At 34.6% G+C, this 559,604-nt stretch overlaps 1 protein-coding gene across 5 annotated transcripts; it reads right to left on the minus strand.

Annotated features, from left to right (window-relative positions):
* Positions 1–156,346: 156,346 nt before the first annotated feature.
* Gulp1 (GULP PTB domain containing engulfment adaptor 1) lies at positions 156,347–430,297 on the minus strand. Of its 5 annotated transcripts, XM_034635935.2 has the most exons (13): positions 429,705–430,297; positions 338,177–338,279; positions 261,403–261,477; positions 255,611–255,672; positions 209,581–209,652; positions 203,777–203,875; positions 195,306–195,443; positions 182,228–182,344; positions 181,456–181,548; positions 172,356–172,580; positions 170,407–170,545; positions 163,932–164,026; positions 156,347–158,332 (listed from the first exon to the last, which is right to left on the minus strand). In XM_034635935.2, the coding sequence occupies exons 3-13, from the start codon at positions 261,428–261,430 to the stop codon at positions 158,261–158,263; spliced, it is 1,140 nt and encodes a 379-aa protein (XP_034491826.1). In that variant the 5' UTR covers positions 261,431–261,477; positions 338,177–338,279; positions 429,705–430,297; the 3' UTR covers positions 156,347–158,260. The 5 variants fall into 5 exon arrangements, with proteins under 5 accessions (XP_034491826.1, XP_071475100.1, XP_071475098.1 ...); XM_071618999.1 differs by lacking the exon at positions 172,356–172,580 and having other exon boundaries at positions 429,766–430,297; XM_071618997.1 differs by lacking the exon at positions 172,356–172,580.
* Between the last annotated feature and the right edge of the window lie 129,307 nt (positions 430,298–559,604).

Below are 559,604 nucleotides of genomic sequence, written 5' to 3' on the forward strand. Positions count from 1 at the left end.
TGTGATATTCCTAAATTCATTGCTTGTTTTTGGTGGAAGAGACTGAGGTTTCCAGATGGAAATGTTGCCTTAAAGAAGTATCTTCATCTTAATGGTTGTAAAAAATAATTTAAATTAGTCCCCCCGAAACTTCCTTTCCTTTAAGCAGCTTTCTTTGAAAAGTTTCCATCTTACTTTTGTAGCAGTAAGCTGTACATATTTTTTAAATAAACCCTTTTCTTTCTCTGTTGCTTTTATTAAGTGCACTCTGTGCCTATCCAGCTGTGCGGGCTGTGGGCCAATACTGTGAGTCACTGCCCCATGTTCTCCATACACGAACATGAACTAACACAAAGGAAAATAAAAGATACTGGTCTTGGATTTTGCTTACAGCCAAACATTAGGGAAGGGAGGAAATCTTGTGATTTTCAGTGAAGTCTCATTAGCCATAATTCCTTCAATTATGACATTGATCTTTTTTTTATTAGTTATAGGAGATCAAAAGATGGAACTGGGATAAAAGAGAAATGGTCCTCAGAGACATCCTTGATTATGTTTTAGCTAGGAAATCCCTCAACAATGTTAGCAAATATTTTTACAAAAAAAAAATGTCATGAAAGCAAAACATTGGTGATAAAGTGCAAACTGAATATGAGTTTCTCAAAGCCATAAAATTTTGCAATATCCAACCTTCATATCATATGGGTACAAACTTTCTGCTGTGAAGTCTTTTTCTGTGTTGATTAGAAGGACAGGACCTGAGATCTAGAGGAAATCTTATAAATTACATAGTGAAATATTTTGAAAATATTGCTCAAAAATTTCACAGATTAGAAAATCAAGTTCCAGCAATTTTAAGGGATTTACTTAGCTTTATTAAGGTAAATTTTGCCGGAATCAAAGCAAGAATTCAGTTTCATGCCCTTGTCTATTGTTATTTCTAGTGCATTCCCTGCATTAGTTCTTTTCCTTGGCTCTAACATCAACAACAACAAAATAAATTGTGGTGGTTGGTGTTTAGCTTATTCCTAAGGATACTTTAAATTGTCATTTGATCTACATCACCAACTTACACTTGGACTGGAGGTGGGTTCAACACCTGGTTTAAATAATGTTGGTGGGACCTAGAACTTTCTAAATTACAGAGCAGTTGTACTTCTCATTGCCAATTAGAAGAGAAGCAGATTCACAAACATTCTCATGTCTCATAGATGAGAAAGCTTTAATAAAGCCAGTTGGCTGAAACAGCACATCCCCCACCCCCGCCTCCCAGCTTCTCTCCCTAGGGAGGGGAAGGGTGAGTAAGAGTCCAGGGCAAAAGTGAATCTGAGGATGAAAATATGCCACGTAGCTTCTAGGGAAAAAAAAAAAAAAAAAGTCCAGATCTTTCAGAAGAGTAATCAGAACATAAATCTAATGTTCTAATATTTTCAGAAGTTTAGTTGCTCTGTATCTCCAAAATGACTTCTCAGAGTTATTCTTACTTTTATTATTTATCAATTTCTTTCTTAAAAGATATAATTCTGCTTTTCATAGTGTGGACAAGTCTGCCTAGATTCAAAGCTACTTCTGTGCAAAGTGTAGGGCATGAGATTACTTTGAGGGATTACTATGTGGTTATGTAATCAAATATTTGCATGTTGCATACTTTGTGTGTCAGTAAGTTTAAATCAATACAGGGTTCTTTGAGAACCTAATGCTCCTGCAAGTGGCAGGGACCAAATATCTTTGCTACATGTCACTTTTCCTGACCATGTTATGAACAGTGAAATGTTTGTCTTTTATCTTTATGACATTTAAATAATGTCAACCACGTGATTCCTGTTATTTTTGATTCTGACTTTTTGCGGGGTCCAAATGCTAACTCCATTTTACTGAATCCTCCTCCAGTAAAAGTTCTGGAAAGTTTCAAGTGCATATAATAAAACACAGTGATGAAGTACCTTAGGAATGCAGCTTTACAAAATGGCCATGTAACAGTAAACCTACTGGAGCTGGGGAAATACTGTAAAGTGTGGTAAAAACGTCCATCTGAGGGGAGGAAAAGACATTGGGCATTGCAGCTATCACCTCTGTCCTCTTGTACCCCAAATTTAAGAGTGATATCACAAAACTTAAAGATGGACCACAGCTACTGTGGGAGAAAAGGAAAAGAGGCAAGAAAAACAAATACAGGGATATGAGGAAGAAGGACAAAAATTGTGAGTCAAAACTAGCTTTGGAGATTGTAGCTATTAGACCTGGGATAGGAGGTATTGCCTTCTCACTGGAGGTACCCTTGGCTTTGGAACTCTGGAAGGTGGGGTTGGCACACACAGATGGAAGTGAGTCGATCACTGTGGAGGACTGATTTTCAACATTTGGCTCAAAGACAAAAGGTTGTTGCCTGTAGCTATGTTCACATAGTTGTTAACCTTGTTATGAAAGACAAATGCTCTAAGCTCTCAGTCCAATATAAAGTTTGAGTTCCCCTGGTGTCATATTTTAATTTGTTCTCTCAGCCAGAGCCATCTGCCTCTTCCAAATGACTCACTTCTGTATCACACAATGTGCTTGCTGCTTACTGTTCTTTCCCAGAGACCAGTATTCTCATTTTTTAGAAATGCTATTTGGAGGTATTGTATATTTCTTCTGGGTAGAACAACAAAGATTATCAAGCAAAGAAATGCAAAGTCATGTAAAAAAATAGAAGAAACCTTTATTTAAAAACTGGACAGCACTGTCTGTATCATTTCTTCTATCTATGCAGTAACAAAATTTACTTGGGGCGGGGGAAACTGGCTTCTTGTTTAGGAAAGTTCTTTAATAGACTTTTTAGCTCTAGAATGTAAAGTGTCTATAGGGAAAAGTTAGGAAAATACAGCAATTCTATTTCTAATGTAGTCAAGAGTGTTTACCTCAGGGAGAGAGTGTTTCATTATTGTTTATATATTTTATTATTTGTTTTAAACTATGTGGATTTACTCTATAAGTTGTTGGTTGGTGAGGTAAGAGGAGGGACCATAAGCTATGAGCATCTTTCAGTTCTAAAGTTCTAGGCCCTAGAGTCCTCAGAGGAGGCCTGTACCTAAAAAGGGCAGGAACAAATAAGCCCTCTTCTATGGGAATGACTGAAATAACCTACTTAAGGAACATGGTATCTATATTAAGTTTTAGAGGATTCCAGGTTTTATATTGCAATTCTCCTCTGTCAACTCCAAACTTCATGCAATCTGATATACACAATAGCTGTGAGGTAGTGGGGCCTTAGTGGGTACTTTCTGCCTACACTTGAGATCAAGTGGAACAGGGAGAAGACAGCATCCAGGATGAACAGTGGGCAGTGAGCTGGTAGTGATTAAGAAGAAGGTAGGAGTTCAGAATGAGACGTGAGTGACCAAGAGAAAAAAATACATGTTCCAGTAATCTTGGAATTATAGTGGAAGGTTCTGAACTTGGTACAATTACATTAGATGAAAGCATGAGGGTTTGGGAATACTTGGCATATCTAGGAAAATAAGATTATCCAATTACTTCAGAATGCTGAATATATAAAACTAGAATGTCTAAAAACCTATAAATAATGTTTCCAAAAAGTAATATACTTCCAATGGTTTAAAAGCAAGTACTTTCCATCTGAGACAACCCAGAGGATAGGAGAAGAGGAAAGATACCAAGGAGATTTGTTGGTCTCTATTACTCCTCCGAGGTTGACACAGTATAAAGGATTGTGTTGCTAGAGGGAAAATTCAGAGCTAGTTCATATCATCCTCTGTACGTAAGCACATCTTTGTTATTCAAGAGTGATGGAATTGTACTCTTCCCATGAGTACAACTAAAGGACCACACATATTTTAAATTAATTTCTGTATCTTTGAACTGTCCATGCATAAACATACTTGAAGACTGGTAAAATAATACAATGCGAACCTTTAATCTTTAATAAAAAAGAACAATCAGTAACAAATTTCAATGAAGCTTTATCTGTTACAAAGAACCCAATATTATTTTATCTCTCTAAGCTACTTAACTGATATTATTTATTTTAATAAGATTTTACATAATTGGTTTGAACAGACTGTGAGCTCCTCAAGGGTGGTTGCATATTCATTTTCTTGACACCCTTGAGGGCCCACTGTCTAATAGGCAATCAAGTAAGCTTATTAAGTAAAGTCTTTCAAGAGGAACTCAATATTTGAATTACTCTGGATTTATAAAACATAAAAGGTCTTTGGGCTACTGTAATTTGATGGATTAATATTAAAAACATAAACTCTTAGTATCCATTTGCATTATGTATCCTTTGACACATATACAACATTCCTGACACATATACAACATTACTCAACAGGACATGTTGAGTAACCCTGGGGGTTACTCAAGTAGGTCCAAAACATTTTTACATTTGATCTTTAACCTCTGATGATTATTATGCCAGCAACAGTAAAAGTCTCTGGAATCAGAGCTTGAGTCAGTGAGGCCCAATTCTCTTTTCTGTAATTTTTTTTTCTTTTTTGAACATACCATGTTTTCCAAACTAAAAATGCAGGTTTCATTTTTCCATAAGCCAGTGTGCACATATGAGCTGCTGTGTGCATCCCAAAATGCCTCACAAGTGAATGAAGTTTTTCTTTCCCCTTTTATTATTGTTTCTTCCCTCTTTTATTATTATTACCAGATATTATACTGCAATTTTGGCTGAGGCAGATATTACGTAATCAGGAAGAAAAAGTAAATTTTGCTCTCCATTAGACATTCCCTTAAAAAATGTCATGATTTAGTTCTATTTGCACCCATTAAAGACCTTTCTGATGCATTTAGCTGGAAATGTGGGACATGAAGTTAGAACAGACATGTGACTTTTGAACTGAGAATAAATAACATTGTTATATGGTACAAAGATCAGACATTAGATCAGGTTGAATTCCTTTATATTAGGTGTTGAATTTTATCCACAGTCACGTTCAAGCACACATACATATAGTACACATGTGACTGTAACTCAGATATATATCTGGTAGATTTTTTTCTATCCTTTATAATTCATACTGCTAAAAGTGATGCTTACTTCAGGTAAATATCACCTTTCCCATTCACTGACATGATCTGAAATACACACATGTATACACATATAAAGTTGATAAGAGCATACAGAATGCCAAAATAACAATTAAATAAAGTTTCTGAAACAAGGTATCATGCTGGGGAAAATGAAACAGAATTTTGTTAGATAATCTGCCACGGTATGATCTTGATATTTAGTTATATTTTGTTAACAAAAACTCTTTGATAAAAAATGAGATATTATTACTGGTGAGATTTACAATCTATTAAAAAGTAGAAAACAATAGTGACATTTTTGTTTTCTCATATTCTCACTTTAATTTGAGCTAGATTCTTCTCTCATTCTAAAGCAAATGAGAAAAAAATCTAGCTTAAATTAAAGTCAAAATAATTTGAGCATTAAAAAATAAACTTTTTAAGCAACAAAAAGTATACTAAGAGCAACATTCTAATATAAGTATGCCCTGGTAAAGAAAATTCATCATGGAGCTAAGGATGTAGTTTAAAGGAGAGAGAATGTAACCCCTGGAGTCGGGTTGTATGATCAGAACTATGACTGAGGCTTGCTGAATTACATAGATTTGCGATCCCCAAGGCATCTATTCCTTGCTTCAGTTAGAGTGGCAAGAGTGGCATCTGGAAGATTCATCTCCATCATGTCTAAAAGCTTATAAATGAGGAATTTACTCCCTTCTTAGTATTTCTAAAGTTGGCCTCAAACTCAAATTCCTGCAGTTCATCCTCTAGATAATAAGGAGAAGTAGAAAACCAAATATATTATAAATGCATCCATCAGATGATGTAACAGAGTCTGGCAATCATTTTACTTTTCAAAAAATACACCATTTTGGTATAATAATATAGTAAATTTAGGGGTTACTCTGGGACCTAGTTCTAATTCCCCAAATTTCATGCTTTATTACAAAGTGAAAAGGATTTAAATAAGAGGGTATATGTGGATTATTGGGGTAGGGATGGAGCCAAAGGGAAGAAAGAGATCAAGGAAAGCTTTATGTCGATGAAATCTAAAAGCAAAAATACTTTTTCTTCTTCTTCTTCCCTCTTGTTTTTCTTTAGTCAGTTGAAGTATGCTCAACTAACAAGTGGAGTTCTTTGCTATTTCTCACTAACCTGAGCCTCAGCTCTTGTTCCTCCCCTTGAATTCCAGGAATTCATCTCATTTTCATGATGTCCCCTCAATTTTCCTGCCTCCTTGGCTGTGGCATTGCTCTGTGCCCCAGTTGGCTCAGTTTCCTGTTCCATACTCCTCAGGTAAGATACTGTGGTGTCAGGGCTCTGCTGACACCAGAATGTAAGAGGCAGGGAAGTGAACATAGTAAAGCAAGTGGGAAAGCAAGAGCTCAGGAGTCAGAGCAAATTGTGAGTTCCTGTCACTCACCTGAATACCTCCCAAACTCTTTTATTTATTATTATTATTATTACTTTTTTTGATACCAGGGGATTGAACTCAGAGGAGCTTAACCACAGAGTCAATCCCCAGCCCTTTAAAAAATACATATTTTATTTAGAGACAGGATATCTCTGCATTGCTTAGTGGCTTGCTAAATTGCTGAGGCTGGCTTTGAACTTGCCATCCTCTCAAGCCATTGGGATTACAGGTGTGCGCCACCACACCTCATAACCCCCTACTCTTTTTTTAAACTGATAAATGGGATAAATTTTATAAACTACTTAGCACAGTGTGTCTGGTCCATAATTAGCACTCATTCATTGCTGTGGGAGGTGATATACGAATAAAGCCATTACCATTATTATGTTGTTTTTGTGACTGTTAAAATTTATTATTATTATTATTATTATTTTACTATATGGTTTAATCCCTTATCTAATAATTTTGAGCTAGATTCTTCTCTCATTCTAAAGCAATATATTCTACAACGTAACTACTTGATGATTATCCAATATTTTATTAAACACTTATGTTTAGTTAAAAATGTACTGCATAAGCTGTACTGCCCAACTTGTACACTTTGGTTCTATCTATTGTTGCTACATAGGATTAACTTATCCTTTCATTTATGTTGAAACAAACACACATGTATGTGCCACATGTGTGCTTGAGAATGAGCTAGATGGAAACAATATAAGAAATGAGGCAGATATCATATTATATTAGTCACCTTTGTATTACTACAATGAAATACCTGGGGCACCTAAAATATAAAGAGAAAAGGTTTACTTAGTTCACAGCTCAAAGTCCAAATTAAGTCAGCCCTATGTGTGGGTAGGGGGCCACACATCATGGTAGGAAGTAAGTAGTTATATGTCAAACAGGAGCAGAAAGAGGACAGGTGGAGCCTTTATAAACCATTCCTTCAGGTGTCACACAGTAACCTAAGTACCTCTCCAACAGGCCTACCTCACCAAGATTTTACCATCCCCCAACAGCACCATGCTAGGAACCAAGACTTTAGTAACTGAACTCTTGAGGCACAAAATCCATATCTACAGCCTATACCTACAATGGCTAGTCAGAAAAAAAATATATATGAGTGTTATAGATACAAGGATAAGACATATTGAAATAAAGGAGTGATCATTTCTCACAAAGAAGTTCTTAAAGCAGATTGTGATTAAGTTGCATTTTGAAAGAATAAAGGATGTTTCACCTTTGAGTCAAAGGTAGAAACAGAAAAAGAAGGATGAGGGAAAAATCCAGCAGAATGTGCTCTATGGTGAAGACATGAGGAACTTGGTCACCCCAGTATAAGAGGGCTTTCATGATGGGTGTCCAGGGCAGGAGGCACAAAGAGAATGGGTGCAGATGAGGCTGAGATTTCATCCCAGGAGATGTGTATGTCATGCTAAATTTGCCACATATTACATACTTTCGCCAAAACAATAGGAACTCATGGAATGATTTTAAACTGGAAGATTTCCTGTTCAAATTACAAAATATCACTCTGCTTGTGTAAAATGGATTGAAGGGACTCTAATAAAAGCAGAGAACCATTGAAACAGAAGTTAGTGATTCTGGCAACATCTCATTCCTTGAGATAATGACCTTTATTGTTGTTAAATTGACTACAAAAGCAACATGTGCTTTCATGATTTTGTAAGCATCTAAATCATACTGTTCATTAATGGCAAAGCATTTTCTAGCATTACATGCATAAATATTATCTCTTAATTTTGGCCTACTTTTCTAACTATCAAGATATAGTTTTCCTTTATTGATTCCAAATTTAAGAGTATTTGAAATTTTCAGTGACTAAATCTATCACTTAAAATCATTATCACTTAATCTCATTTGGCATTTATTAATCTTTTTTATAGAAAAGGAAACTGGGTGATGGATTCTAATATTACCTAAATTTGTGCAGCTAAAATGTGGGAAAATAAGTCTGAACTCCAGATCTTCTGAGACAATGTGTGTCTTCAACTTCATGATGCTTTTCATTCAGTGTGCATTCTTACACAGATAAATTATTTAAGAACAGCAACAACAGACTAATTTTCATGTTGTCAGACAAATAGAATTGGAATTTGAAAATGCATGAATGTGGACAATGGAAAATTAGCTCCTTTTAAAATAAAATAAAATCATATTTGTTTTTTTCTTGATTCATTAGAAAAATATTATGTTCATTAGTAAAATTAGAATAGTGTTTAATTTGTCTGGCAGAAAAGGAAAGTTAAAACAAAAACCAGTAAGGAAAGAGTATTAAAAATACACTACTAACCAAATTCTGGCCAAGAAAGCTTCTGTTACATTATCCATTCACATAAAATATGTATCCCTGACATATGTAGAAAAAAATGAATTTGGATTTGATTACTCAGTGGCCAAAGCTTTTCAAATTATATTATCCATGCTTTAAAAATATTAGAAAATAAAATTTTATTATTATGAGTGACATCTTTTATAAATTTCTAATGCTGTATGAACTATAAAGTGAGGTTGAATCAACTTAATATGTAACTAAGCAGATACAGTAACATCTAGTGAGTTTTCATTAAAACTACAGTAGTTATAGCAAAGGAAAGGTTAGAAGGTTTTAAGTTTTCTCATGCTACTCTAGTAACTACAGTGTGTCCATCCTCCAAAGTGAATAGTGTTATGCCTGATGCCAGAGACATTCAGATTATAAGAAAAGTATCTCCTACCATGGCAATGCATCTCATCCATGGAGAGGACCAGTGCATGCAGCAGCAATGCAAGGTACCAAACACGTTTTTGAAGTAATTCTTTTTTTCCATTGGCATTTAAAAATTTGTTTAAATAATTTTCAAGGCAAAAATCAGAACATTTTATAACTCTTTACAATTACTTTATAATTTAGGTTTATTTTCTTTTTTTGATTTTAAAATCAAAGCATAGAAACCATAATCTTTTCATTGCTTAAAGACTTCAAAAGTTCTTTCTGGCTCTGCTTCTTTTTTTATTTAATGCTATTTAAGTTATATTTAAAAATTACCAGGTTTGGTTGCCATTTGAAATCACAAAGGGCATATGAATTCTAAAATTATTTTCAGATTCTGGGAACTGAATAATCTGTTTTATGATTAATGACCACCCAAAAAGAAATGTGGTTTTAAACTTGTCATTGCTTTTACTCTTTAAATGATCCTGATTACTTTGGTTGTCACTTACTACAAGTGCTATTATGATTTGGATCTTTAATATCTCCCCCAAAAGCTTGTGTGTTAGGTAATGCATGACTGTCAGGGGTAAAATTATTATATTATGATAGCTGTAACCTCATCAGTGGATTAACCTATTCAGTGGATTAATAATTTGAATAAAATCCTGGGTGGTAATTATAGGCAGGTGGGGCACTGCTAGAGAAAGTAGCTGAGGGCATGGACTTGAGTATGAGATCTTGTCCCTGGTTCCTTGCCCTCTCTCTTCCTTCTTCTTTACTATCATGAAATAAGCAGCTTCTCTCTACTATATCCTTCCATTATAATTTTCTGCCCCACCTCAGGCCCAGAGCAGTGGAGTTGGCTGACTATGAATTGAACCTCTGAAACTATGCATCAATATAAACTTTTCTTCCTCTAATTCATTTTTCTCAGATATTTTGATCACAGTAACAAAAAACTATCAAACACATAAATTGGTACTGGGAATTGGGTTTATTGCTGTGACATATATGACTATGTTGTTCAAAAGCCTTTGGAACTGATTTGTGAGAAGAGTTTGTAAAAGTTTGGAGATGTAGACTTAAAAAGTCTTAGACATTGCAAGCACAGACTAGTGGGTGATTCTGGTGAGAGCTCAGAAGATAAGAATTTGGTTAGTAAAGACTGTGCTCATGAAGTTTCAGTGGAGAATGAAGGCTCTATTTGTAATTCAACCAGAGGCCATTCATGTTATATTCTAGCAGAGAATTTGTCTGTATTCTGTCCATATCTTGAGACTTTCTGTGAGAATGAATTTAAAGGTGATGGATCTTTATTAAACTGGTGGAGGAAATTTAAAGGCATCACAGAATCTAGGAAGTAGTGTCTTTTAGCCAGACTTACCACAAGAATCAGAAGCAAAAAAGCAAAGGAGAAATATTTTAAAAGCTTACAGTTTGGCCAGGAAAGCTTATGTAAAGTTGGAGATGGGTGTCAGAGAGGCTTCCACCAAGATTTTAAAGGCAGGTAAGGAGGACAGGCAAAGTGTAGCAGGTTCAGAATCCCTGTTGACAGCCCATGGGAAGGCAAGGCATGTAGCTGTAAAATAGTCAAACTTAGAATGGAGATCCCAGGTGTTAAGAGATGTCAGGAATGTGAATATCTGCTGAGCAAAGCTGCAGGAAGCAAAAAAAAAAAAAAAAAAAAGAAAAGAAAAAAACCTGGCCAATGGGAGGGCATATGGGCTGCAACCAGCAAGATAATAAGGGAAGGGCTGCCCCAAACCTTTGAAACTCACATCTTCTCATGACCATGTGGCATAGGTGCCAGGTATGAAGCTATACAGCCCAATGTTTGCCCGGCTGGTTTTTAGTCTTGCTTTGGTTCCATCCCATCTTTCTGTAGCCCTATTCTCCTTTTTGGAATGTGAATGTTTATTTTGTGCCATTGAATATTGGTTGTAAGTAACTTACTTTTTATTTTTATAAGAGCTAACAGCCAAGAGTTTCCCTTGAGTCTCAGATGAGACTATGGACTTAAACTTTTGAGCAATGCTGAAACTGATAATATGGAGACTCATGTAGATATTCTGAATGCATTTTGCATGGTGAAGAGGCATGAGCTTTAGAGGTGCAGGAGTACAATGTAATGGGCTAGATCCTTAACAACCCTGAAACTGAAAATGTTCATGTATTAAGCAATACAGTAGTGTTTAGAGGTAAATGACTACAAGAGTTATAACTTCACCAGGGGATCAATCCATTTGATGGATTAATAATTTGAATAGACTACTGAGTGGTAACATTAGGCATGGTTGGGGCATGTCTGGGGCATGTCTGGAGGAAGTAGAAAACTAGGGAGGAGGTGGCATGTCTTTGAGCATACCTTTGGCATATCTTCTCCCTGGCTTCTTGCTCTCTTGCTCTGCTACCTGGCTGCCAGGAGCTGAGCAGCTTTCCTCTGCCATGCCCTTCTTCCACAATGTTCTGCGACACCTTGGCCCACAGCAATAGTATCAACCAATCATGGACTGAAACCTCTGAAACTGTGAGCCCGAAAAAAACTTTTCTTCCTCTGAATTTTCTTTTTCAGGTATTTTTGTCACTGTGACAAAAAACTGATAACATAAGGAAAACTTCTCAACTTTTCCTGGAACTACAGCCTGCTGCATTCTATGGTTCCCTGCCCCCTTTCCTCATCTTCAAAGCCTGCAATGGTGTATCTAGTCCTTTTACATCACATGAGGCTCAGGTGGCTCCTCTTCTTCGGTATCCATCTTCCACTTTAAAGAACAACTCTTGTAATTATATTGTTCTTTTCTGATAATCCCATGTGTATTTTAAGGTAGTTGAACTTGCTTACTTCCTTTAGCAACTTTTAATTTCCTTTGCCATGAAAACTAATATGTTCACAAATGTCAAGGAAAAAAAGAAAAGAAAAAGAAAAAAATTTCAAGGATTGGGACAAGAACATCTGTCTTTGGGGGCAGAATAACAACCTCCCAAAAGATGAGTATTAAAAGCAAGATAATTGAAAAAAGTTAATCATGAAGGACCACATATTACATGTTTGGCAAACCCAAAATAGGCAATTATATAGAAAAGAAAGTAGGCTGGAGGATTAGATATGTGGTGGGAGTGACTGCTAATGGGCAAGGAGTTTCTTTTTGGAGTGATTCAAATGTTATAAATTGATTGTGGTAATGATTGCTCAACTCTGAATTTCCTAAAAACCATTACCTTGTACACTTTAAAAGGATGGGTTATATATGATATACATATCAAGACATATAAAATTTAAAATAAAATTATATCTATATGTAAAATATATATACATATGCTTTACCTTCCTTAGTTTAAAGAGGAAAAGTGAATAATTATAGCTATCTGGTCCCTCAGTAGTTCATAGATAGGTACAAAGTATCCACTCAGCAGCACTAGTGAGTACCTGCTTGTTTTAAAAATAAACTTTAAATAGTGGGACAATGTAGATTTATATGAAGTTATAGAAGGTAAATAATACAGAGGAATCCTTGTATATAGTTCATCACTATTGAAGCATAACTGCAAAACTATCACACGGCTGAGACCAGAGTACTGATAGTAACACAGAAGGACACAGTCAAGATTTGTCTATGGCATTCAGTATAGAATATGGTCTGTAGTGACATATCCTATTTCATATCTAATATTGGTAATTTATGTCTATTTTTTGGTACTGGGGCTACTCAAGGATGCTTAACCACTGAGCCACATCCTCAGCCATTTTTTTTTTTACGTTTTATTTTTTGTTTTTATTTTGAGACAGGGTCTCACTAAACTGCTGAAGGCCTTGCTATGTTTGAATTCATGACCCTCCTGCGTCAGCCTCCTAAGACACTAGGATTATAGGCGTGAAACATCATGCCCAGCTGGACCATATTTTTAATTTATTCTATCAGTCGTTTTTATTAATCTCATTAATAACCTTCATATTCAATATGATAATTAATAATTAGTGCTTCAATATGGTATTTAATTTTTAATTTTCTATTTTTTCTCTCTGAATTTTTTCCTTTTGTTGTATTTTTCCTGATTTCCTATGTGCTATTTGAACATTTTTTTTAGATTTCCATTCTTATTTATATTGAATTTGATTCTTATTACACATCTTTTTTGGGATTACTCTAGTTTTTACATTTTATGTGTAATACACACATACACGCACACACATAAACATCATATTATCCTATTGCTATTTTACCAGGTAATGTATAGAAACCTCATATTTATTTGTTTTTCTTTACCTTCTCCATTTGTAAAATATTTTCTTCACATTTAGATCCACATTAGAAGTGTTATCATTTTGGCTTTTGTTGTTAAATACAAGTTGGAAAACCCAAGAGAAGAAAGAAAATCTTCAAACATCAAGTAGTTCTCTGTGAAAAAGCATCATTTCCTCCTAGAATCCTAAGAGTTTGTTGTAACACTTCTGTTGGCTTCACAGAGAATACACTCAGCATACTTTATCTACCACAGGTATGTGTCATTGGATCTGCCTTACTATGACCTAAATGGCACGGCGAGATGTATGGCATCCTCAATTTGCTACACTTTCTTCTGTTGCTCTAGGTCCCAATTAAAATGGTAACTTTAGACGTAAACCAATAAATAGGAAAGAGAAATGTTTCTGAATGTAGTATATGCTGCCTTCAAAATCCACAAGAACTTCCTAAGTGGTATGCTTCTTCATCAGTGGCAAGATGTGAAAGTGGCAATAACTTGTCTTTTACTTCACAAAAGATCATTACAGCACATGCCTGCGCCCAAAAGATTGACCAATATAGCAAACCCCCAAATCCTCTATTGGCCATTGTCATGTCTTATTAGGATATCCATAATGCCTTGCTAACCATGTCTAGCTAGCATGATGTCATAACTACGGCAGAGATGATGACATTTCATAGACAACTAAAATGATCAGTTGACCCTACAGTGACCCTGCAAACCACATTGTGACACAATAGAGGAGTGTGAGTAAGGCAGTGAATGTGCACTATTATATTTGCCATAGAAAACTAAACTGCTTTTAATTCTCTTAATTGGTAAGTGGAAAGAGCAGGCACTTCTATTAGAAGTACAATGTGGTTAAATTTACAAAGATCATCTGTCACTGTCTGGTTTGTGTTCGGGCCAGGCAGATTAACTAGACCTATGATAGAGACTATATCCTACATCTTTAAGTCTTGGATGGTGCTAATCTCTGTAGTTATTCTCTGGATGTTGCGTTGTTTCAGAATTAATATCTTAGCCAGGTCAGGGTAGTTGTGTTGAGATTGGTCAAAATGGTGGTTGTGTAATTACAAGGGTTTCCATTTGGCCTTTCCTATCTTAATGGCTCTCACTCCATGGATCAGAGAACCAATGAGAGTGTTCTGCCAGATATTACTTAAATCCATCTTATTTAGGTATGCTGAGGCTGGGAATTCACCACTTATTGCCTTGCAGTCATAGATTTACATTATAGCCACGGGATGCCCGTTCTTCAGGCAACAGTTACTCTGGCAAATATCTGCAACCCCCTCTGAGGAGACATTGGGGGAATTTTTCATTTAGTCAATGGCCTCTTTGTCTAAAATCAAGCAAATTAATCCCTACCATAGCTACTTTGCAAGATGCTATTCCTTCTGCATGTGGTTTATCTCCTGTTACCCAGTTTTCTTCTGCTAATTACCTCCTAGTTTTACCTCATATTTCACCTCCCTAGAGAAGACTTTCTGGGCACCTTAGGCCAAGCTAAACTCACTAATTTATACTCACAACATTGTGCATCAAATTTTGTATAGTGCCTAATCATATACTAGCTTATTAATGTCTTTCCCACTAGACTGTAAGCATGTCAATCACTGTAAGCTCCATGAAGCAATGATGGTCTGATCACCATGCCTAGAATTTAATTAGCACCTAATAACTTTTCATTCAACAGACTGAATTCCAAAAGCATGCAACATTACAAATGTCATAATTAATAAGAAATCATCACCAGGGTTACACACCTCTTAAAATAACTTTTGCTCTTTCCTAGGTTATATTCCCAACATGGTTGTGGCAGCTAGCACAGTCAGCTCTTTTCCAGCCCTGCAGTCCCATTACTTCTCTTTCACCCATATCTCATTTTATCCAGAACACATTTTATCCAGCTTCAAACCTAATAGCAACAAGAGAACTCAGTTTATCTCTTATTAAATTTAAAACAGACAGTCTAAATTCTCATGATGGGACATGAATATTTAACAAACAAATAATACCCACCCCAACATTATCTTTAGATAACTAATATGAAAAGGGGAAGACTGAGCTGAAATTTATTATAAGAATCAGAATTCTATATCATGAAAACATAATAATTTTGTATTTCTATATAAATGTGATACTATTAATAGAAATAGCATGACCTAACTCTGGCTAAATTACTAGCAAAGCATAGATAGCTTTGTGAGTTTTTTTTCCAACGTATCTCCTGTGCTTTCCTCGACCATTTGTTTTCCTTCTTTCTTGTTTCTTTTTTTTTTCCATTAGGACTAGGCCTTGTGCCATTTCTGTGGATACTGTGCATGTACTAGGTGCATCTGAATAGTGAGCAAGTCTAGGAAACTAGAAAGGAGGCTATTGAGCAATGACGATGGGGAAGCATCATTTACAGATAATGTGGGGCTCTTCATTGTAAAGTGTCAGAAAACTTATTTTCAGAGCAGTTTCATTTTAATCTTTGGTTTCTAAGTAAATTCTTACTGTTTTCCCCAAATAGTTTAAAGGAACTAACATAAGTATATGAAATGGTAAACATGACCAAGTATTGCTAACATCCAAATTCACTGATAATTAACTGGTATAACTATAAACCTGATATTTTGTGTAATTTGTGTCTGCACTATGCATATTAAACACCAGTTGCTCACAGAGTGTTCTCTACTTCTTATATGTCAATACCCTAATACTTTCATTCTCCCTTATTATTCCCTGCACCTTTCATAAAATTATTTTAATCTTCCATTTATTATGCATAAAACCTCTGAGCTTACCATTGAGGGTTGAAATTTTCTCTCTGAGTCCTACTAGGTCTGCTTTATTTCTTAGGTTGTCAATTTTTAAAAAGTTATATCAGAGTTAATTGTGGCTGGACTAAAGCCAAAGTTTCTCTTTCTGCAGCTTCTTCCTGTCTGGCCTCCTTTTCTCTTCTTTCTTCCTATGGAAAGGACAAGTGTCTGAAGGCATATTAAGGGATTAACAGGACATAGGCCTTCCCCAGTGAAGTTAATCATTTGATCTAACCAGCAAACTAATAATTTTATGTCCCTCCAAACTGATATTGTTTAAAAATATAGCCAATATTTCATAATGGGGCATGTTCAAATGAATGTAAAAAGGGTTTTATTTAAAGTTATTTAAAGTCTTGTTTGGGAGAGGTCAAATCTATTTACATTTTAACAGTTATAGGGGAACACCTGAGATAAGTAGCAACCATCATAATTTGACCTTTTTGTGCCCTGTTTTAGCAAAGTTCAATTGAGAGATGGCCTGGGTGCCCTTCTCTGGGTCTCCTTTAATTTGGCTCTGAACACACAGAATTCACCAAGAACACCAATGCCATCTCTTTTTCCTTTCCTTTCATTTGTGTCTCCTTCCCCCTACTCTCTGTCCTACTTCATCATACTACCTTAGTTTCAGCCTCTCAAATCCTCTTGGTTGCCACATCTCCTTTTCTTTCTGTGGCATTTCTTTTTCTTCTGAGATGAAGAACAAAGAAGACAAATAACAATTAAAAGGTAATGTAATGCCTCCTCTTTCTCCTACTCCATTATTTCCTCCTATGGTTACCAAGCTATCTTTCCAACTTTCAACACATTCATTTAACTTCCCAGCTTGAAATCTTTCTATAACTCCCAATTTCTGTAAAATGCTTTCCAATATCTTTGGGATTCATATATAATATTAATATGCTCATGCATCTGCATTCCTAAACTGAGGCTCTTACAGGACAGAAAAAGTTCAATGCACATGTTGCAGGGCATGTAGGCTTTTGTGCTTATCTTCATTTATTTTGTGCAGAACTTACTAACTTCAGGCAGGGAAAAGACTTGTCATAAACAATTATTGACTAAAACAGCCAGTGGACAGTTTCATATTTTTTTCTGTAAGAGTATACTCTCTAGGCTGTAAAGATGGAAAGCTTAGTTTAATGACATGATGAAGATTAACAAAAAATATGATATCCCTCTCCTTGACCTCTGTCCCAAAATAAAAATCACAAAGTTCAATAGGAATGCTCTGAATAAAAAGATTTGTCTTTGTTATATGATTATAAGAAGTGATTTTAACAGTAAACTGTTCATAATAAAACAAGGAACAAAGCCAGCACTCTGGCAAAGCTGCGAGGGGATGTTTGGACCAGTGGGTGGTTTTAACTTCATATTAAATTAAGTATCACATATGTGTGTCTAATTAGGTGTGCTAAACTAGAAAGACCTTTCTAGGTAATAAAATATACACTGTTTTTTAAATCACTTAAATATCATTAAACATTATTAGATATGCTTATCTTAGAAGAGTTTTTTCACATAATACGTGGAAAACATTATTATTTATGTTTTAAGTTTTACAAACTACAGTAGAGAATTTTCCATTGTAATTTTGACATTTGGTGGTTTCATGTTTTTGTAGTATTTTGTTGTTTGTTTTATGAAAATAGTAGAACTTCTAAGGGGGAGAGAGTAAGAGATGGCCACTATGCCACATCTGATTTTCTAAGAATCCATATGTCATATGAGGCCACCAAGAAATTCTCTGTACATAGTGTTTACTCTCAATTGTTTAAAAAGATCTCCACAAAAGTGGAAGGTGGGATTTGATATAAAATTAGTTATACCAAAGGAAACTTTTTTTTAGCATACTGACATAGAACGGCACATGAAATATAAGGTCAATTGTAAGCTATTTTCTGTGGATTTTAGTGCATATGAGCAAAAATCTTGTGGACATATCTGTAAGCTCTCTCTACTGTCTTTCCTCTCTCCAGTTCACAGTTCAAAGTCTTTCTCTGCCAAACCCTGTAAACATAATAGAAAACAGTTTGTCTTAATTAAGTGAATGGATAATGGAACACTTTTTAGGACCCATTTTTACCAATGGATAATGAATTTAAGGATAACTATTAAATCTATATTTACCTTTCAAAACCACGTTAAATATAATTCAGGATATGTTTGTATCAGAGAGGCTTTTAAACTATTGGTGGGAATACAAAGAATACATGAAGAATAGAAATGTTCTTTTAAAAATATGGTATTGATTTATTCAAACAGATGAAAAGAGCTAAATCTTTTCAGTTAGGCCAACTGATGAGTAAGAGGGAAGAGGGCTAAAAGAATTTGAAGGGTGTGAACAAAAAACACAGACAGCAAGTGTTTAGCATTATGCAAATGCCCACTGGGTAAAACAGCAACATTCAGGATACACTCTGGTTCTAATAAAATATTTAGACAAAAAAAAAATTGTCATTGGATGAAAAATTCATGGCTTGAATTATTTAAACTGAACAAATAAGAAATGTTAAATGTTTTAGCAGCTACTAGGAAATGTAAAAAGGTCATGTATAAAAACTTACTGGATCATGCAAATCAAACCCCACATTTTTTCAGGTATCACTTTTCAGGATATAAATTAAATGCTAAGTCAAAGATGTGGAAGATTTCATTGTATCTGGTTGCATTTCATTGTGATCTAATGTTCAGAAAGTGGGCAATATGTGTTTCTGCTAAGAGTGTTGAATGATTTAGGCCAGGACTTCTCAATATCCTTGTCAGGTAATACAGGATCTTGAGAACTACCTAGAAGAATGCCATGGATATCTCAAACCCCACTGCTCCTCAAAGCCTCTCAGAACAGAGTATATCTAAATTAATTCAATCATTATTTTTTTAAGTCACAAGTATTCAGAAGACAGGACACTTAGGAAAGACAGGCACGATGAAATAAAAGCAAACTCCTAAGGACTTAAGAATCACTGCTTGGGGCAATAATTGTAACCATGAAATGAGTAACTTTTCTCATTGGTAAAAATCCTCCCTGTGATTTGGTTCATGGTTAGCTAGCACTCTTGATGGCAGAGTTTTATAGTCCTAACAATATAGGGATATGGTTTTGTTCTGTTTTGGTTTATATCCTTTCCAAGACCACTAATTATGGCGATTATTTATTTCTTTAAACTAAAATCAGATTCTAGCATTTGACAATCCCTCAGAGTATAATGGGAAGGAACACAGCATGGGACAATTCTATTTTGGTTTAATAACAGAGGAATGCAAATCATACCAACTTCAGAGCACTTAATATTCAGTTCTGAGTATGGCAGCTTAGAAAAAACACAAGAGGAAAATAAAGCTTATTCATGTTTCAGTTTGATTATTCAGTTGATATTTAATGAGTCTGCTATGAGGAAGGCACAGTGCTGAGCAGACAGACCAAAATAGCCCCTGCCCTAAAGGAGTAATCCAAAAAGAAGGGGACATTAAACATTCACAAAACTATGAAAAACTGTAAAAGTAATGAGTATCATAAATAAGAGCTATTGGTATTCACCAGAAGGATGAAAAATATTTTAGTATACAGAAATACAGAAGATAAGGCATTCCAGTTGGAGAGAATAGACCAAATATGCACAGGTCACAATGGTTTATATAGTTAATGGCTCCCTATGGCTGGAACAAAGCCAGTGCTAAGGTTAGATTGGAAGATGGGATTCAATATAAAATTAGTTATACCAAAGGAAACTTTTTTTTTTAGCATACTGACATAAAACAGCACATGAAATATAAGGTCAATTGTAAGCTATTTTCTGTGGATTTATATTGTGAAATATAAGGTCAATTTTAAGCTATTTTCTGTAGGAAAGCCAATGTGTTTCATAACAAACAGGTACAGTGATAGAATATTTGCTTTAGAATGATTAATATTTTTTTGAAATATGCAAGAATAGCTGAAGTGGGTAAAAGATGTAGACATGAAGAGCAATTTCTGATTTTTAAGCCACAGCATACTTAAAATGAGGGTAAGAAGAGTCTAATGTTTGGGACTGTAGTCAATAATGGAAAGGAAGGAAGACAAAGGATAGAAGGAGGCATTTTGAATTATAAATTGCCACATACTTCCAAAATTTAATGCTATCAAGATATTTTTGTAACTAAATTTCAGTACTTTTCACAAATTAAACTAGTTATAGTATTTAGAAATAACATGCATTCATGCATAATATCATAACATTAGCAACATAGTTTATTTTTGTTTTGTTGTTATTTTGGTTTATTGCTTTTTCAATATTGGGGATTGAACCCAGGGACACTCTACCACAAAGCTACATTTTTAGCCTTTTAAATTTTTTTTTTAAATTTTGAGACAGAGTCTAAGTTTCTGAGACTGGCCTTCAACTTGTGATTCTCCTGCCTCAGCATGTTGAGTAGCTGGGATTACAGCTGTGTCATCATGTCCAGAGGATCTATTTGATTTTTAACAGTTCATTAGATGTTAGTAATATTCTGCATTGTTCAAAATATTTGTAGAATTCCTAATTTTAAAAAATTCAATATTTGATTCAATTAAAATGTGAATGAATTAATTAAAGTTTACCTAAGTAGGCAGGTACAAATCTAATTGCATCAGTGTTAATGAATGAACAATAAAGCCAGCTAGTAATTGCTGAAGACTTATAAAGTCAGTCTTTGCATAAGTGTTTTATATAATACAACTGTGTGGGAGTAACTTTTGGCTTGCAGCTAGCATCTATGAGTAGCTCAGAGTGCTAGGACAACCTACACTCATACAGGCCTGACAGGCACACCTGCAGAATGGGGCACTCCGCTCTAGGGAGCTGCTTGAGCAAAACCACATCCTCAGTGATTGACGTCAGCATTGCCAGAAAACCCAGAGACAAGGGCCCCAGGGCATGATTCCCCCAACTCATAAGCCCCCCTTTTCATAGGGACAATGATCCTTCCAGACAGCCTTCCACTACATAGCAATATCTAGAGCTTCCTCATAGTGCAGTTACATTGATCATAAAATGATTGGTTTCTAAATGTTAGGTAACCTGCTTGCTTATGTATGATTGGAGGATGTGCCCTATATCATTTATAACCTCTTCTGCATTAAAGGAGCTTGCTGGAGGTCTGCCACCTGCTTCCGCTCAGCAGCACCCGGTGTCTATATCTTGACTCTGCATCTGTATCCACCGCGACTGAGTGTAGCCGAGGGACCCAGAAAACCACACCTGTGTAAATAATCTAGTTCTTTTAAATGATAGGAAATCCTAAGTTTACATAGCTAAATTGAAATTAATGACACTAGATGTAAAATTCTATTATATCACAAAGGGAAAGTTAAAACATCAACTCTACAGTGACCCTAAGAAATAAGTGATATTGGAGTGCTTAATGTTCTATAAAGCCTTTTAAAATTTAAACCTGTGATAGAGAACTATTTCCCAAATAAAGAATGTTTTACTGTTTTCTTAAGTCATTTCACAGGGCTGCACATATAAAACTGGAGATTCTCTGTGTGTAGTGTGGGTCAATGACTAAACAACCTAGTCATTGTTATAACCAATTGTTCGTTTCTCTTATATGCTTCATTCTGTGTCTTGTCCCATTCCCACACTTTCCTGTTTATGCCCTTAATTTGCATCATCATATGACAGTACTGACCAAATAAAATCCTCCTTTCCAACTTTTTGCACTGCCTGTAATTGGGGTTTTTGTTCCTCTCTGTGGTGTTTGTTGTTGCTGAATACTAGGGAATTACTTCTTTGACCACCAGAAGTTTTCTTCTTGGCATTTTTTCCTTCCTTTAAACTTGGGAAACATATTATTCAAAATAAGTCCATCCACCATTTGCCACACTGAAAATATTCATCAGAACTTAAAGGGAAGAGTCTTTGGAAATGCCAAAGATCCCATTGAGAGTCCTTTCTACAGAAAGAAAAATACTTATGTTCCATGAACTTCATTTATTCTTTAGTAAATTCAGAGTCAATTTCATTTCTTTATATTTTTACTACTTCTATTGTCTAAGCTGAAAAGCTTTCACCACTCATTCTTGGAAATTAAAAAATGATAGAACTGCCTTAGAAGTCAGATAACCTGATGTTAAATCTGGTTCTTTGTTAGGAGCCGATTTTCCTTTCTGAGTATAAAATGGGAGTTAATCGTTTATAATTGCTCCTCCAGTTTTTGATTTCTTGGAATTATAACTGAGTTCTGGAACCCAAACCTTGAAAATGATTAAGCAAAAAAGAGAAATAAGCAACAGAAAAAAAACAACAACATAGATTCTAAAGCGTGAATTACTTGGAAGTTATATAAACATTAAATTTTTATTAGTTCTTTAATAGTCTTTCCTCAAGTGTGTTTTCTGACTATAAATATCAAAATATAAATTATATAATTTATATAATAAATTTATAAAACATTTACTACTTTCAACTTAAATTCTGATGGGATTTAATGAAAATATCATTTCCCCATTTCTTTGAGTTTTAATCTAAATATACAGTCAATTATCATTGTGCTGCATTTGTTCAATAAAATAGTAGAGTCATTTATTTTCCTTTTTTCAAAAAACCATTGTGATCTTTTGATGCACTTATTATTGTACCGGAATAAAACTAAAGTTCTTTTGTATTACCTGCAAGAATCTACAAGAACCCAGCACCTTCCTAATTCCTCAAGCATCTGATGTTAGGTTCTTAATGTACTTGCCACACTCCTGAAGACTGAAGAAACTAATGAGATTAAAGAATTTTGGAAGTTACAAAGCATGAGAAATTATGAAATATAAAGCTCACTGAAAATACAATTATTTAGGGCAACTCCTGTGTGATGATAGGTTTTCCAGAACCCTGAGGCAGCATTGGAAACAATATCCTTCAAGAGGCAATAGTATAATTATGCAGATACACATTGTATTGATGGCCAAGATGATCACAAATCAACCTAGTAAATTGTATGCTCAACTATTTGGTAATTATAATAATCATAATCATTTGAATTGATTGGCTGTGGTCCTCAAAAGCATTCTCTTATCATCTACAGCAATCTTAATTAAGTGGTAAAAGCTTGGTTCCCAATACAGTGATAATGGTAAGTACAAGAGACTTTAAGGAGTGAATCATAGTGGGAAGGCTTTGGCTTCATGGAAAAGTTCTCTTGAAGTGAACCATAGGACCTTGGTTTCTTTCTCTGTCTTTCACTTCCTGACCATGAGGTGAATGACTTTGCTTTGCCACACACCTCTTGCCATGGTATGTTACATGACCATAGTCTTCCAAGCAATAGGGCCATGGGGTGTGGTGGAGCACATCTATGATCCCAGCAACATGGAAGGGGGAGGCTCAGTGGTTATGCGCCCCTGGGTTCAATTCCAACAGACTATGGACTACTCTCTCCAAAACTGAGCCAATCAATAAAAACCTTTTCTCTATAGAAGTTGACTACACAGGTATTTATTATAGTAACAGGAATCTGACTAACACACATCATTTGTAGATAAGGACATGGAGGCTCTGAAAAGACAGTATTCTAGTGAAAGTCACACAGTTCATGCACAGAACTAAGTGCCAATCAGAGTGCATACGCTTACTAAACATTGTCCTGGCTCACTTCATCTACAACCTCAAATAGAGCACATTTACAACCTCCACAGAGCACAGTCATGTTATTTTGCATAAATTGTTCAAATCTATCTTTTAGAGACTCTTGAATATTTCCTATCACAACTGGTTGCAGGAGATTTCACTCTAGTTTTATTTCAGGTATGAGTTTTAGAAGAAAGGCAAGGCTGTGTTTGTGTCTTTTCCTCTAATGCGTTTTAACATTTACAACACAGTTTGATCCCAGATTCATTTAAGAATGAAATATAATTGCTTTTTTGAGAGTAGTCATATATTTTCACTTTATTACTATTCTATGCTTCATATGCACTTCCACTTACCATTAAATCTCACAATTCCTACACTTAACATCTGGATAAATACATATAGATTCTATGCCAAAGAGCAATACATGGAAAAAAATCCTCTTGGCACTCACCAAAGATTTCCATTTCTTTAAAATTAGACTTTGCTTCTCTAGTAAGTAGAGATGAAAGCATATAATTAACTAATTTTTTTCAACTTAATGTTATTTTTCTATGTTAATTCTCCCCCAACACATCTGTGGCTTCTATTTTTGATGAAGCAGTGTCTCATCCTAATGGTAGTTAACTACTGAGTTTTTTCTCCTTTCCTGTGTACATAGGAGCATACATTCAATTTTGAAAACTTTCCATTTTTCTGTGTTCTTCTCCTGGTGATCTCAAGCCTATTAAAGCATATATTAATGTATTTTCAGAAAAAAAGATGCTTAATTTGCTCACACAGACTGCCAAAACAAACTGCCATTAAAACAGCATATCCATTTGTATTTTACTAAGTTAATGGGTGTCCCTGATATTTCTCAATTTGGCACTGCACCTAAAAATTAAAAAGGCAGTTGGAAATTTCAGACTCAGTGAGTTAAATGATACACATGACATCAGTATTAAGAGTGAAGAAATTTCACAAAATCCCTATACTTTCATTTCATTTTGCTTGCCAGTTATTATAAAGAAAGTCACTGTGATTTTTATACAAAATTTTTAATGGTATACAATATTGAATCATCTAATTAATTTCAACCATGCAAAACCAGCCACCCAGAAAAATGAAAGCTATACTTGCTAGTTATGAGACCAGGCCATCATTTCTGCCAATTTGTACTTCAAAGCTGAATCATTTTCCCTAAGAAACCTGAGCTTTTTTTTTCAGACCAGCACTTTTTATATCATATTCTTGGTTTAATTTTTCTCCCCAAATAGCAGATACTGTGTTTTCTCAAAGGGAATCTCATATGATCATTTGAACAGCTATGATTGAAAGGCCCATGTTTTTGCAGAGTATACTATTTTGTGAAGAGTTTTCATTTTGTTTCTTAGTTGAACACTTACTCCATGTCTGAAATGGTCAAGAAGAAATATAATTATTGCTTCACAGATATACTTGCTAATTCAACTCACCTGTAAAATAAACCAACTAAATGTTTGACAAGTTAGAAGTGTTCATGGAGATAGCTCTCTATTCATTCTACAATAACCTCGTATGTTGGAATTATGCACTGACCTCTAAATAACGCAGTTACTGAACTGTTAGTACAACTGGAAGGAAAAGGATTGTATTTGTCCTTAAATCTTTATAAACATTTTGCTGACATAGATTTAATGGCTTTCAACCTTCTTTCCCCCAGCATTTTTTTCCTTTAATTTTTGTATTGTAGATAGAGTGTATGCCTTTATCATATTTGTTTATTGTTACGTGGTGCTAAGGGTCAAACCCAGTGCCTCACAGATGTGAGGCTAGTGTTCTGCCACTGAGTTACAGCCCCAGGCTCCCCCAAACTTTTCATAAGCAGAAATTGGGGAGAGTAGTGAATAGATATTTTCACCTTTCTACTTAATATTTTTGAGAAAAAATAGGTCCCTGAATTTCATGACAAATATTGTCTTGAAAACACTAATTATTTTTGCATTACAACCAGTGAATATTCATTTAGTTGCTCATGGTGCGTCCCATGTTTTCACACATATATCTTACATCATTGACTTTTATAAAGTTATCTTAATTAAATCTCTGTTCAAATAAAGGTAAATTTTTTATTTCCCATTTCCCTCCCCACCTCCTCTTCCTGTTTGCTTTCCTGCACATTAGCAATCTTTCTTCTATTTATCTGTGGTTTTTATTTAATTAGTGCATTATGGATATATACAAAGGTGAAATTCACTGTGACATACTCATATATGTACATAGGAAAAGTTTGGTCAGATTCAGTTCACTGTTTCTTCCTTTTCCTTTCCCTTTTCCCCTCTCCTCTATCCCCTACAATGTTTGAGGTAAGTTTCTTTTATTCCTAGGTTCTCTAGGGTTTTAAACATGAATAGGTGTTGGACTCTATCAAATGCATTTTCTGTATCTATTGAGATATTGTGTGATTTTTGTTTTTAATTCCTCTTATGTGGTGAATTACATGCATTGATTTGTACATATTCAATCAAACACCAGGGATGTGTTTTGAGTGCAGTTTGCCAATACAATATAAAAAATTTCTGTGTCTGTGTTCATCAAGGATATTGGTCTGAAGTTTCCTTTCTTTTAGATGTGTCTTTGTCTAGTTTTGGTATACTGGCTTATTAAAATAAATTGGTAATGTTCCCTCCTTTTACATTTCATGGAATAATTTGAGAAGGATTGGAATTAGATTTTCTTTAAAGATCTGTGAGAACTCTGAGAATTCACTGGTACTGGGCTTTACCTTGTTGAAAGATTTTTAATAGCTGCTTCAAATTCATTACTTGATGTTGGTCTACTTATGTTTATATGTCCTCATAGTTCAATTTGGGTAGGTCATATGTTTCTAGAAGTCTGTTAATATTTTCTAGAATTTCTAGTTTGTTGGACTATAAATTTTCAAAATAGTTTTTAATTAATTATCTTCTGGATTTCAGAAGTGTCTATGGTGATAATTTCATTTTCACTTCTAATTTTGTTAATTTGGGTGTTCTTTCTCTTTTGGTTTGTTTGGTGTAGCATTTATCAATCTTGTTTATGATTCTCAAAGGACCAACTTTGTTTCACTGATCTTTTGTATTTTGTTTATTCTCAGTTTCATTGATATTATCTCTGATTTTAATTATTTTCTGTCTGGTACTGATTTTGGTCTTAGTTTGTCCTTTATTTTTTAGGGCTTGAGGTGTGATGTTAAATTATTTATTTGGTATCTTCTTATTTTTTAAGGTAGAAAATTGGTACTATAAACTTCCTCTTAGAACTGCCTTCACACTTCCCCCCAAATTTTGATATGTTATATCACTATATGTTCTTTCTGTTTGCTTCTGGGAATTTTTAAAATTCTTCTCTGATTTATTTTGCAAGCCATTCCTCATTTAAAGTGTATTATTTAATCTTCAGGTGTTAGAGTTATTTCTATTTGTTATCTTGTCATTGATTCCTAATTTAATTCCATTAAAATCTCATAGTATTATTTCTATTTTTTGGTATTTGCTAAGATTTTTCTCTATGCCCTAAATATGATTTATTTTAAAGAATATTTCATGTGCTGCTGCTAAAAATTTCTGTTACGTCTGTTTGATTGATAGTATTTTAAGTTCTGAAGAATCTTTTTAATTAATTTATTTATTCTAATTTGATACACATGACAGCAGAATGTATTTCAATTCATAGTACACATATAGAACATAATTTTTAATTTCTCTGATGGTACACTAAGTAGAGTTGCACCATTTGTGTCTTCATAGTTGTACTTACAGTAATGAGTCCATTTCATTCTACCATCTTTCCTACCTCTTTGCCCTCTCCCTTCTCCTCTCTCCCCTTTGCCCTATCCAAAGTTTCTCCATTCCTCCCATGCTCCCACCCCCAACCCCATTATGGATCACCATCCACATATCAGAGAAAACATTCGGCCTTTAGTTTTTGGAGATTGGCTTACTTCACTTAGCATGATATTCTCCAGTTCTATCCATTTACCTGCAAATGCCATGATTTCAATCTCTTTTAATGCTGAGTAACATTCCATTGTATGTATATGATTATGTATATATACACATACATATATATCATAGTTTTTTTTAATCCATTCATCTATTGAAGGGCATCTAGGTTGGTTCCACAATTTAGCTATTGTGAATTGTGCCGCTAGAAAAAACTGATGTGGCTGCATCACTGTAATATGCTGTTTTAAGAAGTATAAACTGAGGAGTGGGATAGCTGGGATAGGTGGTTCCATTCCAGGTTTTCCAAGGAATCTCCATATTGCTTTCCAGAATGCTTGCACCAATTTGCAGTCCCACCAGCATTGTATAAGTGTGTCTTTTCCCCCACATCCTCACCAGCACTTATTGTTGTTTGTGTACTTAATAGCTGCCATTCTGACTGGAATGAGATGCAATCTTAGAGTAGTTTTGATTTCCATTTCTGTAATTGCTAGAGATGTTGAACATTTTTTTCATATATTTGTTGATTGATTGTATATCATCTTCTGAGAAGTGTCTGTTCAGTTGCTTGGCCCAGTTATTGATTGGGTTATTTGGGGTTTTTTGGTGTTAAGTTTTGAAAGTTCTTTATATATAGTAGAGATTAGTGCTCTATCTGATGTGCATGTGGTAAAAATTTGATCCCATTCTGTAGGCTCTCTATTCACCTCACTGATTGTTTCTTTTGCTGAGAAGAAGCTTTTCAGTTTGAAAAGCTTTGTCTAGTTATCTCATACTAGACAAAGGTGCCAAAAGTATACATTGGAGAAAAGATAGCCTCTTCAACAAATGGTGAAGATTCTTGATTTTATTTCTTGTGATATAGGAGTCTTGTTAAGAAAGTTGTGGCCTAATCTGACATGATGAAGATTTGAGCCTACTTTTTCTTCTATTAGGAACAGGGTCTCTGGTCTAATTCCTAGGTCCTTGATCCACCTTGAGTTGAGTTTTGTGCATGGTGAGAGATAGGGACTTAATTTCATTTTTGTTGCAGATGGGTTTCCAGTTTTCCAAGCACCATTTGTTGAACAGGCTATCTTTTCTCCAATATATGTTTTTGGCGCCTTTGTCCAGTATGAGATAACTGTATTTATGTGGGTTTGTCTCTGTGTCCTTTATCCTGCACCATTGGTCTATAAGTCTATTTTGGTGCCAATGCCATATTGTTTTTGTTACTTTTGCTCTGCAGTATAGTTTAAGGTCTGGCATAGTGATGCCACCTGCTTCACTCTTCTTGCTAAGGATTGCCTTGCCTATTCTAGGTCTCTTATTTTGCCAGACGAATTTCATGATTGCCTTTTTCTCTTTCTATGAGGCATGTCATTGGGATTTTTATTGGAATTGTGTTGAATCTGTACAGTGCTTTTGGTAGTATAGTAATTTTGACAATATTAATTCTGACTATTCATGAAGAAGGGAGTTCTTTCCATCTTCTAAGGTCTTCTTTAGTTTCTTTCTTTAGTGTTCTGCAGTATTCATTGTACAGGTCTTACACCTCTTTCGTTAAGTTGATTTCCAAATATTTTATTTATTTATTTATTTTTGAGGTTATTGTAAATTGGGGTATTTTTCCTAGTTTCTTGTTCAGAGGATTTGACACTGGTGTACTAAAATGCTTTGATTTATGGGTGTTGATTTTATATCCTGCTACTTTGCTGAATTCACTTATTAGTTCTAGAAGTTTTCTGGAGGAATTTTTTGGATCTTCTAGGTATAGAATCACGTTGTCAACAAATGATAGTTTGAGTTCTTCTTTTTCTATCTGTATCCCTTTGATTTCTTTTATCTGTCTAATTGCTCTGGACAGTGTTTCAAGAACTATGTTAAGTAGAAGTGGTGAAAGAGGGCATCCCTGTCTTGCTCCAGTTTTTAGAGGAAATTCTTTCAATTTTTCTCCATTTAGAATGATTTGCCCTTGGGCTTAGCATAGATAGCTTTTATAATGTTGAGATATGTTCCTGTTATCCTTAGTTTTTCTAGTGTTTTGAACATGAACTGGTGCTATATTTTGTTGAATGCTTTTTCTGCATTTATTGAGATGATCATATGATTGTTATCTTTAAGTCTATTGATATGATGGATTACACTTATTGATTTCCACATGTTGAACCAACCTTGAATCCCTGAGATGTACCCCACTTTATCATGGTGCACTATCTTTTGAATGTTTTTGTATTCAATTTGCCTGAATTTTGTTGAGAATTTTTGCATCTATGTTCATTAGATATATTGGTCTGAAGTTTTCTTTCTTTGATATGTCTTTGTCTGGTTTTGGAATCAGGGTGAGATTTGCCTCATAGAATGAGTTTGGAAATTTTTCCTCTTTTTCTATTTCATGGAATAATTTGAGGAGTAATTAATTATATAATTATATTAATATAATTATATTAATTAATTATATTAATCCTTCTTTGAAGGTCTTGTAGAATTCAGTTGTGTATTCTTCTGGTCCTGGTGATGGCATCTTCTATTTCCTTGCTTGAAATTGATGAGTTTAACCTGTATGTTGTACTGATTCAGTTTGAGTAAATTATACAATTCTAGAAATTTGTCAATGTCTTTGATACTTTCTAATTTATTGGAGTACAGGTTTTTAAAAATAATTTCCAATTATCTTTTGTATTTTTCTTTTTCACCACAGATTTCAGTAATTTTAATTTTCTCTCTCCTTCTCTTTGTTAGCATGGCTAATGGTTTATCAATTTTATATATTTTTCAAAGAACCAACTTTTTGTTTTGTCAATTTTTTTCAGTTGTTTCTTTTGTTTCATAACTAGTTGAATTATATACTTCAAAAGAAAACAGAAAACTTTGTTATGCAAGAAGAGTTAGAAATTAAATGAAGAATGCAGAGAAAATTATCATGCAAATACAAACACAACAGAATTTGCAGGAATCTTGGGCAGAACATTTGACTCAACAAAAATGAATTACATGTATTGTCTTAGTGCCATAAAAATGTCAAAGGATAGAGTTTCCTTTGTTAAAAATTATTCAACAAATATTCAACAAACTACCTCTATTACTATTACCAGTTCTCAATCTAGGATACCATAAATTGTAAAATACATCAATTTTTTCTGCAAATGAATACATAAATATTATATCAATTATGCTTTTTAAATTAACCTACAAACAACAATTTAAAATTTTATAAACTATTCCACTAGTCATTATTAGGCTGGAAACTATTTTCCCTCAAGCTTTCTACATCCCAAGACAAAACCCGAGTCCCACTCAATTGATTGTGAAGATATAATTTCTAGGCTTAAATATAGTATCATAAATTTAAAAGTTTAAGGATGGTGTGAAGTACTACTTATCAATACAAACTTACCTTACCTTGAATTCCCTGAAGGTTCCTAAATAAAAATGGGAAAAGAATAATGATATAATGATGCAGAAAATATTGGGTCATTGAGCAAGTGTTTCAGCCCATTTCATATACAGGAATAACTGTTAGTTTCATCAACTCAGTGCAGGTTAGGGATGATTTTTACCTGATTTTTTTTTTTGAGGGGTGTAATATTTAAGCAAAGCATAAATATTTCTCAAATCCTAAATTATTTGAAAACATAATAAGGTATTAAGTGGCATTCAACACATTCTAGTAATTTGAAATAATCATTTAATAGCAAAAAAAAAACCTGCTTTAATTCAAGTGTCAGCACTCATTCTAAAAATCATGTATTCGATTCATGAATTATCATAAACTGTAAATTCTTTAGTCAGACACTAAAGCAATTTTAGCTGTTTTTTTTTTTTTTGGCTGAGATAAATAATTCAAATAAGTTGTATTTTAAAAACATGGATAATATTATTATTTGAAAAGTAATTTAATTTTCAGCATGAAAATATATCATTCTTACACTAATTGCTTCATGCTTTTTATCTTATATCAATTTAAAGTTTTGGAAAAATGGGAACTAAGACTTTATGGAAATGAATTCTCCTTTTAAAATGTTTATTATCTAATAGATATTGAGTAGAAGATAATTAGATTTTGCATACAAGATATCCATTAAGGGAAATTCATTATATATAAATAAAATATCTTCACACTTTAATTCAACAACTTTTTCAGCAAATGTGAAGGAGAGTAACAGTCCCCTGAAAACAAAAGTATAAATATAACCTTATAAAATTTATGAAATGAGTGGAGAAAACCTAATCAAAAAGCCAAAAGTCAGTCATCTATGACAGAAAATGAACCAATTTTTTATTTTACATTTAAAAGTTTCTAAAAACCAACAAAATAATCCAACAGTGCATGAGGCAGGGATGTAGTTCAGAGGCAGAGTGCCCAGCATGTGGGAGGCCCTGGGTTCCCAGCACCAATAACGCAATGACAATAACCCTAAATGAGTGCCATACATAAGAAGAAAAACAAATAACTTTAAACTTACCAAAAAAATACATAACCTAACTTGTAATAAAAGAAGTAAAAAAAATAGGCTGTAGTTGGTTTTCACCAAAGAAATTGTTAGATATATTTTTAATTGTAACATAATGTATTAATAGGGTAAGTAAACATAACCTCTCTGGCGATCAATTTACCAATATCCATCAAAGAGTAAAATACATATATACTTGAAACCATGTTCAAGAATTTGTTTTATTCTTCAAATGCCCAAATTATACAAATAAGAATATACACTAGAACATGTTTGTTTATAATAATAAAAATTGGAGAGATATATAGATAAAAGATATCCATTAAGGGAAATTCATTTTATATGTTTTATATATATAATACAATAAGAAATATATATTATATAATGTACCAAATGATGTTACATTTATACAGGAGAATACTATGCTATTTTTAAAACAAATATTGTTTTTATAATTATTGTCATGGTGTTTCTCTAAGAAATATTATTGGGCTGAGATTGTATCTCACTATCAGAGAGCTTGCTTAGCCCATGTGAGGCACTGGGTTTGATCCTTAGCACCACATAAAAAATAAACAAAAAAACCAAAGGCCTTCTGTTCATCTTCAACTACAAAAAATTTAAATAAAATTAAAGCTGTATTGTTAAATGAACCATGTAAATTGAAGAGCATTATAGAGATCTTATAATCTATGTGAACTATATAAATGTGTCAGTGTGCTTTCCTGTACATAAAGTAATTTATGTTTGTGTTTTCATATAGTTTGTGTAGAGATGGAACCTGGGGTCTTGGGGAAGTATGGAGAAAAATCATAGTTTACTTCATATACTCATTCTTTCTTATCATTATAATAACCATATAAGTTATACTATAAAATTATAACAGAAGGAATTTTTCAGTAACACAGGTAGGAGATGAGTGCCTTAGTTTGGGGACTAAAGTGAAGATGCAATTAATAAAATCAGATGGTATCATTTGCATAAGAATACTTAGAAAAAAACACGTATGTTGACATATTTCTGGCTTAGTATCTGCTGGACATCATGATCAGATTCTGTCAAATTCATCCTCTCTCATTTGTAAAAACCTTATTTTTACTTTCATCCATTATTAATTTCTAAAGTTTCATTGATATAAATTATATGCCTTTTTTGTATGTAGTAAAAAGTCATCTTATTTGAGTTGAATAAATAAAACTGAGAAAATTTGCTTGTCTACAACAGCATAATCTACTGGTCCATGGAGAAGTAGCTGAAATAGCAGCACCTGAAAGCCAGTTCATTAGCTGATAATCTAAACTGTGAAAGAGAGTGGGGCACCCAAAACACATATCTAGCTCTGCATGGGTTTTGTATCTATGCTTTTAAAATTTTCTTTGTTCATATGTTAATCAATTTTTAAAATATGCCTGCTTTTTTTTTTTTTTGGTACTGGGGATTGAACTCAGGGGCGCTCAACCACTGAGCCACATCCCCAGACCTGTTTTGTATTATATTTAAAGACAGGGTCTCACTGAGTTGCTTAGCACCTTGCTTTTGCTGAGGTTGGATTTGAACTCATGAGCCTCCTGCCTCAGCCTCCAGAGCCACTGGGATTATAAGTGTGTGCCACCTTGCCTGGTTATGCCTGCTTTTTAAAGGTATTAGAAAATATATTTGAACTGCTAATAAAATACAACCAACAAAATGTTATTTCCATTAGATGTTAGATTTTTATAGAAGTGAAAATATATTTCTACTTTAGCATATGTTGTAAATTATAGTCTATATCCACCCTGCCATGAATCCCACACACAAAGTGACAGAAGCACATGATAAATGTTTCTGTTCCTTACTGCTGAGGCATGTCTGAACTCACGTCTTCCAATTTGGCAAAGACTTTTTTTTTTTTGTTCCAACATTAACTATTTTTAATTCATTAGTTTGGCACACTATGATAATAAGCAATATGGAACATATTCTATACCTTAAAGACTTTCCATAAAAATCACAGACACAGAACACAGCTCTAAAACAGTCCTCCGGATGGATTTAATCCAAAAGTAGACCAACTGGTCAAGGAATACTCATAGAAAACTACACACTTTCTTTTCTTTTTTCTTTTTTTTTTTTTTTTTGTCTCTTTCCACTGTTTTTTTGAACTGAACAATGGTTCTTCCAGGTCATTATGTCACCTACCCTAACAGTGACCACATAATGTCATTTCATTTTTATAAAATTCTCATAATGTCACAACACGGCTAAGGATGCACTCAGGGGTTTTTTTGTTGTGAATTTCTCAGACTTCATGTGATAATCAAAATACTTTTTAAAGGTCACTAACAAAGCTCCAGTTTTTATTTTACCAGGAAGTACAGATCTGTCTTTAAGATAATCAGTTATGAGTAGTAAGTGACTTTATCCTTAAAATCATCAGGACTCTCATAGACGAAATATTTCACTCTGGCTTTACAACAGCCCTATAAGGATTTCAGGGCAGTGGGGAAAGTGTGGAGGAATTGTCTTTACAGCATACTGCTTCAGGTAACGCCTTTGGCTACCACCAAAGCAGTTCCTAAGCTGATATTGATTCAGTCTAAGAAGTTCCTTTGGCCAGACCACACACATAAGCCACTGTCCACTCTTCTGTATGCTTCTAGTGCAACAGAGACAACAACAAAAACCCGTCAGCAAATATTTTCCATTCTATCAGGCAGGATCTAGATGTACTCTCAGACCTAGAAGTAATAATGAGTCTGGCCCTGGATCAATCAGGGTGTCAGGATCCTTCCTCCTCCAATCTTTCTGTGGTGGAAGGTATGTTAGTGGTATCAAGTGCCAAGAAAAGAAGAAAAGGGTCACCTGTGGGCTGAGGGCATCTCAGTCGTGGAAAGCAGGGAGTGGGCTATAGAGCTGAAGCTGGTCTTTAGAGTGATGGAGCCTGGATTCTCATGATGAGCAGCCTTTGGGCTCTTTCCATGTTTTTTATTGGTGCACTATAGTTTTACATAATGGTGTGGTTTGTTGTTACATATTCCTAACATGCACACAATATGACAATATAATTTGGCCAATATCAGCTCTTCCCGTCTCCTACCTCCACCCCAGTCCCTTTCTTCTACTGATTTGTCTTTATTCTCTTACTTCTCAGCACCTGTCTTTCAATAGCTCATTTTACCAGCCAGTAGCATAAATAAAAGAATAAACAATCTCTCCAATCCAAATAGCATTTTTCTGAAAAGGTATTTGATAATCGGTATTTTATTAATGTATATCAATAATGAATGTTTTTCCACCACAATGGCAATCACATTTCAACATGAGTTTTGGAAGGACACATTCAGACTATACTAGCAAGAAATTTCCAGTAATTGTCATAAATTCCTATTAATAAGAAATATTTGAGTTTTGAAAGTCTTTTACTTCTTACCAGATATCAAGGTTCAGGAACTATTTTGTTGTTGTTGTTTTTTAATCAATATTATAGTTAAAGAAGGAACATATGATAAAAGACATTTTACTTGATCTTAGAAAAACACAATGACTATTTTTCTTTTAATCATATATATTTCAATCTGTTGTTGTCCGTGTTTACATAGAAAGCTTTAAAATAAAGATAACAGAAACACAAGATGGCATTTATTCACTTCTATATAATTTCTATATAATTCTTTTATAAATCCACATGATTAATGGATTTATTACTTCAGTAGTCATTGAGTAAAGATGTTTTATTGTTTGTGCCCTCTTGAAATTCTGGGCATGTAAAGCCCTAGAATAATATAAAACTATAGAGGAAGTGTAATTAATAGAATGAAGCTTAAGGTGTTTCACATAGGAGGTTACATTTGGATTGATTTTACAGGAAAACTGTTTCCTAAACAAAGGAAGAAAGAGGCAATGAATACCAGAATGACAGCTGGTATAAACACCCAGAGGTATTTATAAAGATGATATTATAAAGAAATAGTTAAAAAAAAAATCCCGCAAAATGTAAGCTGGAAGGGCCTGAGGTAAAAGCAGCACAGAGGTAGACAGCAGTGCTAAGTGGTTCTCATCTTACCCTATAGACCATGGGAGCCAGAGGTATAGCATCAGAAGAGTTACAAGAGGGTGTCTGTCTGTTATTACAAATTACAAATAATTTTATAAATGAGGCAATGAACAATGCAGACTTTGAGATCTTGGAATACTAAAGAGAAACTCCTTGGAAAGTTCAAAAGAAATCTAGCCTCCCCTTGGCCAGAAAAGTGCAATGATTTCACCTACAAAACATTGCGTATGTTACAGCGCACACCCAACATGAAGATAGAGTGGTTATAAAGTATGCTCTAAAATATTCTTTTTTAAAAAGGAAAGCATACATGAAAATTAAATTTTCCTTGAAATACATTAACTACTGTGAACATAGATGGCTACAAAATATTTGCTTTTTATGAAGCATATTTATTTAGTTTTTCAGTATTTTATTACTATGATTTTTGCTTAGTTTGTTTCATAAAAATGTTACAAAAATGGCAATTTTACCCATTAATTTAGTCATATTTTTATTAGTAAAAATATAGCTCAGTTGATAGAGGGCTTCCCTCGCATGTACAAGCCATGGGTTCAATCCCCAGCACCACTAAACAAACAAACAAACAAACAAGGGGAAAAACACTTTAATTTTGTAATCTTAATGTTTACATACCCAAGAATATAGTAGTAGGTTGCTATGCTTGCTATTGTTCTGTTTCATTATGGAAACTTCAAGGAACCCCTCAAGATTTGCTTGTTAGAAATATGAAATGTTTCTGAACATTTTGGGTGTAAAATAAATAAAAACATCCTTGTGTAAAAATTTTTAACATTAAAGCTTAGATTTCTCTTTCTTACATATAAGGAATCTTAACAATACCACAACATAGAATAAAATTTACTTGAGCTCTCTAAGAAAGTGAAAAATATGTATGATTCTAATCAAATAGCTATGTATTCGAGAGTACTGGATTCAGGAGACATGGTCACTTAATTCCTGGAAGGTGTCTACTCCTACCTTTGACTATGGCATCTAGCAAACTAAATTCACCCAGAGGGGGGAAAGGATTCAGTCTTTTGTTCTCTGGGTCTGTACTCTGCATGGGTAACTCCTGGAATTGCTATAGGCATCTTGCCACCATCATGGAAAATCACCTGTGGCTCAAGTAGAGAATCACAAAGAAATGATACCTGGAACGCTGATTAAACTATTGGTGATCACCTCCTCTTCCTAAGTTTCAAATTTCATATGAACTGGCATAGACCTTTCATTTTTTTAAAAAAAAAAAAAGTTTCAATTGTACTCTCTGATACTTGTAATTGAAAACAATATAATTAACATATATTGAAATAGTCTATAAATAAAAATAAATTTCTCTCAATTTGTATTTTTCATTGTATCATAAGAAAATCAAAAGAGAAAAGAGAGACAGGAGGCATGAGCTCTAATTTGATTTAGTGTGTACAATGTCCTGGACACTGAATACCCACTGAAAGTAAAGGTTCCATGAAAACATGTGTCTCACTTCAGAAAAATAAAATGACTAGGGCTGAAATTGGCACAATAAATAATTTTACTAAAACAGTACAGGTACTATGGTTAAGGTATTCTCTCAAGACAGAATTGCCACAACTTCTGAGGGTGTTTTAAAGAACCAGTGTTAGCAAGGTGAAGTAAGCAAGGTGATTTTAACACATGAGCAAAAGCATGTGTCATGAAACAGCTCATTGTCATCAGGGACTATTTGGCTAAAACATAACATATGACAAGTATTCTAGAGATAAATAAAATTGCAGAACTCATGAAAGGATGATGTGCATATTTCTGAGTTCTGGTCTTAAAAAGACAAGCCCTGATATTTACTGTGCTCAATAAAGCACATAAGGTACATTGGAATGACTGATAGCTGGAAAAATATATCATGCCTAGGTATGAAGAGAATAACAGTCCCAGACAATTATTTAAAATAGTAGTCCCTGAAATTTAAGGGATTATTTATTCAGACTAAGTGATCTAACAATAACAGTTCAAAGAATGTCATGTACCTGAATTTGAGATCTCTAATGGTCCATGGTGGGAGGATATCAGTTATATTTAGTCTGTGTCTCAAATATTCTTTGAAGTTTAGAAATCACACATTCCATTTTCACTGGTTGGAAACTGCCTCTGAAATATGTCAGTGTTGAGGTCATTGGATCTCACTCTTTTCATTTTGCCGCTTTACCAACTTCAATAAATTTTATATTCTTTTATAGACATGATCACATAACCACAAGGAGCTTTGTAAACACCAGCCCTATTAAAGTCCAGCAGGTATATTTTAGCACACACTTAAGTTTGGGTGAGGATGCTGGAAATAGTTTTTTTCCCCATGATGATACAATTCTGGGTTAGTACATGGACTCTGAGTAACACATTCCAGCTACAGAACAGTTCAGATTTAGTCCACTGCTCTCAGAGGTGGAATCAATGCCAGTGAACATCACTGACTAGTTCATACCACACCCTGAAACTACCAGAGGTTGATTCTCTTGTGCTTTGGAGGAATCGATTTATAATATTTTATGATAAAAATCATTGCATCAACTAACCACATCCCTTATGCATAGCATGAGGTCAGACTAACTGATTATTTTAAAACCTAGGGCCAATTATAAATGTCTGGAATTTCCTTTTGTCCAGAATAAATACCAAGAAGAGAAATGCAGTGTAAGTTTATGTGAAACTGAGAAAATTAATATCCATTCCATCTTCCTAAAAGACTTTGAAGTCTACAGTACTGTGAGCCTAAGAAAAAAAATTCTCTGGTTTCTATTTGTACTTGTTTTAAGATATATATATATATGTGTGTATATATATATATATATATATATTTTTTTTCTTTTTCTTTTTAAGCTAGTCAGGGTTAAGATGTAAGTTAAATAATGCTTCTGTGTATCAGCAAACCAAGCCAAGCCAGAGATTCTGAAATGATCAGTTGTCCACTTGATAACTGACTGAATAAGGGAAACAAAATAAATATAAGTAAATACAATAATTAGCAGTAAGAAAAATAAATAAAATAGGAGTAAATACACTAATAAATCTTTCTACACACACAACCACGCACATTCATAGCATGCAAAATCCTCAGAAAATACCCTCATGAAATCAAAACAATGTATTAGTGCTCTCTAGACAGTGATGTCAGGAAAATGTCAGCTGCTGATTCCTGTCTGACAATATCGGATGTGTAGTAACTTACATATGTTGAAATTGTTCTTAGCAACCAAATCTGGTTTATATTACAATTCCAGAATCAGTTCTTTTATCTGGGAGGCCAAATCTGTGACTGCATAATATATTTTAAATACGTTAGAAACAGGTGCAAATTGAATTCAGAAACTCTGTTAGCATGCTAGTATGAGTGTATAAATTGGCATGTGTTACTTATTACCCATGAAACTTCAACTTTAGTATTTGTTGAAAATTATATCATTAACACTAGTTAAGATTTTTGAGAAATAGAATAAAATAGCAAATGTTAAATTACTTGTAAATCGTTAAATAATATGTAATTATTTGATATTGTACACAAATTTCTACAGAAGTTCTTGCAGTCTAGTCCATGAATCATTAAAATTCTTTTCACTTTTATTTATCTGACAATAGCTTTAGTTTACTTACTTATGTAGATAATAGATTAATTAGATGTCAGAGTCTAGGTTGATAGTTTTTTCATTGATGATGTTATTTTGCTCAGTCTGTCCTTTTCCTCTCATTTTTTCCTGATGTTTCAATTCCCAAAGTATATAGCTGTGGATTTTTATTTCATTTTTTGTCATTTATTTCTCACTCTGTACTTTCAATTAGCACTTCCAGTCTGAGGTTATGTCTTCAATTCTGTAAAAAAAATACCTTACCCATTAAAAAAAAAAAAAAATCCCAGGCATTTTCTAAAAGAAGAAATAAAAATGGCCAACAAGTATATGAAAAAAAATGTTCAACATCCTTAACAATCAGGGAAATAAAAATCAAAACTACATGAGATTTCATCTCACTCCAGTAAGAATGGCGATCATCAAAAACAGGAAAAAAAATGCTGGTGAGGATGTAGGGAGGAAGGATATACTGTCCAAAGTACAACAACTTTGGAAAGAAGTATGGAGATTCCTTTTAAAGACTAGGGATGGAATCATTATGTGACTCAGCTATCTCACTCCTTGGTGTTTATGAAAAGAACTAAAATCTTCATGCTTTAGTGATATATGTATGACAATATTTATAGCAATGCAATTCACTATAGCCAATTTATAGAGCCAGTTTAGGTGCTGTGAACTTATGAATGAATAAAGAAAATATGATATATATATATACATACATACAATGTAGTTTTACTAAGCCCTAAAGAAGAATGAAATTATGTCCTGTGCTGGTAAATGAATGGGACTAGAGAACATCATGTTAAGTGAAATAAGCCAAACATAGAAAGGGTTGATTTTTTTTTCCTTAAATGTGGAAGGTATAAGAGGAGTTGGGGGACAAAAAATAAATGAAAAAAAAAGAGAGAGAGAGACTTCAGGAAAATAGAAGGTGGAGACCACTAGATAGAGGAAAGGGATTGAGATTAGGGAAGAAGGAAAGACATAGGGGCATATTAGGGGATTAAACTACCAAATTATGTGATGTCCATGTATATATACCACAATGAAGAGTGTGTGTGTATTTATATAATTTCAATGCACTTATAAAAATAATCATTACAATATTAGAAGGGAGATTGTAGAGTAGCCCAAGAGGATCTAGGGAAGGATGAAGGAAGGAAAAACAAGATACCAGGGAATGGGACTGATCCAATTGTTATGTGCATGTTCAGATATGACATAATGAATCTCACTATTATGCAAAATTATAAAGCACAAATGAAAAAAAAAAATCTCTTTTCTTCCACCTTTCATTATTGTCTTTTAGAATTCTTCTTAGAACCCTGATGACTCTTCTAAGATTACCTTCCATTTCTCAGACTATTTTTTCATGTTTTACTTTTTAATCTCTTTTTTTAATATTTATTTTTTAGGTATAGATGGACACAACACAATGCCTTTTATTTTTATATGGTGCTGAGGATCGAACCCGGGTCCTGCCTGTGCTAGGTGAGCACTCTACCACTGAGCCACAATCCCAGTCCCTTTTAAATCTCTTTACATTGTGTTTTTGGAGAATTCCTCAATACTGTCTCTGAGTTGGATAATTAGTATGTTTACTTTCAATAGTTCTAGTTTTTAATTTCCAAGATTCTTAATTAGTTCTTATGTCAATTCTGCCTATTTTCAATATTTTTATTCATTGAATAATTACTGTTCATCTCTTGAAGAAGCATAACTACATCTCTTATTCAATCAGTTGCAGATTGGTATACTACCTTTATTGAACTTACACATAAATATTAATTTTGTTTACTATGCAATTTAGAATTTTATTTGTGCATGTTTTGAATTCTTATTTATACACTAATACTTAATTGGAGGGATTTTTCACTCATTTTTTTTATCATTATTTCCTTGCATATTTCAAGAACCAAGTTCCATATCTGTAATTCAAATAGCCACATTATATTTAAAAGTAACAAAATTTTTATTAAAATCATTTATACAAAGGAGTTCTCTTAGATAGCAAACTTTATTTAGGAAAATACCTTGTTTTTCTTTGGGGAGCTTAGTATTGCAATTGTTTCTTCTTTTATATATGAAGTGACTTTAGAACCTCCCATTAAGTGACTTTAGAATCTCCCATTTTGTAGATACAAAATGTTTGTCTCCTTTATCCTTTATTGATTTTGATGTGTCTTGGGCTTATAAATTTCTTTAGCCAAATGAATATTAGCAAATATGACACAATGCAAGGCTTTGCATGTGCTTACATAATTTGCCTGAGCCACTTGAGTTTCAAGTATCAATAAGAAAAAAAAAAAAACACCCTTGGTAACTGCAGATAAGAATGCCAATCTGTAGCACAGGTAAACCTAGATAAGATGAACTGAACTATAACCAACCCAGAAAACCATGACTGGGAAAATTATATTTTATTGTTTTAATCGATTGAGACTTTGGGGTTCTTATGTAGCACTATAGTAAATTGACAACTACTCCAGAGGAGGAGGATATGAAGAAAGCACAGTTTGACAGAAGACAATAAAGAAATGCCTGAAGTCTCTCCCTAAGAAATAACATGAATTTCACTGAGCAGGGAGCAGAGAAGAGATGAGGGTTGTGGTAAGGTAGAAAAACAGATGCAGAGACAGATTTTGGTATCATAGCAGAAAAATGGAACTTGAATACAATGTATGTTAGTGAAAAAATTCCTGATATCAAGTTGGTCAAGACTTGACAGTTTAATCTATTATCTAAGTAAATTCAATTTTTTTATAATCCCTTCTGATTTCCTAAACTGGTTGTAAATTCAAATGCCTTATAGGTGTGAGTATATGTGCAAATGTGTGTTTTCAATGGAAAAATAAAGTAGTTGAATGATATACTTCAAAACAAAACAGAAAACTTAGTTATACAAGAAGTGTTAGAAATAAATCAAGAATGCAGAGAAAATTATCATGCAAATACAAACACAATGGAATTTGCATGAATATTGGGCAGAACATTTAACTCAACAAAAATGAGTTACATGTATACTGTTAGTGCCATAAAAATGTCAAAGGACAGAGTTTCCTTTGTTAAAAATTATTAAACATATATTCAACAAACTACCTCTATTATTATTACCAGCTTTTCAATCTAGGACACCATAAATTGTAAAATATATCATAAATGGAGTATCAAATTTTTCTGCAAATGAATACATAAATGTTATATTAATTATGCTTTTTAAATTAACCTACAAGCAACATTTTAAAAATTGTTTTAAGTTATATTTTAGTTTTGGATTCTATGAGAAGGAGACCCTCGGTTAAGATTAAATATGCAAACGTTTATTGGAAAATGCCTGAGGGGAAATGAGGTGGGGTGGGGCAGAAGAGGATGAGAGAGTCTTCAGATCATGGTACAGGTCCATCCCTGATGGAGGAGAGAAGAAAGGAAAGTTTGGATGAAATCTGCAGTGCAGTCCTATTAAAGTTTCAAGGGTCTTCAAGTAAATTTGAATTTACTTGAATATTATATAAATTTGTGAAGTCTTGACCAACCTGATACCAATGTTGTTTCCACATTACACAGTTCAGAACAGATTAGGAAATTAATGCAAGTCTTTAAACCAAGTAGTCTGTAAGAAAAGGATTTGGCTCTGAGTCTGTGATGCTAATCATTGGTTAGAGTGGCATCCGGGAAATGTGGCCTCTGTGCATGGGAAATGATGGATACCAAAACACCTGGCATAATTGGCATTGGTCAGTTATCATGCCTGTAGTGGATATTAGATATGAAAGGAGTATTTTCATGGCTGCCATAGTTATACAGTATCTTCTTTTGCAGATTGAGATGAAAGATCAATTTCTTTCTACAATTTATACCCACTGACATTATCTTTAACACAGATATCAGAATTTGAGATATTTAATGAATATTCATCCCAGTAAAGTCTCAACATTTTTAAATTAATATTTTTCTTTTAAAATTGTGTCTTATATAACACTCCGACATATAAAGCAGATAGGGCCAAGATTGTTTGGATCAAATTTGGAAAATGTTTCCTGGAGCGCACACTCAACCTCTTCAGTTCTTTCTCCTGTGGACAGTGTAACCCTTCACCAATATTTTGTCCATAGAACACAGGTCAGAAATAGATTGTGAAATTCATGTTATGTGAGTGGAAACACCTACTTTTGTTGTGATTGTAAACAGAAAGCACTCAATCCAACAGTGGGTATTGAATCTGCTGTGTGTTTTTTACTGATGTTCTCTGCTAGACTGAAGAAATGCTCTTCTGGGTTTTGGTTTGAAGAGTTCCTTGTCACAAATGTCTTTTGGTTTTAGTCAAATGCTTTTTCTGCTTTTGGTTTTTAGATGACCATTGCTCTGGTCTTGATTTTCTGTGAATGCAGTGAATCTCATAACTCATATTCAAATGGCTAATTTGAATTTCTTATTATCATAAAATACTGTATTTAAAAAATATTTCTGGATCCAATTTGCTACTATTTTATAGAGGATTTTTGCATCAATGTTCCTGAAGAGTATCATTGTTATTCTGCTATATTCTCCATATGTAATATCTTCATTAGGATTTCTATGGATATTATGACTACAAAATCAGTTGGAAAACATTCTCTTTTTTTTCATTTATTACATTGGGACATTTGCACTTTCTTATTGTTTCTTTTCTTTCTTTCTCTCTTTCTTTTTTTGGGTCAATTTAGTTAGAAGTTCATCTTTTTTGTTAAAGTTTTCAACAATTTGAATTTTGGCCTTATTTTCACTTATTGTTTGACATTTTTCTCGATTATTTCCTTTCTTAAGCCTACTTTAAATTTAATTTTCTGTTGTTTCTACTTTCTTAATGTGGAAATTTCAATCCTGAATCATAGACATTTCTTTTTTATGTATAATTTCAGCATTATTAGTTTCATATCACTGAATGATTCAATTGCTATTTCAATGTTTCTGATAATTCTGGGGGGGAAATTCTCAATAGGGAAATTAATTATATTTACTGAATTTAAAATTTCAAGAAAATTCTTTAGGAAAAAGTTTATCAAATGCATAATCCATCTTCTTCAATGATATGTTGTATTACTATTTCAGTAAATCATGGAAATCAGTAAAACATTAGTCAAAGTTGCATTATACCTGGATTATCAAGAACCATATCCAAATTAACAACTGTACCTCATTTATTATCATTCCTAAGTTCTAAAGTCTGCAGGATATATTCAAAAAGTCCCAAAGTAATTTTGATAAAAAAGGAGACTTTGGTTATCTAGATATTACTACTTTTTCTTCAAAATGCAATAAGAAAACCCAGAAGTGTGGTTAAGTATTCTAAAGGATTTATTATATTCCTTCATGGCTCTATTCATGTTTCCTTTCTCAACTTCACCTTCTCCAGTCCTAAAACTCCATTGTTTTTAAATCAAAGAACACACTATTAGCTGAGAAGAAAAGTATTTTTGCTTAAGGTAATGTAGAATTTTAGATACTTCAATAAATCCTCATATATTTCAAAAGACAAACATGAAAATAAAATTTTTCTGTGTTACAATTCAACTCATATCAAATTATAAAGTAATATATGATTTTAAAATATGAGAAGAAACATTGTTTTCTTTTCATGGCATCAGCTTTATACTGTTTTGTTGAAGGTACAGAAAAAATGATTGAACATATGCTTCCAAAGGCTGTTACTTAGTTAATTCTTCAGCAGTTCACCATTGTCAGACTATGAAAGTTTTAAATCAGACTTTGAGTAGTCACTGCTATTTGGGGTTATATTTGGCATTTTTAATTCAGTATGATTTCTTATCTTTTCATCTTCATCCTCACATAATGGGCGGCATGTTTTTAAACATAATGGCATTCTATTTTGTGTCACTGGCAAGAATCCCTATGTGACTTCAAACTTAGACTAATAGACAGAGCTCCTTTTTATCACTGACTATAAGAGAACTTGGAAAATATTTTATAAAATTAACAACCACACTGAAAAAAAAACAATAACTGCATTGACTGTATTCTCAGAAACAACAGAATATTTTGTAATTAGGAATATTAAGAATGTAAGTTTAAAAGTTCATCTTTTTATCATGTGCTATCCGGCTGCTTATGATGATTTCCATGAATTTATGTCAATCATAAGAACAAAGTACTTGTTAATAACATATTGTATATTGCAGGCAGCCATTTAAAAGATATTTCTCTCAAATTGTATATAAGACATAAACACTGTATCTTCAATTGGTTAGAGAATCTATGTCAACATTTCATATTCACAAAATTAGAATTAATGCTTGTTGAGTGTGCCATGTGTCAGATTCTAAACCTTTGCCTAAATATCATTTTTAATTTAATCCACTGCATACTCTCACAAGGGTATGAAGTTTTGAATAAATTAGGTAATCTGCCCTGTTTACCCATAGTAGTGGTGAATAGTCATTCTCCCCACACAAGTCTGACTGCAGAACCCAGACTGTTAAACTTGTCACCTCTTTGTGCTGACTCTCATTCTTGAATTTTACATTCAGAAAAATAAAAATTTGTAGGGAACTGAAGTAAATTTTACCAAGTACAAAACCTGGAATCCAAAGACATTCAGATCATTAGTTTTGATTATCTCTTTCCTTGTAATGTATCTTTTAATATCCTAGATAATTACGCATCTGTTCTCTAACACAATGTATATATCAATTATGAAGTATGTGAGCATTCTAAAGAATAATTTTCCACCTTTTTTATCTCTAGCATCTATTATAGTACCTGGAAATATAAAGGGTTTTTTTGAATAAAACTTTCAGAAATAAATTTCCAAAATATTCTTTGATATTCTCACAACTGTAAAGGTGGCATTGCATATAAGATAATTACAATTAATAAGAAAAATATTAAAAATTGGAAAAATTAACTAAATCCAACAAAATCTCAGGATGTATATATCCTGAATTATGGAATTCCAGAGACATGCAATTTATTGCACATGTATGCCATGCTTCAGAGTTTAAGTAGGGGCTACATACATCCCACAAATTGATTTCACATCTGAATACAGACTGGGAAGTTAATAAATATTCACTGAATGTCTAAAGTGGGATAAACATGTGTCTTCTTAGCATGTATAAAACAACTTAATGTTAGATTGCAATTTTCAATGAAAGATACCCAGCTTTCTATTGATCCAGGTAAAAAAATGATTCATCTGACTGGGGTACATAATTTCCAGAATAGGCAAGATTTCCATCAGAGTGGATTATATGGGATAGAATGAAAACAGTTAAAGACATAAAGTGATGAAGAACAATGTCACACTGGAGAGCAAAGTTTAAGACTGTGATGAAAATAAAAAACAGAAATTTTTATTTCATTATTGACTCATGTTGGGTACTAATATAAGTTATTTAGAACGATTACCTGATTTGTGCTCCAGCATGGACTTTGTGGTAAATATAATAATTATGAGCCCTATTTTGCTAAAGAAAAAAATCAAAGAAATTAAGTGACTTACCAAAATAATATAATTAGGAAACAAAAGTCAGGGTTTGACCTATACTATGTGTCTCTAAAAATTTACAATATTAACCTTAAAATATTAAGGATATCAACAACACATTATTTAAATTCAAATATTGAAATATGTTACATCTAAACAGGCAAATAAACATGGAAGACAATCCTAACATTCTGTAATTTAGGGGACTGGGAGATTATCTCTCGTCTCAACAAATTAGCTGTACTTTATATTTATTTTCATTTATCTTTCCTGTGCCTAGATTTGCCAATTTGAATATTGAAAAGGCCAGAGCTGATACATTAAGAAATAACTGCCTTCTTCTGAAACACTTCAAGTTTGCAAAAACCCATGCACATTACAGGTTATTTTTTTTTTTTCATCTGATTCGTTTCACCCTTAGTACACAGTGATATTTACATGATCAAGAATGGGATTAAGGGGCTGGGTCTGTAGCTTACTGGTAGAGCCTCAGATGTGTAAGGGACTGGATTTGAGCCTCAGCACCACATAAAAAATAAATTAATGAATAAAGATTAAAAATAAAAGACTTTATAACATAAAAGAGTGAGGTTAAATCATTCATAGTGCTAAATTGAACTTCTAACTATTGCTAACACCAATCAAGGTAATTTGATAATTTGAGACTGTGTTACAAAAACTAAAATATAAACAACATTAAACTGCATTTGGGATATGGGATTTCAGCTAACTAAAGGGTAGTGCTTAAGGGTGGTGATAAGATAGATATTTTTTTAAAAAAAATTGAAGCTGTAATCCTATAGAATAAAATTTCTAAACATATCAAACTACAAATTTTTAAATCATGTAGCAAATAAAGCTAAATTTCCTATACATAATATTAAAAACATTAAAAAAAATAAAATATTACATTTTAGCAAGTCATCAAAAATGTTATAAATGAGTCAGAAATATAATATGTCATTTTTGACTATGACTTATCATTTAATCCCTAGAGAAGGTATCCTAAATTTTGTTTTAAAGGTAAACAATATCCACATGAATGAACAGAAATCATTATAGTTTTATTTATAGAATATATCTTATTTACCTTATTCTCTGATCCCAATATACTAATCCCCATTTCAGAGATCTTAGCCAAATATGTTTTCATAAATTTTAGCATCAATCCTAGTAGACATCAATTATAACATTAGCTAATAGTGATAGCATTCTTATGTGCAACAGAGAAATCAAATAAGATGAATAAGCTTAATATATTCAACTGGTTCTGTTGTACAGAGAAACAGCCTGACCACCCAGTCTGATAAATGCCTGTAGCTTACATGCAATCTGCCAATATCACTGTCCCACCACAGGCCAAAGGATCAGGAAACCTGTTTCCTGTTAGCTACTACTTGGCAATGCCCAGCTCATGTGTACACAAATCCAGAATGTTCAGGATTGCTCTCTTCCTGCTCCATTGGAGCTGTCCATTTTATCAGGTACCCCCTTCTGAAGATCAAGAACAAAGGATCAACTTTCTATTAGGTCCTAATTGAAAAGTATGAGGGTAAAGCCCCGCTTTCCATTTAGGAAATGAACAAGATTGAACCAAGCCCACCTCACCCAACTGTTACACCGTCCTAGGTATCTTCTCCCTCTAAACGGCCATAATCTGTCTAATGTAATACCTCTAAATGTCTAATCTGTCACACCCAAATACTTCATCCAAAAAACATCCTTCTCTATTCTTATATACAATCAATAATGTATTATGTCTCTCATAACTGTTATGGGTGTTATTATTTTTTAAAGAGAATAGAAGTAAATATTATGCTGACTTTCATCTAAGGAATAATATAAAGTTTAATCCCTATACTAAGTTATTCACAAAAGAAAAGTGAATTTTTATTATATTAAAAACCTAAACATTTATTTTTTTAAATCTACACAATGTTGAATATAGAAATGAGAAATACAGTAACAATTTTTAAATATAAAATTGGAGGGAATATCAAGTAACATAATGTAAATTCTAAGAAATGAAACAGAGATACTAGCCTGCATTAAAAATAAAAATACCATAATATATACTATAAATCAAATTAAAAGTGGAAGGATTCAGTAAATATTCATGGTATATAAAATAAAGGATTCACACACACACACACACACACACATATATGTATATTTCAAAGATCTAAAACTTCACTTAAAGATAAAAACTCAATGGAAAGGAACGAAGATATGAATACACAGTTCACAGAAGATATAGTAAGAATTGCCAAAATTATTTAGAATATGTGTACTTTCACTAATAACTAGGAGAATACACTTTAAAACAATTATAAAGTTTCAGTCGTCATATAGACAAAATTTAAAGAAGTGGTAATTATTGTTAGCATAATTGTCAGAAAATGACAACTTTGAAATAATGTTGCAGAGATTAAAATTGAAAGATTTTTGGTAAGGAAATTTCACTACAAATATTTGTGTAGCATAGTTATTTAGAATGCAAATTGCCTGAATTAAGAGTCTGAGTCTTTCATTTACTTGCCACTATTATCTCTGTACCTGGAATTCTTTTACAAAACACACACACACATACACACACACACTTGGATGTTAATAAATAACTTACAGATTGAATTCTTTGCTCAAAAAAAAACTTCCTCTTTTCTAAAAATATGACATATTAACAGTTATATTTGTGATATTCTCCTTCCCAAGCAAAACAAAAACATTTGATATATACATAACAATTGGCTAACAAATTAATTCCAAATAACAAAGATCTACTTTAATACAACATGATTATTTTTTCTCTCTAGTCTCCTTCAATTTCTTTGTCTATATTCCTTTATTACTCCCACATTCATCCTAGCAAGCATTTATTATATAGTTATCTTTCATGCATTTTGTTCTGGATTATACAGAAAGAAAAAATAAATACAAGATGGTTTAACCTTTAGAAAACTAACTGAGGAAGTAGCATTTATACAACCAACAAAAAATACAAAGATGATGAACTTTATACAAGATAAAGTTCAGTGGAGGTACAGGTCAGAGACATTTTTTTTTGGCATTTGGGATTGAAATCAGGGGTAACTATACCACTGAACTACATCCTCAGCCCCTTTTTGTTTTGAAACAGGTTCTTGATAAGTTGCTGAGGCAGGCCTTGAACTTGAAATCCTCTTGCCTCAACATCTAGAATTGCTGGGTTAATAGGCATGCACCATTGTACCAAGTGCGAAAGACAAATTGTAACTCTGGTTTTAGAGAAAATTTCATTAAGGATTTGCTATTCCTGTGCATATTACATTTAATTGATACTGAAATATTGTCTGAAAATTATAGGATAAAGATAGCATCACAGTTTTTTTAACAATTATGTTTTTCAAAATGTTTCAAATGAACACAAATTTTGTGAATATTTAGAAGAGTTTAATAGAATTCTTTAGTGAACCCTGGCTGAGATGAATAATTGTTCTCTGGTGTTTCTTTTCTAGAAACTCAGGTTCCTTAATATGGGAGAGTGGAATGAATATGGGTTACATAGACCCATATTTCCTTCAGTTTGATTTGGAATGATGTTACAAAATATATGGATGAGAATTTTTAAAATTATTTTTTAAAAACTAAAGGAAACTCATAAGAAATTACTATGACATTAAGTTTTTTTTTTGCATATGCATTGTATCCATCATAGTAACTAGGAAAAAGAATAATTTATATAAAATGTGAATTACTTCTATTTTTAGTGCTCATTTTGTTTTTGTTATTTAAATTTGTCAGCAATATTTCCTATTACTGGCTGAATTTTCTGTATTCATAGGTCACTGCCACTTACAAAAGGCAAATAGTTCCCTTTGCCTCTTTGGTCCTTCAAAACATCCCAACCCCACTTCTGGATCTCTGTTCTGCTACTTGTACCTCTCTCTTGATTGCTAATCCTCCAAACATAGATTTCCCATTCCCATCTCTGCCACAGGTATCCATAAGACCATTGTCCCTTAGGAAAGCATGGAGTTGTTTTCCCTGATTTTTGCATTAACCCAGAAAATAAAACGTCTGGGTCGTGGGGCTATGAGTTGCCAGTTTGGGAGGGGACAAACATGATCACCTAGCTGAGGGATGAAGAGAAGCAACACAGCATAGGTGAAAACTTGCACAGAATAAGGAAGGAAGAAAGACTAAGGACAATGACTGGATAAATAGTTTTCTGGTCCCTGAAAGGGAAAAGTGGAGGACCTATACCTGTAGGATACCTGTCACTGACTTTTGGCTGTTTAGTTAACTATTTCTCAATGATTAAATCTTACTTTAATTGCTGCCGCTTTTTTTGAAGTCCTCCCTGTCTGTCTGTGTTAAGGCGTACCTTAACACAATTTCTTCCATTTAATTTTACATACATTTTTATGAAAAACCCGTATCTTACTGTTTTGTGTTACTACCATAAAGAAAATCTGATTTTCTTAGCAAGAAAACTCAGCCCCTGCCATAAAAGACAGAATACTTATCTGTAAAATGCTGGAGTTACTGCCTGCAAAGCTCCTATGTCAAAGAAATGTTTCTGAAGGAAGACTCCAGGAGCCAGGCCACTATTTTACTCTTGTGGAGTGAGGTAAGCAAGGTGAAGGTCAGCACAGAGTTACCTGATATTGTCCATGATAATAGAGAGGAGGAAAGGAGAAAGTGGGGAATTAAACAAAGAAAAGTAGATAGATAAAGGGCCTAGAAAACAAATGGAGTTTTCAGATTTTAAAGAAGTAATTCCAGATATAGGGGGAAATGCATTATACACTGAGGTGTCTCCAGAATTGCAATTGGCTTGGTAATAGTGGTGAAGATGGTAAAAGGGGTTGGTTGGTACATGGCAACATGGGAGGCCTGCTCTCTAAGTAGCTGTGAGTGCAATACCAATTTCCACAACTGTAATTGTTTAATTATAAACTGTCCTTCTTTTAAGTGTAATCTAATTAAGTACAAGGGCTTTTTTAAAATATTGATATCAATGGTAACCTGCATAATTCATATTCTATTTTTTCAATAAATAATGATGGAATGAATGGAAAAAGTGTTTGAGAACTTCAGAACACTGTTGCTTAATAAGATTTTAAAAGTTAAGTTCAAGTTGTAAATATGAAAAGTTTTAGAAATCTTTATTCTAAAATTACACTGGAAAAATAAACCATAAATATATACTCAGTATGTATATTTCAAAGCATCACTATGCATTTAGATAAAACTGAGGAAAATTTTTGTTTAAAATTATCAATACTTAGATGTTAAAGATGAAACAATCCTAATGAAAGTAATACTTTGATAACATTCATTATAATTATTGCTTCAAATGTTAGGCTCTGAGAAGTTAGTATTTCTTTTTCATTTCTTAAAAGTGTGTCAATTATTATCAGCCAATGAAAAAGAAGTAAAAGATTTATTAATGTTAATTTTAATGAAAGACAAAAATTTTCAATGTTTTACAATTATAGACAACACACAATAGGAATGAGAATGAATTTGAAATTAATGAGAATGAAATAGGACAATAGGAAATCAGAAGGAGTTTTCAATGTGTTTTAGTTAGCCAGTTAATTTACCTGTGTTTTTTTCATTCTATCCAGTGAGTTATTATATTTGTACTTGCATATTTAAAATACCAGAGGGATGCATTTAACTGGAGAATTCAGATCAAAGAAAAATATTGTTTACATAGAAGGAAGCGAGACTGTTCCTGTAAGTGGAGGGCCTTAAGATATCTTTCAACTATCCCAATGTTAACAGATTTGTTCAATTTTAATATTCTTGGCAAATGCATACATGTTCTGGTCCAGATTATTCAAGTTCAGCCATAGAATCCCTGAAAGTTATTCAGGATTATGATTACTCTAGACTTGCTATCTCCTAATCTTCTGTAATGCTTATATACTGACATTAGAGAAATTGCGTACTTATGAGCTTTTACAGGTCTATCAAATAATTTGAGAAGATTTATACTAGACAGTTAAAAAATTATTCCTGCAAAAAATGGAATTCTTAAATGACTACTTTTTCTTCCTATCCTCAAACCAGTCTATAACCAGTCACTAGAGGCAATAAATACATAAATAAATAAATATAATTTGTATCAATTTATAGCCAGAAAAATCTTTGCAATTGTTCAATTTTCTGACTTTTACAGATGAAGAAAGTCAGAAAGTTTGTGTTGCAGAGATGAATAAAAGTATATATTTATGAATTTTAATTATTGTGTTTATTTTTAAATTAAATTTGTTTTAGCTGGTACATATAATAATATTATGCATATTATTGGGGTAATGTGATGTTTTAGTACATGTATAGATTGCATAATTTTGAAATTGGGTTAAACATACTAGTCTCCTCAAAAATTAATTCTTTTTATAACACAAACTTTATATAGTATATGACACAGACTCATTATAAATATATACATGAATACACACACATATACAAAATCCTGGAGATTCAACCCTTTTGTACATATTTCTTCATATATATTTAAGCACCTGTGTATGCAGGGAGAGGGGACAGAACTGGAATCCATGCTTTTATCTTCCAGAACGTTCTTTCCTTTCCACTATAGTCTTGTTTATAATTTTAAAACGAATGGCTTTAATGGTGTGGATGTTCTCTTAATTTCCTCATTAACAAAGCTAATTTCCTACCCTTATTAAAATAGCTTTCAATACAGTGGAGATGCTTATCTAAGTACCCAAGAAGTTTTAACAACTTTAACAAGCTTTAACATCCCTCCAAGTTCTCTGGTAGACTGCACATAATAGAGGGCAAGTTTGATGGAAGTTACTGAGCAAACATTTAATCTTTTTCTGGGTGTTTTTGTAAATATTTTTATGCTTCTGTAGTGAAGGGAGGGAATCTTCTACTGTTATTCAGAGGGCTGGTGTCAGCACCAACCCTAATTTTGTCATTTCAATCAGGTATCAATTCATCTAGTGAGATGATTTTTCTCACAGCCAGAAAATATTCAAGACAGATATGTAAAATCTATAAGAAATGAGTGTATCAAAAGGAAATCTCTGTAATGGTTTTGGCTCTAGAGTTACTGAATCTTTAGCCTCTAAGAAAAGAATACTCATAATTAGGATATTAATTTTATAGCATAATTTATACGATTACATGCACACTGCTAAATGTAAAGACATAAAATAGTCTCATATATTTCTTATTTCATCACAGATTAAAATTCACTTTGTATCTTGAGCTCTTTATTATAATTTTACATTTTCATCTTTTCAATCTCCACATTAAACATTGGGCCCAACACATAGTAAGAACTGAAATCATGGCAAGTAAAAAGCCCTTTGCATTATTCTTTCAGTGATAGAAAGATGGGCTTCCCAAAGCATCAGTGCTATTATCTTGAAAGGTTACAGTTGAAATAATAATTTTAAGGAAAAGATATCAGGCCTTCAGAGTGGACCAAAATCCTCTTGTCAATCAAGTAGTACTTCCTTTAAAATTCTTTGTCTACAACATGACTGTATCCAAAGCCCAGGCTCATAGTGTGTATGAGCAACCAATTAAGATTCAACGTGGCCCATGAGATAAGGAAAAAGAACTTTTATAACTTGTAGGATAATTCATTCCCTTTAATGTCCATTAAAAACTACAACGATTTCCCTGTATCAACCAGAATAACATGTAAAATTTTATCTTGATAGAAATGTTGCAATACAAACATGATTTATATCTGATGAACATGATGCGATCTCTTGGCATGAGTAGTTTTACGTAAAGCCTGCTGAACAGAAAATGAGGAGCTAAGTAATCATATTCAATTGGTGTCCTGTAACCAAACAAATAATCTACAGAATTTCTCACCTTCCTCACATTATTAAAGGGGCTGAAAATACGAATAAGTATTTCATAAATTCCTGTGCATGAATAGTGAAAACGTTTTCATGTTTCTAGGTCACCCCAGCTTCTTCTATGATTTCATGTTACTGGAGAACAACACAGGGCAAACTGAAGATGAAGTAAGAAACTGAATGAGCCAAAGCTGTCTTTCTCTCTACCCTCAACTCCCATCAGTTTCTCTCTCCTCCCTTGCTTTAACTGATTTTCTTTTCTTTCTTTCTGTCACAGATGTTACTAATGATGCATCTATTGCTGAAACCAATGTGGAAAATATTTCACAAAAGAAAAACTATCCCTTTAGTTTTATTGCCAGGTATAAATTGATTCCATACTGTCTGGCTATCATTCGTGTTGGTTCTCTTTTTTTCAGCACAAAATGTATTCTCTTGCACTGACATGCAATGTTTTAGTTCTTTGCAATCCTTAATATGACACTGACTCTTTCATCTGAGGTAGAGGAGAGACAGATACAATAGAATTTCTCTAACTACTTAGAAAATGAAATATAAGAAATTCCGTTTAAAAGCCTCATTAACTTTGCTTTATTTTAAAACATTTATATTTTAACTCATTTCTCTTTGAAAATATAAACTATATCTTGATAATTAGCATTATTAAATGTTCAGACAGTATTTTTAAATGCATAGTTATAGACAATTTGCCAAAAACTAACATTTTACCTGAGGAGTAATCCCTAAATGTCTAGCTTTTAGATTGCAAATTATTTTGCAGCTGCCTTGATGCTTGAGCAAAAATCTAATGATGATGTGTTCTTCCCAAAAGCTTCCCAGAAAAGATTCCTTTCTCACAAGTCATAGATTTCAGATCCTACTTGAAATATAAATCATTCAAACTTTTAAAATGGCTAATTTGACATTTTTATGATGATTTGTGTTTTGAATAAGTTGAAACCAAGAAAGAAATATTAGAAGATAAATTATCTGGTATATATCTATTTTTTTCACTGTGAATAAGATGTGCAAAGCAAGTTCATGATGCCTCCCCCAGGTACATGAAATGCAGACTTGAATGATCTCACAGATACTTTTCTTCTTTATATTATTTAATCCATAAATGATGTACGTCATCCTTTAAAAGATAATGAGTATTTGGAATGTTATAATTTCCAAAGCACCCCTCCCACTCCCCAAAGCATATTTATTTCTCTTCACATTATTCCACATTGTTTATATAAAAAAAGAATTACAGAACATAGGAAAACATTTGCAGAAGTATCACATAGCCACTCTAATAGGACACCTTTTTAAATAGGTGTCATTTTACACTAATATGTTAAGGTCTGCTCATCATTCACTGTTCTCAAGAAGTCAGTGCAAAGAATAACTGAATGTGGATTAAGTTTTCCTATAATTACATAAAATTATTTTATCTTATTTCTTCATACCTTCTCTCCAACAGTAGAAGACTTAAAGACTAGACAATAGACTATTCCAGCAGCCCAGAGAATTAGTTCAGAACTTACATGTAAGTTAAAGTTGAAAAATTAGGTGATAAGGCAAATTTAAATTGAAAACAAGGATCCCAATTTAGCAAAAATAAAAGAGATAACAAGCACAATTTTATGTGTCAGAAACACCTAGTACATACAGATTTTGTGTTCAGACAAATCCAATACATTCCAATATAGTCGAAGGGAGAAGACACCTAGCATATAGAGATTATTGCCATACCATATTAAGATTGAATCTATTTAAAGTGCAACTTTAAGTGTATGTTAATGATAAACACTGTAACTGAAAGAAAATTTAGTGATCATTTTCTTTTTTGAAGTATAAAAAATAATATACTGAAGTATAATTGATATATAAAAACTACACATATTTAATGAATACAATTCAATGAGTTTGGATGCATGTGTACACCCATAAAGTCATCACCATAGTCAAGGAAACAGATAAGTCCACCATCTCCAGAAGTTTTCTTGTGTACATTTGTGTTTTGTTTGATGGTTTGTGGTAAGAACATGAGATACACACTCCTAACTAATTTTTAAGGGAATAGTATGGTATTACTCAATTATAGGAAGTATGTTATAGAGCATATCTCCAGAATGAATTCATATTGCATAACTGAAATGCTACACCAAATGAATGACAACTATCCATTTTTCAATATTTTTCCTCTCCCCAACCTTTAGTAACTACTGCTGTTTTCTCTGCTTCTGTAAGTTTGACTATTTTAGGTTATTCATATAAGTGGAGTCATGCAGTTCTTGTCCTCTGGTGACTAGCTTATTTCACTTAACTTGATGTCCTAAACTTATCCACAATATTATAAATGGCTATATCTACTTCATAGTAGGAATACATCATATTTTATTTGTCCAAACAACATTTGGGTTATTTCCATCACTTAGTTTTTGTTTGAATAGTGCTGCAGTGATTTGGGGGACTTAAAACATCACCTTGGGATCCTGAATTTAATTCTTTTGGACACACAATCAATAGTGGGATTTCTGGACTATATGGTGGTTCTGTTTTTAACTTCATACTGCTTTCCAAAGCTACTACACCATTTCACATTCCCACCAACAATATAGTACAGTTCTAGTTTTTCTACAACCTCACTAACACTTGTTAACTTTTAATTTTTGATAATTCACCTCCTAATAGGTTTGAAGTGATATCACATTTTAGTTTCAATTTTCATTTCCCTCGTGACTAGTTATGTTTATCATCCTTTCATATCTCATTGGATATTTGTTTGTTCTCTTTGAAGAAATCAGTTATAAAACATAATACAGTCCAGGGTTGGTGCAAACCTGTAAATCCCAGCAACTCAGGAGGCAGAGACAGTAGGATCACAAGTTCCAGGACAGCCTCAGGCAAATTAGTGAGACCCTGTCTCAAAATAAAAAATAAAAAAAGGCTGGAGATAAAACTCAGTGACAGAATACCAGTGGGTTCAATCCCCAGTACCACAAGGAAAAAAAAAAGACATAGTACAGTTAAATCCTGATGTTTGCCATAACTATTTCAAAGCAAAAGTAGTTTAAGTACCATGGACTCATCTGACTGGAAGACAAATAACTTAAGCCCCAAATAAAGTATTGTGTGCACAGATATTTATAGGGTAATTATCTTATTTCAAAGAATATTCACTGTCTTCAATATAAAATTTAATTTTGAAAGAGAAAAACGATATTAACTTTCTTACTTTTACTTTTGAAACAGAGGACAAGGTGGACACATCTGTCTGCTAGGGCTGTGGCTTAGGCAGGTCTGCTTCTCTTGGGTACAGGGTTGGTTCACCATGAGTAAGTGTCAGTGACAAAGCTGGAGTTATCCCTGGTTTCTGTCCTGAAGTTGAAGGTTACTGTGTGGCCAAGAGTTTCCTCCACAACTTCAACTAACGGCTGGCATCAATGAAAGTTTACTTCAAACCTGAAACCAGGGATAATATTATCTTTAAACTTTTTTTTACATTGAGTTCAGTAAAATGTATTATTAAGTAGTTGTATTCTTCTACACATATTATGGAATTTTCACATTGAGAAAACAAGCAGATGTAAATTCAGATTAGTCTTGCTGTGTGAAAAAAGTATAACTTTTGTGTTACAAGTAGATTTTTTCTGTTAACTCCCCTTTTATAATGGCATTCAAATTTCTTTGTATCATCTCCCTCTTTTCCCCCTAAAAAACTGAAATACTTCTCTGGCTTTAATTGGCATTTCCATTTTGTTGATTCCAAAATCTCTTAAAGGCCCTAACGTAGGCTAAAGCTCAGAAAAGCTCCTCTGTATTAGAGAAATAAATCCTACTGCACATCTCAGGTAGTTTCAGAGACAATTCAGACTCATTGCATACACAAGTGATCTCTAATCCATTCTCATAAAAACATAAAGAAAGCTTTCTCCTCTCTTCTCACTTTTTACAACCAGTCTCCTAATGTAAAATAAGAGAGTCACCCTGGAATCTTGTCTCTGTGAAGCACTATTATAATCTCTCCCCCTGCATCTGCTCTTCTTCCTAATATGCACACTCTCTGAGTAAAATTTCTAAATTAAAAAGCAGCAAACTTTGTCTCTGCTTTTTAAAAATATGCTCACTACTTCTCATTACACCAAGGTAAAAGTTCTTTGTATAATATTTAAGATCTCACAAACTGATTACTTTCTTTCACTCATCTCTATGATACTCATTTCCTACAGAAACACAATCTTTTATGGACATTACAAATATAAAAAAAAAAAATTATGTTACCAAAAGAACTTTTCCCTTTTGCAACCTCAGGTCTTTGCAAATGCTAATTTAGCTGCCTGGAACTTAGAACTCATTTAACTTCTTCTACCTTTGTTGGGCTGGTGGATGTCTATTTACCTTTTCACATTAACATTAAACATGACTTCTTATGTCCCTTCTTTCTCAAAGCTTTACTATGATTATGTGTTTACATTGTATAATGTCTGACTAGACTTTGAAAAATATGGGTTTAGAAGCATATTTTTGACTACATTTGCCTTTTTGTGTTCTTAGTCCTTCTTGGACACTTTTGCACAAATGATGACATGGGTATATATCCATTACATGTTAAAAGACTTCTAGAAAAAGGATGATATTCTCATTATAGATCAATTAATGTCAAAGTTTTCTTTCATATTAATAGCTCCTATGGATCTGGAAATCATCCACTTGCCAATTTCTCTATAATCTGAAGGACAATTCTATCAGCAGAGGAAGGAATTAATGAGATTTAAGAGCAGAAAGTTAAATTTTGATGGTCATTCAGTTAATTTAATAAAGTGCTGCATTAAAGAATCTGCTCAAAAACTATCACATTCACATTTAATTTTAGCTTCATGTAATCTTATGGGTATATGATATCACCCCCCACCCTCCACCCCCTTTCTTTTGATGAGGGCATTAACCTTTGGAGAAATTATGTGATTTTGCCAGACAGAAAATTAAAAAAACATAAAAAACAAAACTTAAACCCATAGCCTCTGGCTCTGATTTCCAACTTCTTCCCTTTCACCTGATCAAATGAGGTTCAGAAGCATGTTTTTGATAAAGTGTGAAGTCTATGATAATATCTGGTCAGATGTTGAAATGGAGTTTGGAATCCAAGAGATAATTATTAGGAGGTAAAACCTTGATCAGAGGAAACAGGATTGAGTATGGAGGAAAACAGAACATAATGTATATGTAAAAACAAACAAGCAAAAATAACTTGGCCAACCCAAAGGGGAGTTCTGGTGCAATGACTAACGACTGCTAGTCAGGTTAAGTCACACTGTGCAGAAATTTCTAGGCCCGACCATCCTGTCATCAGTCATTTTTGTGGGGCTGCATGAGAGGTACTGGGGCTTATTCAAGAGCTGAGGCAGATCCTCAAATCAGCTAGCTGGCCTCCTTGTGTCTGGATGTCAATGTTTCTCATGACGCTGCATTATATTCTATTGTGGGGGAAATAAAAATTTTGAAGTTGTTAGAATGGTGGAGCAAGGGACCAGCAGCTAATTTCCACAGATGCCCTCAAGGTGCATCTTCTCTTCAAGATGATCATAGAGAAGGAGTTGATTCTGAAGGGTATTGAGGTTATATGTGTTTTTAAAAGTCTCACTTCCAGAAAAATTGTGTTCCACCAAAAGTCCACGTGGCTGCAGCCCTTTATGGATTGTCCTCCTTCTCCAAGAAACCAAGCTGGCCTTGTTCAGTGATTATTTTTGAATAATCATCAGAACATGAGAAAATATTTCCTTATGAGTCACATAATTCTATTTTAGTGCCTTGTAAGCAAGTTTGTACATGAAACATGAAAATGAAAAACAGCTGGAGTCAACATTTTGTAAATTAGAAACTTTCTTTAGAAATCTGGAAGTTTACAGAATGTGCAAGATGGTTTGGAATTATTTTTTTGTAAATGGACAGACCCTTGAAAAGAAAGGAAAATTTTAACAGCAGGGCAACTTTAAGTACAAAAATATTTCATTCTACTGATCAGATTCCTAAACAAGAAAGATTTTTTAATTTGTATAGCTAAGTATTAGATAGATCAAATAATTGGCTTGTGGTTAGAGAAAAGAACTTTGCTAAAATCAGTTGAAATTACAGCACTACTTTTATTTGCTATTGGTAAGTAGTATCTATACTGTAAAAATGTTTCTAAGCATTCCACATGGGAGTCACAAATATTTTGAATTATAATTTTTGATAAAAAATGAAGACTATAGGTAATTACAGAAATTCATAACTAAATTTGTATTTTATGCTTGTATTCACTGAGCTAAAGAAAATATTAATACTGAATCTTGATGACAATGGCCCATTGGCAGCTAATTTTCTGGAAAAATAAAGTTATCATTTGGAAGAAGCAATACCTCACAATACACAATCTTATGTTCTTGCCTTTTAAAAATAAATAGGTCCTTCCAAAATCATCATTCTCAAATAGAAATTGACTCAATTAACTTAAGATGATTTTCAAATACTGTATTCAACTTCATGTGTCCTACGAGTTTTTAAATCTTTGCAATATTGTTTGCTTTTAAAATTCTATATTTTTTTCATCCAAACTTTTTAAAAAAACCAAATAACTGGAAATATTCTCAGTAACAGTCTATAGCTGTTCTTTAATTTTTATTCTGAGTATATTACAGGAATGCTTATGAATATGTCAGCTGGGATTAATGATGTTACATCTGTGGTTGTGTCCAGACTAGAGGCCAAATAAATGGAGGTCAGCAACAAACGTATTTTTCAAAATAGCTAAAAAACATTGACTTCTATTTTTATAGTGTTACAAGAGAACTAAAGAATATAATGTTCATGGAATATAATTTATAACATCCCCCTTTTAATCCTCTTTCTCCTTTATTATGTTTAATCAGCTCTTTTCCCAAACAAACATGCTTGTTAAAGTTTTTTTCTCACTTCCCTTTCTCTTAAGTTTGGAGATTGACAAAAGAAATGTTAGGAAATGTTAATAAAATAAGTCTTCCTTAAGATAGTTTAATTTCAGGGTGAAAAGAAGGAGAAATACAGGCTAGCAATAGTAACCTCCTCTTTTGGTGATATATAATGAATATAATCTAATTAATATAATTATTCCTAAGGTCATATTTGTAGGACCCATTCTAATTTAACAATTTTACAAAATGTTCAGACATTATGGGAAAAACATTTCAGGAGTATAGAGCAATTTAGTACTGTGACTAGAGAAGCCAGTACGTCACTCTAAATGTTTTCTCTGGAGGCTCAATAGCCTAGGCGTTAAAGAGCTTTTTAATGACAAAATCACAGTGGTTTGAAACTCACATAGGCTTTCCTTTTAACAGAATCCCATAGCTTCATCATTCTTGGAATTTCTACTCACTACACAAATCCATCTTGGATGTCACTAACTGCACAGTTTGCATCTGGCCTCTATTGCACTTTGCCCTCAGGTCACCTCCAGCTGGCTGGAGGTCAGGATTCCTAGGGCTTCTGCTGCTTGTGATAGGAGCACTTTTCTCTGGGCAGTAGCACCATACAATTTATGATTATGGTTAAAGGTGACAAAGATGTGATGTTTTGAAGGACTTCAATGAGTGGCTGAGGATAATACAAGAAAACAAAGAGGAAAAAAAAAATACCTCTAGCTTCAAATCAGATACTTTCCCAGGATTTTATGACACAAAATTAATAGAATGCCACATTATTCAAGTTCCACAATTACATAATAAAACTTTTAAATACAGAAAATTTTGTTTCCTGTGGAAACTTGAGGAACTGTAAAGAAGAGGTAAGTGTACTTGGGAGAAACTATGACAGGAAGTGCTATGCTTTTGAATCTTTTTATTTGTTTTATTTATTTATTTGTTCTGTTTTGTTTGGGTTTTCACTCTAGAAATCCTCAATCCCTCAGTTTATATTATTTAAATTTCAATTGAATTACTGTTCCTCTTATGTAGTCACTTCTTAGCCAACTCCCTGGGGAATCAAGGCCTTCATTGAGCTCGATAAGTTCAAAGAATCCAAAAGGTCTGGGCAAAATCAGGTAGACCCCAGGACTAGCTTGGACTCTGGCCCAGATTTTCTCTCACCTCCTGGAGCAGAGAAACAAAGAGAAAGTCAACAGGAGGTTGGGCTCTGGCTGCAGCAGTGCTTCCTCAGAAGGACTTTCTGGGAGTATGAGGGATAGGCAGGGAGAATGGGAGAATCCTTACCAATACTTCTGAAGGAGCAACTATTCCTATTTTAAGGGTTAAGATTGGAGACTGATAAAAGAAGAAATATTTGGTTCTTCCTACATACTCAACAATGGTACCTTATAAATTAGAACTAGAATTGACTGTAAATAATCTAAATATGCAGGTATTGATCATTCTCTCACATAACAAATATCCTGAGGTAGCTGGCACTTCTGACCTTCAGGCATCTTCTGACATTTTTTGGTCTGTCAGTTTATAGATAACCATAAAATTTGATCCAGAATGAGGACCAAACTTAAATTTTTATGCCACAAAAATATAGCACCAAATTATAGAAAGTAAAACACCTGAATTATAGTTATTTAATAGCATCATACTGTCCTACTAATTAAATTATCCAATAATGCAAGAAAATAGAATATAAATAATGTAATTAATGGAGTCCATACAAATACTTACAAACATATGCATACATATATCTGTATCTGTTATGGTTTAGATGTGAGGTGTCCCCCCAAAGCTCATGTGTGAGACAATGCAAGAAGATTTAGAGAAGAAATGATTGGGTTATGAGAACCTTAACTCAATCAATGAATTAATCCCCTGATGGGAGTAACTGAGTGGTGGCTGATGGTGGCTAGTGTGTGGCTGGAAGAGGTATGCCATTGGGGCATGTCTTTGGGTATTTATTTTGTTTCTGGTGAGTGAAATCTCTCTCCTTCTTCCTGATCATCATGTGAGCTGCTTCTCTCCACCATACTCTTCCACCATGTTGTTCAGCCTCACCTCAAGCCCTGAGGAATGGAGCTGGCTGGCTATGAACTGTGACCTCTGAAACCACGAGCCCTAAATAAACTTTTCCTACTACAGTTGTTCTGATGGGTCTTTTAATCTCAGCAGTGAAAAAACTGACTAATATACTATTTAAATTGTTTATATTATCTTTATGAAAAGATACACAAATATCTAATACATATTCATTAAATATTTTACCTTTTCAGTGCCCAATGTACATATTTTTATATCTAATATTTTTCTTCTTCTAACTCAATTCTTTGAAAATCTCTTTCTCCATATCAATGAATTTATTTTATTAACTCCCAATTTTGCTGCCTAACATACTTAAATTATGAGTTAATTTCACTGTTTTACATTGGTTAACAATGTTTTATGTAATTCTTCCCCATCAATCTCATCTCTCTTCTCATTCAAGGAGCTGAACTCCATATGTGCCCACAGACATAGTAAGACTGTAGCTGTTGGCTCTACCTCTTCATTGTGAAAAGATCAAATTTCCAACAAAGAACACAGTAGCAGAGAATGTTGAGGAAATTTTAGCTAACCCACTTTTTAAACAAGCATTCATTTATTATATCTATCCTGAGTTTCTTATCTCTCCCATCCCCAATGTTTGATACATAGATTTCAGTGAAAAATTGAAGTGAGATTTATTATGGAATTGGTCACTGAATGGCGCTTAATGCACTGCTTTATGTCTTTTAAAAACGTAAATTTTATATCATTATTTTTATCTGTAATAAATTATCAAAAATTTTAAACAATAAGAAAATTGTTATATTAAAGATCTTGGACTGAATTATAAACAAAATGCAATGAAGACCATTTATCCATATCTATTCAAAGCAAGGTGGTATAACCACCATTTCAGGTTATTACAAATATAATATATATTTTAGAATAAGATATGGCACTTGTTGATACAATGCATGGACTTAGCTAACATTTTCCTCATGTGAAAATTACGTTTTGTACATGAAATAAAATATCTCATTCTTTTATGATTTGTTATTTTGATATATTGTAATAGATATGTTCTCAACATAAAAGTAAGAACACTTCTCATTCTCAATTTAAATTGACAAATCGTATCATTTTATACCCGTTATAATAAGCAGAGAAGAAAATGTTGATTTTTTTTTTCTCTTAACTTTTGTTTATAGTTCTAGTCACAATTTCCAATTCTTTATTCTCATGTTGATTCTGTCTTCTCAGGTACAGAATTGGAAAGTCTCACTTTGTCTTTTTTTCTGGTACTGGGGATTGAATCCAGAGATACCATACCATTGAGCTCCAACCCCAGCCATTTTTGCTTGGAGACAGGCTGTCACGAAGTTACTCAGGCTGGCCTTGAACTTGCCATCCTTCTGCCTCAGCTTCCTGAGTCACTGGGGTTACAGGTGTGTACCACTGTGTCTGGTTGAAAGTCTTCTATCTCTGAATAATTTTTGTTTTGTTATTTTTAAAGTGTACTGATCTAATGTGGTAAAGAAGGTAGCAATCTTATGGAAAATAACAAGAATGTTATAATAAAACTAGAAAAAGAGAATCTTGCCTTAAAATCTTATCAATCTTTCAAACATAATCTGCTAATAAACTTTATATTTATTTTTAATTAAAAAAGAAAGAAGTGTATTATCTACTTGGAAATCTAATATTGCAGGATGTATTTGCCATCTGATTAAGGTATAAAATTTAAATATGATGAAATTAATATTCCTGAACCACTAACTTTCAGAAAAAAAATACATTTTGGCTTTTTAAATAGCTATCAACCATTTAATATGTGACTTTATTTGTTAAACTATTAGTACATGATTATTCAATACATGCTCAGCACAAAAAACTTAATACATGTATAGATTTATAAAATGCAACAAACGTGAAAAAATCATAAGTCACTAGATCTCTATAAACCTTTTGGTAAGTTTATATAGATATGGACTAGTTGAAGACTTACTTTGGATAACTTTTAAAATCTCCCTTAATAAATATCTTAATATTAAGTATAGAGGAACAATTTTCATGTCAAGAAAATCTTTTAATATTGGTTTCATAGTTATACCTGTAGATTATCATTTACTTAATCATCACAGTATTTTGAGATATTTAATTTAGGTTTAGTATTTGCTGTTATAAACATTGTAATTATGGGGTGTTTGAATATGACAACAAGAGTTAACACTAGCTAGTCCAGAATTGTTTATCACATTTTTACATAGGCTCATTTAATACTTATGACTACTCTGTGACCATAAGTACCTATATTTTACAGATGAATATCAAAGGCACAGAGAGGAGAGGGTTACCCCAAAATAAGATTATAATACATTTAGTCTTCCTCTGAAGACCATCTCTGCACCACCACTATGTCATACCTTGCCCCACCAACAACTTCAGTATCATTGTCAGAATATCTTTTTCCTTTAGAGAAATCCCTGTGAGTCATGTTTTGGATGACATTGAAAGAAAGAATAATTTTTAATGAACTTACTACATTGGAAAATAGTTTTCTTAGTATTATTCCAACATTCAAAATTGTAAGAAATCTGTAAGGATTCTGTTTAGCCTCACTCATAAAACTTTTTAATTTTTACTTTTAAAATATCCCTTCAAAATCAAAAGCTGTGTCTTTATTTTTATCTTTAGTTTTTAAAATATTAAATCATTTTTAAAAGTTTAATGATTATTTTTCTTTTTTACTTTTAATACTTTCTCTTCATATCCTAATATGTATTTTCTTAATAATATATAAAATATTTGTGTTAAGGAAACATATTTCATGTAATGTTTGTGATGGCTTCCTTGAAGTTTTGCTATATAAAGTTTGTAATGTTTATCATTTTAATTTTCTTTTTAAACAAATGATATTTTTGAAACTGAATTTTTGGCGAGTTTAAAGAAAAGTATATTCTAAAAAGTATATCCTATGAAGTATAGTATAGAGTATATTCTATAGTTGGATCTATAACAACCTTAATGAACTTTCCAAATCACATACATGTTTTTGAAAGTCTAAGAGATATAAGTTTTAGTTATGTTTCTTACAATTTCTCTATACACACACACACACACACACACACACACACACCATGATTTTTTTAAAAAAATAAACATGCTCTTCAGGAATGTGATAAGGGTGGTTTTTAAATCACCAATTCCTAGAACTATCAATAACATTTGATCAACATGATTCTAAAGAACTCTCTACTGAGAAAATAAAAACAGATTTAGGGGTTGGGGTTGTGGCTCAGTGGTAGAGGGCTCACCTAGTGTGGGTGAGGCACTGGGTTTGATCCTCAGACCACATAAAATAAATAAATAAAAATAAAGGCATTGTGTCCACCTACAACTAAAAAGAAAAGAAATACAGATTTAACTTTGGCTATGTCTTCCTAGTATTAATAAAACTCTTATATTTAATTTTAATTAAATGAAATCTCTAAATTGCCATAAAACTGGTAGAATTGTTAAAATTCAGGAGATTATTTCTTTACCAAAATAACACCTTCTGAAAATATCCTTCTAAAATTAATGTACAAATATTATGAAATTTGAAGTTATTGGTTTTTTATTCAGTTATAAATTATTTCTAAATGTTATTTCACACCATTGTAAAAATTTTGAAACTCACATATAATACATAAAGCAGTAAAATTATATACCCACATACACTAGATACTGATTATTAGAATTATTAACATCTCTGGAGACTCTTAAAATTATATTGCAATTACCACATTTCAATTTAATCCCTCTTATTAAGGATGATAAAATATACATCTATGTGTCTCATTCCTCTCACTCCCTTGATTTGTGCTAATAGAGTTGTGTGTAGTCTTCCATTCTACAATATGAAGTGCTACCTGATTTCAGCTTTATACCTGAGAGGATTCATAACCTCCCACAGGTTTCTTTTCCTCCACCTAAGGTAGTTTCCACAGTGCTGAGCTCTTTATACTCATCACCTCTAGGTTGTTTGTTTTGAAATAATTTTACTAATATTTGCTTTTGTGTCTGGTGCTGAACTTTCCAAAGCTCTTTGACACATGTTATCATCTAACTGTGGCTGTGATACTCAAAGAAAATTTACCTGGGTAAAACTCTGGGGTATATTTCTTTCTTCCAGTGTTTTGTAGACATAATTTACTAGATAGAATACACTGCTTTCCATCTTTGTCTGGACACCAATTATAGTTACATTAAAACCCCAAGACACATCTAGTACCTCTTCTTTGTACTCTGGTAAATAACATGCTTTATAACTTCACAGATTCCAGTCTTCATTTGTTTGTCGTTGTTGGTTTTTTTCATTGAACTTTTCTCCTATTATGTATTTGAATAGAGTTTGTATTCTATGCATTCTGTACTCTTCAAAACCACCTATCTGGTGTGGCCCAGATGTATTAATTATCACATTTTTAATGTTTTGTAGGACATTTTATTTAGCTGGTATTTTCCTTTTGTTAGGTGATTTGGCTCAAACCTATCCACACATTTCTGACATTTCTTTCAGTCATTTTACTCTTTTTGTTTCCATGGTAACTTTAATAGCTTTAATTAACTTCATTTCTTCCCCAGGCTCTGTTCTCAATTTATCATTTGTACTCCTCATAGTCTTTTGATTCCATAAAATTTACCTCTTATTTCTTTACTTCTTAAACAATGATGATGCTAACATATATTACTTTAGATCATAAAACATAATTTTCTTATGCCTTTCCATATTGTGGTGGGGTGATTTCGCTACAGATATTTCATGTTTATATTTTGATTATTCTTTTAAATTGGTAGTTTCACACACAAAAGATTTTTTTTTTCTTTTTTTCCCCCTCATTAAACTTATCTTTGAATGAGCACTGACTTCCTGTAAAATATAATCCAAATGGGGACATTTGGAAGTGAGAAACAGAGTGAACTAATTTTCTAGAACAGATATTTTCTGTTTTTACTTTCTTTTATTTTTTTGGTAATCCTACTACATTTCTTATCCTAAAGCCAGGACTTGCCTATACTTTTGCTCTTTGAGAGACTCTTGGTTCTTAGGGCACTTCTCCGTAGTTTTAGGGTCTCTATTTGGTGGTCTGGCTTCTCTCTCCTTTTTCACTCTACTTTTGTACAGTCTCTTTGAGGTAGGGAACCACATCCTGCATAAAATAAATTAACATCAGCTATATTTTTCTTTAGCTTTCCTACATAGTCATTCCAAACTGAATTTCTTTCTGGACATTTCACAGAAAACTGTGATCAATATGGAACTGGTAATAATCCTTCTATTCAAACCACAATTGTGTTCCCCTTCATTTAGGTGATACTAATTTTTGGACATTATGTACTTGGCTGAAGTTTCAAGGCAACCAGTGTTAGTGCTCAGAATGTTCCTCCTCTGAGTCTGGTCTTCAGTGTTGGCAAGCAGACTATATGGTTTGAGGTTAGGGCTGTCTTCCTCATGTCACCAATAAGATGTTTTCTCCTGATCTTGTATGCCTTTTTGTTGTTTTCAATGAGTCTGAGGGAGAAGAGAAATCTCTTCTTTTTCCTCTCATTTTATTTCCATATGTTTTACTTGTCTGTTGTAATGCACAAATAACTACATTTTATTCACAAACAAATTTTAATATTCTGTTGGTTATAAGATGCTGTATATTTTTTAAAAGCTAGATGAAAGAATTTTGAAGGTTTTTTTTTTAATTTTTTATTGTTGGTTGTTCAAAACATTACATATTTCTTGATATATCATATTTCACACTTTGATTCAAGTGGGTTATGAACTCCCATTTTTACCCCGTATACAGGTTGCAGAATCATATCAGTTACACATCCATTGATTTACATGTTGCCATACTAGTGTCTGTTGTATTCTGCTGCCTTTCCTATCCTCTACTATCCCCCCTCCCCTCCCCTCCCCTCCTCTCTCTCTAACCCCTCTACTGTCATTCATTTCTCCCCCTTGTATTATTTTTCCCTTTCCCCTCACTTCCTCTTGTATGTAATTTTGTATAACCCTGAGGGTCTCTTTCCATTTCCATGCAATTTCCCTTCTCTCTCCCTTTCCCTCCCACCTCTCATCCCTGTTTAATGTTAATCTTCTTCTCATGCTCTTCGTCCCTACTCTGTTCTTAGTTACTCTCCTTATATCAAAGAAGACATTTGGCATTTGTTTTTTAGGGATTGGCTAGCTTCACTTAGCATAATCTGCTCTAATGCTATCCATTTCCCTGCAAATTCTATGATTTTGTCATTTTTTAATGCAGAGTAATACTCCATTGTGTATAAATGCCACATTTTTTTTATCCATTCGTCTATTGAAGGGCATCTAGGTTGGTTCCACAGTCTTGCTATTGTGAATTGTGCTGCTATGAACATCGATGTAGCAGTGTCCCTGTAGCATGCTCTTTTTAGGTCTTTAGGGAATAGACCGAGAAGGGGAATAGCTGGGTCGAATGGTGGCTCCATTCCCAGCTTTTCAAGAAATTTCCATACTGCTTTCCAAATTGGCCACACCAATTTGCAGTCCCACCAGCAATGTACAAGTGTACCCTTTTCCCCACATCCTCTCCAGCATTTGTTGTTGTTTGACTTCAGAATGGCTGCCAATCTTATTGGAGTGAGATGGTATCTTAGGGTGGTTTTGATTTGCCTTTCTCTAACTGCTAGAGATGGTGAGCATTTTTTCATGTACTTGTTGATTGATTGTATGTCCTCCTCTGAGAAGTGTCTGTTCAGGTCCTTGGCCCATTTGTTGATTGGGTTATTTGTTATCTTATTGTCTAATTTTTTGAGTTCTTTGTATACTCTGGATATTAGGGCTCTATCTGAAGTGTGAGGAGTAAAGATTTGTTCCCAGGATATAGGCTCCCTATTTACCTCTCTTATTATTTCTTTTGCTGAGAAAAAACTTTTTAGTTTAAGTAAGTCCCATTTGTTGATTCTAGTTATTAACTTTTGTGCTATGGGTGTCCTATTGAGGAATTTGGTGCCCGACCCCACCGTATGTAGATCGTAGCCAACTTTTTCTTCTATCAGACGGCGTGTCTCTGATTTGATATCAAGCTCCTTGATCCATTTTGAATTAACTTTTGTGCATGGCGAGAGAAAGGGATTCAGTTTCATTTTTTTTTGCATATGGATTTCCAGTTTTCCCAGCACCATTTGTTGAAGATGCTATCCTTCCTCCATTGCATGCTTTTAGACCCTTTATCAAATATAAGATAGTTGTAGTTTTGTGGATTGGTTTCTGTGTCCTCTATTCTGTACCATTGGTCCACCTGCCTATTTTGGTACCAGTACCACGCTGTTTTTGTTACTATTGCTTTGTAGTACAGTTTGAAATCTGGTATCGCTATACCTCCTGAATCACACTTCCTGATTAGAATTGCTTTTGCTATTCTAGGTCTTTTATTCTTCCATATGAGTTTCATGATTGCTTTATCTATTTCTACAAGAAATGCCATTGGGATTTTGATTGGCATTGCATTGAACCTATAGAGAACTTTTGGTAATATCGCCATTTTGATGATGTTAGTTCTGCCTATCCATGAACAGGGTATATTTTTCCATCTTCTAAGATCTTCTTCTATTTCTCTCTTTAGGGTTCTGTAGTTTTCATTGTATAAGTCTTTCACCTCTTTTGTTAGGTTGATTCCCAAGTATTTTATTTTTTTGAGGATATTGTGAATGGAGTGGTTATCCTCATTTCCATTTCAGAGGATTTGTCGCTGATATACAGGAATGCCTTTGATTTTTGCGTGTTGATTTTATATCCTGCCACTTTGCTGAATTCATTTATTAGCTCTAATAGTTTCTTTGTAGACCCTTTTGGGTCTGCTAGGTATATAATCATGTCATGTGCAAATAGTGATAATTTAAGTTCTTCTTTTCCTATTTTTATGCCTTTAATTTCTTTTGTCTGTTTAATTGCTCTGGCCAGTGTTTCAAAAACTATGTTGAACAGAAGTGGTGAGAGAGGGCATCCCTGTCTTGTTCCAGATTTTAGAGGGAATGCCTTCAATTTTTCTCCATTCAGAATGATGCTAGCCTGAGGCTTAGCATAGATTGCTTTTACAATATTGAGGTATGTTCCTGTTATCCCTAGTTTTTCTAGAGTTTTGAACATAAAGGGATGCTGTACTTTGTCGAATGCTTTTTCTGCGTCTATCGAGATGATCATATGGTTCTTATTTTTAAGTCTATTGATGTGGTGAATAACATTTATTGATTTCTGTATATTGAACCAGCCTTGCATCCCAGGGATGAATCCTACTTGATCATGGTGCACAATTTTTTTGATATGTTTTTGTATCCGATTCGCCAGAATTTTATTGAGGATTTTTGCATCTAGGTTCATTAGAGATATTGGTCTGTAGTTTTCTTTCTTTGAAGTTTCTTTGTCTGGTTTAGGTATCAGGGTGATGTTGGCCTCGTAGAATGAATTTGGAAGTTCTCCCTCTTTTTCTATTTCCCGAAGTAGCTTGAAAAGTATTGGTATTAGTTCCTCTTTAAAGGTTTTGTAAAACTCTGCTGTATACCCATCCAGTCCTGGGCTTTTCTTAGTTGGTAGTCTTTTGATGGTTTCTTCTATTTCCTCAATTGAGATTGGTCTGTTTAGGTTGTCTATATCCTCCTGACCCAATCTGGGCAGATCATATGACTTAAGAAATTTATCGATGCCTTCACTATCTTCTATTTTATTGGAGTATAAGGATTCAAAATAATTTCTGATTATCTTCTGTATTTCTGAACTGTCTGTTGTGATATTGCCTTTTTCATCCCATATGCTAGTAATTTGAGTTCTCTCTCTTCTTCTCTTCGTTAGCATGGCTAAGGGTCTGTCGATTTTATTTATTTTTTCAAAGAACCCCAACTTTTAGTTTTGTCAATTTTTTCAATTGTTTCTTTTGTTTCGATTTCATTAATTTCAGCTCTGATTTTAATTATTTCTTGCCTTCTACTTCTTTTGCTGTTGTTTTGCTCTTCTTTTTCTAGGATTTTGAGATGAAGTATGAGATCATTTATTTGTTGTTTTTTTCTTTTTTTAAGGAATGAACTCCAAGCAATGAATTTTCCTCTTAGAACTGCTTTCAGTGTGTCCCATAGATTCTGATATGTTGTGTCTGTGTTTTCATTTATCTCTAAGAATTATTTAATTTCCTCCTTGATGTCTTCTATAACCCATTGATCATTCAGTAACCTATTGTTCATTCTCCAAGTGATGCATGATTTTTCCTTCCTTCTTTTATTGTTGATTTTCAGTTTCATTCCATTATGATCAGATAAGATGCATGGTATTATCTCTACTCCTTTATATTGTCTAAGAGTTGCCCTGTGACATAATATATGATCTATTTTTGAGAAGGATCCATGTGCTGCTGAGAAAAAAGTGTAACTGCTTGATGTTGGCTGGTATATTCTATATATGTCAATTAAGTCTAGGTTATTAATTGTGTTATTGAGTTCTATAGTTTTCTTATTCAACTTTTGTTTGGAAGATCTGTCCAGTGGCGAGAGAGGTGTGTTGAAGTCTCCCATGATTATTGTATGGTGGTCTATTAGACTCTTGAACTTGAGAAGAGTTTGTTTGATGAACATAGCTACACCATTGTTTGGGGCATATATATTTATGATTGTTATGTCTTGTTGGTGTATGGTTCCCTTGAGCAGTATGTAGTGTCCCTCTTTATCCCTTTTGATTAACTTTGGCTTGAAATCTATTTTATCTGATATGAGTATGGACACTCCTGCTTGTTTCTGAAGTCCATATGAGTGATATGATTTTTCCCAACCTTTCAACTTCAGCCTATGTATGTCTTTTCCTATCAAATGTGTCTCCTTTAGGCAGCATATTGTTGGGCCTTGTTTTGTGATCCATTCTACTAGCCTGTGTCTTTTAATTGGTGAGTTTAAGCCATTAACATTTAGGGTTATTATTGAGATATGTGTTGTTCTTCCAGCCATATTTGTTTATTTATGTTACTAAACATTGTTTGTTTTCCTCTTTGATTATTTCCCCCCTTTACTGTCCTACCTCCCACTGTTGATTTTCATTGTTATTTTCCATTTCCTCTTCCTGTAATGTTTTGCCGAGGATGTTTTGAAGAGATGGTTTTATAGCTGCAAATTCTTTTAACTTTTGTTTATCATTGAAGGTTTTAATTTCATCTTCCATCCTGAAGCTTAATTTCGCTGGATACACAATTCTTGGTTGGAACCCATTTTCTTTCAGTGTTTGAAATATGTTATTCCAGGCTCTTCTAGCTTTCAGAGTCTGTGTTGAAAGATCAGCTGTTATCCTGATTGGCTTACCCCTAAATGTAATCTGCTTCCTTTCTCTTGTAGCTTTTAAAATTCTCTCCTTATTCTGTATGTTGGGCATCTTCATTATAATGTGTCTAGGTGTGGATCTCTTATGATTTTGCACATTCGGCGTCCTGTAGGCTTCTAGGATTTGGGATTCTGTCTCATTCTTCAAGTCTGGGAAGTTTTCTCGTATTATTTCATTGAATAGATTGCTCATTCCTTTGGTTTGGAGCTCTATACCTTCCTGTATCCCAATGACTCTCAAGTTTGGTCTCTTTATGTTATTCCATATTTCTTGGATGTTCTGCTCATGGTTTCTGAACAGTCTTGCTGAGCTGTCTATGTTCTTTTCAAGTTGAAATACTTTGTCTTCATTGTCTGATGTTCTATCTTCTAAGTGTTCTACTCTGCTGGTAGTATTCTCAATTGAGTTAAGTTGGTTTATTGCTTCCTGCATTTCTAGGATTTCTGTTTGTTTGTTTTTTATAACCTCTATCTCCCTGTATAGTTGATCTTTTGCTGCCTGGATTTGTTTGTGTAATTCAGTGTCGAAGTGATCTTTCATTGTCTGATTTTGCTGTCTAATGTCTTCCTTGAGACTCTAGATCATCTGAAGCATGTATATCCTGAATTCTTTATCTGACATTCCATCTGCTGCAGCTGTTACCTCTTCTAAAGTTGAGTTGACCTGCATTGCTTGTGATCCTTTCTTTCCTTGTCTTTTCATATTGCTTGCGTTTCTTTCTGCTTGGTGAAACTGTTGTGTTTTTGAAAATTTTTTCCCCCTATATATTTATATTGCTCTTGTATAGTTGAAAAGTCTCCCTTGCAGGGTTGGGCGGCGGTCTGCCTACCTTGCAGGCGCGGGTGGCGGCTCTGCTCTGCCCCTCCTCCAATTGGTGTGACGTGTCTACCACCCCCGCAGACCCCTGGGCCTGTTCTGCCGGTCGGTCGCAGGTCTGCCTACCTTGCAGGCGTGGGCGGCTGCTCTGCTCTGCCCCTACTCCAATTGGGGTGACGTGACTACGGCACCGGCGGACCGCTGGGCCTGTCCCAGGCACGGGCGAAAGCTCTGCTCTGCCCCTACTCCAATTGGGGTGACGTGTGTACCACGCTGGCAGGCCACTGGGCCTGATCCGCCGGTCGGTTGCAGGTCTGCCTACCTTGCAGGCGCGAGCGGCGGCTCTGCTCTGCCCCTCCTCCAATTGGTGTGACTTGTCTACCACACCCGTGGACCGCTGGGCCTGTTCCAGGCGCGGGTGAAGGCTCTGCTCTGCTCCTACTCCAATTGGGGTGTCGTGCCTACCACCCCGGCCGGCCGCTGGGCCTGTTCCGGGCGTGGGCGGCGGCTCTGCTCTGCCCCTACTCCAAATGGGGTACATGTCTGTCGCGCCGGCAGGCCACTGGGCCTGTTCCGCTGGTCTGTCACAGGTCTGCCTACCTTTCGGGCGCGGGTGGCGGCTCTGCTCTGCCCCTACTCCAATTGGGGTGTCGTGACTACCACGCCGGCAGGTCGCTGGGCCTGTTCCGGGCGCGGGCGGCGGCTCTGCTCTGCCCCTACTCCAATTGGGGTGACGTGTGTACCACTCCGGCAGGCCGCTGGGCCTCATCCGCCGGTCTGTCGCAGGTCTGCCTACCTTGCGGGTGCGGATGGCGGCTCTGCTCTGCCCCCACTCCAATTGGGGTCACACCGGCGGGCCACTGGGCCTGATCCGGGCGCGGGCGAAGGCTCTGCTCTGCCCCTCTGGCTTGATGACAAAGTGAGAGAGACTCGGGTGTTTGTGACTCACTTTCTTTACCAGGAGACCAACTGTTTCTGTCGCCGCTGGTATCGATGAAGTTCTCTCCTCTGCCGCTTTCTGATGACATCAGATCTCTGCCATGTTGGTATCCCATGCGAATGTCAGCATTTCGTTCCCTTTGCCGGGTGACCAAAGCAACGGGTAAATCCTGACCGGCCCTCACAAGCCCTGTCTCAGTCCTGTTGCCACTGCCTATGAAGGCTCGGTTGGTATTTACCTCCACAGTATTCAGCAGGACCCGGACCGAGAAGCAGTTTCCGTGGATTCTTTAGCCCTGGGCCAGAGCAGTTCCGGGAGCCGGAATTCGGCCGCTCCGTGCTCGGTGTATGTTCTGATAGGAGCAGGCTCCAAGAAGCAGTTTCCGCGGGTTAATTAGCACTGAGCCTGAGTAATTTGTCTGCGAGCCGCAGGCGAATGGCAGCCTGAAATTACCTGTTCTATGGCTGAATGAGCTGCGATCAGTCGAAAACAGGGATGGTGACGTCAGCTCTCCAAGATGGTGGCCGCTGGCTTCCTCTGTGGTCTGACCGGTGTGGAGAACCGAATTGTACCGCTTCCTTCCCCCGTCTCAAACCCAGAATTCAGCACTTAGTACGGTGATTGCACAGCTAGCAGAAGCCCGCGGAAACTGCAGCGCTGTATCTTTGCGTTGCTATCTCCTCGTTTCCCAGCGCGCGCCGCAGACTCTAGCCACGGAGTGATTTGCTGAATAAGCAGTGTGACCCTCCATGCGGACAAATCTCTTGCATTTGAGCCCCCATAGCTGATCCTCGTGGGATGGAAATCCTTCCTCTAGGTTTTGGAGCACCACAATTTTGCTGGAAATTCCTAACAAGATAGCTTTTAGGCTTTCTAACTCGTCATTCTCCCACACAGTGATGCGGTACACAGGGGTAATGCACTCCCTTTGCCACCATCTTCCTTCCCTCCAATTTTGAAGGTTTAACAACAAAGAAATGATAAATGTTTTAAGGATACTGACACGCTTTCCTTGATTTGAACGTTACACAATTGTAAACATGTATCAAAATATCACATAGTACTCCATAAATATGTATAATTTTTATGCATCAGTTAAAATTCTAAAAATTTAAAAAGAAAAAAATTATGTTAGTGATCTTCTAGTGACGGACTTTTGCTTTGTCTTCTCTAGTGATGTATTAATACAGGATCTGCTATTTTCACAGATCATTCAACTCTGTTTTTATTAGTATTGCTTTAGTTTGGTTTAGATTTGATCATTCTCAGATTCCAATCCAATAGCATTTTGGATACCTTCTCCTCAATATTGGGAATTGAGAAGATATCCACTTCCTTTCTTCATTCCTTCCAATTCACAGTGAAAAAAACTGGTGAAGCTAATAAAGCTAGTTTAGTTAAATTGGTTTAATTTGACATTTTAGATATAGTTCATCACTGATACTTTAAAAGAGAAATATAGAAGTCTATGAAGTCTCAAACATTTGTGTCAATGCTTATAATATTTGCAATTACTTTTTCTTTACCTAGATTCATTGCTGTACTTCAGTTTTTTGTGTGAGTTTGTTGTTATGAGATTAATTTTATCATGATCTTCACTTTATGAATTATATATTCAAGTACTTACATATATTTTAATTGATTTTACTTACAAAAGAAAACCTGTCAAGCTAGTCCAGTCTCAAGGGGCAATTTTTCCTAAACATTGTTAAGTGGAATTCTATTCTGTTCTCTTAAGTTATGACACAGATTCTAAGATTGGCTCATTTAATCCCTTAATAAGTACTGTGTGTGTGTGTGTGTGTGTGTGTGTGAGAGAGAGAGAGAGAGAGAAGAGAGAGTATGAGTGTATTCATGTTTAAAGATCATTCTATTTGCCCTTGATCTTCGCCTTTGAATTTCAAAGACATTGCAAAGCCTCACCAGGCTTGATGGTGCACGCCTGGGATTACCAGCAGCTCAGGAGGCTGAGGCAAGAGGATCCCAAATTTGGAGGCCAGCCTTGGTACCTTAGCAAGAACCTTTGTCAAAACAAAAAATAAAAAGAGCTATAGGGCAGGGAGTGTAACTCACTGGTAAAGGGCTCCTGGATTCAATATGCAGTAACACAACAACAAAAAGAAACAAAAAAAGGATATTGCATAATTTTTTTCTAAGTCCAGTTTAGTTTTGCCATGATCTCTTTACTGAGGTTACATTTCTTTATGTCACTGATAATTTCCCAACTCTATATTTGTTTATTTCCCACTATCTCCTGTTTCTCAGATCTCTGATATTTGAGGGTGAACAAGTATAGCATATTCATGGACATGATTTACTCTCAAATTTTGTCCTGATTTTATTTCATCCTGTGCTTTACTGAGGCAAACTTGCATTCCAGAAAACACTGGAGTGTAACTAGTTTACTCCTAATGCTTTTCTAGATTTGGACACCATTTCCCCCAAAGAATTCTCAACATCTATGCATTTGTATAGGAATAAACTACATATTTATGTTCACTAACCTCCAACTGAAATTAGCATTTGCTTTAATGATAATGTGGGTTTAGAAACAGAACAGTAATAGTATAACTGTGACACCATTAATAGATCAGAGATATGTTTTGGTCACATTACAGATATTGCATCAAATTCAAAATAAAATTTATTCTAAATATTTGCAATTACTTTGATATTATAGCAGGCAACAGATTCACTGCTTGTGATTTTACTTGTAGCATTAATAAGAAAGAACATTATTCTGATAGCACAATTTTTCTTAATATTTTAAGGAACACATTTAAATTCAGTTGATTTCCTTTGAAATCTATAGCATTGTATTTTATTTTGTGAATTAAAAGATCATCCTTTTGAGACAGAATCTGTAGGCTTCCTTGGGTAAGGAATCTATGGGTAGGGCATCCATGGTATTCAAAACGGAAAAGGAAAGGGGAGTCACTGCAGACCACTATGCCACTCTTAACTAGCCATATGTGTGCTCTGGAACACTGGCCATGGGGAAACAGCTGTCTCCTGGCACTCCTACCATGCTCTGTCATTCTCTGTCCTGCACGGACTGTGTGGCTTCTAAGAAAAACATGACTTCACTTTGAGATATCAAGTAGATCATTAAAGTACCCATAACTGAAGACTATCAAGTAACTTTACTACTCATAAAATATTCCATCTTGAAGGAAGGTCTGCGTAGCACATCTTTTTGATTGTAACAGATGTACTATGGACAAAGCAAGGGGCAGTGAGGGACTCAAGAAACTCTATGCATTCATTCTACTTTCTTAGGCAGTGTCTAGAACAATTATGGAACAAAAGAAGTTGGTTATCATCAGTGTCAAAGACTTTTTTGATATTACAGATGAAGTTCTATTATTACACTTGAAAATCAACTAGTCTTATTGACCTGATTTATACCTGGTCTACACAACTTGAGTTTATAGTGTGTGATAGTAGCCAATATCCTTAGAACTTGAGAAAATTGCATTTTTTAAAAAAGTTTGAAGTATATCAATATGCCAGGAAATTTTTGATTCAAAGAAATACACATTTAATATTAAAACATGGGAAATAAATCAATAAAAGTAGGTATAGGATACAATATAGCATTAGTTAGGGTTTTACTATTCCTCCTACTTAATGATACAAAACACACACATATAATGTCTATAGGAAAAAGAGCTTAGCATGAGCTATATATTTATTGTGTATGTATTTGTGAGGGTGAGCTTTCAAAAAATTTTCTTTAACTTTTTGGCAGATATAAACATAATTCTACCTTTACAGTATTTTCCTTTCCTCTCATGATGCTTAGATAACATATTCCATTATATGAACAGGACTAGTGCTATGGCTTGGATATTAGATGTGTCCTAAAACCTCATCTCAGAAATATTAAGAGATGCAATTATTAGATTATGAGAGCTGTAATCTAGTCAGTGAACGAATTCATTTGACAGATTAATAATTCAAATGGATTACTGTGTGGTAACTATAAGCAGGTGGGAAAGGGCTGAGGAAGTAAGTCAGTGGGGGTGTGCTCTTGGGGAATTTATTTTGTCCCTAGTTCCTCCCTCACTGTCTTCATTTCCTGGCTGTCATGGAGCAAGTAACTTTCCTCTGCTGCACCCTTCTGCCATGATGTTCTGCACCACCCACCTCTGGTCTAGAGCAATGGACTCAGCAGACCATGGACTGAATCTCTGAAACCATAAGTCTAAATAAACTTTTCCTCCTCTAATTGTTCTTTCAGGTATTTTGGTCACACTGATCAAAATCTGACTAACACAAGTATAAATTAAATTGATTTTTCAATCACACAAAAGCTTTCTTATAGTGGAATGTTGTTTGTTAATAACATCACATGGTTAGTCTGTAGCTTATTATATAATAGTTAAATATCTTATAATATTCTAAATTGATATAATATTTCATTTATTTAAAAAACAAAGAACTTTGTGAAAATAGAAACAACATTCTCAAAATAGAACTCTCTCCTTTAGAGAGAAATTCCAGAGAATTCTCTGTAGTGACATCTTCTCTTAAGCTATTAGGAAACAGTCAAATCTTGACAACCCTACTCCCCAGCTGGGACATGCAACCCTCTCCTTTCCAAGAATTCATCCACTCACATGGACTTACAGTAAGTGAAAAGGCCCAGAAATTAGCTCTCATCATTATATTCTGCATTTTATCTTCCATTACTATGAGTAACAAACATAGCATACTGATTAAGAGTGTGGTCTCTGGAGTTGGACAGGAATGTGAGTAGGTGTCATGCCACTTAGGAACTGTATGACGTTGCCAAATTATTTGATCCTTTTTGTGCCTTTGTTTTCTCTTGTAAAACTGAATTAGCAACACTTAAACCATGGGTTTTCTGGAGAAATACCTGACTTCATAAATGCAAAATCCCTATGGTACTACTTGGAACATATTGTATTGTCAATTAATATTACTATTGTTTTTAAATTGTAGGCAATTTATTAAATATCAAAGTTTTCTCAATTGGCTTAATATTTGACTTTGGTTTGTAGTTTAACTCGATCATTACCACCTCATTCTCCTTGTCAATAACTGATTGAAACTTAATTATCACATTCTCCAGGATATCAAACCATAATCCCCTTCATTCTAACAAAACTCAAATGGAAGTTCACTGATGCTTTTAAGTGAAACAAAAACAACAACAATAAAAACTTCATTTGAAAGAAAAAAATGGAATGATTTTTCCTCTGGCTATCATATGTGTAAATGTGAAGTATGTAGTCAACTATCTCACTATTAGTCTTAAAATGCAGCCAACACCTACACACACAAGAGAGAGAGAGAGAGAGAGAGAGAGAGAGAGAGAGAGAGAGAGAGAGAGAGAGGGAGAGAGACCATAGAGAACCAGAGAAAGACTGAGAAAAACACATTGAATTGAGCCAGCCATAAGGCAGAGCATACCTCTTAACTTCCAAGTGCACAACGGATATTTTAACTGTAGTAAGCTACTCTTAGCTTTCTTCTTCTATTTGGTGAAATGGGTACTACCAGGGATCTTCTTCTGAAATATGAATGTACAAAATATATGTATGTGTATGTACAATGGTTGTGAGACTTTTAGTTGCAACAAACATAAAATAGACAGCAGGTTTGAAAAGTAAAAGGATTATTTTATATCATATAACTGAAAAATTCTTCCACTAAGACCACAATCTCTTGACATTAAGTAAGCGCCATCGCTCTAAATTTTCTTATTTTCCTGGCATTGTCTTTTTTCCTGTGCCAACATCCCTTTAGTCCAAATCAAGCCCCCTTCAAGAAAGGGCAGCTTCCTTTCATAGAGAACAGATGCCTACCTAAGCAAGAGTGAAGCATCTAAAAGAAAATGATGTTTCAATTGGAAAGGAGAAAAAGATAGGTAATCAACAATGTCAGCAAAGAGTGTTGCTTACCCTTCCTCTCATTAACACCATATTACATACCCTGAGGTAGTAGTGATAAGAGTGATGGTACCACTGCTTGGTAGGTGCCACTCACTCTTGTGAACAACACAGATTTATTCATTTAGTCCACATAATCACTATGTTGTGGTGGTGTTATTATCTCCGTTTCACAGAGGAATTAACCAGGACATGGAGAGGTTAGGTGACCTGCCAATTGTTCATCCTAAGAAGTTATTGAGATGGAGTTTGAACAAAGTGATCGGGTTCCAGAAGAAACTGTCTTTACCATTGTGTATTAAGCATCTTTTTATTGCTAGTTTATAAAATTCAATTCAAGCTTGTTTTGTTCTTTCTTCTCTGAAAGCCACTGATAATAGAGCACGTAGGTTGTTTGTCAAAACTTATGACTGTAATTGAATAAACTTCTGAAAAGTCTTATACCTATGGGACATGGAAACAGGAAAAGAAAATGAAGAAGGGAAATGATTAATTATATATTGAATTTTGAGTGAGTTTCCTCTTTTCACACTATGTTGGTTTTGAATTTTAATGGACTATGACTTAGACAAAAAAAAAGAAGAAAAAACATGCTGAAATATTTCCACCAGAAAAAAAGGGCATATCACTAATGGCAAATCATCTCCAAATCCTGAGATGACAATGACATGTGAATCTACCAAAATCTTGGCACCAAATTTCTAGGACAGTTTGACCACTATCTTTATAATTAAAATGGCATGAGAATAAGGTGTCACTATCAAAGACTTTGACCACTGATCCCGAAGTGGTTTTGATTATGAATCAGTTCTTCTTAACAATGCACATTTAGGGAAATGCTTATCACCAGGGCTACAACTAAATCCTTATTTGTGAATTTTTAATTCACTCAATGAAATGTATTAAATGCCTATTATGAGCCAGGAATATGGACATATAGCACTCTAGAAAACAGGTGAACTTTTCATTACATTATAGATTAGAATGGTTTGAACAAATACAGAAACATAACCTCTCAGTAGAGTGAAACCAATAGTTGGTGCAACATACTATTGTAGAGAAAAACGATGTGGTATATAATAGTAACCAAACATGTGATAATCTACTTTGAAAATGGGCTTTTGAGATGTACATGGTTCCAAATCAGATCTACAGAAGTTAACCAATGTACAACTGTAGTCATATCTCAAAAGGCATTTTTATATGCCTGCACATTTGCTTATCACTGCCCTGAGTGCTGTAAGGAATTGCACCCTCAACATTTTTACTCTTTCCACCCTTTCAACCAACCTACCACTGATGACTGTTTACTCACAAGGCCATTGATGTAAATACAGTAACATGATATTTAAATACCAAGCATAAAGAGAAAAAAATGCATAAATGATTCTTGGTCAACAAGAGTTAAGAAGGCATCATTTATTTACCACCGTACATCTAAATTACTGGGCTTAGACCCTGGTAGAGTTGTCTACCCCAACAATGAAAGAGTGACTCAGATTTTTCATCTGGCCCCAATAATTAGCATGTTGTTCTGGGAGAATGACTAAGGGTCTTTGCCTAGTCATTTAATTGTATATTATAAGTAAAGGACCCAGAGAGTTTTAACATTCTCTTCCAAATATTATTGGGTTGAGTTTTCCAAGATAAAATACACAGAACTTCATGTCTCATACTTTGTTTTTTTCTTCCATAAGAAGGTTCTTTTTTCTATTCTTTGGTGAATTCGAGTTTTGAAGAATCCACAAAAATTTGGAAAACGTCTTATATGAACATTTTGGGAGGAAAATATATATATATAAAAGTGGTCCCTTCCCAAAGTAAATTTCTTTTTATTGTAACAATAGGAAAAAACAACTGCATGCTTCATCATGTACTTAAATTATATCTTGCCCATCAATGTGCCCTACATGTTTGAAAAAATTTCATGGTTACTTTCAAATTCAGGGGGAAGGCTTGGCTTAGAGACAGATTGAAGAATAAAAAAAAGGATATTTGGGAATTAATAGCAATGTTTAAACTTGATCAAAAATAAAATGACACAGCACTATTGAAAACTAAATCTATGAAACTTTGAAGAAATATTCTAAAGCATACAGAAAAACAGCAATCAGAAAGTTAAAAATGAGAATTCTGTGGACAAAATGGAGTCAATGAGGAGAAAAGGAAAAAATCAGGGGATAACAGAAGATTACATTTTCTATTTTCATGAGTGTTTCTTCTTCTTCCTCACAACCATTATATATTTCAGCCTTGTTAAACAGAGGTGTTCCAGGTGATTCGCTTTAGCAATTAAATATTTCTGGATGTAATATGTGTCACTTCTGAGCAGACACTTCAAGTGCATTTTTCTTTTGTCCCTTTTCCATAACATCTGCTTATGTCCTAAATAAAGACCTTTTGTTTTTTGAGTCTAAGTTCTAAAGTGAAAATTATAGGGGATTGTTCTTTTACAAAATATTTTGTCACTGCATAGTACTCTAGATTCTAAAGTCAGATTTCTCAATATTCTTATCTGTCCCCTGTCCTAACTCTCAAAGAATACATACAGTATTAAAAAATAAATAGTTTTATGTGGTTGTTTTGAGGGATTAGTGAAGTTTTATAACTACAACATATTATATAACCTAACTGTCATGCAAATTGTATGTGACTGTATTGGAAAACCTCAAGCATGTGGCACTTACTTCATGGCCAGGCAGTAGGCTATGACAAAACTGCTAGGACATTGACATAATGCAGTTTAACATCTTTAAAACTGCACCAGGTCTCAGTTTGGAAACAGACCATTTACCTACTGAGTTTCTGCCTTTGCTCTATAGGATGGTAGTATTGGTTGCCTGTCATGTGCTATTGGCTGCATTAACAAATTTCTACAAGCCAGAGATAACTCAGAAGAGAATTGGCTGGATTGCAAATAAAATTTAAGGAGTATAGAAAGTCAAGAATATTGGCCTTTTGTAAAGTTGAGATATTAAATGCTCAAATTTTGAAAACTCGAAATTTCTTTCTCTCTCCCATATTCTCATTCTCTCTCTCTCTCTCTCCTCCCTCCCTCCCTCCCTCCCTCCCTCCCTTAGTAGAAACTACAAAGGAAATGATTGACAGCTTTGACTACCAAAGGAAATGATTTGATAGAGTTATGGTAATAAACTTGAAAACTAAGTTAAAAAAATCTGTGGTAGAAATATTTCTATCATATAAAAAAACCACAATATCACATTCATTTATATATAAATTGCTTCTACAAAAGCAGAGCCAAAAAAGACAAATAGGCAAATTCAGAAAAGAATAGGTAATACAGCAAAAAAAAAAAATAATCAGTCAATAATTATATAAAAATATACTCAATGTAAGCATTTAATAGCAAGGTAAATGAATTGGAACCACATATAAAATAACCCTAATGCCTGTGCTTCTTGAACTGTAGGGAAAGAAAAATTCACATTCACTTTTGAGAAGAGTAAGAGTTTGTGTAGTCTTTTAAAAGGGAATTTTGGCAATATATAACATTTTTAGTTATGGTTAATGTTATTTCTAAATATATACATCATACAATGCTTGTGAATGTAAACATACTTAATGGATTTTAGGGCATGAATATTTTAAAAAGAAAAGATCAATCGGGAAGAAAGTTGACTGTTACGACACATTTATATAAAATGACAAATGTGAACAGTTAAAAAATGGTCTGGCTCTAGAAAGATAACTTAATTTTTAGTTTTTATTTTTTTCTCTGACATATAGATTGTTTGGAAGAATGTTGTTTAATTTCCACATATTCCTGAATTTTCCAAGATTCCACCTATTATTGCTTTCCTGCTTTATCCCAATGCAATATGAAATGATATTAGAAATGATTGTAATCTTTTTAAATTTGTTAAAACTTATTTTGTGGCCTTTCCACAAATAATTATCAAAAACTTTGTGAATAAGATAATTTATTAAATTGCATTTGCTAATTTTCATATGGAATTCTTGCTTACCAGGTATTGATAATCTTCATAGTTAAAAATAAATTAATATAGAATTTCTTTCTGCTACCCTTGAATCTGAAATAGAATTTCTTATTTTTGGGAGTAACTTAAATAGTGACTTAGATTCACTTATAACACCTCAGATAAATACAGTATACTTATATATTTCCTTTTTTTTTTTTTTTCATTTACTCATTCTCAAAGCCTGAGGTCATATTTGTCATGCAGGTCAAATTTGACAATGAGCAGAAAATGCAGCCAGTCATCTAGATGTTACTGTCTGCACAACTTAGAAGCTTTTTGAAAATAAGATGATGACTAATTGAAAGCTTTCTATCTTTGAAATATTCAATAAATATCCTAGAACACTGGAGCCCTTCCCATTAGAAATAAAATGGAGTGGTGAACATCCAACTGCACTTTCAAAATTCCTTATGTATATTGCAGGTAGGACAAAGCTGAAAATAAACAAAACTTATAGATACTCTAATGACAAATGCATTCCTGAGGTTCCTAATGCATTTTACACACACACACAAATATGTGGACCTGTTTAACTGACATTGTGATTGTGATTTATCTGGAAAGCATTTATTTTTATTATGAGATTTTAAGTCATACACCTCAAGAATTAACCATAAATGTTTAATATTAAAAATTAATTAATTAAAAAATAATCTAACCTAATTAATCCTTTACATAAAAAGAATGTGAACCAATGGTGTGATACCCACTTGATATCCTCCAAAATTTTAACCCACTTATTCCAAAGAGGGCATTCCCAGTACTTAGACATCCAACAAATTAAATACTGGAAATGCTTCAAAGACATATTTTTTTTTCTTTCTATAAACACAGTTATCCAACTTTCCAATTTATTTCTAAACTGTCTTGAGAAATGAAAACATACATAGCAAACTCAAGGCTATCTGCCAAAACTATTTTGCAATTAAATGTGTAACTCCTACATGAAAACAATTTTAATTGGTAAAGTATATTTAAAAACACACCTTTACTTAACTATTCATAGAAATACCTTTTTAGTAATAGGTTTGACAGCAAATACTATTAATTAACAAATAATTGCCAAAATTGACTACATGAATAAGTGGCTTACAACAGACACTTGTTATAATATATGATTGCAATAACATTAAAAATAAAGTTTATTAATTAAGTAGTGGGAATAATGCTAAGGTATGATGTGCTTAAAGAAGGTACATACACAATTTAGTGCCTGATGAAACCTGAAGTTAGTACTCAATAAAACGACATGCTAAAAGTTTTGAATTGATTTTCAATGCAAAAAGAAACCATCAACATAGTCTGGTTTGAAAACTACTACAGATTTTGGAACACCCTATAGTGGTTATATATTAGATCAGAAAACAATTGACTTGGTAATTACAGTAGGAAAGAGATGCTAGGTGAGTTCAGATGATAGTTGACAGAGAAGCAATTTAATGGTTCGAAAGGAGAGTATAAAAAACCCCAAAATAATATATACATTATATATGCTTCAATGTTGTTCTTGGTGAATGTGAAATATCCAAATGTAGTACAAAAATTATGTACTTTTGTTTATGTTTAGACAATAATTTTCAAATGCTATTTTTCAATTTATTGATTGCTTAATCAGTGTACATCTTGTTTTTGAACATCCACCATGTTCCAGGTATTATTAAAAGTGTTGAATATATTTCACATGATTTCTGCTCTCACGAGGTTATATTAAAAACTCCAGATAGAAAACATTGCATATAAAATCAGATGTGAAGACAAATGTAGCAGAATAGAAGACACAGAGACATGCCCATATAGAGCTGCCTCATAATAGAAAAAAGTGCCATAAACATACATCAGAAAAAAGATAGGATCTTCAATAAATGATGCTGGGAGAATTGGAAAGCCATACGTAACAAAATGAAATTAAACCCCTATCTCTCGCCCTGCACAAAACTCAAATCAAAGTGGATCAACGATCTAGGAATTAGACCAGAGATCCTGCACCTACTAAAAGAAAAAGTAAGTACAACTCTCCTTCATGTTCCTGTAGAAACTGACTTGCTTAACAAAACTCCTAAAGTACAAGCAGTAAAATAAAGAATTAATAAATGGGATGGTATCAAACTAAAAAGCTTCTTCATAGCAAAAGAAAGAATCAAGAGTATGAAGACAGAGCCTACCAAATGGGAGAAAATCTTTGCCACCTGAACCTCAAATAGAGCATTAATATATATATACCTGAAAAAATTAACACCAAAAAAACAAATAAACAAACAAATGGGCAAAGGAACTGAACAGGCAGTTCACAGAAGAAATATGAATGGTCAATAAATATATACAAAACAGTTCAACATCTCTAGCAAGTAGAAAAATGCAAATTAAAACTACATTGAGATTCTATCTCACTGCAATTAGAATGGCAACTATCAAGAATACATGTAACAGTAAATGTTGGGAAGGATGTAGGGGAAAAGGTTCATTCATATTTGGCTGGTGGGAATGCAAATTGGCACAACCACTACGGAAAGTAGTATACAGATTCCTTCAAAAACCTGGAAAGGAATTCCCATTTGCTTCAGTTCTTCCACTTTTTGGTGTATACCCAAAGGACTTAAAATCAGCATACTACAGTGACACAGCCACGTCAGTGTTTATAGCAGGTCAATACACAATAGCCAAGCTATGGATTCAACCTAGATTCCCTTCAACAGATGAATGGATAAAGAAAATGTGGTATATATGTACAATAGAATATTACTCATCCATAAAAAGTAACAGAATTATGTCTTTTGCCGGTTAATAGATGGAACTGGAGAATATCATGGTAGGTGAAATAAACCAATTCCAAAATGCCAAAGCCTGAATTTTCTCTTTGATATGTGAATACTGATATACAATAAGTGAAGGGGAGGGAGGATTGGAAGTTCATTAGATTAGACAATGGGGAATGACAGGAATGGAGGGGGGATGGAATAGGAATGATAGTAGATGGACATGACTTTTCTATGTTCAAATATGTATACATCAACAGTGAAACTCCACATCATGTACAACGGGGGATCCTAATTAAAAGAAGTTATACTCCATATATGTATAATATGTCAAAATAAACTCTACTGTTATGTATAACTAAAAAGAACAAATAAAGAAATTTAAAAAACAGTTGCATAAACAAATAAATGGAAAATTGCAATTGATGAATTCTGTGATGGAGATTTAGTATGCTTTCAAAGTGAATAACAAAATGGGTGAAACAAAGTTTTTGGATAGGATTTTAGCAAAGGTCACTTTGAGAATTTGACATAATAAGATATAAATAATGAGAGACCAGATATGAGTGTGAATAATGTACCATGTACTTTAAAGAAAGTACCATGTACTTTACATAAGAAATTTGAGTGTTCAGCATATGTACAGAACAGAGAGATAGTTAATATGGCTAGGACTATTATAAATTAGTGGCAGTATATGAAATAGAAACTAAGGTAGAAGAAAAATTATGCTTTCTAAGCAATAGAACCTAGATTTAATTTTATTCTAAACTCAGTGAAAAAAAATCTGAACTCAGTTTCTTCATTCTAGGCTTTCACAAAGATTAAATTAGTTACAATAAACAAAATAGTACCCAGCAATAAGGAAGCACTCTATAATGATTATTGTATTATTATTATTTGTAATACTGAAATATTGAAAGCCTTGAAAATAATTTGATGGAGAATGTGGGGAGAAGGTACCCTTAAACATTGTTGGTGGAACTGCAAATTGGTGCAACCACTCTGGAAAGCAATATTGAGATTCCTCAAAAAACTAAAAATGGAACCACCATTCAACGCAGTCATCCCACTCTTCATTATATATTCAAAGGGTTTAAAATCAGCATACTACAGTGTACAGTTACTTGAATATTTACAAAATCACAATTCATCATAGCTAAGCTATGGAACCAACCTAGATGCCCTTCATTAGATGAATGGTAAAGAAAATATTATACGCACGCACACACACACACACACACACACACACACACACACACAATGGAGGATTATTCAGCCATTAAGAATAATGACTGTATGACATTTTCCAGTATATGGATCAATCTAGAGACTATCCTGCTAATGGAAATAAGCTAATACCAAAAACAAAAACAAAAAAAAAACCCCAAATATCAAATGTTTTCTCTAATATGTGAAAGCTAATCCATAGTAAGGAGGTAAAATCAAAGAATAGATGTTCATTGGATTAGTTGCACAAACATGAATAAACCACAGAGAATCTCATTACCATGTACATCAACAAGACTAGGGGCCAAATTAGAATAATTAGGATATCATAGTATATATTCCATGCTTCTATAATAATATCAAAATGAAATCTACTATCATGTATAACTGAAAGGAACTAATAAAAAATGAAAGTTAGATTTGGTACTATTATCAATGAATTAAGCAGATGACTAATCTTTCTTATTAGGTAGCAGAAACATATTTGATATGAATAGTAATATTTACTGAATCTAAATGATTACTATATGTAGGGTCCAGGCTTGTAAAATATACCAGAAACCAAAAAAAAAAAAAAAAACCAAAAAAAAAAAAAAACATGGCCTCTCCTCTCATAAAAGGTTAACATTTGACATGTTCAAAAACGATTAACTACTGTAAGAATTGATTTCTGTTTAGTCAGCTATTCTGTTGCTGTGACTAAAAGATCTGACCAGAACAATTTTAGGGGAAGAAAGTTTTATTTAAGGATTCACAGTTTCAGGGGTCTTAAAAGGCCAGCTCCATTCCTCAGGGCTCAACTTGAGGCTGAACATCAAGAAGGAAGAATGTGACAGAGGGAAGCAGCTCACATGGTTGTCAGGAAGCAGAGAGAGACTCCACTCTCCAGATACAAAATATATACCCCACAGCCATGTCCCCAATGAACCACTTCCTCCTGCCACACCTAATCTGCCTCCAGTCACCACTCAATTAATCCAAAAGGTATTAATTCACTGATTACTTTAAGGCTATAATCCAATCCTGTCTCCTCCTAACTATGCATTTTCTCACACATGAGCTTTTGGGGGATACCTCACATTCAAACCATAACAATGTACCTTTATACAAACATGAAGTACATCTTATTCTAATTAGGATCTCAATCTTGAGGGTGTACATGATGTGGCGATTCACTCTGGTGTATTTATATTTGTACATAGGAAATTTGTCAGATTCATTCCACTGTCTTTTTCTGTTCTTGTCCCCATTCCCTTTCCATCAGTCCCCTTTGCAAAATCTACTGAACTTCTATTCTTCACCTCTCCCCTTGTTGGGATCTAGTATATTCTTATTTTGTTTCTCATTGTATTCTGTTTGAAGGAATGATAATTAGATGATTTTTTTTAGATTTTGAAATAGGCAACATGTTGAATTCATTTAAATATTGGATTAAATTAAAATGTCAAACTTAAAACAATACTTTGTAATTAAAAATAGAAATGAATAAAATGTTATTGAAAGAAATTTGTAAAAAACTAAATGAGAAGTATAATAGGTTTATGGTTTGCCTGAAATTGATACATAGATTCAATATAACCCCATTTAATATACTTCTATGTTAGTTCTTATTGTCTAACTAGAAGTGTTACTAAAGTGCAAAGGACCAAGAAGATTCAAGACAATATTGAAAAACAAAGTTGGAGGACTTGTACTATCAGATGTCAAGATTTACTTTAATGTTAAGGTAATTAAGACAGTGTGATGTTGGTATAAGGATTTTTTTAAAAATATTTTTTAGATGCATGGACCTTTATTTTATTCATTTATTTATATGTGGTGCTGAGAATTGAACCCAGTGCCTCGTACATGCTAGGCAAGTACTCTATCACTGAGCCACAGTTTCAGCCCCGGTATAAGGATGTTTTGTCAGTTTTTTTTTGCTGCTGTGACTAAAAGATCTAACCAGAACAATTTTAGGAAAGGAAAAGTTTATTTAGGGGCTCACAGTTTCAGAGATCAGAGTGTGGCAGAGGGAAGCAGTTCACATGGTTATCGGGAAGCAGGAGAGACTGCATTTGCCAGATATAAAGTACACACCCAAAGCCCAGCCCTCCTATGCTCACCTCCTCCAGCCACACACTACCAGCCTATAGTTACCACTCAGTTAATCCATATAATGGGATTAATTCACTGATTGGGTTAAGACTCTCACAACCCAATCATTTCTCCTCTGAACCTTCTTGCATTGTCTCACTAGTGAGCTTTTGGGGGACACCTCAAATCCACACCATAATAGTTAACCAACTTAAAGAATACTTAGCAGTGTTTCAGCTGCAAGTAGACTGATTTATGACAAAGAGGACACTGATATTTTCAATAAATATGCATGGGTAAATTGGGTAATTATATGGAAAAGTATTAACCTTGATCTTAACCTCACATCCTAAACAAATATGAATTCTACTCGCATCACCAATTTGTGAAATATAAAGCAGTAAACCTGTGAGAAAAATTTAAAAAAAGAATTAATTAACCTTAATATAGAAAATAATATATTTTGGGCATGATCCAATCAAAGATCAATCATTTGTAGTGAGAAAAATCAACCCGCAGAAATTTTTTATAGATTGCTGAATGAACCTATAAATGAATAATTGTAGTCTTACACCACATTAGAGTTTTAGGAAATGGGTATCACTGGGCTTCCTCTTTTACTGGTTGCTTCTAAAAAGAGGACTAATGAGGTCTGCTCTTCTTTTTCCACTTTTGTTCTGTGGGGCAGGATTTTTTTTTCTTTATTTTTTCCCCTTTGAGTCTGCTGCATGTGGGAGCTGCAGGTTTGTGAGACCAGCGTTTTCCAAGCACCCTTGGCAGACCTCCAGTCCTTTGAAATTTAGTTCTGCTCTCTAGGCTGTAATGGTTTCCATTCTAAAGCTTAACCTCAATATCATTCATCTTACAAATGTTTGATTTGGGGTTCTTTAAGTGGACTTCAAAATTCTATAACTTATAAACAATAAGATGACTATGTACATAATAACAGCCTTAAATTTATTTTACCCATTTGTACTTTAAATTAAAAATTCAGAGAATCAAATGTCTCTTTGTCAACTGCTTACAAACTACAACGATCCTATTAAAATGTATGTGGTAGAATATGTCAAAATAATGTTTCTCCATTCACAACTTCACAGAGATTTTTACATATTTTTTAAACAGAACTGAGATCTGTTGCACATTTCCTAAACTTTAAAATCCCTGCCATTTCTAAGGTGAAGAAAATAAAGAGAAAGGCAAAGCATTTTGCCCATGGCCCTAAGAGTAGGTTCAATGTTACTGAAATTGTTTACATAAAAAAATATTAAATTGAATATCAAATATAAAGAAACACACATTCCTCGATATTTTGGGCAATCATTTCATGGCATGTACTGTTAAAGCTTATTTTAAAAAATTGAGAATAAAACCTTCTTAAACTGTAATTTTATGTGAATTATATTAAAACACTAAGGATAAATTTTATCCATTTTTTGTAAACTATACAAAGAGAGAAAATGTAATTTTTTAATGTAATAAATTAGCACTTTTATTCATGCAGGGTATTATTTTAAAAAGTTAACCTGTGTATTAGGTTAACATTATTTTTTCAGTTATCTTTTATGTGGAGTAATGCATTAAAATAACAACTAAATAATTATAATAGTTTCTCAAATCTCAAAAAAAATGTTGTGTCAGAAAACCAAGACTATAACTCAGACCATCAGTAACAGGTGCATTCTAGAAAGAAAGAAGCTGGAAACAAGTTATACTAACTCTCCTGTTGATGTGCAAATTGTTTGATTTTGAAAAATATTAATAAAAATACTCTCAACAAAGAACTAATGAAATATTTATGACTTCAAATATATTGATTTTGTTTTCTTCTCACTTTTTTTTGTTGTTGTTGTTGTTCCAGGAATTGAACTCAGAGGCACTTAACCACTGAGCTACATCCCCAGCCCTTTATATTTTTATTTTGGGGCAGTCTCACTAAGTTGCTTAGAGTTGCTGAAGTTGCCTTTGAACTTTCAATCCTCCTTTCTCAGCCTCCTGAGCAGCTGGGATTACAGCTGTGCAACACCATGCCCAGCTATCTTGCTTTTTGTATTCTAAAAAAATTATTATCCATTTTTTTATGTATCATAGATAAACTGGTCTATGATAAACTGAACTATCTTATTATAATAAAAAAAATAAAAATCTCAAAATTTAAAACCTAACTGCTTGTGTTATATATATTGTTTCATATTCTCAAGTTTTTAATTCAAGTTATTTTTGTTTTACATCAGTATATGATCTTGCTTTTAAAAGAAAATTTCTTAACCTAAGGTTCATCCATCGTGGTGTTATAGAATGAGCACAAGTAGAGAGCCTCATTATTCCTAGCAGGAAATTGACGGAGATCAACTGCCAACGCTGTGGAAGCATTGGCAATTTAGGGGTCAGTATAAGAAATGAGGGACCACAAACAGAGCAGTCAAAAAAACCTGAATAAAAATTGTCTTTTTCTTACCCAGCTCCTAAGGTGCAACTTCAGCAACTCCTAAACTGTAAATTCACAAGGTGCAACTGCTGGGAGTCTGAGAACTGAACTGTGATTTCAGAGGTTGGACAATGCTGAGAAGACTTGAAAACGGGTGTGGCAAAAGTGAAGAATTCAGGTGAACATTCTAGGCATGCAATTAAGGCCAAAACAGACCACACGTGTTCCCAGAACCACACACTAGGAGTAAACGCGATGGCAATAGGTCAGGGCAAAACCTAGAATACAACAACAACCAAAGACTAAACAGAGACCTGCAAAGGTCAAGATCTTGGCCAGGAGGTTAATTGCTTCCTAAAACAGAACCCAACAAATCTGTGGTGTTATATACACACATAATATATATGTAAGTTACACATATAAATGGTATGTATTTATAGTTTCATTGGATATGTGTATAATAGATAAATGATTTCAAAAGTTATAATATGTGATTGGGATTTTTATCTACATCACTTTCTTCATGCAACTGTGGCTGATTGAGTTCAATATTGTCCTCTCTCTTTTTTAGTTATATCACAAAGCTTTCATCTAAAATACCGATTCACATTTTAACATTTCTGAAATTGGGATATGCCTTATAATCAATATGTGTCATAATTTAATTAGCAGCATTTTAACTTTGCTATCAATATATAAAATAATATTGCATAATGCTATCGATGTAGTCTTTGGTCCAATGAACTCTGGTGAATATTTGAAAATGTAACTAATTATCTGTTATTATGGATAAAATACAAAGAGAAATTGTTTTAGACAGCCATAAATGTCACCAAACTAAGAAATGATGCATTAAAAGCAAAACATTGACCTGTCAATATAATGATCAGACTGAGCCATGGCTGTCATTTACTAGGCAGATCTTGGAAAATTTCTTATGATTGTTCAGCTTGGTCTCCTCATCTGTAGAACTACACCAATAATAATAATGCACAATCCTAAGAGTTGTGAAAATTGAATAAAATTTAATATGTACAATATATTCAGGCACTTGAAACTATGGCTAGAATAAACTGAATGCTGAATGAATAGTAACCATTTTTATTACTATGATGATGATGATGAAGATATTGAGTTCTTCAATTTCTGTCATACACTGTTTCAAATAAATGTATATACTTATCTTTCATTCCTGAAGAAAGATAAAGGAAGACACACACCAAAAAAAAGGGAGACAGGAATTAAAGTAAATAAAACATCAAAGGAAAAAAAGAAGTAAACAAAGAAGAAAAGATCAATGGAGGAAAGGAAGGACTTATGTAATACAATGATAGATATAAAGGCATCTTCTTATGTATAAGTAAATTTGACAAAAATTAAAAGTCATTTTGTCATTATACCCACTAGACTGTAAACTTTATGTAAGAAAAGATATGACTTTTTTTATTTTTCACTCAATAGTTTGCTTAAATGGTGGGAAATATATGATGAAAATAGGTTATAGGTTGTAGAATTCCAGTTTTCTAAAGGAGAAAATTACCAGGTTATGAAAAAGAAATTGGATAAAAACAGAAATGAAGAGGTTCTATTTAACAATATTCAACTTAGTGTTAAAACTACTCAGCACTGTTATGAAGCAAACATTAAGATAAATGATTATAATATCCAAATGACAGAGAAATATAAATATTTATAATGGATTTCAGATTTTAAATGATATCCATAATAATTCTTTCAAGATTCTCATTTGTCTTCTCTGCTGATTAGAAATAGCAAAATTACAAATAGAGTGTAACACAGATCTTAGACAAATAGCACAGAGAGAAAAACAGGAGCTTGTGGGAGAGACTCTGCCAGTGAAAGAGAAAGAAAAACTACAAAAAAAAAAAAAAAAAAAAAAAAAGTAAATGTAAGAAAGGTGCAGTCCTCAGAGGTCATTAAAGCAGGTCTGGAGTCCTCACACCCAATGTGACCTGGGTTCACATTCCAGTCCCCCAGTGATAGTACCTTAGGCAAGAACTGTCCCACCCCTTAAACGTATAAGATTTAAAGAACATAATCCGTGGAAATTACTTAGTTGAACATTTGCCATAAAGTAGGCCTCTGTCAATGACAGCTTTTATTATTATTACTATCTTGGTAAATATCTTAAAATTACAATTTATAAAACTAAATTTATTACATGCTGTATCATCTGTTTATAGAACAGGTAAGAATGCTTTTCAGAAAAACATGTAGCATCCAAGATGTTTAAAAAATGATGACAACCTTTTGTGTTTGACTGAGTATGTTTACTTTTGGAAATCTATCCATGTAGGGATCTCCTCTCCCAAGGACAGTAGGAAAACTAGAATAGACTATCTAGTATACATTTCATCCTCAGTTACAATCATTATAACTTAGAGTAAAAGGGTATTCTCTTTACAGATGCTGCTGTCCTTGAAAATAAATGTCTGAGCCTTAGCATTTTTGATAAACAATGTAGAAAACTCTGGAGATCGTTCAGCTTGCTAAGGGATTTGATTTCCTTTATCACTCCTATTCATTCTTTCATAACCTTGTGAAGGGTGCAGCTGTGATGGGGCAAATTAGCTCAAAACAGAGTGAAAACTGACCAAAGATTTGGAGACTTTTTTCTCCTGCTTTCAGAAGAAACACTGTCTTTAATGTTTTCCCCCTTCAGCCACTCTGTCACTTTGCAGCCACTCCCCTTGGCTCCTAACAACAAGAATATGTCATGATTCTCAAAGAGGCAGCTGCATGTGGTTACTGTGCTGTGGCCTGCACGCATATCAGGTGGACACCTAATTAAATACTGAGATCATTAAAAAATAGATGTTCAAGTTCTGTATGTTTGGAAGAAACCAATAGTAAAATGACTACGGCTCATTGTATAGGCATAAAAAGAAAATGTTAGTAGAAAGGGTGACCTTGAAAGTGAACATAGGCACATGTATAGTGAGAAAGTGTCTCAGCTCCTTCATCCTGCAAGTCTTTGACAGCTAAGAGCTGAATGATGTGCAACCTTATAAACATTTTCTCCAATTCTCTGTGACATATTTTGTGTATTCTGCTCAAGTTCCTTCTATCCTCAGATGTTTTAATTTTATATTATCCTTTATTCAGAAAGCAATTTAAGGCAAAATATTCTGATACATTAAAAATATACTAAAAAAGAATGCTCGCCAAGTCATTTATGTGCCAAACATTGATAAAAGAGCATATTTCTCAGTTATATTTTTCTATAAAATTGGATTAAGTAAAGATTGACATATTTAAGTAAATATATATTTAAATAAATTATATGTATCATATACTAAATTTATATGTCTGTGTTATCATTTTAGTACATTTGTATTTTTTCTTTTCAAATTTAATAAAGACATTTTCTTATTATTTGCCATTTATTCTGAATTTCTTATTTTTTGTGGAATTTATTATTTATCTCCTCACTTACTTTCATATTTTTTAAAAGTATTTAATTGTAGAATCAAAGAAAAGTCAAAACTCTCTCCTTTTAAGTTTCCCATCACTCTATGCATGGAATGCACAAATCAGGCAAACAAAATATTAGAAAGGATGAGTTTACGACTATTTCACGTTGTGCAACTTGGTCTCAGAGCATTTTTAGTGGTATCTTCTTCCCAGGCAGAGTGGAAATACAAAATTATCTTTATGGGGTCCAGATGTGTCTCAAATAAAAAGTTACTCTAGAACTATTTGATGTATTATTCACTTTTTTCCACATTTATCAGGCAGAGAAAAACTTGACCTTGCATTATATAAGATATCTTCTTTATGAAACTGTTAAAACCATCAGGATGGCTGCTCATTAATGGGCTGTCTTCATAGTTAAGATTTCATGGACAGGAAATACCCTGATAGTGAAGACCCACAGAATTTTTCCAAGTACATGGATACAGTCCTTTCAAAATTCCCAAGCTCCTTGGAACCTTGCTAGTTTCCCTGTGTGAAGCTTAAGCTACAGAGTTAAATGAAGTGAAGTGTACCTATCCTACAGCTTCAGTGCAGACAGGACTTGAATTTGAAGCATAAATTTGTTCAAAACCAAATTCAGTTAAAAGAGCCAGTCACAAGACTTTTTGTGTCAGTACTTCTTTCTGATATGGAAAAGAGCATGTTTATCCCCACTTAAGTAAGTTAAGTCTTAGATCTCTTCAAAAAAGAATGTAAACTATTTGTAAAGTTTTCCAAATATTACAACTCACTGCCAATACACAAAGGGTAGAGACAGGCATAGACTATTAAAAACATATATTTCTAATAATTTTGATAAAGACTGAAAAGGAGGAAAAGTAGTTGATATCAAAGTTTGTAAATTCAAATTTTATCTTAGACACTTTTAGTGATAAATTAGAGTTCTCATTAGCAAGGCACAGAAGAACATTTCAACAATGGCTAATCACCCATTATTATTTTAATAATGTGTAATCATCAGAGAATAATGCACTTAAATTTTAGGTATTGCTTTGTACTTGGTTCAAGTTACCACATTCTTCTTTAAAACCTTACATACTTTTGTTTTTAATTTTTTTCGTTGTATATGGACACAATACCTTTATTTATTTGTATGTGGTGCTAAGGATCAAATCCAGTGCCTCACACTTGCAAGGCAAGCACTACACCACTGAGCTACAACCTAAACCACATAAACTATTTTCTTCCAGTCTAATCTCTCATTTGCCTACTGTCTATTTTTATGTAAATAAAGAAGAATTGAAACTAGGTATTCCAACAAAAACTTATACATGAATGTTTTAGCAACACAATTAATAATAATCAAAAGGCAGGAACAACCCAAATGTCCATCAACTGATAAACACATAAATCAAATGTGTTACCATATTCATACAAAAGATCTCATCCTATCACATAAAGAACATAGAACTGAAATATGCTACAACATGAATAAACCTTGAACACATTATGATAAGTGAGTAAATCAAACACAAAAGGGCATATTATGATTTTCTTTATTTGAAATTCCCAAAATAAGTAAACACATAGAGTTGGAAAGCAGACTAATGTTTGTCAGGGGCTAGAGGTGAAAATGAAATAACTACTAAACAGATATGCACTTTCCTTTTAGGAAGATGAATGTTCTGGAACTAGGTAGCAGTGATGATTGCAAATATACTAAGTTCCCCTGAATTTTACACTTAAAATGTGTTTTATACCAAAAAAGTTGGTATAAAAGGTTGACATTTTTGACAGTCACTGACCATAATGGCCTATAATTACTTAAGAAATTATGTATTTTCATTGGATTTTATAATACTTTTTTACTGAAAAAATGAAAGCATGAATATCTCTGTTCCTTCTTGACAGAGGGATTAAGATTAAGTAAGATGATGGACAGCAAATAAATTCATTCATGGATATAAACCTATAATGAGACCAATGAGAATGAAATGATATCAGCAAGTATTAATTATCAATGATATTCAGGAAATGAAAATGATGAATGCTGCAGTCGAAAATGTTTGTGGTCCCCAGAATCTATTTTCCATACTTTATTTTAATAAAATTTAAAGGTGGGATGATGAAAATAAATTAGAAACCTATTAACAAAATATTTAATTTCCAAGTTCAATTTTGAATCATAGATTAAATTTCTCAAGGGATAATAGTAACCTTTGTTTAGAATCAGGTTTCATAGTCTGGATTTATTGATCACTATTCTTTGTTAAAGCCAATCACTAAAAGTAGAGACTACCAAAAAGTTTCAGTATATGTAAATGTTTCATGATTATTTGTAATTTCTGCCAAGATATCCACAATGAGAAATAGACCTCCAAGCTTTGCTTATGCAAATTATTCAGAAAATATTATTGATACATGAGAGGTCTTCAGTTTCTTGTTGTGCTCTTACTCTGTGTGTGAGCTATGGCAAAAATCCCAGAATCTGGTTTAAAGCAAGAAGAATGAATCTATGTCAACTTTAAAAGAACAACACTTTTGCTGAGAACATTAAAACAATAAGCAAGGGGTATTAGGAAGAGGAGCATAGGAATTCTGGAATGTAAACTGTTTTGTTATTTAAAATATGTGTGTGTTTGAATTCTTCAAAGAGCAGCCCTTCTGTTATCTCCAACATGCACAAATCTACTGTATTGTAATAGCCTGTAGAGCTCTGGGTTTTTAGAGTTTACATATGGCATGTTATCATTTTATGGAATTTAAAAAATATTTTTAAAATTGTATATTTCTTACTGCACTGGTGTTTGGGCATAAGGAAATGCAGTGAGATGGTGGACAAAAAATTAGAAATAAAGTATTAAGAAATCTGAAATTTGACAGGTTCAAGAAATCAAGAGGTGCTGAAGAGGAAGCCTAAGGGTATTTGGTAAGCTTGATGTTGGGACACTGGGTCCCAGAGGGGTTTAGACTCTTGATTGAACTAAAACAATCCTATCCTAATTAGCTCCCTCAGAAACACCAGGAAAATCCTGCAGGACAACTGCTTCAGTGGAAATCACCATACAAGGATCAAGAATGTCAAAATTTTCAACTCTCTTTCATCCTAACCTTGCTTTCTTCCACCTTTGACTGAGAATATACTCTTAGCTTCTTATCATATGCTCAAACTTTCCATTCCATTTAAAATTAAAACATCTTAAGGCTTTAGAAGATAGGAATTAACATTTTGGATTATAATTTTGAAATCAATCTCTTGAAATAATGTCTACCTTTAACTCATTGGTTTTCAATGTGTGAAAAAAAATCAAGTTTTGTGGGTCAAAATAAGCAAAATGAAATAGAAATATTCCAAAAGACATTCTGGTCTTGTTTTTAAACTATTAATTACTGTTCTTTGTTTAAATAAAAAGATTGATAATTAGGTAAAATATAAATATTTACATTGCAGTATTTTAATCCTTTTTAAAAAATTTTATTCTCACTTTATAAAACAAAAAACAAAAGCTAAAAATCATCTTCTTAAGAATCATTTGTCTGCGATTTTTATACTTTTGATGTCATTGTATCATTTTGGTTTCAGAATAATTCAGGTTCCTCTAAATATGTTGGCAAGTATTTAATCCTGTTGTATTTTTCTGTTAATAGAAAGTATGGAATTGGTTTTATTTTCTTCATAAATGTTTGATAGCCCATGAAACCAGTGAGGCCCCAAATTTTCTTTTGGGGGGAATGCTTTTATATATAAACAGCACATGTGAAATGTTCTGGTATAAAACTGATTAATTATTCAGATTATCTATTTGATAATTTATATCCTTAAGGAATAATAAATTAAACTGTTCTTTAAATTTATCTGCATAGAATTTTTGGTAGTACTATTATGTTTTTCAAAGTTCTGTTAATCAGCATTTAATTGCTGTGACAAAATACCTAAGAAAAAATAACTTAAATGAGGAAATATGTGTGAGGGCTCACAGTTTCTGAGGATTTGGCACACAATGGCTGGGCCACATTGTTATGCATCTGTAGTGAGGCAGAATATCATGGCAGGGAGAGTATAGCAGAACAAAGCTGCTCACCTCATTGTGGCCAGGAAGCACAGAGAGAAAGGGGAAATGGAGGTGAGGTCAATATATACCCTTCTAAAGTAAGTACCCAGTGACCTACATCCCCAAACTAGGCCCCATTTCCTACAGTTTTCACCTCCTCCCAATAGTCCCTTCCATTATTATGAACCCAACAAGGGATTAACCCATTTATGTGGTCAGAGCCCTCATGATTCAATTACTTCCTAAAAGCTCCACCTCTGAACATTGTTCTATCATGCTCCACGCCTTCAACATATGAGCCTTTGTGGGTCATTCCACATAGTGACTGTAACAGTGTTTATGAGGTCAGTAATGATGTTTCCTTTTTCATTTCTTACTTGGTACTTTTTGTTCTCTCTTTTTCCTTCATAAATCCATAAAGAACTTTTTTTTAAAATTGGTGATTGTGTAATACAATCATTTCTTGCTCTCTTTTGCTCCTCCTTGTATCCAACTCACTTTTAGCTGACTTTATAAACTTGATGCTGCCTACAACTTGAAAAATCCTAATGTGCCCTTATGTTGCATAATCTATAACCTAATAAAAACGTACAAACTATTTTGGAACAAGATCCCTGAATGAATGAAAACATAATTAAACTAACTTTTATAGGGAATAATAAAAAAAGATTTTGCATGCAGTGATGCTGCTTCCCCTTATTTCCAATTTGCTCTGCTCTAAGCAGTTTTTTAAACTTTAATTATTTTGGATATTTTTTCTCTAATAAACAAAATTAATAGATTTTGTTTGTTCACAGCATCCTGTGATGTTCAAAATACACACACATAAATCCTTTGCAATAGCATCATTTTGTTTTCCTAGGAAAAACATCCTTAAGATTCAAAATTCAAAAATATTCAAAATTATGATTTTACAGGGTTATCACTGTACCCAGGCATTCCTTATTGATTCTGTAATCTTTCCATATGATTCATTAATTCAAGTTTTTAGATCCTTAATTATTTAAGTTTTTTATAGGAGAATCTCTCTTGATTGAAGTCAGGTTAAAATATATCATATATGCTAAAGCAAATAAAATTAATTATGTTTGGGAAGTGCCAAACTTCTCAAGATATATCGAAGAAGTTCATCACATCACAAAAAGAGGGGATGGCAATGCTTTAATTGATAAGCATTTATCCATTTAGTTTGGGAAACAGCTGGTTTCATATTGACCACTTTCCATCCACACCAAAATAGCAAATGCAGTGATTTTTAGATTCTGCTTCTTCTAGTTTCTATGTCTTGCTGACAGACAAAAATATTTTAATAAAGGATTAATTTTTCTACCAATTGTACCATTTTTCTGCCAGGAAAATATAGTTTGGTGTGCCTGGTATATTCTTTGAAACATATTCAAAAGATTATTATTTTCATAAATTATATTACAATTAAACTTATTCCCCAATACACTTAGTTACAAAAATATGTAAATTTTTAAATCTTTGACTATCAACATGCACATTTTAAGATCAGCTTTATAAACTTCATAATCTTAAAAAATAAAAATGGAAAATGAAGTAACTTTCTTCATTCAAAACAAAACAAGTATAAGAAATACAAAGATATAAAGCTAGATTACAGAGATTGTTCAACTTTCCCTGAAATAATATGTGAATTGTACTCTTTCACTGACATTTCAAACAGCTATATGAAATGATTTTCCCAAAGCAATTAAGTATAACAGGCAACTATTCAGCTATTATCTGTTCTTTCCAGTAGAACTATTGAATCTCATCAAATCCAAATAATGAGTCTAGTAAGTCATAAAAAGTGCTCAATTTTCTTTTTGATGTGAACAGTTTAGTATTTGGCTCCCTATACTAAGTGGAGGGAGTGGAGCTGGTGTGTAGTGTGGTGGAGTTGGTGTGTAGTGTGGTGAATGAGGGAACAGAAAGGATATGAGGTGCCACAGACCCCATCACCCAGCTCCAACATTACAATCATTCAAACACTATAAGCCTTCTTCACCTCATATTACCTGTCTAAAAAATAAGGGCAGATATAATGTGTAAAATATATTTTAAAATGTGAAGGAAATGATAACCCTATTTAAAGCAGTGCTTAAAAACTTCCTGATGTTTGCTTTTGATTTCCATTTGAGGAAGTAACTTATCTAATGTGCTACTGTTATGATGAACATATTGGCATTTACTGGATCATTTATGCAATTGTTGTAATTTCCAAGTTGATAAGATTAAACCCATATTGATATTTCCATGAATGTATCCATTGTTCTGCCCAACACTTTTTGGTTGTTGTTTTAATATAGTGATGTTCTTATGAGAGCTTGCATCTCACATGATTTGGACTGTCAGTTTGAATTAAATTTGCTGTGGATATCGTTTCCTCCTATTAAGAGAGATAAAGTTTATAAGTTGAAACCCACAAAACTCTTGAAACCAAAATAACTACGGTTACTCTGGCATAAAAATTCATGATCTGGCTACTAATATCATCTGAAAATGTTGCCAGACCAAATGACACAAAACTAATTTAAATTGTTTTGAGGGTGTATTGTCTAAAAATTTGATGTCTTTTCAGGCCTTCATCATTGCCATTGATTTATGTTTGTGCAATTTATCTGTCATGATTTTAACATCCTTGGAAGGAGATGCACAACTAGAATGTTCTGATCACCAGGACTTCCTGTGCTGATCCCCAAGTTTCTTACATCAGGTGGTTTTGTTTTAGTTTATGAAAGGCTTTGGCCCTTCTTTTCACCAAAATGTTCTAGAACAGAAAGTACCTTCTACCCCTGAGTTTTTCAATATTGATGTTGAACATTTTAATGATGTCAGGAAGAACTCTGGCCATTTGTCTACCCTACTACATAACAAAATGTGGTCTCTCATCCTAATTTGAAGTTGGATGTGAGTGGAAAATTGCTTCTCATGCTACTATAGGAACCTTTTTCCTATTAACGGAATGAAGTATATTTCTTTGGGGCATGATGCATGATATATGCATATGATATACTTAAGATATTTTGTTTTGTTAAACCCTTTGCATATTCTAATTTAATTAATGATTTATATGCTATCTTACACCAAGATGAAATGAAACTGAATCCTTCTGCAAGATTAAACAGAGCAAGTTAGACACTTTATAGTCAAGTGATGCTTTGAATCTCAAAGCTCCAGTGTCTTTAGATCCTATGTAAATATTTCTAGAAATCCTATGGCTGCGTATATCTCCAAACCCAGACTTTCTTTCCAGGGTACACTAAAGAGCCAGATCCACATTGAAAGAAGGATTGGCTGTTATTTGGTCAATATTGTTTGGGTGAATGTGATCTACAGCAAGATACTGGACAGACTGTTTCAGAAATGAGTCTCTATATGTTTATCTCTTTATAATCCTCAACGACTTGAAAGCAGGATAACTTGGCATACTATTGCAATAAAATCCTTCAGAGATGCCTTTCAATTTCTGACTAATGTGTAAAGTCTGTTTTTCAATTAAGAAGTATAAAGACAACTTCTAGTTCAAAAAATAAAAAGCAGTGTGCAGGAAAATATAAAGGCAAAATAAAGATGATATTTTGTTTTCCTATGAAAATGGCTATTATTAAAAAGACAAGACATATTAAGTGTTGGTGAGGACAGGGAACTCTTGCATACTAATTAGCAGGGATGTAAGCCAGTAGAACTACTCCAGAACTCAGTATGAATTATCTCTCAGTATTTTTATCTCTCAAGAGATAAAAATAAAACTACTATGCAGCCCAGCAACCCCACTACTGAGTATATATTCAAAGGAATTGAAATCAGGATGTTTAAGAGAATTTGCACTCCCATGTTTATTACAGCACTATGTATAATAACCATGTGGAAATACCTAAGTGTCCATTAATCAATGGATAAAGAAAATGTGGTACATATGCACAATACTCTTTGACCACAAAAGAGGACAGGATGAGATTTTGTCATTTGTGGCACAATGGATAGAACTGGATCACATTATATAAAACAAAATAAGCCAAGCACAGGAAGACGAGTGCCACACGATCTCTCTCATCTAGGGAATCTAAAAATGTTGATCTCATAGAAGTTGAGAGTAGAATGTTGGTTACAGAGGCTGAGGAGAAGAGTGGAGAGGGATGGGGAAAAGTTGACCAATGGGTAATAAGTTATAGCTAAACAGAAAAAATTCTGATGTGTTACTTCAAAGAAGAATGGCTATAGATGACAAAGTCTATTGTATATTCCAAAAACCTAGAAGACAGCTAGTGGTGTTGCTCAGTGGAAGAATGCATGCCTGGCAGGTGGGAGGCTTGGTCCCACCCCCAGAACTGCAAAAACAAACAGGAATAAAAGAAATAAAGATTAAAAATTGATTTTGAATGTTTTTCCTGCAAAGAAATGATGTGAGATAGAGATGTTTACCTTGCTTTTAACATTACATCATGTATGTATCACATGATGTCCCAAAAATGTGTATGATTTTTTATGTTTTAATGCACCACTTTTAAAGTTTTTAAAATAGGAGGGAAAAGTGAGATGGATTTTTAAAGAGCATATAAAAAATTTTGTCACATATAGCATCCTAAGGCCAGAACATTAGAACTTTAGGACATTCACTTGTTTTGGAGAGAGAGAGAAAGAAGATAACATCCATTTCCAATATTACCTGATAGAGGAGGCAAAGTAAGGATAGAGCTCCACAGGGTCAAGGAAGACTCAAAGGCATGGTGAAACCTATAATTATGCTTGCATGTATTCTCTAAGTTAAATTTTACCTTAACTGTCCATTTATTCCACCATTCTTCTCACTTTTAAGACTAGACTTTGGTTTTTTTTTTTTTTTTTTTAACTCCAGTTAAGAGAAAGAAAATATAAAATCTTAATAGAATTAGAAACATGGGCAGCTACGTGATGTTTTCCTTTGCCTGCCTCAGAGAGCTTGAATTATTAGTTCTAATTCTTCACTTTTCTGTGATCATCATATTCATCTATCCCAGTGTCTAGAATTTGAGCTTGGACTTGTGACTTACTTTAGCCAATGCATTGTTAGTGACATACTGTGAACTAGACTTGAAACATGTTTGTGTAGATGTGTTTCTCCTCATTCCTGTCTGCTTTTCATTATAAGTATTTGCCTGAGGTAGTCACTGGCACAAAATGGAGCAAACCTAGATTCAATCCAAGCCAAACTTGGAGGTCAGCCCTGCTGAACGCAGGCACGATAAGCCAAACATCCACAAACCACGTGTCATGCACCTGTATTGTAGGACATCACACAGTTGGAGAAAGTGTGTTCTACAGCATTATTTGGCAACAACCAAGTGATCTATTCTTCACTTCAGTGAAGAGGTACTCAAGAGCCTCCAAACTGGAGAGGGGCACAGGAAATGTTGGAGAAAACATCCTAGTGAACAAAAATTTACGGGTTCATTATTAATAAGGTTTTCCTACCATATGATTACCCTACCTGGGCTAATTGCATGTAAAAACGTAGTAAATGACAGAATCCTCTTTTGAGTTTGGAGGTCCAACATTAAGGGCCATCTGTGGTAATGCTATTCTGCTAGCATCCAGGAAGTTTTTAAACCTCATTTGGAAATCTGCAAGAATACAGTATGAAAGCTATAGGGAAGAAGTGACAGCATATTATTTACAGGCATATTAAGGCCAGACAAGCACCCCGTCCTCATGTTGCTCGGAAGAGCGTTTAAAGTTTCTCATGCTCCACTCTCCCCTGCAGAAGGAAATGAAGGTGTGGGTGGTTTGGAAAAGCATACACCATGGAAGAAGATGCAGACTTGATATCTAACCAGGCATTTGACAGGATCCCAGAGAATGCCAGTAAGGGATAAAAATATGCTAGAAGCAATTATTTGTAGCTCAAACGATGCCAACATGAAACATTGACCTGTTCTCCTGTAGCTTATTATCATCCACAGGAAAAGGATCTGAACTCCAAACCTCCTGAATCACAGTGCATTAAATTGATTTTTGGACAGGAGATGTTACAAGCTGTAACATGAATCTTAGCTAATACTCCTCAAAACTGGAGTTCCTGCCTATCAACATATTGCTAAGATTTTAGTGGTCAAGGAAGAATTCTTCTCATTGTAGAGAAAAACAAAGATGTCTAGCCCATTTTATTTAGGCACTATTTTAAAAAACTAGGTCAGCATATTATATTTGGAAAAGAGCCAAAAAGTCTGATATTAATGCCATGAGGAAACCAGAAACTGAGGACTGTGTTGTGGTAAATATGATAGCTCCCCTTCCTGAAGAGGTCTTAAGAGATTCACAAACTACTTTATGCTTATGCCTAAGCACGGGATCACCCACGAAGCAAAGCTGGAAAAGATTAGATTATTTAAACACCCAGAGAATTCTTTTTAAAATACTTGCTCATCTTTCATATGAGGGGGAGAGGGAGAGAGGGGGAGAGAGAGAGAGAGAGAGAGAGAGAGAGAGAGAGAGAGAGAGAGAGAGAGAGATTACATATATTAACTTCTTAAATATAATACCATATTAATCCACATATTTAAAAATCTGTGAATCAGGTTGTTTTATTAACCAGACTACTAAGATTACTAAGATTTAGGCATCATCCAAGTAGGAGATACAGAATTGAACTTGAGCCTATAGGATAAATATACCACAAAACAAATACACACCCGCTTATTTATAACTTTGAAATTCCTCTTGTGTATCCTGGTGATATTTGTTTTAAATACTTGAATTTTGATTTCCTTAAAATTCTTACTATTCTAAGCTCTCTTGTCATTGAAACAAGATCTATTCATCTGTAGTGTGGCTTTTTTTTTTTTTTTTTTTTTGCCGTGAGTTTGCATGTGAATCCACAGAAAACAATTTTTTAAAAACAACTCAAATCATTTTGAAAGATTACTTAGCATTTAAATGTATGCTTCCAACCTTTAGTTCCCACCTTAAAACAATAGGTTGATGACTTTAAAATAGGTTATCTTGATAATCTGTACATATATATATATATATATACACAAATCTACATTTTATGTCAAAGAAAATCAAATATGCACTCCACATTTGATAATATTCTTCCAAACATTTAATGTTGAAAGAAGCACATACCAAAAAATAACCATTATGTATAGTTTCAATTTAAGAATAAAGGCAGATTGAAGATATATTTTGTGTGAAACTAATTGTTGTTCACTGAATTTAAGCAATGTCCTTTGCAATTTCTTAGATAAAAGCCCTAAGACCAACTTCAATTAAATGCTTAAAAACATAATTGCTTGATATCATTGAACCTTATTATAAGAAAGTAGCATAGTTGACACATATCTTATTATTGTTCAGATTAGCAAGAGAAAAATTAATCAGTACCTTTGTCATTCAAATCTCTCCTTTAACTGCCATTATTTTAATCATCTTTTTCACTGCTACAAACTAAAGAACCCAACCAGAACAACTTTAGAGAAGGAAAAGTTTATTCAGGAGCTCACAGTTTCAGAGGTCTCAATCCACAGACAGCAGGCTCCATTCCTCTGGGCTGGAGGTGAGGCAGGACATCATGGCGGAAGAGTGTAGTGGAGGGAAGCAGCTCATATGAGGATCAGTAAGTAGAAAGAAAGACTCTACTCACCAGATACAAATATATACCCCAAAGCCACACCCCAAGCCCCTCCTCCTCCATCCACATCCCACCTGCCTCCAGTTACCAGTCAGTTAATTCCATCATGGATTAATTCACTGGTTACTTTAAGGCTCTCACAACCTGATTGTTTCTCCTTTGAACCCTCTCGCATTGTCTCACACGTGAGCGTTTGGTGGACACCACATCTAAACCATGTACACGTATAACTATTTTATTTCCAATTACTTATACATGACTCACCAATTCCAAAGCAATATACTTAGTGAGTTACAAATATGATCTTTTGATATCTCGTAATAACCCTAGAAGTTATTATCATCTCCATTTCACAATAAAGGAAACTGAGACACTAAGAAGTTAGGAAATTTAGGTAGGTTCTGGAAGCCTAAAGCAGAGGATTGCAGTCTCAGCAATTTAGCAAGATATTTTCTCAAATAAAAAAAAAAAGAAGAAGAAGAAGAAGAAAGGCCTGAGGATGTAGCTCAGTGATCATCATCATCATCATCATCATCATCATCATCATCATCATCCTCATTGTCAATAACAAAAAAGAAAGAAGAAAATTTGTCATAACACAGCCACTGAGGAAAAGGCAGGACCCTGAACCAGGCAGTCTGCTTTTAGAGACTGTTCTCCAAATCATTACTCTACCACAGATTTCTTTTTGTATTTGTTTCATATGGGAAAAACGTATTTTCAATTTAAGTTATTTATAACTATATCATATGGATATTAAAATCATGGTATCATTAACCAATATGGTAAGCAATAAATAGCATGAACTACACAAACTTCATACTTATAATAAATAAGTTTTTCATGCTCCTTTTAAGTAATTGTTCAACTTATTTTTTTCTTTGCTATCATAATCAGAAAGCCATTTGAGGCATGGTCTTTCTTCGTTTAGATCAATTTTTTCATTTTTTAGTAATCATCCTGTATTGTTCCTTCTTCTGCACTACCCTCTCTCTTTCACTCTTTTATAAATAACCCTTGATATCCTACTGTGAGGAAGTCTTAATACCATGAAAGATTCTCTTTCCACTGAAGTACTTGAGATCTCTGAGCCAGCCATTGAAATATTTTTGAGAATTAGAGAACTATTCTTAAGATAACTCCTCTACAACAAATATAAAATTGATCTCTTTTGCAAATCTGAATTTATGTCTACTCTAGACATGTAATTTAGGCCTCGGAATGAAGACCATTTTTTAGACAAAGATGGTACAGAAGTGTTTCAAACATAAACAGTAGAATCATTAAAAGCAGAAAAGCCTGACTTGAGTTTAGGAAAAGGAGTAGAAACAGAATGACTGAGATAGACAGAATTCCATGTTCCTCTGCAACAGAAGATAAAACTACAGAGCAGTTATTTGTAGTAATAATGTAGAGAGGACTCTGCAACTTCAGACTCAGGAATTTGACCTTAATTTAGCAAAAGACAGGGTGTCTTCCAGAGATTCAGGGTGAGGAATGGCAGACCACAACATGGCAAACTACTATTTAAACAAGATTAATTTTGGTTGGTGGCCATCACTGATGGATCATCATATGCACTTGGAAGGTGAGATGGCTCATCTGCAAGGTGATGACTTGATTTAAGAGAACTAGAACCCTTTTTGACACAATAGTTTAACTGAATTTTGTAATGTAGATCAGTGTAAGAAATTTTTTTCAGGTAGTTTTCAAAATCTCCTTCATTAATCCTTAGCAATCAAATATGACTGTTATTACCAATTGTATTAAGTTTACTAAGTTCTTCTCCATGATGCCTTCACATCATCAAGAGCTCTTTTGAGCAATCTTCTAAATACTATCTTTCATGAATCATTTCATAACTACAAATGTTAGTAAGATTCCTTGCTCTCACTTAAACTTAACCTAATTTATGTTGTTTTCAATCTGATTTTCTAATTAATTCACTAAAATGTGTGTACTGATTTTCTTAAAAACACTTAACTGTACTATAAAACTGGATTTTGATTCTATTTTTAAGGATTTACCAGAAGGCCATTTTGTATTTTTCTTAAGAGATCTTGGTCGGTCGGTTGGTCAGTCTCTCTCTCTCTCTCTCTCTCTCTCTCTCTCTCTCTCTCTCTCTCCACCCCCTCTCTCTGGATATATTCTAGGAATATGGATGAATATATATTTTTGTATAAAAATTCTTCTTATTTTGCAAAAGGGTTTCTAAAACAGAATTTAAAAATTATCTACCACAGTATTATTCAGAATATGAATCTTTCAAAAAATTGTCTTTCTAACTTACTTCTTAAATCTACTTACCACTTAAATTTACTGGCTATGAATTTTCTTCCACTGTCTTACTTAATTCACATTGTGATAGTATTTTTTTAATAAATATTCGCTGTAAAAATAATCTTAACGTTGCAAACTCTTCAAGTTTTCTATAAGTTGGTTGCTCTTTCTAAAGATCCAATGATTGTTAACAAGTTCATCCATTATCTTCTTCTATAATCTATAATATGTTTGGTTAATTAATTTGGTTTTACAAATTAATTTTTATTAGTCTTATAATTTTTAGTAGTGTTTACAAATAATTTTAGTGGACCTTTCTCCATGTGTGTGGAGCAGAGAGTACTCTTAATGTAAAATTGACTTTTCTTGGAAAGGGCAGCTAATACTCACAGTATACATCCTTTAATTTCATACAAAATTATTTTTCTAAATCGATAACATAGTTTTGCATAATGTATGAAAATCAAGTACATCTGCCCTCTGAAATAAGATATTAATTTTTTATATCACTTTAAATCTTGTTTGCTCCTCCATTCTAGATATCTAATATCATTCATTATTTGAGAAAAGGATGGGGGTGGGTTGTTTCTAGAGTAACTGTTCCCTTGGAACTTGGGAAATTAGATAGGAAGCCACTCCTCAGGCCATTTTTGTCACTGTTGAGATTACTGTTGTTCAAACACAAAAGTACTTTTGAGAATCTAAATTTTCTTTCTCAGTGCCATCTGGACCTGTGGGGCTTTTCTACAAGTATTACCCAGAGGTACCTAGATTTGTTGTTTGTGTAAGCCACATACTGTCCTTCCTGCAGAGATGGAGGTTCTGATAGACCTAAAAAACTCCAAAATTCTAATCTCCTCTCAGTAACTGAATCCCTTCTTTTCACCATCATATGACTACATTATCCCTTTAGTGCCAAACAGCTGTGCATCCCCAGAGTCTGTAGTCAGTACCTGTACCAGCTGTGTTGTCTCAGCTATCTTTTAAGTCAGATGTGCACAAAGAACAATAAGGAAATGAGTGCTCAGTCGGTAACAGTGTGCTCCTGTCTAAAGATAATGCTAACAATCTGCTCTGGTTCAGCTGGCTTGGCAACTTTTCTGAACCCTAACCTTTAAACTCTCTTCAACTTTTGCTGAAACTGTCCAATCTAGTTATTTAAACTAAAGAGCTCCTGATGTTCTAACACCAGAGTTGAACTCTTTTCACTTTAACATGCATTCAGGTTGGTCAGATTTTTCTCTTGTAATATGTGACCTAATAAAAGTTTTGCATGATTATTGTAATCCATTTCTATCAGGCTTAGTGGAACTTAAAAACTTTAGTGACGATTTCCTGATGGCAATATTTTTTTCCAAGATTTATTCCAAAGCTATATCAATGAACACAGCTGCAAAATCAAAATATAATAATATGTTCCACAATTCCTAAGATCAAAAACTAGGAAATGATTTTTTTTCAGTCTTTGTGTATGTTTTTAAGCAAATAATTAAAACGTGTTTATGATCATTGGTCAGCCCCACTCACACACTATCAGACAAAAATAAATATATACCATGATAGGTTTCCAAACAAAATGATGCAGAAACAATATTGTACATTGGTAATCTTATCTTAATCTTTCTATAAAATTAACTCATTAAATTTTTTCTAAGTAATCAGATTCTTATGATGAAGACTCAAAGGATCAGAATCAAGGTTAAGTAACTTTTTTCTTGTTCTCCACAGCAAATAAGTGGAAGTAAAAGCAGAACTTGTCACTCAACAGTTCAATGTCTGTCTATTCTTTCTACTAAGAATTTTGTAAGAAAACTGAAGAGAGATACTGGGTCACAAAATAATTTTCAAGGCATTGGACAATGATATTGTATAACTCCTGCCTTAAAGTGTTAGTCAAGATGTAGTGGATATCTATTATTCTATACTTTAAAATTATGAATAGAACACTGACCTAAAGTTGCTCTGTGATGTGATCAAAGGAAGTCAAATTGCTGTGTACTTCCACACGTGAGGCTAACAGAATGAGTAGTCCAGGAAAAAACTTAAAAGACATGTACCAGGGATAAATGTTCAGACTGATGTTAGTGATAAAACATTCCACACCAAAATCTTTTAAAGAACAGAGTGTGGCCTTATAAGCATGGAGTATGCTTGATGTCTAGTTTCATTCTAAATGCATTAAATTGACAGGTAGATTTATCTGACTATGACAATACATATAATTCTATTCTATTACCTCCAACAACAACTTTTTTTTTGTCTACAAAATAGTGAAATACTTACAATGATATCTGTTGAAAAATGTTTCCCAAATATACCTCTTTCTCCTCTACTCTCCCCATGTAATATTTCTTATTCTGGGCCTGGCTTATATAACTTAATGTAAATAGTCTCCACATCCATCTATGTTTTCACAAATAATAGGATCTATCCTTTTTGATGGCTGAATAGTATTTCATTGTGTATATGTACAATATTTTCTTCATCTATTCATCAGTTGGTGGATACTGAGGTTGTTTCCATTTCTTCGCTATTGTGAGTAATATTGCAGAGCATGAAGAGTACAGAGGTCTCTTAGGCATATTGATCTCATTTTTTTTTAAAAAGAGAAATTGTTATCAAACAACATTTATTATCTTTTATCTTTTTGATAATAGCCATTCTAACTGAAGTGAGGTGATATCTCATATTGTGGGTGGTTTCCATTTTTGTGATAACTATTGATATTGAATACTTTTCATGTACCTTTTGAATCTCTATATGTCTTTCTTTGAAAAATGTCATTGGATAGCCCAATTTTTAGTTGGACTGTTTGTATTTTTGCGATTATGTTGTTTCAGTTCCTTATATATTCTGATTATTAACTCCTTTTCAGATGTATAGTTTCCAAATTTTTTTCTTATTCTGTAGATTGCCTCTTAAGTCTGTTGATGGTCTCCTTTGCTGTGCAGAATTTTAATTTGATGAAATCACATTAATTTTCTTTTTGCTTTTGTTTCCTGTCCTTTTGATTTCTTATCAAAAAACACCCTTGTCTGTTCCAATGTCCTGAAGCATTTCCCCTATTTTTCTCTGTAGTTTTGATATCATAAGAATGTCAGTCTTGTAGAATGAGTTTGAAAAAATTTCCTTTTCTTCAATTTTTTTGACACAATTTAAAAATAAGTGGTATTAATGTTCTTTGAATGTCTGGTAGAATCCAACAGAAGCCACTTAGTTCTTGGTTTTTCTTTAATGTGAGAATTTTTTTTTTATTACTTTGGAATTACTGATCTGTTTCTATTTCTTCATTATTGAATCTTGATAAAATGTATATATCTAGAAACTTGTCCATTTCTTCTAAATCAGTGAGTTGTTTGGCATATTCAGTGATTTAGAAGAAATGGACAAGTTGTTCACACCACTTGCTTTTTTTATTTTTCAATCGTAAGATTTCTTGCTTTGAAAAAAATTTTACTCTGTTTCATTCATTTTTATTGACTTTCCACGATTTCATTGAGCTCCCTAGTAGTTTTGCTCTTCTCATTTTCATTGATTTCTGCTCTTTATGATCATTTTCTTTCTGCTTGTTTTGGATTTATTTTGCTTTTTCTAGATTCTTGATGAAGACTTAGACTATTTATTTGAAACATTCCACTTTTCTTTTTTTTAATCTTAAATATTTAAAATGATGGTTTTGATTTTTCTTTTTTTATTTAATTGATTTTATTTTTTTAAATACATGCCAGCAGAATGCATTACAATTCTTATTACACATATAGAGCACAATTTTTCATATCTTTGTATATAAAGTATGTTCATGCCCATTCATGTCTTTATACATGTACTTTTTTCTTTTTGTATTACAATTCTTATTACACATATATACCACAATTTTTCATATCTCTGTTTGTATATAAAGTAGGTTGACACCCAATTCGTGTCTTCATACATGTACTTTGGATAATGATGTCCATCACTTTCCACCATCCTTGCTAATCCCCTGCCCACTCCCTTTCCCTCCCACCCCTCTTCCCTATCTAGAATTCATCTATTTCTCCCATGCTCCCCCCTCCCTACCTCACTAAGAGTCAGCCTCCTTATATCAGAGAAAACATTTGGCATTTGTTTTTTGGGATTGGCTAACAGCATTACCTTCTCCAACGCCATCCACTTACCTGCAAATGCCATGACTTTATTCTCTTTTATTGCTGAGTAATATTCCATTATGTATATATGCCACATTTTTTTTATCCATTCATCCATTGAAGGGCATCTAGATTGGCTCCACAGTTTAGCTATTGTGAATTGTGCTGCTATAAACATTGATGTGGCTGTGTCCCTGTAGTATGCTGTTTTTATATGGAAAGCAGTATGTAGGTTCCTTGGAAATCTGAGAATGGAACCACCATTTGACCCAGCTATCCCTCTCCTCGGAAATATTCCACTTTTCTAATGTATGCAGTTAATATTATCAATTCACTTCTTAAGACCATTTTAGTTACCTCAAAAATGTTGATGTTGTATTTTCATTTTCATTTAGTCAATGTATTTTGTTATTTCTGAGATGTGATCTTTAATGAAAGATTATTTAGGAATTTCTTGCTCCTTTTCCAAATGTTTGGAATTTTTCTCCACATTATTATCATTATTATTACTACCAGGGATTCAACGCAGGGGCACTTAACACATTCCCAGCCCTTTTTTATTTATTATTATTATTATTATTATTATTATTATTATTATTGTATTTTTATTTAGACACAGGGCCTCGGTAAATTGCTGAGCCTGGTTTTGAAATCTTCTACCTCGGCCTCCAGCACCACTGGGATTACAGGCCATGGCCTCCCAAGCCCCTGGGATTACAGGCTGCCTCACGATGCCTGGCAAGTTCACTGTTCTCAGGGAGAGCTAAACACTGTGGAGGATGAATGAGGTGGTAGGTTTTCTTTTCCTCTCATCTGGGGACTCTGAATAACAAAGCTTTCTGGATTCAGACAACTCACAGTGGCACATTTCTCCAATAACTTGTATTTAAAAAAGATCGATAATATATGTGAAAATTTTTGATAAAGGATGATATAAATTTATGGCAATATTGTTTTTCAACCAACTTCAGTTTTGCTTTTGAATAACTGAAATATTCAATACTAATGGTATTTATACTGATGAATAGTTTACTGGAGGAATTCAGTGATAATTTAATTGTCACTTTTTAACAAAAGAATATTGAGAGATTAGGGGGGAAAAACAGAAACATAGAAAGCCTGAGTGAAGTCTTGAGAACAATGGTGCATTAGGGAACCTGATTCTGAAAGCCTTACTTACACTTGAAAGGATGTAGGGGCCTCTAGCATCAACCCATGTCCATAATCATGCCTGTAAAACCTGCACTGGTTGCAATCTAATAAACAGCAAATATATTGAAATAATCCTATGCTCTGCTTCTATCTCACAGTCTTGGGGGAAGTAAAGTAGTAACTACTAGTGAACAGCCTACATTTCTACACAGCTATAAATCTGTGCAAAGTTCCCCGATGGGAACTCTGTCCAATCATCTTTGCAACTCAGAGCCAACCATGCACCAGAAACCTAGAGAAGTTTCAGCAAACTGATATCAGACAAATATTATTGATGGGTATCAAGAACTACCAAAAGTAATCTCTAAAGCCTTATTTTATCACTGAAGCTAAAATCTGTTATAAAGTCAAAAGTTCCTCTAGAGTGTGTGTGTGTGTGTGTGTGTGTGTGTGTGTGTGTGTGTATATATATATATATATACTCTTAAAAATTATGTATTTTTAGGGCTCACCTAGCACATGCTAGGCCATGGGTTCAATCCTCAGCACCACATAAAAATAAATAAATAAAATAAATGTATTGTGTTCAACTACAGCTAAAAAATAAGTATTAAAAATATGTATTTTGCATTTATCTTGCTATTAATTCAAAATTTATTAGAAAGCAAAAATTACGTATTATATTCCAACTTTATTCTGTTTTGGCCAAAGAACTCTATGACTAAGATCTGCATATTTATATTCTACTGTCTGTCACACAAAGGGATAAGCCAAATTTTAAAATTCAGCTCTTTTATAGGAATGATTTGAAATATAGATTTTTAAAAGCCAGGGAAGGGAATATCAGATCTTATATAAGCTCCTGTGTAAGTAGCTGGATAATTTTTAATTAGTGGCTAAAAGCACTGTGAAAGTCAAGGTAAAATAGAGTTAAATTCTACAGTTAAAATGAAATTTAAGACAACTGGGCCTGACCTCATTAAGAAGAAATTACCAATATTAATTCTGTCAGATGATATTTATAAGAACCATAACCACATAATTAATGAAATGAGTTAATGAAATCCAAAAATTAAAATTCTTTTATATATGCAGTAGTTTTAAATTTAAACAGTATTAGTGTTATAACAAATATTGCCTTATTTTTACTGTAACCTGTGTTGAATTCCAAACTGAATAATTTCCAAGCATATATATGAATTCATAAATATGAATATGAGAACTTTTCTTTTCTAGGTGGATCTGATATAGACATATGATCATGATATAATTATTTTGAAATAGCAGGCAGGTTTCATCATACCTTTCAAAATATGTACAGCGTTGAAGGCAAGAAATGTGTCTTATTAAACTTTTTATTCTTCCAAATACCCAACACTATATTCTGCACATAACGAGTTGCAAAATATGTAACATCAACATTGGTAGGAAAAATAAAATAAGAAAAATTAGACTCATAAAATTTATTAGAACTTATTATTTTGTCCTCTTTCACATTTGCATTTACCATTTATATGGTAATCTTCTGGAATAAAAAAAAAGCTTCTATAATAGGAAATGCATCAAAGCAACATGATCACTTCAGAGAAAACAAAAATAAAGCAAGATTCTTGATCCAAAATTGAGCCTTTAAAAGAAAAAACTGAAACTTTCTTTACTGAAGAAAAACATAAAAAGCATTCCAAGGATGTTTTGAATAAAGTTGATTAAGAACAAAACTATTACTTTTAAAGAATTATGAAATTAATTTGTGATACCAATTTAAAAAGTTGTAAATGCTCGGGAACCTCAACTTAATGTTAGAACAAACTTTTAAACTACATGCATATATGATAAAAGATAAATTTAATTAATTCTCATTAGATGAGAATTCACTACTAATTCACTACTAATTATTACTCATATTGCCAATTTATTATCTAAATAAATTATCTAAGTGCAAATGCATGCAATTTAATTGAACATTATCCTGGTGACTTGCACAAAATGTCTCTATAAACTCTCAGCTGTCTATAAGTTAAGTCAATATAGTGGGCTTAAGTAATTTTTTCTGTTCATGTATGAATTCCTTTTTAGTTATAACAACAGAGTATGAAACACAGAAACTTACATTATGAGGAAGAATTATTTTCTCACATGATCACTGTCTGATTCAGTTAATGTGAACCATTGCTCAAAGGTGTTGGTGTTCTGGGTTGTCACAATTTTGTTTTATTCATAGTTGCAAGATGACTGCAGAGGCTCCAACTATTACCTCATGACTTGCTGAGGCCTAAAGGAAATATCACTTTTTAAGAATCAATAAATATTTCCCAGATACTCTCTAGCAGATTTTCCTTGCCAGTTGTTGTTGTTGTTGTTATTATTATTATTATTATTATATCTTTGCTTTTTAAATCAACCATTGGCAAACACATAGAGTTTCCAGGATGTATTTATACTAATCATTATTCGTTCTTCGGGGGTACTGAAAGAGTTCACCTTCCATGAACACATGAAGGAGGAAAAAGAAAAACAAACAAAAAATGGGATTCTGGTGGCAAGAAATAAGGTACCCAAGAGATATCACCAAAACAAAAACAAAAACAAACACAAACAAACAAAAAATAACTCTCTTAATCTCTCTTAATTATATTTAAGTAAAACTGGTTTCACTGTATTATTCAACTTTCACAATTAGACTTTATTTAAAGACTTGATCTTAACAGAGGATTGTTTCATGTCTACCTTTCTAGTTTTTGATTCTGTAGCCATATCATATATCTGGGGATGTTGGACTCATCGTGATTTAACATGCTCTTGCAGAGGCTGGTGCCATGTTTATTTCTGCCCAGAATCCCATTTCTAACTTACTCATTCAAAGAATAACTTACAGCTGTGACAAGACTTGACAAGAACAATTGTAGAGGAGAAGTTTATTTAGGGACTCATGGTTTCAGAGGTCTGGTTTATAGATAGCCATCTCCATTCCCTGGAGTTCTAGGTGAGGCAGAATATCATGGCAGAAGAGTGTGTGAAGGGAAGTAACTCACATTATCATCAAAGAGCAGAAAGAATCAGATCGCTACTTGCCAGATACAAATACATATCCCAAAGGCAAGCCCTCAGTGCCTCATCTCTTCCAGCTATACCCTACTTGTGTCTAGTTACCACTCAGTTAATCCCATCAGGGGAATAATTAACTGATTGGGTTAAGGCTGTTATAACCCAATCATTTATCCTCCAACCCTTTTTGCATTGTTTCACACATGAGCTTTGTGGGGGTCAACTCACATCCAAACTATAACACTCAGTATTCTGAGTTTTAACATGGTAATATCTTTAATGGCAGCAGGTTATTGAGTTATATACAGATTTAGTATAGTTAATATTTTCTCTGAGGGATTTTAAAATTGCTTGAAATTCTTATTCTTGAATATCTTTCCACATGAAACATTATGAAGGTGTGCATGCAATTTCCTAAAATAAATTCCTAAAAGTAAAATTTCTGTATTAAAAGGTATACTGATAGAAGTTTTGAAATGTTTTCTCAACTCCTTGGCAAAATGGTTTCACTTCTACTTATGTTTAATCAGTATGTAATGCTGCTCACTTACTTGCATCTAAAAAGATAGATATTATCAATCTTTTTATAACATTATTTTAGTTGCTTTCAACTAGTGAAATATCTTTTAATTTCATTTTATAAATCATATAGCACTAAGTATTAGGACCTATCCTTAGGACTATGTCTTTCTTTTTAAAAAAATTTTGGTGCTTTTAGATACACATGAGAGTAGAGTATATTTTGACATAGTATACATAGATGGAATATAATTTATTATAATTAGGATCCCATTCTTGTGGTGGTACATAATGTAAAGTTATACTGGTCATGTATTTATAGATGGGCATAGAGATGTTGTGTCTATTTCATTCTACTGTCTTCCCAATTACTATCCTCCTTCTTTCCCAACATTCCCCTTGTATAATCCAACAAACTTCTATTCTTTCCCTCACCACCCTAATTTGTTGTGGGTTCACATCCACATATCAGAGAGAACTTTTGGGCTCTGTCTTTTAGGGACTGGCTTATTTCACATAGTTTATTTCACTTCAGTTCCATCCATTTACTGGCAAGAGCCATAATTTCATTCTTCTTTAAGACTGAGTAATATTTCAGTGTGTATATAAACCACATTCTTGTTATCCAGTCATCTATTAAAGGACACCTAAATTGGTTCCGTAGCATGGCTATTGTGAATTGAGCTGTTATAAACATTGATGTGACTGACTCACTGTAATATGCTGATTGTAAGTTCTTTAGGTATAGACCAAGGAGTGGGATAACTGGAACAAACAGTGGTTCCATTCCAAGTTTTCTGAGAAATCTCCATACTGCTTTCCAGAGTGGTTGTGCCAATTTTCATTCCCACCAGCAATGTATGATGGTACCTTTCTCCCCAATCTTTGCCAACATTTATTGTTACTTGTATTCTTGATAATTGCCATTCTGATTGCAGTGAGATAGAATCTCAGTGTAGTTTTAATTTGCATTTCTTTGATTGCTAGAGATGTCAAATATTTTTGCATACATTTTTGACCATTTATATTTCTTCTTCTGTGAACTGCTTGCTCTATTCCTTTGCTTGTTTATTGATGGGGTTATTTATTTATTTATTTATTTATTTATTTATTGGTGTTAATTTTTTTTTTTGAGTTCTTTGTGTATCATGGAGATTGAAGCTCTATTTGAGGTGTAGGTGCTAAAGGTTTTTTCCCACTCTATAGGCTCTCTCTTCACATTCTATAGGCTCTCTCAATAACATTCTTTATTAATTCCTTTGCTGTGATGAAGCATTTTAGTTTGATACCATCTCATTTATTGATTCTTGATTTTACTTCTTGCAGTTGAGGAGTCTTATTGAGGAAGTCACTTCCTAAGTTTATGTAATGGAGACTTGGGACTACTTTTCTTCTAGTAGGCACAAGGTCTCTGGTCTAATGAATAGGTCCTTGATCCACTTTGAATCAAATTTTGTGCAGGGTGAGAGAAAGAGTTCCATTTCATTTTAACATATGGATTTCCAGTTTTCTCAGCACCATTTATTGAAAAGGATATCTTTTCTGTAATATATATTTATGGCACCATTGCCTAGTATGAAATAACTGTATTTTTGTGGGTATGTCACCATGTCTTCTTGTCTGTTATATTGGTCTTTATGTCTGTTTTGGTGCTAATACCATGCTGTTTTTGTTACTTAGCTATATAGTATATATAATTAAAGGTCTTCTATTGTGATACCTCCTGCTTCACTTTTCTCACCAAGAATTGCTCTGGCTATTCTGGGCCTCTTAGCTTACCAAATGAATTTCATAACTGCTTTTTCTGATTCCATGAAAGACATCATTGGGATTTTAATGGGAACTGCATTAAATCTGTATAGTGCTATTAGTAGTATGACTATTTTGACAATATTAATTCTACCTATCTAAGAACATGAGAAATCTTTCCATTTTCTCAGGTCTTCTTCAGTTTATTTCTCTAGTGTTCTGTAGTCCTTCATCCCTTTTGTTAGATTGATTCCCAAGTTTTTATATTTTTTTTTGAGGCTTTTTTGAATTGGCTAGTTTTCCTGATTTCTCTTTCAGAGCTGATTGGTGTATAGGAATAAAATTGATTTTGCAGAGTTAATTTTGTAGCCTGCTACTTTGATGAATTCCTTTATGAGTAGTAAAAGTTTTCTGGTGGAGTTTTTTTGGTCTTCTAAATATAGAATCATGTCGTAGGCAAACAGGGATAGTTAGAGTTCTTCTTTTCCTATTTGTATCCCATTAATTTCTTTCTACTCTCTAATTGCTCTGGCTAAGGTTTCCAGGACTATGTGGAATAGAAGTGGTAAAAGAGGCATCCCTGTCGTTTTTTGAAGTTTTTAGAGGGAATGCTTTCAATATTTCTCCATTTAGGATGATGTTGGTCTTTGTTTTAGCATATATAGCTTTTATAATGTTGGGGTATGCTCCTACTATCCCTAGTTTTTCTAGTGTTTTGAGCGTTAATGTATGCTGAATTTGTCAAATGCTTTTTCTGCTTCTATTGAGATACTCATGTGATTCCTGTCTTTAAGTCTATTGATGTGATAAATTATGTTTATTGATTTCCATATGTTGAACCAATCTTGCATGGCTGGGATCAAACCCATTTGATCATGGTGCACTAACTTTTTAATGTTGTGTATGTGATTTGTGTCAGTATTTTATTAAGAATTTTTTCATCTATGTTCATCAGGGATATTGGTCTGAAGTTTTCTTTCCTGATGTGACTTTGTCTGGTTTTGGTATCAGGGTGACACTAGTTTTATAAAATGTGTTTGGAAGAATTGCCTCTTTTTATTTCATAGAATAATTTCAGAAGTATTGGTGTTAATTTTTCTTTGAAGGCTTTGTAGAACTTGGCTGAGAATCTGTCTGGTTCTTGACTTTTCTTTCTCAGTACGCTTTTGATGGTGTCTTTAATTTCATTGCTTGAAATTGATCTGTTTAAATTTTCTGTCTTCCTCATTCAATTTGGGTAGGTCATATGTGAGAAATTTGCTGATGTCTTCAAGATTTTCTACTTTATTAGAAAATAAATTTTTCAAGTAGTTTCTATATTTCAGTAGTGTCCATTGTATTATTACCTTGTATATTACAAATTTGAGGACTTTGAGTTTTCTCTCTCCTTTTCTTTGATACTTTGACTAAAGCTTTAAGAATTTTATTTATTTTTTCAAAGAATCAACTTTTTGTTTTGTCAATTTTTTAAAATTTGTTTGTTTCTATTATTTAATGTTGGCTCTAATTTTAATTATTTCCCTTCTTCTGCTGCTTTTGGTGTTGATTTGTCTGTCCTTCTTTTTCTATGGCCCTGAGAGGTAAAGTTAGTTTATTTATTTGGTGATTTTCTATTCTCTTAATAAATGAGTTCAATGTAATGAATTTTCCTCTTAGAATTGCTTTCATAGTGTCCCAGAGATTTTGATATGTTGTGTCACTAATCTCATTTTTCTCTAAGTAATTTTTATGTCATCCCTGATTTCTTCTATTACCCATCATCATTCAATAGCATATTATTTAGTTTCCAGCTATTAGAGTAGCTTCTATCTTTTATTTTATCATTGATATCTAATTTCACTCCATTATGGTCTGACAAAATGCAAGGTATTATATCTTTTTTTTTTTTGTTTTTGTATTTGCTAAGAGTTGCTTTGTGGCCTAAGATAGAGTCTATTTTAGAGAGGGATCCACATGGCTATTGAGAAGAAAGTGTACTCGGTTATTGATGGATGAAATAGTCTATAGATATCTGTTACGTATAAATTATTAATTGCATTTTTTAGTTCTATAGCTTCTTTTGTTTTTGTTTGAAAGATCTATTGAGAGATGAGATAGGCATGTTAAAATCACCCAGTAATATTATTTTGTGATCTATTTGATTCTTGAAATTGTGAAGGGTTTGTTTGAAGTATGTAGATGCTCCATTGTTTCAGGCATAAATATTCAAGTTTGTTGATATATATTTTCCTTAAGTGTATAAAATAGCCTTCTTTGTCCCTTTGAATAATTTTGACTTGAAGTCCACTTTTTCTGATATGAGAATCAAAATCCCTGCTTATTTATAAGATCCATGTGAATGATATATTCTTTCCCATTCTTTTACTTCAGTCTGAGGATGTCTTTGCCTATGAGGTGAGTCTCTTGGAAACAGCATATTGTAGGTCTTGTTTTTTTAACCCAATCTGCCAGTCTGTGTCTTTAGATTGGTGGGTTTAGAACATTTACATTCACTGTTATTATTGGGAAATGATTTTATTCCCTTTCATTTTGATTTATTTCTTGTTTTTAATATGAATTAGTTTCTCCTTCTTTGATTACTATTCTTATAGTGTAGTTTCCCCCTCTGCTATTTTTCAGCATTATTTTTCCTTTCTTCTTCATGAAATATATTATCTAGTATATTTTGTAGTGCTGGCTTTCTAGTTGTGAACTCTTTCAACTTTTGTTTATCATGGTTGATTTTTATTTCATCATCAATTTTGCTGTGTATAGTATTCTTGTTTGGCATCCATTTTCTCTCAGAGTTTTGTATATATTATTGCAAGACCTCCTAGCTTTCAGGGTATGGGTTGAGAAATCAGCTGAAACCCAGATTGTTTCCTTCTAAATGTGACTTATCATTTTTCCCACCTCTGAAACTCTTTAAATTCTATCCTTATTTTGTATATTAAGCATTTTCACAATAATGTGCCTTGATCTGGATCTGTTATAATTTTGTATATTTGGGGTTTTGTAAGCCTTCTATACTTGAGTTTCCATTTTATTCTTAAGTTTTGGAAATTTTTCAGATATTACTTTATTTTAAAAAAATGTGCATTCCTTTGGTTTGTATCTCCGAAACTTCATCTATCCTAATAAATCTTAAATTTGGTCTTTTCATGTTATCTTATATTTCTTGAAAGTTCTATTCCTGGTCTCTTAACATCTTTTCTCCATGGTCAACTTTATTTTCAAGATTATATATTTTGTCTTCATTGCCTGAAGCTGTATTCTATGTGGTCTAGACTGCTGGTGATACTTTCCAATGAATTTTTGATTTGGTTTATTGATTCCTTCATTTTGAGGATTTCTGCTTTTTTTAAAATCTGAATCTCTCTTTATTGAAGAGACCTTTCACTTTCTTTATTTTCTCCCTTACATTTCCCTTTACCTTTCAGATCAATTTAACTATGAGCATTCTATACTCCTTCTCTGATATTTCTCATACTATGATGTTGATGAATCATATTATTGGAGTATCTTGATTTTGTTTAAGGTCATTTGTTCCCTTGCTTGTTCATGTTGTTTGTGTGTCTATCTATTTAACAGTTGGTTTTGAGGCATTCGAGTTTCTACCTTGTGGACTTATAGTGTCCCTGAAGGTTTCTAGTACTCCACTGTTTAGGGGGAGTCAGATTAAAAACAGCAACTAATGCAAACAATTTACAGCATTAAAACGAATAGTTCTTGCTATGAAATATACAATGTTGATTTTCACAATAATCAGAAATGATATGATCAGTTTTTGTCCACAGTAAAAACTGTAAGTTTATAAAAGGGTTTAAAAGTTCAAGTGGTGGGGGCTATGTTTGTTGCTCAGCGGTAGAGTGCTCGCCTAGCACATGTGAGGCCCTGGATTTGATCCTCAGCACCACATAAAAATAAATACATAAATGAAAGGTATTGTGTCCAACTACAATTGAAAATATGGTTTTTAAAAAAAGTTCAAGTGGTGAACAGGGATAGCACAGAAGTGATGTAAGTAGGATGTGATGATTATGAAGGAGGAAGAGAGAAAATAGAAGTAAAAAATTAAAGGAAGTGTAAAAGAGAGGATAGAGATTAACTGCTAGCAGAGGAAAAAAGAGAGAGCTGAGGGAAACCAATAAGTGACAGAAAAAAAACTGTTTAAAATAAAATTTTTTTACAAAGAAAAGGTTACAAGAACAAAATCTATATATAGTAATCAAACATCTGAGTCCTCAAAATATTCATACATGAAAAATCACTAGCTTCAAAAAATGCTGGAAATGAGAAAAAATAAACAAACATAAATATGCATAAGTATCTAGGTAAAGACAGAGTTCATTGAGAGGAAAGAAGAAAAGATTAGGGGTAGAAAAAGGCTGTAGATTCAAGAGGTGAATACAGCAAATGCAGAGGCAATATAGGATGTGTTTTTTGAGGGGAAATAAAAAAAATGTAGAGGCAAAAGAATTAAAAGAAGAGTGAAAGAGAGGGAGAACAATAGAGTTTGGCTGTTAGCAAGGAAAAGGAGAGAAATAGAAACAAAGGGAAACAGTTGTGAAACAGATAATAGAAAATCAAAATATACTAACCAAAAACCCTAATCCTTAAAAAAAAACAGAACATGGAAAAATGCTACCTTCAAGAAATGCTAAAAATGAAAAAGCAGAAACAAATCTGCATGTGTACAAATGTATAAAGGTCATCAAGTATCAATCAGCATACATTCGAAAACAAAACAAAAAGAAAGAAAAAATAATAATAGAATAGTCAAGGAGAGTCTCTTCATGCTGTCTGAGCCAAAGTGTTTTTCCATTTCTCAGCTTCCCTTCTCAGCAGGTGTGAGGAGCCATGGAAGATGCTATGGGCTTCACTTGCTGGGTATAGTTTCCACTGGGTTTTGTGAGATAAGTTTCTGCAAGTGAAGCTCCCAGGGATGGGGCTATGGTCTGGTATTGCCCCAGGTGTTTTATTGCATGGAGAGTTTGGGGGCATTAATGAATCAAAGCACTTTTGGGAATGGATCCTACTACTCTCCTCAGTACACTCTTATGGGAAGGGGAGTCAGTCCTTCACCAATTCTTTTGTTCAGGGATACTGCTCTTTTTAGCCTTTCAAGAACTATTTCCAAGCCCCAAGCTCAGTCACTCTGTCCCATTCAGATTCTTCCTTGCCACAGGTCCTGTGTGCTGCCAGGTTCAAGGGACAGAGGCTTTTTCCAGCCTCTGTGATCTATATTACCCCCAGTCACAATGATCTCCATGCTAGAAATTTGCCATGCCAGAGACTCTCCTGATTTGCTAGACTCAGACTAGATCTCACAGTTGGTGTCTGCCATATTCATGTATTGGGTTCAGCCCCCAACTCACGGTTCTAAGTTGCCAGTCTGAGTTTAGTACCTCAGAGGTACTGAAATGGCTCCCATTTGCTCCCTGGGCACCGGCAGGCAAACTGTGATTTTTTGCACCAGCTTAATGAGCCAAAGAGCCTTTACATTGGCCCAGGGCAGGCTTTGCCCCTTCCATCCTGGGATTCTTCACGCCTAGACTTGCCCAGCACTTTCGGGTCTTCTCTGACCTTATGTATTAGAGTTCCCCGCTGCAGCCCAGAGCTCAGCTCCAGCTCTGTTCCCTATCCTTGACTGATGTACCCCAAATTTCCTAGTCTTCAAGGCTCTCTGTCTAATATTGAGTTTTTTGTTTTGTTTTGTTTTTTCACTCACCTCACAGAGAAGTAGTTTTCTTACTCTTGAGTCTTGAGTCATGGAGCTGTGAGAAAAGCCACTTCCCACAAATCTACTTTCTTGTCTCCCCTCAGAACTATGACTTTCAAAATTTACCTAGTTTATGAGTAGGTGCTAATATGATTACTAATTTAAAGAGAAGAATTAGGCAAAAAGAGATATCCTCCCAAAGCCATATGATTAGACACGGAAGCGCCAGTGTTCAAACCAGGTAGCTTGGATCCAAAGCTTAAAAGTGATTACAACTTATTCTTTTATACAGTTCATTTTTAACTTTAGTGTTAAATTTATTCATCTATCTAGAATATATTATGTGTATAATGTATGCATATAATTTTTATTCATTTTAAAATGAATAATTGTCCAAACAGCAGTGAAATACACATTTTATCATCAATTTTCTTTCCATACCTGGAATAGTTTCTGAAGAATTTGATTAGGAATATTGGATTAATAGACTTTGTGAAATTTCTTTCTCAGTAAATTTAAACACAATCTTTATAATGGACATATTCTTACATGTGCTCTTTGCTAACCCAAGTATTCATAGCTGTGCTAGCCTACATTATGTTAAATGTAATTTAATCTTATAGTATGTGCTAAGAGACTATAAGATTCCTTGTATACTTCCAGCCCCCATTTTTAAATAATTTTAGTTGTTTACAGATTTTCTTCCAGATGGATTCAAAATTAATTCTAAATATGAACTTTAAAGTTCTATTGACAAACAACTCTTAGAAATTTGATTTCTAAAGGAAACTGCCATTGTTTCAATGCTGTTGTCTTATCCTGACAAATGGAATAACCCTTCATTCTATTTTATATGTTCTTATTTTATTATTACCTGTATTATTTACTTCATAAATTCCAACATATTGTTCTTGTTCCACTTACTTCTTGTATTTTATGGACAGTTTTGTGGTAAATGCATATATTTCATTGACAATTTTCTTGTTTATCATCAAGTTTTTGTTCTTTTTATTTATTTATTTATTTGTTGGATGTTATTGTAGAAGATGCTCAGAGTTTTCACACTCAAAAAATTAATAATAATAATAATAATAATTTAAACTAATTTTGCTTTTCAAAATGTGAAGGTTCTTTTTGTTAGATATTTGTGACCTCAAAGCAGTACCTTTCTAGACCTAGGTGAAAGGAGTACCTGCCCCAGAGCATGCTCTTCTGAGAGCCCCATGTAGCAAAAATGCCACTCATGTTCCAAATATGCTTTTCTGCATGTCTTACCCAAAGTTCTCACATCAAAATGTATTTCTCTCTGGGCACCACGAAGATCTTTGTGCTGTGCGGCTTGCCATCCCTCTACATAAAAAGTTACTTCTGATAGTGAAGAGGATTTCAGTAGTAAACCACTTCACCAAGAGAAAGGGCAGGTTTGTTAATTTATTAAATTATTTCTCTCAGCTTCAATCAAGAATGTCCATGTTGTCAGGGTAGAAGAACAGATTTCACTGTCCTTAAGATTTTTGTCTACTTGAATTATAATTTCAAATATTTAAACCTATGATGTGTGGGCCTACATTTGTACCCCTGTCCTGGACCTTACAAATGTTATCAAGTGATACAATATAATGGAAGTAAAGTTAGACCATATTCTGCCAAACATACAATTATTTGAAGCAGGCACAAGTAGTCATATAAATACATCCTTGTAAGTTCAGTGAGTTCTGAAGTTTTAATATTCCAGGAAGTGCCCACATGGAGGTGAGTTTGAGTCATATTCAACATTATGTCAGTGTCAGGATTCTGTTAATTTTCTAATCAGATTCAAGTTAGAATCATTTGTATGTCACTCTGCACAAGACCAGTCAAAATTCTAATCTTAGGATATCATCCTACCAAATTCTTCCCTCCATTCACACAGACCCGAGCTGCCTAGGCTAATCTGCTAATGCTTAAAAATAAAAAAAAAAAGTAATTGACTCTGTTAGGTAGATTAAAATAGAATTTTAAATCTCCATTATGTTACCTCCCTCTGGTATGTGAATTCTTACTTAGTGTCTTTAATATGCTAATTCTTGAATCATATATTCTCAGGCTACTTGCCATAGTGTATAGATTAAAACAAATAGTATTCTAGGTACTGATACAGTAAAATGGATATTAAGTGTAATATAATGCATTGTTATAAAGGGCCTTCCTAAAATTCTCCAGTAGAACTAGGCTTCCAGAAGCCTACTGCAGGCACAAACCTTAATGCCTCCCTTCTGGAATACAGTTAATTTGCTTCAATTATGGACGTTATATGATTGAGTCTCCCCATTCTTACTGGGACTCAAACAGTGTTTCTGTTTTTGGCAAGTGATGCTGACCATTTTGTAATTGACTCTACAGGCCTAGAACAGTACTTAGGAATTCGAATAGGAATCTCGACCAAGATTTTTCTGTAAAACTATCAAAATTGACTGCTTTATGTCAACACGAGACTGCTAATGTAGGAGCTTTCAAGGTCTGTTTGTACTTGTTCTCAGCAGAATTTCAAAGATGCTCTAAGTTTCAGGAATGGAATGAATCCTGACTTCTAGCCGTCTTTATCTCCCCTAGTTGAAGCTGAGAAATAGTTTTTGTAATCTAAATGTTAGGCTGTATTCTTTACTTCTTCCTTTCTCTCTCCCTTTCTTTCAACAGATTCAGAAAAAAAAAACAAAAAAACAAAAAAAAAAAACAGAGCTTTCCGAGAACGTTTCTCTTCCTGGACCTCCAGGAGTTTGGCTGCCAGCCCTAATGTCCAGAGGGGGCAAAATAATGATGCATTTGGTTCTCTGCAGAGCCCATTACTTTATCCCTGCCCTTCCTCCAGGGGTTTTCTTGATCAGGAGTTAAACAAAGGCTTGTGAAATGAATATCAACCTACGAAGATTTTCTTAAACTCACCAGCCCTTTTCATTTAGAGCCAAACCACTTTGAGCAGAGCAAGGCCCTGTAGACCATAACCCATTGCCAGACTTCAAGAGGGCTGCACTTCGGAATAAAATGCAATCAATAAAGAAAAAGCAAATTTTATCTTGCAGTTCACTGGCTTGGTTTGATTTTCTCACTGTAGAACTGCAGTGTTCACAAACAAAGCATTTAAAATTACTCAAAAGAAAGACAGCACCCTACATTTTTTTCTAACTTTTGCCATCCACCACTGCTTTCCCAAACCCAGATGTCATATGCTCTGGAAGGAAGCATAAAAGGGATTTGTTCAAGGGCCCCATTTCCCAGGGGTCACTTCCCAGTTTAGTGCCCCATGCTTGTAAGAATTAAAGTAGCTGCTCCAGAAAATTCCCTCAACTGTGCCTGTTAGAGGCCCTCCCTTCCACGTCTCCTGCTGAGAGCACTCCAAGTCTGATTTGAGATGTTGGCCAGGAGTGATTTTTAATCACTCACAGGGTTCTCTCTTGCAGAACTGTTCACATCCCTGAGGCTAGTGATGGGATACTGATCTGTAAACAGAAGGGTAATAACTGCCAGATCCTGCAGTCCCAAAAGAAAGATTGCACTGTGAAACCTTGGGAGATGAGATTGTCTAAATTCTGAATTCCATACAGTCAGGGAATTCCCTAGCATGGGACTTTTGCTGGGAGCTATGCCTCTTGTTCCTGGTTTTCAATGATGTTAACCACAAAAGAAACATTGCATGCCTCTATAGTAGTCATCCTTTCTTCTCACCCTATCTCCTCAGGTTTTCCCAGGCTTCTGGTTGATTCTGCCCAGAGATTAGAGGCTAGGGATAAAATTCCAAAATCCAGAGTCCTTGAGATAAATGACCCCTCATCTTCCATTTCTTTTTTGTCTTATTCCTTAAAGGGCAATATAGATTAAATGACTTGAATGAGGTAAAACAGAATGGTTGTGTGTATATGTGTGTTTGTGTGCACACGTGTGACCAGAATTTGTAATGCAGTTAGTTTGCATCAATTAAGGAAGTCACATGTCTGAGCCTTCCCATGTCTCCTCTACATGGTGCTCAATGTTCACTGGTAGTGGGACTTTTGCGTTCTACCATGGAAGGACAAGACAAGGTAGATTTTTTATTTCAAAAACAACATTGCCCAGAGAGAGAGTTTTAGAACACATTTAAGAATGTGATAATAATAATAATTTAAAAAATGGGGCACAAGACTCACAGGTTTCTCTATGAAATTGGAGCTTTACTAAAAAAAATAAATGTACAGACAAGGAAGGCATTTCTAACTTGTCCAAAGAGAACTTGTCCAAAGACTGTATCTGGAAGATACATTCGTGATTATCTGACTATTCAAAATTAATTTTAATCTTATTTTGTCTAAGTGATAGTAAACCCTTGTCAATACTAAGGAAAGGGGGTTTATAAGATTATAAAATATGTCATAAACTATTCACATGGATCATCAGTTATTCTCCTCACTAACCTATGAAATCAGGTTCATTTTTAAAAAGAAAGAATCTTAATTTGCCATTTTTATTCTTAAACCTCCCTACAAGGAGCTCTGATAACTGAACAAAGGTTTTATTCTGTTTTCCAGCTAGGTAAATTCAAATAATAAAATTTCAAGATAGAAAAATTCAAGCTACAGGATTGTCATTTAAAACTCCATTACATTTTTTAAAAATATCTTAGTTATTTAGGATTGTGTTTGGTTGCATGCAACTGAAAATTGAATCTTGTATCTTGTTATTTTTTTTTAATTCCCAAACAAGACATTTGGAGATAGATTGCTCAGAATTGGAATAAGGGATGAACCATGTATTAAATAGGGTTTTGTGTATTCTTCTTTGCATCTTTATTATCTGGCTTTCTTTTTTACAGCCCCAGGCTATTGTGCATCTAGAAACCATGCCTGTGTTCCAAGAAAAAGAGGAGAATAAGAATTTCCAACTGACTTGTGCACTTTATATCAAAGACTATTATAAATTTGCCCATAAATATTATTTTATAACTGAAAAGGGGTATGAGTAGTTAAGTAATTTTAGTTAGCCATGAGCAAAATTAAAGTTCTTTTAGCAAGAAAGAATGGGAAATGAGTATTCAGTATACTACAAGTAATATCTTTTGTAGCATTTTTTAATATTTGAATTGCTTATAAATTTTATTCAATTTTAGCTTCTAATGTGAGCTCATGGGAAAATCAAACATGTTTTTTTAATCCAATCCTGTCATGTATCCATTTGTTCATCACTGAGACACAAGATTACAATATAGTACCTTACCCTACAGTATATCATCCTATATGTGTGTGTTTGTGTATTAGGCTAGGTGAGGACAAGAAAGGGGAAAATAGCAACACATTTCTATATAGACTATATATGAGTACTACTTCTCAAACATTAATTTGGTGGGGAAATGAGAAAACAAACCCTAGGTAGGGAAATCTTCTTAAATGAGATGACAGGTAAGATTTATCATGTCTCCAAGAATTTGAAATGATCTCTATAATTTCACAAAAATCTCACAGGGGCAGAAAAGAAGTGGAATTTAACAGCCACTCACATTGGTGTCTACTCTGAATCTGCTCTTTGGAAATAGTTTCAACCTATTTAACCTTAACATCTAGTAAGGACAATATGTCATTTGATGAATTGTAAACCTAGAGTGTTTTTGTTTACTTAATTTTTTGATTGATCATATTTAAAAACTGAATTATTAAACTATCTTAATTAGTGTCAGTGATGTTAACATGCAGAAAGAGACAAGGAAAAGTCCGGAAAGCTATGGGAATAAAGAATATTCTCTAGGAAAGAAAATGCTAACCGAGTTTGCAAGGGCTAAAAAATGTGTATTTCCTAATGAAAGTCTAGTTATGTGATAGGCCAGCCCTTTCATGTCAGGCCTCCGGAAAAGCAGAGACTGATCACAGCATGCAACTCACCAGGTCCAACCCAACCGAAATCTAACAGTTTTATAAGAAATAGACAGTTTGCAGATATTTTACAGCGACACTGTCTGAGTCTCATGGACCATGCACAGAGACTTAGATCAAAGCCACAAGACATGTTGAGGTTAAGCTCGTGCTTGAGTTTATCCAGAAACAACGGAAACATGATATCATACCACATCAGGGAATAACCAAAGTGGAAACAGCACAGTTTCACTGAAGGGTTCAGTCTGTGGTCAGGTCACGCAAGAAAAGTAGGAGGAAAAATAAATTGCCCTAAAAACTATATTTTTCTTTGTAAAAAAAAATCTTTAAATTATGATCTGTAAGTTCAGGAAGATTTTTACTAGAGTAAGAAAAACCAACCACTGAAGACATTTTGTGCAATGAATTGCTTGTAAGTCTTGCTTTTCTCTTTCCTTCCCAAGTCTCAGCATTCTACATCAGAGGCTCAGGTTTCACATCAGGCAAGCATGTTCTGGTAATAATTGCAAGTGTGAACTCTTGTGGAAGGAAAGCAAGGTGATCCCTAGTTCTTCCAGATAACTACATAAAACCTAAAGGACTGTTTTGATAATAAATGCATTCTGCCTTTCTCAACAGCAACATCAATAAAAATGCCAAATCATTTCTCTTCGACTTTCAAAGAATGATAATTATCTTATTTTGTACCTTAAAATTTTCATGCAGATTTTTAATTTAGTGTTCACTGAATATCAGGCCCACATTTATTAATAAAACATCATGTTTACATCCTCTTGATTACTTCATAACTAAAATGAATGAGGATAATATCTTGTACAATAATACCTTGCATTTGGTCATACTACTTTTTTTTCTGCTGTAAGATCCAGTTTTCTACTTATTACTCACATTCATCTTCTTCTCAATTAAATAAGCACAGATCTTTCTTATCTCTTAAAAATAAGGAAGGTAGGGGTTGAGGATGTGGCTCAAGCGATAGAGCGCTCGCCTGGCATGCATGCGGCCCGGATTCAATCCTCAGCACCACATACAAACAAAGATGTTGTGTCTGCCGAAAACTAAAAAATAAATATATATATAAAACTCACTCTCTCTCTCTCTCTCTCTCTCTCTCTCTCTTTAAAAAAATAAAAAAGAAAAAAAATAAGGAAGGCACGAGTCTGTGTATAGAGGTCAGTGTTGAAGCACTTTCCTAGCATGTGCAAGGCTCTGGATTTGATCCCCAGTATCACAAAAATGAAATGAAATTAAAATAAGGAATGAATAAAGGTAATTTTCTCTAAGACACACCAAAGTAATATTTCAGCAGGGATTAGAAGCCTATCTCTTTTTCTCAGATCCCATTTCATCATTTGAATTTGAAAACAACAGTAGAAAAATTTCAGAGACACACCTATTTACTTTCACAGGTAAATATGGATATTCTGGGACTGATTATTTTTCCACTCTGTTTAACTGGTTTTAGCTTCCTAGAATGTTTTTCTTTAAAGGTAAGGATGTTTTCAATCAAAATTGGAAATGTTTCTAAGTGTCATTGGGAACCTCTCTGTTCCTTCATAGCTGTTGTGTACAACATGAAATGAAAGAAACCTACTTCTGCTGATCTGGTTCCTGGTGTGTACAAGGACATTGATTTCTCCTTTTGGTCTCTTAGATAGACAGCACTTGACTGCTTTAAAGCTGTAAACCTTTAATTCAACAACTAAATAGATCAACTGCCTGACATTTCCAAAATTATAATAGACAAATGTATCAACAAGTCCCCTTTCTCTCTTCTTTGTATGTCATTTCTTTTTTCCTAATTTTTTTCTCCCTTTGGCCTCTTTTTATATTGTTTCTTTCCTTGGCAGAATGGTTAGATAAATCACCTCAAATTAAATGTTGAAATTGTGTTTTTACTTTTAGAAAAGAATCATTTTACTTTACAAAATGAATTCTGGTGACAGCCGGGAGTTGCCTAGGTGGCAAACCAAGAATCAGTGGTTTATCTGAAATTCAAATTTAATTTGATTTTAAAAATAGCCAAGAGTTTGGAAACTTGGAAAGGTAAAATCTAGAAGTAATTCTGAAGCACTACAAGGACAATTGTGAAGCACCTGTAAGCAATAAGAAAAAAAAAAAATGAACCTAGGTATAATCAGCATATATAAAGCTCTTCCTATATGCTCCCTGCCTTTTCAAGAAAAATAAATCAAACATTTAAAGGAAAAATCTTGTCTTTAACACTTGTATTTTATCCAATATATATAATTTGAATTTCAAAAGACAATCTTAGGGATACTTGTAAGTAACCAATAGCTAGCAAGTTAATGTATAAAAATATACTGGAAACCTCTTATTTCCTCACTCATGGAAGTGATAGAAAACTGTTCTGAGATAATGAAAATTTCTTTTTAACATGTTAGAAGCTTCAATTCCCTCTAAATCTGTCTCCAATTCAAAATTTAGATTTAGAATTGGAAGGATCTGATATCACATAACATTTAAACACAACAGTGTTTACAGGCCTGCATCAGCCTTTTCAAGCAACAGAGGTTGAAGAAACCCATATGGGTGGGGTGGGTGGAGCTGAATGCTGGGAGATCTTCACTGTGGATTAGTATGTGTTCCATATGCCACTCACTTTCTTCATGATCCCACTTTACTGCTGCAGCCCCCAAAGGCACTAACTGGGACTAAGTGCTCTGTCTCCAAAATGCTTATCAGTAACTGTAACTTGCTCTGTTCTTATCCTGTAAATGTCTGGCTCTGTTTCACTATTTACCTTAGTAGTTAAGTCTGTTTTATGTTGCTTGGATATTGGGAGCAGAGCTTTTTTTCTACTACTTGAAAATATGCCACAATAACTTCAACATATTCTTAGAAACATTCAGGTTTTTGTTGCGGTGGTGGTCTCAATTGAGAGTTTTTATTTTGTTGGTTAATTTTTGGTGATAAAACAAAAAATAATAACAATAATGAAAGGCAACTGAACTATAATAATGAAAGGCATACTGAACCATATTATCGCAAATATCCCAGTAGGGAGTAAGTTTCACCATGACTATATTACATCTAAAACTGAGGCATAGAAAGTTCAAGCAAATACCCTATGACATATAACTTGCCAAGAGCAGACATGGGATTCACTAAGAATCCACTGCTGAACTACAATATTATACCATCTGTCTTATAAATCAAGTCAACAATTAGTTATGAGTTATGCAAGAACAGATCTAGTCCCCCTACACAAGTTCTTAGTTGTTTATTTCTGATCATAAGCTCATTAGGCTGGTAGTTAGGAGATATTAGTTGTTGATTCTAATTTAGATTCAAGACATGGGTTCATAAGCTCTTTGTACTTTACTTTTATTGTCTGTGCAATGGAGTTGTTCGAATAAATAGTCTGTAAGGTCCCTTTTGTACCCTAAATCCATTTGCTTATAGGAACTCCATTCAGTAGGATATATATGTCCACCTTAATTGCCTCCCTGTCTTTAAAAAGTTCAGCTGGGAATGACAAGGATGTGGGGGTGGAGATTGAAAGTCCCTCTCTCTAAATTTTTGTTGCATCTTGTGAAGTAGGTATAAAAGGTAGACTTGGTTCGGCTTAGATACATATGACACCTAATTAATTAGAGACCATATGTTCCATAGGAGATAGAAGATAGAAAGAAAACGGATTAGAAGATGTGGATCTTGGGTCTTGAAGAATGCACAGGACTTAGATAAATGGAGTTTATGAGAAGAGGATTCCACATCAAGGAGACATTCTGGAAAAAAATACAGAGGCAGGAATGAAAACCATGTGTTTGCAGGGGTGGGGGAGTCAGAGAAGCTGGGAAAAGCTGAAATAATGTTTTCATTTTGGCTTATCTTTTTTTTTTTTTTTCATTTTGGCTTATCTTGAGAAATAGCAGAGGAAAGATAAGTTGAGGTCAAGTTATAGAATGTCTCAAATGTTGGTGATTAGGGATCAATTGCTGCATAACGAAGTACCACAAACCCAGTGGCTTAACACAACACCCATTTATTATATCAGTTTCTTTAGGTCAGAAGTCTGATCATGGCTTAGCTGAATTCTCTGCTCAGTGTCACACAGGCAGAGATCAAGCCCTTGGCAGGGACTGCTAGCTTATCTGAGAGATGGCCATTCAAGCTCTTTCAAGCTCACTCAAGTTATTGGCAGAATTTACCACCTGGTGATTGTTTGGTTGGAATCCCCACTTTCTTCCTAGCTGTGAGTGTGGAGGTTCTCCCAGCAACTGGAAGCTTTCATATACAGGCCTTCTGGAAGCTTGGGAGTTTATAGCTTCTTAGAGATCAGCAGGAGAGTGCTTCTCTGACACTTCATTTACTTTCACTTGAAAGTAGTTGATTATGTCAGGTCCAGCCAAGAGAATCTGCCTTTTGATTAACTCAAAGTCAAATGGTTAGTAAAATAACCAAGAAAGTAACATTGTATTATAGCCATGGGTCCTGGCCCCATGAAGGAAAGAGGATTATATAGGCCATAGAAACTAAAGGCTGGGAATCTTGGGGGTCCTTTAAAAATATTTCCTACCATAGTTGGACAGAAAAAAAATACTATATGATAATAGAAAATGATAAGTTTTTGTGTTTGAGAATTTTTTGTTGTATAAATCAAACGTAGAAAGGCATATTAGAATACAATGTTTAAAGATGATGCTGAATGTTATGTATCTGTGTTTCAGTAACTCATTTCCTCATATGTGAGTGGGGTTCCCCTGATGGAACATAGCTGGGTCCCTCCATGGGAATTGTCCTCTTCCAAAAAGAGCTGCCCCACCTAACACTGCACCTTAGCCTCAGGGGAGGCTACATACAATGACTGATCTAAGTAAGATGTACAAATCTTCCCTAATTCAGTACATTTCTATAAAAAAAAATTCCAACTACATTGATTCCAACAGGATCATTTGAAGTCTCTATTGCAAAGAAGGTACATGGCAACTTCCTCTGCCCAATACTATTTCCTCCATTTCTTTATAGGTGTTGTTCTGCAGATTTCCAGCATACAGTCTGTTTCCACATAGGAGAGGTCAGGATCACTTCTGGCAGACTGGCAAGGAGAATTAATCACTGCTAATAGAATACTGATAAACCCAGTAGCAATGCAATTGATAATAAATGACATAATGAAATAGTTTAGGTATTTAAGAATTTGGAGAAAGTAGTGATAAAGAATATGCAATTGAAAATTCTTATTTGGACATGTGAGTACATTCAGCAATAAATAAAAATAAAACAAATGGTGGCCTGCTAAGGATAGTCTTTCGGTTTAAGGCAAACTATGTGAGACAAGAGCTCCTTGTAAAAATGCAAAACCTGGGGGGAGGTGGGGGACGTTGAGAGTAATGCTCCGGACATAAAGGGAAGGCTGGCTCCAGGTAAGGTTTGATTCCTGGATCTGGAAACTAGTTAGGCCAAGAACAATGCTTTTACTGGGAAAAACAGGACTCTGAGACATGATATAAGACATGGTTCAATTAAATAAAACAATGAATACTTTTTCATTTTATATCTATCACGCCAACAGAAGAGGCCTAAACATTCTGTTAAAGTTTTGTACTCTTCATCTACTGTTAGAGGTTCAAGAAGTCTTAAACATGAAAGAGAACATGCATTATTTTGGGGATCAGCACCTACCCATCCACCGGACAAAGGAACCAATAACTAGAGTCAATTCACAATATAACCTAGCAAAGGTAGTAAAGAGCTTTCCTCCTGAGGGATGAAATAGACTATGCCCCAAAGATGTTGCAGCGCTATATACTGGCAGTAAGTGGAAAAACATTTTGGGGCCAAGAGAAAAGAATGATCAATTTGGATATTGGTATGTGGTCATACACCTGTGATACCTGTTTTTAAAATCTGGGAACACAATATGAATATGCCGATAAGAAGTTTTTTGGATTCTTTAAGAAAGTGATGGTATAATGTGGTGAAATAGACATACATAACTTTATTAGGGTAGATGGTGAAAGAAGATATAAAAAGATTGCGAAAGAAGATACAAAAAGTTCTATCAGAGTGGATAAAATGAACAAGGCCATAGAACTCACCAGTTATGTACCTGAAAATCATACAGAGGACATCTTACGTATCAAAAAGAGAGAATATGCTGTGTGAGGAGCACTAAAGTTGGTGAGAAAATCAGTGGTTGTTGTCCTCTTTAGGATGATGGTGGGTGGTATTGATACAGAAATGGGGTTCCATATAGCAAAGGGAATGACAGACTCATCATACATAGGTCAAGTGGAAGCATTTAACTGTCAGAAGAAAAGTTCTGCAATGATCATAATGAACAAACAAGAGTTGTCTCTCAGGCAAGGTTTTTGAAAACTATGGAGGTGGTCAAGTAAAAATGTAATTCCTAGGACCAATGTAGATGGTTAGCCAACAGAAGGATTGCTCATTCTATAGCTATAGATACAGTATGGATCAATCTTTATAAATAAAGCACAGATAATCATCTGCTCCCAGTAAAAAGCCATCACCTGTATTCAGAATTGAACAAGTTTTCAGAAGCAGAGCCCATTTGAAGGGAAGTCCTAAGGAAAGTCTTTAGGAATAAGGACTCTGCATAGCATATCAAGCTTATAGGCTAATTACACTCCTTGACTTTTTTCCATAGAATTTATGACCCATTACTTGAATAATTATACATTGAGGAAAAAAAAAATCAAGTATTTTGAGGACAGATGGACACAAAACATTATCAACCTGTGTGTGTGTGTGTGTGTGTGTGTGTGTGTGTGTGTGTGTGTGTGTGTGTGTGTGTGTGAGAGAGAGAGAGAGAGAGAGAGAGAGAGAGAGAGAGAGAGAGAACTTGGAGCCTTAAAATAAATGAATTCCTGGCCAAAATTCAACTTTCAGGGGATCTCTTGGGTTCTCAGTCATTTCCCTGTTAAGGAAACTTATACTTTGTTACTAGACAAAACCTCTCAGGTGGTCCTTGGCATTTGGGATTGGAGACATTACAGTAGAATAAATAAAATTTAATCAATTGGAATTATATACCCTTCAGCCAAGATAGTAAATTAAAAAAAAAATGGGTATTGAATTCTGGGGAAAAGAATGGTGAGAATGGCAGTAATTAGTTGCATTCCTAAAAACCCAAAGGATGCAGAATTGATGATCACAATAATCCCACTCAATTTAGCTGTCCAGTCTTTCAAGGTAGATTGTAATAGATGACAATGGCTCTTGTAAATGATATGTTTTTCTGATCTGGAAAACAGATACTTTTCCATTCTCCTTTCCAGAAAAATAGTCATGACAGGAAATCCTCCAAATGGCCAGAGCTTTGATGATGCACCTGATCATCCACTTTCTGAGGAAAGAAGACTGTTTCTAGGAATAATATTTCCAGATGAAAAAAAAAAAAACTGGTGAGTTTGTTCATTGTTCCCATAAAAAATATTGGAAAATTCATGCCATGGAGATCTGGCTTTAAGTCATGTGAATGGAACTTTGGGAGAGAGCATGGAATGTAAAGATTTTTGTATTACACACTAAAAATCACCATAGAGCATCCACATGGAAGTAGCCAGAAGCAACCAAGAAGATAGAATGACTTGGCCATTTGACAATTGCCACCTTCTGTGTTGAGCAAAATGGGCACAAGAACAAAGTGGCATAGTGACAAAGAGGAAAGATGTGCCTACGTCCAGAACCCTTGGCTTCTACTTTCTAAGGCTCTCTAGCTACTATCACTGTCAAATGTGCAATAGGCAAACAATAGAAAATATCCCAAATTTCTTGAATAGGTACCATTCTCTGAGATGAAAAATTAGTATTTGATGGCAAGTTGATTATATTGAACCACTTCTACCCTAGAAAGAATAATATGTCATCATTGAAATCAACATATATTCTGGTTATGATTTTAACTTTCCTGCTGATGCAATCTTAGGATATATATATATATATATATATATATATATATATATATATATATATATATTTGACAAGAAATTCCCAAATAACATCACATCGTATCAAAAGAACCTAGTTAGTAATATAGAAGGAATGGTGTGGGAATACACCCATGAGGCTCATAGGGGCAAATTACAATTACAAACTGTTCAATGCCAAAGCTGCACTTCTATTAGTATGAGGGCCTTTTGACACTGCAGCAAAGGTATCAATTTAGAGATTTCCTGTGATCATGAATGTCCATCCCCTAGGATGCAGTATATACCCTCAATCAATTACCAGTTTCATTGATATGTCACTCATAAGTAGAGTATGTTATGTCAAAGGGTAAGTGTAATCCTACTGTAATTCAGTAAGCCATCTGGAGAATTCACTTTTCCAGTTCCTGTAGTTATTGATTTCATGGTTTCAGAAGTTTTGGTTCTTAGCACTTTCACCAAGGAAAAAGCAAAAATCCCAGGTGAGATTTAAGCTATCAATACTATCACTTTCTTTACTCTCCAAGAGATCTTATACAAGTAAAGAAGCACTACCCTTGCTGAAAATAATTGCCCCGAACCTTAGGTAGAAGTAGGGTTGCCATTACATAATGGGTGTGGTCGATCCATTGAAGAATTGCCTGGTAATTTTCCTGCTTAATTTTTATGGTAAATAAGTGAATGTAGCAACTATAGCCTAAAGAGAACATGGAGCCCATACTCTCAGTGGCCTCATTGACAGGGGTCTTGCTCACCCTACTAGGATAAGCACCTAGAGTGGGATTGATACCATCTAAGATAAGAATTTAGAGTGGATAGTAGTAGAAAAAAAAATGGTAGGTATCTTTTACTTCCCAAATACTAGCTGCAGAGATGGAAGCTCTAAATTTCTCCCCTAATTTTTCTTCTGAGAATATCCTCAGGAAAAGAAGACCAACCAGAATCATAAAGGATTTTTTTATTCATCCATGAATGAGTACAGAGAATGTGCTTCTTCTTCTCAGTGTGGAAACCTTGGTGGGGGCAGGGGGCTTCCAGCAGCACAGCTCCCTTTGCTATTGCATGGCAGCCTAACATCATTCTCTGCACAGATCTTTTCTCTCACTCTTACATAAGGGTCATCACTAAGAGCAATCTCCAGTGAGTCACCTGCAGGTAAGTATCCATCACAGAGTCTGTTCCTTATGGAATCCCCCTATCACATTATTATGTCATGATGAATGTAGCGTTTATTTAAAACACTAATCAGAATTCACTGAGGCCAACCTGCCTCTCACCGCTCAATGCACTACTTTTCAAAGGCCTTCCCCTAGGTTCTGATTCTTGGAGTTACCCTAGGGCCTTGTGCCCATGTTTTCTTCTTCACACTGTGGAGGAGGGGAGTCATTTCCATCTGGGTTCACCCACATGTTATCAACCACTGCTCTGCTTATCTTTTTCCCCAGATGGGAATACTTATGAAATTCCTATTAATTTATGACTTAAATGCCCACAATTTAGCAGCCTTTCCTTGTTAATCTTCTTTTCTTTCTCTCTTGTGAAACCCCGTTGAGGGTTGCATATTTCATATCTTCCATTCTGGGTAATCTATACTTTAATAATTCTCAAGTATTACTTTTGTAGCCAACCTTCCAGATAAAAGTATCTCTGTTCAGTTCCTACTTTCTGCATGGAAAGCAGCTCAGTATTTTCAACCCTGGAAATACCTCACACATACATTTTCAGAAAATCATGTTAAGACAAGTAAGAATTTAAATTATGCTTTTATTAGTGAGGTCCCACACTGACTTTTAAAAATGCTTCAGTTCTCTCAATTAAAGTTGATCTAATACTTTTTTCTGGGCCAACCCTCAGACAATAAATTACTTTGGGAAAAATATAATTTTGGAGATAGGACTGCTGTACAACTAAAAAGAAATGTGAACACAAAGGTAGAGGTAGAACTGTGAATCAAGTAAGAGTTCATAAACAAATTGTGTGCTATTAATAACTCTATTTATAGCAACTCTGTACTGCATACTATTAGTGAAGCAAAAAGCATACTTTGTAGTGATCATTAGTAAGCAGTTTGCTAACTAGTTGGAAAGGCAGTAGGCATCACATAAAAAAAGAATAAATGTAAGATACCAATCATGCCCGAGTAGAAGTTAATAAGACTGAGAATGTGATAGAAGATATTTCTTATTTTTTAAAAATGGATTTAATACTTATAAAAAGGGAACACTGGAAGAGTTGAGAGTCACACAAGTCAAATGCTTTTAAGAGGATAAAAGGTAAGAAGAGTACATTTAAACAGAATGTAACTATTTTCTGTTCAGTGTCTATCTTGCTGAAAGAAGCAAAATTGGACAGTCAGTCAGCAGCCACATACAGTCCAATCCACATCTCAGCCTAAGCACTCATATTTTTGAAGAATTTTTGCCAAGTTTGGTTTTGGTTTAAATTCTTCCTTGAGATTAATTTCAAACCATAGAAAAAGCACAGCGTGTTTGTCTTACCAGTAAGTAACCTGGATTATAGTTTGTGGGAGTCTTGGTTCTCCAGCCTTGCTTAGCCCAAAGGCTTCTGGCAGATGTAAGACATTTCAAAAGGCATACTTCGGGCTGCCATGGTGAGGAAAGCCCTGTCCTAGACCAGCATCCTGATTCCAGTTATGCCAGTCTTGTTAGGATTTACTTAGTTTTGGACATACAATTCTAAAAACACTGAATCTCATTTTCATTAAAGATACTAACTATATAGAGCAAAGTTTTAGGCAAATAAATATTTTTTATTTTGTGGAACAGAGAACATAAAATTACTCTGAAGAATACATCAAATTTAATTGTTATTAGCTCATTCAATGCTGTATAAAACAAATACGAAATTCAGCCTTTTTATATTAATTTTCTTAATGCTTCAATATTATCGCCTAAAATTTAGTTGAGCTATTAAGAATTATTGCTGTAACAATACCCTACATTCTTCTGTTACATATAATAGTAGCTACCATTTAGTAAGTGGATCTAGCTTCAGATACTTTACATATTCATTTTCATTTTAGGATTAATTTCATGACTAAATACTGCTCATATTTTATAGGTAAGAAGGATTAAAAATAGTAGAGAATTTTCTATGGTTGTAATGGTAGTGAGGATCATTATAGGTATGATGGAATTTCACTGCTTGCCAAATTATTTGGCTCCCTGTTGAACTCAAGTGTCGCGTTCCTATCGAACTCCTGAGTATGCATGTCTTACTTGGTTAATGAAATCACATCTTGCTTTCTAACCAGAAGTGGCATGTGGTGCTACCAAGCAGAACTCTTCAGTCCAGTAACTGTCTTGATGTGACTCCTCTTTTACTACAAGATCAGTAACGCCCAGTTAAGATATGTTAACCTGGTGCACAGCTTCCTGTAAAGCAGAATATCAACAACCCCTAATAGACATGTGGTGTGAATGAGAAACGTTTTCATTAGCTCTTGGTACTTGGGGGTTGTCCATTGCGAGCAAATCATTGCCTAGAATGATTAGTTCAATAGAAACAATAGGTAGAATCACTATGATTTAAAAGGCTTTCCATTACCCTTATTTTAATTCCTCTTGAGTTATTCATATATAAAATTTTAATATCCTTAATCTGTTTATATTTATATATGTTAAGTTTATATTTTCATATTGCTGTCTACTCAACATATTTATGTGGCATCTTCTGTGAATGAATGATGTTGCATTCATTTACTTCCAGTACTTTTATTTTTTTCAATTTAAATTCATGACAACACGTATATAGTATATATGTCTTTCCCTTTATAAGAACTTAGGCATAATAAGTACAACTATTTTTTCCCATTCCACAAGGTTCTTATTTTCCTGAAAGACATTGAATAACTCTTGAATTGAAATAAACAGGACTTTGAGGATAGTATAGGAAATTATTTTGTAACATTTTTGCAACTTAAAAAAAATCTAATGTTTCTATTGATGTTCTGTATAATTAGTGGCTACGCAAGTCAGGCTTAATTATCATCACTTCTGTTTATAAGTCCATAGTTCTCTTACTTTTTTAGACTGCACTGACTTTTTTTTTCTAGGGAAAAATGAGCATTTTTACAATTAATTTTATTTTTATATCTATATTGGATGCTTGATATTTTTAAGGTTATGTTAATTTTAAAAAGTAAGTCAGTAAACAATTAGATTACTGTATCTCTCAAGTACCTGGTACTTGTTTATTGTGGAACAGTGTTTAAATTTACAGAAAAATATAGGTCAGCTTCGAAAACTTAAGGAGATACAGTCTCAGAATAAAAAAATAAAAAAGGGATGGAAATGTAGCTCAAAGGTAGAGCATCACTGGGTTCAAACCCATATACTGCAAGTAAATGAATAAATGATTGAACAAATAAATAAATCAAAGCAGAGTTCCCATATGCCTCACATATATTCCCCTATTTTAATATCTTACATTGTATAGTGCATTTGTTGTAATTGGTAAATATTAATACACTATTAATAATTGTTCATATTTCATTATTTTTTTTTTTTGCCTCATTTATTTTTTTTCTGTTCCAGGATCCCATGAAGGGGATTTAACAGTACATTTGGTAATCACTGTCTCCTTAGGCTTCTCTTTGCTGTGGAGGTTTTGCAGACTGCTCTAATTTTGATGACTTTGTCAATTTTCAGTAGAAGTGGTCAGCTCATTTGTAGCATATCCCTCTTGGGGGATCTGTTTGATTGTTTTGATTTTTATCATCAGACTAGGGTTATGGGTTTTGGGGTGGAAGTTCTCAAAGGTAAAGTCCATTTTCATTACACCCTATCAACATGATTGATAATGCTTACCAGGTTTCCCCACTGCAACTTTAATTATTGCTCTCCTCCTGTAGTGTACTTTCTCCACATCACACTGCTCTTCTTCACAAGCAGCCTGCACTTAAGAAATGGGGAGTCACACTTTACCTTTTTGGAGCTAAAGTTATCTACATAAATTATTTGGAATTCTTCATTATGGAAGATTTGCCTTTTCTCCCCCAATCTATTCCATCACTTTAAATCAAATCAATAGAAACTCATGAATATTTATTTTTAATTTATTATAGTCCAACAGTGTTTTATTTTCTTGCTCAGATTATTTGATCTTTGGACATTTTAGTCTCTTTTACTTGATGCTTGTATCCCTTTGGGACACCCCAATCATTATATTATTTATTTTACTTTATGTTTTTTTTTTTTTTGTTTCCTTTTTTAAAGAAATCTTTTTTTTTTTTTTCAAAAGCTACAAAATGTCCCCAGCTCATCTCATATATTTCCTTCCCCAAACCTTATTTTTCCAGGAGAATTCCTGGTTCCTATTGAAAAACAGTATTGGAAATCAAGATTTGGTAACTGATGTGTACATTTCTAGTGAAACATTATTGATTTTAGATCCTCTCAGTTGGGAGAGTAAGAAATGTATGCATGTACACTGAGAATTAGAGATATATTTCTATACATATTCTCCATATGACAAATAGTATCTGTATTAAACTAAATTGGAGTCCTACTCATGACTCCAAGTCAAATCCACTTCCATGTGCCTCACTCTAGCCTTCTCTCCTTGCATATCTGTAACCATCTGCTTCCACAGTAAGACACTAGCCACCATCATCTGCCATAGGATTTCTTAATTGTTTAATTTCAAGAGTATAAAGCTCATGTGTAATTCCTTTTGCTTTATACTTTAAGATTCCACACAAATCTAAGTATTCTTAGGTCATCCATTTATTAGCACCCCTTTTGGTGTGTTTATTTTTATTTGTAATATAGTGAAATTAGTAGCATTCTGCATTTCACCCTGGCATCCCCAATATCCTAATTATTTTTTTGCTTAACTTGTATCCATTAGTGTTCATTTTTGTGCTGTAAAGTTCTAAGGGTTTTAAAAATGTATATTATATAAATAATATATTTTACAGAATAGTTTCACTGTTATTCAAATACTCTTTCCCCTGAACACTAGGTAAACACTGATTTTTTTTTTATCTCAGCAATATTTCTGTCTTTTCCATAATGACATTATTAGAATCACACTTTATGTTTCTTTTTCAAACTAGCTACTTTAAGGTAGCAATATGTATTTAATGTTCATCTGTATCTTTTCTTGACTGGATAGCTGATTACTTTTTTCCATGAATAATATTGTAGGGGAATACATTCACAGATGTAGCATGGTTTGCTCATATATTTAAATGTTGGAAGACACCTTGTTTGCTGCCAATTTGAGACGATAATGAACAAAATTGCTGCAAACATTCAGGATAGTGTAGATATAGGTTTTTAACTCATTCGTATACATACCAAGGTCATGATTGGTGAATTAAATGGTAAGAACATATTTAGTTTTGTAAGAAACTGCCAAACTGTTTCCCAAATTTGCTGTACCACTTTATATTCTCACTTCAACAACTGAGACTTCATATTGCTCCATATCCTCACTGGCAATTGTCAGTATTTCAAATTTTATCCAAATAATATTATGTAACTTGGAAGTTCTAGTTGAGAATGATATCATCAAGAACAGTCACAGTCCTAACATTTTACGATATTTTTCTTCTGATAATCATTGGTCCCAGTAAGCTTCTTCAAAGTTCACTTCAGAATATTTTAACCTTAGCTACCATGGTAAACTCAGCACACCATTAACAACTATCACTGTACTTGCATATAATTTTATAAAAAGAAGCTAAAACCCAAATTACAACTAGAAATTAAAGGAATATATGTTAAAGTTCAGTAAAAAACATTAAAAATGTAATAGAACAAACCCACATTCTATCATATGCCTAACACAATTCGCGTTCTACTTAAAATTCCAATACAGAAAAAATTTTTTTGTGAATTAAATTAAATTTAATGATAGAAGTGCCATTTATTTTATAGTTACAGAACGCATATACTCATTAAGTCATCATTAATATTTATGACAATTTTGATCTTGATAACTTTTAAAAATCATGAATATTTTCCCCATTTTTTTGTCTACTTAAATGTTACCTTCTATTTTTAGTTCAGGCATTCTTAACATTATCTGATTTCTTAGTTTTCATCAAAGAAAATTATTTAAGATTATCTAAGAATGGAGTGAGCTGTAAAGGAAACATTTGAAATAATATGTTAATTATTTATTTCAATAAGAAAATATCTATGCCTCGTGGATTTTAAGGCATTCATATGAAAATCCACTAGTTTCTATTGTACTTTCACATCTATAGGCATAAAGTATTGATATAATAATCAAAAATTTCTGTTAAATAATGCACACAATTTTATATACACTGGGGAAAAACATGTTATAATTGTTGATAATAAATTATCTCTGTCACCTCTAATCCTGGATCTGCCTGGACTATCACTATAAATATTAAATAGAAATTTAAATATCACGCTTTTCTATATACATAATTGTCTTGGCTATAGTTCATATTAACACAACTATTATCAAAATAAAAGTCAATAATAACTTATGAACACATCTGGGCAAGTTTATAGATAAAATAAGAATAATATTCTGTATGGTTACTTGTTACTTATACATGTGGACATATATTCTATTCAAAAAAAGAGAAAAAAGACTTCCATATATTTTTTTGAGAAAAATTCACTTAGGCAGAATAGGAATAGGAATTCCTTGATGCATTCCCTGGCTTCACTGAATGAATACCTGGCGGTGATTGTAACTATCTTTGAGATCCTATATCTAAAAAAAAATAAAAAATAAAAATCATTATGAAGTGCTATTCAAGCTATCTCCTTTAAAACCACATTTCTGTAGTTTGATAATAGCCATTTCATATTCTGCTGATCTGCAATTTTTAAAGCCATGTTTTTAACCCAAGTAGTTGGCACAATTCTGAAGCAATGGCTTTATTCTGGGAAATCTTGCCGCCATGATTAGTGGTTTGACTGCAGTATTTCCAACTCACTGCAGTAAGTTCCCACTGATGTGCTTGTGGTTTCACGTATACCAAAGACTGTTCTTTGATGAGTGCTGAAGGAAAGGATTGTTCATCTCATAATGGTCTTTCTGGCCTCATAGATACCTCATAATCTCTAGCAGTAATCTTGAAATTTTGGCAGTCATAAACAAACATTATTCTTGCCAATATATATTCGTGTTTATAACATTTTCCTTTGATAATTTTGCCTTTAGGAATTGAAATTTTAAAAATATGTGTCTAAAATGTTTCCAAAGTGAATATCCCAAGCTATTTGGATATTTGGTTTAGACCAAATTCAGAATCACATTTCTAGACTCCTCAGGTCTGTACACACATCTCTCTCTCTCTCTCTCTCTCTCTCTCTCTTCCAGTGAGAGAAATAAGTGTGTATGAATGCGTATGTGTGGGAATGTAGCCATGGTGTAGATATTTTAATTGTCCCATCAGAATATGTACATTGAGGCACATATTGTTAGTAAAAGACAATAACTTGCTTTTTATTCCACTCTATACCCACTCAGGGGAACAGACTTCAGTTGGTACAAAAGGGCCTCATCAGAGAAGTCTTTTAACATAAAGCATCTGTCTCAAGTATTAAAATGAGACTTCAGTTTTCCTCATAAATACCATCACAGCTGACCTTTTGAAACAGAGCTAAAGTTTCTTTCTGCTTTAAATTGTTCATTCTCATGAAGAACAATAATGAATTAATGCATTTATTTTAATCATGTTTGGCCTTTCTTGAAAGCAAGCACATTCCAAAATAACTCCATTCCTTTAAACATCCACGAAATGAATTCACTATTGCAATTTTCCTGATAATTAAAGAAAAATATTCCTGGTATTAGATGCAAGTTAATATTAAATATTATTAGATATGTATGAAATGCTATTGAACAGACTTTAGAAACATAGAAACCAAGATGGCAAAATATCTTCCTTCTATTGTTCCACTTATTTTATTTTGTTTTTAGTTAGATGACTTTCATGCATTGCTCTTCTGACATTAGTCCAATTTTCCTTTGGCCTTCTAATTTTAGTTGTGGAACAGTGCGGGAAACAATCTGGTTTTGATGGAATCCCAAATTTTTGTGATTGTGTGTGTGTTCTAAATAAATTCAACTAGGTCATATGACTCATGTGCTTTCCATGGTCTCACTGGCTTTATTTTCTGGGTAGAAACTAATTAGTCTTATTTGACTAGATAGACATTCTTGGTTGCCTCTTAAAAAGATGAACTATTTGCTAACAGGGATGTATTTTAGGTTTCTTTCTTTTAAAAAATATTTTCTAAAGATTAGTGGAAATCTGATCAATTTGTGCAGCAGAGACAAATACTGGAGCCCCTTGTGGTTTACAGAGCCAGCTGTTTTCTCGAGCTTCAGCTCTGTGATTAAGCTTAAGGTGGGGATGCAGAGTGATGAGAAACGCACAGGGCAATGCTGCCTTTGGAAGATTTAACAAGCATCCTGGGGATTTTTATGTTCTCTGCATTTTCATTCCTTTATAGTAAAACAAACATAAAAAACGTTGCCAAAAAATCTATTCAAGGAAGTATAATTCAACATGTCAAAGGCAAATTATACTTGAATCCATTTAAAGAAAGTATTCTAACATTCACACTCGCACATATAAAACTTCATTGTAAAACCAAAGCACCTAAAGGCAAGTTTCTATAAAAATCCAGATATATGATAAATTCTCTGCAAGTCTGCATATCTCTATGCATGTGAGCATAGTTAAGAATACCTGTGTTTTGACATTTTGGCATAGTATCATCTTATACATTCTAGTATTTTCTTTGCTGGCACTTTCAAAGGTTAGCTTTCAGTTGGAAAGAGGGATGCCTTTGAATTTTTGTGTGGCACATGTCATTGATGGAGAAATTACTCTGAAAAAGTGCCATGCCATTGATACTTCTGTAGAGAAACAACAGTTCTATTCTGGTGTGAAGATTTTCTGAAGTCTGTCTGCAAATGTGTCCCTAGGAACATGAAAACTTGAGAAAGGAGAGGATCTGAATGATATTTTTGCTTTGTCCTGTTCTTTTTATGAAAGAGAATTCTATATAAGAAGCAATGGTAATAAAATGATGCAAAGATGGTGACAGTTTGGGGATCCCTCCTACCCTCTTTCACGGGACCATTATCACCTTTGAGTTCCTGCTAGTTCCTCTTTTTACCTGGAAGTCTTTGATTCATTATTTATTTACACTAGCATGTAAATAAAATGTAAAATGCATAGTTCCCTCTGACATTTTTTTTCTTAATCTAAGGTTTATCTGAGGGATTTTCTTCTTTTCTACATTAAAATAGCTAATATTTATGAACTTCAGGAGCCAGGATCCCATTATATGACTTTCCTAAACTCAAATAAAAGACTAAAGTGTTCAGCATAATCTCATCATGGCATAGAGATTAACATTTTAGTTCAATGATTCCTTAGAGATCAAGCTAAGCTATTGTAAAGCAAAGGTAATTAATGTAAGTAATCTTAAAAAAAAAAAAAAAAAAAAAACTACTTAAAAATTCAAGTAAGGTACGTTGTGAAAATTTTAAAAGTGGAGTAATTCCAAGTATCCAATATTTATTTTTCTAATTCCTGCTGGTGGCAGGAAGTCATGAAACCCTAGCCAGTTTATTTTCAGGTAATTTTCTTTTAAATTCCTTTTATCTAGAAAAGAAGAAAACTGTAGGCATTATCAGAGAACTAGAGGAAACAAAGAGGAATCACTGTAGAAAAAGCCTGTCATACAATTGCATCATTGTTATTACTCCCTGTCCCACAAATGTTCAAATTTATCTGGAAAATGAACAGGACAAATATCTGTGCACAGTCACTTTGTCAACGTAGGTAAGTTGATATCTCTGACGATTTATGACTTTTCCCTCATTACTTCTCCTCTCCCATCCCCTGGGCTGTCTACAGTCTCGCACAACTTAAGCTAATCTAATTTCTATTAGAGCAGCTACCAAAAACAAATAAGTGGAGTGTATAGGTGTGTGTGAGAGGGACAGAAACAGAGTGAGAGATCAGAATTTGCTGCATGTTTTAAAAAGTTTCCTATATGTACTGGTGATAATTATCTATTAAATTATATAAGGATACTGAGAGCAAATAACTGATTTTTAAAGCATATAAAAAATGTAATGGGGCTGGGACTGTAGCTCAGTGGTAGAGCACTTGCCTAGCATGTGTGAGGCGCTGGGCTCAATCCTCAGCACCACATAAAAATAAATAAATGAAACAAAGGTATTGTGTCCATCTACAACTAAAAAACATTTTAAAAAGTATAATGAAGACAAAGCATAAGAAAATAATACCCATTTTAAATGGGTCCTAGTATAATATTAATTTTTTTCAAGTATTGGTAGATGCAGCCATAAAATTTTTCTACTTTTTTTTCCTTTCAAAATGCAGCCAAGAAACAAATATCTCTCTTCGCTTTCTTTGCAAGAAAGAACCAGTCTGGATTATTTCCAGGCCATCCAGACAGCTATTTCTATTGGAAGGAGTGACCTCTGGAACAGACTAGAACATAGCAGGCTGACCAGACAGAGGGAGGAGTAGGCAACTGGGAAGGACCCCAGCATGTTCTTGTGAAATCTCATTTGAAGATGACAATGAAAAGTTAAGGAAAGATAAATGAACTTAAAGATATTTAAAGCCAATGAAAAATGTGTGCCCACATATGGAATTCAAGTGAAGTTACAGTGTGAATTTCTGACTCTCATTCTTTAATACACATGCTGAACAAATACAGCTCTCTACCCTTTTGAATGTAGGGAATGTTTCTTAATTATATAACATTCATCTCTGAAGCTCAATAATCATTCTTTTGTTTTCCTACTTCAATTGAGCCAGGCTTCCTTAGCCTGTGATTCTGTGGTTGTTGTTAGATGCTTTTAGATAATTATCAAGAGCTTTATTTAGCAAATTATTGCTGTGGAGTGTTAACACAACAGTAAAGATTTCATTTACTTATAGAGGAGAAAGTAGTTATCTTCTCCTAATATTTATCTAGAAGATATGTTATTCTTCTCTAAGACAGCACAAGAAACCTGAGTTCACATCATGAGCAGGAAGAATGATGAAGAATGATTTAACCTTTTCCTGAATGCTTATGGGTAAAAATTTGTGGTTGGTACCAAAGAGGATACAAGGATGTCAAAGTAATCCTTCACTTCAAGATGGTGGAACAGAAAATTTCTAAAGAATATTTTATTAAAAATAAAAAGTTGGGTGTTTCCAAGATTATATTTAATAATTTTTGAAAAAATATTAATAAGTTGATTAAGCCAAAGGTACCAAGAAAATGCTATGGGATTTCAGAATATTCTTTAGTAGGAACAGTGTAAACAGGAGAATCAGATGATAACTTTTACATAATCAAGTCCAGTCAACTTTAATGAAAATAGCAGCACTTAAAAGTCATAAAGAATGTTCTAAATTATCTATAGAGTTGTCTGCAAATTGGAAGAGTTTATTTCAATGAGTTTTGAACAGTCATCTCAACAAATGCCAAATTGTGGCTAAGGTAATTAAATAAGGTAGATTTTTGCAAATTTTGTTACAGTCATGCTGGTAGTATTCATTAACACAAAACAAAATTTAGTGATACAGAAACAAGGATTTCAGCTATCAAGCTATCATGTAATGTCAGAGAAATGAGGAAAAAGATTTTAAACTCAATGCCTTCTTAAGTATGCTATCTTTTGTGTATTCTTTCACTCTGGCTTAAGAAATAGTGTTGCTGAAAATCTGTGAAGACAAGTGGAAAATTAATCTAGAGAAAGGCAATGTATTTAAGTAATATCCTTATTTCATAAAAATTCATTAGAAAGCAAAGAAATACAAGATTTAATGATTTTAGGGATTGGTGTCTTTGCTGGAGTAAAGGGATCTCCACTATGGATGAATTCAAGAGAAAATTGATTTTGTGGAAGAAAATTTCATAAGCTTGTTACCTTGGACCTTATATAACAACATATGATCAGACCATGAGATGATTGTATAAGAATTAAGGTTTGGGTAAGGTTTTTGAGAGGGCATTGGAGAGATTAGTTCTTAAAAAATTTGTCTGAAGTTATAAGGAGAAGATACTTACTGTATGAAACACATGAGTCTGTGGAGAACACGAGTCATGCCCATATCAACAATTTGCTAGCTGCTTATGGGGATCCAGTTTAGGTGGAGTCTGAGATTTAGTTGTCAAAAGTGAGTCCAAGATTCGATAAGTTATTTAACAGAGGCTGAAACCCAAAATCCTGAGTAAATATTGAATTTGGAACTATAGTTGGAAACACTGAAATAAAAAAAAAATATTAACAGCCAGTTTTTGTTTTCACGGTTATAGTAACATCAAAAATAATAAAATATATCAGTGGTTAGAAATGCAACATCATAAAATCTATCAGAAATTCTATTTGAAAACGAATTCCCATCAAATCACTAAATTAAAAAACTTCAAATCCAAAACCCAAGAAACAAGAAGAAAGGAAGAAAATTATTGCCATTATCCTGTCTTGATAAACCTCACACTGGATATCTGACACTATAGACACTAACATAGGAAAAGTACCTGAATTTAAACACAGTGAAATACAAATGTTCCCAGGGAAGGTTTTGTTTCACTGGTTTTCATTTAGTAGCTCTATAATTTTCTTTTTCCTTTATGACTATAAAATTACTGAAGGCTGGGAGCCTGTCAATTTAACATATCTATTAGCATATTTACTGCCTGTTTTCCTACCCACATAATACATGTTATTCACATTTATTGAGTAATAAAGGAATTTTATTGTATGAATTTGGGACTTATTCACTGTACAAAGGCAATGTACGTGAGACTTGTGTGGTTCTAAGATGATTAACACTATGTTTTGGATAGATTCAAAACTTCATAATTGCACAATTAGCCATAACAAAAATTATATTATCAAGTCCACATTTTGAGACTGTGAGCTAAGACACTCTTTGTCTTACTAGTTTAAAAATTCCCCAACAATGGGAAGAAATTATTTACATAATATAGTTATTGCACCAGATGCTTCTAGTGAAAGGAACAAAATCGTGACCTCTCTCATCAGCAGGATCATGTCCATGTTTTCACAACTGAATGATATTTTCTCAAAAAAGCTAAAATGTGTGTGGGCTGTAGGAAATAAAGCTAAAAGTAAAGACTTTTTCTTTCTTTCCTGCCTTTTTTTCTTTCTTTCTCCCTCCCTTCCTGCTTCTCTTTCTTCAGCTTTAATAACCAAGGAAATTTATTGTACATAGCTGCAGATTATGTCTAGAGATTATTTAATGAGTAAATGATACAATTTAATTTATTTAAAAACTTTTATTCTCAGCAAAATCAAACATATCATTGAGTTTACATAGAAATACAATTTCCAATCATATATTCATAAAAATGCACTGGTGAAATCGATGTTCATAATTAATGACCAGTTATGCACTATTTAATCATGCCAGTAGCAGAATTGATTACCATTAAAAATTGGTAAAGTAACATCTTAAATGTGCAAATATCCTCTTAGTACTCTATTGTGTTACCACTGATAATAAATGGCCACTAATATATATATATATATATATATATATATATATATATATATATACCTATTACATAAAGCTTTTTAAAGTACAATAAAAATACAAATTCTATCTGTTAAAAAAAGCCATTTATGTGGCTTCTAATCATCCTCATTATATAAATTCCAAAATACTATATGACAAACAAAATTATAAAGACTCTTCATTATGAAACATATACTACCTCTAATTAACATATGACTTAGCAGATAATAACACAAACAAGAAGGTTCATATATACCATAAAATATAATGGAAATACATACAATTTTGCATAAGCATATTTGATTTGTTTTACTAGTGAAAATGTACCTTAACAATTGAAGAAATTTCCATGAGTAAAAGAACCGATTTATATATTCATTTATTTTTGAGAGCTACCCTCAAACTAAGCCTATATTTTCATTAATTTATTTTTCTTATAATGTGATAAAGATAAGCTACATTAAAATTTTTACCATCAATTTTTGCCACATTGATATTGTTATTCTGTTATATGATGGGCAAAGATATAGAAAACAAATATTTTCAAATGTCAGGGTTCATCAGCACATCACAAATAAGGTGCTAGAGAGAATTTTATATTGCTCATGTTCAAGAGGAAGCTGAATAGAAACTTAATTTTCATGAAAAAATGAGATTTTGATTCAACAAAACAAAGACAAATGGTATTGACTAAATATTTTGATAATTTATATAGATAGCTATCATAAATTTTAAAGTATCAAATGAATGGGGGATCAGAAAATAAACTTTGGTGAGGAAAAATATCTCTATCAAAGAAGAGAATATGACATGATGATAGTCCTTATTTAGTGACGAGAAATGCATTTGGCAAAGTAAGCATGGTTGCTAGGCATTGCACCTATGGTGAGCAAATATTCCAAATGTTTCACATGATGTTCAGCTGTCATAGCAATGTAACTTAACACATTAGAAATGAAATTTTAAGATTTCATAACTTTTCATTTTTTCCACATTTATGAAATAAATTTAACATTTTTAATATAACTAATAACAATAATTAATATTATTAGCTTGTATTTACTAATATTTGAAATACATTTGATTGAATTGTTATTGGAATTTCTATCCTTTTTTAACCAACTAAAAATTTGTGACCTGGTAGCATAGTAGGCAAAATTCAAATTTTCCCAACAACGTGAACATTTTATACATAGAATGACATCTGTCAAATGAATGGCAACATGCTTTTTCCTTTGAAAACAGGGCATGTTTAGTTTGGCATTGGTATATTTCTTCAGAATTTTAAGTAGTTTCATTAAGGTATGGCTTTTTGAACATCAATAATAAATTAACAGCCTGGAGAATGAACACAAATTTCAAGGTGCTAATTATTTAGAACTTAGACAAAGCAGATATTTGCATAATCTCTTTCAATTATAAATTCAACTACAACAGAAACAAATGAATTTTAAAGTATGCTATACATAATACTAAGTTGTTTTAAAATAAAATTACAGATCAACAGTGAGTGTGAAGAAATTTTATCGTGATGACTTTCAAAATATTAAGATATTAAAATATATTTTGGCACATGTATAATACCTTTCAAAGTAATAATGAACGATATATGTGTATACGAAAAAATTAACAGGGATGGACTCTTGTTCTTGACATCAGCACCTACTGTCTACTGGGTCGAGACAAAATACAGTGCCTTCAAGAGTTAGTCCCATTTTGAACCCCTCCTGTAAGACAGAATAAAATCATTAAAATAGAAAATGCCCAAGACAAAGTAAAATAAAATCAGTAAGTAGAAGAGAAGATGAACAAAAGTTGAAATCTTTGTACTTCAATCAACTAAAAAATAATCATATGCAAAATTCTGGCTTGTCGAATTTTTATACAGATGTACATCACTGGCAGTTCTTTTATACTTATTAAAATTTTAATGATTTAAATATATGTGAGGTTATCATGCATGAGAAACAGAAGAAAGTAACAATATAGGAAATTAAGTACTTTTAAGACTTAAATGCTTCTTTTTCAGTAGAACCTATTTAATATGTCAATTCTACTGTGACTTAATCTGTTGAATTTAAAGATAATTATTAATTTAAATATTATCAAGAGAGCTACACCTCATGGTGATGAGAAGTTCAAGATAGCCTGGTAATCTTCATCATTTTTTCCCTGGTTAACTCTGTCAGAGCCTGGGTAATATACATTTTGTAAATGTAGTGCTGTTTCTGGGTGCAGCAGAGCCCATTGTGCCTTAGAGAAACTTTCCCAAGTCCTGCTATTGTTCTGCCTCCTTGAACTCCTGTTTCCACCAGCATGTTTTAGAAGTTAAGTTGCTGCTGATTTATTGACCTTAAGTGCGTCACTGCCATGAAAATTTTGTGCTTTTTATTTCCCCTAACATTTTTTATTACAACTTTGTGGCAAAAAAAAGAAAAAAAAAATATGTGCTTCTCCACCACAAGCTCTTTTATTTTGCATAAGACAATTGAACTGTGGGCCACTGCTAGGTTTACCCTCTCCCTACATCTTTTTACTGGCCCCTAGTCTATGCACTATGAAAAGTGTAGACTCCCAACAATCAGTGGAACTAAAGGTCACATTGGAGGTTTCCTTGTGGAACCAATTAGACTACGTATTTAAAAGCATTTATCTTTCTAAATGCCAATGCAAGCATTTTCATATAGAGGAGACAGTATTTATAAACCTGCAAGACACCCTTTATTTGTAATTAATATTCTAACCATGCTCTTTACTATATGTATAGCATAAAGCAAGGCTATCACTGCATTTTCAAAACTTCTTTTCAGTATATGAAATACAAATTATATTAAATACAAATACAAATTAAATTCAGTAAAGGTCAGAGTACTGACCATGATTTTTTTTTTAAGATTTGTTAGTATTACAAAAAGAAATATTTTCCCATATTATGCATAGTTTATGCATAGTTTCTAGTGGCCACCAACTACTTTAAAAAGTGAATATTTTAAACTGAAAATATTGGAAATAAACTATACTTTCAAAACATTTTATGTGGATATCTGAAGGGCTACGTACTCTCATCTTCTAGTATATAATGTATGATATGGGATAGGTACATAGGTAGAAGTGATAACTAGACAGATAATTACCTTTGGAAAGGACTGATACCATATGGCGTTTTAATTTTATCAGTTCATTCTGAAATTAAACTAGTATCACTTCATTTATCCTGAAAATATTAACTATCAATATGTCATCAGTATTAAAGGCAAAACAGCAAAGTTAAGTAGGTATCAAACATTATTTCAATACTTGTTTGTAGAGCAGAACAATATCTCCATGGTGATTTTTAAAGGATCCTTTCAAAGTTCCCTTAGGAAATCTACTCATCCTAATTAGCACATACATCTTATAAAGCTCCTTGGTTTTATTTCCTCCTAAAATGAAATTTCCTGCACATTTTTGACCTTCCTTCAGAAGTTTCATTTTGAGAATCATAATTTAATTAATTCTGCATCCCTCCAACATTTCCATATTGTCTTGAATCTTAAACTTCTGAATGAAAAATGAGTCCTTTTTTTTTTAGGAATTGATGGGATTTATCATTAACTAGTATCACAAAAAGAATAATTTTACAGTTAACATTAATCATATAAATTATATAAAATATTTTGCTCAACTGCATTGCTTATTGAAATAGAGAAAAGCATATCAAGGAAAAACGTGTCATATGTAACAACTGTTTAAATGCTGACATAAGTATTGAGTCTATATTTTTCCTATGTATAGTTTTTTAATGACAGCATAAATAACTTTCTCATTTATGTAATATATTATATATATATATCAGCTATAATTTTCTATTTTCTCTACCAGAACCAACTTCCTGTATTGCAGTTCAAATAAAACTAATTTATCCTGACTATACAATATAATTTTAAATTTTACAATTACTTATTAACTTCCAGTATTTTACAATCATGAATATAGATAGTATCATATTTTTGTGCATAGAGATTTAACAAATTTCTAATTATTTTCTCCTCAGAAAATAATAGACTATTTCAAAGATTTTAATACCAGATACAAATTAAAATATTATTAACAAATTACCATCCAAAGGGAAGCTGTGAATGACTTAAAGTGATTGTTGCAAGCATTCTTTCACTTGTGCTAATTACTAGTAAGAAAATGAAGTAGTTAATTTGCTAGATCAAAATGGCATTGAAATTCTTTAAATTTGTATGTTTCCTTTTATTAGACAATACCTGTATGTATGTTAGCTGCATGTGGTCTTCTTTTTTGATCTTCTGTTTTTTATTTTTCTGTTGATTGTTTAGTTTCCTAATTTTTGTCTATTTATGTGTGTGTGTGTGTGTGTGTGTGTGTGTGTGTAGTATTTATATATCCCAGTGGAACAGATTATAAAGAACTTTATAAAACTACATGTGGGGCTGGGGTTGTGGCTCAGCGGTAGAGCACTCGCCTCGCATGTGTAAGACCCTGGGTTCGATCCTTAGCACCACATACAAAAATGAAAAAGTGAAATAAAGATGTTGTGTCCAACTACAACTAAAAAATAAATATAAAAAAACTACATGTGTATATTCTTCCTTATAAAAATCTATCTCCAGTTCAAAAGTCTGATGAATATTCACATATATTTCAAACATTTTTAACTGCCTAATGCTTTTGAAATTTACTTGGATATTATTGTAAGTTTTATTTACCTGGACATTAATATTCTCCTAAATTATTCACCATTGACTTGACACCATTTGTGCGTAATTCTTTCATCCTTCATGACTTACCCATCTTGTTTTTTAGCATATTAAATTATTATGGCTCACAAAGTATGTTTCTGGGCATCAATATTATCCCACTGATTAGTTTATAGGAGACATGTGCCACTCGGTTAAAATTATATCAGTTCAAATAACTATATTATAGATTTCAAATAAATATCTAATTTTCTAATTAGTTAAAATGAAATATAGCTTAGCATTTCTGCTTATAGTCTTAGATGCATGAGACATTCTGTGATTTGAAACAATTGAATTCTCTTAAGAATTACTAAGTCAAAATCCTCTGTAAATCAAAGAGGAAAACAATATTTCACTAGGCTTATTAACTCAATGCAGCATCCAGAAACTATTATACTATATTAGCCTTTTACATGATATGCATAGATAGAAATAGTAGTTAAATGTGCACAATAGTTAATTAGGAACAGCAAGGTTACTAACAAAATTCATCATAGACTTAAGTAAATAAAACATTATTTTACTTTAATGTGATTTTACAAGTAAATTCTGCACTAGAAGAAACAATCAAAAAGATGAAAAGCACAAGAGTGACTAAATCATGGAAAAAATAACCTTAAATTGTGAATAGTAAAACTTTAACCACAACTAATGATCTGATATATTCATATGAAATTGCTGTTTGAACATTTATTAAATAAAGCATGCAACATTAAGCTTTTAGCTTTAAAAAGGTTGTAAGTTGTTGAAAATAATATACCAACCATCGCTGGCGCTACCCACCATGAAAGCAGATGAGAATAAAAAAAGAGATTAAGAAAATATTAAAAACAGCAAAAACAAAAACAAAAGCACCACAGTTTAAAGTTCTTTGACCAACACATCATTCAATCATTCTGATAGTGTTTCTCAAACTTGATTGACACAAAAATCGTGAGATGGAGGCTCGTTTTTTAAAATCTATAGAATTTTTAAATTTTGTATAAAAAAAACCTTCCTAGCCAAGTAGTTTTTATGACCTGCATCACTCTAACAAGTACTGCCCTATCAGTGCCCATGTTTGTGTTGTTCCTACAAACTCATTAGTCCCTGGTTGTATAAACCTAATTGGTTAAATGATGAAAAGAAAAGGAGTTGATTTTATATGAAATACATCATCATCAATAATTAATCATGCAGGTTTTGAGTAAATTTTTCATAGTATTTGAAATACATAAAAAGGTAGGGAATTTGCATAATCAGAAAGGATGCTTATTGAAAAAAGCAGAAATTTAATACAGTCATTTTAATTTTAGCCATATAATATCACCCACTCTGTAACATTAAAGTTCTTAATTTGCATTTTGTTGGTGATTCAATGTCATTTTTATTTAATTATTTTTTGCATTCATAATTATGTAATAAATGTAAGGGTAAGTTGTTTATAACTTTTTTGTCAATATTTGGGAAATAAAAATTTAAGTAGGTTTTACAGATAGAAAAAAAATTTTCATAGAAAAAAGAACTACAAATCATCCAACTTGAAAAATATTGTTTTAACATCTACTTTGAAAACACAAGATAAATATGTTTTCAAAACTCAACTTTTAAAATGTACACAGGATTAAATCTACAAAAATAAGGAGTTCACATAATACTTGGAAAATAGGACAGTTCAAAATGAGTAGAAGGGTATTTGTATTATTTTTCCAGGAAGAGGAACATGTTTACTAATGTTAGATCAGAGTTCACCCACTAAGTTTTGGGGGGTGTATGTGTGGGAAGGAGTGAAGCATGGAGAATGATGGAGTAACTCAGGACTAATTAATGGAAACACCCACTTCATATTGCCTTAATGTCTTCACCATCTCTTCTCATGAACCTTCATTTTATTGGTGTCTATCTGGATTTTACCATATAGAAACTTTTTCATAAATAATAGGGCCTAATACCTTCATCAAAATGTAAGGGAAAATATAAAGAGAAGACTTTAGTCTTTTCAAGCCTGCTTATTAATCATGGAGCATTGTATAAAGCTTTTAAACCCAATTTGCTCAATGTTTCAGAACAGTTTAGAATTCAAAAGTGAAAAAGGAGACAGAAATGAAAACCCAACTCACTACATTCCTAAAGAAGCTGTCACTGGGTGTCTGCTTTTTCAATAATAGCCCAGAAGTTATGAACCACAGCTACAATGCTTCCTTTCAGACAGAATGACTTTACTCTTACAAAGATTTTCCCACATCTACCCATTTACAATTTTGAAATTGTTAAGACTGAGAAATCTTATAAATCTATTGCAATGGCCTTTTAATTTCTGGATTTCAAACAACAATCCATTAGAATCCATGCCATATTGTTAAAAAAAAAGGAACCATCGTATTTCCATGGTAAATTGAACCATAAAAATAAAAATCAACAACTTAATCCTTATTAGTCGTATTTTTAGAACTAGATGTAATTTTTAATGTAGTTACTTTTAAGTAATTTTTATATTGACAATAATTAAAGAAAAGAGTAGTTTTGATATATAACATTTTCTTTGTCCCAAATTTAAAAGAGATAAGCCATTTATAGTTCAATGTGTTAAGATGGTTACCTGCATCTCATCTAATTTTGATTGAATATCTGGAGGGAAATCCCCTGCTCCACAGTTAAATGGGTCAAAAGGTTCAGCTCCGAACAGATCCCGTTCTAAAAGGAAGAAAGTATTTTAGTAAAGGAAATGACTAGAAACAAATTGGGGCAAATCTGATTTCAAAGGCAGGATTATATAAATAAATACAATATTTATATGATCAAATAAGCCTCTATACACTTACATTTTATGTTGATCTTTCTGGAGTTTAGACTAAGGAAGTAAAAATCCATTTTAGGAGATTAAAAACTGATTGGGTTATTTGTTTTCTTATTGTTTAATTTTTTGAGTTCTTTGTATACTCTGGATATTAGGGCTCTATCTGAAGTGCAATCTGTATTTGGGGTAAAATTGGGAGTTCATAACCAACTTGAATCTAATGTATGAAATATGATATGTCAAGAGCTTTATAATGTTTTTAACAACCAATAAAAAAAAATTTAAAAAAAAAAAAAAAAAAAAAGAATAAAATGTTATTGAAATTAAAAAAAAAAAAAAAACTGTTTGATTATAAATAATTATAATCCAGAGATGTTTCTGTGTCTTTAATGTAGAAATATAAACCTCAATAAATATTTGATAATTAATATAACACTTGAATATTTGCAACATGTAAAATGTACTAAAATTGACATAATTTTCATCAAGACTTTCCTAGTTCCATTTATTGTTATGTCACAAAAAATTAGAAAGTGATAAGACCGAAGAGATTAGTAAGAAGTTTTACATACTTTTATAACACTTTTTACTCAGAAAAAAAATCAAGGCATTTTATCGTATGTACTATGAAATCATCATCTTCATAGATAGCCACAATGAGACAAATTTTGAACAAAAATCCTCCTATATCAGCAATAAATTTATATTTTACAAGACACTGCTCTAACCCCTGAGCTATGAAACTTTTATCCTTATATTTATTTTTAAGAAAACAGCAGGAAAGCAGTATTAAAAAAAGTTCTTTTTGTGTGTATTCTTAGGTATGTGCCACTTTGTGTCATTAAAGAAGTAACAAAGTTAAAATTATGTTTGTAACTTATAGAACACGTGTGACCTATTATATACTTTAAAAATTTGAAAAATATTAACATTTGATTCCTCTGAATCAATTCAAATGAAATCTGAATTGGAAAATATTAAATAATGTATAGGAAGAATATTGATACATATTCATACCATTGTTTTGCTGAAAACAAATTCCCAGCGGGGTTCAATGGTATATAAGAAGTAATATTTATGCTACTTCTTTTTATCATTTCCTCTAAAATCACTCAGGCACTCTCATCATGAAGGATCCTTGCTTTTCCCAGTTCCAAGTATTTTTCAGTTTCTTGAGTTATAAATAAGTTAATAATTGGTAAAATGTTTGGGAGTTTCTGGAACTGGTGAGTATTATATAAATAAGGGGAACATATAATTCATTATCCAAATAAGGCACTTCTAAAAGTGAAAGGAGCATTCTCAACAATTACATTGGGACAAAACTCTAAAAACAGAAGTATTCTCAACAATGGGAATGTATTGTTACTTTCTATGTAACTGATGAATATACTGTTACTGTTTTTACCTCCCTCCCTCAGTCTGACAGGGCTCAGACAATAAATAAAAATTAGAGAACAGAGGAAATTTTGTTTGGAAGCATGTTCTGGTAACCATGATACTACAAGTACATGACCCAGTGTTTTTCACATTGTAGGTGTTTGTTTAAAAGAACAGATTAACCTAAATGACAGACTGCTGATCAGAGAGAATAGAGATTTTCATAAAATAGACTTTTCTCAAATTGGAACTACAGAATCACTAGAGATTTCAGGTGGGTTTTGGGGAGTATGTGGTATGAGTGGACATGCTGTTTTTTTCTGTCAGGAGGTTTCCCAACTTATTCTCATGAGCCCATGATTCTCTTCCAAGTTAAAGAACAAACCACCTTGCACATTAAGAGACTAATTCCATGTAAATTAATAAACATTACAGAACTCTCTGGTGTTTTTTTTTTGTTGTTGTTCAGCTCACATGGGTATCAATTCAGAACAAAAATTATAAACAAAATTAAAATTAGTTGAGTCTGATGCAGGGGTAAACGAATAAAAACTAAGAGGTGGTGCTTCACTCAGTCATTCTTTGCTCTATTCAGAAAATTTATTGAACACATATATCATGCATTTTCCTAGATAATGGTTTAAAGTAGCAAAGAAAGGACATTGTTCATTCATTCACGGAGTTTATAGACAATTAGGGAACATAAGTGAATCTGTGAGGAGGTCTAAATGTGTGAAAGGCAAGGATAAAGAAAAAGATGCAGACACACTCATAAGATAAAAAACAAATTAAAAACACTCTATCATAACATCAGGGTGTTGGGGACATTTTCTAAAACACACTATGATATGTATGTCATGAATTATTTCCTCAATTTTGCATTGGCACAAAATATATCCAGAGCAATTAAACATATAAGTCAACTAATGTATTGCAATATATAGTTTAGTTTAAATTTATTTTAACTGATAATAAAAACATAAAACATTTTATTTATGGAATACTGTGTGTGTGTGTATATCATGCAATTTTTTTTATTAGATGAAGCATATCTGTTAGAGCATTATACATAGTAGTTGGGCTCATTTTAACATAATCATACATGCATGAAATTTTATGTACTCAATTTTAGTTCCTGTTCCCCAATCTTTCCCTCTCTTTCTCATTCTCCTTCCTCTACTGATCTTCCTTTCACTCTCTAATTTATTTACTTCTGACTGGTAATTTCTACATATACATAAAGGTGGAATTCACTGTAGTATATTTATGTTTGCACAGAGTGTGATTTTGTTAATTTCATTCCACATTTCCTCTTCTTTCCTGCCCCTCTTTCATCCCTCTTGATCTCCTTCTGCTCCACTGATTTTCCCTATATCTTTATGATACCTGATCCCTTCACCATTTTTTTAAATTGTGCTCTAGCTTCTACATATGAGCGAAAACATTCAATCCTTCATTTTTTTTAATCTGATTTATTTCACTTAGCATAATGTTCTCCACTTACATCCAATTTTTGGCAAATGCCATAATTTCATTCTTTATGGTTGAGTAAAACTCATATATATATATATATATATTGCATTTTCTTAATCCATCCATCTATTGATGGGTTGATTCTATAATTTGGCTATTGTAAATTGTGCTGCCATAAATATTGATGTGGCTGCATCATTGTAATAAACTAATTTTAGTTATATGGAATAAACTAAGGAATAAGAAAAGTTGGGTCATACAGTGATTCCATTCCTAGTAATTTGAAGAATCTCCACACTGCTTTCCAGAGTGATAGTACTAAATTGCATTCCCATCAACAATGTGTCAGAGTCCCCCAGCCCCAAATCCTCACCTGCATTTTTTATTTGTATTATTGATAATTACCATTCTGACTGGGGTAAGATAAAATCTTAGTGTAGTTTTGATTTCCATATCCCAAACTTAATTGCTAGAAATGTTGAAATTTTTTTTTCATATTGGTTGATCATTTGTATTTATTCTTTGAAATTTCTTCTTTTGCCCATTTATTGATTGTGTTATCTGTATTTATGTTGTAAGTTTTTTGAGTTCTTTAAGTATTTTGGACATTAATCCCATTCAGAGGAATAGCTGGCAAAGATTTTCTCCCATTCTATGGGCTGTGTCTTGATGCTCTTAATCATTTTCATTGTTGTGAAGAAGCTTTCAATTTGATGGTATCTTACCTATTGGTTCTTATTTTTATTTCTTGAACTTTAGGGGTCTTGTTAAGAAGTTGGTGCCTAGTTGGTGCCTGCAGTAATATGATGGGTTGTTGACCCTACGTTTTCTACTGCTTTCAACATTTCTGATCTAATTCCTAAGTCTTTGATCCACTTTGACTTTTGTTCAGGGTGATAGATAGGGATCTAATTTCATTCTTTTAGAAATGAATATCCAGTTTTCCCAGCATCATTTATTAAAAAGGCTATCTTTTCTCCAACAATTATTTTTGGGACCTTTGTCAAGTATCAGATGACTGCAATTATGAGATTCGCTTCTGTGTCTTCTATTCTATTCTGCTGATCTTCATGTCTATTTTGATGCTAATACCATGCTGTTTATATTAGTGCAGCTCTGCAATATAATTTGAGATCGGGTATTATTATGCCTCCTTCATAGCCCTTCTTGTTTAGAATTGCTTTGGTTGTTCTGGGCCTCTAATTTTTCTAAATGAATTTTAGGCCTGACATTTCTAGTTTTGTGAAGAATGTCACTTCTATATTAATGGAGATTGCACTGAATCTGAATATTGCTTTTGGTAGTACAACAATTTTGACAATATTAATTTTGCTTGTCCAAGAACATGGGAGGTCTTTCCACCATCTAAGATCTTCTGCAACTTCTTTTTTCAGTGTTCTGTAATTTTCATTGTAGAGATCTTTCACCTCCTTAGTTATATGAATTTCCAAATATAATATTCTTTTAGCTATTTAAAATATACAGCACATTTTCATTTTCTGAAGTCACTGTATTGTACAATAGCATACCTACTACTATTAAACTGTAACTGGGTCAATTGAGTAACCTCTCCCCATCCCTCACTTCTCCCTATTCTCCCCAACTTCTAGTAACTACAGCTCTAATGCCAACTACTACATGATCAACTTTTTAATATTCTACATATGAGTGTGATCACATGCTACTTCTTTTTTCTGTGCCTTGCTTATTTCACTTAATATAATAATGTTCAGTTCTATCCAATCCACCTTTCCCCAAACATCAGTGTTTCATTCATTTTTAAGCTTGAAAAATATTCCATTGAATATATGTACCACATTTTTTTTTAATCTATTCATCGTTAATGGACACTTAAGTTCTTTCCATTTATTGGCTACTGTGAACTGTGCTACAAAAAACATAGATGTCCAGATGTGTCTTTGACAAACTGCTTTCATTTCCTTTGGATATACAACAAGTAGTGGGATTGTTGGATCACGTTACTATTTTTAATTTTTTGAGTTACATCCCTACTGTTTTCCATATTTGATATACTAATTTACATAATGTGCAAGAGTTCCCTTTTATCCTTCTTCCAGTACTTGTTATCTTTTGTCTTTTTGATAACAGTCATTTTAACTGGAGTGAGATGATTTCTCTTATGGTTTTGGTATGAATTTTCATGATGATTAGAAAGGTTTAATGTTTTTTTCATAAACTATTGGTCATTTGTATGTTTTCCTGTGAGAAATGTCTATGTAGATCTTTTGTCCATTTTTACATTTTTCCTTTAGCTATTAATTGGTTGAGTTCCTAACATATTCTAGATATTAACTCTTTGCCAGATGTAATTTGCAAATATTTTCTGTAAGTTGTTTCTTTATTCTGTTGTTTCCAGTGCTATGCAGAAAATTTTGAGTTCAAAGTAGTTCCATTTGTCTATTTTTGCTTTTCTTTCCTATTCTTTTGGGGATTTTCCCCCCAGTTCTTGCCCATTTCAAAGTCTATTTTGAGTTGATGTTTGAAATATTTTCATAAGTTGATTTTAAATGTCCCTAATATTTTACTTAAGTCCTGTAAGTGAATTAAGTACACAACATGAGCAATGCATGATGTTGTGTTCCATAGGTGAAAAGAAATAAACTATAGATCCTGCCATATATTAAAGCCTTCAACTAAAACTTGAGAGTTATATTCAAAATGTATTAGTGTTAATGAGAAAGAATTCAATAAGCATAAGATCTCTTTTCTTCAGTTTCCCTTTGGGCTTAGTGACTGATTTATGGTCACTGGAAACTATTTTTTTATATTCTCTGACAGGGACAGATCAATATGCAGCTAAAATATCAAAAATGAACATTTGTTATATGCTTTTTAACTTAGCAAAAAGGTACTTTGATGTTTCTTCCAGATACATTGAAAATAAAACATAAAAGCAATGTTTTTTAAGCATTTTTGAAACCCTGAGAGTGGGGAACAAAACTTACATAGCATTAAGATATAAATTGATTCATAGAATTGATGTAATTTATACATTTTCCACCAAAAATACCTATATAGTCTATGATAACAGTAATATTTAAACTAGGATCTATTAATAAAGTTAAAAAATAGCTAAAATTATTACCTCCAGTTATTTTTTACAAAAAATTACTGATATAATCTCAAGTATAATAAACCTATAACTAAACAATTTTATTATGATGTAAGTAAACCTACACCAAAATATCATTGTTTGTTCAGTAGGTTCAAATTCCAAACAAGGATGTCTTTAGTAGTACTCTCTGAATTATAAAGTAAATTAGCTGCATTTGGCACATACAGAAAAACATAACACTTAGAGTTGTTAGTGAGCTTGTGAAGATATGCAATTCTCACAGTGTTAATTAAAATTCAAAATGTATCCAAATAGAGCAAGAAATATTTATTTATTTAGAAAGCTTACTAATCTCAGCAGATCTTGAAGGTACTGGGGGTGGCTGTGTGCCATTGTGAGTAGGTATGGAGGACTGGTGTGATACTGGAGAAAATGGAATCATATCAAAGATGTCAGTGGAGGGTGACTTCGGTGTTACACTGCCAGCCTGCAATGAAGATGATATGAATTAGGTTGGCATTTCATATAAGCACTTATCAAATAAGTATTTCAAATGTATAACAATACACACAAATAATACATATAAACAACAAATTTTGTTGAATCATATAACTTGACATTCTAAGATCATGCAATAAAATAAAACAAAATAAAATACACATTCTTCAATAAGCACCCCAATTAATTTGACAATAGGTCAGCAGTCAAGCAAAGATGGTATATTAAAATAGGCTAGTTCATCCTCTGATTATAAATAATTTTTAAAAATCAAAAAATTAACAATTTCATGTGGCTCAAACTGTGGTAAAATGCTCATTTGCAAGAAAGCAATGGAAAATGTCTGCAATATTCTCAAAGATGATGGCAAAAAGGGTGACAATGCTAGTTTATATGGATACCCAAGATGCTAGAATTTTGTATACCTAAAATTATTTCCACTTGTGTCAATTAGAAACATGTTAGAAACTATATGTATAACAAAGTGATTTCAGTAATATATTTTGTATAAGGTTATCAATTTTAAATAGAAATAATTGAATGTAAGTAACTCATCTTCCCAAGTACAAAGATTTATATGAAATGAACAATTTATACATTTTTATAAACTAAAGTATATTTTAATTTGTATTGATAAGTACAATGACAATAAATTGTTATTTATTGTAGTTTATCTCATTTCTGAAAAATTTCATCTTGTTTTCTATAATAAATAGGTGCCTTATAAAATAAATTAATAATCACCAAGATACCAATAATATTATTGAATTATCAGATAAATGTTTGTCAGGACTAAACAAATGCAGGGAAACAAAAATGAAAATATAGCCAAGAAGTAACATGAATATGAAACAATCATCAATTTACCAACCAGTGGAAAAATATATATGTGTGTAACCTCCTATGAAAACTATCTCATCTGATCAGGAATGAAAGAAAAAGAATTTCCCTTCTGAAGAGGGATACAGGAAAAATTTGCTTTTCCTCTACACCATGAACAGGGATTGTTTCAAGTGGTTCTTATTGAAGTTAGAGATTTAAGACTACACTCATTTTTCTGATTCACTGATGTTGCATGAGATTTAAGAAATACACATGAGGCTGATTGTGTACACACAGAGTGAAAGGTTTCCGATTCTGTTAAAATGATTTTAAGTGCATTTCTTCAAGCAGCAAAATTGTGTCACATTTTGTTAAATATTGAATTACTGTACCCCTTGCCCTTCCTTCTTATTCATGAATAATATGCTTCCCATACCTCCCTGGCTTCCATATCTTCTTCCTTTCTTCTAAGGATATAAAAATATTTAAATCTTGCCTGTCATTAAAAACAAAGCAAACTGACCAAAAATGCCTTTACTCTTTACTCCTCCTGCCTGTTGTCTTTCTTTCTCCTCCCTTCAAGACTAAGCTTCTTGAAAGAGAGTAGTTTTCCTTTTCCAACCACTTATTTAATTTCGATCTAAACTTTGTTCTTTTTGCACTGAAATCTACTGAAGCTGCTTGTACCTGTATCACCAAGGACCTCATTTCCCAATTGCCGTGACTGGTGGGTCCTTCAGATACTTTATGTACTTGTCCTATTTCATCTTTTAGATTTCTACATTATAACCACCCTCTATTTGAAACTCTGATATCAGGGAACCAAAAGAAATGAACATGGCACACACGGAGACTCCTATTCCATCACATTAATTCAAGACCTACCTGACTTTTTTATTAGTATAGAAATGGCACATTTCTAGAAGTATAAAAAATTAGGGGGATAATAAAAGAAATTTACTGCTTTGAAAATTTACATGTGGTCTTGAAATGCTGCGCTGACTGACTGGCCTGGGAAGGCCACTTTTAGAAGGCGGTGGTATTAACAGTCCCAGTGATAGTCTGGAATCAGGCGAGTTGACAGGAGGGACAGAAGTGGAAGACATGTTTAGACAGGGAGATGAAGCGTCACCACTACGCCAGAAAGTGGATGAGCATCTCTGAAACCTGTGTGGCTCATGACCAGACGTTCTGTGCAGCAGCTGCGAAAGAACGACAGAGAGAAAAACACTAAGGAGAATAAAGAAGGCAAGGAGGAATGGGAAGGATACATGAAAACGAATGTGTAAAAAAGGGTGTTTTGTGAAAATATGATTATTTCATAATAATGTTAAAAAATTAAAACATGTACTTCAAGTTGATTTCTCCTACTGTGAGGGTTCTCAAGATTCTCACTTGCTTAGCTTGATCGTTTTTCAGGGAAATATTTTGTGTTTAGATATTTAAAATAGAATATTGTTTTCATCAGGACCTGAGAGTAAGGGATTAGAGCAGGGAATGAGGAGAGGCCCAGTTTTATTTTGGAGAAGTCCTTGGGGTAATGAGATGGAAAGAGAAACTATTACAATAAGAGAAGATTAGTCACTGAAGGAGGAATAACTCTCTTAAAAATGGGTTATACTATGTGTTTTAGATTCAATCTTCAAATCAGTCTTTTCCAATGTTACTAATGGCAAGAGTAACATGTTTTTATTATAATAGGAATTAAGACCCATAGATCTGTGACTTATTCTTCTATGACTAAGAAACATAGCCAAAATTCAGAACAGTATCCAGTCACGATGACCTTCCTTACAAAGTGAGGAGTTTCTAATGGCAAGGCACAATGGAGATGGGGAGAGACTCTATAAGAATCTCAAATAAATCACAGAGATAATTTAAAAAAAAAATAAGCAAATAATACCCTGAACTGGGTCTGAATATCAGTCTTTGGAAGGCTCTGGGGGTTATTTCCCTAACCATATAGAAACCTGCTCTCAAGAGCTGAGCTGGAGAGAACACTGACCTGCCAGATGCTACAGAAGTCAATTAAAACAAGCCAAAATGAAAGTAACAATTAAGCCTTTACTCTGACTGTGATCCCATTAGTGCAAAGCCAGAAAGAAGGTTCCTGTTTCATCAATGCTCCATTTTCCCCATGAAATGGCTGTGGGCAAAGTTCAGAAGCATCGCTGCAGAAGTGGGACATTGCCTCATTGCTGAGGGAGCCTGAACAAGAAGTTCCTAAGGGTTTTGCGCTGTTGTTGGCCAATGGTCCTGAGAGAGCAAAAAGGGTAAAGCTAGGAGTAGAAAAGTACTAACAATTGACTCATAGAGGAGAACAAAAAGGCAGTTAGGGCAAAAGCACTCAAGGCAGTCTCAGCCAATGACCCTGTAAAGAGGCCTCTGAATAAATGATCAAAATGCAGAGATACATGAAAGCATGGCTGTCCAGTGGGGCGAGTGCTTGGCTAAACTCCTCTCCAGCTGTGCACTGATCCTGATGGAATGGGGAGAGCAGCTTCCTCAGAGGGCTTGCTTGGGACCTTTGACAATCCTAGGTGATCAAGGCTGAAAGGTCACACACTGGGTGTGGGTCTGGACTTGGATTCCCCAGCTGCCAGTCACACTTCAAAGATTTTTCAACACCAAATAAGACTTAGAGGCAGCCAATTTTGATAAGATTCATTGTGAAGAGTTACCAAACTAAAATTAGAATTAGAAGAGACCTTAGTGGATGACCTTAGCTGTTTCTCAATTAATGCTTCATCATCCCAACCCCATTCTCTAGTCTTCGTGTACATTCTTTGTGTTACCCCATGTCTTTTAATAAAGTCCTTTTCCTCTTAAAAAAAAAAAAAAAAGAAGGGACCAACAAGTTTGAGGGACATCCTCTACCTGGGAGTCACCTCTTTACACATTGTGGAAGCAGAGGGGGAAAGGAGACAGTGTAAAGTGAAATATTTACATTGAACGAAGGGTGCAGTGAGGAAGAAACATCTCTGATCATTTCAGTTATATATCACTCTATTAATATGTATATATAGCTCTAAAATTATTGACTTCCCTCTTGATCTCCATAGTGATATTTCTTCATCTGTTTAACTATATAAGGATAATTCAGGCTATAATTTAAAAAATTCATTTTGGGCATATATCTTTTAGTGAATGATTCTGTCATTAGTGGCCTCCATAATTTTCTGGTTACAATTAAAAGCTCCCTGTGCCAGCAATTTTGTTTTCCAAAATACTCTATAAAACATGTTGGAGTACTATATACATAAATGTATGTATTTTATGAATACATATTAAATTTCAATAAATATTTGCCTAAATTTACTATACTTTATGTAAAGCATAAGTTGTCCATATTTTTAGTAAAGTATAATAAAATAGTAAGTAGTAAATATCCTTAGTATCATCTGAATTAAAAATTAAATGGAAATATTCTATATTGGTTTATGACATATAATGGCCAAAAGATATTCACTAGATGCTTCAAAACAGACTGAAGACCAACATAACCTAATACAAAAGCACTCTAGTATTTTTATCATGGTGTTAATACTATGGATTCGCATAGTACTACTTTCTGTGGGAAGGTACATGTAAAAATGATGTTTGTATATAATATGAAAATAATCAAGTATTCAAATTCCCCAATTAAAGACAGTTTCACTTTTAAAATGGATACAGTTGGCATATCTGGTAATGTAATAATTTGGGTATTGTGAGTTTAAGATTAGCACTCTCTCACAGGTCTTCATTGTGTCATTGGTAATTTGGCTTTTTTTTTTTACTCCCTGTTTGGGTCATGTAGATCTTTTAAAATACTGAATTAGTTGTTTCCAGGTAAAATAAAGAGATTTCACATAAAATTCAGACTACTCCTTGAGATTTAGCAACATAAAGTCGGCCCACGGACTTGGACAAGAATCACTGACTGACATTGACTATCTACTGAGTCTCTGAAGTGGGCCTGTGCTCTCGAATTTATTGCTACCTCTAAATGCCCATATCACACTCTTCTGTCACAGTCTGGGCTTACTGACATTTGGGTTTGTGATCCCTAATCTAGGAATAATTCATGTCAAGAAATTAGATGTAATATCTCTTTCATTATAAGAAAGAAATCTAAGCCGGGCACATTGAAGTATGTGAGTATATGTCAGTAGCACCTAATTCTTCACCAGTGTTAAATAGGAATAAGTATATGGACATAGCAACTAAATGGTATACAGTAGCATTTTTGTCACTGGATTAAATGTTTTTTTTGTGGTTTGACTAAGTGTAAGATTTCTGGAATTATTATTAGTTTTTAGCAGTTATTTTTAGCTATTTGAGACTGTTCTCTTTTTTTAAAAGAATTAATTACATTGCTTAGATAAAAAACAGCTTGATCTTTTGGGGGTTTCTTCTGTCAGAATTTTGACAGATGGCTAGAAGCCAAATATTTTAGGCTGTCTCAGGATCACATGGCACCATTGCTTAACACACCCTTTATGCTTATAATTCCAAGTGTTATGATCTTCAGGAGTATGCACAGGATTTAAAATGTAATGCTAAGGGAAAATCTGTGCTTACCTATTACATGTTAATTCTGCAGAATTTCTTAGGTTATTAAGATATATTAATAATGAGTGTCAATATTTGATATTTGTTGTTGCTGAAGTTTTGTAGCTATTTTTTCTAAGTAAGTGTGGCTTTAGGTGTATTTAGGCCATAGCACAGCTTTGTAAATGTTTCAGTGTAGTAAAGTGCCACAACAGTGTTTGAATCCTATCAATCAATCCTGAGCACTTTTAAACTAAAGCAAAAACTGAATTAAAGTTTAAAAAGTTTTGTGATAATATCTATGGAAATATTGACACTGAAATTTTATTAGTGCTATTAAGTTGCATTGGCAATAGAAATCCCCAAATACATTTTAAATGTAAAACAAACAATTTCCAAGATAAAACAGCTATGAAAATAGTGAAGACTCAAAATTCTATTTAGGATTAAGTTTAAAAAGTGAATTCCTTCAAATTTATAATTTAAACAGAGATACTTTACTTTTTTTTCTAGTTAAAAGAATATGAAAAAAACTCTGATGATGGGACAATATAATGGTAGTGTACAATGTTCTAGCAGACCTTTCTAGATTGTCATGCAGATTCATACTTCCAAAATTCATTCTTATGCCATGTTGTCAACATCACTTCTTAAATAAGTTTCAAATGTAATGAATTTTCCAGTTTAAACTTAGAGCACTAGGAATATTTTTTGTTTATTTGTTTTTCAGTTTTCTAGGTCCATATCTGGCTTATATTCTTTCTTAGTTGTAAGACCTACTATCGAATAGTTCTCACAAGGACCTTGCAAATTAAGTGGAGATGATTATCCACAAAGAACAGAGAAACCTGAAAGAAGGAGTGACTATAAGACTTGACCAGGTACTTCTAGTCACAAATGAAATGAGAATGGATTTACTTCTCATTGAATGGAATTTGCTCGTTTTGAATCATTTTTTACACAACTAGCAATTATGAGAGTGAAGTTGTGGACTGGTAATTCACTTTTTGTGGGCACCAAATGTTCTTGTACCAATGTTCATGTTTAACATTTATGCCTTTGTTTAAAGATTTGCATTGGCTTGTTGTGTAATTGAGACTTTTCACAATCTGCTCTTGCCCATCCTGACTTCAAGAGTAGTTTAGAAAGCACTAGAAAAAATAAACAAGCAGGTTTGTTTACCCACAGTGAAATACACGTTTTAGGTCATAATTGTCTTATCAAGTCTAATCAGGGGCTGCATAGTTGATTACATAAAAGTAGAATTTTATCTAATATTGGGTTTAACTGAAAGAGAATGTTTATTTAACTCTGCAATAGAAAAGACAGTATTCCGTAGAACTACAATTTTATTCATTTAACTTCCTGGCAATAGTCTGATTTGGTTAAAAGTTTCTACAGCCAGCAAAGTTAAATGTAAGCACTCAGACGTAAGAGTCAAAAGGAACAATTTGATTTAACTTTCTATGCCCACATCTTATAATGGAACAATCTTCTGGAGGTGTTCATGAGGCTAGGAGGGCAGAATAAACCCTTTTTCTAATATAAATACAGGCAACACTGCCATGTGAATGTAATAAATGGAAATCAGATTGTTCCTAGATAATTAGAACCAAATGGTGGAAAACCCAACCTCTAATCTATTGCCAAACCACTAGAACACAGCAAAAAGCAAACAGCACAGTCAAGTAACGGAAATTTCTCAGTGTATCTAAATGATCGTTTAAAATAAGGACCCAATTTCTAAAACCAGTGAAAAGATTTCCACAATCTCAGTGTGCTGCAGAGGTATGTATTATGGGTATTATCAAAAGATATTTCATTTGCCAGAAAAGAAACCCATGACTAAACCAATTGGTGGTATTTAGGAGACATGTAAGCATTCTGGGTTAGGCTGGTCGGTGGTGAAGAAGCATCAGTCTTGGGAGCCCATGTCACATAACATACTGAAAGCTCATGGAGAATACTAGGACAAATTAATTGTATAAAATAAACCCATCTATATCATAATTTCAGTGCACATAATGGGATTCATTATTCATTTCAATTCTTCCCTAAAATATGGATTGCTGATTAATCCTTGAAACAAAGTATGTGAACTTGACTGTTTTGGAGAATTCTATCCGCTGAACTGAAAACAAACAAAACCTACAAGGTCTCCTTTCCAGAGTCATAAGCTCAATGAACAGTCACTCTGCCAGCTTGGGTGGCTTCTGTGAGGTGCTTTGTGTTCTGGCTCTAGATTCTGTAAAACTGATATTCAAATTTCATAAGAAAAAACTGATGTAAAACATTTTTAGTTCAAAAGAAATTTGATTGCTCCAACATGATGGCAAGAAATTAAACAAGAGATGCTCATATTTTAAGTTTATACTCTAATTATTTACAATTTTCATTGTCTTTTTCAAATTTAACTTCAATTGCTTGAATCATCAACAACTCCTCTAAATTGGCAACGTTTCATACTGAATAACTGTAGATAAATTTATTTTTTTAATTTTAATATCAGAAAGTTGGTAGCTCATTTTAACAGATATGAAATAAATATACTTGCACTCAGTGTTACATTAGTTTATTTCACAGCTACATAATTAAGCTAGTAAATGAAAGGCAAACGTGTTTCTTCACAATCTGTTTAAAAAATGGGAGCAAATCAACAAATGCCTGTAACAATATTTTCAAAACCATTTGATTTAATCAGTTATGTCAATAATTTACATTTTAAACATTGACACTTAATTGCACATTTAAATTTTAGCAGTTTAAAAATATTCTTGAGGTCATTTTATTTTGAGAATCAAATAATTTCTATTTTCCTTTGTTCACAGGCACATAATTTGTTTCTTTTGTTCACATACATATTTATTTGTGGTGAGAATATTTAAAACACCCTGGCAATTCTCAAGGATTATTGGTGGTGCCATGTTGTATAGTATTCTTCCTGTCAAACTGAAATTTTTGTTTCTTTTGACTCAAGTCTCACCTTGTTCAGCCTTCCCCACTACACCTCTGTAGGCTGTAACCATCATTCTGTTTTCTCCTTCTGTGTTAGACTTTTTTAGAGTCCACATATAAGTGACATGATGCAGTATTTGTCTTTCTGTGCCACGTCTATCTTATTTAACATGATTCTGTCTTAGAGAAGATGTGTATGTTCTAGTGTATGAGATTTAATCTTACATGATTAAATTTTTTTTTATTTTAATCATGTAAGATTAAGATTAAGGTAAAGAAAAAACACAGAGATATTACTGTGGCAAAAGAATATAAATATACTACAAAGTTAGAATTTGAGTTATTTTTACAATGATTATTTTCTACCCATGAGAATTAAGTGTAAAATGCAGAGAAAATGATTTCTTCTTTTGATTCATCCTATTAACTGTAGTCTTTGAAGCATGCATTCAGATAGATTCAATCTGAGATGAACACAACACCTAAAATAATTATTAAGTGGGCTTATATTTTAAGAGCCAATTCATTTTAATGACTAGCTATTTTAATAGGTTTTTATTTGTTTTGTATAACTGATTCTACAAATGAAAACTTCTGAATAAATGAATATGCTCACATTCTGTCTTTCATTTACATTAACTTTCTTGCTTACCACATATAATAGCTATTTCAGTCAAGTGGTCAAAAAAACGAATGCAATGATCATCGCGTCATTCCTTTTACCCCTTACCATTTCTGAAGGTGAGTTGGTAAACCCAAGAGATAATGAGGACCAAGCCTAACCCATCCTCTCATTAGTTACACCAGTTCTATTCCTGAACATTGACAATTTGGAGGACACAGGAAAAAAGGAGGGGGAAGCAGTTTTATTAACATGCCTCAAATCCCTCTAATCCTCCCAAATCTTGCCCCTCAACATGGTATCCTCAGGGTTCTTTCTTCAAATAAAGTGGAAACACAGTGGAAAAGCTCTGCTTCTGTATCCAAAATGATGACGCATCCATTTTATACCTCTGCCAATATAAAAGCATTTGTCATAGATTCTACAAACAACTGTCTTTAAGACTCCTTGAAAAAGTAACTTCCCCTTTATTTTTATACTTCATCTCATAGAATAGTTTATATAAAGTCTCAACAAAAAGGGTACACATTCCATTTGGGGACCAAAAGTTGAAGAAAGTATTGGAGCGAATTTTCTGTCACTTGGGAAGAAGGAGGCAAGAGAAAAATTGTAATCCTTGAGAGCAGTAAACAGTGAAGAGAAAAATTAGGAAGGCGTAATTATAATAAAGCCAGAACTCAAAGAGGATACCCCGCCACCACAATGTGCTTCTCATAGTTACACAGGTACCTTCCTGGGAACCTCTGTCTTTTCAGCCACATCAGCCCCACATTACAAAACCTATGACAAGCAATGGAAAGCCCAACTCTCTCAGTGTGAATGATGGAAAGTGTGAGTTTATAACTAAAAAAAAATTTTTGACCCATCTCCAGGGCATGCCACATTTGAAGCCATAAGTCCAATTTCTTTCTTTCTTTTTAAGAATTTAACCTTTATTTTTATTTATTTATTTTTATGTGGTGCTGAGGATTGAACCCAGTGCCTCACTTATGCTAGGCAAGCACTCTACCACTGAGCTACAACCCCAGCTCCATAAGTCCAGCTTTTTATAGAAGCATTTTTCATAATGATGAGCTGGTGAACTATTTGAGTTTTTAGATGTAAACAAAATTACATACCTACATATGAAAATTTTCAAAATTCTTTCAAAAATTTACATAGACCACAATTGTGTTTCAGTTAATAGTATCATTCAATAAGTTATATATTAATTTTAAATATTTAATAATAACAATAAAATATACACATTAACAGAGATTAATTACAGTGGTACAGAGGATTCAAAAGGAAAAAAAAAAGTCCTAAATACATTTTGCCTACAAAAAATATTGTTTTCAATTTCAATTACTTTCAAAATATATCCTTCTGCACAAATCAAATAATAATGATGTCATACATGGTATTGGGAAAAGGATTTCAAAACTGTGGCAAGTCAGAAATAAATAATTTAACTACAAGTACTTGAGTGTTGTCAGCAGAAGCAACCACTTATTTCAGTGTCTGAAATAAAATTGCCTCACTCCCAGTGGGAACGCTTGCCATGTAATATAAGAAACCGTGTTTAGTCTCGGTATCAGTCCATTTCCTATAACAAAGTTCCACACTCCAGGAGTAGACAGGCATGGGTCATTAAAACTGACCTCAGTAAATGCTAATCAATAAGAATGAAAGAAAGAATAAACCACAAACAGAAAGATAATCTTAAACCTTAGGACCACATGGGAGGTTGAATTATTTTAGAAAACATAAGGGAAAGAGCAACATGGAAAACAACTCTGGCCTGAACCCCAGAGGCAATTTTAATTTTTAATTATCCTGTTTTATCACACTTCATCGCTATCTGTGTTTAATTTTAAATTATGGAACACAAAGTATTATAATTTGTTGCAGAATTTACAACTCAGAGAATGTTTTATCACCATATAATCTTGTTTTAAGGAAAGCATACACATATTCAATACACTTACTGGAGATGTTGATACTTGAGTTATTCTCAACTGATTTTCCAAATCTTGTACTTTATTTTTAAGTTCCATATTTTCTGTTTCTAAGTCTTGGATCTAAAAAAGCAAATGAGTACTGAATAACTTCCAGAAGTATTTCTTGGTAAATATTGGCTATTACATTGACTACATTAACAAATAACATTTTATTTTATTTACATATGTATTTTTAATATACTCTTTTGTGCACAGGGGAGAAAATTATTTTACAAAATAGGAATTATAGAGGATTCTAGGTCACTGGAAAGATAAATTCAATTTAAAATACATTTTATGTGTGTGCAAATTTTATGTTCCTAATGTGTCATCTTTGTGTTTTCTTGTTGCACTGTGCAATCTATACCCATAATCTTGGAGTATAACCACAAGACAGTGAAACTTGCCTATGATGTTTTGAAGAGTGGAGAAAGGGTGTAATTTAATTACAAAGGAATCTGATCTGCATGGGAAACCACTTACCCAGCATCTGCTGCTTCTGCTGCTCTGATCCCCATGAGAAGCATCAGGAAGTGAAGCAAAGTCACATGAGAACACTAAGTTCTTGTGGGAATTCAATATAAAATAGTTAAAAACTGTGCAGGGGATCAGGAATGAAAAATTATAGGAACACAGTGAAAGCAGTTCCAATCAGTGTGGGGGAAATTTAATGGCAGGCTTTCTAAATTTGTTTGATGATATGCAAGCTTCCCTGTACTTACAGCATACAAATGTGAAACAACAAGCTTAGTTTACTCACTCTTTTCTGTAACCCTGCAATCTGTTTTCTTGTTTCAACATCTTTTCCTCCAGATTCTAGAAATTTCCTGTATGCCAGGTCAAATGCTTGGCCAATTGTTAAAGTTATCTCTTCAGCCTTTACAAAACAAACAAACAAACAAACAAAAAATATTTGCATTTTAATCATAATATGCCAAACTGTACTTTAAATTAATAGAACACATTCACATGAGGTACTCTAAGACATTCATAGGAGGTACTTCAAAGGAGCAATAGATAGGGACAGGGATGAGTAAATAAGTGAAGGAGGTCATGCTAACATTAATTCAATGGCTACAAAGACAATTAGGTGTCTGGGGGGGGGGAGGCCATTAATGAACCACGAATAAATAGCTATTGAGTTTAGAAGCAAGAATTCCTTCTTTATGTCTTTTTATTTCTTTTATTGTATTTTTTTTCCTAGTTGTTTTCTTCCCCTCCCCAAATATTCAGTGCCTATTAAATGAAAACCCAATGCTAAGTTCAATTTCTCTTGTTGCTCTGCTCTTTTTTTTTTTCCCTAGTGAGAAAATGTGGCTAAATGCTGAGCAGGTAACCTGAATGAGGCCACCTGGGTGGAGTCTGTGGAAAAATTGAGGAGCACATTCTTTAAATGAGGCAAGTTCTGTTCAGTTCCACTTAATCGTTGTCTGGTAGAAATGAATAATTCCAATCCAGAATGGTCAGGTCTTAAGAATGCAAGATGAGGTCAGAAACCCGAATTGTAATGGGAGATCTCCCAATTTTAAGTGAAAGCGAACCATTTGTATTTTTGTAAAGCAAGGTGGATTGAACAAAATATATTTGTCATCTGAATTCATCCTGGTAAATAATTTACCATCTATGATCCATCACCTAGAAACTGCCAAAAATATCCACCAGAAAGTCCACCAACTCATTCTCTCTCCATTCATATCTTCACTAATTTTCATGGAGTCTATCATGAAGTCCACATTAAAAAATATATTTATTTACTATGTTAACATTTAAAAAATTAGAATAAAAGTATGGCAAACATATTGAAGAAGACAAGTATAATGTTTTAATGACAGAAAAACCGATAGAAACAGTATTGAAAAGGCTATGCTTTAATTAATCTACTGAATTTCTAATACTTCGTGATACACTATGATTAACCTAATGTAAAAAACATAATTTATTATTAAGCTTAGACTATTTAATTGATAACATAATTTTTGGAGCTCAAAATTTGTTTAAGGAGAGCTTTAGCTATGAGAAAATATTTATGGTGCTTAACTGAGCTAACTAAAACATGCAAAATATGTACATAAAATTGTATAGAAGGCCCAGTTGTCTTACAAAAATGTAGGAAAAAGACAAGAAAATAAACTATGATAAGTTACATTAAAAATACCAATGAAATGAAAATGCCAGATACCAACTTATGTATGCTTAGTTATTCAAGCCAATGAAAAATATTTAAGGAAAGAAATTAGTTGTGGTACATACTTGGATCATATGTAATATTTAAAAGTAGTGAAAGTGATAATGATAGGTTGTGTGATTCTCAACATATTTTTTTGTTTCTAATGTAAAAAATTGGGGTAACATGTTTTTACTTTACAATAAAAATATTTATATTTCATTGTGATTTATTGTTTCTCCTTTTTAAATCATGGTTTCAATGTTTCCTTTTAATGAGTCATTGTGTTATCCTCAAATTCTCACTGTGTATACAATAATCCTTTAAATGATCATGTTGATGATACATCATTAACAATAGTCCACTTCATATTGTTTATGATAGTGACTTTTTTAACAATCATATTCTCTTTTTATAACAACAAATACTTATGAAGCATGAAACTATCTGGTAAGTATTCTGTATATATTACCTTTTTTGATTCACATAATGACTCTGACATGGGATTATTATCTCTACAATATGGATCGCAAAACTTCAATTCTCTGTGGTTGAATATCTTGCCTAATATCTCAGTGAGTGGAGAAACTTGAGTTCAAATCCAGAATGTCTGATTCTCCAACCTGTGTATACAATACACCACCTGTGTATACATATACATATACATTTTGGAGGGGGAGGTGTAGGAGGATAAAATTTATATACCATGAAATGTACACATCATAACTGTACGATCAGATTTTTTTGATAAATGTATATAAGTACCATATAAATTAAGACATGAAATATTGTCCCCTTAGAAAGTCTTCTGTGCCTACTGCTAGTCAAATCCCATCTATTATGGACAGCTACTGCTTTAATTTCCATGACCATGGTCAGTTTTGTCTATTCTAAATATCAATAAAAAATGAATCAAACAGTACTTGTTCTTTTGTGTCTGGCTTCTTTTAATAATGCAATGTGTTTGAGTTTCATACACATTGCATGTTTCAATAATACATCTGTTTTATTACTGATTTAGTTTTTTATGTTATGTATAGACTATAACTGGTTTATCCATTTTCCTATTGGAGGACCTTTAATGGTGTTCAAGTACTTAGTTATTATAAATAAAAAGTACAAACATTCGTGTAAAAATCTTTTTGTTGACATGTACTTCCATGTTTCTGGGTAGATACCTAGAAAGTAAAAATTGCTCTATCATAGGATGAGTCTGCCAAATGGTTTTTCAAAGTAATATAACATTTCACATTGCAACCAGGAGTAAGAGATTTCTAGCTGCTCCACATTCTAACCAACATTAGACATTAAGTCTTTTTATCTTGAGTCATTTTACTGGATTAGTGACACTCTATTAAGGTGTTAGTAATGTTTATAGATTAACATACAATTCTTATTTTTAATAAACTACATTGCATCTTTTTGACATGTTTAATGCTTTTGTGATCATTTCCGAGAAATCACTGTAATCCAAAAACTCACATGTATTCTTCAATATTATGAAAAATGCAAGTTCTATATAAGAATATAAAAACTTCCATTTTTAAGTTGACCCACCTTAAGTTATTTTTACACAGCATAAGTAGGGGTTAATTCTTTGTAACTTAAAAATATACTTAGCTAGTTGTTCTAGGACTATTTGTCAAAAAGACTACTTTCGGGCTGGGGATGTGGCTCAAGCTGTAGCGCGCTCGCCTGGCATGCGTGCGGCCCGGGTTCGATCCTCAGCACCACATACACACAAAGATGTTGTGTCCACCGAAAATTAAACAATAAAAATAAATAAAAATTATTAAAAAAAAGACTACTTTCTTAAATAAATTATCTGTTCATATTTGCATAAAAAAGAATATATGTTTGGATATTTTTGGACTCTACAATATTGCTATTATTTGTCTGCCATTACATTGGTACTACTCTGCTTGATAAAATTTTTTTAAAGTAAGTTTTGAAATCAGGAACTATATGTCCCCCCCCCCGACTTTGGTGTGTCTTTGAAGATTAATTTCTTATTTTCATGACCATTTGTTTTATCATATTAGAGGTAATTTCAAATTTCTTCTAAAAATACCATTGTGATATGATTGTGAATTTGTCTTTTTCTATTATATTTTTTAAAATGAAACAGAAAATCTAATAGAAAAAGACACGAACATATATTGGTCCTTTAATCATTATGACACCTTTAATAGGATTCTTTAATCATTACTAGCACCATTTTTTTCTTTTAATTCCCTGAGTACATTTGTAAAGCAGCATAGCATTGCAGATAAATTTTAAAAAGTTTTCTTTAACTCTAACCTTCACCTTTGCCCTTGCCACCTTTGTGGATGTAATGCCTAGATACAGGTCATAAGGACTGCATTTATTTATGTGTATATACATGTTCACATACGCTCTAAGAGTATAATGATACTAAATTTTGATTTATAGCAACTTTTTAGTATGGAACTCTGTATTAAATACCCTATTCCTTTATTTCAACTATATTAATTTCACCAATATCACATTAAATGTGAGTGATATTAACTTAAAACAATAATCTCATAATATAACGTATTGTGTTCACAACTATGTAAAACATAGTTTTTCCCCTATAATATTTTTTAAATGAAAGCTATTTTTAACTTAGAGATGAAGAGCCAAACATTTTAAGAAACATAAATCTGCCTTCAGAAATAACTTATGAATGATGGGACAGTATTTTGAGTTTCTGCCTCAATAATGTTAAAGTTCAGGTCTTTATTAGTATGTCACACTGTTTTTCTACATTAGAAAAAGTGTATTTTAGTCAATAAACTTTATATAATAAACCTCGGAATTCAACTAAAATCATATTCAAATATCTATGACAGAAATTACACACTCTGATGCTTTACTGGTTATTAGAATAAAATGTCTGGTTATATACAGTATCAGATCACAGAAAAAGATCTCAAATTAAAATAAATAACTTTAAAATGTTCTAACTATAATTTAATTTTAATAGTTCATAAAGCAAAGTATGCCAATTGAAATTTAAAAAATAAAAATGGCTTTATGCATAATATCTCATAATTCAAAAAAAGAGATTCTCTAAATAACTACAACAACTTATTATTTGGGAAATATGTCATAGTCCTACAAAACTGTATTTTTAAAATCAAAAAATGTTTCCTGACTCATAAATAAAGAACTTAATGATATGAATATATAATAAGAGAATTACACTTAGATAATTTCATGGTTCTTGATTTAAATTATTTTAAAAAGTAAAAAGAGAAACAATAAGTAACTTAAGTTTTTAAAATTTATTCATTTTTTATTCTAATTTGTTATATATGACAGCAGAGTGCATTACAATTCATATTACACATATAGAGCACAATTTTTCATATCTCTGGTTTTATATACAGTATATTCACACCATTTGTGTCTTCATACATGTACTCAGGATAATTTTATCCATCTCATTCTACCATCTTCTTTACCCCTATGCTCCCTCCTTATCTCTTTCACCCCTTGGCCCTATTAGATTTTTAACTCAATTAGCAATGTGGGAAGATCAATATAGGGCAGTAGTCCTATGTATTTCTAATAATTACACAAAATTTGAGTGCCTGGCTGAAAATATCAAATATGTCAGTATTATAGTAATCACATAGAAATGAATATCAGACAATTTAATTAACTTAAATTATTTTTCTGGTTTACAGTTGCTCACTCCTGCCTTTGTGTCAGAATAAGCCAAATTATTTGTTTCTTAAATAAATTTTGCTATTTCATAAACTGAAGAAATGAATATAGCAGTAAAGGGAAATATTTAATAACAATAAGCTTTCAGATCCTTATTATCAACTAGTTATATTAGGTTGGATTACTAAACTAGGAAAACAGTTTTTATTCCCTGATAATGTAATGAAATATAAAGAGCAAGAATATTTTTAGTTAAAAAAAAAGTTTGTGTCAGAAAATTTAAAAAGGAAAACAAAATGTAACTATAGAATAATACATAATAAACAACTTATCCCAAATAGACCTTATGAAAGGACTGCATATAGTGATTACTTCTAGTAATAATGTATGATTCTATGGACAATGAACAATTTTTCTACAAATATTAAGCAGGTAAAGGAGAAGTTTTACACCTTGCCATATTTTCATTGCACGTCACATTAAAAAAAAATTAAGCTGGAGGGGATGTGACAGTTTCATCCGCTTACTGGGAGAAGCAGTATCCAATAAAGAAAAAAAAAAAATATATATATATATATATATATTTAATGCATACATTGGAAAAATTGTGAAAACAAAGAATATCAAAATACGGCCAAAATGGTTACAGTGAAAATATTGGGCTTATAATAAAGAAGCCAAATCAACCATATCAAAATGAATTCTGTATTCTAATATTATTTTTAAGTCTATATGTTGTACTTTTAAAAAATTCTTTTCAGTTATACGCAATACCAGGATACACCCTGACATAATCACAACAGCATGAAACATGGAACCTAACTCACTTCAATTCAGTCCCCAACACTACCCATCCCCCAAACTCCCTCCACTCCACTCATCCCTCTTAAATGCATTTACAGTTTACTTGTTGTTTTTTTTTTTTTAATTTTAAGTGTCATATGGATACATCTTATGCTGAGCCCCACCGTGCTGCATCCATGCCTGCACATGCAAATATTCAGTCGGATTCATTCCACTCTTCTTTCATTTTCCTGTCTTTTTTTCATCCAAATCAATGCCCTAAGTTTTCCTCATTGATCTTTCCTGTATTTTGGTAAAATTTGCTTTCCCCTTTTTTCTTTCCCAGTCTCTTTTTGTTTGTTTTTCTTTTTTTATTCCCTCTCACCTTATTTTGGGTTAGCTTCCGCATATCAGAGAAAACATCTGACTTTGACTTTTGGGTACTGGCTTATTTTACTTAGCATAATATTCTCCAATCCCTTCCATTTACTAGCAAATGCCATAATTTCAGTCTTTTTATGGCTGATTAATATTTCATTGTATATATATGCCACATTTACTTTATCCATTTATCTGTTGAAAGGCACGTAGTTTGGTTCCATAGTTGGCTATCGTGAATTTTGCTGCTGTAAACATTGATGTGGCTGCATCACTGTGATATGTTGGTTTTAATATATACCAAAGAGTGGGACAGCTGTGACATATGGTATTTCTAGTCCTAGTTTTCTGAGGAATCCCCATACTGTTTTCCACAACAGTTGCATTAATTTTCATTCCCACCAACAATGTATTAGTGTACTTTTACTCCACATCCTTGCCAGCATTTATTATTATAAACATTCTTGATAATTGCCATTCTGATTACAGTGAGATGAAATTTCAGTGTAATTTTGATTTGCATTTCCTTAACTGCTAGAGATGTTGAACATTTTTTCATGTATTTGTTGACCACTGTATTTCCTCTTTTGAGAATTATCTCTTTAGTTCTTTTGCCCATGTATTGATTAGGTTATTGGTTTCTTTGGTGTGTTAAGTTTTTGAGTTCTATTTATATTCTAAATATTAATGCTCTACCTGAAGAGCAGGTGGCAAAGATCTTCCCCCATTTTATGGCTCTCTTTGTGCTGATATCCTTTGCTGTAAAGAAGCTTTTTAATTTGATGCTATCCTACTTATGAATTTTTTTTTTATTTCTTGAGCTTTAGAAATTTTGTTAAGGAAACTGGTTCCTGTGCTGACATGCTGGAGTGTTAGGCGGATATTTTCTTCTTGCAGTTTCAGGGTTTTTGGTCTAAATCCTAAATCTTTGATCTGCTTTGAGTTGACTTTGGTACAGGGTGAGCGATAGGGTCTAATTTCATTCTTCTATATATGGATTTCCAGTTTTCCCAGCATCATTTGTTGAATAGGCTATCTTTTCTCCAATACATGTTTTTAGTGCATTTGTCTAGTATGAGTTAACTCTATTTACATGAGTTTTTCTCTGTGTCTTTTATTCTATTCCATTGGCCTTCATGCCCATTCTTCTGCCAATACAATGGTGTTTTTGTTACTATAGCTCTGTAGTATAATTTAACGTCTGGTATTGTAATGCCTGCTGTGTCATTTTTCTCACTAAGAATTACTTTAGTCATCTGGGCCTCCTACTTTTCCAAATGAATTTCTTTTTTGGGTGTTGGGGGGGCTAACCAGGTATTGAACTCAAGGGCACTTGACCACTAAGCCACATTCCCAGCACTATTTTGTATTTTATTTAGGGATAGGGTCGCACTGAGTTGCTTAGCACTTCGCTTTTGCTGAGGCTGGCTTTGAACTTGTGATCCTCCTGCCTCTGTCTCCCGAGTTGCTGGGATTACAGGCATGTGCTGTTGCGCCCAGGTCCAGATGAATTTCATAACTGCCTTTTCTATTTCTAAAAGGAATATCATTGGAATTTTAATGGGAATTGCATTAAATCTGTATAGAGCTTTGGGTAGTGTAGCTATTTTGACATGATTAATTCTGCCTATCCAACGACATTGAACGTCATTCCATCTTCTATGGTCTTCTTCAATTTCTTTCTTTAGTGTTCTGTAGTTTTTAGTAGAGGTCCTTTACCTCTCACAAACCACATGCAACAACACATTAAAAGACACTTCACCATTACCAAGTGGGTTTCATTCCAGGGATGAAAGACTGGTTGAATACACAGAAATCAATAAATGCAATTTATCCCATAGAGTGAAGGCAAGAATCACATGATTATTTCAATAGTTGCAGAAAAATCATTTGACAAAGTGCTGCACCCATTCCTATTTGAAATACTAAAAAAATTAGGAAATAAAGGAACTTACCTCAACATTGTAAAGGCTATATATGACAAACCCAAGGCCAACATTATACTGACTGGAGAAAAACCAAAAGCATTTCCTCTAAAAACAGTAACAAGACAAGGATGCCAACTTTCACCATTCCTATTCAACATGGTCAATGAAACTCCAGCCAGAGCAATCAGGCAAGAGAATGAAATTAAAAGGACACAAATAGGAAAAGAGGAGCTCAAGTTATCTCTGCTCATGACATGATCCTATATCTAGAAGACCCTCCCCCCAAAAATACTCTACTAGAAGACTTCTAAAGCTCATAAATGAACTTATAGTAGCAAAATATAAGATCAACACTCATAAATCAATGATATTCCTACACTCCAATGATGAGTCTACTGAAAAAGAAATTAGGAAAACTATTCCATTCATAATATCCTCAAAAATACTTGGAAACAATGTAATATTATTTTTAAACTTAATGAGATAATGGGCTGAGGGTATAGCTCCATGGTAGAGCACTTGCCTAACATGAACTAGGATTGGATTCAATTCCCAGCACTACATAAAATAAAATAATAAAGTTGCATAAAATCATACTATAAATGAAATGTCTAAAGAAGTTGTATAAATATTAAAACTTAATAATACATGATCTTATCAGTAAAGGAAATTCCAGTTTTGTAGCATACTAACATTTAAACTTCAAGGAAACTGAAAATTTATGGGTCTGATTCTGTTACTATCTATCTAGCTTTGTGATTCTCAGAACTTCAGTGAATCTCTCTGCCTGTATTTATTTAAGATAAGATAAAAGGTTTGGTTCAAACAGACCATGACTTATTTTTCTAAGTAAAATTTTCATTCTGAGATCATTTTAGGCTTAGATTCATTTAAAAAAGAATACATACAGGTCCTGTGTGCACTATATCTGGGTTATCCCAATGGTAACATATTTCAAAAATCTACTACAAATCACAACCAGGATGTTGACAATAAATAGTCAAAATGTGAAAATTCCATCTTTCATCTTGCTGTTTTGTACGTATACCCTCTTATAGCTTGTTCTCAGACTTTCTTTAATCTTCTGGCAAACACTAATCTATTTTCCATTCCTATGATTTAGTAACCTTGAGAATGCTATAGAACAGGAATTATGGAACACATAAGCTCTGAGAACTGAATTTTCTCATTCCCTATTTTCTGGGGAGTCATCAGTGAGCTGTTATTGTATTCATAGTTCATTCCTTTTTATTGCTCAGTAGTGTTCCATGATTAGAATGTACCAGAGTATTTAACTATTCAGCCATTTTCTGTGGTGTTTGTAGATTTTTCCCATTATGAATAAGCTATTATAAATCTTTGTGTATAGGTTTTTGTGTGAGCATTTTAAGTTTTGATTTCTCTTAAATTTTTTTTCAAATAGTGTGTATGATAGTTGCATGTTTAGTTTCTATGAAATTGACAAACTGATTTTCTCCAAGTGTCTGTAGCATTTGGTACTTTTATTGCAGCTTTAATTGTGTAGTAAGTTAATTTTGTAGTAAGTTACTTCTCATTTTGATGTCAGTTTGCATTTCCCCAATACATAATTATTGTTAACATCTTTTCATGCACTTACTTGCCAATTTTCTATACTTTTCAATAAAATGTTCTTTCAGTCTTTTGCCAGTTTTCTAATTTGATTATTTTTATACTGTAGGTTGTCAAAAGTTCTGTATACTAGTCCTTTGTCTGATAAGCAGTTTGTCAATAGCTTTTGTGATTTTATTTCTGTGTTCTTTACTCTGTTCTATGGACCTATTTATCTATCCATCTACCAAAATTACAGTATTTTGGAGTAATACTTTTTGGATTTCACTGGATTTTTTAAAAGTATAGGTTTATGTTATTTGTTAAATTTGGGGAGTTTTCAACCATTTATTTCTTTGAGTGCTTTTAGAAGGCACAGCTGCCTTCTTTCTCCTCTCTTTCCAGGACTGGAAGGACATACAAATGTTGGACATTATGTTACAGTCCCACAGGTCTCTCAGGTTCTGTTTCATTTTTGTTTCTTTTTGGGCCCTTCTATGTGTGTGCATGCCGACAGGCACATTCATATGTGTGTGTGTGTGTGTGTGTGTGTGTGGTGTGTGTGTGTGTGTGTGGTGTGTGTGTGTGTGTGTATACTTATTATGTCTGAACTGTTTAGAATGGGTATTTTCTATTTGTCAGACTTACAAGTCACTAATTCTTCTGATTTCTATTTCTTTGTTTAGGTTTTTTATTTATTTAATAAGACTTTCTACTTCTTCAGCTGTGCTTGTAATTGTTTACTGTCTCACATTTTATGTGGGTAGTTTTAAAGTTTTTGTCTTATAATTCTATTATCTCTGCCATAATGGTTTGGGGAATCTATTGGTTCATTGTTTTTCATTTAGTTTAAGATGGTTTTGTTTCTTGGTGTGAAGAAAAGTTCTCAGTTGAATCTTGGATATTTTGGATACTACTAGGTTATGAATTCTAGAAATTATTTAAGTCTTCTGTTTTTGATGGTTTCCTATGACACACACCAGCAGGGAAGTGGGGGTGGAAAAGCCCTGCCTCATAGTTCCCTGGAGGGGACAGAGGTTCACTCCCTCTTCAGTGATGGTTCACCATGGAAGGAGGGAGACTCATGAACATGAATGGACAAATATGGTGATGGGAATCTAAACTCTTGGATTTTTGTCCAGATTCTGTTACTACTTAGCTTTGTAACTTGGGGAAACTAAATAAATGTCTCTGGCCATGATTTGTTAAAATAAGAGGAAAGAATTATGCCATTAAGTTATCATTTATTCTTTCATGTTAATACTCTATTTAAAATAAGAATTAGAAAGGATGGCCTATCAAACATTTTTTAAACCTATCAAATAACACTCATGATTTTAATTAGAGCCAATTAAATTTCATAGAGAATGATACAATGAAATTAAGGAAACATTTCTCTTTGAACTCATGAAGCTGATACCAACTTGTGATTTGAGAGATATTTTTTGCACACTTATTTTTTAAAACCCAGGCTTGCATCTACCTGCAGCACAACTGCTTGCTAACTGTAGATTTCCTGAAAAAATATATATATTTTGATATGAGACTTAAGAATATTTTAAAGTCACCTCTTACAATTCTTATATGCACAAACTGGTTGTGAATCACTGCTTTCACTTTAATAAATTGTCAAACTTCAAGAAAAATGAAATTTGATATGCTATTTCCAAAAAGAATAGTAGGTCAAAGGAACAGAAATTCTAGTAATCAATTATAGAAATTTATGATTGAGAAGAAATAAGGTCTATGCTATTTAAAAGATATGACTATACATTTTGGCAAACATTTTATGAGCAAGTAGAAGATTTGGATGAATATCATAGAAAGGTATAACAAGTGGTGTAAACATATAAAGAAGTATGATATTTATAATTAATTATGATTATAAACATTACAGGGGACCCCAAGGAAGTGTATTTCTATGGGTACGAAAGGAAAGACAAGTGAGTTAATTGTGTAGTGCACGTGGTAAAGGTTATTATGTTTTACACATAGAACATATTCAACAAATATCAACTTTAATCTTTCCAATCACATAGAGAAAAACATCTGCAAATAATCATGATTATGAAACACTTGAAATATGTAAATGTAATGCATTAATTCAAGAGGATAAATTTCAAAAGCAATTTGAGCTTCATACAAAATATATTTTTGTGTATATAATAGTGTCTTATATGGGTAATCATATTTTTCAGATGAGATATTCCATAATATCCACTGGTTCTTAAAATGTATTATTATACCAAGTAGGTTAGCACATTAGCTTGCCTTTTTAAAGCACTAATGTTTAAAAGATACAGGAAAAAAAAAAAAAACTTGAGCTACTTTTGGTAAATTTTCATCTTGAGTTTTTCCTTAAGGAAAATTTATGGAGCATCTGTGGTCCACCTGATGCAGAAATTACATATAAATAGAAAGGCATTTGTTCTCAAGAAGATCGCATTCTAACACTAGAGATAAATGACACAAAATGATAATAATATTAGTAATACTCTATTTTTGAGAGTGAAAATAGCAAATAATCAACTAAGTTTTATGTCCTTTTTAAACCAATAATATTGAGAATAAATATTCTTCCTTCATTGAAGAAAATGACTGCAATGTGTACTTGTAACACATATTTTAAGTTTCATAGAAGAACTCAGATTAGATTATGATTAGAATTAGTCTATGCTTTTAAAGCAAGACACAGGATTTTCTTTAAGATTCCAGATAATTGATGAATGGTTGCTTGATTTACCTCTTGGAATAGCCTAACTGGCCTTACTAAGAATTTTAGATTAAATTCAAAGCAAGCACACTCACATGTACACAAAATATTACTACCTTTCATTACATTAAATATCTGAATTACAGACATCAAGAACCAAATATTTAAGGTATTAGAGAATTTTTTAAAGGAGCCATGCAGATTTTATTTCATGGACCTTAGAATACTATTCTTCATGAAATCTATCACATTCCAGGAAGACTTAAAAAAAATAAAAAAAACAACAAAAAATAGTTTCTCACCATTACTCTTTGCATTATGTCCATATTGCTAAATATTTTTTGAGATTAAAATTACAAATGACTGATTACAAGAGATATAAATGCAGAGCACAAGTAGGACTGTTGTTCTAACAAAAGAAATTTGCATGCAAGCTTTTCCTCATGAACATAAGAATTTAGTTAAAGATGAAATCCTGAAGGATATTCTCATGACAGGATGAATCTATTAGTGTACTTAAGTATTTACAGACCTTATTCACTTCCAAATACTTTATTAATGTCGGAAACAAGGCAATTCCTGGCTTGTAAAATGAAACAAACCACCCTAAAACATCTGGCATACTTACACACTTTTCGCTGTCAAACACATAGCACAAATGTTTATTTGACTCAGAATCTTTGCATATGAAAGTGAATATCCTCTTGTCAGTTTTATCATCTGCACAAAATGATATTCTATGAAGCTGGCAATTGTGTTGGACTTCCTGTGAACACAGATGGAAATAAATACTGTTGATGGCAATTTTTTTTTCTATTTTCTGAAACACCAGCATGTGTTAATAACATATAACTTAAGACTTGAAAAGTGTAATAATCATCTGTTAAGCTTTAGTTTAACAATTACATATACCCCAAATTTAAACAAACATGCAATATAGATGAACCTTCTGACTCAGGATTAAACTAAGATATTCATTTCAATAGTACTCAAAAAAACACAAGAATATAAGAGAATCTGAGTCCCACAGACTTCCAGAGCTTCAAAGCATCTTAAGAGACCATATACTTTAAATCCTTCATGTTTATACAGGAGAACTTTGAGGCTCAAAGAGATTAAGATACTTCAAAAAAGAATTAGCCTAACCTTTTTTTTTTAATCCCAAATTCTTTTCATTTTATGTCATTGCTACTAACTAGCATTACAATTAGAACATAACCTCATCTGGAGAAAAATTTCACCCAGAACATACCACCATTTTCACTCCTAGTTTTTTTTAATTGAATTTTATTTTGCATATCTTCATAGTTATTCATACACTCCTGAACTGTTTATGTCTAGGTAGGTCAACCTTGCAAATTATGTAATGTTCTCAATGGGAGAGGCTTCAAATGACTGCATAAACCCTGCTAATTGGTAGAAAGACAAATAACTGCAACCAGACGTAGAGCTGCAGTACACTAAGTGCACACACATACAGACATATACACAAATAGTGAATTATAAAACTCATGCAAAACATCAGAATGTACTTAATTAAAGTAAAAAAATATATAATTAAATAATAATGTTTTACAATACTATTATTTAGTCAAAAATTGAGTATTCAATACTACTTATATACTTACATTCCAATAGATCAATATTATTTATTTATCTATCACAGTTTTCTGAAACATGTTGAAGGTGAAGAAAAAAAAACTTATCTATTTATTTAATTATGAATGATGTAAATAAGTAAAAAAACCTACTGTGGCTCTTAGTATCTTTTTCCTCCCAGAATGTGTTACAGTACTAGGAATAGGAATCAGAAAGTCAGGCTACCTGTATTATTTAGTGGGTATTGTACATGATTACAGATGGAAGCAACTATAGTTTCAGCCAAGAAAGACAAGTGAATGTCCCCTTAGAAAACCTCACTTTAGTAATGTTTCTCTAAAAGTGGTTTCAGTCTACCCTTAGGACAAATACCTGGGTTGCCCATTGCAAACACTTGCCTCATCTTCACCCAGATCAATCAGAATCTCAGAGATTTTGATCAAAATAAATATCACTAAGGTAATAAAAATTCTTATCCTCTCAAGCTCAGAGTTTGATATGTCAGCTTGTTAAGATTTGATCTATCATTCTGATTTGCATTACTGTTCATCAGACTAAAGATTAGCATACAAAATGAGAAAGATAAAGAAATGTTAAGAGAATTTGCCAACAACATTGCATTTTTCCTTAGATGTAAACCAAATAGTAAACCACCAATGAATTTCTTGGCAAGCCTGAAAATTGAAAGAGGAAGAATAGTGTTTGCTTGTAAAGTATTACTAGATAGCTCATATGTCTATGTCAACAGTCGAGAGGAACAGCTTTGAAGAGAAGGTTCAACTTATATAGGCTTTTTTATACAGAAAAATTAAAAGATTTGTTAATATAGCTGGGTATACCTGTAATCCCAGCAGCTCAGGAGGCTGGGGCAGGAGGATCCAGAGTTCAAAGCCAGCCTCATCAAAAGTGAGGTGCTAAGCAACTCATTGAGACCCTTGCTCTAAATAAAATACAAAATATGGCTGGGGATGTGGCTGTGGCTCAGTGGTGGAGTGCTCCTGAGTTCAATCACTGGTTCAAAAAAAATGTTAATGTAACAGCAATGCAAAAGATATAATGTGGATGAATTTAATTCTTTTTCAATTGATACATATTAATCACATAGGCTTTTCCTTGTAGTCTGTGCTTAGATTGACAATGATCACTAGGTCTACATCACTTTAATAACTACATAATAATGTTAATGGTACATGAAGAGGCAACATCACTGCCATGCCATATAGAAAAATTATTCTAAAGAGAAATGACAAGGAAAATGCAAAACACCATTCATATAGCAGGTGGTCAAGTCTAGGATGTGCTTTATTTATCCACCAACCAGTATGAACAGAAAGCCTTAGTTATAAACAGTGTGAAATCATCCTAATATTTGTGTTAGCAAAGGTATCTTCCAACAAAAGAAGATTAGGGAGCTGAAACTTGTAAGTTCCTTATTTTTGAGGTATTTGAGATTTTTGTTTTTTGTTTTGCTATTACTGTGATAGATCTTTATGGATATTTAATGTAGCATTACTTTTGGTAAAATGGGATTTAAAAAACCAGGAAAACAACAAGCCACAGTGCAGACACATATCCTTTAATACTATTTCAATGGAGTTGAAACAAAAAACAAATGAATAAACATCTTAGCCCCAGTCATCTACACCACATGCTTCCCACATCACATAACCTTCATCAGGAAAATGAGTAAGAAAAGAGAAAGGGAGAAAGACAAGGTACCAATAAAAAGGATATAGGAGTCAGGTGTTAGATTGCTTTTGGTTCCATTTTGCCCTCTCAATTGGGAAAGAAAAATATTATATTTTCTATAATGTTTTAAAATCCTGCTTCACACATTTAACTATAAACAAATTTATTTTAGAAGTTTCATATATGATTTTTTTTTCTTAAAAATATAAAACATAGACCTAAAATGAAATGAATGACAGGGTGTTTTTCTGGTCCGTTCATGTCTTCCTGGTGTGGTGTGGTTTCTAAGTACATGTGTGTGAACAGGCCGTACTGAAGTTCCCTGGAGCATGCTTGTTCCACCCTCTTCCGGTCTCCACTCACACACCTGTCCTTTTTCTGCAGATTTAAAATGCCCAAGCAGACTGCAGAAGTCACTCCACATTCTTTAGTGTGCCCTGGGGCACTAAGGGTCTGCAGAGTTTGTAAATCCCTTTTTCTATACCAGAGATCGAACCCAGGGCACTTAACCACTGAGTCACATCCACAGTCCATTTCATTTTTTACTTTGGAACAGGGTCTTGCTAAGATGTTCAGAAACTCTATAAATTGCTGAGGTTGGCTTTGAACTTGAGATCCTCCTGCCTTAATCTCCCAAGTTGCTGGGATTACAGATGTGCACCACTACACGGCTTACCTTCATTTCTTAATGGAATAAAAGAAAAAGAAAGAAAGAAATACTTTACATATATGAGTAAAGAGTAAGATACAATATACTCATATGCAATATCTGAGTAAAAGTCACTTATTATATATTCATAGGTAGTATAATTGAACATACATATCATCTCAAAGATCTTAAAACCCCGAGATTATTCTTCATATTTTTTGGGAATAGAACTTCAGATGCTTCTTTCCCATTCAAAGCTTAGAAAATTCAGTATTGGGGAGAAAAATACAATTGAAGCTCTTTAAAAATAGCTATTAAGTATAAGAAATGAAGAGTTTTGAATAGGAAATAAAATTGGCATTATTGATTTGAGTAAGGTCATATAGAATAATTATAAGTCTTGGTTTTATCCATTCATCTGTTGATGGGCACCTAAGCTGGTTCTATAACTTGGCTATTGTGAATTACACCTCTATAAACACTGGTATGCCTATATTAGTAGAGTATACTGATTTTAGTTCTTTGAAGTAGGACAGAAGAAGCTGGACACCCAAGAAATTTTCAGGAAGCAGGTTTATCCACTGCTGTTGGTCCAGAGGGGTTGTCACCTAAAATTCTCTGGACCAAGAGAATTTGGTCCATCAAGAGCTATGTAATGTTTTGAACAACTAATAATAATAATAATAATAATGAGAATTTGGTCCAAATTTGAGAGTAAAAACTTAAGAGAACAGAATGATGGTTGATAGGCTACACTTATTGGCAGAAATTTGGAAATGCTCTGAACTTTATATCCAGTGGGAGGAGGGGCTTAGAAGTTTACATAAAAATAATTTTTTTCTTTGAGTTCCCAGAAAGTGCTTTTTGAACCAGACAGAGATCTTATAAATCTTTACCAAGATAACAGAGAGAATATCTTTTTGCACAACAACCTTGACTGTAGATTCTAAATCTATCATACCTTTTGTGTGCAAACCTGGCATTTATAAGAAAGAGGAAGCTTCAAACCACAATTCCCTTTGCAGACATTCTGCTGATACTCTTTGTAAAAATCTGATGATAGGAGAAGCTTAATTATGGCCAGAGTCTTCTGGGTGGGGGGTCTCTGTTCCAATTTACGTTTGGATAAGTACCAAGGAGGGAGATAGCTGGGACATCGGCAGTTCCATTCTTGGCCTTTTGAGGAATCTCCACACTGCTTTCCAAAGTGATTAAACTAATGTGCAGGCTTATGAGCAATGGTAAGTGAACCTTACTTCACATCCTCTGTAGCAATTATTGCTATATGTATTCTTAAGGATTTCCACTCTAACTGGAGTGAGATGAAATCTCAGTGTAGTTTTGATTTGACTTACACTGATTATGAGGGTATTCTTACACAATGAAGTTTCACTCAGTCATAAAGAAGAATGAAATTATGTCATTTGCTGGTAGAGGGATGGAAATGAAGAATATCATGCTAAGTGAAATAAGCCAGACTCAGATGCTGGGGGCTGAATGTCTCCTTTCTTGCAGAAATTAGAAAGAAATAAGGGGAAGAACAAGAAGTGGAAGATATCATGACAAAAAGGAGAAGAGTAGAATAAAGGAAGGAGATTAAGGGGAAGGAAAGAGGGTTATGTAAGGCAAGCAATTGTGGAAAGAAATTCACAAACATGTGCATATAGGAATACCTCAAAATGAATTCCACTTTTATGTATACCTATAATGCACCAATTAAAAAAATAGATAAACAGAAGGAAAACCAGTACAATATAGGAAAGGGATCAGAGGGAAGGAAAGAAGGGATAGGAAAACTCTGGGGATTGGGATTGAGGATCTATGTTTTATACATATTTATTTTATGTCAAAATGAACCCCACTGTTATGAACAACTCCATTGACCTAATAACAACATTAAAAGATCAACTGATTAATGCTGTTGAGTTGAACCCCATGTAACTGATATTTTATAAATGGAATTTAGATGAGGGAGGCATGGAGATTTGAGAGTAAAAACTTAAGAGAACAGAATGATGATTGATAGGCTACCCTTATTAGAAGAAATTTGGAAATATGATTTTTCAACAATAAAAATGGTAGATGGCAATCACCCACTTTCTTATCATTTTTTTGCCTTTGTTTCTTTATCACCAGTAAAAAATTTTTAAATCCATGAGAATTTTTAAGACTATTTGCATTATTTTTTTCTTTGCTCTACAATATCACCCATATGATTTTTTTAAATGTAATTTCTAGTTTTACATTTACAAGTTTAGGAAAATTTTTTTTCTGCATTCCAGGAGAAACACAAAGATTAAGAGAGGAGCTAAAACAAATAGCTTGGCAAACCCTAAATTATTGGTTAATGAGCTTTACAACAATAGGTTTTCCCAAATGGTCAGGAAGCCAAGAAATAAAAAGCAAATCAATATGCTAGCAGAATGGGCTGATGATACTGGAGATTAAAATCAGTATTTTTAATTTTGACACTAAGTCTTGCTAAGTTGCTCAGACCAGCCTCAAACTTGTGATCCTCCTGCCTCAGCTTCCAGAGTAGCTGGGATTAGTCAAATGCCACTGCATCTTGTTTGAAGGTCTTAACTTTTCACACACCTTTCACTTGAATAAAATACTATTTTATAAAAGGTCATATGAAGTCATACAGGAAATAATAGGTTTAGTTAAAAAAGAAAAAGTTGCAATGCATATCCATATGCTCTTCACTTATCTGAGGGTAGCAATGTGCCACATTGCATTCACATGATCTATCTTTACATATAGACAGACTCCCACACATGTGGTATTAGTGGCAGTCATCTTATAGTTTTTAAATTTTTTATATTTTGTACTTGTCTGAGGACACACTGTTATTAAAGTGTCAATTCTAAAAACTAAATAAATCCATATTTGTATTTTCTAAATACCTATATTTTATATAAATTGAATATTTTGAATTTCCTGAAATTTTTAATAATAAGAGAACCATTTAGTAGATTATAGTGCATAGACTGCGTGTATGCATTTGGGAAAATTTTGTAGCCTACAATACATCATGTTAGTTCTGAATCAAAAAAAAAAAAAAAAAAAAAGAACATGTGAAAATGGCACGTAAAGTGCACATTATTGACACTACATATTTTATATTTCAAGATGTGCTTTGATAAGTTCCAAACAAGGACATAAAAATTTAATTAAAAAGTAATTAACATACACACACAAATATACACATACACTGAAACAGCTACACAATTTATAGGGTTTAGAAGAAAACTTTCAACACACACATGGGCTCCAAATGACCTACTCTGGATGGATGTGTGCCAGGATATACCCATTTAATTTTAAAAAGGAAATGCAGGAAGAGGATCATTTTTCTTTTTGATTACATGTAAAACTACACCTAGGTTACTATACTTCTGGCTTCACTACCCTCTGTAACTAATTGTTTCCTCATTATATTGACTTTTTTTATAACCACTATTTGCCCAAAGAATATTCTCAGCTCATTCACATATTCAAAAGATAAAGCATCACTGTCACTTGCCTTATTTCAGAGCTGACTACACATATTTCATTATGTGCTTCAATCATTCTTCCATTATCCTTTTACCAATTCCTTTTTTCGCGACTTCCACAGCAGTTACTTTGGCATAGCTATAACTTAAGTAAAATCTCTATGTCTTTGTTGCTATTTAATATTGAGGATGGGTAATAGAAGGATCCTAGATTAGATGGTCTATTTGTGAGATGTCTTAAATCCATGTCTTGAAAAAGTTTGGAGGAATGCCATTGCTCTTTTTTTTTTCACTAGCAATGTGAATCAGAAGATTTATTTCCAAGGCACTGCAGACACAGTGACTGAGGCCAATAAGCTATTCTGAATCCCCAAACAATATTTGAGTTTTGACTTTGAGTATATATTTAAAAAAAGAACTAATTTCTTTTTTTTTTCCCTTTTTTTAAATTTTTATTGTTGGTTGTTCAAAACATTACATAGTTCTTGATATATCATATTTCACACTTTGATTCAAGTGGGTTATGAACTCCCATTTTTACCCCGTATACCAATTGCAGAATCACATCAGTTACACATCCATTGCTCTTTAAGATGGAATTGAATAAGAGTAACCGTGGGTGTATCCAAGTTATAGTCCCGTTGTTCTTAAACATTACAAATGCAAAATTTTCACATTGAGCGATTATGGTTCCATAGGATCACATGGGACCTTACAATTAATTTTTGCAACTGCTTCAAGGCAATTTTCATGCAGGTATTCCATGGACTACAATTTGAAAATGAGGCCTACTGCACATAGTCACCAAACCACATGCACTATACTCCTCAAACCTCAAGCACACAGGAATTACCAGGTTTTTCCATAAACTGTGGATTACATATTCAGTGGGTCTGGATGATAGTGCTACTGGATCTTAGACTGTACTTTGAGTTCTTGGAAGCTAGTATTCACATAGGTGAAGGTACCAATGGCATCTGCTGGGCTGTGGTCTAAAAGTTTCAGACCCATGAAAAAAAATTTCACAGTCTGTTCATGGGCTGGGTTTCTTTTGCCTTCATAACTGAATTAATTTTTCAATAAGTATTCTACAGTGATAGAGAAAAACTGACAATTTGAATTTGTAAAATGATTGGAGTTGAATTTTAATGAACTTTTCCAATCATGGTCTACAAAATTATTAAATAATTCAGAGGCACTGGGAATAAGCTATTATATTAGCTTAATAAGGCTGCCATCACCAAATATCATGGTCCAGGTGCCATAAAAAACAGAAATTAATTTTTTCACACTTCTGAAGGTTAGAAGTCCAAGACTAGGTTGTCAGTAGGTTTGTTGGTTTTGAGGCCTCTCTTCTTCCATATCCAGTGAAGCACATTGGATGCATCTTTTTTCATATCACTCAAAGAAGAATTTCTAAATATAAGTGCAAGTGCTGTTGAATACATTCAGTATAAGTTATTGCATCTCAAACACTGGCTGAAGAACAGACTACTCAGAAAGAAAACTCCAGAAGTTTTCCCCTCTAAAGATCCTGTAGAGTTTTAAATCACCACTGAGAAATAATAGGCTCATCAGTAATGAATTTCAAATATTCATTAAAACAGATATAAATTACAATTAATTAAACATTAGAATGCTCTGATGTGCAAAAATAAGCCTTACCTTTGTTTTGGGTTCTAGAATTTTTACTCCATAAATTGATATTTGCAACTCAACTTTAGGGATTTTCTGGCCTTCAGATTTCTTGATGTGTCTTGCAAACTACAAATAAAAATTATTCATAAAAAACTTAATTCTGTTTTTGTGGAGAATGAACACAAATACACAAGTTTTCTTCAATGTCAGATTTTCATTAAATGAATTATTGCCCATTATAAAGCATTTTGTAAAAATAATCTCAAAGTATTTAGTAATCTCAGCACTTTACCATTATAATTCAGATTGGTTTTCAGTAACTTTATGAAAACATGATTTTCTAATGTACTTCTTTCATGATATTTGGAAAATTGAATTCATACCAAACAATTGAGAAAACTTCCTTGATAAATAGAGATAATTTTGCTTTCCTGTGGATCCTTTGCTTTTAATAGCTTGAGAGAACTTGCAGTCCATCAACTGTTGGATATGCCATCTTTGTTATTGCTAGATAGTTACCTAGTTTGGTGCACTACCCTACCCAATACCAAATTGTTGAACAAAAAGAGACACACTGTTATATCACAGTCAAAGCTAAGAACTGAGGTAAGTACCAGCTAAAACACTGAAATGTAGATCTAGATTCAGGTTAGAATTACAGGCATAGTGAACAGCTAGAAAACAATTTTCACAATTTTTTTTTTTTGTACCAGATATTGAACCCAGGGCCTTATATGTACAAGGCAAGTGCTCTACTAAGCTACATCCTCAGTCCAAGAAATATTTTAAGTGCTTTCAGAATAGTATTTATTATATATTTGTACTGAGTTAGTTAAATGTATATAAATGTATGTTAGGTTCTACTATAAAATCAAAAAGAAATATCAGAATACTCATTTACTTAGTAGATGCAGTTTCTAATATCTAATTTCTTCCAGCTTTACCAGATTTATTGGTGGAAAAAGTACAGGAACCCAGTTAAATGTGAATATTAAATAGTGCATATATTTTAGAACTTTATTTGAGAATACATACACACACTCATACACATATCCCAAAACACAAATAACAAGTATGCTATTAAGTATAAATATTTTTAGGCAATAATTTAGAACACACTGGCGTTTTTAAAAAGTTATTCATTGTTTATCTGAAATTAAAATTTATTGGGTGTTCTGATTCATCTGGCAACCTCACTGTCTCTTTCCTTTCCTTCTCACCTTGGTCCCTTCACCTTTCTTTCTAAGAAAGGAATGAGATTTTTTAAAATAGCTTCTCTCACCCCTCTTCTAGGACTTCCAAAAGTTATTTTCTAGTTTAACATTTTTTCAGCATCTGGATACTCTTCCTAATAGACTCAAAATAGATCATCTGTAAGGCCAGGCAGAGCTCCAGTCCTCTTTGTGTCATATTTATTTGCATTGCGCATTTCACCCTAATTTAGGGCAGATGTGAATACACATGGTATCTTTCAGTCCTGGAGCAGGGAGTGGTTAAAAGCCTTTTTCTCTGTGCACAGCTTTGCACTGCCATGGAGAGTAACATAATTAATGCATATATGAATGCCTTGAAGTGTCTGCCTTCATATCCCAGGGGGTACCATTTGTTTTTTCCCTTGTTAGGTGGTATAACTGTTCAGCTTACTGACTTTCCTGTTCTATGGATGTAGCCTGCTCTTTCTTTTTGCTTTTTCTGCGTCTGCAATGCTCACATTCTACACATGAATCAACTAACTTGTGCCAGATAATTTTCTTTTTTGTCTTTAAGAAATGTGTTTCTCTTTAATGAAGATCAAAAATTCTTCCAGTTCTATCCTAGAGAATCTGCATTAATTTTCTTTTCCCTTCACCATTTCCTACATAAATTGGCATCATCAAACAATTCAGGAGTTTTCACATATAAAAGCTTACAAAACAAATCAGCTGCTCTGCGTCTATGTGGAGGCATCTGTCTAAGCAAAGCAAGTCCCAACTGCTGGCTGTGGAACCATTTATTCTACTTGCTTCCTCCCTTCTGTCTTTTCCAAACACAGTAACAGTGGCTCCCCAGGCCTCTTCCACATCTGGACACAACCATCCCTCTGACCTCTGCTGAGAATTGTGCAACTTTTTATTTTGTAAAACGTCCACCACAAAACGAACAGTAATATTAAACTTAGTTGTCAGTAAGGCAAAAAAAGAAGAATGGAAGGAAGGAAGGAAGCAGGGCCTGATGGTACACAGACAGACAGACACACACACACACACACACACACACACACACACGAGGGGTGAGAAGGAAGAAAGGCAGGGAGGAAAGGGAAGGAGAGAGCATAAAACAGAAAACATCTGCCTCCAAGTTCCTGAATCTTTCTCTCTGCTTCACATCAAGATAAGTAATGGTACTCACAGCAGCTTCAGAGATCATCCAACCCAATCTTACCATTTCAAAAATGAGAAAAGTCCCTGAGAAGTTATGTAGCTTGGTCATAAAATGGGTTTGTAGCAACTAAGCCTAGAACATACCTTTCCAGATGGGCACCCAACTATCCTTCTTGTTAGTGCACGTTTTCTGCATTTAAAAAATAAAATTCACAGCTCTGTTTTCATGTATATCAAGGTTTATACTGGTTATTGGACTTGATTGATGAAAATATGCTGCAAAACCCTTATGCTTAAGAGTTTTTCAACTTCTATTCTAAACAATCTAATGTTCTCCTTCCTGTTTCCTTTTTCCTAAAACTTAAGCTTCCTGTGTTCTACACTGTGCATATTCCCCTCTGACTCTGCTCCTTTTTTCCTACTTGTAGACTTCTTAATTGTGCTCCCAAGTATTTCTAAGTTTGAAGTTTCAGAAGACATTGAAAGACATGCTGATAAACCCATCTTACATTAAATTCTTCCCCCCATTTACTGTAAGAGTGATTTTGCCATTTCTTTTCATTATTTCTTCAGTGGGTTTGGTTCTTGGTAGAGCTAGCTACCTAGAAGGATCTACCACTAAAACTTAATATGATAATCTAATATAAACAGTCAAAGGGGGTGAGGCTTACACATACTGAATAGTATCTGGACACAACAAAAACACAACAAAACCTTTTTCATCAAAAAACGATGAGAAATGATGAAGTTTTGCCTGAAATGTATGAAGTACTTAGTTAAATATATATTACTAAGTAGAACTGCTAAAGAAAATTTAAAGGGAGCCCTGAGCTTCAATGTCACCCTTACAGAATTTCTATTTCTCAAAGGACTTTTTAAAAAGTGAAATCTTGACCATATTACTAATGAAACATACACTTTGTGGCAAGAAATCTCAGTTTATACTTTGAGCCTATTATTCTGAGTTACTATTCACTTCTGTTGTTTGTTATATTTAAATTATTAAAGTATTCATAATAATTGAGTGGGGAAATCAGCTATGTTTGTATATAATATGATGAATCTCTAAACCTTTTATTAGTTAAATACTAGTTGCAAAGATAAAACAGTTATGCTGCACAGAAAGAGTGAGGTTGAATGGAAAAACTGCTGGGCTGAGATTAACAGGACTCCACAGTGAATCCCAAAGGCCATATTACCTTGAAGTAACTTCATATAATATCAGTGCAGCTCCACCAAAGTGAGGATTTTTTCTCTAAAATTGGGGCTCAGGAATGCCACCCCATGGTTATCTCCTAGGAAAACTGACAAGTTTTGAATCTGTATTTCAGTACTCATTCATAAGTAAACATTATACATTGTTTATGAAATATGAGACCTCTGATATTTATGCTAGTTGTGTTAACAAAACAACTAGATAAATCACTATTGAAAATGTAATTCAGTATAATAACAACAATAATTATATAAGTAAACACATAGAAACTGAAAGGGTTTTAAATTATTACATTTCAAAATATTTGGAATATTTTGAAATCTCAGGCTAAAAAACAATTAAGAAATAGAAATTACATGATTAAGAAATAGAAAGTATGTTGTATTCATAAATACAGCTTCCAAAAGTAAAGACTCCAATACTTAACAAAAATTATTACGTTTAAGAACAACTTACGAAGTCTAAATCTCCATTGACATAAAATTCTATATAAAAAATTGCTTAAAATTTTTCAAAAACTAAGCAGATGTTATGAAACAAAGAAACATGAAAAATAGATTATTGAAATCCTTAGTTTTGATCAGCTTGAATTAAATTTAGAATTCTTATTTAATGTTAGAAGGCAATATATTTAACATTGCAAACTTTTGAAAAATAAGTAAATATAAATAAAACGATACCTTATGTGTCAAATGCAGTCAAATCCTAAACTACAACAGATTTCAAAAATCAGTCAGAGTATATATGTTTGAGAAAAACAAGCAAGAAATTAAAATGGGGCTGTTTACACAAGCAGAATTTTTTGGTAGAGTCATAGCACCACCTGCTGGCATTTACATGTCAACAAAATTTAAAAGTCAACAGGATCAACTTTTTAAAAATAAGTGCAAATATCTTTGGTATAATTTGAATTGTAGCTCTGACCTCAAATATAGATAAATTAAAACTTACAATAAAATAGTTCAAATTTATTGTTTTATTCATTATCATTAATGCATGAATCTTTACCCTTTGGTACACTTTCCTGAGATACAAACTTTTTGAAATCAACCAAGTAAAGATTACGTATTAAACATATAATTGTTCTTGAAGACACTCAAGAGACAAAAGCTACTGTCAATTAGGTATACATTTTAAAACTACACTACATAATTTTTATCTTATTGTAAATCCTATTCATTCAAGAATGTGAAGAAAGAAGTAATACATAGGTATTTTTAACAAGATAAAGATGAGAAGTCTGTTGAAATAGTTTTTCTGATTTTAAAATCTCAGTGAGAACAGTATCCAGATGAGAAGCAATTAGATAAACATGTAGTGTGACATCTTACATAATATTGTTCTAAGGAAATATCAATTATGAATATGTGGAATTACTTCTGATTTTCTCGGGAAACTTGTTGATTATGAATGTACAGTTTTGCTTAGATCTTCTCAGGAATCTTGTTGTGTTGAGTCTATGGGGGCCTCTATTCAATGTCTTCCTCTACCCTCTGATTCTTACCAGTTCCTCTATAGCTGCTCATGGGCATGGCCTAATCTCTTATATTTGCACAATATACAGGGTCACTACAAAATTCTGCTTTGCAATCACCTCTAAGTGCATATTGCTGACTGGTGGATATGGATTGCAATATATATTTTTTTCTTTCTAGAATTTTTATTAATTTTTTGTTTATATATGACAATAGAATGCATTACAATTCTTATTACATATATAGAGCACAATTTTTCATATCTGTATACAGAGTATATTCACACCAATTCGTGTCTTTATACATGTACTTTGGATAATAATGTCCATCACATTCCACCATCATTAATAACTCCATACCTCCTTCCCTTCCCCTTTGCCCTATTCTCTATTCTTCCCACGCCACCTCTCCCTACCCCACTATGAATCAGCCTTGGATTGCTATATTATTGCCAGTTTTTGAGTGAGGGCATTGTCCAAGCAAAGTGAAGTCAAGCTACTATATGTCGACCCTTATGAAATACTGCCACTAAAGATTTTAGGGATTATGAGAAATTAACACTGTACAAAATACAATGTGCTGTATAAAGAAAAATAATTGTGTGTACATATTTATTATTTAAAAATGTCTCCTTGGTCTGGTAGTATTTATTCAATAGCTAATTTTTACCAGTGAGAAGCTATCCCTGCCACAAAACATTTTATGTTTTTATTTCCATCAATCTGTGATAATATGACAGGTTCCACACACACTAGGCATTAATTAAAGGAGTTTCCTTACCTTTAGTTTCCTTACAGCATCTCTCACAACTTCTGTTCCTTTCGGCTGCTCCACTTCTGTGCTGCCAAGAAACTGAAAATGGTCATTTGTGAGAACACGTGCTATTCTATATCATTTATCACCAGAACACTGTGAACTACAGCACTGCACAACTGAATGGTTTCACAGAATGCAAACTTAAGTTCTAATTAAGTAGAGGAACAATCAATTGATTTCTACTATTTTCAAAACATACGGAAACATAAATATATTACTTGAGCATTTGTAATTCCTATTATTCAGACTTTAATAAAAAAAGACTTTTCTTACATATTTCATTTTCAATTTTTTACTAGAAAGAAAGCAAACTGCTGATTGGGTCCAAAGGAATACAGTTGATCTCGACATTAAAAATTTAGTAAGTATTAACAATTAAAAATTTTCTAAAAATTCAAAGCACATAAATATTTTTATTTGTTACTACAGCTAAACTTTGATATATTTCAGATTATAATTTCACTATATTTTTCCTTGTTTTTCAACCATGAAACTCATACAGCATGTAGTGTTTAAAAGAAAAAAGTTTTTAAAGCCCAACATATATTATTCAGTAAGCTATATCTGGGTTTGACTTTTAAAAAGCACACAATTTATAATTTAACTGTTTCAAAATGACCCTGAAGGCAGTCACTGAGAGTGTTAGGTTAAATTTAATGAGTCTCCAAAAAGAAAAGTTTTCCTAATAATTATCATATTTTGAAAAAAAATCTCTATCCTGGAGAGAATTAGGTCCTCCTAAATGGAGTCCATCATCATAAGATGCCCAAGACCAATCAGATGAAATATGCAAGTTTTATTCTAGAAAATATTTCTATGAAATTGCACATATTTATTAAATTAATGAAGTATATAGTTTCCCAACGGCTGGTTTCCCTCTTGTCACATACCACCAACTAGAACACCATTGCCATCACAAATCTACCACTGCTCATATGTGTGCACCAGATTTCCATTAAGTGATTGAGGGGATGGATGTGTGTGCATTTCCAAAGTCGAAGGGAATGATATAGTAAAGTCACAGTATTTCTCATTCTTCCCTCCACTCTTGAAAAAATAGCAAATTCATTAAGAGTCTTAGTTTTTTGAAATGAGCTTTCTGTGTTACCCAGGAAGGAAGTTAAAAAGTAAAAATACAGATTTTTTTGGACAAATAATCCACAAATTTTAGGGTAGCACTAGGAACTTATTTATCTAAAAGCATTGTAATTGATGGCTTGGGCTGAAATCTGTTAGGCAAAATTTGAAATCAGCGAACAGATTATGAGGATAGTTGAAAGTAGATAAAAAGGGTAAGTTGAAAATACAGACATTTGGCATTTGTTTTTTAGGGATTGGCTAGTTTCACTTAGCATAATCTGCTCTAATGCCATCCATTTCCCTGCAAATTCTATGATTTTGTCATTTTTTAATGCAGAGTAATACTCCATTGTGTATAAATGCCACATTTTTTTTATCCATTCGTCTATTGAAGGGCATCTAGGTTGGTTTGAGAGTAACTAAGATCAGAGTAGGGACGAAGAGCAGGAGAAGAAGATTAACATTTAACAGGGATGAGAGGTGGGAGGGAAAGGGAGAGAGAAGGGAAATTGCATGGAAATGGAAGGAGACCCTCAGGGTTATACAGTGGAGGGGGTAGAGAGAGAGGAGGGGAGGGGAGGGGAGAGGTGGGGAGGGGGGAGGGGGGAGGATGGGAAAGGCAGCGGAGCACAACAGACACTAGTATGGCAATATGTAAATCAATGGATGTGTAACTGATGTGATTCTGCAATCTGTGTATGGGGGGAAGGTGGGAGTTCATAACCCACTTGAATCAAAGTGTGGAATATGACATGTCAAGAAATTTGTAATGTTTTGAACAACCAACAATAAAAAATTAAAAAAAAAAAAAAGAAAATACAGATGATTGCTGTTCCTGAGAACCTAAGCTGGGTTGCCCTGAGGCAAAGTGAAGTTCTGCTTCTTAGGTTCTATAAGGTACAAAGTTTCTTTTTCTAATAAGTTCAGATTCTACCAAACAAATGCTCCTGGGGCTTAGGTAAGATATGTCAGGCACTGTGACCCACTGTGACCTAAAGATGTTGGTGGACCAGGCATACATAAAATACCAAAATGAATGAAAAATACTCACCTTAAAAGGAATTGAAAACCTGTTCCCTCTCACCAGTGAGTCTGCTCATTTCCTGTGTTTTTTTTATAAGTGTTTTCAACTCTGGCTTCAAGACAGATTCACAGGAGGAGATTTAAACTATTATCAATGCCTACAAGTCTGATTCAACAGATAACATGTGTATGTTTTCCAGCTCCCAAGGTGATTTTAATGTGCTGACAGTTTGAAAAGCAAGGATAAAGGGTTCAAGTTACAGAGGAGGATGTAAGGCAAGAGGAGCTATTTAGCTGAGAGGAAATCCATGGGGTAGACTTCTTCTTCTCTACTTCTCTGAATTGATCAAAGCACTGAGAGACAAGTAGCTCCATCCTCAGCCCTTATTATTATTTATTTTGAGATAGGGTCTTGCTAAGTTGTTGAGACTGTCCTTGAATTTGCCATCCTCCTGTCTCAGCCTCTCAAGTAGGTGGAATTACAGGTGTGTGCCACACTGAGCAAAAGCATATTCTTTATGGATAAATTATACCTGTACTGAAGAAGAAAGGATCTGAAGTATTAGTGACAGTCTATAAGAGTAACTGGAAATATCTTTGGAAAAAGATTCATACTTTGGCAGAAATGTTGAGTCATTAAGTATTATATGCAAATAGGATCACATGGGAAAATTATGGAAGAACTCCAAGGATATTCTAAATGAATCTACCTCTAGCAGTGCTCTAGGAACCTTTTAATATATTTCTTTCACACTGGCTTTAATTAAACCAACTAAGAAATAAAACAGTGGTAGAAGCCTTGAATGATGGTAGAATTAAACTAAAAGACACTTTAATATGAACTTGCTACTTGACCCAGCTTTTTCTTATGTAATTAGTAAATAATTTTAAAATTAAAAAAATAGTCTACCCTTTATATTTCTTGCATATTTTTAAATTATAAAAGTCATAATTATTCTTTCTCAGTAAACAACTCATATTTACATGCATCTAATTTCTATATAAAATATTTATAAAACTTAAATATGATGTATCTGTGCTAGAATGAGCTCTAGGCTCAGAATCTGAAGACATTAGAAAATTACTTAATCTCTGTCTTATATGACTCTTTTGAAAAATACAGATAATAATACACTTCTCATAAAATCATTTCAACAAGCAACTGCAATAAGAAAAGGAAACACACTGTAAACGGAGACATGTTTTATAATTATGAGGAATTACCATTCCTTTATTTAATGATGGTCTGGGGAAGACACAAAGGTTTAATGGACACAGTTGTGCCTGCTCAGCTTTCCTGGGATCAGTGTCATCAGCTCACGGACCCCTCCTCCAGCTTGCCTGTGCTTTGCAAGTACTGACTCACGTGCAAGCCCTTCAGAGTGTTCTAGTTAGGCAATGAAGTCTGCTTGCCAGTACTGAGAGCTAGGAGCACCTGGGAGATTTTTGCACTGCTCCCATCCTCCTCCCATATCATCACATTCCTTAGCCAACCTCTTACTTAGTCAGGGGGTAGAAAAAACCTTCCTCCTTTGCCTGGAGGCATAAAGGTGTGATGCAGAGCTTCCTGGGGACTCAGGATGAGTAAGCTTCCCCCATGCATACTCTTCTGTGCTATCCTGCTTAGGTTCCTCTGCCTTTCCTGATTCTGTATTGATTTCACTGGGAGCACTCTCTTCACAAAGCACAGACACCTAAATCTTTAATTTGGGGTCAAATTCTGGGGCTTCCAGCCACTGGTTAAATGTTTTAAATGCTTACATTTCAGAAACATATCACCTTATACACAATGCCACAAACAACTAAAATTTACTGGCCTAAGTGCTACTGAAGGCTTGTACAAAGCACACAGGTGGGACGGAAGACTGTTTTTCATCATTTCTATTCTGCGTGGTGCCTGAATGGTGGAGGAAAAAAACTGAACTGAATCATGCCAGGGCCAATGAATTCAACCACCCTTTCTCCATAGAAGAGGTATCAACTAAACCAGGCCAGGGGAACTGCAGACTGCACCATGCTAGGCATGGCTGAGAGATGAAATGAGGTGCCTACCATGTTAGGCAGAAGTGCATATGCTGTGTGGATCACCTGACTCTCTTCCTTTGCCCGTGTTCTAGGATACCAAGTGTCAGTCTTATAAGTCTCCAGGGAGGAAAATTCTTCCTTAGTGGAAGTGGCCCAAGAAAAATAACACAACCTATGCTGACAGCTGAGGTTCCTACATGGAATAGATGGGTCACCTGATCAATCACCAGCTGACAATCCCTGCCCAAGCATATGTCACTCAAGTTGGCTTTTGAAGGTCTCAGTCTTAAATAGAAAGCACAGCAAGTATGTGTATATATTTTAGAAAACCCTCTCCCCTGAAGAACTGCTAAGAAAACAAACAAGAGCAAAAAAGAATGAGAAAGAAGGAAAAAGAGGGCAGAGAGGAAAACAAGATTGTTAAAACTCTAAAATCAATATAAATGTATTGAATTCATGATAAAAAGAAACAAGACACTCAGAAAAGCAGCATTTAGAGAACAAACGAGAGACCATAGAAATTAAAAATGTGACTTAGATGATTTTTAAAAGTAGTAAGAATACTGTAAGATAAAGTTGAAGAAATTCATCAAGAAATAATTACTGGATGCTTACTATTTTTTCAAGTAATATCCTGGGAGTTGAGACTATAGCAGAGAAGAAACCAGAGTAAATTCCCTGACTGTGAGACTTACATGTTAGTGGGGCAGAAGAACAACAAATGAGATCATATAAATAAGTAAATGGTATGGTGCTCTAGAAGTACTCTGGAAAGAGGGCAACACTAAGGGGCTGAACCTCAGAGCAAGTGGGTGTGTCTGTGGGTCTGGTGCCTGCTGTGCCATTTTAGAAGTTGGAGGAGACCTCCCTGACAGGGTCAAACAATCCAACTAGAAAGGGTGCAATCCAGCTAGAAATTTGAGTAAGGCAGAGACGGAAAAAGGAATAAAAGTATGAAAGTCAGATATTGATATAGAAGAGAAAATGAAACACAGATGCTACTGAATCAGAAACTCTGATTCTACTTGCATCTATGGAATTCAGAAACTGAATTCTACTCAATCAGAAACTCAGGAGCTGGGCCCCAGAAAACAGTTTCAATGTGCCCCAGGTGATCCTCATGTATGCTTAAATTTGAGAATCACTGTAGAAGGAAATCCAACATCAAATTATACAGAGTTCTAGAAAGAGAATTGGAAACCCTGAGGAAGAAAATTCCCGGCTTTCCAAGAACCAAATCTATGCATTCCAGATTAAAGAATGCTTACATCAGATTAAAGAATGGTTACACTTCTATGTAAAAATACATAGAAGCACAAACAGGTTCATCATCAATACACTGGGGATAAAGATCAGAAAATTCCAGAGAGAAACAACATGTATAAATGACGACAGACTTCTTTAGGACAGCAATAGTGGAAGAAAAATGACTGAATTCTGAAGAAGAAAAAAATGATTTGAGCCAAGTTTTGAGTCTATGAGAAAAAAAAAATTCATACTGATAGGTACATGGGCACAAAATTCTGCCCTCCTATGCCCCAGAACTCAGTAACAAAAAAAAAAAAAAAAAAAACAGTGTAAAATAAAACACAGAGAAAATGGAACCCAGGAAATGGGAGAGATGACAGGAGAGTGTTGATAGCCACTGCAAATATGATAGATCAAAGCACAGCAGTCAGCAGGTTATCCAGAAACAAAGAACCAAATGACATAAGTAAAAGGAAAGCAAAAAGCATCTGCTTCAGTGAGACTTGGGAAAGGACCTGGGAATTTTTTTTTAATATTGTTTTCTTTTTTGTTATAAATCTTAGAGAAATATTTGTTTAAAATGAACATAAGTTACATTGATGAAGCAAAAAATAAATTAAGTGCCCAAATGACATCGTGCTAATTTTGCACATATTCATCTATTCCTTAAGAATATGAGTATTTCCTGGTATGGTGGTGCATGCCTGTAATCCCAGCTCTTCCAGAAGCTAAGACAGGAGAATCACAAGTTCAAGGACAGCCTGCATAACTTATGAAGACCTATTTCAAAATGAAAAATCAAAAGACCTGGGAATCAATCTCCAGTAAAACCACACACACACACACACACACACACACACACACACACACACACACAGTATTTACTACCAGATAAGCATTTACTAAGTTCTAGGGGGAAAAATATTCCTATTTTCATGAAGTATACATACTAGTGAATATTTGTGTGTGTTTGTATGTCTATACTATGTCTCTGTTTATGTCTACATCATAGACAGATGCTTTACATCTTAGATGGCGGAAGTAAAATAATGCAAAAAATGATAGGCAGACTGAGCAAGTATGGATATTAAGACAGAGGGAAATAGGAAATTCCTCTGTAAAAATGTGTCATTTGGGGGCTGGGGTTGTGGCTCAGTGGCAGAGCACCTGCCTCGCACATATGAGGCACTGGGTTCAATCCTCAGCACCGCATAAAAATAATCAAAGAAAATAAAGATATTGTGTCCATCTATAAATAAATAAATAAATAAATGTGTCATTTTAATTGAGACCTAAAAGAAAGGAAAAAGTGAAACTCAATCTCAAGCATATTGATATTAAATGCTTCTGACATGTTAACTAAAGATATAGACTCAGGAACTATGCATACAATGCTGAAGTTTAGGGATGAGATCTGCATAGAAAGATGGGGGTTAAGGGAACCCACTGAGATCTCCCATGGGAGGCTGAGAGACTGAGAAGAGCACAAAAATTATGGATTCCCCAGGTAGTTTCCAGGCCCAGGCCAGAAAGGAGAGAATGTTGCTTTAAGGGGAATGAAAACAGTACTCAGGCAAATGGCCAGGGGGATTAGAAAGTGAAATCATTAATACTGCTAATTAGAGTTGTCAGACTCAGCAAATAAAATTATAATAGGTCACTGCTGGTGGGAATGCAAAATGGTACTTCCAATGTAACCATCCAATGATAGCATTAGATAAACTTATGAAAGCAAATAAAATGTCTTCTGTTACTAATATTATTTATTCATTTATTTATCTGGCATTATTATGCTTATATATGTCTAGCTATAGTATGTGTCTGTGTCTATACATATTGAATTTTAGCTACTAATTGAGTTATTAGAAAGGTTGAGATTAAAATACTAGACATGACCATCAAACAACATGGACAGATAGGAAAGACATAAAATATCAGAGACACATTTAGAATATTAGACTAAAAAACTAAGATGATAGCATTACTTCCCTAAAACTGTTGTTGTATTATTTATCTATATTGGAATTTATGACAACATGGCATATATTTTCCCCCAATTTTGCAGAATCTGAAATGCCTTTAAAAATATTCTATAAAGAGTTTGATAAATAAAAAATATCTGATGCTATAGACCTGATTTCATATTCTGTACAAGTACTGTAACCCATGCGTCTCTCTGCTCAGATGGAACACTATTGTCTAGGCAGGTGTACTCAAAATAGTTATTTTATAGGCTGTAGTCTGTCTGTTGAAATTGTAAGTATAAAAATGTCATCATTTTTCTCCCATTTACAAAGTATATACCATAAGGCCTCTTAAGTTAAAAATGCTATTAATATGATAAGTTTGATTAATATATACATTATGGGGGTATATTGGGCATTGAACTCAGGGGTACTCAACTGCTGAGCCACATCCCCAGCCCTATTTTGTATTTTTTTCTCAATTTAGAGGCAGGATCTCAATGAGTTGCTTAGCACCTCACTTTTGCCGAGGCTGGCTTTAATTAATATTTTTCCAAATTCTCACAACTATTTTTCAATTAACTGAAATACAGACTCTTCTTTTAAACTAATGACTGTAAGTGGTATCTATAATTAGTTCCTTCCATTTTTTTTCTGTATTGAATTATGACCACCACAGAATTTTCACAAAAGAATGTGAAAGTTTGAGAATCCTACTCTCATTTGAAAATATTATTAAAATGGACTTTTTTTTTCCAATTTAAAAGCTGAATGGTTTATGACTCACTTTTATGCCAGTAGAGAGCAGTGTTGGACATCATTTGGATTTAATAATGTCTGCTCTTTCTCAAATGCTTTAGAATCACTCTATCATTAATGTAGAATTGTTTAAAAATGAAAAAAACTAACAAATAACTAAAGAGTTACTGAGTCTAATGGTTAGGACACTATTTAACATAAGAAGGAGCTAATTTATAACAGAAATATAAGAAATACTCATTTATATTAAATTCAAAATATGCCATTTTTATATATTTGTATATAATGTTCCTTACACAGTTACTTTAAAATATAAAGAGAAAATAATTCCTACTTTTTAAAGCATCAAAGATTTAACTAATATCATTTCAAGATTTAAAAATGATAAATTATTGGTTGTTAACCAATTATGTACAAATTAGAAAAAAAGACATACTTGTGTGTGTGTGTATCTTTGTAAACATTACAGAACCTCAAATATAATGGAACAAATTTTTTGAGTCAATTTGATACTGTATATGTAAAAAAAATTAAGAAAAATTAAACTTGTAAGCTACTTAACTGTACCTAATAGAAAAGTCATTCAGGAGTAGGACAATTTAATTTTATAGTCTTTATTTGGTTGAATTGCCATGTCACAGCGCCAAGTCCCACAGGAAATGTCATTTTGAAAAGCACATCATAAAACTTGATTGCTAATGTTTGATCAGAATCAATAATATTTAAACCTATTACTTGATCACCAAAAATATATTCCTGAAAAAAATTAAAATAATTAAATTAGAGAAAAGGTTATATGCTTTAAATACTGTAAATGTTGCCCTTTAAAGGAGCACCAGGAAATTTTGATAGAGAATTTTTAAAGATTATGGTTAATATTAAAAATTTCACAACATTTATTTATGTTTTGATTTTATATTTCTCAACTTATTGAAACAATTTGCTATTAAATATACTATTTTTATATGGGTGTAGTGTGTATTATGTTAGTAGCCTCTTACATTTAAAATAAGATTACTAAAAAAAAAATAAGATTGCTAAATTTAAGCCCAAACAAACCTACTTGCTATAAATAAGAACCTGTGCTCATTGCACAAGGGACTCCCAAGCTGAATTTGTATTACATGTCAGTAAGAAGCAAGTTTTTGTCCTGTCTCTGGAGGCCCGTCCACAGTCCAACATCTTTCACATCCAAGAAGTGAAAAAGGTGGAGTGAAGAACAGGGAATTCTCCTGTATTTTTATAAATAGAAGCGTTATAAAAATAAGTAAGCACCAACTTGTATAGAAAACCAAAAGCATGAGCTTTGAAGCCACAGCCTATTTCCTCCTTAGAGAGCCACATGATTGTAACATGGACTTTGGAGCTCTTCTCAGTCACTTTCCATTATTTTTTAGGTGTAAAATGAGGATCATGGAAGTGAAGTGACTTTCCAAGGTCACAGAGCTTGTTAGTGGCAGGGCTAGAGCTACAACGTCAGCTCTCCTGATCTGGGGCACATACTTTTTATGTTTCTATCTGAAATACAACAAAATAGATTGAAAAGTATATTACATATGTGACCATTAGTCAGAATTATATAACTTTCTATGCCATGTCCATTGGGCTAAGGAAGATTTGTTATAAATTCTTCTTATTGTGAGATCTACTCAAAATCTGAGAGAGTCAAAATAATATTTGGTCTGCTCTTCAGTCAGATAACCTGAGTTTTCATTTACTAATTCCACTATTTATCTACCAACTTATCATTTCTTCAGTTTTCTCATTAGTGAAATGTGGAATACAGTGTGGTGAAATTAAATGAGAAAGTGCAAGTGACTAAAATAGGGTGAATATTTGATGAATTAATCTTTGTAAATTAAAACTAAATAATAAAATAGTTGTAACAGGTAAAGAAAAAGAGCCAAGCCCTCACAATGAACTGTGAAGTAAGCAAGAAAAAAAAAAGTGAAAAAGAAGAAAAGAAAAAGAAAAATGCTATTTTAAGCTCCTAGATTTGATTTTTGACTCTTGAGGAAGTTAGAATCATTATCAACATAAGTATATATTTTTCTAAAAACTATATTGGCTCCTTTTAAATGTTCATTCTTCTGCGTTCTCATTGCAATTTACTTGCAATTCACATTACAATTTAATCAAGTTTATATATAATGTGAGACAAGTGGATCTATACTTACTGATTCGTCTATTTGTGGATGTCTTTGTATAAGTGTTTATTCTGTTTCTTAGAGAGGCTGAGTACATTTCTTGTTAAATATATTCTTAGAAGTTGCATTATAGATTTTGGTAAATAGGATAGTTCTAAATCCTTTTTAAAACAAATTATTGCTACTCTAATAAATATTTACCCAGTTTCTACAGAGTTTACCTTTTTTGTTTGTTAAGCATACTGACATATAATTATCAATAAAAGGAAATGCATTTCCTTTTCTTTTCCAATATTGTTATCAATTATTTATTTTCTTATTATATTTGTTATAAAACAATGTTGAATAACAGTGATAATAAGGATTCATATCTCATTCTTAATTTCCACTGAACTTAAGTTTTTGATGCTATAATACATTGTTCAACTTTAAGTAAGCTTCCATAAAGTAATCTTCCCAAATCTGCTTGTGTTTATAAATTCCAAATATACTTATTTGGATGAAACCCTAAAATTTCAAGTAACTTCTCCACTCTCTTGAGCTGAATTTATGCCTATTTTTCCCCTTCTGAAGAAAATATTTTTTAAAAAATGCTGCAGTACACCTCCTATTGCTGGGGACATGATTCCTAGTACTTGCACTCCAAAACACTATTTTTTAAAAATTGATTTTTTAAAAAAAATAAATGACAGTGAAATGCATTACAATTCTTATTACACATATACAGTACAGCACAATTTTCCATTGTGCTGAATCTAAAAATCTCTGGTTGTATATAAAGTATGTTGATGCCAATTTGTGTCTTCATACATGTACTTTGGATAATGATGTCTATCACATTCCACCATCCTTGTTAATCCCCTATCCCCCTTCCTTTCCCTCCCACCACTCTGCCCTATCTAGAATTCATCTATTTCTCCCATGCTCGCCCTCCTTATCCTACTATGAGTCAGCCTCCTTATATCAGAGAAAACATTCGACATTTGTTTTGGGGGGATTGGCTAACTCTGGGAATGGAACCACCATTTGACCCCGCTATCCCTCTCCTCGGTCTACCCCAAAGACTTAAAAACAGCATACTACAAGGACACAACCACATTAATGTTTATAGCAGCACAATTCACAATAGCTAACTGTGGAGCCAATCTAAATACCTTTCAGTGGATGAATGGATAAAAAAAAAATGTGGCATATATACACAATGGAATTTTACTCAGCAATAAAAAAGAACAAAATCATGGCATTTTCAGGTAAATGGATGGCGTTGGAAAAGAATGCTAAGTAAAATACTATTTTATTATTATCATTATCACTATTATTCTCAATATGATTTCTGTATCCTAATCCAAATATATTTCTTGTGCATCATCGAGTGTCAGATACTGGTTTAAACACTAAGGGAACAGCAGTCAATGAAACAGACCCAAGTCCCTGACCTACTAATGCTGCTTTAGCTACACTCTCATCTTCAATGACAAGAGAGGTACCTGATTTTTCTCACAGATTTTATCTCTCCACTCTACCTAAAGCCATTTTATTTGAGAACAAATCAAATAGAAAATAGACTATAACAAAAAAGCTTCCAAGTACACATAGTTGTCAGAGCAGAGGTTTCTGGCTATGAGTGATAGTTGTTTGTTTTGAAATCTTAAGCCATTTTGAAGAACACCTTATCTTAAGCTACAAGTAGATTTTCTCTTTCATACTTGAATTTCATAGAAAATGAGTGATCCTATTATGAGACTTTAACTCAGACTGCTGTCCTCATTTCTTTAGAAAGGGAGGAAAATCTACTTTGCAGATCTTCATAGGCTGTGCATACTGCCTTTGAATAAAAAAAATGGATCTGGGATAATGAGACATCTGAAATACAGTTTTATTGATTTCCAATAGATTTTCGGTCAATAATGAGTCTGGCCTGATGGATTCTGCAAAGCATTGGTTTGGGTATAACTCCTATTAGTGTGGTATGGTGGTTAAAGCAATGAATTCTAGATCCTGCCTCCCCCAGGTTTGGAGATGCAGACCCAATCAAAGAAAGGCAAAACAAGCAAATAAAAACCCCTCTGAGCCAGAATAGATTGACATAGCTTAATTGTTATCGACTATGAATGTACCGTTCTACTCCCTTCTATCAGGTAGCCCCAGCCCCAGAGGCACTACAGAGAGCAGGCTCTGCACCAGAATAGGCCTTCTTTTATTCAGCAGTTGTTTATAGAAAACTTGCTATGTGCCAGGCACTTTCCCAGGTAGTTGGATATAGTTATAGATAGAAAATTCAAAGATTCCAGTTGATATGGCCTGGTAGAAAAATGTGAAAAGAGGCTTTAAGGTCATAATCACATGGACTCAAAGTTTGAATTTTGGTTCTGCCACTTGCTGGGCTAATGAAGGTAAAGATGCCTGAGTTGCAGTTTACTCTTTGGTAAAATGTAGGTAAGTACAATCAGATTTATAGGTGGGTTATGCATAAATTTGCACAGGCAAAGTTCCTGCTGACATATAGTAGGCATTCAATAACTATTTGCTTCCAAAAACAAATGCTTCCAACAAAGTGCCCAGATATGCATTATTTGGTTCTAGAACCTAGAGTGATGCTGGAATATCAGGGTTTATGGTTTCGTTTTTTTCAGCAAAGGTAAGTTTTTTTTCTTATTATTTTAGAGTCAACATAATTCTATGAATAGGGCTTAAAGGAATAAACAAATCTGCTAGGAAACTAACTCTGGTGCCTGAAATGACAGATGGGGAACAAAAGAGTGAAGCAGATATGTGGTGACCTAGCAATGTTTACAGTGGAGCAGAGGAGGAGTGGAACACTTTGGTTTTGCATAACTGATTAGATCCATCATCCTTCAATGAGTAGGCCTTGTATTCAGGTGCAAATATGAGGCAGTATGCTGTTCTATGACAGCAGCTAATAGCCTAATTCTTTCTTCCCCATTTGTAAAAGTGAGCAACTATACTACTTCCACTATCACAATTAATATTCTCTTTACAGTTAGGCCAATTTTGTATGCTTTTAAATTTAATTTGGTAATTTTACTTATGTTCTTAAGTCCACACTTTTTCTTTTTGAAGACAATTTTATTTAGTTTTTTCCCCCCAACACTCAAAGGCAATTATCACTAATTAGCACTACTTAGTCTTCACTGTAATGTTTAATCATTTTTGTTTGAACCCTACTACATGTAGATCTCATTTGATTTTCCTTGGCCTTTACAAAAATCAATGATAGCATTTTCCAGGGCAGCTCCTGAGAGTATTTTTCAGCTGCCCTTTGAAAGTTCTAATTCCAGTATTAACATAGACCTTTATGTTTTTATTGGAACACTTCTAAAAATTTAATAACCTGATTAGTGACTAAAATTCCAAATTACATAAGAACTTCCCTTTTTACATACAGAACTGTATTTCAGAATATTATTCTCAAAAAATTAGACCTTCCTATTTCCTATGATACATTTGATTGACTATCAAATATTCAAGCTTGCTGCTTGCAGACTACAGAACTGGATTTTGAGATGAGCCTTAACTCTGCATTTCCATTTATGAACCATGCACTTAATAGTTACATATGAATAATGATTAATGAAGTAGGCACTTCCATTTATTAATATGTCTGAAGTTTAGAGTAAGCCACTTATTCTAAACCTATTTTTAATTTAAGAATTTTGTGACATGCCATTTCAATTCCTTGCCCATCAGGCTTAAAACAAAATACAGGCGCTGGGGTTGTGGTTCAGGGGTAGAGCGCTTGCCTAGCATGTGTGGGGCACTGGGTTTGATCCTCAGCACCACATAAATATAAAATAAAGATATTGTGTACACCTATAACTAAAAAATAAATATTTTTAAAAATAAATTTAGTGACTCAATTCTGAGATTAATTGGATTGTTTTCATTTAAAAGTGATAAATTTCTGCCTGGGGCAGTAGATCAGTGGTAGACTGCTGGCCAAGCCTGAGTGAGGCCTGAGGCTTGATCCCCACTACCACATACAATCTCTCTCTCTCTCTCTCTCTCTCTCTCTCCCTCACACACACACACACACACACACACACACACACAGTAATAAAAACTATTAAAAGCACAAATAAATTAAGTGTGGTCAAGCATATGATAGCAATAGAATCATGACATATATTTGCATCTCATTTTAGGGCCAATCTAGTATAAATTTCCAAATTACATGTGATCAGAGGACGGAAGAGAAAGGGAAGGAACTAGTAAGAAGATTGAGTAAATTATATGTTACATTTTAAATTCAATTTGATAATTTTATTTATTTTTTAAGTCGATAGTTTTTCTTTTTGAAGACCATTTTATTTGGGTGTTTCCCAATACTAAAAGGCACTTATCACTAATTAGCACTATGTAGTCTTCACTGTAATGCTTAATAATTTTTGTTTTTACTCCATCATATGTAGATCTTATTTGATTTTTCTTGGCATTTACAAAAATCAATGATGTTGACAAAAAAACAATGATAGCATAATGAATCCCACTATTATGTATAATTATAAGGCATCAATAAAATAAAAATATATATGTGACTATAGATGTTACAGATTCTACTTGCTGTATATAAGAAAGAAACAAATGGTATTCTTTCTTTGCTCCACAAATGTACACTCTTTTATGAATATTCATGTTGAAACAGCTGCACAAATCCAAGATGCATGGCTATGAAAAGTCCAAATAAGCTCCAAGGCAGAATTTTAGAGAATCTGAGAGATACCACCATTTTATCATGACTTGTTATCTGAAAGTAGACTGCCTTTCATATAGCAGAAAGGTTGGGAAAAGGCCTAAGTCCTCCATGACATCACATTGGAGCCAGAAGGGCCCCAGTGTCCAGAACTCCATCTGTCAAGCTCTTCTCCATCTACAGAACTTATGCTTGCAGCCTGCAGGATGGAGTGTAAATCCCTGGATGGCTGGGCAGATGCTTAGGGCAAACACAGGGAGAGAGCAAGTATCTTTCTCTACTCTTAACCATCATGGCCTCTCCTCAAGAAGCAGGTTGGGTTTACTTCTGTAAAAAACACTTCCTGAAAGAGGAAGTTCAGGGTGAGGTTGGTTCTTCTTCACTTTGATTTAATCCTGAGATTTTTATTAGGATGGAGAATTTATCAATATATGACATAAACTATGTGTAATACATAAGGCCTGTGCAAACATAGAAGTCAAGGGGCTTTCCTTTTGTTAACTGTTTTTGACCTCAAGATTGACTATTTACTGAAAGACAAGGTCAAACTTCACTCTGCACAATGACTGAGAGTTTAGGGGAATCTATGGCATCACAGAGATTAAGATGGAATCTTCATTGTGTACATCGTGTATCTAATTACCATACTGTACCCTATAAATATGTACAAATATTATGCTCAATCATAAAAAATAATATATCCATAAATGGAAAGAGAAAAAATTCTGACTCTTGGTTTTGCTGTTACTAAGATGTTTTGGTGAATATAATTCGCATCTTTAAGTCTGTAACTTTATAAAAGGCAGCAGTGAGACTTCTGAGGAATGCTTGAGGCAATGAGACAATACAGCTTAGCATGTGCTTAATATTTAGTAAATTAATATTTAAAATATTTCTATCCCTGGTTCAAGTGGGAGAATGAAAACTATTTTATAGACATAAGCCAAAGAGTCTTCTTAACTAAGTTGTTTCATCCTACATAATCCAGGTAGATTGTAGAAAACAAATGCAATCAGCTTCTGGCTTTTAGCTACTGTTTTGAAATTAGATAAATGCAAGTGAGAAAGAAAGGCTATTTTTCATGCTAGTTTTTCAAATGATTTTCATGTTCCATTTTAATTCCAGGAATTTAATAAGTGAAAATCTGAAATTTAAAAAACACAATAAAATGTTTGCCTATATTACTAAATATACTCATGACACTGTAATTAAATTTAAAAAAAAGGAGGAGTGGATAAGTAGGGTACCATTTATCAAATGTCAAAAATTAAAAATCATAGGAAACATCTCATTCAAACTATTAGACAGTAATTATACTACATATAATCTTTTCCCAGAAATCTTTCTTCTAAATTTAATAAAGTAAATAATTTGCTAAGTTACTATAACCATATCTGTTAAACTAAGTAGTACAAGTGAACTGTGTAGGTGTGAGATGATCTCACTAATAAGATCACATGGTTGGCCCACCACATGGGAAAAAAAGTTAGTGTGAGGTATCCACAGGGGCACACTGGTTCAGTGACTACTAATTGGTGAAACTCTAAAATTTGTCCTGTTAAATTACCTTGTTTAGGAAGGTCCAGGTAAAGCATTCAAAAAACATGTATCAATCAAATTATTTCAGTGTCTCTAATTTATATATCCCTAGTTCAATAGAGAATTTATTTATTAATTTTGTGGCAAGGCATTTAACATCTTGGTTATAAATGAAATATTGCAATAATATAATTCCACTGCTAGTTTCAAATAGCTCATCTTTACCCTATGGTTGAACAAAAACATAGGCCATAGAGGATGGATGGGGCATTGCCTCACAAAACGATGTAATTCTGTATTATTAGGATATCACATATTTTATTATGCTTCTGTATATTATTATATGCACATTACACTCTATACATATAATGTTCTTCCTAGTATGGAATTATTTCAGGAAGAATGACAATGAACAGGGAGTTAAAATATAGAAAGAATAAATGAATTAGTGACTCCGTATTATAGATGACTTCAACAAGGACAGAAAAGGGGATGTATTTTGATGATAAGAGACTCAGCGTTGGCAGATTTGGGGAGGAGGACAGTCAATTCACCTGCCATAGCAGGTGATATATAGAGAGGTGTGGGCAGAAACACCCACCCTCACTTTAGAAAAGCAACAGGGAATTTAGTGTCCTTCAGAGAACACTGATTTTCATGTGGTGCAAAAAGCAGCAGCAAGGTTCAGAAGAAAGATTGAAGACAAGAGGATTTCATGGATGACTTATCTTGGGTTAACAGGGGTTCAGGAACAGTCCTTCAAAGAAAAAATTTCACTAATAAAAAAAAATCACCCTACTACATATCAAATGTATTTAAAGTGGCTTATAATGATTCAGAAAATAGAAGATTGAATAATTTGGGGACAATGAAGCAAGAAAAAAAAGCCAAAATATAGAGTAGAAATAGTTGATAGTCAAAAGCCATGTTATCCTGTAAATGTGCTAGAGGTTATTCATAAACTAGGCTTTGACATAATTCAGTAGCAGCATAAAGTAAGAAACAAAAACTGTATGATTCATTGTTGATGAAGCATTGTAAAAAGAAAAGCTGTTTCATATACATGATGGGGCTTTGATTTGCAGCTGGATTAATATGTGATTTCACTGGTAGAAGTGTTTGATAGTTCATTAAATTTCAAATAGCCTACTAGATATTTGCTTTATTTTTACAATAGCTATGAATATGAAAAACAGCTTCACAGTTATGATTGACTTTACTTCAACACCTCATCTTCTGTACTATTTTCAAGTACTCAGGAGAAATACCTATCAGAATCAATCCAAGAGAATGTATTAACCACTTTTGCCTTTAAATTCTGTTCTGCAGTTGCTTGTCTAATGTTCTTTATGATTAACAGATCAATATTTAGTTTATTCCATCATGAAATAATTCTTGGATGTTAAGTGCATATCTGCTACTTAGGTCTCCAAAGTATCATTGGTAGCATTGCTTTTGAGATATTCTGTAGCACTGAATTAGGGGAGGGTGATTACAAGGGGAAAGATTCATTGGGCAGATTAAGATAAACATTTTTAAAATAATTGTCTAGGCTTTATATATTTATATATTATATTTCAAAATAAAACTAAATATGGAGTTAGAATGTGGAATTAATTGCAATGTGACTGTATTAATAAAGCTTTATATTATACAGTATTATCAAAATACATGATAATTGAATTACTAAGGCAAGAATTCATGTGGCATTAGCAGTGTAATTGTGCTCTCACTCATTTGTAAGAAAGATTCAGCAAATAGTTTTACATGTAAAGTCCATGGCAGTCTTATTCAAGTCTAGTTTTATTTATTTATTTATTTATTTATTTATTTATTTATTTATTTATTTATTATTAGTTGCTCAAGACAATACAATGATCTTGACATATCATACATTTGATTCAAATAGGGTATGAATTCTCATTTTTCCACGTGTACAGATTCAGGATTATATTGGTTATACAGCCACATATATACATACAGCAATACTAGTGTCTGTTGTATTCTGCTCACATGGACCTCGGAAGCAAGCAGGGGTGGCCATAGTCATATCAAATAAAATTGGCTTCAAGCCTAAGTTAATCAATAGGGATAAAGAAGGACACTATCTACTGTTAAAGGGAACTATTCACCAACAAGACATAATAATCATCAATATATATGCCCCAAACAATGGCACTGCTATGTTCATAAAACAAACTCTCCTCAAGTTCAAGAGACAAATAGACTACAACACAATAATTATGGGTGACTTTAACACACCTCTAGTTATATTTATAAGAAAAGGAGATTTGTATGGTTAGAATACTGTGTTCCCTCCCTAATTTACGTTGAGACTTCATCCCCAAGGCAACAGTATCAAGAGATGGGGCCTAGAGGTGGTAATTAAGCCATGCAACTCTTCCTTCATGAAAGCATTAATGCCCTTCTTACAGGGATTAGGGCACTAGCTAGTCCTTTATTGTCCTGACACTCCTTCAGCTATTCGAAGACAAAGTTTATCCCTTCTAGAGGATACAATGTTCAAAGTGCCACCTTAGAAGCAGAGATCAGGCCCAGACACCAAATATGCCCATGACTTTATTATATATATATATATATATACATACACACACACACACACACACACTTTTCAGCCTCCAGGACTGCAAATAGATAGATAGATAGATAGATAGATAGATAGATAGATAGATACAAAGATTTCTTTTCTTTACAAAGTACCCAGTCTCAGATTTTTTTGTCATAGCTGCACTAATGGATTAAGACTGGGTTTTCCTAGAAAACTCTATGCAGTGTAATGTTTCAAAGCAGGGGTTTCTATCCTTATATCAGATAAAGCAGACTTCAAGCCAGAGTTCATCAGAAAGGACAAAGAAGGACATTCCAGGCTGCTTAAGAGAATGATATGTCAACAAGACATAGCAATTGTAAATATTTATGCCCCAAACAATGGAACATCTACATACATCAAACAAACCCTTCTCAAGTTCAAGAATCAAATAGACCACAACACAATAATACTGGATAGATCCTCCAAGAAAACACTAAATAAGGAAGCTATAGAAATAAAACATACATTTGATAATTTAGACTTAATAGACATATATAGAATATTTCATCCATCAATGACTGAATACACTTTCTTCTTGGTAGCACATAGATCCTTCTCTAATATGGACCATGTTATGTAAGCAATAAGCAATATGTTGGCAAACAATTGTAATATACCTTAATATGTTTTTAGCATCTATAGGGTTATTTTGATAGCTCCCTTTCCATTGATATTAATTTTTGTGTTCTTGCTTTTTTCTTGTTAGATTTTTGTCAACTTTTAGTTGTATTATTTATTTTCTATTTCATATATTTCTGCTTCTATTTATTCTTTCCTTCCTACTACCTAATTTGAAAAGTTCCTTTAAGAAGTAATGCCCTGGTAGTACTTTAAAATTCTCAGATTAAATTGAATTACTGCATATATTATAAATATTGTAGAAAGTATAAGGAAAGAGATGATTTTTAACATAAATTGATTTTCTCCTACTTGCCACACACTGTGAAAGTTGTTTTCAGATATAACATCCTATTGGAAGGAAATGGAAATCTCATAAAATGATCCATAAGTCTGTAGACTAAAGCAGACAATTTTCACTTTTAGTAAGATAACTAATATCTCTTTCTACATAAATTCAAATTGTAAACATTACCTCAGAGGAAAAAGTGAATAATTGACTCTACCGTATTCATATAGCACTAAAAAAAGCAGCATCTATATTAAAACTGAGTCCAGGATCAAAAAATGCACAATAAGTTTTCTAACATGTACATATAATCTTTCCTTAAGAATTCTCACCAATCATGATAAATGAAATGCATATGGAAACCTCTTTCCATGGCCCTCAGGTATAGCTTTCTCCCCTCTTCTCATTGGAACTGGCCTCGTTTTATCAGGTTCCCTTTCATTTTGCTAGCATCTCCAAGGAACCTGCACAAATCCTTCTTACCCTGCCATGGCTTTCCTATTTACTCTGAAGCTAACAGAATAAGTAGACCATCTTTCTGAAATCAGTACAGATGAGAAACAAATGTACTTTCTCAACAAAATAATGTTTTTAAGTCAAGAGATTTAAAATGTAGAAAATATGGCTCTGGAAATCCTGGTGTGCAGAAGAGAGAACACAAAGAAGGAAGACTGGGAGAGGTAGATTGGGAGGGGAGGGGGAGTGGCCTGCCTGACTGAAAACTTCTGGAGAGGCAGTGACAACAGGACACTTGTTCTTGTCTGTTAATGGAAATTTTCAGGAATAAATTGAAAGAAACTACTTATCAGAACAGTGGAGCTTATCAAGCAGTAAGATAGGACCATCCTTTCCTAATTGAACAGAATTGAGGGCTATCCAGTTATATGGGAAGAAAATTCAGGAAGACCAAGTGTCATCAATTTCTTTATTCCCCTTGAAATTTTTTCCACCTGTTTTAAGACTCGGGAGCATCTTTAACAGAAGACACTCTCATTCCACACAAAGAATTTAGAATTCTCATACCTAGTGGAATGCTCTAATGACTAGAAACTCATGCTGTAAATGCTATCTACCCTTGAGTACAATAATGATTACCAATGGTCTAACGCTGGGATAGTTAGGTTCTCCAAACTTCAATTTCCAATCGACATAGGTAAGTAAATATAGGGTTGTTCTAACTATAGTACTTACCTTATAGGAACACCATGAGAATAAGAAGAAAATATGTGCCTGACAAATTACAAGCAGCCAAAATGCTAGTAGAATTATTATTAGTGCTGAAGTATAAGTTTATGAATCAGCACAGACCAATGACCAGTCCTACCCTTACTCAACTTGGTAGAACATGGAACGTTTCAAGATATGAATTCAGGAAGCAGAAAATTGGAAAATACAAGGATTTTCACTGAGACAGTGTGGATGAACAAATGGAGAAAGGAGGAGACTAGAAGGAGAAACTACCTAATTTTGATTCCATCAGAACTTACTCAGGATGGACATTCAGAAAATCTTGATGGATGTGTCCATACTGTGCAAATGTATCCAAGAACAGTTTGCAAGAAGCATTTCCACAACATGGGAAAGTTATTCTTTATTTTAGAATAATCAACTTTATTTTGTCTTTTGTCCTCAAAGATATATTTGTCTAGCTGACACCAGTACAATGGATTATTCAATTCATGACTTTTTTTCTTAATCTCCTAAATCATCACCTTTGTACAACTTTGATGCTTATTAACACTGCCACAGCTGGAATGCAGAAGCCAAGACAATTAAAACTAACAGCCCTCATCTTTGCTGATTATTATTAGCTTCCTATGAAGATTGGTTGGGAACAGGCAGACACTATTGATTAATACAGGCTTTATCTGTGCATTTTATTTGTTTTGCTAGTTGCATGCTTCAACGCAAAGAAAATAACCTTATCTTTCTCAAAGCTTCTCAAGAATACTACAGTCAAAATACAGATTTCTAGGCGGCATTTCCATGGATTAAATGTTTAACATGCTCAAAAACAACTGTCTCTTTTTTAATGTAAAAATTTTTAAAATGTCAAATATAAAAATAAAATTTGTATACATAAAATTACATTATCTCCTAATGTGCTTAACTAATATAAAAGTAGTTAGAGTCTATATTACCGTACTCTTACATTCCTGAAGCTAGAAAATGTAGAACAAAAAGGAAACATTATATGTCAAACTGGTTAGAATCTAAAAACATGATATGCATGAAAGGCCAGGCTTCAAGTTTTACATGGTGTGATCTTGGACACATAATTTATGCTACGAAAGATTTTATTCTTATTTATAAGATCTAATCATATTATTCTGACTACCTCACTGTAATGTAAAAGCACAAAGAGAAACGATAGTAATATTTGGCTGAAACAGGGCAGTTTGCTAAGGGAGCAAGGCCAGTACTCTAAATGACATACACAATTTTGTAGCTCATGGGAAATCACTTTTTGCTGTTTATGATTACTTTTTAGACATTTTACCATGAGACAGTATGAAATACATGCACAATATAATATTGATGATCCTTGCTATTTGGTACTTGAAAGGGACTGGCTTATCATTCTGGGGCTGGAGGGCGGGGGTGCTCATTTTGCGTATTCTCAGGTTTTAAGAGGATTACTTATGTGAACAATTTTTTGCAAACACAAGACAGCTAGATTTAAAAGCTGGTTCTGGTTGTCCCTGGTCTGTAAGAAGTTCTAAAGGCATAGTGCTTGTACATATGTACATTTGTATGTATGCATACACGTGTGTAATGCTCATGTGTGTACAAATGCTACACATACACATAGATGGGCTTAATTACAATAGAATTTAACTTCAGACATTAATTCAAATCCTTGGTTGAAGAGCCAATTGGAACAGGAAGAAGTCTGATTGACTCCATGTGAGAGAAATGAGCCATAATGAAATCCTCATTTTAAGCCCCTTCTCCACAGGAAACTGAGACTCCACTAGCTCCTGTGCGAATCTTACTGGAGAAAACAACCTTTCTTTTGAGGATGTTGAAACTTGAAAAGAGTAATCTGTTCTAACATATGTGCAAAACCTCAAAGTCATTTTTTAAAAAATATATTCGTGTGTTTTCCTATTTATAACATGTTCTGGCAGGAACTGGTACAGCTCTTCAAATTAGTCTTTGAGTTGTTTACTATTTACTTAATGATCATAAATACTATGCTCTATATTTGAGGGTTTTAATGATTTTAGATAGTTTCAACTTACGTATTTCATAGGACCTGAAAAATGCAATGCCTAGAACTAAGAAATATCTTTGACCCAGTATCTCAGATTCCTGTCTCAATTTCAAGTCTCTGACTGTAGTTCTGTTATCCAGGAATGGAACTAAAGCAGTATCCTGTTAATTCTTAATATATTTTACTAATACACACACCAAATTCTAGCTACATGGAATCTTTAGACCTTCTTAAATGTTTTACGTCCTGATATGTCTCTGGAATACTGTGCATATTCTCTATAATGGGTCCCTCACCATGATCTCTAAAATAATTTCTCCTGCTTCTTTATCTCTCTTCAGGAATTTCTCTTTACTCTTCTCATGGACACTCCTCAGTATAACTCAAGATGTCAAAGTGTGTAATATATCAAGCTAACTATGCATACCACTGAGATACTAATCCTTGGCCAGTTATCGTACAGGGGCTTTTGATACCAAAAACCTTCCCACATATGTTGTTGGTTCATAATCTGGAAATAAGTTTTGTATGATTCACAAAGGAACTTAGAGATCTGTGTTTGTACGGTCCCCAGGCTCCTCATGTTTTGCATATGACCTTCCTTTTACCTTAACTTTTCTTACCTTTATTAGAGCTTTGTATGAAACACAAAGGGCTTATATGCCTTTTCAATCATCAAAGTAACAAACTTTGTGTAACCCTTACAGGAGGCATCTTCCATGAGTTTTGAGAGCATGCATTCTACATACCCTTCTACTTATGTGCACCCAGAACTTGCTAAAGAAAAGTAAATATCCATGTCTTCTTGATCAGCTATTCTGGAATAACAAACTTGCCTCTTTTAATTAGGTTAAAAGGTTGTTAGTATGTGCCCTAAAAAATTAAACAAACTCACTCCAAACAAAATAATAGATTTCATTTCACTATAAAGAGATTCATGGTGAAAAAGATAGCAAAAACAATTAGACATTTTAAAACTATATCCATTTTCTACTGTGGCCCTTGAAAGAGACATTGCACCCACTTCCTCAATTAACATTCTGTTGTTTGGATCATCTACTATAATGTTATGTGTGTTTGCATTCTTTCTGATTTTTTGCTGCACTAGGAAATCACAGAAGAACATTATTTTAAAAATCTATTAAATAACTTACAAAATAATATTGATTTGTTAATTCATTATAAAATTTCAAACTGAAGTCATACAAGTATTGTTGATACAATGCTCACAGGTCTGTGCTCTGTTTCACATTTCTACCAAAACTTTCTCTAGTTTATTAACTTTTCCAAAAAGTAGATAATATATTGTTAACATTTTTAATTTGCTCCTTTAGCTTGTTATTGCCACACTCACACACAAAAATATAAAATAACCTGTAGAATTCTAAGTTCATTGCTTAAGTTACTTAGGTTTTCCCTCTCTCTTTTTTTACACACTTTTTTAAGCAATTAAATTCATTGAGCTGTTTCTCCTGCAAAACTTAAGCATATTCAGTCTTGCTCTTTCCCCCAACAGTTCCTGAAGTAGATTTTTCAGTCTGAATATTTGCAAATGGAAATAGCTTCTTCACTACTAAGACTTGCTTTGTTTTTATTCCATCATCTCAGCAAATGTTTGTGTGAGCAAGACTGAAGTAATATCATTTGAATGAGCAATAAAAACAGACATGTAACCAAGAAGGTGATGTGGCAATCCTTGGAAATCAGCACAGGCTCTGAGGGAGCTAGAGATCAGCTTTTAATTATTGAGGATTATAACTAAGGATTAACTAACAGCAGACCAACCTCCTTCTTCACTTCTTTCCTGCCCAGGGTAACAATTCTCATCTGAATTTGCAGAGTCTGAGGTGGAGTAACTTATGCTTGCCTGAATTTAAATCTCCTAGGAAGTAATTAACCATTGCTGCAGTGCCTATGTCATTAGTGAGTAATTCTGTCACAGATAAAATCTGCCTGGAAGACAGGGCCAGGAGAGAAGGAGATTGTGCAAGTCTATTCAGCTTAGTTCTATGATTTCATAACAATGGGTCTTGGAATGGTCATGTTATTAGAGTATGCAAGAATTAGAGACTAAACTCCTAATGAATATGCCACATTCTAAAAAATCCCATCTGTAGTAGTGGTTAATTGAAACCGTGGAAACTTTTTCCGTTGTAACAATTTTTATTAAGTCTTTGTTAAACTCTAGGATAACTGAGAGAAAAGAGGCAAACTAAAATTTAGCATAAACCATGTGCTAAAGTATGCATAGGTATTATCATATTTAATTGCCCCAAAGACTTTATAAAGAAGATATTATTTTTCATTTTGTAGATGTGAAAACTGAGTTTTTACATCTAAAAAAACAGAGAATTTTAATACTTATTTTTTAGTTATCGGCGGACACAACATCTTTGTTTGTATGTGGTGCTGAGGATCGAACCCGGGCCGCACGCATGTCAGGTGAGTGTGCTACCGCTTGAGCCACATCCCCAGCCCTAATTTTCTGACTACTTTTCCTATGGGATTCTTCATAGTAGACCTGAGGATTTTACTTTCTTGTTTAAAGACATTAGAGAATTTTGCTGAGGACTTAAACTAGAATGGATCTAGTAGAGAGGGATAACGAGGTTGATGGCTGGGGGTGCTGAGAAGAGGATGTATGATGTTATAATGTAGGCACTGGGTGTAGTCCTGCAGGGCATGAACAGTTGGCTCTTGCTTGAGGTCCTTTGTATCTCTTCAAATGGATCCAGAAACTGAGTACATTACCACAGTAACCACTGAAAGTTATTACTGATAGTATTTGGGGCAGAGGTTTAATGGCAAAGATGTGGATTACTTCTGGGGATCCTATGGTGTAGTGAAAATGTACTTACTGGCAAATATACTGGCAACTTAGAGTACAGAGTTATAAGAGACCAGAGAGGATGCTCAAGTACAAGGAACCTCCTCCCCCAAATCCTTAAGTTGCAGATTTAGTTGGGGATGGGGATGAATGATATCAAATAAGTCTTCCAGGAGGGAAGAAAGAACTAAGTTATTTAACTCACAGACATGAGGATTTAGCAAGGAATTATGGTGGAGTCTATGTGCAAGGTAAATGCAAGGAGAGCAAGAGTGCAAAAGAGGTGGCAAGAGAGAACTAAACAGCCCACACTGGAAACAAACAACATTAAAAAGAGGAGGCTGAAGGATTAAGAGGACAAGTCCAAGGCCACCTTAAGAAGTGAGGAATAGATTATGAGGCATATGTAAGGTTAGTAAGGATTTTTAGGTAGGGAAGTAAAATCATTTGTTTTTCATTTTTAAATGATTATTTCTATCTTGAAGAAGGGTAAGAACTGGAAAAGAGAAGAGATACTCCTGAGATGCAGAATCTAGTGCAGTGGTCTGTGTGAGAGAGCTGAGGACGACCTGCAGCAGTTCAAGGCCGGGTAACTAGCAGATACAGGTCAGAGCAAGAACCATCATCATGCTGCATGTGAGATAAATACAGATCCCAAGGATTAGCATTTATACATTTTTATAGCATTTTGACAAAGAATCTGCATCTTTTAAATGTATTTAGGTAAGATTTCTGAAAACATCAGTCTCTGATAATTTGGGGGGGGAAGTTTACAATTTCTTCACAGACACTCTGAGAGGCACTGGCCTATATCATAGCAGCTATGTCAAAAAGTGGACATTTCTGAGATATTTTTCAGAGACACATGAAATCTTCACATTTGATTAGTAGTGCATGAGGGAGAGAAATGCTGCATAAAGCTGATACTGGGGTTAGCGAGTGTTGTTTCTGGCATGTGTATCTGAAACATCAGTCAGTCCATGGGCCATGCTACAAGGACAGAAGCAATGAATCCATCCTCCTTCTACAGAGATTGGCCTGGGAAGGGCACATGACCCTCTGCATCAAATTCAACAGGGCCAGCAAGATTCTTTTCAAGGAACTGTGCTGGAGCTTTTAGAGAAGTAGGTCTAAGAGTGGTAATAATGGAAATCTGACACTGCCAGGGGCCATCCCTGGTCTGAGAACAGAAGCAACTTAATGAAAACTGAAGTAAAGAGCTTATCCTGATGACTTCAAAGGAGCCCGGAATCAAGCTGCCCTAGAAACAGCCCTCCCTGTGAAGTGTCCTTTTATGTAAACCAGTCCATTCAGCTTCTTATTTAAGCCAGATTGAGTCAGTCCTGCTGCTCAAAACCAAGAGTTCTTAGTGGCAACTCTGATGGAGAACACTGAAGGAGGATATTAAAGAATATTACAAGACTGATTTGGGATATGTCCTTATGTTACATTAAGGTCATCCAGAAGCCATGTGGCGGCTGGGCACATGTTTTGCGTCTAGAGTTCAGGAACGAATTCAAGGCAGAAAAATCCTTGAGAGATGGATAGTGATTGAAGTCATGGGTGTAGGTGAAATTGCTCAGGGGCAGTAGAAGAAAAAAGGAAGAGGCCTAAGGACAGATCACAGACCAACAGCAATACTTAGAATAACTAGAGCAACCAGGCAAAGCAACTGAGAAGTGATCAAAATAAAAGTAGGATAAACACAAGAATGCAATGAGATCCCGTATAATGAAAAGGGAAATTACTTGCAGATATAAAAAGAGACCAGAAAACAAAATGACCTAGGGCAATCAACACCAAAACACATTCATTATGTTATTAAAATATAAGAATAATGTGTCAAGTGTCCATACAGAAAATGTAAGACACCTTCAAGACACCTGCAAAACGGAGGCATTTAGGTTTTTCTCTACAGTGGAATGAGGGAAGACTGTGTAACGGTGACTAATGTTCTCAGGGTAAGATAGATCCAAGCAAAAAGATTACAAGCAGACATTCTCAGAAGAGAAATATTCGGCCCAGCACAGTGGCGCATGCCTGTAAGCCCAGTGACTCCGGAAGCTGAAACAGGAGGATGGTGAGTTCAAAACCAGACTCAGCAAAAGCAAGGTGCTAAGCAACTCATTAAGAACCTGTGTCTAAATAAAATATAATATAGGGCTGGGGATGTGGCTCAGTGGTTGAGTGCTGCTGAGTTCAATCTCCAGGGCCCCCCACCCCAAAAAAGAAATATCCCTCAAAATGTTGGAGTCACTGGGTCTATTTTTTAAAAAAAAATATTTTAAAGAAGTAAAACCATCATTTAAATAGAACTTAGGAATGGACAAGAAATGGTAAGCAGTGAGATGGTGAGCTGAATCAATTTCAATATGTACTTATGGAATTATGATGTCAGAACAAAGTGTAATTGTTGCAAATCTTAAGAAGTAAAACCGAAAAATAAGTAACAAATACAGGGGAGTTGACATGCTGGCAGGAGGAATGTAAGTAGGCCATTTACCTCCTCATTCACACATTCACACTGCCAAAACCCCAAATGTGCCATTAAGGAAAAAACATGGGGATGTCAGACGCTTAATGACTTTCACAATCATCTCCCTTTAACCTTAGAGCAATCTTGTAGGAAATAATATTCCATTCTGACAAACAGATCCATAAATTTAGTAACTCTATTGATTCACACTGATTTCTTTTTCTTCTGTTGAATTTCAAGTAAAGTTCAATGCTTTTTATTCCAACATAGCATGAATATTATAATTTCTCTTTTATAAAGTTAATTCCACCCATCTATCTATTCATACCTATTCTGCTTAATGAGAGATATGAATAGTTCCAATCTTCTGGGGCTTTTGTGAGGATTAAGGGAGATGACAGATATAAATATTTAGGTTACTAGTATAGAGTTGTCTATATAATGTGGAAAGCTATTCTTTTTAATCTATAGGTTTTTAAACTCATAAATTCTTAAACTCATATTTAAAGAGATTCCAGAAAGACTGATAATCAAAACACTGGATCATTTGTGCCTGATAAGATTATTTTGAGCATTATGTTAATTTCAATACTTCTATCCTTTTCTTACTGCTTGAATTTTAATAATTAGTATATATCATATTTCTGATATAGTTATTATTCTCAGAAAGTATAATACATTGTAGACCTAATAATGGGAACAATTGATTTGTCTGTGATCTACCTTTTGCTCTCTATATTTTGAGATTCATCATTTCTCAGACTGTGGTTGTATAAATTATACCAGGTCTTTCACTCCGTGGGGATGTTTCTTTCCACGGCTTTGCTATTACAAATGTGCAAGAAAGGAGATGTTCTGATTCTATCTGATTGACATGCAGACTGATCCTGGAGTTTTCTTTGACTTTTTTGAATACGATTTTAAAAGTTCAAAAGAAAAAATCACTTAGTTCCAGCAGAAAGAAAAAACAGAAGACGATACACACTTGCCCGGAAACTGAAGAAACAGGCACACAACAGGAGATTATTCTTAAATGTAAAAATATGCAAAACTGCTCTGCAGATAAAGTTTCCCAAAGTTCCTAACATTAGAAAGACAAAAATAACTTTAGCTTGATTTAAAATAAATGTATTTATGTGTGTATTTCCTAAGGAATAAAAGACTGTTTCTTCTCAACTGTCTCTTAAAATGTAGGAGAATCGTGTACTGGGATCTTACTTTGTCTTTAGAAGTTATTTTGTGTCTCTGGAGTTAACTGGCCACCTGCCTTATCTCACACCATGTAAATAAAATAACAGAAAGAAACTAGAGGTAACTTGCCTCCACCTAACATCTTTCTCATCAATACAGCCCTACCTTGCCATCCCGAGTAGACTGCTTTCAGAATTCCCATGCATTCCAAACATATAGAAATACTCAAGTACCTGTATAAAATGGTGTAGTACTTGCATATAATCCAAGCCCACCCTCATGTATTTATAATTTATCTATAATTTACTTCTAATAACTAATACAATGTAAATGTTATAGAAATAGTTATTTTACCATATTGTTCAGAGACTAATTACAAGAAAAATGTCTGTACTTGTTCAACATGGACAGTTCCCCCCCACCCCAACTAATTTTGTTCTGCAGTTTGTCAAATGCACAGATGTGGAACTTACGAAAAAAAGAGGGCTGACTACATTTGAAATGCAACCATTGTAATCCATTAATGATGCTTATGCTGTGTGCAGACCTAAATCCTCTCCACAGCCCAGGTGTTTCCTGTAACATTTACCTTCTGTAATAACCCCTTCCCATTCTTGTCTCTCATTTCTCCTCTCTTTGCTAGTTTTCTTGTATTTAGCATATTCTGACTTCAGTCACTCATTACAGCCACTCATGAAAGGAGCTTGATAAAAGCATTAAACATCTTGGATTTTTTTTCAAACATGTTTTTTCTTCTTCTCTTATACAACACCCCACTTTTCCTTTGTCCTCAGTGTTTTGAATTTCACATTCCAGGCTTCAGAATGCTACTGCTTGACCCTTTTGAGATCAACTCAGATCTTTCCTTTTTCAAAAGCATTCTTTGGCTATAAACATGCTTTCTTGTTATTTCACATAACACCAGACATATCCATGTAGAAACATGAAATAAATGATAAATATACCCACATCAAGTATATTCTCCAATAATAAGTTGTCGTGCTTGAAGAAGTATTTAGAAACACAGGTAACACCTAGGCATTTTTTCTAGGGATTAGGTAAACAGAAATAACATTTATAAAAAAGCAGAATAAGGGAAATAAAATATATTATAGAAACTGAGACACTGTGGCCTCAGGGTTAGGAAGGCAAATATATAGAGTTTATTTAGTCTGCTTACCTCATGCACATCTCTGCCAAAGTCCTGGCTGGTTTTAAATGATGTCCAGAGCATCACTTAACAGACAAGGACTCCACAGATGAAAAAATTTGATACATGACAGATACAAAGGGCAGACTTGTACATATATTCTATTTTGTCTTTGTTTTATTTGTTCACAGCTAAATAGGTCAATTTCTTTAAAATTAGGAACCATATATTGCAATGGAAAGCAAAATAGATATTGAGACCTGATTCCTACACTTAATTTTACTACTATTTTCCTGTATAAATTTAAGACAATCACTTAACCTTTCTGGGCCTCAAATTGCTTTTTCAAGAAAATGACAGATTATAATAAATTCTGAAGTCCACTTAAATATTAAAAGTTTTTGAATATGTAACTCATACTAATATTTTTTAAACAAATTATTTAAAACAACACCATAGTCCACAGTCACATGCTATAATATGATGATTTTGGTTTCTATTCACTGATTTCTAGCAGCTGTATATACTCTTTTAGAACATTCTTATATGCAGAGTACTAGTTTACAATCAAGACCTTCAAAATTATGTTCAATAACTATTGCAATTATGTGAGAAAATTTGTTTGTGGGGGGAAATAGGCGTTCTCTTTGAAAGGGCTTTTCAGCACCAAACTGGTTTTATTAAATTCATTTCAAGAATTGAGAAGTCAAGTATAATTATGTGTTTATTCTCATTTCTTTCTTCATTTATCCTTGCCTTTTATAAGTTCACACCAAGTATAAAATCACCATTCAACAAACATTCAGCTACTACTATGCTCTTCTTACTTGTTTTTTTTTTTTTTTTTTTTTTTTGCATTTTTAGCATGAGAAATACCTTATCACTTCCCACTGTATAGAAGTCAAGGGAAGAATAACATTTTATAGATTTTTTTTACTGTCCTTTTAAATATGTAGCAGTATACTTTGGGCGCATAAAAGAACATTTCAAATGACTGCAGGTGCAGAAATATCAATGTATGTTTTAGAGTATATTAATTTTTAATTGGAGAAAGTGATAGTTAACATTTAATTACAGATGCTTATTCTTCAATTTTCAAGTATTTAGAATGAATATATGTGATATGTATATTAGCATTATTAAATACTAATTGACCAAATAATGTTGTTCTACTGTGTGCATGTATGAATATGTAACAATGAAGCACACTATTATATATAATTATCATGCACCAATTTAAAAAAGACCAATTCTAAAATCTAAGAAAACCTATAAGCTTCTGTTTAAAAATTTTTTTATTAAGTTCCTATGCTTTGAGATTGATTAAGTTAAGAATTCATTTTGTAATAAATCAAATGGATTATATGAAATGCAATTGAGCTCTTTATGTTCCTTCTGTATTTCCCCTTGTATCTACCACCAGCAAAATTGGCAAATACTTATGTTTACTGCCATCATACAACTGCTCTAGAGAATGTCATGAATTTAAAAATCTAACCCATCTTGGATGGCTTCAGTAAGACATCAAATCAATTACAGAGATATAGCTTTTGCTTGATTTGCAATGATTCCACAAAGTTCAATTTAAATATGTTGTCCTTCCTGGTTTCTTATTTTGACATTTTTTAAAAAATTTTGACAGAGATACCATTTATTTCTAACATGTAGATTTTTTTCAATTAACTCATAAACCAATATTAACATTTCATTGAATGGCAATTTTTCATGTATTCACCAAAAATGATTTAAGAAGCATTACCAAATTGATGTGATTATATTAAGATCTTTCTCTACCATGACTCATTAGGCTACATAATGTTGTAACTTTCCTTCTTCATTAACTTCTTACTTGTATGACTTCCTGACACAGTTTTTAAAGCTGTGCATGAGCTTCCTCATATTTCTGCATTTGATTTTAAGACTAGGACAATATTTGCATTAAACATTTCACTACCAAATGCCGTTGTTAAAAACTCAATAGGAAAGTATAACCACAATGGTAGTTTTCTTTAATGGTCAAAACACTCTCCTCTACAAAAGTCCAGCACACTAGCACTATTATCTCCTATTGTGACTGCAGGAAAGGTCATTCTTTCCCCGCTGAAACTCTCAGGGTGGCCACTGCAGATACCCTGACTGATGTCATTGTTTCTGATGCAAACAGAACAGATAAAATACATGACATGTATTCTGAGTGGTTTGGTCACTGTTTTTCAGATAATATAGCAAACCCTAAATTATTCTCAAGGACTATGACTAATGCCAACTATGGAGCTGATAAAATATTATAGCAAAAATATTAATAATAATTTTATGACACATTAGACAAAGATATATATTATATGTGACTATATGTAGTTATTTAAATCTCATGAGGCACAAGCAAATAATCTCATTTTATAAATGAGAAAACTCAAGGATAAAAATTCACATAATTCAGATAGGAGTTGAGAGTGGAAATTTGAACGCAGATGGTTTGAGAAGAGGCTTCTCCAGTCACTGTAACAGGATGAAGCAATTATGTGGCTCTACAATATGGGGAGCATCAGTGGAGTTGTTAGTGTGGAGTTTGCTCATGGGGGTGCATCTGAGCAAATACCACATATCTAGGCTTCCATGTCCCTATTATAATTACTATTGAACAGAATTACTTATAAATTTCAAATATAAGATGCCAAGATGTGATTTTCAATCAGCTACGAAGTATTAGCACACTCAAGTTCCAACATCTTACAGTCACATTTTATCTTATTTGTGTATTGTTTTTATTAATAAAATCATACAAACTAATATGGAACAATGTAATGTTTTGATACATGTATACATTGTCTCATATACAAATCAGTAAATATATCTGTTTCTTGAAATATTTATCATTTTCTTGTGATGAAAATAATAAATTCTTTTATTCCACTTTCCTGAAATATACAATACATTATCAATTTGTTTTTGTCTTTGCTCTTTTATTTTTTTTTATATTTTTTGAAACAAATAAGAACTTATGGGTCATAAACGTGGAGGAAGATTCATTATAAAGGTTGAGAAAGCCTAGATAGAAACTATATGACTTCCTAATTCAGCAAGGCTTCTCTCTCATAAAACAGGTTAGTGGCAAAGGAAGCACGTTTCATAAAGAAAATAATGCCTCTAGAAAGCATTGAAATATGATGTAATCTTCTTTTCTAAACTTCTCTTTATCACTTACACTTTGTTTTGATGGTTGTCATCTATGTTGTTGTCCAAAGTCCTTTGTCCAAAACTCTTTGCTCCACATGAGTCTTTTCTCCCTCCCAGGAAGACATAATTTTAACGTCAAGGTCCCTGTTCATATATGCCTTGGATTTGCTCATTTTTAGAGGTTGGAAGACAATAAAGAGATAATCAAGCATCATCCAACTCAGTTGTGCCACTCTGGTATCTAACCACAGGAACTAAAATCAATGTACTATAGTGATACAGGTATGTACATGTTTACTGCAGCACAATTCACAGTAGCCAAGTCATGGAACAAGCCCAGGTGCCTGTCAATAAATGAATGGATAAAGAAAATGTGGAATAGATGCACAACAGAGTTTTACATGGTCATAAAGAAGAATAAAAGCATAGTATTAAATGGTAAATGGATGGAACTGGAGATCAGAAACACGCCAGGCTCTAGAAATCAAGGTTGAAAGTTATCTCTCATGTGTGGAATCTGGAGAGACAAGGAGGGATGGAATGACGGTGTCATGTTGTGAAAATAGAAGGGAGTTCAGTGGAGTAAAGGAAGGGGTTGAGGGGAAGACGCACAGATAGGAAAAGAGAGGAACTGCAGAACTAAATTGACCATATATGAATATTTCACAGCATTTTCTACTTTTATGTGTATCTATAAAACATCAATTTAAGAAATAAGTAAAAACAAGGAAAAGCAATAGAGGAAGGGTAACAAGAAGAGGGAGGAGAATAGGAAGAAAAGAAGTCCTCGGGACTGAAATGGAGCAAATTATATTCCATGTATGAATGATTGTGTCAAAATAAATCCCACTATTGTATAGAATTATAATACACTAATAAAAAAAATTTTACAGATAATCTAGGGGAGAGTTTCAAGATGGCGGAATAGAGAAGGTTGCTTTCCTGGCTGCTCTGTGGCATAAAACCAAGAAAGTGGAGAGGCAGCTTCTCGGCAAAGTGGGTTAAAAAAAAAAAAAAAAAAAAAAAAAAAAATGGGAGGGGACTTTACTGGAATTTAAAACTGGACAAAGCAGATCGGGAACTCAGGAGGTTGCATATAATAAGGAAGAAATCTCTAGTGCCACAGCTGCTACCATGGCCAGAGGCACCAGCCACAGCCATCCCTTCACAAGCAAAGTGGAGGGATAAGGGAATTAAAGACACTGCATTTTTAGGAGGCTGAAAGTGTCTGGGTAGGAGAGTTTAGATACTGCCCGACTAGACTGAAAGACACTCTGCACAATATCCTTGTGCCAGAAAGAGGCCGAATTCCTATTGGCTGCATGTGGAGGAGAGGAAGGAAACATTTTGCATCCATGGTGCTAGAACCAGTAGCTAAAAGGCTGATTCCTGGCAAATCCAAGTTTGGCCCAAAATATAGGTGTGGCAAACACACTACACAACATAGAGTGTGCTTAAGTGACCAGGAGAAAATAAAATGTGGAGAGAGGTTTACACAGGGAAATATTGGTCATGGAAACCCACCCAGTTCTCCTCCAACCTCTCTAATCCAGCTGCTTGCAGGAAAGGCTGGGAGAGACATGCCTGAATGGGAATTTGAAAGGGCAGGGATAGGAGAGATTGGGTTTGGACACTGCATCCAACACTAGGAAACATGGGGTCTTCAGGTGACATAGCGGAATAATAACTGTCTTTTCCATCACAGTGGAACCCAGGAGAGTTCCCTGACTGCAGACTTCCAGTTAGGACCTGCAACTGCTGGGCCTGGGAGGTGCAATGATTTAAAACCTCCAAACCAACTTGTGTTCAGAGAAGAGCCTGATGCCTACCTAAATCTAAACCCTACCTCCAGGAGTTCCACCTACAGGATTACCTCTCTCACTGCAGCAATGTGGAGGGTGGAGTGTCACACTCCAGATGACCCCACCTAATACTGCTGAGAAGCTGAGAATCATTTAACCATCAATGGAAAAAATTCTTTAACTGTTCACTAAGATTTTTTTTCCTTTCCTGTTTTTTCCCTCCTTTTCTGTGTTGTGACCTTTATGATTCATGGATATGTATACATACACATACTTGGCTTCCCCCCCTCCTCATTTTTAGCATTTTTGAAGCCAGTTAGTTTATGTGGATCAGTTTTTTGAGGAACGAGATGTTGATTAATATACCTCAGTTCTGTGTTGTATTCTTTCTTTATTTTTAATATTGTAAATTTTACTCTATTTTTTCTTACTTGTTTCAATTGATTCTCTCTCTTCCAATAACAGTAAATCTCTATTATTCTCTCTTTTACTCTTCCTATAAGTTTTATTTCTATCTTCTCTCCTCTTCCTTCATAATCATCACATCCCATGTCACTTCTGTTTTCCCCATTCATCATTTGAAATTGTAAACCCTTTAGTTGCAAACTTACTCTTTTTACTGTAAGCAATAACTGACCATATCATTTCTGTTTATTGTAACATTGTAGATGCCATAGCAGAAACTATTTGGTTTAATGCTGTATATTGTTTGCATTGGTTGTTGTTTTTATTTGTCTCCCCCTAAAATGTGAGGTATGTTCAGGGACATTATAAGTCCACAGGGTAGAAACTCTACTGCCTCATATCCATACTGTTAGACGAGTAGACACCCAAAAACATGAAAAAAGCAAGGGAACAAATTGCCCCAAACAAACCAATATGCTTCAATAATAGAATCTATCAATACCACAGTGAAAGAATGTCAGAGAAGGAGTTTATAATATGCATAGTTAAACTAATCTCTGACATAAAGAACACTGTAAGTAGTGAAACCGGAGAGAAAATACAGGAAGTAAAAGATCACCTCAATAAGGAGATAGAAATTATGAAAAGAAACCGAGCAGTAATCCTCGAAATGAAGAACTCAAAAACAATGGAAAGCATCATAAACAGACTATGTCACTTGGAAGACAAGAGTTTCAGGAAATGAAGACAAAATATATAAAACTGAAAATGAAGTAGACCCTGGAGAAAAGATGTTAAGAGACCACAAACAGAATTTCCAAGAAATATAGGATAACATGAAAAGGCCAAATAGAAGATTTACTGTGATAGATGAAGGCTGGAGAAATAAATCAAAGGAATGCACAATCTTTTCAAAAAAACAACATCAGAAAACTTCCCAAACTTAAAGAATAAAATGGAAAATCAAATACACAGGAGGCTTATAGGACTCCAAATACACAAAAATGCAACAGACCCACACCAAGGGACATTATTATGAAAATGCCTAACACAGAGAATAAGGAAAGAATTTTAAAGGATGAGAGAGAAAAATGGTAATTTGCATGTAAAGGAAAACCAACCCAGATAGATCACAGCTGATTTCTCAACCTAGACTCTCAAAGCTAAGAGTTCTAAGAATAATGTATATGAAGCTCTGAAAGAAAATGAATGCCAACTGAGAATACTATACCCAGCAAATTAGGCTTCAGAATTGACAATAAAATAAAAACCTTCCATGATACACAAAAGTTAAAAAGAACTAACAACTAAAAATCCTCCACTACAAAACATACTCAATTCGATATTTCATGAGGAAGAAATTAAAAAATTAAAAACCAATAAAAGGAGAAACTACACTAGAAGAATAGCCAAAGGAGAAAATAACTCAAATTAAAAACCAGAAATAAATCAAAATGACATGGAATAAAAGTAATTTCTCAATAATAGCATTGAATATAAATAACCGAAACTCATACATCAAAAGCCAAAGACTGAGCTGGGCTCAGTGGTACACACCTGTAATCCCAGCAGCTCGGGAGGCTGAGGCAGGAGGACGGCAGGTTCAAAGCCAGCCTTAGCAAATATAAGATGCTAAGCAACTCAGTGAGACCCTGTCTCTAAATAAAATACAAAAGAGGGCTGGTGATGTGACTCGGTGGTCTAGTGCCTCTGAGTTCAATTGGCAGTATACCTGCAAAAAAAAAAAAAAGCCATAGACTGGCAGATTGGGTTTAAAAACAAGACCCAACAATATACTGTTCCCAGAGACTCACCTCATAGGCAAAGATATCCACAGACTGACTGTAAAATAATGGGTAAAAAGATATTATTCACATGGATCTCATAAACAAACAGGAGTTTCTATCTTCATATCAGATAAAGTGGACTTCAAGTCAAATTTAATCAGAAGGGACAAAGTTTCATACTGCTTAAGAGAATTATACATCAAGAATACATAACAATTGTAAATATTTGTGTTCCAATCAATGGATCATCTATATACACCAAACAAATCCTTCTCAATTTCAAGAATCTAATAGACCACAACACACTAATATGGGGTGATTTTAACACACCTCTCATCACTGGATAGATCCTCCAAACAAAAACTAAATTAGAAGGTATAGAGAAAAGAAGAGGTGAGAACGACACTCAGACCAACCAAAGCCCCACACCACTGCATCCCCTATGTCCAGCACCTGCCATCATGCCACCATCACCACCATGCCCAAGAGAAAGGCTGAAGGGAATGGTAAGGGAGATAAAGCCAATGTAAATGATAAACCACAGAGAAGATCCACAAGGTTGTCCTTCAAAGCCAGACCCCAAGCCTAAAAAGTCCCTTGCAAGGAAGAAAGAGAGGTACCCAAAGGGAAAAAGAAAAGTTGACACCGGCAAGGATGGAGACCATGCAGAAAATGGAGATGCCAAAACTGACCAGAAGGTGTTGGAAACCTGAAGGTGCTGGATATGTCAAGTGAAGTGTGTGCATTTTTGATAACTGTGTACTTTTGGTGACTATACAATTTGAAATACTATTTCTATCAAGTTTTACAAAAATGCAGATTTTTTTTTTGCTTTTGTTTTTTAAGCTATGTTGTTAACACAAAAAACAAATGCTTCATTGTGTTGGGGGGAAAATGCATATGTCACTAGTAGATGTCTCCAAAGCTGGATTGCTGTGAGGGAAAATACCTTTCTCTGCTAGTTTTGAGAGACTTCCTCTTGGCTTCCAAGAAGAGGGATTCCCTGATGTTGGCACATATAGCTACCTTGGCAAAAAAAAAAAAAAAAAAAAATGGAAAAACCTCAAGTACATCTTTATGTTGTCCTCTCCCTTTCTGCCATTGGCATAGACTTAACTCCCTTAAACTCAGACTTGTTGTAACCTGATTCAAAACAATTGGTTTTACCAGTGTGTTGGATAATCTGGACTTTCCAGTGAAATTGTTGAAACAATGTCCCTCAGATGGGCAGCAGCTCCTTTTCTAGATTGTGGATCTTCAGACTAATAATTCTGCTATTTTCATTTCATTTATTTAAAGTCAGGATAGGTTTGTGAAAAGTTCTTAAACACATGCTAAATGTGAAAGCTCAGCCCTCACTCTAAACTTTCCCAATTCAGAGCATCAGATGAAGACTTCATTGAGTTTTATAGTGGCTGTATAATTTTGGTAGTCCATCCAGGAATGGAGTTTGAAATTTGTTATATACTGTTAACGATTGTCTGCCCATGTCCTGCCTGAAATACCATGATTGTTTATGAAAAATATCTTTAAAAAAGCTGGATACAGTTTGGCTTCCAAAAAACAAAACAAAACAAAAAGCTATAGAACTAAAAAAATGCAATTAATAATTTAGAACTAAAATACATATATAGAATATTTCATACATCATTAACTGAATATTTCTCTACTCAGCAACACAGATACTTCTCTAAAATAGATCATATTTTAGACCGCAAAGGAACTCTTAGCAAATAGAGAGACAGAGAGGGAGAGGGAGAGAGACAAACCATTCATTTTATTACATCATAATGAAATGAAAATAGAAATGAATGGTAAAATAAAAAAAAAAAAATAGAAGCTATTCTAACTTCTGGAGACTAAATAATATGCTATTGAATGGCCAATGGATAGCAAATAAATCAAGGATGAAATTTAAAAAAATACTTAAGAGATAAATGAGAAAAACAACACAAAATATCAAAATCTCTGAGGCACTACAAAGTCAGTGCTAAGGGGAAAGTTCATTGTATTGAACTCACTCATTAAAAGAATAGAAAATCAAAAACTAAATAAACTCACATTACATCTCAGAGCCTTAAAAAAAGAACAAGTCAACACCAAAAGCAGTGGAAGACAGGAAATAATTAAAATGAGTTGAAATCAATGAAACTGAAACAAAAGAAACAATCCAAAAAAATTGACAAAACTAAAACATGCTTCTTTCTTTGAAAAAATGAGTAAGATTAATAAACTCTTAGGCAAGCTAAAGAAGAAAAAGAAAAAACACAAATTACTAAAATTCATGATAAAAAGGAAATATCAGAACAGATACTATTGAAATATAGACAATAATCAGAAACTATTTTGAAATTTTATACTCTAATAAAATAGAGAATCTTGAAATCATAGATAAATTTCTAAAGACATAAGACCTAACCAAACTGAACCAGGAGGACATAGAAAATTTAAACTGATAGATTTCAAGCAATGAAATTGAAGATGCCATCAAAAGCCAACCAAGAAAGTAAGATCCAGGAACTGATGAATTCTCAGCCAAGATCTACCAGACCTTCAAAGAATAATAACACCAATCCTCCTCAAATTATTCCATGAAATAGAAAAGGAGGGAATCTCTCCAAATTTATTCTATGAAGCTAGTATAATCCTGATAACAAAACCAAAGACACAGCAAGGAAAGAAAATTTCAGATCAATATCCTTGATGAACATAGATGCAAAAATTCTTAATAAAATAATGGCAAATTTCATACAAACATATTAAAAAGATAATGCACCATGGTCAAGTGGGGTTCATCTTAGCAATGTAAGGTTGGTTCAACCTATGGAAATCAATAAACATAATTCATCACATCAATAGATTTAAAAACAAGAATCCCATGATTATATTAATAGATATGGAAAAAGCATTTGACAAAATTCAGCATCCATTCATGTTCTAAATACAAGTAAATCTAGGGATAGTAGAAACATACTTCAATATTGTAAAAGCTGATATACCAAAGGCCAACATCAGTCTAAATGGAGTAAAATTGAAAGTATTTCCTTTAAAAACTGGAACAAGACAAGGATGCCTTTTTTCACTATTTCTATTCAACATAGTCCTGGAAACTCTAGTCAGAGCAGTTAGACAGTAGAAGAAATTAAGAGGATATGAATAGGAAAATAACTCAAACTATCTCTATTTGCTGAGGACATACTTCTATATTTAGATGACCAAAAAAAAAAAAAAAAAAAAAATCCAGGAAACTTCTAGAACTCATAGATGAATTCAGTAAAGTAGCAGGACATAAAATTAACACCCCAAACTCGATTGCATTCCTATACGTTGGTAATGAATCAACTGAAAGAGAGATTAGGAAATTATCACACTCACAATAGCCTAAAAAAAAAGTTAAGTACTTGGGAATCAATCTAACGAAAGAGGCAAAAGACCTCTACAACAAAAACTATAAAACACTAAGGAAGAAATTGAAGAAGACCTTAGAAGACGGAAAGATCTCCCATGCTCTTGGATAGGCAGAATTAATATTGTCAAATGGCCATTCTACTAAAAAACACTATATAAGTTTAATTCCTTTCCTATTAAGGTTATGATGACATTTTTCACAAAAATAGAGAATGCAGTCATGAAATTCATTTTGAAAAATAAGTGGCCCAAGTAGCTAAAGCAATCATCACAAGAAAACTGAAGCATGAGGCAACACAATACCAGACCTTAAATTATAGTACAGAGCTATACAAAAATGACACAGTATTAGCACCAAAATAGACTTGAAGACCAATGGTACAGAATAGAAGACACAGGGACAAACCCACATAAATACAGTTATCTTATACTAGAGAAAGGCTCTGTAACATACATTGAAGAAAAGATAGCTTCTTCAACAAACAGTACTGGGAAAACTGGAAATACACATGTAAGAAAATGAAACTGGACCCCTATCTCTCATCTTGCATAAAACTCAAAGTGGATCAAGAACCTAGGCATTAGACCAGAGACCCTGTCCTATAGAATAAAAAATAGGCCCAAATCTCTATCATAAAATCTCATATTATGAGGAACTGACTTCTTCAACAAGATTCTTGAGACACAAGAAGAAAAATCAAGAATCAATAAATGGGATGGTACCAAACTGAAAACCTTCTTCACAGCAAAGGAAAAAATCAAGAGCTTCAAGAGAGAGCCTACAGAATGGAAGAAAGTCTTTGTCACCTGCATCTCAGATAGACCACTAATCTCCAGGATATATGAGAACTCAAAGAATTTAACTCCATAAAATAAATAGCCCAAACAATAAATGGGTAAAGTAACTGAACAAACACATCACAGAAAAAGAAATATGATTGGTCAAAAAATATGTGAAAAAAAATTTCAATATCACTAGACATTAGAGAAATGCTAATTAAAACTACACTGAGATTTCATCTCAATCCAGTCAAAATAGCATTTATCAAAAATAGATGCAACAATAAGTGTTGGTGAGGATGTGAGGAAAAGGGTGTACTGATATGTTGCTAGTGGGACTGCAAGTTTGTGAAACCACTCTGGAATGCAGTATGGAGATTCCTCAGAAAACTTGAAATGGAACCACGATTTGATTCAGTTATCCCATTCTTTGGTATCTACCCAAAGAAATTAAAATCAACATACTACAGTGATTCTGCCTCGTCAATGTTTAAGCAGCTCAATTCACAATAGCAAAGTTATGAAACCAACCTAGGTGCCCTTCAACAGATGACAGGATGAAGAAAATGTGGTACATAAAACACAATGGAATAGTACTTATCCATAAAGCAAAATGAAATTATGGCATTTGTCGGTAAATGGATGGATCTGGAGACTATCACGTTAAAGGAAATAAGCCAATCCTCAAAAATCAAAAGCCTACTATTCTCTCTGATATGCGATGCTGACTTACAATAGCTGGGGTAGGGGAGTGGAGGTTCTCTGGATTGGGCAGGGGGGTGGAGGGAAGGGACAAGGAATGGAAATGGAAAAGCCAGTAGAATGACCAGGCATAACTGTTCTATGTTCATATAGGAATACATGACCGTATAATTTCCCATCATGTGCAAACATAAAAAAATGGAAATTTATACTCCATGTTTGTATAATATGTATAAATACATTCTACTATCATGTCTAATTAGAATGAACAAATAAAAAAGAGATGATCTGGGAATGCTAACAATTTTATTGCTGCATGGTACAAAATAGGTAATGTCTTTAAAATTGTATTCATGTATATGTATGTATACATATGTGTGTGTGTGTGTGTGTGTGTGTATATGGTTCTGGGGATTGAACTCAGGGCCTGTAGCATGCTAGGCAAGGTTCTACAACCTATCTGAATCCACAGCCCCATTTTTAGATATCCTAAAACTAGATCTTTCATAGAAGAACAAACTTTCTTGGAGCAGTTATATATTTTAGAATAAAATATTTAATAAATATTTTACATGAAGCCTGTTAGTGTTCTTTATCAAAGAAGTAACTATTGTAAACTAACAGAGTAATAATAAAAAATAAATTTTGCCAGTGTGTCTCCTTTGTAGAAAGGACAATTAAGCATTCTCATTGAAAGTCAGAGGGAATAGGAAACACTATTGTCTCCCTTGAGGGTGACCTTTTCTTTAAAAAAATTCTGTTTTAATTTTTCATTGTAAAAGCAGTAGGAAACTAATAAGCAATCCACCTACAGATCTCCTCTGCTTTATTTTCAAATTGTATCCAAAGTGTCACTGCTTTTCTTCTCCAGCTCCTACCCTGCTCCAAGCGAAATCTCTTGCCAGAACTCAGTGCTTTCACATTTGATTCCTTACAGCCAATTTCTGTTGATAATTTGTCTCAGCTTTTTTACTCTTTCTTTGAAACCTCTACAAGTCACCAATTCCCAAAGTTTTCAGAGGTCTAAAAATACTATAAGAGCTTAAAGACACCCTTGTCCCCTAGCTCTGCTTCACTGTGCCTTTTGATGGCAGTCACCGAATTTCCCACAGGGTCGCCTCCCCAGCTAGTCCTTGAGGAACATCATCCTCCTTGTCCTTGTCCTGCATGTCTGGAACACTCTTCTCCTTCACAGGCACATCTCACTTCCTCATTTTCCCATAAGGCCGCTGTTCTCCTCTAAGATCTTTCAATTTATGTAAAACAGTAGCCTGTTTTCTACTCCTCCGATTCCAATATTCTGTTATCTTGCTCTATTTTTCTCTATAGCAATTATTTCAACCTGGAATATTATAATAATATATAAAATATTATATCAATATTACATTGTAAGTACTAATATAAAAGATTGATACAGTATGTTTGTGTCTTGTTTTGTCTTGAAATGTTGTATTGTCTTTGTGACAAAAATATAGAAGGGTCAGTTCCTAGCAAGAGGTTCCAGCATGCCCTTCCTAAAGGCCTATCACATACTCCAGACTTGCCTGGTCAGCTTCCCCCAATCTTTAGTATGCATGTAGATATCCTACCTATTCTATTTCTTGGATGGACCCTGACTGACCAGGTCAGCTTCAGTATTTCATACTGACGCCCAGCTCCTGCCATATTTTGTGCCTCATACTTTACTGACTCTCCTGGTCTCCTACCTTTAAGACTTCTCATCTTGAAATGGCCCCTGACTTTGTTTTGCTCCTGAATATTACCTTGTTTCCACTCTTATAACATAGGAGTAACACACTTCTCTGAATCTCTACATCTTTCTGTGTTTTGAATGACAGAACATGATGTGTCTTTATGTTGGTTAATATTACAGTATTTCTTTATGATAATGAACACCATAAGAAAATAAGCAATGTGTTATAAAGCTGTGAAGTGTCAACCAGCATCCAGTAAAGTTTAAGCAACATGCCTTCTACTTAAAAGCAATTTAAGGAAGGAGTATGTTAGAGTCTGTAAACAAGTCAAGATGGCGCCTGGCATTTTGCAGAGGGAGTGGTTTTTGAAGTAATGCCAGCGAGCCATTAAGTGTGGAGATTCCTTATTGGTTGACTGCTGTACCTAGTTTATGTTAATTAAGATAAGCTGTGTGGAATGTATATATACCGCTCCTGTCCTACAATAAACAGCTCCCACTCCTGCTGTATCAATGTACACAAGTTGCTCGTCACCCCCCGGTTATTTTGCTGCAGCCGGACTGTGGCAGATGGTGGCCCATTAAGGGGAGCCCCGGGACACTCAGGGGTAAGTGACGAAAAAAAAAATGTAGCAAATTGAGCTGGTCATGGTGGCATACCACTTAATGCCAGAGACTCATGAGGCTGAGGCAGGAGAATCCCAAGTTCAAGGCCAACCTCAGTAACTCAACAAGGCCCTAAGCAACTTAGTGAGACTCTGTATCAAAATAAAAGGAAAAAGGGGCTAGGAATGTGGTTCAGTGGTAAAAAGCCCCTGAGTATAATCCTCAGTACCAAAAAGAAAAAATAAATGTAGTAACCTGAAAAAAAGAGTAACAAAATGAACTTTTTAAAAAAATATTATTAAAGTTTTGTTCGTTAATATTCTTGGATGGTACTTACACTCATTAAAATTTTAGTTTATTTTTCTCATTTCCAGGCTAGTTTTTATTTTTAGTTTCAATAATGCACCATTAAAATATTTTTAAAGGAAGATAATTTATTTGTTCTTTTCTTGCCTACAGGAAATTATATTGCAAATAATTTTAACAATAGCCAAAATTACTAGAAGAAAACACATGCATGAAATATATGACAAACAGAAATTTAAAATGACATACTTTGTAAACAAGAATCATTTATTTGGATAAAAAAATAACTTCCTATATCATACATTACTTAGCTATTTTATTTATGTAACTTTTTTTCAGGAATCACTTACCAGGGAATGTCAATGCATACTCAAAATTTTTCTAATATCAACCATAAATAGTAATAATACTATCCAAAATAAAATTAAATAATATTATATGAACTACTTTTACCTTTGCATTATAGGGAATGTAATGTTTTGATAATGCTTCAGGTGTATGCATCCATGTTTTGTCTGCAACAAAGAAAATACAGTCATTGTTAAAGTAAATTATGGCTTCCTATGGTGTCAGTCATGCATTAACATCTATAGGGAGTCTGAGCATTTCTAATTTTGAGTTCCCCATTACAAAATAATAACTAGTCAAATATAACATCAATGTAGCTGGAGAATGATTATAGGATTCTTTTCTGGTATAAATGTCCCCCACTTTAAATTTTTTTAAACAAAAATGCTGAATTTTTGAAGAATATTTAGAAATAACATCAGTGAGATATGAATAATATCAATTATTCAATTAAAGACAGCTATTTTTTCTTTAATTTACTACAGGTTTTTTGTTTTAATTCTCAGGACAGTAAAAAAAAACTCTCTTTATTCATTGTGATTATGTTTTAGCATCAAGATTTAAATATTCTAAAGAAAAATTTTTATATTAAGCTACCAGTTGCATTTGTATGAAGCTGAAATAAATTACAATTTCATTAAGAAATCAATATAATATTAGAATATTATTCTAAATTTAGAGAAATATTGATTATCAGAAATTATAAATATAAAAAATCTTAGATGATAACTACAGTGAATGTTTCTTGGATAAGTGTAATAATTATTAGAAATGAAAATGGGACAAAATCATAGATTTTTAAGACTAACTTACATTGTACATTACTTATTTTTGATATTTATATATTTCATTCAATTTTTGAACATTATTAATACATTCAATATAGTTTCACAAATATTTTATGAAGTGTATAAGAAGGGAAAACATTAAAGTTCACACAAAGCAAACTGACTTCTTGTTTTTTGAAACTGCATTTGTTTTGGAGTTAGATTTCTTAATCTTCAAATACATCTTGTTGTCTCCATTTGTGAAGTTTTGTATTTTAATCTCCAGGGGAGTCTAAAAAAATTAAATCAATATTATAAATAGAAAATAATTAAAGATATATTTTACCATGGAAAGGGAATATCAGATTACTAACCAAGTACTTTCAACATTCAATTGAGAACATTTAAAATAGTGTTTACAGAAACTAATTAGATATCATTAAATTAGAGCTTTTCAAACTGAGGGAATTTGAAAATATAGGAAAAATTATATATATTCATTACACGTTAGTTATTTGAAGGACATTGGACCATATTTTTATTAAACATATTTATGGGTATAAAGCAATATTCACAAGATCTTCCCTGATAAGACATAAGAATCAACAGCATTGGGGCTATTTCTCTCTATTGGAGTGGACAAGTGAGAACTGCATTTCAATGAAATATTTTGAAAAGCAATGCTCTTCAAGCTTCAAAATGCAATATTGACAATAACATTTTAGGGTTTTTTTTTTTTACTTTGCTATGAATTTTATCTTATAATTTTTAAATTGCTAATGAACAGTGACATGTTTAATTCAAGAATAATTTGTACTTAGACTTGGCATATAGTCTTTCTTACTCTTGAACATTAAAGAAGTAAATCACAATTCTGTATACAAAAACAATAAAAACACCAAACATTTGCCTTTTGGAAGCCTAAAAAGATATCCAATTTTTCTTTTTATGGCTTTGCACAATTCTTCTCATGCCTCCTTCCCATAATATACAACATTTCTCCAGGAGTTATAAAAAGTCTGACTAAAGTCTTAATATGAGGCTCATACCAATCCTGAGGCAGAGAGATAATTGCTTTCTCTCAAAAGCCACTATTATTTGAAAACTGATGATATTGCCTGTGTTATAGTCTCACATTTCAGTGACCTTGAAAGAGGGTAGGTATACCTAGGTGTTTCTGGTTTCAGACTAAAATAAACACAGTATGAAATTACCAGTGGATGGGCTACACAGTTTCTTCAATAACTAAAATCTGCATTCACAGAACATAAAATGTGGATTTTTTAGTGGTTGCTCATTATACAATTTCTGTTATAGGTAGTGCATTTATGAAACCTGAAGGACTTCCAAAATGAGTTATTAGTGTCATCTGAACTTATACTTTGTTAAAAGAAAAACAAAACAATCAAAGAATAAAACTGTTGATATTAACTCACATAGATGTTTTGGGACCTTGAGAAGACATTACAGATGATGGTCTTTGGTCACTAGTTGTGTCCACAGAAGCAATTAGATAAAGAGAACTAGTATAAACATGGGAATATAGACATTCCAGAATGTGTTGCCCTTCCTTGAAATTACATTAAAATTGCTAATTCAATATTGAACACTCATGTGAGAGAAAATATTGACATTCTTAAATGCTTGACAAATGTCAAACAACTGAATACTGGATCAATAAGCTTAAATTTTTAAAATGCAGTTAGATTAGGAGCTCATCATGAAAGATGCAGTAACTTCAAATATATGTATTAAGCTCTGGTGATTATATATATATATAAATATCTTATAATTTTCATTATAAGATTATATATAAATAATCTTATAATTTATATATATAATATATAAATATTATATATACTATATAATATATATATATATATTTATTTATATATATAATCATATAATTATCTTCCTTTAAAAATATTTTAATGGTGCATTATTGAAACTAAAAATTATATATACTATATAAATATATATATATATATATATATATATATATATATATATATATATATATATATATAATCACCAGAGCTTAACATAATGAAAATGCCTAATTTGAGTATGTTAAATTTAAAGCTAAATATTGTTGGGTGAAATAATACATTTGAATGGCATTTTTCATAAAAAATAAAATAATTCTTAAATATTTAATTTTATGTGTTTAGACATTAGGATTATATTTACTCATTAGTACATCAACTGGTAACTTAAAGAAGTAAAGTGTAATTTGTTGAATTATTCAATAGCACTATTCACATATTATATTTTATACTTTTTTTGCTAAATGGTTTAATTTTGATGGAATAGGTAGAAGATTTTCAAAATTCAAAGAGACTGCTAACTAAGGAAGTCTCTGTAAAATAAATACAACCATCATTAATAATTAATCTATGATTATATGAGACTAACTTTTAAAGGACTTTTCTAAATAGCTCAAAATGTTGCAATTCCAGTCTATTCAAACCTTTTCAGTCTCTGAATGACTATAATACTGTTATAGTATTTGCAAAAAAGAAAAAAAAAAGTAAAATATCTGGCTAATTCAATATAAACACTATAATAATAATTCTGAGATTTAATAAAAAGAAACAACTATGTTTAAGTTAAAGAGAGAATCTTTCTTTCTTTGGTTTCTGAGGCTTTTAGTAGGGCTATGTGAAATGACCAAATAAACTGGGTATCTATGAAATAAGAAATAGGCTTTTCCTAACAGAAGACCATTTTACTTTGTTTAGAATACTCTGCACAGTATATATTGTTATTAGTTATTAGAAATATCACTTGAATTATACATTCTCTAAGACTTTCAGGATATAGGAATTCTGTGATAACATTCAAATTCCCCACCTCCAAGTAAAATTCAGCTAATAGTACTATTACTTAAAATCTGGAACAGAGGTTCTAAGATTTTTTTCATTTAACAAATGGGACTAAGAACTAATTGACGAATTTAAGTAAAACTTCTGGTATCAAATTGTAAGTTAGAGCTGGAGCAAAATATTGATCAATCATTACCAAATAAGGATATTTAATCATTAGACTTGTAAAATAAGAAAAGGTGATAAAAATCAAAAAAGAACTAAGCAAAGGAGGAAATAAGTACTTTTGCTTCTGGATTCTACAAACCACTCCAATTTTCCCCAAGGCAGCACCCCACTGGGTGCAAATGAGACCAAAAACAATTACTGGTTACTTATATCAGTACCCAGTCCTCTGGAATAGCCACTCTGTATCTCCTTAAAATAAATAGTAAATTAGAAACAAGCAGTTGCAACTTCAAAGCCATGGGATGGGGAATTGTGTGTGTGTGTGTGTGTGTGTGTGTGTGTGTGTGTGTGTCTTCCAAGGTCAAAAATGTTTTCCAAAAATAAGGTAGTGTGATTATAGTGGTGAATTATGATGTAAGGTTTCTATTACTTTATTAGAAATACTATGATATATCATAAAACTATTTTTACTCTTTCTTACTAGTAAAGAGAATAAAAAGAAACACAAAAAAGAGACATCATTTTACTTTGGGGATATGTTTTAAATCAGCATGAAGCTATAGACAGCAAACAATGTCATTTTGCTTCCTCTTACTCAGAAAAATAAGCAAAATAATATATTTCTAGCTTTGCAGTCTTGAAAAGTGTTTGAAAGGTCACAGTATCTAAACTCCCACTGAATGCATTAATCTTCTGTACCATATCCAAATGTTCGAATGGCTCTCACTTCTGTGACACAAATTTAGTAATTTGAATAATCCATTATACTTTTACAGGACACTGCTGAAATGCTCTTTCCTACATACAATCAAGGACCTTATAATTCACACCTATTTCTCCTTTATTAAAATAGTCCCATGGCTAAACGGCAACCCTCAAACACTGAAAAGCAGCTGCTCCAAGGTTCCTCAGTTATGGCTCCCATTATATATCAAAAGTGCTGATATTATTTCAGCTTTTATCATCTGGGCATATTATAAGGTGTCAGCTAACTATTTAAATATTTGGGAGAGAAAACACACTAGGCCTGATTGCGTGAAATAGAACAGAACACTCTGGTCCCTAGTTCTGGACTGTTCATTACCCATCTATTAGAATACAAGCTTTAGCTCTTAAAAATCACAGTGTTGATTATTAGGCCTTTTTTTTTTCTTCACTAAATAAGCACTTAAGGTGCATCTTTCAAATAATGAAAATATATGAATAATAATAAATAATTATGTTTGGGGAGCCCTTAGTTGGCAATTTATAATATTAAAATTATAGTGCAGAATATAACCAGCTGGTCATTTTCCCCCACATATTTGTAATCCTATTTTGTCAGTCATTTCTTCCTCTTTTCAATCATCTATGAATTTGATTAGCATTGTTTAAATATTTGTTTCCAATTCATCATAAACCAGGGAGCCCTCTTCCCTATACTAGAGAACTTCCAGAATTAAACGCACACATTATTTTAGCTTCACTGAATTAGACAAAAAACATAAAATATTTCTTTCCAACATAAGTATTTCATAAAATATTTTGTCAAATTCCATTTTTCTTGCCCATTAAAAAAATAACACCTAACTAGCTAGTTGTTTCATTTATGCCTTTGTTGATGATTATGATACATTGAATTTATGTTTATTTTATATTCCTACCATAGTATTAATAGCAAACTTATTTTGGTCTCATTATTATCAATTGACCTATCATGAAGCCTCCCATACAATTCAGTAATACATCAAGTGGGCATATACATACACACACACATAAATACTCAGGAATGAATTTATATTTTGCAACCTTATGTAAACCCAGGCAAGTTAATATTATATGGCTATATAAACTGAACTTAGGACTGAGTTTCAAATTAATTTATTCTTTGCAATTTCACAACATAGCATAAAATTTCCAGAGAACATATTATCACATATGTATTGTGAACTAAGTGTATTAACCCCACTCTTTAATTAGAGTGATAACCAAAGAAGGTTAATTAGCAATATTTGCAGATTAACATTGTTCTAATCTAATTTCATTTTTGAGCCATGTGGTCTCATAATGGGAAAAACCAATTTCCAAACATCTCTGCTTTATTTTTAAAGCAATGTTGATTTGATTCCTAAGTCCTTTTTAAAATGTGCACATTTACCTTTCTTCCTGTTAAAAGCACGGTTCATGATGAGGCTCTTTCAAATAAGCGTTCAGTTCAATCACAGTTTGTATCCTACAAAAATGACAAAGCATTAAAACATTTTGAAGGACTGTTGACCAACTTCTTGTGTTACCCCTATATTTTACAAACCTTTTTAAAAATTTTTTTAAATATATACAAACAATATTCTAAAATGTATCAAGGGACAATGAGTAAGAATAATATTATGATTGGCACAGCGATGAAAAACAATATATTAAGTAATATTGGCTAAATTATGTTGTTAAATTGAGTACATGTACAAACATGTAACAACAAATCCCATCAGTACATGCAACTATAATGCACAAATAAAAAAGTTGAAAAAATTTTTTTTCAATTGAAATTCTATGAATTGTTTAATGTTATTTTTTTACTACTATATCTATCCATTATTAATTATATTTATTTGAAAATTTAATGAGAAAGAAGATCAATACTTTTCACTGCACTTGTTGGTAAGAAGTATGGTCAAATTTGGGGCTCTCCTTAACAGTATTGGTAGATAAACAAAAGCTTTTCAATTGTGCCTTTAGGAATAAAATCTCTTTTTGTAAATCCACTCAAACATATAAAGACATATATTTTTTATTTCACTGAGCCCATAGGGGTTCCATGATGTTTTCAAAGTTCCCAAAGCAGGTGAAATATGCGCAGTACTGGTTATAAACGTAAGGCTGCTTTGCACTTTAGGTGAGGCAGGAAAGTGTCTGGTGCATACTGAGCTCAGAAAGTATCAGCAACTGTAACTGTGTTCGATACAGCACAGGCCTCAAATCTTCTTTATATGCATTATTATTGATGACAGAGGTCATGTTAGTGTTCAATCAGTGTTATGTTTTCCTATGAGAACTCTTCATCAAAACCAGTAGCTTGGTTAGGGGACTTTATGGTCTCTAAAGAGGTTGTGCAATTGAGAGATTTTCATTTTATTTATCCAGAGTATTCATGTAAGAAACAAATACTTTATAGATTTTGTGCTAAGAAACTCATAGCCAATACACGTTAGGGACTTGGAAGGCAAATAAGATTCAATATTTACTAGTACTTCTTTATAATCTATATTCAGAGTCCATGAAAGAGCTATCTTGGTGTTGAAACAGACAAAAGTAACACCCTTGCTGCTCTGGCACATAAATATTCTTGAACTGGAAAACCTCTCACTTTTATTTGATTTCCATATATTTCAAGGAAACTCAACTTTGTTAGAATTAAAAAATAATATTCTTTCCATAACTTGCATTTCTCACATTTCTTGGTTAATTCAACTCCATGAAATACAAATATCTCTTTAGTAATCTGCTCTCACAATAATTCAGAGACCTGCTTCAAGAGAAATTAAAGGTCATTCCTGTGCTTAGTTTAAGAGCCCAGTTCTATGGACTTATGTTTTCAGGTTACAGGAGAGTAACTGAACTTTGGGTAAAACCCTCCCCACAACTGCCCAGACATTTCAGTGGATAGGATACAAGTGACCATGAGCGATACATGATTCTGAAATACCTTCCCCCATTCTACTATGAGATTCAGAAACTTAACAACACTTCCTGCTCAGAGACCCTCATGATAATTTTGTCAAGTTCTTTATTCTGAAGTATACTGGTCCACAAAAGAAGCCAGGGTTCCCAGGCCACGCTCCTCACTCAGATTCTGATTCTAATGCACTGCACTCTGTAATCACATCTGTTCTCTCTCCCATTTTCTGGAAACATTTTTCTGTCATCTGGCATTCACAGGAAATCAATATCAAAATAACATTGTTTTTTTTTTTTTTTTTTTCCCCAGAAGATTCCCATCACTTTGCTGCTCTTAATTCTAGTTGTTGTTTGAGGAAACTGCTTCCATTTTAGTCCTCACAAGAGTTCAGAGGGTTTTTCTCCACAGATAGTATTCCAATGAGGATGTAGGTCTTGTTTTTTAATCCAATCTGCCAACCTATGCCAAAATTGAATCAGTGGACATAGAAAATTTAAAACAGATCAATTTCAACCAATGACATTGAAGACACCATCAAAACCTACCCACAAAGAAAAACCCAGACAAGCTGAGTTCTACCAGACCTTCAAAGAAGAGGTAACCCCAATCCTCTTTAAACTATTCCATGAAATAGAAAAGGAGAAAACCCTTCCAAACTCCTTCTATGAAGCTAGCATAATCCTGATACCAAAACCAAACAAAAACACATCAAGGAAAGAACCCTTTAGACCAATGTCCCCCATGAACATAAATGCAAAAGTTCTTAATAAAATGCTGGCAAATCACACACAAATCATATTAAAAAGATAATGTACCACAATTAAATGGGGTTCATCCAGAGATGCAAGGTTCTTTCAACATAATTCATCACATCAATCGAGTTAAAGACAAGAATCACCTGATTATCTCAATAGATGCAGAAAAAGCATTTGAAAAAATATAGTATGCATTCATGTTCAAAACAAAAGAAATACTAGGGATAGTAGGAACACACCTCAACATTGTAAAAGTCATGTGTTAAAACCAAGACCATTATCTTTTAAATGGAGAAAACTTAAAAGCATTCCCTTTAAAAACTCAAACTAGGAAAGGATGCCCTCTTTCAGCATTTTTATTCAACATAGTCTTGAAATTCCAGCCAGAGAAGTTAGGCAAAAGAAAGAAATTAAAAGGATACAAATAAAGAAAAGAAGAGCTCACTCCCTATTTGCTGATTAAATGATTCTATGTTTAGAAGACCCAAAAAAACTCAACCAGTAAACTTCTAGAAGTCAAACAAATTAAGCAAAATAGCAGGATCTGAAATTAAGACCATAAATCAATTGCATTCCTATAAACCAATGATGAATCAGCTGAAAGAGAAAGTAGGAGGACTATTTCATTTACAATAGCCTCAAAAAAAAAAAAAAAAAACAACTTTCGGAATCAATCTAACAAAAGACGTGAAAAACTTCTACAATGAATACTACAGAACACTAAAGAAAGAAATTGAAGAAGACCCTAGAAGATGGAAAGACCTCCCATGCTCTGATAGGCAGAATTAATATTGCCAAAATGGCTATACTACTGAAAGCACTATACAGATTTAATGCAATTCCTATTAAAATTTCAATGATGTTCTTCATAGAAATAGAAAAAGCAGTAATGAAATTCATTTTGAAAAACAAGAGGCTAGAAGAGACAAAGCAATCCTTGGTGAGAAAAGGAAAGCAGGAGCATCACATTAACAGACCTTAAATTTTATCACAGAGCTATAGTATGAAAGTGAGCATAGTAATGGCACAAAAACAGACGTGAAGACCAATGGAACAGAAGACACAGGGATAAACCCACATAAGTACATTTATCTCATGCTAGATAAAAGTGCCATAAACATACATTGGAGAAAAGGAAGCCTCAATAAATGATGCTGGGAAAACTGAAAATCTATATGAAACTGAACTCCTATCTCTCACCCTACACAAAACTCAACACAAAGTACATCAACAACCTAGGCATTAGACCATATTCCTGCACCTACTGGAAGAAAATGTAGGCCCAGCTCTCCATCATGTCAGCTTAGGAACTGAATTCGTCAACAAGACTCCTAAAGCACAAAGAGTAAAATCAAAAATCAATAAAAGGGATGGTATCAAACTGAAAACTTTCTTCACAGCAAAGGAGACAAACAAGAATGTGAGGAGAGACATACAGAATGGAAGATAATCTTTGCCACCTGCACCTCAGACAGAGCATTAATCTTCAGAATATAAAAAGAATTCAACAAACTTAACACAAAACCAAATAATACAATCAATAAGTGGGCACAGGGACTGAATGGACACTTCAAAGAAGAAGAAACAGGAATGGTCAACTAATACAAAAAAATGTTCAACATCTCTAGCAATTAGATAAATGCAAATTAAAACTACACTGAGATTTTCATTTCACTCTAGTCAAAATGGCAACCACCAAGAATATAAGCAACAATAAATGTTGGCAAGGATGTGGGGAAAAAGGTGCACTAATACATTGATGGTGTGTCTGCATATTGGTACAACCATTCTGGAATGCAGTATAGAGATTTCTCAGAAAACTTGGAATGAAACCACCATCTGACCTGGTCATACTACTCCTCAATAAAAATCAGCATACTACAGTGATGCAGCCACATCAGTGTTTACAGCATCTCAATTCACAATAGCCAAACTATGGAGCCAACATAGATGCCATTCAACAGATGAATGGATAAAAAAATATGAACACAGGAATATTACTCAACCATAAAAAGACTTATTTTATGACTTTTGGCAGTAAAGCATGGATCTGCGGACTATCATGCTAAGCAAAATAAGCCAAACTCCCCAAAAAATCAAAGATTGGATGTTCTCTCTAATTTGTGAATGCTTACACAGAACAACCAGGAGATCGGAGGGGAAGAGTAGAAGTTCAGTGGATTAGATAAAGAGGAATGAAGGGAAGCAGAGGGTATAGGAATAGGAAAGACAATAGAATAAATCAGACATAACATTCCTGTGTTCATATATGAATACACTGCAGTGAAACTCCACATATGTACAATCAAGATAATGTGATCTTAATCAATAAATAATTCAATCAATAAATGGGTATGTGTGTATAATATGTCAAAATAAACTCTATTGTCATGTATATATAAAATAATTTTTTAAATAAAACAAAAGAACTAAAGATGCCTTCAGGAGATCCTGCTGTCAATTGGAATGCATTCTGATCAAATGGCTAAGCCTGAACAAAGAGTTACCTACAAAGATTAGAGAGAACAGACCTTATAATTAACATGGAAGCTTACAACAGGGAAGAAATTTTCATATTTCATAAGACAACAATTACTATGAAACATTTCTATTAATAGGGGAAATTAAATTAAAATTAAAGACCAAACTGTTGTTTTGGTCTCCCTTACAAACATTCAGAAAAAGATCATGATTTTTTTCCAAGTGACTTCATGTATTTCAAAACTATGCCCAATGATATTGTAAAGAATAAAAAAAAAAAAATCAGCATTTAACATAGTAAAATGCACAAAGGAAAGTATCTTCAATAGCAATCCGGCATGCAAAGAAATAGAAAATACAGTCCATAATGAAGAGAAAAATCAATCAAAACTGACCCAGAAATAAATGAGATAACAGATAGACAGATGATAGACAGGTATCAGTCTGAGTCAAACTTCTAGGAATAAAAACAAAATGTGTAAGATAAGAATACATATATAAATTAACGGCAGATGAGACCTTGTAGGAGAATGGCGAAATTGAAAACATTAGATTTTTTTCCCCTCAGTACTGATGACAGAAACTGGAGGCACTCTACCACTGAGCTACACAGCTACACAACCAGCCCTCTTAATTTTTAATTTTGAGACAGGATCTCATTAAGTTGCTGATGCTGGCCTCAAACTTACTATCCTATGTAAGCCTTATGAGTTGCTGGGATTACAGGTGTGTGCCACCACATCTGGCTTAATCTCAAATTTTACTTAAAAATCAGCAGTCACAAAGCACTATGAGGTGAGATTAACTTACTTCATAAATTTAGCCTTTTATAAGCTTACTATTGTAAAAAGTTTGGCATTAAAAAGCATGTCTTTAAATAAATTCAGCACATTCATGTCTGAAAATTGATTGACCCAAAAAGAATCTGCTAATATTTATAAACTAGTTTAGAAGTTTAGTGTATCCTCTTAATGAATGACAGTTTTCTGCTATGCCACCTGTTACTCAAGATTTTATTGAAAAAAATTACATCATATTGTTATGATAAGGGAAATTAGATATGTGGAAATAATAAAACAGTCAGTTCTGATTTTATTTTTATCCATGTGAGTGTATGTGAAATCAAATTTTCCTGGAAAAACATTCACAGTATTAAAAGAAAAAAACCCTAAAAATTTATTAAAACATAGCTTATATTAATATGCCACAAATCAGTTTAAACTCCTGCTGTTCATGAAGAATCTGAAATGAAATGATACCGAAATAATGAAGTCTAATCATGATATTTAGTTCTACATAGAAAGGTAGTTACTAGGTGAAGTTAAAAAAAAAAATAGTAATTGCTTTTTTGTGAATGCATAGTATACACATTTTTTTTACCCTAAATCTTTCACATATTTTAAAAACATGTAATTTGGTGAGGTAATTTTTATAGGATGTGAGGTAATTTTTATATCTTAAATTACCTCCCACTGTTTGCTGAACACTCTAAAGGAGTGGCTAACTATTGAAACTTCATTGCTTACAATGGATAATGAAGCTCACAAATTTCACTAGGAGAATTCACTTCACTTTTGGCATTTCTTGATTTGACTAGCGTCTGTTGTAAAGGTTCTCTACTTAAATCTCCCAATTGTAAGACATCTTACAATGTTTTCTTCATTGATTTTATGACCATAAATTGCAAGTGCCTTTGCATTTATAGATCAATACTGAGTGGAGCCAAGAAAAAGAATCAGTGCACAGACAGCAGTTTCCCATTACCGGGAGAGGAAGCCACATGACATGTGGTAAAGAGAATATACATTTATAGCTTGTGGAGAAACAGCAACAGTAGTATTTTCTGAAATTCCCTCACTTAACATATATATGCTTATCATTATTTTCCTTTTACCTAATGTTGACCTATATCTTAAAACATGCATTAAAAAGTCTCTGTCCTTTTTTTAGTTGTATTTTGAGACCATTTTATGTGACAAGCACTGTACCAAGTATGGAAGATAAAAATAAGTATGACATGGGCCCTGCTTTCAAAAAGCTTGCCAGCTGGGGAGGTAGGGGGGAATGGTGTGGGACTCTGTGGATGAGGACAAGCCCTGGGAAGGAAGGAGATACCATTGAACTCAAAAGGAAGACGCAAGGAATGACTGTTGAGTTCAAAGGGACAGCTTCAGAGAGACTGAGAATAGTAATTTCCTAGATGTTTCAAAGGCTAAAGGTATAAAAAAGAAAGAATGTTCTAGGCAGAAAGGCAAAACATGTGTGCTGCATGTTGATGAGGCAGACAAAACCCCTAGTCATCTGGCTAGTATCAGGGAGCCATCAACAAGCCTCCCCTGAGGCTCCTGTCTACCCTACTTTGCAATATTCTTGACTCTGGGCAGGGAAAGGTCTATCAGGAACACTTAGGGCACTCAGTAAATTGGTCACCTCTGCAGAATGCCTAACATGAGAAAACTTAAATGTATAATGCCCAGAAATACCAAGTTTGTGGGCCAAAATAAAATTACATGCATTTACTCTAATGCCAAAAGTGAAGTCAAAATAAAGTGTCTAATGAACTAAAAAGGAAAAACGGGAACACAGAGTCCATCCTTCCTGACATTTGAAGCACAAAACTTAAATCATTTCATTCTGACAATAATGAGGTATTTTCATATGACATTTGCACAGCTGTAAATTCTCGTATTGTACATAAGTATCTTGCAAATAAGTATGGCAATGTTGGGACATCGCAAGATTCTGTGCCGGGACTTGGTAATGCAGGGGTACACCTTGTTCCTCATATCAGCCTGGAAGGTGCTTTTCCGTGAGGATATTTATAGTCCTTTTTTATGCCAACCACCAAAGAATGAAAGCTCCAGGGAAGGAGCTACACTGGAATTCCCAAATTGCCAGAGCCATCTCTTTCCTGTCAGTATGAAGACTGTCCCAGCAGACATCCACAAGCATCTAAGATTCTGAGGTAACACTGGCAGGCTTTTGGCAATTGGCTTCAATAATTAGATGTTGAGATTTTTTTCATTACAACTCCTGAGTTTTCTATGGGTTTTTTCACCATTATCTTGTGTCCGTAATGAAAGTCAGCTACCTTCCTCTAAAATGAGACAGTCACACAGCAAATAGTTCAGTGAAGAAAAATATTCTTGAAGACCAATAAAACCTTTTCATAGATTGTAAAGCTCCCTATGTTGAAACTAATACTATTTTTAATCAAATTAACTTGGAGAGATTGTATATAGACGCAAAAAGTAGCTTCAGTTTAGTTTCATTTGGAACCACAGATTTTGAAGTACAAATGTAGAAATCCTAATTGATATTTCATCTGGTTTTATCATAGCAATTTTATTATAACAGTATACTTTTTCAATTTCCTTTGATTATCCATATCAGCACTACCTCCTTTTAGGCCTGCTGTTTTAGTTATTTCACCAAATATTTCCATATCCACATCCTAACTGTGAGGGAGAACTTGTGGGATTCAATTACAGAGGTAACATCATCTGTCAAAACTGCCTAAATTCCTTTGAAAGACTAAACAGCTTTATTGCACAATTAGTGCCATTAGAATCTAAGTGTTAAGACTAGAATATGTGAAATATATGTTTCTTAAGATTCAGTTGACCTATATACACAAAGCAACAGCTATAAAATTTTTCTTTCAAATTTTCTAACTTTTATTAGGATGTCTCACTTGAAAGATTAGTCTTATTTAAATCTCTTGCTTTAATGTAAGCTATTTATAGATTGGTATTTTATAGAGTAAGCAGTTTAAAAAAAAAATACTTACATGAAACGCTAAAACTAAATAAGTGTGTCCAGACTTACCATTTAAGCATTTTCTAAGGTTTAAGATAATATCCTTTACCAGCTTTCAAGGCAACCCTCAGAAGAAAACTCACCTTTTTGCTTATGTACAGAGCATCTCTTGGTAATCTAAGAGGCTGCACTAGGAGAAGACTGAGCTACAGGGAGAAGGAAAGTGAATCCTCTAAAACAGAGTCTTCAAGTACTCACACAGGCAAACCACGTGGTCCTTCCTATTGAGGACAGCGTGGATGCTGCTGCCGTGCTTGCTGACACGCAGCAGCCCTTGGCCACAGTGCATACTTTCTGCTTCTGTCCCTGTAATCATGCAGGTTCTATTTTTAATTTTAGTGGGACTACAGCAATCTTAAATTTTCTAACCTTAGTTCTTTGGTCTTTCTACCAATCTTTTATGTCTAGCTACAAAACATTTCTTTTCAGAAATCTCTCTGTGTTCTTCACCTTCTTGAAAATGGTGAACTTTACCCTAGCTCTGTGATTCTGGAAAAAAAGCGAATGTTAAACAAATTCTCCCACTCCTTTGTATCCTAGAAAGAGCTTACTTGGGGTGGGGGCAGGTGGGAGAGGGACAATCTTCCCTGTAGGATTTAGATGCAATTTTCAGAGGACTCTTTTGTATCTGTAACAAAGGTAAATGTAACCCTCTGACTTCCCATTCTTTGCTTCATGAACAATTAGCTGAACTGTTTGTATCCACGGCCCAATCTGGAAAAGACACCTGCTTGAGTTGAGCTCATCTCTTTCACCCAGACCCCTGACTTTGACCCAAGCTCAGTCCCATCAGCAACAATTCTTTCTTCCCTGCTTCTTCTAATAATAATAGGTTGAACAGGCTACAACATCCTCTGACCTACTGTTCTTAACCACATCACCCTGAGTCATCCTTTCCCACACCCATGTCTTTCTAGCCTCATTTACTCCTAACTATAAAAGAAACACCACTTTCTGCCTAACCATTGACACACTTACTGATCCCATGGTGGACATATTTCTCCTACTGCCCCTGTCCCTCTCCCCTTCTTGCAATAATCCTTTCAAAGAAAAGTTTACCTAAGTCCAAATGAACTTTTTATTTGACAGTCCATTGAATATAGTTAGAAAAATTTCTGGCAACCAACCCTAACCTACTTTAGTGAACTAATTTACAAAATTTCCTTTCAAAATATCCACTCAAATGAAGCTAGCCCTCTTATTCTCTTACACTAATGACTGCTTTCACTGTACATCAAATACAAGTCCCTCAAATGAATTACACAAGAATGGCCTAGAAAAATAAATGAATCTGGATGCTTATAACTTTGTTCTCTGCATCCCTGGTACATAGCAAATATCTATAGTAAATAATTGCTGAATTACAAAAAAAAAAAATTGGAACAAATTTTCTAAAATTATACATATTTTATTGCCATAAAATGTATAACATAGTTTACTAAATTTGATGAAAATATATAACAATTTTTAAAAAGTCAAATTATTTTGAAGGTAGTTTCAGAAAAATGAAATTCTTTAAGGTTATTCATTAAAATGAGTTACAAAAAGAGACTATTGCCTTGTTAAAAATAACCCAGAGAATTATGATAAAATATATAAAAGATAAAGTACATAAAGACAAAGCACATTTTAATCAAAAATCCATATACAGAAACGAGTTATTTTTATAAAGTCATCCATATTTTCAGACTAAAGTTTCACTGAGGTCAAGTAAGTACGATGATTTTCTCAATACCAATAATGAAGGAAATTTTGACTTTAATAAGGAAATAAAGCAATATCCTAAACTTAGGCTTAATCTTTATTTGAAACGAAATCCTAAGTCTAGAAGGAAATTATGATAGTGTCCAACAGAAACTATCATTTAATGAAACAATTAATTTATAGTATCCTTGACAGAGCCTCTGATCAATTTTTAAAGGGACCACTAGTCCCCCAGTTACAGTGATTAATCATTTTATTGATGCAATAATTTGTTTATTCAAATCTTTAAAAATATTTCTTTCATACCTAATATACACTAATATACCTACAAGACAAAGGAAGCAATATTTGCAAATGAGAAAAGAGTAAGTTATTCATAAGTGAACCAAATGGAAAATAATAGTATAAAAATATAATGGCTAAAAAAATTTAATATTTTTATTAGTATTCTATACTTATATGTAATAGTGGGGTTGATTGTGACATATTCTTAAGTGCATATGATATAATTTGGTCCATTTCACTCCCTAGTGCTTCCCCCCACTCCTGTCCTTTCTCCTCTAATGCCCTTCCTCTACTATGGCAGTCTTCCTTCTGTTTATTTATAGCTTTTAAAATCGTATAGTTATGTATAAAAGGATTCACTGACATATGCTTATACATGCACATAGCACAAATTGGTCAAATTAATTCCCCAGTTCTTCCCCTTTCATTACCATACTTCTTCCCTTTTGGTCCCCTACTTTGACTCTACTAATCTCCCTTCTATTGTCACAAAATCATCTCTTTTTATTCTTTTATTTCTCTCTGGCTTTCACACAGGAAAGAAAACATTCAACCCTTTACTTTCTGAGTCTGGCCTATTTCACTTAGCATGATATTCCCCAATTCCATCCGTAGAACAGCAAATGATGTAATTTCACTTTTGTTAACAGCTGAGTAGAATTTTATTGTGTATATAAACCATGTTTTCTTTATTTTTCTTTTTTGCAGAGCTGTGGATTGAACCCAGGACCACACACATGCTAGGCAAGCACACTCTCACTGATCTGCATTCCCAGCCCCCCACATTATCCTTATACATTCATCTGTTGTCAGGCACCTGGGCTGGTTCTATAACTTAGCTATTATGAATTACATTGGTATGCATGTATCCCTATAATACATTGATTTCAATTCTTCTGGATAAATAACAAGGAGTGGGACAACTGGGTCATATGCTTGTTCATTTCTAGTCTTCTGAGGAATCTCCATACTGCTTTCCAAAGTAGTTGTACTAATTTGCAGTCCCATCAACAATGTACAAGTGTACCCCCACCCCATTCTCACAAGCAATCATGTTATTTATATTTCTGATGATTGCCATTCTAACTGGGGTGAAATGAAATCTCAGGGTAGTTTTGATTTGCATCTCCCTGATTGCTAAGGAAGTTGAACATTTTTTTTTTTCATTTATTTTTTGGCCATTTCTATTTCTTCTTTTGAGAAACAGCTATTTAGATCATTTGCTTATTTATTTGATTGGGTTATTTGTTTTTCTGGTGTTATGTGTTTTGAGTTCTTCCTATATTCTGCATAATAATCTCGATTGGTAGAATAGCTGGCAAGGATTTCTCCCATTTTGCAGACTCTCTCTTCATGCTCTTGTTTTCTTTGTTGTGTAAAAACTTTTTTATTTTAATACCATCCCTCTTATAGACTCTTGGCTTTATTTCTTGATCTTTTAGAGTCTGCATATTGTGTTGGAGTATTACCCCTGTGTTTTCTTCTATCAGTTTCACTGTTTCTTGTGTATCTCCTAAGTCTTTGATTCATGTTGAGTTGACTTTTGTAGGAAGTGAGATACAGGGATCTAGTATCTTCTACATATGGACATCCAATTTCTCATCACCATTTGTTACAAAAAGCTGTCTCTGCTCCAACATACATTTTTGGTAACTTTTGAAGAATCATATGACTGTACCTATGTGAATTTGTCCCTGTCTTCCAGCTTATTCCACTGGTCTTCATGCCTGTAATGTCAATATCATGTTGTTTCCCTTACTGTAGCTCTGTAAATTTGAGATTTGTATCGTGATGCCTCCAGCTCATTCTTGTTGCTCACATGAACCAAATGGAAATAAATGTTAATTAACAGCATAAACACACAATGGCTGAAATTTTTTTAAATAAAAATAAATAGACTAAACCAAAGAATAGGTACAGATTATAGATGAATGACTGTGTTCAAAGATTAAATGGAGGAATTCTCCTACAGGACTACAAAAATCAAAAAGAGTAAATTAGATATATCCAAGAAATACCAAAGACAGAAATAAAGCTGTGAAAATACAAATAGTGGGAATGTCATAAAAGAAAAAATAAAACTGAATATGAAAGAGGAAATACTTATCTAGGCATAAAGAGATGATTGCTGAAATAATAAAAACCAAAATAACAATAAACATCATAACCATTTTCATGCTGAGAAAACAATTGAGCAGTATTTTCAAGGTACTCAAGGAAAAAAAAAACATCTGCACTATAAATTTTTTATGGAGTAAGTATAAAACAATGTTTAGGAATAATAATAATATTGGAAGACATTTCATCCCTCATAATTTTTGCTACTGAAAACCCAATGCCAAAAGTACTCTAGAGAATACTAAGATAATAGTCCTTTGCATTAAAGAGAAGCTCTAAAGTATAACCAAATTGCCAATTTATAAATTGTACCAAAGAATTTTGGTTTTGAACAACAAAATCAAAAGTAGGACTAAAAAAGGAAAAAGAAAAAGAGCTATATACAATAACAAAAGATCAAGAGGTAAATGTATACACAAATAGAGAAATATAGATATTAAGATTTATATCCTGCACACATACAAATGTACATATCCCTAACAACCCATAACTAAAAATCTAAAGATTTTCCATATCATAGAACACAGAAGAAAATCCAAAGAGACATGAGCCATATTTAATACTGACTTCTTGCTGGGAAATCACAGATGTTAAAATTTAAGAAATTAATGAGTGAATTATAAGCATGAAAACATGTGCTAACAGTAACAACCTTAAGAACAAAACTACAATATGCATTTTTAAATCAGACAAAGCTTTATCTAATGGATAACAAGAAACAAAAAAAATACATTAAAGCGGACTGATTAAAAATGTGAAAGGAAACAGCAAAAATAAAAGTCCACTGATTTTATAATACATCTTATTGAATTAAATACACTTTTTGGATGGCAAAGGACCCCTGATTAAATAGAAAAATAATATTTTACAATTAATGTTGCCAGGCATAGTGGCGTAATCCCAGTGGCTTGGGAAGTGGAGACAGGAGGATCACAAGTTCAAAGCCAGCCTCAGCAAAAGCAAGGTGAGAAGCAACTCAGCAAGACCCTGTCTTTAAATAAAATACAAAATAAGGCTGGGGATGTGGCTCAGTGGGCAAGTGTCCCTGAGTTCAAAATAAATAAACAAAAAATAAAATACATTATTCATGTCAGACTATCTTAAAACTAATTACTATTTAAAGTAAAAAGAATGAAAAACATATCAAGAAAACATGCAGAAAGCTCATGTTGCAGGCTCTCCCTCTGTATGTGTCTCTGTATCTTCACTTGGCATTCTCTTAATTAGGGCACCAGCCATATAGGGTCGGTCCCTGCCCTTATGACCATATCTTACCTATACATCTGCAATGACACTATTTTTCCAAATAAGGCTGCATTCTTCAGTACTAGTGGTCGAGATTTAAAATTAATTTCAAGGTAAACTGGGGGAAGGGGAGCACAGTCCTGCTCATAATAGTTATTAAATCCAACAGTATATTTAAAATGACATTGACAGTGCAAAGTTTATGCTAGACACTTAAGGGTTATTCAACATATGAATATTTGCTTATTTTATTTATTATGTTAAGAGGCTGATTAAGAAAGAATGTAATTAACTGAAGAAATACACAAACATTTGTTCAAATTCTTCAAAATTCAAAACATCTATGGAATTAATAATAAAAAAAAGAACTCTTAACAAACTAGGAAATTAATCTCCCTCATTTTGTAACCTTCAGCAAGTAGTACACTTAGTAGAGATTTTTAAAATACTCTAATCTTAAAAACTCAGAGCAAAGTCAGCTTTGCATTGTGGTATGAAAGGTACTTAATTGTAATATAAGGAAATTAAAGGAGAATCCTAAGTGATATTGAGACATAAATGATGTAAAGTTGTTACAATAAAAACAGTGTAACGCTGGCCTGAGAGCTAAGAAATGGCTTGGAATAAACAATTCATAAACATCCCTATAAATATGGGACCTTAATATATAATTTAGGTATGCCACAAATTTATAAGGAAAGGATAAACTTTTTATCAGACAATATTCAAAAACTTGGCTTTTTATATGGGGAACCAATAGAATACTAACACTACTCAAGGTAGGTCTCCGAATGCATTAAAACATTTACAAGTAATAAAAAGAAAACTAAAAATTGAATACAGGAGAATGTACAAGGATATAATTTTGACCTAGAGAAAGAAAATATATTTTTGAAAAACGATAAGCAAAAATAAAAAATATAAAGTGCTATACACTAAAAATAAATATTTGATTTCAAAAGAAGATCACCATGGATGAGTTAATAAACCAATGACATATTTAAGAAAAGATATTTGCTTGCTTTAAATCTGACACAGAAATAAGATCTAAAATATACAAAGAATCCCTTATGAATCAGTAAGATTAAGTCAGTAAACCCCAAAGGAAAATGAAAAAAGGAAAAAAACTGTTAATATTCAAAATAGGCTATGCTAAAGTCTTTCAAGAATATGAACAAATCTTCAAATATGCTGGCAATTAACAAAGTATAAATTTAAACTATATTCGTTTATACTAATTTAGCTGGCAATACTACAAAACTGTATTCTGCCCACTATTGGTGATAATGCAAGTTTTTAACAGTGATTCCCATGTAAAGGGAATCATCATTTAAATCTTGAACCATCAGAATTATGTGAGTGATATTGAAAAATGTTACTGCCAAGAATTCATCCAATTCGTTTAAATCAGAATGTGGACTCCTAGTTTTCATCTTAAAAAGCAAGACACAAAACAAAACAAAAACCTTCAGGTAATTCTAAACTGCAATAAGCATTAAGGATAACTGAGACATAGCTTGTTTTAGGAACCGTTGGTGATGATTTCTAATTAGTGAGGTTTATTAAAAGAACAATCCATGGTGCTTAAACAAATTGAATGTTCATATTCTTTGTAACTGAAAAACACCATTATTGGATATACATCCTAAAGGAATTCTGAATTCTCATAGGTCCACAAGAGACTTGTGTGATGAACATTATCACAGTACCATCTGTGTTGGTGAGGATTTGCAGGCAGTCTGGAAGTTCATCACTAAGACGGGTAGAACATCATAGAGTACTACACAGGATAATTGGTTTAAGATGATGATTAGACATGTACTAATCTTGAAAAAAAAAACACTGAATTTAGTAAATAAAGTCAACCTTAATAAGCCCAAAATTATTTAGATCAACATAATAAACCCCAAATCAAGTAATACTTGCATGTAAAACAATACCAATTGTAGAAGAATGAATATAAACTAAACAATGCACATCAAATAACTGACATTGGTAAAGACGGAAAAAGAGGAAAACAACATAACAGAATAAAACAAAGGAGAAAAAAGGACAGGGATTTTGAATAGAACTTATCAATAATGGTCATGTTCAATGTCTTAAAATGTTTTCCGAGTATTTTCCCAAAAAACTTTCTGAAATTTTGATTGCTTTTTCTACTGTGTCATATCCTCAGACTCTTTGCAGTTTTGTTTGATTTGTATTTCAAAGGGTGAGCTAATTAGTCTGAATTGATGGATGGATATTGAGGGTAACAGAAAGAGAAGCCAAGGACAACTGTTAGATTTTTCTTTTTTTTATTTTAACCAAGTGAATTATAGTATCATTATTAAGAATGGGATACTTGGGGAAAGCCAATTTCAAAGGTAGAATTCCCAAGACTTCTACTTTGAATATGGGAGTTCTGAGATACCAAATGGACATCTTGAGGGTTACTGAGTGAGCAGTATGATCTAAGAGTTGTATGCAAGTTTGTAGATAGGGTAAAAATGAAGATAATTTGCAAAGTAATCACTTAAGTAATAGGAGTAACTATGCAAATGATAGTTGAGCCTAGCTGTATCTACTCAGAATAAAAAAAGTAAGCTGGAAATAGATGAGAAAGACTCTTAAATTCCAATGAAAACAAAGATATGTGCTGCTCTGGTTTCTAACTGAAGAATCATTTCTCAAGAGAAAAAATGATTAAGTGATATTGAGAGTTCACAAAGGGGAATCCTAAAACATAGCTATTCATTTCACACATGGAAGCTATTGGTGATTTTTGCATAACTGCAGTGGACAGGGGCAAAGATAGCCCAACTGGTGTTGGTTCATGAAAGAATAAAAAATGAGAAAGTGAAGATGAAAAGCAGAAAAACATAAAGAAATTTTCTATAAATGGAAGCAAAGAAATAAGACAGGGACCCAAGGGTCACCTTGACTCAAGGAATAAACATTATATTAGAAAGTATTGCATATGGAGATGCTGATGGAAAAAATATGTGAACCAGAGAAAACTGGTGATACAAAAAAGAGAAAGGATAAATGCAGAAACAAATTCTTGTATAGGCATGAGGGGATATGGTCAAATCTACAAGTGAAAGGTCTCTCCTTAGATAAACAGGGGGGCAAATAGCTCATCATAGGGGAAAGGATGACTGACTCCATCAACACACAAAAATAGTTAACAGTTCAATGGATGTGGTGATGGCAAAGTGTGGAGTTTCTTTCCTAATTGCATGCATTTTCTATGTAAGAAGTAGGTTATTAGCTCTGAGTGAGAATGACAAAGAGGCCTAAGGATAGAGAAAAGAAAAGGAGTGGTGGGAAGTGGGAAGAAAATAATTATCTCAGGTGGTAGACTGAATTAAAGAAGGAAAGCAAGTTCTAAGCAATTTTATTAAACTGATGAGAACTGTAATCCAAATGTAAAATATGACTCATAAGCATGGTTGTGCGTGTTTATATTTGTGCATAGGTGTGTGTTTATTCTGGGCAGTATCTGCTTAAGTGTACAAGAGTACACAGTCATCAGCAGAGATTGGGTTTTTTCCAGGCAAGTTTTCAGAGGAAAGGGGCAAAGGTTTCTTGGTAAGTTATATTCCATACTGGAAGCAAGATTTACCTTTGAAATTGGTCCAGTCTTAGCGAATAAGTGTAACAATTATGTTTCCTCTTTTTGGGAGGGCGAGGGGGAGAATAATACTGGGGATTGAACTCAGGGGCACCCAACAACTGAGCCACATCCCCAGCCCTATTCTGTATTTTATTTAGAGACAGGGTCTCACTGAGTTGCTTAGTGCCTTGCCATTGCTGAGGCTGGCTTTGAACTCACAATCCTCCTGCCTCCGCCTCCCAATCTGTTGGTATTATAGGTGTGAGCCACCCTGCCCAGCTTGTTTCCTTTTCTTATCATACGTCCTTATACTTTCTTATCATACTATAATCAATGAATGTAAGTATTCACTTACAATTTACTCTTTTAAGAACATTTTCAAATTACCACCATGTAAAAAACTTGTTCAAAAATTAATGACCAAAAAAAAGAAAATATATATTATACATACTCATATATTTTGATTGTCAAATATATATATATATATATATATATATACCTATATATATATGTGTGTGTGTGTGTGTATGATTTTCTTGAAGACTCTAAGAGGCAAATTACAAGAAGAAAGACAATATTTTAGTGTCCCTGTGCTTGATGTGAATCTCAGCACAAATGAATATCAGTGGCAAAAACTACTGACTCTCTTTATAAATTAGCATCATGAGTTTGAAGTTTTAGATTTCCCTATCCTTTTTATCAGTAAGTTCTCTTGCCAAATATGAATTAGATCCCTTTGACCCTGATCTACCAGATGGAATGAGCAAGTGTGGTCTAGGGAGCCAAGAACACAATGCCATCTGCAACTAGAGTGAAAAGAGAGAAAGGCCAAGGGCACCTGAGTCATCTGTACCTACAATCAGCAAACATTTCATTTCTAGCCCAGAATATCTTTTCCTACTGGAACCTTGGAACTCTGGCTTATGCCTTCATAACTCTGGCCTCTAATCGACTTAATGGGGTGATTTCCACCATTCCCACTCCTTGGACTGTACACCAAAACCTACCTAAGGGCAATGTTTTCCTTTGAGGGAGTTACTCAGAGAAGAAATGATAATAATACAAACCACTTATAGACTCTTAGTTTCTGTATCTTGGAATATATCAATAATTATCATTATTTACTCATTGAAAAGCAAAAGGAACACAGAGATCTTCTTAGTACTCTGAGATTTGCATTAAATATTGATCCTCTTCCTTAACTATGACTTTATTTTTAAAGTATTAAGAGATAGGGTAGGTACTGAGTCACTTCTACCAACCAAACCCTACATAATAAAGCAATATAAGTAGTTACTAGAAAAGTCATTCATGTAAATGTTTTCATGAAACCCTAAAGGTAGCAAATAGATGTAAATAATTTATACTTTGGGGTAAACGAATTTTATAGAACAATGATAAGGATAATATTTATAAGCATTTACAGTTCTAAATATATTAGACCTTCTTGAATCTTGCCCATTTCATCAGTGTTCTGTATATGTGTACTCAAAAAAAAAAAAAGGAACAATTAAAAGAGTTGTCTTCTCTCAGGATGTTGTAAATTGGCTAATCTTAACACATAAGCATATTTGTTATAAATAAATGGAAGAAAATAGTGAATGACTTATCTTGAAAAAGAGAGAGAGAGCAGGCACACATTTTGATATTTGAGACCATTCAGCTTGATTACTTAACAGACAATCCATACAAGACTAAATTTAATAATCTGTTGTGTTACCACTTAATGCTGTAAATCCTAATACTTCCGAAAATGTATTTACTGTTTTTGAAATATAACACATCAGGAAGTTAATGTAACATTAAAGTTCTACCTATAGACAAAAGATTAATACTAAACAATGATAGTGTAATTACTTTGAATTAGTGAATTTCAACTTCAGGGTGTACCTGTCACAATATTAGCAGTGAGAGCAGAATAGGGGACCAAACATTGTAATATTGAAAAACTTGAAAATAGTATATTCATTATGTTCACCACAGAAAATACCAAATAACCCTTTCTCTCACCAAACTCTATAAAATCCGAGTTTGTGAAAACTTCAGAAGATAAATATGAGCCAATTCTCTTGTATGATGAGTTTGAAAAGTTCATAAATATGCATGCACAAACAGCTCCTGACATTCCGGGGAATCTAACATGGGATTTGAGTCTACCTCTTTATTTTGCATTTTTACATCTTAAGACTGTTGTCAAGAAGAATCCCCAAAGGCCTGCTCTGCCTTCTGGCCAGTGACCTGGAGGTGAAAAACCTGTTCCTCCTGCTATTCACTGGTGAAACACACAGCTCCTGGATCTGGGCCTTTCTTTTCTTTCATTATCTTAACACATAAAAGGAAGAATCACAAAAGCATAATCTTCAAATTTAGTGATAACCAGACAGGGAAGAAACAAGTTCAGGAATGACAAAACTAGTTGGTCCCTAGCCTTCTTCTATCTAGAAAGCTATGTGTGCATCCTAAAAAAATATTAATTACTCTACATAAGGATCTGCAATTAGAACAATACTTAAATGATTATGAAACAATCCATCACAGTTTTTCTAATTGTTGTCTTTAAAAGTTTCTATTAGAAAATATTGTATTTACACATGTTTAACATCCTAAATAGATGTTTGCTTCTAAATTAAAACTTCATTGTTATGTTAATGACAGATACATTTCTACCATGCATAGAAACCAACCACTTCCCTGTATTTGAATTGCATTGATGCAATTTAAAATTTATTCATTTTTTCACAGTACAGTCTAGCAAGCATATCAAAGGGAAGAGCAAACAGTGAAGAGAGATAAGAGTAAGTTCCCCAGTGACCTTCTTTACAAGTGCAGAGCAAGGCACACTTTAAAAGCGTTGCATATTTAATTATGATATTAATATCTAGAATAATAACCCCAAAACCTAATATAAAATAAACATGTATTTTTTAAAAGGTATTGGGACAATATGAAAGTTTAAACACATTTTAAGCGCTGGAAAACTATACTCATTTAATTCATCTATCAGAATTATCAACAGATAGCCATTGCATAATGATAAAAATTCAGTATATGCCCCATTACAAAGAAGTCCTGCCTTGGCAGGGGCAAAATCAAAGCTTTCTTTTAAAGAGAGACAAATCTGGAGTTCTCTGGTTTTCAACCAATGCTCTTTTTTTTTTCCTATTAACATTCTGTTCTCATAATGCAAACCTTATGTGACAGCATGCAGCCTGAGCTCACTCCTGTAACACTGCACAAATATGCTCACTCAGCAATACAACAAAAGTGACGGAATAGTTGTGATTGTCTTTGATCAACTCTATACCAGCATTAACCAGGTAGAATAAAATAACAGTGTGTCTTTCCTCTGGAATAGATCATGTATTTTAGATCATAAAGTCGTTTGATATTTCAATTAAAAAAACAACTAGGTCTTTAAAAATTTCAAATTTAGAAATCATCACTCAAAACTCACTGTTCATGATTTAGATGCCAATGGCGCTCTGTATTCAGCTAAAGAGTCACTGAATTTTGTAGTTTAAATAGTGACATACACTCATTTACTGACTAATTCGCTGAAAGGCTAAGGTAAAACTTCTTACTTGCTTAGCAAAAAACAGAAACAAAGATGGAGAAATGTTGTTGAAACTTAATGGTTTTCAGCTGTGAGAGATGGTGCCTGAACTTCAAGTCTTACTGAATAGCAATGTTTAGGCTCCTGAAACATGAAGTGATTCTCCTCTGCCTTCGTTGAATTCCCATTTTGGACTACAGAATAGCAATTTGTCCTGAAAGTTTATCAAGTCCAAGTGTACCTACTAAATGGAAAACATTTTTGGCTTAGAAAAAAATCTCATGTCACAATATTCTTGTTATTTCTTTTATATTCAGTAAAACATAAAAGAGAGTTGAAGAAAGCATTAATAATTCATCTTGGCCCACTGGGTGCACTGATTTTTAGCACTTGAGAAAAAGTATATAAGTGTACATACATATATGCATACAAATAACATATATATCTACAGTGATTATAAAAAAACTACTTTTAATAGTAAAGAATAACTTCAAAGTTTGTGTATTGCAACTGGTTTCCTACATCAAGATTATTTCATGCCACTAATATTCTCTTCTTGAAATATTCTTGATAAAGTTCAAAATAAGTAAATAAAATTTGACTATATTTCAATTTCAAGGTTTCCACAAATCAGCTAGCAGTTACATACTTAAATATTAGGATAAAAAATTATAATTAAACATCTAATGTGAGTCTAATAAAAGTCCCTACTTTCTCTTTAGAAAAACAAATTTCTTTCCATGTTCTATATATGCTAAATTATATAGAGAGTACTTGGAATGCAAGATCACTAAGGTATCTTAACGGTATTTATGATGATAATATAATACGTGTCACTTTCTTCATGTATGTACATTATTAACATTAGCTTATATAATTATTAATTTGTATATATTAATATGCAAACTACAGGTATGCAAATTTGATTACACTTAGAGGAAAGAAATTAGTAGAAGTCTCAATGTACATTATCAGAAAAGGAGAAGGAAAGAGGGAGGAAGAAAAACAGAGAAAAGGAGAATAATCTATATTTCTGAAAGAATAAAAAAATGAATGAACTCTATAAAGGCTTCTTGAACTACTGCTTAACTCTGCCTCCTTTATAGTTCAAGCAAAACCAATTTCTCACTGAATTTGCCAATAAGGTAGCAATAATTCATTTTGCCCAAAATCTCCTACAATCTTTCCAATGCATTATTTCCAGGCATGATTCCAAAACTCTGAATCTTAGAGTAGTAATGGGAATTGGTTTGCAATACTTTGCACTTGCAGAAATGTATTCCCATTTGGAAAATCTATAGGGGAAATACCCATTTTAATTTTCTAGCTTTATCACTGCACTGCATAGTCCATGCTGCACTTACTAACCCATGGAAGCAACGATATCTCACAGCACTCATGCTATCTGCATTCTAATACTGTTATATGTTGAGTTTCGTAAGGCTGTTAATAGAAGTGTATTTGCTACCTAATTAGTATTCATTCTACACTATTTCCTTAGAGAGCAAAATAAATAGATGTCTTGGGGAGGCTGGCCAAAGCTACAAATCATAGAAACCCAATGGGATGGGGGGAAGAATACAAATAAAAACTATGGAAGAAGGAAGAAGGAAAAGTAGTAAGACAAAAATGCATTAAAACACATTTTCTACCCTAAGGTTGTTAATATTATTACTTGAAAATATAAATGAAAGTACAGGACTAACACATTTTACAAGATGAATATTCTAATTTTTGTGCAAGGCTGGAGAAAATTAAGTGGGAAGAGACAAATACTGTTGAAAATGATGCATTGAGGTTTAACACACCTCTACTGTGCTCCTTTGAATTCTTTGCCAGGCTCTGTACATCCAGATGTTTTCATGTATGTTCTCATTTAATACAGTCACTCTCTGAAGCAGATAATATGATTTTTATTTTATAGATGAGGATATAGAGGTTCATGTAGGTAATCAATATCCCCAAATTTGCACCACTAGAGAAAGATAGTAAATATCTGATTTCAGTCTTCTGAGGGAAAGTCCTAGAGAATTTTTCTTCTATATTACAAATACCATACAAATGTGATCCTTACAATATGTTTTCAAAAGAAAGATCATATTTAAGTAAAATAATTGTTTTAGTTTTTTGATGATGTGGATAAAAAACTTTTTAGGGTAATGCAGTAGAACTAAATTTGGAATTGCCAAGGAATAAAAGGATACAGGCCCTGATTAATTGGAATAGTATAGAACAAAGAATTACAGAAATATTTCTGTAAAACAGATTAATTATAATTAACAATGCTACTTTTACATGTGCTGTCCTTTATCGACTTAAACTGTATAGCACACATTTTCTGTGATATTTCTAAACTATTTTTTTTTTACCACAACAAATGACCCAAATGACCAAATATTCCAGAAATTCTGCCCTCACAATTCAAATAATATCTCCATGAGTTTACATTCTGTCTGGAGCTGATGTCTCAAATTATGCCTTCAACCAAGGTGTATGATTTTTGCTTTGACCAGCAGATCCCTTTATACCTACTACAGCATCAGTATATACTACAATAAATTAAATCTTCTAAAATACTGCTTTTTACAATAGCAATAACCATAGCAGCTCTTATTCCCAAATTTGTCAAACATCTAGGAAAAAGAATACCAACATGTCATTTAAGTAAAAACATGCTCCATTCATACAAGTTAAAAGATAGACTTTCTTTTGTATAGAGACTGAAATTTAACATTTTTAAGTCTTGTTTGATAAAAGAAGGGGGATGAGAGAATCCTAGTGGGTAGAACAGACTCTGGAACTGAAACAATTTATATGAGTCATTGTGGCAAAAGGCTGACAAGCAACCTAAACCTAGACATAACAGTAGAATCCAAACAAAATTCCAGTTAGCCATACCGAATTGAGTCTAGATGACTCAAAGCACAGTGTCCTCTGTAGTTTTATGCTACCATCTTAACAGTGATCAAACTTGGATTCAGTTTCTCTTATGTAGTATTCTTTGAGGATACCAGTAACAGAATAAAAGTAGCTTCATAGAGTCTCACTATCTTATATTACAAGAAATTGGAAAACAAATAGCTCCTTGATTAGCAATTACATCAGCACAAACTATTAGCAAAGACCCTATTGTCTTTGATTCTGCTCTCCTAGTCTCAATATGATAACTTCTGTCTTTAAGGTGCACATTGGAGAGCAGGCTGTCTCTCTTTTGCTTAGATCACCTACTAATGTAGGTAGGAGAATATTTCATTTTATAACAGAAAAAACAAAAACATTCTAGAAGCTTCCAATTCATGAGTTTCATGATAGGATGACATCACTTCCAACAAGAGGAAAGTGAATACTGGTCCTCTTAGTCTCTGGTGGACTCACTGACAAGGAAGGGTAGGGGGAAAGTTGGAGACGGGGTAGCTAATCAGGTCTACAATGTGTGAATCTGAGATCATCATAGATGAGTTTACAGATATCAGGTATTATTCCTTGCAATAGAAGCTGACCTACCTTAAAATTACCTGACATGTTTATTTTTGCTTTACTGTCCTTCCTCAAGCATCAGTAAAATCTATCAAAAAGATAAAAAAACTTGTTCCAACTCCTGAGATTAGTAATGATTTACAATGGAAAACACAGTAGAAAAAATAAAACATGAAAATACCTTTTACATTGCCAAAAATTCTGTCCTGAATATTTTGAAATTGGAGACTTCTACTAAAAACTAGTTTGGGGCAGTAATGTAGGCTCATCCAGATCATGACAGACCTATATAAGATTCTACTGGGAGTGGTAGAAGTTAAAAGAGATGCCAAAAAAAAATATGTTAAGGACTCAAACAATCCTTTTCCATTGCAATCTACTCTATTGAAAAACTGTTATATTTATTTTTATCAGAGCTAATAATTGCTAGAGAAATCAGTACATAATCATTCTTGTATTAGAGCAGATACATTCATAAATGAGCCTCTTGAAATGCCTCCCATTTACTTTCTCTGAATTATCTGCAAATGAAACCCTGCTTTGTACCTGTATCTGCCTGACCTTCTTTCAATGTTTTGTTTTTTCTCTTATTAAATTTGCTCTTATTAAATTCTTCATTGTTGATATTGTTTGCTTGTTTGCTTGTTTTTTATAGTTTTCATTTTCAGGCATCAAGAGATCTGGGTAGACTGTAAGACAGGATCATCAAGCTAAGGAAGAAAACTGGAATTGAGATAAGGCTGAGCTGCATCAGCTTCAAGGTTCATACATCAACCACCACAAGAAACATCAAAAGGCCTGGATCCACAAACCAGGAACATGAAGTTCTGTCATGCACTGGGATCCTTTCCTTCTATGCCAATAGGAAAGTTATTTTTACTACAAATTTGACAAAATAATGAGTGTCAACATATAAAACAAAAAAGTGACAATCAGTTAAATTCTACTTTAAAATCCCTTCATATTCTTACAACTCTTTCCTTCAAAATCCACTATTTAAATATTTGTAAGATCATGTCAGTGTTAGGTAAGACAGTGAGGAATATTTTTTAGCAGAAGTTGTATATATCCTAGCAGGAAATGCACACTGCAGAATTTCAATAAAAAATTATTACCTGCTTATGATGTACCAAGCACTGAGCTTGTCATTCTCTAGCATGTCGGCTCTGTTATGTGCTAGTGATTGGAATGCTGATGTGAATGCACAAATGACTGATACGATGTGATCATGGATAGATGCCATGTGGCAGTGAATAAAAGGACTGATCCAGAAGTTCAGGCAAGGCAGAAATCACTCCTGGCTGGCTGATGGAGGAACTGGCTTTTTCAATTAGATTTATGGTAGAAAAACGACTCCTCCTTGGTACAAAAGTGAGAGATAGGGCCATGAGAAAGTGGAAGAAGGGACAGACTCTAATCTTTGAAATAAAATTTGGAGCTTAAACAGAAGTCAGGAGTTTTATAGTACAATTACTTAATTATTTAATCTTCAAAAGAAGAGTTAACAGCTAGAGATTTTAGTGTAAGCCAAACACCATTTACATACTTCATGAATATTATCTCAAACATGTGCAACTAAAATTCTTTTGGGTATGTCCTCCTCTTATGCAATTTTATAGCCAAGGAAATAGAGAGGTAGAGAAATTCATCTATAGTCATTTAAGTAGCAAGTTAGAGATTCATTCCCAGGCTCTCTGGTCTTTCCTATTTTCCCCAAAATATCTCAGAACCTATTGAGGAGTCAAAATTGAAATAACAACAATAAAAAAAAAAAATTAAAGACTTCCAATAAATTTATACACTTTCTCTGAAAAAAAAATTCTTAATGTTTTTGTATCATCTTTATAAGCATAACATAAATAGCTTTTTGGTTATCCACAATCAAAACTTTATTAAATTCCTTTGTTCTTCATTTTGCAAAAACTCCCCTCAAGTGACCTACCTAAATTTGCCTTGCATGATTAAAAGTCATGAACAAAGATCAAAATAACAATGAAAAGAAACAACACTTCTTTATGGACAAAGTAATTATGTTTGTGTACTAGGTCTCTATATTTAATTCAAAAACACCAAATGGAAGAAAATTAATTTTGACCTTTACATATAAATTTAAAATGTCACAAACCATTGTTTTAATTCCAAATGTGTCTATTACTTTACTTTTCACACAAAGACTTTAACCTCTGTAATTAATGTTAGAAGAAAAATTCTACTGGCATTTAAAAAATAAAGAACATTCCCATTAGTTGACATTTGATATTTTTCACTGTTTTTATAAAAGGCTATTTTTTATGTTTTGGGAAAACAATGGTTGTAAACTGTCAACACATCATTGCAAAGTCTAATTCAAAATGTCTGCTTGCTCAGGAAACAGAAGCCATTTTATATCTGTAGCTATATAAAACCCACAAAGCTCTATTGGTCAGGGCTCTTGCAAATCCAAATAAAGAAAACTACTCTAGCACAGGTAGGAAAGAGAGGGACATTATTGGTTCACTGAACTAAACCAAAGCATGTGGCAAGCTCAGTGGTAGACAGCACTGGGCCCTGGGCCTGTGCTCAGGGTGGACCGGGCAGCATCAGGCCTCCCTGCTCTCCACCTTGGAGCCCAATCTTAATTTTATGAAGATATAAAAGCTGTTGGTTCCTTTCAGACATCTTTCAAGATGATTCACTGTGGAATCGATGTTTAAGCCTGAATGTCAACACCCCTTGCAGAAGTTCCCAGACCCAGGTAATGGGGCCCAAGTCTCAGCAGCAATTCTGTCCACAGGAGTCCTGGCACTGTGGAATAGTGGCAGGTGTACTGGATTTGGAGAAAGGCAAAGCTTTAAATCCCAGCTCAGAATTTAGATTAAATATCAATGGTCTTCCTTAAATGTAAAGGTCATGATAGCTACTTATGTTTCAATTATGATTCAATAAAAGAGCATGTTCCAGGGCATATACAGAACTTGATACATAGTTACCACTTATTATATGGGCTGGGACAATGGAAAGTAAAAGGAAATGTGGATTTCCTCTAAACCATGGAGGATCAAGTACACAGGCAAGTATTTTGTAAACACAATTAGACATCAGTTATAAAATGTTCATCTCCAAACTTTGACTTATCAAATTCCTTTACCACAAATTGGGCCATTGTTCTCTGTCTGGCCCACTAGAGCTCAGGATGCTATTCCAAAGCCTTTGCCCTCTCAGTAAACAAACCAAACAAGAATAGGGACCACTTCTTACATGGCCCTTTCCTGACCCTGCCCCCTACAGTTCCTAGAGACACTCAGAGCACAGAATGAAGTCCCAACAAAAAAAGGGTAAGAAATGTAGTTCAGTGGTGAGAGTGTTAGCCTAGCATGTGCATGGCCCTGGATTCAATCCCCAGTACTAAAAGAATAAAAGTAAAAATAAAAACAAAGAAGGCCCAACATACATCTGAGGACCAGTTAATAAGATTTATTCCACCATCTAGTCATTGACAGAAATGAAAAATTTCAATGATTATATAATTAGAATCTCATCATTTTATACTACCAATAATAATTCATATAGTAACATTGTGAATAACAAAGCACATGACTATTTATGGGTCTACTTTCAAGTTGACAACAAGCTACTAGGTCTGAAAAACACTAGTTTTAGTGTTTTTCTTCTTGCAGAAATAGTGGCTAGTGAACACTGTGGTTAATAAAAAATTTAAGTATAACAAATAATATGTGATAAATGAAGACAGTGAGTAGTTCAGTTCAAAATTGAAATACTGCAACATGAAAATAAATTCTTTTGTGAATATGATGCTTCCCCAGATACATCAATTTGTCCCTGAGGATTGAAGTATGACATATGATTAACTTTTAAGATAGCTCACCACTTTAGACACCTGGGGCTTTATTTAAATTTTGAGACACTACTACACTTAATTTTGGCATCTGAAGTCTGAAAGAAACTTTAGCTGTATCCACTCCACCCTCAACCTAATGCAAAATAACTTCTAAAGCTTCCCAACAATAGATTTATGTTCATGTAACAGGAACCATAAATTGTGTGTTTTTTTTTTTAACTATTCTAGCTGCTAGGAATATTAGAAACATATTTTTAGCACAATTTTAGTTAATGTGGTAGGTTTTCAGGATAGATATTTCATGAACTACTTCACCTTAGTTTTATCTTTTTTTTTTTAAAGTGTTATCTCGTATTTTTAACCTTACTTCCAATTCTCTTAGATGTTATGGATCTCCTATGTATTTTGGAAAATAAGGTAGGACACAAATGTAATAAAGAGGTTATAAATGACCTTCCTCTCCTATCTCTGATCCTATTTGGTACAAGGCAGTCTCATTTAATTTCCCTTCATCATATTGCTCATACAGCAATCAATCAGTACTATCTGTAGTATTTTACTTCTTGTTTTGATTTTTTCATGACATATGACATGTCTGTTACAAGTTTTTGGAAAATAGAGGGGTATAGAAAAAGAAAATGAAAGTCCCCTTTCCCTAGGGTCCACTCCCAAGAGCCATTTCCTGGAGAGCACACTGGCCACATAACAACCTGATATATGTGACTTAGAATGCACATATATAATTAGCTTGTGTGTATGTGTGTGTGTAGCATTTTTCATCACTTTAAAGGTCAAGTACCATTATTCTGTATGGACATACTATAATTTATTTACACAAACACAGATATTTTCTGGTCTGGGGACACAGAAAGAATGCAGAGGATATTCCTCTATACATGTCTTTGTCTGCCTATGCATTTCTGTAGGACAGTGTTTTCCTCTTCCAAATTTGATTTAATGGTTCTACTCTGCTACCAGACAGGAATTTGGACAATCGGAGGACTAGAATGCTATATAAAGTGGAAAGTGTGCTTTGAGGGGCTGAGGGTTAGTTATTCTATTAGTAACAGTCATGTCTCTTACATTCTAATCTTCATGAAATCCACCTGTTCTCAACCCAAAAGCCTTTTGTTTTTCTGAATTTACTTATTTCCTGGATTACTGAGATTATTAACTTACTTTCACTTCCAAATGTGTATTGAACACCAAGAGTTTTGGGGAAATATGTTTCCCTGGGGATATGAAATGCTGAATGTTTTCCTTGATATAAGGAGGCTGATTCATAGTGGGATAGGGATTGGGAGCATGGGAGGAATAGATGAACTCTAGATAAGGCAGAGGGGTTAGAGGGGAAGGGAGGAGGCATGGGGTTATTAATGATGGTGGAATGTGATGATCATTATTATCCAAAGTACAGGTATGAAGACACAAATTGGTGTGAATATACTGTGTATACAACTAGAGATATGAAAAATTGTGCTCTATATGTGTAATAAGAATTGCAATGCATTCTGCTGTCATATATAAATTTAAAAAAATCTGTAAAAAAAAAAAAAAGAAAAAGAAAAAGAAAAGGAATGAGATGTGATTCCTAAACAAGAGTGTATGGTAACTTAAAAGTCACAATATAATAACATTCCTAATTTGAAGAAATAATGTTCAGAGAGTTACATGTCTTAAAGAAAATTTATCTCTTTGTGTTTATTTTGACTACTCATGTATTGGTATTTGTTCATACAACTTTATATTTTCTTTACCACACATTTTTCATTTCCTTGTTCTGCCCCTTCTGGCTTATTACTGGACAGCCACTGAGATTGACTGAATTTTTGTTGCTGATTCTTCATTCTGCTGTAGCAACATGGATACGCCCTCAGTGTGACCACAGGGTGGTACGTTTGGGGCTTGGCCAATGATATGTTAGAAGATGCAGTTCAAGTGGGAGCCTGAAGTGTACTTGCACTATTGCTTCTGGGTATGATTTATAATAATTTTGGATGGTTTCTCCCAAAGTAGGGGTATTATATGTTAGAGTTCCCATCACTATATTTTTTAAGTCAATGGTCATGGTCTGTTTTGGTTTTCCAGGTTTTGAATTTCCTTTTCATGGTAGGAGAAGCATTCAGGCTTTGCTTGCTGCTGGATGTTAGCTTCCTGCTTGAAGGAAGCCCAAAGCATATCTTCTATCCCAGAATGATATTTTCCTTCATATCATTTTAGTTTTGTTGTGCACTTCAATATTTATTTTGTGCTTACTGGGCGTTTCTAACTATATGCAACAGAAGGAGGGGTCAGTCCACATTAGATTAGTTTGATATTTGCTCAAAGTCAATCAAAAAGTCTGTGCCTAATTAGCTCATTTAGTCATAAGACAAGTAAATTAAAATCACTAGAAAAAACTGAGCACAAAGTTAGGAAAAATAATCATTCTGTCACAATCATTCTCATGGGTGGAAATATCTCCTATTAAAAATTATACCAGTCATAGGTGAGTAGTATGTAATATGATATTATTTATTAAATCGTATGATACTATGCATTTTGGGGAGTCAAAAAATCAAATGTGAATTTTAGGAGATGGACTTTCAATAGGAAATATTTAATAAATAATAAAACAAATAAATAATAAAAAAGTGAAAAGTATGAAAAAAGACAAGTAGATAATACTGATATGAGACTAGAAAAATCATTCCAGATGAGGGGGACACTAAAAGTCAGCCTTAAAGAAATCACTCCTTCCTTCCTACCCTCCACCTTCCCTTCCCACTGCAAATATTTGCTGAGCATCTCCTGTCCTTATGTTGGCACGGATCTGGGCTGGGAAGCAACCCCTAAAAACAACAGATACACTCCCCACTTGCACGTAGATAACAAACTGGTGTGGGCAGGGAGGCCATGATAAAATAAACACAGAGTTTTAAGGAGTGAAAAGTACTACAAAATATAAGGTAGAATAAAGGGGTAGAAAGTGAAATGGTGGGGCATAATTTTAGATCTGAGGTAAGTGAAATAAAATGATTTTTGAGTAGAACTGAATGAAGTGAAGAAGTCAAGGAGACTTCTAATAAAAGCTGAAGGATAATGCAAACCTGACATTTTGAAAAATTGCAAGAAAATGAGTGTGCAGTGGTGTTCAGGTAAGAGAGACAGTGGCAGAGGCCAGAAGAGGAAGATCCTGTAGGGCCAAGTAAGTGTGGTAGGAATGTAGATTCCATTCTCCATTCTCCTTGGAGAGTTAAGCAAAAAAGTGATGTGATAAGACCTTTTAATTAAGAACATTATGCCAATTAAATGGAAAACCCACCTGTGGGGAGGAGAGGGGTCCAGTCTATGAGTAGAAACAGAGCCATGAGAAAGGCCTGGCGGAAGTGAGAGATGAAAGCAGTCTTCTATGGTGCTGCCAGTGTAGCAATGAAAATGAGTCAGATTCTGTATATATTTTAAAGGCAGAGCCAATAAACCTTATTAGTGGATGGAATGCAGGTTTGGGGTCTAGGAGATGTGGGAGAAGATGAGATATCAATTATTGTCCCTGGGTTTGTGAAAGGGAAGAATAAGTAAAAAGCCAACTTGGGTGGGGGAAGGGGGCATTGAGTTAAAGCTAAGCTTATGAACACCTCTTAAAATAATGATATCCTACAGTTCTGTATTAGAATATCATGGTTGATCTGCAAAATAAAACCTTTTGTTTAAAAAACACTCTTAAATCAACAGTCCTTCATGCCTAAGTGCTGGTTCCAATGACAACAGAGAAAGAAGGTGGGCAATAATATAATTGATACCTAATGCTCTTTTCTACAACCATAAAAAACAGAGGGAGTGCGACCTCTTAAATATACGTTTTGCTTACTTCCTATGTGGTTTTAATCCTGTCCTGACCTGATCTATGACAGTGATTTTTTTTTTGTTCAACAAATGGAAGGGGGATAAATAAGGACGATCTATGTAAATGTTTAAAAATATTCAAGTCCGTATTAAATCTAGAAAGATGATATAACTGGTTGGATTTAGCTTAGTATACACATTGAACACCTTATCTAGCAATCACCTATATATGGGATAATAAGATCTAATTTATAGATGGCCTAAAATATCCTTTTAATATTTCAACAATTAAATTATTAAAATCTTAGTGGTTTCCTACTTTAGGTGATTCACTTTAAAAATTCATCAGATAACAGCAGATATTCTAAATACTTTGCTTCCAGCAGCAATTTCTAACCTCTTTGCTTTAAATTAAAATTATTTGAGTTTTTTGAAGAAATATTTCCATTTATATTGGTTATAAATCATGCTAAAGAAAATAATTTTAAAATGCCCATAGTAAATTGCTATTTAAATTTTAAATCCTTCACTCAAGGAGGAAAAAAAAAAAAACACTTCTTAACAACTAGAAATTTTATGCTTAACTTGTGATCTGGACACAGTCCTAGCTGCATCTGGGTAATTAATATTTGTTTTAAATTATCAGGCACAACACACTAGTAGCTGACCTCTTTGATCTTGGAACAGATTAAGATATTTTAAACAATTTTTAAAAATTCCTTAGCTCCTCTATGTTGGTGTAACTTGCAAGTCCAAGCAATTTGATCGCCAAGCAAATGCTGAAGTCAACACAGGGTCTTTAAAAAAAAAAGGCTTTCTATCTCTATCTAGAACAAACAGATGATCCTCCCAATGTATAATAAACTCTATAAGCTTGATATATAAAACTATCAATTAGACTGTGTACGCTCTGAATGGTAAGCAACCCTACAGAGCATTCCCTAAAAGAAATCAATAAATTTAGTTAGTACTACTCTTCATTCCTGGGAAATAAAAATCATCTGAAAAGCATGAGTGCTACATTTCTCTAAACGATTCAGGGACATTTCCTCATAATGCCCCATCAGTTAACAGATATTAATGAATCATGTAAAAAATATAATCCAATAGTTTTAGCATACTAAAATAAGAATGTATTAGAAAAGTTATCTTGGCAGAACTGGTATGAGAAAGTTGATAAAAAGTATAATATTATGGTGGATAATGTTGTGGTGCAGGTAAGTAATAAGGCATGTTAGTTTATTGAAGAACAGTTGAATTTTATTGATTTTTTACCTTTGTACAAGGATTAAGGATATATACATCAAGAGAGAGGAGAGTAGGCCCTCAAAAGTAGTTCACTATCTTAAAAGTGGTTTCAAAATGTTTTCTTCTTAAATACTGCATGTAGAAAATGTTTAAGCATGTGCCCCCAAAGGTACAAATTAATTATGCATATATAATATGGATTATATTAAATATTAAATTATATATACAAACTACTATATTAATATTAGTGCATATATTATGAGATATATGTATATATAATTCAAAGGTATGAGATAAGACTTTATTTTCAAATACAAATTGTAATATTTCTCCCCTTGAATTCCCCATAGGGATTAAGTGTCCTACTTTGGAAACCAATGATCAAAGAAAACAGATAATCAAATGTGCAAACTGTGATAGTTATGTGAGCCTTCTTCTATGATAAGAGCTTAAGGGGAACATCTAAATGAGTAAGGAAGATAATCCCAAAATAAAATGATCAGAGGCTAAGGGCCTAGACTTGGATAAATTAGGAAGATCATATCTTTGACACTGTAGTATCTTTTATTATTATTGTATTATCTCCTGTTCAATTTTGCTAACATAAAAAATGTAATTATAGGATTTTAGAAAAAAGGTGATAATAGTGGCATAGTTTGTGAATTCTTCTATAAAGAGAAATAACACAGCCAAGGTAGAAAAATGAATAATCCAGGAAAGAAATCTACAATAAAAGTAGGTACATGACATGATAAGCTGTATTCTGAATTGGTCTCCAAGATTCTTGCCCCTAATGTATATGCCCTGTCCAATCTCTCCAAAGTGTAGGCAGAACCTATGAATGTAATTGGATATCCTACTAAGGATTGCTTTAAAACATGGTAAAGATAGAGAGATTCAGAAGATACAATTAAGGTTGGGGGGTGGGGGGGGAACAGTTGAACTTGAGATAATAAAAAGAAATTATTCTGGGCCCAGTACATAAATTATCCTGGGTGGACCTAGCATAATCATTCAGAGCCCTTAAAATATGTATGTAATCTGGTCCCTTTGAACTTGCAAAAGCTACCTTCCAGGATGAAGTTTCATATTAAAAGTAAGTTCTGGGAATAGAAAGAAATTGAGATAAATTGGAATAATGTTGATTCAATTAAAAGTCCAGAAAAACCGGGGAGAAAATAGGACCTGGATTAATCTGATAGGATGAACTTATATATATATATATATATATATATATATATATATTTTTTTTTTTTTTTTTTTTTTTTTTTTTTTTTTTTTGCCTTACTGGAAAATCACAGGATAGAGTTTTAGAACTGTGACACAGAGAAGACACTGTAAGCCATTACTTTCATTCAATTTTCATTCAGTTTTCCTAGTGTCCACATCAATGTCTACAGGAGCTCAATTAACAATAGTTAATCTATGGTACCAACCTAGGTGCCCTTCAACAGATGAATAAATAAAGAAAATATGGTATATGTACACAATGGAATATTGCTTATCCATCAAGAAGAATGAAATTCGCTAGTAAACAGATAGAACTGACTGTCATATTAAGTGAAATAAGCCAATCTCCCAAAACCAAAGGCCAAATGTTCTCTCTGATGTGAAGATGCTAACACACAAAACGCGGGGAGGGAAAAATAGAATTTCATTGGGTTAGACAAAGGGGAATGAAGGGAATGAAGGGGGCATGGGACTAGGAAAGACAGTAGAATGAATCAGACCTAACTTTCTTATGTTCATATACAAATACACAACCAGTATAAATATACATCATGTTCAACCACAAGAAGGGGATCCTAATTAGAATAAGTTATACTCAATGTCTGTATAATATGTCAAAATACATTCTACTGTCATGTATATCTAAAAGAACAAACTAAAAAAAAATATGGGGAAAAATATATGTACTGGGCCCTTTCTAAAGAGAGACTCTCTCTTTCTGACCTTGAAGAACAGCCTCTGGAGAAAGCTGTCTTTCCAGTCTCCTAGAAGAAAAGATTTTGTCTCTCCTTTGCTATATCTGAAGAAGAAAGCTTCCATAAGCTGCACAGATAGAAGAAAATTAATTCTGACAACAACCTGGGGGGTCTCTGAAGCGGGTTCTTCTCTAGCACAGCCTGCAGATGGGATGATGCTCAGCCATGCCTTATGATACCCTAACCAGAGGACACAAGTAAATCCATGGAACAAAATCTGTGAGGTCACAAATAGCTGCTGCTATAGGCAATTATATGTGTTGTGCAGCATCGAATTTGTTATACAACACAGCAAATTAATTCACAAGCCATCTGCAAGAGTTCCATAGTGCAACTGAGGGATGGCAAAGCACTGACAGCCAGAAAACACTTATGGTATCAGCATCAGGTTGGAAAAAATAAAGGAAACCAAAGGACCACTTAACACACCAGCATAACCAACAAATTGCCAGTGAAAGCCACAGCAATTGAGAGAGCAAACTGAGCAACTGAGAGAGCCCTTGGCAACTCTCTAGGGACAGCAAAGGGTTTGCATTAAGATCCAAGAGTCAGCGTAATCTGGTCCCTTTGAACTTGCAAAAGCTACCTTCCAGGATGAAGTTTCACATTAGAAGTAAGTTCTGGGAATAGAAAGAAATTGAGATAAATTGGAATAATGGTGATTGAATTAAAAGTCCAGAAAAACTGGGGAGAAAATAGGACCTGGATTAATCTGATAGAATGAAGCTATATATATATATATTTTGCCTTACTGGAAAATCACAGAATAGAGTTTTAGAACTGTGACACAGAGAAGATACTGTAAGCCATTACTTTCATTCAATTTTTTAAAAAAAATTTAATCTCATGCCAAAAATTAAAAATGGAAACAGGATTCTTTGCATCTTATATAAAATTATAATAATATAAAAGAAAATAAGGTGTGAATAACATTCCTACAAGCAATGAAAACATGCCCAAAAGACTTGTGAATGAATCAGATTAAAACTCTATTATCATTTTTCAAAATAAGCAAAAAGAAATTTTAAGAAAATAACAGAAGATTAAAAAAAAAAAAAACACCATGAATATATATTAGGAAAACTCAGAAATTAGGTGATAAAAGTTAGAAAATTTAGAAATAAAGGAAATAATGAAATTTAAAAAGGAAAAATAAACCAGAAAGAAGTAAATACAATGGACAATGCTATAATGAACTAGTCATAGTTCCTAATATTCTAGTCATATTACAGTGAAACTTAAATAGGAAAATAAAACTGGAAACCTAGATAAAAACTCTCAGGCATTGTGAAAAATCTGATTGTAATCAAAGTTTTGATGGCATTGAAGACAGTGCTTTGTGGCAGAAGACAATGGAAGAAAATAAAACAAGATTATAGAGTTAGGTGAAGCAAATAACTTTCTTTTTTAAAAAATTTCTTCATAGTTGTAGATGAACAGAATGCTTTTATTTTATTTATTTTTATGTGGTGCTGAGGATCGAACCCATTGCCTCATGCATGTTAGGCAAGCGCTCTGCCGCTGAGCTACAGCCCTAGCCCATAAAGCAAATAACTTTTAAATATTAAAGAGCAGACCAACTGTTATCTGCAAGTGAGAACAAAGGAAATATTAATCCAATCAGCTCTTCCTGAAGATCCACCCCCAGGCATCGAAACTAAGTAGAGAAACAGTGACATGAGGCTACTGATGAACAATAAATAGGTCTTCAACAGAAACTTTCAATTTTTAAAAATAGAAAAATTGTACCTCGTTTTTAAGTATATAATGTTTTATGACTTTAACCTTAGAAACAAAGGTAATATTTTACTAAATGATAAGTGAAATTTAAAAGGGCAATTTCCAAAAACAGAAAACAAAATTAAAATGACCATAAATGTATATTCAATTGGTAATACAACCAGACAAGAGTTATTTCATGTGACTTTAAATTGATTATAATTTCCCAAAGGACAAACAGAGCTCAAACAAATTTTGAACTCATTTCTGTAGTTATACAGATGAGCTGGTAATGAAATTGTTATTCTGAGTCTTTTTTGTTTGTAACATGACAAATAAACAATCCAATAGTTTTATTCTATTATTATTTTTAGTGTTACTGAGAATTAGAAATGCAGGCAAAAGGAGCTATACATGTACAACAGCACTGGTTATGGACAAGCACCACAGTCCTGATTTTGAGTTGGAATAGTATGAGCTCAAGACACATTTTATCTAAAAACAAAACAAAACAAAAACCTGACTAACCTTGACTTTTAAAAGTCTAGGAACTACTAACCCCAGTGGCAGTGTGTATCTTAGCCCTAAGGTTTGTATCTTGAAAATATATTTTCTACTAAAGAGACCAAAGCTCTAATACAAAGTCCCAGGCAGGAGTTGTAGAAAATCTAAGAATAAGATTAAAGAGACTCCAATGATTAAAATGACAAATAAATTATGCAATAGAATAACTGCAATGGGTTAAAATATGTCAAATATGTCTATTTTTTTTTATTTTCTGTCAGCACTTAATAAGCCCTAAAGTTTATTGATTACAAGGAAAGTGTAGTAACTCCCAGTAGGCTTAGCACCTAAGAAATAAATGTCAAGGTAAATATGTCTAAATTCATAATCTAATAATAAAATTCATCAGTCACCAGTGAAAGAACCTAGAAAATGAATTCAGTATCTTGAAATCCAGTAAATAAAAGGAAAGAATCAACTATTTGTCTTGACTTTCCTATATAAAGGATTTCACTATTTAATCTCATAGTAGATGAAGGGAAGTTTTTCTCTTTACAAACCTGCTGCTAATACATATAAAAATATTGACAGAATTGGAACATGCATTTTCAATCCCTAATAAGTTAGTGGAATCATTGATCTTGATTGCTACTGACATCAAACAAGAGAAACAAGCAAAAGTTATATAACTTCCAATAAAAGAACACATCACCAAGCATAAAATAGACTTGCCAAAAGAAAATCAAACCTGATTCTATTCAAAACTTTATATCCAGCTAACATATTACAGGAAACTCAGAGAACTGAAGAACATGATAAAGCACTCCACAGGGATGCCATCATTAAAATCCAGACTGTAGCAACTACAGCACAAACAATCAGGCTTCTTCAACATTTATTTGTTACAGAAGGGGAAAAATGGAAGATGAAAGACAAAATTATTGATTAAAGACATGAAAAATTGCAAATTCTGGGCATGTTAGGGAATATTGGTTATACTGAAAACCAACAAAATCAAAACATTATGATGTTTACAAGACAATTGGGAATTTAAACAATGACTAGCTACTGATGCCTTTAGGAATTATTATTAATTGTTGAATGTGACAATGGCATATTAATTATAATTACAATATGTTTTCTCTTAGAAATTCACATAGAAATATTTGCGGACAAAATGATATGATGTTGGAATTTGCATTAAAATGATACCTGGGTGTGGGTAAGGAATAAGTTTATAGGAGAACAGTATAAGCACAGAGCCATGCCATGAAATTACTGAAAGGGAATGATGGACACCTGGGGGTTCATGACAAGACACGCTGCATCATTGCACCTGTTTGAAAATTCATGCAATAAAAGTTAAGAGCAATTTACAACTACTACAATGAACTCAATTCAATCCATCAGTAATTCTGATATTTTTAAATTATAAAAACTATACACACATAAAATTCTAAGTGTTGCAATTTTTGAACGGGGATGGCATTTGTTACTACTTTAGTAGTTCTTGTCATCAATTCAAATCACAGTCGCAATTTTATATGACATTCAAGTTTAACTAAAAGATTTGTATCAAAACCCAGAGAAGTATTCCTGTAATAACAGCACATCTAAGACCACATACTTAAAAAAAAAAAAAAAAAAAAAAACTATAGTAAATAAAATATAACCGCCCCTTATAAGGATCAAGAAAATATGGGTGAGCATGAATTTTTTTTTACATTATGTTTTTAAATTTAAAACAATGCTTTCTCACTTAAAACAATGCTTTCTCAGGATCTATAAAAGAGTAAGTTTTAAGAGGATACAGTACTCTTAAAATGCAATTGAGTCATAATCATGGACTCTTTGGAGAAGCAACTGATTGATTTCAAAATAATAAAAGAGGCAAATATGTGAAACAGCACTGTGTAGCAGAAAAAGTGTTTCCTTAGGAATAGAGAAAAGTAGGTTCTAACTTTCTCTATCATTATCTTTGTGGCCTAAGGGAAATCATACATTGTGTGGGATTTATTTTTTTTTCATTAGTACCAAAAAGTGAGAATATATTGTTTGTATAAACACATCTAAATTTTTTTTAAAAGAAAGCTGTTTTCACATATTTAAAATAGGATGATTACAGTAATATTAATACATTACTATATATTGAGTTTCATGCTATAGAAAAGCAGAGCACAATTTCTTAGCTAACAGATATCTGCAAATTCACTCTCAGCTAGTAAAACCTGATTTTCTTTTCATACTAGGAACAGTGAGTGAACTGGAAACAAGCATGGAAAAGAATCCATATTTGTTGACTTAAAAAGCAGACTACATAGTGCTAGAGGTTAGTGAAAACCTCCTCTCCCAGGTAGTGTTTTTCAGTGTGGAGGTCAGAGAGACATTTGAGGAGTCCAGGGGTCTGGAAACTCAAAGCAGAGAAATAAATAGAGCCGTATAGGGAAAGTGGCTCTAATCAGCAAGGGACAGAGATCCTCTACTGCTCTCATGTCTGGTCACAAAGAAAGGCAATTTTATTGTATAACCTCTGTGCCCTAGAAAAGGCTTAGAAAAGTTAAAACTACTTCCAGTAAAAGTTGAGAAAATATCTTTTTAAAGGATGGTAAGGATTTTGTTAACTCAAGATTCCCATATAAACATTGGTTGACGACATTTTATTAAAACTTTCATTTAAATCTGAATATTTTATTTGTTTCAAATGAACATGTACTAAGTTTATATTTTAAAAAATCAGAAGGTCTCAATTTAAACTGTAAAGCAAGTCTCAAGTTTCTAGTATTAAATTTCATGCTTGCCAAAGAGCAAATCAAATATCAAATTGTCTAGGTCTACTGTATTGCAGAAGGGAATTGAAAAGAAGGCCTATATTTAGTTTTGAATTTACTTATAAATACACACACACACACACACACACTTTTGTGAATATATATATATATATATATATACACACACACACACACACACACACACATATATATATACACACATATGCAGTGTAGATATATACATCATGTATATACATATGTTCTGTATACATATCATATATACATGTGGCATGAGTTTGTGTGTATACAAACATATACCTAAAAGTGTATGATGATAGCTTAATATAGTCTAATAAATTAACCAATCCATGTACCTGAATTTATTAAATTTAAGGGTCCATTTATAATTCCTGGGTAAATTAATTCCTGGGCAAATTAATCACTAATTATCACTTTGAAAGAAAAATGAAAGATTCTGTGCTAAAGTACCAAAAGAAATTAAGAGAATTTTCAGATGAATAAGTGGAATATTTTAAAGGACACAGGTCTACTGTATTGCAGAAGGGAATCTCTTGATTAATAGAGAAGGGATTTTCTTTAAAGAAAAAAAGATAGATTAGGTAAGACAGATGAGGTCAAGAAAATATCAGTGACTCCAAAGGTTATTTAATGGTTACCTACATTGTGAATGTATTTGCCACATGTTTGAATTTTTAACATACAAGAAAAATAAAGAGCTGGGCATGGTGGTGCACACCTGTCATCCCAAAAAAGCAACTGGGGAGGATGAGGCATGAGGATTTCAAGTTCTAGGGCAGCCTGAGCAATTAAGTAAGACTCTGTCTCAAAAGTTAAAAATATAATAAAATAAAAAGGATTGGGGGAGCTAAAGGGTAAAGAAATTAAGAGGTTGAAGAAAGAAATTACATAATGGGATTAATATTCAGGATATATAAACTCAAAAAACTTAACACAAGTAAAACAAATATCCCTATGATTAAATGGATAATGATCTAAACAGGCATTTCTCAAAAGAAGAAATAAAAACGGCCAACAAACCTATGAAAAAATGTTCAACATCTTTAGCAATCAGGAAGATGCAAATCAAAACTACACAGAGATTTCATTTCACTCCAGATACAATGGAAATCATCAAGAATACAGAAAAAAATAATTGTTCATCAGAATATGGGGGAAAAGGTACACACACATTGTTGGGAATGCAAATTAGTACAATTACCTTGGAAAGCAGTACAGAGATTCCTTAAAAAACTAAAAATAAAATCACCATATGAGCCAACTCTCCCACTCTTTAGTTCTGATTCAAAGGAACTAAAGTCAGCATATTATAGTAATACACGTATACCAATGTTTATAGCTGCACAATGCACAATACCCAAGTCATGGAAACACCTAAGTGTCCCTCAACAGACTAATGAATTTTTTTAAAAAATGTGTATACATGCCACAGTAGAGTTTTCTTCATCCATAAAGAATTATTTCCTTTTCTGCTATATGGAACTGAAGAATATTATGGTAAGTGAAATAAACCAGACTCAGAAAGTCAAAGGTTAAATATTTTCTCTCATATGTGGAAGATGGGTAAAAATTAAAAAGAATAAAAAAGGGATCACATGAAAACAAAAGGGAGATCAATAGAGTACAGGAAGGGGATCAAGAAGAAGAAAGGAAACAGCATGAGAAGTACTGGAGAATGAAATCTACCATCATTATGCAGTTTATGTCTGAATGTGCTTCAATGGATCTCACTTTCATATATAATTATTGTGCACTAATTAAAATGATAATAATAAAATGACAATAATAGAAGGGAGAGAAATAGAACAATTGATCAGAGGGATAGGGTGAGAAGGGAAGGAAATGGAGGGTACTAGAGAATGAAATTGATCAAATTATGTAATGTGCACATAAAAAAATGGTATAATAATTCCCACTATTATGCATAATTATAATGCATCAATAAAAAATTTAAAAAATTAACAAGAAAAATACATGGAAAGATATCCATGTTCATTGAAAAACTTACTAGTGTTAGCATATTCATAAATATTCACGTGATCCAAAGAAATACACAAATTCAATAAAATTCCTATTAAGCGCATAGTCATTTTTACAGAATCAGAAGAAAATTCTAAAATTAATATAAAACCACAAAAAACCCAACTACCTAAAACAATTTTGAGAGAGAAGTACAAAACTGAATTAGTCATCTTTCCTAATTTCAAAATATATTACAAAACTACATTGATCAAAATTTTATGGTACTATAATAAGAATAGACATAAAAACACATGAAATGGAATAAAGAGTGAACCCAGAGATTAAAATATGGTATTAAATCAGACTACTACAAAGTTTCTTCATAGAACAAGATATTCGTCAACAGAGTGAAAAAAACCTATGGAGTGAGAGAAAATAGTCACAAACTCATGTATCAGACATGGGATAATTTTCAAAATATATAAAAGAATTCCTATAACCAAGTATCAAAATAAATACACATACACAGGAAGAAAAAAAAACTAAGGAGCTGAAGTTGTGGCTCAGCAGTAGAGCTGCTCGCCTAGCATGTGCAAGGCCCTGGGTTCGATCCTCAGTACCACATAAAAATAAATAAATAAAATAAAGATATTATGTCCAACTACAACTAAAAAATAAATATTAAAAAAAACTAAACGCAATAAATAAATAACCCAATCAAAAAATGGGCAAAGGACTTCAGTAGACCTTTTTTTCTTTCTTTTTTATTTATTTCTTATATACATGACAATAGTGGAGTGCATTGCATTCATAATTATCCATTCACAACACAATTTTTTGTAACTCTGTATATAAAGTATGTTCACGCCAAATTATGCCATTAAACATGAGCTCTCTTATTTTTTTTTGCATACAATTCTTAATACACATTTATACCACCATTTATCATATCTCTGTTTGTATATAAGGTATGTTGACACCAAAATCACATCTTCATACATGTATTTTGTATAATGATGACCCTCTCCTTCCACCATCCTAACTATTCACCTTCTCCCTCCTTTTCCCTCCCACCCCTATTACCCTCAGGGCATTTGCAGGGAAATGGATGGTATTAGAGAAGATTATGCTAAGTGAAGTTAGCCAATCCCAAAAAAACAAATGCCAAATGTTTTCTCTGACATAAGGGAGGTGACTCAAAGTGGGGTATGGAGGGAGAACATGGGAGGAAAATTACCAGTAGACTTTTTTTCCGAAGAAGAAATACAAACAGCTAAAAAGTATAGGAAAGTTGCTTAATATTACTAATCGTCAGGAATATGCAAACAAAAAGTATAATGAGATATCACCTCCAGTTTGTTAGAATGCTTATTAACAAAAAGGTAGAAGACAAGTCTTGGTCTAAACTGGGAAAAGCTAATCCTTGCACACTGCTGATAGGAATATGAACTTCTATAGACAGTTAATGGAAAACTGTGTGGAGGTTTCTCAAAATTAAAAATAGAAGTACTACATGATCCAGCTATTGTATGCCTGGTTTTTTATCCAAAATATTTTGAATTGGGTCTATGAAGATATATCAACACTCCCAAGTACACTGTAGCACTTTTTGCAATAGCCAACATATGGAAAATATCTAAAAGAAATACCACCAGATGAATGGATAAAGAAAATGTGATGCATACTATTTAGCTTTAAAAAAAATAGAAGGAAATTCTAAAATATATGATAGTGCAGAGAAACCTTGAAGATGTTTTGCTAAATAAAATAAGCCAGTAACAGAAACAAAAATACCACATGATTCCACTTAAATAAGGTTTCCAAAATAGTCAAATTCACGAAGTGAAGGCTGGAGTGGTGGTTGCCAGGGGCTAGGGGACAGGGCTGGGGGTTAATTATAAACAGACATAAAGTTTTAGTAAAGCAAGATGAACAAGTTCTAGATTGGTGCTGTACAATATTCTCCTCATAGTCAACAATAATGTATTATAAACACAAAATAAAGTTTATTAAGAGTGTAGATCTCGAGGCTGAAGTTGTGGCTCAGAGGTAGAGCTCTCACCTAGCATGCATGAGGCACTGGGTTCAATCCTCAGCACCACATAAAGTAAAAATAAAGACATTGTGTCCACCTATAACTAAAAAATAATTTTTTTAAAAAAAGAATATAGACCTCATGTTATGTATTTTTACCATAGTAAAATAACATCATCTAAAACAGTTAAACATTAACTAGTTTATAAAACCAAAATGAATATCATAGGTACTCTTTAAGGAATATGACTTTTTAAAAATGACAATTCATCACTGTGAAAGTAATATGTATGATGTGGACCATATGGGGTACAAAAGAAAATATAAAGAGTAATAAAAATTAAACCATAATCTAATCAACTTGAGATAAATACTATAAACATTTTCAAAAACTGTGGGGAAAAATGTATTTCTTGAATAAATCTGAAAACTATCTTATTTTCCTAAATAAGACATTTTATTCAATTAAAAATATATTTGGAAATATAAACAAAAGTGAGGGAACAAGCTCTTTCTTAAAACACAAATCTACTTTCCATCAATGAGGAATTAGGACTAACTTATCAACAAGAATCTTTTGGATTCTCATCTTAAACAATTGTTTCCATGAATCAATTTTTCATTAAACCAAATTTTCATTAAGATTAGCTACTTATCTTTAGGGCATTTGATTAAGTATGAAGCAATTCTCTAGACAGTGTTCAGTGAATATTTTTTCTTTTAACTAATTTGAATGTATTAGTTATATAAACTATAAAAAATGAAAAAAAAAAAAAGTTCAGTGCATCTCCCTTTCTTCTGACAGACGTGCACCTCAGCTATCTCAAAAGTCTAGAGTGAACAGACAATTTATGACAGAAATAAGTGGCAGAATGTTGGGGTAATGCTAGCAAATAGCACTAGCTTGAACAAGCATGAAACCAGACAACGGTTCTTTACAACCCAATGAGCTATGCATTAGAAGCTCCTAACACTCTCCCAGAAATATTCACTGTCAACTAAAAAGCAGCCATATCATGTCCTAAGAGATAATAAGAAAAGGGGTTTCCTACCTCATGAGTGACATAAGGAAACAAAAGTGATCAAATTGACAATATTTTGATGTACAATAAAAGTATCTTGCATTTCTAAACTGTTATATATATATATATATATTTTGATTGCACGAACTCCCACTGTTCCAGTTTTACAAGTAGAATTTAAGTAGTTCGAAAAATGTCCTAATATAAAGACATAAACTGGTGTGAATATACTGTGTATAAAACCAGAGATATGAAAAATTGTACTCTATATGTATAATAAGAATTGTAATGCAACCCGCTGGCATATATAAATAAAAAGTCATATATAAATATAAAAATAAATAAATGAATAAATAAATAAAAAATAATTTCCAGGTATCAAAAACTTCTTAAAAGCAGATCATATAATAATTTTTTAAACTTAGTCTTCACCATCATGATATGGCATTTACTGAAGAAAGCCAACATCTGATTAAATGCGGTAAATGTTTTTTTGTTGTGGTTGACAGGTTCTTGCCATGCTGTTCAGGATGGCCTCTACTTGGCAATTCCCCAGCCTCAGTCTCTCAAGAAGCTGAGAGTACAGGCATGTGCCATTGCACCCGGCTGGCTTTGTGTGCTTTAAATTCACCTTTTCATTGAATATTATATATATTAAAGTGCTCACTATCTGTGACTTATTCTCATAAAAAGCAAATCCTATCGAAGAATAGTCACAGTCTTCTTTTCCAGGATGTAGGACACAAAGCCCACAAACTGCTGTAGGTGAATTAAAGCCGCATCTGAGGCCAAGTTTCTGATTGTCAGTCCATGTCTTCCAGCACAAGAATAAAAAACTACAAAATTGGTAAGAACTGAAAAGACATATCAATTGAATCCTTACAGAGTGTCTAGTCTTGTGATTTCTGTAATCAATCTGAATGAGATAGGCTGCTATCCTGTACTTGACTTATTTCCTGTCACCTTAGTTGACCTTTGGTTGAAATCTCACTTTTTAAAAAATTTGCTTACTTGATAAATAATTAACATACCATAGATTTCCTTGAAATGCAATTTCAATTGCTTTTAGGATATTTACAATATTGCATAAGCATCAACATAATCTAACTGTGGAACAATTTCATCATCCCAAAGAACCACGTTATTCCCTCCCAGAGGAAGAATAGAAATAGGGGGAAAGGAGAAAAAAGGGGTGCAGAGTAGGAGAGACAGAGAGAAATTTCATATAAGAACTTGATCTTAAAGAATGAAAAGGATGCTTTGTTTTTTTTTTAAATGCTGGAAATATAAACTCATAATTTTAAAGTGTATTTCTTACTTTTTTTCTAGATAATTTATTTTTCTTCTTAGTCATTGGTCAAAACATCACTTTATTAATTAATCACAAAATGGGCAAAAGATCTTCGGCAAAGGGCTTTGTAAGTCAGAGATCTCCTCTACCAGAGCACTGGGGCATCTTGATTAGTTTTATCACACTGCCAATGATGAAGTTCAATTATAACTGAGAATGACTGGACTTAGTGCATGTTACACCTCCGGATATTTTAAAATCATACAAGTATTTTCCTTTCGTTCTTAATCTAACACTCAGTTTTAAGACTAAACTTATATTTTCTTTCAGTTCTTAACAATCCTTCGCTTTTAAATTTTTATTCTAATTAGCTATACATGACAAGAGGATGTATTTTGACATATCACAAATATACGGAGTATAACTTCTCATTCTTCTGGTTGTACATAATGTAAAATCATGTCAGTCATGCAATCACATATATACAAAGGGTAATAACATCCGTTTCATTCTACTATCTTTCCTACCCCCATACCCCTACCCCTTCCCTTCATTCCCCTCTGCCTAATCCAAAGTACCTCTATTCTTCCCTAGCTGCCCCCAGTCTTAGCTGCTTTATTGTGAATTAGCATCCACATATCAGAGAAAACATTCAGCCTTTAGTCTTTTGGGATTGACTTATTTTGCTTGGCATGATATAATCTTTTGCTTTTTACCCCTGTGATAGAAAAAGATGAATTTGACCATTAGAAAACTGGCATCAATTGCAATTTTAATTCATTTATTTTCAACTACATCTCCTTTTCTAAGGGCATACTCTAGGTTTTTCTATTTGTTGCTTGCCCAATTTCAAACACCCTTTTTACTGATTTGCTCTGCACTGACCTAGGATGTGGGCAGACATTAACATTTTCCCCAAACTCACTTTTCTTTGAAATTTGCTAGGGCAGCAGAATCAGTGTCACATTCTCCAAATTACCATGCAACTCTTCAAAAAACCACCCGCCAGGAATTATCATTAAACTTTTCAGTATCTTGAGCTACATTTCACAGACAGATATATAAGCCCTGCAGTCTTCAGAGATAAAGTTGCTTTATTGCTTAGATAAAATAGATTTCATTAGAGATCATTCTTCCTAGCCCTGAGATACAGAAACCTTAGTAACCTTCATTCTATAGTCTTTTTTTTTTTAAGCTGCAAAATGTGCTCATTACTCTTATCTGCGAAATACACTATTCCCTTATATTTATTCTTACTCTAATCAGAGGCTACAAAGAACTCCAGAGAAAATTATCAGGATCATATTAATCTATAATTAGAAATTTTAGTTATTTGTAAACTAATTCTGGGACTGTGAATCAAAACCAATAAACTTTGTGTAAGTTCATAAATAGTATTTTAAATCATCTTAACACTTCATTCTCACATCTGAAGACTTATCCCATGGTGACACGTTTACTCTGGTTATATCATTATTCCATAAAGATATAATTCAAATGTGATACAAAGGGGTTGAAAAGGGTCTCCAGATACGACTACTCTGTTAGAGTTTCATTTCATAATTATAGAAGAGCCACTCAAATTAATTTCAATTAAATTATAAATTATTCTAATTATTTTGCATTTGTGTTTGGAAGAAATCAGAAGAATTTCTATCATTGTATAATTAAAATACTCCTTTTCATAATTTATAGTATTGCATTCTTTGGGGAACTGACACACCACTGACAACCAGGCTGTCCAGCTTTAGCCTTCTTTTGAGTGCTCTGGGAGGGCTTTCAAGCCCTTCACTTAATCCTTGCTAAATTAAACTATAAAAACATGCAACTAGTAAGTTATAAGAATGAATTTTAAATTACCTAGCTGTAGTCAATACTGCAATTAAAATGTATTCATGTATTTTTTTTCCTATAAAGGATATGGAAAAAAATTCAGCAGAGTAGACTGAAACTGAATACAACAACCTAGTCACCAACTAGAAGTATGTAAAACTCCATCAATTCTAACTAAATACATTTTCTTTATAAAGCAACACCGAGTTAATTAAATACATTAAAGTAAATTTCATTTTTAAAAAGCAAATTGAAATAAGAACACCTCTTTAAAAAATATATGAACCCACTTACATAATATCATTTGTCCCCAAAATAATTACTTTAGCATTTAACTTTAATTAGTATGTAAGATGATGATATAGATTTTAAAAATTATATATCTCTTGTTTAAGGATAGTATCAGAGAATTAAAAATCTGATAGTAACATAAGTTCACTATCTCAAAAAATAACCCAGTATTAAAATTAATAGTAAATATATCCATCGATCTCTTATTTTAAACAATATTAACTGGGAAGCTATACTGTGGCTGACATTATATGAGTGACCAAGATAGAAATAACTTATGCCTCAGTGTTTGCTTATGCACTCTCAGGAAAAAAAAAAACATTGTGGGGGAGAGGGGTGGAGAGATAATTGTACATAATAATTGAGAACAAATTTTAAAAAGATAAATGAAGTGCTACGGGAGTCTATTATAATAGCGTCTTAACCATTGTTAAAAAAAATCAGAAAATTAATGTTTAAGGTACAATGTCATGAGCAGTAAATAAAATCACTGCTTTGACTACTATGTAAACTCTGGTCAGGGAGACACTGCTTCTGGGAACCCTGTGGTGTAAGAGTGCCAGGGGGAACATCTATTTGCAAGATGACTCCTGTGGATGAGGAGAATTCCATTCTTGCCTTGAATTCCATGCTTGCCTAGTTCAAAAGCCTTGAATTCAAATCTCAGTTTCCTGGAGGTAGAAGAGATGGGCACAAATTGCTATGGACATCAAGAAGGTTTTTCCACACTGAAACCCTTTGATGCTCGTACCTTATATAACAAAACCACCCAGGCTCTTGTTCTTGATTAGAGCCAGCCTCCACCACAGCTGGATCACCCACCAAGTCCTACTTCCACTTATAAATGAGTCTTTTTCTTTATTTCTTATAATTTCTTATTTTCTTAATCCAACCCAACTGCGTTAGGAGAACTGTTTTGTGCTGGATGGGTTGCAATACTACAACTTGAAATATTTTAGTAAAATATTTACCATGCAGAAGGAAGCGTGGCAGGAAAGATTTGATGGTGAAGAAATGTGGCATTTTAAGAAAATAGACCAATAAGGATGAAGAGTGGAGAAAAAGGACAGGATGACAAGAGATGTGGTTGAAGAAGAAATGAGACATTGAAGAAACAGTTTGGCACCCTAAGCCTTGCAATGGGAAGGAACTGAAATTATCTGGGAAATACCAAATCTGCATGTAAATGTGTTGAGGGTTTTTGCATCTACATTTATTAGAAATATTGACTGTTATTTTCTTTTATTATATTACCGTTATCCTATACAGTGTGATGGTGCCTGCCTATAATACCAGCAATTCAGGAGGCTGAAGCAGGAGGATTCCTAGTTCAAAGAGAGCCTCAGCAATTTTGCAGGGTTCTTAAGCAACTTAGTGAGACCCTGACCCAAAAGACAAAACCAAAAAAGGAAAACACTCTTATCTGGTTTCAGTATCAGGGTAACAGTGACTTTGTAAAATAAGTTTGGAAGTTTTTGCTTTTTTTAAGAGTATAAGGATTATAATTAGAATTAAATTTCACTTTGTAGAATTAAAATCTACTTTTTAGAATCTGGCAACAAAGCCATCAGGCCCTGTGCTTTCCTTTGATAGGAGTTGATTTACTAATTCAATCTTCTGAATCATTATTGGTCTATTCAGATTTTCATTTTCTTCAGCATTTAGTGTTAGCGAGTGGTATGTTTACCCATTTCTTCTAGGACATCCAACGTGTTTATGCATATTTATTCACAGGAGTCTGGATCCCTCACATATCTGTGGCTTCAAGTGTATTCTTTTTTATTTCTGAATTTCAGTCTTTTCTATTTTTTAACCTTATGCAGTATAGCTAAATAGTAAACCTTTCAAAAAAATCAACTCTTAGTTTATTGATCTTTTTATTGGTTTTCTGCTCTATTTCATTTACTTCTACTCTTTTATTATAAATTTCTATTCTTCTGCTAATTTTGGGCCTGCCTAGTCTTATTCTATTCCCTTGAAGTATAATTTCATGTTTTTTTTTTTTTTTTTTTTTTTTTTTTTTATCATTCTTTTGTTTTCGATGTGTGTGTTTATAAACTACCTGGCTAGTACTAGTACTGTTACTGCTTCATTGCATGTTTTGTATGTCAGCTTTCCATTTTCATTTGTCTACAAATACATATTTAAATTTCTATTTTAATATATTCTTTGACTCACTGGCTTTTTAGAAGTATATTTAACTTTCAAATGTGTGAATTTCCATAATCCCTCCTATTGATTACCAATTTCACACCATTGTGATCAAAAGAGATATTTGATATAATTTCAGTCTTTTAAAATTTGTTATTATTTGTTTTGTGGCCTAACATATGATCCCTCCTGAAGAATGTTCCATGTACACTTGAAGCAATGTGTATTCTGCAACTATTGGGTGAAATGTGTGCATACATCTGTTAGGTCCACTTGATCTAAATGTAGATAAAATCCGAAGTTTCCTTTTTGATTTTGTATCAGGATGAAATTTCCATTGTTCAATATGGCATATTGAAGAAATCTAATATTATTTTATTGCTATATAACTCTCTTTAGATTTGTTAATATTTGCTTTCTATATTTCTGTATTCCCATTGTGGGTTCATATGTATTTACAATTGTTATATCTGTGTGATGAATTGTTCCTCTTATCATTAATGCATGTCCCTTCTTTGTCTCATTTTACAGTTTTAGACTCAAAGTCTCATATAAGTGTAGGTAGGCCTGCTCTCCTTTGGTTTCCATTTGCATAGGATATCTTTTTCCATCCTTCTAATTTCAATCTACTTTTATCTTTAAAGGTGAAATGAATCACTTAGAGGCAGCATACAGTTTTTTTATTGCATCTTTTTTTAGTGATTCATCCAGCCTAATAACATTTGATTGGAAAATTTTATCATTTTTTCTTCAAATTAATAATTGAGAGGTAAAGACTTGGGAATGCCATCTCATTAAAAGTTTTCTAAATATTTTGTAGAGCCTTTGCTCTTTTCTTTATCTGGGTGCTCTCTTCCTTTGTGATTAGATGATTTTCTCTAGTGGTGAAGTTTTGATTTCCTACTCTTCATATATAATGTGTAACAACTATATATTTTTGCTCTGTGGTTACCATGAGGCTTACATAGAATACTGCAGTTAAAACAACTTTTAAAGATGATTACAACTTAATTTTAACTGCATACACTTAATGCTTTTATTTCCTGCTACACATTTTATGCTTTGATGTTAAAATTTACATTCTTATATTGTATATTCCTCATCAAATTATTATGGCTAATATTTTAATGCTTTTTCTTTTATCCTTCATAAGAAGATAAAAGTGATTTACAAACCACCATCACAGTATTAGAGTCTTCTGAATTTGATTGCATGCTTAATTGTACTAGTGAGTTTTATACTTTCATGTTTTTGTTTTACTAATTATGGTCCTTTATTCTCAGTTGAAAGAACTCTCTTAGGTACATCTTATAAGAGAGTCTATTAGTAATAAACTTTCTCAGTTTTTCTCCATCCAGAAAAATTTTTATCTCTCCTTTATTTATGATGAACAGCTTTACTAGTATTCTTGATTGGCAAGGTTTTATTTATTTTATTTTATTTTTTTGGTATAATACTTCAGTATAACACCTTATCCTATGAAATTTCTTCTGAGAATTCTGCTTCTAATCTTATTGCAACTCCCTTATATAAGATATGCCACATTTCTCTCACTAATTTCAAGGTCTTATCTTTGGCTTTGATTTTTAACAGTTTGATTATAACATGTCTTTGTATAGTTTTGGTTAAATTCAGTTTACATGGAAACCTTTGATATGCTTATACATGGATATTTTTCTTTCTCTAGATTTGGAAAGTTTTTGCTATTTTTTTTTTTAAGTTCTCTGATTCACTGTCTCTTTTCAATTGTGGGGACAAGTGCATGGAGTACTGCATACATGGCATACCTTAAGGGCTTCTGAGTGTCAAACCACTCCCCAGTGCTAGGAGTGTGAGCAACAAACTGCTTACCCCATAGGCACAGCCTTGGGTGTGAGGCTGCGTGTTGCAGTCCCTGTGCTTGCTCCACAGCCTGCTCCTTGATTGGTTGCTGCAAGGACAGTTGGCCAGAAATTGTATCGGTGGCTGCCTATAATCTGCTTTGCTACTACCTGAATATACATACATGGTAACTGTGCAATAAAATCAGACCTGCTTCCTGCTTGGTCTCCGGAGGTCTTGAATAGAGACTCCACAACCACACGCTCCTCTACCCTGTTCCATGGACCTCTTCCTGGAATGAGAGATAGCCCATGCATTCACTCTTAAACTTATGTAACTGGAAAACTGATGTTTCTTAAGTCTCATAAGATTCCTTCATTAATTTTCATTCTTCCTTATTTTCCTTTCTTACTGTATATTTTCTTATAATCTGAGTTCACAGAGTCTCTTGCCTTATCAGTTCTGCTATTGACACTCTCTATTTCATCTTCCACTTCACTTATTGTGTTTTCAGCTCCAGAATCCATTTGATAGTTTATAAAAATAATAATTTCCACTTCATAACTTTCTCTATTTGGTCATTTATTGGTTTTCTGATTTTCATTGAATTATTTCATTGTATTTTCTTATAGTTCACTGAGCTTTCTTAAAACAATAGTCTGTTTTTTTATTGGTTGTTCAAAACATTACAAAGCTCATGATATATCATCTTTTATACATTTGACTCAAGTGGGTTATGAACTCCTATTTTTACCCCAAATACAAATTGCAGAATCACATCGGTTACACACTCACATTTTTACATAATGGCATATTAGTGACTGTTGTATTCTGCTACCTTTCCTATCCCCTACTATCCCCCCTCCCCTCCCCTCCCATCTTCCCTCTCTACCTCATCTGCTGTTGTTCAATTCTCTCCCTTGTTTCCCCCCACCTTTCCCCTCACAACCTCTTATATGTAATTTTGTATAACATTGAGGGTCTCCTACCATTTCCATATGATTTCCCTTCTCTCTCCCTTTCTCTCCCACAACTCGTCTCTGTTTAATGTTAATCTTTTCCTCATGCTCTTCCTTCCTGTTCTGTTCTTAGTTGCTCTCTTTCTATCAAAGAAGACATTTGGCATTTGTTTTTAAGGATTGGCTAACTTCGCTTAGAATAATCTGCTCTAATGCCATCCATTTCCCTGCAAATTCCATGATTTTGTCATTTTTTAGTGCAGAGTAATACTCCATTGTGTATAAATGCCACATTTTTTTATCCATTCATCTATTGAAGGGCATCTAGGTTGGTTCCACAGTCTAGCTATTGTGAATTGTGCCGCTATGATCATTGATGTGGCAGTATCCCTATAGTACGCTCTTTTAAGATCCTCAGGGAATAGTCCAAGAAGGGCGATACCTGGGTCAAATGGTGGATCCATTCCCAGCTTTCCCAGGAATCTCCATACTGCTTTCCAAATTGGCCTCACCAATTTGCAGTCCCACCAGCAATGTACAAGTATACCCTTTTCCCCACATCCTCGCCAGCACTTGATGTTGTTTGACTTCATAAGAGCTGCCAATCTTACTGGAGTGAGATGGTATCTTAGGGTGGTTTTGATTTGCATTTCTCTGACTGCTAGAGATGGTGAGCATTTTTTCATGTACTTGATGATTGATTGTATGTCCTCCTCTGAGAAGTGTCTGTTCAGGTCCTTGGCCCATTTGTTGATTGGGTTATTTGTTATCTTATTGTTTAATTTTTTGAGTTCTTTGTAGGGCTCTATCTGAAGTGTGAGGGGTAGAAATTTGTTCCCAGGATGTAGGCTCTCTATTTACCTCTCTTATTGTTTCTCTTGCTGAGAAAAAACTTTTTAGTTTAAGCAGGTCCCATTTGTTTATTCTTGTTATTAACTCTTGGGCTATGGGCGTCCTATTAAGGAATTTGGAGCCCGACCCCACAGTATGTAGATCTTAGCCAACTTTTTCTTCTATCAGACGCAGTGTCTCTGATTTGATATCTAGCTCCTTGATCCATTTTGAGTTAATTTTTGTGCATGGCGAGAGAAAGGGATTCAGTTTCATTTTGTTGCATATGGATTTCCAATTTTCCAAGCACCATTTGTTGAAGATGCTATCCTTCCTCCATTGCATGCTTTTAGCCCCTTTATCAAATATAAGAAAGTTGTAATTTTGTGGATTGGTCTCTGTGTCCTCTATTCTGTACCACTGGTCCACCTGCCTGTTTTGGTACCAGTACCATGCTGTTTTTGTTACTATTGCTCTGTAGTACACTTTGAGATCTGGTATCGCTATACCTCCAGATTCACACTTCCTGCTTAGAATTGCTTTTGCTATTCAGGGTCTTTTGTTTTTCCATATGAATTCCATGATTGCTTTATCTATTTGTACAAGATATGCCGTTGGAATTTTGATTGGCATCGCATTAAACCTGTAGAGAACTTTGGGTAATATCGCCATTTTGATGATGTTAGTTCTGCCTATCCATGAACAGGGTACATTTTTCCATCTTCTAAGATCTTCTTCTATCTCTCTCTTTAGGGTTCTGTAGTTTTTATTGTATAAATCTTTCACCTCTTTTGTTAGGTTGATTCCCAAGTATCTTATTTTCTTTGAGGATATTGTGAATGGAGTGGTTTTCCTCATTTCCATTTCAGAAGTTTTGTTGCTGATATACAGGAATGCCTTTGATTTATGCGTGTTGATTTTATATCCTGCCACTTTGCTGAATTCATTTATTAACTCTAGCAGTTTCTTTGTAGACCCTTTTGGGTCTGTTAAATATATTATCATGTCATCCGCAAATAGCGATAATTTAAGTTCTTCTTTTCCTATTTTTATGCCTTTAATTTCTTTTGTCTGTCTAATTGCTCTGGCTAGTATTTCAAGAACAAATTTGAATAGAAGTGGTGATAGAGGGCATCCCTGTCTTATTCCAGATTTTAGAGGGAATGGCTTCAGTTTTTCTCCATTTAGGATGATGCTAGCCTGAGGTTTAGCATATATAGCTTTTACAATGTTGAGGTACGTTCCTGTTATCCCTAGTTTTTCTAGTGTTTTGAACATAAAGGGATGCTATACTTTGTCGAATGCTTTTTCTGCATCTATCGAGATGATCATATGGTTCTTATCTTTAAGTCTATTGATATGGTGAATAGCATTTATTGATTTCCGTATATTGAACCAGCCTTGCATCCCAGGGATGAATCCTACTTGATCATGGTGCACAATTTTTTTGATATGCTTTTGTATTTGATTCGCCAGGATTTTATTGAAAATTTTTGCATCCAAGTTCATTAGAGATATTGGTCTGTAGTTTTCTTTCTTTGAAGTGTCTTTGTCTGGTTTCAGGATGAGGGTGCTGTTGGCCTCATAGAATGAATTCGGAAGAGCTCCTTCTTTTTCTATTTCTTGAAATAGCTTGAAAAGTATTGGTATTAATTCTTCTTTAAAGGTTTTGTAAAACTCTGCTGTATATTCATCCAGTCCAGGGCTTTTCTTGGTTGGTAGTCTTTTGATGGCTTCTTCTATTTCTTCCTTTGTTATTGGTCTGTTTAAATTGTGTGTGTCTTCCTGACTCAATCTGGGCAGATCGTATGACTTAAGAAATTTATCGATATCTTCACTATCTTCTATTTTATTGGAATATAGGGTTTCAAAATACTTTCTAATTATCTTCTGTATTTCTGTAGTGTCTGTTGTGATATTGCCTTTTTCATCCCGTATGTTAGTAATTTGAGTTCTCTCTCTTCGTTAGCATGGCTAAGGGCCTGTCGATCTTATTTATTTTTTCAAAGAACCAACTTTTAGTTTTATCAATTTTTTCAATGGTTATTTTTGTTTCGATTTCATTGATTTCTGCTCTGATTTTAATTATTTCTTGTCTTCTACTACATTTGCTGTTGTTTTGCTCTTCCTTTTCTAGGTTTTTGAGGTGTAGTGTGAGTTCATTTATTTGTTGGTTTTTTTCTTTTTTTGAGGAAAGAACTCCAGGAAATGAATTTCCCTCTTAAAACTGCTTTCATTGTGTCCCATAGATTCCGGTATGTTGTGTCTGTATTGTCATTTGTCTCTAAGAATTTTTTTATCTCCTCCTTTATGTCTTCAGTAACCCATTGATCATTCAGTAACATATTGTTCATTTTCCATATGATGTAGGATTTTTCCTTCCTTTTTTTATCATTGATTTCCAGTTTCATTCCATTATGATCAGATATGGTGCATGGTATTATCTCCACACATTCATATTTACTAAGAGTTGCCCTATGGCATAATATATGGTCTATCTTTGAGTAGGATCCATGTGCTGCTAGAAGAACGTGTATCCACTTGATGATGGTTGATATATTCTATATATGTCGGTTAAGTCTAGGTTATTGATTGTGCTATTGAGTTCTATAGTTTCTTTATTCAGCTTTTGTCTAGAGGATCTCTCTAATGGCAAGAGCGGTGTGTTGAAGTCACCCATAATTATTTTGTTGTAGTCTATTTGACTCTTGAACTTGAGGAGAGTTTGTTTTATGAACGTTGCAGCACCATTGTTTGGTGCATACAAATTGATAATTGTTATGTCTTGTTGGTGGATGGTTCCTTTTAACAGTATAGAGTGTCCTTCTTTATCCCTTTTGATTAACTTAGGTTTGAAGTTGATTTTATTCGATATGAGTATGGCCACTCCTGCTTGCTTCCGAGGGCCATGTGAGTGGTATGATTTTTCCCAACCTTTTACCTTCAGCCTGTGTATGTCTTTTCCTATCATATGAGTCTCCTGAAGGCAGCATATTGTTGGATTTATTTTTTTGATCCGGGTTACTAGCCTATGTCTCTTGATTGGTGAATTTAGGCCATTAACATTTAAGGTTACAATTGAAATATGGTTTGTACTTCCAGTCATGTTTATTTATTTATTTGTTTTAGTTTGGCTAATTTTTAATTTTTGGTTATTTTCCTCCCCATTTACTGAGATACCTCCCACTGTTAGTTTTGGGCACTATTTTCCAAATACTCTTCTTGTAGTATTTTGCTCAAAATGCTTTGCAGTGCTGGTTTTCTGGCTGCGAATTCTTTTACTTTTTGTTTATCGTGAAAGATTTTAATTTCATTGTCAAATCTGACGCTTAATTTTGCTGGATACAGTATTCTTGGTTGGAATCCATTATTTTTCAGCATTTGAAATACATTGTTCCAGGGTCTTCTCGCTTTCAAAGTCTGTGATGAAAAATCAGTCGTTAACCTAATTGGTTTACCCCTGAATGTAATCTGCCTCCTTTCTCTCATAGCTGTTAATATTCTCTCCTTGTTCTGTATGTTGGCTATCTTCATAATTATATGTCTTGGAGTTGGTCTATTATGGTTTTGAATGTTTGGGGTCCTGTAGGCTTCCAGGATTTGGCAATCCATTCCATCTCTCATCTCTGGGAAGTTTTCTAGAATTATTTCATTTAATAGGTTATCCATTCCTTTGGTTTGAATCTCTATGCCTTCTTCTATCCCGATGACTCTCAAATTTGTTTTTTTTTATGACATCCCATATCTCTTGAATAGATTGCTCGTGAGATTTAAGCATCTTTTCTGTGTTGACTATATTCTTTTCAAGTTGATAAACTTTGTCTTCATTATCTGATGTTCTGACTTCTACTTGATCTAGTCTATTTGTAATATTCTCGTTTGAGTTTTTAATTTGGTTTATAGTTTCCTGCATTTCTAGAATTACTGTTTGATTTTTTTTAAGATCTCTATCTCCTGGTAAAGCTCATTCTTTGCCATTTGAATCTGTTTGTTTAATTCGTTTTCAAAATATACTTTCATTGCTTGGACTTGCTGTCTCATGTCTTCTCTAATATTCCTTTCCATCTGAGTTAGGTATGCCTTGAGTTCTTTCCCTATTTATGTTTCTGATGCTTCTAGGTCCTCCTGTAGATTTAAGTTGTCCTGCATTGTTTGTAATCCTTTTTTCCCTTGTTTTTTCATGTTGTTCACGTTACTTTCCAGCTCTATTTGATTGCTGTGTTTCTGCTCTCTCCTATAGGTTTGTTTTGGTTTTGTATATCTCTGTTGTCTCTCCTTTGTGTTGATAGACTATGCGTGCTAAAGTGGATTCCACTGGGAAGGAATTCTGACGGCCGAGCTCCAGTGACGTCACCTCTCTGCTATGGTGGGCCCCAGGCTCCTTGCTGGGGTGTCCGAAGAGGGGGGTGGGACTGGACTGTCTCTGGTTTGTTTCAGCTCCCGGCTGGCTACTTCATGAAGGCCTGGCTATAGACCTCTTCCTAGAGTCTCTGTGCCATACCTGCTGGGCCGCACCTCGGGGTCTAGCCACGCGGTCGCCGGCGGGCGTGCGGTCTCTAGCTGCCCAATCGCGTGGGCAGCGGGCGGGCGGCTGGTCGCTGGCAGGCGGGCGGTCTCTAGCCACCCAGTCGTGTGGGTGGTCGCTGGCCGGCCGGCGGTCTCCAGCCACCCAGTCACGCTGGCAGCCGGCGGGCGATCGGTCGCCGGCGGGCGTGCGGTCTCCAGCCGCCCAGTCGCGAGGGTCTGGCCTCTAGTCCCCTGGTTTCTCCTGCTAGTCCTGGCTTCTCCTGCTAGCCCAGTCTTCCCCTAAGTGATGCCTCTCGGCAGTTCAGACTGTACTCTGAGCCTGCAGTTTGCTGGGTGTGGAAGGTGGCTATTGGGAACCCCGGCACTCTATTGTTTTGATTTTTTCCGCTTGCCCCTCCCCCAGCGATGGCAAGACAGGTTTCATTTTCGCCGCTGATGGGGGGGGAGTTGGAGGTCAGGTGTCTCTCCCTTTCCCCGCGTCTTTATGCAGTCTCGTTCTGATAATCCCTCCCCCAGAAAGCCTAGGAGAGATTTTATGCGAATTCCCCACTGTATGGGAGATGGGCTGAGTAACACACACCTGTTTTATTGTTGCAATCTGTCGGAGACTGGCGGTGGTTACGTCAGCTCTCCAAGATGGTGGCCACTGGCTTCCTTGTTGGAGTTTCCGTTGTGGGTGATAGAACTGGACCACTTCCTTCCCTGTCTGAAATCCCGAACTCAGCCCGGGGCTCAGTGAGGGCACAGCCGGCAGAATTCCACAGAATCCGTAGCAACGTTTCTCTCTGCTTGCTGGTCACTTCTCGGCGGCACCCCGCCATCTGTAGTCGCGGGGCGGGCCGCGCGGATCAGTCAGCCTGGATCTCCGGTGGCACAGTTGGCTCATGTTTGAGACTCAATTACCGGACCTTGGTGCTGGAAATCCTTCCTCTAGGTTTTGGTGCACCCCAGTTTTGCTGTAAATTCCTAACAAGATAGTTTTTTGTTGTTCTAACTCGTTATTCACCTGCGCAGTGACGCGGTACACGGGGTGTGATGCACTCTATTCGCGGCCATCTAAAAAACAATAGTCTTGAATTGTCAAGCAGATCATACATCTCCATTTTTTTGTGTTAGATGCTAGAACTTTTTTTGATTCTTTACTGATGTCATGTTCTCAGATTGTCCTTCATGCTTGTGGCCTCTATACATTTGAAGTAAACTTCTTCTAGTCTTTGCAGATTGGTTTTGTCTAAGAAATCTTCTTTGCAGTCAGCCCAACCGCAGGTTCTGGGAAGGCTATCCGGTGTGGATCACAATGAGCTTGATGCTGAAGTCTTCTGTCATGTTTGCCTGCCACTTCAGTCAATAAGTTTGGATGCACTGGAGTTGGATTTGTTACCTGGGTCTGTGGAGGTAAAGCTATGGCCACAAGAGTGGGCCTAGAGCTGCAGAGGTAAGCCTTGGCTGGAATATGGTACCATGAGAACTGGCCTGTAATGTAATCTATGAGGACTGGCCTAGACTCTTGTGTGTGGGTATGGGCCTGAGACCTAGGTCCATTAGGGTTGGCCTGGGCCCTGGATCTGTGTGGGCAGTTTGGAACCTAATCCCTAAGAGCAGCCCTGAGGCATGGATCTGTGAGAAAAATTTCAGCACTGGGATGGGTGACACTGGGGCTTAAGTTATAGGATCAGTCCAACACTGAGCTGTCCTAGAGTCTGTGTCCACAAGTGCCAGCCTGGGGCCTGAGGCTTAGCACAGGATCAGGCCTGAAACCTAGGGCTATCTGTGCTGATTCTTGCTCTGGGATGATCTAGAACATGAAGCATGCCTGGAACGTGGAGGATTAGGGGCAGGTCTGAAATCTAGGGCCACTAGGGTCAGCCATACAGTCAGATGGGCCTTGATAGTGAGTCAGCTGAACAGGCCTACAGATTGAAATTGTGGTATCTAGTCTAGTACTGTGGCAGGTCTGGAAACTCTGAGCCCAGAAACTGGCCTCAAATCTGGGGTCTCCAGGACCTGGTCAGTGCTGATTTTTAGAGGGGGAGGCCCAGTGTTGAGGTCCAAAGCAAAAGTAAGTATTCACTCTCCTTTCTGCAAGTGGATGGTATCTCTCATCAAGCTAGCCCTTTGGGCTTGGGAGACGAGGAATGTAGTAATGTAAACCTTTCCTTCTGCCCAAGTTCATGTGCCTTTTCTTCTTCTGTGCTATCCCTAGATCCTGTTATCTCTCACCTGGTCTCCTTAGCTCTAGTGAAAGTACTTTTGCATGTGAATATTTTTTTTCAAAATGGCATTTCTGCAGGGGCATAAGTGCTAGAAAGTCCTATTCTACTATCTTTCAGATACCCAGTCTACCTTTGAGATTATTAATTTACTGAGGGATACTTTAAAAAGAAATAATGATCAAATTTTTAATTCACTTGACTTCTGATTTACTCTTTTCTATTCAAGCAATATCTCTCACATCCATCTGCTGTTACAGATTAATTGCTGTCTGCTTCATTTAACTCTTGCTATCTCAGTGCTACCATCTATCTTCAGTGAGAATAAGAAAACAGACCATACTAAAGAAAGAACTATTTTGATATTTGGTCTCCTGGTAATAAGTTCTCTGATTCTCCTCCCCATTGTTAATCATCTGAAGACTTAACAGTTTTCCTTTAATCCAACCTCATATACTCACTCTCCACACCACAAAATATGGTTCTGCTGGTTTAAAAACATGATTGATCCTCTAATGTACTCCAACTAAGCAACCAGTTATTTATCCCTGAACTCATTGCTTGTCCAGCAATCTGAAATCTTTCTTTTGAGAATGGTGCAGTCTTGGGGCCACACACACCTTTGATTAACAGTCTTCCCTGTGCAGGTATTGAGATATGGTTTCCTTCAGAAGTGCAATATATTTTTGGCCTACTGTGTGTTTTCTGCTTATTTCCCAACATAGTCATGAATTGAATTATATATGATGTATTTATTTTCTGTTGTATCCAGGGTTTTGAGTTGTGAGTAAAAGATTGTTGCATGTGCTTGGTTTATAATAAGAAACAAAAAAGTCTATAATTTTCTTCTCAAAAAGTAATTTAACATCAAGTATGTGTTTAACTTATACAAGGGAATGTCAGAAGTTCTAATAGTTTCATATTTCTAAAAACTTACTATTGTGTTCACTTAGGGCAAAGAGCTAATATATTTATGTTTTACTATTTCAATAATTTGTTTTCATCCTTTCTAATGAAACAATTTAAAAGATTTACTTTGAACTTTCTTTATAATGGTATATATTAAAATACCTGTATATAAAACCATAAAACTGAATATTAGGTAGGAGAAAAGCTATGTTAAGGAATCTGAAATGAATAAAATACAAGGGGGCAGGAGGTATTAAAGTGTGGGAGAAGATGAAATTGTAACATGTCTAGCATAGAGCTGAATGTCAGATCATCTATAAGAAGGCAACCAGGGAACAATGACGAGGTGTTTAATTGGCTTTTTTATTGAAAACCTTTCTTCAGTGTTAATATGTCTTCCTCACAAGTAGGGTAGTAGACAGAATAAGAACAAAAGCTGCATTAAACTCTCATCTCTGTCGTTTGACTGCAGGAAATTTTATTTACCTGTTTATGACTAAGCTTTCTCACCTGTAAACTAAGTTCCCTAACTCAAAACTCCACTGTGATCATTAAATGGGTCAATTTGTATAGATAGAACAGTGACTAATACATACTACACAATATGAAACTGTAGGCTATCGTGATTATTATCACTGTGATTGTTGTGATGCTAAGTATTCCATAACATATTTTTGAAACTCATTCAGGAGTTAAGAAAATTCCACTCAAGGACTGGGCATAATCAGCCCATAAACTTCTAGCAGATAGGTTTTCCAGAAAAGTCCATGTTTGTTGTCCTAATTAAGCCAAAATTTTGCATACATAAAGTTGTTTAGTTATTCTTTGCATTAATAAAGTGATATAAGAGATATAAGCTGGCTTTGGAAAACTCAGTATCCTCACTGAAATATGTTTGGGCTTATTTCCTCTTGTAAGTATCATTATCTATATTTTCTTATGATAACTAACAGAGAAATTTATTTCTAGTATGCTTATTATTAAAATCTATTCAAAACTACTTTAAAGAAAGAGCATCTGTTTATTTTATACTCATTAGCAAGTAAAAGGATGTTTGAGATTTGTAATTAAACAGAAAAAAAATTATACTTCAATCCAGGCCAAGATTAACACATAGTTTTTAATGATGAATCAAAGCAAATAATGTTGTTTAAGCAATTATCAAAAAACATTTTTTTAAAAAAACTCCCACATAAGGATCACATAATTTTCTTTATTACAGGTAATTGCCAGCATTTTTCCATGAATTAAAGTTATTATGAGTATAAGGAAGAAAGTTTTAATTGAATCATCATATCACCCAGGATGTGTTAATGGAATAGTTGTTTAATATTCTGAAAACAGAAGAACATGCAAATATGTTCTGTTCTCACAGCACACCCATGGATTTGTAAAGTACATTTAATATTACAGTTCTAACTTTGCATTCTAGAAATCTAAATACCACTTTAGTCTTACATAAATTAGTAAAATCTGAACAGGAATGTTACGGCTAATCGCCTTACATAAGGCAACCTGGAATTACCTGTGACGACTTACATAAAATGATCTATTTCTGTGTGGTATTATATTGCTCCCATTCACTAACAATGGTTTGCAAAATCAAATGAGAAAAACTTCAATCTAAATTTATTTTCTACATTATTTCCAAAAGTAATGTTTCCCCAGTTTATCAAATAGCTACTTAACCTTAGGACATGCAATCTATATTTCCTTACATATTTCAAGATATTTTATAAATACTGAACCAGGTTTTATGGTCCTTTATCCTCTTGCAATTTTTTTTATCCTAAGTCAAAAGATGCACATTCTTTGGAAAGCAATTGCTTATTTTGTAAAATACCTTTGTAAATATCTTATTTCAGGTACATTTTATGTGCTGAAATTTATCCCAAAAAAAGTATTTTTCTGTTTATAAAAGCAGTATATGCTCATTGAACACACTGTGTTATGAAACCAAAGATAAAAGAAGACAAATAAAATCATCCAGAAATAGCCAGGCTAATATTAAGTGCATTTCTTATAATATTTGTTATTAACTGTAGCCAAATATATAGTGTTGAGATGTTACTATAGATACAGCTTGTCCCAGTTTTATTCTTCTCACTTGTCATATCTAATGATACTTCCTATGGCACTGAAAATTATTTCCAAAGGTATTAATTTAATTCTGCTATATTCCATTATTAGATATAGTAATAATATGAAAGTTTTCCCCAAAAATTTCCAATTTCAGGTACCATTTATACGTGATGGCTTCCTGACTCAACTTTACCAGTATTATATAGACAATTAGACAACAAGCTTTTGAACATATTGATTTGGAGTTCCTTAGCAGCTCAAATTAAGAAATGTCCAAAACTGCTGGGTACAGTGGTGCACACCTGTAATGCCAGCAGCTCAGGAGCCTGAGACAGGAGTATTTTGAGTTCAAAGCCAGCCTCAGCAACATAGTGAAGCCCTAAGCAACTCAGTCAGACCCTGTCTCTAAATAAAATATTTTTTTAAAGGACTGGGGGTGTGGCTCAGTGGTTAACTGCCTCTGGGTTTAATCCCCAGTATATAAAAAAAAAAAAAGAAAATATTGAAAACTGTATTCTTTTATTTATTTATTTATTTATCCATCTTTCTCTCTCACACACACCTACAGTCTCACAGCCTACACTGTCATCTACATATACTCACAAGATTGTAACCTGAGCCATCATGTGATTCCTTTCTTATCATCCTTTTCCTTTAATTCACATATCAATTCCACTTTTGTCAAATATCAGAATTTTATTTATCCTCTCCATTCCCACTGTCATCTCCTTTTGAAGCCACTATCATTTCAAACCCATATAATTGCCGTGTCTTTGCTATCTTTTTCCTCCCATGTTACTCAGATTATTCCTCATCTCCACATTGCACCGATTGTGATTTTTATAAAACACAAATCTTCTTAAGTCATTTGCCTGCTTAATTCCCTCCTGTGTAGTCACCACCACCCACACACACGCTATTAGAGTTAGGATAATGTCAAATTCCTTAAAATGTTTTCTTATTGTCATCTGCCCCAATACTTTCTTTGTCATTATCCCTTCTCCCTCCTCCTCCTCTTCCTCCTCTTCCTCTTCTTTTCTCTCTCTCTCTCTCTCTCTCTCTCTCTCTCTCTCTCTCTCCCTCCCTCCCTCCCTCCCTCCCTCCCTCCCTCCCTTTCTCTCTCCTCCTCTCCCCCCACTCCCCCAGACCTTGCTAGGAACACCAATAGTATTTTGTACTCTCCCATATTTGGTTAAATACTATTCCCCACAAAACTGAGACCTACTCAGAATCTCAGATGATCTCATTAGGAAATAGGTTCTTTGCAGATATAATTAGCTCAAGGAATTCTGACAAAAAATCATTCTGAATTTCCCATGGGCCCCCATCCAATGACTGGAATATTTATAAGAGGAACAGAGAACACAGAAACACACAGGAAAGGAGGCCATCCAGAGACGAGCTCTGTTGAGTAGAGCTGAGGCACACCAGAAGTCTCCAGAAACGGAAGGAAACAAGGAAGGATCCTCCCTCACAGTTCCTGGAGGGGTAGTGACCTGGCTGACACCTTGATGGATTCCCCAACTGTTAGAGAACGAATGTTTGTTGTTTTAATTCCACCTCCCCCAGTTCATAGTTCTTTCTAATAGTAACCCTGGGAAACAAATATACCACCCATCTTATAATTAATGCGATATACAATGGCTTTATTTTCAGTTCTCAATAGAATACAGGGACCATAAATAGCAAAGAGTAATTCTGTTGTTTACATTTTTATGCTCACTGCCTGGTGTGAAAACTGGAACATCATACACACACACACACACACACACACACACACACACAACTCAAAAGATATATTTACCAAAGAAAGAAAAAGTAAATTTCTCATGATAATAGATACTTACTGAGATCTGAGCAACATTATCATTATCTACATTCCTTTTACTGGCAAAAGCTTTATTTTTGGAGATATTATTGCCATTGTGATTTGATGGCTCTTGAATGCCTCTTCTGAGAAGGGAGTTTTGCAATATCTAATGTTTTTATTTATGCCACACCCACTCCTGATCCTAGTCTCAGAGCTCTGAAGTTCCTTCTGGGACTTACCCTCTCTGAGTGCAGGCAATTTGGAAGAACTGTGCATCAAGTACCAAGGTTTCTGGGAGAGGACAATGACTGAGGCTCGGCCAAAAGCACTCTTTTTCGTGAATGGGGTGCAGAGAAAGAGGGCAACATTAAATGCATTACTGGTCCAGAGTTACCTCCAGAAGTACCCATGAATCTCTCTACATATATGAGTAGATTTATTTATGAGTAGATCTTTGGAACAGTCTGACTCCTATCTTTTCTGAGAATAATTTCATCTGATTACCTTCTGATTCTCTAAGCAAAACTATATTCTTTCTGGAAATTGCTCTTTTTGTTTAAATACTCAGAACTAATGTCTCCTACTTGCAATTTAAGAACAGTAATTATACTGTTAAAATGTAGATGTGATCAATAAATATCATAGACTGCTTACTTAAGTAAGTGTTGTGTTATAGATGGTTACCTGATCAAAAAGTTCCTAGTTTAGATTGTCAGGCCATGTAAATGATGAACGATGCAAAATGAAGTTCATGATTTGCCTTTATTTCCTGAGAAGCTACTTTCATTTCTTCATGTATTGCACATAATAATGCAAACCCTACTCTTCTCCTTCATCTCTTTATAAATGCAAATTTAAATATAAAAGTTATTTGTTAATTTTTTAAAAATTTACTTAACTAAATATTCTCAATTAGAATCATGAGCTAAAAATAAACTATTTTATAAATACAGTTGCCACTAATAAGTCAAGGTTCTGGTATAATGAATGGTACTGTCTTTGCACAAATAATTTTTTACAGTAAACTAATTAGCACTTTGCAATATAGAGACCAATATGTGATGAACTACCACTTGATAGATATCATTATTTCATTAAGATGACAATTAACATATGAAGGAACCATTCTTGGCAATTACATATTATTTAAGTATCCAAAACATTTTTTTATTCGAAACTCTTTACTAAATGAAAACCAATGTTAACACTGTATAGACAAAGACTAATTCGAACATCAAGATAAAAACAGGAATAGGCTTTACACACATAGAAATAATAAATGTTAACTTCAAAGGGTAAATAAAAAGAAAACGATTTTCTTTAATTTCTTCAGTGGCTTAACAGTTCTTTGCCTTTTTATCTAAACATATAAAACATCATCTGAATGATGTTTTGAATCAGTCTTCCACTGAGGGATTTGCCCAGAGAGTCTCTTCAAGAAGCGTACTGTTAGCCTTACCTAGTGCAACAGAATAAACAGAGATTTTCATATCTAGATCCTTTTGCCACTTTCCTTACATTCACCACATTTTTGTCTTTGATTTATTTTACCTCTCACTATTTTGAAAGACTATCCTCTTCTTTACACTCTCCAGCTAATCTACTACAATGTCCATAAGAACATAACTTTTAAGACTGCAAAACCTTAAAACCACCCATGATAAATACATTTGAATTTAAACTTTTAAATTTGTTCTTTTTAGTTATACATGACAGTAGAGTATATTTTTGACATATTTATACAAACATGAAGTATGTGTTACTGTAATTGGGATCCCAGTCTTGTGGATGTACATGATGTGGAGAGTCACTGTGTTGTATCCATATATATACATAGGAAAGTCTTGTTAGATTCATTCCACTGTCTCTCCTATTCCTATCTCCCCTCCCTTCCCTTTATTCCCCTTTCCATTTCTTAAGTCTGAAGTTGATTTCTAGCATGAGATTTCATTGGTTAGTACCTTCAGTGATGTTAAATGAAAGTGAGGATAATCAACCTTGTTTTCTTGTTCCTGATCTTATTTATAATGCTACTAGCATTTCCTCCATTGAATAAAATGCTGTCTTTATGATATCAATATATATATACATTTAGTACTATTAAAAAAGATATCCAGCCAGGCATGGTGATGCAGGCCTGTAATCCTAGCTGCTTGGAAGGCTGAGACAGGAGGATTTTGAGTACAAAGCCAGCCACTGAGGCACTAAGCAACTCAGTGAGACCCTGTCTTTAAATAAAATAAAAAATAGGGCTGGGGATGTAGCTCAGTGGTAGAATGCCCCTGAGTTCAATTCCTGGTACCAAAAAAAAAAAAAAAAAAAAAAAGATATCCATTAATTCCTATTTTCTTGAATTTCTAAAAATCAGGGACATTATATTGTTTTTCAGATTTGTCAGCCTTTATGCAGTAATTCATCCCACTGCTAGTCCTATCTCACCTTCCTTCCCTTTATTCCCTTTTGTCTAATCAAATGAACTCCTATTCCCCCAACTTGTCGTATGTTGGCATCCACATATCAGAGAGAACATTTGAACTTTGTATTTTGAAGATTGGCTTATTTCACTTAGCATGATTTGTCTCCAATTTTATCCATTTACCACCAAATATCATAAAGTCATTTTTTACATGTCTGAGTAATATCCCACTGTGTATATATATATCACATTTTCTTTACCCATTCATCTGTTGTCAGGTACCTAGTTTGGTTCCATAGCTTAGCTACTAGGAATAGAAGTGCTCTAAACATTTATGTGACTGTGCCCCTGTGGTATATTGATTTTAACTTCCTTGGATATATATCCAGGAGTGATATAAGCAGATCAAATGGTGGTTCCATTCAAAGTATTTTGAGGAATCTTCATACTGCTTTCCAGAGTGGTTACACTAATTTGCAGTCCTGCTAGCAATGTCTACGTGTACCTTCTCTCCCCACATCCTAACAAACATTTATTATTACTTGTATTCTTGACTGCTGCCATTCTGACTGGAGTTAAATGAAACCTCAGTGAAGTTTTCATGTGCATTTCTTCAATTGCTAGAGATATCGAACATTTTTTTCATGTATTTGTTGATTATTCATATTTCTTCTGTGAGTGCCTGTTTAGTTCTTTCTCCCATTTATTAATTAGGTTATTTGTTTTATTGGTATAATTTTTTTTTTAGTTCTTTATATATACCAGGTTAATGCTCTGAGTTGCAGGTGGCAAAGATTTTCCCCCAGGTTCCCTCTTCACGTTCTTGGTTGTTTCCTTTTCTGTGAAAAAGCTTTTCAGATTGATACAATCCAATTTGTTGATTCTTTTTTTTTTCTTTTTATTTTTTATTGGTTGTTCAAAACATTACAAAGCTCTTGACATATCATACTTCATACATTAGATTCAAGTGGGTTATGAACTCCCATTTTTACACCAAATACAGATTGCAGAATCACATCGGTTACACATCCACATTTTTACATAATGCCATATTAGTAACTGTTGTATTCTGCTACCTTTCCTATCCTCTACTATCCCCCCTCCCCTCCCCTCCCATCTTCTCTCTCTACCCCATCTACTGTAATTCATTTCTCTCCTTGTTTTTTCCCCATTCCCCTCACAACCTCTTATATGTAATTTTGTATAACAATGAGGGTCTCCTTCTATTTCCATGCAATTTCCCTTTTCTCTCCCTTTCCCTCCCACCTCATGTCTCTGTTTAATGTTAATCTTTTCCTCCTGCTCTTCCTCCCTGCTCTGTTCTTAGTTGCTCTCATTATATCAAAGAAGACATTTGGCATTTGTTTGATAGAGCCCTAATATCCAGAGTATACAAAGAACTAAAAAAATTAAACAATAAGATAACAAATAACCCAATCAACAAATGGGCCAAGGACCTGAACAGACACTTCTCAGAGGAGGACATACAATCAATCAACAAGTACATGAAAAAATGCTCACCATCTCTAGCAGTCAGAGAAATGCAAATCAAAACCACCCTAAGATACCATCTCACTCCAGTAAGATTGGCAGCCATTATGAAATCCAACAACATCAAGTGCTGGCGAGGATGTGGGGAAAAGGGTACTCTTGTACATTGCTGGTGGGACTGCAAATTGGTGAGGCCAATTTGGAAAGCAGTATGGAGATTCCTGGGAAAGCTGGGAATGGAACCACCATTTGACCCAGCTATTGCCCTTCTCGGACTATTCCCTGAAGACCTTAAAAGAGCGTACTACAGGGATACTGCCACATCGATGTTCATAGCAGCACAATTCACAATAGCTAGACTGTGGAACCAACCCAGATGCCCTTCAATAGATGAATGGATAAAAAAAAATGTGGCATTTATACACAATGGAGTATTACTCTGCACTAAAAAATGACAAAATCATGGAATTTGCAGGGAAAAGGATGGCATTAGAGCAGATTATGCTAAGTGAAGCTAGCCAATTTGTTGATTCTTGATTTTACTTCTTGCACTTTAAGAGTCTTGTTGAGGAAGTCAGTTCCTAAGCCAACATGATGGAGTGTTAGGACAACATTTCCTTCTAGGAGGTGCAGGGTTTCTGGTCTAATTCCTAGATTTTTGATCCACTTTGAGTTGAGTTTTGTGCAGAGTGAGAGAGAGCAGATAAATTTCATTCTGCTACATATGGATTTCCAGTTTTCCAAGCACCATTTGTTGAGGAGGCTATCTTTTCTACAATGTATGTCTATGGTGCCTTTGTCTAACATTAGCTGACTGTATTTGTGTGGGTTTGTCTCAAGTGTCTTCTATTCTGGTCCTTTGGTCTTCATGTCTGTTTTGTTGCAAATACCATGCTGTTTTTAATATTATAGCTCTGTAGTACGATTTAATGTCTGGTATTGTGATGCGTACTGTATCATTTTTCTCACTAAGGACTGCTTTGGCTCTTCTGGGTCTTCTATTTTTACAAATTAATTTCATGACTGCTTTTTCTATTTCTGTGAAAAACATCATTGGAATTCTAATAGGAGTGACATTAAAACTGTATAGAGCTTTTGGTAGTATGGCCATTTTGACAATATTAATTCTGCCTATCCAAGAACATGGGAGCTCTTTCCATCTTCTAAGATTTTCAATTTCTTTCTCTAACGTTCTGTAGTTTTCATCATAAAGGTTTTTCACCTCTTTTGTTAGATTGATTCCCAAGTGTTTTTATTTATTTATTTGTTTGTTTGTTTATTTTTGAAGTTATTGTGAATGGGGTAGTTTTCCTAATTTATCTTTCTGCTGATTCATCATTGATGTATCAGAATGCAATTGATTTATGGATATTAATTTTATATCCTACTAATTTGCTGACTTTGTTTGAGTTCTAGAAGCTTTCTAGTGGAGTTTTTTGGGTCTTCTAAATAAAGAATCATGTTATCAGCAAATAGGGACAGTTTGAGCTCTTCTTTTCCTATTCATATTCATTTACTTTCTTCTTTTGCCTAATTGCTATGCCACAGTTTTAAAGACTAGATTTAATAAAAGTGGTGAAAGCATTCCTGTCTTGTTCCAGTTTTTAGAGAGAATTCTTTTTCCAATTAGAATGGATTTAATAAATATAGCTTTTACAATGTTGAGGTATGTTCCTGCTATCCCTGGTTTTTCTTGTATTTAGAACATGAATGGATGATATATTTTGTCAAATGCTTTTTCTGTTTCTATTAAGATAATCATGTGATTCTTATCTTTAAGTCTATTGATGTGAAAAATTACATTTATTGATTTCCATTTGTTGAACCAACCCCGCATCCCTAGGACAAACCTCAATTGATAATGGTGCACTATCTTTTTAATGTGTTTTTGTGCTGGGAGCCATTAGCCAAGTAGATATGACAATTTCCTTGCCAGCGTACCCCATGTTGCTTAGTGGAAGGACTCGTGGAAATAGGACATTTTGCAGTGACATTGCATGTAGGTGACCTTGCTCAAGGACCAGGGCGGATTAGGGTGTTCCCGGTTTAGGATAATCGGGTTTAGGGCGTTCCAGGTTTAAGATTATTCCTGCTGGGAATAGGGCGTATCCTGCTGCCTGAGTTCCCCTTGAGTTCTCACGGGATTCAGACAGTATTTTTTGGGAGACAGAAGCCCAGTGGAGGTGGATTTGGGCAGAGAACGTGGATTTCCCCAGAACGTGATTGTAGACGGCTGGTGTGAGTTCGGGAATAAAGAGTTGCTGTTTGAATCTACAAGCTGTGTGGTGGCTCGTGATTGTGTGCCCAGGCAGACTGCGGCATTTTTGTATGTGATTTCTGTCAGTATTTTATTAAGAATTTTTGCATCTATGTTCACTATAGATATTGGTCTGAGGTTTTGTTTCCTTGATGTGTCTTCATCTGGTTAAACTATATTTATAATCTAAGATCAAAATTTTCTCTTTTTGTAAACTTTTTTTTTACTTTCTACTTCTCCTACACATTTACACTGAACTTATATTTCCTTTAACCCTATCCTTAAATTTCACAGTCCTTGTCCATAATCAGTCCATAAATCCCTTTCTCTTTTCTTTATTTCCAGTTTAGCCTAGTATAAAAGTTTAGCAATTTTGTTGAGTTTTAGGAGTTTTCTGTTTCCCACTCTTTCATCTTTTCCATTAGTTTTAAATGGATAAAAATCTATTTTGTGCTGACCATTAGTATTAGTCATCCTGCTAGGTATTTTGAATCTTAAAAAGGACCTATTCAGTAGAAAAAGAGATTGTATAACCAAAAAATAGAGAACATAAGATGTTTTGCAATTTTATACAATTCTATAGATGTATGTGAAGTAATGATTAAATATAAAGTTGAAACCAGGAAGTCAAAAGTCAGATCACCAGGGACTATTTCCTGCTAAGTAACTGTCATCTGGCTTATAAAGAAGGGAGAGACCCAAAGAAAAATGTTAAGTAAAAGTAATGACCTTATCCCATGTGGGTTTCATATCCACTTGGTAGGAAAGATTTGAAGAGGAAAGGGTTAGAAAGACTTTAACATTTAAGGGTTATTAAACTACATTTGGAAGCTATCATAAAAGCCTGAAAACAGTAGGTGAGACATTAAAAATAAGGAGTTGTAAGTGATAAAAATGCAGAGAATAGAATGAAAAAGAATGGCTAATCAATGTAAGGACAGACGTTTTAAATGAGAAGAAATTTTACTTGACTCTAAGTTTTCCAATTTGATTATTCAGGTGAATAGTAATTCTGATCAGAGAGGCAGTAAATACAGATGAAAGATCATGATTTTGAGAATGTGAGATAATGATTCTAACCTCTGATCTACTGAGTTTGTTCCATGTGTAGACACAGCATACAAATGGAGGTAGCCGGAAGCGAAGTCAAACGTAACAGGTCGCTTCTAAGATGATTTCCAGCAATCTCTGCCTGCTGATTTTTCTTGCCCCTTTGTGATCCTGTGCTCTTGAAATGTAATCTAGACTCAGTAACTTACTTCAAAATAATAGGAGACTACAGAAACAGCGGTATATTAGTTTTCTGGGGCTGCCAAAACAAATTACCACACATACACTGGCTGCCTTAAAAGAATAGAAATATATCCTGTCTTCATTCTGGAAGCCAGAAGTCTGAATCAAGGTATTGAAAAAGCTACACTTCCTCAGTAAACTAAAGGCGAGGTTATGTCTCCTTTGTCTTCCAGCTTCTGGTGGCTTCTCCACTGCATGTGGCTACATCAACAGGTAATAGGAGACACCTGAAGTCCCTGAGTGTCTTCACATGGCCTTCTTTTTTATATCTTTCATTATTTTATTGGTACATTATAATTAGAAATAATAGGATTCACTATGCCATATTTGTATATGCACAAATTATAATTGATCAATCTCATTCCCCAGTACTATCCTTTTCTGTTCACCTGATTTACTTGTTCTACTCTGCTGAACTCCTTTCTGTTGTTGTTACTGATGTTGTAATAAGCAGGAGTGGTATATTTGTACATGGACATAACATAATATGGAAGATTTCCTTCACCAGTACTTCCCCCTCTCTTTATCTTTTAAGGACTTGTGTCACTGGAGTCAGGGTTCTACTGATTAATTCAAGATTATCACATACAACAATCCTCAATTATATATACCCTATCTGTCTAATAATTTTACATTCACAAGTTAGGACTTGAGAATCTGTTTGGAAACCAACATGTAACTCACTACAGATGGGACGACACTTCCCAGATTTGGTTATAAAACATGCAGCTCCACTGGGAAGTTAAATACCCAAATGGCTGCTAGCCATTCCTTGAATCTGAATCTACCCTTAAAGTGTCATGTTGAACTATATTCATTTGTTCATCATGTATGCTTCATTCAATACACTACAACCTCCTGGGATGGGGATTATGTCTTCTTCATTTTTTTTTCTATACTTCATGGTTTAGTGCCTGGCAAATAGCAAGTGTTCAGCCAATGGTGATTTCAAGGAAGGAAAAGTCTACAAATTACTCTGCCTTTCTTTAATCTGGGTTCTATTTGTTCTTTTAAGACACGTATCGCTAAATTAATTCTTAATTCTTAATTATTTAAGGGTAGCACAGATCATCTGATTTTATAAATGAATAATTATATGGCTGGGGTTGTAGCTCAGTGGTAAAGTGCTTGCCTCACATACATGCATGAGGCACTGGGTTCAATCTTCAGCACCACGTTAAATAAATAAATAAGTTTTATATATATAATAATATATACATATATATGTAGATGAACACAATATTATATATATATATATATATATATATATATATATATATAACTTTTTATAGTTTATACATATATATATATATGTATAAACTATAAAAAGTTAGTCCTCGCTATCTAATGATGAAATACAAATTCCAAAGTATATCAACCCAAATCAAAGAATAGAGAACACACTCCCCACTACTTTGCTCTCTCTACTCTGTCTGTCTAATTTCCTGATAATCCCCCATGCCTTCCCGGCCCTGCCCTTTGCTCTGAATTGACTCTCCATTTCTTTTAACTACCAGTCCTACTTATTCTGGAAATCTGGCTTCCCACTTGTGAAGAGGCCTCACTTCAGCAACTGTTCTTTCCTTTTACTTCTTCTGTGGCATTTGGTACACTCTGCCTCTACTGGAATTACTGAAATGTGTTTCTTATCTTATCATAGTTTTATTGAAAGTCAAAGTAACAAGGAACTATTTCTGTGCTTCTCTTTCCCTAATCTCAACTAACACCATTCCCATTGCTCAATAATCACAGTGGTTAGGTTTAGTGTCACACTAAGTTTTCAATAAACATCAGTTAAACAAATGGATACATGTCTTCATTGACAAATACTGCATTTTCAGTCATGTGGAAAGATTATGCATATATATATAGCCACTTTTCTTCTAGGCTTAGTTATATAAGGGAATATGCTTGTTAAATATATCTGACTAGGAGAAAGCTACGGTTTTCAATCAAAATTTAAAATCCTAGTTTTGAGTTTTTCTTCAACCCAAAGTAAGTTTAGTTAATAAAAATTTTTGAATGATAAAATAGTAGTCAATAATTCAACGGTCTTCAAAACTGAGTAAGGACAACTTTAACCATTTCTACCTTCTGTGGGTAAACTCAACAACAAAACAAAAAGCCTTTAAAACATCATAATCATTGACTCAGTGATGCTATTTTAATAACTCTACTAAGATAATAATAACTCTACTTTATCTATGTTTTTACTGAATAATAAAGACATATACCCTAAATATGCATATACAGTGATTGGGGGGGGGGGGACCCAGGGATTGAACTCAGGGGCACCCAACCAATAAGCCACATCTCCAGCCCAATTTTGTGTTTTAAAGACGGTCTCACTGAGTTCTTGCTTAGCGCTTAGCTGTTGCTGAGGCTGGCTTTGAAATCAAGATCCTCCTGCCTCAGCCTCCCAAGCCACTGGGATTACAGACGTGCACCACCACACCCAGAACATACCCTAAAATATTTTAAAATCATTTATATGTCAAATGATACAGTGTAAAATATGAAACATAAATTCACATTCCCAAAGAATAGAACAAAGTAGGTGTATTACAAAAATAATAAAGAAAGCTTAGAGTATAGTTCAATGGTAGAGTAAATTTCTATCATGAGTTTGACCTGCACACAGCACAAAAAAAAAATAAAAAATAACCATAATATTATCAACAAAGATACAAAAATATAATTTATCACCTCAATTTGGTTTTAAAAAGAAAACCAGCAAAGCAAAAATCAAATGACATAGAACAACCACAAATGTTATTTTTTAAAAAAGATAGTTGTTTGTGTTTTGTTTTGATTTTTTTTTTTTTTTTTGTACCAAGGATTGAACTCAAGGGTACTCTACCACTGAGCAACATTCCTAGCCATTCTTTTTTTTTTTTTTATTGATACAGAGTCTCCCAAAGTAGCCCAAGTTAGCCTTCAATTTTTAATCCTTCTGCCTCAGCCTCTTGAGTTGCTTGGATTACAGGTGTGCACTGTGGTACCCCATTTATATCTGCTCTTAATTTTATTTTGCTTTAATGTATTTTATCATTTTCCTTTAATAATCTTTTTAGAAATAGTATATAAGTAATGATTTGTTCTTACCTGAATATGCTCAAATATAGTTGAAAGAATATATGGACACTTGGCCTTTTGTAGCTTCAATCATATAGCTGCCAACAGAATTCTTCTTCTATCACTTCCTCTCCTATGTATATCAGATAAAATAAATACAATAAAAATGAAATTAAAATTGGGCTTAATAGAATTCATCAGTAATTACATTCTTTTATTTAGAGAGTACATTATATCTTCTAAAATTTTAATTATACTTCTTGTGAAAGTTCAAGAAAGTTTCCATATGGTAGGGAAATAATAATAAAACATATTTTTTAAAAAGATAGAGTGGCAGGTTGCTAGATGATGACAAGTAGCAGTACTGCCACATACCTAGTGAGTTAAAGTTTTAACTCGTAGGTATGTTACTGTTATAACACAGTGGTAGTTGGTGGACGATAAATGCCTCTCTCCCTTGAGCTGTGTAAGTAGCTCAGTTATCTCTTTCACATAGTAGCTAATTAGACTAACTGAGCTCACAACCTGCTCATGATTCCCAAAGTGATACAGAATATGAAAAAGCAAAGATTTATTTTCATTCCACTTCAATTATGATAAAAAGGCATTTAGATAGTTATCCTTCTATTGATCAACATGTTAAAACCAAAACAGATAGTTTGGGTTAAGACTTTTAAATTTTCATCCCAACAGACAAAATGAAAAAGACTTTCCAGGTAGATACAACAGCACAAATGGTCTTCCCTTAATTCAGTCACTTCAAATGTACCTCCAACATAAATCCATATGGTAGCAGAAAAATTCACAGAATAATACCTCTTCTTGCCAAAACACCAGTTTTTTCTGGCAAAAATAAGGAGAATATATATATATATACACACACACACACACACACACACAAATTTGTCTTGCCTCCACCATGATATGAGTATCAGTGACACCATACCTACATTTTTTACTTTCTTCAATAATAGAGTGAGATCAAATATTATTTTATTCCTACTTCTGTGTTTGTATCTAAGATTTATATATATATATATATATATATATATATATATATATATATATATATACATGTATACATATATATATACATACATACATACACTGAAAACTCTTCTTTCATCTTAGGTGCAATCTTCTTTAGAAACTTGTTTATCTATTTGTTCACTTTCTTTTCCTTTTCTATCAGAGCTTTAAAAAGATCTTAATTTAACTTCCCCCAGAGGCAAATCCTGATGTAACAACTCAATTACAAGACAATTTATTTGTGAGATGATCCCAGGAAACACCAGTAGGGAGAAAAGAAGTGAGACAAGTACTGTAAGGCCTCTTATTAACAGAGAGAGCATCATCAAGTCCATCAACACTGTTGGCAACTACAGTGTAAACTGGCTGGGGAAAATCTGATACCCAGTGTAGACAGATACATCTCACCTGAAAAATGAAAGAGTAGGCATTGGGATACACCAACCCTCATTAATCATTAGCTGAGTCATGCTCCCAGTGGTGTTAATTCCCTGAGACTTCCCGCCTGCTTTGGTTGGCAAAGTTGTCTTTGGTAGTCAAAGAAACCCAAATGCAGGAATATCTGATAATGGAGATTCTGCCAGTGTGAACTGCAGTGTTAAGGGGAACAGCATATAGGCAGTTCATCAAGAGCATCTGCCCCAGAAGACTGCAATTTAAACATCTGAATTAAAATATAAGCAATATAAATTAAAATATAAGTAAATGTTAACCAAAATATTCCATAAATCATATTCTAAAATATTTCAAGGCCACATATCGATACTTTATATATTAAAGACAAATAATATTTGCCCTTCCAGTCTGATGATATTTGCTAAATCATATGGTATTCTCTTACTGATCACTAGACTTTGGAGTGTGTGAATGATAAAATTCATTTTATCTTTCCTCAAAATGTAAAGACTGCTTTGTCCTATACTGCCAGCTATGAAAAAAGGTCTGTCCATTGAGGATAGAGAATTTTAAACATGATACATAGTGAGAAGAAAACCATGAAACCATGTTATGATTTCCAGAGTGATTTAATAAACAAGATTATATTTTTCTTGTTTAGTGTCTTAGGGAAGAAGAAAAGGGGGGTAAAAACTAGTTCTTTTCAGGATGAGGGTAATTTGTGACAAATATTAATCTAAAAAATTAGAGAGAAGCTATCCAAGATAACATAAATGTTAACCAAAATATTCAATAAATCATATTCTAAAATATTATTAAAAAGTAAACATAGTTGGGCTCAGTGGCACACACCTGTAATCCCAGCGGCTCAGGAGGCTGAGGCAGGAAGACTGCAAGTTCAAAGCCCACCTTAGTAAAGGCAAGGCGCTGAGCAACTCAGTGAGACCCTGTCTCTAAATAAAATACAAACTAGGGCTGGGGATGTGTCTGGTTGATTGAGTGCCCCTGAGTTCAATCCCCAGTACAAAAAAATTAACATGTTCCTCAAAATGGTCAGTTCAACTTAACATTCCCAGAGCTTTTATTTGCATTTCAGATTAACTGAAACTTGATCTTACTATAGGAAATACTTTTCAAAGTAGAATATTTTATGCAATGTGACAGAATAAAGAAGCCCAGAAAAATACCCACATCAAAAACAAGAATGAACTTATGCCTACTTCTGTCTTTCTTTTTGCAGGAAAATGACATATATTCTGCGCTGGATCTATTATTGCAAGGGTGACATGATTATATTTGTTCATAGAAAGAACACTTAGAATATTCTTTCAAAAAATGAGATTGGCTTATGAGCTGCTCTTTTGAACATGTTTTTATTTTACATTTTAATATAAAATCCTGCTGTCCAATTCAAATGCTTTTTTTAAATTTTAGTATGTTTAATTTGATACTGTTTTGCCACTATTTATGACATTCTCATACAATTTGAAGATGTATAGGAAATAAATGAAGACAATCATTCCTTTAGCAAAATTTTCATTTTTCCCAATAACACTGACTTATGAAAAACATTATTAGAATTGCAACACAAACTGTTAACGTAACACTTGTATCTTTAAATTTTCCTGTATAATAAACCAAACTGAACAAACAAGGCAAATGAAAAGTCATCTCTACTGGTCAGTAAATGACACACAAACCACAATTATTAATATTATCATTTCTACATAGTCCAATAATTTAATATTATTTCAATTTAATCTGAAAAATGTTGCAAAAAAATCCTACATAGTCATCTCCCACAGTCTCTAAAATTCAAAATACACAAATCAGATATTTGGATCTAATGTTTATTTTTTTTTCTCCTTTTTAAAAATGACTTCAAGTAAGAAATAGAGCAACGCTTACTGTAACAGCGAGACACCTAGCATTACTGGTCCTTCTTATTTCCCTTATCACCTACATGTAGTTATGTCAGAGTAAATTACACTCCACTTAATAAACAGACTCCAGTTTGTTTCCTCTTCTGGTTTATGCCCCCAGTTACCCATCCATAACCAGCCATGATCTTCTCAAATGTTTCCACCCTAAGGTACAAATGTGGTGACTTAGGAATCTGTCCTAAGTGGCTTGGGGCAATCATTTCCTGTGTATTCCAGTCTTCCCATTAAGGCTACAGCATACATATAATCATGACCACACCCCTATTCTTTAAGAAAAATACATTAGAAAAATCATTTAGTCCACTTAACTAATATTAACTAAGTATATCTTGAATGCTTAATTGTTTTAGTCAATAATAAGAGGAAAATAAGTCTATATTCTCTTTTGCATTTTTTCAATGTAATGAGTGCTGTATAAATAGTAAGGTCAGGTGCTACAGAAACATAGAGTAGCTTCCGGAAAATCTTCCTTAAAAAAAGATGGAACCCGTGAACCTTCAGTTAGAAACTGTCTAGCTACTAAGTAGGAAAAGGCCACAGGTGGGAGAGGAAGAATAAGAAACAACTCGCCAAGTGGCAGGAAAGGTAAACAGTACATTGACTTGAAAGTAAAATACTTAAAAGCGATTGTCCTGCACAAAGCTCTAGTGACAACTTGAGACCACATCAGGAAAGCTTGTGAACACTGCGCTGTAAAATTTGGATTTTGTCCTAAGGTGACAAGAGGATGATAAAACAGAGAAGTGCTACAGTGTGTGTGTGTGTGTGTATATATATACACACACACACACACAAATATGTATATATGTGGGTGTACATATATATAAAACATATATAGGTACATATATATGGTTAAACGTATATGATATACATGTATATACATATTTGTATAAATGTTATAATAACATTGAGATAGATAGATAGATAGATAGATAGATAGATAGATATTATTTTAGTAAGATCTTGCTGCTAGTGTGGCTCAGAGCAGACATGAAAGAAATCAGATCACATATCGGGGAGACCAATTCATATCTCAGCAGATTTTTCAACCCAGACTCTCAAGCCAGGAGATCCTGGAACAACGTAAACCAAGTTCTGAAAGAAAATGGATGCCAACCAAGAATTTTATATCCAGCAAAATTAAGCTTCAGATTTGGTGACAAAATGAAAACTTTTCATGATAAACAAAAGTTAAAAGAATTTAAAGTGAGAAAGCCTGCAATACAGAGCATTCTCCACAAAATATTCCAGGAGGAGGAAATGAAAAACAACAATGAAAATCAGCAAAGAGAGGAACTACACTAAAGGAAAGGCCAATCAAAGGTCAAACCAAGTCAAGATAAAAAAAACAAAACAAAAATAAACCAAAATGTCTGGGAATACAAATCATATTTCAAAAATAACCCTGAATGTGAATGGCCTCAACTCCATCAATTAAAAGACACAGACTGACAGATTCAATTAAAGAAAAAAGACCCAACAATATGTTTCCTTCAAAAGACTATCTCACTAAAAGACATCCACAGACTGAAGGTGGAAGCGTGGGAAAAAAACATACCACTCACATGGACTATGTAAACAAGCAGCAATATCCATCCTCATATCAGATAAAGTGGACTTCAAACCAAAGCTAGTGAAAAGGGATAAAGACAGACATTTCATACTGCTTAAAGGATTCATACATCAACAAGACATAACAATCATAGATACCTATGCCCCAAACAATGGGACATCTATGTATGTCAAACAAACTCTTCTCAAATACAAGAACCAAATGGACCACAACCCAATAATACTAGATGACTTCAACACACCTCTATCACCTCTAGATAGATCTTCCAAACAAAAACTAAACAAATAAACTATCTAATTCAATAATACAATCAATAATTTGAACTTAATAGACATATATAGAATATTCCATCCATCAATAAGCAAATACATGTTCTTCTCAGCAGCACATGGATCCTTCTCCAAGAGACCATATGTTATACCACAAAGCAAGTCTTGTCAAGTACAAAACATTGAAGATACTACCCTGCATTCTATCAGACCATAATGGAATAAAACTAGAAATCAATGATAAACATTAAAAGAGAAGCTACTCCAACTCCTGGAGACTAAACAATATGCTATTGAATGACACATGGATAACAGAAGACATCAGGGAGGAGATAAAAACATTAAAATCTTAGAGGTAAATGAAATTCTTATACAACTTATCAAAATCTCTGGGACACTATAAAGGCAGTGCTAAGAGGAAAGTTCACTGCATTAAGCTTATTCACCAAAAGAAAAAAAAGTCAACAAATAAATGACCTAACATTACATTTCAAAGCCCTAGAAAAATAAGAAGAAACCAATACCAAAAGTAGTAGAAGACAGGACATGATTAAAATCAGAGCAGAAATCAATGAAATTGAAACAAAAGAAACAATTCAAAAATTGACAAAACAAAAAGTTGAATCTTTGAAAAAATAAATAAAATTGGCAAGCCCTTAGCCACTCTAATGAAAAGAAGGAAGGAGAAAACTCAAATTACTAAAATTTGTGATGAAAAAAAAATCATGACAGACACTACTGAAATACAACTAAAAAATAAAAGACAATTAGAAACTATTTTGAAAATGTATACTCCATTAGAATAGAAAATCTTGAAGTCACCAATAAATTTCTAGAGGCAAATGATCAACCCAAACTGAGTCAAGAGGACACACACAATTTGAACAGATACAGATCAGTTTCAAGGAAGGAAAATATAAAATGCCATCAAAAGCCTACCAACCAAGAAAACATTGGGACCAGATGGATTCACAGCTGAATTCTATAAGACCCACAAAGAAGAATTAATTCCAACACTCCTCTAATTATTCCATGAAATAAAAAAGGAAGGAAACCTTCCAAACTCATTCTATGAAGTGGTATCACCCTGATACCAAAACCAGGCAGAGATACATCAATGAAAGAAAATTTCAGACCAGTATCCCTGAAGAACATTGATGCAAAAATTCTCAATAAAATTCTGGCAAATTGCATATAAAAACATATAAAAATAGTGCATCATGATCAAATGGGGTTTATTTCAGGGATGCAAGTTTGGGTCAACATAAGGAAATTAATAAATATGATTCATCACATCAACAGACTTAAAGATAAGAATCATATGATTATACCAACTGATGCAGAGAAAGTATTTGACAAAATACAGTACCCTTTCATGTTCAAAACATTAGAAAAACTAGGGAAAGTAGGAACATATTTCAACACTGTGAAAGCTATCTATGCTAAACCAAAGGCTAACATAATTCTAAATGGAGAAAAATTGGAAACATTCCCTCTAAAACCTGGAATAAGACAAAAATGCCCTCTTTCACCACTTCAACATGGTCCTTGAAACTCCAGCCAGAGCAATTAGACAGACAAAAGAAACTGAAGGTATACAGATAGGAAAGAAGAACGCAAACTATCGTTATTTGCTGATGACATGATTCTATACTTAAAGGATCCAAAAAATTCCACCAGAAAATTTCTAGAATTAATTAATGAATTCAGTGAAGTAGCAGAATATAAAATCAATACCCATAAATCAATTGTGTTTCTATACATCAGTGATAATTTCTCTGAAAGAGAAATTAGGAAAAAGACCCCATTCACAATAGCCTCAAAAAAAAAAAAATACTTGGGAACCAACTTAACAAAAGAGGTGAAAGACTTCTATAATGAAAACTACAGAACACTGAATAAAGAAATTGAAGAAGTCTTTAGAAGATGGAAAGATCTCCCATGCTCTTGGATAGACAAAATTAATATTATCCAAATGGCCATACTACCCAAAGCACTATACAGATTCAATGCAATTCCAGTTAAAATCCCATATTATTCCTTATGAAATAGAAAAAACAATTATGAAATTCATTTGGAAAAATAAGACACCAAGAATAACCAAAGCAATCCTTAACAAGATTATTAAGGATAATAATCCTTAACTGTATTATGATGCAATATCATAATACTGCATCATAATACCAGACCTTAAACTAAAAAGCTATAGTAACAAGAATGGCATGATATTGGCACCAAAATAGACATATAGATCAAAAATCCAGAATAGAAGACACAGAGACAAACCCACAAAAATATAGTTATCTCATACTAGACAAAGACGCCAAAAACATACATTGGAGAAAAAATAGCCTCTTCAACAAACAGTGCAGGGATAACTGAAAATCCATGTGCAGCAAAATGAAAATAAACCCCTATCTCTCACCATGCACATAACTCAGCTCAAAGTATATCAAGGTCCTAGGAATTAGACCAAATACCCTATGTTTAACACAGGAAAAAGTAGTCCCAAATCTTCATCACGTCGGATTAGGCCCCAACTTCCTTAACAAGACTCCTAAAGCACAAGAAATAAAATTAAGAATTAATAAATGGGATGGACTCAAACTAAAAAGCTTCTTTTCAGCAAAAGAAACATCAATGAGGTGAAGAGAGAGCCTACATTTGGGGAGCAAATTTTTCCTACACGCAGGTCAGATAGAGCACTAATCTCCAGGATATATAAAGAACTCAAAAAACTTAGCACCATAAAAACAAACAACCCAATTAATAAATGGGCCAAAGAACTGAAAAGACACTTTTAAGAAGAAGATATATATTTGGACAACAAAATATGAAAAAATGTTCAACATCTCTAGTAACTAGAGAAACGCAAATCAAGATTTCATCTCATACCAGTCAGAATGGCAGTTATCATGAATACAGACAACAGTAAATGTTAACAAGGATGTGGGGGAAGAGGCACACTCACACATTTCTGTTGGGACTGCAAATTGGTGTAACCAATCTGGAAAGCAGTATGGAAATTCCTTAGAAAACTTAGAATGGAACCACCATTTGACTCAGCTATGCCACTGCTCAGTCTATATCCAAAGGACTTAAAATTAGCATACTATAGTGTCACAGCCACATCAAATGTTTACAGCAGCTCAATTCACAATAGCTAAACTGTGGAAGCAACCAAAAGGCCCTTCAATAGATGATTGGATAAAGAAACTGTGATATCAAAAGGCCCTTCAATAGATGATTGGATAAAGAAACTGTGATATATATACATACACACACACAATGTAATATTACTCAGCATTAAAAGAGAATAAAATTATGGCATTTGTAGGTAAATAGGTGGAGTTGGAGACTATCATGCTAAGTGAAGTAAGCCAAACCCAAAACCAATGTTCTATCTGATAAGTAGATGCTTATCTATAATGTGGGTGGGGAGGGTAGCATGGGAGGAATAGAGGAACTTTGATGGGGCAAATGAGAGGGAGGGGTGAGGAGTGGAAATGGGGAAGGAAAGATGGTGGAATGAGATGAACATCATTAACCAAGGTACATGTATGACTGCACACATGTTGTGATGTCACATCATGTATAACCAGAGAAATGAAAAGTTGTTCTGCAATCATGTACAATGAATCAAAATGCATTCAGCTGTCATATATACCTAAGTAAAATAAATTAATTAATTTTTAAAAAGAAAAAATTAAAGGGAATCTAGTAGACTAGAGAAAAGGGACAGGTAAGGGTAGTAGAGCACGGTACTAGCCAAATTATACTGTTGTACTGTGTGCACGTATGAATATATAACAATAAATACCTCCATTAGGTATAATTATAATGTGCCAATTTTTAAAAACTGATTGTTAAGATATTTTTAAATGTGAAAAAAAAAAACTGTCAAAAGCCACACTTAATTTTTAGAAGACTTCATAATACTAATAAAAGCTACATATCATGTAAATATATTTCAGAATTCAGGAAAGCAGCTATTCAATAAAGGCCCTTATTAAGCAGTTTTTAAATAGTCACACAATAAATACTATTCAAATGAAAGAAGCCAAGAATTGGTTGATTATTTAATGAAAAGATAGATTAGAAAGTATTCATTAACTTGGATTATATAAATAGTCACTAGTTTAGATTTTCTAGTCCTATGAAGCCTAATGTTACTCATGATACTCTCCACAAAGTGTGTAATATATTTAAATGCAAATTTTAATGAGCTATAATTCAGTCTTCAATTTCCCACAATTGGTTGGGGATGAGGAGAATTTTACTTAATCTTGTCTTTATCCTAAATTAATTGCAATATCATCATAATTGGATACAATTCACTTTAAATTATACACTCAATAAAATCTGGGAAACTTTTCATATCATTATAATGCAGCACCAAAAGTATACATATGAATCTACTGTTAATCATATAATTATTATTTTATGAATGAGGAAACAGACTCAGAGACACAAATATCACAAGTGTCTTATATAGTGACTGGGCATGTTTGAATTCTTTTCTTTAGCAAACATTTTCAGAATGTTCTACAATTATTCTGTATGCTTCTCTAATGCCAAATGTTAGTGTACTATTTTGAACTGCTGCTCATTTATCAGGTGACATTTTCACATAACACTACATCTTTCATTCTTCATTTACTTTAGTATATACTTACATTGTGCTCTCTTGACACCACCCCAACCCTTCCCCACCCCCAAACATTCTGGGAATAGCATTCTGGGTTTGTTTTTTTTGGTTTTTTTTGCACACCCACACTTTTTCCCTTCTTCCCGCAGACATATTTGGGTGTGGACGGCAATGCCAGTACCAGGACAGGGCAATAAGAGCATGATCCTAGTCATAAGCATTCATGAAAAAAAGTGTGGATAAAGTTACAATATGCAAGATAAAATCAGTGCCTTTCTCTAAACCTTGAAAGAAGTAAACTCTTTCCCCTTGAGTTAATTAACTGCACAAATGAAAGCCTGAAATTTATTTGGACATTATATTTCTTGACTTGAAATATCCAGCTATCTTACCCTGGAAAGCAGGGTAGTGAGAAAGAAATAAATATATGACTGCCTGGGCTGGGGTTGTGCCTCAGTGGTAGAGCAATTGCCTGGCATGTGTGAGGCACTAGGTTCGATTCTCAGCAGCACATAGAAACAAATAAATAAATAAAGTTTTATCAATAACTAATAATATATATACACACACACACACATACATATGTGTGTGTGTGAGAGTGTGTGTTTGTATCTGGATTCAACCATGCTTGAAGACCACTATAGAACTTTTGATTACGATAACCAATGTATATTTTGTTTCAACTAAGTTTTAGTTGTTTTCTGTCAAGTATAACCAAATAATTACTCTTAAATGTACACTACTTACAGGGACACTACTTATAGGGACATACTTTATTGAATTTTATATGGCTTTCCCTTAGTTGAACTAACATCACAAAATAATAATGGGACAAAATGATTGATATGCTGAAGAAAATAAAATTTTCCTGCAAAATTATTATTCAACCACTCTTTTGTTGTTTTGAAAATATGCATTTTTGTTAGAGACTTTAAAAGCACACGAAATTTCAAATGAGCCTTTAGTAGGTTTTTCAGATAAATAGGGAGAACTTTAGAGACTTCAAAATTTTTATGTTTGCTTAAGATGCAATACAGTGTTTCACCAAATATAGGTAGGAATATTACAATATTAATTATATCTTTCTTCTGTTGAGAATCATGGAGGAGATCAAATAGTAAATAAACAGATTTAGCCAAGATATGAACAATTTCATAAACTTCATGTTCAATATTGATGTGAAAAATTTCCTCATTTAAAAATTACACACAGTGAATGATATCTCGTTGCTGAGGAGTTACCATAATATTTTACAATGTAAAGCAAATTAAAAAAAACATATTGGTTGCTGAATAGAATTATTCTAACCTTCTTCTACTATGAGAAGGTAATTTCTTATTTCTTTAAAGCTCTGTACAAGGATAGTAGCTAAGTAAATCTTTTGTGTCCTACTAACTGGGCAATGAAGTTTCTACAGTGAAGTATCTGCTTTGACATCTGGACCTTTAATAGCTTTCCATGCCTAAGGATTTGATATCTTCTGTGTGATGTCTGAAGAGCCTATTGAAAATAATCACTTGAAATATCAGCACTTGTAGAACTAGAAATATAAACTCAACTTTATTTTATAAGAAAGTTATAGATATATCAGATACCTGAGTCTACAGTTTCACAATTTCATTTTGAAGACCGGGTGCTGGACTATGTCACAGTATCACAAAATATAACATATTAAAAAGTTTTCCCCAAATATCAACTATTAAATTCATAAAAGTTTAGCTTATGAAATCTCATTTTTCATTTTTGTTCCCTTATAAAAGTGTTATGACCGTTTTTCTTCTCTGGGTTCAAATATATATATCACTATTTACTGCTCCCCACAAGTACCTGATCATCTCTAGATTTTTTTTCTCCATTTTTCCCCTTTCCCTTAGCACTAAGTCCCAACTCAAATAGAATTCCACCAACTATAACCACTGAAGAAACAAGTCATGCATGATAAATAGGTATTTGAATGATTACCTTCTCCATCCCCATAAAATATCATCTAGACTATAAAATTAATATATAAATTACTTATAAAGAACAAACACTATATATACCCTTCTGTGATCATCTTTTTGTTAAGACTTCTCTACATTTTCTTCATCAAAAGAAGTTTTTTCTGCCTTAACAATACTTTTAAAATTTCTTCTTTTCCAACTGTTCTGTGATATTTGAAGATAGTTTTCCATCTGTGAGCAAAGAAGACAGCAATCATTTTGTTGAATTTAATCTCCCAAGACCCAATGACATAGTTTAAAGGAGATTTAGTAAATCTCTTCTTTGTTCACAGATTTATCAGAAAAAATAAAAGTGATGGCAATGCCAAATAATAACATCAAGTCTAACTTAATTTGATGGCTAAGTATGTTGCATGGAAGTTAAATCAAATGTTCTATAACTTATAGCACATTTTGCAACACTATGTTATCTTTCTTCCCTCTCTCCTAGGGGCATGTGTGAAAGTTGTAAGCACTATACAAATGTGAGATCACTTTACCAGCAACAAAAGATGCATTCCAGGATAAGTAATGACTTGTGCTGAAGAAGTAAAATGTTCAACCAAACTTCCCTTTTCCAGTAAGTAGAATCAAAATCTGCCCTTCCATGTAAACTTTCAGTAAGACATTTCAACAAGGAACCATAGAAAATACAAGAACATGCAATACCAAGAATTTCTAATTTCCAGGTTGTGATTCATTAAAAGAAGAAGATAATCAAAGAAAAATCTTCCTAATTTTCAGCATCTATTCGTTAAAGGGAAAAAACTAGCATCGGCCATAGGAAATCACTCCCCTGGAGAACTCATCTCTGGAAAACTGGACAAACCAGTCTTCATCTCTTTGCTGTGCATGAAAACACTTAAAATCAAATCAGTAGGAAACATTATTTCAGACAATGAAGACATTGCGTAATACAGTTAATGAGGACAATACTGCCAGGAGTACATTCTTCTTTCTAGTGTGCTGTAACCATTTACAGCAAGTGAGCTGAAGGGAACAAAAATCTTCCAATCTCAGTTTGAGGCACAGATGAATCAATGACTTAGTATGATACATGTACCTCTCTCTGTAAAATATGGCAAAGTTGCTGGGATACTTTATAATAAGCATATTCTGATATTTTAAAGATTATTCTTTCCTCATCTTCTCCCTAGTTTTATTCATCCGATTAACATTTATTGAACACTTGCTCAGTGTCTGGCATTGCATTTTGGACTGGGAAAAGAGATGAAGAAATTTAGCTTCAAATAAAGTAGAGGAGACATACATGCAAATGAATTATAATAACTTGTAATAAATGCTAAAATCGATGTCAGCCCATTAAACAGTTTCATCTAACTTAATTCTTAATTTCTAAGTAGTAATCTGTACAAATTAGGTCAGTCTCTGATGATGAATTGGTAAGGTTCTTTTCATTTTTCCAAGTGCTTTCACTGACATAATTGCATTTTATTTTCCAAACAACCATGTCCCATATATAATATTCCATTTTTCCTCTTTTACCAAAGAGAAACATAACAATGAGAATTGAGTTAGTAGCATCAGAGCCAAGACCACAACTTTATTTCCTTTTTACACCTGGATGATATCACACATAGTTTGCATACTAATCCTATGTGTTATTTATCCTTTGATTGCACTTTTTTGGTAAGCTCTTAGAGTTTTTATTGATAGTCCTGGAATAGAAAAGCTCTTATCCATTTTGGATAAGGGGTAGTCTTATAAGAAAACTATCCTAAACTATGAATTGTTTATTGTCAATTAAAATAATGGTGAAGTTTGGTCTTTTTTCTATTAATATCTGCCAAGAATATCTGCTATAGAAGAAAACAGATAGAGTATGAAGTCTGAAACTATGTGGCAGATGTGTGTACAAATGAATGGAAATTGCTGCCTAATCAAGGAAACCATAGTATTCAAAATACTTGTATCTTGCCAGCTGCATTTTAAATGTGGCAATCACGCCCTTGCTATAGGTCTGAATTATATTGAAATTGCATCATTTTCTTTATGCCTGGTCCACAGTAAATGCTAGATACATGTTTGGGGAGGATTTGGGTGAGGAAAGGAAAGAGTTAAAGTAAGAGAATCTTATTAGTAAGTCAGGAGCTCTACTCTGACAACAAACACATAAACAAGGGGTGGGAGAAGACAGAGACAGAAGTGGGTGGAGAAAGGGAGAAGGGGAGGAGGGGAGAGAGAGAGAGAGAGACTGTTATTTAAACAGAAGTAACTTACATTTGAAAGGCAACTTCATCTCCCATTTTAAAAACTCTAGCTGTGCTTTTAGTGGATACTATCTGCATAATCTGTGAGCACCTGCTAAGGGATTTTATAGAGAAGTAATGTTTCCAAGATAGAGACAATACTCTGAGATGTAATCTTTGTTCCTTTTAAAAAAAAAATGAAATAGTCTTATATGCTTACAAATGCCATCAATATCAAGTAAGTGCAATTTCCTGGAGAAGTAACTTACTTACGTATTTTTAAGTCCCACCTATGGGTGGAAATTAACCCATAAAATGAAAATGAAATTGGAAGGGAAATATGTAAATTAAATGAGGGAGGTGATAAGTAAAATTTGCAATAAAATCCAAAGACAGCCTCAAAAACAAAATGAGAAATAAGTATTTCTTATTCACTGACTGCTTTGCTCAAAACAAAAATACATGGAAGGTCAACTATGAGCAGGTCCCTGGTGTAGGCACTGCAGGTGGTCCTCCAACCACCATACTCCGCATGCCCAAGTAATTTCTCACCATATTCAAACTAGCCATCTGTATGTTCGGAAAACGACTATTGCTGCTATAAATCTCATCTGCGAGCATCCTGCTCTCCTCCTCCTGCTGAAAGAATAACCCTATCTGAGGCATTGAGCATAACCCTCCTCCTTCTAAAGAGACCAGCTTAAGCACCTAGGTTAAGACCAACTGATCTAAGTCTTCTACGGGAACCTGAACCCCACAGCAACAAAAGCTCCACCAAAACAGAGAAAATGAATTACCATAACAGAGAACATGTTCTAGATTCTGAATCAGTCTCTGTGACTAGAAAAGAAAACAAAAGATACATAAGAAGAAGATGCTTTACAAATGTTAGGAGACAGTAGAAGTCATGCAGAATAAGAACTGTGAGTGATCAGAAAACGGGTCAGAAGAAGACAAAGAAATATGATCCAGAAGAGAGTGTTGGGAGCCACAGAAAAAGCAAGACAGAAGGGAACCTTTCTCATTACAAAGGTAGAGAATCAACTCTGTCACTAGAGGGCAGAGAGGGAATCTGCTTGGAAGAGCTGCGCTGGTTACTTTCCATTTCTTAATCTCAGTTCATTTTCCCTGGAAAAATCCTTAAAGACTGGACACATGGCCAGAACTCCTGTCTTCATCCCCAAGCTTAACCTTACCTGGGTAACCTGAGTCTTTTTCTTTGTAACCCAAAGAATCTAACACCATCTCTTCTGTCCTGTCTCCTTAATATTCCCCTTAAGAATCAGTGATTAAAAAACAAAACAAAACAAACAAAAAACAGCAAAAACTTCATTATATCCAACATTGTAAAATAATTTCATATTTATTCTATTCAATTAATATATTCCCAAGGAATTATAATGCACCAATGAAAAGGTGGGGGGGAAGGTCATATAAATCTGTAGATATCTATTCTTCTGTAGCTAATTCAAAAGCAAAAACAACAAATTTCTCCTGTGATTTTTCTTTCTTCCCAAGAACAATAAAGCAAATATAATGGCTCCTGTATTTTTTGTTGTGCTTAAAGCATTTTGTGGTTTATTTTTTTAAAACAAGGCTAAATTAAATGTATTCTTAAGACTGTATCAATGTTGCAAAAGAAATAAATAGATAAAATTTCACTCAATGTTATGGATCCCCACACATTTTTCCTAGATTATTCTTAGTTATATATTAGATTTTAGTTTCCAGCCATAAAATATTAGGTACAAAACTTTTTTCATGCTTACAAAATATACCCTGCATCTGAGGGGAAAAAGGGGGAAAGCAAAGGTTGAAAGAGAAAAGAGAAAGGCATGAGAAGTAGAAAGGAGTAAGAAAAGATAAAGATGCCAAGGGAGGAGGAGGAACAAGGTGTGCTCATAATTACAAGGACACCCACAGAACATTACTACATCCTTATTTCCAAGGCTTCGTCGTTGGATTCCCAAACCACCCTACCCCACAGACAAATCACTTTAGGGAAGAGAATACCTACGCTTTTCCATTCCTCATTCAATCATGTTCTGCACTCTGCTGACTGGCTGATGGACAAGGCTGATTGCTGGGCCCAGAGTCACAGCCTCCTTCCTCCTGGAAGCCATCCATTGTGTTAAGGGGGTGTAGACATTACATTCCTAATTCTGCACCCTTGTTGAGTTTCAGTATGCAACTATCACTATCCTGGTACCTGTATCTGTGTTCCTAGTATCATATCATACTTTTGTCACACTCTTTCTTCAGAAACTAAAATTTGACAAATAAATCCCGTGCACTGACATGAGCAGAGCTGGACTACAAAAAGAACACCTGTTATAGCCCTAGGTGTCTCCATATTAAATACCACCTGAATCTCCACTATTGTGCCATGCCCTGAAACTAAAGCTCCCTGATGCTCCATGCTGGACTCCTAGAGCTAATCTATTTCCTCCAAAATGCCTGGAGGTGGTCTAAGGTAACCTTGGCTATAAGGCTTCTGTCCATCCATTGGAACTGGACTGCGTGCCCTGCAGCTGAGACAAACCCCCCAGCACCTGTCCTGTCCCTCAATCAATCCTGGCCAGTCCACACAGACACAAATAGATGCTAAGATCAGAGAAAAACTGAAAATGGGAACATCCTTCTAGTAGTTATGAAGTATTTGTTTAACCAGTATTTGTTTAATTTTGGGGATGTATCCATGCATTAGTGATATAACGATGAGTAAGACAAATTTTGTACTTTACTGAATTTATGTTTTATTTATCTGAACATGTAGGCTGAAATTTAGGAACATATAAAGATAAAATCATGGCTCATTTGTTACCACACTAAATAAAAACATATGTGTTTATAACTGTTACCAAATATACAGGAAGTATCTGGAATGCTAAGGAGATACACCATATTTTCTTGAATGGGAGAATCAGAGGATTCAAAAATAAGAAGTTGCCCTACAAAGCAAATGTAACTAAAATACAAAGAAAAACATGCAGGAGAGAGACATGCAAATGAATCAAAAGGTAATGAGGGAAGTAAAGAGTGTGTTCAGAAGCAATACGTGGCTACTTCAGCAGTTATCCCAGAAGTACATACAGTTAACACTCAGGTGTGTGCAAACATAAACTTCGTTTTCTATCTGGAATTTGCAGATTACATCATGAACTTAAAGCATTCCAATCTGGAGAAAACATTTTTTGCCTTTCTAGGATTTTCAGTACAGTTATTTATTTTAGCATAAACTTTTGTTGTTGTTGTTTTTCTTGTTGTTAAGTCCCAGTCCCTGTTCAGTGCAAAACTTCTAATTCAGAGCCTCCTTCCCTCCTTCCCCAGCTCTCTTTCTGTCCCTCCATCTTCTATACCTTCTTTTCTTGAAAAGCCACCCTGGAGTTACCTGTGAATTTAAATCTGACTTCAGATTTGAATGCCCCTCCCCACATAAGTGCCCCTTGCATGGAAGGTCATCTCCAAAGCATATAACAGAGCACCTCCTTGGGATGATTAATAAACCTCCCCAGTGGTTCAGAGAATCGACTCTGGAACAGACCTTCCTTTAAGGGAAGACTAGCGAGTTGGGATTCCAGAATGCCCCACAACTGTCACCACAGAGGTATCTGGAAGGTATTTCTAGCTACCTGCATATCATGAACACCATCTCTTTTGCCAAGGATAATATTTTAGTGTTTTATCTAATTAGGAATCAATGCTTTCAGTCTTACCCCAGCCACTTCTGAAACTTGAATCATTGATTGGAGTCTTCAAAAATCATCTGAAGACTCCACGCATGCTGATTAAAGTCAATTGATAAAAGTATGTGTATGTGTGTCTAATGTATGTGTGTGAGTGTGTGTATCATGAGGTCTATATTATAGAGTATCAACATAAATTATTGACATTATTGGCAATATTCAGAATGAGATTATAATCTCCCCTCCTTGGAGAAAATCATAAGCTTTCATGGGATACATTAACCAGCATGGTATTCCACAAAGAAAGAGAAAAGATAAAGGTGAGAGGACAAGGTGAGAATACTCCATGGCTGTTCACTTCAATGCTATAGTCTACCTTACTCTATTTTAAATGTCCTGATGATAGAACATTATAAATTAGTTGGGTTTCATCAGAACACAGATGTGGATGCTGAGGGCTTACTACCAGGTTCAACCTGCTACTCTAAAGAAAACACTTGGAAACTTTCACTCAAAAACTTTCACTTTCTACTCTGATTTTTCTCCACAGGCATCCTGCACTAAGGAGTAGTCAAGGTAACCCTGGGAAACAGCAAGTGGTTTCAGTGAGCTTCCCCTCTGTCTAACAAAGTGGAAATCCCAACACAGAACGCCATCTGGGATGTTCTTGGGACCTGAAGATTCAGTTTTGCAAAAGTGCTGTCAAATGCTTAAGCACTGTGAATAAGATGATCAGGTGCAAAACAATAAGGAATTATTTATTTATTTAACTATAATGAATGATTCTCTTGAACATCAGAGGGAAAAGTCAGCTAGCTCTAAATAAGGCAGATAATAAAGTAGCAACAGCACATAGCAAGCCCTCTGCATGTAAGTTGAAACTTTTTAATGTATCTTTTAAAAAGCAATACTAAGTTTGATATATTTGATAGAATCCACTCTATGAAATTCTATATAATACAAGCACATAAAGAATGATTAACAGAGACTACTGCCACTGGTCAGCTCCCAAGGCTGCCACAAACTAGACACATCCAAATAAACCCTTATCTTCATGACTGCCAAAGCTGCTCTTCAAATTTCTCACCTTGAAAATGTTATTAGTTCTTCATGTGATACCATCTTTCTTCCTTTCACTCAACTCTTTACATCCTGTCACCACATCCTCTGTATTTTGTTTAAAAAAAAACTGCTAAAAATGTATTTTGTCTTCTCCACTCCTACTGTCAGACACTAATAATCCTGTGCTTTAAAAACTGGACAAATTCTCCTTGCCTACTGTTTTCTTTAGTCTTTGCTCCACTCTCCCATTGGGATAGTCATAAATGCAAATCTTGATTCTCCAGCTCACTTATTAACTGTCTTTTATGGTGTGGATGTAAGTGTCCCCCAAAAGCTCACGTGTGAGACAATGCAAGAAGGCTCAGAGGAGAAATGATTGGGCTGTGAGAGTCTTAACCTAATCAGTTAATCAATCCTTAATAGGATTAACTGAGTAGTAACTGGAGGCAGGTCTGATGTGGCTGTCGGAGGTGGTTATTGGAGGTATGGCTATGGGGTATATATTTGTATATGGCAAGTGGAGTTTCTCTCTCTCTCTCTCTCTCTCTCTCTCTCTCTCTGTCTCTCTGTCTCTATGTCTCTCTCTCTCTCTCTCTGCTTCTTGATCACCATGATGTGAGTTGCTGCCCTCTGCCACACACTCTGCCATGATGTTCAGCCTCATCTTGAGCCCTGAAAAATGGAGATGGCCTTCTATGGACTAAGACTTCTGAAACCATGAGCCCTCAAATAAACTTTTCCTTCTCTATAGTTGTTCTGGTCAGATCCTTTAGTCACAGAAGTGAAAAAGCTAATCAAAACTCTATCCTTCAATGTTTCCTTAGAATATGCAGAATAAATTTTACACCTCTTCAAATTTGATCCCTGAAGTCATCTTTAATTCTGCTTCAGTCAACTACTCCTTGATTTATATCCATTGTTTTCAACAGTAACCATCCATTGAACTCAATTTCCCATGGAACACAAAATTATTTAAAGAATGTACAAAGCCATACATGCACTGAGTCATCATCTATAGACCAAAAAGGTCACAGAGACATATTATAATCATTCAAAGGTATAAAAATAAATCTTCAAACATACATATTGAAGCAATCAGATGTTGAAATTTCAAATTCTTACAAAAACAACAGACTCCCCTTACCACCAAACTATTTTCTAGAAGAAAAAGCTGGCAATTATGTTAATGGAGAAGACACTGGAAAATTGAGAAAGGGATAGATTTTCAAAAGGCTCTTTCCATAGCTGTAGAGAAATTAAGAGTAAAAAGAACTTTCAAATGAATTGGGTGACTATTTCATCCACTTAGCTTTACACTCTAAGTTTTTCTTTTGTTAATTAGACAGAGGCCATTTCTATTAGGTATTTCTTTCTTGTTCTCCTTCACTGGTTTGAAATAAGAAGTGATAATTCTCCAAAAACTCCAGTAACATATTTAGTGGGAAAAGCTAGTGTGTACACTAAAAGAATAAAAATGTTCCACTCTCTTTGGCAATATTAGCCATCAGCCTTCCAGTTCAGATACCAAAAAAGGAGAAGGAAAATATCCATGTCCCTCAATGTCCAGAAACTTGTGAAAAAGAAAAACTACAAAAACACAACCATCTAATAAAACTTAGCATGAAGCTAGGAGGACGATACTCATTCTTTTTTGTAAAAGGGCCTGGAGTCTCCTGTGAATTTAAATCTGACTTCAGAAGAACAAGCAAGAAGCCATTAGCAGGTTTATCTGTAAGTCCTATAAGCACTTTACATCTGTTTGGCCTCAAAGAGAAACATAAGTCTGCCACTGTTTTGTTCATAAATATGTGCAGGTGAAAAAAGCTTCACCAATATTACCACCTGCAGAAATAAAAGTCAGTTTTATAGGTAGAACTCAAAATAAATTCTGAGAAACACTAGTTCTGTGAAATGTAAAGGGCATTTTATACACATACTCAAACTAGTTCCATTGTCAAATATGTTTGGGAAATTCTTGATCAAAAAAAAAATTAAACATTTTACTATAGTACTTCACATATTTTAACATATTAATGCATATTTTGAAGCTCAGAAAATGAGCCATTCCAAATGAATCATTTTCAGGAAATGAGTCAATTACTACAACTAAACTCTTGACTGAAATGCAGAAGGACATAACAGGCAGATAATCATGAGCACATTAAGTCAGGTTCATAAACATGCCATGAAATAATTTTTATTTTTTAAAATTGAGCTGACAATATATGGCAGCATTTGAAAGAACATTTTGTCATTAAGAAGGAAATAGATTTAAATCTGGAAGGGGCAGTTGGCTTGAGTGCACTCACTGCAGAGGGAAATGCCTGCTGGGGGTCTAAGAACTTTGATATCTCCTTTTTTCTTTGTCTCAAAACCCTGTCCTCATTATTAAATTGGCATTAATTGGCTTCGAGGACAGGAGCTGAACTTTCAGTCACAAATTTTGGCATCTCAGAGGGGACATTAGAGGAGCCCCCACTCTGCTTTCTTGGGGAAGCCTAGCACTCGAAACAACTGCAAGCAGAGGATTAACTTTTTGAGAGGTGACTGACTACTGGAAAGTTAGGAGATATGCCAGCATGCCTGGAATCAGACCTAACCAAAGGAGCTAATCCTGTAAGTAAAAGGAGGGACAGAGGGACTCCCAGCAACTGCCAAAGCCCCTTTTGCTTGGAGGAACCTCCCTCATTTCTTCCCTGCACTGTAAGAATTGCTCCATCTCTGTCTACTTAAAAAGAAGGAGACACTGAATGCAGTAAAGTCGCCACACTGAGACCCTTGATTTTACACTTCTGGTTGCCCCTATGTGAGAACATCTGGTCCACTCGTGGGGAAATCTATGGTGCCACTGATGTAGGAGTCATAATGGGAGTTAGAAACCTGGGGAGATTTTTCTCTTATCTGGTCTGCTTTAAAGGTTATTATAGATTGTTTCTTGGAGATGATCTTGGCTGAATGTGTATCTAAAAGATGATTTTTTATTGTAACAATTTGGTATCTGAATGGGTTTTTGAAGCATTACACAATCTTGCAGTTAAAAGTTGGGTTTAGGTAATTGTTTAGTTTATGATTTCAGATAATTCATGCCAGAGAACTTAAATACTTAGGATGGAAAATTAAAGAACTCTACTTCCAAGTTGGCAAGTAACTCCCAATCATTTCGTTTTATTTTCTCATCAATTTTTGAACTGGGTAGCCTGGGAAGATTTCATTAGGTGTACCAGTGCATTAATTTGGGCAAGGATAATAAATTATGATATGATATCTGTTCCCCTCAGTGTGTAGGATTTAGGAAAGGAAAGTGTTGAATTTGGATGTTGGTCTGGCTTATTGAAATGACATTGAATAGCAACAGTCTTGGGAATTTTTAAAGCTTAATTTTGGATATACATGGTAGTATGTGGTTCTCTTTTGGAATTTTTTTTCAGGTGATTTAATGTATCTTAATACTACTTTAGGAACTTCAGAACAAAGGAAGTGGCTTAATGATCCTGAAGGAATTTCTTCTGATGGTAATTTTATATTATCAAGTAAGATCCTATTTTCAGTTTTGTGTGAGCAAGTTTTTCTAGTGTAGGAAGATATAAAAGAATGAGATTTTGTGAACTGTATCTTAAACTTGTGTTATAATTTTCAACATCCAAACCTGAAAATTGTGGCTTATGGTTAAAATGCTTTAGGCATGAGGCTTCTGCTCAGAAATCCAGTTTTTCCTGGTACTTCCAGACCTCAGCCAGGACTTAAGTTGAAATGCAAATAGAAGAAGCTTGCAAGCTCAGTAGGAGACAGATCTAAGGCCCAAGGGGAAAATAAAAAAAAAGTAAAAGTGAATTTTTACCTGAACTCAAACTAGACTAAACCAAAAAGTAAATTGTATGGCATTTACTAATTACTGGCCGGTCATTTTTTTCTAGGACTCTTGCTTTTTCTTAGATTCTGTATTTTTTTTCTTTTGAGCTCATGATTTTGATCCTACAGACCTAGGTTAATATTCTTCTGATCAGTTCTATTTTTGATCAACTGTGGAGTTTTTTTTTTTTTTTTTTTTTCTTTTTAAACATTGCAATGGAGATTTCACCTGAGAAAAGCTACAATGCCTTTACTATTGTGTTATGTGTGCACACTTGTGTTATGTGTTGTATGTCTGTATGTGCGTATGTCCATATGTAATACACAGGATATGAAGATTGGCAGATATATGAGGAGCACTCATGAAAAATTAAAAAAAATAATGGATCCAAATATCTTTGATTCTCGTGATTTAAATGGTTCAATTTAAATTGGGTAAACAGATAAAAGTGAAGATGTCTTTAAAATTAAGCTTGTAAGTTTTTCCTAGGTGATGAAAAAACTAATAAAATGTTGATGTCTATGAAATAATCTGCCTAAATTCAGAAATTTACAAGGATTGTTTCAAAATGTGAACAGAAAAAGAGGTTAACAGATGGAAAAGAGAAATTAGAAGGTTCTAGGTATGGATTTAACAGAGGGAAAATATGTTTCTGGCTAAGAGAGTCTATGTGATTAAGTAAATAAGAGGGTTTTAGTAAGTGATAAAGAAGGTCTGTGTAAATTAGTTATATGTGTAAGTTTTTTGAGCAAGTAATCCTAAAGAAATTAAAAATTATACAACTATGGTTAAACAACAACTGTCATTTTGCAATATTGTAATATGTTATTTTTTAAGAACTAAATTTGGTTAATATAAAAACATCAATGTAATTGTGGTGCTATTAATGTATTCATATCTTCCAGGTATACAAGACTGTACGGTAGAAGCTTTAAAAGAGCATTATATCAAGCTGGTGTTCTAAAGTTCTATGGTAATTTTAGGCTTAAAAGAAAAATATGTTGGAGATTTATTTATATCATTTGTGTTCTATAACTGGACTTGTTATCAATAAGATATGTAAAGTTCTATGTTACTTTTTACACTGAGATACAATTTAAATGTATTTTTAAGTTAATGAGAGCCTAATCTGTGTAAATGTTGATATTGTAAAACACAAAAGTACTTTGCGACTTTTCTACAAAAGGTTAAAAGCTTTCAGCCTTTCTTTAATTCATGTTTTAGATGTGATATTATATTGTGTTAGCTAACATTTATGCAAACTTGAGCAATAATTTATCTAGGCTTTATAAAATGATGTTTAAAAAGCAAAGATCAGCTTCAGAACTACAGTACTTAAGATTTATGAAGAGCCCCATCTTACCTGAGATGTATGTAACTTCCAAAAATAAGTAAATTGGAGGCTACAAAAGAGATTCTTAGGCAGGAATGCCTGATAACTATCAAAAGGAACTGCCAGAGTAGTTTTTAGTTTAAAGCCTACAGCTATTTCTAACCTACACAGGTAGGCTTAGTGTTTGCTAGTATGATTATCCAGCCCTAAGTAACAGAATTAAAGGTTTCTCTATTAAACACAGAGGTCATACTAGTCAAAGGATTTTGCAAGATCAGATGACATTAAATTATTAAACTGTATCTTAAAGGGAAGGACATCTGTAACCCTAAAAGTTAAATGTTATGTTTACAGTCCTGATAATTGGGGATGTTAAAGCCTGGTGACGGAACTTCTGTACAGTGACAAGTTCCAGCTGCTGCAAAACTTATTCAGTACTCATGGTTTTTGTTTCTCTCATAGAAGCACCCATCCCCAGATGACAACCTGTTTTTCCCCAACCAGACTTCAAACCGAACTGACTTCTAAAAGGGAACTCATGTCCCCCACGTCATCTTCCCCCATGTCGTCAGGCCCCCTCATGTTCAACACCCCTTTTCAGCTCTGAAGCAGCCAGAATGAGCCGTCGCCCCTTCTCCTTATAGCAATAAAGAGTTCCTAAAATTAGGGGGGGAATGAAGCCAAAAATAGATAGACAGTGTAGATAGGTAAATCGAGTCAGGTTGGATCTAGGAGGCCAATTTTGAGTGAGTCTGGGAAGTTGAAGACTGTGCCCTGAGGATTAGTGTTTATCAAGATGTAGAGCCTGCCCAAATAGGCCCCAATTGAGAGAACCATGATTGGTTCCCAAGTTTCCAGACAAAGAGGAGAATGAAAAACCAGCTTCTACCTCAGAGCAAAGCCTGTCCAAGGAAGGGACATGACCTTTGTCCTTGGAAAGACCCGCAGGGCACTCCTAGGCACATTCCCACCCTGCTAAGTGGTTTATCTACAAATAACAGGAGAGATCTGCTGCGCCAGGTGTCCCTGACTCAGTCAGGCAAGGTGAGGATCCATAGCAACCCCCTAGCAGCCACCAATCAGCATGAGACAGGGAAATACCTGGGATGCCAGATGACCCTCCCAGTATTTTATGGTGGTTGATAACATGTTGGGAAAACATGCACACCCCTCTTGGCTTAAACCAATCAATTCAAATGAATCCCCCTCTTGTAGTAACCAATCACTTCTCCCCAACTTGTTCCCGCCAGTGAATGTGCTAATCATGTTTCAGAGTTGTTATTTGATTTTCCTGTGGTGTGTGATGATTTGCTAAGAGATGCTATGATGTATGTGGGGGTCCCTGCCTTCTCCAAAGAATGTATAAAACTTCTGCAAACCCTGGGCTCGAGGCATCTCAGCGTTACCAGTTGCTGTGTGTGCACGGAGGACCGAGGAAGCTCGCAATAAACACCTCTTTGCTGCTTAAAAAAAAATAATAAATAAATAAATAAATAAATAAATCTGGAAAGGCAGGCAATCTTGATGAAAACTAAATTTTGTTCAAAGTCCATTTGAATTAAGAAAAAATTTTACTGAACATAAATGGCATGTGTATTTTTCTAAAAGAACTGTGCCTCCTCCCCATTATAATAGGATAATTATCACCGTTTACATCAAAGTTGCTTACCAAATCAGGTCATAAAAACTGCATAAATAAGTGTCACTTTCCCCCAATATGTTTTTCTTTTCATAGAATTAATCTGGAAAAAAAAAATTAGCTAGATTTATTTTAGGTGTGAACATTTGACAAATCATAACAAACATCAAATGCATAATATCTGAGGATATCCTCCATATTTTTTTCAGTAATGATGATAAAGTCACAACAATCTCTCTATGCAAATAATATCACATCATTTCCACGAACAAAATAATTTGATGTTTTCTGCATGTACATACAGACCCACAGGCCCTGCATGAGCTGGCTGGATGCCTTCTCCCTCCCCCCGCCACCACCCCATTCCATCCACATAAATCTTCTTACTCAGTCTCACTCAAGCCAACATCATTTCTGCTTTAGGGGCTTTATATGAGTGCTTTTCCTAGAACTTTCATCAAGTTCAAGCACCTTACCATTCCTAGAGAGTCTGATAGTTTGAGGTCAGAAGTAGGTATGAATATTTCTTAAAAAATGACAAGATAGAAAGAGGTCCAAGATGGAACAGGTGAATAAATGACTGACATAAATGAAGACACCTACTCCCGACCAAAGATATTTACACAGGAAAACAATTTGTGCTGCATGTAACTGTAGCACCTAATTCCTCACAGTCAAGATAATTATAATTGTCATCTGCTCAATATTACACAGTATAGTAATATTTTTAAAAGGCAAAGAACTTTAAATTATTTATTTATTGGTGAAAACAGTTAAGGTTTCTAGTTTACACAACCATAAAATTGGAACTGTAGTCTGTTGAGTGTGCTGAATGATCACAGTCTTCAGTTGTATGGTAACTAAACAATTTATGATATATTAATATCAAGACTGTTATTTGGGCTATTTATTTTTCAACTTTTAATATCAAATAATAAAATGAAATATAAACTTCCATAATAATATTTCTAGAAGGAAATTTGTGTTTTATTGTTCTGCATTCAAATGAGGATGTCATGTCTTGCTATCTTTCCAAATATAGCAGCCAAATGGTTTCCACTTAATCTACTCCTCTATCATCTTGCCAGACAAGAACTCTGTCAAGGATATAGGAATCAAACATTGTGCAAATCCTCACCCATCCAAACACACACACACACACACACACACACACACACACGCTTCACCACTGACTTAGTCAACATTAATAATTAAATCAATCTTGCTCTTAAGAAATCAGATTAAAAGTTTCACAGGTAAAGCTGTTCTTACTGCGAAATGACTTTCCATTATATGATGCATTCAAGATTTGGTGCCAAAAAAATGTGATAAAAACTTTGGAATGCTGCAAGTAGTTTTCAGCTGGTAGAATAAAAAAAAATGTAAATTCTTGAAAATCAGTGTTAGAAGAAAACCTGAATTTGTCTATGATACTTAATTGGTAGTCTCTAAGAACTGTATGTAGTAAGTAAGCAAATATAGACTTTTGGAGCTGTGATTGATGGTCTTTCTGCCTTAAAATTATTAATAGTTCAGAATAAAAGTGAAGTCTATTTTTCCAGAATACATTCTCTTTAGTCATGAGTGACACTGTTTATAGCACAACCAGAGCATTGAAGAATGAGCTAGGTACACTCATCAAAGCAAATGAGTGAGGGACTAACGGCAGGATGCTAATCAAAGAGAATCAGAGATCAAGAGACCGCAGAGTATGCTGCCAATAGGGAAGCAAAATTCCCCAACATCAAGAAGGCTGCATCACGTAACAAAATATCAACAAGTCTTGATAATCAAGATATTTTTAAAGCCACTATAGTCATAGAGCACTGAATAATCACAGAACACTGAAGACCTCCACAGAGTCTCCAGCCTATTCTTTAGTCTGTTTATTCTTTCCTCTCTGCCATAATAACTTTGATACATATGATTGTTTAATTTCCAGAGTTTACTAGTGCAAAAGTAGCATCACAAATTGCATTCAGTCTTCTAAGTCCTATAGTACTGTTCATTTTACACAGGGAAGTCAAGTCTTTTCCTTCTAAAACCATGCTAAGGAAAAAAGAACGATCAACTAGTTCAAGTCTACTACCACCCTTCTCTCTATAAAACCAAAATCTAATGGTAAATTGGAAAAAAAATAATGCAATTAATCCTGCTTTTATATCTATAGTAACTAGGAAGTCACCACTTTTACTTAAAACAATGAAGTGAGGCAAATTTTTCCATGAACTAAATTTGATCATGATCTCATTAATGGCTTTAATTTTGCATAATGTAGAATCATGAAGCAAGTATGATAATAGAATGCATTCATTGAAAGTGCTAAAGAAGAAAAACATTCTAAAGTTTGGCTTGGTTAGATAGATATTGAGTTAGTTGATAATAGCTTATGTCTGCATTTTTATTTTCATTTTAAGAACTGTGGAACACAATACCATTTATTTCTCCTTAAGTATATCACTTAAGTAATATGAACAGCTACTACATCTGCTTTGCATACTACTTTATTTCCAACTGTTGTACAATGTCTTAAGTATAACTATAACACTGACTATATCTACTGAAAGAATAATTAATATTAAAAAGTAAAGAAATGAGAGCAGAGTGGAAACATATCAGCTGACAAATACTTTATGAAACACATATCTGGAATTTTATATATTACTTTGCTATCCAAATCCAACTTAAATATTAATTTTTTTCATGAATTATAACTAACAAACCTTCCAACCCTTCTTTAAAACTGCCTTATTATGGTTTTCAAGTATTTGGGGAAAAATCTTGGTTCTCTTCCCAAAATAAAAATAATCTAGAACCTAAAAGAATATAATTGAGATCATTTCCAACATACAATGGAGATGCTGCATTGAGCACTTATTTTTCATGTGTCAATTAGCTAATGCTTTCTGATTGAAATGAACACCCATCATTCTAAGTGAAATATACCAGACTCAGAAAGTCAAGATCAAATATTTTCTCTTACAAGCTGAAGCTAGAGAATAAAAGGGAATTTAAAAAGCGAATCTCAAGACCATAAAAAATCTGTAGAGGAGAAGTCAGGGACCATAGGGAAGGGGAGGAAAGGGAAGAGGGAAAAATTAGGGAATTAAGTTGACCAAATTATGCTATGTGAATCTAAGACTGTATCACAATGAATTCCACTTTTATTTATAGCTATCATGTACCAAATTTTAAAATAAATGAATAGAAGGAAGACCTACGGGTACAGGAATGGGATTAGAAGGAAGATGGGGGAAGGGGAAAAAAGAAATACTAGGAATCTAAGTGAAGAAAATTATGTCATATGCATTTATGAATATGTCAGAATAGACCCCCTATTATGTATAAGTATAATGCATGAATAAATAAAATATTTTAAAAACGCATGTCCAATGTTCATGATTTTGATTAAACTACTGAATTTATAGCAGATGATCTCAAACCGTTGTATTGGTATTTGAAGAAAGCTTGTTTTGGGGTTTGTGGCATGTGTGAGACACTGGGTTCAAGTCTCAGCACCATATATAAATAAGTTTAAGTAAAGGTCCATTGACAACTAAAAAACTATTATAAAAAACAGAAATCTTGTTTTTAATTTTAATCTTATGAAATACTATTTAAGAATTAGGCAGTCTTAGACTTTATACTGTGCAAAACTTATTCTGACATCATTAACTATATCTTTGCCCCAAGTAAGTTATTTATGTTTCAAGAAAATAGAAAAACAACCAGGGAACATGGTTGTATGTACATCTTCCTTATTTGTGATTTTATAACTTTTCTACCCAGACCTTTATTTTTTTTTTTTTTTAGGATCGCACAATTATTGTCAAAGATAAATATGTCACTTTAATCCTTCATTAAGTCATCTCAAAATATTAATTTGTTATTTTTAAACTCCTAATATTATTGTTTGCCATCTTCCTTCTATAAGAAGCAACTTTGATAAAGTTATAATTAATAAGAAGTTATCTATAGTCTTCATAATGTATAAAATCTAGATTATCAATATTAACTCTTTTTGTTTCCTATCTCTTGCTTCAAAAGCATGACTATTTTTCCTTTATTTTTTCAATTTCCTTTTGCTTTTCTCTTTGCCAGGATATGCATGATGTTATCACTGTCATCAGGAATATCTGTTATAAGTCACATCATATAAAGGGAAATAGAATACACTGAATATAATGCTTCTTGAGTACTAAATTTGTTTGTTCTTTTATTTGGTATTTTCCAGGACTAGTCTACCTAAAACATAATCCAGGAGTTTGATCTGTCTCCAAAATGATCCCCAAACTATATCCCAATATACACATTAATCAATGTCAATTCCTAACCAAGGACCTATAATTCATCTTTTCAGCTGATTTTACTGGGAAGACTTCATTTTCTGCTTAACAACAGAAGGATCCCCATCAAACAAATTTATCAAGAGATAAAGCTAAAAGAAGACTGAATTTTAATTAAATTGAAAAGGATGTTCCTATATTTAAAACCATACACTTCATGACACAAAGCAAAGTTAAGTTAAAGGGTAAGAAATCTGCTTAAAATCATACAGTATATCAGTGGTGCATAAATTTATATTAATGAATCTAACTTAATGATACAAATATGCAAAACAAAAGAAACAATGATACATCAGTGACATAAGTATTTGTTAAAGTAATTTTCTTGTACATAATTTTACTTTAAATAAAAAGTAAAATTTTCAAATTATTTCTTGATCTTAAGTTTTAGTAGAAATTTTACATGTGTTTACTAACAAATCTTTGAAGCCATGTGATTATAGTGAAATTACTTTGCAGATATCATTCTGAAATTCTGTATAACAATACCTTTTAGCTTTTTTAAAAGTTGTTTTACTTCTTTGAAGTGATCTATTGTTTATATATATTTAAATATTTATGTATGGACTAAAATTTTAGAATTAATATATTTATCTTAATATCTACATAATGTTATAAAATAGTCCATTATCACTATAAGTTTCCACAGTTGGAAACATAAAAATGTATTCATTTAAAGGACATTTTTAATAGTTTTTGAAATGTTAAATAACTATGCAATAAGACCATACAATATTAACATGTATTTTAAGGGAAAATGTTTAAAAATTCCATCACTGAAAGCAAATATTGCCCTTACTCAGCCTAGAAGCTATTCATCAGATTCTCTGGCAAGATTTTCATTCCATTTTCTACTCTCTCTACTGCATGTGAGGTTTCTGGGTGTCCCAGTGATCTACGGCCTATATAAATGCACTCCAAGAAGTCCTCAGTTGCCTAAAATTATATGCAATATAAGGTATGTATATACATATATATCTTTGTTATTCTCAAATGGACCTAAAACCCCAATGCTGTGTGTTAAGAATTGCTGCTTAGCATACATTGCTGTTTCAGTGTGCAAGCTCACATGAATTCATGAGTGGCTTAAACACACATACACTTTTTATTTTCTTTAGTTACAATGAAGTTATTGCTTATCTAAACTAAACAGTAACCAGATGAACTTCTTTCCAAAGTATCTGATTAAAGTTTATCTAACATGTCTTGATTTCAGTCCTCAAAGCTGCAGTCTTTAACATATGCCTGAGTTTCTCAAGGAATCATGTGTGAAATATAAAGCCAATAGGTAATGCCTTTTGGAATTAGAACTTTATAAACACATAAGGAGCTCCATTGAGATTCCTTAGCAAAATGGGTTAAAATACTTTTAAAGTATTTCTTTTATCTTTTGATTTAACACATAAAAACAAATAAGCTTTTTGAAAATAAGCTTTCAAGTACAGTGATGACAGTACCATACTAAAGTGAAATGAACACAGGGGAAAAAAACAAAACAGAAAACATCTCATCTGCTCACCTTGCCCTGCCTCAGAGATGGGCTAAGTTGATAATTTATAATCACACCATCTGATGGTCTTCTCACTTTTTTATGATAAGAAAACCTCACTGGCTGGCTAAGTAGCTTGAGAGAACCCAACAGTAAACAAAGCATAGGGCTTCATTTGCAAAACAAGATTGATTTGCTATTTTGACAAGTAAGAATGGGAGGGTGTGGGTGGGGGGAAGAAAAGAAAAAGAAGCTATTTTTTATTTACATAAATAAAAATATATAAATAAAACCTACTTTTAAGTTTGTCATTTTCTCAGATTTATAGTGGTAATGATCTTGAATTTTTAAGCCAAGTGTACTGTTTGTACTCATAAAATCATGTACTTGCCTATTTTTTAATTTTTATGCATCAGCCTTTTACTTCAACTTTTTATTCAGTCTTTTAAAGTGGGAGGTGGTGGGAAGAGCTGTCTATCAAGGATTCTTTATAATAGGCATATTTTCTTTTTGATAACATCCCAATGCATGTGATGCTCATTCTTGTGTACCCTTTTAACTTCTGAAAATGTATGCTTGAATGAATTATTAGAGTGAGATTTCTTAAGCCTAAAATATTGTTTAAAATGATTAAAAATATATGACATGAAATTTATCATTTAATTATTTTGCTCACAACTTTTATGGTTTGGGTCTGAAATGTCCCCCAAAGTGTCACATGTTCAGAGGTAGGATTTTTGGAGAAGTGATGGGATCATGAGCACTGTGATCTTATCAGTGGATTCATCCCTTGATGGCTGAATGTACTAGCAGGAGGTGGCACCTACTTGGTGGAAATAGGTTGTAGGTCACAGCGGGCATGCTCTGCAAGGGTTCATCTTCTCCCAACTGTTTCTACATCCTGGCTACCAGGACCTGGGCAGGTCTCCTTTGCCACACCCTTCTGCCATGTTATTCTTCCTCACCTCAGGCCCAGAGCAATGGAGCCAGATGACCATGGACTGAAAACTGTGAGCTATCTTCCCTCCTTTAAGTCATTTTTCTTGGTTATTTGTCACAGTGATGCAAAGCTAATACACAACTATTAGTCCAGTAGTTTTAAGTATATTTGCTTTGTTGTGATCCAAACTTCAGAACTGTTCATCTTGCAAAACAGAATTTCTATTTCCATTAAACATCAACTGCCCCTCCCCCCAGTTCCTGTCAAATACAAGGCACTTTTAATTTGATGGGAAAGTACAAACTCCTTGAAGAAATGAGCTAAAAATCTTTTTTGTATTTCTTCAAAGTAGTCACTGCATAGAATTTTCTGCTCAAGATATGTGTTGGTCATTGACAGTATTTTTTTTTATAATTAGCAAAAGAAAACACACTACATTATTTTCTGGACATCAGTGGCACCTATGAACCAGAAATTATTTTTGATAATGAAGACTGCTTCAAGTAACCTGCCTACATTTTGTGTGCTCAGACCTTATTAATAACATTAGATAGCAACATAATGTCAGACACTGTTTTGTGTGTTTTAAAATGTATTTATTGTTCTATTTTTGACAACAAATATATGGGTAAGTACTAATATTAGCACCATTTCAGATGGGAAATTGAAGCAAGCTACTAGCCTAGTTCATGATCATTGTATGATTATACAAGTTCGAAGTTGCACTTTAGTATGGGGAAACATCTGAAGATAAAAGGTCAATGAACATCTTAGTGTCCATTTTGATGTTGCCAAGAAGGATTCTTCCTAAGATCCAAAATGATAATAATTTCAGTGCATGTGCTTCTGGTCTCTACATTGTAGAATGAAATGCTCATGGGCTTTGAAAAACTGAGGTTGAGCAAAATTCTATTCCACTGCTCCCTAACTTTGGACATAACACTTAAACACATCCTATTTGTTAAATGGGATACTCCCACATCCCTGCTTCATGGCGTATCTATATAGGAGAAAGAACATGCCAACAAGGATTTTGCTAATCACATTAAGTGTAAGGTGATTCTTATGTCTGAATGAATACATGAGAAGAGGGTATACCAGGCAGTGTTAAATCATAGCCACTAGAGTGTTCAATGTGAATACCAGCTGAGTGGCCTTGCAAATGATTTAGCTTCCTTGTGACTTATTTTATTCATTCATAAGATTAAAAGAGGCTGGGGAGTGATCTTGATCAAATTATATTGTCACATGGTATGCATGCATGAATACATAATAACAAATACCATTATGTACAACTACAATGCATTAAAAATAAATAAATAAATAATGCCATGACTTGTTGTAAGAATAAATGATTTAGTACACATATAGCACTTAGAATAGTGCATGATATATAATGCATGTTTGGTAAATGTCAGCTTCCACTTTAGTATTTCCTATTACAAATTTCAGTTTTTCTTATTTCTACCAAGTCCTTTCCTAAAATAATGAATCTAAAAGGCCTAGTAAAGCATTTTCCAAGCAGTAATCACTCAACAGATGAATGTTAGTTGGACATTATACAACTATCCATTTAATATACCATGAATTTTCCAGGTTACCATTTTATCATAAGTTTTTGCACACAAATATAATTGGTCTCACAAAATCTAACAATCACATTCAAATGGAATAAACTGATTTAACTGATTAAATCTAAAGTATAAATATATGTATTATGTGATAAATGAGTGTTATCTTATTTTGTAAATTATCAAACTTATTTCCTTCTACTTTGTGTCATTTTCTTAGAAGTTCAATAATTACAAATAATTTCAGAATTTTGGCATTTATATAGTTAACATTTTCCTACTCTGGTTCCTCAATAGTGATGTTGAAGATTGAAGAAATGCATTCAAATTGAAATTTTACTGAAACATGCTTTCAAATGTATTAAAAGTAGGTTGACAATGTTAGTCAGGGATGTTCAGAGAAACAGAACAAATATGGGGTGTGTGGGGGTATAGGGGTATATTGGAGAGAGAGAAAAAGGGAGAGAGAGAATTGTGTTGTGAATAATGAACTCATGCAAAAATTATGGAGGCTAAGAACACCCAAGATCAATAGTCAGCAAGCTGGGGACCCAGGAGAGCTGATAGTGCACTTTCAGACTAAGTATAAAGGCCTGAGAACCTGGAGAACCACAAGGAGAGTTCCAGTCCAAAAGCTTGCAGGCTAGACACCCAAGAAGATCTGATGTTTCAGTCTGAGTCTGAAGTCCAGAGAAGATCAATGATCCAGCTGCTCCAGACAAAAGCAATTCCCTCTTGGTTTTTTTGTTCTATTCAAGTCTCTATTGGTTGCATGTCCCCCCCTATGTTAGAGAGGCAAATCTACTTTATTCAGTCTATGAGTCAAATGTTAACCTCACCTAGAAACACCTTCACATATACACCCAAAATGTTTAACCAAATGTCTGGGCATCCAGTGGTCAATCAAGTTGACTCATAAAATAAGCCATCACTATCAGTGATATATTTATCATTCAAATTAGAACACAAGGAAAAGGGATCTAAATGGGTAAGATGCTAGGTCCTAATACAAACTCAGATTATCTCTGCTGAATAGGGATGCATTTTAACCCTACTAAAAGGTTGGGGATTAGTTAAGAGAATATTTTTGAGTATAAGAAGCAAGCTACCTTCTTTTCACAAATCTAAAATCACACCTTAGGCCTGGGAATGTAGTAGACATGAAGCAAATATTTACTGAAAAAAATGAGGACATTAATATATGAATATGTACAGAAATTCCCACATGACCTGACTGACAGAGCATGATATGACTATGTCAGTAACACTTTGCTTCTAGAGTTTGATTACTCATGGGTGTCCAAATTGATATAACAGGATGACATGATGCTAATTAAAGCATCAAATTCATCCTGCACATTAGAATACATCCCTGTAAATTTTTAATACAGATATTTGGGGGCTTTTTTCCTACTTATTATGAGCATCCCTTAGAATGTGTGGAGTAGAGTTCAGGCTCCTCTGCTGTAAGGTAAACTTCGGTGCAAAATTTCAACCACTCAACTCAGAAACACAGGCTGGATAAGTGACATGCTACTAGAAATTTAGGGGATATATGAAAGCCCAAAAGCCTCCGTAGCTACTCTGAAATGCAATGTGATATAAAGAACATGGGGATTGGAATCAAAAGGATGTATTTGAAGTCTTAGCTCTTCCATTCGTAGCTTTGGGACCTGAACAATTCATAGTACCTCTTCTCATATTCTTAGTTGTTAACATTAGTCATTTTTTTTCTTTCCTCCCTTTACTCTGCCCCAATCAATCTTTCACAAACTCATTTTTGTCACTCACAGGTTCTCTCCATTCCACCTGTCTTTTCTATTCTGACTAAAACAAACTTTTCTACATCATATCTGCCTTACCAAAAAATATTTCTAGTTATTCTTTTTGTCTTCCTCAAACTGTACTCCATTCTCTGCACTATTTTTCTAAAAACTGATAGAAAAATTATATTCATTCTTTAAAAGAATGAGGCTGTGTTCTGCCTTTGTCATAGTCTTATGACCTCAGTCTGCAAGTTTTTAGTTTTCTTAACATCCATTGAATTTGTACTCAATACTACATTTTCCTTGGAGCTATTTAAAGCATGTCAAGATACGGTTTCTCTATGAAATTACGTCGCGGAAAGAGACAATTTTTTTTTCTAACCTCTGCATTTTTGAGTACATTCCTGGAAATGAATATTTGCTGACAATTGGATTATAAAATTAAGATGATTTGCTTTCCAGGTTCATTCATTGTTGTACTGAAAATGTGGACTGAACAGATGCCACAATTAGCATAATCATGATTTTTAGAAACCTGATACAACTACATATTATTAAGCTTGTTATATTATAAAATTCAAAGTTTCAAAACTATTTAAGAAAAAGAGATGAAAGGCAACTTATTGGAAAATAAAAACAACAACATACCTTTATTCATAAATAACCAGGTCTTACATATAAAAAATATCTGATGGAAACAATAAAAACCCTCTAAGAATGATTAAACAAGTTCAACAAGATGAATTTTCAAAAATTAAGTAAATTTCTATACATACTAATGAACAGTCTGAAAATCATATTAAGGGAACAATCCCTTTCACAATAACATCAAGAAGAATAAAATAACTAAAATAAATTTAATTTCAAAAGTATGAGATGTGTACTCTGAAAATGATAATCATTTTGTTGAAAGAAATTAAAGAACTGACTAATGAAAGAGATACACTGGGCTCATGTGTTGAAGATTTCATATTGTTGAAATGGCAATATCCCCAAATTGATCTATAGATCTAATACAATCTGTAAAAATTAGCTGCCTGCCTTGAAGCAATTAACAAGCTGACTCCGAACTCCTATAAAAGTGCAAGGAACCCAGAATGGCCAAAGCAATCTTAAAAAATCAGAAAAAAGCTAGAAGATACACTTTTCAATCTTAAAATCTACTACAACACAGCAATAATTAAGGTACTGTGGTACTGTCATATGCTAGACATATAGATCAATAGACAGTCCAGAAATAAACCCTCACCTATATATTCAATTGATTTTCTACAAGGGTACCAGGACAAATCAATGGGGAAAGAATAGTCTTTTCAGTACACAGGGTTCATAAAACTGGATATACATATACAGAAGAGGAAAGTTGGACCCTCATATCATAGTACACACAAAATTTCCTTCTCAATGATTTATATAAATTGTTTAGGAAAAAACCTAGAAGTAATTTTCATAATTTAGGGAATAGTTTCTTACATATGATACCACAAGAAAAAGCAATATAAGGTGTATATATATGGATAAAGATACACACATATACATGCACATGTATGTGTGTGTGTGTGTGTATAAAATCAAATCTTTTCATCTAAGTTAAAATGTTTTATGCTTTCAAGAAATACAACGTCTTTCTTTATAAGTCAAGAAAATGAAGACAACCCATGGAATGGCAGAAAATATTTGCAAATTATATATTTGATAAGAGCAAAACTCAACAATAAAATGATAACCCAATTAAAAACTTGGCTAGAGATCTGAGTACACATTTCTCCAAACAAGATGTACAGATGACTAATAATCACTTGAAAAGATGCTCAATATTATTAGCTGTTAGAGAAATGCAAACCAAAGCCACAGAGAGATGGCATTACAAAACCACTAGGATGGCTAAAATGAGCAAGACAGATATTAATAAATGCTGGCAAGCATGAAAAGAACTTGGAACTCTCATGCACTGCTGATAGGATTGTAAAATAGTGCAGCTGTTTTGGGAGCCAGTTTGATAAGTTCACAAAATATTAAACACAGAGTTACCATGTGACCCAGTGATTCCACCAAGGTATATACTCAGAGAAATACGTCCATAAAAATGTTGGATGCAAATGTTCAGAATAGCATACTGCAAAATAGATAAAAAGTGGAAGCAACCCAAATTTGTCAACTAATAAATACAAACATAGAATGAGATATGCTAAAATGATGTCCACTTCAGTCATCAGATGAGTCCCTGTCACCAACCAGTCATATACACTCAAATACGTTGCTTAACTTTTCAACTTTCTCAACCAGAAAATTCAGTTAATAATGACCTCTATCGCAGGGGTAGCAAGGTAAGTAACATATGAAACCAAATACAAATTTCTGGTGCCTAAGTCCTCAACGTGTCAACTACTGTTGTTGCCTTTTCTGAGTCCCAATTTCCTTATCTGTGATGGCACAATAACAATACCTCCTCTACCTTGGATCCATGATGCCATGAATCAAGAGCAATAATGCCTGACATTATGCTTTATCAAATGACAAAAACAATGCACCCCCTAAATGGAAAATATTTTAATACTGTTATTTATCAGACACTCACTATGTATCATAAAGGGTACTACTTGTTCTTGTTTATGTTCTTAAAGACTCTGCTATTAGCCCTCATTAGAAATGTGTGTATACTTGAGTCTTGCAGCCTCTAAATGACAACTCTCAGAAGCATTAGGAGGCATTAATTGACTCCTCAGGGGGTCCCTTCAACCTGGAGATTCTGCAATTGAGCTCAAGCCAACCATCCCATTACAACACGTGGGTTTAATGCTACTCTGAATTAAGCACATCATCTTAAACAATAGAAGCTTGGTAAAAACACTACCAGAATTAGGTCCTAAAAGATAAGGATTATTTCTGTTTTCAGTGCCAAGATTAAAAGGAATTTCAACTCTATGTGATTCATCCTGGGTGTATTAAATCATGGCTCTCAATAAAAATAGGCCACATTAAACTCTGCTAAAGAACATGCTCAAGGCAGGAATGACCCCTATTCACTTCTTGGGTGATGGCTTTAGACTATAAATTCCAAAGAGCAGGAATAAGACTTCAGGGTCCTCTTCATAGAACATCAGACAGAATGACAAATTCAATATATACAAGTAATATTAGGGGTTATTGCTATTAACAAGAATTGAAAGAGGAACACTGTTTTAGGATGAAATAGGGCCAAAATTCAAGAATTTTCTCCTCTCTTTTATCACCTGTACTACTCTTCACTGACTTCTTTATACCCATGCCCACCTCTCTTTCAACTGTGACATAAAATCTGTCTCCATTCTGCCCCATCCACTCACAGGAAGCCTTGCTTTAATAGCGGTCCACACACAGCACTTGCATTTTCTAAATTCCCACATACTACTGAAGCCACAGCAATTTACATTCACCCCCAGACTGTATTCAACCTCTAAGGAACACATTTAGCGTTTACTTAACCTCTCTCAGCACCTGAGCATGGTCACTCTGTTTTCCCTTTTCACATCTGTTCCCTTGGCTTCTGGGCACCAATTCTTCCTGCTTTTTGTCTGAGCTAGTTCCCTCTCACAGGCTCCTATGAGACTCAACAAGTTAGCTGAGGTGTAATGTAGCTCCTTGGAGGGATCTGAGAAAATCAGTAAAGTAAAAAGATCTTGAAAACCATTTTCAAGTGTTCTGTTGTGACAGCAGGAGCAAGTGACACATGGGGCAAAATGCTTAGGAGAGTGGTGTGATGCTAATGGTTTAGGAAAATGGTCTTGTGCAACTGGAGGGAGAGGAGAGAGTCCATCTGCTTCACAGCTAGCTCCACAAACTGATCATAAAAATAATAAAAACAATTTTTCAAAACCATACTTAGTAAGCAAAAAGTGTATTTTTGGCAGAGCATAAAGTACATACTTTGAGGTTTTAAAGAAGACCAATGTTCATAAGCACTGCTCAGAATTTGGCATAAAATTTATTATTCATGAAAATAAGATGCTAATTGTTTTTATAACAAAGCTGTAGTCTTTTGAAAAGTATAATATATTGCAGGTACATTGTGTAATGTATCTATTCTGCAGCACATATCTGTTTAAAGAACATAATCTAAATGTGTGCAAACATAAATGCACGTATACATATGTACTCTGTATGTATGGGAGCGTATTTACAATAAGCACAGCCTTCATCAATCACATCTACATTGAGACTCTGTCCTATGAAGCTCAAGTGTGATGAGAATGGCCACCCAGGAAAAGACCACCCAAGAAGAGGCACACAACTAGATGACCCTGTGGTCACAGAAGTGCAGAAATACTCTCTCACAATCTGAAGTCAATTTTAGAAATGTGTTTCCCCTCATCTCTGCCTGTGATACAAATGCCAGGAATTCATCCTTTCTCAACCCCACAAAATAAACAGGCACTTGCCTTCTTATGAATTCCTCTGCTATCTTGTCCTTCAAAGATGGCTCCAATCTAATTTTCTGTATAAATCTTTTTTCTCTTGAATCCTGTGTGAGCTTTGTGTAGCACTTTTAAAGGACGATTAGAAGACTAGCTGTTCTAACAATGAAGATCCACTAAACCAGCTCAGGGCTTCCTTTTAATCATCCATTCTTCATTCTTCTCTTCTAAGCAATTCACCATTTAGTCAGGCAGTCACTCCTCTTGTTACATTCTGTACCAGCAAGCCAGCTATCAAATGTGGGAGGATAGTCATTAAAATTTAAAAGAAATTTGCACTTAGAAATTGCAGTATAGGTGTCCCTAAGTTCTTTTTCCATTTGAAGAAGTCAACATTGAGATGATCTGTAATGAGGATTGTTTGCATAGAGAACACTTTGTAGGACTTCACTCATGCTCAAGGAAAAACCCTCATTTCCGGGAAAAGTTTGACAAATAAATGTATTTGTCTAAAATTTCAGACAAAATAATTTACTTTAACCCTTAAATCCCAAGTTTTCAATTCTGTGAATATTTCAATGAAATTGACAGAGATGCAGTAAAATTAAGGTTGAAAATCGTAACTATGTATTCATATATACTCTTTATATATTTTTGTAAATATATATGAAATATAGACATAAATATTCATATGTTCTAGTGATTCACCAATTACTTTTCTCAAAAGAATAGAATTCTGAAAGCATGATATTTATTGCAAAGTGACCATAAGTGGCATATTTGTTGCTCAATTTAGGTTTCTTATAGGTATTTCATAGTTGGGATGATGAGATAAAATGAATTAAGTGGATATGCACCTTTTTTATAATTCTCTTTAGATGTCTTTTACCTAATAAACAATCTTTTCAGATAAAGGGACTTCTATTCTAAATGTATGCTCTGCTTTGGATATGTAGTAGCCCCTAAAAGCTCATCTGTGAGAAAATGCAAGAAAGTTTGAAGGTGAAATGATCAAGTCATGAGATTTAATCTAATCGGTGTGGTATTAACTGGGAGGTAAATGTAGGTAGGTAAATGCGGGTAGGATGTGCCTGGAGTAGGTAGTTCACTAGGGGTGAGCTTTTGTAGTTCATATTTTGTCCCTAGTGAGTGGAGCTCTCTCTGCTTCCTAATTACCATATTCTGAGCTAGGTTCCTCCTCCACACCCTTCTGCCACAATGTTCTGCCTCACCTTGGTCCAGAACTATGGCATAGGTCATCTATGCATTGAAACCTCTGAAACCATGGGTGCCAAATAAACTTTTCCTCCTTTAAAACTGTTATTTTCAGGTCCTTTAGTTACAGCAATAAAAAGGCTAACTAAAATAATGTATTCTATAGTAGCTTTTATTTTTCAGTTAGTATCTCTTTCCTAATATGCTACTCAACTGCTTAAAAGCAAATATTTAAATCTGGATCAAAGAAACACATTATTTGTTTTAAGCCTGTATAAGTCACCTGTCATTCTTGTTTCCCTCCTTTCCTATCTCTAAAAATGGGTTCAAAATTAAAGCCCACATTTCTTCATGAATCACCTCTCCAGGGCTTTTAGCAACCTACATGAGGCTTTCACTGGTCCCTGCATTTTATTTCCTAGAAACCTCTTTCCTGTTCTACTGGGCAGAGGAACAGAACCTATAAAACAAGGAGAATGGCATCTAGATTTCTTGATGCCCAGTATAGTGTAGCTCTGGCTTTTCTCTCTTAAGTGCCACCAATTTGGGATATTCATCTAATATTATTACATCTTCTTTGCATTTTCAATCTTTTGAATTCATTCCCTCTTCAGTAATTCAGTGCCAGCTCCCTAGGTCATCATTGGAAGTGTTTTGGCAGAAGACTCAAGAGACTTCACTGAAATATGTATTATCCCTTTACCATTTAGAGTGTCTTCAAAGTAATTTCAAATATCAAAGCTTTAAATAATAAGCATTAAGTATGCATATGTATCTTGGAAATAACAGGATAAAAATTAGCATATATTTTTATAGAGATGTATCAAAAAGAAAATGAAATTTAACTCTAAAATTAGGGGAGGATATCTCTGGCATTAAGCTATTTCATGTTTTAAAATATTCCTTTATTGCTAGGCATTGTGGTGGTATATACCTGTAATCCCAGCAACCTGGGGGACTGAGACAGGAGGATCACAAGTTGTAAGCCACAACTTAGCCAGGTCCTCAGCAATTTAGTGAGACTCTGTCTCAAAATAAAAACTAAAAAGAGCTGGGGGACGTGGCTCAATGGTAAATTTCTCCTGGGTTAAATCCCCAGTATCCAATTTAATTAATTAACTAATTAATTAATGAAAACAAAAAAATTCCTTTACAAAGTATGCCTAAAACCAAACAATCTATAAAGTAAGATGGTCTGAAGTCAAAATTTGTATTTGTAGTATTTCACTTATTTATTTATTTGTTTGTTTGTTTGTTTGTTTTTCTATGCTGGAGATGGAACCCAGGGCCTCACACATGCTAGGCAATCTCTCTGCCACTGAGGTACCTCCCCAGGTCTCACCTATTTCTTTATTATAAATACAATACCTAATGGTTCAAATAGTGGTCCCCAAACTATGTGCCCAAATCCTAACTTCTGGTACCTGTGAATGTGATTTAATTTGGAAATAAGGTCTTTGTAGTTGTAATAAGATGAAATTTGTGGATGAGATCATTCCCAATTTAGTTCCATTGGATCACTGACCAGTAAGTGTCCTTATAAAAAGAACAGAGAGGAAGATTTGAGATACAAAGAAACAAAGGGGAAAAGCTACTTGAAGATGGGGCCAAAGAGTGGAGTTATTCAGGTAAGAACTTTCAGCCACCACCAGAAAGGAAATAATCATGTAACGGGTTTTTCCCCAGAGCCTATAGGAAAAAAACAGTTCTGGAAAACATTGGTTTTGGACTTCTGGCTTCCAGAACTGTGAGAGAATAAATTTCTGCTATTCCAAACCATTGACTTTGTGGTATTTGTTGTGGCAGCCCAAGAAATGAATACACTATATGATTACTTATTTACATATTTTTCTTTGTATTCTTTGTACTTCCAAAAATGGACTTTCTGGATTATTACAGGAAAAAATGTCATGCATTCTGCTCATACTACAGAACAGAGGAATAAGTAGAATTGGGTAAGCCAACAAAAATGTTTAGGAAAGAGCCTAGTCTAAAAAAAATGCTATAAAGGGTCAGTACTGTATAGTAAAGACTGTAAGTTCTACAATTAGACTAGCAATTTCTATTTTTGGTTTGATCATTTATTTTAGTTATATGAGCTTGGACAAGGTATTTAACCTCTCTGAGCCAAATGTCCTACCTCTTCCATATACTGAAAGTAAACAGTACTCTATTATTATATAGATGAGAAAGAAATTTGATAATCTATGTGAAAAATCTTTGCACATCTTCTGGCATGTTGTAAATAAATACATGTTGAATAAATGCCAGCTTTAATTAGTTACAATTAAATTTTCATGACGGATTACCTAAAAATTGATCCTTTAGATATAAAGATATAATTTCCCATGGGACCCTCTGAGAGGGCAGCTTTCTCCCTTATCTCCAGTGCCAGTTGCTCTAATTTTAAAGAACTTCACCTGTGGAGTGGGGCAGTCACTCAGTAGGTGAATGCCTGGCTAGCATGCACAGGTCCTTGAGTTCAATCCTCAGTAGTACAAAACAAAAATAAAAAAGGAACTTCACCCTTAAAATTGATATTACATAAGATATTATTTGTTGAGAGAGCCATGGGGCAGAGAATGTCAAGAAGCCTCTAGCATTTGCAAATGGCCCTTATTGACAACCAGCAAGAAAGCAAGGACCTTAATCCTACAATAGCACAGGAAACTGAATTGTGCCAACAACAACCTGTGCACTTGGAAAAAGACCCCAATAAACTTGTTTTCTTGGCCAAAAAAAAAAAAAGAATGCCCTCTAATTAGGAAATAGCAACTTAACTATCATCTATGGTTAACTGATTCCTACTTACTTCACTAACATAGAAAATAAAGGGTTTATTACCCTAAAGTTATGCTTAAATTTGTCCCACCATTTCCCATGTCACTACCTCCTGAAGGTAGCTCATTACCTCTCTTGACCTCTATGATCCTACATTATTCTGATATAAAAAATTACACAAATACCCATTTAGTTTTTTTAGGTTAATCAATATTGAGTGACACTTGAACAAAGTCCTTTTTAATTAGTGATCAGCATGTGAACAGTATTTCAGAGTTCACCAGAGAACACTAGATCATCCGTTTCCTGATAAAATCCTAATCCTATAAACAAGGCATTCATTCCTATTTTACAAATAAGGACACCAAAGCTCAAAAAAAGCCTAATGAATTGTCTAACTCATGGAGTAATGTTAGTCTGATACATAGTATCTTCCTTTCAAGTTTTTATTATGAAAAATTAAACATATATGAACAGAATAACAATAAATCTTGATGAACCCATCCCCTAACTATAACAGCTATTTTGAAGATTTGAAATTTCTCAAAATTTCCCTAGTGAGATAACACATGTACATTTCAAGTCCTAGTTCTTCGGTACTGCATCATTACAAATGTATACCATGTCTTAAAACAAAAAGGGGAAAAGGAAAGCAGAAAAAAAAATATAGAATGAGAATGTTCCATCCAAAGCACCTTTAAATTCATAAGGACAAAGAGAACAAAACCAGGTGATAACACTCAAGTGATCATAAGTTGGTCACCAAAAACTTAGTAATCATGATCTAAAGAGCAAGTCTAAAAACTCATTGGCAAAAGCAAAATCTAAGAATGCATAAGCCCAATAAATGTGTCCCATATAAAGGTATTTTAGGTCAAATATCTACTTTTAAGTTGATATTAAGTATAAGCTGCTCTTAAAAGTGTATAGTATCATAAGAAACAAAATCTTTAAATAAGAAAAATGGGGAACCTATTTCTCTCCTAGTTATAGTAGTGAGCAGTTTTAATTTTAAAAAAGCAAAATATTCCTAGGAGTCAATCACCATTTTTACCTGCAAAGATCATAAAAGGGATTTCTTTGCTAGTAGTCATTATGAGGTGACTGTGCCCAACTGACATGTCAATGAAAAAAGAAAACAAATTGAACTATGAATATAATTTCTAAAAAATAAAACTGGCAGGAGTAAATGAAGATTCAGAACTTCCACACAGAGTGGAGAGAGAGCCAGGAGCAGAAAAAAGAAAAGTCATTCTAAAGAAGCAGTTATATTTTTAACAACTCTTCTGAGGCCACCCTGGCATAAGTACTGGACAGATGGGTGTAGTGATAATTATAAACATATTTTTACCTTATTTTTTTGCAGCTATTAAAAACACTTAAAGTTTAGAAGACTTTTCTCAGATGCAGCACAGTAGATTTCATAAAATGTAGGTTATGTATTTTATTGAAACAATGACTTCCACACAGACATTTACAATTTCTCAGGGTAAACAACTAAATGCATCAGTCTTACTGATGAGGGGGGGATCTCTGTAAGAGAGGAGCTTTCTGGATTAATGCATCCCTTGTTGATGACAAATGTGGGGGCCTGGAGGAATTTGAACCCTAGAGGGGGGGTTCAATCTCTGACAAGATCCTGCCCTATAAATTAAAGGAGACCAAAAAAGAGCTTTCAGTAGGATGTAACTGAATAGTTACTGTGCATTTCCATGAATGCAGAGAAAGGAGGCTTAGATAATAGACTGAAGTTTACAAATGCTAGTTTTAAAAATTTAAAAAATGAAAAATGGGATTTTGAAATATGCAGTGTTTACATCTCCAGGCTAATCTTTTGACCATTAATTAGCCCAAACATATAGAGTTGGAATGACTTGCTTCTCGGTGCAGGCAGTAAATTTCCCTGTCCCTCACTTTCAAGTATAAAGAGTTGACATAGAGTTCTTAATTGCAAACAACATAAAAGCACTTTAGTTAATTAAGGTAAAATGAAATTTGTGGAAGGACATTACAGACTTACAGACAGATTCTAAGATGGAACCAGGCTGTGTAGTCAGGAATAGCACTGAGATAGCATAACACTAGTCCTGTGGAATCCACACTGCTACCATCACCAGGCACACACATCAAAGTCCACTTTGCTAACCCAAATCTGGACATCAAATACTAGATTAGAAACTCCACTATGCCTGCCCCTGTCAACAAAATCTATTTGCCAAATTTATCACTGTCAGAATGCCCTCCATGGTGCTTGTTTCTTATCACTAATTTTTGAAGGTGGGAAAGCAAGCTTTTATTTTGGAAAATGACTCACAAGGAAGGATTTCCTTAATACACATGAAATGCATCAAAGATGTTAGGAGGAATTATCAAAAACATCAAAGGTGTCAAAGACATCAAAGAGGTGAAAACATTATTATGGATTCCTCTGGCGTATCTTCACAGTGGTGTTTGAAAAACAATGTCTACCATTGACTCTAAGTCCACAATCTGGACCTACCAACCTCTCACCTTATCTCCTGCTACTTTTCCCACCAGCCACAAAGGTCCTTCATGGTTCTCTAATATGCAAAGCTCTTGCAACGTTAGGATTTCTGCCTCTGACCATCCCTCTTCCTGGAACCCCACACTCTTAAATTTATGCACAGTGACTCCTGTTTTGATCTCAGGTCTCAACCTAAATGTTACCTCCTATGGGAAGTCTTCCCAGGCCACTCCATCCATAGCCATCCACCATCACACACCAGCCACATTGTTCCTATCACCAGGTTCTATTTGCTTTATGGCACTGATCACTAATTGATTTGCTTTATTTATTTCCCATCTAACTTGTCAAAATGTCAGTGCCTGTGATCTGATTTGTCTTTTGTGTTGCTACCTCTTCCACACCGATGTGTGTCTTTGGTTACAATGTGATGGTTCAATACATGTACACATTATGTAATGTTTAAATTAGGTTAAGCATATCATTTCTTCATGGTAAAAATATTTGGAATCCTTCTTTCTAGCTCTTTGAAATATATAGTAGATTGTTGTTATGTATAGTCACCCTACTGAGCAATAGCACACCAGATCCTTGCTCCTTTCATACTGGACCTCAGTACCCACTGATCAACCAGCCCTTCCTTCCCCATACTCTCCCTTATCTCTGTTAAACACCACTATACTCCCAACTCCTATGAGATCAACATTTTTATATTCCACATATGAATGAGATCATGTGGCTCTTGTCTTCTTGCTCTAAGCTTATTTCATAACATAATGATCTCCAGTTTCATCTGTGTCTTCACAAGTGACAGGACTTCATTCAATGGCTGATTAGTAATCCATGGTACACAGATACATTTTCTTTACTCATTTATCAGTCAACAGACATTTAGGTTGTTTATACTTTTGACTATTGTGAATAGTGTGGTAATAAATATGGCAGTACAGATTTGCCTCTTTGATAGACTGATTTCATTTCTTTTGTTGTTGTTTTTCTTTTTCCTGATACTGGAGATAGCAGCCTGGTCCTTGAACATACAAGGCAAGCACTCTGCCACTGGGGTACATTCCTAGCCCTCACTTCCTTTGAACATAAATACAGTAATGATATTGTTGGATCATATGGTAGTTCAATTTTTAACTTTTTAAGGAACTTCCCTATTGCTTCCCATTGTTACCAGCACTTGTTATCTTCCTATAATGGTCTTTCTTACTGGCATGATGTGATATCTCTTTGTAGTTCTGATTTGCATTTCCCTGACCTTTAGTGATGTTCATGATTATTTCATTTGCCTTGTGGCCATTTGTATGTCTTCTTTCAAGAAATACCTGTTTAAGTCTATTGCACATTTTTAATTGGGTTATTTGGGTAGTGTGTGTGTGTGTGTGTGTGTGCATGTGTGTGTGTGTGTGTGTATGTGGGTGTGTGTTTGCTATTGAGTTGTTGGAATTCCTTATATATTCTAGATATTAACCTCTTGTCAAATATACAGTTTGCAAATATTTTCTGCCATTCTGTAGGTTTTTCTGCCATTCTGTGATGCAATTCCATTTGTCTATTTTTTATTTCCTGTGCCTAAGGTTCAGCTGCTTCTCAAAGAAAAAGAGGCAGCAGGGCAGAGAAGAAAGAATATTGTCTAGGGAAAAAACAAACTGTGAATTCTATAATTACACATTTCTGAGTCCAAACCTGTTCACCAAGAACTCATTATACCCTTGTAAGATTTTTGAGATCATTAAGTGTGACCACAAATGTAAAGGGCTTTTTATAGCAAGATAGGTATAAGTGCTTCATAACTGGAAGCCATAAAAATTAGTATTAATTTATGAGCAATGAAGTCACGTCTGAGTTCATATTCTCTGAACAATATGGGAGGGGAGACACATCCTTAACAAAATCTAAATCAACGAGTTTTCCTGTATACAATGAGAGAGCTCGAATTTCATGCACAACTAAAATTTACTGGGATTTTCTGTGACAAGGATGTTTCACACAAAGATTGAAGCCTCTAAATTTCTTTCTAGATATTGATGCCAAGCCCACTTCAATCTCAAAAGATTATGCAGTCACTGTAAAATAAGATCAAAAATAGACTATTATTTCCACTTTTATGTATTTTGAAGCACTTGTTGAGTCAAATGCTAAACAAAGTTCTAAAAGCACAAAAGCCATTGAAAATAACCCCTGCCTTCAAGCCACTCTGGTTTCATAAAAGAAAAGCACAAAATGAGCAGCAATGTGATCCACAAATTGCTACAGCAAGTCAGAGGGATGGTGGTACCCGGTCCAAACTGCAAAAAAAAAATTTAAAAGGGTTTTTAGAAGAAGTGATTCTGAGCAGAATACTAGCTGAATGATCAAGAGGAGTTAACCAGAAAGTACAAAGGGCCAGACATGCCCAGAAATTCTTTGCAGATGAGGAGGAAATAGTATCTGCAAAGATCCAGTGGAGAGTTTAAGGAGGACATCTCTGAGAAACAGCAAGGTTAAGAAAGAATAGGGTCACAAAAGCCCCAAGAAAGGAGCATTTTAAAGAAGGGGCTGTTCCTAACCCCCTCCAAGAATGCTAAAACTGCAAATGATTAATTTCCCTTACTTAGTCTATTTTCCCCAAAAAGAGAAAGAATTTATTCAATTAATTATCACAAGACCTTTCTAGTCTGGCACTAATCATCAGTTTGGGGTCAGAAATTATATTTTAAAATAAATGCAGGTGCGTTAAACATTATATTTTCATCAAAGCTCAGACTCGTGTTCCTTTTTAAATTCCTTTATATTAGCAACTTTCCTGAAAGTAATTGTACCTTGTCTTTCTCTGTGCATGCAATGCCTTTGAGTCACCTTTCTTTGGCAATTTTCTCTAATTCCTCCAAACAGCATTTTTCATTTCCTCCCATAAAGTGACAGCACTTTCTACATTACTTCTATTACAGCTCTTAGCAAATTGCCTTTTAATAAGTTTCCTTCTTGCTAACTAAGCTTCTGGAGGGAAGGTTTGATCTTTGTATCCCAAACATGATATCCCTCCCATAAACTTTTTTTAATTTTAGAACAGCTTTAGAATTACAGAAAAGTTGCCAAGGCAGTACAGATCCCCCTGTGGAACCTTTTGAAATTCAGATTTAGAGATGGAAGGTCAGGGGTAAGTCTCAATGTTATGGATTCCTAATAAGTTTCAACCTCATGCAAAGGCTGCTGGGCTGTGGTCCCCAGTTTTGACAAGTGCCAGACACACTAGGGGAAAGTTCTCAGTCCTGGTTACAAATTGTAATCACTTGGGTATTTTTTTTTTCTTTGTTTTTAAATTCCAATGCCTAGTCCCCATCTCCTGGGGTTCCTGTTTAATTAATCTGTCATAGATCCAGTAATCTATATTTCATTAAAAAGTCTTCAGGTGATTTCAATGTGCATCCAGAGTCAAAAACTCACTTGCCCTAATTCAATGGACTCTCATATCCTAGCAGGCTCTCAATTTCCTCCTTTGTACAACAGAAATAATAAATATCTGAGAAGTAGTTTAGGGACTAAATGAGAGAATGAAAGTAAAGCACAAAATGCAGTGCCCACTACATTCTTTGTGCTTAAAAATGTTCATTTAAGATTTTTTTTTTTAGTCATTTTCCTAAGCTGTCTTCCCAGGGTTAGACTGCTCTCAGATCCCCAGCTGTCAAGAGAACACTTGAAAAGGTCAAAGTTCAGAGCTAGGGTGGAGTTACTATAGAAATCCCCAAGTCTTTAGGGAATGCAGTTGAAGCATCTTTTGATTGATTCAACAGACCCTGCAGCTGAGCCTCAACTACAGGGAGTCCCTGCCTGTGTAGGACAGAAACTGCTTTGTATGGGACTGTCCAAAGTGTGGCTACTTAGTTCTAGCTGCTTTTCATAGAACAATGAGTGATCACATCTGCACTGCAGCTGGTCTTGAGGAGAAATCTCCAAGACTGATCTGGTTTTAAACTGCTGTTCATAGGCTTAAGGGCAAAGCTCCTAACAAAATTCAAACAGGGGTCATATTGTCATCAAATTCAGTAAGAGGGCTCTAGCAATTGTAAAATAACATACTTTTAGATGGACTTCTTCCAACATACAACCTTTCTCCAACCCTAAGGAGGATAAAAGTGATTTGAATTTTTAACAGCTTCTGAATGTTAAAGAGTTACCTCATCTTTATTTTCCTTGAACCTACAGTTAGGAGATTCTCAGGATAATTTGAAAAGACAGAGCTTATACATTAAAAGATGCCATTCATAACTACTACCTTCTTTGAATTAAAAAAAAAAAAAATACAAGGATAATTAATTCTGGCTTGACCTAAAGCAGTTAGCATCTCTGCATCTTTGTCCATGATATTTTCACCTGCTGAAAAAAAAAAAAAAAAAAAAAAAACAGCAGGAATGCTACTTAGAGCCCCTTCAAAGCCCCTAAACTTTTGCCTCTGACATTTCGTAATATCAGAACAGTGTTCTGATTGGTCTCACCATCTCCAGCTGAACTCCCCCACCCCAACTATCTGCCACACTATTGCCACAATATAAAACTGATCAGATTACTTAAATTCCCAAATTCTTTAAAATGGTATAGAAACTTCTCCAAGATTTGAGCATTCAAGAAATGGAATAATGTGGCTGGAGTTGTGGTTCAGTAGTAGAGCACTTGCCTAGCCTGTGTGAGGCCATGGGTTCAATTCTTAGCACCACATATAAATAAATGAATAAAATAAAAGTCCAGAAGCATCAAAGAAAGAAAGAGAATAATTATACAAGTTATTTTATGACTGAATTTTTCTTTCTACAATATTTTGTGGTGAGTTATAATAACAACTCACATTTTTTGATTATATGAAATGTTTGTTAAAAATGTAAATTGCTGGATTCCATCCCTGGTCTTTGGATAAGGAGTCCTAGAATATTCATCTTAACCCTCTAAGTGACTCTTACACACAATAAACTTTGAGAGTCACTAACCACAGATAATGTTTTCAAAACATTATGGTAAAACAGTCAAAAATTGGAGGTTTCAATTATGTTTATTTTGGCTGGACAAAAGAAAGCATAAGAACAGTTACAAAATGGAATGTGTTATCATTCCAGCTGATGAGACTCTGGCATCTTCAAATAGATCTTGAATAACTAGTCTCAGGGATGTGGTAGTCATTTTGTATCAAGAAAGGGGACGAAAGAGATCATTTCTAGGGTCTATCTCAGCTGTAGGATCATAAGACTGTATAATTAAAGAAGGTTAAGGCTAAATTATATTTTGGAGAGAAAAAAAAAAAAAAAGAAGCATTACCTAGAAGAAGAATTATGAAACTGGCTGGATTTGTTTTTAGGGAGTAGTTTATTGGTAAGGCAGCTCTCAGAGCTAACCAAAATCTTAATTAATTGAACATCTTTTTCCTAGAAAAGATTAGCAATGAACTGGGTTTTTTGTTTGTTTTTATTTTTGCTTTTTTTTTTAAGAGTTTTTAACTAATCATCCTGTGGTCAAAATGTCTTGGACAGAGTGAAAGGACCCAACAGCTTTGGCATTCCTGGCCCACTATGACCAGGCTGGGGGACAGGGTCTCTGGAACTATGTAAATACCAGATATCAAATTTAACTTTTCATTTTCAAACTAAGAAGAGGAAGCCCAGAGAAGTGTGCTATAAATTCACATGGTTGGTTAGTGACAAAATAACTATCTTAGAAATCTACACTTGGACACCTAATCTGTTACTTGGGTAATAAAGATTCCTTTAATATTACAAATTGCTTTTGAATCAAAATCCTAAAAAGTTACAGAATCAAAGAAAGTCCAAATATGAGAAAGTTTCATATAATAAATGTACCACATTGTAAACAAACAGCTTGACATAACTGCATTTCAAAAGTAGATTGACATTTCAAGGATAGCTACAATAATGCCCCTTATGTTCTCAGAGTTATAATTTAATTCTGTTTGGCAGGAAAATCAGTGATTACTCTTACTTTCTGACACTTTAAATAAAGATGCCTTCCAAAAAGGAAAATAATATTTTCAAACATATTTCTTGTGCTATACATACTTTACATATATGTGTGTGTGTGTGTGTGTGTGTGTGTAAAGTGTGTTTATATATATAGATAGATATAGTTTACAAATACATGTCAATATTTTAGTGGATATGTATATTTACAGATCTTTATGCTATATATACATTAATGATGGAATATTGTAGTTTTTTTAATTTTTTATAAAATCTGACACATCTTATTAATGCTATTTTTAAAGACTGACTTAATTTATCAACCATATATTTAACAAAAAACATTCTTTTTTACAAATACCCAACTAAAGACTTTGAGATTCAACGGCCTAAGTCATTTCAGTAAGTTTTGTAACTTTAAATACCATCTACATGTTGAATTATATCTCTAGCCTAGACATTTCTTCTGAACTGCGTATTCAACGAATATCAAACTTACCAGGTCCAAAGTTAAATTCCTAATCTCTTCCAAACTCTTCCCCCAATGTTTTTGTTTGTTTTGGTTTTGTTTTGTTTGTACAGAGGATTGAACTCAGGGATGCTCTACCACTGAACCACTGAGCTACATCCCCAACTCTTTTTATTTTTTATTTTGAGACAGGGTCTTGCTAAATTGCAGAGTTTGGCCTTGAACTTGTGATCCTACTGCCTCAGGCTCCTGAGTAGCTGAAATTACAGACAGGTGCCACTACACAGGTTCTCTTCCTTCAATGCTTGTCCTCATATCAGTTGTTACGGTTGACATAATTCTAGATTTCTCTGTTAACATTCTATATACATCAGCAAATCTTGTCCCCTTTGCAAAAATATATCCTATTACTCTTCACTATCTTTGCTGCTACAATCATCATCGTCTTCCTCAAAAGCCTCCTGACTGGCATCCCTGCTTCCACCTTTGCTGCCATACAGATATTCTCCAAGCAGTAGTCAGACTGACACATTATACGTTTACCAACTTGCACTCTCACACTGAGTATATGCCCCAGAAAGGTACTCTAGATCCTCCCACTTCATTCGTCTGGACCTATATGACTTAATTCCCTACTACTCTCCTACTTGCTTACTTCATTCCACCCACCCAGTCCATTGGGCAGTGCATCCAAAACTCCATGAAAAAAAAGCTGCTGTTTTTCTCTGCAGAAGGTTCTCTCCCCACATATCTCCTCGGCTTTTTTTCCTCACCCCCTTTGCACACCACTGATTATGCCAAACTACCACAGGAATATATACCTAGAGTAGCATCTATATCAGTCAGGGTCCTAGCCAATGGATGCTCCACTTAAAACTGGGCTCATTGGTGAAGAGAATTATGAAAGACTATCAGGGAGTGGAAAAGATGCTATAAAACTAAAAGGGAACCTAAGAGACAGTAATACCAGAGATACTGCCACCACCAGTCCTTAAGGAATATGAGGGAAGAAACATATTAGAAACCAGAGAAAGACCCAATAGGGAAGGCTACCTTGAGAAAACTAATGGTGATTGGAAGAGGGTAGCAGGCAGCCTGAAGCACTTGCTAGAGAACAGACCTGAAAGAATGAGTACCCTAAGTTCATACTTCTCTCTCCCTCAGATCTTCTCCAGAAGACCTATCAATATAATTCATAATGGTTTCCATGCTAAGGCAGAGAGTAGGATGGAGAGGGGTAGAGCAGCACCTCATTCCATTTCTCCCTATCTTTCATACATAGTGAATTTCTTTTCCATAGCCCATATAATTATCGGACATCTTATGTTACTTTGTTTATTTGCTTGTTTCTGCCACGAGATTGTTCGTACCCTGAGCACATGGGCTTGTGTCTACTTGTGTGCAGTGATCTCCCTATGACCTAATATAGAACTGGCACACATTAGGCATTCAAACAATATTTGTTAAATGAATCAATCTTATATGATAGTGATTTTCCACTAAATTGTTTTTTTTTTTTAAACATACAGTATAAACCATATTTCTTTGAGAAAAACTCCAACAACTCTGGGTAAGCCAGCAGGTGATTTGTGAATTGATTCATGTTTGACATACAGCCCAGATATTTCCAATTTTAAAAAAATGGAAAAGAAAGTAATATATATGCTACATCCCAAGAGGTAAGGGAGTATTAAATGTTTAAATATCCATCTATATACCTGCATTCACCATGAATAAATCAAGCCAGATCTCTCATAGGATACTTCATCTGGCAAGAATTCATTACAGAAAAGCTCTTTGAGGAACAGACATTAGTAGGACTTCTGATTTCCTGGATTTCTATCTAAAAGTATTAAGACATTTGGGGGAATCACTTTATATGTAGCAATCACAAATGCATTACTTCTTTTGTTTGAGCTTTCCAGACTACCCTGAAGCGGGCACAATTAAAGGAAAAGATAAAACAACAGACCAGAAGGGCAAACCTCTGTTTTACTTGTGAAAATTGAGGAACTCATCTTGGTGAGACCCTATTAGCAACTAATATACTTTTGCTCATTCTATTAGCACCTTCTACACCACCCCAACAGGAAAGGGAAAACAGCAATTAGCATAACGTATCTTTATGAGAAACAGAAGACAACTCTGGATTTATCCCTAGAAAAGATTCTTCATACCCACTCCCATTTCATGAAGAGAATAATCTTATTCCTTGGAGATCTCTGTCTTCATTTTCCTAGAAGGATGACAATAAATAAGACTGAGAGAAGATAAAAAGAGATGGAAGTAAATAGTTCAAGTTATGTGAGGTGTTTGAAATTTACACTAATATTAACCACAGAAGCACAATTTCATAGACTCTAAGAGCAGTAGTGTGTATTTTCATCCAGTTACAAATCTTTTCCTCTGAAAGGAAGTAAGACACGTTAGTATAATTGCTCTCCAATTTAAGAAATAATCTTTGAGTTCCTCGGAGAAATCTATGTGTTATCGAGACCCCATTCCAAATGTTTCAGTTTAGGGGTCCATCCAGGTACTACAAATTTTTAATTTTATATAGTGAGGGTAGAGGAGACCTTTATGAAAATAAATTTCAAACCACTACAAATTTAATTAATTTTAAAATTATTATAAAATTCATAGAATTCAAGATAACTGCATACATTTTCATATAATTATTAACATGTTTCTATACAGTTTTTTTCCTTTTTTGATGTTTTGTTTTCTTTTGTCTCATACTCCTTTGTGTCTTCATATTTCAAATATGTTATATAATCTTCTATCAAATTAAAGATAACTCAATTCTTCCTATATTGGGGTCAGTAAAGATTCCTGTCTACACAGGTGCTTCTGCCGCAGTCTGGCTGGGCACAATTCAGGAGCCACTTGTCAAAAGAAACGAACTTTATTTTTAGAACACACACACCACACCACACAGCTCCTCAGGAAAAACCCTCAGAGCCCAACTGCCACCACCAGCTTCCCACAAGCCTCTCCACCTCCCCCACTCCTCCTGCTCTTGCAGCCTATTGGCGTGGGCAGAGCCAAAAAAGTCCCCCAATGAGCAGCTCTGTGGTCTGAAAGGGCGGGGAAACAGCCCAATGAACATCACCTCAGAGGAGCCAATCAGTTGGCAGCTAGAAGTTTGCTGGGGCTGCTGTGAGCCAATCATCGGCTGGCAGCTGGAAGTTTGCTGGCAGCTGGAAGTTTGCTGGGGCCCCTTGGGCTGTGGCTCTCAACAGCTTCCAATTCCAGGTGCTCTCAGATGCATGCATGTCACTAAATGACCTCTGATTACATACTTCAAATGATGGATCTGGATACAAAGGCTCATTAGGAAGCAGTAGTAAAGTTTGTGGGGACATTGCTTTATCAGAACCACAGAAAAAGCTTACATACACAGTGAAGTAACTTCAAACAGTGTAAATATTAAGACTAACCATATGGAATTGCTGATGTTCAATCATTTACAACTTCCAAAATTAATGCTTCACATGGTTCACACTACTTTATCTCCCTAAACGCAATGTATCCACCAGTTCAGCTCCCTGTTAGCTAGATTCTAACATTGTTCATGGCCACTCTAATACCACTTTGTATTTAGGGAAATCTAACAGAGAGGGGAGAAAGAATACAAAAGGACCACAATCTTTATTTGATTATGTTTATAACATCTTAACTGCAAATTTACCCGTGATCATGTAAACAAGGCCTAGGGACTTGGATACAACCTGAGAAGGTAAAGGGCCCTGAAGCTAAGGTCCATTAAGTTTCTAGTAAATCACATCTGCTACCTCAGTCCTGTCACTGAAAGTTCCATCCTCTGACTAGTCCATGGAAACATGAAAAATAAACATACCTCTCTTTTCTCCCAAAGAAATAGTTCCCACATGTTACAAATAAATGATTTCAAATTTTATAGTAACAGCAGAGTATAACCTTATTCATCTATTACTAGGTTCAAATAATGTTATCCAAATAATGAAAATTTCTGTTAAACAAAGAATCCTCTGTGAACACAGGAATCTCATCTCCCTATTATTCCTTAGGGGTATTCAACAACTGCATGTTCTGTACACTAAGCACCTTGCCTTCACATGGGCCTTGTAAAACACTGCACCCTCTGATAAAAATGGTCTCAATGCAAAACATAAATGTGTGCTTTATCTGGAACCTGACACTGAGCTATTTGCTAACTGGCCCTACAGTAAAATAGCTTTTTGACCATATGGTTTTTAAATCTGACACAAAGCACCACACAGAGAACAGAGTTCAGTTAGAGCCCTCCACCCATTTTAATAACAATCTTTTTTTTTTTTTCCTTTCCTGGTTTTCCAGATAAGTCTCTCCACTGCACACTAATGCCTTACATAGGCAGATTGTTTATGGGCTGAATTCTGCTGAATCAGCAGCACAGGCCAGGGGAACTCTGTTGAGTATACGCAAAGGCCACCATCTGTTGGAGAGCTTCTAGGAGCAGTGTCATCAGCATGAAACACAGTGTCAGCCCTAATAACTACAGGATTGCCTTGGAAGCTAAAGCCAATGACGGAAACTTACTCCAGAAGGTCATTAACATCTGGCTTCTTTGCAATCATTCAGAACACTGCTACAGAAGGAGAATAAATCAAACTACATCAAGCATTCACTCTATATTTCAAAAATAGTATAATCATCAAATATAATCAACACAGACTTTAGATTCAGATTGGACAGAACCTCATCTATACCACTCACTAGGTGAGACGCTGTCGTTGATAAGAATAGGAACAATACCAATAAGGCTTTCATTTATTTAGGGGCTACTATGTACCAGAATGTACCTTTTAAGTCATAAATCTTCATTCCCACATCAATGCAATAATGAAGATCTTATTATCTAAAAGGCAAACTATTTTAACTCTCTCATTTTTTCAATCTATAAAAAAAGAGTAATTTCATTTATTTTTTCAAGATCTTAGTGAAAAGTAAGGATAATATAAAGTATTGAGCATTTAATAATACATGCATGAATTAACGAAACATTCATTTTATTAAAGTATCATTAAACTCTTAAAGAATATACAGATGGTATATTAAATGACATATTAGATCTGCACTCAATACATACAGCAAAAGTTTAGAAAACCTCAAAAATTTCTTCAGATGAGCTATGACACTGCCTTGCTGATTTCACAGATTTAAGAAACAGGCTAACAAAAATGAAGCAGAGCAGTTTAGTGGAGTGCCTCATCTTTAAATCAGTCAGCATGTATTAAAAGCCCACACTAGTGTGATAGAAAACTGCTACAAAAGGAAAACACAGCCCTTCTGGAACTGTATTTTATCATGCAGAGCATATATGGCTACTGCACTATTTTGTCATCCAGAACCAGGCATCTAAGATCACAATGAAAGGAGTGGGAAAACAAAGCATTAGCTTAGAAAAATCATTAGTCATAGATCTGGAAATCAAGGATTGTGGTGAGTTGAAACGGGTGCAGTATACAATTCTCAGACTAAAACCCATCTTCAGCATAAAACTGGTGTCCACATGTCAAGCGTCAAAGTTAGCTTGTGGTTCTACCCCAGACAACTCTACCCCTATGGAGAGATATTACCACTCTCTCCATACCCCACGCTTCTGTTTATCCCCTACCTTCTTAGACAAAATACCTCAAAGGTAGACAGGATAAAGAACCCAAGAGAAGCTTGAGAATATAATGGCTACATCATCACATAAGTTTTTGGGGGGTCCTAGAAATTAACAAATAATTGCCACTAAGATAAAAATTACAAAGAATGGAAAAGTAAATTTACCTGAGTGTTCTATCTTTTATCACCACCCAATTCAAAATAAAATGTCTTACTTAAATCAGAAATATGAACATCTAGAAACAAAGAAGATAAGAAAGCTTACCAGGAAAAAAAAAAAAAAAAAAAACTACCCTCATATGGGGGGAAAATATACACATACATACACATATATGCATACTTACATACATAATTAAAAATGTATTACTTACACATGCACACACATTGAGAAAAACAATAATAGAATAAATGAGGTAAGATCTGAACATTATGTTAATATAGGTAAATAATATCCTACTATACTTGCAAATTTATGCGAGTGTTACAATTATTTCCAAATAAAGTTATAAAAAGAAAGCTGTCAGAAAATTCCATAAAATAAGGTGAAAAACAAGTAAACTTTCTAGTATTCTGTCCCCTTAAAATTCAAGAAAGCTTACTGTAATAATTGCTATTGTATTTTTCCAGAGGAAAACTCAAAATCTTAGTTATAGTCCATGAAAAATAATGGGTCAGTCTACAAAACTGAGGGTTTTATTTTATATGACTCGTATGAATAAATATGAATATCTGACAAAAACAACAAAGAGACTCAAACTTAAAATAATTCTAGTTAGCCAGACATAATACAAGAATGAATAAGACTTGAAGTAATAATAGCTAAATTATAATTTGTTCTCTTTTTAATGACTCCATTATATTCACAGGTGCCAGTCTGAAATACAAACAGGGATTACATTGCACTCTCCAAGAGGACTACTAAGTACTACCATGGCCTCATATATTTCTGGCAAATATGAATGCCTCATATTTTTTAATTAATTTTTTATTTATGTATGATAGCAGAATGCATTACAATTCTTATTACACCTATAGAGCACAATTGTTCATATCTCTGGTTGTATACAAAGTATATTCACACCAATTCATGTCTTCATACATGTACTTTGGATAATAATGACCATCACATTCCACCATCATTTCTAACCCCATTCCCTTTCCGTTCCCCTCCAACCTCTCTGCCCTATCTAGAGTTCATCTTGAATGCCTCATATTTTGCCAAATTAGAGAACATGCTTCAATATTATGTAAAGATGTCCAAATGTCTGCAGTGAGTTTTGGGAAATACAGATTAATAAAAATTTCTCCATGCAATAGTGTTGTTTAGTATTTACACACTTGCCACAGATTTCAGTAGTTTAAAAATGGGTCAACCTTTCTAAAAGGAATCAAATTTTAAATTGCTGAAATAATTAAGCTCAATTATAAACCTAAGAGTTCTTTACTCACTATATTCAATGTGCTAAAAGTTTGACTTCGGCATCTATAAGGAAGAGAAAAATTCTCATGTGTCATTTGAATTCATCTCGAAGAGAAAGCCCTGAAAATTGTGTTGGCACTTTATATGTTCACTAAGCAATTATCATTAAGGGATAGGTTTCAGAATGCTCCCTTGAAAACAAGTTAGGGGTATCAGAGACTCTTTACAAATTTAGTTAAGAATATTAATATTCAGTCATTTACTCATTTAGTCCTGCGTAAATGCAAAAAAAAAAAAAAAAAAAAAAATGCTGAGCATCATCCCAGACACTCTGGGCCATTGTAACATGAGGGTCCAGACTGAGGGCCTTCCTAAAGGTTGTCTTAAATTAAATCCTTATTTTTCTATTCCTGTCATTAATTCTTTGAACTAAATTTACGATAAATATACCTGGCACTAAATTTTGTGATATTATGCCTGTTACAAAGTTCTACTGAAAAGACAGGAAAGATATAAAAGTAACATTATTATTTTCAGGAGGATAATTTTATGACTCAATTATTATAAATGCTTTAGCAGAGTCTATTTTTGTTTTTGTTTTTCCTGTCTGGTAACTTTCTGCATAGAAGGTATGTCACAGGAAAGAAAGAGACTAGGATGCCTGACAATTTTCCCATGTCATAAGAGCAATTTCCCCCTTAAAAATTAGAAACTCATGTTAGGATTCAGGAGTGACCCCAGCTAACCCTAAATGACTAGTTAGTGAGTACAAACTTTAAAAAATAAGATATCAGTGAGAGTAAAAGCAGCCTTCTTTTCCCCCCAACTTTGTACACACATGCACATGTGCAGGCACACGCGCGCGCGCGCACACACACACACACACACACACACAGGATCTTCAGATTTCTCTTCAATGGTACATTTTCCTGCAATTCCCACACACAAACTCCTTAAAGGAGTAGGGATTTTGAGAAGGAAGTGATTTCTCTGCAGGTGGAAAAAACATCGAGATTCTTCAGGATATTGTTTGAATAAATATTAAAATAACATTCTTTCATAAAAAAGCAGTTATTTATCTTTCCAAAAATTAGTTACTTCCAACTGCAACTTTCCAACATGAGCACTGAAGTCTCCTGAATAGGAAAGAATTCATACCAGGACTTTGGCCCTGTTTGGGGCAAAGGAACAGATCAGAAAGCCCATATACCTGACTTTATAGCACATGACTTCCTCTAAGCTAAGATGGCCATCTGGCCATAAAATGCAAAATAAAATCACAAGAAACACAACGGTGATTCAGGAAAAAAGTGAGATATTACACTTGTTTGTAGAAGATTAAAAGACAAGCTTAATTAAGGGGAGAGGCAAATGGAAGTTGAACCTGGAAGGGAGCGCAGCCACTTACAAATGAATTCATATTAGTTTATGGAAAACAGCAAAAGAGAAAACAGCAAAAGCAAAGGTAAAATCTTGTAAGGGTACAATTACCCAGTTGGTGTAGAGTGCCAGAGTCATGCAAACATAAGGACAGGCCAAATGGTGAAGGGAACAGGGAGTCGGGATTAAGGGGTCTCTACAGAAGGTGGGATCCTGAAGGCTTTGGGCCAGGATGAAACACCACCAGAGCAGCAATGAATGAGAGTGAGAACACAGCAAAAGCTGGGAGAAAAGTCAAGAAAGAATTTCAAGTAACCAGACAAGAGGTATTGAAAGCCAAAACGAGGGCCAGGGAAGTAGTGGGAATGGAAATTGGCTGGCTCTAAGGTACCTCTCAGCCATAAAGTCTACAATTTTAAATAAATGTGACCTTTACTACAAAGAACTAAGTGAGGGTAGCCTAAGAAACTTTAGTCCATATGCATTTCCAGAATAAACCTCTATGAAGCAGCTGAAATAACAAAAGATTGCAGTGCTGTGAGAAACTGAGCAATAGCTACAGAAATACCAGGTAAAAGAATAGCTTTGAATTTGGATTATCATAAAGCACCCGGAATATTATCCCCAGACACATGTTATAAACTGCTTAAAATGGCATTCCTGAGGAGATCAAGAATTAAACAAGCTGTAATCAGCTATAACTCTCTCCTTTAAGTAAGCTATGACTGAAGTTTATGCCATAAGAATTGAGCAGAATGCAGAGGTCACAATGTCACTTCCTCCAGAATCCCACCCAAGAGCCAATGCCAAAAACTCCTCCCATCCCAAAAAAAGAGTCCTAAGCCATCACTTATTATACTGTTACTGTCTAGGATGATTGATATTGAATAGAGATCACTGTGTATGAAATTTGAAAATAATGAAGCAGAATAACTTTTAGTCACGTTCTGGAAAAGTCCTACTTAAAATCTGAAGCCTCTGCAAATCAGTTTTATAAAGCACAAATTTGTTCTTCAATGCAGTGGAAGACAGTACTTTATATGATTGTAAGTGATTCCTAAATAACCTTTTAACTCTGTCACCCTTTTTCCTTTACTGTTCACTTTAAAGGATATTCAAAAACAAAATACAAGACCATGACATATTTCTCCCTTAAATATATTTAAGCTTTAAAAATGTTTACTTGAATATCACAATCTGTACAAGTAAGACTCAGATATTTTCTATGATGCAAGAAAGACTAAACATAAAATAACCCTTTAGCATGATATGACACATAGGTTTTAGTATCACTAAATTTAGTGGTATAGATGTTCTCAAAACTTTACATTTTAGTAATTTTTTTCTTGCTCTCCAGTTTACAGTGTATTAGATCTATTACTTTAGCTAGAATTAGTATTAGTATTAAATATAATATTGATATCTAGAACATAGTTTACATTGATTTGAAAACAAAAAAGGCACTTCATCTTTGTATTGGATTTGCCATTTTTCAAATCTTTAGAAACAGGCTTAATTAGTTAAAAATAAAAATTAAGAAAGAAAATTAGAAATTAATTAAGTATTAGTGTGCTGAGAACAGAGTAAATCAACATATTAAAATGAATGCAACACTTGAGTTTTGCATTCAGATTTCACATCAAACAGAGTTGCATGTTAGTTCTGAAAAGGAAGTGATTTAACTACATGGTGGGGAAAGCTCAGGATAGGTAATTCTTTTAAAATAGTCCATAATAGAAATTTCTTTTAAAGTCAACAGGAAATTCATTAAACATGAATATATACTAAGGACGGAAATAAGAACATTAAGTATAAAAATACAGGAAACATTTTTTGAAGTAGCCTAAATTTCATTGTGAAGAACAGTATTGTTGTTAGTCGTTTACTTGGGGAGAAGAATGCCAAAATTTTATATTTCAAAATTAAATGTTATCAGTAAATATTTCCTAAGTAAGATAGGGTTTGCATAATTAAAGAAATTTTCTTAGGAAAGAAATCTGAATTTTGCAAATTTTAGATAAAATAATAAAATTTTAGTTTATGTGATTTCCATTTAAATTGAAGATTACTCACATCCAGATATTAGAGAATAAATGTTGGGGTATTATGTGTGGGAAAAACCCATATATATCAGACTTCATGGTGCAGCATCTATTGTGTAAGTTCCACTTCTTTTGTTTTTTAACAAATGAAAAACATGTTTACATGCTGCTTTGCATTGGTCTAAACACATGTATTTTTTTTTAAATGACCACAAGATAAAGTAATGAATGAACTTTTGTTAAGACATAAGGAAAAAGATTTGATTTTTGCAATTTTGAGTTATAGATATTCATAAAGGATAAGACTTCATCAGCAAATATGTTTCTAAGTCTATGTCATATATATATGGATTGAAGGCTTAATAATGCACTTAATGACAAGGTTAATCACACTTCAAAACATGTTATGAACTGGTTCAGAGATAGCTGCCTATTTTTTCATGGTCACAACTGGGGACATTGTGCTGGCATTTAGTGGGTGTTACAAAACACCTTTCAATGCACAGGACATCTCCCTCAACAACAAAGAATCACCTGGTCCAAAATGTGGATACTGCTGATGATGAGAAAACCTGGGCTAAACTCACACCACAAAACATATGGAAAATGTGAGGCTTGAAGACAGGAAAAAAAAAAAAAAAAAAAGGAAGAGTACAGTAAGTCAAATAAGATGGAGGACAAGATAAAAAAGAGATCAGAATCAATAAAAGAAAAATCTAAATGATATTAAGTATTTGCTCTATAGTTAATATGAGAAATACAATACCAGGTCATCCTATACAAACATACAAAAAGTATGTGGGCAAAGTTTGCAAACATCTATCAAAGAAAACTGATTTCTAATTTTTTTAAGCTACATTTCTGGCTTGATAAGCAAACTGATTTTACACAATTATTTTACACTCTTGTGGACACATTTCCCATTCCTCAGAAGTTCTGTGCAAAGAAAATACTAGAGTTAAGTGGGGAGACCAACTCTGGGCAGCAGTAATAACTACTTGGGTAGATCTGACCCAATAAAAAAAGAATGATCTTCAGTTGTACAAGCAAATCTCTTTAATTCCAAAGAATGTTGATCTCCTCCAACACAAAATAAAAGAATATGCATTATGATCCCACTTTTAACTTTTTAAAAACCAAATTTATTGTTTTCCATGTTTGGAAATAGTTAGAATTTTGTGTTGGGAAATGCATACTAAACTATTAACACTGGTTATCTCTAAGAAGCCTGGGTGCAAGGGAGTCATGAAGAAAAACATTCATATTTGCTCTGACTTATAAGTGACTAAAACTTTATAATGGGGATGTATTCATGTGTAATAACTTTGATTTTTGCAAAGTATAGGTTTTTCCAAAAGCAGAATGCAAAAATTCTGCTATAGCCTATTAACATATAATACAAATATCTGGTTTTATGAGATAAAAAATGTTTAAATATTGCAATAACAGCTTTAGTCATATTCCCAAGATGAATCATGCTAGATAATGAAATCTTATAGAATTTACTTCATAGATCAATTTTTATACAAAATAAATATCACTCACGTGTTAAATAAAATACTGAACTGTATTTTTATACATGAAGTATACCAAAAGAAAAGAACAAATGAATTCTATCTGCAATCATTGCTATGACTAGGAATTTTATTGACACTTATTTTGATGCCTGTCTGAAGATTAATCAACTGATATATTAAGACATTTAGGACATTGTGAAGAGCTTAGAAATTATCCTAACATTTATGAAATATTTACACAAACTCTAAAACAAATTCCATACATGTTTACAACTTTCATGTGAATTACTCTAATTCATATATATTCATATGTAACATATATATAGAAATAGTCAATGAACAATTAATTATTTGAATTTTTTCCATTTTGCTTTTTTAAAAATTCTGATAAGGAATAATTACACTTTGGTAGATGTTAATTGATTTTCTTCATTTATTAACCTGTCATTTATAGGACAAAAAAAAACTAGAAGAAATTCAGTTATTTCACCCAACTAAAATTAGGCGGTATCATAAAATTTTCTCACTCATCAATTAAGGTAATTTGCAATAAACAGCCAAGTAAAATTCTGGCTGATACTAAAGATTAGCTTGCCAAGGTATAAAAAATGAACAATGAAAAACTAGAAATGAAAAAGCTCAATCATAAACTCAATGCCCAAACAAAATTAATTTTATTCTTAGGAAAAAAAGTCTTGTTCCAGCTAGTATCATTTTCCATGCAGTATGCACATACTACAATAGAGAAAAGAATAGCATAAGCCTATTAATATAGTTAATAGCATATGTTAAATACATGGTGAATACACACATTGTTATGTGCGCTTAAGTCATATACTCATATGATTAGGCATATAGTACTACATATTTTAAATAAAATCTGTGTCCTTCCCAACTTTCCAAGGAGTGTTATCTATTATAATGATACCAACAAATGAATCAAAAACATGTTTACTCCTTCTCATACTGTAATAACAAGTGGCATTTTTCAGCACAAAAAACATTTTGACAGGTCGCACCCTAATGTGGAAAAATAAGCTTGAAATAAAAAAATGTAAGAGATAGAAAAAAATAAGTCTAAGCAATTACTCCAACAGACAAAACATGTAAAAGAAATTATTAGTAAGTTATGCTAAATATATTTCTTCCAGCTATCACCAATTCATAGAATTTGCTCCCCAAATCATCAAAAGACCCCCTGACTAGATTATATCAACAGCATTTTACTTCCAAAATATTTTTAAATGAATTTTTTTTTTTTTTCATTAAGCAGATAATTCCAGTTCAGTCTGAAAAAGACCATGTTCTTAGGAATGAAGCCCTTACCTAAGTCTGTATATATGCATCATCCTAAATAACTATAGGGAAAAAAAAAAAAAACAGGCAATGAAAACTTATATCATGCCTTCATAGGAAATGAGATGAGGTAGAGAGGTTATCAATATATAAAATATATTGTGCCAGTCATGCAAGGCCACTGCAGGTCACGCTGCAGAGCTTGCTTTATTTTCTGCTAGTGTCTCTGACCTGAAAACTTGACTTTTTCCAAGTATTGGAACTTAGGTAATGAACTGCAATGTACAGGTGTGCCCCTACCCCAATTTGTTATCTGACATCTGCATAATTCAAACAGCTCTTCCCACAGCATTATTTTAAAACAAGCATCTTGGGTGAGGCATCATTCTAAACCAGATCTTAAAGTCTTTGTTTCTTCGCTTACTCACCAAATATGTGAATTCCTGTTGTATCAGGCACTGTTTAGGTCTTGGGTCCCTAGGAAAAAACAAATTCCTGATCTGTGTGTCTTCCATTCTAGTGGGCAAGACATAAAAGCATAATAAATAATTACGTTGCTTAGTACATTAGATGATGAGCACCACTGAGAAAACTGAAACAGAATAGATGGTGGTATGATTTTAAATATGGTGGTGATTTCTGAGGAAAGAGCAAAAGACAAAGAAATCAGCTACATGTACCACTGGGGATGTGCACTTGGCAGTACATGGACTGTGTTCACTGACGTCATCATGTGGGACTTTCTAGGTAATTATTGCTTCTCTGTAAAATGAGCCATAGGAAGATTTTGTGTAGAGAAGTGACATAAAGCAGGACACAGGACACTAAAATGGAAAAAACCTGCTGCAGTGAGTGCTGCAATTTTAGTATTAAAATTTTGTTGAAAAACAAAGAGAAAAAAACCTATTGGGCAAAAAGCCAAAAAAGTGTCAAAGGTCACAGAGAAGCTGGCTGCTAGCTAGACAAGTTATACTTCTTTCATTATACTAGAAGTTTCTTGCCACTAAATCCTTAAGCCTGTTTTATCTGCATTTAAAAAACAAAAATTGAAGTTGTAAAAGATTCTTTCTCCCTCCCTCCGTTGTATCTGGCACACAAATTAAAAGGAGAGCTATATTTTCAATTAAGAGCAGTACATAGGATTTCTTTTTTTTTCAAACAGTGAATCTTATGTTGTGGCAGTTTATCTATATTTTCCCCTAAATGATAATCAGTATCAGTACAACTTTTTTCTTATTATCTTCCATAGAAGTTTATTCACATCTTGCTTCTTATTGGTAGTGTTTCTTACATGCATATTTGTTCATTCATTGACCCAAGAACCCTTGCACACTCAAATGTTCCACACCAACTGGTATGCTGAGTACTGGGGGAAAGAAGATAAAAAAACAAAAAACAAAACACTAAACATCTGAAACAATAGCATGAGGGCATTTAAGTAATAAAGAAGGTTAAATGGGACTGGCAACCAAACACAGTGTAAACTACTTTCTGTGCCCAAAACCTTTTGTGAAGAAAAGAGATAATAAAATAGCTCATAGGTTTGTTGTGAGGGTTTAAATGACTTAATACATGGAAAAAGCACTGGGGCTGGAAAAAGTGCTGATAAAGGCCCTGAGACATTGCAAACACTCAAGAAGTATTAACTATTTCAATTATTTATGGTAAAATTTGAATAATGTTCTACAGTTTTTCAAATAGCAAACAGAAACTCCAGATAAAATGATTTACAAAGGTGTTAGATGTTCTACAAACTAAGTTTTATTGGAGTATATTATCTTATCTTGTGGCAACAACCAGAGAGAGGCAGGAAGAGGTTGTAGAATATGCAGAAAACTTAATAAGTCATGACAAATAGAGAGGAAGAGAATAAAGATATAGGGCATGCTTAGCTGGGGTTGTGGCTCAGCAGTAGAGTGCTCTCCTAAAACCTGCAAGGTCCTGGGTTCAATCCTTAATACCACATAAAAATAAAGGTATTGTGTTCAACTACAACTAAAAAATAAATATTTTTTTAGAAAAGATATAGGACATGCTCCCCACACATGCACAGAATAACAACTGGAGAAAAACTATACAGGAAAAAGTTTGACTCTAATATTTCAAAGTAAAAATAAATGCTTCTCAAGAACAAAGATATTCTCCTACTTTACTATGCTAGTTTATTGAGGGATTCTTGTTCAGTGGTTTCTTCATCTATCCCCAATACCATTTTATATAGACAGATGAAGTGTCCTGATGAAGGTTATCAAGCTGGGTGGCAAGAACAACACAGAAGATTCAAGAAAGTCCATAACTAAAAATGCACTAAAAACAACTTTCCAGAAAATTCTGGAAGACATCATGTTAGCACTAAATCCAGGAATGATATTTCATCAAATTAATTTATAATGATTCTTTCATAAGCATTTCTTCTGTTTCTTGTTCCTTGTTATGAAAATTTAAAAGAAAAAAAAGCCTTAGCTATACTTTAAAGTCCTTGTTTCTTAAAGAAAAGCAAAGACATGCCCTGACAGAAACACAATAACAAATCTAGGTATGCTAATTTTGAATTACATTGAAGGAGCTGTCTGAGAAGACATCTACACAAGTGGACTTAGACATCTACATGAGTGCTGTATTTCCCTCAATGCTCACTTTTCTATTAGAAATATTAAGTCAAAAGAAAGTTTAAGAAAAAAAATGTTTAACATCAACCACACTTAAGATATGAATGGATTAATAAATGAATAAACAACACAAATGTGTATATATTTATAATGTATAATGCTTTTAATAAACTAAAATTATATATTAATAATTTTCATTGTAAAATAATGACATTTTTTCTAAAACTATTACTGTAACTTTTGATTAAATAATGCTTGTCATATTTAGTTCTAGGGATTTCTACTTATTTTTAATGATTGGTCAAATTCAAAATGGTATCAGGATCAGCAACCCTCAACCTGAGGTCACAAACAGAAAGAGGCAACTCCACAACACAGATTTTTACCTTTAAAACGAGTTTTGTAGAAACAATGCAGATATTGCCTTGGAAAATGAGGCATAACAGAGGATGTTTCACTCAGCTCTTTCACAGCTGTGACTAAAAGAGCCAATCAGCACAATTGTAGAGGAGGAAAAGTTTATCTGAGGGCTCATGGTTTCAGAGGTCTCAGTCCACAGACAGCAGGCTCTATTTCTTAGGACACAAGGTGAGTCTGAACATCATGGCAGAAGAGTGTGGCAGAGAGAAGCAGCTCACATGATAATCAGAAAGCAGAGAGAGAGACTCCACACTCCAGATACAAAATATATACTCACTAGCCACACCCCCAGTGAACCACTTCTTCCAGCCACACCCCATCTGCCTCTAATTATCACTCAGTGAATCCCATCAAGAATCAATTCACTGATTAGGTTAAGGCTATAACCCAATCATGTCTTCTCCAAACTTTCTTGCATTGTCTGACACGTGAGCTTTTGGGGGACAGACACCACATTGAAACCACAACAGAGGGAAACCTATAATTTCTCATCATTTGACCAAGGACTGAAGTTCATTTTACTAAGCCTATGAAATATGTATTCATTTTCTGAAACAGAGCTGTGTAAACATGGAAAACCACAACCAAAAAATGAACATGAAGTTCTGGCCAGCTGAGCCAGTCCATTCTAGAAATATTTGATGAATATTAGGTGCAATTTGGTCTTTAACACAGAATGGTTCTTTCAAAATATTTTTCAAGTCAGTCTTATCTTTTCCATTCCCTGTTAAATAGCAATAACATAGATTTTGATTACCTCTTCCTAAGAAGGGCAAGATGTCCATTTGGCATAGAAACTTTTGGTTCGGATTTTCCTCTCGGTGTATATTGCTGGCTTCTAAGATTTCATTTCCCCTTAAATACCAGTGTTCTAGAGGATCTGAACTCATGGCACTAACAATCACCTCCTTTTTGATTACTCCTAGATCTTCATCTCCATCCCAGGAGCTCCCTCTGTTTCCAAAAGGCATATCATAGGGCATCTTCCCCTGAGTGTTCCCCAAACATTTCAAACTCAAAAATCCTTAGCTTTTCCTTTTAATTATGTTCTCCATCTTATTGTCTTGGTGAGTTTTACCATAATCTAGTCCATCCTAGGTCTATAATCAACATATAATCCTCCCCATTTCTTGTCCTTGAAATACAAGCATCCAATCAACCAACAAGTTCTAAAAATTAAACATTACACCAATTTTTCTTCCATCTCATTGATATCTCTTAAATCAGTCTTCTTAAATTCAGGTCTTCCTCATCTCTAATACGCATTATTTTAATATTTCCTTCCTTAGATCTGTGACTTTATACCCATAAGTCTTCCCTCTGTCTTTCCCGAAGGTTTTGTAATGGCAAATTTTCTCCTTTTATTTTGCTCTTATGATGCTTAAAAATCTTGATTGGTCCCTACAGGTCACAGCCAGAGAACTCTAACAGAGGCACATGTCCACTTAGGGAAATACAACATCAAGCTGAGGAGTATGTGAAGTGGCAGGATTAATACTTAATTGTCCTAGAAGATTGGCATTGCTGTATTGTAATGAAAACATAACAATCTGACTTTAAAACAAACTTCATGAAGTAAAGGGACATGAATTTAATATTTCAAAGGAACCCCACGTGCAACAGGCAGATTAAGCATGTCTGTCCATGTTTCTCTCCCATTAAGGGTACTTTGGAATATAGTGCAGTAGCTGGTATATAAGAATAAAGTTTAATTACCCATTTAAATTTCAATAATTCCAGTTGGAATTTGTACATCTTTTCTATGCAACGGCTCAAGCTATGGGACACTCTTCTACAGCAGCCGTGATGACACACAGCTGTTCAGCTCTTCTCCAAATAGATTCAGTAACAGGGCATCATTGGTGCATAATCAATCTTGATTCATTGTCAGAAGCTTTCTTTCTTGTATTGACAAGGAATTTCAAGATAACAAAGATTTCCCCTTAACACAGAGCCCTTGGTGATGTTACATATTAAAAAAAAAAAAAACAGGATTGAAAAGAAAAATACCAATGGATTCAGACTGTGAAGAGAAACAATTTCAAAAACAACAGTGTAAAGATAGAAACATTAACTCTTCGTTGATTTTCAGAAGCTTCATGTGGTCTAATAAAGGAAGGACGAGGAAATCTGATGCTACATGCCTCCCAAATACAACAGAGACAGCATGAACTCTAATAACCTTGAGGCCAAGAGAGGGCACAGATGAGGGGAAACTACATGAAAATTTATGGATGTCACTGTAGATGCTAGCTTTTATACTTCCCATCAATGCATACAAAATTCATATCATTATCTTCATTTCACATTCAAGAAAACAATTCTGAAGAGGCTGAGTATCTCTGAATTTCCTAAGCAAAGATCCCTTATGCGGTCAGTGATGGAGCAGGGTGCAAGACTTCTCACCATGGGAACATTTGATAAGGGGCCTGGGTTGATCAGTATCTCAGTCTTCAACAATTCATCTTGGGCATTCTGTAACATCCTGCAGACTACAAGCTTCACTTCATCTTTTCTTGCAAAAATTTAGTACATAAGATATACGGGGTAGATAAAAAAAAAGTAAAACAAACTTCCAGTGGCTTTCCGCTTTGTGAATGTGTTTCTTTCTCTCTCTCTCTCTCTCTCTCTCTCTCTCTCTCTCTCTCTCTCTCTCTCTCTCTCTCTCCACCCTCCCTCCTCCCCTCCCTTTCTGACAACATATTTTTGTCTTTCAAATTTTAACCAGGGAGGATTTGTTTTAAAAATGTTAGAGGATAAAAAGGTAGAAACTAATTTGTGCAAGGTTTTCATTATAATAATGAGAATTAGTGTATTAAAGACTTTTCTGATAGTTTTCCTGTGCGAATATACAATACAAAAATGCAGCTTTCCCTGAGTCCTTGATGGAAATAATGCATTTTAAATACCAAACCTAAAACAAAAATTCTGTCCATGAGGTCTAATTTACTTTAATGTCTATTTGGATGTCAGGAATGAACTCAGATACAACTTTTTCCCATAATCAAAATTAGCTGAGTCCACACACATGTGGATGCTAATGCATGCAAACAGGAAATAATGACCTAAAGAATCTATATTTTAGGCCTCTAGTAATCATGAACCTAGCTATTGGATGGAAAATAAACCAAATCTTGAGAGGACTATGATTGACAAAGCAAAGGGTCACAACGGGCACAGGTGATACCCAGTTTATAATGTACTCATCTTTTCTGGGGGCTCAGACAATCAGCTGTCTACTGGTGAAAAATCACCTGGCTCATGGTTTTGACAGAAGCCATAGCCAGATGATTTATGTCTCTCTGGTTACTAATTTTCTGTGTAGATTCAATCAATCCACAATATTCCACATGTATTTTTAATTGCACCATGAATTTGAAATCATGAAATACACAGGATTCTGCTCTCAAGTTCTTCCTGCCCTCATACCAGTACACAGACCTAAATCTACAGCTGAACATCATGGCATATTATGTGAAAAAAAAGAGAAATCCAATGACAAACAAGTGTGTAGCACATGATCACAATTACAATTGAAAAACATTTAAATGTCATCAAAACAGCCAGGAAGACTAACTTTTTTTTTTCCTTATGCTAAACTTCAGTATTCTTAAATGTGTTTCAACAGCATATAACTGAGAAAAAAGTGTGGATTCGTATATGTAAAAAACTTAATAGTTTTCTCCTACATAATTTTAAAAATAGGGTTTCTTACTTTGATTTATATTAATAATTTTATATTAAAAATCTCTTTCTACCATATTTAATTTATTTTTAAAAAATTATAACAAGATCAATGGCACATCCCATCAGCTTATGAGGCTGGGGCAGGGGGACTGCAAGTTCCAAGCCAGCCTCAGCCACTAGGGCAACCCTGTCTCAAAATAAAAATTTTTTAAAGGGGCTGGGGATATGGCTCAGTGGTTCAATTCCCATACCAGTTAAATGTATGCAATGTTTTAAACTAGTGTGTATATTTTTTGAAAATGTATAACTTTTGATTTGATCGAGATGGTCAAAACAGATAAAAATTCTATATCCCTCTAATTTTTTATCTTATATAAATAACAAATAATGTAGATTAGTATATTGAAGTTGTTCCACTTGTATTTATCATCAGAAAGTCATCTTGATAAAAAAGCATATTTTAATCATAAGGGAAACAGTATATATTTAAATATAATTATGAAAATTATACTTTATATAATAAAACCAGCTACCATTTTTTGACCACCTGCAAAATGCCAGCCACTATGCTATATGTATTAGATATGATGTTTTTAATCCCTCAAGAATGTTGCATGTAGTTTTTAGCTGTGCTATGTTACAGGTTAAGAAAGAGAAGAAGCATACAATTGATTTACCTGCCAAAGGACACTCAATTTGTAAATGGTAAGTCCTATCTATGAAGAAAGCAAAGGTCAGGCTTTTTCTGGTACAACCTTAGGTTTTATATTGATCATACAGAACTATAATGATATACATAAACACATATTTGAGATATTAAATATTCTAAAATATGAAGTGCCAGTTTTGTACTCTATAGTAAATAAAATATGCTCACAGCACGTAATAGGAACATGAATATATGCTATCAATAAACTTACTTGTATAATAAATAGAATCTCATCATCCTCCCACAGTGAACTCATTGTATTTCTAAGTGTTGTAGACCCTACACATTCATATTTTTGAGCCCCAGCCCAACTCTGTGATGGCATTTGGATGTGAGGACTTTAGAAAGCAATTAGGTTTAGAAGAGGTCATAAGAGGACCCTAATAATGGGATTAAGGTGCACTTATAAGAAGAGACACAAGATAGCTTGCCTTCTCACCCCATGTATCTTTGCTGCCACATGAAGACACAGAGAAGTCAGCAAGACAGGGAAAGACCTCACAGAACCCAATCACACTGGTACCCTGATTTTGGACTTCCATTCTCTAAGAAAATAAACTTCTGTTTATGCCATCCAGCCTGTGATACCTTGTTATGGCATCTTGAGCTTACTAAGTCAACAAGATACACAAAGAAACAGCTCCATAGGTGCCCACAAACCTGCTGGTCAGATGTGGTAATGATGCCAAGTCCCCTGTGTTCTCTACTGCTCAGCTTCCCATCTGCCCATTTATAAAGAAGCAAGTATTTGCCTTCTAACAGCTCCATCCCAAGGATGCAATTCTTCATGCTCCCAAACTTATACATCTTTGTGGTGCCTGTTCCTATTATTAACACTACAAGTGTTGACATTTAGAGTTTAATTGAAAAGTCTTAAGTAGGACTGATTTCCAAAACCCATGTGAAACATTTATCCAGCACACTGACCTCTCAGTTTCTCAACTCTGTATACCCAGTCATCTTCCTCTATTACATTCTTCAGGCAAATCATACACTGCTCTTCTCAATTGGAACAATTACCTCTGACATCAAATATTCTGAACACAGACTCTCTCCATTTCTAAGCCTCCTTCTCTCCCCTTACCAATGTTTCATTCCTCTCTCATTGTGTTCACTTAGGAAACTAGTCCCTCAACATTGTTTAGAATTCTCATAAGCCACCCTACTTTACATTGTTTCTTTTTCTCCACAGTGGCTTATGAAAAGTAGGTCCACATTCTCACTTATCTAAAGGTAGATGAAACTAAGGAAAGGTCCCCCACTTCAAAGGGTAGGCACCCTTGAGTTCACCATAATGCCCACCAGCCAGCATAATATGTATATGCTGTATGTCTACTTGCTGATCCCTAAAGGCATTTTATTTGCCAAATCTGCTGTAAGCATAAAGAAGTCTCTTTCATATTGAAAACCCCCCCGGAAGTATAGCAAGTTCCTTTTCAGTTTCCATACTATGTCTCCTTTTCCATACATAGTTATGCCATGAAAGAGTTGTTTTCAGTGTTGTTTCAAATACTTACGCACATGCACAATTCACCACACACACAATTCCCCCCAAATTGTTTTCTTCAAGCAGTCACCCATGACTTTCATGTCAGGCATAATAGACTCAATTTTTCTTCTTTTCTTTGTTATTTTTTTATATTTTATATTTTACCTTCCTACACTATTTAACAATTTTGATCCCCCATTCCTTGTCATAAGACTCTTTTTTATGTTAGCTTCAAACGACATCACATCCTCCTGCATTTTCTTCTTCCTCACTGTTCATTTCTCCCAGTTACTCATAGGATTTGCTTTTCCTACTTCTGACCTCAGTTGTAGACTTTCTTTCTACAGTAAGCCATTGCTTTTATTATTCTCTAAATCAAAAAACTCATATTTGTAAACTGAAAATTAAAACCTTCATATACGTACAAAGTTATACCCATACTCACATAAGCACCACATATGCACCACATAACTACACCTGGTCAAATTTTTTAGCTAATACTATATATCCAATGCCTATTGATCATCTAGAACAGAAAGATCCATAGGCAAGTCAAGATGTTCTCAGATTTAAAATCATTCTTTTCCTTCAGTAATTCTACTGGGATTTATTTTGTTAACAAATGATACAAATAGTCTTCCAAACAGGAAACTTTAGAATATAAACATTAACACCATTCTCCCACCTACCTTCCACAACTACTAGCAGATAAACAAAGAACTCATAATTCTTTTCTCCTAAATATCACTGGAATAAGCTCTTTTCTCATTGCCATCACTGTAAACTACACTGTCTACCTTCTCTTGCCTAGACATATAATCAATAATCCATGTTATTTGTTTCCAGATCAGACTTAGCCTCACTGGCTTCCCCTCTAGCAATTTCTGTCTCTTTTCCTTCTCTATTCTCTACCTCTACTCTTACAGTCTTCTCATTCTATTGCTGAACCATATACTCTCTCCTCCTGTAAAATTACCTACACACCTAAAACACTCTTACCTTCTCATTGTGTTCAAGAAACCTCTTTTAATAACCAGACTATATCAAATCCTTTGTCGGTAGAACCTTCTCAAAACATCTAGGCTAAAACTACCACAAGAGATCAAATGTCTAAGAGTTTAACTTACCAAAAAGTAAAAAAAAAATGATAAAATAAACTGCTCAAAGACAGACAACTCTGAATATAATATCTTGATTAAGAAATTGGTTTTAGCTTAAAAAACTATTTAAACAAACATAAAGACTATCCTAAGGAAGAAAATGTTCTTTGAGGCTCTCCAGCCATCCTCTCATTAAAAAAAAAAAAAAAAAAAAAAAAAAAAAAAAAAGTTATCAATATACAAGTTCATGTTAGAAAACTAGAAATTGTTAATATTAGTGATGTAATAATATCTTAGACCTTATTTACTATAGCCTTATCATTTGGATAGATGGGATAATAGGATTAAGAAAATGTCAAACTGTCTCACTGTGGTAGCCTTTCATCACTATAATAGTCCACTTACAAAGAGGAAAGGATTATTTTGGAGGTCTCTGTCCATGATCAACTGGATCTATTATTTTTGGACCTGTAGAGAGGCAGAATATGGTGGAAGGAGCACATAGCAGATTAAAACCACCCACCATGTGGCCGGAGAGCAAATAAGAGAGAAAAGAAAAAAGCAGATCCCATGACCTTCAGGGCATGCCTCCAAAGCTCTAAAGATATCCCTTCTTGCCCCACTTCTTAAAAGTTTCCATAAGCTCCCAAGAATGTGTTCTTAGGGAATAAGCCTCAAAAAAAAAAAAAAAAAAAAAAAAAAACAGGCCTTTGGGAGAAATTTAAGATACAAATTGTACACTCACCTAGCATTTTAATTCTCCTGACAAATCAAATTAAACAAAAGTCATAACATTTGTAGACACAACTTAGTCAATGAATTAAATTTTATATTTTATTTTCTATTTCTATCCATTTAAGTAGGGTAACATGGAAAAAAAAAGAATCTTATCACATGGGAATTCCAATTCACTAGGCTTAAAAGTAAGAGATGAACAGCTAATTTTGCTATCAGAAAGGAAAAAAGGAAAGAATCAAGTATCAGTCAGAAGTCTAAGTGTTCTGGATGTTCAAAGATGTTTCATTCTCGCTGGGATTGTCCTCTGAGAACTCCATGGAGGTCACTGCACATTCTGCACACTTTCTCAGTTACTCTGGTGGTTGAGATGGTTACATTCTATCAACTGCCTTCACTCCACTATCTGCTGCCTGTGGAGACTCAAGCAAGTTTCTCATATACAAATTACAAAAGAAAAAAAAATCAGTACAACACTTAGAACATGGCAAGCACTTTGTAAGTAGTACTTTTATCATTACTCTCTTATTCAAAAATTCTTGGTGGTGCAGATTCAGAGGTATAAGAATATAGGCTAATGGGCTGGGGATGCAGCTCAGTGGTAAAGCACTTGCCTAGAATGTGTGTGAGTACCTGGTTGGGATCCCCAGCACTATGAAGAAAGGAGGGGGAAGAAGAGTGCAGGCACCATGAAGACCCCTGTAGAGAGACAAATTGGGTGGTGCCTTCTCTAGTTATTTCAGCACAAGCAAGAGTTGAAAATTGCATTATTTGGATACTTATCCTATTCCTCATTTTTATCTAGTACAGCCAAGTTGTATTTTCTAATAAAATTTCCAAAGTAGATCATCAGATTTGCTTTATGATAATCTCCATACCAAGTGGCTTTTATTCACATTCAACAACCCCCAAGAATGTGGCCCCTTTTAAACCAGAGGAAGGTCACCAGAGGGCACCTCTATTATGTAAGGGTAAAGGGAAGCCCTGTGACAATCCCTGAACAACATTTTCTAAAAGAACAATAATCCTCTGAGAATTGCAGAACTTTGTATCCTCTGGTCTCTCTTGTCTAGCATTCCCTCTGTGGGGACTTCCTCAGTTGCTATGACTTAAGGTCATGATCTCATGGATAAAGCATCTCAAGCATGTTTATTGCATTCTTATGCAAAAACAAAACAAAAAACTAAAATGGACATCTCAATCATAATGATGCAGGAGGTCTTATTACCTTCTAAATGTCTTCATCAATAACTGCTTCTTAGATGTGACTTTCATTTTCCTTTGATATTCGTGTTATTGGCAATGTCTCTCCCAGCCTACAAGTTTCCAGCATCCACCCCCATACCAATTCTAATATGCTACCATTCATGACCAATGTTCCAGTCACCACACTGCTTTACTGCAGGCTTTCAACATCTGTAGCGTTCCCACCCACAGTCTCACCAACTGCTCTCCCTCATCTGCATTGCCCACACAACCTTCTTGCTCTCTATTTCTCACACCCCCACATTCTCAACCAACCTGCTTATTGTGAAACTTGCCTATTCTTTTAGACTGTTATTTATTCCCAGATTCATTTTACTATTTCAGTTCAGGAGCACATTAATATCCTATAATACATTTCACTCCTGATTTTGTCAATTCTGAGCTTTGGATAATTCCTACTTCCTTTATAACATGAGAACAAGGAGGCACATATATCTCCATAGTTTAAGATATTACATTACAAAAACTAATATGCTTAATGCTAAGTCATCAAATATGCCAAGTCAAAAAAAAAATTCAACTGCTAATAATTCCAGTGAACTAAAATTTTATAAAACTAGTGTTTAAGAAAAAAAAAATATTCATGATACTTGCTAAAGAATAGTAAGGTAGGCTTTATTTAGGATCACAACAATAGGTATTGAAAAACCAGCCTCTACCTCAGAGCAAAGCTTGTCCAAGGAAGGGACATCACCTTTGTCCTTGGAAAGACCCACAGAGCACTCCTAGGCACATTCCCACCCTGCTAAGTGGTTTATCTACAAGTAACAGGAGAGATCTGCTGCGCCAGGTGTCCTGACTCAGTCAGGTTAGGTGGGGATCATAGCAACCCCCTAGCAGCCACCAATCAGCATGAGACAGGGAAATACCTGGGATGCCAGATGACCCTCCCAGTAGTTTATGGTGGTTGATAACATTGGGAAACCATGTAGTTCAGCACGTACACCCCTCTTGGCTTAAACCAATCAGTTCAAATGAATCCCCCTCTTGTAGTAACCAATCACCCCTCCCCAACTTGTTCCCACCAGTGAATGTGCTAATCATGTTTTAGAGTTGTTATTTGATTTTCCCGTGGTGTGTGACGATTTGCTAAGAGATGCTATGATGTATGTGGGGGGTCCCTGCTTTCTCCAAAGAATGTATAAAACTGCTGCAAACCCTAGGCTAGGGGCCTCTCAGCATCACCAGTTGCTGTGTGTGCGCGCGGAGGACCGAGCTAGCTCGCAATAAACACCTCTTTGCTGCTTACATCGATCTTGGTCTCTGGTGGTCTTTTGGGGGTCCCGAATTCGAGCATAACAGCATAGGGATCACTGTGATGGGATTTTATAGTGGGGGAGATTAAACTCAAGTCCGAAACAGATCAAAGGAAACTGAGAATGCATAGCCAATGAGCAGAAAGGAGAGCCACGGAAGAAAAATTACTATGAGGGGACATTACAGGTGACGGAGCATTCTGACTAAGCCAACCTAAAAGGATTCCTGCTGAATGCAGGCCAGGATGATCAGACATCACCCAGGAGATGTTATAAAGTAAGTGTTATGGTTTAGATATGAGGTGTCCCCCAAAAGCTCATGAGTGGGATGATGCAATCCCCTAATGGGGATTAATTGGATGATAACTGTAGGCAGGTAGGTGTGGCTGGATGAGGTGGGTCAATGGGGGCATGCCCTTGAGGTTTATATTTTGTCCCTGGTGAGGAGGGCCCACACTCTCTCTCTGCTTCCTGGTGCCATATCCTGAGCCACTTTTCTTCACCATACTCTTCCACTATGATGTTCTGCCAAATCTTGAACCTGGAGCAGTAGAGCTGGCCATTTTATGGATTAAGATCTTATTGAAACCATAAGTCCCCAAAGAAACTTTTCACTCTCTAATTGTTCTTATCAATCTTTTGATCACAGCAGCAAAAAAAAAAAAAAAAAAAAAAAAAAGGCTTTCTAGAATAGTAAGGAAATAAATTAGAAACAGAAAATGATTGATTGATATTGAGATGGCTTAGCTGTTCAGCAGGATTCTTATCACATCTGGACAAACACAGAAGTTCAGAAGGTATTAGTGGGGAAGAAGATGGAGAGAAACTCTTCTTGATCACTAATTATAACTTGAAAGTCTGTAATTTTAATGCCTCTTGGAATGGATCTACAGTTCTATCTTTCTTTAATTTTCCTTCCATAAGGTTTACCTTTTATATTTAAGTAGTTATAAATTAGCATTAACAATAGATTACAAGTTATAAATTACTCAAACCAGGCATTGAGATTTCTTTAATGTTTTTGATGTATATGTAACATTTTCAATAAAATCAACAAACAGGGACACAATTTTGTGAACTGATTTATATTTCATATGGACCCAATCTCTGTTGAATTGTGTATTGTCTGACCTGTTAGATTGTTCCCAGGTTTGCTTCACTCTGTTTTCTCCTTAATTTACTCATCTCAGAATAAATTTGGTTAGTAATATGACTGCTCTGTTTACTGTATTAAAAATAACTAATATTTGTTTATTTTAATAATATTTTTATAGATGAATCATACTAACTACGTAAAATATTTACAAAATTCAAGTGCCCCTGAACTTTCTTTAATAATTAAATTACTACTGCTAACAGTTCTAAGATGATTATTCACAAAATTAAGACATAACTTCTATAATTAGAATATTTTCTATTCTAATTAATTACAAACTCTTTTCAAGTTGGTTTGTAAAAATAAAGAAATTCATCTCACTCAGCAATAATTTCAGAAATATGGTAGGTTGATTCAGGGACCCAAAAAGTCCTTCAAGCACCCAAGTTGTTTACATTTTTATGTGCTATCTTTAATACATTTGCTTTACCCTCAAGCTGGATTTCTTCTTCACAAAAGATAATCCCCTGTAGCAAAATGAAGCATCTTTTCCAGACAGGAACAATACCAAAAACTCACATTTGCCTTCTCATCCAACGTTCCATGGCTAAGTGTTAGTGAAATCTTTCATATGCTACCTCTCCTTAGTTCAGTCATTTCATATAGTTGAATAAAACTGAGACAAGGAACAGGTATCCCCTCAATAATTGATCACTGCCAAGGGAAACAGAAACACCATGATTATTAGCTTAACCATTTCACTTGAATGAAAAGTGAGATTGTTTTCCCCTGAGTTACATGGGGAAGAGTGAACCTGTGAATAATACCAGAGCAAAAAGGAATAAGAGATGGGTTCAGGTAAACAACTAATAGTATTTGCCACAATAACAAGGAAGGTGATGTGGCTCTTAGAAGTAAAAATATACTTCTTGCAAATGGAAATGCCAGAAATGGAAAGGAGGGTCAACTTTAGGTAGAGAATGACACCAGGTTTAATCCAGTGTCATCCAAAGGCTATCTGGAGATTCAACAGGGGAGGGAAGCAAAGAAGAAGCAATGGTGGTCGAGGCCTAACAGAAAGCAGCATACTGGAAGTGTTATCTATATTTGTGATTTTGAACCTATTATCAATTTGCTAGTATAATCTTACTGCCTTGAACCTACAAGGGTAAAGGAAAAATGGTCCCTTCATCTGTGAAGGTTCTCTTCAATCAACTGACAATGCACATATTATGTAGAAGAAAAGTGACTCAAATTTATTCTTGTACATGGGGAGAAATTACAGCATGGGAGTCACACTTAAAGTGTAAGTCTCCAAGAAGTTCCAGGTGGTTGAAGTTTAAATAACTTCCCCAGCTACAGAAAGGAACTGAAACTGGAAGGAAAAGGGATTGGGGAGTCCTGGAGGGCAGTAATAACAGCCAGGGGAGGAGGGGAGAGAAATATGTACAGGAACAAAGGTGGTTGTATAGATAAAGTCCATTAGGTAATCCCTCAGAGCTGCCCACAGAAGATTAGATGAAGAATGTTCAGGGGAGTGTCTGACACATAGTTTCTTCTTTTCTCCAGTGGTTAATCTTTCCTGGATAATGCGATTGCGTAATAACTGCATTCCTTCTAGGATGATAGCTTCAGAAGAAGCTGCTCCCTGAATCTGGGGAGAGAAAAAGGACTAAGAGACAGGGAGGCTGGTGATAAGAGAAGTTCTAAGATACTTAGAAGCTGATCCTTTAGTTTGAGGTGGCCATACTTGGAGGTTTGGGGCATCATTTTCTGAGCCCCAGCAGACCCATCTTCTTGAATTTTAGGTAGTCCAGACCTACTAACTGAAGTCTGAATGTCAAGCTCTATATATTATCTCAAATTAATATACTGAAAGAGACTGCTTCTGTCAAATATCTTGAAAATAAAATGAATCATTCATTTCAAATAAATATCAACAAAACTAAATTAAAATGAATGTATGTCACAGAATTTTCAAGTTCAAGCAAAAAGAAAACTACAGGATGATAAATTACATAATCTATATTTTAATTATAGGTCTCCTTCATAATGCAGTAATGTGCTACACTTGTATGTATTCTATTTTATTTTCTAAAATTTTTCAGTATATCTTTAAATATTTAATTGGTAGTTGTGGAGAGCTGCTACACAGAAGTGAGCATGGACCCTTAGCCTGAGCTACGGAGGTGTGAGACTGGTTTCTGCCAAGCTTGGAAACAGGTGGATCTCAGCTCCACTTGGCAGGGGAATGGTGCTCTGGGAGTGGACTTCACCCAATGACACTGGGCTATACCTCCCTGAAACCCAATCCCTTGCCTCAGATTGAACTTTCTGAAACATCTTTCTCCCCAGTAAATAGAGGATTTTCAGGTAACTTGCTCTCTCTTTCCAATGAACCCTTAAGGTTGAGAGCTGTCCCTGATTCTTGCAAGCAAAAGGTATTTCTGTGTGTTGCATGCTTCTTTCACCGTTTTCTTAAAGAAGTTATTGAGATAGCCAGATTTTGTGAACCCAGCATAGGTAGCCAGCCCGACTAGCTGGCGATAGGTAGTGGTTAGTCAATAATCTACATTATTTAATCAAACATACAACCGTAAATAACTCATTGATATGTAGAAAAAAAATTAAATTTACATATGTACAGAAATTATTTTTTCCAATGAGTGTCACAGAAATTCTTAATGCTGGCATGGGTATCTATTACCAAAGAAGACATAGACGAACTTATTTAAAACATCAATTATTTATATCTGAAAAATGAAGGATCACCATAAGAAAATACTACCAGCCAAATCATAATTCATCCACATACACTTAATGCAGTGAAAAACCAATTTTTAAAATTTATCTATTTATGAAATTTAATGAAAATGTGAAAGAGAATACAACCTCCTGCTTGCGATTCAGATTCTAAGTTGTTTGAACTAGAGAAATAGAAAATAAAATGGTAATTTTTCAAAACAGTTAAAATTCTTAAGTTCCTGTGTATAATTACTGATGATTATGGATACAAACATGGAGACTTAAAGGAGAGACGTCTCTATGTTTCCAAAATCCACAAGTTCCTCTGCTAAACCATTCTCATGGTTTCAGGCCTCCTCACCTTTCCCAACTGCTTTCTGAAACTCCTTCTTTTACCGGCCTAACTCAGCTATTCCTGTTTGACTGGTCTAAGAATCACCTCCACACATTCGCTCTTCTCTGCTACTTTCTCAACATCCTCTCCAGTGTTTCCAGAATTATAAGAAAAAACAAATTCTATTTAAGTTAGTTTGACATATTTCTCTGTCACCTACTAACAAAGGACAGAACTATAAAAAGAAGCGGTATTCAACAAATACTTATAAAATTCAACTAGATCGTATCAGAATCATGGATTAATCAAAGCTTCATTTTCCAGAATGAGAAATAAGGGAGATTACAAATTTATAATAATTTAACAGAAAATCACTGGATAAAAATCTCATTGAATATGGAAGACCCAAAGAAAGATTTATTATATCAAGCCTAAAACATTGTTCTTTAAAGCCTCACCTGCACTACTCTAAGAAATTTCATTTTCCCACATCAATAATATATTTCCTAGTCTATTTTATGTAAGCAATTAAGCCTCTGATAATTAACATGTTATAAATTTAATAGTAGTTATGCCTTTAAAAGGATTGAAGATGATCTTGTCAATATGATAGTCCTTGCTGGTTAGCTCTTAAAAGTTTTAAAGGCTTTTCTCCCATGTATCTGGAGTCATATTAATATATGAAAACAAATAATAATTCATACATTTTTTAAAACTACCTATTCTAATTAAAAAGCAATACTACTTTATAATTCTGAAATATCAATTGACCTTTGTCATTTTGGCTAGTATTTATGTAATTTCAAATAAAATTCATTTACTCAAATATAACTCCTTAACAATTCTCTCCAACTATATTTTGAGAGAACACATTGCACAAAAAATACTCTTACAAATTATATTATTATAAAGAACATAGGATAAATTGCTTTGAAATTAATTGTTATACAATTGTTCTTTTCAATAAGCCAAACTTTCTCTATGTGCATTATGTGTATTATCAATATAATCAGCATTTATTCTGAAGAATGTTTTTATAATTATATTAGTTCATATCTTCAAAGGGTAATAGGAAAATACAACTAGCAATCAAAATTCTGCATTTACTCCACAATTCTTCAAAGCAAACAAAAAATGAAACAGAGTTCAGAAGACAGTATGAACTTTGTTCTTTTAAAGACACTTTATAAAAATTTCCTGTTTCTAAAATAAAACTTATCACTACTTACAAATCTATATTTTAACTCATCTAGTTTGAAATCTGGGTAAAAGAACTGATTTGCTATTAAAAGTTTATTTTAAAACATAGCATCTTCTCTATTGTTATGAATGGCTATGAGAGATAAAAAAAATAAAAGTAAATTTATTCTCTTATGTCAACTTCTAATTACCCCAAATTTGCATGTTTGCTACCATAACACAGATGTTCTCTTTGCTCTTTTTTAAAGAGTGTAAATGCTCTTTACCTTTTAAAGTACAAATCAAGTAAGATGGTGTGTCTTGTCATCATTCATAAAATATTAGGCAACTTTCTGAAATATTACATAGCCAAATTCTTAATAATTCAGTTATTGGACTATTTATGCTCTTAAATGACCATATTCATATCTACAAAAAAAGTAAACCAAAGATTGAATCCAAATCTTTCAATCCTACTTTTTCTTGTTATCTCTGGCAAAGCTTAGTAAGACATTCAAAATCCTTGGGGTACTGATAGGTGAAGTTTCAGGAAAAAGGTCAACTATAACATCTGATCATATTATGAAAAAGCTGTGTTAACACCAGGAAAACAGTACATTTATTCACAATTCTCACTTCAGAGAGTACCCTATCAACTTATCAATAGTAGCTACCTTGTAAGCAGTGAATTTACCTTCTTAGACTAGTTAACTGCACATCTTCCTAAATTCTACTTGAAAAGTAGAAAAGGATTTCCATGAGGATGTCATTATCACAGCCACTAATCAAGAATGAGGATAGATCTTGCTCATTATTTATCTTCCTTTGCAGATACAAATAAAAGGCTAACCAGGCCTTTTTAAAAGTTTTTTTCTCTTTTTTATTAATTTATTTATTTTAATTAAGTATATATGACAGCTGGATGTATTTTGATTCATTGTACAGAATTGCAGCACAACTTTTCATTTCTCTGGTTGTATAGGATGTAGTGTCACACTATATGTGCAGTCATATATGTACCTAGGGTAATGATGTCTACCTCATTCCACCATCTTTCCTGCCCTCATGCACCCTCCCTACACTCCCTCCCCTTTGCCTAAAATTCTTCCATTTTTCCCATGCCTCCTCCTCCCTCTCTGTTATGGATAAGCATCCACTTATCAGATAGAACATTGGGTCTTTGTTTTTTTGGAATTGGCTTACTTCACTTAGCTTGATATTCTCCAACTCCATCCATTTACCTGCAAAATGCCATAATTTTATTCTCTTTTAATGCTGAGTAATATCCCATTGTGTATATACACCACAGTTTCTTTTATCTATTCGTCTGTTAAAGGGCATCTAGGATGCTTCCACAGTTTAGCTATTGTGAATTGAGCTGCTATCAATTGAACATTGATGCGGCTGTGTAACTAAAGTAGGTTGATTTTAAGTCCTTCGGATATAGACTGAGCAGTTGAATAGCTGGGTCAAATGATGGTTCCATTCCAAGTTTTCTAAGGAATCTCCATACTGCTTTCCAGATTGGTTCCCACCAGCAATGTATAAGTGTGCCTTTCCCCCCACATCTTTGACAACATTTATTGTTGTCTACACTAAATATGCCTTTTAATTTTGAAAAAAAAAAAATCTCAAAGATCCCTAGCAAAACTTACCCAGGAAATATTTTAAGTTAATTATTAAAATTACAAGCAAACATATCAATTAATTGAAACTACTTCCAAAATCACAAATAGAGAAACATTCAAGGATATATACACTTCATAATTGTAAATACACGTATAGTTTCTTAGTTTGTTTGTTTCTTTTTCTCTCTGGGTTTTTTTGTTTGTTTAAACCGGAGATTTAACCCAGGCTTCCAAATGCCAGCCAATGCTCTACCCCTAATCAACCCTTTTTCTTTTTCTTTTTTGTTTTGAAACAAGGTCTTACTAAACTGTCCAGGCTGGCCTCAAAGAACTTTCAATCCTCCAATCCTTTTCTTCCTCTTGAGTGGCTGGGATAACATGAGTATGCCACCATGTCCAGCTGGAAGTTACTAAAGTCTATTCTGAACCACTTTGTCAAAGAGTATGTACCAAAGATAATATGTCAGTATATTTATATGATGTTAATAGCAAAAAAAAAAAAAAAAAAAAAAAAGCAAAACAAAGACAGGTATTATTGCCTAGATTAGCTCTCTTGGGTACACCCTAGAAAATACCTAAAAAAAATTATTGGAAATTCTTAAAAGGCCATTTCAATCTTTGTGATGTAGGATAAAATATAGTGGCAATCACAATTTCTACATATTGACTCATTTTTTTCATATTATATGAGTGAGGTGTAGCATACTTTCAAAAACTATTATTAAATATGCACTATTTAAAGACAAAACTAATTTCAAACTTGACCATAACTATACCATTTCAGTGTCAATAGACACTGGCACTTATTTTCCTGCACAATAAATGAATCAATTAACAGTGTTCTGATGAGAAATAATCATGCATGTAAGCATTATTAGAGTGGCTGAAAACATTTTCAAAGCATAAAACAAACACAAAATTAGCAAATAACAGAGCTGTAAACAGTCTAAGCACTGTTTTCTAAGTCTTATTTTGGAAGAATGACTCAGTCACTCTTTTTAAAAATAAAAACCTGATTTCAAATTCCTATCTCCATTCTTTGGAAGCAAAGGGATTTCCATGTTCAAAGTTTATACCACTTTTCCTCTTCCAATTTGGAAACCTTTTAGGCTCCCATAGGAACAAACTTAAGCTTCCTGATCTCTAAATGCATTAAAGCAAACACTATTAGACCTACCAGCCTCTAATATGTTCAGGGACCAGGGCTCATGGCAGCCATGCAATTGGCTTCTCTAACCACCTTTGAATTCATTATTATATTCAAATGAAATAACTTTTTTATTCTTTAGAGGTTTTAGAAGACAAATTACAACACTGCAGATCCAATAACAAACAAATCACTCTGCTAAGTAGAGTTTAAATAAAAATCATCATTCCATTTCACCATGGAAAAAATAATTTTAAAAGGAAAAAAAAACAGACTTTTATATTAAAATTATCATAGACTATCACTGAACATTCATTTGTTCTTTGATGGTTTAGAAAAAATACCAATAGTGTTAAATATAAATTCAACCCAACTATTATATAACATACACTCCTGCTTTTTATATGTTCATGATAACGTAAAGCCTAATAATAAAAGCTATTTCTAACCATTTTGGCATAATATTTCATAAGAATTTATTCATACACATTCTGCTTTCTGTACTTAATTGACCTTTTCATTCGAAAGAGTTAAGTTAAACATTAATGAGTGCAGCACAGTACATTGAGCAGGTAATATATTTCACATACATATGAAACTAAAAATTAAATATTTCACAAGTATCTTGAAAGGATCAACAATGAAGTTCATAAATTATAGATGTCAATATAAACAATAAATGATATGTTGGTAAAATGCTTAAGAAGTAAAATAACATGCACAAATCAACCGATCTGAGAAGTTCAGTGCTGAGATCTGAATACAGGACCAACAATTCAAAATAAGCATGGAATAAATACTGGTTGAATCAATAAATAACTGCAAAATCTATCTTCTAAAGTCTTAAGGAAATTGTTGGGCTATTGGGAAAAGAAAGTTTGTAAATCATAAATGTATTTTAGTCTCTTAAGTGTTATTTCTGAGAAGAGAGCCAAATATATTTCTACAAATATATTTATTAACTTCTCCTAAAGGCAAAATTGAGCTGAACTTAAAAAATAACTGGTTTCAAATATAAATATAAGCTGAAAGAAATATAAATGAATTTGCTGATTGTTCTTTTCTGTTTGAAATAATGACTCAGCTTAACCATAACAAAATCTCACCCAATATCCTCAAAAATAAAGTTTATGATTAAATTAAAGCTATCAGCTTTGCAAATTAAATATAGATGTCATCATTACATGTGTATTCTACACATAAATATTCCTATTTTATCCCCATAAACTTAACTGGAGTCAACTGAGTCAGAAGCCCTGTGACCTTTATGTCTAAACATTTTTTAACATTATTTCATCTCTTTAATTCTCACAGTAAGCTTGTAATTATGTAAAGGAAAGTTTCTTTACTTTGCAAGTGGAAAAACTGAAAGCATAGTCAAGGAAAACACTTTGCAGAGGGTGATTCATAAAGTCAATCTCAGCAAGCAGGAAGATATTCACAACCTCAAACTCAGGAATCCAGAAATACAAACCACATTTGTGTTTTTTACCATTCAACTCCCATGCCCAGAATAGTAGACCTACCTCCCTGAAAAGCAAAAAAGATACACATGAAATATAAACAACTTTAATATATAAAAAGAAGGGTATGAATCCCAGATAAGGGTTTGAGTCATGTCAGGTCTGAAATTAGGACTTTTAACTATTGGGCAAATGTGTGAAATACTGAGCTTGCCCCAACTTCTACTTCTTCAGGTGAAAGAGCAAGATCTGTTGAGATTACTTCTGAAACACAAGGAAGTCATGCTGGATGCGCTTTTCTCACTTTAATTCCATGACCCAAATCTGTGCTATTTGAGAATATCTAATTGAATTATTCAATTTTGGTAGAAAACCATCTGCTCAAAGCCCAAGTCTTCAGTTCTTACTGGCCATGAAAACAAAGAAGTAAGGTCAAGGTCAAGGGACTGAAGTTGCAGCAAACCTAGTCCAACTTAGGGAGACAGATAGCAACAAAGTGTGAACATTTGCACAATATCATCAGAACAAACAGCATAAGGTCCCAAGCTATTCCACTCTAACACTGATAAGCAAGGGTCAGGCTTCTCTCCTCCAGCCCTTCTTACACCTTTCTCAGTTATGTTCAACTGCAGTCTGTTTTTTTTCTGTTGTTGTTTCCCAAGAAGACTGATTTGGTCACCTAAAAATTTTCATTGTAAAAGAAACCCCTTGTTTAAACCCAAGTACAACCAATAGCACCCTTTCCAATTATCCCCTGCAACTTCCCCAGTTTCTTTCATGCCTGGCTACTGAGCTCAGTCTAGTTTGGCTGCCTGCCAGATTCCTCTCTTCTTTCCTTGTCAGTCGTAAAAACTTGGAAAATACTCCTGGACAGCTCAAGGAGACCTTTTAATTATGCAATGTAGCAGTACCTTAGCCTATCGGGGTTTTCAGTAAGGCTTGTGGTCACCAGCAACTCCGTTCTTCTAATTGGTGGGTTTTCTAGTAAGGCTACTTGTTTATATGGGGGAAGGAGAGAAAGATTGGCAGAGAAAGGAAGCAATTTGCAAATCTGAAGATTTTACAATTCCTCTCAGTTCCCTACATTCTAACATTCACTCTATCTCCCAATCTGCCCTCCTTTTAGGACCAGACCATCCACGTGATTTTAAAGATACAAAATCATCAGTATCCTGACCTTTTAGTAGCCCTAGAAATTACCAAGATAGTCATAACTAAAACACTCTTCAAAACTTTTTACTCATAAATGTTGGTGCAACATTTCCTTTAAAAGCGAGCACAACACTAATTTATTAAATCTTTCCTAATCGACTGATTCACATTTTGTCTAACTTGCACACTGAAAGACTGCACGTAAATGTCTGATTGCGATTGCAAGCAAGACAAACTCAGTTGATTAATACTGCCAAGACCCAAAAAGGGGTTCCTGGCCGCCAGCCCTCAGAGTTTGCCCAACGTACATAGGTAGTGGACCCCGCCAAACCCAACACCAGCTATGTCTTCCTTACTCTACCTTGGCACGCTATTTCCAGCTGCAGCATCCAGCTTCCTGTTCATGTCCCATTCAACACTGTAAACACATTCCAAGAAACCAGCCTGCCCAGAGTTCCCTCCCGCACACAGGGAAGTCAGCGCGGCAGCCCCAGCAGCCTCAGAATGGAGAACCGACTGCGTTGGCTTGAGATCCGTGTAGTGAGTAAGGAGTGAGGCCACCGGGAGGTGGACCCAGGCAAGGTCTGGACACCCGCTGCGCCTGGCGCCCCTCTAAGTGTAGCGCCCTCCAGCAGAGCTACTTGACCCTGCCAAAGGGTGACCATGTGGACACCGCCCCGGAGTGTGGGCCCTCCCTGGTTCTGGCCTTTAAAGTGTCCGCGGCCCGGCCTGGTAGCTTCGCGCCTCCCCGCCCCCATGCCCACATTTTCCCCTGGAGCCAACAAAAGGGAGGCTGCGAAGGAAGAAGTTCGCTCTTAGGTCTTCTCGCGGTGACCTGGTGATGACTTACTTGTCCGCTTAGCCGCGAATGGTCTATGCACCCTCAGCGGGACGGGTCCAACAGCCTCCTTCCAGCTCCTGTGCACCAGCCCAAGCCACCCGGACCAAAGTTACCACAAAAGGCTAAGAAAGGCTTCAGGAGCCCAGAGAAAGCTGCGCCCGCGACCTCGTTGAGCTCCTCCATCATCCCCCAAGGGCTGCCATAGTAGGCGTCAACAGGTTTTAGCCTGCTCTCCTGCCGGACGACTCCCGGCGCTTTTCGCTGTCCTAATTTTTGCAACCTGCCGGGCAGAGGCGACGCGCAACCCCGCGCCCTCCTTCCCCAACACGGGTGGCTGGGGCTGACCACCGCCCGCCGCCCCACAGGATGTCTAAAAGATTATACGGTACCTGGTTGGAGTCTGGGCTCGCAGGCAGGGAAGACCCCTGATAAATCACGGTCTTTCCGTACCTTGCTGAGAGATGCAGTCGGGTCAGGCTTTGGGCAGGGGCGTGGAGAGCTGCTGGGTCTTCGGAGCTCCAACGATCTCCGCTCCAGCACAGCCCGGGCGCCTTTCCGTGGCCGACAGGGAAAGTTTCTCTACGTCAACACCGCGCAGGACTCGGGACCCTCTGGCTCAGGTCCCCTTCCTCTTCGCGCTCTCTGCCCCCTCCCTCCTCTTCCTAATCAGCTGAAGCCAAAACTGGCGCTGGTAGTGGCTGGGGCTGGGGCTGGGGCTGGGGCTTGGGACGCCGGGTCGCTCCGGGCTGGGAACGCGGGGCTCCCCCTCTCGGCCAGAAGGAAACTCTCACAGACTTCGGCTTGAGCACTTCTGTCGGTCTCCTTGGACACTTCCACACGGGACGTCTGTGTTCAATCCGCTGACTTTCTTTCTTTCGTCTCCAACGATCGTTTTCTGCAGGCGCACTGGGCACGCCGAATGGAGGGGCTGGGGCACAACGTGCAAGAAGCGGGTCTGCAAAAGGAGGGGCAGTACCTTACCCTGTCCTTAGCCTGGACAGAAGCAAAGGCACAGTCTCCCACTCCACCCCCACCCGCGCCGCGTTTCCTTTGAACCTCCTCCCTGAGCAGCCGGATCACGACTGTTTGCCTGGATTTACTAACACAATTTCAAAACACCTCTGCAGCTTAATAGCGGGAAAAGTGTCAAACAACACGGATATGGGTAAATTATGCCTTCTTCACACCCTTTATCAAGAAAACATTGACACAGTTGCTGCTGCTCTTGCTGTACCACTACAGACTTTTAAATTTTTCTCCTCATCCTTTAAACTCAGTCTGAAGCTCTGAACTTTGTTGTGCCCTTTTTTAACCATGAAAACTGCCTCAACCGCTAAATCATGATTATTGGCTCCATTTAGATGTTTACCTCAGAATTTAGGACTTCTGTATTGGGTTTGAGTGAAAACATTGCTCTGTGGGAGGAAAAGGGAGAGAAGTCTCATGTAAGCGATTTAAGGAGAATAAGAGGACCTTTACTAAAGTTTTTGGAAATGCTTCTCAGAATTTTGCTTACTAAATTTTAGTTTGAATGTAAAAATAGATAGCAAAAGGGAAGGGGAGGGCGTTTTACAGGTTACCATTTACAGTATGTTACACTGGTAGCCAGGGCTTACAGTCAGGCCAGATTCCATTGATGAATCCATCTTTACTCAATTGCCTTAGGACACTCTACCTAGTTTCAGTTCACAGAATAACAGTCATGTTTACAGAAGTTAAAGTACCATTAGGCAGAGAAGATAATAAAAATTTGGTTCTTACATTCCTCCATGTTTTACTGTAATTAGAAGTGGATGGATGATACTGGAAATTTTCCCCAAAAGACTTTGTAACTGAGTTTTCTTCTCTCTGAAACTTTCCAATTAAGAAATATACAGCTTCACATTTTTTAAATGGAAATTATGTTTGGGATCACCTAACTCTAACCAAACTCCCTTATTTTGAATATAAGGTAACTGAAGCCCGGTAATCTGAAGTGATTTTCCCCAAAATTTCATGGTTGGGAAGTATTAAAGGTGGGATCAGAGAATAGGCCTGCGGATACTTTGGCCGGTCATCTTTGTTTAACTGTTTTCCAATTTGTTACAACAATTAATCACACACTAAAATTATTATAATGAAAACATTATTGTAAAGACAATGCTAGGTGCTTTTTTATAAATAATCATTGAACAATTAATCTATGAATAATCACTGAAGTTTAAACAACATTATTTACATTATCATTTATTATAAACATGATTAAAAAAATAAAAACAAATGGTAGTCTAATACTTAGGAACAGGAAGTTGACTGGATGACCAAATTCATTGTATACTTACAAATATGAGGTTTTGTTTTTGTTTTAAATACAATTACTATTGTATTTACTTTTACTAAAGATTATTCTAATAAAGAATTCTAAATGCCCAAGGATACACAGGCAAACAACTGGAGTGTGCTAACTTCTTCCTGAGAAATACTAGATCAGTCTTCAATACCTATATCTTCACCTAAACTAGTACAGGGCCAAATAACAAATCAGGTTGCAGAGATCAAACATTGTAAATTCTGTCCTATAAATTAATGGAAAAGCTCATGGCTGGTAGGTATTAAAGCTAGGACTAGAAGTTAGGTCTATGAATATTTGACCCATGGTCTTCTTTAACTGTTTTCCCCTTTATCACAACAGTTACACATACATTAAAAATCATTTTAATTTAGTTAAATAAAATAAGCATGTACTTATTCCTTATTTTGATTCCTCTGATAGCTTTAAAGAGAAGGATTTTCCAACACTTTCTCACTGAACTCAACATTGAGAGTTCTCTGGGTTTTTACAGAACTTACTCTTAGATTCTCAGAGATAAGACCCTATGTCCTTCCTCTCATTAAGAATTCTCTCATATTCCAGTCTGCTCCTCAATTAGCTGCTGAAACAACTTCCTGAAGACAGTGCATAGCCTTTCCTGTAGAGGCCTGTGCTTTCTTTTCATGATACTTAAAAATTATGGCTAAAAAGTGCATCCAATATGGGTGAATGAGTGAGGATACTCAAATCTCTAAACTGTCTTTTCCAAATCATTGCATACAATACCCAAAAATTAACTTTTACGTTTCCTACCAATGTTTAAGATTTCTAGACTTGCTATTGCTTTGTAAATTTTGTGACCTGACTTTTGATATGAACTGCTTTATGAAATGGCTTAGAGGTATAAAATCTCAAGGATGTCAAAACTGAGTTTTTAACAACACTAAAACCAAACAGAACAAGATTTTAAATCAGATTTATATAGCATGCCCCAGAAAGTGTAGAAAGGATATGCCAAGGAAAGAGTTGCATAAGGCAGGCAGGACAGCACCATTAGAAAATGCCAATTCTACCTATTGCAAAACATTAGATTTCCATTTGACAATACTTTACATTCATCATAGTTGCACATACACTGCTAAACATTTGGCAGCCTTCTAATTTTAAAATTAATTTTCTTTCTCATACCAGTTCGAAATTTCTTCCCTGAACTAAAAGGACATCGACTAAGGCTAAAAACCTCCTATTATGTTCAGAATAAGAATTTTATTGTTGATTATTACAAAAACAAATAATATATGCAATTGTTTAGTTCTGTATTACTTCAAATGTATCATAAGAAATTAAAAAAACATGATGGAATTAAAAATTCAGTCTGAAAAGGGGGCAGGTTCCTGTGTGTTATGTACAACAATGAGCAATGTCTTTGGAGTTCCTAGGGGGATCTGGGTTCCAGTATTAATAAGTGTTATATTTATTTTCAAACTTTCATCACTTTATCTATCATTCTAAAAGAACTACTTTATTTTGATCTTTAATTAAGAACAGGAATCATGTGCATTAAAAAAAGAAAATTAGTAGAGGCAAATGCAAAAAGGAAATAAATATCACCTGCATTCTTCCCACTAAGAGTACCTATTGCTCATATTTACTGTATACCCTCCAAGGTTTGTTGAGGTCCCTGAGAGACTCTCCAACAAATAGAATCCATTAAATACAATCTTTCATGATATCTGGGACTTCTTTTAAAGTAATGTTTATAAAGACATGCTACAAAACCAAATCTCTTATATTTTCACTTAGTATTATGTAGTTTTAGTTTTGCTTTCCACTAATTTTCATATGGAGTTCCTAGGGGGATCTGGGAAGTAGAAAGATAAGGCTTTTTCCTCCCCTCTCCCCAAATAGTATCTAGGTGTCCAACTGAATAACCCATCACCTAGTGCTTTTAGAAGTAATTTTTGTCCCATGCTAACTTAGAAATAAAATGTGGTATCTCCCTGCAGAACTTCCAGATGTGGTCAAAAATGCATTATGAAATGAGACTGCTAAAAATGGCCCATCACCCACAGAAATTCAGCCGAGATCCCTTGCCATTCAAGCCAGTGGAGCCCTGGAACCTGGAGAAAGAGCTACTTTTCTAACTGCACAGCCATCCTCAGTCCTAGCTAAGGATCTACAGAGCAGGTGCTCTGGGTGGAATATATTTGGTTTGACAAAGGCACCATATGAGCTAACAACAGAGTTTTCCCATTATTCTTTCAAGTTTGTCTTTCCTAATGAACTTTGGAATCACTGTTACATTTTCTTATCACAGCTTTCTCTTCTCTACCTTTGACCCCAAAACTCTTCTACTAGACTTGTATTCAGCTTATACCTCAATTTACTTGAACATAGTTCATTATTCAATTTTTTTCTTCTGATCTTGCAAGAGGATGCTTTTCCATTTTGTGAGATCTATTCTACAACTATTTGTATTATTTCTTTACCTTCCCACCCCTAAATCACTACTCCTTAAGTGAAAAGGCCATTATCCTACAAGAACTGCAGACACAAATAATACTTGGAACACACAAACACTAAAGTAGGAAAGAGGGAAAGCACAGATCTTAGTCCAAGATCAGCTTTCTACTTCTAGTTTCAGCTCATGTGTATTCTCTAGATGGTACTGAGTAAATGTCTTTATGTGGGGTCCAGCCATAATCAAAAGAGAGTATCTCAGGACCACTTCATGAGAAGACCTGGCTTACTGACCAGGAGTGGTCTCCTGAGGCATGCTGTCCTACCACAACATTTGCAGACCTGGAAAATTTGCTCAAAGCGGTTTCACTGTCATGAAAAATTGCTGCATTTAGAAGATATTTTGTTCATTTGAAAACTCACTTAAAATGCAAAAATAGAACAACCAGAATTTTTGTATAAAATATAAAATATCTTTATATAAATGTTTTATATAAAATATAACATTTTATATTTAATAATAATATCAAATAAAAATAAAATAAATATTAAATAATTGTTCCTCAACAGAGTAAAAAGATAAATGGTCTAAAAATGATTTGGGGCTATAGAAAGCTTTTTATTTGAAAATCATGACTTGAAGTCTTTCACTAGAATGCTAATTTCTAAATTCCTCTTCAAAATCCTATATCAGAATTTACCCATGCCTGATGATAGGGACTGAAAGAAAAACGAAGCAAAGCAAGGCACCTATACGCTTGAGCCTGACATAATGTGATTTGGAAAAATGTCATCATGCTTTAAAATGTAAAGGGGACATTGGTCCTATCACAACCTAACAACAAAAGACATTCTCTCACTGAGTATCTTTTTCATTATAGGGGTAAAATTAATTCTAACAGTGGCTTTTCTGTTAAAGGCAAACTGTGGCAAGAATTGCCAGAACTGAGACTTGTCATGTTGATTCTGAGTCAACTACCTCTCTGGCTTGGCAATCTGAGAATATACAGAGATAAAGCGTTATCAGCTCAATGGAAATTGGCTAGTTTACAAAGGGTGTGACTGCACAAGACCATTGTTCAGTTTCAAAAATGAAAGTCTCCCAAAGCAATTTCAAATTACAGAACTCTTGCACATATGCCAATAGTGCAGGTAAAGATCATCCTTTTCCACATAAAAATAAATTCCTTAAGACTTTTAAATGAACACCACTATCTGTCAATACTATCTGTCAACACCACTATATGTAATGTTTGAGATGATACATATTATACAAGTCAAGAATATAATACATTTTCATACCAATTAACAAAATTAAATTGTTTGATTGAAACTTTTTTTTTGTTCTGTGCCATAAGTTTCAGGGAAAATTAATAAAATGTTAATGTATTTATGGATTTAATCTTATAAAATTGCTCTTAAAGTTTCAGTAAGCCCTGGCAGCTTCAGATATTTCTTTTTATTTTCTTTCTTTCTTTTTTTTTTTTTTTTTCTGGTAGCAGGCATTGAACCAAGGGGTGCTTAACTACTGAGCCACAGTCACAGCCCTAGCCCTTTTAAGTTTTTATTTTGAGACAGGGTCTTGCGAGGTTGTTTAGGGCCTGGTTAAATTGCTGAGGCTGACTTTGAATGATCCTCCTACCTCAACCTCCCAAGTTACTGAGATAACAAGATAACAAGCCTGCACTACCATGCCCCAACACACCCAACCCTCAGATATTTCTTACAAAAGTGAACTTTAGGCAGTTAACTTATGAAGGAAACTACATAGCATAAAGTTTTTCATTATTGTTTTGTTTCCTTTGGTTTTTCATATTTTATTTCTTTTGAGACAGTATCTTTAAGTATTTCCCAGATTGGTCTCAAATTCATGAGTTCCTGGAATTCTCCTGTTTCAGCCTCCCTAGTAGCTGGGACAAGAGGTGTGTACCAATGGGCCCTGTTAATAGCATGAAAGGTTTTTTTTTTTTTTTTCCTTTTTGCAGTATTGGAGATTGAACCTGGGGCCTGTGCATACTAGGCAAGCACCCTACCTACCACTGAGTTATATGCCCAACCCACAGGAAGAAGTGTTAAAGCATGAATTTTGAATTACTTAGAAACTGTGTCCTGCCGTTTGTTGAGTGTGGAACCTTGGATAAGTAACTCCTCTTTATTTAATAATTATTTTTGCATTTTTAAATCAAATTTCATTGTTGAGACTAATTGAATTAGCATATTCTGCCCAATAAGTTTAATATCCGTGATAGTTGTAAAGGGAAACAGGTAAAACAATTAAAATTTTAGATATATTAATATTAGTTTGTCTTGAAACTGAATCAATGTAAGTCTAAATAAAAGGAAAACAAAAACTGTTTTGGTTTGGTTTGATAACCAGACTATGGATGTATAGATTTTTCTTTAGGGAAATAAAAAATATTCCTTGTATTATTTTTACCAAGAAAGAAGAATTTTAGTTATTCATATATTTATTTTATTTGATAACTAATTTAGCTATTGTCAGTTTTCTACCAATGTCTTTTTTTTACTTCAAAATCCCACGTAACCTTTAAGTCTCCTAACCTTCTTCTAATTTGTACTAGTTCTTTGATTTTTCCTTACCTTTCATGACTTGGATACTTTTGAAGGGTCATAGAATATTTTGTAGAATGTTGCTCAAACAGAGATTATCTGCTTGTCTGCTCTTTTCTCATGCTTACACTGGGGTTATGAGTCTGGGGGAATACATGAGTGTCCTTTGCATTGTACCATACTGGGGTACATAATGAGCTCACAATGATGACATTGACTTGGTAAAAGTAGTGTTTATAAAGATCCTCCAAAGTAAAGCTACTATCTTTCCCTTTGTAATTAGTAAGTAATGTGGGGGCAGAAGGGGATGTAATTTGAGACTACACAGGAAAAGTGTCCTGTTTCTCCTTAAACTTTCACCCAATAATTTTAACATGCACTGATGGAGCTTGCTACAGTAATTATTACTTTAGTGGATCTAATAGTAGATTTTCCTTAATTTCCTTTTACAATTTCTGCACTTGCTATTAGAATTACTTTGTAAGGAAGAATATTTCATCTAGAGTCACTTTTTAATTTAGTTTAGTTCAAATCTTGAAACAATGTCTGCTCAAAGGACCAGAGTAACTGTTCCATGAAGAAGCAGGGATGATGGAAATCAGACCTGCCCCAAAAGTTCCATCATCATTCATTCAGCATTCAGTATTGAGTACTTTTAATGCCAGACACCGAGCTATTGTAGGAGAAATGATGATGAATAAGCAGAGTCACTATCCTTAAGGAGCTCACAGTCCAATAGAGGGAAACTCATGTAACAAATGAAGTAATAAATAAGTGCAGGTTAGGCGATAAAATAGAAATATGTTCCTTCATGTTGTGGGGCAGAACATGCTAACAATTTAGAAAACAGTCATATTGTCAAAATGTGAGTTGAATTTTGGAAGGCGATTGAGTGTGCAGCATGCATGCAAGACTAACAGAGGTGTGCAAGGTAGGGAAATAGCATGATGAAAGGCTGAAGGGTCTGAAAAAACAATATAAATATTAGGAAGTTCAAATTCCTTAGTGTGTTGCTAAGAAAAATAAAGGGTTTGAACTTCATCTTGCAGGGAATGAGAGCTACTAAATGTCTTAGAATTATTTTGTTTTAGAAGAAGTCTTCTGATGAGAGTTATTGAAGCTGTGTGAGATTGGAGGTAGGAAGGTCAGTTAAGGAACTTGAGCTGTCTTATAGACAAAATTGGTATCATAAGATGTTTAAGCTGCTAAAAACATGAGTATATATATTAAAAAGGCAAACTTTAAAGTGATATTGTATTAGGAAAATGTACCAATCACAGGGTCTTATAGTTTTGATTTATCTCAATACATTTTAGGCACTGATCATAATCCATTAATATTTTTGAGTACCTTAAATTCTGTGTTATTGGAGTTTGAAATACTACTCAGTTCTGAGAACAGTAAATGATATAATTCCACTACGGAAAAATCCAGATTTTGCAGCCTCTGCTTTAGTCTAGCTGCCTTCACAACTTTACAGTGTGTACTTTCATGATATCCATGCTGGTTTGTAGAAAATTTTTAAAAATATAGGTGCTTCTAAGGGACTTATTTAATTTACATTCCTAAGCTTTAATTTATATGGAAATTACCACACTTTTAATTATTTTAAGTCAATATTTAATCTCAGCTATTAATAAAATTTAAAGTTGTGAAGGTGACAACAATGGTTGAAAAAGTTAAACAACAACAACAACAAAAAAAAGATAAGACTAAAAAGCTTGGGAATAAAGGTCAATAACAGAGCAACATTTTAGTCATTACTAAAAACATGGAGTCTAGATAATGCAATATTATAAGATTTCTAAAAGAGCTTTGATTAGATACTTTGTAGATACTATCAAGATATGAAGAAGAAATGCATAAGAAACAGCAATTAGACTGAAGATAAATTAGTAATGCACTGATCTTTGAAATTATGTATAAAATCATTAAGAATTCCTTGAGTATTAAAAAAAATACCAATCTATACAAATATTTCAGAAAGGTACATGAGAAACTATGTGTATTCATCAGTCCTAGAAGAAAACAAATTCCTCATTCAAACCAGATAATTTGAGAAGAACTTAATACAGAGATTACTTTTAAAGGTGTGGGCTGAGTTGAAGGAACACTATAAAGCAATACTTTGGGAAGCCATTACCATCCCTATACTTGAAGGAGCAAAACAAGAAGGAATGGTTACCAGAACCTAGAGAGAAGAACTATTCAGAGATAAATGCCTGATAAAACTTGTGACCTTCCATAAAGGAGCAACCTAGCAGGAAGAGGATGGGAGAAAATGAGTTGACATCACTCTTTTCCCACATTCCCATTTTTTGATGGTGCTTCCCATGGGCCAACATCAACAGAAAATCCCAAAGCAATGGAGTTGCTATAGGCCAGACTCCTGTGGAGCAGAGCAGGGTAAAGACAGATGAAGAGTGAATATATCAGATTAAACTAAAGATATTCAATACATTTTAATTAATATTTTGTAGGATGCCAGACTTGTCTTAATTTAGATTGACCTCCATTGGAATGTAACTCTCCTTACTTACAGAGGGATTTGATCAACATGATTTGGGAGACTGGTTTAGGATTTATTACACTTGGGGAAGCATAGAACTTAGCATGTCAAGTATGCATTATATTTTTTAAGTAAATTTTATAATTTTTGGAAACAACATGCAAAAATATATATATAAATTAGAGAAAAACATATGGCCTTTGGTCTTTGGCATTGGCTTATTTGGCTTAGCATGATAGTCTCTTATGACTTTTTTTTTTTTTTAATTTTTAGTTATAGGTGCACACAATATCTTTATTTTATTTTTATGTGGTGCTGAGGATCAAACCCAATGTCTCACACATTGTAGGCGAGCACTCTACCTGTGAGTCACAACACAGCCCCATCTCCTATGACTTTAAGACCAATGTGATTCTACAACATGTACAATCAAAAAAAAAAAAAAGAAATTATACCCCGTTTATGTATAATATATCAAAGTGCATAAATATATTTATTGTCATGTAAAATTAGTTAAAGCAAATTTAAAAATTATAATATATAAATCATATATCTACTTGAGAAAGTGTTTGAAGATATCAAATGTATATAATGTAGAATGAAATAACACACAAAATGGATATAGTTTATAGACTTAAAAATTTTAGTTCCTTAATGGGCATCATGAAATCCAATTTGATATAAAATAAATACAGAAACACATGACATGTGTTTAGAAAAATCCTTCACATAATATCCGAACATCAGAAAGTACTTACATGCCTTTGGACAAAAGTAAAATGAGTTTTTATGAGATTAATATTTAACATTTCTTTTTCCAGTCAAGTATATCATGTGTAAATCTCCTTTATTTGTGTTTTTTAAGTACAGTGCTTAAATTTTCACACAAATAATTGAACAGTATCATCTTAATTCACTTCAAATAATGTTTAAGAGTAGAAGTAGATTATACTTTTAGTAGGTTAATTTTATTACAATCTGTTATTCCATTTCAATATGGAAAATTTTATTTTGAATCTTCCAAATGAGACAATATTTAAGTATACACTTTAAAAAATAGAGTAAATTAGTTTTACAATTTTTCAAAATATTTTATTTTGTATCAGTTAAACATTAGTTTCTGTTACCCAAGCCCTGATCAAAAGTATCTCTAAAAGTTTGGTTTTTTGGAGTTATTTATATATCCTGGAGGTTAATACTCTATCTGAGGTATAAGCAGCAAATACTTTCTCCATTCTGTAGGCTCTCTCTTCACATTTTTGATTGTTTCCTTTGCTTTGAAGAAGGTTCTTAGTTTGATATCATCCCATTTGTTAATTCTTGATTTTACTTCTTGTATTTTAGGAGTGTTGTTAAGGAATTAGATTCCTAAACCTATATGATATAGATTTGGGTTAGGATATATAAAGATCTTAAAAAAAAAAAAAAAAAAAAAAAACACCAAAAAAAAAAAAAAAAAGATCAATAAATGGGCAAAGGAACTGAACAGGCACTTCAGAGAAGTAATACAATCAGTCAACAAATATATGAAAAAATGTTCAACATCTCTAGCAGTTAGAGAAATGCAAATTAAAACCACACTGAGATTTCATCTCAGTTCAGTCATAATGGCAATAATCAAGAATACAAGTAACAATAAATGTTGGTGAGGATGTTTGGAAAAAGGTTCACTCATACATTGCTAATGGGACTGCAAATTGGTGTAACCATTCTGAAAAGCAGTATGAAGATTCCTCAGAAAACGTGAAGTGGAAACACCATTTGATCCATTTATCTCATTCCTCAGTATATACCCAAAGGACTTAAAATCAGCATATTATGATGATTTGGTTACATCAATGTTTATAGCAGCTCAATTCACAATAGCTAAACTATGGAACCAGCCTAGGTGCCTTTCAACAGATGAATGGTTAAAGAAAATGTATATATCTACACAATGGAGTATTACTCAGCCATAAAAAAGCATGACTTTATGACATTTTCAGGTAAATAGCTGGATCTGGAGACTATCATACTAATAGAAATAAGCCATTCCCCCAAAATCCAAAAGCCAAATGTTCTCCAAATGTTGTTTCTGATATGCAGATATTAACTGATAATAAGGGGGCATGAGTAGGGAAGAATAGAAGGATTTGGGATTAGACAAAAGAGAATGAAGGGAAGAGTGGGGAAATGGAAACAGGAAAGATAGTAGAATGAATCACACATTATTTTCCTATGTTCATATATGAATACATGACCAATGTAATTCCACATTACTTACAACCAGAAGAATGGGAAGTTGTATCCCATGTATGTATAATATGTCAAAATGCTTTGTACTATATCATGTATAACTAAAACAAACAAATTTTTTTAAAAAGTGTTTTTTTTCAAGTAAGTTTTCATTTTTAAAGAAGAGAGCTAATTTTAGGAACACTTTCAATTATTTGTTTACTGAAAGTCTTCCAATTTTGTAATTGTATCTAGCAGAACTTTTCCAGGGCTTTCAATCTTAATATTGGCTTTTAGGAAAGTACTAGTATTATTTTCATTTTCTTGGCAAAAATATGTTTAACTGATATTATAGCTCCAGTTATAAAACTGAGTAGACTACCTCCTTTATAATTGATTTAGACCAGTCTAAAACTAATAATTCAAGATCATCTTTGAGACAGGTAATGAAGTGACATAGAAAACCACAGCAGCAGCATTCCTGAGAGCAACTGGACCTCTGTCTTGGTTTTGCCCCTTCAGCACTCCTCAGTGAACTCTACCAGCCCAGGATAGCATCTTCTGATGTTGAGTAAGATGTTGATTTTTCATGTTTCCTTGTACCCATTACACTGGTGGTGACAGTATTTCCCTCTGCCCTCTGTATGAACTGGTGTCTGTATGTACAGGTGCATGTATTCTGGTTTTGCAGCCCCTAATTGAGCTTTTAGAAGCACCTACTACAAACAAGAACTTGAAAGGGAAGTGCTTTTGATTTCTAAGAGATAGATTCTTTGGGGAGAAAAAGTTACATTTTAGAATTTTTTTAAAGCTGGGTTTTGCATATGAAAAATGAAATTGGCAGAACTAATGCCAGGAGCCAGAGAAGAATGATAATCTAAAAATCAATTTCCCTGCCCAAAACAAACAAGAAGGAGTGATCTGTGCTCTCTGTACAATGGAAAATCTTTTCATGAACACTGAACTACCTAGGAGGCTCAGGACTAGGATTTCCAATTTCCAATCTTCCCCAATCTTTCCCAATTTCCAATCTTCTCCCTATCTGGACAAGATGGGGGAAGCTAAACATTCTACTCTCCATGGTTGACACACTTTACAATGTTCCATACTTAACCCTTTTTTGAATCTCTAGTTTTAGGTTTCTAGTACAGCAGAACAGCAGGAAAAAAAAATCTCATTCAGTGTGCTGTTATGCAAATTTCTTAAAGATAATTATGTTTGTAGGTTATTCAGTAATAATGATGAGTATTTTGCAAGACTTCAATGATAAATTAAGAAATTAAAAATTGTTATCAGCTTGCTTATTGATATTTCAGCCAAAATAAAATGAATTTTCAAATGGTATATGATAGAAACACTGATCCTATTACCAGTCTTTAATTCACATAATGTTGAATCTTGTGATTAGCTGGCCTTGTGAATAGCATTACTCCAAAGAATGTAGTTTAAATCCAGATTTAAAAGAACAAGTTGCTTTCACTTTGTTTCTCTTAATACCCAGGCCCTATGCTGTGCGAAACCTAATCTAGGTCAGAGGCCTTGTGGGGATCCACTGGGGAGAGGAAAAAGTCCTAGAGCATCAACAAACCCAATCACAGTACAACAGGAAGAATGAGGTCCCAGACATAGGATCTAGTTGAGCCATTCCAGCAACTGTTTCCCACCATCCTAGCTGAGGCATCAGACATGTGGATGAAGAAGCCCTGGTGGATGTTCCAACTGGAACAGCAAGGCAGGCTTTATGGACGTGTGACTTGAGCAGTCAGGAAGGTTTCTATAATTTCTTTAAGGATCCTGTGCTTGTGTCACTGCTCTGCAGCCACCAATATGAAACCTTTAATGTTTTACAAACAATGTCCCACACTTTTTTGGGTATTGGTCTTACAAATCATGAAGCCAGTTCTGTTGAGCAGATATTATGCCATTTGAAGCTGGGAACATTTTTTTTATTTATATAGTAAATATTGAATACTAAATACAATCATTCATTTAACAAATAAATAAATAAATATATAAATGAACAAATAAAAAACAAACATAAAATAAACAAATAAACCATTCATTTATTTGTTACTCAATAATCAATTTAAAGTAGAACTTTTTTTTTTTTTTTTGAGTACCAGAGATTGAACTCAGGGGCACTTGACCACTGAGCCACATCCCAGCCCTATTTTGTATTTTTATTTAGAAACAGGGTCTCACTTAGTTGCTTATTGCCTCATTTTTATTGAGGCTGGTGATCCTCTTGTCTCAGCCTCCTGAGCTGCTGGGATTACAGGTATGCACCACCATGCCTAGTAGTATTTTTCTTTTTAATCTTTGTCAATCTGATATGAAAGAAATGATATCTTATTGTTTTAAAATTTTTATGACTTGATTGTTTTTTTTCTATTTGTTTATTTTCATTTTTTCTTTTATATAAGACTAAGAACCTTCCTTCCCTTTACAGATAATAGAATTCCTCAGTGGTTGAGAATCTAAATTCAGGTCCAGTATTTCCCTATCCTCAGTAACAACTTACACTTTTCATACTGTATTTGCTTTCTCTTTTTATTTCCAGCACCTAAAATTATTAAGTGAATGTTTTGTTAATTCTCTAACAACCTTGGAATATAATTATTTGAATGGTTGACTGTATCCATAGTGGCCAGCAAAACATTCCATTTAATCTTTCTATTCACATCCTGGTTAAAACCTCTTGGTGGGATCTCTGCAGAGATTACAGAGTGCTTTGGAACCAGGGTCCTCAGTGAATATCACTCTAACAATAAGTGTTCATTTTCTTAGTAGTCTCAATACGTCTTGGGATAAATGACCATTCTTTATTAGTGATAGTTCCCAACTAGTGGTATAAACAAAAGTCTTTCCTCTATGCTTTATAGTTAAAATAATCTTTTTAAACATTATGTGATAAAAAAGAGTCTATTATAAATCTTTGAATCAAATAATAAGATTATGTTGTTAAAAAATACCCACTTAAGATATAAAAAAAATTGTTTAAAAGTCATTGGAGTAATGTAAAAGGACTTTAAATATAATATAAAAATACCACTGGTAGATGAAAAACTACTAATATTAAAGTCTTCTAACACTGATTGAATTAGAAAATCTAGTTCTAAGAAATCTACAGCAATGGATAAATTGAATACCCACATATGTATACACACTCAGCACATATTTTGTACTATATTAATACTGTGTTTCAAGGGGGGGGGAAGTGTTCACCTTATTATTATTACTATTTACTTATTGGGATGACAATCTTGCTCTGTTGCCCTGGCTGGCCTCAAAATCTGGAGCTCAAGCAAGCCTCCTGTCTCAGGTACCTGAGTAGCCAGGACTACTGTGCCAAGTTTCAGATATTATTTTAAATAAAATAATCAAATTGCTATTTATACCGTGTCTTTGAACTTCTTTTGTTAATTTGTTTGTTTCTTTGTTTGAAGATGACTTGAAAATCTAACTTATAAAAGACACTAGAAAAGTCTTACAAAACTGCTTCTTCTGAATAAAGCCGATACAAAGAGTCATTTTACATTTTTAGCTAAAATATTTGTCATAGCAGAGAGGTTGGAAAAATAGCTAAAATGTTGTATTTTCTTGGTTGCAATCAAGTTTGAACTTGGCCACTCTACAAGGAGAGCCAAGAGAATCCAATATTTGAAGCAATAATGGTTTACAACTTTCCCAAACTGATTTGAGAAGCTTTCTGAATCATTCAGAATAAATACAACGAAGATACATACAATCACATAAGAATGGATGAAAGAGAAATGCCAAAATTTTAAAAAGTCGGAGGAAGGAAAAAGTATATTTTTCTCTTAAAAATAAAGCCTTAGAAATGATTTCCTAATAAAAATTATGAAAATGGTATATACTGGCCATTTTAATAGTCCTGAATGAAAATAATCTCAACTTGGATTTCTATATGTAAACATATTCTATAAAAGGAAAAGAAAAAATGTTTTCTAGATACAAATGACCTCAAAAAATAATTATCAGTAGAGCCAAAATTGATGGATAGACACTAAAGTGAGTTATTTTTCTTTCTCTCACAAGCAAATTACACTTTACATTTATGTCAGTCTGAACAACTTGTATATAAATTTGTCTAAACCATCATCTAATCTGTGAGACTCCTTTTTGAATCTCCTCACCTATATAGTAGAATAACACTTTTTTCTTTCTCTGCAATCTATACTAACTATAGTATTTCTTCAAATGAATTGTAGAAATTTGTTGAAATCTGACTCTTTAGTACAAACTTGTGGCTGGCAATTGTGTTAAATAGTTATTTTAGAATATTGTGATTAAAGTAGTCTTATTCATTTTTTTTATTTTGTATCTTTATCAATTATCATATTGCCTGACTTTAGTATGGATTCACTATGTGTTTGATAAATAGATAAGTGATTGAATAAGTAAATGACTTTTGTAGTAGAGGCTGTGAATAGAAAATAAAAAAATACATGTATACAATCTATTTTCTAAAGTGGTTAAAAGCTAATTAAGATGACAAGACTTTTGCACATTAAATTGTTCAGCAAATTTGTATACTTTTAAATATCAGTAATAAAGTTGTATTATAGCCAAGTCCTCTGAGATTTACTTTTTAAAGTATTTTTTAAATACTGTAAGAAGAAAAAATCTAGTTAGTTGGTCTTAAGAAAAATCTGCCTAATTTTATGCATCCTTACTTGGCTTTCTTCTCATTTACATAGAAGATAATGGCACCTGAAAATTTTTTGAGAAATGAATTAATTCTATAGAGTACTATATTTGACATATTGTGAAAATGAGCATTTCCTAATAAACCCTCCCAATTATTTTGGAAATACAGTTCTATACCTGTAACCTCAAAGAATTGTAACATCAGAAAAGGATAAAGGTAGAGATGAGCATAGAGGTTGAGCTGAGAAAGCATCTTCTCAGGTTTCCCTGGCTTTGTTATAGCTGACCATGCTTCTGCTGGTGTAGTGGTGTCCTTGTTGTCTTTAAGTCCTACATGACCACAAGAGTCATGGAGGAAACTGACCAATCCCTTTCAGTCCCCTGAAACCTCAATTTGAATCAACTGCAATTTTATATCATTGCCAAAATGCTGCCTTTAATAAATGATGTCATCTGGATCTGTACCGTGATTCTTTTTCTCAAACTAGCACCCAGTATTTCAGTTCATGATGAAATAAATTCCATTTTCTTATAAATGATCCTAGTCCAACAAAACAGTAATGATGCCATACAAGGGTTCAAGGATGCTGCTTCTTAAGATTCTCCTTCCTTATCACCCCTCCCCATTTCAGTCTATCAATGGAAAACCACTTAGGTGACTCAGACTTGTTTGGTTGCTTCACATATTTATACTATTTTTGGTATAAAAATTGGATGCCAAGCCCAGCACAAAGACCACAGTTATATTTTTAAGAAGGCTCCAATGATTATTTATCTCTACCTCCTCAGTTCCCTTGTACAAACGTCATTCCTTTCTGTACCAATCCTTGCTTCTTTCATTCCATTTTGCACAAGTACACACTTTAAGTTAATGTTTAGTTCTTTTCATGATTATCTGATTCTTGAGGGTAGAGATTTTATCTGATTCACTTTTGTATCCAATAGCACCTAATAGAGTGAAACTAAGTGGAAGTCAAATGCATATTGAACACCTAAAAAAACATAACTGAAGAAGAATAAACTAAACACAGCAATGCATAGTGCATAATTACTCCAAATGTATTTTCTCATTTAGGTAGCAATGTCTCAGGAGATACTTTCTTATTGTTTTGGGATTCTGCTCATCAGATTGTATGTAATAAAATCTGAAAACTTGGAGGCAACATAAAGAATTCCCCCAAATTCGTTTTGTGACACTTGAGCATTAAACCCAAACACATGCCTTGTCAAATTTTATTGCTTCTCTGCTATCACGCTATTTCTCTTTTGAAATTTACACATGGGGACCAAAAATAAAGTGTATGTTTAAAGACAAAATGCTTAATAACAATGTCATAAAAAATAATCAAAGAGACTATATTCAAAGCTAAAAATGTGATTTTGTTTAAAACCCAACTTAGTAAAACAGTTTGTATAACTAATGCTACTGATAAATAAGCCACATGCTAGAAAAAAAATGCAAGCAAGCAAGTAAAAACAATAAATAAAAATCAACTTGTTCCATATATTACCTATGTGTGAAAACATCTGATAATGCTGGTAGCTCTAAATTGACCTCTAATTTTGAGGTCTAATGTTACCTTCTAGAATAATAGACAGAGGGACACTCTATTAAAGAAACAAGCACATTATTGTACATGGATTATGATTTTAAAAGGTTGGAGTTTTTTTTAAAGTTAGCTGGAACTCCCTTCTATGCCAAGTGTAGAAATTTGTACTTTTCCTGAAACAACTCTTTGATCATGCACTGAAATGACTAGATTAAAGGAGCATTTCTGTGTTATCAATTTGCTGTTACTATAACAAAATACCTGAGATAATTAATTCATTTATTTATTTAGTGCTTCAGATTGAACCCTGGGCTTCATAATTGATAAGCATGAGCTCTACTTATGAGCTATACCCCTAAACTGAGAAAATTAACTTAGAACAAGAAAGACTTGTTTGACTCACACATTTAGAGATCTTAGCCCATAATTGGGTGTACCCATTGCTTTTAGACCTCTGGTGGGAAGCTCAGATGGCATGGTGTGGAGTCTGTGACACAGCGCATATGTTTACCTCTTGAGCAAGAAGCAAAAGAGGCAGGAGAAGGAGAATGGGGTCCAGAAATCCCCTTCAAGAGCATACCCCAGGGACTTAAGAACCTCCTTATGGGTCCTCCTAAAAATTCACCACCCTGGAGATCAAGGCCTTTGACTCATACCCTTGTGCAGAACTTTCAATATCTAAACTATAGACTCCTCTTAAAGAAAAATGAAAAATCTTACCTATCTACTACAAATGGAAAAGAATTTCCTAAATTTGAAACACTTGTTTATAATGCAGAAATATATTTTTTTGCTAAACTTCACTAGTAGAATAACTAATGATAATTTGATTTTGTCAATTTTATGATCAAATAAGAATTATGTTACTTCATTTTTTGATAGTACCTTGGGAAGATTGCCACTATAAGTTCCTTAAAAAGGAATAAACTAATGAATTTCACAGTGTTGTGTAAGTTTCTTTAATTGAGTAACAGCTCTCAAGGGAAGAATTTTCTATTTTATTGTACATGTATTTTACACTTGTTTGAAGGGGTTCTAGTAACACCTATTGATATAAGTTTGGGTTTGTTTGTTTGTTTACAATGCTGATATATGGTTTCAGGCAAACAGAAACCACTTCAGTATATCAGAGAAAATTTAACACAGAGAATGTTTATACAATTTAAAAGTGGAGCTAAAAACAAAACAAAAGATGATAAGATAATCCAGAAATTTTAAACTACAAAGTCATTATCATCATCACTATGCTGGAGGAATAAAGTTGTTACTAGAGCCCAGAAACCAGGACCACCTGCTAGAAAGCAGAAAGTGGACTTATACAGTGGGACCTCAGTCCAAACAGTTGTTTGATGATAATGAAACTACTGAGAAAAGTTGTCCAATACTGGAAATGTCAGGAGAAAAGGAGAGCTATGGTGGGAGTTGAGCCATATACCCTGACCTCCATTCAATTCTGCGCTGTAATCACATGTGGATGCTTCTCCTTGGCACCAGCAGAAAGTTTGTGCAAAGGAGTTCTGGGAAATTTTTTCCTTTTTTTTTTTTTTTTTTTTGTTTAGAAGAGAAGAAGTTGGAGAATGAAACTGAGAGAAAACAGGCAAGTGACATGCACTGTGATTTTTAGAATACTTTTCATATTTAATTCTTTATATTGCCATTTTCCATCTTAAGACAGAATCAAACTCATGTTTCTGATTTCATTTTAAAAGGTTCTCATTAAACAAGTTATAAAAAAAATAAACTTCTTAGAGCACAGGTCAACATTTTCATTTTTGAAACTATAGATCTAGAGTTCAAGAGACAAAAAAAATGGAATTAGCTACTATATTTTGAAAAGATAATAATCTATTTTTAACTATTGCTTAGAATAATACAAAACAACATGGATAGTATTTTAATACCACAAATATTAAAAGACATGGTATCTAACATTAAACTTTATAAAAAAACTTAACCCAAAGTCCCTATGTCCCATAGTTTAAAGATCCACACATTTTTTTTCAAATTTGTTTTAGAGTTGTCATTTAAAAAGAAAAGTTATGCATACAACTAAATGCCCATTTCCTCAGCCAAACTCTAAACCTCTTTTTGTTTGAAGGCATATATACTTTCTAAATATATTATCTATGTATATTTATAGTATACATGTTCAGATGTTAAATTTGCATAAATTATACAAAGTATGAATAAACTTTCAGAACTTGCCTTTTTTGCTTAGCTTGTTGGAATGTCTAGGACTTATCCATTCTTTCAGTTTAATTGTATGTAGTATGCTATTGTATAGTGCACTATTATTTGTAATCTTTCCTATTGCTTTGTAGAAAGTTACATCTAATCTTTTGGTGATCGTATTGGAAACATGCTCTTTCAATCTCCATTGTACTTTTGTCTAAAATGTCTTAATGGGAAATAAACTTTTTTCTTATATATAAAAAATATTGTTTTATCTGTTCTTAGGAATAGAGGAAAATACTTGGAATAATAGAAAGCACTACCAAAACTTTTTCATAAGCTAAACAGTTTATTTTGCATGTAAACACACATAAGTCTTCCCATTCAGAGAAAAATCACAATAAAAAATTCTTGGATAAAAATACTTTAATTTGCATACATTATACATTTTCTTTTTTACTGGGTGATTAATGACTGCAAAGAAGCCTGAACTCATTTTATGTGGAGAATATTGGTAAAGGGAAAGACAAAAGAAGTTATGAAAAAGAAATAACTTAAAGTGGAGATTCTAAAAGAACATTGGATCTCATTAAATAAAAAAAAAATTCTTTCTTTTCTATGCGACTGGTAAATTGAAAGTTGGGTATGTGCATGCTATTATTCATTCACTCAGTCATTTAATCTTTTTATTTTCCTTCTTTATTTAGTAAAATGTATTAATGAGTGTTGAGAGTCAAGATGAAGACTTCCCTTGATTATGGTGGATTGTTTTGTAGCACAAGAAGTTTGCAGCCATTTTCTCTTATGTCTCTTGGATATTCTTCCTAGATTCTAGATTTGGTTCTACTTTTTCTTACAAAAATTGTTGATTATTGTTAATACATAAACAATATTAGCAAATATTTTCATACCAGAATTTTGGGACTTATACTCTGGAAAACAATGTAATTTGATATTCTAGAATACTAATCATATTTCTTATAACAAGCAAGGATTTTTTAAAGAAATCACCTAATCAATCATCTCTTTTGTGCCTGAATTATATTTTTGTTTATGTAACATTCTCTTAAACACCTGTTAGTTGCTTTAATCGGTTTGTAACTTGGTGATGGATTCATTAATTCATTCACTTATATACCCATTTATATGTATTAACTGTTTTTTTCCCTAATTAAAATCTGAGGCATGTGGGAATAGAAACTTTGTGTGTTTTTTTCAAATATTTTGTTCTCAACTCATATAACAGTGGACAACATGTAAATGATTTGTTGTTTGTATTTGTTGTAGAAATAGAGCAATCAAGCCCAGGACAGTTAAGGGATCCCCCAAATATTATGAAGGTTCTATCTCCCCCTACCTTAGAGTCCATAGATTGAGTTCTGGACCCCTTCTCTATCACATCTTCCTATGCTGTTGAGACATTGATTCTTTTTCTTATCTCAGTGCCTAATTTTACTCATAGATTTCATTAGGCCATTTAATATTTTAGTTATTCTCAAGTTGTATAATTTTTCTTATAACAAAGCCTTTTGCTTTAATTTTTATTAGAAACTTACATTTCATATTTCTTCATAGCTTATCATTATATATTTAGATTAAACTATACATACATATTTAGTCAATATACAAGCTTATTTGTTATCATTGTTTCCTCTTTATTTTTCTTATTGTGAATTCACAGCTCTGTCAAATCTGTGCCTTAATTATATGTATATATATATATATATATATATATATATATATATATATATATATGTATATATTCCTTAACTATTATTCCCAAACCAAACCCTCCGAATTCTTGTCTAGCAACAAATCTCTTCCTCTCTGCTAGGAGACTGTTATCTAGTCTGACTAAAGAATGCTCAGGTTATCATCCTTTTTTTCTCAGTAGTCTGAATATTAATCCATTGCTTTCTATCAGATCAGAAGTCAGACACAAGTGGTTATTTTTCTTTACGAGTAAACTGCTTTTTTTATACCTAAAAGCTTATAAAATTTTCTCATGATTTTAGAGTTCCAACATTTTTACCATGATATGACTTGATATAAATCTTTTGTCATCAGCACCACTTGGAATTTGATGAGGCATTTTAGTCTGTTAGCTTAAAAGTGTATTTGGCTTGCATAAAATTTCTTTTACTCTTTGTTTGATCATTTTCTCTTTTCTGTGTATTCTTCTCCCTGTCCTCTGAAACTATTATTCTTCAGCTGTTGCCTCAGTTGTCTCTGTCCTGTCCTTCAGGACTCTTATTTTCACTCATATTTTCTATTTGCTGGTGCTTTTGTGCTGTGTTTTGAGCAGTCTCTTTCACTTAATCCTCCATTTGAGATTTCAATTGTGGTCCTACTCTAATTTATCTTCAAAGTGTTTTAGTGCAAAGATATGTTTCATTTCCCCAAATATGTTTTCTATGTCTTCTTAAACTTCTTCCTCAGAGGTTTTTATTGTTTTTGAGACAGGTTCTTGCTATGTTGCCCAGGCTGGCATCAAACTCATGATCCTCCTTTCTCAGCCTCTAGAGTGACTAGGATTACAGAAGTGTCCCACAAGGCCAAGGCCGAGGTTCTATTTCTATAAAACACTATGTCAGAGGTTTTGCTTTCTCCTTTCTATGGGCTACTGAGCCCTTCAAATGAGTAATCATGTATTTAGTCCCACTGCATATCAGGTACCCTCGCCCATCAGAGGTTGAGAGTTATGGTATAGATGTGGTGTTCTCCAAAAGCAAGAAGAAAAAGCAAGAAGGTTTGGAGGAGAAATGATTGGGTTATACAGCCTTTAACCTAGCCAGTAAATTGATCCCTTATGGGATTAACTGATTGGTGATTAGAGGCAGGGGGGTGTGGCTAGCGGGAGTGGTTCATTGAGGGCATGGCTATGGGGTATATATTTTGTTCTGAAGTGTAGAGTCTCTCTCTCTGCTGCCAGATCACCATGTGAGCTGCTTCCCTCTGCCACACTCTTCTGCCGAGATGTCCTGCCCTACCTTGATCTCTGAGGAATGGAACTGGCTGTCCATAGACTGAGACCTCTGAAACCCTGAGCCCCCAAGTAAAGTCCCACCCCCCACCTGAATACAATTGTGCTGGTTAAGTCCCTTAGTTGCAGCAGCGAAATAGCTGACTAAAACATTGAGTTTTCTAGGAAATAAACACAAATGGAGATTTGTGTGTGTGTGTGTAGTGCTTTTTATAGAGAGTGATCTTTGGATCAACATCTATGGAAGGGAGACAAAGGAAACAACTGAGCAAAGAAAGAAGTTGAGCCACAGTTACCATCCCACAGAAGGATTCTGCTTTAGACTGTGGTGAGCTCTGGCATTGGAATGGCTTATTCTGGGTAGGGCTAAAGGGGATGGACCTTTTCTATCTTGCATCTATCAGTAATCTGACAAAAGTTGCTTCCAAAGGCATGAGCATGTGTTCGCAAAATTTCTTCAGCTGAAGCAATGCTAAAGGGAACTTATAGCTGAGTGCTAGTTTCTGGCATCACTCTTAGAAGCTGGTAGAATAATTCTGTTTTTCTTGAAGGGAATCTGTGTAGGGCATCATGGTGCATATCAAGGACTCAATGAGGGAAGTGAGCCAATTATCAAGGATATTCGTTCATATTATATATTCAGGAAGCAGGGAAAAAACTACCTGGAGGGTTCGTGAACCAAATGAACCTACTGTGAGTCAGATCTGGGCCTAGGGCCAGCTTCTTGTGAGTGTGACCTGTATAGTCATACAAGGTTCTATCATTAGAAATATTCCATGTTTGGTTTAATGCTCTGCTTCTGTTATCTTTACATTTTTTATATTCTTTTCTTTTTTTTTTTCTTTTTACTAAGAGCCTTGTATATTAATTTTGTACTGGACCTCATAAGTAATGTAACTGGTCTTACCTGGGCCATAGGATCTCATTCTTTACCTGGCCCATGTGTCCTCATCTAACTCATAGGTCATGATGACCTATTGTGTCTCTGGTTTCAATGTTAACTTGGACCCTATGTTCAACTGTCCTCTAAATACAGCCCTCTCTTCCAATGTAATCAAGTAAATAAGTACGAGCCCCTTAGCAGAAGGCTACAGGAATGTTGAAAGAATAATTACTGTAATAGTTAGATGGTCCTTTTCTTTAGGCAAGTCAATGAGTTTTGGTCAGAAAATTGGTCAAGGAATAATACCTTTTTATTGTTGTCACCTCCCTTGGCCTTGTGATCATTCATCCTTGAATTCTTATGACTGAACAAAATAAATAATACCCTTCATAGTTTTCTCCTGGGCTGCCTTGTTCTAAATACCATCTTTATACTTCTCCTCTTGCTACCAACATCTGTAAGTCAGTAACTGCACTCCATTGTGCATTGTTGTGGGCTCCTGTCACCCCTTTGCTATTAGTGATCTCAGTTCATCAATGACATTGCTACCTGTCAGTCCTAGCTATTGTAGGGCTACTATTGAACTTCTTGGTGATGTTGGTATCCATTTTATGGGCACATTTTTTTTTTTTTTGTGTGTGTGTGTGTGTGTGTGTGTGTGTTACTAATGATAGCAAATCCTTGAGATCCTCCTGTGGAACATAATTATCTTCTGGGTTTTCCAGGCATACATATAATTTTCACACACTAAAATGCTCTCTTCTGTAGACCTTTTACATTCTTCTACTATCTACCTAAGTACTATAGAACTTATAACTCACACAAAATGTGGCTTGCAGATTTTTCACAGTCTAGGAGCTAGTCAAGAAGTTTTTGTACTATTTTATGGGGGACTTCACAGAATGAGTCATATCTCCTGAAAGAACATTCCCATATTAAATTTTTTTTCTCCAAATTACTTTTGAGGTCTATTACTTGTCTAGCCCTATAAAAGTCCTATCCAAAAAATAGTATTTTGGCTTTTGGTACTGGTAAACCCAGGGGCACTTTTTCACTGAGCTACATTCCCAGCCCTTTTTATTTTGAGACAAGTTCTCGCTAACTTGCCCAGGGCCTCACTAAGTGCTGAGGCTGGCCTGCAAACCGTGATCCTCCTGCCTCAGCCTCCCGAGTTACTGGAATGACAGACACACATAGTCACACCCAATAGTGTACTGGCTTTTGAAGAATATGTTGGTAGATCCTGCAGTTCCTTCAGGGTATGGTCTCTTTTCTTCATTAGCAGGCTTAGCATATTTCTAACAGGGGCCATATTAATTTACCCTGAGTAATGGTCTAGAAGTAGAAAGGGAGATGGGAGCACGTCTTGAAAGAGATGCATAGTATTGCAGTGTAATTTGTGAATTTGAGCACACTGGGCCTTATATAGGGAGACATATGCCTTTTAGAGCATTCAGAGGGGCATGAAAACTTGAGATTTTTTAATATATAAACTCCTACATTTCACCTCATCTGTTAGGATTCTATTCTTTTTCAGCAAGTCCCTGGCCTTTTTATAGCAGAATGACCAGTTGGGAGTTTAATCTTTGGAACGTGACTATGTTATGATTAAACAATCTTCTTTAGCCTCCACCTTTACTTCCCTTGTGCTGCAGAGTTGGAAAGCCTCTCCTGCATGCTAACATGCTACCAGGTAGGCTCTCATATAGCTTTCAATTGCCAATATACTCACTTTCTGTTTTTCTTTACCCTTTCTTCAAAAAAGTTGTACTTGTCAATTGCCACAATTTCCTTGTCTTTATGGCTAAAATTTTTCCATTTCTCTAAGGCCTGAAGCATCTTACTAGCTGATGCATTAACCTTCTATTCCTACACAATACCATCTCCTACATCTACAGAAACGGTTTTTATACTAGCTTTGCTACACTGTCCTGTATTTGCTAAGACTGACCCATTCTGTTCAATGCTATCTGGTAGCAGAGAATTCAGGTCTAAAATTTAATCTTAGCATCTTAGTCTGCTTTCTCTAACTACACACCAATATCAACTGTTTCAGGTAGAGTTTTAGGAAAAAGAACATGAGCTGGATATTGACATTAAGGATATTTATTAAGAGTCTTGCCAAGAACATGAAAGAATGAGAACTGGCCAGAAGAAGGTGGGCTCTGATGCAATCCTAAGTTCTCAGCTGGCTCATGAGGAGACACAGCACTTTCATGGTCCTTCCATGTTTTCCTGAGTTAGGGCAAGTTGACCAGACCTTTTACTCCCCAGTAGGTTAGTCACTTCTTAAGACTGCCCTTGGTAGAGACATGTCCTTATGGTTGGCCATCTTCTTCATGCAAGATGCTACACAAAGAAACTGAGTCAAAGACCACCTGTAAGTACACTTTGAATTCTGGGGAATATGTTCTTCATTCCTGAAGGAAATCAAAGCAGTATACCACAGCAAACAGAACTTTAATTTCAGGCAGTGCTGAATGTGATAAAAACCACCAGGCTCCCTGCTTTATAAGCTAGTGCAGTAGCCATATGGGTTGTCAGACACTATCTTGGCAATCAGGAAAAAAAATCACACTGTTTCTTTAGTTTTTCTAAGTTTTTTTTTTTTTTTAACTTATTTTATTTACTTTTTTTTTTAATGTAGTGCTGAGGATTGAACCCAGTGCCTCACACATGTAGGCAAGCACTCTACCATTGAGCCACAACCACAGCCCAAGATTCTCTAAGTTTGAAGATTGAAGAGAATTTAACTTCCTTCCCAATTTCTCAGAAATTTGGGGAATAGAAAGATGAGACATAGTCACTTTAACTCCTGAGGACTTATCGCTTACTGTGGAACATGCTTCACCTATCTGCGGATTCTTTATTCAGTTCTTTGTCTTCAGCCTACCTTCTATGTAGGTAGGAAAAGTCTTGAAACTATTTTGACTTTGCTCTGGGCCTGGCCAGATGTCCCCAGGAAAGAAACTGAATCTATCTGTACACTATATCCAAAATGCAGCCACTTCTTACCACCTCACCTCCACTGACCAAGGCCAACATCACCATCTATGCCCTAGAGCACTGTAATACCCTCATAACAATTCTTCCTGCTTTCACATGTACTAGTTTTTTTCCCTTTTTCTGTTTTTTTTTTTTCCCTTTCCCTTTTCTCTAACTTTGCTGGTTTGAATGTTTTATGATTTGAATGATTTCCTACTTACCACTACACATGCTTTAAACCTCACTATGCTATGCACTACTATAATCTTTGCCTCAAGTGGCCAAATATATTTTAAACATTTTAAAAAGAATAAACTTCTTCATATTTACCAACATAGTCACATTTCCAGTTCTCTTCATCCTGTTGCTTAGATATTTCCACATGGTCCAATTTTTTCTGTCTGAAGGACTTGCTTCAACGTATTTTTTGATTGCTGGTGATGGATATTTTTGTCAGTTATATGTCTCAAAATGTCTTTGCCTTTGTTTTTGAAACATACTTTCTCTGGGCAGAGAGTTCTAGATTGACAGGTTCTTCTGAATGCCTCAAAGAGGTCAGTCTAATTTCTTCAGGCTGGCATTGTTTCCAGTGAGAATTCAGCTGTCATCTTTATTTATACTCCTCTTAATGTCATGTGTCTTTTTTCCCCCTGCTATTTAGACTTTTTTTTTTTTTGTCACTGATTTTAAGCAATTTGAGTATAATGTGGCTTGATATAGTTTACTTCATGTTTCTTGGGTTTGGATTCATTGATCATTGTGGATCTGTGGGCTTATAGTTTTTGTCACAGTTGAAAAAAAATATTCACTGTTTTTTAAAAATTTTTTTATCCTCTCTCTGTCCTTTTGTTCAAGGGCACCAATTACATTCACAATATCAAGGCTCTTGAAATATCTCACAACTCACTGAAGCTGTGCTCATTCTTTAATCTTCTCTCTGTATCTTTCATTTTTGAGTTTTTCATGTGTGTTTAAACACAAATGTCTCTTCTGCACTGTCTAATCTGATGTCCACTCTATCTGGTCTTTTTTTTTTTTTTTTTTTTTTAATCTCAAACATTGGAGTTCTAAGCTTTAGAATTCTGATATATGTCTTTTTGTTATCATTCCTACCTCTACTTAACATATTCAGTCTTCTCTTGTTTCTTATACTTGTGTAATACAGTTCTAATAACTGTTTTCAAGTTCTTATCTGCTAATTCCATCATCTGAGTCATTTCTGGGTGTTTCCATAGATTAACTTGTGTTCCCCACTGGGGCATATATTTTCATGTCTCTTTATATGTCAGATTGGATGTCAGACATTAGGCATTTTACCGTATTAGGTGCTAGATATCTAGTTGTTCCATTAAATATTCTGAAATTTTTTTTCTGAGAAACAGTTATACTATTTAGAAATCATTCCATAGTTTGAATCTTCCTTTTTAAGTGTTGTTAGCCGTCATCAAAGAAACATCTAGTCTAAGGTTGTTACGGTTTAGATATGAGATATCTCCCAAAAGCTCATGTGTGAGACAATACAAGAAGGTTTAGAGGTCAAATGACTGGGTTATAAGAGTTTTAACCTAGTCAGTTCATTAATCCCCTGGTGGGGATTAACTGGGTGGTCACTGTAGAAGGTAGGGTGTGGCTGGAGGAAGAGAGTCATGGGCAGGGATGACTTTGGGGTTTATATTTTGTTCTTGGCAAGATAAAGCGCTCTCTCTCTCTCTCTCTCTCTCTCTCTCTCTCTCTCTCCTTCTTTGTTCCATGTCCTGAGTTGTTTTCTTCCACCATACTTTCCCCCTGATAATGTGCTGCCTTACCTCAGTTCCTGAGGAATGGAGCTGGCCATCTGTGGACTGAGACCTCTGAAATAGTGAGCCCCAAAAGAAACTTTTTCTCTTCTAAAATTTTTCTTATCAGATCTTTTGGTCACAGCAGTGAAAAAGCTGACCAAAACAAGGATTAATTTTGTATTACCCATGAGGTGGACACCTTTTGAATATGCTAGCCAGTTCACCATCCATTCATCAGTTTTCTACTCTGGCTGTTGGAAAACGAGACTATTTCTGACTTTAGGTGAGCTCCTGAGAATTGTTCCTTATAATCCTTCTGTATTTCATGGACATTGGGTAGTTTTCTCATATGCCTGTACTGAGTAGTACTCAACTTAAAACTCAAATCAGTGAAGACTCCAAAGTATACTCATTCTCTGAAGCCTGTTTCTGTCCTATACCCAGCCCTAAGAACTTCAAGCCCCTTTACCTCCTTGGTCTCCCAGCTCTGCTGTAATCAGGGAGTTCATTAAGTCCTTCTTGTGTCTCATTTCTAGCTCAGTGAATATTTCCACGTGGTTAAGGTAGGGCAATCATAAGCCACATCTTGTTCTTTTTTCTCAGAGATCACTGTCCTTTGTTTCTGGATTTCCAATGTCTTAAAACTCATTGTTTGTGTTTTACAAAAATTTTTTCTTCTCAGGAAGAACAGTACATCTCTACTATATTCCTTCATTTTAGCCAGAAGCAGAAGCACATTACTATATGTGAATGTGATTTCTCTTGACCACTTAAAATTTCAACATTATATTTCAAACACTACTATTATTATTTTTAAAAAAATCACTTGAAAAGAAGTCCAAAATTCATGCTTCTTTTTAGTAGGGAATCATAGTTGGTTTTGACTTGTACTACGAAATCTGAGAGTACTTGTTTACTCTTTACAGTGGCCAGGCTTAATCCTTCCTTCCTTCCTTCCTTCCTTCCTTCCTTCCTTCCTTCCTTCCTTCCTTCCTTCCTTCCTTCCCTTCCCTTCCCTTCCCCCACCCTTAGTATCAGGATTACATTCAGGGACACTTAACCACTGAACTAGATCCCCAGAAAAACCCCCTCCTTTTTAAAATTTTTATTTATTTTTTATTTTGAGACAAGGTCTTGCTTAGTTGCTTAGGGCCTCACTAAATTGCTGAGGCTGCCTTTGAACTTAAGATCCTCCTGCCTCAACCTCCTGAGCTGCACAGGAGTGCACCATCATGACTGGTTCTTTTAAGATTTCTAAAAGAGATTTTTTCAAAAAAAAGTAAAAGGCCTCCATGCTGTGTTACTTCTTGCTTTCAGCCGTATAAGGTTATCAGCAATTTAAATAATTTAATCAATCTCAGGTCATACTTACAATTAATGGAATTTTTTCAAATATTATAATGATAGAAACGAGAAACTGCTATGCTTCCCCTTGTCAGTGTTTAAGTGCAGACATCTTTAATACATTTTTACATTTCAATTTTTGGTGGTTCATTTAATAAGTAGATTTCTAAGTGATAGCATGATTTTTAAACACCTTATATAGACTAACATGTCTAGTTTTCAGAACATTAGGAAATAAGTTTTTACTGTTTTACCCTTTTTCTTGAATGAGAAAAAGAAGCAAAATAGAGTCCCTCTACCAAGATGTAACAGAGCTGATATTCAGGCCTGTTATCCTACTACTGGTCACTCATTAAGATATCAGATTTCTATGTTCCCTTGCCTTTTATTTCTTTAAAATTTGAAGTTAAATATTTATTAGATACACGGAACAATATTAATTTTATATTAGTGCTAAATAATGGCATAAAATCTTATACAATTACAGAATTTTGAGTCAATAAAACTAATTTTATCTAATTTGTTAATTTTACAGATGGAAAATAAATTAGTTATGTTGCTCTAATAACTAGATAGGGCCCAAATAAGTTATTATCCACAAATTATTCTAGACATTTAAGTGAAAATACCAAATGGCCTAATAAAGAACAAGTATTATTTAGATGAAGAGATTCTCATTTTATTCTTCCTGCTTGCCTAGTCGTAAGTGGTGAGAAAGTCAGAGTTTTAGGATTAGTCCCAGACTTGCTGGTTTATAATCTGTATTCTTATAAAGCCCCCAGGTGATGTGTGGGCACAGTGAAGTTTGAGAAGCACTGTTCATCCTGGTTGTGCAGATGTGTCCTCCTTCTGTTCATTCATCTCCCCAGTAAGGAGCTGTGATCTGACTAATTATCCTTGATTAGCAACCCTTAGAGGAGGAGGGAGAGCAGTTGAAGCTTGAACTCCAAATTACCGACTTCAAGCAAGATCTATCACCTTCTTGGTTTCCTAACAAACTCCTACTCTCCGGCACTTTCAGGATAACTGAAACGTGGTAATCTCCTGGCAAGCAAGACTTTCTGTACCTGAAAATATTCAGATGTACTATTTATGCTTGTGATTTCCTGATTCTCTTTCTCCGATTTCTACAGATTCCTTTTGCTTTAAATATTTTTCATTATAAATTTGGAGAATATATATAATATAATCAATATAATCAAAGTTGCAGACATTAAATGATTTTACTGTTTGTAATTAAGTTGTCAAAGATCATGAAATTAATCACAGAATTTAGAATTTACTTTTGTTGTAGTTGGAAGTGTTTTAGATTGTCTAAAATCAAATCTTTGAAGTATATTTAAGACTTAAAAAAAAGTGTGATTGAAAGACTATATATCAAGAGGCTATTTTGAAATAAAACTTTTTGGGGCTGATCAGGTAAATTCCAGCATTGAATTATTCCTACCATATAATGGACAGTACTAGAAGAACTGTATTATTGAATTTTTCTAAGATCCACATGCTAAGTAATGAGATATATAAGGGTGTCATAATTTTTCATGGACATTAAGAGTTCTGAGTTCTTGGTTGATTTGCTTGCTAGGAGGAGAGGCCACCTCAGTGTTGTGAGTTTAGGCTTTTTCCTTTTCACTAGAGAGGGAACTCTAAAATGATTCACAGGGACCTGACTCTCTGACTAGCCCAGTGCCAAGAACTTACTACATTATACATGGTCTGGGGAATGACTGAGTAAGTATTGTGTGTGGTTATTTGACAAGTTACTGCCCTCTATTTACAGACAGTACCATATGCCACTTTTCATCCTAAAATTTTAACCATTACAGTTACTAAAAATACAGAAAACATGAAAAGCCTTTTTTGTATCTCTGGGTTCTGTATTTATGGATTCAACCAAGCATGGATATAAAAATTATTCTGAAAAACAATAGCTGCTGTATTGAACATGTACTGTCTTATTTTCCTTGTCATTATTCCCTAAACAATAGAATATAACAACTAATTATATACCTCTACATTGAATTAGGCATTATAAATAATTTAGAAATGATTTTAAGTATGCAGGAGGAAATGTGTAAGTTACGTGAAAGTACTATGCTATTTTACATAAGGGATTTGACAATTTGTGGGTTTGGTTGCAGGATTCCTGGAACTAATTCCTGGTGGGTATTATGGGATGACTGTAAAATAAACCTATGGCACTATCCCTAAAGGGCTACACTGAAATATATACATTGGAAGTAGTTGTCTTTCTATTGCAATGGCTCTAAATTCTGGCTGTAGTTTACAATTAGTTGGAGAGATTAAAATAGCCTCCAACTCAGATTAATTCTATCAAAATTTGTATGTTACATGGTGTAATATACTTGATTATTTTTTAAGGTTCTTGAGCCCTAAAGTTATGCAAACCAATTCATAAACTGCAAGTGAGCCATCTTGCCAACAGAAAACACAGCAGTCAGTCAATGGACAGGAATGTAATAATTATGTGGACAAGTAGAAATAATGGGGCACTAGAGGTTTGTCATATTGCTCTGAATTTTTTTTCCTGCTTGTATTCCACATCTATTTTGTGCTTCACTCTATAATACAAATATTTCTGTCATAAAGTATAGGTCAGAAACCTAGTGCTTAATGATCTAGTTATATGTGTGAGTACCTAAGCTAATTTCAAGGTCTATAACAACTCAAATTACTTGCCTTGTTATTCCACAGCCCAGAACTTGCTCTCATAGTAGTCTCACACATAAACTGTGCTTTACTTTCTGTGGTTTTACTTTTTTCTTTTTCCTATCTCCTTCTACTCTTTCTACCTTTAATTCCAATGGCATTATTCCCTCTTACTAAGAGCAAAGGAATTTCTTAAATCTCAAGTCTAGCAGTAGTCCTCTTTGTGAAACTAAGGAAGCACTCAAGGTTTCAACTATGACTTGGAGACTCCAGTTTTACTATACATGGGTCTTTGTTTCATTTCCTTGAAACATATGGTCTGCAATTTGAAGAGGCTGTATCAGTATGGATAGGATAGATTATGCTGCCATAACAAATAGCTCTCAAGACTCAGAAGTTTATTCCTCACTCACGTTGGATGTTCATCACAGATCAGGTATGACATTTTAAATAATTTTACTTCATTATTCAAGAAGATAATGCTGCTTCTAGCAGAAATAACAAGAGTAAAAGTAGAAGAAGGAAAAGGAATATGATCTACATGTTGACTTCTCAATTGTATGCTCCTGTGCAGTATATATCCTTTGTCCTCATGTTCCACTAAGTTCATCAAATAATATGAGCATACATGATATTATATTGATATCATAGGGAACTATGATTTCCCTTCCTTAGCCAGGAAGGACAGTGAGTATATATGCACAAAAATATACTCTACCATATAGGGATTATGTCAAGTAAAATTTTATCTATTATTCAATTGTTTCTATTGTATTGTTTCTATTGTAGTCTATATACCTTTTATGCTCATTTATTCATTTGTTTATTCATAAAACTAGGAATTCCTTCAGTCAAGAAATTTGTTTTGTTAGTTCTTGTTTCCTTAGCACCTAGTTGGTGTCTGATATATAGCTGGCATTATACAATTGCTTACTGAATGAATTAAAGAAAAACAGTATTGAATCATAGTTGTATCTAGAGCTTGCTGAACACTTTTTCTTATAACAAAACCATATATTTCTTAAGTATAAATACTTTGAGTTTGGATAGTTATGCACTCAGATTATATCCTGATATTATCTAGCAAAGACATTTTATCATGTCCAACATGTGGCAGATCCTGTATCCAAATCATTAAAGTATCTTTCTAGGAATGTATCTGGACAATAATAAAATTTTGACTTCTGCCAAAAGCATTCTGGGCATAATTCTTAAGATCTTTAAAAAAAATGCAATGGGGAGTTCGTCTGCCTCACTCCTTTCATCAGTAAAATAAAGTGTGTCACAGTCACAATGGAATTTGAAGTATTTGTGGAAAGATGCTAAACAGTATTTACATAATTTACATGCATCCTTAACAGACAAGGCTCCCTTTTGATTTCTCAAAACTAAATATGCACAGTTTAGTATTTTTGTAGGGTTAGGTATTAGAAATTTGATTATATAGAATAAATATATATCATCTAAGAGGGATACACATCTGAAATGATGTTTTCTTTTAATAAGTTAGGTTAAATTATATTTTATATGATATTATTATATAGTAGACAATATTATTTTGCATCGTAACATTCTATCTCAATATAGAAAGGGAGAAAAGACAACTTTCAATTAATCTCTATAAATGTGTATTAAACCTTTATTTTTTCATTTAAGTAGCATTGCATAAAGACATGAATATATATTTTAAATTTTTATAGTAAATATTGAATTTATATTTCCTCTATGAGAATAATTATTGATTAGGTAAAATGATATAGGTTAAAATGAAAGAATTTTATTTATGTGAAATGGAGTATAGGACTGCATGAATGTCTTTGGATTTAGACAGAAGTAAAGCTAAAACCTCAAAGAAAAAGAGAGTAAGGGGCAGATCTCCTAGCTGCTCACTGATGCCTGAAATTGAGCTCCGGAAGCCAAATTTATTCCACTTACAGGTTTAAATTTCTGTAAAAATGCCTCCTTTTCCACAATAAAAATCATCTCTTTTAAATTGTAAATGATTTGAAAGGAAGAGACAGAATATTATCATAGCTACACTCAGGTTTTCTTAAAGGGAGTTTCTAAATATGGATGAATCTTATCACAGGAAACTAATTAGTCAGAAACTGAGAAATCAATGCTGCTATTTAAAAGGTGCCAAAAGTCTCTTGGTTCTGAGGTAGACAGTGGTTCATCCTGGAGGAGATCATACTAAAAAATTGTTCTCTTAATCTTCGTGGCAGGAAGGATTCAAAGTCTCCTGGGAAGGATATGGAAAAATTAGCATAATACCTGAAGAAACTTGCAGAATAAAGGGTATAAGAATTATTCTCTTTCATTGATGAGTTTTTTATAGCCACTTTTCTGGATTGAGTAGTTCCCTACTTAGGTCTTTGAAGAAAAAGATACTAGATACTAGCCAAGGAAACTCACCATGCTGGTCAGGGTAGGAATCAGGGACCATAATGATGGGGATTTGGAGGAGCTGGACCAGCTCCGTATGTGACCAGGTTTGGATTCCACTTCTGATCTAGCCAACCTAGCAAGGATAGAAGAAGCTCACATATAGAACATTCCCAACCATGAATAAGATGGTAAGGTTGGGGTTGCTGCACTTCCCCCTTGGAAGTACCACTTTGACTTGCTCCAAAATTTGGAGCACCAGGAAACCAGGAAAAACTTGCACAAATAGTGCCCAAAATGAATTTATGATTTGTATTAAGAATAGTACCATTATGATATATTTACACATACAGAAAGTTATCAAAAACCATATTAAATACATTTGAGTACCTATTTGATAATTTTGACAAATATTTACATTATGCCAGGCTTTTTTCAGATGCTTTCTACCTTTAATATGTCTTTAAAGTCTCTTATATATTCATCAATCATCATTTATCATTAACTTTTCTTTTTCCTGGTGTTAAACCAATTCCTTTATTTTCCTCCAACTTTATTGAAGTTTAATTGACATCAATAATTATCCATTATCCAATATTTTACACATACACACACAAATATATTTCTTAGATATATAAAATATATATACATATCCATAAATTCAACTTAAAAAATTTGATAATGGCATGTAAATATATCAACTTGACACATTCATCTGTAATTACTATTTTTTCAGGATTAAGATTTAAGATATGTTCACATGGATGGATGAAGCTACCACAATTTTTTTTTATCATAAGACTATACTTGTTTATATTTCTTTGTTAATGGACATTAAGATTCTTTAAATTTCCCCTTCTAGGTTTCACTTGAGATGATAATATGATTTTTCTCCTTTAATTTCTAAGTCCAACAAAGTATATTATTATAGTTTCTGAAATTTACCTCTTTCCTTCTGGAAATTTAACAAAACTTGATCATTTATTTTTTATATTATCTGTACCTTCTTTGTACCATATTTGCAAGTAGTAAAGCAGACCACCCAAACTATGGCTTCTTCTGCTCCGAGTTATTTATTTATTCAATCATTTATTTATTTGTTTATTTAATAAGAATTTCTTTTTTAGTTGCAGATGGGCACAATACCTTTATTTTGTTTATTTATTTTTTAAATGTGGTGCTAAGGATCAAACCCAGTGCCTCACACATGCTAGGCAAGCACTCTACCACTGAGCCACAACCCCAGCCCTGATTTAATTCTTGTTAAGAAATATGACCTACTGTACCCCAGACTAGTGAAGGGGGTCCTGCCTACTACATTCATACCTATGTCTGTCTCACGGCCCATCATCATTGCTGTCCCTATGTCTTTCTTTCTTCTTAATCTGTCTATGTTCCTTGAGGTAAGCTATAAGTACTGTTGACTTTGTCTGTTATCCTAGTGTGGTGGGCAGAATGATGGCCACAAGAGACATCCATGTCCTAATTCTAGGTATCTATGGTTTGGTTAATTGATAAAGAGGAATTAAGTTTGCATATGGAATTATCTTTGCTAGTCATCTGACCTTGAGATAGGGAGATTATCCTGGATTATCTCCTGGGCTCAATGTAATCACTAGGGCCTTTATCAATAGAAGAGTGCTAAAGAGAGAAAAATACAGATGTCAGCAGAAAAATGTTTTGGCCTGATATTTTTGGCTATGAAGATGAAGAAATGGGGCTGTGAGCCAAGGAATGTGAGAGATCTAAGGAAGCTGACAGGGCAAGGAACCAATCTTTTGCTTAGCTCCAAAAGGAATGTAGCCCTGGTGACCCCTTGCTAGGCCACTGAGATCCATTTCAAATTGCTGACCTAAGAACTATAATAAATTTGTGTTGTTTCAGACCACTGAATTTTTGGTAATTGTTAACAGCAGCCATGGGAAACCAGTGCATGAGGGAATAAAGCAGTAGAGCAGGCTACACCTACCTTTCTGGTAACTTAGGAAGCTTTGTAACTCATCTCTAGTCCTTAAATTTCCTTCCCTCATATTTAAATTTATAAAATCTAGTTCCTCCAAATATTATTTACTTGCCTTTAATCAAGTTAGCATGCAAATATTATTTATTATCATTCATTGTTTCAGGACATATTTACTGAGTACCAGTCCCACTGTGGTAGCCACTGAAGACAAAAGTGCCAAGACAGAGATAAATGATGTTTTCTTTCTTCAAGAAAATTATGGTTTGGATGACAACATCAGACATACATACAGGTAAAAATCAAATGAGTAGCATATTTAATAAACACTAGAAATTCAGAAGAGGGAAGCAGGGATCAGATATTGTTAAACAGAAAATCTTTTACAATAAATCTGATTTGGAGGGGACTGCTTAAATCAAAAGCAAAGGCATACAAATGTGTACAGTATATTTAGGGAGGGTACATGACTGAATCTCAGAGGTCATCAGTGATGAATCATAGCACAGTATTTTTAATAGATGACATATTCTAAAATTTCTGAAAAAGAAAAATGTCCTTACTATAAATTCTTGTCCAACTTAATAAGATGGATTGGGGATGTTGATGAAGGAACATCCTTCTTATAAATTACTTTCCTTTACTTATCATTTTTTTCTCACCCATATTTGGCTTTTGTAAGGTGCCGCAGTCTGGCTGGGCACAAATGCCGCAGTCTGGCTGGGCACACAATCACAAGCCACCACACAGCTTGTAGATTCAAACAGCAACTCTTTATTCCCGAACTCACACCCGCCGTCTACAATCACGTTCTGGGGAAATCCACGTTCTCTGCCCAAATCCACGTTCTCTGCCCAAATCCACCTCCACTGGGCTTCAGTCTCCCAAAATATACTGTCTAAATCCCGTGAGAACTCAAGGGGAACTCAGGCAGCAGGATACGCCCTATTCCCAGCAGGAATAATCTTAAACCTTAAACCTGGAACCTAAACCGGGAACGCCCTAATCCGCCTTGGTCCTTGAGCAAGGTCACCTACATTCAATGTCACTGCAACATGGGGTACGCTGGCAAGGAAATTGTCATACCTACTTGGCTAATGGCTCCCAGCAGTAAGGATTTTGTTTCATTTAATTTCAGGCATTGGAGAGAGATGGGTTAACCGAATCACTCAGTTACTTATTTAGTAATCAGTTCACTCAGTGATTTGTCCACCACTGAGGTAAGTTTCAGAGATACAGGCACTAACAAAAGTAGTTCTAGCTTTCAAGATGGTCGAAGGTGACAGAAAAATGTTAGCATGTAAGCAATGATTGGCATAGGCATATAGTAGCTGAGGGGGGCACTCATATGAAAAAGCAGTCATTTTTTTACCTGCTAGATTTAGGAAGAGCTTTCTACAGGATCTGAGCAGAAAAAGGTGAACATATAAAATTCTTAAGGACATGTTACCAAAAGTTTAGCCTTGTCATTAATGTCAATCCAATAATGAGGACATAGTTTTGAGAGAAAGGAAAAAAAAGTATTGTTTTGCTAGCAAAGGAGAAACACAGGGGACTCCCGGACCAGAGTCTATGATTCTGTCTATCAGGGGGAACAGGGTTTATTATTTTTTAAAAATATATTTTTAGTTGTTGATAGACGTTTATTTTATTTATTTATATGTGATGCCAAAAATCAAACCCAGTGCTTCACACATGCCAGACAAGAGCATTACCGCTGAACCACAAGCCCCAGCCCACGAAAAAAGGGTTTTTAAAGAGGTGATTCAAAGGCGATGTTCCATGTGTTCTCTGTCTTCAGTTAATTCACTGTGTTAATTTGGGAGATGGTTAATTCTTAGATCTTCTGGTTCCATCCTCAAAGTCTGAAATACTTCATACCTATTTTTGTGGTGAGTGTGGTCAAGGACAGAGAATCCTGCCTCTGATGTGGAATAAAGGTAATCATGTTTCCCCTGAGATTATAGAGCAGGAGATTAGGGATGGAGAGAGATTAGGGAAGGGGAGAAGGAGAGGAAAAGAAAGAAACTTCTCCACTTAAAAAAATAAGACACAAAGTAGAATCTCATCATTCATGTCTTCATACATGTTCTTAGGCTAATGATGCTCTATATGTGTACTATGAATTGAATTGCCTTAGAATAAATAAATACATTTAATTAAATAAAATTTATAAGCAAGAAACAAACAAACAAAAAATAAGACATAGTGACAGCAGGGGCTGTATTCAAAGCATAAAGTGGACCACTGTTACAGACAGAGTGGGGAGATCGTTGCAGGTAGTGAAGCAATATGAGAAAATCATGGAACATTCTTTAAATTCCAATTGTATTTCATTGTCCTTGGAATGTGGTATAAAATGTTGACTGCAGAGAAGAAATATCCTGGAGGGGAGGACAGAATCCAAAACATAGAAGACATTTAGAATTTATTTTGGCAGCAAAATAAGAGCCAGTTGATGATGATTATGATCTATAAGCATTTTAGAAAGATGACTCTTATGAGATTAGAATAGCAAAAGTCTGGAGAAATTTGTTTTCTGGACCCTAAGAATAACTGAACTTGCACAGAAGTCATATTTGTTCTTTTTTTTTTGTACTAGGGATTGGATCCAGACATGCTTAACTACTTAGCCACATCCTCAGCCCTTTTTATTTTATTTTATTTTTTTTAAATTTTGAGACAGGGTCTACCTAAGTTGCTTGGGGCCTCACTAAATTGCTGAGGTCAGTTTTGAACTTTCAATCTTCCTGCCTCAGCATCCTGAGTCATTGGGATTACAGGCATGCACCACCACACTCAACTAGATTTGTGCTTATTCTCTACACAGTCCTCTTATACTCCTTCTTCACTTGTGTCTTCTTTACCCCTCAACTATCCAGTGTTGTGTATAGTTAATATTTATTGATGAATGTGGTCAAATACAGATAAAATAGTTGATATTTACAGAGTAGATGTTGTGTTAAGATCTGGGCACAAATTATTACCTACTTCTTCCCTTGAAGTAGATTGTACTAGATTGAGAGGTTAAACAATCTCGGGTTAAAGAGTCTTCACCAACCATGAAGAGGGCATTCACAAATATTAGAAAAAAAATGGCACCAGTTAACACAAATGTCCTACCATCCATCGAGGCAGAATTAGACAGGCAGTCAGCATAGATAGGTAAATCAAGTCAGGTTGGTTCAAGGAGGCCAATTTTTTTTTGAGTGAGTCCAGAAAGTTGGAGATTGTCCTCTGAAGGACTGAAATGTTAATTCCTTCAGAGCCCTTCCTCCACCCTTATCAAGAATCTCTCCCTGCTCTAACCTATTGCTAAAGTAACCTGTCCCAGGAATTGCCCCTCCCTACAGGAAGCTATAGGTTGTTAATTAATGATTCCTTGGCTGCTCTATACTGCCCTTCCCCCTTCAGCCCACCTGTTTCCCACCTTTTGGCCAGGCCACCGAGCATTTCTGGGCCTAGTCCAATGCCGAGTCACATAGGCAGGAAGGAGAAAGTGAAGGGAAGAGGGCAGGAGAACAAAGGAAGCCTAGAACATTTAAAAAGGGCAGAACACCTGGCTTCTTGGGATCCCAGGATACCAGCTATGACCCCCTTCACCCTCCTGGGAGAAGTCTATGTTACCTCCTTTTGAATAAACCCCGCCTTAATAATGCTTGCCTAGGCGTGCTTCTCTAATGGTCAAACTTCAACAAGTGAGGAAGGAGATACCAGTGGTATTGAAGCCAGACTTAAAGACAGGTAGTCAGTGTAGTTAGGTAAATCAGGTCTAATATCGAGTAAGATCCAAAATGGAGGCCATGTTGAGAATGAGTTCCGGGAAAAGCAGAACAACTCTTGGAATATTAATGAAGTCCAGGAAAAAGAGGACAACTCATGGAATGTTAATGTCCCCAAGGCCCAGAGCCCATCCCAAAGAAATGTTAATGAAACAGCTCCCAGCAAACTTGAAGATGCTGACCCAAAAGTCCTAAAAGATTACTTCTTTGGCCCACCTGTGCCCCCCCCCCCTTCGGGCCTTCCCACCTACATTCCATCACTGAAAGATAACAGAACAGAGGACAGGAATGGGGGGAGGGTAACCAGATGAAGACCCTAGGTATAAAAGGAGGAGACAACCACACTTCCATGGATTCCACCTCTTGGGTCCCCTTCTTCCTCCCGGAGAAGTCTTTTCTGCTGTCCTTTAATAAACTTCTACTTTCCACTCTGACCTTGCCTCAGCATGCTTCTCTGGTGTTATACTTCAGCACTGAGGAAGCAAGGACCCGGTCAACAGCAGTAACAGTATCACCATTTCCACACATGTCCTCATGTACTAAAGATATGGAAGATAGACTTGCCTCTTCTAAACTGCAGACAGCTTGTCTTACAGGAAATAAAAACAGATGAAATAATTTTACTATGGTGAACTAAATTAATTAAAAATTTAACTGATACACAAATTGCATGTTGCAACAGTAGAGTTTGTCACCAATCCTTAAAACTGCCAGTGACAGGGACAGGAAGTTAATAATTGCATGCAACTGACATTCTGAAAATAAACAATGCATTTTGTGTGCTTTTTTTCCCCCTCTCAGGGAAAAAAATAATTAAAATCTACATTAATGTTAAGAGTCTAGAGGTGAACAAAATTGAAAGGCCATTCCAATAAGTCAATAATGAATTATTTTAACACATGTAATGAGCTCAGCTTTTCAAATTTGAACTTGAAGTAGTACACAATGCTTGCCTTGTCCCAATTAAATAAAGGCTATATAAATATTTAAAGATTATCTGTTTAACTATGCACCAAATTATTAGCCTGTCTTGGCTTCATCCAGGCTTTGAAAATTGTTACTAACATTATATTTTTACACACTAATTATTTTGGCTTTCACATCTCTACTTAGAGATAAAGAAATTAATATTTAGGTAGTTTGCTGAAATCACACAATTAAGAGGTAAAGGCACTTGTATTTGAATTCAGGCTAACTTTGCTTTGAAGTTTCTGTTCTTATCTAGTCTGCTTCTATCACTACCCTCAGGTCTCCTTTCAGTGTTCAAAACCAAATACTACCTTCTCTAATCTTGTTACCTTCTACTGGGAAAGAGCCAGAATTTATTTGGTAATATTAAAATAAATTATAGTCATTGTTTACTAGTTAAACTCATCGGTGATCTCTGATTATATAAATGATGAAATCCTGTGTGATCCAAAAGCTTCTACCCTCACCTCTTACTTAGAAAGTTTAGATTGCAGAAAAGAATGGTGTCTGATACATCAGAGATAAGAGACAGAAAGTTCTGCCATTACTTTAGCACAAACTTACTTGTCCTTGAGGAAAACTCTACCATGTCTTTAGTTCCTTGAGACAATAGCTCCCTTCTGACTCTTGCTCTTTAAAACTGGTTCAGGTTACTGTCATTTGGAAATGAAAGGCTCTAGATAAGTCCTATGGGGGTTACTGGAGCAAGACCTGCCTGGGCTTATAGTCAGACAGACCCAGACTCAGAATCTAGCTCCCCAGCACTTTATCTGTTTGATTTTAGGCAAAATACCTCTTTGTGTAATAGTTTTCTCATTTGTTATGTAGAGTAATTTTTCAGTAATTGTGAGGATTAAGTGAGATGCATTTAAAGTGTTTGGCATATTATTAAATAATAAAGATATTATTAAATAGCAAAGGCAGTAAAAGTAATGTAGTATAAACGCGTAAAGTGGAAAATTCAAGTTATGGATGCTAGAGATAGTTTTAAGCTACAATTACACAAGTAAACCTGAAAAACCAGCCTCTACCTCAGAGCAAAGCCTGTCCAAGGAAGGGACATCACCTTTGTCCTTGGAAAGACCCACCAATCAGCATGAGACAGGGAAATACCTGGGATGCCAGATGACCCTCCCAGTAGTTTATGGTGGTTGATAACATGTTGGGAAACCATGTAGTTCAGCATGAACACCCCTCTTGGCTTAAACCAATCAGTTCAAATGAATCCCCCTCTTGTACTAACCAATCACCCCTCCCCAACTTGTTCCCGCCAGTGAATGCGCTAATCATGTTTTAGAGTTATTTGATTTTCCCATGGTGTGTGATGATTTGCTAAGAAATGCTATGCTGTATGTGAGGGTCCCTGCCTTCTCCAAAGAATGTATAAAACTGCTGCAAACCCTGGGCTTGGGGCCTCTCAGTGTCACCAGTTGCTGTGTGTGCCGGGGGACCTAGCTAGCTTGCAATAAACACCTCTTTGCTGCTTACATGGATCTTGGGTCTCTGGTGGTCTTTTGGGGGTCCCAAATTTGAGCATAACTGCCGCGTCCGGCCAAGGGAGCCGAGTCCGGCGAGGGACGGCGAGGTTAAAAGACACACAGGACACCAAGGTTCTTCATCCAGGAGTCAATAATAATCTTTATTGCTAACACACCTTTTTTTATACCCCAAGCAGCAGAAGTGGAAAACTACCCAAAAGCAGGAGGGAGGGGGGAGAAATTTAGTTTCCACATCTATTATTGTCAGGTACCGAAACCTCCCTTAACAATAAGTCCATCAGACCAGAAAAGGTCAAGGCATTCCCGTGGGATACATATGTCTCAGACGGATAAGCAGGAACAGAAAAACCGCAAGTTCGCCATGGCCTTGTGAGCTGGCCACACTGGCATGCAGAACAAACTAGTGGAGGTTGGGCTCCAGGGGCCAGGGTGGACCTGCTGCCAACAAGTCCCCCTCTTTTGTTTTTTGCATGCCAGTGGGAATCAAGTAGCCCCTGTCTTAGGTCGTTCACAGCCCTTGCGATGCTTACCCGTCTCTGGGAAGGCCCCGATTCCCTGTCTTAGGTCGCACAGCAAGCGTGAAAGTTGCCCGTCACTGGGTACTACAAGATCAGCTCAAGGTGTTATGACCTATCAAGACATTATTGCGGTGAATGCTTAACCGTCTCCACCTACGGAACCCACGACCATCACCGCCGAATGGCAGATGTGATTGGACCGAGAGATTAGACAGCAAAGATCCTAGTACAGGAAGGCAAAAGGGAGAGGTATGCATAGAGAAAAGATATGGCAGGAGTTCTTCTTTTAAGGAGGACACTCATCTTCGGATCGGTCTGAAGTATATCTCAGAGAAGTGATCATCCATCTTCAAGCGTTGATAGTGAACCTGTATCGGCTTAGAGGCTAAGATATTAATTTGATCCTTAATGAATTGTACTATCTTATTTACAATGCAGGGTCCTATTGCCACTACTAGAAGGAGGCCTAACAATGGCCCCAATAAGGGAAGAAGATAAGGCAAAAATCCATTAAGTCCAGTCCAGAGAGGGTTCTCAAATAATTCCCTCCTCCTTTTTTCTAGGTCTTCTTGGAGTTGTTTAATTTTTGTGCGAACTATGCCAGATTTGTTAGCATAAAAACAGCACCTCTCCCCAAGGGCTAAACAAATTCCTCCTTGATTGGCAGTAAGCAAGTCTAAACCCCGCCTGTTCTGAAGAACTACTTCTGCTAGAGAGTCTATCTGGTCTTGTAAGTCTTTAATGGTTCCCGACAGGGTTTGCACATCATCTATAAGTTGTTGAGATAGGCGGCGGTAAGAATGTATAGCCGTACCCAATCCTGCCGTGCCTGTACCCACAGCAGCGGTTATTCCAAGGCCAACAAGGAGTGGTAAGGCCTGCACAGCTCTCTTGTGTCTTCTAACTAAGATGTCTAGGCTAGGAATGGGTAGGGGTTCATCTCCTGAGATAATCGTGATATCAGGAAGCAGTAATGCGAGAACGCAACCGCCAGTCCAATTTGCTGGGAGCCTGGGAAAAGCTAAATTTCCACCACACATAAAGACTGTACCATTAGGGGGACAAATGGGCGGAGTAGGTGAGGAGTAATTCTTTACTAATGAGCAGTTTCCAAAAGAAGAGATTCCAACATCAACATCATAGGTATTATTTTGCATCATGCCCAGAAGGCATGACATAAAACCACCTAGAGGCTGCACCTTAAAGGGCAGCCCAGATTGACATGTGTTGTCATCATCAATGGTATAATTGATAGGAACCGCCAATGGCATGACTGCACCTGCCGTCATGCAGAGCCAGCAATCACCAGCAAGGGTAGGGTTGGAACTGTTAAGTAAAGAAAAGGTAGTTTCTAGGATATCTAATGTATTGGCATCTAAATCAGGAAGCTGGGATTTGGGCAATATCAAGGGATGGTATGTAGGCTTAGGAATCTCCGGCTTTAAAAGCTTAATCACCTGAAGGTGTTTGATAGCATCAGTGGGTCCCCCTCCATCAGAGATTCCGATGGGGGCCTGCATGGGCCAACAGGAAGGTTTACCCACGACGCCCTCACATCCCGCCTCCGTTAACCGAGTCGTGATGCCTTCCCCTCCCCGGTCACCAAGAAAAGGAATGTAATTATAAGTGGTCCCCCATTCTCCACGGGTGTTAGTTAGGATGGCCTCAAAATACTGTTTTCCTTGATTATTAACACAAATTGAGGCCGATGTATAACAGGAGATGTGCATTGCCGGGGTGTAATGACAAGTGGTGGGACAGCTTCCAAGAGTCTCGGTCGGATTAGGGACAACAAGTCCGGGCTTATTAACACATACCCATTTTGGTTGCTCAAATCCTCCGATGTTTTGATTGAGTTCAGCCGCCATATAGGCTACTTTAGTCCCACAATCAATGCTCTGGATATAACCAGAGGGGGCCGAGTGCCGGGGCCCTCCCTTACACTCACAAGGGGCTCCAAAAAGATATTCATGAATATTCCCAGGTGGGGGGTCAAGCCCTCCTTCAACCAACCTGTCCAGAAGGAATGCCACAAGTGGGGTCCAGCTCATGAGGTGTGTCTCGGCACTCACTTGAAGGGGTGAGAACAACAGTGGCAGGATCAGCCATCTTGGGAACTTCATTTTGTCTTGAATTTTCATTCACCGGTCTGGTGCAGCGCTCCGGGATCCAAATGGGCTTCTCAGTTCCTGGGGGAAAAACACATACAGCTCCCCTCACTCTAGCTAAGAGTGGAGCCGGGGGTTGCCACTTTCCAGTGGATAAATCTTTCCACCTTATTTGAGCATCTTGTACAGTGGGAGGGGAAAAGTGGCGTTGTGCAGCCGTGCGCCCTCCAGTGTCAGTGAGTAAAAAATTTAAAGTAAATAAGGTTATGCTTAGAAGTGCTTGTGGTCCCTGACAATTCCGGTATATCTCCCCCTCTTTTATTTTTTGTAAATAAGTTTTTAAATGTTGATGGGCTCGTTCCACGATAGCCTGTCCCTGTGGATTATAAGGGATTCCAGTCTTATGATTAATTTCCCATTGGGTGTAAAACCGTTGAACCGCCTGGCTTACATATGCGGGACCATTATCGGTTTTAAGGCATCGTGGGGTGCCCATGGAGGAAAAGGCTTTTAGAAGATGACTGATTACGTCCTTAGCCTTCTCTCCAGTATGTAAGGTGGCAAAAATGAAGCCAGAATATGTGTCAGTGGAAACATGTATAAAGGAGAGCTTACCAAAGCTAGGGAAGTGTGTAACATCAGTTTGCCAGACATCATTAGGTTGGAGTCCTCTTGGATTAACCCCAAGGGAAGGAGAATGAATAAATGATGCACAGGTTGGACATAATGAGACAATCTGTAAAGCCTGGTCTCGTGAACATCCTGTATGGAAGCGTAAAGACTGTGCATTTAAATGAAATTTGTTATGGAATTGTAAGGCCTTGTCATATTCGGTCGTCACACAGGAAAGGCCAACAGCATGAGTAGCAGCGTCTGCTTTTGCGTTGCCCTCTGACAAAGGTCCAGGGAGCCCTGAATGGCTTCGGATGTGGCCAATGTATAGAGGATCTCGTCTAGCCCAAATGAGAAGCTGAACTACCTGTAGTTGTTCTGTGATGGTGGATTGCTTTCCAATATATGATGCTGTTTCTATGACTAGAGCCAGATTGGCTACATACAAGCTGTCAGTATATACATTAAGAGGAATAGAACTATAGACTTTGAGAGCTATGATTAAAGCTTCAACTTCCGCCTTTTGGGCCGACTGACCTGACACAGGTTGTCGGAGAATTTGAGATCCATCAAAAACGACGGCAAATCCATTTTTGGCCCCATCTGTATATACAGTTTGGGCCTTTGGAATAGGTTCCCTTTTCATAATCTTTGGGAAGATAATGGGACACCTTTTAAAGCTCTCCAAAAGTCTATGTTTAGGGAAGTGATTATCAATCTGACCCTTGAAGCTGCACAGGAAAAGACACCAAAGGTCATGTTCTTGTTGTAACTTGTGTATCATATCTTGAGTGTAAGGTTGAATAAGTATGTCAAAGGTTTTTCCAAACAATGCATCACCCAAATATTTAGCCTTCCAAATTAAGTTAATAACTAGCTCATAAAAGGGAGTCAATACCCGGGGGTTAGAAGCCGGCAAGTGGACCCAATAAATGGGACCTGTTTGCCAGAACACTCCTGTGGGAGTAATTTTAGAAGGTAGAACTATAAATGACAAGGGCAGAGAATAATCTATCTGCATAATCTGCATGTCCTGCAGAGCCTCTTCTATTAGCCTCAGTGCTTGTAAGGCTTCTGGTGTAGGTACTCTACACGACGTAGGAGAAGGATCTCCTCGCAAGAGGTCATACAGGGGTTTGAGCTCTCCAGTTGGAATATGAAAGGAAGGGCGCAGCCACTGTATTTCTCCGAGGAATGTCTGCCACTGATGTAAAGTTTTGAGCTGATTTATCTGGAACTGGGGTCTCTGGGGAAAGATTCCTATGTTATTAATGATGTATCCCAAATAATTGTAAGGGTGTTGAAACTGCACCTTTTCGGGTGCTATGACCAGCCCTGCCCCTTTTAGAAGGGATTGGAGGACTTCATAAGATTGAAGAAGTCTTTCTTTCTTGGGCCCTGCCAGTAAGATGTCATCCATATAATGAATGAGGTAGAGCTGTGGGAACTGCTGTCGAAAGGGTCGCAAAACCTCAGCTACAAAATATTGGCACATTGTAGGACTATTAGTCATCCCTTGAGGTAGGACGGTCCATTCATACCGTTGGTAAGGTTCCCTAAAGTTTATGGAAGGCAAGGAAAAAGCGAAACGCTTTCAGTCTCGTGGGTCTAAGGGGATAGAGAAGAAACAATCTTTTAAATCTATAACAATAAGGTGCCAATCCTTTGGGATAGCAGTAGGAAAGGGTAGCCCTGGCTGTAAGGGTCCCATGGGTTGCATAGTTTTATTAATAGCCCGTAGGTCCTGAAGAAGTCTCCACTTCCCAGACCCCTTTTGTATAACAAAAATAGGGGTATTCCAAGGGGAGGTAGAGGGCACCACATGTCCTAACTTAAGCTGGTCTTGAACTAATAGGGAAGTGGCCTGTAATTTGTCCTTAGTTAGGGGCCACTGTTCTACCCACACAGGGTCATCTGATAACCAAGTAATGGACAGTGGAGGTGGCCGCACTTCAGTGGCCCCTAGGATAAATTTCCCAGTCCTCTCCGGTCTCTTCCCCGCCGGGTAACCTGTTCTGCTGGATCCACAGGTGATATTCTGCCCTCATGTCTCTTTCCTAGTCCCCTTCCAGGGATCCATCCCATGTCTAGCATTGCATCATTAACAAAGTTATTATTTCCTTTTAAAGTCTGGGTAGTAAGAATAGCCCCCATTTGATGAAGCAAGTCCCTCCCCCAAAGGTTCGTGGGGAGTCCAGTCACCACATAAGGCTGGAAATGGCCACTATGTCCTTCGCCATCTCTCCATTTTAAAAAGGAAACACTTCTTTTTGGTCGGGTCTGTCCTATCCCCTGTAATATGGCCGAGGGACTCTGGAGGGGCCAGGCAGGTGGCCATTGTTTTTCAGAAATGACAGAGACATCCGCCCCCGTATCTAGTATTCCCTTGAAAGCCTTGTCCTGTATCTCAATAGTCAGGTTGGGACGTGAATCCAAATGAGCTACCCAAAAGGCCTGGGGAGTTCCAGTGAAGCCAAAGCTGCCGTCGCCCCGGGACCCACGGAGGGTGTGCCCAGGAATGGAAGCTAAGGGTAGCAGCAGCAATTGAGCTATACGCTCCCCGGGGGGAAGAATAACAATTCCTTGGGTAGCTTCTACTACTATTTTTATCTCTCCCTGATAATCAGCATCAACAACCCCCGTAAGAATCTTTAAGCCCCACTGAGTTGCGCTACCTCGTCCCAACACTAGTCCCACCGTCCCCTCTGGCAGGGGTCCAAAAACCCCAGTAGGCAGCGTCTGAGGTCCCATTTGGGGAGTTAATACCGCTCGGGAGGTGGAACTGAGGTCCAGTCCTGCGCTTCCTGGTGTTCCCCTGGGGAGTTCCCAGATAGAAAGGGGTTGGTCAGTGGGAGGCATTGGAGACGCCCACTCCCTGGGGCACTGTTTTGTCCCTGCACTGCCCCGTACACTTTGGCTTCCGGGGCCCGGGGCGGGCCCCTGCTCCCGTTTCCCGACGGTATTGGGTTACCCTGGATGTCAAATTTTGACCTGCACTCACTGCTCCAATGATTTCCTTTATGACATCTAGGACAAATTCCAGGCATCCCTCTGCCAGCACCCTCGCTCCTTTCCGGGCAATTTCTCTTTATATGTCCCTCTTTTCCACATTTAAAACACCCCTTAGAGCGGGTTCCCCTGTTATCAGCTTTTTGCATTCCAGTCTTAAGGGCAGCAGCCAAAACCTGACCAGTAATATGAGGCCCATCTATATCTTTGCATGCTCGAATCATGTCATCTATACTTTTGGCCCGGGAGGACTTAATAGCATTTTGGCAGTAAGTGTTAGCGTTTTCATATGCCAGTTGTCTAATAAGTGGCATAGCCTGTTCCAGATTAGGGAATATTTTTCCAGCAGCCTGCATTAGGTGGGCTATAAAGTCCGAATAAGGTTCAGAGGGCCCTTGAGAGATCTTGGAAATTTTTGTTTCAGTCTTAGAAATGGGCAGGGCTTTCCAGGCATGGACTGCAGCTGAGGCTATTTGAGCATAAACACCTGGGTCGTAATTAATTTGTTGGCCTATGGTGGCATACTGCCCAGTTCCTGTTAACATTTCAGCATTTCGCCGTTGATGGCCCGCATTTAGGTTAATCTGAGCCAGCTCGCGGCACCTTTCATGATATTCACTTTTCCACAATAAGAAATCCCCTCCAGATAACACAGCCCTGCAAAGTTGCTGCCAATCATTAGGTATTAGTTGACTGGCTGAGAAAGACTCGAAGAGGGTCAATGTGAAAGGGGCATGAGGTCCATAATTAATGACCGCCTCCTTAAGCTGTTTTATGTCCTTGAAGGCTAGGGGGACATGGGCTCTGGCCGGCTGTCCATCAGCATAGGCGTTTTCAATCATTGGAAAAACCTGAGCCGCTCTAGAACCCCAGTGGACCCCCGCCCGTCTAGTAGGGGCGTCCTCATTCCAATCAGGATTATAGGGAGGAGGTGCGGCAACTGAGGGGGCCCTAGGCACCCTCACATTTGCCCTTTTAAGGCGATGTTCTAGTTCCTCTATCTCCCTTTCTAATCCCTCCTCTTCCTCAGAGAGAGAACTGAGGTCCTCAGGATCCTTTTCGGGCTTAGAAATCTGGAGGCGTTTCTTACCCCCCGAGCCCGAGTCCTCAAGAGGACCCTCATCCTTTAAGGATTCTACCATTTGCTCCTCCTGCACCTGATTAAGGGCCTGTTCACATTCAGCAAGCTGATCCTTGATCTTTACTTTATCTGTTAATAAAGCATCCTTTACCAACCTCCATAAGGAAAAAGTGGCAACTGGGACACTATCCGAGCCCCGGTCCCTCAATAATTTCTGAAGGTCATGCCTCACCAGGTCCCAGTCACTATTATTAAGAAATCCTCCTGTCAGAAACCAAGGACAAGCCTGGGCAATAATTTCAACGAATTCGGTTGCAGTCTTAGTTTTTATTCCTGTTCCTTGTGTATTTAACAGCTCTTTTAGTTCGTTGGCCAGACGAACCTTCGCTGTTGAGTTACCCATGGTACGTACCCTGTCTCTTTAAATTATCTTTAAACCAATCCTCCCCCTTCTTTCTTAGAAGGTGAGCCCCGTCCGCTTACCCCTGCTTTCCGGATCTCGGTGGGAACCTCCAATTGCCGCGTCCGGCCAAGGGAGCCGAGTCCGGCGAGGGACGGCGAGGTTAAAAGACACACAGGACACCAAGGTTCTTCATCCAGGAGTCAATAATAATCTTTATTGCTAACACACCTTTTTTTATACCCCAAGCAGCAGAAGTGGAAAACTACCCAAAAGCAGGAGGGAGGGGGGAGAAATTTAGTTTCCACATCTATTATTGTCAGGTACCGAAACCTCCCTTAACAATAAGTCCATCAGACCAGAAAAGGTCAAGGCATTCCCGTGGGATACATATGTCTCAGACGGATAAGCAGGAACAGAAAAACCGCAAGTTCGCCATGGCCTTGTGAGCTGGCCACACTGGCATGCAGAACAAACTAGTGGAGGTTGGGCTCCAGGGGCCAGGGTGGACCTGCTGCCAACACATAACAAACCGACCACTTAGTTCTACTGATCAAAGTATTAAACCTCTTACTATTTTGTCTGTTCATTTCTCATTTTTTATCTTCTAAATATGACAAATCGTTATTTGAACAGTTGAAAATTATATGATGACAAAGAATTGATTTAGAGTGTTGATGAACTGAAGAGTTATTGAGTTAGTATAATCTTATTTAAAATGATGACATAAATGTTAAAAGCAAGATATTGCATGATTTTAAAGAGATTATTGTTCTTAGACTTAGAAATGGAGAAAAATAAGATAAAACTGATAAAATGGTGTAAGGAGCTTCTGCCATAGACATGCTGGGATATGCTGGGATTCGCTAAATTGCTGGCCATAAGGAACAGCAGCCATTGAACTGCTTAGGGATGTCTGCTTGCAATTGATAAAGAGCTGTAGGGGGCACTAGCCATAGACATGCTTAGTAATGACTGGTTACAATTGATAGGGAACACAACTCCATGGACATGTGCAAAGAACATACCCAGTTGCAATTACATCACTTCACTGGACATAACCAATGGACATTGACTTTCACAGGATGTAACCAATCACCAACAAACACCAACAACATGGAACTGTATTTAAATTGCCGGTACTGTCATGGTGAAGAGTTTTGCTCCAAGGACTCCGTGAGATGGGTCACCTTGCTGTCCATCCCTGGACTGACTCCATCATTCCCTGACGTCCAGCAGTTAGCTGGAGAGAAGCACTGGACAAGGACAACATCTGCTCTTTGCCTAACAGAAGTTGTGTGGCATAGGAGGTATTTTGGGGCTCGTGGTTGCCCTAGGGTTGTGTGATTTTTCTTACAGTGTTTAATTAGTGTGCACTGAATGCTAGTTAGGGTGCTCCCACACACCCAATACTTTTTGCATTAATTGTTTATATTGGATGATTAGTGTGATCGAATATATGCTTGCATTTAAAGACAATCCGCCTTTAAATTAGTTATTAATAGCGTCACTTGTGACAAATGGCAAATAGAAACATGGCAATTTGTAGACTCTCTTGAGTAGTCACCTGGAAATGATGTTTTTTTTTAGTTCATTTAAATACTAGCTATAAAATCATATTGCACTCCATCAGAAGTGTTTTAAATTCACTTAAGTTCCAGGTAGGAGCTTTTCTCTATACTTGAGGATCAGCTTTTCAAAATGACCCTAACGTGAAAAGATTTGGATTATACAACTTCAGGCTTTTTGAATTATGTTTAGGCAAAGGGCTGGAGTGCCTGCATAAATGTCTTCTCTATATTTTTTGTATTGATGAAAATAAAACAATAAAGTCAGCACATGAAATATGGACAATAATAATGACATTTCATGTATTTTATGAGCAGTGAGGATAATATCAATGTCTATTTGCTACAATTAACTTATTTTAAAAATAATTTTGAAGCTTCCCATGCCTTCTTTTGAATGCAATGTTTGAGGAAAATGATGTGTACACTGAAAAGCATTTTGTTTTCCTCCAGCAAATGTGCCCTGCTTTTCTAATACTGCCTTAGAAATTTGGAGTTCTGCTTCCATTTCCTAGGATGCTGACTCAATCAAAACCTCGCCATACACTAGCTGAGTCCTGCCCTTCTTCATTCCATCCTATTTGATTCAGTCCCTAAAACAGGCATCATAACTCACTTCTCACAAAGGCCATGAGAACATAATTACAAGGCCAAAGTTTGCTTTACTTCAAATGGTATCACACTTTGTGACAAAATCTTTACTCAATTTGTATTGTTCACCTATTTTTTTTCTTTTTCTAGGCCATAATATTTTTTTCCTAAAATGCCCTAGAAAGATTAAACCATTAAAACATATATACAGGAAAATTACTAAAGTAGAATATTTTTATATGAAACTTTTTCTGTCACTTTTACATAGATTCTTGCCCTCTCCAATATCATACTAACCCAAATTATCTTTGAAGAAAATTTATAGAAGTAATAATCAGAGATTTTCTTACACACTTTCAAGTGCATGTGTGTGCGCGAACACACACACCACACACACACACACAGAGCAGTTTGGACACTGTTACTGTGAGACAATATGCCAATAAGAGAATATTTTCTCTGGTAAGCCGATGCTGATCCATAATGGGGTAGAGAAGAATGAAGGAACTTTGGATTGTGCAGAGGGGAGTGAGGGGAGAGAAGAGGGTGCCGGGGTAGGAAGGACAGTCGAATGAGAGGACATTATTACCCTATATACTTGTATGACTGCACTACCAGTGTGACTCTGCACCATATTCAGCCAGAGGAAGGAGAAGTTGTGCTCCATTTGTGTACAATGTGTGAAAATGAATTCTACTATCATAGATAACTAATTAGAACAAATTAAAAAAAAAAAAAACAAAGGAATTACACAATACTAATGCTTCTGAAGGAAATATCACTCCATTTCCACTCTAGGGCTCACTGAGACAACATGAAATTTGACGGATATTCTATTTATTCAGAGACAGAAGAATAAAAAGAGGACTAAAAGTATGGTGCCACCATGTACTTTAACTGAATTTAATTGTCATCACTAGATCAAGAGATAGATTTTTTGTAGCAAACATTGCAATTGTTCTTTTGGACTCTCTCTCTATCCCTGGTTTATAGATAGCCACTTTGTCTTGAGTCTTCACATCATCTTAATGGTTCCTCTCCTTCTAGTCATATTCTGAGGTACTATGGGTTAGGCTTCCACAGGGATGGGGGAAATTCAGTCCATACAACACCAAAGTACATATTTTTTTGCAACCATAATGGAGCTTTATGTATTATCCATATTTTGTGAACTCTCCAGTGAGCACCAGGCCTTACAAGGTTTTGAATCTCCAGCATTTCTCAGGATAGATGTGGGCTTGGAAGATATGGATATAACATCAAAGGAAACATTTGCATATAAAAAAATCAGATAAATCAAAACTAATTAATGATTCCTAATTGATTTCTGATGAAAATTAAGAAAATGTCCTTGAAGGATGGATCCCTTATATGAGGAAATAACAAAGAAATTTATTAAGAAACAGTCTGTGTGTATGTGAACAACATAGATAAATGGTCATCTTAGGATGATAGTTTCCTATTTAACATGGATTTTTTTTTTATGTGTTTGTATCTAAAAAAATGAAAAAAACAGATGTATTCTTAATACTAAGGTCTTTCCCAAACTAAATAAGACCCTGTTATGAAGCTTGATTGGTTGTGTTAGAGCCTGGATGCTTCTTGATGTCATAGGAAGGTTGAAAATATGTAAGCAACTGTCTACCACCATGTAAAGTGGACTTTCTATGTGCTGAAAAATTTGTTACTGGGTATTGATACTGAGGAGTGTAGCAGTAGGTTAGTATAATGTGACTGGTGGCAATTCAATGATGAGTTCTGTACCTGAGCCTAAAAATGAGTTTGACAAGGAAATAGAATGTATATATTTAAGCTGAACATTTAGATTCCAGCATGAAGAGGCAGATTTCTACATGTGTAATTTTACTGAAGAGTTGGCTTTCAAATATTTGATCAGTTAAACTGTAATTTAAGATGTGCAAATACATACACAAACATGTACACATTATCTACCCTTCTCATGTGTGATGTAATCTAACATTTCCTGTTTTGTTTAATTCTATTCCATTTCAGTGTATTTTACTAAAGTGTTGCTTCTGACACAGTAGATTTCATACCACACTGAGGCTACACCCAGCAGCTTGAGAAACACTTGAAAATCCCTGAATGGGAACTAGGGAAGGGGTTTCAGTTCCCAGCTCCTGGTGTGCCACATCTACCTTGCTTAAGGTGCCTCAGGGAGATAAGGAGGTCAGAAGAGGCTGACAATCTGACTCCAGAGAAGCATCATTATACTGGAATCAATAGGGCATATGAAGAGTCAAGAAGGAAAGGGAGTCAGAGTTAGGAAGAGAAGGGTATCAGGGCAATAAAGCACAACACAGAAGAGCCATTATGGGACAGAGAGAAGAGGAGAATAGGCAGAAACAATGAATGACCCTATTAAATTGTAGTGTTCTAGAGAGTAAGCCCTGGAGTTGGAGGAGTTCTGTTCAAATCTTAGCTTTGCTACTTGCAAGTGTTTAACTTTGAATGAGCATCTAATCATTCTATGCCCCATTCTACAATCTATAAAATGGTCTCTGTGATTTATGGATCACTTAAACACAAAAGCCTATAAAAGTACTTTTCATATAATTCACTTAATAGTCACACCACCTTAATGAGATTGGTTCAATTTTTATTCCTTTTGTATCTGTATTTTAAGTTATTTGAGGAGAATAAAATCACAGGAAATAGTTCCTGTTACATAATAAATATCCATTATATCAAAATGGTGATATATAAAGATTTTCTTTTCTTTTTTTCCCTCAGCACTGGGGAATCCAGGGGTGCTCTACCATTGAGCTATACCCCTAGCCCTTTTTGTTTTTGCCAAGGCTGTCTTCAAAGATGCCATCTTCCTGCCTTAGTCTCCTGCATCTCTGGGATTATAGGCACATACCACGGTGAGTGACTGAGATAAAATTTTTTTTTTTTGGATCTTTTTAAAGAATAAAGTAAACCAGGCAAAGGAAACCCACATAATAACCAAGTGTCACACAGGTTCTCATGTATGTCATGGGGTGATTGTGTTCCTTTATTTATCTATAAAGGGGAATAAATTAAAGTTGAAGAGTGAGCTAATGAATATAAACAATTTATTATTGAGAAACATTTCTTTATGGCCGTTTGCATGCTTTATATTAACTTTTGTTTTGGATTGTCTTTTTAAGCATGTGCTTATAGGAAATAGCCTTGGGAGACAGAGACTGTCTCTCATCTTTAGGGCAGAGGCCAGTGTATCATCTTATCGTCTTTATTAAGATGACATCTTGCTCTAGGACAAAAGCTAAACAAATTTGCTAATAATCCTCTATAAAAAAGATTGTGGTTACCTAAATTTGAGGTTTCCCAGCTGAAGTCTAAGAACCTACTATGTGTGCAGCATCCCTGTGCATCTGTCTTCGTCTCTCCCTGGGGATCCTAGGAGATACAAAGAACAGATGCAGACGTGAAGCTCATGCTGCCAACTGTGCCATAAGCAACAGCGCTTTTCAGTCTGTGACCCTGAAGTCTATTCTTTCCTGTCAGCATCTAAGAAACAATGACAGGCTAACTTGTTAGCTTGCAAGCAGGGAAAACATCTCAGACTATTCAGTTTTTTTTTTTTTTTTTTAATAATTAGACAATGCTGGTCACCTAATAAGTCCATGAAAGCCTTTTAGTTCCATGGTATTTGTCAATGTGACGATGTGGCAGAGAATCAATTTAATTAAGCAACTTAATACATGCCTGCTACATGCTAGTCATGAGGCAAGGTGCTAGGGTGAAAAAGCTGATCGACAGATTCTCTGATTTCATAGTCTGGAGAGGAAAGCATCTGAATATACATAATTATACCATGTCTAAATACAATGACAGAAATATTCAGAAATATCTAGAGCTGCATACAAGAGTGAATCTCTATCTCTGCCTAAAATGTGAGAAGGTGTCTAGGTAAGTTGTTCAGGGCAAAAACCACTGAATTTTAACAGTGAGTGTGGACTTGTTACAATGTCAATAATAATTTGCTATTATCTTGTTATTGTTTACTATTACAATTTGTCTTAGGTTGAGAAGTATCTCTCTGTTATGCTCAAGTTCAGGACCCCCAAAAGACCACCAGAGACCAAGATGTAAGCAGCAAAGAGGTGTTTATTGCAAGCTAGCTCCATCCTCTGCATGCACACAGCAACTGGTGATGCTGAGAGGCCCCAAGCCCAGGGTTTGCAGCAGTTTTATACACTCTTTGGGGAAGGCAGGGACTTCACATACATCATAGCATCTCTTAGCAAATCATCACACACCGGGGGAAAATCATAAAACAATTCTAAAACATGATTAGCACATTCACTGGCGGGAACAAGTTGGGTAAGGGTGATTGGTTAGTACAAGAGGGGTATTCATTTGAACTGATTGGTTTAAGCCACGAGGGGTGTAAGTGCTAAACTACATGGTTTCCCAACATGTTATCAACCACCATAAACTACTAGGAGGGTCATCTGGCATCCCAGGTATTTTCCTTGTGTCTCATGCTGATTGGTGGTTGCTAGGGGGTTACTATGGGTCCTCACCTACCCTAACTAAGTCAGGGACACCTGGCACAGCAGATCTCTCCTGTTATTTGTAGATAAACAACTCAGCAAGGTGGGTATGTGCCTAGGAGTGCTCTGTGGGTTTTCCCAAGGACAAGGGTCATACCCCCTTCCTTGGACAGGCTTTGCACTGAGGTACAAGCTGGTTTCTCATCCCCAGGAACATACATTGAAATCCTAACCCTTGATGCTTGTGAATGTGACCTGATTTGAAAACAAGTTCTTAACAGATGTAACTAAGATGTAAGTTAAGTTGATGTCATACTGGGGTAGGGTAGACTCTTAGTCCAACACAAACGATTTGCTTAAAAGAAGAGAAGACATAAACACATTGAACAGAACAAGGAAAGACTTACAGACACCAGAAGAAACATGGCCATAAACCCACAGAGGCAAAAATCAGAGCTACATAAATCTATGCTAGGTAGAGAATTCCTAGGATCCAACAAACACTGGAAGCTGGCAGTGAGAGTGCAGCTACTGACACCTTGAACTTATATTTCCAGGTACTAGAAATGTGGCTAGAATAAAATTTCTGTTTCTTTAATTCATATAGTTTGTGGTATTTTGTTACAACAGCCCAAGGAAACAATATAATATACAATTTTTACTGTTATTGTCTTTGACATTATTATCTTTAGGCAAAGGTGAGAAAAGGACACCATAGTCAGACAGAAAAGGAATAAAACCAAGAATGATAAGCTCAGGAAGCCACATATTGCTTAATTTCACTGTATGGTGAAATCAATGACAGCTGATGAAGCTAGAAAGTGATCCTTGGGCCCAGATGTAGTGTTGTGGATGTAGCATTTGGATGCTGACTCTCATACAGTCCAGTTCTAGCTCCTCCACATATTAGGAGTGCTATCTTGGTGGTTTAACCATCTTCTCTGAGCCTCAGTGTCATGTGCAGAATAGGATAAACATTGCTACCTTGAGTGGCTATTTGGGGGAATTTGGGAAACAAGGATAAAGTCCATGGCAAATATTTGATACATGGTTGTTCATGGTGCTGTCAGATTTGTATTTTAGAGAGATTCTTCTGACAGCTGTGGTGATGATGGAAATGCAGATGGGGTGGGTGAGGTAGCTGGGAAAGAGACATCCATGTGGAAACTGTTGTATCAGCCTAGGTGAGAGACCAAAGAGGCTGAGCCAAAGCAGTGATACAGGGGGAGTAAAAGGGAGGACATGAGTGAGGAGGATGTTTCCCTATTTAAATTAATTGGCCACTATTGACTGATTGAAAGAGAGCAGTGATGAGATGGAAGTAGTCTTCAAACAAGTTTATTACATGCAGAATGGCAGACCAATGGAATGAAATTTATATATGAACAATTCAACATTAATTTGACTTAGTTTTTTTGGGGGAAATCCCAGCAAGTTGGATTACCCAAATGTAGTGACACTGCAACTTGACCATATAAAGAATTGCATTAGAATTGCCTTCAATGTCTAGTGACACTTTAGAGGCCTTAACTTCAGTTCTATGGAACTATACAGAAACACTATCCTCTGCTCTTAGAAAGTCACACACAATACAAGGAACCCCCACCCAAGCCCAAACCTAAACAAATAGAAGCACAGGAAAACTATGCTTGAAGTGGTTTCTTCTGCAAAAAATACAAGTAACATTTTCTTGAAAATGTATTTGGTTAGAAGCTAAGAAAATTGTGATGTATTCATAAAGATATAATGAAAAAATAAAATTTGAATATTAAGTTTTATGAATCCGAGAATTTTCAGATTTTAGAATTTAGAAGCTTATATTTATCACATAAAATCACCTTCACACACACACACACACACACACACACATTTTAAATATAGAAAGGAAAGATTTGAGATTTAGAATAACAAGACCATTTGACCAAATAATTCAACATTAGATGCTTCAAATGTAGGTTCAAAAAATCTAAAATGACAAGTACCAAAATTAATTCGTGACAACTAAATAATGAGCATGAAGTTTACCAAGTGGAGACGACAGATTTCTGAGAACACAGAAGTCAACACCCTTTCCTAGAGGTCTCCTCTCATTTGATGCTTATCTGAAAAATGCTTGTGTGATGTAAACATCACTGAACTATATGACAGACACCACCAATTTGCCTTTGGAGCCAGGAATATTAATGCTCACTTTATTTTCATCTTCATGGTACATTTCTTATGAACACCATGTACCATAGTTTCTAGATCCATGTACTTTCAGCTCCAGCCATTCTAGTCTAAGAAATAGTCCTTAAATGAACAAAAACTTTGGACTCAAAGATTGTTTTCCTGGTGTCATCTGTGGATTTGTCTTCGCAAGCTTGAACACTTTTATTGAGTAACATTTGTAGTAGCAAATCTTTGCTCTTTGAAGATGAATTGTTTTTTTAAACACCTACATCATTGAAAGATACCTAATGTTGAATAATATTAATGATTAAGTAACAAAATTAAAAAGATTTTATTTTTAAAACATTTTTAAATTAAAAACAAAACAAAAGAAAACAAAAGAATCCCCCAAAACATTAAAAAAAACCTGTTATATTCATACAGTGAATTTGGAAGAAGATCTGTCATTCATAATAAAATGCAGCATTAAGATTGGATGTAGCGTTTCCTACCTCCAAATGTGGGGTTAATTTCTACAAAGAACATGAATAAATAACAGTGTTTTTAAGAAATTTTGATAAATTTCTTTAAGAAAAAATGATTTAAAAAATTGAAATTTGGGAAACCTAACATAACTTGTATAAAATACTGTTTATCTTTGTCTTTCAGAAACAAAAGATGTGTTTTTTTTTCCTTCTCTACTTGATTACCAGGTTTGTAGGGATGAGGAATGCCAGATACAAATGACAAGAGGCAGTGGTCAGAGTCCATTTGCCTCTGGGAGCCAGTTGACTTGTACCTTTCCATCCTGGTCTCATCAGGGAACCTGATTCTGTACCCTCAGTCATTGTTGGGCCTTTGGAGGCCTCGCCCTCCACATTTCCCCCTGCCTTTAACCAACATAATGAGTTTTAAATTATTATAGTAATAATAATTAATTGGAATAAATGCCTTTGTTATTTGCACATGTGCTCTCTTGTAAGTGAACTGCTTTCTCACACAGCAAGTGTGGTGATTTTCTGAGACAGCAAAATAGCCCTGTGTATATCATATATATCAGAGTGTGGAGAATATCAAAAGGAAGTAATTCCATATTGACTGTAGAAAAATGGACACATTTAACTGTATTAACTTTTGGTGAATTGAAAATGTATTCATTATATAAAGCATATAAACACATGAATTAAGCTAGAGAATAGAAATAATTTATTTGATGGCTTTTTTATTGCCTCATAAATCAATGAAAACATGCCAATTATTGTATTTTAATACACTCTAAAGTATTATTTTATATGACTGATAAACATATCAAAATGACTATCTGCACAATTTTGCAAGGGCATAATTTAAATTCTGGACCCTCAAGCAAAATTTGTATTGAGTCTGTCATTTATAATATTTGACTTGTCATTATAATTATTATTGATAGTTGTTAACAATCTGATTATAAGCATACCTTGATGGGAGTGTTATAATAGTTAGGAGCCTGGGTTTTAGAATCAAGCAGATTTAAGATCACATGTTCTTTATACTATCTGACAAAATACAATATCTGACCCCTCTAAGATTTAGATTTCTTATCCCACATCTGCATTAAAATCTACTTCATAGCCTGTGATAAGAATATGGTGAGATGTTAGTACAGTGCATGACATCTGACATATAATTGTCCATAAAATTAAAATGATTGTTATCTTTCTATATTATTCTGTAGTCAGATAATTATAGGTGATTCATTATTCTTGTCATTATACATATTTTTAGATTATTTATTTTTTCCTTTCCTATGTTCTAATCCTAAATTAGTCCTTATCATATTTCCCCCAAATTTAATATATATTCTTCTTTGTCCATATATTAGTAGTGTGTCAACAATACCAATCAACTTTGTTTGACTTTGGAATTCATTAAAATAACATTAAATTTCTAACAGAATGAAGAATGACTGAAAGATGAGTGCTATGAAAACTACATAAGTAAGGTCAGAATGAAAATCATGAATGACAGAGTTGAGCAAGGAGGAGGACTCTGATGATGCCACCATTGAATTCTTGTTAATCATTTTACTTCTGAAAAAGTGCCATTATTGTCATGGAGTGGCTAGCACAGAACAGTAGCACCATTTTTGCCATTATTGCCATAAGCACATATGGGAATTATACACTGGCGGCAGTTCACTACTGAGCTACATCCCCAGCCCTTTTTATTTTGAGACAGTCTCTGTAAGTTGAGACTGGCTTTGAACTTGCAACCCTCGTATCCCAGCCTCCCAAGTCACTGGGAATACAAGAATGTACTGTTTGGTGCCCAGTTAATATGCTTTTTCTTGACTGAGCTGTTAGGTCACAAAAGCAAGTTTCTAGTATTTCCAGTTCAATAATTGAAGATAGTTTCTGCTCTCCATCAAGACTTAGAGTGGAGAATTTTCTAAACATGACAAGTTCAGATACCATGTAATAAAAAATTAGCTAGTGCCCACTACAAACAATGAATTTTAAAAGGCATTGTAAAGACAATTTTACATACACTCAGGTTGAAAGAAATTGACAACTACTATGGCTAGACGAATCTTTCAACTTGAATAATACATCTCTACAATTTTCTTCTTTAGAAGAAATTATTCAGGATCAAAATTAACTACCAAATTAGTCATAAGGAAATAGTGATTATTAACTAGTCATGATAAGATCAGGAATATTGTAGCTATTAAATTAAAATCTTACTTAAATAGAAATTAGGCCAATACTCTACAATCTCTATCTGAAGATTAAGGCCAAAGAAATAGTTCTTAATTAATTTTATAAGGCTAACATTACCATGGTACCCAAATCAGACAGACAAGAAAAAAAAAAAGCAGTTAAAATGTCTCATATAAACAGAGATACAAAGATCCTTAACAAAACATTAGCAAATCAAAACTAGCAACGTATAATAAGAATAATATAGCACAACTAAGAATTATTTATCTCAGGTATGCAAGTCCAGTTCAAAATGAATTAGCATGAACCATTGCACCAGGTTAAAGAAGAAAAATCACATGATCATTTCAATGGATGCAGGAAAAAGCATTGAAAAAATCAAGCACACATGATAAAAGCTCTCAGTAAACTAGTAATTGATGTCAACCTTCTTAACATAATGAAGAATATCTACCCAAATGCTGTAGTTAACAGCATACACGGTGGTGAGAAAATTGCAGCTTCTCTACCGAGACCAAGAACAAAGCAGGATGTCCCTTCTCACAACTGTTTTTCAACTTCATACTTTGGGTCCTAACTAATATAATAAAATAAGAAAAGGAAATAAAAACTATACTTATTGAGAAGGAATAAATAAAAATCATTTTTGTTCACAGGTGGCATAATTGTCCATGTAGAAAATCCCAAAGAATCAACAAAAAGCTACTGAAATTTAATATTGGTTATAGCAAAGTTCTAGGGCAAGAGGTTCATATATGTGGTCAATCACTTTCCTATATATCACCAATGAAATAGTAGAACTTAAAATTAAATGTACAATATGATTTCACTAGTTTTCCCCAATAATATTCTTTGCATATAATTTTATCAAAATGGGTAGAAGATCTACACAAGGAAAACCATAAAACTTTTGCTGAGAGCCATGGCCGAGTCTGTATGGCCCCTGGCATTTTGCCAACAGTATTGATTGACAGGCGAGGCATTACTATCCGCCTCTGCCGCAACTTTTGAGTTCTCGCACTATTTTGGATTTCTCTTGGGGATTTCCGGGGATTCCCCGAGAGTTCCCATTGGTTGGGGAAGTGCAGGAGGAGGGATTTCCGGGAGAGATATTTCCGGCTGGGGGTTCCTGGACAAGCCTCGTGGCGTTCGGGAGGATTCCCCGGGAGCTGTGTGAAGTGTTTTCCTGCAGTTTAAAAATAAAGTTTGTTCCTGCTTCAGTGGCTCGTGATTTGTGCCCAGCCAGACTGCGGCAACTTTGGTGAAAGACACAAATGAACTAAACGATGGGCAGATGTCTATGCTCAAAGCTAATAAGGCTCAGTTTTCTTCTTCTTCTTTTTTTTTTTAATGTTGGTATTGGGGATTGAATCCACAGCTTTGTGCTTGGTAGGCAAGCACTCTACTGCTGAGTTACATTCTCCTGTCTTCAGTACTCTTAAGATGTCAGTTTTCCTCAATTTGGTCTACAGTTTTAATGCAATCCCAACCAAAATTCAAGCAAATTATTTTGTGAATATTGACAATCTAATTCTAAAGTTTATGTGGAAAAGCAAAAAAAAAAAAAAAAAACCCATAACAATGAACACAATATTGAAGGAAAAGAACAAAGTCAGAGTACTAACACTATCTGACTTCCAGACTTACTATAAAGCTACTGTGATATAGACAGTGTGGTATTGACTAAATAATAGACAAATAGATCAATGGAATAGAAAACTCACAAATAGAACCACATCGATATAGTCAACTTCTCTTTGATAATGTAGCAAGGCAATAAAACAGAGAACAAGATAATCTCTTTAACAACTTTTGGTAGAATGACAATGTTCTGTGCATAGTGTGTGTGTATATATATATAGCCTCAGTAACTCAGTAAGTCCCTGTCTCAAAAATAAGAAAAAATAACAAGGGTGAGGATGTAGCCCAGTGGTAGAATATCCCTGGGTTCAAAATTGGTAGTACTACAAAAAAGAAAAACAACACACACACACACACACACACACATACATTCAGAGAGAGACAGAGAGAGAGAGAGAGAGAGAGAGAGAGAGAGAGAGAGAGAGAATCTTATTTATTTCACAAAAATAAACTCAAAATAAATTAAAGGCCTAACTGAAAAGCACAAAATTATGAAACTCCTAGGAGATAGAAAATCAAGATGGCCTTGGGTTTGAAAATGACTTTTTAGATATTAAACTAAAGGCACTACGCATAAAAAAAAATGAATTGATAATCTGGACTTGATTTTTTTAAAAATTAAATTTTTCTCTGAAAAAAACACTCTCAAGAAAATAAAAAGAAAAGCCACAGAATTCAAGAAAATATCTGCAAAAGACATATCTGATTAAAAAGCTGATATGCAAAAACTACAAAGAACTCTTAAAATTCAACATAAGGATAACAAACAACCAAATTAAAATGTTGTTCAAAGTCTTTAATAGAGATCTCACCAACAAAGAAATATAGATGAATGGACATATTAAAAGATGTTCCATATCTATTATGATTTAATGGGAATTGTCCCCTAAAGACTCATATGTTGAAGGTTTGGCCCCCAATGAGCACTGTTCAGAGGTGGGGCTTTTGGGAAATGGTTGGATAATGAGGTCTCTAAACCTCATCAATGGATTAACCCACCTGACAAATTAATATTTTGAATGGACTACTAGGAGGTGGTGAAAACTATAGGAAGATGGGGCATAACTAGAGGAAGAAGGTGGTGTCTGTATCTTGTCTCCCTCAAACCCCTGTGCTTTTTTGGCTTCCATGAACCAATCATATTTTCTCTGTCATGCTCTTCCACCATGATGTTCTGCCTTACTTGAGGTCCAAAGCAAGGGGGTAGTCAACCACAGACTGAAAGCTCTGAAACTGTGAGTCAAAATAGATCATTCCTCCTCTAAGTTGTTTATGTCAGGTATTTTCATCATGGTGACAGAAAGCTGACAAATGCAGAAAACTGGTAGTGAGGGTGGGGATGTGGCTGTGAATATACCTGAACACGTGGTTCAGAAGCCTTTGGAACTGATTTGTGGAAGGAATTTTGAAAAGTTTGGAGATGTAGGCTGGAGAAGCCTTAAAATATTGCAATCAGAGCTTAACAGAGGATTCTGAGTTTGCTCTGTTTTACACTGGCAATCTTAACCTCTCTAGTGAGTAGGTGAAACATTTGTCTTTTTGTATTTTGTTATTTCACATAACATAATGTCCTCTAAGTTCATCCATGTTATCATGAATGACAGGATTCCCTTCGTTTTGAAGGATGAATAGTATTCCACTTTGTATAAAATCTCATTTTTATTCATTCATTCATTGATGGATCCTTAGGTTGTTTTGATTTCTTTGTTATTGTGACTAATGCTGCAAAGAATCCGGCAAAAAAAAAAAAAAAACCTGATTTGGAAGACCAGAATGCCAATAGGAATGTGAACAGACTGTGCTCAAGAGGTTTGAGATGAAAATGAAGACTCTATTGGGAATTAGGCTAGAGACCAAACATGTTACGTCCTGGCAAAGAACTTGTTTGTATTTCGTTCATGCCTTAAGACATTGTGTGAGGCTGAATTTAAAGGTGAAGGACCAATCAAACTGAAAGGGGAAATTTCAAGGAAACACAGCACTCAGGCAGTGACATGGGTATAACTGGTTTTCTTTACCCAGGTTTACTGTGGTAATCATGAGAAAAAAGCAGAGCATAGAGATTTGAAAAACTTGCAGCTTGTCCAGAAAAGCATGTATAAAATTAGGGCCGAGGGCCAGGTTCAGTGGCACATGCCTGGAATCCCAACAAGTTGGGAGACTGAAGCAAGAGCATCACAAGTTTGAGAATAGCCTCAGTAACTCAGTAAGTCCCTGTCTCAAAATAAGAAAAATAACAAGGATGAGGATGTAGCCCAGTGGTAGAATATCCCTGGGTTCAATTGGTAGTACCTCAAAAAAGAAAAACAAAAGACAAATAACAAAATGAAACAAAACAAAAACCTGGGGACCAAAGAAACTGAAAAAAAAAATAGCACTGTAAAAGAGAAACCAAGTACTCTGCAGGGAAACAATCAGAAAGATGCATTGAGGGCATCTCACTGCAGGTTCAAAGGTGTGAAAGTGAAAACTCATTTGAAAGATTTTGAAAAACAGCATGGGCCACCTTACTCTCATAGGACAGAATGCCTAGGAAGTTGTTTCCCCATAATTTACTTCACCATGTTCATCTGCCAAGGCACTGAGAGGTCACTGCTGCTGTGGCCCATGGGGTCCCAGCTATAGCTTCTGTTGGCTGTAGACCTACTGTGGTCCATGTGTTACTGATTTTTCAGGCATGAAGAATGCAAGAGTTATGGGGGCAGGAAGGCTTCCACTGAGATTTCAAAAGAAGGCCTGTGAGTTCAGGCAGTGTGTCCCAGGGTCAGATTCCCTGTGGGCAGCCCTTGAAAGTATGATGTGTGAAGCTTTGAGAGTGAAGCCAAAGCTTCAGTGGAGACCCAAGGAAGTTATGGACTTTAGTAACATTGAACATCATTTTGCCCAGGAAATCTATTGGCAGTGATCAGAACCTGCCATGTGTGCCATGAACAGCAAGGCCATAGGGCAGGGCTGCTCCAGTCTTTTGTGGTCCATATTCTACCACTGTGTGCCCCAGAGGCCCGTTAGAACTATGGACTTAATGCTTGCCTGGCTGCATTTCCATATTGCTTTGGTCCCATCCCCCCCTTTTTTTTATGCCCCATCCCTCCTTTTTTGAATGGGAATGTTTACCTAATGCCACTGTATATTGGAAGTTTGTAACTTGTTTTTGTTTTTGTTTTTGCAGGGGCTCACAGTTCAGAGATTTCATTGCGTCTCAAAGAAGACTTGGACTTGGATTTTTGAAAAATGATGGAACTGTTGAGATTATGCTGATTCTCAGGACTGAATGCATTTTGTATTGAAAGATGAATAAGAGTCTTTGGGTGTTACAAATGCAATGTTATGGTTTGAAAATGAAGTATCCCCCAAAGACTCATATGTTGAGTTTGGTTCCCAATGCAGCAAGGTTCAGAGGCAGGACTTTTGGGAAAGGATTGGATCATGAGAGCTCTGACCTTAGAGTGGATTAATCCATTTGATAGAGTAGTAATTTGTATGGATTAAAAGGAGGTGGTAGAATTTTAGGCAAGTAAGGCTTAATAAAAGGAAGTAGATCACTGGAGTATGACTTTGTTGTCTATATCTTCTTCCTGATTTCTTTCTCTTTCTTCTTCCTCATTCCCCATCTCTCTCTCTTCTCCCTGGCTGCCATGAGCAGTGCACCTTTTTCCTGTTATGTTCTTCCACCATGTATGGTTTAGATATTAGGTGTCTTCTAAAATTCATGCATAAGAAAATGGGAGAGAGTTTAGAGGTGAAATGATTGGGTTATGAGAGCCTGAATGTAATCAATGCATTAGTCTGTTAAAAGGGATTAACTGGGTGGTACCTGTGGACAGGTAGGGAGTGGCTGGAGGAGGTGGGTTACTTGAGGGCATGCTTTTGGGATACACACACACACACACACACACACACATATACCCCTATATGATATAGAGTAGAGCTTTCTGTGTGCTTCCTTGTGTGATGTCTGGAGCCACCTTCTTTCGCCATACTCTTTTTCCATGCTGTTCTGCCTCACCTCAGACACATAACAAAGCAGTTATCTATCTATGAACTGAAACCTCTGAAACTAAGAGCCCTCAAATCACTTTTTCCCCTCTTATGGTTCTTGTCAGGTCTTTTGGTCAGAGCAGCAAAAAAAAATCTGACTAAAACATAAATTGGTACCAAGAAGTGGGGTTGGGCTGGGGTTGTGACTTAGTGGTAGAGCACTCATCTAGCATGTGTGAGGCCCTGGGTTCAATTCTCAGCACCACATAAATAAATAAAGGTATTGTGTCCATCTACAGCTAAAAAAAGAAAGAAAGAGAGAGAGAGAGAAGTGGGGTCGTTGCTGTGATTAACCTGACCATATGGTTTAGAAGCTTTTGGAGCTTTTTGGAATTTGTGAGAGAGATTTTGTAAAGTTTAGTGATGAAATTTGGAAAGGCATTAGAATGCTTTAAGTGGACCTTACTGTGTAACTCTGGTGGGAGTTCAGAAGACCAGAATGCCAAATGGAATAGATAGTAAAGAGGGCTCAGGAGGTTTCAGAAGAAAAGATGAAGTCTATTGGAAACTGGATTAGAGACCATTCATGTTATGTTCTGGCTAAAAATTTGTCTACATTTGCCCATGTCCTGAGACTTTCTGTGAAGATAAATTTGAATGTGATTAACTCCTTAATCTGGCAGAAGAAAACTTTTAAAAGGTGGCATGGATATTTCTGTCACTTCTAGTGAAGTGTATTGTGATAATCAGGAGCAGAAAGCAAAGCAGAAAAATTTGAAAGGTTTGCAGTTTAGCCAGAAAATGGTAAAACTGGTGCTAAGGAATGTGTGGTTGTTAAAGACACTAAAGAAATACTAAAGACCACCCAGAGACAATAAGAAAGATGGCTTGAGGTTATCTCAGGAATTGGCAAGACCACACCCATCTCAGACTCAAGGGTGTATAAGTAAAATTTCATTTGAGCAGAGACATGTGGGGCATTCTGCTTGCACAGGAGGGCCTCAGAATTTTTTTCAACATGGTCACAAACGCAGGTGCTCAGAGGCTACTGCAGCCATGCTCCCTAAAGTCTTGGCTAGTGCTGAAGATGATGGCAGACCTTGGTGGCAACCATGAATGCAGGCTGCTGGAATTACTGGATCATGGAAGGCCCCCCACCCCCTGCCAACCCCAGATATCATAAGAAGATCTGGGAGGCCAGTCAAAGTGCAGCAGAGTTGGAGTTACTGGGGTAGCTGCTGAGAGGGCTGTGTATGGAAATGTGAGAAGGAAGCCAAAGCTGCAGTGGAGACTCCCAGATTAAGAAATTCCAGTACTGTGGGACATCTGCTGAGGAATGCTACAGGAACTGAGCAGAAACAAGCCAACTGAGAAGCCATGTGGGCTGCAAACAGCAAAGTCATAGGGATGGAATTGCACAAGCCCTTTGGAGAGAACATCAGGATGCCATGTGCTCTAGACACCAGACAAGGAACTCTAGGACATGTTTGCCTAGCTGGATTTCAGTTTTGCATTGGTCCCATTTCTTCTTTCCATGCCCCTATTTCTCCCTCATGGACTGGAAATATTTATTCTGTACCTTTATACATTGGATATGTGTAACTTGCTTTTGATTTTCACAGGAGCTCACACTAGGAGTTCACATTAAGTTTTGGTAAAGACTTTGGACTTGGACTTTTGGGCAATACTACAACTGTTAAGACTATGTCTTGAAAATGTACTAACTGTAGTTTGCATTGTAAGATGGGATGAGCTTTTGGGGGACAGGGGCAGAATGTTATGGTTTATATATAATGTGTCCCCAAAAAGCTCATGTGTAAAACAATGCAAGAATGCTTAAAGGTGAAATGATTGGGTATGAGACCCTGAATCTAAACAATGCATTAATCCTTTGATAGAGATTCACTGAGTGCTAACTATTTGGCAGGTAGGCTGTGTACAGAGGAGGTGGGTCATTGGGGGTGTGCCTTTGAGGTTTATATATATATATTTTGTTGCTGTTGAGTGGAGTTCCCTCTCTGTTTCCTGGTGCAATGTCCTTAGATGCATTCCTTCACCACTTATCTTCACCACATTTTTTCCTCATGCTACTCTGCCTTTCCTCTGGCCCAGAGAAAAAGAATTAGCCATCTATGAACTGAGATCTCTGAAACTATGAGCCCCCAAATAAACTTTTCCTTCTCTAACTAGTCTTGTCAGATTTTTTTGGTCATAACATGGAAAAAGCTGACTAAAACACAACATGATGTTTTACCTCATCTCAGGTCCAAAGCAATGAAGCCAGCAGTCAAAATCCTCTGTGAATCAAGATAGGTCTTTCTTCCTCTAAGTTGTTTATGTTAAATATTTTGGTTGTGGTTATTTAAATCTGACTAATGTATCATTACATATCATCATGGAAATGCTCATTTAAAAAAATTGAGGTACTCTTTACTCATTTATTAGAGTGTCTAGAACATGTTAACAGCAAGTACTAAAGAGGATGTGTAACAACAGTAATTCTCATTAATTGTTGGTACTGATGCAAAATTGTACAACCAATATAGAAGCGTGGCAATTTTTATGAAACTAAACATCATATTTCACTCATGTAATCTATGAACCATATTCCTTGGTTTTTATTCAGAGAAGTTGAAAACACATTTGTATTCATATGAAAATATGCACATGGATGTTTATAGCAATTATATTTATAATTTCCCAAACTTGGAATGAACCATATGTCTTTCAGAGGTGAATAGACAAATATACTATGATACATCTATACAGTGAGTGTTATTCAATGCTTAAAAATGAAATATCCAGCCATGAAAATATGTAGAGGAAACATAAATGCATATTACTAAATGAAATGGTCTGAAAGAGCTATATTATGTGTGATCACAACTAATTTTCTGGAAAAGGAAAACTTATGATGATTAAGAAGATCAGCAGTTGCCAGGGGCTTAGGGGGATTGAGCAATGAAAAGGCCAAGCTCAGAAGGTTTAAGACAACAAAACTATTTTGTTTGACTATATAACTCTGTATACATGTCATAAATTTGTCCAAATCCATAGAATTCAAAGAGCAAACCCTAATATAAGCTGGCTTTGGATGGCACTGAAATGCTTATGTAAATTCTTCAGTTGTAACAAGTGATCAGCTTTGGTGGGAGATGTCAGTGATGGGGGTGAAAGGGAGCACCTAAGTTAGGCTAGGCAGTATACAGGGAAATTCAATTTTTCCCACTTTTGTTGTGCAACTAGCTGCTCTAAAATAATAAAGTCTTTTAAAATTCTTACTCAAATGATTAAAACAATTAATTTCTGTAAATAAGTTTTGATAAATGAGGTTTTCTGGTTAAATGTTCACATGGATAACAATAATAGCAAACTTTCTATCTTCTAGTTATTTTCTATCTTTTAATTGTTTATTATATTGATTCAAACTGGACGAGGTCTATAAACAGAGAAGCAATACTAACACTTGGGATTTGTGTAGTTCTTCATGCTTGGGGAGATTTTCATTCCATTCTTTTTTCCGATCCACTGAAGTTCACATGGAAATTATTGTCAGCATTTTCATTTCATAGGTAGAGAGGACACTCAAATTTTCTCCGTTCAGCTTTTTAGAGTAAATTCATTTTTCTTGTGATATCTTTACCTTTAGCTCAACAATGAGTTTAATCAATCTAAAAAGTTCTCTTAAATCCCTCTATTCAGAGTGCTTAGAAAAAACTGCAGGATATGACACTTGTGTAAACTAATTTATAATTGTTAACTCTTAATCTCAGTTAAGAAAATGTGTGGATGGAAAGAAAAATGAAGCTATTTTCTAAAGTGAGTTTGGAGTTCAGGCATTTAAGCTGCAACTGAAATCTAGGCTCTTGTCCTGGACCATTTACTGCATTTATTGTATGTAACTCCTTTTTCATTTTTTATTTATTTATTTTTTGTGTGGTTCTGGGGATTGAACCCAGGGCCTTGTGCATGTGAGGCAAGCACTTTACAACTGAGCTGTATCCCCAGCCCCCTATATAACTCTTTTTAATTGGTGATTTAGGTTGGCTGGAGGGTCCTATCTTCTCAGGTCTAGAAGACTTCTGAGTGAACTCAGACAAAAACTGCAAACTTGATTGTCTTTCACTCAGTTTATCTTTTCCTGCAGTAACATTGACACTCAATCATGAGTTAGTTTCTGTCAATAGACATTTTAGAAAGCTTTACCTCTTTGAGAATTTGTGTAATATCCCATTTGATATATACAGCACCCAAATAAACCTAAGTCATTTGATATAGAATAGTCAGTGCCTGGAGTACATCCCTGAGGTGAAGACATTTCTCTGAATATCAAATGACTGAATTATCTTCTTTTTTTATTTTTAATTTTTTTTTATGTGTCTCTCAGGATGAAACTTGGAATAGAAGGATTCTGAAGTGGCAAGATCAAGAAAGCACATATATCCTTAAAAATCAATTAACTTTTACATTTTTAAAGAATTATTTGTTGCCATACCCCCAATACAATTTTCAATCTATATAACATCTAGCAGGGTCAGATAAATATAATCTTATCTTTTTTTACTAGTAAGAGTCTTGTGTGCAAGTGTGGTTCTGTGTATGGTTTATGCACAGCCCTCTTGCCTATTTTCTCTCCATCACTTATCTGAATCCCATAGTGTCAAGCTGTCACAGATTTGTTTTATCTACCTCTTTGTGCTGTTGTCTCCTAAGAAATAGTTTTCTTTTTTTTAGTCACAGAGGAAAGAAAAACTGTCTATAACATTTATATATTGATTAAATAGACCAATTCTAACTTTTATCTTGGGATCCTCAAAGGTCTTCTTCTTGGAAGATAAATAACTTAAAACATCTTGGCTATTCTCTCAAAGTCAGCTCTCTTCAAAGGAAGTTTTTCTATGACATTTTAGAGCTTCATGTGATTTTTAGTAACTTTTGAGTTAAGTTAAATGAATGAATGAAGTTAAAAACATTGTTGAATGTCATGGTGGTAGAGCTTCTGTTTGAAGGATTTTTGCAAAATATCCCCTTAATACAAAGAGAGGAAAAAAGATTATTCTCAAAAAAGAATATGCCTTAACTTTTTAGTACACAACAATTAGATAAGGAAAAGCAGGGGTACAACGAGGGCGTAATGGGATTTCTTTTTGTATAGATTAGATGGATAAGTTGGCACACACACACTAACTGTTGTAGGATAGAGGGTGCTTAATATTAGAGACACAAAACAGTCATTTTATTTTTCTAGTTTGGCACTTAGCCCAGACACCCTGTTGTGACAAGTGGATGATATAAACAACAACAACAACAGTAACAAAATATCAACTACTAACCTTAGTAACAGAAGTTAAACGGAAGAACTATGGGGTTAAGAGGTATTTTAAATATTATACAATGCCTCTTTTCTTGCCAAATTAAGTGATTGCAGGAAAAGACATTAGGTTGTTAAAAAAGCAAATGCTAGTCTTACTTACTTAGATTTCTGTTTATTGTATTCTTTCTCCTGTGGTATTTTTCATTCTTACTTATTCATTACTCATTTGCCGTATTTTTGATGACAATGTTCTCATCAGCATTTTTATTTGCAGAAGGAAATATCTTAAAATAATTTTCGTACCATAGTCTCAAATGCATAAATCACTATGTGTTACTTTGCTAAGCAAGCTGGAGATCCTGATCTGCAAACTTGATTATACAATTCAGTATATGGATATATAATAACTAACAATGCCTTTGAAGCCCCCTTACTTGAAGTAAAGCCTAAATTTTAAAACTTTTCTTCAACTTTGTTATCTAATGCTCATTTTTAAAATCAGAAGTCAAAAATTTTCACTGAGTACCTAAATGTGTTCAAGGAACTGTGCTTAATACCAAGCAATGGCCTGGAGAGCACAGAGAGGATGTGGCTCTTCCTACTCTGTGGAAAATGAATATGTGACTATTTCAAGTAAATAAAATTAAATGATGATAAATGTACTAGACTGTCAGTAGATCATAGGAGTATATAACATGTAACCCACTTTAGTCCTAGCCTGAGAATTCAAGAAGTGTTTCCCCTTAGGAAGTGAGGCTGAATTATGAGGAGCACAGTACCTACCTAGCTGTATCTCTTATTTTCATTTGAAAAAGAATAGCATTCAGGCACAAGTACCTGTAAAGACTTTGAGAGGAGCAACAGTCCAACAGGTGTGAGAAAATGGCAGAATTCCAGGAGAGGAGGACATGGAAGGAATAGTAAGGGAGGTGACTCAAAACGGGGTAGGGAGGAAGAGCATGAGAAGAAAATTACCTCTAGATAGGGAAGAGAGGTGGGAGGGAAAGGGAGGGAGAATGGGAATTGCATGGAAGAGGGAAGAAGACCCCCTTCCTTATACAGAATACAGGTATGACAATGTAAGAGAAAAAAGAAGTGGGTCACATTAGATTGGGTAGAGAGAAGTGATGGGAGGGGAGGGGGAAATAAAAAGAGAAGGAGTGTCCTGTTAAAAGCCTGGAAAACACATGCCTCTTGCTAGGCAGGACCTTGTAGATCAGGCTAAAGATTCTTAGAAGGGACCACCAGGAAAATGTTAGTGGTAGCAAAAATAAAAATAGATTGCTGATACATTTGTAAGGCAGAATCGTTAGGAAGGAACTGCATGAGAGCAAGGATGGCAGGAACTCGGAGAGTTTAACTTACTTGAAGGATATCAGATGATGGTGTCAGTACCAGAGACTAAAAAATGAGAAAAATCAAGTTTGTAGATCAAGAGCAAGAGGTAAGATTTGGATTTATTAATTTGTGTGTCTCTGAAATATATCAATTAAGGCACTGAGTGGGAACTTGGAGCTTGACCTGGAGAAATGGATTTCAGTGTCTTCAACTACAATATGATAGATTTGTTATGCTTTAGTCTTAGCTATTATAGTAAAAATAAATTCAAATAGAATGGCTTAAACAAGACAGAAAACCATTTCTGCCTCTTCTAGAAATACAGAAAAAGGTGGTCCAGGGCAGCCAGGAAACTGTTAATTTCAACACAAGATTTCTACTTCAACTGGTATAGCATGAGTGTATTCCAGTCTAAAGGGAAAGGAAAGGAGGAGGTTGCTTATTTTCTTTTAAGGAAATTGGAAAAGAAACATGTCACTTAACAGTCAACTTAGGCAAGAAAAGTGCTCCCTGGGTTTGGCAACATAATATTCTGTAGTGATCGTGCTGTAGCAGATTGAAGGGTGTTTATTATGAGCAGAAGTAGCAAGCTTTCAAGGAAACCTGTCATGGAGAGTAAGGCAGAAGCTGGAGGAATGGGAAGGATTAAAGTGGGCTCCTTTAAGAGAGGAGGATTCTGACGTATCTTCCTCTTAAGGACTGTATTGATAGGACATATCGTTCTGTTCTTAAGGCTAAATAATCACATGCATTCAATTTGAGGACCTTGAGGAAAAGGGCATATTTGACAGTGGAGTGATAAGAATGAGGACAATACAACATGGTAGCAGAATGGCAGAAAGGGATGGAGATAGTTGCAGGAACATTTTTGGACTTGCTGGCAGAACATTTATCTAGTTCCATTTGCAATTTTCTATCTGCAAAAGAAAAAAAGAAAAGTCCTCTGCTAAGAGTGATGGAGGAGGTGGTACCAGGAGTTACAGTGTTGAGGAGATTTGAAAACACCCTGGTGGCAGGGCAGCCAGGTGCACATGAATAGGTTGTGCCCCCCTCATCTCATTTGCAGGACTTGCCATTCATGCAGGTCTCTGTTGGAACAGTGCAGTCTAGGGTTGTGAGCCATAGAGCCACTTTGTGTAGTGGAGGCCTAGGCGTTTGCAGAGTGTGTCAGTGGAAAACTGGCTAGAGAGACACATCTTTGTTAGTATGCAAGGTTAAGGGTCATCTGCAGTTGTCAGCCGGAATTTATGATGTACCATCTTTTCTATCATTCCTTAGCAATGAAATCCATTCCCAATCTTTTTTTGAGTTCTCATACTTTATCATATCATGAGCTCTCTACCTTAGATTCACCTTTTTTTCCTTACTCTGCCTCATTTGACAAATTTGTTCAAGAATCTACTTTTCCTTAATAATCATTCTTAAGTATTTTTCAATTATTCTCCTACTTTGTTTCCTTTTATGTTATATAGCTTGAAACTTAGTTTCTTTTTTTATTAATTTTTTATTTATATATGACAGCTGAATGCGTCACAATTCATATTACACATATAGAGCACAATTTTTTCACATCTCTGGTTGTATACAAAGTATATTCACACCAATTCATGTCGTCATACATGTAATAATAATGTCCGTCATATTCCACCATTATTTCTAACCCCATGCCCCCTCCCTTCCCTTCCTACCCCTTTGCCCTATCTCAAGTTGCCTATTTTTCCTCCCTCCCCCTCCCTCCTCCACTATGTATCAGCCTCCTTATATCAGAGAAAAAATTGGCATTTGGTGTTTTGGAATTGGCTAACTTCACTTAGTATTTTCTTCTCCAACTCCATCCACTTATCTGCAAATGCTATGATTTTACTGCTGAGTAATATTCCATTGTGTATATATGCCACTTTTTTTTAATTCATTCATCTATTGAATGGCATCTAGGTTGGTTCCACAGTTTAGCTATTGTGAGTTGTGCTGCTGTAAACATTGATGTGGCTGTGTCCCTGTAGTATGCTGTTTTTAAGTCCTTTGGGTATAGACCAAGGATAGGAATAGCTGGGTCAAATGGTGGTTCTATTTCCAATTTTCCAAGAAATCCCCATACTGCTTTCCATATTGGCTGCACCAATTAAATGATTAATATCTAAATTTACTTATACATTTTGTATTCTACACCTTTCCTTTATGTGTGCTTTCTTCAGTTTTCAGGTTCGCATTTCCTTATAGAAACACCTCTTCCCTCATTCTATTTGGTTTATATGGCTATTGTTTTGTCTGTCTTAGGTATTATATCTTTCAAAGTAACTTTTAACTTATTTTTAGTACACTAAATCAGGAGACGAGGTTGCAGCAGAAAGGGGCCAACTCTGATTAATGATGCCTACTGTGAACAGAGACGGGGAATGTGGCACTTATGCCCCGTGTCTCATTATTCTTCTTATTGACTTTATCAGAAACAAACAAGTAACCAATATGATGACAACAAATTATATTTTCTCTGAAATATAATTCTGGTTTTACTTATACCCAGAGACTCTGGGGAAATTCTGCACAAATCCTGAAGTCCAAAAAGGGAAACCAAGAGCTATTAAAGGCACAAAAGTTGTGCAGTTCACTGAAATCTTACATCTCAGTGGTGGTCCCTGATAAGAGGTTAACAGGCCAAACTTACTAGCTCACACACACACACACACAAAAAAAAACAATTCAGATATCTGAGTTCAATGCGCTTTATGAACTCTCCCACTTGACTGATCCTTGACTATTCTTCTAGAAAAGTATTGTCCTTGTAGGGAGTCTGGCCTGATTTCTAAAAATATATGACATTTATTTTCCCCTTTCCACATATTTAGAAAATAAAGGAATGGTGGAATGCATAATGCAGAGAAATGGAGGTGGCTGTAGATTTGGTCTTTAAACTTGTAGTCTAAATGTCAAGAATCCAAAATGTAAATAACTCAAAATGTAAATAGGTTTTTCAGGCTCAATACAGTCACACATTTAACTATGAGGAAAAATAGCCTATTGGTACCAACCATCATCCAAAGAGGTCTAGACAGTGTTTCTAAATGAAGTGATCTAAAGAAAAATTTCCTTCTCAAGTCATTTTATGAAGTAACTCTATGCTAGATTTTGGGGTAGATGAATGAATTTTATGCTTCAAGAGAAAGTGAAACGCTTACCTTTCTAGAGTCTTGATATATGTCTTTATGCAAAGATGAAAAGTACTATATTTGAAGTAAAATCACAATGAACTTCATCATTATCATAATTAAATATCAACTATATAATGTCTTTCCTGATATTTAGAAAAATATAGATTTTTCTTCAGTCAATATCAGAGATCTTCAGATGCAATTCTCATATTAACTAATGATCAGCAGCACTTAGTAACATGGCTGATAGTTGAGTCTCACTCAAGAAACCATCTGATATAAAAGATTTCAAACTGTGCACTGTGGAACTTTCAAGTTAACCTTAACCTTAAGCCTCCTAGGTGAGTGAGGAGACACAAACACACACACACACATAGATACATACATATATAATTTCAACATATATACATATTATTACTTTATCATATAAACATATATATGTGTGTGTGTGTATGTATGTGTGTGTGTGTGTGTGTGTGTGTGTGTGCATGTGTATGTATTCTGTTGCCCAGGTGAAAATTTGTATATACATATAAATAAAAGTCTCCCAAATGTCCATTCCTGACTCCAAGGTTGAGTCTTAAATACTTCTGACCAATCAAAGTAATCCTTCTGCCTTTCTATAGTTACTGAATTAGGGATAGGTATGTCACTCTTTCTTGAAGGATGAGATGCAAAAGGGGATTTTTGAGAGTTTCTTAGAAAGTAAGTAGATAGTGCTTATGGAGGGTGATGAGTTTCCAACTCTGGATGTCAATGAGAAAGCATCTCACTGATTGCAGCTGACAGACGTCTGAGGAACATGAGGATGAGATTTCGAATGAAGCCAGCATGAAGGATGATTGAACCTGAAGAAGGAAAAACTCTTGCCTTTGATATCATTGTTGAGCTCTGAATCAACCAGCCTGAAGCTTGACTTCTTTCTGACTTTATTTTAACCAATATAAATCCTATTGTTTAACAATGTACATGTTTTTCTGTTACTTGCACCTGAACTCATCCTGACTGACACATGCATTGTATAGAAAGGAAGTAGCTTGTAAAAAGGCACAGTGGTGAGAAAAGGCTTGGCATATCTATGGAACAGCAAGGATGCTACCAGCAAATTGTAAGTCAAATAGTTCTAGGCGCTGATTAGAAAGAAATTATGCATGCAAGCATAAATAGTTTAAGGGAATGAAAGTTTAGCTTAATGAAATTAAGGTTTTGAAGATGTCAGTATTATGAGATAATGTTGGAATTTAGAGTAGAAGGAAATGGTGTTTCCCAGGTGAAAATTTTCCACTGACCTTGAGAGTCTGATGAAGATAAAGGTAAATGAAAGAGTCTAGGCATTTAGTAGCAATTGATAATGCCAGATGTCTTATGAAACAGAAAACATGAAAGTAGCTTCTCCTGAAAGGCCTTCAGAGAAAGAATCATAACCAAGAAAGATTTATTCTAGTTAAGCCCAAGAAATGAGACAGAGTTTGAGTTAAAAGGAGAGTATGGTAAACATGAAATGTGATTCCCAGAGAGCAGAGTGGAACAGATTTTCAGGAAAGATAGGTCTTGGGTAAGTTCTTCCTACCCCCACCCAATTCTCTCTCTCTCTCTCTCTCTCTCTCTCTCTCTCTCTCTCTCACACACACACACACACACACACACTGAAAAGCAGACAATCATCAAGGGGACACTAGGAATGATTAAGAGATAAGAGGCAGGAAGAGGATATCTGACTTCAAAATATTATGTGACATTGTCATTTCCATGCTAACTGAAGTTTGCATGAAGATGCCATTTTTCAAAGACAAATATGTAAGGAGAATTTTGTAGAAAATCAGAAGAAATCCTTGAGCATCTGTGTAGAAGATCAAACTAGTTTCAAGAACCCTCTTTTAGAGCAGAATAGTAGGAGCTGGGACAGGATGTGTATACTCTTAAGGAAATAGTAACTTACTTTTGGTGTTACATCCCAGGGAGAAGAGTCGGTGATCACCAAAAGATGCGAGGCCTTAGTCTCTCTAAACGGAACACACAGCATTGTTTTTAAGGGTACACTATGTTCTTTTGAATTGGTAATGTAACCAAAGAAGAAAAATAAGCTTTTCAGACAACTGGCAATCCACAGACAAAAAGATCCTTTTCCTTTCTTGGTTATCTAACCTATCTGTCCAGTGGATTAAATTTCTTAGAATGTGAAGAAGTTTTTCTTCAAAAAAGTTTGTAAATAAATATTCTTCCTTCTATAAATATATTATATGTTTTTAAATTGCTTGAGGAATTTGCTTATTATTATTATTTTTAATCATGAAACTAAACAGCCCCACAAGGGGAAAAAGTTCATAGTGCTATGATTGGATGTGGTTTCTCCCTTGGGAGTTTATGTATTGAAAGGCTAGACTCCAGAGCCATAATACTGAGATATAGTGAGACTTTTAGAGGTGAAGTTTAGTGGGAAGTAATTAAGTCACTGAGGGAGCTGCCCTTGGAAAGAATTGACAGAGTTATCATGGGGCCCTGGTTACTTCATATGAGAGAGTGTTATATAAGAGGACCCTTGAATGTCACTTTGGCTTGCTGTTTTGACTTGTGATCTCTCCCTTGCACATACTCCTTCCATGATGCCATCTGTCATAAGAGATGCAGCTACGGAACCCTCATCAGAATCAGTGTTATGCTATCAGAAATTCCAGCCTCCTACACTGTAAGCTAAGTGGACCTCTTTTCTTTATAAAGTATTTAGACTTAGGTAAAAACGTGAACAAAAAACAGGGTTATAATTAGTTTATTGAGTAAAAAAAAATTTATCCTGTTGCATACTCAAAACTAAAACTCCAAGCTACTACAATCAAAAGGTATATATTTTACAAAATGAATTACATCAATAAAGATTTTGGATAGAGGTGCATGATTTAGTGATATAAAAAACTTACCATATTTCATAGAGTAGTTTTCTAAATAAGAAAGGCATCATTGAAGTAAAAAAAAAACTACATAATGGAGATATTTCTGAGAAATTTCCTCTTTCACTATATTCTATCATCTGTTTTTAGATCATAATTATAATTATGTTGTTCTCATTCCTTCAAATATCTTCCATTTCTCTGTGAATTTATCAAATTAATACCCATTTTTTTCACAGCTTCATTCAATTTTATTTTCTCAGTGGAAACATCCATAACTGTACCTGTCTTTAGTGGCTTCCTTTCTCTTACAGTTATTCCTGAATTATGCCTAGTTTTGCTTAATACTTTTCTAAGTTAAATGCTTATTGACTGTAAGCACATTATGTGCAGAGACCTTATATTAGCTATGCTCCATCTATTTCTTTAACTTTCTAGGAAATTAATAGTGACTTGCCTGAAAGGACTCTTGTGAGGATTAAATGCTATGATGTATGTAAAGTATAGCTGTGGTAACAAAAACAACCAAATAAAACAAATATAAACCTCCGAATCATGTCATAATAATTTAACATTTAGGAATTCTTATAAAATGTACACACACACATATATATATATATATATATATATATGTATATGTATATATGTATGTATACATAATATTATATGTACACACATGTGTACATATATACTATATCTATTAACTTTAATTCTAACACACATTGCGTGCACAGCCATTAAATTGTTTTGAGTTTACTACTGATTTCCTACTGGACAATGTTTCACAATTTTATGTACAATAGTTCAATAATGTTAGTTTACATCCTTTAGAAGCACTGGGAGGGATGACCCAGAATCATCCATTGTTAAGACTTTCCTTTAAATTCCACCTGATTCAAATCTAAACACAGTTTAGGATACTCTATACTATTTTTAACTGTAGTGGCAAATGCCACTGATTCCTGATAAGTGATTCTCTGATCAAATCAGTTGAGTAAAGTCCATTTAGCTGGTTTTATAGGATTTTGACTCTCAGGATAAGTAGCTGTTTTCATATCTATACACACTTGTCATCTTTCACAGTGATTAATAAATTCCCATTAGAATGATGGATCTCCATGGTTCTCTCTACAAAAATATTACTATATTTCTTAACAAAGAAACTTTTGGGACTCAGAGCTTCTGGTACACAGGCAATTTGACAGTAATTAATTATTAGAGCATGTTCAATACATTAAAAAGTCTTTAGTTAAAATATAGAGAGCTTCATTTAGGTAATTATTGCTTGAAACAAAAGCATGTGAATATTAGATTTGAAATATTAATAATTATGCATGAAAATTGGATTCTATGAACATGTTTGCAAAATAAAATCCCAGTGAGAGTGTTTAGGGATATAAAATAATTGAAATAAAGTTTAGAATATCCTTTCGACTGGTGGTATATTTTTCCGATGCCTTCCTTATATCTCTGCAGCCTGCATACTTAGAGCAATATTTACAGATAGCAGGAAGCAAAAAATATGGAATAAATAAATAAAATAGGTAATAAGGAGACAGAGTTGGGGGAAAAGTTCTGAGTACAGGGAAGAGTGATTAAGAAGTGAGGAAAAAAATGTTTAAAATCTAAGAAGTAGAAATGCTTATTCAGAAAGAAATTAGGACAGAGATATCTCATTACCTCTTTATTCTTTGTTTGGAGTTGCTACATTTATATGACAGCCAATATTTCATTATTAGTGTTCCCCTGGGCACTTGCCCACCATGTGTCTGTGCCCATAAGGCTTCACTCTTTCTTCTTTCATGGGAAAAATATAGCTCTTGCTCTCTCTCTTCATGGTAATACCTACTTCAAGTCTACTAAGTAAACATTTAATAGCATTTCCTCTGTGCAAGTCTCTAGGCCAAGGGAAACAAAAAGGTGGTATAGTCTCTGATCTCAAGATAATCAGCTCAAAGAGATCAGCATTTACAAACAGTCAATAAAATGCATTAATGGTTGAGATGGATGTCTATTTAACTTGTCATGGAAATTTTGAGAAGGAATTTGACTTTATACTATTGAGAGCAACGTAGAGAGGGAGAAAGACTTATTATTACATGTGTTAGTCAGCTTTGTGTTGCTGTGGACAAAAGACCTGACAAGAACAATGTAGATGAGGAAAAGTTTATTTTGGCTCATGGTCTTGGAGGTTCTGTCCATGGTCAACTGACTCCATTGCTCTCAGCCCAAGAGGAAGCAACACATCATGGCAGAAAGGCCCAGCAAAGGAAAGCTGATCAGCTCATGGCAGGGTCAGGAACTAGAGAGAGAGAAACAAAGTCAGAAGGGGCCACAGGGAAGATGTAACCTTCCAGGACACATCCTAGTGACCAACATCCTCTAGTCATGCTCCAACTAGTTACCATTAGCACACAGTCAGTCCATTCAAACTAGGATGGACTGATTAGGTTGCAACTCTCACAGTCCAATCATTTTACCTCCAAACATTCCTGCATTAGTATAGCAGGTTTTGGGGGACACCTTGTATCCAAACAATAACACTACATTCATTATTTATAGTTCATTCTCTGTGATGTGTGCCCATCCAGTAAAGACCCATTCCCTTGCTGATTTTTACTGATGTACCCTGCCAATGCCAGTGACTTAGCTTAAATTTCTATATATATATTTTTTTATAACTGGGCATTATGGTTTAAATATGAAGTGTCCCCCCAGATTTCATGGATGAGACAGTGCAAGAAGGTTTAGAGATGAAATGATTGGGTTATGACAGCCTTAAACCAATAGTGAATTAATCCTGATAGAGATTAACTGGATGATAACTGTAGGCAGGTAGGGTGCAGCTGGAGGAGGTGAGTCCCTGGGGGTGTGTTTTGGGATTGATATTTCATTCTTGTTGAGTGGAGCTCTTTCTCTCTCTGGTTCATGGTGGCCATATCCTAAGCTGCTTTCCTCTGCCACACTCTTCCATGATGTTCTGCCTGCCCTTGGACCCTAAAAAATGTAATCGACTGTCTATGGACCATTTTATTCAGCATTTTTTTTTTTTTTTTTGCTTCTGTGCTGAAGACCTGACAAGAACAACTTTAGAGAAAGTTTATTTGAGGGCTCACAGTTTCAGAGGTTTCAGTCCACAGACAGCTGCCTCCATTCCTTAGGGCTTGAGGTGAGGCTGAACTTCATGGAGGAAGAGTGTGGTGGAGGGATGCAGCTCAAATGATGATCAGAAGCAAAGAGAGACTCCACTCACCAGATACACAATGTATATACCAAAGGGCCCCCAGGGACCCATCTCCTTCAACCATGCACTACCTGTCTTCAGTTACTACTCAGTTAATCCCACCAGGAGATTAATTCACTGATTAGGTTAAGGTTTTCATAACCTAATTATTTCTCCTCTTGCACTGTCTCACACATGAGCTTTTTGGGGACATCTCATATCTAAACCATAACAGACTGAGACCTCTGAAACTGTGAGCCCCCAAATAAACTTTTCTTCCTCTAATTATTCTTGTTGTGTCTTTTGGTTATAGCAGTGAAAAAAACTGAATAAAAAATCCATTGGAAGTCCTAACAGTCCTAGATAAAAGGTAATGATGATATATATTAAGCAGAGAAAGAAGGTAGGGAAATTAGTATCTGGGGGAGCAGCCTTAAGTGCTGATTAATGCTTTCAAGAAATATTTATTGAACATGTATTACATACCTGGTGCTACTGTAGGTTCTAGACATATGGTAGTGCACACAACAGGAAAAAAAATATTATCATGGAAATTTAGGTATCCTGTATAGGTTAATTAACAAATAAATGTGAAAAATGTTTAGCATGTCAAATGATGGTTAGTATTATAGAGAAAAAATGAAGCAGTAAAGAGAGAGAGGGATCCTTAGTGCAGGGTAGGTCTACATTACATAAGATAATTAAGAAAGTTCTCACAGATAAGGTGACATCTGCGCAGATCCTTGACAGCTGTAAGGGAGTGAGCTATGAGAATATCTGGCAGAAGAAAATTTCATAATGAGAAAAGAATAACTGAAATGGTCCTGAGGTTCAAGGGACAACAAGTAGGTATTAGAGGGCACAGTGATCAAGAAAAAGATAATTTTAAAAATGAGATTACAGAGATAACAGAAAGCCTGATTGTGCAATAACTGTGGACTTTCCAAAAAGATGGAAAGATAACCAAGGCCAACAGGAAGTCAGTCAACATTCTGAGTATCCCTACAAGAGTTTAGGTAGCAGCCAGAAATGTGTTTTTCCCAGGGACAGAAATTCAGTCTAAGGAAAAAGCTTAACCCACTCTCCTATTTTTAAAAATAAAATGGATAAGAAAAGACATGGATTTGGACTCTGAGTTGTTTCTGTTCTGACCCTAACTAGATAGCTAACCTAGAGCTAATAAATTAACTGTGGATTTCTTTTTTGTTTTTCTTTCTAAAGGAAGAGCTATTTCCGAGATGCTATCTTACCTTTAAACATCAATTTAAGGCTAACTGGCAAGTGTTGCAGAGATTTATTATTTTCAAGAGAGCCCACAATGCCAGGTTCATTTTAAGATTGCCAGTATTGTTTTTAAGATTTCCATGAAATAACATTTCTTTCCACTCATTTTCTGCTTGGTGAGAAAAACCTCACTTCCCCAGTTAGTCTTATAGCTTGTGTTTTGAAGACCTCAGGGCCAAGACAGAGCATGGCAAATCAGAAAGCATTCTCTTAGAGGTCTGCATACAAATGCTCATCTTCTGTTCACTAATTAACACTGGTGGCATCAGTATGAGTGGGTGCTGTTAAAACATGCAGAGAGAACCTTGCTGTGGAAGAATTATGCAGTCCCTGTCTCATTTTATCCAGACCGAATCCCAGGGGAGCCTGTTGCTACCTCTGTTATGTCAAAAGCCTCCATACTCACAAAATGCATTGTATTTTCTGTAAAACCATCCTTTTATAAAATGACTTTATCATATAGGCTTATATTCTGAGTATAACAGAAGCCTTATAGTCTGAGTTCCTAATAAAGAATAATCTCTTTATTGATAATTTTTCAGTTTCTGCAAACGGGCATTATCAATTTTCATTATACTATTTCCGAGCAGATTTTTAAAAAGCAAAGCAACAGATTGCAAGATTTATGGAAAATAAACATTTAATAGAAAGAGTGATGAGAGATTTTATGAACATAAAATTAATTTCTCTAGAAGCAGAAGGCGTATCAAAAAAGTAGCTTTTATAAGAAAATGAAAGATATCAACTTCAGAAAAATTTAGAAAATGGAGGTGCTAAATTAGGAAAATGATTGACACAAAGTGAACTTTATTTCTATAGTTTAAAAAGTGTCAACTGAATAAGTTAACAGACAATGTCAGTGAAAATTAAATAACTTAGTTCTTAACAGTAAAAGCACAACCAAGCAAAGTAACCTGGAGATACATTATAGAGATATGGACATACTCCTGGGGACAAAGCTTCACAATTGTAATAGAAAAACTTATAAGTAGTTATGTCATTTCTACCATCCTATCTTATTTTTCTACTAGAGTAAATATGTTAAAATTACTTGTGATCTACATTTCAGACATTTAAAGATCATGTTCATACATGTGTTAATGTAAAACTTGCAGCTGGGTTTCATTGTTAAATTCAAGGAGATTTTTTTTAACTATAAATTTACACATAATTTATCACTGAATAATCCCAGCTTTGAGATAAAACAATACAACTGTATTCAATTTTAGCTAACTACCTTTCTTTACCTATGATGCATGCATTATTCTGAAAATTTTATTACTATTATTAGGGTCATGGGCTCCAGTGCCTGGGTCTCCACCAGTGAGTTACATTCCTAAGTCATAGTAACATACTTTTAAAGTGGTCCCAATGAAGGCAGGAACCTAATATCAGTGACTTTATTGCAACTTACCTTTTTTTCCCATTTTTTTGATGGATCATAATTATACATAATAGTGGGATTTGTTATGCCATATTCATACATGCAAATAACATTATTTGATCAATCTCCTTCCACAGTACCTTCTTTTCTCTCTCCTCCTCCCTCCCCCATCCACTTGCTCTTCTCTACTATTCTCCCTTTTATTATTATTATTTTAATTAATGCATTATCATTATATACATAAACAGGATTCATTGTGGTACATTTGTACAGGGGCACAGCATAATTTGGTAGCTTTTGTTGCCCCAGTTCTTCCCTATGCCTGTCCCTCCAGTCTCCTTCTTGATTACCTTGTCACTCACCTTTTTTATGTCCAAAGAATCCCTGAGTGCAAATCTTGCTGACCCTAAGGATGAAGAAGAGTGCAGAGCAAGAATTTTGGAAAGTGAGCATACTCACTAGAACTTCAATACCTCAGTGAAAAGAGTCAATGTTGGCTGTTTGGATTTTCCACAGGATACAACTGTAATGGTTCTTTCCTTTAAAAATCCCCACACCACACTCCTGCAGCCCTTCCTATATGACACAGCTTCGTGGAACCAAAATTAACATATATGTTACCTTTTGCTAATGAGAAATAAGAGAATGGAAAACAAGGGAGGATTTGGAAGAAAATATGAGGCATGGATTAGCAAACTTTGGTGGTTGACGAAAAGCAGAGGATTGAGAAAAGAGAGAAATCAATAGCAAAATCTAGGTGAGTTAAAATCTAAGTGAAAGGTACATATTAAAAAAAAAAAAAAGGAAATTGAGGAGCAAGTTATCCATAGGGAAAGTACAGAGTGTATTGAAAGGTCAATGTTCCAATGCAAGGAAGAACAAAGCATGCTCAGTTAAACTGAGTATAAAGAGTTATTCAAATAAATTTTCAGTAGTAGAGTGCTATTATGTTTTAAGCTAATTATTAAATGTTTTTTATGTATTGAAACTTAATTACATCAGTTTTCATGTGATTGCCGATAGACTGGGTGAAGCATGCGTGACCTACCTGGTCTGACCTGGTTAAATATAGCATACAAATGAAAGGTGAAAGCTTGAAAGAAAAAAAAAAAATAGGAAGGAGGTAAGAGCAGAGTGAATTGAAAATACTGCCTTCAGCCTGAATGCAACATTTACTGCTCATTTTGTAGCTCATCTTGCCTGTTGAAAGGCTACCAAATTTATTCTCTCTTTGTTCCCTTGGTAGTCTGTTAAGGGATTATGTCATTTAGCATTGCTCCAATTACAATGTCCTGTGAAGATGTAGTCCTCCATAAAAGGAACCAGAACACTGGCAAAAATTGTCAAAATCAAGTTTTTCAGGTCTCTAGAAAGTAATCAAAGTCTTGTAAAAATCAAAGTAGCATTTGTGGAAGAAAAATGACCGAATATAAGAAAAAACACTGAGTCTGTGACTTTTACGTTTTTACTTTTACTATTTTCATTCTCGTCTCCACAGATATGTGGTAGCTGAGAACAGCCACTATAATTCTCATGAAATCTGGAAGCCTAGCCACCATTGGAGGGGACATAATGGGTATAGAACTCCTCAAAGCCCACATATTCAAAATGTTACCAGAAATACAAAAGATTTTTTTTTTTTTATGATAAAAGAGTCATTATGGAACTGGGATATAGCTTAATGGTAGAATGCTTCACTTGCATGGGCATAGCCCTGGGTTTGATCCTCAGCACTTAAAAAAAAAAAAGTACATGAGAAGACAGAACAATCATAAACAAGCATGGATCTATCAGAAGAGCACCAATATGCATGAGGCAAAGAGAGCCAAGATTGAAGGGAGAAATAGACTATTAAAAAAAAATTCCAGCATCACAAATGTATAGAACAATCAGGCAGATGATCAATTAGGAACCAGAAGACTTTAATGACACCAGAAATAATCTAGACTGAACAGGTATCAGTAGACACTCTACCCAAGAACTACTCAAAAGTACTGGGTTTCCCTGTGCCTGAAAAGTTGCTATAGAAGGTAACAGGCTAGAATCATTCCGAAAGGTCACTACTCAAACTGCCTTTGGGGATGAGAAACATCTGAATAAAAAAAGACAGAAAAAGAAATAGTAAGGTCCCAGGATTTACAGCATAGATTGAGGGAATAGTTCATGGGAGGAAGGTAGGAAAGGATATATATTTGAGTGAGTGTGGTAGACTAAACTGTTATTCATAAGTGTTCACTCTCCCACCTTCTCTTACAAAGAAGTTTTGTTCCTTTGATTTGGAGTTGCCCATATGATTTGCTTTGACCACTGAGATAACTGCAGATGTGATACACCATGAATTTAACATTGCTCCAATTACAATGTCCTGTGAAGATGTAGTTCATGGATTGGAAATATGCTTATACATTCCTGTTAACCTGCCCTCCCATACACCTCTGCCATCATGAGAAGAACATGTCTTAGTTAGGTCCCTCATCTCACAAGAAGAATGAGGATGAAAAATAGGTGAAGTCAGAGCGTGCCAAGCTAAGCTACCCTCGTTCAGTCAACTCTCAGTCAAATCATGTAATTCATATGCAGAAACTAGAGAGAAAAAAAGTTAGAGAGAGAGAGAGAGAGAGAGAGAGAGAGAGAGAGAGAGAGGAGTGTTTCAAAAATAGAAGAGAGGATGAGAAGAATAGAGAGATAGAGAGGCAGAAGACCAAGAGGGAGGGGAGAGTGCAGGGAAAGGGGAGGAACTGGAGAATGGAATTGACCAAATTATTCTGTATGCAGATATGCATATATCACAATAAAGTCCAATTTTACATACAATTATAATAACCAATCTAAAAATAAACAAATATAAGGAGATACATAGAGTAGATGAAGGGAACCAGAGGAAAGAGGAAGGAAGGGAAAGAAACACTGAGAATTGAAAAGGAGCAAACTATGTTATGTGCATTTATGAGTTTGTTGAAATGAACCACACTGTTATATATAACCATAATGTGCTCATAAAAACCCCAGAGACTTTTGAAGATTTATATTGATTGTTATTTTAAACTACTGAATTTTGGGGTGGCTTATTAGCAAAAACAGATGATTGACAGAGGGTGATGTTCCCAGGACCCTAAGAAAGTTTCCTGCAAAACATGGAGTCATATTTGATGTTAACTAATAATAGACTGGACCAGGCTTCATAACATATAAGAAAAGACACTTCCAATACCCACCATTGGCCAGATTAGGTTCTGCACAAGATACTGTTCAGAGCTGGTTTCTAGCAGACTATCTTTTGGTATATATAAATAAAAAGTTATGGTTATTTCCTTTCAGTGATAACTACTTTAAAATGGTGAAATGAAGTAACTGAAAGAGCTAAAGAAAAATATGTTCATCACAAAATATATCACCCTTTCACAGAATTACTAGGGGGCTAATTGATCTCAGCACTAGTAGAGTAGTTTTGATCATTTGTGGCCACACAATAGCACTCATCTACTAGATAATAGAGTAGTATGTCCTTGGTTTTATCTAAGCAATTTGGTTAGATACATGCTGTCTTACTATGAGGCAAAGCTTTTGCATATTGCTAAATGAACATAGTTTTAGTAACCCATTAAATCAATTTATTCTTTGTAATTTTATGTTTACATCTAAAAATATACAGATGAGAATGGTAATTTTTCTATACAGAATATATCGTACCTATAGTAATAAGTAAAAATAAGATGAAGCACAATAATATAAATCCAAATTGTCTTTGTCATTTTGATGTTAATTTGTTTGATTTGTTAGAGACACCTTGGGAGAGATATTCTTTGCTTTCTTCAGAATGGATTTTTAGTCCTCTCTGTTTATAGGGTGCCAAAGAGATTAGATAGTTCCTTTAGTCGTAAGATAGAGAATTTAAAGCGATCAAGTAGTAGTCACTACTTTTTCTCCCCCTGTCAATTGATACTATGTTTACCTGGAATTGATATAAAGCCAAACCAAACCAATCAATCAAGAATAAACTGTATGGTTGAGGCTTAAGATGTCCTTTTATTGAGGGGTACTAAACATATCCCAAGGGAGCTCAGAATACAGATTGGACCAGTCTTTTTATCTAACCCCTCAGGAAGGGGTGAAGTGGCATGGGGAAAATTAATTTCCTTGGATATCTGTTGTTGAACCCAGGAAGTAATGACCCAGAATATGACACTGTGGCATTAAACTAAAGAAGGTTTGAAGACTTTGATAGCAATATTCTTTCTCTTACTTGCCTGTATCCCCCCAGACCACCCATAGAAACTAAATACCCTCTCCCCACAACCAAGTCATAAAACTAAATTCCCCTGATTTTTTGTATAGGAACTGGTCATGAATAAATTCTCAGGCATACATTGTCTGATATTAGGTCATAAGACCCTCATACCAGAAAGGGTTCTGCACTATACCGAGGAAGAAAGAATGATTACCCAGAGAAGTGAAGAAATTCTGAACACTGTGTCGTGTAGTACCTTAGATCCTACCCTTTTGTCCAATCTTATGGCTGCCCAGTCTTATGGGTACCATACCTTTTTGCCCATACATTGTTTCCTCAAGGACAAAAAAATTCCCTGGAGGAAATAAAAACACCTAAATTAAGGGGAAAAAAAGAGTATAAGTTTGTTTTAGAGACCCTGCAAAACAGGATCAAATCAATCCTGATTTGAAATAAAGCTATCATCTCTCATTAAATTATCCTGCACTACACATCCATGGATTTAGGTCTGAACTCTAGACAGAGAAAGCTGAAATGAAAAAGAAAAAAAAAAAGGTCTAGTAACAATTGATTTCAATTTTACAGAGGATATTGAAAACATTACTTGTGTCCTTTATAACCAAGGAGCAAATTTTAAATTTTAAGTGCAGCACATAATGTCTAACAGACTAGCTTACATGTTGGAATAGGAAAGAGGGATAGGTCTTGATTCCTTTAGCATGAATGATGCTACCTTTGATGCACGTCTTGACAGCACTGGCAGTTGATGCTACCTGGAAACAGCAAGTGTGTGAAAAACCACAGACACAGCCAGCGATAACCACAATAAATGGCCAATGAGCTAGGAAATACTGCTCTGAAGAAAGTGAAAACTATCAGAGAGTATTTTGAGGGAGCTGCAATTCTTGCAGTGAAGGGAGAACCAAAAATAGGAAATAGTTTTTGTTTGTTTAAAGAATGTTGTTATAATACTATTATTATCCTCAGTTTGGTGTCATCTGGTGAAACACAATGAAAATACTGGCTTGATGTATAAATAATATGTTGTTTATGATGTTGATAAATAATATGTTTAATATGCCTCTTAAAAATTTGGAAAATAGAGAAAAATGAAAGTATAGAAAAAAAGCTGTTATTCCATATATAGAATATTTAGACAGTTTGTGGAGAAAAAAATGGGTTAAAAGGAGACATTGGAAGCAATAGTTTCTATTGTACTACATGTTCAGAGGTGACCTCTCAATACATGCATTTCCCATTAAAAGTTTTATGCACACTTCTACTTTTCTGCTGTAAATTCAAAAGCTAAAGAGAAACATTAAATAATTAGAAGTAGACAGATTTAAAAGGTCAAGTTATTGTAGAATAGAGTTAAACAATACAAATTCCTGAAATAATATCATGAGAAATGTGAAGAACAGTTTTATAATCACATTCAGATATTTGAATATATGCAAAAAAGAGAATAAATCATTGTTAATTTTCGACACGAAACAAATAAGAAACATGCCAAGAAATTATATGGCTAAAATTTTCAGCCATGTCTTCTTACCTGCCTTTAAATCTATTGCTTTTGCTACTTCAGCATGTGGACTTGGAGATTTTAAAATCACTAACTCCTGCACAACTACTCAAACCTCTATTTCAAACACAAGAGATTTGACTCACTTTAAACAATTTTTGTTTTATTATTCCTGGAAAAGTTAAGAATGAATAAATTGAATTAAGAATGATCATAAGCTTGCTTAGTGTGTGAGAAGCTCTGGTTTCAATCCCCAGCACCACAAAAAGAAAAAAAAAAAAAAAAGAATTATCACACACATTCTTTTTGTAAATATAGCAGGTAATCTTGTTTTCCATAACAATGCATTCTTATATAATACAAACGTTATCACCTAATTTATGTGCTTTATAGCTTTTGAATTTGTCCGTTGGGCTCCTTAAAGTAGTTTGCAACCTACAGTATTCTGTCTACTCAAAAGAATAAATATAAAGATTAGTAACAAGAATTTGAAAGAGAAAAATGCCTATTTATTTATTTATTGTCCCTTTACTCAGAAATACACTGTAGCTCCCATTGGTCATATTTTAAGAACTGTATTTAAGCCAACCACTCGGGGACAGATATACAAGGTGGATAATGTACACTAGTAATAAAAGAGAGAGAGAAAAATAACAGTATCCTTTTCACAGGCTTATTATTGGTGTCTGGGGATATACCTAGGGAAAACGCTAGTATAACTTGTTTGCAAATTTAGGAATATCACATTTATAATAAAGCCAGGTCTACACAGATACAATTATTTCTATCCTTAGGGATAAATGAATCCTTGCTTAATGGTTTCATAAGAAAATGTTTTGTTCAACTTTGAGACTTGCATAAACAGATATTTTCAAGTAAAGATAATAATGAGAACTTTTTTGCATATTTTCTTACCATATCTTAAAAATACAATGCATATTTTTGAAGTAAGTTATTGGTGCTTTAGCAATGAAATATGTAAATAGAAATCTAGCTCAAATTAAAGTATAGCAGAAACATCAGCTTTAAGATGTATGTAAAGTGCATGTACTGCCTGTTCTGTTTAAATTTTATAGAGGAAAAATGATGATGTTGTTCAGTCACTTAAATGATTGTTAATATTTTTCATGCTGATGAGGTAAATTATGATAAAATTGTAGCATTGGGGGTAATTGCTTATGTTATGGTTTGGATCTGAAATGTCCCCCAAAGACTCATATGTCTTGATTTTCAAAGTAGCAATGTTCAGCAATGGGGCTTTTGGTAAATGACTGAATCATAAGGGCTATACCATCACCAGAGGATTAATCCATTGATGGATTCATAATTTCATGGCATTATTAGGAGGTGTTGGAAATTTTATTAGCTAACTTCCTCCACTAGGAGCATGACCTTGAAGGTATACCTTGTCTCTGGTGCTCGCTCTTTCTCTTGCTCTGTTTGTTATAGTCTGGATATTAGGTGTCTCCCAAAAGCTCCTGTGTGAGACAATGCAAGAAGGTTTAGAGGAGAAATGATTGGGTTATGAGACCCTTAACCCAATCAGTGAATTTATCCCTTGATGGGATTAAATGAGTGGTATCTGAAGGCAGGTAGGTTATGGCTGGAGGAAGTGGATCATTGGGGGCATGCCTTTGGGGGTACATATTTTGTAAGTGGTAAGCGGAGTGACTATCTGTCTTTCCTGATCATCATGTGAGCTGCTTCCTTCTGCCACCCTCTTCTGCCATGTTGTTTTGTCTCACCTTGAACCCCGAAGAATTAAGCCAGAGGTCTATGGATGAGACTTCTGAAATGGTGAGTCTCCAAATAAACTTCCTTCTCTAAAATTGTCCTTGTCAGGTCTTTTAGTCATAGCAGTCAAAATGCTGCTTCAGGTTTAGCATGAGTTGAGTAGCTTTGCTTTGCCATGGTCTTCTGCCATGATGTTCTTCCTCACCATACGTACAATGGACTCAACCAACCATGGACTGGAACCTCTGAAACTTTGAACCAAAATAAGCCTTTCCTTCTTTAAGTTTCTTTTCTCAGGTATTTTGCCACAGCAACAAAAAAGGTGATATACAGAGCTTACATATCAATAAAATATGATGGTCACCCTGTATGTTAAGGTATATAGTGCAATAATAATTTTAGTAGACATATCTGAATTTATCTTCCATCTGTACATTTTCATTCATCATAGTTTTTTCTTCATATTTAGCAGAACTTAAACAGGAATCAATCTGTGTCTTATTCTCTAAATCTGAATAAGTTTTCTACTTTTTATTTTTCTAATAAGACAAGAAACCTGGATCAATAGTTTGAAATACAATTCCATTCTTATTCAAAACAAAAATTCTAAATACCTTGCGGCTAATTGTAGCATCCCTGGAATAAAAATATGGTTCCTGGAATGATTAATTTGGAGAAGATTTTGTAGTTTCCCACTGCTTAGCCAAACTCTAGGCAGCCTTCTTTCTGACTTGAGGTCCCAAACTCCCTTTTCTTAGAGCCTTTTATTTAGAAAACCTAAAACTTTAAATTCTTTCTTTCTGTGAAAGGTAAATCTTTTGAAAAACTTCTTGCCAGGTTTAAAGTCCAACCAAGTCTTTCTTGACATCTCTTTGAAATGTAAGCATTAAGGGAGATGCTTCCTCCCAGCTTTTATGGGATATTAGGGGTCTGAGTTTGGTGGGTACCTCACTTACCTCTTTGTCTTGAAGATATGTGAAAGTTTATTTTCCTTGTGGGTAAGATCCATTAACAAACACAAATCTATTAGGATCCTCAGCCCAGAGTGCTCAAACATCCTTCCAACCTGTGTTTCAATAGCCTGAGCTCATGCCATAATTTTGTTTCGTTTTTATTGCAACATCCTTTTAATAAAGTCTTTCCTATGGGTTTAACCTTGGTGATGTTTTGACAGGGTACAAAATTTTTAATTCTCTTCATGCTTATCTACACATTTATCCCATCTGGCATACTTCTTTATCTTGTTATATTAGTTTAGGAATTTAGTTAAAGTGATTTTCAACTCCTTTTTTTCTGTCGTGATTTTTCAGGAACAACTATGGTCATGAACCAACTAATAAGAATTGGTAGAAGACATCACAAAACTATGCGAATAGTTCCTCTTCAAAAGCATGCTCTCTATCTTCTGTTAAGTTCTTACTGTGAGCAAATCTCTGTTCAGTTGCTTTATTCAAAGATTTTACCTTATCGATAGTTTACTTTAAAATACCTCAGTATAGACCAGTAGCACAATATTTTGAACTCTCATTTTACTATCAGGAAATGGAACTAATAAATGATGTGACTGACCTACAGAATTTTCAAACAATAAAAGAATGAAATATAAATGAAACACAGCTGTAACATCAAAGAAAAAAAAGACAGTTATAATACAATTGAATGCACTATATCTCATAAAACATCATGTACAGTGTATACTCAAAGGCATAATGATATAGCCTGACATTTTCACTGATATTTTTATTACTGTGATTGCAACAGCCACACGTACAGACTGATACAGGTGAGCTGTCATGGTGCTTCAACCAGTAAAAGTAACTTTGCCATTGGTGATATACTTTTCTGAAATTCTAAGCCATACCTGATGAAAATTTTAACAAAATGAAGTATCTTCCATTGACTTATGTGTCACTAGCATTGCTGAAAAATTAAGTGTTCACTAAGATGATGGAGAAATAGCTTATGTTTTTATTTAAAGCAGAGATGAAACCAGGGCTCAGTATAGGCCTAAATAAAATATTCAATAAAGTATAGAAGGTCTATATAGCAGATAATTTGAAATTTTTTTGGATTCAATCCAATACTTTTTTGTAAGAGACTCTCCCGTGTCTTGTAGGACATCTTGAAACTGTGACTGTCAATCACTAAGCATTCATTAGTAAAAGTTCTATTAACAACTAAAAAGTCCCAACAAGCACTCATCCCCTGTCAGACACAAGATGAATCAATGTTTGTTGATATTAACTTCCATCAAACTTTTATGAAGTGTTTAAATTTGAAGTAGCAAAATGAATTGCTTATAATTTAAGAGTAGTTAAATAACAGTTTAAAGGCTTTAATCAAAGGCCCCTACTTCAACCACAGGTATAGCAAACCATTCAATTAGTGTTATCTAAGTCTCCAGAGAATTTTTTAATTAACATAATTAATTGTCAAAATAATCTTTCAGTATCTAAATGAGGGCTAAACGGGATATGCAATCGGTTAAATATAATGTATGTGTGTCATTAATAAAATTTGAATGTCTGATGAGCTCAGCAGGCTTTCTAGGAGCACCCTCATTGTCTCTTTAAGCATTATCCCCTCTTTTGCTAGAGGATTTGTTTCCTGATTGAACTAGAAAAGTCCAATAATCCTGCCAGCAAAATATTTGTTGAATTTGCTCCAGGTGAATATTACTTCAACATGCTAGTTGGAGTGCCTAGAAATTTGAGTTATCACTTAGTTTACATTAGCATGGCTTTATTTTTGTGCCTTGTTTTGAATGTGGAAAAATTCAGTCTGAGACCTACTGTCATGCAAACATACCACCAAATAGAGGAGTTCCAGAAGAGGAGAACTATACCTTCCACTGACTTCAAATTGCTGGCAATGGCCAAATTGAATTGAGTAATCTGTAGCAGTATTTCTCACCCTGGGATGACCAGTGTATTTTGCTCAGGAATATCTAATGTATATTGATATGTGAAGTTACCCTAAGAGATTATGGTTAATTGATTGATTGTGTAGTCTAAGCATTAGTTTTTAATTTTTTTTCAAAGTTCCCAAATGTTTTTTAAATTAATTAATTAATTAATTTTAATTAGTTATATATGAGAGCAGAATGCATTTTGATTCATTATACGCAATTGCAGCACAACTTTTCATTTCTCTGGTTGTATAAAATGTAGCGTTACACTATATGTGCAGTCATACATGTACCTAGGATAATGATGTCCATCATCTTTCCTGCCCCCCATACCCCTTCCTCTCCCCTCCACTCCCTCCCTTTTGCCCAATCACAGTTCCTCCATTGTTCCCATGCCCTGCCCCCACCATTATGAATCAGCATCCACTTATCAGAGAACATTTGGCCTTTAGTTTTTTGAGATTAGCTTACTTCACTTAGCATAACATTCTCCAACTCCATCCATTTACCTGCAAATGCCATAATTTTATTCTCTTTTAATGCTGACTCTAATATTCCATAGTTTCTTTATCCATTCATCTATTGAAGGGCATCTAGGTTGGTTCCACAGTTTAGCTATTGTGAAATGAGCTGCTATAAACATTAATGTGGCTGAGTTACTATAGTATGCTGTTTTTAAGTCCTTTTGTTATAGCCTGAGGAGTGGGATAACTGAGTCAAATGATGGTTCCATTCCAAGTTGTCTAAGCAATCTCTACACTGCTTTCCAGATTAGTTGCACCCATTTGCAGTACACCAGCAATGTATGAGTGTGCCTTTCCCCCTACATCCTCGCCAATACTTATTGTATTCTTGATAACTGCCATTCTGAATGCTGTGAGATGAAATCTTAGTTTTGATTTGCATTTCTCAATTTAGCAGAGATGTTGAACATTTTTTCATATATTTGTTGATCGATGGTGTATCTTCTTCTGAGAAGTGACTGTTCAGCTCCTTAGCCATTTATTGATTAGGTTCTTTATTTTTTTGGTGTTAGGTTTTTTGAGTTCTTTATATATCTTGGAGATTAGTGTTCTATCTGACTTGCGTGGCAAAAATTTGCTCCCAAAATGTAGGCCCTCTCTTCACCTCATTGATTGTTTTTTGTTCTTCTTGTTGAGAAGAAGCTTTTTAAATTCGAATCCATGCCATTTATTGATTATTTTATTTTATTTCTTGTGCTTTAGGAGTCTTGTTAAGGAAGTCAGGGTCTAATTTAACGTGATGAAGATTTGGGCCTACTTTTTCCTCTATTAGGTGCAGGATCTCTGGTCTCATTTCTAGGTCCTTGATCCACTTTGAATCGAGTTTTGTACATGGTAAGAGATAGGGGTTTATTTTCATTTTGCTGTATATTTGGTCAAAGTTGAGAAACCTGACCTGCATCCTTTCCTACAGCACTATTCTGAAGTATTTTCTTTGTGTAATCCTGGTCTCTAAGTTTTTTGTTTTTTTTTTGGGGGGGGGGGGAATTGAGGACATAATGAGAATGCTTGAGTTTGCTTTGCTTTTCACCTTGGAATTTCTCTGTCTTCATCATCTCACAGTCTCACATTTGGGAGGACCCTTCACCATCCGTTTGAACTGGAGTGTCTCTTTCCTGCTATCTAAAGGTTGGTTCCTAGATCAATGGCATCATTCTCACTCAAAATCTTATCAGAAATGTGGAGTCACATGCACTGTGTCAGACCTGCATCAGATCTGTTTTTATATTTATTTATTTTATTCATTCTAATTAGGTATATATGACAGCAGAATGAATTTTGATTTATTGTACACAATTGCAGCACAACTTTTCATTTCTCTGGTTGTACATCAGACCTGATTTAGCACTCTGTTCAGGCCATTTGTAAGCACTTAAAGTTTGAGAAGTATTTCTCCAATGTGTTATCTAACTAAACAACTGTTAGGGGCAGTTTTATTCTCTCTCCTGACTGGCTATGGTTGATTAAAAACTAAATATTCTTATCCTGAAATAACAACCTCAGTATCTTCTTCCTCCCCTAACAAACAGAAAATGAACAAACACCCTCCCTCAGAACGTCCTAAGACTTTAGAAAACAGTTCTCAGCAATGCATTCATACATTCATTTACAGATTTTCTCTTTTACATATTATTATTTACTAGTAAGTATGGACTGTGCCAGGCCCTGTCCATGCACTGGAAATACAATGAAGAGTGAAATTGACACTTGGTCTGTCTTGCAGAATTATAGAACAAACTAGAGGAGAGATACAATTAAATAAATTACTCCTATAAGAGGGTGCATGATGGGCTGAGTTTTTTCAAAAATAGGATGCATGATACTCTGTATGCATATGCAAGGGAATTGTACCCAAGACAGGAAGTCCTCTGGGAGGAAGCAATCTTTAAAATGAGTCATGCAACATGAGGCAAGCAGGTGAAGCTGGGGAGTAAGGGTAGGGAGAATTAAGATGCTGGAAAAAGAAGCAGAGCAGGGTTGAGGGTACTTGACATGCTTGAGGATCTGAAAGAAAACAAGTATACTGGTTTATATTTATCCCTTCCTTATTCTTGTAAGGATAATCTATTTTGTCATGATATTTATGACAACTAATAAGTGTAACTGTAACTGTAACTCCTTTCAGTCTGTCTTCTGGTACCAAGACTTTATTAAACTTGAACTCAGGGTCCTCCCAGTTGTGAAATCCAGTGGTATTTTCCCCACATCCTCAGTCCCTTAACATAATCCATGTAGCAGAGGAGCTGGTTGTACAAAACTTGGTTAAGAGAAACAGCTCTACAAATCTACTTCTTAATGTGTGCAAGGGATCAGAAATTCCTTTTTTAACAGATTATTTGATAGTCAAAGAGAAAGTTGGGGAATTCTTAAGTTATTTCACTGTAAGGCCAAACTGTGCATATTACTCAGAGGAAAGATTGCTGAAATGTTTTGCCCCTTCTTAAAATCCTTGATGTACAATTGATTCCTAGGCTGTCAGTGGGTAAATTCTCCTTTTATGTATCAATGTCATTTGTATAAATGATTAAATCTGATTAAATGGGATAAGGGAAAGAAAGAGCCCTCCTTCCATCTTTCTCCTCCTTAGCACTGATTATAGGGCAACCATGTCTAAACAATTTAATTTCATTATTACACAAGTTCCTATAATAACTCTAGACAAAAGTTTTATATATCTTTTCCACAACTCATTAACAATACACAACCTAGTAGTTTCTTACTAAAATATCAAATTTGAGCCACTTACAACATCTTTCCTGTGCCTCATCTCACCCAAGATTGATAGCTATAATGTTCTTCTAAAATTGATTACATTTGATAATTTAAATAATGTTATTATCCTTATTCTTTTTTTCTCATCAACTTTTGACTTTACATCTTGTTTTTGTCTTTGTATTTTTTTTTTTTTAGATTTTAGAGACTTTCTGCTTTGTCCATCTCTCTTCCCATTTTTCTTCTTGTCAAGATGAACAATATACCAGAGTAGCAACATTTCTTCTCTCTCCTGTAAGAGAATTAACTTTTAAAAATACTATTTAGTTTGAGACTAAAGGTTAAAAAAATCCATTAACTGAAACCTTTATCAAGAGTTTCTTATACTTTCAGAAAATTATGTCACGGAAATGTTACGTTTATTAGCTAAATCCATACAATACACCTTTATCAGTGCTTTATATTTTGGAAGGCTATTAACTGTTTGTCCAATTTTTTAATAGATGTAAGCCTATTGATATCATTTATTTCTTCTTGTGTAAATTTTATAGATTGTGTTTTTTACTGACTAGGTCCATTTCATCTAAGTGGGAACTGTTGTTCATAATATTCCTTTGTTATCTGCTTTCATTTCTAATATTAGTATTTGTGTCATCTCTCCCTCTTTCTTGATTAACTTAACTAGAGATTTATCAATTTTATTTATCTTTTCAAAAAATCAACTTTTGGTTTTATGTTATATACTAATTTCTTCCCTCTGAGTTCCTTAATTTCTGCTCCAATTTTTAATATTTATTTTCTGCTTCAGAATTAATTTGACCTTCTTCAATATTCCTAAAACAAGAAATTAAATTTTGACATTTGTATATGTGTGTATGTATGTATATATGTATGTATGTATACACACACACACACACATATATATATATATATATATATATATATATATATATATACACAAACATACATACACAGAGGGAGAGAAACACACATACTTAAAATCTTATTTTTTACTTATTTTATTTATTTATGTTTTTAATAACTTTATTTTATTTATTCATTTGTTTTTATGTAGTGCTGAGGATCGAACCCAGGGCCTTGCACATGCAAGGTGAGTGGTCTACTGCTGAGCCATAAACCCAGCCCCTTATTTTTAAATATATGCATTTAATGTTATACATTTCTCTTAAGCATTGCTTTTGTTCCATTCTAAAATATTTGGTTAGGTAGTATTTTCATTTCTCTTAACTTCAAAAAATTCCTTAATAATTCTTAAGTTTGAAAAATATTAGATAATATAAGATATTCTACTTTTAAATGTATTCTCTGAATCATAAATGCATTTTTCTTTTCATTTACATGACAATATTTGTTTGTATGCTCTCACCTCTTCATTATCTCACTGATGATTTAACTACTATTTTCAGTCTCCATGTTCTCTTAGCTTGTGTTTATGAAGAAAACAAAAGAGAAATAAGTATAGCTAAGATACACTAAGACAATGTAGGAAGAGAGGGGAAGAGAAATTTTTAGAGGGAAATAGGAACAATTTTTCTAGTTTAATTGGAGAAATTCTACTTATGAACTTCTCTATTTTCTAAGGAGAGTGGATGCTGTTAATTGAAGAGATTTTCCAAAGCAACATGATGGAACAGGTCATATATAGTACTAGGTAGGAGCTGGGGAAGGAGTCTTTGTAAAAAGGAGAGAGAAATTCAAAGATCTTCCCCAAAAGTCCAGGTTGGAGGAGACCGAAAGCAAGCCTACCGGCTCGGTAAGAAAATGTGACATAAGCTAGATGTCTTGGTGGTTGCTTGAGTTCAAATGAAATTAGGAGTAAAGGTAATTCTGCAGAGATTTGGAGTTGCCTGGGCACTTTCAGTAGATCTTATTTTTAATGTAAAACTAATAGTACATTATGTAGTTTGCTAATAGGTTTCTTATAATAGGGTTTAAGATAGGGGACATGCTATGGCTGATGATATCCAAACAGTTTAAAATGAGTAGGCCCATGTTTTGGCTAATAGTTTATTCATTGTAAGAAGTGTACATGTGGACATTTCTCTTTCTGCAATGGTAAACTGAGTGATTTAAAACAATTCACTTTTAAATTGACTTATTCACATTTGGAGTATAGTTTATTGTTTCATTTTTCTAATACCCTTTGTTACCCATTTTACTCAAGCAAGACAACGCAGATACTCAATAATAAATTTAGATATTTATATGAGAAGGTTTATCTTTTTGTATACATGACAAAAATATTTATTGTGATTTGTAAGATTTTTGCATACATGTGTCTTCAGCTTATAAGATCTAAAATGCAACTGTAAAGAAACCAATATATGTTTTATGAAACTAGATAATTGTGCATAAAAAATATTGACTATACTTAGATCAACTTCCTTTATTTCCCACCCCATCTTGATTGACTTTAACCTTCAAACAGAATCTCCCATTTCTTAAAGAACTTAATATTGTTGAGGCTGACACTGTAACTGGGTATACCACAGCATTTACAGCTCTTATCTCTTATGCAGTTCTGCCTCTCTGATTCCATTATAGTTATGGGTGGCACATAAAATAATTTTGGACAATAACATGTATGTACAAACTCTAAGAGGTTTTGTTTCACAAATAAAAAGAGTTTCACAAAGATAAAGTCTTTTGTACTCTCCTCCCAGTTTTTGCCTATAATGTGGGTATTGTACCAAATGAGCAGAAGTCATCTGGTGACTTTAGTGTTTTGATGACAGTAGGCTGAGAAATTCAGAAAATGTAGGCACTATAAATAAAAGATGTAAGGATAATTTATATGTGAAATTATCCAACTTTAGTTTCCATGATGATGTGTAACATTTCATAATTAAATTAAAACCTTAGTATCTGACAATTCCAAAAATTACTATAATCCTGGTATCAAGGGGGAGCTGTGCTGACATTCCATTTTAAAACCAAATTATTTTTAGCTTTAGAATAATTTTAAGTTCAACTCTATAATTCTGAGGTCTCTGAAGTTGTTAATTCTTGTCATTCTATGAGGCAGGCCTGAGGATGGTAAATGGGCTAACTGTACCAATCTGATGTCAAAGCTAAATGAACAAAGGGACTTAGGTAACTTCAGGGCACTCAGTCCACTGGTTGGCCATCGATCTATGGCAACATAGGCGATTTTTCCTTGTTAGCAATCAAACTAAATTTGTGAAAATGAAAAAAAAAAAAAAAGCAATGAGAAAGGAGACTAGGAGGAAGTTATTAGACTGAAAAAAAAAAAAAAAAAAACAGAAAGTAGGGTTGAGAAACACTATAATGAATTTCCCCAAAGAAGGAATACAAAATTTATATGAGCTTCATCAAAGAAAACTTTTTTTTTTTTCATGCAGTGGAAACTATAGGGTTAGCATTCTCATATTCTAGATGAAGTGAAGTTTCTAGCTTCTCCCAGTTTATGTTTTTCAGTGTTTTATGAATTTGCATGCCTGTGTGTGTAATAAGGATTATTTTGGTTACAAATGATTTGTATCTGTGGTGTAGATGAGTCTAACATAGATTCCAGGCACTGAATTGGGCTCCCAGACATGAAAAAACAAAAATATTTTTTATTCAGTCACTTCGCTGCTGCAACAAAAGATCTGACAAGAACAATTACAGGAGGAAAAGTTTATTTGAGGACTTATAATTTCAGAGGCCTCTGTTCATAGATGGATGACTCCATTCACTCCCCAGGGTCTGAGGCAAAGCAGAACAAACATAGCTGAAGTGTATGGTAGAGGAAAGCAACTGAGGACCTGGAACTAGGAAATATACCCCGAAAGGCACACCCCCCAGGGACCCACCTCCTCCAGTCACACCATATCTGCCTATAGTTACCATCAAGTTAATGCCTATCAGAGAATTAATGCATTGATTAAGTTAAACATCTTATAACCCAATCATTTAATCTCTAAACTTTCTTGCATTGTCTTACAAATGAGCTTTTGTGGGATATCTTGTATATAAACTGTAACATTCAATCCCTGTAAAAATCAAAAGCAAGTTGCATATATCCAATATATAAAGGCACAAAATAAACATTTCCATTTTACAAGGAAGAAATAGGGGCATAAAAAGAAGGGATAGGACTAAAGCAAAACTGAAATCCCACTGGGCAAACAAGTCCTGTAGCTCCATGTGCATCTGGAACACATGGCATCCTGATTCCTCTTCAAAGGGCTTGGGTAGCTTCATGACCTTCAATGGCTTTGCAGGTTGTAGCTCACATGGCTTCTCTGTTGGCTTGTTTCTGCTCAATTCCTGCAGGAGACATTCCATGGTACTAGCATTTTTTAATCTTGGGGTCTCCACTGCAGCTTTGGCTTCCTCTTCACATCTCCACACACTGCCCTCTCAGCAGCTACCCACAGTGACTCCGACTCTGCTGCAATTTGCCTGGCTTCCCAGATTTTCTCTTGAAATTTTGGTGGAAGCCTCCATGACCACATAACTCTGGCATTCTGCATTCCTGAAAAACCAGCACCACATGGTTGACACTAAGGTCTGCCACCATCTTGAGCAGTAGCAAAACTTCCAGGGTTCGTGGCTGCAGAAACCTCTGAGTGCCTGGGTGGCTGAGCATGTCAAATAACTTCTGAGGCCCTCTTGGGCAAACAGAGTGCCCCACTGACCTCTGTGCAGATGAATTTTTACTTGTACATCCTTGAGCCTGAGAGGGTGTTGTCTTGCCAATTCCTGAGATGTCTTGAAGCCATCTTTCCTGTTGTCTCTGGGCAAGGACTTCAGCATTTCTCTAGTGGCTATAATGTCTTTAACAATCACATGTTCCTTGGCCCTAGTTTTACTCACAGTTTTCTGGCCAAACTACCAGTTCTTCAAATCTTTCTGCTTTTCTTTCTGTTCCTAATTATCTAAATCAACTTGGATAAAATCTGCCAGCAATATCCATACCACAATCTGAATATTCTTGATACTGCTAGAGATGGAAATCAATCAGGGCAGAGTTCCATTTCTCCCGATGCAAAGAGTGAACACCCAAGAAACCTGGAGGCAAGAGTAGAAAGCAAGTTTTATTTTAAAGATAGAACAGAGATAACTTCTCTGCAGAGAAGGCATCCAGAGCTGCTATCCAGAGAAGTGGTGGGGTCCTGCCCCCTGTATACATTTTAGATTTTCATGTTCTCATGCTTTCCTTCCCCCTTATCTTGCTTCTCTTCTCTCCCCATCCTGTGTACATGACCAAAAGGTGTGTGGGCCAAAAGATGAGATGGGGTGATCCAAGGGTGAGAGCAAAGTGCCCAAGGGTTTGGTTGTGGTAGAAAGGAACCAGCCAGGAAGCATTAATTAACAGCCCCTTGTTGAGATGAACAATTCCCTAGAGGCAGGTCACCTTGACAACAGGTTGCAGCAGGAAAGGGAAGGACTGTCAGCATTTTATTTCCTTTTCTTTCCAACCAGCCCCACCTTCCCAATCAAACCAAATTATTTATTATCTATAGCGAATATCTTTTTGCCACTCCACCTTACTGACTCACTATGTTGATCAAAAATTTCTTCCACCAGATTAAGAAGTCCATCACATGTAAATTCAGCCTCATAGAATATCTCAGGACATGGGTAAAAGACAACTTCTTAGACAGAAAGTAACATGAATGACCTCTAGTCCAACTTCCAATGGCGTCCCTCTTCTCTGAAACTTGATGAGCCCTGTTTTTAACAGTCCACAATCCTATCAGCATTCTAAACCACATGGTCAGGTTAGTCACAGCAATGACCCTACTCACGGTACCAGTTTCTGTTTCAGTCAACTTTTTCATTGCTGTGACCAAAAGACCAGACAAGAACAATTAGAGGAGAAAAAGTTTATTTGGGGGCACATGGTTTCAGAAGTCTTAACCCACAGATAGCCGGTTCCATTCCTTGGGCCTCAAGGAAAGGTAGAACATCACAGCAGAAGTGTGAGGCAGAGAAAAGCAGTAGGGGACAGGGCACCCGGAAACATGGCACCAGACAACAGAAAGAACTCTGCTCAACAAAGGCAAAATATAAACCCCAAAGGCACATTCCCAGGGACCACCTCCTCCAGCCACACTCTACCTGGTTACAGTCACCACCCAGTTAATCTCTATCTGGGGATTAACACACTGATTAGGTTAAAGCTCCTATAAACCAATCATCTCACCTCTAAACCTTTTTGCATTTTCTCATACATAAACTTTTGAGGGACATCTCCCATCTAAACCATAACAATTTCCTTAATATGCTTCCACTAATATGACTCTGCTCCCAAGAACTCAGACTCTATAATTTAAAGTTACTAATTCACAGGGAGTAATATTTGGCCACCCTCCCCTCCCTCCCTCTCCCCCTCCCCCTCCCCCTTCTTCTTCCTCCTCTTCTTCTTCTTCTTCTTCTTCTTCTTCTTCTTCTTCTTCTTCTTCTTCTTCTTCTTCTTCTTCTTCTTCTCTCTCTCTCTCTCTCTCTCTCTCTCTCAGGTATCTGATTGATGATGTCCAGGGAGGCAAACACTCTTCTAAATTAGTCAAGGTAACTGCATGTGTTTTTGTTCTTTGCAAATAAAACAGTCAAATTAACTTAAATATTAAATCTGATATATTATCATATGGTGATAAAAATGCCTCTTCATATTTGTCAAGAAACTATGAGGCCCAGAATTTTTGAAACCTATATTCTTAACTGTCGTATACATTGCTCACAGATTTTCAATTTGAATATTCCAAGAGTTCCACTCATATCATGAGTTCCAAGTGGGTTCACTGAATAGTAGGCTAATATGTGTAGGTAATATTGCCATGGATCAGGTTTGGTCAGGGTTAATTTCATTTATTATAAAGTATGTCCAATAACCAGGGAAGGAAAGAATTATCTACAGGTTTCCTTATAAGCTCTAATAATCTTTTATATTATAATTCTTAATTCTCTGAACAGTCTTGTTAAATCTCTTTCTAATTAGGTGGGCTCAACACCTGTATTCTTGAAAATCTTATCAGGTTTACTTCAGAATATTTAATGGAATGATCTGTTCTGGTTCTGTATGTATGAAGAAGCCTAGGTATTTTCTGAGATGCAAACATAGATGCACAGATGGTTTTTTGGCCAAAAGAAAGTATCTTTTATAATCTTAAAATAAAATATTAAATGTACCAAAATTTTCTTTTTGTATCTGAAGAAAATAAAATTAAGAATTAAGTGAATTTTTGCCCCATTAAAATGTTACTAATATTTTATGCTTTATTATTAAGCTATCTCATCAGTACTTGAACTGATTAGTATTTTGTTGAGAAAAATGTACTCAGAAAAAAAAATTATAAACCCTAAGGAAAAAAAAATCCATGTTTCAAACATATGTATAAAAGAAAAATCCATTTTTCTTTTAATATGTTATATTTTAAAAAGTCAAAAGTTGATTTAGTTTATTATAAAAAGCCAGAAAAATATCACCCAGTTAAGAAATCTAGGAATGAATCAGGTACTGTGGTATGTGCCTGTAATCCCAGTGACTGGGAAGGGGATGAGGCAGGAAGATGGTATAAGGTCCTTGCTTAGATCTGGAGAGCCATCTTAAGTGACAGCTGCCATTTTAAGAAAAAAGTTTCACTTTCCTGCCCCAAGGTGGGCGGAAAAGGCTCACCACTCCCTCATACCAACCCAACCCTGAACCGCCCACTTTAGGACCTGCCCACTCTGATTCCTGAGCTTCCCCCATAAAAATCCCAGAACCCAAGCCTGTTTTGCCTTTCTCTCCTGTAGAGATGGCCTTTATTTGTCAGCAGTAACAAATAAACTCTGGTATGTATCTCTGCCTGGTTTCTGTTTTCCATTTCTCACTTACCCATCTTTTATTCCTCGCTTTCCCTTCAGATGGGACATCAAAGTCAGCCTTGGCCACTTAGCAAGGCCCTAAGCAACTTAGGGAAAACCTGTCTCGAAATAAAAAATAAAAAATAGGCTGGGCATGTTACTCAGTGTTTCAACGCCCCTAGGTTCAATCCCTGGTACCAAAAAAAAAAAAAAAAAAAAAAAAAAAAAATCTAGAAATGGTGACATAAATAATAGAAGCATTCCAAAAAGAGATATGATATAAACTTGGAGTTGTTTTAAACTGAATCAATACTTTCGACATGTTTTTATTTAAAGATACTCAATTGTTATTACTAATATAATGAGTACAACAGTTTCATGGACAAATTGGCACAATAGTATTTGGGACAAAAATGCATTTATTAAAATTTGATTAACATAAACAGAGAAAAATCCCACAGCAAATGTTCCGTTAAAAAGAATTTGAACTTTGGAAAGCTGGAGAGATAGCAAATAATGATTTGAATGATAAGGAACAATTCCTAAACTATTCCAAAGGCAATTATTTCATTGTAGAGTTTACTATAAAATAATGCATAAAGGAATCTTAAAAAGCACAACAAAAAGTTCTCAATAATACAAAATTATGACATTAATTTTGAAAGGGAATGAACTAAGCCATACTGCAGGACATCGTAAAATCCCATAATAGCATGGAAATTTGTAAGATGCTCTATTCATGCTATTCTTTGACATATTTGGCAAAATAAAATTTAAGAACTATTTTGAAATTGACATACTTACTTTGAAATTAATAAAGTGACTAGATTTTAATATTATTGGTTTGAATCAATATTCTTCATTCTTATAGAATGTACTATATGCTATGTTACACGATCAGTTGAAGTTTGATGGATTCCAAATAGTTTTTTTTTTTTTATGTTTACCACAACTCTTGAGGTTCTTGCAATTATAATTTTGTTGTTTCTAATTGCTGGAGACAGAACAGGTAAGCGTGGAAGAAAATAAACATTCATGGAACACTATTTTGTGCATACAAATAGATGTTGACTTGCCAGTTAGCTGTGAAGCTAACTAGTTTTCAGATTAGTTTACTAGTCATCCAGTCAGACACAGAGACTATGACATACTGCAAGGTGGTGGATTATATCCAGAGATGCAGGGACCATGAGGAGAAGAAGGGGATCTAGACACATTTCAGTAATTCCCCCAAGACTGGTAAAATTAAGCATTTGGCTGACCAAGTAAAGCAGCATTTCTTATGTCAGTGGGTCCCAGCATGAATTCTAAGGAATTCATTTGGTGCTTATTATTCTAAGTGGTGTTTAAAAATCATACAAATTAGAAAGGGAGTGAATTAAGCAATACTGCAGGACATTGTAGATAAGGTAAGAAATAATCCAACAATCTCAAAAAAGGGTTTACATATTTTATTATTTTAATTAACTAATTAATTCATTTATATATGTTATTATTTTAGTTTACAAACTAAACTAATCAATGAGAACCTTTCTCCTGGAACATCTCCCTTGTTCAACAGTTTATGTACTACACTTTTGTACATGTTCTCCTAGACCAATTAATGATAAATCTATTGTCTGAAATCCCTATTTCAAATATTTGGTGACATAAAAATTTGCCAGCATAAAGGCAAAGCTTAGGTATACATGAAATTTTATTTTTGAAGATATTATTACAAAGTAGAATTAAACTTTTTATAATTTTACTTTATTTCTCTGAGTCATTTATAAATCAAGAATGCAAAAAGCTATAAAGCTATAATTTCACAATAGATATAAACTCTTGATTATAATTAATTTGTGGTAATAAGATTACTCATTTCTATTTAAAATGATGAAAACAAAAGCCTCTTTAGTAAGATTATAAACCATAATATATTAAAGTATTATATGTGTGTGTGTGTGTGTGTGTGTATTTATTTATTTATTTATTTATTTATTTTGATTTGTTTATTTATTTATTTTTTTTGGTACCTGGAATTGAACCCAGGAGCGCTTAACCACTGAGCCATATCTCCAGACCTTTTTTGTATTTTATTTAGAGAAAGGATCTCATTAAGTTGCTTAGGGCCTTGCTAAATTACTGAAGCTGGCTTTGAACTTGCAGTTCTCCCACCTCAACCTTCTAAGCCTCTGTGATTACAGGTGTGTGCCATTGTGTCTAGCTGTCTCTAAGAAATTTTTATTGATAAAAGAAAATTTTTATTTTTTTAACAATAATTTCAATGTGATTGAGCTATACCTGATAATTGAATGCATTACCATTTTTACTAATGTTAATTTTAGAACTGACCTTAGTTGATTATAAAAGAGTTTAGAAAATGTTTTCATTGTTATTTCCTTTTGATAGTTTACTTATTTAAATTAATTATTATCTTTTTGGGAAAATCAAATTGTGCAGATTTTATTATCAATTTTGGCATCTTTTCTATTCATGATTTCACACTTTAAAAATAATAAGTCAAATGAAAGGGGAAAAAAGCCTTCAGACTGGAAAAGAATGGAAGAAAACACCTCTATTTGTAGATAATATTATTGTTTATGAAAATAATCAAAAGAAATCTGCAGAAACAAATAAACAAACAAACAATAGCCATGAACTATTATGGCATCTTTGCTCTGCCTTGAGCCAAGAAGGTGTTGATATAGCATTGCACTGTGGCTCCTCCCACTCCGCACCACAAACAAACAAAAAAACAACAACAACAAAGAACTTGAATTAGTGAGTGAGTTGGGCCAACTTACGGGATACAAAATCAACACACAAAACCCAATCATTTTGGGCTGGGGTTGTGGCTCAGTGGTAAAGCGCTTGCTTTGCACATGTGAGGCACTGGGTTCTATTCTCAGCACCACATAAATAAATAAGTAAAACAAAGGTATTCTGTCCATGTTTAACTAAAAAAAATTTTTAAACAAAACCATCAATTTAGATATACTAATACACGTGTAGAGCATTTACAACTGCTCCAGTGGAAATGAAAATCTTAGGTATAAATCTAATAAAATATTTACAAGATTCTTATGCTGAATATTACAAAATACTTATGAAAGAACTTAAAAACATATGTAGGAAAGACATACTCTATTCATGGATTTGTATACTCAACATGCAAAGATGTCACTTCTCTCAAAACTGGTCCCTTAAGGTTTAATATGAGTTCCATCAAAATCCTAGCAGGATTCTTATTTTTAGACATAGACAGTCATTCTAATATTTATATGGAAAGAAAAATGAACTATAGTAGCTATAAACCATTTTGGCAAAGCTTAATCACATGGGAGGAATCACTTTACCTGATACACTGAATACTACTCAGCGAAAAAACAAACTATTGATCCCTGTGACACTGTTGAAGGAGCTCAGGGAAATTATACTGATTGAAAAGGACCAATCTCTAAAAGCAAAATGCTGCATGATTTCCTTTGTGTAGCATTCTTACAATGCCAGTATTTTAGAAATGGAGACTAGACAGTGCTTGACAGAGTCAGGATTAGGGGAGGAGGAAAGGGGTTGTGGCTAATGAATGAGTACTTTGAGGGCTCCTTGTGATGGAGTTATTCTGTATCTTCACTGTGATGGTGGTAGACATAAATACACAGATGTGACAAATTATAGAGTTGAATGAGTGTGTGCATATATCTATACACACACACACACACACACACACATATATGCACACACGTTATTGTACATAAAACTGATGGAATCTGAATAAAGTCAATGGATTTTACCAATGTTAATTTCCTGGTTATGACATTGTATTATAGTTATGAAGTATGTTTTCCATTGGGGAACATTGCATGAAGAGTAAAGAGTATCCTCTGCATCATTTCCTACAGTTGTATGTAAATCTAGAATAAAGAAAAAGTTGAAACACTAATAAAATACTATTAATAAAAATGCATTTTGTAAAACATTAGATCTAGCATTGATGTTGTTCTTTTTTGTCTTTAATCTTTTAGTTAAGTGGTCCTTTAAGAGAAGACGGTGGGGGTCCAACCCTGAGCTATTATGGCATCTTCACTCTGCCTTGAGCCAAAAAGGTTTTGATCTGGCTTTGCACTGTGACTTCTCCCACTCTGCACCACCCACGTGATCACTGCCTTCAGGGTCTAGGAATTCTGCTATCTCATAGCTCTGGACTTGGGTGTAACACACATAAATCTGTTCTATATATACACACATACTTACATGATTATGTACATATATCTATATAGCATATACATATTTCATTATGCATTTATAAGAGTTATAAAGATTTTTAGCCTACTTTAAAAAATTAATAATATTAAATATCATCTGGTGTTGACAAATAGACCTTTATAAAATTATTTTCTAAGGTAAAATTAGCATGGAGATACACACACATACACACACATATCTCCAAAATAATTAGAAATTTACACAATGTCTATTATTTTGCTACTTTAAGAATGGTCTAAGAAATATCCTTATTCATATATTGTATTTGTGGTAGAATTATTTTCTTTCAAGATTTCAATACTGGAAATAATTTTATATATATTAGTTCCCTTCCTCCTATTTATACTGTTATTCCTTCAATTCAGGCCTTGTTCCTACATGGATGGAGTAATAACCTTCTATTTTTCTTTTGCTCCCATTTATCCTACCATGGTCAAGATTGTGAAGTTATTTTTTTCTAAAATAGAACCCTGATAATAATTTCACCTTCTTGCTAAACTAAAGCAGATAGAGCCAATAACTCCTCACTGTCTGTAGTTCAAATTTCTCAGTCTGAATTTAAGGCATTCAGAGATCTAATCTCCTTGTCTTTTCATTACTTCTTCACTTCTCATTTATTAGAGGTGCAGCACTGCAGCCAAACTGGACTCTGTAATGATGCCTTAACATGTTTTGCATGATCCTGCTTTATACCTCTTCTTATTCTGTTTTATGTTGACTTTTTTGGATTTCTACCTTTTTTTCTTTTTCCCTGGCTGGGCATCCAACCCAGAACCAGGACCTCATATGTACTAAACAAAAAATAACTCTACCACCCAGTTATACACCCACCCTCTACCATTCTTTAAAATTCTACTCATTCACAAAGCTTTTCATGAGCAAAGCTATCAGTTGCAGTGACTCATTGCCTTCCTGAATATCCATGGTAGTTTAGCTTTTAAGAAACAATACACCCCAATGATTATAAAATTAAACAAATTAAATAAAGTATTTAATTGCCATCTCAATCTAGAAAACCACTGCGCAGAGGAACCCTGAGGTCAGGATTTGTGTTTTGTTTTGTTCACTGCTTCTGTCGCCCCCAGGCCCTCTAATAGCTACCATAAAGCAGAAAGGAGGCAGAAGATCAGGAACCACAGAACAGGAACAAGGCACCAAAAGAAGGTTTTATGGGGACGCTCCCAGGAGAAGTTCACTGGTCCAGGAAAGGGTGAGGGCCAGGGAAGCTGCAGGTGAGAAAGGCAAGAACAATGCTGTTAAGGGAAGCTATAGGTGGGAGGGCCTAGGCCATCTAAATTGCAGCTACCAACAGCAGGTTGGCTGAGGCGAGTTTAGGGGCATCTGTCTGTTGTGGGTTGGTCGGGGTTGACTGAGTTGACAGGGCAACTGCTTTTGCAGGCAGGAACCCATGGTGGTTGGGGTTTGTTGCCATGTCAGCTTCTGATTGGCCATTTCGGTTCTCCTCAGTCAGGTGGAAAGTCCCTGCCCACAGCTGCTATTAAAGGGGAGGGGGAAGGGAAGCCTGACAACCCAACATCCTGGCCACTTTGATGTTATAGGGTGCCATTCTCATTTGGCTACTTCCTGCTAGTATGGTGCATTGTTTAGGGAAGGTCAGGAGTTGGGGGATTATTGGGAAGGCGGCTGTAGTTACCACTACCCGTGGGGCCAACAGTCAAACCTACCCAAGCACCGAAGGCGGAGTTCCACCATCCTGGGAGGAGTGAGGTGGATGGCTGCTGCCTTCCTTTCAGTTCTTCACTCAGCTGATATAGTATGATGCTTTCTTCTACTAGGCTGGTCTCATTGATGTAATAGCAACATTTGTCCCTGAAGAATTGACTGGTACCACCTTTGTCAGCAGTGAGTAGGTCTAGGACCTGCCTGTTTTGGAGAGTGACCTGTATAAGCATGTTATTGGTCTTTAGAGAGATGCCAGGGAGTTGGTAGAGGCTTCGACTGCTAGCTGTAATTTTTCTTCAAGCTCTTTAGTTGTGGTTAAGCTATAGCACAATGCCCCATCCCTGATCCCTGAGGTGACCAGGGATGAGGCAAGAGAAATACCCATGAACATAAGAAGAAAGGCAGCCTACTTATATCTAGTGGATGGAGGAAGGCTCAATAAGAGAAACTCAGCCTGCTCATAGAGTGTTAGTTGAGAAACTAGGGAGAGAGGGATGCAGAAATGAGTGGCAGTAGAGTAGTTGATGACTTTTGTCAACATCCCATTATACCAAAAGAAAAATCCTGGGGGTGACTGGACTTGAGAGGACATCATAATAGTCATGGTACACCTGGAGGCGGCTTGGGAGGCATAGTAGATGGAAAAAAATTGTTGCTACTGCAGGGGATTTTCAAAGAGGGGGATCCCTGGCAGAGGTGGAGAGGTATCACCCCTTTGCGAATTCTTAACGGGAAAGGTCAGAGGGACAGCGGGTATGGTGGTGGTGATGGGGGGATCCAGAGCAGCACACAAAAACAATTAGAAATATCATTAACCCCAGAGTAGTTTAGGAGTTGTAGCCCCTGATGTACAAGGGCTAGCCATGAAAATGGGTTTCCCTTCTTTACCTCATGTGCCCCTAGTGGTGAGTGAGGACAGTTTCTTTCTGGAGGATTTCTTGGTGGAGCTGAGGAATCACTTGGGTGTAGATGTGGGAAATCTTAAGAGTTTCATAGGGGTAGGTGTCCCAGTACCATTTTTAGGTGTATAGTTTTCCCTCTACTCCTGATGCTCAGCAATTGTCCAAGGGATCTCTGATATTCAGGTAGGTCCTACCTCCAGAATAGGTATACAGAAATTGGATTTGTGTGGTCACTTTGACCTTGTGCATATTGCAGGAGGTGTGAGGGCATCCTCCATAAATATCTTGCTGGGACTTGCAGTACTGCTTGGTTTGGTCATAGAAAGGAGAGGATAGGTGGCTCTCTGCCAAGTTAAACAATGCCAGTTAATAAAATGAAGACAGTTGCTTGGCAACCAGCAGGTTGGCAATCACTGGTTCCTAATTTCCAGATCTTACCATCCCAGGTCCCCTGTTCCTGGCAATGCCAGCAGTAGGGATTAGGCAGCATCATTTGGGTTGGGGACACCTGTAGGAACAGACTCAAGAGGAGAAGAAGTGGAGGCCCACAGGTGATCTTGAGTTTATTGGGTTCCCACCAATTGGCATGACCAGACTTAGGGCCTGGGGCAAGCTTGAGGCGAGAAACATGATAGCAAGAGGAGTGGCCTAGTAGTTTGGCTGATGTAGGAGTGGTAAGAGTCACCATATGGGGTCCCATCCAGCATGGTTGGAGTGACCGAGGATGAAGTTCCTTTAAGAGGACAGAGTCTCCTGGTTGGAGTAGACCCTCAGAAGGCACTGAGGGTGATGAGTAGGGACCTTGGCTCGAAGGCCCCCAGAGGAACATATTGAGCATGTGGAGTGGACCTGTTGAATGAAGCCACTCATGCCGGGTAGGTAAAAGAGAGGTTGGAGGAATTGAAAGAGATGTCAGAGACCAATGTGAAGTGAACTGTGGATGTTGGAGAGGAGATCCTGGGCTTGGAGTTGTGGAAGGGCAATCTTGTCTCCCAGGTGAAAGAAAAGAGGAAGTAAGAATCTGGATGAAGCAGGACTGTGAAGAAGGTGTCTAGATCTCAAACTACGAAATGAGAGGTTGAGTGCAGTATGTGAGAGAGGAGGGTATGAAGGTTAGGGACCACTGGATGAAGGAGAATAACTGAGTTGTTGACTAAACAGAGATCTTGTACTAAATGGTATGCTCCTGACAGTTCACAGACAGGTAGGATCCAAATGTTGCAGGGAGATTCTATGGGAATAAGGAAGTCTTAATCTAGTAGTCGCTCAATGATGGGCTTGAGTCCTCTGTGGTGAGGGAGAGAAATGGGAAATTGAGGTCTAGAGGGGAACTTAGAGGTGGGCTTTAGCTGAATCTGCTCCAGTTGATGGTGTTTTGCTATTACCGTTTTGGAGGTGTCCCAGACTTGGGGGTCTATAAGGCCTGATGAGAGGAATGAGTGGTGGGAGGGAGGGTGTGTCTATAGTGGATTGAATTAAGGGGAGGACGAGTTGGGTCATAGGAGCATAAGGTAAGAGCTGGAGGGTAGCCTCCAAGAGCTGGAGAACATCTTGTCCTAGGAGGGGAACTGGTCAGGAAGGGATAACCAAAAAAGAGTGGGTAAAAGGATGTCCCTTTAGGGAGCAGATCAGACTAGCTGTTTTCTTTGGGAAGGAATGTGTTCCATCTATCCCCATGACCAAGATCTGGGAGGGATATAAAGGCCCGGAGTGGGCAGACAAGACAGAATAGGTAGCCCCTTGTCCACAAGGAAGGTAATGGACTTACCCACTACCTGGAGTGTTACCCTGGACTTGATGAGGGTTATGAGGGTCCTTGATTCTGGGCTACTTCAGTCATCAGCCAGTCCCAGAAGCTCAAGAGAAGGGACTGTCTGTCTGGCTATAATCCCACATTGAGGCACCGGGGAGGGACAGGCCAGTGGACAGTCACTCTTCCAATGTCCCAGCTGCTTGCAACTGGGGCACAACCCAGAGGGGGCCACGGGTTAGGACACTGGTGGCCCAGTGGCCTTCTTGCCTACATTTGAAGCAGGCCCCAGGTAGGGCAGACTTCTGAGGACCCCTGGGAGCCCTGGCTAGGGCCAGGGCTGGCCACAGAGCTGCAACCATGGCTTTTGTTTGGAGTGCCACCTTTTTCTGTAAGTGGGCTAGCCAGCTAAGTTCAGCTGTTTCCTCACAGGCATTATAAACTTTAAGGGCCATTTTCATCAGATCTCATATGGGTATTTGGGGACCATCCTCAGCTTGCTTTAGCTTTTTTCTAATATTGGGGCTGACTAGGTGATAAAATGAGTGGCCAGAATGGTTGCCCCAGAGGGAGATTCAGGGTCTAATCTAGTATAGACAGCGAGGGCCTCCTTTAAGCAGTTAAGAAACATTGCAGGGTTCTCATCAGGCCCCTGAGTGACTTCTGTTAGTTGATTAAAATTAACAACCTTATTAGAAACTGCCTGCATGCCTGCCAGCAGACATTGTGTCATCTGGGCACAGCAGTGTCAGCCCTGTTCTCCATTTTGATAATTCCAATCAGGATTGGTGTTGGGGACTGCGTCCGCGCCTGTAGGCATGGTGTTGTTGGTCAAATGAACCTGGTCTGCATGGTCCTGTGCAGCTACCCAGACTCAAGTGCGTTCATCTGGGGTAAGGGTGGAGGTGAGGATGACATGAACGTTATGCCAAGTAAGGTCATTGGCTTGGGAAAGGTATTTAAATTCTTTGAGTGATAGTGGGATCAGCAGAGAAAAGAGCCTAAGCGTTTTTTTCATTTGGTAGAGTCTTGTAGAGAAAAAAGGACATGAACCAGAATGATGCCCTCAGATCCTGCCACTTCATGGAGAAGACTGAGATGTTCAGGATATTGGGTCATCTGGCAAGACCTGGTATAGGCACTTACTGGGGAAGAGACAGGGGAGGGAGGGTGTTCTAACTCAGGGGGAGCCAGTCAGGATAAGGAGGAGGGTCAGGACAGGAGAGTCTAGAGGGTGATAAGGAGAGTGTCTCAGGAAGTTCACTAAGTGGAGAGGGGTCAGGGTCAGAAGCAGAGGGGACTTGGAATGGAGGAGTTTCTTTAGTGAGGAGGACTTGGAAAGTGGAGCAGGTAGAGCAGAAAGAGGGGCAGGAGCACAAGTCCCAAAAGGCCTCAACAGAAGGAACCTCTAACCACTTTTCCATCTATTGGCAGAAATTGTCCAAATCAGTGAGGATTTTAAAATCAAAAGTCCCCTCAGGAGGCCATTTAGAGCCATTATCTAAAGTGCACTGTGGCCAGGCCACAGTGGAATAGTAAAAAAGCCATTTACAGGCATAAGTCCTGAGAGAGTCCCAATTTGGAAAAATTTATGTATTAACACCCAAAGGGAGTTTTGGGGTCCAGAGCAGAATCTGTATTTGCCATGATGTTTCAACACCTGGGGTGAACAGGGAGGAAAAAGGCGTCCCAATTACCTACTCTGCTCACCAGAGAACAGAGTGGCCTGGCCAGGGACTGAGACGTCTCTATAGTCCATTTGGGGTCCCTATGGGTCAGGAGGGGAGTCTCTGATGCAGCCGTGATTTACAGACAGAGTCCTCAGCAATCAGGATGAAGTTGAAAGATCAAAGAGAAAGGGACTTAGCCCATGTCTGCCAGATCGGATGAGGGTAAGTGGTCTAAAGATTCCTGGTCATTTCAGTGGCTGAGAGGAGCAGCCTCAACCCCTAAAGGAAAGGCATGAACTCCACCTGGGTTTCGGCACCAAATGTAAAGCAGAAAGGGGGCTCAAGATCAGGAACCACAGAATAAGAATGAGGCCCTCAAAGAAGTTTTTTTTTTGAGGGGGCTGCTCCCGGGAGAGTTTCACCGGTTTGCAAAAGAGTGAGGGCTGGGGAAGTCACAGGTGGGAAAGGAAAAACCAGTGCTAATAAGGGAAGCTGGAGGTGGGAGGGCCTAGGCCATCTAAATTGCAGCTACCAACAGCAGGTTGGCTGAGCTGAGTTTAGGGGCATGGTGTCTGTCATGGGTTGGTCAGGGCTGATCGAGTTGACTGGGCAAATGCTTCTGCCAGTTCTGTGGTTGGGGTCCATTTCCATGTCAGCTTCTGATTGGCCATTTGGGGTCTCTTCAGCCAGGTGGAAAGTCCCTGCCCATAGCCGCCATGAAAAGAGAGGGGTGAGAGAAGCCTGCTGACTCAACATCTACCATATTATTTTGCACAAAATATAGGAATATTAAGCATCTGTAGAATTGAACAGAAGCACCTGAATGATTTAAATCTAGCTATGCCAGTTTGCCTTGGAATTAAAGCTAAAATTTTCTGTTGGGTGTGTGGGAGACTCCCCACTGAAGTTAAGTTTCCGTCTTGTGAGAACAGCAGGGACTCCCTTACCCCTCCCCATCCTCTCCAAAGAGCGCCAAATTCAAAAGTTCTCTCGACCAATCCCCACAGGACACAGTGTCCGCTGGCCATTTCTGAGTCACCCTGCCAGTCAGCACCTGCCATGTTGCTTACACCATTCTTAAGCCAAAGCTCTCTGTCCTCTTCTTCTTCTTTCTCTTCTCTCTTTCTCATATTCTCTACTCTCTTTCTCTCTGCCTCTCCGTTTTTTTCCCTTTTGGGTAGCCCCCCAATAAAATCTCTTGGTTGAATCTCAGTCTCCGGTGAGTCACTTGCCTCTCATTTTGTTTTGTCATTGTATGGGTTCACTAAGTTCAAGATATACTATGATTTTAAAGTTTGATAGGTGTGATATGTTTCTGAACACATGCCTTGGAATGTGTTCCAAATGCCTTGGAATCACATTGGCATTTGGAGTTATCTAAACCCAGAGATGCCAGACTACTTTTCCACCTGCTGTTCCAGCTGAGGTTTTGATGTTCGATTTTTAAGCTGAGCCAAACAGGTAGGGGAAATGCTTGCCAACCATCTGATACTGTAGATATTTAGGCCAGGTAGAAACTTGCTTTAAAAGTCAAATCAGTTTCAGTCACATCAACATGAGCTATCTTGAATATCTGCTTTGGAGACACTGCTTTATTATTAATATCATCATCATTATTATTCAAAACAAAAGTCACCTACCATTTTATTACATTTTCAAACACATATGTGGAGATGGACACAGAGATATGATGGCCAAAATGTTGATCTTGGACTAGGAGTAGTAGAAAAATAATAATTGTAGTTTGTGTTCACTTTCCATCAATTACCTGAAATCTGGAGCTGGATTTCTTAAAAGAACATCAAGATGCTTATAAATTCCAATATAATTATGGTTCCAAGTGGCAATTTTGTCGTAAAAGTAGTAAAACTCCTTCAATGTAAGTAAAGTGATCCTAATATCACTTCCTGCAATTTTTTTTTCTGAACTTTTACATTTAAAAATGTTTAGATTTTCTGTAGAATTTAAGGTGAGGCTGAATATGTGAGACTCAGAAGAGTTTGATTATGATGATCACACACACACATATACACACATACACACAAAGACAAAGGCAGGTTAATTTGTAGTAGAAAAATATTCAGATATCCTTAAGAGGTCAGACAGTACCACATATGAGAACCACAGACTGCACTAGCCATCCATTCAACATAGCCCATTAAAAAGTGACTACAAAGTTATAGTCAAGGACATAGTATGACTAAATGGAAGCTTTACAATTTTCTAAACTACTATTATCTAATTATTGCAATAGCTTACTTGAATGAAAAAGTTCTGTTTTTCTTATCACAAACATCTACTGGGAAAACACCTGCTCTGTTTCAATAGTCTGCAATTTTAATAGAATCATAATGCAAAACTATCATGTGCAATGATGACTCTTTCCTTTTTATACAATTACACAGATGCTGCAATAAATGATCAACATTAATTTAGTGTTTAATGTCCAGGAGTAATGGGATTAAGTACAGTCAATATTCCCCGGTGATGAATTATCAAGTAAGCTGTTTAAAATTTCAAAATTTTTCTGATCAACATACTAGGCAAACACTCAATTTATGATCCTATATTTTGAATCAGAACACTGGAAGAATCAAATAAAATTAGAAAAAGATGTGGATTTTCTTTTTTCATCTTTCCCAATGTCTTCTTTGTTATACGTAATTTTCTTCTTTCCTTAGTGTGTTCATTAACAAATTACCACAAATACAATTTCAGTCTTCAATGCATGCATGCAAGGAAAAAAAAAAAAAAGCCCAAACAAGAAATAAAGAGTGTTGTAGTTCACAGAAAGAATGCTTGCTTGTTATCTAAATGGGATTATATTTAATAGGCAATCAATGATCATTGTTATTGAGAATGAGTACTCAGTGATCCTACAAGCATAATGAACTTGATAAGTAAGAGTGGATTGCTTCATTTTCTCAAGAACTTAAAATTCACTTATGTTCTCCTTATTAAGCTTTTTTTTTTTTTTTTTAGTGGCTGTTATATGCCAGGTATTATCCCAGTTTTGAGGGGAAACAAGAATCTTTCTCTCTCAGGAGTTTGACAAGTCAAAGAGACACCAGCTTTATTAATAAAGAGGCAGTGTGAGGAGAATTAAGCCAAGGGAAGGAACAGAGCTTAAGAGATTTGAGAACATTTAGGATAAGCAAATAACAGAACCAACTTTCTTTTTTATACTGTTTGGTTCTCACTTTTAAAAAATGTTACATTTCGTGATCTCTTGAGTTACAAAACAAAGGTAGTTGTTTGTTGTTTGTTTTACAGCAGTTTTATGAGGAACTGAAAGGACACTGGCTAGGGCTTTACACATGGGGATAAAGAAGTGGAGTAAATATATTTTGTGGGTTACACTTCATATTTGCAACTCTTGAGTACTGAGAAAATGAAGGGAGAGTTACAGACACTGTAAAAATACAAAATATATAAAATAGAATGCCTATTAACTCATCATGGAAACTTTTTTTTTTTTTTGGCAACAAAGGATAATAGCTATGCCTACCCCTCCCAAATCACTGGTCTTAGGCCATGAGGTGAATGAGTATAGTAAATATGTCAGAGGCAGTGACAAGTCATAAGGTAAATTTTATTCATGCAACAAATTCTTTGACACTACTTAAATAAGTATGTTGACTAAAGAGTTGGCATGGGAATATGTAGTACTTGGGTGACATGAAATGCAATAAGCTGAATTGCTTTGAAGTGGATGGATGTATGCTCAGTTCCTGCTTCTGCCCCAACACACTGTCTAAACTTGAAAAACTCTCCATGATTGTCTTGTTTTCAGTATTTTTGTCCATAAAAGAGCATATATTTCTCTATGTTTTTTTCAGTATCAAAAATATGCATGAATTATGTTACAAATCATATGATGATGCTGGGGGTGCCAAAACTCCTCCTAGCAAATAGAGTTGCATGGTCCTCCATTCTGGTTGCTCGTCAGAATCACCTAGAGAACTTTTAAAAAATATATCCATATGTGGATATTGTGGATATTCTAATCCCACTATACTTTGGAGCATCCATTTGTAAGAATTTTAAAGGGTGATTTTATGATTTATTTTTCTGAGTAAGAGAAGTAGTGAGGGATATGAGAAAGTTTAAAACAGTCTCAGAATGCATACCTTTAAGTAAATAAACTGGATAAAATTAGATTAACATTTTTCTCTATTAGTCCATGATTCCTTTTTATTACAGAATTAATAAGCTATGTTTTTAAGAAAAGTATGTCAGTTGGAACAAGCTCTTATTTCAAGTTAGTCAGTAACTTGACTAATATCTCCTAAATCTATTAGGAGATAACTGATTCTTGAGATGCAAGAACTCTAAGGGAGACAGACCAATGGGAAGCAGTCCCCACTTCTGATATGAATCTGGAGGAAATAAGTCTGCATGGACCCTCAAACCAGCCAGAACTGCTGGGGTGAATTACCTCCTTGATTGGTAGCCAATTCAACTCCTTGCTTTACTTCTTGAACAGATGCTGTGATTGAGGAACCACAGGAGAGTAAGAGTATCCCACCTGGGAATGTAGGAGGACACTACAGTTTTATTTTGTTGCCATCACCATCCCGAATAAATATTCTTTTATTGAAGGTTCCTGAGTGTCATGACAGCTTCAATGTTTTGAGTAATATTGGGCAAGTTGAGTTGACCTTTGCTAGCCCTCAGAGGTCATTTAGAGCAATAACCATGTCCAATGGTAAAAGGAAATTTTTGAAATATTTATTTTACACAAAGATTATAAAATCCCACTTGGAAGGAGCAATATGCGCAGAAAGACAGAGCCAATTAAAAATTTATTTGCAAAGTTTTTCTTTAAAAAGACTAAGTGCCAAAACTCCACTGAAATGAACAGGAAGGACAAGCAGATTCACAGGACACACAAACACAAAAGTGAACATGTGTGCATGGGAACATACACACATCACAAGCTGTCCAAAAGTAATGGTCTTCTAACAAAGAATAAATGAAGCACAAGAGAAATTGATGATTAGTCATCCGTATCCCATAAATGAGAAATGACTGGAAAGTTTTCTCCTTTTTATTTTAGAGACTTAATCATAAATTACTGCTTTTCATGTGTGCTCTGAGAGGATGATAAGAGCCTGGTAATGTTTAGCCATACAAGTTGATCCCCTCAAAGTAAAAGGCATCCATTAACATACCTGCTATGTCTCTATTGCAAGATCCAAATGTTACGGTAACATTTTATGAAGTACCTTTTGTTCATTTTTTGGAGAAAATAAGTGAATGACAGCTCATTATATGTCAACATTTTCCAAATAATTGTGTCTTACTTTAAAAGGGTGGATATCACAAGTGATTGATTTGTAAATCATCTGTGGCAGGTGAACTGTGAAGGCATTTGTTTTTACTCTTGAATTCTGTTGAGTTCTGGAAGTATCCAGCAGAATCATTAATAGATTTCCTGGAGAGGCAACAGCTATGGGGTGTGTTGAACTTATTCAAAGAGACAAATATTAGGGAGGACATGACAATCAGATTGAGCATAGATTTACCAAAGGTATACTAGTCAAATCTTGCTGTTTTGAGTTTTGGGGGTCGTTCTTTGATCAGGGTTTCTATCACCACCATTTTTGACTGAAACTTAAGCCCTACATGTCAATAATTCTCTTTGCTTTTACCTTTCTTTTACCTATATCATCCTAGAATACCTATGTGTTGTTGTATTTGGATAGATATTTTATGAAAACTATTAAAAAAATCCAGGCATTTTGTAAATCATAGAGAGTAGGTTATTAAATTATAGCTATCTTGTTTAAAAAATATACAATGAATGACTCATTAAAGACTCCTATTGTCTGAATAAAAATCTTCATGTCTAAGACAAAAATAATTTTGCATAATTCAAAGAAACCCACAAGTCAGTTAAGATAAAATAATTATTTACTTAACTTTTATTCAAAATTAACACAGATTTAATTGCTGTATTCGTATAAATAACATAGGTTTGATTTAGTGTGACCTAGACTTCTAAGTACATTTTAAAAAATATAACATGACTATATTTAATTAGGAGGAAAGTAATAAAGTATATAAATTTACCAATCATAATTCTGCCCTGTATTGGATCATGCCCTAAGATTGAATAAGGTCATCTGTGTTTGATGTTTATATCATAGAGAAACAGATGACATGAACATGAATAGGCACTGGTTTTATGAAAGAAAATGTAGTGTTTGTTTTTTACTGACTTCAATATGAGATATGAACTAAAAATTGAAGGAGCTGGAAAAAATTAATATATTACCTTTGAGTATATATTTTCAAAAAACTGTGTACTAAAATATATTTCTTGAGAGGAAAATTCCTCAGTTGGTCACTGTATATTTGGAAAAATATTTTTGCCAATATTTTCACCTCTAAAGCTTTGACCCTGAATAGGTTGAAATGTACATGTTTCATTTTTATGGAACACAAGGAACAAAACAAAGCCAACTACATTCAGGACTTCTCTAGTCCAAAAAGCCTGAAGGATTACAGGAAGGTTGATATTTGTCTGAATTGGGACTCTCAAGTGAGTGGACAAACCTCATGATGTGCACACCTGAACCCAGAAGAAAAAGTATAGATATAATAAGTATCTGAGAATTACATCCTCACTGAAAGCTCAGGTCCAAGTAAGGCAAAATGCAAATAAAAAACTGTATAGGTTTACATGAGAACATGCTGGTAATGTAAGCATGATTCTGTTGTTTATAAACTAAAAGTTAAAAATAGCTACTGACATCAGGGTAAAATTAATAGAGTTAGATATTGTTATCTCATGAATTACTGATATAGATAAATTGAATGCTTAAAAATTGTATGGCTTCATTTTATATCCCCTATTGAATGAAAGAGAAAAATAAATGCTGTAAGATTTAGAATTCAGTCAATGAGAAGGGATTGTGAATAACATTGAATAGCTTGCTTCTAGTCCTTCCAATTTTCACTTTTATAGATCTAAAACCCCTGATCCCAGGTGGCACTGCTGTAGTCTTTTAAATGGATGTCCTTCCATCTATGACTGAATACTATGGATGGTATTCAGGGTGGGACAGCTTCAATGGTGGAGTGAAGACCTTTGAAAATCCAATTCAAAAAGCAGCAAAGATGCCTGTAATCCCAGTGGCTGGGGAGGCTAAGCAGGATGATGGAGAGTTCAAAGACAGCCACAACAATGGTGAGGCGTTAAGCAACTCAGGGAGACCCTGTCCCTAAGTAAAGTACAAAATAGGGTTGGGGATGTGGCACACTGGTCGAGTGCCCCTGAGTTCAATCCCCAGTATCAAAAAAACAAACAAAACAAAACAAAACAAAAACAGCAAATATATAGGCAAAATTGTCAAAAATCAGAACTCTGCTATGACTTCACAGAAAAGCATAGCAAAATAACTTTTGTGTCTGTGCTTAAAGGTAAGGATCTTAAAGTGGAGAGATTATCCCAGATTATGAAACATAGTAACCTGAGTCCTTCAAAGTGGAGATCCTTTGCTGGCCCTGGTCAGAGACACACGTGAGAAAAGCAAGAAGATATGTAAATCCTTTGCTGGGTTTGAAGACAGAAGATGGGAGCCTTGAGCCAAGGAATGTGGGTCCTCCTTAAGAATCTTGGAAAATATAGACTCAGCTTAAAGGCCTCCAGAAAAGAATGCAGCCTTAAGAGATGGATTCAGAAAAGAATGTAGCCTTGTTGACTCCTTAATTTTAGCCTAGTGCGACTCACATCAGACTTCTCAGCACCAGAACAGTAAGATAATAGTGAACTTCTGTGTTATGTTTAAAATGCTTTAATTTATGGTAATTTGTCATAGGATCAAGAAAAATCTAATATGTTCATAGATACACCTGGGCTTCATTATCCATCTCTCACTTATAATTCAGATATCTACTATTTTTCTTTATAACACTTCCTTCAGCTCATTTTTTTTTTCAAGCTGAAAAGCTATGAATAGCATTAAATAGCATTAAGGCCTTCATTGGTCATTTTGTCTAGTGCTGCAATCACCGACTCTGCCACTGCAAACAGTTTCTAGGCTGATTATTTGCTTTATTTGTTCTTTTACACTAAATGGGTTCCTAAAATATGATGTATTCTCTTTCCTGATTTTGATTATTTGGGCCTTCACTTCCTGGAGAGCATCATTTTTATTCCCTACAACGTTACCTCCAGAACATTCTTAGTAGATGTTTACTGCATGGATGAATTGCCAGCAGATGCTGCTGCTTTTTTACATTATTAACAAGCCATACTTAATACATTTACTTACTTTTTGTCAGTCTTTTCTGGGTATGAGATTCATGAATGCATAAAATTTATCTCCTTCTCAAGTAGAAATGTCTCAAAAAATAGTCTTCACTTCAAAGAACCAGGGGAAGAAACTTCTTGAAAATCCTGATACTGTCTTTATAGAGATGTAAGCATATACAACCACTGAGTTATAGTTTACGGAGAATTTATAGATACCCTGAAGCTCATTCTTCAGGGCTGCGTGGGTGTGCAGATCAGAAACAAGCACTTCCTATTTGTGTCTTTTACCACACTGAGGGTCTGGCTTCACTTTGGGGAACTTAAAAACAGAATTTGTATTACTATTTAACAATTGAAGACGGCATTAAGTTAAAAATTCATGAGCCTGTGAAACTTGGAGATCTTTTTAAAAATTAAAGAAATATGTGTGTTTTGACCAATCCTTTTTGCCTTATGTGAATGTTAAAACTCATGTCCATTTTTCTGTTATGGTGATTCAATTAAGCTTCTTTTTTATAAATTAAGGTTTATTTCTGTACTTCTTTTCATCTACTAGCTAAAATTTAAATGTATATTGTTATAGAAGATATATCCACTTTAAACATGATCGTCGTGTAATTATGGGATAGAATTGAGAAATAATTTGTAAAATTTTTACCATTTATCAGACAACTGAAATTAGCAGCTACAAAATTATCAGATTAAAAGATTTCAATAAGAATCCTTATGAGGGGCAGGGTTGTAGCTCTGTTGTAGAGTGCTTACTTAGCATGTGTGAGGCACTGGGTTTGATTCTCAGCACCACATATAAATAAATAAAAATAAAGTTCTATCAACAACTAAAAACATTAAAAAAAATCCTTCTGATATGCAAGTTGTCTTAGATTGACTTTCTTAGGACCAGAAATTTATACGATAAGTTAATTTATAAGATAATCTTTAGTAATTTGAATGTGAAGAAATGGTAAAGATGAGATTTTTATATTATCATTTAATTTTTACTACAAACATGACAATTAATTAAAATCATCAAAATTTCCTCACCAAACTATATTTACTAGCTTTGTAATTTAAACATGACAAAAAAATATAATGCATAACAAAATTACTTTTTGCTGATCTCATTAAAGACATCTTAGCAGAAGATGTTTCTAGCTATGTATGTGCACTGGAGTTATTACTTCTCAAACCCTTAACACTATTGGGCCGCTAATTACATTGTTTTTTCTTTATCTAGCATGACACTGTGTTAGACACTTCATGTATCTAAAGTTAATATTATTGTCCTCATTTTACAGATCAGAAAATGAGGATAATTTGGTTTCAGAAACTTGTCCAAATTTATACAGCTTGAGGTGGCACAGTTGTTGCCCTAGCCTTTCTATTTTATTGCCAGAACCTTCAGATTATCTCTGCAGTCCACAGATACGATTTTCCTCCTAGTAGATCTTGTCAGGACTTTGCGCTATGAAATGCTTTACAGTGCTTTTTTCCATTGGTCTGAATTGTACTACACCAGCATCAGGCAGAGCCCCTGACGAACATGAGTTAAAACGCTGGTATGATATCATACATCACAATCCCAAAACTTGATTTTTTAATTATTTTGTGCAGTCTTTTTCAGAATGAGCATATTTTCCTCAAAGTTTTTGAAATGATGAAACTTGAGAGTCCCCATACTTTCATGAGCTTCTGAGGTATAGAAACCTCAAACTTACAATACCAAACTATGGCCAGTGCTAACACTGAGCAGTGTTGCTTTTTGTGTTCAAATTTGGAGCCCCCCAAAACCCATAAAAAACAAAATCTTACATCCCGCTGTTCCAACCCTGTTGAAACCTTTCAGTAAATAAATATTTCCATTCAGTAAATATTTCTATTTTTGACAAAAGTCCAAGCCTAAATTTAGGAATATAATAATAAGCACGTCAGATCCATATTTTCAGATTACTTAAACACTAATATAAGTGAGAGTCTCAAATCAAATAGGATAAAATATACAATTATACTCTGTCATGTGTTATAAGAAAAGATCTCAGATAATAGACAATAGGGGACTTATGCTAGAATGTAGGTCAGTGAACTCTTCCCTCAATAAAGGGTACATTTAGGATAAACTGAGTGTATGGGGTAGTCTAGGAAAGGGACTGACTGGTAGGCTCAAGTTCTGAGGCTAGAAAGGACATTGGCATCTGAGGAAGTGTGTGAAGAACAGCAGAGCTAAATCTAAAAGGCAAAGGGAAAATTGCCATGAGATAAAATGAGAAAGGAAAGGCCTTATAGGCTAGTTTAAAACGATTGAAATTTAGACTAAGAGCAATGCAAAGCCACAGAATTATTTTAAGTAGGAAAATAACTTGATCATTTTTGCATTTTTATGAGACTACCATTTATTTCTCTTGAAAACCGTTTTTTGTTTTGTTTTGTTTTGTTTTGTTTTCCAGGCAGATAAAAAAGAAATTTGATGAAAAACATTTGATTCAAATAACCTAGTTACATGAAGGCAAAAAAGAGTGTTGGTTCACAAATACATATCTTTCTTACCATTACTGGGTCCAAAATGAATTTCAAGTTTTAATATTCCAGAAAATATGCGAATAAATATGCCTTTGTAAGTTTGCATAATTACAAGCACATTCCAAGTATCAGAGAATTTCTAATTTAAGTACAATGCCTTCTATGTTTGGTACTGTACTATTGAGCAGGATGCTTTTGAATGTTTCCCATAATGAAATTCAGAGCCTTGGTTGGCATCTTGTTCTCTCATTGTTTTCAGTCATGTGATGCCATCATCAAATGTTTTAAGTCATTAGGCAAATATGTTGTACTGCATGAAAGGGCACCAGGGCCAGGCAGGACAGGCATGAGTACTCTGTGATGCAATCATCAACTTAATTTTTCTTTAAAGCAATCCTTGTTTGATATTATATTAATGGAGTGAGAAGGAAAAAAAATAGCTCTTTCTCTTTCTCCCCTTCTTCATACCCCTCCTTATATAGAAGGAAAGGACAAATGTAGCTACTTAGGAAAAAAGTTATTCCAAAATATTTCATAGATGCTAAATTTGTGAAAACTATTACTGGTATGGAGAAATGCTTAATAATGAAATTTTGCCAGTTTGATGAATTAATTCACTACAAAGTTGAGGGATATAGTGTTCTTCAGGAAAAGGAGGCTTAAAATCATGAATTTATTGCATATTTCAAAAGAGTAAAGG

This window comes from Marmota flaviventris, chromosome 11 (genome assembly GCF_047511675.1).
Source record: "Marmota flaviventris isolate mMarFla1 chromosome 11, mMarFla1.hap1, whole genome shotgun sequence".
In the NCBI taxonomy this organism is placed as follows: domain Eukaryota; kingdom Metazoa; phylum Chordata; class Mammalia; order Rodentia; family Sciuridae; genus Marmota; species Marmota flaviventris.

Excerpts from the sequence above, each read along its gene's own strand:
- Gulp1 (XM_034635935.2), bottom strand. The coding sequence starts at position 261,430 with ATGAACCGTGCTTTTAACAGGAAGAAAG. Across the intron at positions 182,345-195,305 it reads TGTTTGACAGCGAAAAGTGT|GCTGAAGAGATAACTTTAAC; the intron begins GTAAGTATGCCA and ends TGTTTTGTAAAG. Across the intron at positions 172,581-181,455 it reads CTCAAGTATCAACATCTCCA|CTGCTGCACAGAACGTCTGG; the intron begins GTAAGTGTATTG and ends GTTCTTTCGCAG.